The sequence below is a fragment of the Dromiciops gliroides genome, chromosome 5 (genome assembly GCF_019393635.1).
Source record: "Dromiciops gliroides isolate mDroGli1 chromosome 5, mDroGli1.pri, whole genome shotgun sequence".
Lineage (NCBI taxonomy): Eukaryota > Metazoa > Chordata > Mammalia > Microbiotheria > Microbiotheriidae > Dromiciops > Dromiciops gliroides.
The window spans coordinates 7,724,525-8,301,240 of NC_057865.1; the positions used below are offsets into that span (position 1 = coordinate 7,724,525).

The 576,716-nt window shown below is 38.7% G+C and overlaps 2 protein-coding genes and 1 non-coding gene across 3 annotated transcripts; 1 reads left to right on the forward strand and 2 right to left on the reverse strand.

Annotated features, from left to right (window-relative positions):
* Positions 1-20,221: 20,221 nt before the first annotated feature.
* AGMO (alkylglycerol monooxygenase) lies at positions 20,222-387,629 on the reverse strand. The gene is made up of 13 exons (XM_043969423.1): positions 387,225-387,629; positions 383,471-383,601; positions 365,654-365,805; positions 244,088-244,191; positions 232,423-232,518; positions 208,947-209,013; positions 201,478-201,543; positions 201,296-201,375; positions 194,379-194,513; positions 191,466-191,582; positions 169,363-169,445; positions 165,006-165,111; positions 20,222-21,010 (listed from the first exon to the last, which is right to left on the reverse strand). The coding sequence occupies exons 1-13, from the start codon at positions 387,348-387,350 to the stop codon at positions 20,930-20,932; spliced, it is 1,344 nt and encodes a 447-aa protein (XP_043825358.1). The 5' UTR covers positions 387,351-387,629; the 3' UTR covers positions 20,222-20,929.
* A 61,823-nt stretch (positions 387,630-449,452) lies between these two features.
* MEOX2 (mesenchyme homeobox 2) lies at positions 449,453-539,207 on the reverse strand. The gene is made up of 3 exons (XM_043965219.1): positions 538,058-539,207; positions 473,509-473,681; positions 449,453-450,722 (listed from the first exon to the last, which is right to left on the reverse strand). The coding sequence occupies exons 1-3, from the start codon at positions 538,599-538,601 to the stop codon at positions 450,498-450,500; spliced, it is 942 nt and encodes a 313-aa protein (XP_043821154.1). The 5' UTR covers positions 538,602-539,207; the 3' UTR covers positions 449,453-450,497.
* LOC122730201 lies at positions 496,648-496,751 on the forward strand. Its single transcript, XR_006353411.1, has one exon. It is a non-coding gene; the product is annotated as a U6 spliceosomal RNA (small nuclear RNA).
* Positions 539,208-576,716: the final 37,509 nt, after the last annotated feature.

Below are 576,716 nucleotides of genomic sequence, written 5' to 3' on the forward strand. Positions count from 1 at the left end.
CCCTCCCCTCCCTCCCCCCTCCCCTAGACAGCAGGTAATCTGATATAGGTTATATCTATATATCTCTATACATATACATATAGATATATATATACACATATATATACACATAATAACATTAATCCTATTTCTGCATTAATCCTGTTACAAGAGAAAGAATCAGAGCAGTGATGCAAAACCTCAAAATAGAAAAAAAAAACAACAGCACCCAAAACAAAGAAATAATATGGTTCAATCAGCATCTATACTCCACAGTTCTTTCTTTCTTTTTTTTTCTTGGATTTGGAGATCCTCTTCTATCATGAGTTCCCTGGAACTCTTCTGTACCTTTGCATTGGTGAGAAGAATGTAGTCCATCACAGTAGGTCAACACTCAATGTTGATGATACTGTGTACAATGTTCTTCTGGTTCTGCTCATCTCACTCATCATCAGCTCACGTAAGACCCTCCAGGTTTCTCTGAACTCTTCCTGCTCATCATTTCTTACAGCACAATAGTATTCATTGTATTCATATACCACAACTTGTCCAGCCATTCCCCAATTGATGGGCACCCCCTCAACTTCCAATTCCTTGCTACCACGTAAAGAGCAGCTATAAATATTTTTGTACATGTGGTTCGCTTTCCCCCTTCCATGATTTCTTTGGGCAAAAGACCTAAAAGTGGGATTGCTGGGTCAAAGAGTATGCACAGCTTTATCGCCTTTTGGGCATAATTCCAAATTGCTCTCCAGAATGGTTGGATCAGCTCACAGCTCCACCAACAATGCATTAGTGTTCCAATTTTCCCACAGCCTCTCCAACATTTATTATCTTCCTTTTTTGTCATTTTAGCCAATCTGATAGGTGTCAGGTGGTACCTCAGAGTTGTTTTAATTTGCATCTCTCTAATCATTAGAGATTTAGAGCATTTTTTCATATGGGAATAGATAGCTTTGGTTTCTTCATCAGAAAACTGCCTGTTCATATCCTTTGACCATTTCTCAATTGGGGAATGACTTGGATTCTTATAAATTTGATTTAATTCCCTATGTATTTTAGAGATGAGACCTTTATCAGAAGCATTGGCCTCAAAAATTGTTTCCCAGCTTTCTGCCTCCCTTCCAATTTTGGATGCATTGCTTCTGTTTGTACAAAAATTTTTTAATTTAATATAATCAAAATCATCCACTTTGCATTTTATAATATACTCTATCTCTTGTTTGGTCAAAAACTGTTTTCCTTTCCAAAGATCTGATAGGTACACTATTCCTTTCTCTCCTAATTTACCTATGGTATCACCTCTTATGTCTAAATCATGTATCCATTTTGACCTTATTTTAGTATAAGGTGTAAGATGTTGGTCTAAGCCTAATTTCTGCCATACTATCTTCCAGTTTTCCCGGCAGTTTTTGTCAAATACTGAGTTCCTATCCCAGAAACTGGAGTCTTTGGGTTTATCAAACACTACATTACTAGTGCCATTTACTACTGCATTTCCTGAGCCTAGCCTATTCCATTGATCTACCACTCTATTTTTTAGCCAGTACCAGATAGTTTTGATGACTGCCACTTTATAGTAAAGCTCCAGGTTTGGTACCGCTAACCCACCTTCCTGTGAATTTTTTTTCATTATTTCCCTGGATATTCTTGATTTTTTGTTTTTCCAGATGAATTTTGTTATTATTTTTTCTAGCTGTATAAAATAATTTTTAGGTAGCCTGATTGGTATGGCACTGAATAAGTAAATTAATTTAGGCAGTATTGTCATTTTTACTATATTAGCTCTGCCTGTCCATGAGCAATTGATATCTTTCCAATTATTTAGATCTGATTTGATTTGTGTGAAGAGTGTTTGGTAGTTGTGTTCATAGAGTTCCTGGGTTTGTCTTGGCAAGTAGACTCCCAAGTATTTTATATTATCTACGGTTACTTTAAATGGAATTTCTCTTTCTATCTCTTGCTGCTGGACTTTGTTGGTCATGTATAGAAATGCTGATGATTTATGTGGATTTATTTTATATCCTGCTACTTTGCTAAAGTTGTTAATTGTTTCAAGTAATTTTTGACTTGATTCTCGAGGATTCCTTAAGTATACCATCATATCATCTGCAAAGAGTGATAGTTTTGTTTCCTCCTTGCCTATTCTAATTCCTTTAATTCCTTTCTCTTCTCTGATTGCTAAAGCTAACATTTCTAGGACAATATTAAATAATAGGGGTGATAATGGACATCCCTGTTTCACCCCTGATCTTATTGGGAAGGCCTCTAATTTATCTCCATTGCATATAATACTTGCTGATGGCTTTAGGTAGATACTGTTTATTATTCTAAGGAAAGCTCCCCCCTATTCCTAAACTCTCTAGTGTTTTTATTAGGAATGGGTGCTGTACTTTGTCAAAAGCTTTCTCTGCATCTATTGAGATAATCATGTGATTTTGGTTGGTTTTCTTATTGATGTGGTTGATTATGTTAATAGTTTTCCTAATGTTGAACCAGCCCTGCATTCCTGGTATAAATCCCACCTGGTCATAGTGTATTATCCTGGTGATCACTTGCTGTAATCTCCTTGCTAATATCTTTTTAAGATTTTAGCATCAATATTCATTAGGGAAATTGGTCTATAATTTTCTTTCTCTATTTTTGCTTTGCTTGGTTTTGGTATCTCCACCATATTTGTGTCATAAAACGAATTTGGTAGAACTCCTTCTTCACCTATTTTTCCAAATAATTTGTATAATATTGGAATTAATTGTTCTTTAAATGTTTGGTAAAATTCACCCATAAACCCATCTGGCCCTGGGGATTTTTTCTTAGGGAGTTCATTAATAGCTTGTTCAATTTCTTTTTCTAATATGGGTTTATTTAAGGATTTTATTTCCTCTTCAGTTAACCTGGGCAGTTTGTATTTTTGTAAATATTCATCCATTTCATTTAGATTGTCAAATTTATTGGCATACAGTTAGGCAAAATATTTCCTAATTATTGCTTTAATTTCCACTTCATTGGTGGCAACATCACCCTTTTCATTTTTGATACTGGTAATTTGGTTTTCTTCTTTCTTTTTTTTAATCAAATTAACCAATATTTTATCTATTTTATTGGTTTTTTCATAAAACCAGCTCTTAGTTTTATTGATTAATTCTATAGTTTTTTTGCTTTCAATCTTATTAATTTCTCCTTTAATTTTCAGGATCTCTAATTTAGTGTCTAATTGGGGATTTCTAATTTATTCTTTTTCTAGCTTTTTAAGTTTCATGCCCAATTCATTAATCTCCTCTTTCTCTTTTTTATTCATGTAAGCATTTAGAGCTATAAATTTTCCCCTAAGCACTGCTTTGGCTGCATCCCATAGATTTTGGTATGTTGTCTCATTATTGTCATTCTCTTGGATAAAGTTATTGATTGTTTCTATGATTTCTTGTTTGGCCCATTCATTCTTTAGAATGAAATTATTTAGTTTCCAATTGATTTTCATTCTACTTTTCCCTGGCTCTTTCTTACATGTAATTTTTATTGCATCATTATCTGAGAAGGATGCATTTACTATTTCTGCCTTTCCACATTTGACTATGATGTTTTTGTGCCCTAATACATGGTCAATTTTTGAAAATTCGTGTAAGTATTCTTAAGGGGATGAATCAAATAAGGAAAAAATAGAGAAAAATGATCATTCTTTGTAGATGGGCTCCATTGCATTTCTTTTTTTTTTCATTGCATTTCTTTTAGTAACTTTCCACCCCTGTTTGTTATGCAGTCCAAAATGGATTAAGAAAGGAATCTAGAGAGGCTTATTCAAGTTGCTTTTGAAAAAAGAAACAATTTAAAATGAGATTCTGTTTACTTGTGGTGGATTTTTTTTTGGTATTTTTGTGGTTTTTGTCTCTCACCTCATATTGTAAAATTGTCAGCTTGGATTACAGGCTGCAGTACTTTTCCCTCTAAGATGCAGATGGCTTAGACAGGTTCTGTAGTTATGTTTTCAATAACAGTCACTAACTTGGCACATTTTTTAAAAAATCTAAAATGTCAGCATTGAAACCCAGAAGATGTGTTCTCTGAGAATCAGGAGGAGGCTGACCATGTGTGAGCTTTGATAAAGTCTACTTTTCTTAATGTCTAATGTTATAATGGATTTAGTTATTTCTTTTTCATTCATGTTAGATTTCTTCATTCAATGATTTTTTTCTCTTAATCTGAAAACAAATAAAAAAAAACCAAAATTCTTTGCCTAAAACCTTTTTTTCAGCTTCCAATAGATGGCAGCATCAATGTAGGAAAAAGAGCTGGTTGATTTTCCATTCCAACAGTTAGAAAGGCCAAGAAGAAAGGCTCTCTGTCCCCTGTTTGTCAGGCCCCCAATGGGCTAGACAAAGTCTAGCATCAAGATGGGAAATTTTCTCCAGAAACGGCCTTGTCCTGAATTGAAGAAATACTGATTTGGGGAATTCCAAGTGGAGGGTGATATGGTTAAGTTTGGGATAGAAGGAGAGTGGAGGGAAAGCACAAAGTTTTTTGTTTATGTTTTTGTTTTTTTCTGGATCAGCAAACACCTTTTTTCATTTTTAAAAACCTGACACTTTTGCTCTCTCTCTATCCTGGCCTACCCTCCCTTTGTCCTCTCCATACCCAGCCCAAATTCCTTCTAACTTTTTCTTTCAATTCCAACTCTAAAATCAATTTCAGCGTCAAAGAATGGGCTTTCTGAAGAACACACCTATGATATCTGCTCTTGTTCTTTATTTAAAAGAAATTGTACTAATCCTTCTGTAACTTTTATGTTGGGGGAGAGCTATAGAAAAAGGAAATACTTATGTAGCAAAGATTGGGAACTCAGCCATTTGGTAAACAAATGGGAAGACAAAACATGGTGGATTTGCCTTTTCTTGTTTATTTGTTTTGAATCACATCAATGAAGAACAAACATCATGTTTCCAAGAATAGGGAGGAGAGAAATTTAGCCTCTAAGGTGACTTTCTACTGGGGAAACTGGTCCTGGGCCTTAGTCTGAGTAGTTTAGTCTGAAGGAGTCTCCTCTGGTTGGCAGATCTTCTCACTTCTTTATATGCCCTAGTCTGATTGGCACTTTCAGCTTCTCCTCCCCATCACACTCCTCCTCAGCCTGCTTCTCCTCAGAAACAGGCCATTTTAGCAATTACAAAGTGGCAACAGGGCCCAACCCAGTCTATTCAGAAGCACTGCCTTTCCCTGTGAGCTTTCAAAACTACTCTATGTTCTTCTGAGTCCTTGAACGCTCTTTGGTGCCATGTAGATGCCATTGGGATCCAAAATTAGTCTACAATTATTTTGTCTCAGCTTCAAGAACATGGTCCCTCTTCAAAATCACCATTTGAAATAGAGGGACCCTTTGAGCTCATCAATTGGGGCATAAACATTTACTGTTAGTACAGTCACAAAACAGGCAGATGAGAGCAGAGGATTCTGAGATGCTTATCATTTAGCTTCCATTCCACCATTCTATCATGGTTAAAAAAACTATAGATAGATAAATGAATAGATGATATGTAGACAGACAGACAAATAGATGGATGATAGACAGATAGATGGTGATGATGATTGATAGATAGATAGATGACAGACAGATAGATGATGATGACAGATAGATAGATGATAAAGAAGATATGGATATGCATGCATGCACAAATATATATGTGTGTTTGTATATAGCCATATGTATACATATATCTATGTGCATACATATATGCAATTGATATACTATGAAAAAAAATAAGACAGTTGCTATCCTCAAGGGGCTTATAATTGGTGGGGCCATAAGGAGGCTTACAGTCCAGTCCAAAGGACTGCAGCCAGGTGGGCCATGTTGTGATGGCTGGCCTGGTTGCCTTCATTGAAGGGAGATTGTCAAGCTTCAGATAATCATAAGATGTTCTTTTTTTTAAAACCATAAATGGTGTTTATTATTTTTCCAGGTTATGTGTAAAGATAGTTTTCAACATTTGTTTACATAAGATTTTTAATTTCAAATATTTCTCCCTTCCTCCCTCCTCCCCAAGACAGAAAGCAATCTGATAGAGTTTACACATGCACAATCATATTAAACATATTTCTTCATTAGTCATGTTGTGAAAGAAGAACCAGAACACAAGGGAAAACCTTAAAAAAGAAAAAAAATAATGTAAAAGTAGAAACATTATGGTTCAATCTGCATTCATGATCCACACTTCTTATTCTGGATGTGGAAACCATTTTCCATCATGAGTTCTTTGAAATGTCGTGGATCATTGTACTTATGAGAAGAGCCAAATCTATCACAGTTTATTATCACATAATGTTACTGTTATGCTGTTACTGTGTACAATGTTCTCCTGGTTATGGTCACTTCACTCAGCATCAGTCCACTTAAGTCTTTCCATTTTGTTTTTGTTTTTGTTTTTGTTTTTTCTGAAATCTACCTGCTCATTATTTCTTATAGCATAATAGTACTCCATTACATTCGTATACCACAACTTGTTCAACCATTCCCAAATTGATGGGCATTCCCTCAATTTCCAATTCTTTCCCACTACAAAGAGAGCTGCTATAAATATTTTTCTACATGTGGGTCCTTTTCCTTTTTCTATGATTTCTTTGGGATACAGACCTAGTAGTGGTATTACTGGGTTAAAAGCTATGCACCGTCCCATAGATCTTTGGGCATAGTTCCAAATTGTTCTCCAGAATGATTGGATCGGTGTAAGATATTCTTAATATCTGCCACCCAGTCTGAGCTTTAGAGCAGGCATTCTTATACTTTTGTGTTTTGGAACCCTTGGGCATTTTGCAGAAGATTATGTATCCCGTTTCAAAAACAACAACAACAACAAAAAGGATAAAACACATTTGTAAATGCATAAAATGGGTGGGAGGGCAGAGCTAAGATACAGAGAAAAGGCAGGGACTCATCAGAGCTCTCACATATTTCTTTCCATATAACTTTAAATAATGCTTCAAAACAAATTCTGAAGTAATAGAGCTCACAAAAGGAAGGGGTAAAACATTTTTCAGCCTAAGTGTAGTTAAAAGGTTGCCTGGAAAAGTCTATTCACTATGTAAAAATGGAGCACAGTCTAGGAGAGGCTGTGCCAAAACAGGCCAGGTCTGAGAAAACCAAAAGCAGGCCATGGGAGCAACTGAATCAGCTGTATCAATGGCTTCTTGAAGAACTCTTAGTTCACAGACAGTAACAGGGTTAGAAAACTGGTCAAAAGGAGATTAAAGGGATCATTTTGTGTGCACTGAGGGCCAGACTCTGTTGTATTACCTGTACCTGAATCCAGGTGGCAGTGCTGGGTCACAGTCTAAGGGTAAGGAGGAGTATAAGTATGTCAGAGCTTGTGGCCACAGGGGATCAGGGCCCCTGTTCATACTTCCAGGGCAGAAAAGACTGCTTGTGGTCACTCATTGACCAGAACATAGGCCAAGACAGTAGCAAACAAGCCTTTCCTTAGATGATACCACTTGTGAAGAATTGAAAGCATACAGACAAACCCCCAGAACTAAATCTGAAAACACACAAAAAAACTTAAGTTTGGGACAGGACCCCTCTAATTTAGGAGCAGAACCCCACTTTAATGTAACCTTAAATTAAAAAAAAAATAGACAGGAGAAATGTGGAAATGACAAAAAACAAACAAACAAAAAACACATCCTGAGCACAAAAAGTCACTATGGTGGTAAAAGGGAAGATCAAAACATACTCAGAAGATGATAATAAAGTCAAAACTGCTACATCCAAAACCTCAAAGAAAAAAATGAATAGGTCTCAGATGCTAAAAGAATTTTTGGATGAGCTCAAAAAGAATTTTGAAATCAAGTAAGAGAGGTAGAGGAAAAACTGGGCAAAGAAATTATGGTGATAGAAGAAAATCACACACAAAAAAATGATTCAACAGCTTGTGAAAAGAGATACACAAATACTGAAGAAAATCACAATTTCAAAAACAGAGTTAGCCAAATGGAAAAAAAAGATGTAAAAAAATTTAATTAAGAAAAGAATTCCTTAAAATAGAATTGAATAAATTAATAAGGAGATAAAAAAGTTTGATGAAGAAAATGATTCTTGAAAAATTAGCATTTGGCATGCCAACCTAATGATATCATGAGACATCAAGAAACAATAAAATAAAAACAAAAGACTGAAAAATTAGTAGAAATATATAAATAAAATATAATATTGGATAAACAACTGACCTAAGAAAAATAGATAAAGGAGAGAAAATTTCAGAATTATTGGACTACCCAAAACCCATGATGCCCTAGGCATCATCTTTAAGGAATTTTCAAGGATTTACATAGTCATACATGTATAACCCATACCTGATTGCTTCCTGCCTCAGGGAGGGATTAGGGGAGGGAAGGAGGGATAAAAATTGGAATCTAAAACTATAAATAAAAATGTTTACTATGAAATCAAAAAGAAATTATCAAGGAAAACTGATTATATTCTAGAACCAGAAGGTAAAATAGAAATTGAAAGGATCGATCCAACAAGTTGTGAATGGATTCAACCATTCTAGAGAGCAGTTTATAACTATGACCAAAGGGCTATAAAATTATTCATGCCCTTTGACCCAGCAATACCACTGTTAGCTTAATATTCCAAAGACATTCCCAAAAAAGAGAAAATGACCTAGCTATACAAAAATATATATAGCAGCTCTTTTCATGGTGGCTACGAAATAAAAATCAAAGGAATGCCCATCAATTGGGAAATGGCTAAATAAACTGTGGTATATAATTGTGATGGCATATTATTGTGCTATAAGAAATGACAAACAGGATGATTTCAAAAAGTCCTGGAAGGAATTGTGAACTGATGTATAGTGAAATGAGCAGAACCAGGAGAACATTGTGCTCAGTGACACAGTATTGTCTGATGGAGAACTGTGAATGACTTAACTATTTTAGCAATTAAATGACCCAAGCCAATCCCAAAGGACTATTGATGAAACATACTCTCCACCTTGAAAGAAAGAACTGATATTGATTGAATTCATACCAAAGCATGCTGTTTTTCACTTACTTTCTTGTATTCTCTTTTATTCAAGTTACCTTATACAAAATGACTAATATGGTAATGTTTTATTTAATTGCACATATATAACCTATATGATTGTTTACTGTCTCAGGGAAGGGAGAGCGGGTGAGGAAAGAAGGCATAGAATTTGGAACTCAGAATTTTAAAGAAAAATGGTTATTATCATTAATAAGTTTCCAAATATTTATGTTGAATGTTAATCTGTATTAAAGTATCTCAACTTTAACATATGCCTATGATGAAAAATAAAAGAAATAAGTAAGCTATCCCTGCCACCCTAAAAATGTAATAGCAAGTTACACACAAAAGATTTGTAATTTCATGTACAATCAACTTTATATTCTACTATTTTATGGAAATGCTTGTTTTGTTTTTTAAGTTCAGAATGAAATAAATACAAATTTTAAAATGTCAGCACCATTGATTAATATAGATCCTTTTAATCATTTAAATAAAATATATAATTTTAGATTAAAAAGAAAAAGGATCCACCAATCACCTCCTGAAAGAAATCCCCAAATGATAACTCTTAGGAATAATATGACCAAATTCCAGAGCTCCCATGTCAACAAGAAAATATTGCAAGCAGCCAGAAAGAAACATTCAAATACCATGAAGTCACATCCAATATAATACAAGATATAGTAGCTTCTATGTTAATGAATCAAAGGATTTGAAATATGATATTTTAGAGGGCAAAGTAAGTAGAATTACAACAAAAAAACATTTACCCAGCAAAACTGATTATTCTCCTTCATGGGGAAAAATGGATATAAAGTGAAATAGAGGACTTTCAAGCACCCATGAAGAAAAGATAAGAGCTGAATAGAAAATTTGAATTGCAAATATAAGACTAAAGAGAAACAAATAAAGATAAATATGAAAAAGAAATCTTAATGGATGCAATAAGGTTAAACTGTTTATATTTCTACAAGGGAATATATTTATAACTCCTTAGATCATTACCATTATTAGGGCAGTTAGAAGAAATATACATAGAGTGCGCAGGCTTGACTTGATTATGATGAGATGATATCCAGAAAATAAAATTAAGGAGTCAGAAAGAGCTATGTACTGGAAGCAGGGAAAAGGGAAAGGTAGAATAGGGGAAATTATCTCACATAAAAAGAGACATGAAAGGAAGAGATTTTACAATGGAGGGGAATATGGGGACCAGTGGAGGGGAACTTCAACCTTACTTTCATCAGAATTGGCTCAAAGAGGAAAGAATATGAATACTAGGTTGGATATAGAAATATTTCTTATTTTACAGGAAAATAGAAGCAGAAACAGAGAATAGATGGGGTGGCTGAAAGAAGAGTAGACATTGAGGGAGGCAGTAGTCAGAATCAAAATATTTCTGAGGATGGACAGAGTGAAAAAGAGAGGGCAAGAATAGGATAAACATTGGGAACACAGAACAGAGGGAAATAACAGTTATCTTGTTTGTTGTGTGGTAGCAAAACAAATGAAACAAAACTGAAAGCTACAGTGGTGCATTGAAGAATAAGTTCTGGTGAATGAAAAAGATGGATACTATTTTACTGTAATAAATGAGAAAATTTAGAATTTCAAAGACGCTATATATATATACATACATATATAAATATACATATATACATACATATGTACACACATATATATCTATATCTTTATATCTATATCTATCTATATATGAATTGATACAGAGCGAAGTAAGCAGAACCAAGGAACAATTTCTATTATGTCAACACTGAAAAATTTTTTTGAAAAACTAAAGAACTCTGATCAACTTAATGATCAAGAAGAGTTTCAGAAGGTATTGAAAAAATGTTGCCCCTGACAGAGAGTAAATGGATTAATATAGACCATAAAAATCCACATTGTTGGATATGACCAATGTGGAAATTTGGAATTTGGTTTGCTATACTATGCTTATGAGCTACACAGATTCTCTCTAACTCTCATTCTTGTTCTCATTCTCTGCATCCCACCCTTCATCCTCTCATTCTGTCTTTGTTTCTCTTTTTCTTTCCCTCATCTCTTTTCTTTTTTTATTCCTTCCTTTCTATTTTACTCTTTTATTTTTTCTTTCTCTTTCTATTTATTCAGTTCCTTCATTTTTCTTCTTTCCTCCTTCTTTCCTTCTTCTTTCTTCCTCCCTCCCTTTTTATTTCTCTCATACTTTCTTTTCCTTTTTATTTCTTCCTTCTTCCTTCATTTCTATCTTCTTCCCTTCCCTTCTTGCTCCTTTTTTCTTTCATTCTTATCTCTGTTCCTTTATTCTATATTCCTTACTCTCTTTGTCTTTTCTCTCTCTCCCTTTAATTTTCTTTTGTCCTCTTTCTTTATTTCTTTTTCTCTTGGGGAAGGTGAGGTGAGAGGGTGAAAACAGACTCAATTTTTGAAAAAAATATTGTTAAAAATAAGACTGTAAGTATAGTGAGGTACGCAAGTTAGCCAGTATTTGTCCCATGGACTATCGTGAGTTGGAGCTTGCATGTAGGGTTTGGATTAGTGGACTGGAGGTAGGCCTGGCACCTAATCTGAGGAGGAAACACTATAAAAGTCAATTGCTGAATTTTTCTCATTCTAATATCTCTTCTGCCCATGTTACACTGGGTGAGTTTCAACCTCTTTGGGCCTTTGTTTTCTCCATCTTGAAATAAACTCTAGGTAGATGACATCTACAATCCCTTCTGGATCTAAAGTTTTGATGTTTATGGGATGTGGAAGAAACTTCTGACTATGGCTGGTTCTGTGGTCAGGCCAGGAGGCCAGGGATCACAGAGTTGAAGCCTATGGATCTCAGAATGGATGTTGGCTGATGCCAGGCACATTCTTGTCTCTACAAACATTTCAGAGACCCCAGCCCTTTTCTCTTTCCTTGTCATTAATAGTGATTTAGATGACATGGGAGTAGTTTTGTGTGTGTGTGTGATTTTTTTTTTTTTTGCGCAGGACAATGGGGTTAAGTGACTTGCCCAGGGTCACGCAGCTAGTAAGTGTTAAGTGTCTGAGGCTGGATTTGAACTCAGGTACTCCTGAATCCAGGGCCGGCGCTTTATCCACTGCACCACCTAGTCGCCCTGACAATTACTCTTTAAAGACTCCCCCTGGTTTCAAGGAGGCATCATAGAGGAGAGACAAGATCTCTGTCTCAAGCATCAGATGAAATGGGTTTGAATTCACCCCATTCCATGTATTTGCCTTGCAGCCTTGAGAAAATATTTTAATCTTGTTGGGTCCCAGGTCCAAATCCATGATTCACTGCTATTGTAATTCTGTTGATAGACCAGAGATATGGAATGCTAGAATGTGGGTCAGGAATCCTGAGGTTAGAGACTGGCTGTTTGCTGACTTGCCTTTTCTTTGTAATCCCAACAGTTAGCTCAGTGCCTTGTACATAGGAGATGTTTAAGAAAAGTTTGTTCCATTAGATTTTCTCAGAAAATCTTGGTAAGAAGTTGGTAAGAACTGAAACACTTGAGCATAGCTTTGAGGTCACCCTCAAGATGACTTTTTTATATGATATGCTATTGCTTTCAACACCCTTCATTTCAGTAGTGAAGACCAGAGCAAGGAAAGGCATGAAAAAATGGCCCTTCCATGGGGTGATGAGTCCTAACTTCCTTCCCCCTTTCTTGCTGCTGTCCACCTCCTCCACACTCCCCTGGCTTCTCCTTCCCTGCGCCTCTGGTGGTCTGCTGCACTCTGAGCAGATGTTTCTCCCACACAATGGAAACATTCCCTCAAGTCTCTGTGAACTTCCAGGCTTCCTTCATATGGGAAAAGAGAAAAAGAACAGAGATGGAAATTTCAAAACTTTCCTTTTGTCTTTTTCAAAAGCCTTAAATTTGGAGAAGCAAAATGCTTCAGTCCAGACCTCTCATCTTTCCCACGACACTGCCCATAAGAGATGTTCATCCAGGCCATTCCATATGAAATACAAAAAAACCAAAAAAGTCTCTGTTTTTCCATATCACCTCATATAAATCTGGGCTATATGCCTGAATCACAGAAAGTTAAAGGGCAAAGGGATGTCAGTAAGCATCTCATTATAATAGTCCCAACAAGGGGTCATCTGGCCTCTGATTGAAGACCTCCAAAGAGCGGTAACCTCACCAATGTCTGAGCAGCCTTGGCCACTTTGGGGCAGCTTTCTTTGTGGGCAACTTTATTTCTTCACATCGAGGCTCAAAGGGGCTCCTTGTATCTCCCGACATTGCTACTCTTTCTCTCCTATGGCACCAGATAGAGCAAATATCATTACTCAAACCCCAGTAGTATCAAAGGAACCTAGATTTAGAGCTGGACGGAACCTCAGAGATCATTGAGAATAAGCCCTTTGATGGGATGCTTTGGGGAAAAAGGTATTCAATGATTTGACCATGAATGTTTGAGGCAGGATTTAACCTCTGTGCTTCTCAAGTACACGTCTAGCACCTGATGCTATATTAGAATATACCCTCCTTTAGAGACAGTTGGCTTTTTGTTTTTATGTACCTTGTTCATTGAGTAGTGTCTAGCATAGAGCAAACTACATTATTTTCTCTGACTTTTTCTCCCTTTTCCCTGTAGCTGTTGTCTCTCCAGGACACAAGAATATAACATCCTTAGGGATTTGCTGATTTGGTGGAAAATGAAGAGGGAGATGACCTCCCACATAGAGAATATCGGGGCAGCACCTCATCCATATTTCAGATATTGTTCCAAGACTCCAAGAGTTTGGAAGCTTTTCTATTTCCAATGACATTTAGAAAATGGAGTTCACTTCTAGGACCTTCCAAGGAGAGGGGGAGTCTTAACTCACTGATTTTTGCCACAATTGGCTGAATTTGAAACACATAATTCTATGTTACTTCTCTACATTTTCTTTATCAGCCATAGTCAAAACATTCTCCTCCCACTCCACCCTCAAATGCCTGCCAGTCTCCAACCTGATACCCGATGGGGACCATGACATGAATAAATAGTGGTGCCCCAAGGATGCCAGTGATAGTTTATTAATTCTTATGGTTCCATGTGGAATGAAATAGAGAAAATAATAGGAAAAGTGAATTTTCTGTACCATTCGAGTTGGTGGAGCAATGTTTGTAAGGAAGGATCTTTGCCCAGCTCCCGGAAAAAAAGAAAAAAAGAAAAAAAAAAGTTGTTTACGATCTCAACCTGATGGTACAATTGGGAAAACTTGAAACTCTTCCTGAGCCTTATAGTAAAGCCATTTCCTCTTCCCAGCCCCCACCCCCACAGTGTTCTTCATGCCCACGGATGTAAAATGAGCTGAATTTCCTGTGACTTTAAAAGTCCACCTACTCATGCCTCTTGAGTGCTACATATTGGGGGTGGGGAGGAAAGGGAGAAGCTTTTAATGTTATAGCAAAATTTCACAAGGATACCCCTATATTCCCACTACCTTTCAGACAGTAAGAAACTAGGTAAACTAATGTGGCTTCAAAATAAAGACACAGAGATGAGTGCAACTTTGAAGACATTTTAAATTGAACAGATAAAAGGGGGGAATGGAGAACAGAGAAGGAAAAAAAAATGATTGTGGAGATGCCATAGATAAGTGTGACTGCAGATGAAAAATGACTACAACAATTCCTGAGATTCTTAGGTAGATAGAGAAAAACAAAACAAAACAAAAACCAAGCTTTTTGCCATGACTGTAAATTGAGCTCTCTTTGGATCTATGCTATCACTACAGAATTCGATTTTTTTAAAGTCAAATCCCATAATTCAATCTAATGCAGGAGAAGGATATTGTGAAATCATCCAGTCCAACCCTCTCATTTTAAAGATGGTGGCCTCTGTGTTAGAAATTAAGTTCTGAAAAGAGGAGGGTATTGTCTAGGCTCACATGAAGTGCTACTAGCAAAGTTGGGAGCAAAAGTCAAGTTTCCTGACTCCTGGCCCAATCTGTCTTTCCACTACATTACCTGAAGGTATATTACTTTTAAAACATATAACTTGAAATCATATTTCCCCCACAAACAGAGACCCTCTCAAGCCTAGTTTAATAAGTGCATGACTCATCTATATTTATTGGAACAATATAAGAGAAAGATGTAAAGCAGGGCTTAAATCTGACTTTTTCTTTTAAGTGGATTAACCATGTTTCCCGCTAGCTGTTTCATGCACTCAAATCATAAATTAGACTAACTTTCTTAAAGCCCCTTTCTCCATGCTTTGTACCCATACAAAGTTCTGCCTGACTCAGCACTAATTAAAGATATTCCAAAATGATGTGGTTTCATTATATAATATAAATATATATCACAGACAAAGAATGGAGTGATCACATATGATGAGCATGGAGGGTCTAAGTAATGGACAGTCTATAATTTCTACTGTTAACCATACTATGTGAAGAGAACTAGAGAAATCCTTCTTCCTCCCTACTCCCTCCCCATATTCCCCTTTTGGATTATGTATCAAATGACATGAACAAAAGTCAAACAGGATGGATTTGTCTGCATAGGCTGTGATCTGCATCCCTGAAAGAAGTACCCTCATTAGTGACATCCCATCTAAGTATATATGTAAAGGCTTGTATGTACCTGTGTAAATTTATATGCATATGTGAATACATATGTACATATATAAACATACACACATGCATGCATGCATGCATACATACAAACATCTTGGAAAAAAAAACTCTCATCAATAGTACACATCATTCAGTTCCTCTCCTTAGAGGCCACTTTAGTATTTTCTCATCAAACAAGATGTGAAGTCTGAAATATCTTCATCCTGACTGAACTAAAATTTCTCCTACAGGTTACAGATATTTTTACTCCCAAATCTTGCCATCTTTTGACTCAAGGATCAATAAATAAACAAGGGATAAGGATGGCTTCCTACATATGTCACTCTCAATGTGACCCCTTTTCTTATGTTTTCTGCACCCCATATTTTTTTCAATTTGTAAGCTGAAGAACAGCAGCTGATGAGTTTGAATTCATACAGAGGGATAGTTAAAAGCACATTTCCTAACTTATGTGGAGGCTGGAGGCAAAAATTGGTCCATATCTGGATAAAATATAGATTAGAAGCCTATCTTTAATTGCTGTGGTACAAAGCAATGACTTGCTAATGGCCATATCTTGGGCCATCATGTAATGTCAAAATTGCCTTTTTAAATGTCAAAATGGGTGAGTCAATAAGCAAATTTGGAGAATATCCTGGTGAATTGCATATACAAGGCAACCTCATTAACATATCACAAATGTCCATTTGACTAGATATGGACCAGTGCTTTCATTAGGCTATTCTTTCTATTTGTGACATTTAAATATGTTAATAATGGCTGGTGATTCTTTTGAAAAATGTTTTGAATAATCTCACAAATTAATATATTTTATATAAATTAGTCAAAACATTATGCCACAATGAGACCCTGATACATGTAGTAAATACTTAATAAATCTCTCTCCCTCCCCCTCTCCTCCCACCAACCCTTTCTCATTCCCTCTCTCCAAAGACCAAAGGAAAACAAGGCTAACCCTCCAGGAACTTATATTATATAAAGGGGGATTTATATTTTTATCTTTAGTTAATAGATGGAATATCAAAGAGCATGACTTGTTTGTGGTTGCAATATTATCATCATCAACAACAACATTATAATGATAACAGTCATAATAAAAAGTGTCTTCAGTAATTTCAGTTGTAGCCAAATCGTTGTGACCCCATTTGGGGTTTTCTTGGTAAAGGTACTGAAGTTTTACCATTTCCTTCTCCACTTCATTTTATAGATGGTGAAACTGAGGCTGACAGGGTTCAGGGAGTTGCCTAGGGTCAAACAAGGATTAAGTGTTTGAAGGTAAATTTGCACTTATAAAGAAGAATCTTCCTGACTCTGGGCTAGGTGCTCTATCCACTATACCACCTAGCTGCCCAATAACAAGAATTATATCTTCCATTTGAAAAGGATATTATATACACACACACATGAATGTGAATATGTATAGACATGTATATACACGTGCATACCTGGGTGTATGTGTGTATATACACACACATACACACATATAAATCGGTAGGTAGAAAGATACGTAGATAGATAAAATCTCAGGTGATCTTCAACAATAGCCCTATGACCCAGGCATTAGTATTAGCCCCTTTATAGATATGGAAAGTGTGGCTGAAGAGCTTAAGTGCCTCCCCAAGATTACAGAACTTCTACAAAGGTCTGAAGCAGGCTTTGAACTCATGTCTTCATGACTCCATATTTGTCCCTCTCTCTACTATACTTAGTACTGCTTGGCATACCATAAGCACTTAATAAATGCCCTATCCAGTTATACCACTTACACTTAGTTCTGGTGATCAAGATAGGAGTGGAATCCATTTCTCTTGATTCCTTTTCCAGTGTTCTTTCTACATACAGATGTCTATTTTCTTTTTAAATATTTTCCATTTCTAATTTGAAAGAATTAGAATGATATAAAGAATAAAAGACTCAAACAACAAATAGGGTGCATTAAGGAGAAAATTGAGAAAGATCACCATAGTATAAAAGTTTACTCCAGGGAAGAACTCACGAATAGATCTGGACCAAGTTTATGCCACTAACCAATGGAGAGAGCCTGGGAATCATTTCTCTTGGGCTCAAGGCAAAGATTTTTTCCCCACCTCCCACCCCCTGGCATGTTTCTTAAACTGAAAACTACTTCCACAGGATGCACCCCAATTGTCACCAGACCTTGGCCATCATCTGTCTGTCTCTGCAGTTTCCTTTCTTTTGTCTGTGCTTTGGTCCATATTACCTTGAAGATTTGGCCTACTTCTCTCTCCATTTTCCCTAGCTATAAATGAGCAAAACTATGATAGTTCTTAATTATTTGCAAAAATCTTTTGGCATCTCTCTCTTGAGCTGCTCTAGATAATTGTTCAGTCTTGTGATTAGCACTTGGCCCTTGGGGAGCCGGGGTCAAATTTCTTCCAGTCATGATTGAGCATAAATTACATGGCATCATTCAAGTTCAATTTCTGATGCAAAAAAGTTACATGATCTGTCACCCTGCATTAGTGTTTTCTAAAGAAAAGTTAAATTGGAAAATTAGCAGGTTGAAAGTACAGAGTCCTGTGCCCTGGCTCAGAGGCATAGGCTTTGGTAACATTACCTGTCTGGATTTCATCCCTCTTTCCTGCTTGAATATCTGGGAATTCATTGCCAGAAACTTAAATGTGCAGTTCCATATTTGCCTTAAGGAAAAAATTTTCCAGATCACATTTTCCCTGGAGAGGTGGGGAGGGGAGGATGAAGGCAGCATGGAGGGCATTTTATTGCTCCAAATACAGAGAGCACATTAGATAGGTAGGAATGAACTTGGTCAGCACAGAACTTCATCACAAGCCTTTTTCTTCTATATGATTATTTTTTATCCTGTGCTACACTCAAGGCCATAACTTGAAGTACTACTACTACACCATGGTATGAATGCATCTGTAGCACAATAATTCATATTTTAACCTTGGATTCATCTTAGAAGATAATGTGTCAAAAACAAAATAACACAAAACACACACAGAGATTCAGGGATCAGAAAACCTAGGTTCAAATCTTAATTGAGATGCTTATTAATTATGTGACCTTGGATAAACCATGACCTCCTTGGGTCTTAGAGCATCATCATCTATAGAATGAGACTTGTGGACTAGCCAGCCTCTGAGAACCCTTACAGTTTAAGAGATAGAAATGCAGCTGGCCAATTTGCCTAACTATTCAAATAGAAATTACCTTGGATGTAATAGTTATTGGAAGATTCAAACCAACCTCAATATTTGTAAAGAAGGTATTTTCCCTACCTGCCTTGAGTGTTGTAATTTATGAACATAAGCACTGGAGGATCAAGCCTGGGACTTTGGGGAAGTTTTGCACTGAAGGACATGAGTACTCTGGGAATTCTCCATGTTTTCAGATTCTGCTCATGGAAAGTTCAGAGGCTGTTTCTAATGGACAAAAGTAATATCCAATATTTGTTTATGTCTTGAAGTATTCTCTATAATCCTGTATTAAATTAAGAAATATGAAAAGACACGAGGAAAAACAAACAAACCCAATGATACACATTTCTAATGCTCAAGAGAGAGTTTGTTAATTTTTGCACAATTGAAAATTTCATTGGCCACTGCTGTTGCAATTTAAAAAATAAATGTTTTTCAGGCCCAGAGATTATGCTAGCTCTAAATAGACACCTGCAATTCTAGCTTTTTTTTTTCTGGCTGTACTTAGGGAAAGGGGCATGGGCCAAAAGCAGAGGCCGTGGGAGCAGAGGTTTGGTCTGTTTTTATCATGAAATGCTATGGAATATAGGCAAGGAAAACACACTTTCAGTGAAGGCACCACTTGGCTTGTATTTTTCAGTAAATGAAACAATACTCACTGCTTTCTAAAGAAACAAAGAAAAACAAAAACAAAAGAGGCAAAAAGGACAGCAGAAAAGAGACAAAGTCTGTGCTTCCATCCATCTTTCTCTGAACCCGACCCTTCTCTGTTCTTGTCCACTACTGAGATTGACACAAATACTTGGAACATGTCTACTGTGACATTTACCTTTATTTCCACTATTTATAACAACTTGAAGCTGCAAGGATACTCTTCAGTGGTGGAATCCAACATGCTGCTCATATTCTTTTGGGAAAATCACTAATATATCTGTTTCAATGTTAATTTTTATTTTGTTTGCTTATTTATTTGTCCATTCATTTAATTATATATTTATTCAATCATTTATGTAGTTATCAGTTTATTTATCTATTTATTCATTTGTTTAATTTTTGACTTACATATTTATTTGGCTCGTACCTGTAGTTTCATTGATAGAAAGAATTTTTTCCTGGAAAAATATCTTCCAGTAATGGACGCAGATTAGAATCTCATGTGTCACTTAAGTCTTAGTTGGATGCTGCCTAGAATAGTGAGGGGTTATGTGACTTTCCCAAGGTTACACAGTAAGTTTCTGGAATAGAACTTGAATCTCCACATTCTTATCAGAAGAGTATATAGACACATAAATAAATGCATATATCTACTTGCCAAGCTTAAAGCCCTGAGAAATGATGTTGCTGATTTTCATTATCATTATTGTTATTACCTTGTTGCCTTGAATATACCACATTGCCTCTCAGTGTTGACACTCATGCAGCTAGTTACAGAGGAAAGGGCAGTGGATTGAAAGTCAGAAGACCTGCTTTTAAATATGCCTCTTATTTATTATTTATGTGACCTTGGACAGATCATTTCATCTCTGGGTCTGCATTTCTCCAGCTTCAAAACCAAGCAAGCAAATAAGCAAGTATTGATTTAATGCCAGTTATACACCAAATATTAGAGCAGTAAATAAAAGGGTTAAACTAGAGGCCCTTTCAGTTTTCTTGTACCTTAAAACTAATAATGTTCTGATTTCCATGTCAAACATTGTTCTGCCCAAATGCCCCCTTATGTTCTTGTCAAAGTAAAATTTGCCTTATGAAACTTATGTAAACTATTGAGTTCCTGCTGCAATGACACATGCATGTGTTTTAATAATATTACAATAAACTCACATGAAAAAGCAGACTATATTATTGAACTGTCACAAATAAAATCTTCAATTTATACATAAGTAGTTATGCTCCCACCACTGGCCTAATTGAAAAGTGGAAATAGAAGCGACCATTAAAGGGGATGTTGACACATTATTGAACTAAAAATTATATCAAATTTTAATGATAACAGATAACAATTAATCAAAAAAAAATTTAAATCAAAGCCAATGACCACTGGAGTAAACCTTCATGTAAAGAGTCAAATGTTGAATTACTTCCTTTTCATTGAAACCTTAGCATCTTCTATTAGATTACAATAACCCCTTCATTGCCACCCTCCTGGTAGATACAGGAGGTCATGGACATCCCATCTCAGGGCTGCTTTGAGTGACCTAAGGCAAGTTGTCTCATGCTTCTTATTCCCCAGTAAATGGTGCAGAGAGAGAATAAAATCTGAAACAAAAACAAACAAAAACATATATAAAGTATGTGGAGAACAACAAAAAAGTATAAGTTTTGTGTCTCAAACAATATTTAATATTCACATTCAACAGGCAAAACGAAATTTCTCCCAAGGGACATGAGCCCAGGCACTGTAACTGGAGTCAAATTACTCAGATCAGATGTGGCAGCATGGACTTTGATATGACTTAACCAACCCAAGTTAAACATATCTTCAAGAGGCCTGAGTTGCAGGAGAGAAATCATTTTGTTCCTGTGACTTCCTTCAGCTCTGATACGCCCAGTTGCTGCCACAGATGGGCTTCTAAATGTTAGGTAGAGAACAGAAGGAGCTCTCTCCTGGCTTTCGGGCATACCGTGAGGTTTATGAACTGTAGTAAATGATCTCATTGTTTTTATAGACCAAGATGCCTTTAGAAAAGAAGTCAAAAATGATTTTTAAAAACTGCCCCTTCCCTCAAAGTCAGTGTGCTCTAGGAAACCAGGAACTCCACCAAATCCCAGATGACAAGGGCTGTGTTCCAAACTCATTATCCCTGCTTCTCTCAGTGACCCATGTCCTTCCTTCCTTCATTCATTCATTTGTTCATTCACCCAATAAGCTTTTGTTAAGCACCTCTAAAGTAGCATGTACAGTGCTAGATACTGTGTATACAATGACAACATCAAACTGTTTTCTGATCTCAATGATTAGAAATTTAGATTTGCATGGGAATGCAGAGGCCATCTCTTCCAAACTTCACATTTTACATGTAAGGCAACTAAGGAGACAGATAATAAGGGTTTAAGTCAGAATTTGAAACCCCAACTTCCCAACTCAAAGTCCAGTGTACAATTCATTCTTCCATTTTCAAGGAATTTATAATTAAGTGAGGGAATAGAAAGATAAAAAGCAGAATAAATTCAATATAGATAGATGATAGAAAACTAGATTGATAGATGATAGATAAATAGAAAATAGAGAGTATTTGGGTGGGTATGAGAACTCTTGTTTTATTGATATATGGAACCGAGGAAGTGTGTGTGTGTGTGTGTGTGTGTGTGTGTGTGTGCACGCATCTGTGTCTGTGTATGTCTTTGTGCTCACACACATGAGAGAGAGAGAGAAAGAGAGAGGGGGGGGGAGAAGGGGTAAGAGGGCAAGCTATATCTCTACAGATACAGATATGAAATTGATGTATTATTTCACTGCTATGGTTAATTTCCTGGAGAGGAAGACTTCTCTACTAATACAGGTTGGTATATTTCTATAACTAATAGTCTTAAAAAGTAGCCTACATCAATAGTGTAAAAGTCAAATAGAACTGTATCTATGGCTCCCTGGGAGGTGCATGATGAGGTTGTTTAAAAAATGTTACGTGGGGAAGCTAGGTGGCGCAGTGGATAGAGCACTGGCCCTGGAGTCAGGAGTACCTGAGTTCAAATCCGGCCTCAGACACTTAACACTTACTAGCTGTGTGACCCTGGGCAAGTCACTTAACCCCAATTGCCTCACCAAAAAAAAAAAAAAGTAAAAAAATGTAACGTGGGGGCAGCTAGGTTTGCAGTGGTTAGAGCACCGGCCCTGGAGTCAGGAATACCTGAGTTCAAATCCAGCCTCAGACACTTGACACTTACTATCTCTAGCTCTGTGACCCTGGGCAAATCACTTAACTCCAATTGCCTCACCAAAAAAAAAATGTAATGTTAAAGTGTTTACTATCTTAGGAAGAAGGGAGGGGAGGGAGGAGAAAATTTGGAACTCAAAATTTTATAAAAAATGAATGTCAACAATTGTCTTTATATGTAATTGGAAAAATAGAAATATAAAAAGAAAAAAATGTCATGTTACCAGTGTTTTATTAGAGTTTTATTTATTTGGTTAAATATTTCCCACTTACATTTAATCTGCACTGCACTGCCCTCAGGAAGTTTCCCAGCCCCATACTGGACACTCCTGGCCCTATTGTAATAAGACCTGTGATGTCTTGCCTGGAGTCACAGACCGTTAAGTGTCAGAGGCAGGATGTGAACCAAGGTCTTCCTGGCTTTGAGGCTGCTTTTTTAGAAAGTAGATTCAAAGCATTTTGCAGGAAGGAAGGCACTAGCCATTGATGGTCCAGAAGCCATCAAAGAAGGCTCCTTGGGGCAGGGGGTGGCATTTGAGGGGCACTGAGAGCCAGAGGCGATGGAGTATATTCCAGGTGCAGGGAGATGGGTATGACAGGATTCTGGGCATGAAATGTCATGTCAAGGGAAGAGGAAGCAGGACATTTTAGTTAGAGCTTGGAGTATATGGAGGTAGGTTGGAGTATAGGGGGGGAGGGTGCGTGCTAGAGAGGAATGTCACAAGAAATCAGCCTAGAAATGGAGGCTGATTTTGAAGGGTGTTTCAATATCATGTTTGCATGTTTTCCTCAAAATCATGAGGAACTAGAAGGGTTTTGGAGGCAGGTAGTTATAGCTGAGTCTAGCCTAGAGAGTCTGTAATTAGCTGGGCCAAAGAGAAATGGGGGAGGGGAGAGTCTGGAGGCAAGGAGACCAAATTAGCAAATTATTGTGATCAGCATAAGCCCAAGTGATGACTTCTTGGCTTCCTCAGGTGTAAAATGGCTTTTTTTGTTTGTTTGTTTGTTTGCTTTATTAGTGAGGCAATTGGGGTGAAGTGATTTGCCCAGGGTCACACAGCTAGTAAGTGTTAAGTGTCTGAATCCGGATTTGAACTCAGGTACTCCTGACTCCAAGGCTGGTGCTCTATCCACTGCGCCACCTAGCGGCCCCTAAAATGGCTTTTGCATCTGAAAATGTTATGTTCTTAAAGAAAAAGAGAAAGAACTCTAAGTTCATATACTGTCTTGGCTGTTGCATTTCTTCCTTAGTTTTACCTTCTAAGAGAGATATGTGAAACAGTATAAGAAAAAATGTATTTGAACCAATTACAGCCAGATGAGCAGCCCTATCTTCTCTTCCTCCTCTCTCCCCTTCCCCATTTAAATTCCAGCTTCTAGAAAGGAGGGGCTCATTGAGTTTCCTAAAATGATGAGAAATATGAGATTCTTTATGAATATTATGAACAATATGAGATTCTTTTGTTCTAGATCTCTAAGTTCCTCAAACCACTAATGGAGCCTCAGAGCAGGTACTTGGTATGCCTCACCCTGCCACCTTTTTGGTATGTTTTTGTTTTTGTTTTTGGCAGAGCAATGAAGGTTAAGTGACTTACCCAGGGTCACAAAGCTAATAAGTGTCAAGTGTCTGAGGTCAAATTTGAACTCATGTCCTCCTGAATCCAGGGCCAGTGCTTTATCCACTGTGCCACCTAGCTGCCCCTTTTTGATATGTTTTTAAATGAGTTTTGTTCTGACCTCCTCTTCCTTTGCCCTTTTTTCTCACCTGTCCACAAAAATGATAAAATATCATAGTTCTTTCTGAACTTATTGGTGCATCATGCAGGATATTGGGAGCTTGATGGGCAGTGATGTCAGTGGGGTCAGCAGCATCTCAAGAAAATAACTTATTTTCTTGTATTATTCCAACTTCCTTTCTCAGATACTAAACCACTCCCATCCCCCATCCCCAGGAAGAATGTCACTATTCCTGGAAGATCTATAAAAAACTATTTACAGAGGAAGCACATTTAAGCAATAAGGATGGATAGACAGAATCATTCTGGAGGAGATGCCGATGTCCTGAGGTAGCGCCAAGGGCCATTACCCAAGGCCAGTCATTAATCTACAGGAAAGGCCCTATACTGAAGGGCTTTTGGCTCTAATAGAAGGGAAAATGAGAGGGGGAAGGTAATAACTTCCAAACATCGCCATTTGGATTTTATGTGTGGGTGGTTTAGTTTCAAATGATCCTTCTGGGCCATTCTAGAGGACTAATATCCCAAACATTAACCCGTCTGATTGCTTCATTCAATTCCCGACATTCTTTCCAGTTTATAATACATACAATATGAAAAATTACTAGAAGGACTTCAGCAGTAATGTATCAGGAGACAAATAAGCATAACATAAAATGTCTCCAGTGGTACTCATGGAGGAAAAAGGAATAACAATGCTTCCCAAACTGGTTTTTATTTTCTTTTCTATGAATGTGATTCCCAAGTGATGGCGTAAAGCATTTTCTTTCTTGCAACGGTGGTAAAGAAAGTACTTACCAATCCGTTTCAAAATATATTATCCCAAAGGTGTAGGTAAGCTTTGGGAATGGAATGGCAAATGGTTACCCATTTGGTGGTTTGTTATGGTGGAAAGGAAGTGCATGCTTACTGGATGAGGGATGAAGTGAAAGGATTTGTAAAACAGGGGCTTAGTCTCATGGACTGTGCAGGTTGGTCACATCCTGGTCCAGTAGCTAATGGTTACTACAACTATGACAGTTCCCTTTTTGTGAATTAAAAAATAAAAAGTTCTGACTGTTAAATGTCAACGAATATAGACATTTCCATTGGGAAAGTGAAAGGGAAGCAAAGAGAAGAGAAGGAATCATATCATATCATTACCATAAGCTAGTCTTTGAAAGCATACATTGAAACCACAATGCTGTCTTTGCTTATTGGAATCTGCCTCTTACTCCTGATTTCTACTATGTATTTTCCTACAACACTGCTTTGATGCATTTTATTTTTTTAAAGCCCAGTTCTCCCCACCATTCAGCATCCACCTTTCCCCAATAAAATGGAGTTCTGCTTCATAAGAAATTAATATAGCCAAACATAATAAAAAAATGGTGCCTAAACCTCAAACATAATTTTTCTTCTGCTCTTCAAGTTCATCACCTCTCTGCCAAAAGATCAGAAGCATGCTTCATGACTATTTTTATAGAATTGTAACCTCATTTTTTAAGTCTTTAAGTTTTTTTTTACAATATTGTTATTATTGTATCATGTATTATTTTGGTTATGATCACTTTACTTGTACGTCATCAGTTTATATAACTCTTCTCAAGTTCCTCTGCAGCTTTTACATTATTCTTTTTTATGACATAATATTGTCCATATATCTTAATTTCTTTAGCTGTACCTCAATTGTTGGGCACCTATTTATTTTCAATCTTTTTATTATAATAAAGAAAGATTACTGTTATAATATTTTGTATATACAGATATTTTTCTTCTTTTATTTAATCTCTTTGGTTGCATAATCCTAAAAGGGGGATTGCTGTGTTAAAGAGATGGCACAATTTTGGACTTTTTGGGTACAGTTCTAAATTCCTTTCCAGAATGGAAAGTATTAATGCATGTCTTCCCACACTTTTAATAATTTTTATTTTCTTTTTTGTAACCATTGCTAATTTGATACATGGAAGCTCAGAGTGGTTTTAATTTCAATTATTAGAGATTTAAATTATTTGAATATTTTACAATAGTTACTAATAAATTGTTTTCTTCTTTTCAAAGTGAATATATAATTTCATCATTTATCTTTTGAGGAATGGCCCTTGATCTTTTATAATTGAATCACATACCTATGTATCCAAAATATCAGACTTTTCTGTAATAGAGAAACTTGCTGCAAAGTTTTTCCTTTTTTTTGCACATAATTTCAATTGTAATTTTAGTTTCAGTGAGGTAATTTATGAAAAAACTACAAACAAATTTCAGGGAATCAGCATTGTACAACTACTCTCTATCTCTTGTTCATACAAGGAATTTCTCTCTGTACATAATTATAAAAGTTGTTTCTTTCTTTTCTCCTTTAATTTGCTTATGATGTTAACTTTTATATGTAGACCATGTCTCTATTTGGAACTTTCCTGTAGTAAATGGCATGAAGTATTTTTCTAAACTCATTTTCTGCCAGACTTACTTCCACTTATCCCAGCAGTGTTTGTTGAACAGTGAGTTGTTACTGCACTAGGTTTTACTCATTCTCCTGCTCTTCTTAATGGAGATGGAGGAAGCTATACAACCATGTTGATGGAGTATATTATAAATTTATATTATTTAATTTCAACAGAGTCCTAACTCTATCATGATAATCTTCTTAAAAATTTAAATTTCCTTAACATCTTTTTTTTCTTTTTTTCATTCTCATGGGTCATTACTCTAGATTCAGGTAAATTTTAAATTATCTGAGATTGAAGTACTTCACATATAATATCCCATGCTTTTATATTGTTTGTCCCCCATCCCTTGAATGCCCTGTTTCCACATTTTCACCTCATAGAAACCCTCTCTTCTTTTAAAATTCAACTCAATCACTCCTTTCAATGTGAAGACTTTTCTGATCCCATCAACAATAAGGAAAGTTATCTCTCACAAACAACCCTGAATTTAACTACGTTGTGTATGTCTGTATTTAATCTCTCTCTATTATAAATAGATATATACACAATACATATACACACTATCTCTCTCTCTCTTTCTCTCTCTCTCTCTCTCTCTCTCGTGTGTGTGTGTGTGTGTGTGTGTGTGTGTGTGTGTGTGTGTGTTTATAATCTTATATATTTACTTGTTGTTCCCCTTGGTCAGGATGAAAGTACCTTAAAAGTAAGAATTCTTTCATTGTTTTTTCTTTTATTTTCAGTTCCATGATCAATAACCAGTATCCTTTGTATATTTTTTTCAGTCATGTCTGATTCCATATGACCCCATTTTGGGTTTTCTTGGCAAAGATACTGCAAGGGTTTGCCTTTCCTATTCTAGCATGTTTTACAGTTGAGGAAACTGAGGCAAACAGGGTTAAGTGACTTGTCCAAGGTCACACAGCTACTTAGTGGCTAAGGCCAGATTTGAACTCACAAAGATAGGTCTTACTGACTCCAGGCCCAGGCCCTCTATCTACAACACCACCTAGCTTCCCACTCAGTACTTAGTAGGTGCTTAATAAATGCTTGCTATTTCATTGTTACATTGTGGGAGTCTTGATTAGGAAGCTGGATGTTGTTAAACTAACCTGTTCCACTGATTAGTTTTTAAGTGTTTTTTTAACTAGGACTAAGTGATTCTGATTATTGTTCTTGTGTAGTAGAAATAATCCCCTTTGCCTACCAAGCCTTCTTTTTTTTCTTTTTCCAATATTCCCTTGAGGTTATTGATCTTTTGTTTCTTTAGGTGATTTTTTTTCCTACTTAGCTCTACAGGGTAACATTTAGTAGCTTGATTGGCATGCTAATGGAAAAACAAGTTAACAAATGGAATACTGCATTTAGTATTCATAGTAGCAAGTCTATTGGCATGGCCCATCTACACTGATGTCTCTAATGATATAGGCCTGTCTTTAAATCTGTAAATGGCATTTCATATTGTTTTCATAGAATTCCTGTGTGCATCTTGATAGGAATACTACCAAGTATTTCACACCTTCTATAATTATTTTGGATAGAATTTTTCTTTCTTTCTATTTTATGGGATATATACAGAAAAGATGAATACATCCTACTTTTTACCTAGATAATACCAATCCACCATTCCCAGCCTTAATCCTCCTTTTCTTAAGAATCTTACTCAAAATAAAGAGGCAGTGAAATCGTATAAAAAATATTAGATTGGGAGTCAGGACTAGCTTTAAGTTTTAGTATTATCACTTGCTGGGTGACCTTGGGAAAATTATTTAAAGTCTTTGGGCCTCAGTTTCTTCATCTATAAAATGAAGAGTTGGACTAGAAAAAATATATATTATGTTTTGTATCATTAAGTTCTTTGTTAGATTGGTGAAGTTTATGGACCCCTTCTTTGTCAATTCAGAAAGCATGTATTAAGCACCTATTATGTACTTGAAATCATTCTAAGTGCTGGGGAAACAAAAAAAGGTAAAGATAGTTCCTGATTTCAAGGAGTTCACAGCTGAGTGGAAGAATATGTTTAAGTATGCAAATTAAAGTTCATTAGATTTCAAGTGAACCTAATTATATTGAAATAATGAGATACATATGTATATGTATTGTGTAGTATTATATATATATATATATACATGCACACACATATGCACATATCCCAGGTTACAAACCTCTGTCACTAAATGACCTTTGGTATCCATTCTAACTTTCAATCTTAAAAGTTTCCACCTTTTCCCTGAAGTCTTTTCTCCCCTCCCTAGCTCACAGTATTTTCTTCTGTAAGTAGCTAAAGCTTTGCTAACATATTTTCTATGGAGCTGATTATTTGGCTGAGCCCTATTTCATATTTGCCTCCCAGTTTTTAAAATATGTATGATTTATCTCCTTAAAGAGATAGCAAGGCATGAGGGCAAAGGTAATTTCTTACTCTTCTTTGGAATCATAGAGTTTATATGTTAAAAGGGATTTTAGGGGCCACATAAGGTCCAATCTTTTTTGTAGCCTTAGACAAAGCTGAAAATGTCAAAATGAATCAATGCATCTATAGGGATCTGATTTAAAGATTCGCATTTTATTTTGGACCAAATTGTAGGGTCATTTCCCTCCTTGTAGTCATAGATTTTAAAGATGAAATGCATGCAGAAGATCATCTGGCCTGATACCTTCTTTTATGGATGATTAAACTGAGATGAAGAGAGCACAGGAGACCTGCATAAAGTCACAGAGGTAGTAAGTCACACAGCTGAGATTTGAACTGGAGTAGTAGGTGCACTGTCTTATGAGTAACCACTGATTGAAAAGATGAGAAAATTCCTAGCCAAATACAGATAGCTTGAAATATGATAAATTTGAAGGTTGTTATGGTCTAGCCACATTTTACAGTTTAGGAAACTGATTCTTATGGATGTTAAATGACATGTGAGAGTCAAATAGCATACCATGTATAGCATTTTGAAATGTGGCTGTATGGGAAGATTCTGGAGCCAGAGGACCCAGGTTCAAATCCTACTTCTTACAACATCTGTCTGACCTTGGGTGACTCTCTTCATCTATGTTGGAGTCTAATTATGCATCTGTGAAATAAGAGGGTCATTAAGGTCCCTCAACCTCTATGAGCCTGTGATTGTAAATGTGATAAATTTCCTTGGTTGTCATCATAGCTGCATTGCCACTACCCCTCCAGGTCACACACCTATTAAGTAGCAGGACTAAGACTTGAACCCAGGGTTTCTGACACTCTCCTTTGTGGTCTCCAATATGCCATGCTTCTTCCCTATACAGAGAAGTTCACAAATGAATACCTGATGCTTTTTTTTTAATTGAGGCAATTGGGGTTAAGTGACTTGCCCAGGGTCACACAGCTAGTAAGTGTTAAGTGTCTGAGGCCGGATTTGAACTCAGGTACTCCTGACTCCAGGGCCAGTGCTCTATGCACTGCGATGCCTAGCTGCCCCTACCTGATGCTTTTTATGAAAATGGAAAAAATGTTCAGGAAGAGGAGAGATGGGTTGGAGAAATCTAAGCAAAACAGGTACATAAGATCTGATCACAGAGCACATATTGGGGACAGTTTGGAAGCAGACTGAGGAGCCCTGAGCACCAGTTTGGAGTGAGAGCTGAGTTTGAACATTCCTCATCAAATTATGCAATTTCTATTTTTTTTGGGGGGTGAGGCAATAGGGGTTAAGTGACTTGCCCAGGGTCACACAGCTAGTAAGTGTCAAGTGTCTGAGGCTGGATTGGAACTCAGGTGCTCCTGAATCTAGGACTGATGCTCTATCCACTGTGCCACCTAGCTGCCTCAAAATTGTGCAGTTTGTGAGCATGTTACTCTTGTTGTAGAAGGCTGTGCATTAGGAAAAATAAATAATCTAAAAGTGTCTCAGGGATATCATAGCCCAGTGGATAGAGGGCTGACCTCAGGGCCAGGAAGACTTGAATTCAAGCTCTGTCTCTGAGCCAAACTGGGTTTGTGGCCTTTGGAAGTCTCTGACCCCCAGGCGACTATTTAAGGCTGGATGTTTTATCCAAATAGCTAGTTTTCTTTATGGGAATTCCAGATACTAACAACATCTCCACTCCAAAATAATAAGAGAAAAGAGCAACAAAAATCGCTATTTATATGGCACCTGAAAATTTGCAAAGCTCCATACATATATTATCTCATCAGATCATGATTACTCTGGCAGAAGAAAAGGGAGTAAGTCACCACCAGACCCAACTGATTTTAACTCCAGCCTGCTTGGAAAAAATGGAAATTTCCCTCCATTTAAATTCTCCTTTCTTATTCATTCTCACTCTGTCCAAGAATTGAAATCTACAGAAAGGTTGAATATATTGTGTCACATCCTGAGGCACTTTGGTGCTCCAAAGAAGAGAATTCGGTGATAGGTTTTCCTGGATCAAGTGTCTTCATGAAGACAACAATGGTATAATTTCGAGCTAGTGTCGTCGTTATTGTAAGAGTTTTATAAAGACAATCTGAGGTGAACAGGCAGATTGAGGTTTGAGCCAGCTCATTAGCTAGTCAAAACTATAGCAAATCCTTTAAAAGAGGCCTGTTTTGTTCTTACTTCCAAGGCTCTCATTTATTTTCTAAATATTTATGTGGGAAAATCCCTTCCTGAGTAACATCCTCTCATTGACTCTTATATTCATTGGCTGTGGTAACACAATTGTACACACATCCCTGCCTCACTTAGAATGTGTACCTGCATTAGAGGGTCAAGCAGGGAGGTGAACGATTTCATTAGCGATGCAGAAAGTGGCTTATTTTGCCTCTCAAAAAAAAAAAAAACCCTTTCACTGCGAAAAGCAGTTTAGGGCAGATCTGAGTACTAACCCTATTCAAAATAGCTGGGGAGTGGCCATCATCTCTCTTCCCCTATCACTGAATGATTGGCAGAATGACTTTACATTCTCCTTTTAAAACCATTCAACCAACAAACAAAGCTCACATCTTATGCCAATATCTGTGACATTGGCAATGTTAACAAAATGACAAAATTAGAGATGATTTCATCCAAAAATGCAATAACATCTTTTGGGGGTAAATTCTTTGAAGGGGTGGTGGATAGATGAAAAGTAAGTCCAACATATAACTTAGCCTTGTTACAGGCATCAAAATAATTGCTGTTTCAGTTAGATGTGTTTGGGATCAGACAATGTCAATGATTCTCTTTCTCTAGGGAGTGTTTTCAATCCACAGATATAATTATCTCCATGGGCACAGATTAAGTCTTATCAAAAGGCTATGTTTTAGCGTCTGCCTTTGATAAAAGTTAAAGTTTGACAAAGGAGGTCAGGAGAGGAGCCCAGAGGGCAAGGACCACAAAAGCTGGAATGCCAGAGTTGGCCATTGAGAGAAATAAGGAAAGAAAGATGGAGCTCTCAGTGCCAGAATGGTTTTCCTGTTCAAGATTGTAATTGAGATATTCCAATGGAGAAAGGAACTGCAATTGTGTAGCCATTAGGAAAACTAGAACCATTCAATGTCCATTCCCAGCATGAAGAATTTCCTTTCCTAGGAGACTCTGAAAGGCACATGGCCATGATGGGAATTTTCTAGGTATCCTGAAATTACAAAGACATATTTGAGATACTGCTGCAAAGTGAAAAACATTTCCAACAAATAAGTTATGGAGAGAAACTCATATGGAAAACTACATCTATATTTATGTGTCACGGATATAGCTCATATAGATGCTGTGTGTGTGTGTGTGTGTGTGTGTGTGTGTGTGTTTGTCTAGTATCCATCCCAGCTTAAAACTCCACTAAGAATTTTGGGAAAGTATATTTTCCATCTACTTATAATGTCTCAGTTTCTTCCTTCCTTCCTTCCTTCCTTCCTTCCTTCCTTCCTTCCTTCCTTCCTTCCTTCCTTCCTTCCTTCCTTCCTTCCTCCCTTTCTTTCTTTCTTTCTCTTTTATTTTTTTTTGGTGATGCAATTAGGGTCAAGTGACTTGCCTAGGGTCCCACAGCTAGTAACTGTTAAGTGTCTGAGGTTGGATTTGAATTCAGGTCCTCCTGACTCCAGGGCTGGTGCTCTATCCACTGATCCACCTAGCTGCCCCTCAGTGTCTTTATAATAGCATCTAAAGTGTGAATTTTTGTTATAATTGTCTACTTATTTCTATAATTTCATCTCTATTATTTCCTAGCAGTTTGTAAGGAGCTACAGGATGACAGGGGAAAAATCACACAGAAGTTAAAAGGAGAACACAGCCTATATCATCCAAGACCTACACCTTGCAGAAGAAACTGAGGCCCAGTGAAGTTAAATGGTTTGTCCAAGGTCACTAAGGCTATAGCAGGGGAAGAATTTACACCATGACACTTTGCCTCTAGAGACCATTCTCTATCTACTGTCCATGGTGCCCATGAAACTTCAGAGCATACCCAGCCCCAAGGGAAGAGAAACACTGGCCCTGTTACAAAATCTATTCACTTGGCTCATACGGAAAGGTATTCAAGAAGCCCCTCTCAGGAGGACACAAGTTACAGCTAAGCTGGATAAGACACTTTTTAAGCATTCATTCATTTTTGGAGCTGTCTTCCAAGAATTATGGCATTATAATAATAAAGATTAAAAATTCCATTTCCCAAAGAAAATCATATAATAAAACATGGTGTTTATGAAACACATTTGTATGTTCATTTACTAGTTAAGCTAGCCCTGTGTATTTTATATAAATGCGGATACTGAGGAAGATGATTAATATATAACTATATATGTATCAACATGTTTATATATATATGTGTGTGTACATATGTATGTAGGCTAATATATTCTATTAAGTGCATGATTGTATGTATATGTATGTAGGTATATATATATATGTATGTGTGTATGCATATATATCACATGCTGACATTCTATTAGATGTATGATTTCACAGGTGAGAATATCTATCCTCTGCAACAAAGTAGACTGGAGCCCACCAATATCTGCTTTTCCTGTGTGACTTTTGTCCATTTGCTGCCATAAATTTCATACCTGGATTGAATCCATATGCTGGGGATTTCCTCACTTCTTTTTGACATCATGGAGATGCCAGTATACAGGCTGGCCATCTGCAGTCCCTCAATCCTGCTACATAACCAGATGATTTTGATAGAATCACAGAATCAGAGAAGTGGAAGAGAAATCAGCAGCACTCCATTCCAACCCATACACCAAAGAAATCCTTAGTATAATATGCCTGACCAATAGTCAACTGAAAGACCTGAGGAGGGAAACTTCACCACCTCTTGAGACAACAGAATCAGCTACCACTGTTAGAGGGGTCTGGTTGTATCAAATGTAAATTTATTTCTTTGCATCTTTCACCTATTGGTCTTAGCTCTGTCCTCTGGGACCAAAAACCCTTGTTCCTGTCCCACCTGACAACGCTCCAAATACTTAATAAAAGCTAATAACAGCTAGCAGTTATTTACTGTTACCAGGCACTGTGGTAAGCTCTTGAGTATTATTGTCTCATTTGATTCAAATGAGGTAATAAACATGTATGTAGCTATCTTCCCCTCTACCCTCAGTCTTCTCTTCTTCAACACTAAACCTGATCATTTCCTTTAACCAGGCTTCATGTGATATGAACTCAAGGCTATGCACTATTCAGATTGCCCTCCTCTTGACACGTTCCAATGTACTTCTTAAACCCTGGCGCTCATGTAAGTACTGAAGATGAAGTCCGATGAGGGAAATGGACACCAAGACTCTCACTTATTATTTTTTAGCTCATCTATTTATATTGCAAAAGACTTCTGTATGCTTTATATTAGTAGCAGGGTGTTTTATGTATAGACGCATATATGTGTGCATGTTTGCGTGCTTTATAATGTATGTCTGTGTGTCATACTTTGTACACATATTCCTTCCAGTAAGTAGTATTAGAAAGTTAGAATTAGACAATAGAAAGTTGAATCCTTTAAGACCTTAAATGACTTTTCTATTCATACAATCATGATGTAGATGACATGAGACTTGAACCCAAGTTTTTATGGGAGACTATATATACAGGAATTCTATAACAAAAAAAGACCATAGTCCCAATAAGTCCAATGTGGATGTCCAATGCCCATAAAAACATGCCACCTACATATTAGAAGGGGACTTCTTAAAAAGCCTCATCAAGATGATGAAAATAGGAACAAGAGATAATGTTCTTAGCTTTTTTTCCTTTTGTACATCTGGGTGCCTTAAAGGACTTGAACAAATGAACAGCAGGAGATAGGAGCCCCATTCTTACACTGCAGACCTAGCCAGATCTTCCAGTAGCAGCCTTTTCTTCACTTCCCAGAGTTGAATGTATCTCTCACTGTCTGTAATGATTTATTAGTCATGAAAAAAATTTAACCACACAAGAAACTTTGGGCCATCCCAGAATGGCTTTCGGCAATACCACTGGAATGTGTCTTATGTTCATCGAGACCATGTTCAAGCTGTCACACTTGCTCACATTTGAAACTTATAAACAGAGGTAGGATGAGGAGGGTCTGCTCAAGACTCTCAGAACATATGTTGTATTAAATAGAAACCTACCTCTGGCTCAGAGAAAACGCATCAAGACAGTTGGCATGAGCCAGCTACTGTGCCGGCAAAGCCATCTGGTGGGAATTGTCGAAACCACAATTAACATACCATGAAAACAGCCGGTCCATTGCTAAGGGTTTTCTCCAGCTTTCCCATTCTTGAATCTGTAGCTACTGACAATGCTTGTGTAATTCTTCCAGTGTCAGTTTCAGTTGGCCTGTCCACCATGTCAGCTCAGACAAATGAATGAGAATAAGTTAACAAGGATGTTGAGATGGAGGCTAACTTGGAGAGAACTGAAGGTGGGGATAAAGTGAAACTTTCTATGTTGCACCAGGTTCCTCTCAAACTGTCTTCTTACTCTTGTCTCCTGCATAATGAGAAATCTTGAATTCAAAAACCTTTCCTGGAAATTTGCTGACTCCTGCAACAGATGCACAGCAAAGAACCAGGCTTTCTTTTGCCTCAACAGTTTCTTTTCCCTGGGTGTGGTAGTTTATACATGAAAATTATCAACAACATATAAGGAGAATGACCAGAGATCCCACAACATTCATAGTGGAAAACTGAAATAATTAAAAAAAAAGGTCTACATATGTGACTTCCATCAAGATATTAGTGGGAAGATACAACTTATAAAAATTATAGATGGATTTTATATTTTTCCATTTACCAAAATCCCTAGTTTTCTAAATTGCAGTCTTTTTGTTCCAGTAAAGAAGAATGTAAAAATAATACAAGACAAAACAATGTTTCTATGCAAAAGGAACATACATACTCAAAGAGTCCTGAGGAAAGTGTTATTAGACCACCCTGATAAATGACCTGCTAAATATTATATAAGATATACTGTCATAAAACTTAACCATCTAATTCATGTAGAGGCTCCCAAAATGAATCCCATTAAAGCTTTCTTTTTTTGTTTTTTTTTGTTTTTTTTGTTTTTCTTAGTGAGGCAATTGGGGTTAAGTGACTTACCCAGGGTCACACAGCTAGTGAGTGTTAAGTGTTTGAGGCCAGATTTGAACTCAGGTACTCCTGACTCCAGGGCCTGTGCTCTATCCACTGAGCCATCTAGCTGCCCCAAAGCTTTCTTAAAATGCTTTTATGTTTCCTCAAATGTGACATTTCTTCCTAAGTTCAAAAAGTAACAAAGTGTTACACAGGCGAAGATAGAGGATATACCGCTCCAAACCCTTGAATCACCCTAGTATGTAAAAGACACTCTTAGGGGTAGATGAAGCCTTTAGCTTCAATTGTCATGCAAGAGGCACAAATCCTAGATGCTTTGTATTTGAAAAGTGAGATGTCAGGAGGATATATCAAGTTTCGCCCATGCCTGGACAAAAGCTTCACTCACTTCAAGGTCTCCACCCTATCATTGCCTTTAAGGATGATAAACACGTCTCCTGAATTACAATCTGCCACACATAACTAGCCCATGCCCATCCTTTGCATTATCTACTTGTATATAAGTACATATTAAAACAACAACTAAGAAACAAGAATGCAGTGAAGACAAACATTATATACAATGGTCTATTTTAATTTTTATAAAATTGGAAGCAAAACCCCAAGTCACAAGTAATTATGATTTTGTACCATGGTATTTGCACTAACCACACACCCCAAATTTTATTAAAATTTGAGTTGGGCAAATCATGCCAGTTAAAAAAGCAAACAAAATTGATAATTATGCTGAACTCTGATCATTGAGCCCTCCACAAAAAACTCTTCCAGAAGGTGATGCTCAATTGATTTAAAAACAAAACAAAACAAAACACAGTATCTACTTCACATCCTGATACTTCTTTTTTCATTTATGTCCTGGTTGGGAGTCAAGGTTACCTTTCATGCACTTTTACTGAAAACTGCAACAGAGCTTGCCAGCACCAAACAGCTCAAGAGTTCTGCCCTTTCCCTTCTCCCCTCCCCCAAGCCTTGCAGCTGTGAGATCAAAGCATTTTGTACAAAGCACCAACCCACTAAATGGGGGCTGATTATGCTCACAGACTTCTTGACAATGGATTGGAAGGAAAGTTGGCATCTAGTTTAGCAGGTCACTAAGCCTGGTTGTGTCCTGCTTGGCTCCAGTGTAGAACTTAAAGATGAAAGGATTTGCCTTTTAGAATATAGGACTCATTGTTTTTAATGCACCAATTTGCTTGTTAAACAATCTTGTTTTGCTTTCTTATCAACAATTTTTCATGGAAAATGGATCACATTGAGGGAAGGAAGGAAGGAAGGAAGGAAGGAAGGAAGGAAGGAAGGAAGTGTTTAAAGAAAGAAAGAAGGAAATATACATACATATATATATATATATGCGCACATAATAAAACAAAACAAGATTAGAAATGGACACAATTAAACAGTGCATCTTACTACCTCATGAAATTTAATATATGCTTTAAAATTAAAAGTTTAAAACAAAAGTTCATGGTTTCATATTTCACATACAGTTACTCTAGTATGTTGCTATCATTGTGATTGTTAATTTGGTTGATTTTAAATAAGAAACATTTTTAAAAAAGAACAATCTGTCAGATAATCTGAGCCCAATAATACCCTGGTTTTCAATATTTCTCTAAACACCAAAAGCACATCACTAATGTCTCCCCTAAATCTTGGTCCTCATTTTTCCACATAAATATCAACATTTTACATTGAATGTTAAAAAATTTGGAAATGGGAATTCTGTGAACTAATAAGCAGCAGTACTGTTAGTCTAGGAATATCTACAAAGGAGGGAGATCCATTTTACTGTTTAGGAAACAACAGAAGACCACTTAATGATGCAGCATAGATTCCATTTTTGCCTCATATAAATGAGTCTATACATAGCCCTTGTGAATGATCTAGTGGATCCCCTATTTAAATAGGACGCTGAATTTTGTGTAGATTTAAGTCTTGGAAAGAATACTTTTGTTGTTGTTGTTTTCCATTATGTATCAAAGAGCTGCTTAGATTCTTCACAATGGTGGCCCTTTCCCATTGTGGACCATGGAAGGTCAACAGCCCACATGTGGTTCACAGCTTGGGGAAGTTTTCTCAATGTTCTGCCAGGGATGGGACTGCCTGAATGTGCTCTCTCATAAGTTCTAAGTCATAAACTGCATCCTTCTTGACCAGTCATGCCAGAAGTGGCCCCAAGGGGCCTCCAAGGCTTGGCTGATGGGATAATGTGAGGGCTTCCTGGGCTGCCACAGCTGTTTTCCTGAGGGAGGCCCAGATGCCTGGGTCTGTCCCGACTTTCCGTTTTTTGACTACCTGTTCTGGAAGCAGTTCCAACAAAGGGGGAGGAAAACAGCAGGCATCCAGCTGTTTTAAATAAGCCTTGGCAATACAGGTACTGATTACATAAACACTGAAAAAATTCAAAAAGCATTTTTTTCTCTTTCAGGCTATAAAAAAGGTGTGAGACTGTACCAACACTCCACATTGCCTCTTCTTGAGAAGAAATTTAATGATGAGGATATAGCCCTCAATTAGGAAAGCAGAGATGCTTCCAGAAAAAAAAAATGATACCACATCCAACTGGGAAAGATCACACATTATAAAGAGACTGTATTGGAAGGACCTGCATTCTCCACATGGCTGGGTGTAGCATATCATCCTTTATGGAAGTATCAAGGAAAAATGGGCACTGGAATCAAAGACAGTTGTTGTTTGAATCACAGTCTGGGCGGGAAGAGTGTGTATGTATGTGGGGAAGGAATCCAGTGTGACTTTATCTAATTGACGGTGGAGAATTTCTTTTTCTTTTTTTACTTTTTTTGTCTCCAAATAGACACCATGATGTTTTTTTCTACCTTTCATATTAATGAGCTCCTGAGTAAAGATCAATCATGATCTGACTTTTCTTATTTATATCTGGGCTGCCAATCACAGGGAGACAGCACTGTGGAAAAGATTAGAATCACAATATTACATCCACTTGTTAACTGGGATGAAGAAGGGAGAGAAGGCTATTGGAAATGGCATCTCTCATGTGGGCACATGTTTGAAAATGGCAGTTTTAATCTGGTCTAATTGCTCACAAGCAGACTTTGATTAGGAGCCCTGCTACTTCTTTTACAACACATTTGGTCAGAAGTTGAACTAACCATTAGAATATTGGTTTGACCTGAGCAGCTGTATGATGAGTCCTGCTCTGGTAACCCACTGTGCTGTATGGACCATAGCAACAGGAAGGAAACATTCAATGTTTACCACAAGCCTCCTCTTGTCTTTACTCTATGGAGCCCTAGACACTGCCTTGGGCCATGTTTCTTCTCTTTGAAATGCCTGTTTTCACTGACTAAAAGTTTTTCAAGAGAGGAGTGAGTACATTTGAGTAGGTTACTTCTATATTTTCTTCTGAGCTCTGCTCCACCACCATCTCTACTAGCAGTTCCATCCACCAAAGCACTCTTACAACCAATTAGATTTTAATTTATTTTTTGTGTATGCATTGAAAATAGCTATTTTCTAAATGCTTGTATGTATACATGTTGCTTCCCTCCCACATTACTTCTAGTTTAACCCTGAAAGCCGTATATATCACAAAAGATAAAGTTTATGCCTGAATATAATGCAAGTTCTATAAACACCCCCACTCACACACACAATTGCTTATCAAATGTAGGGGCTACCAATTCACAAGTAGGCAGGGAGAACTAATTTCATAGTGCCAAGAGACACATGTTTTGCATCATTAGGAATGGATACTCTCATTATCTAAAGAAATAAATTAATTTCATTAAAATTTACATCTATATAATGTGAACATATTTGCAGATCTAAGTATATATGGATATATAAAGGCACCACCAGTTAATGGAATGAGGATAGAACCGAACTGTGCTGAGCTAAGGCCTTCCTGCATTGGTCTCATGCTGATGAGCTAGTAGAAGCCAGATGAGTCCTAAAAGGAAAGGGCTGGAAGGAGGGGGAGGAGTATGGGGTCGGTAACGTGGAAAGATGTAGGTGGCTTTGAATGCAGCTGCCTAAGTCAGAATTGTGGCTTGCAGGGGCTGTTGAGCAGGTCTGGTCTCAGACCATTAGCCTGATGGCTTTCCAGGAGGAGTGGGGTATGATTATAATGTCTGAATAATGATTACAAAATTATGCAAAGAGCGATATTTCAGGGTGATGCTGGGTTAAAAACAAACACAAAACATCCCAGGTGCTTCTAGAAGTGCCCGAGTAGAATGGACTGGCCCCCTCCCCAAGCATTGTGGGCTGCCCCTCATGGAAAGGATGATTCAAGAAGAGACTATGTGGTGCTAAGTTGTAGAGGGGGTTCTTGCTTAGGATCAGCAGTCTCTGAGTAATGATGAAATTGAACATGTGAATGAGTCTCTCCCCAGGCATTGCCCATGTCACAAGCTTCTGAATTCCTTTATTAGATATGATCTCATGGAGTGTGAGTCCACTGGGCATTGTAAAAGGTCAGTGATGATGGAGGGAACTGGTCACTCTTCTAATGATGGCAGTTATGTAAGGACCTACCATTTATATATACTTTATGCCAATTGTGAATAAATTACAAATATAGTTTATAATATGTCAGGATCTATAGCTAAAAGCCAGAGACTTCTAAATAGATAAAATGCCTCAGCAGCAAGTTAATTATGTCAAAAAATAAAATCAACAAGCAGATATGAAGTAATTGCTATGTGCAAAGCACTCTGCTAAGTGCTAGGGGAAAAACAAAGGGAAAAGCAGTGTTCCTACATTGAAAGAGTTCACATTCTATTCGGGACAATAGCATGCAAGCCATCATGTGCAAACATTACATGTAAGGATCAATTGGAGGTCATCTCAGAGCAAAGTTATTAGCATTGAGATGGCCCAAGAGGCCTCTCTCTCAGAATATGGGGATTAAGTGGACACTTGAAGAAAGCATGCAATTAGATTACACTCAGTGTAAGAGTAAAAGTAAGACAAACAATGATTTATTCTTTCAATAAAAACTGATTGAGTGAGGGCAGCTAGGTGGCACAGTGGATAAAGCATTGCTCCTGGATTCAAGAGTATCTGGGTTCAAATCCAACCTGACACTTGACACTTACTAGCTGTGTGACCCTGGGCAAGTCACTTAACCCTCATTGCCCTGAAAAAAACAAACAAAAAACAAAACAAAAATAAAATAAAATAAAAAAAACAAAGCAAAACCAAACCAAACAAATCAAAATTGAAAAAAAAATACTGATTGAGCAACAGCTATGTGAAGGACTTCGTGACTGAAGCCATGAGAAATACTATGATGAATAAAATTAATACTCTTCTCCCAGGGAGCTTACAAATTCTTTCATTAATAAATAATGAATGAATAAAGCATTCATTAAGCACTTACTATGTTTCATTTTGTTGTTGTTTAGTCATTCATTCATGTCTGCCTTTTGTTGATCCCATGAACCATAGTATATCAGGCCCTCCTATCCTCTACTATCTCCTAAAGTTTGTCCAAGCCCATATTCATTGCTTCCATGACACTATCTATCCATCTCATCCTTTGTCATCACCATTTTCCTTTTGTCTTCATTTTTTCTCAATATCAGGTTCTTTTCCAAAGAGCCCAGTCTTCTCATTTTATGGCTAAATTATGCTTTAGTTTTTGGCCTTCTAGTGAATAGTCTGAATTAATTTCTTTAAGTATTATGGGCTTTAATCTCCTTGATGTCCAAGGGATTCTCAAAAGTCTTTTTCAGCACAACAATTTGAAAGCTTTCAGCTTTGCTTATAGTCCAGTTCTCACAGCCACACATTGCTCCTAGAAGAACCAAAGCTTTGAGTTTGTCAGCAAAGTGATGTCTCTGCTTTTTTTGTATTAAGGCTTGGTGTTGAAATGAAAAAGTAAAGTGCTCAGATTCTAATGGGGAAATAACAGAGTTAGGTTTTAGCTGTCAGATAGAAGGGTCCCATAGTCCTTAGGGTGGAAAACCAAAGTCAATGATCAAGCCTCTTCTGTAATGTCATTATCATTGATAATTTCCTATCAGCTTCTTCTGGTGAAGCATCTACCAGGTCCAAGGACTCTGAAGGCCAGAATTCCCTTTCCTGAATCTCCAGTAGCTGTGGTTTCAGCCCCTGCCAGTGCTGTAAGGCCCCCAACTGTGTCCCCAGAGCCAAGATGATGACTAAGACCTCTGGCCTAGAGGCCTGGCTATTCCCAAGGTTCTTGGATTTTGGACCCGGGCTGTCTTCATCATGACCTTAAGCAAACCACTGAACCTTGGTGAGGTCCAGTTTATCTGTGAAATAAGGAAATTTAAATAGACATGGGGTTCTTACCCTGGGGACTGTGAACTTGAAGTATACATACATGTAAACATAGTCACATATATGTATGTGTGGGTGTATACACACAGATACACTTGCAAAATTGGTTTCCTTTGTAATCCTATTTTAATCTATGCATTAAAAAAACATGATTCGGAGATAGAGTCCATAGGCTGGACCAGGTTCCCCCCAAAGAGGACCATAACACAAAAAATCCTTGGTTTCAATGTCTCTAAGTCCCTTTTGAGTCAGAGTTCTGGTTACTAAAAGTGAAGGAAAAAATCAATAAGCAGCATCCATTAGAAAATTGAGCTCTACATATTAAGTCCAACAAGTCATTTTGATAGAGAAATCAAATGATGATAATTGGAATATAATTGCAAGGTAATACATGGGAGGAGAATTAGGGCTTGTGCATTCTTGGCTTGTGTGGTTGAAACAACTTCTGAATAGATTCATGAATATCAATCATGATTTAAAGTGCCCTAATGCATATCATTGTCTGTGTGTTTTCCCCTATAAAGGCTGCAGGTGGAGCAGCTAAGTGGCACAGTGGATAGAGAAATGCACCAACAATCAGAAATACCCGAGTTAAAATCCAGCCTCAGACATACACTAGCTTTGTGACCCTGGGCAAGTCACTTAATCCAGAGCTAGAGAAGGAAGGGAGGGACAAACCATTCAAGTATCTTTGCCAAGAAAACCCTAAATGAGGTCACAAAGGATCAGACACAACAGCAAAGATTAATCAACAACAAGAGTTAAAGCACCTTTTATGGATTCCTAGGAACACATCCAAATGGTTCTTGCTTCTTGCTCCCTAACCTCTCTCATGTTGCTGAGCTCTTCACAATAGGCATAATAGCTGAGGTTTGAAGAACATTTGTTTTTAAAACATCAGCTCATTGAACACCAGTTAATTAATTAAAAAAAATATTAAACACACTTGCCAAGTACAGTGCTAGGCCCTTGGCATACAAATACAGGAGCAAAATAATCCCTGCCCTCAGGGAATTTACAATCTACAAAACACAAGGCCCTAGTAACCTTGCAGTGTAGGCAACATGTTACTATACCCATCTGACAAATCAAGAAAATCATGCTGATGGAGATCAAGTGGTTTGTCCATTGTCAGAAGAAGGCCATGTGGTCTAGTGTCTAGCACCATGGATTGGGGGGTGAAGAAGACTTGAGTTCAAGTGTTGCCTGAGACACACAACATGTGATCTTGAGTAAGCCACTGAACCTCTAAGAATACAAAAGTGACAAAGCAACAGAAGTTATTGATCCATGTTTCTAAAGGATGTGCCCTCATTGGTATTTCCTTATGCTGATGCAATCCAAAGTCCAGACCAAAAGAACAAAAAGTGGGATTCCAATGGGGTAAAGATGTGAAATCCTTGGCAAAAATGAAACCACATTAGAAATATCAGTTCTCATTAAGTGCCGGAGGCAAGATTTGAACCCAGGTCTCTCCAGACTCCAGACTCTATGGCCATACAACTTAACACTGACCATCTCAGGACCACTGCCAGAGGAGACACAGGGATGAGGAAGCAAGCCTTTCTCCTGTTGGTGTGGAGAAAACTGGCCTTTACTCACTTAGAAATGCACCCCCTTAGGCACAGAGATGAGCACTTGGGAGAATTAACATTTAAAGTACCCCCAAAACACCTGTGTTTTGTGGGTCCTGTGAATGAAGTTCAGGAGGAGTGAGGCCTGGGTAGTGTAGTGAGACAAAGGATCATGGGGCTAAGCTAATTCTTGCTCACAATCGTAATTTGTTTCCTTGAAAATGCATTTCTCATGTCTTTTTGTGGCCCTGGGGAAAGAATCAAAGCTACCCATTCTGGAAGCCCGACAGCAAGAGCCGACTCCAGTATGTAAATGAGTCTAGCAACATGAAACATATTAGCTTCAGGGTTTTAGGAATTTGGAACAAGGAATGCTGAGGATGTGGGCTTAATCGAAACACATGATGATGACTGTGGCTTTTCCTCTGGAGAATCTGGGGAAGGTGTATGCAAATACTGAATAGTCCTGCCATATTACATCATGAAGACGTATCTCAAAGGACCCTCATCTACTCCAGAAGGTGGAATTCACTAAATCTCCCCTCCCCCCCACCCTGCTTGCCCTTTCATCAGGATTCCTGCTTGGACTTGAGAGCCCATATCTGAATAAATGAGCACTGCAGAGTCCTTCAGTTCTCCAAGAAGCTCACATACCACATTTTCTGGAAAAAATTTCACCTTGGCTTTCAACATAAATCAGACTCAATAAATAAACCTCTCACACTTCAGTGCATCAGAGAGAGCTGGAAGGCAATCTGACTGAGAGAGGGAAGTGTCCGGAGAGCTCACCAGCCAAAAGCATCAGAAAGGGGATGTCATGACTTTGTGATTCATCTGTCCTTCTACTCAGGGTCATGGAAAGTTGGTTGCTCTCTCTGTTCCTGGGTAAAGTTTTCATGGGGCATCCTCTATGACATTTTCTCTGCTGGCGTAATTTACAGGTAGGCTTTGTAGAGTCAATACCAATGGGGAAAATTGGGTTATATTGGATTGCAGAGGACTAGTCCTTTATAGAGTTTAACTAGGAACTAATTTGGGCTCCACACTAGGGAGTGTCCCAAGTTCTCTAAGAAGAGTGCTTAATGCATAATCTATGGGAAATCCTGCAGTGATGAGGAAATGATAAGTGGGGGCAAGCTCGTTGTTTAACTCAAACAGTTCACTGGCAAGTCAAGTACAACATTCCCAGGAATGACCGTGTTAAATGATTCCCAATCTTCCTCCAGCTCTCCTCCCAACATATCAGGGAGCATGTTGATTTCTGTACTTTCTAGGCTCTTCCTAGCCATCCAGATTGATGCAGGTTTGCTTCTGTTGTCATGTATGTATGTATGTAGAGATAGACACATAGAACTATATGGATGGTTTTATAGGCTGTATACCTAGGGAAGACCTTTCATGGGGTCAAAATGGGCTTAGACTGGTCACAAGGAGAGTGGAATAGAATGCTGTATGGAAACTTACAAAACACTTCTCTTAGAAGCATAGGGTATGGGGGCAGCTAGATAGCACAGTGGATAAAGCACCGGCCCTGGATTCAGGAGTACCTGAGTTCAAATCCAGCCTCAGACACTTGACACTAACTAGCTGTGTGATCCTGGGCAAGTCACTTAACCCCCATTGCCCCGCAAAAAAAAAAAAAAAAAAAAAAGAAGCATAGGGTATTTTGTTAGTATTGGTATTCTATGGCTGTGAGTCATGGAACACTCACATGAACCTATCAGAAAAACAGAAATGTAAGTATCAAGTAGAGAGAATGGTGAGAAGCATGATGTGTGGCAGCAGGTTATAACACCTAAGCTGTGGGGCTCCATTAAAAGCAACTAACTTTGTTATACAATAATAATTCCTGAGGGAATCCAGCAATCAGAAGTGAATGTAAGCATGACTTGTATCCTGCTTGAATTAATTTTCAAAATTCCCAAGAGAATTTGACAATCATCTGAAAACAAAAAAGAAATTCTGAGGGACTCAAAGCATAGAGGAAAGAGTAGATTCATATCTAAGTCATAAAACCTAAAAGAAAACATGAGCTGCATGACAATCAGAGAAAGGAGGGGAGGAAAGAGGAGGAAGTAGGACAAAAATGTGGCCATTTAGAAGAGCCACTGCTCCCAGAGATATTTATGTCAAGGGGATGCCAGTGGTGTACTCATCTGCCTGAAAAATTATTGATTTCCCCAACTCCTTCTCCCTCTTAGTTGCTGTCAATCCAAAGATAGGGCATCTAGTTGATACAGTGGACAGACTGCCAGGCCTGGAGTTAGGTGGACTCATCTTCCTGAGTTTAAATCTGGCCTCAGGTACTTACTGGCTGTGTGACCCTAGGCAAGTCACTTAACCCTTTTTGTCTCAGTTTCCTCAACTGTAGAATAATCTGAAGGAAAAAAAAAAAAACGCTAAACACTCCAACATTTTTGCCAAAAAAACCCACAAACAAAAAAAACTGAAATGGGGTCACAAGGAGTTAGACACTTGAGAAACAGGTGCAGACCACCTTCTCAAAATGGTTTCTCACAGATGACTAAAATGATTAAAGAAAAACAAATCCAAATATACCATACTATAATTGCGCTTTTTGTTATAAAAACATTTACACTGACCTGATGTTTGTCTCAACTAAAAAGAGACTTAGAACTAACTAAAGATAAATATAAATGCAAACTAAGGAAGATATTCTAGGTCTATATAAATGTTAGAGATTTCCCTCCCCGGGGGCTTAGAGTGATTGTGAATGAATTCAAAATATCCCCTAATTCTTCTCATTATTTTTCTTCCATTTTGTGTGTCTTAGACTTTTTTTTTTTTTTGGCGGGGCAATGGGGGTTAAGTGACTTGCCTAGGGTCACACAGCTAGTAAGTGCCACGTGTCTGAGGCCAGATTTGAACTCAGGTCCTCCTGACTCCAGGGCCAGTGCTCTATCTACTGCGCCACATAGCTGCCCCCATGTCTTAGACTTTTAGCCTTTGATTCATAGCTCTTATAAATATTTAGTCTTCTTTTGTTGTCTTTATTCCTCACAGAATTAAAACTTCTAAGGTAATTTCTTTGGGTTCCCTTTTCTAAATTGTGTCTATGCCTTGTAAACTGTATTCCTGGCCTCTTGTTTCCAGTATGTTTGGTGGACATTTTCCAATGTCCCTCCACTGGTGATTTTGCCCATTAACCTCTGAAATAACTTCCCTGGTTTCATGTTATCCCACTCTTCTTGGTTTCAGTTGCCTTTAGAAACTGAGATTCACCCTCTGCTAAAATAGGAGAAATGGTCTATGTACCAAAGCCTTGCAGATTATACCCAGTGAAAGGTCAACATCTCCCTTGATTGAGTATCTCAATTCTCCAACAGGAGCATCCATTAGTAGTTCCACCTCCCACTACAAAGCATGATCCTCCCCTTTCTTTCACCTCTTTTTCAATCTCTTCCTATACCCCCTCACCTAATCTCCTAGTATAGTAGTTATTTTTTTATGCATTGTTAGCCATTGACTTAATTAGTGTCAAATGTGTCAAACTTAAACAGAAATGGATACAGGCCACATAATGATTTAGAAACCACATTTTAAAATTATCTAAGTTGTATTGTATTTTATCTAATTTTTTAAACTTTCCTAATGACATTTCAGTCTCATTTCTGCTACAGTCTGGCCAAAAGTTTGACAACTCTTCTGTATATCTAATATAATTATCTTTTTTCTTGTTTTTTTACTTGCCTTACTATTGTCTAACTTAGAGGCACAAAAAACACTGATTCACCTCTAAGTGGGGTGCTGTGAGAATTAGTCAAATATGTTAGTCCATAGACTGTTACCTCACCAGCTTTGTTGGTTGCCTAGACTTTGGAGAAAACTGAAATTACTTTATCACTTTCATCTATTTGCTATTTTAGAGAAATTTTAGAAGTTGTGAGAATCAAAGAAAATGTCCTATCTTCTATCATGCTTATCGTGTTCTGAAATAAAACACACACTCCAGTACCTTTGCCAAGAAGACACCAAAAGGGAATCATGGAGATTTGACATGACTGAAAAATAACTAAACAACAAATGCCACAGAGAAGGGATTTAAGTGGTCTTCAAGGATCACCACATTGGTTCAACACTTAAACTGAGTTACTTTGTGTTGTAAATGAAGGCTCTTTCAGAATCAATATTGACATTTAAACATTTCCAGTGAACAATTGCAAAGATTCCATATCTGAGACTTAATTTATTGGATAATCTTGACCCAGTAAAAGAAAATAAATTCTCAATCAAATCAAATTTTGAATTTGATAAAGTCTAAAAACATGTTATGTCTCATTCTTAATCCAGAGTCTATCACTTCCCTGTCAACAAGTAAATAGCATGCCTCATCACCTCTCTTCTGGATTCATGGTTACTTTTCATGTTAATCAGGGTTCTTTCAAAGGCATTTTTAATGTTTTTATTGTTTTAGATTCCTCCCTTGTCTTTACTCACTGTACTCTGCTTCAGCTTTTATAAATGTTCTAAAGTTTCTTTTGAAACCATCTTTCCTTATATCTCATACACAATAATATTCCATTGTATTCATTAATATAATCTTTTGAGCAATGCCCTGATTGATGAGTATCCACCCTTCAAAGACTTCACAGTCTAATAACACATAAAGAGTAGCTGATGAAGGGGTACCTAGTACAGGGGTACTATGACAGTCAGAAAACTGCTTAAATGATGGGAATAGTGAAATGGCTGCCTGGCTTCCTCCTTAAATGCACAACTAGAGAGGGGCTCTCCCCTGTGCATCCTCCACATTCTGCCATCAGAGAAAGGAAAGGGAACAGCCACAGGGCCAGGTGTGGAGAATGAAGAGGTTTGCATTTCAAGGTTAACACAATCTTACAGGATAATGAGATGCCAGTGGGCATTAAGTCCAGAGGTATGTGATGCAGGGGGTGTCATAAGTGATAAAATGGTCACCTCACATTTGCTTAGGAAACTCCAATGAAGGGGAACCTGCCATCTCCTGATGAAGTCTGTTCTTCTCTTATATAATTTAAGTTAGCTCCTTTTCCAAGCCCATATTTGAATTTTTCCATCTTTTCCCCACTGTCCCTATTTCTCTCCTCTGGAACAAAAAACAAACAAACAAAAAAACAAGCTTCATTCCTCTGCAGGTCAGGCCATTCCAAAGAGTAGTCAAGCCAAAGACCAGTCAGGCCAAAGAGTAGTCGTCTCACTCCAAAGTTCTCTAGTTTTCCTGTGACCAGGTTACTAGGTCTCCTTAGCTCCACCTTGGCATTGTTTTCCATTTAATCAGTTTAATTAGAGCTTGCTGCTTAGGAACCAAAAGAATGTCATGCAGAGACAGCAATATCGTTTGATGAAGAATTGTGAATGACAACTATTCTCAACAATATAATGACCCAAGACAATCCCAAAGGACTATTGATGAAACATACCATCCACCTCTAAAGAAAGAACTGATATTGATGGAACCCAGACTGAAGCAGGCGATTTTTCTTTTTTTTTTTCATTTTTTTTCTTTCATTCAAATTTTCTTGTACGAAATGACTAATATGCTAATGTTTTACATAGTCTTACATACATAACCCATATCTGATTGCTCACCACCTCAGGGAGAGGGGAGGGGAGGGAGGGAAGGAGGAATAAAAATTGGAAATCCAAACTATAAATACAAATGTTTATTACTTAAAAAATAAAATAAAATATATAAAAACGTTGCTATGTAGAACTAGCCACAATACAGGTATTCCTTCCATATAAGAGAAGCACAACATCTGCACAATCAGGAAAATCCATTTAAAATATTTTGGCCCTCCCTTCATCCCAGAGAAGTCCATTTCTTTCTTTTCTTTTTTTATGGGATGTTTACAGTACCTTATCATGAAATTTGGGTAAAGTATATGGTCATAGGCTATATGTAGGTCAACGTTAAGCAAAAATATTAAGCAAAGAATAATTTTTTTCCTGTGTCCCATGTTGGCCTTCACATGTCATCTGTGGCTTCTGTAACCTCCCCCCCAAAAAAATCCATTCCCACACTTTCTCATGCAAGCTTATCATATATTTAAACCCTAATGGAAAAGTCATGACATGGAAGGGATAACTGTACTACAGATATGTTCTCATTTGGGCAGAAGGGGGACCATCATCTTCCCCATTCTTAATATTATGCTTGCCAGCAAAAAAATAAAAGTAAAAAAAGAAAACCTCAAATTAACATTATCTATGTTGTATCATAATTATAGCAAAAAAAAATTTAAAAAAATTATGCTTCCCTTTATGTCAAGCCAACAAGAAATTGTTAAGCACCTACTGTTTGCCAGCCATTATACATAGTGACAGGGATATTAACAGAAGGCAGAAAGAGTCCCTTTACTCAGGGTTCCCACAGTCAAATCAGGAAGATGATCTGCAAACAACTATATAGAAATAAGCTGTAAATGATCTATTGATGACAAATAACAGAGAGAAGGCATCAGAATTAAGGAAAAGTCAGGAAAAGCTTCCTATGAATGATGAAATTTTAGCTGGGATTTGAAGAAAGCCAAGGAGGTAAGGAGCAGCTAGTTGCACCATAGTGCAAACGTCACTGGGTCTGACGTCAAGAAAACATGTTTGTAAGTTCAAATTTTGCCTCAGACACTTACTAGCTGCATAACACAAAACAAGTCACTGAACCCTGTTTGCCTCAGTTTCCTCATCTGTAAAATGAGCTGGAGAGGAAAATAGCAAACCACTGCAGTATCTTTGATGAGAAATCCCCAAATTGGGTCACAAAAAGTTTGACATGACTGAAAAAATGACTCAACAAGGAAGTCAGAAGACAGAGATGAGGAGGGAGTTTCACAAATGTGGTAAAGCTAGTGAAAAGACCCAGAATATAGAGATGACATGTCATATTTCAGCAATGGTAAGAAGACTGGGCATGAAGGAAGGGACTCTCTGGCTGTGAAGAGATTTAAAAGACAAACACTGGATTTTATATTTGATCCTGCAGGTGATAATGAGCCACTTGAGTTTATGAATTAGGACTGGAAGGATGATGGTACAACCTAAGAACACATTATTGTTGTTACTGCTACTATTGTTTTTATATGTTATCCTTTCCTATTGATCCTTTGTGAGCTTACATTCCGCCAAAAACTTCAGATCTTTTTCAGACACAAAACATAAATTTGAGCTAGACTTTTATAGACTTCAATTTTCATTATTTTGAAGAAATATTCAAATTCATAGGGTTACATATATACTAGAATACAGTTGAGAATGATAGTGTGTATAGTGCTTTAGACTGCTCTCTGATCTCATCCCTCCCCATCTCATATTTGTGAAGGTGATTTTTTTTGTCACAAAGTATGATACTTTATATTTGTCCCCATTAAAAGGTCTAGAAAATAAATGTCATCAGAATATAGAGAAGGGAGAAACCAGTGTGGGCTGTAATGTTTTGAGAAGGTTTTATAGTTAGCAATTAAGAAAGCAGACCTTGAATGACACTTTAGCTATGCTGTGAGAGAGGAGGAGGAAGAGTAGGAAACCCCCAGGGAACAACATAAGCAAAACCCTTGTGACAGGAATTACTATAGTACATGTGAGACAATGAAGATGTAATGACTGGAGGCATTGGTGGGAGTTGAGGAATAGCTGCATATAGACAGGTTGCTACAAGATTGTGAGCAGGTTTGAAAATCAGATAAAAGGATATGTGTGTGTGTGTGTGTGTGTGTGTATTATTTCCTTTTCTAAGGCAGATGGTAGATGGAAGGGACAGTTGTCAATATGGCACAAGAAAGTATAAAGGGGACAGCCTTGAATTTCCCAATGCAGGCATTCTCTATTGTTAGAGTCAGGTATTTTATTTATCTGTTTTGAAGAAATCTGAGGGGAAAAGACTTTTATAATTATTTAAAGAAAAGAAAAGTAAACAGTGCCCAAACTAAAACAAAACCTGCCTCTCTACTTTGGAGAAATTTTAGTTCATCAATAACTTTCTTTTTTTTTTAATCATGAAAGTATTTTATTATTATCCAGTTACATGTAAAGATAGGTCTCAACATTTGTTTTCATAAGATTTTTATTTCCAAATTTTTCTCCCTCCCTCCCTTCCTTTCCCCCTCCTCAATACAGAAAGTAATCCAATACAGGTTCTACATGTACAATCACATCAAATATATTTCTGCATTTGTCATGTTGTGAAAGAAGAATCAGAACAAAAGGGGAAAACCTCAAAAAACAAAAACAAAAACAACAAAAAAGTAAAAACAGTAGGGTTCAATCTGCATCCAGAATCCACAATTCTTTTTTTCTGGATGTGGAGAACATTTTCCATCATGAGTTTTTTGGAATTGTCTTGGATCCTTGCACTGCTGAGAAGAGCCAAGTCTATCACAGTTGATCATTATACAATGTTGCTGCTACTGTGGGCAATGTTCTCCTGGTTGTGCTGACTTCACTCAGCTTCAGACCCCTTAAGTCTTTCCAGTTTTTTTTTTTTTTTCTGAAATCTACGTGTTCATAATTTCTTACAGCACAATAGTATTCCATTACATTGGTATACCACAACTTGTTCTGCCATTCCCCAATTTACGGGCATTCCCTTGATTTACAATGGTTTGCCACCACAAAGAGAGCTGCTATAAATATTTTTGTACGTGTGGGGCCTTTGCCCTTTTCTATGATCTCTAGGAAACATACCTAGAAGTTGTAATACTTGGTCAAAGGGTATACACAGGCCCATAGTCCTTTGGGCATAGTTCCAAATTGCTTTCTAGAATGGTTGGATCAATTCACAACTCCACCAACAATGCATTAGTGTTCCAATTTTTCCACAGCTTCTCCAACATTTATTATTTTCATTTTTTTGTCATATTAGCCCATCTTATAGGTGTGAGATCATACTTCAGCATTGCTTTAATTTGAATTTCTCTAATCAATAGTGATTTAGAGCATTTTTTTTATATATGGTAATAGATAGTGTGAGGACCAAAATTTGATATACTGAGCATTATTTGGGTGACTCGCCTTAATATTGGTGTCCTGGAAATATGAGGGATCTTTAAGGTTTAACTCTCCCTTCTGAACAGCCTTTTTTAAAGATATTTCTCCCAGACCAATAAGAAAGGAGCCTCTAAAAGGATCAGATTTTATTGCTTGGGAATTAATTAAACAACAAAGGTGAAACTAATAAAAATCAAAGATAAGGAAATAGGAAAATAGAAATACAGATAGATATTCTTAACTCTAAGCTTAACCTATACAATCCCAGACTGTTCCCAATTAAACTAGTTCAAAGGAATCTAGGGTTTTCTGTAAGTAACTCACCCAACCTGAAAGTTTACACTTGCTGACCAGAGACAACAGTCGCCTGCGACAGAGCACCAACATGAGCTTTGCACCACCACCACCAGGACCCAAGCAGAAAGAACCAGAGGGAGCTTGCAGATCAGAAATAGCCCTCCTCCCTTCCGGGAGCATTCAATGTCGCCTCCCCGAAAAGGGGAGGTCTTTCAAAAAGCTGCCTTTGTAACCTCAGGGTGGGCCAGGTGTGGCCCCTCCCATATGAGTTAGCTAAAAATGAGAATATTAATCTTTACCACAAATAATTTTTTACCACAATAGCTTTGATTTCTTCATCTGAAAACTGCCTATTCATATCTTTTGACCATTTCTTAATTGGGTAATGGCTTGCATTCTTATAAATTTTATTTAGTTCCCTATATATTTTATTTTATTTATGGGGCATTGAGGGTTAAGTAACTTGCCCAGGGTCACAAAGCTAGTAATTGTCAATTGTCTGAGGCCAGATTTAAAGAGAAATTCTCTTTTTTATTTATTTATTTATTTTTTTAGCGAGGCAATTGGGGTTAAATCACTTGCCCAGGGTCACACAGCTAAGTAAGTGTTAAGTGTCTGAGGCCGGATTTGAACTCAGGTCCTCCTGAATCCAGAGCCGGTACTCTATCCACTGCACCACCTAGCTGCCCCGAGAAGTCCTCTTGAATCCAGGGCTGGTGTTTTATCCACTGCACTGTGGAAATATTTTTACTGACTAGCCTAATTTTGGGGCTAATCTGATTGGGGTACTTAATCTGGGACTTTTGACAATTTGGCTATCTGACTGCTATTAATTTAATGTGGGCCATTTATAAAGTTCTACCACACTGCTCCACTCGCAAATTGATAAGCAAAATATTAAGAAGGCTCTTAACTAAATAATCAAAGCAGAGTTTATTTATGAGATACTAATTAAAATTAAGAACACAGGGAAATAAAATGTACAACCTGGCTGCATTGTGGTGTGTCTCTTTCCACTGCATCTCTTTCCCATCTGCTGGCCTGGACCTTCTTGAATACAATAAGGGCCTTAGCCGCCTCCTGCCTCAGGGCACGTTACACTTTCCCTGCTCAGCTCCTTTCTTCTAACTCCTCTTAATCTTCACTTTCTCCACCCTGTACCCTGTGCTGACCGCTTCTGTGCTCTCCTTTGCCTCCTGGTCAGTCTGTCTGCTCCATCAGTCTGCCTTCTGCTGCCTTTGCCGCCCCTCTAATCTTGTCCGCCTCTCTTAATCTTGTCCACCGGCCTTTCCTCCTTGCTCCTAGTCCTATGTTACTGTTTGTCTCATCCCCCCTCTTAATCTAACTCCCCGGTCTATATAAACACTTTTTTTTTAATCTCCACTCAAATCTAGGGGCTTTTTGCACCCACACACAAAGCTAATCCGCCAGTCAGGGCTGCAGCTGGGGCTGGGGCGGGGTGGGAGGTGCGCTTGAGCCTCATGTCCCTCAGCCCAGGCTACGCCAGAGCCCGGCATCTCTAAGATACCTCCGCTCAGGGAGGCGGAGCTGGGGGCTTTTTCATCCCAGCTGCCTGACCTGGCGTCTTGTAGAGCCCAGGAGGCTTTTTGGCTCAGCTGGAGAAGAGGGGGAGGGGCACCAGCCCCTCCCACACAGAAGAGACCCTGAGGGCCTAAGGCTTTCTAATCTCAGCCCAAAGGTAGGGTCCCCAAATCAAAATAAATTTTCATAGCACCATCTAGATGCCCCTCTCTATATATTTCTGAAATGAGACCTTTCTCAGAAATACTGGCTGTAAAAGTTGTTTCTCAGATTTCTGCTTCCCTTCTAATTTTGGCTGCATTGCTTCTGTTTGTACAAAAACTTTTTTTTTTAATTTAACGTAATCAAAATTATCAATTTCTCATTTCATAATATTCTCTATTTCTTGATTGGTCATAAATTGTTCTCCTCTCCAAAGATCTTAGCGGTAAACTATTCCTTCCTCTCACAATTTACCTATGGTATCAACCTTTATGTCTAAATCATGTACCCATTTTGACCTTATTTTAGTATACTTTGTAAGATGTTGGTCTATGCCTAGTTTCTGCCATACTATCTTCCAGTTTTCCCAGCAGTTTTTTGTCAAACCCTGAGTTCCTATCCCAGCAACAATAGCTTTCTTAAATGTGTCATCCCAAAATACTCCAGCATGAGGACCCAGGGAAGAGTACAGAGGAATTATTACTTGTGAAAGCAAATTCTAATCCCAGTAGTTTGTTTTTTTCCCTTCCTTCCTTCCTTCCTTCCTTCCTTCCTTCCTTCCTTCCTTCCTTCCTTCCTTCCTTCCTTCCTTCCTTCCTTCCTTCCTTCCTTCCTTCCTTCCTTCCTTCCTTCCTTCCTTCCTTCCTTCCTTCCTTCCTTTTTTCTTTCCTTCCTTATCTTTTTTGCTAATGCGATATGTTTCTCATCCAGTCTGAAATGCCCTTTTCCATCAACAACTCTGTTCTTACCATGTCTCTTTGAGTTCATATTTATCCAACTGATTTTATTGACCCTAAGTTCTACTTATAAACTTTCATAATTAAGTGCCATCATTGCATGGTGCTTAAAGTCTGAAAAACACTTTATAAATGTTCTCTCATTTTATTATCAAAATGATGCTAGAAGTAGGTGCTACTTATCACCATTTTACAGATGTGGTAACTGAGACAGATAGAAGTTGTTACAGGTCAGGGACATACAGCCAGTAAGTGTCTAAGGTTTACTGCCTCCATGTGAATCACACCATTCACTGTGCCTCCTGGCTATCCTAAGTGTTCAAAGCTTTGGCCTCTCATTCCAGTTGGCTACCAGAGTTCAGAATTCCAGTCTTTTCAGCCAAAAAATTAGCTTCATCCCTTCTGGCTTTTTGTGACACACAAACATGATAGAGATTCCTTACACTTCCTTCATCCAAGTTCCAACAGTATGATGAATGGAACAGAAACTGAGGACTACACATTATCTACCTGGTCAGAATGTTGCCATTTATGGTGATATTAAATTTACTTTTTCAAAAGAATATTTTCACATGGAAAGTTTTCAACAGTTTTGAAATGGTTGCTTTTATTTTTTTTTCAGATTAAAATTAATTTAAATTTGGGAGGCCTCATTTCTAAAATATATTGGGAACTAAATTAAATTTATAAGAATCTAAGTCATTCCCCAATTGAGAAATGGTCAAAAGTTATGAACAGGCAGTTTTCAGATGAAGAAATCAAAACTATTGCCACTTGAAAAAAATGCTCTAAATTGCTCTTGGTTAGAGAAATGCAAATTAAAACAACTCTGAGGTACCACCTTGTACCTATCAGATTGGCTAATATGACAAAAAAGGAAAATAATAAATATTGGAGAAGCTGTGGAAAAATTGGAACACTAATGCATTGCTGGTGGAACTGTGAACTGATCCAATCATTCTGAAGAACAATTTGGAATTATGCCCAAAGGGTTATATAACCCTAACCCTAACCCTAACCCTAACCCTAACCCTAACCCTAACCCTAACCCTAATTAGGTGTTTTTTTTCCCAAAGGGATCATAAAAAAAGCAAAAGGACCCGCATCTACAAAACATATTTATAGCTCCTCTTTTAATGGTGGCAAGGAATTGGAAATTGAGGGGATGTGCATAAATTGGGAAATGACTGAACAAGTTTTGGTACATGAATGTAATGAAATACTATTGTGGTATAAGAAAAGATGAGCAGGAGCATTTCAGAGAAATCTGGAAGGACTTACATGAACTGATGTTGAGTGAGATGAGCAGAACCAGGAGAAAATTGTACACAGTATCAACAACATTGTGCATTGATCAACTCTGATAGACTTGACTCTTCTTAGCAATACAATGGTCCAAGATAGTTCCAAAGTACACATGATGGAAAATGCTCTCCAAATCCAGAAAAAAAAAAAAGAACTATGCAATGTTGATGCAGATTGAACCATACCATTTCTATTTTTTTTCTTCTTTGAGGTTTTTTTTTCTTTTTGCTCTGATTCTTCTTTCACAGCATGACTAATGCAAAAATATGTTTAGTGTGATTGTATATATATATATATATATATATATATATATATATATATATATATATATATATATATATAACCTATATCAGATTGCTTGCTGTCTTGGGGAAGGGCAAGGGAGGGGAGAGAGGGAGAAAAATTTGAAACTAGAAATCTTATAAGAACAAATATTGAGGGGCAGCTAGGTGGTACAGTGGATAAAGTACCGGCTCTGGATTCAGGAGGACCTGAGTTAAAATCCGGCCTCAGACACTTAACACTTACTAGCTGGGTGACCCTGGGCAAATCACTTAACCCTCATTGCCCTGCAAAAACAAACAAACAAACATAAAACAACAACTGGAATCAAAGTGATTGAAAATGTAGAAAGCTCCTTCTCCCAACCACCACTAAAATGGAGGTGAATAATTACTCTAAAAAGTGACTCAAAGGAAAACAAAACTTGGAATTTCCATAAAGTCAAAATGAATACCTAGGAGAAAAAAATTAAGGAAGAGATAACACAGTAATAAAAGCTCTGGAAAAGAATTAAGGGAAGAATACTTAACTTAGAAGAGGAAATGGTAAACTTTACCCCAAAATACACTCCCTAAAATGAATAAACAAAACAGAAAATAATGATTACAGGAAATAGAAATATATCTTAGATCAAAACTAAAGAATCTAAAAGGGAATAGAATGTCCAATATCTGATGGAAAAAAGGAAACTGGCCTGGAAAAAAAAGGCCAAGCATAGAGAATTAAAGAATTCTGAGAATACTTGAAAACTCTGGAAAAAATAATAAATTAAGCCTGAATGTTATATTTTAACAAATATCTATCAGAGGCAGAGGGTTAAGTAGAGATAAAAAAGAAATCAACCAACCAATCACTGTCTAAAAGGAATCCCTAAAGGAAGAGCCCAAGGAATGTTTTAGCCAAACTACAGAGCTTCCAAATGAAAGATAATATACTGCATGCCTCCAGAAAACAATAGTTCAAGTACCAAGACACATCAGTTAGGATCACACAAAACTCATCAACTTCTACTTAACACAAGAGAAGTTCTTGGACTACAATAAACAAAAGGCAGAAGAGGTAGAATTACAACCAAGATTAACTCATTTTACAAATCTAAGTATAATCTTGCAATCCTGCCAGGGCTAAATCAACCTTTTATGGAGTCAACTACATTCATACAAGACTGAAGCAAAGTTCATAGCTGACTAGGAACTGCTAAATACTAATAAGGATTCAGAAAAAACAGATGAAGGTAAATTTATTTGAGCAATTAGAGAATCCTTATGATTTTTCATCATTGGAGCATGAAACATACAGAAACATGGAGGAAAGGGTGACAAAGAGAGCATGAGAAGAGTTTCACTCATCTGAAAGAGAATACATGTACATTTGCTGTTTGTTATGGAAGGTTGTCCAATTTAACAGAAGAACAAATCAGGATGGGCTTTAAAAGGAGGATAATTTCAGGAATTCAATAGCTGCAAACAAAGCAAACTTCTTGATTCTAAATAGGGTTTAATAGGGGAAAAATTAAAGAAACAAAAACAAAAAAAGATGTAGAATTAGTGTGGTGCGGAGTTGCCCTCAACTGCAACTTAGATAAATATGTAAGATTTGATTACAATGGGATATTAGTAGGCTATGATAAATTATTTTGGGGGGGTGTGGGGCAATGAGGGTTAAATGACTTGCCCAAGGTCACACAGTTAGTGTCAAGTGTCTGAGGCTGGATTTGAACTCGGGTCCTCCTGAATCCAGGGCCAGTGCTTTATCCACTGTACCACCTAGATGCCCCTTATAATAAATTATTAGAGACAATTTCAAAGAATCCTGAATAGTATGAAATGATGTATCTTGATGTGAGCAAAACCAGGAGAACAATTTAAACTAGGATAACAATATTAAAAAGAAAAACAATTGTGAACGATTTCAGAATTCCAATCAATATAAAGGCCCACCATGCCTCCAGAGGTCCTATGTTAAAGCAGGTTACCAACCTCCTCACAGAGAGGGGCTAGACACAAAGTGCTGAGATAAGCGTTTCTAAATAATGCCACTGGACTCATTCATTTCTCTTGATTTTGCTTAATGGTTACAAGGTGATTTGGATTTCCTTTTTTTTTTTTTAAATGTATTTTTTTTTAACTGGATAGGTAGGGAATTAAAATAGTGATTGAAAAAAGGAGATCCAATCTAACATTTTTAAACATGGAAGAGAATAAAAAGTTCAAAGTAAAAAAATGGAAAAGCAGGATAATTTTGAAAGTAATATGTAAAATTTATTATCCATTTGAAAAAACAATTGTTTTAAAATGGATATTTATGGTTTCACAAAGAAATCTCTGTGTTCTGCCAGACATACATATATGCATACACACATATACATATTTGTGCATATATACACATACATTTAGGTGTATACCTATATGCATATGCACACATGCATACACATATACATATATATGTACACACACATATATACACACACGTGTATACATATGTGTGTGTGTATATATATATATATATATATATATATATATATATATATATATATATATATATATACACACACACACACATACCCATACACATGGACACAATCGATAGAATGCCATATGCCAGGTCTGGAATCAGAATGACTTGTGTTCAAATCCAGCCTCAGACATGTATAAGCTATATGACCTTCGGCTAGTCACTTAACTCTGTTTACCTCATTTTTCTCATCTATAAAATATGCTAGAAGGGGACATGGCAAAACCCTACAGTATCTTTACTAAGAAAATGCCAAATGGGGTCACAAAAAGTCAGACCTGACTAAAATAACTAAGCAACAGTAACTAATATGTAAGAACATAAACATAATTATATGTATTTATGTATACATATATGCATGCATATGTGTATGTGTATATGTATATAAATTTTTCACTGATTTTTTTTAATAAAAGAACTAGATTAAAATTACAGTGAGTGGTCCAAGCTCAATGTCTCTTTAGGGCTTTGCATCTCTGATCCTGGGATGCTATGTGTATCAGAAGAGATGACTCACAAAATAGTGACTCTTGCTTTATTTTAATGTGTCTGAAGAATCTCAGCTTCCAGATGGTTCCTTGCAATAACCATGCCACATGAGTGCAGGTTCTATCATACTCCAGTGGCACATTGGACAGAATCCTGTACTTGGAATCAGGAAGACCTGAATTCACATCCTACCTTAGGCCCACCCCACATAATATTTCAGCATTAGGTGGACCCTGGACCTAGAATAAAGTCCCATTTCAGAAGATTTCCTGGAAAGATGAGAAAATCAAAGAAAAACCCTACCAGAATCAGTCATCAGAAACTGCCCCACCCACCCAACAGGGGGTGAGTGACTCTATAATAGCTATAATCAATGAGTCGAAGAAAAAAAATTGAATTTCCATAAGTTCTACATGAATACCTAGGAGAAAAAAATTAAACCTAACCCTGCTAGCCATCTTGGCAAGTTATGAACTTCAGCAAGTCCCAATTTGCTCCTCTGTAAAATGAACAAATTGGACTTGATGCAGTCTAAGGTCTCTTCTAGATATAAATGTATGATCCTATGCTGAGTTGGAGGCTTAACTTCTCAGTGATAATCCATCATTAGGCTCATACCAAGACTAGTTCCATTGCTGAGGAAACACTTCCAAGGAGAGGCCTTTAAGGTAACAGTCAGGCAGTCACCCAGACCAAATACACTCAATCAAAATCTCCTTTATAATGGTGTCTTTCAACCAAAGAAAATTCCAAAGACAAGATGAAAATAATGACCTAACCTCATTCTCCAAGCAAATGCTCCACATCTTCCTTCAATTTGCTCCCCAGAGTTCTCTGCTTCTGATTCTGCCAAAACTTCCTTATATTGTTTTGGAAACAACTACACTTTCTTTTCATAGTTCTCCTCACAGGAAATTAAAGTCTCTACTTCCTTGACAGGCAAGAGTGCAAGTCCTTACTTTGGTGGGCAAGTGATAAAATATAACTTAAATTAACAGGTAGCTTGAAGGACATATGGTCAAAGTCTGATTGAAAGGTTCTCCAAATGTAGAGGGGAAAGATTCTTTATATAGGACATGAAATTCCCTGATAGCCTGATTGAATAAAAGCAAAGAGTAATTTTGAAAATATGTCACCATGCCATAAAACTGCAGAAAAGATAAATTTAAAGGGGAAGAGAGGCAAGGGTAAAGAAAAGAAAGATGTATAGGAAAAAAAAGTAGATCAAACAAAGGCTAAAGTAAGTGGAAGAGAGTAAGGAAAGGGTGACCATGAATAGCCAGGGGGTAGAATAAGGAAAAGAGAAAGAAGGAAGAAGTGATGGAAAGTTATCATTGGGGGATAGAGAGAATCTTTGCAGTGAGAGGCAAGGAAAAAACAGTCACACCATGAGGAGGAAGAGAAGTGAAAAAAAAAGGTTAGGGGAGAAAAAAGAGAGGGATATAAAGAGATAGGAAAGATAGAGGAAAATAGATAAAATGAGACCTATTTGAATTATTAGCTGGTTTGCCATTGCAATCATTTGGCCCAACTGAAATTGTAGCATTCCTCAGGGCATTGTCTTAATCGACTTAGCCAGGTGCATTATCTGGGAGGATTCCGATTTCGAAGAAGAGTTAGCCAATCATTGCTTTGGATGAGAATTTAAAGGCCAGAAAAGTAAGGGAGAGCTCTCCAAATGATATTTATGCTGTGATCCAATCAAAATTGCATAAATTACCTAACTCAATTGCCAGGGAAGGGGGTTAACTTTAATGCAGCTAGACAGCCGAGCAGCTGCTTTCATGATTTAAATAAAAACAAGCTGCACCCCCTTGCTGTCAGCCCAGTGATATATGACTTGTAATGGGATGTTTCCAACCTTTGCTTCCATATGGTTGTCTACATGTTAGGTCATGCGCACTGCCTACAGTGTGACCAACTTTCCAGAAAACATCTGGGTCTCATTCTAGCCCTATTAGCTACAATGTAGCCTCCCACAAACATCAATGATTCATTGGGCCACATCCCATCACTTTAGGATCAAATTAGAGAGTTTCATTGATAATTTTATCATGTGGAAAACCTGACATGATGCATGGGAAAATTACTTCCAATTGGTTTACTCTGGGGGTAGAGGGAAGGGAATTCCTACAAAAATGTAGTCCCTTACTTCCAGAGTTATAGGTGATAAATTTGTAATTTAAGATTCAATTCTAACAGTCTAGCTTTTTAAAAAAGGAAAAATAAAATGAACATATCTCTGCATCTCCAAAGACCAACCAAAGTATGACCTCTTACAGGAACTCTTTACTCTTCTTAGTTCTCTCTTCCTTTTGCCATTCTTTGTTTTTCTTTTTATTCAGTCATTTCAGTCCTGTCCAATGCTGTGCTTTTCTTTGCAAAGATATTGGAGTGGTTTGCCATTTCATTCTCCAGTGCATTTAGGCAGAGGTTAAGTGACTTTCCCAGGGTCACACAGCTAATAAGTATCTGAGGCCAGATTTGAACTCATGAAGATAGGTCTTTCTAATTCCAGGTCCAGTGCTCTAGACACTGAGCTACCTGCATGCCTTTTCAGTTTAGTAGCCACCAACAAAAGTAGTCAAACAAAGGTAGAGTGATAGGATTTGGCCCATGATTCATTGATAAAATGAACTCACAGATAAGAAACACCCCACTACCAATGCAAATTGGTACCTGAATTATGGTTAAGAAATTATAATGATAAATAATAATAACAATAAAATAATAGGTTAATATTTATATCATTTATGATTTATAAAGCAATTTATGCATATTATCTCATTTGATCCTTACAACAACCAGGTTATGGAGGCAATAGTATTATTCCCTTTTTCAAATAAAATGAGGAAACAGGTTTATAGTCTCGCTAGTTACCTACAGCACCAAAAAGTGAAGTTATTTGGCAGGATCATACAGCCACTATGTGGAGGGGGCAGGACCTTAAAAGCCTGATGTGAGAAATGTGAGCTATCATAGTTTGTGTATTGCTTTGGTTACTATACCACATTACTTTCTTATAGATAATCTATACCAAAAATCATGTGAAATATTCACTTCAAATAGTTTCCAATTCTTGTTTTCTTTTCATTGTAGGAAGCTCTGCAGCTCAGTGGATAGTGCACTGCTTTTAGAGTCAGAAAAACCTGAGTTCACATCCAATCTTAGACTCTAACTAGCTGTGTGACCTTGGACAAATCATTTAACCACTGTTTGCTTCCATTTCCTCATATGTAAAATAAAGATACTAACCCCACCTACCTTCTTGTGAGGATGAAGTGAAATAATACTTATAAAACAGTAAGCTCAGTGTATGGAACATCCTAGGACATGATAGGTGGATCAATAGCTAGCTAGCTAGCTAGCGAGATGATAGATACATATAGATACATTTAAACATTTATGTATGTATACATATGTATATGTGTATGCGTATATTGTATCCATATATGTATATATGTAAGATGTCATTGTGATTATTATGATTATGATCGTGATTGGTTATCCATTTCCCATCTTTGGCCCTACTTGGTTTGACTAAACTGCTGCCTTCCTCATAAGCAGATGACCTGGAATCTCATCACTATGAAAAATGGCAGATTTTGATACTCCAGTTTCTCAGCTCCTTCAGTTGCCTTTCCCCTCTGACTGGAGGGTTAAAGGGCAAAGCACTAAATTCCTCTCAAAGCCTTCCTTTATGGAGGTTCCAGAACTATCTAGATAATTCTCCATTTTGTATTTTCTGCTCTGCTTGATTTCAACTACATGAAGCCTCAGGCTCACCATCCAGCTCCCACAGTCACTCCTTCATTTTCAGTTTCCTTTTGTATATTGTTTTTCTCTATTAGACTGTAATCTCCTGAGGGCACAGACTTTCTTATTCTTATTTATTTCTCTGGTGCTTCACAGAGTGCCTTGTGCATTTTTAAGCACTTAACAAATCTATATTGAATTGAAATGTTATTGTAATTAATTTTGGAGATATTGTTTTCATTTCTGTTGTGCACAGCCTTTCAACTACTATATAATTAAACTAGTTTTATTTTATTTTTAATTTTTTGTCTTCCATGTTTTATTTTATTTGGATGATTGACTAAAGATAATCCCTCCTCTCCAAAGCTGAAGCAAGTGTATCATTTCTTTTATTTTTTTTGTCATTTTGTGATTAAAATTGTTTATCTTCGTTTTGTAGTTTGAAGTTACTGTTTTTCCTGATAAAATATCCAATTTTCCCTAAGTTGTCACTGATTTTTGTTTTGTTTTGTTTTTTTTTGGCCTGGAAAGAAGTGACCAAGTGGATGAAGAACTGGGCATGGCTCAGGAATACCTGAATTGGAAACTTGCCTCAGATGCCTCTCCCTGTGCTAACCGGGATTAATTACTTAATTTCTCTCACTCTCCCTCCATTTCTCTATCTGTATTATGAAGACTTTGGACCTGGTGGCCACTAAGGTCTCTTATGGCTTTAAATCTACGGTCTTATGAGAACTTTTTTTTTCCATTTTGTATTAAAAGAGCATAGATTTGGATTTAACTTTAGCCAACTCATAATAAACCATCTTATTGCTTTTGATATCTTCTTGTTTCACCACGTTGGGGGAAGCAGAAGGGTTAATGACATGGTGGTCACCAAGTACAATCTTGCTTTTCTTTATCTACATTCTTATTTATACCATGATTCAATACTTTATTCGATTCATCACATTTATCATTTCTCCTAGCAAGATAATATTTCATTATGCAACATTTTCTCCACATATGCTTCCTCAATCATCACACTCAGAGGTTGCTTCCAACATTTTGCTATTACAAATCTTTTATGAATATTATAGTACAGATAAATCCTCATCTAACACCTCTCACTACACTATGGTTTTAAGACAAAGATGACTGGGACAAAGGATATAAATGATTTTCACATTCTTATTGTATATGCATATATTATTCTCCGTCAAATTTCACTAAATTAATGTTTTCCCAAATCCATTATAATGGAAGGATGATTTTCCAGTGCCCTGACATTTAATTTCATACTCTTTAACTCTCTTTGTCACATAAAAAAGTAGAAGTCAGAATTGCACTCAGAGATCATCAATGACTTCATTGCTCAATTTCAATGGCCTTTTCTCAGCCAGCATTTTCTTGGACATTTGGGGACACAATATTATTGATCAGTAGTGTCCTTGGCATGCACAGAATGGCTTTTTGTGTTTGTTTTTCATCTATCTCTCTAGTCACCTCTTCTTTTCCCTTCTCATTCATTGCTAATTCAGCATCTTCCTTTCATCTCCTGAACAGAAGTGTGCCCTCAAGGCTCTGCACTTGACCCTCTGTCCTCCTCTCTGTAGAGTTTCTCTCTTGCTATCCTCATCTTTTAAGCATTTCAAGGATCATTTCTTATATTTGTTTATCCAGTTCTACCTGCTCTTGAGGAATCTTGTCTCACTTTTCCAACTTCCTGTTAGATCTGTATCTACATCTGGATAACCTCACTATCTATTTAAATTGATTATACTACAAACCAAATTCATTACTAATGCTCCCCCAACCTACATTGTTCATTGTAAGAGCCTCATAAGAACTCAATCCCAGGTAGGAACTTGAAGAGCTAAAAAAAAGGAGAGCAGTGGACAAATATCTCCTCAGTCCATATTACTTTGGAAGTACTGAAATATTGTAGGCTCCTTGACTAAGCCATAAAAATGGCAGATGCTAAGGCCAGACTCTTTCCTCCATTACTCAGAGCTGATCAGAATATAACACTAATAAAAAGTCCCAAATCAAGATATATATTGGAATAATGAGGAAAAAAATTTTTAAAGAACTACTAAAGTGACAGCAACATTCAAGATACAAATAGCAAAGAAAACAATTACTTGGAAATTTCTACAAGCAAAGTCTCAAAGAAAAATAAAGTTGGGACACATGCCCAACAAGAACTATTAGAAAAGTTAAAGACAGAGGTAAACAAAAATAAATAAATAAATCCAAATAAGTGCAAAAACAGGAAATGGGGAAAATGAATAAAAGAAATAAGAGCTATCCAAAAAAAGTTATAAAAATAATATAATTAATGGTTTGGTAAAATTGATACAAAATCTTATTGGACAAGTCCTTAAAAATTAGAATTGGCTAAATGGGTTCTAATGGCTCAGGGCTTCACTTAAAACCTAAGATAATATATGCAAGAAATGTTTCCTAATTGATTGACTCAATAAAACAAAGCCAAAAGACTTGGGAAAAAAGCAAAAATATAAAATATTTGCTAGGAAAAAAAATAACAGCACTGGAAAATAGATCAAGGGGATAAAATTTAAGAATCATTGATTTAGGGGCAGCTAGATGGCGCAGTGGATAAAGCAGCAGCCCTGGATTCAGGAGGACTTGAGTTCAAATCTGACCCCAGACACTTGACACTTACTAGCTGTGTGACCCTGGGCAAGTCACTTAACCCCCATGGCCCCACAAAAAAAAAAAGAGTCATTAATTTATCTAAAAGTTATAAACAAATATAATATTTCAATAAATTATAAAGGAAAATGCCCAGATGTCTTAGAAGCAGAAGGAAAATTAGAAATTGAAAGAATTCACTGTTCATTTCCTGAATAAATCAAAATAAATAAATCTAGGCAAAATTTTGAACTCTTAGGTCAAGAAAAATATTTGAAACAGCCAAAACAGAAAGAATTCTACTATTGTGGAACTACAGTCGGTATTACACAATATTCCATAGGTCTTGCTAACAAGCAAGAGAGGACTTAGAATATGATATTAAAATGAGGTGGAACCAAGCGACAGTGTAAAGAGAACACAACAGTCAAACTCACCCATCATACTCTTCTAAATATCATGCCAAATTGAATTTTTTAAAAAAAATATATAACCAGCAAAAGTTGGAGTGAACTTTTTTTTTCATTCTATAATAGCTTAAGAGGTCAGGAGGAGAGGTCTGTGGCACTGGAGTTGGAGCTGGCTAGAATACAATACAACAGCAAAACCAGCCCTGGATATTGGAGCATAGTGGCAGCAGTGGTGGCAGCGGAAGCAGTAGTGGGAGTTTTAGAACCAAGAGAGGATCGATAAAGAGACTGAACACCTACCCACAAGGAGAGTTCAGGAGATCTCTGTATGGGCACTGACTGCAATACTGGGCACCATTTGAAAATTCCATTGCCCATTACACAGTTGCCTTGAGAAAAGGATTTGTAGTTACAAGTAAACAAAGGCCATTCCAGAGCAAAGATCAGAGGATGGGCCAAGGCCACCCCAGAAGTTCTCTGGGGTAAATCAAAGAACCTTCTCCTTAAGAAACTAAACCAAAGGACAGACACACCTTAATAGATAAGTGGAACCAGATCTGGACTGAGCTAGCTCCTGGACCACCACCCTTCATTCCAGTCTCCGCCACCCCTGGTAAGATAAGATTAGGTGTGGCTGCTGCCTTTGTGGCCTGAGGAGCAGAGAAATGGCTTGAGAGATCCACAGCCACCCCTCACCCAATTCCCCCAGCCACCACCAGTGGAGGGATGGTCCTTCCTCAATAAGGGAACTTTCCGCAGTCAGATGATCACCCCCATCAGTCCTCCATAAAAGTATCTGCCTGTCTTCTGCTAGAGGAGATTGGTGTCTCAGAGCCAGGCTGTATGCCATGCCTTCTCCCCATGAGAAGTCCAAGGATTTCTCTCTTGGTCTCCCTTCCCCAGCCCCTAAATAAATTATTATCTTATTCTATTGGATTTGTGTAAAAGAGGGTGTAATTCTTTAAATAGGAATTCCTAAGTACCACAAACCCCCACCCCTACCCCAAACCCCCTAACCTATTTTCTCCATAATAAGGGAAGACATCTCTCCCCAAGATAATATCACTTTGGAAGCGCTGAAAACTTACAGGCCCACAGAACTAGCTGTAAAAACAAGAGGGCAAAAATGTCTGAAGTTTGGGACAGTAACCAACACACCCCATCCCTAGAGGTGAGCACTGCCTAACTCTAATGTAAAGTTCAAAATAAAAAAATTGTCTCTAAAAATTAGTAAACAACAACCACAAAAATGCTAGACCATAAACAACTACTATGTAGAAGTTTAAGACACAGACAAAACAATGATGTAAAAACAATACCAACCAAAATGTGAGAGAAAAAATGTAAATTCAATGGAAACCAAATAATAATTCTTGGAAAAGATAAATAGATTTGAAAAAGAGCAAAAATGGTTATAAAAATTAGAGTATCAGAGGAAAAAATAAGGAAATAAATTAGAGCAATGCAGGATAATTATGATGTGAATTAACAGCTTGGTATAATAGATACAGAAAAAATACTGAATAACTCCTTAAAAAAGCAAAATTGGCTAAAGGGAAAGGAAAAAAATAAAATACAAAATCACACTGAAGAAAACAATTCCTTGAAAATTAGAATTGGTCAAATGAGGGCTAATGACTCCTTGAGACATAAAGAAAACAAAAACAATAAAACAAAGTCAAAAGAATGGGGAAAAAAAGAGAAAATGTGAAATCCTTTATCAGAAAAACAACTCACCCAGAAAATAAATTGAAGATATATAATTTTTTTTTAAAAAAAAGAGCCCAAACATCATATTTCAAGCAGAAAGGGGAATGTAATAGGAACTAGAATCCACCATTTTTTAAAAATGTTTTACCTATAATACACTTGTAAGAGAAAGATGCACATGAAATTCAAATAAGTAGCTGGAGCAAAACCTATTATGCTTCAGCAAGTTTTTAAAGTCATTTTAATAATCATGATCTCAGACAAAGCAAGAGCAAAAAAATTTAAAAAAGCAGACCTAATTAAAAAAGATAAATAGGGAAATTGCATTTTACTGAAAGGTGCCATGGAGATAAATTAATATCAATTCTGAATATAATACAACAAATAGCATAGTATCTAAATATTTAGAAAAAAAGCTAAATGAGTTACAGGATGGGATTATGCATTATATCATGGCAATGAAATAATATACCGACATTTGTAACATACACCTAAAGCAGTACTTTCAGAAGAAGATTTCTATCTTTGACCACTTACATCAATTGATAGAGTTGGGAATTCAACAAAAAAAATTAGAAACCAACAAATTAAAAGCTGTTTTCATTGGCTTATTGTTAATAGGAAGCACACCAGTGGGGAGCCACTTCAATGTTAGAGGTAATCATTTCCTAATTTAGATATCTTGTAAATTATAATTTTATAGAACTTATATAAAGGTTGAAATATGAGTTACAAAAGCAATACACAAAAGCAATTTATTTTTATTTATTATATTAATTAGCATTAATAAAATGTTAATATAAAATATGAATGGTGGTACAAAACTATTTTATTTCAATTAAATAGCTTTAATTTTGCTCTTTATTTGTTATCTTTTTAGTGCAGGAAATACTATTTTTCTTCAAATATAATATTTTTGAAGCAAGTTAACTCATTTAAAGATGAAGCCAAATATGGTGAGGAGAACTTTGACCTTAAAACCAGGAGACCTGGGTTTGAATTCCAGTTCCCCTATGTAATAGTTGAATGTCCTTTGAAAATTCACATAACCTCTGTGAGACACTGTTTTCTCAACTGAGAAAGAAGAATAACAATAGTTTCAATACCTACCTCAAATGATTTTTGTGAAGAAAGGATTTAGTAAACATTTAAGCACTATGTAAATATGTGTACTACTACTACCATGCCTATGATGATGATGACCAATATGAGTAAAACCAAGCTATCACTGAACATGAAGAGAATTTGTACCTGGATCCTATTCTGTATATTGATACATGCATATATTTATATTTCCTATCCACGTAACTCTAACGTTGGTTCGGGGGGGGGGGCGGGGGAGAATCCTTCACAATCCTTCACAATCCTTATTACTCTAATTTTCTCCTCCAATGTAACACTATTATCTGATCCTGCCAGAAAAGAGTTCTTTAAAAGAAATGTTCTTTAACTTTACCTGAGCATATCCCAAATCTTCCATTCAATTTTTTTTTATATGTGAACAACAGAGGAGATATCTTATTGGCAATTCACTCATTATCCATCAATTGGTTACAAATTTCTTTATAATGTAAACTTTCCATATCTTTGTTCTTTCAGCAGTCTATAGAAATGATCTCTCTTAATCCTCTGTGCCTAGCATGGTCTCTTATACCCAGTATGTGCTTAATATATGTTTGTCTTTGAATAAGACTGTGAGGTACGTGATCTATGGCTGTCACTACTCAGTCTAGCAAATTCACAAACATTGTGACATACTATGGGCTTTTGCTCCAAAACAGTTGTTGCTCCATTGGACTAAAATAGAGAAAATTGCACAGTTAAGACCATTTTAACAGTATACTTACTCATTTGGCACCATTCATCCTATATACCCTAAAGAATTAAGATTTAGTTGGGAGAAAATTCTTTTATCTTCGCATGTAGATTTTGGAGAGAGCTCATGGGATTTGCTAAAAAATGCAGTACAAGTAGATCTAAGAATTTAGGGAAATGAACATCATCAAGTCTAATCCCGGAAGAGTCTTCTTTCAGAGTCTGGGGTAAACACTGATGGAGGATTCTTTTATTCTCCAAGAATCCTCAGAGTTATTATTCTCTAGACTATGAAGTTATTATGGTATCATCTGCAGGACCAGAAGTGCATCTGGTTAGAATTGATGGAACCAGGTTACACGCACAAAAAAAAGAACATGAGCTTGATATTTCCCTAGAATATAGAACTAAAAGTTAAATCAATCCAGACCCACCTATTTTATTTCTGATCAGGGAGTTGGAAGAATCTATGTTTTCCACTATTGGCCCAGGAGAGTATGCTATGGGTAATATAACTGTCATTGGGCTTTGTATTGAGATAACTTTTCAGAAATCATGGCTGGAGAGTTTCAAATAGAAAAACCACAGATAAGTAAAACATATTGAAAATTAAGTTTTAAAATGGAATTTAGGTAGTTAAAACTATAGAATTAATGGTATAAAGTTGATTGGTTAAATTCTAGGCAATAAGACTGAACTTCGAATCGAGGGAAATAAGATCCTGGAAACCACTGAAGGTCAGTTTATCAAGTTCTATAGTGGGCTTCCCACAACACAGGAGAAACTAAAGAAAATAAAGCATGCTCTCTCTCTCCTTCTCTCTCTCTCTCTCTCTCTCTCTCTCTCTCTCTCTCTCTCTCTCTCTCAATTTGGTATTAAGGGGGTGTGTGGGATGGGAGCAGGGGAAGAAAAGTATTTCTATATTTCAATCTGGAAGCAGAATGTTATAGTGGAAATATTGTTAGACCTGAAGGTAAGAGAACAATGGGCTTACATAGTGGCAACAACATTTTCTTTTTGGATGGTCCTTTATGGAGTAATTAGGTGGAAAAGTGAATAGAGTGTCAAACCTAGAGTCAGGAAGACATCTTCCTGAGTTCAAATCTGACCCCTGACACTTACTAACTATGTAACCCTAGGCAAGTCACTTAATAATGTTTGCCTCAGTTTTCTCATCTGTAAAAGGAGCTGGGGAAATGTTGTGGGAATGTAGAGGGACCCCAAGAAATGTAAAGATCCCAAACCTTCAAGAATTCCTTGAACTTTCCCAGGGGAGGAGCAATTCTATCTTCCACCTCAGGAATGGGTGTTGCCCAGAAGGACTCTGGCTCTCTGATAAGCAATATCATGGTCTGCAAGATGATATGCAGGACTTGGATTGATGCTGCATATTCTACTGATACCCCATTATTCACAGATCCCCTCCCAGTTATCTTGCCCTTCCTTCCCCTTTATCTTGTAAAGATATAAAAGACCAGGTATTCTCTTACTCCAAAGGGATAGCTTTCCAAAATGATCTGTTCCTCTACTATATATTCCTCTCTCCTTATAAACCTCTTTTTTATTTTACAAGATTCGTGGGGCAGCTAGGTGGCACAGTGGATAGAGCACCTGCCCTGGATTAAGGAGGACCTAAGTTTAAATCTGGCCTCAAACACTTGACACTTACTAGCTGTGTGACCCTAGGCAAGTCACTTAACTCCAATTGCCTCACCAAAAACTAAAACAAACAAACCCCCCCCCTCCAAGATTCATGATGAGCCTCCAATTCTTTGGGTGAGCTAACCCCCCCCCCCATCCAGGTTGCAAGTCTCCCCCAACAGAAAGAAATGGCAAATTACTCCAGGATCTTTGCCAAGAAAAGTCCAAATGGGATCATGAAGAATTGGACAAGATTAAAATGACTAAACAACAACATTCACAACAATGAAACCCTAGAAAAACCATGGTGGAGGTTTTTTGATCTTCATCAGTTATAAAATGGGGATTAGGGTAGGTTATGATAAGAGGAAGAGTGATATTGGTACGGAGCTGGCCTGGGTGTCAGGAAGACTGAGGCTCAAAAGAGAATGATGAAACATACTGGTATAAGAAGCTAGAAAAAAAATATATTTAAACCATTTGTGATTCAGGCAACTAAGACTCTTAGACATAGAATATTGGAAGAGGGAGTTCGCTTGCTAGGAGAGGAGGTTGATTTAAGTCATATGTCAAAAGTGTTTCAATGAAAGTACTTTGGGTTAGAAAATACTTGATCAAATGATATGAACAAGCAATTTTCAAAGAAAGAAGTTATTTACAATCATATGAAAAATATCCCAGACATCTAATAATCATAGAAATGAACATTAAAATAACTCTGATATTCTATCTCGCACACATCATACTGAGAAACATGATAAATACACAGACATACATCATTTGTTGGTAGAGTTATGGAGGGAAAAACTCATGAACATAATCTTCATGGAGATATGAAATATTACAATAATTCTTGAATTCAGTTTGAAACTACAAGAAGTTATTAGCCTGTTTGCCCCCTTTGATCCAAAGAAGGAGATGGGAAATGACAGAAGTTGTGGTATATGAAATGAGAGAATGTTAGTAGGTCATAACAATAAAGTGATGAGAAATCTGAGAAGACCTGATGATTTGTATTAACTGATGCAGAGTAAATTGAGCAGAACCTGAAAAAAAAACTCACAAAGACTACACAATACCATAAAAGAAAACAACTGTGCTGTAAAACTTTATAATTTTAATCAATGCAATGCCCAGTACTGACCCTAGAAGCCTGATGATGAATCTTACCTCCCCTGTCTCAACTATGACATTATGGAGTAGAGGTATGGAAGGAGAGATATTTTCAGAGAAGGCAGCATGTGGATTTCTAGAGCTTGATTACATTTATTTTCATAAGACAGAATTTGGGGGGGGGATGGGGAAGAAATAATACTGATTAAAAATATATAAAAAAGAGTAAGTCATCAAGGAAACATTAAGCATTTTTTTAAAAAAGTTATATAAAAGAAATTAAAAGGAATTTAAAATGAGGGCAGAGACAAATAGTGCAGGATCTTAAACATTGTTAATTTGTGTGTATGTGTATCTGTGTGTGTGTCAGAAGGGGGCAGAAAGGATGTCCTGGACTCTTCTGGGTCAAAGGTGACTATTACATGGTTCTGAATGGGGAAGCACTTGAAAAAAAAAATGCCTGAAAATCAAAAAGAGAGCGAAGAAATGGAAGACTGTGTTGACCACAGTCCCTTACCCTGTGGTCCAGGGGCCTACCGGAAAGGCACAGACAATCGCCAGTCTTACTGAGGACAGCAGTCTGAGCAGCAAGGTGAAATGGGAACTGGTATGGCAATTTGAGATTTTTTTTTCTTTTTAGACCATAAGGGGAAAAACAGTAAGCTGGGGGAGATGACCAAAGAGGTACCAACAGCTTTGATTGACATAACCAAACGCAAACTGGATTATTCTCACTCACCACCACTTTTGCTGGTGGCAAATAGCACCTCTTTCTAAATGTTCTCCATGATTCTGTTACAGACTGTGCTTTCCAGAACTTGTCTTCTCCTCATAAACTCCTGGGCTTGGCCCAGGAATGCACATTCCATTGGCTTGAGGTATGAGGGCACATGGACAGTTCAGCTGATAATTACCTTTCTAATACAGACCTGGCTCCTGACCCCAAGCCATGGTTAGAAAGTCCCTCCCTCTCTGGAACTAAGAGCCCAATCCTGAGAAATTCACATTTTATACCTACACCCAAACAGACAGAATAGCCTTTCATTCTACCCTCTCATAGTACCAGGGCCCTCAGATTTCATAGAAATAACTAATATTGCACATACTTAAAAAAAAAGTCAGGTGTAATATAAATTCCTGGTTTGATACAGAATCCTCTTTGCCAGTCTTTCTTTGTATTAAGGATATGATGATATCTGCAAATTTGACAGTAAAATAGAATTTAAAAAATAGAAATTGATTGCTTTTCCCTTTTCTTCCTATTATAACCCCCTCTCCTACTGGGGGTGGGGAGGAGGGTGAAGAAGAGCAGTTGAAAGATATGGTGTGAAGGCCAATTGGTTTGAAATTCAGTCCACAGGTTTTTAACCCTTCAATTGAATCCCCTACTATCTTGATTAGTTCACCAGAAAGTAAACTAGGTTACCAATAATAACAACAAGAATTATAGTAATAAATAACATTTATAAAGTGCTTGCTATGTGCCAGGCACAGTGCTAAGTGTTTTATAATTATCATTTCATTTGATCCTCACAACACCAATGAGAGATATTTGCTATTGTTATCTCCATTTTACAGTTGAAGAAACTGAGGCAAACAGGGGTTAAGTTACTTGTCTAAGATCACACAGGAAGTAACTGAGGATGGATTTGAACTCGGTCTACCTAACTACAGGCCTGACACTCTATCCATTGTACCATGTAGACTCCCTAGTGTAGCCCTACTACAAACCCCACTTCATCATGTAAGCATCTCAGTACCCCCCCTGAAAATGGGGAGAATGTCATCTTTTCCTATAACACTGTAGATCTGGATACCTAAAAAGAGCTCCCTTTAAGGCTTCAGTACTCAACTTAGAACCAAGGAGGTATGGCTCCCTCCCCCTGTTCACAATACATACAAGACACTTTGTAATTATTTGTATATATGTTGAGTACGCCTTGCATGTACGTTGTATATATGTGTGCCTGCTGTTTTACCCATAAGCCCCTTCAGTACCAGAACTACTGTTTGTGTATATGTGTGTGTACCTGATACCTAGCAGAGTGTTGATGTGGAGTAGGAAGCATTATAATTGGTTATTAATTGGTTGCTTGATTATATGACCTTGGACAAGTCCCTCAATCTCAAAGTACATCTGGCTACTTCATATGACTTATGGTAACTTTTCTAGGCCTCAATTTCTCCAGCCATAAAATTCAGGAGTAGGACTGGGGGTTCTTAATCTAGGGTCCTTGGACCCCCAAGACAGATATCAAGGGGTATGTGAACTGGGAATGGATATGTCTTTATTTTCACTACTCTCCCAAATGGGTCCATGATACATGGATGGAATGGTTCCTTTATTTCTTTTTAGCTTTAATTCATAGGCAGCCATTTTGGAAGGAGTTCTCACACCAGGAGCTCCCTACACCAATTTACTTCTTCCTGTGTTCAATTGTCTATTTTGAGTCTCCTAAGAATCCTGTTAAAGTAGGCTTAATAGAACCCCTTCATTCCACAAAGAGGCAGACACAGTTTGGATGTCCAGGGGATTAATAATGAATCCAGAGTGAAGGGGCATGATGGTGGAAGAGAAGAGAATTCACCAGAGGCTTAAACAAAAGTTCTGTATCTCATAACCAGACTATCAGCCAACACTTAAATGTTTCCATTGTTCATTTCCTTCTTTGTGGACATAGTGAGACTGTCCAGGGTGTTTTAGGGATGACTTCATAGGAATAAAAAAGGTGTTTTCCTAGAATATGCCATTAAAAGCAAAGGCTGATTAAATCTTTCATCTCCTTCTCCTTCCATCAGATAGACAGATCATACACTAACCTCAGAAACTTTTCCAGAGATTAGGGTTTTATTTTAAGCCAAATTGATTACACATTCTAGCAACTGCTCTCTAAGGATACTGGTTTTACAAAATAACTTCCAGCAGCTAAACCATTTGAACCTTTCATGCTGAATGGTAGCTTGGGTTACTCTAGAGAGAATCTCACAAAGGATGAGTAAATTTGCTTCTGCTGGTCATTACTGGCACTGACTCAGACTTCAGTCTATGAGCCTAGAAGACAGTGTTGGCATGTTGGGTTTAATTTCAAGGTTATTGTATTGAATGAGCAAATGTCAGTAAAAGAAGCATCTGCTTTGGGGCTAAGGTTTCCATTAGATACTAGAGAGTTCTTATAAGACAATTGATTTGGGGAACATACCATCTTGCTTGAAGGGATTGGGGGCCAGTGTTGTTTGTGGGTTTGGGATATTAATTAAAAAAATAAGGCTGACTTTTTGAATTATTGGAAATATAACGTATGCCCCTATCCATGGCTCTAATAATTAAGTGATGTTTGGATAACACAGGACTGTGCTTCCAAATATATGAAAATCTGGACTGAGAAATCACAACCTGCCAGGAGTGCTGCTGCCCAGCTGCTTGAGAGTGGGTCAGGAGCCACTACCACTTCACTAGTACCATAGTTTCACCAAACTCAAAAGCTACATTGCCCCCTCAGCCTTCTAAATAGATGCCTCAGATGATACATTAAACACTCTCTTCAGCACAATGGAAACTCCTTATATTTAAGTCATGAATTATTTTCTAAGTACTTATCAGGTGTTGGACACTGTGCTGGGCTCTTTCATAAAGCTGACATCTTACTTTGTAGATATGTCATGAGTGAAGATAAGCAAATGCAACTGAAGGGGCATCTTGAAGAGTAGACTAAGTAAGCCAGGTAATTGTCAACTTGTCAATCTGTCAACTTGTCAACCTGGAGAATTTAGCAAAAATGGAGGTGATTAGGTGACTTAACATGTAGTTCTAGGCACTGGGGGCAGTCAAAGTTTAGTAAGGAGTGCTTCCTGCTCTTGGGGAGATCACTGTAGGACTGGTAGAGAAGCCATCTGCCCCCCCTAAAATGGATTCTATAATTTTTCCATCAAATCCTTGGAGGTAGAGGAAATGTAACTCGTGAAAAGATTGTGGCCAACATTAGGATCTAGATGATGTGCACTTGAGTCCTAATTTAGGTACATAAAAGTCTGTCTGATTCTGGACAAGTCATTTAACTGCTCAGTGTCCAAGAAACTCTGTTCATCTCTCTCTCTGTGTCTCTGTCTCTCTCTAGCTCTGTTTCTTTGTCTCCGTCTCTCTTCTTATTTCTGTCTATATCTCCCTTTCCCTCTCCCTCTCTTCTTTTATTTTCCCCCCAGCAAGACATGGATATTTGCATAAGGAAGAATTTAATTTTTTTTTAGTGAGGCAATTGGGGTTACATGACTTGCCTAGGGTCACACAGCTAGTAAGTGTTAAGTGTCTGAGGCCAGATTTGATCTCAGGTCCTCCTGACTCCAGGGCTGGTGCTCTATCCACTGCACCACCTAGCTGCCCCAGGAAGAATTTAATTTAAGAGAAATTTAAAGTGGTATAGAACCAAACTATATCCACTTTAAATTTCTCTTAAATTAAATTCTTCCTGGGGCAGCTAGGTGGCACAGTGGATGAAGCAGTCACCTTGGATTCAGAAGGACCTGAGTTCAAATCCAGCCTCGACATTTGACACTTACCAGCTGTGTGACCTTGGGTAAGTCACTTAACCCTCATTGGCCTGCAAAAAAATTTTAAAAAATTAAAAATTAAACATTGTTAGGCAATGGTAATTAGAGTTTATTCAGGAGTACTGACCTTTTGGAAGGAAATAGTAACAGCAACAAATTTATACATAGGAGAGAAAATCCTGGCAGTGTTGGAAAGGATATATTGGAGAAAAAACTAAGTTAGGGGGAGGAGAGGACCTGCCAAGAGTCCACTGAAATAGTGTGGCCAATAGCCCTATGACCTCTATGATCAAATATACTTTTATTTTCCATATTTTGACGGTATTTGCCTAATGTGATTAGATTTAGATGTCATAGAAACGCTCCCTTTGGCTTCTTACCTAAAAAAGTCCAGTGCTTCTATTACTCAATAAACAAAGAGCTGTTTGATTGTGGAGGTTCAGGGGGTCCTGTTTGAAATTTTAGGTTTTGGTCTATAGGACAATCCATCAAATAAGTGTTTACACTGAATTTTTTGTTGACTTTTTAACTAATAATACTGAATAGGCATAGCTTGTATTATTTTTACTATTCTAATAGAGGCCAATGGCAAGGATACTGGGAGTATGAGGAAAATGTTGTAGAGGTAGCATTGAAGGGGTCTGGTAACTGTTAAGGTATGAGACATAAGGAAACTATGAGACAAGGAAGAATGACTGATAAAACCAAGGTTTTGAAAATAGGAGATCAGTGAATGCTGATGGTGTAGACAGAGTAAAGTCATAAAGAAGAGTGAGTTTGAGGTGTCAGGAGGGGAGAGAGAGAGAAAATTCAATGTTAGACAGTCCTGAAGTAGCAGCAAGTCTTGTCAATAGTCTTCCTGATATCCTGGATTCCACACTTATTTTCACTGCACATAGTTAATCTGTTTTCAAGTCTTGCTGCTTCAAGATTCACAACATTTCTTAAAACACCCTCCTTGTCTCCCTTGATGCTGCCTTCACACGGGTGCAGGCCCCCATCACCTCTCACCTGGATTATTGCAATAGCTGCTGGTGAATCTGTCTGCCTGAAGTCTTTCTCCACTTCACTCCATCCTCCATTAGTTACCAAAATGATTTTCCTAAAGTATAGGTCTCACGACTCTTCCCCTGAAACCCCACTCAGTAGAATTCATTGGCTCCCTATGGTCTCCATGATCAAATGTATTTTTCTATTCCATATTTTGATCTTATTTACCTAGTGTTTAAAATGTTAATGTCATAAAAAAGCAACCACTGACTTCTTAACTTAAAAATCAATGTTTCTTAACTTAAACTTAACTTAACTTCTTAAACTTAAACTTAACTTCTTAAACTTAAACTTAAACTTAACTTCTTAACTTAAAAATCAATGTTTCTATGAATAAATAAACACAAAAAGAGTTAAGAATGGGGAGATGTTGTTTGGAATCAGAAAAAGAAAAGGAACAATTTTAGGTTTTGGTCTACATCAAATATATTTTATTCTGAACTTTTTGTTAACTTTTTAGCTAATCATCCTGAATAGTCATAGCTTGAATTGTTTTACATATTTAGTTTCACAGTTTATATCTAGTTAAAATACAACTAGATCCTCATTAGTGCCAATACTCAATGCTTTGAAGTTGTTGCATTTATTCAAATTCATAATTATGTTAAATGTTATTAGTACCAGTTCATTGGAAATAAACTGTGCAAACACCACCACTGCTTTGGAGGATTCATTATTCAAGCTGATGTGGACTTTGTTCTAATCCAATGAGACAGAGAGAAGACTCTGTAAAACTTAAAGCCCCAGGAAAATGTCATTACTGCCTATTCAAAGCAGCAAATCTAGGAAGTGTCCCTCTCTGACTTGAGAGAAGTCCCTTACCTGTCTAAAACTTAGTTTCTTTCATTTTCAATTTTTTTCAAATACATATTTTTTTCACGTTTATTTGTTAAAATTTTTAGTTCTAAATTCTTTGCCTCCCTCTCTCCTTTCTACCTCATTTAGAAGGCAGTTTCGTATAGGTTTTATGTATTCAGTCATTCAAAATATATTTCCGTATTCTTCATGTTGTGAAAGAAAACAGAGAACAAAAAAAAAAAGGAAAAAGAAAGAAAGTTTTAAAAATTATGCTTCCATTTGCAAACTTCCATCACTTTTTTCTCTGGAGGCAGCATTTTTTTTATGTCCTGCCGAATTGCTTTGGATCATTGTATTGTTGAGAATAGTTGTCATTTACAGGTGATCATCACACAATGTTGCTGTTACTATGTACAATATTCTCTTGGTTCTGCTGAATTCACCTTGTATCAGTTCATATAAGTCTTCCCAGGTATTTATGCAACCATCCTACTCATCATTTCTTATAGCACAACAGTATCCAATCAAAATCATATACCACAACTTTTTTGACCTGTCTCCAACTAATGAACATCTCCTCAACTTCTAATTATTTGACATGCCAAAAGGAGGTGCTATATACATTTTTTGTACAAATAGGTCCTTTCCCCTTTTCCTTTTCAATCTTTTTGGGGTACTGATATAGTAGTGCTTTTGCTGGATCAAAGGGAGTACTCAGTTTTATAGCTCTTTGGGCATAGTTTCAAATTCTTCTATAGAGGGGTTGTATCAGTAAAACATAGATTCTTAATCTATGTGTGTTTGTATGTGCAAGAAACATGTGACTATTTGGAAGTGTGGTGAAAATAATATTTTTTTAAATTAAAAAAATTAGTGGATTGCAAAAGAGACCAATGTTATTGAAAAGCAAATTTTTATGTACAGGTATGATTATATATATTATAACAGTATATACACATGCATGTATATACATGCATCATATATCAATATATAAATATAAATAGTATATGTTTACATATGATATTTGTTATTATTCATTTGTGTCTGACTCTCCGTGACCCCATTTAGGGTTTTCTCAGCAAAGATATTACAAGGAAGAAAAGAAGAGAGGATAGTGATGAATTTGAGACAATTGACAGAGACAACTTGTAAAAGAAGCTTTATAAGAAATAGAAAAAGAATATGATATTAGCAGGATGGGACAGAAGGCTCAATAACTTTTCTTTTCTTTTTTATATGATGAGAGAGGCTATAGTATATTTGGTGGAAAATTGAATGAACCAACAATCCCAGAGAAGGAACAAGGGGATAAGTATGTGTTCAAAGTTACTCAGGTAGTGAGAAATATGTAATGAAGCTGTCTTAGAGAGAAGGAACAAGCCCCACATGTCAGAGATTGGAAGGAAAGGAGGTAGTTAATTTGTAGAAAAAAGAAGATGGAAGTGAATGAATGGTAGGGAAGAGAAATTGTGATGATGCTATTTATCTTTTATATGTGCCTTTATGTGGTGGCTAATTTTTTCTCCCTCCAAATCTGTTTGTCAATCATTTCTTGCTGAGGGGAAGAGGAGAAGGAGGGGGAAAAAGAGGAAAAGGAGGAGTTGAAGGAGTCAAAGAAGAAGAAGGAAGAGGAGGAGGAGGAAGAAAACACATTAAAGAAGAAATGATCAGCTCATTAATTATGATTCTATTATCTTTTATTTTCAACTTTAAATATGAGAGGGAATTGTCTATTGAAATACTGCTTTTCCTTGTATCCTGATAGGTTTCGTGTATTTTAGATACACACATATAGGCACACAAGGCTTGGAGCAAGGTAAAATTACTTAATTATATTTATTACTTAATAATTACTTTAAAATTAATAATTCATGACTTTAAATTTATTTCAATTATGTTTTTGGTCTCAGCAGTTTGAAAGTCACACATAACTTCCTTGAACATATTTCTTCCCTTAGATAAATGACTGTTTTTGATTTTGCTTGAACTTGTCCATATATGTGAGGGCTTTCATTTTCAATCTGAATTGAAAATGAATTAAATGAATTTTAAAGTTCTACTGATATCCAATGAATGTCATGGTTTAAGGAGGCTCAGTGCTCAGAAACACACCTGAGCAATTATATCTATTTCCCACCTAAGTCTATCAATTCCCACCTGAACAGCTATTTGGATGCATTAAATCTGGCCAACTCTCATTGTCAAAAAAGCACCAGAGAGATTGTTGTCTTAAATACTGAGGTCTTCAGACTGAGCTTTGACAACAGGAGGCTTGTTGGTCTCCTAATGACCTCCAGAAAGCCCACAATAGTTGCAACAATCCCATAGTTTACAAACATTTAAATTGTTGCACAAACCAGAAAGGAAGAGACATAGCTTACCTTTCTCTGTATGTATGTAATGTCCTGCAGGATGCTCACTTTGTTTGGTTTAATTAGCTTTGTTCAGTAGCCAAAGCATGTCTAGGAATCAACACAGTTAACAGAAACCATCCTTTTTGGATAGGAAATGTTGTTAGTTTTGCAGATTCTTTGGTGTGGGGTGGGGGAACTGTATCCCAGATGACAGACATGGCTTCTGTTTACTTTTTACCTTTATTTCAGGATCCAAGGATGTCTCAAGTTAAGATGATGTTTTATGTTCAACCAATGGGTTATAGAAGCAAAGTTTTAGACCTGGAAGGGATATCAGATCCTATCCAGTCCAGTGACTTTGTTTTACATTTGAGGAAACTGACTCAGAGAATTTACACAACCAGCCCATCTTGATAGGTTTTAATGAGCTATTTTTTCTTTGTTATTTTATTTTTTGTTACAAGGCAACATGACATAAGGAATAGGGATGCTTTCTCAATGACAGAAAGACGTCAGCTCAAGTTCTGCTTTCTCTGGGAAATTCACTTACACTCTGTGCTATAGGAAACATTAAAAGATGATAACTTGTAGAAAGATTCTGCCTTGTATAGACTGAATGAGTCCCCCCATTAAAAGAAATCGCATGTCCAATTCCTATAAGTCATGGCAAAAGAGAACCTGGAGGGTTGTATTCAGAAATGAGTATAATAGAGTTTCAGGGGTGGAGCCAAGATGGCAGAGAAAAGTCAGGAAGCTGCCTGAGCTTTTGTGTGTTTCCCTAAAAAACAACATTAAATCAAGCCTCTAAACAGAGTCTGGAACTACAGAAGCTACACAAAGACAGAGGAACACAATCCCCCTACTTGAGATAATTAAGAAGATGTCAGGAAAGTTCTGTCTCACCGGGGTGAAAGGGAAGGTTGGCTCAGCACTGCTCATCTCAGCTGGCAGCTCAGCTCACCACAGCTGGGTTCAGTAGCAGCTCGACACTGCTGCAACTCAAAATAGCTGAGAGTGGTGCAGCTGAGAGCAATAAGAAGCTTGCAACAGGGACCCCTGTGCCCCAAGAGCAGACTTCAAATTTATAAGTTTAAAAATAGGCTACAACATGAGCAAGAAACAAAAAAAGGACTCTTACCCTTGACAGCTTCTATGCTGAAAAGGAAGACCAAAACTCAAACTCAGATAACATTGTCAAAATGCCTAAAAATGAAGGAAGACTCAAGTGGGAAGATAATCTGGTCCCAAGACCAAAAAGCCTTCTTTGAAGAGCTCAAAACTGAATATTCTTTTTCAGGGGAAAAGATGGACATTCAATGAAATAGGAAACTTCCAAGGCTTCATGAGAAAAAGACCAGAACTGAACAGAAAATTTGATTATCCAAATAAAAGACTCAAAGAGAAATATAAAGAGGTAAACAAGGGTGGGGGGTAGGGTAGTTTAATGAGCTTAAACTGCTTACATTCCTATGAGGGAGGATAATACTTTTAACTCTTGGGATCTGTATCTCTATTAAGGTATTCTTATTAAATTGATTCTTATGTGATGATATAAAGAAACTTAAGGGGCAGAATAAAAGGAGCCTAGGGGGAGGAGATGAAGAAGGAGGTGGAATGGGGTTAATTACATCATATGAAGAGGCACAAAAAGAATACAATAGAGGGAAAGAAGGGAGGGTGAGCATTGTTTCAACCTTGCTCTCATCAGATTTGGTTCAGGAAGGGAATAAAATACACTCCCACTTGTATAAAGGATTTAGCGTACTATTTAAGGAAATAAAAGGTGAAGGGGGAAAAGGTGGTATTGATAGAAGGGAGGGCAGAAGTTGGGGGGGGGCAAGGGGAAAGAAAAGGAAGGGAAGTTGAAAAATGGGAGAGCAGATTGAGGGAAGCAGTGGTCAGAAGCAAAACACTGGTAAAGTGGAATAGGGTGAAAGAAGGGAAAAAAGAATACAAGCAAAGGGGAAAAGAGAATGGAGGGAAATAAACAGTTAATAATGTTGAATGTGAATGGGATGAACTCTCCCATAAAATGGAAGCAAATAGCAGAGTAGATTAAAAATCAAAATCCTACAATATGTTGTTTACAGGAAAGAAATTTGAAGCAAAGGGATACACACAAGGTAAAGGTAAAGGGTTGGAGCAGAATATATTATGCTTCAGCTGAAGTAAAAAAAAAAAGCAAGGGTAGCAATTCTTATCTGAGAAAAATCTAAGGCAAAAAGAGATCTAATTAAAAGAGATAGGGAAGGAAACTACATCTCGATAAAAGGTACTATAGGTAATGAAGTGATATCAATAATAAACATGTATGCACCAAGTGGTAAGGCATCCAAATTCATAGGGGAGAAGTTAAATGACTTACAAGAGGAAATAGACAGCAAAACTATACTAGTGGGGGATCTGAACCTTCCCCTTTCAGAATTAGATAAATCTAACCACAATGTAAATAAGAAAGCTGTTAAAGAAGTGAATAGCATGTTAGAAAAGTTAGATATGATAGTCATCAGTAGAAAACTGAATGGGGATAGAAAGGAATATAAGTTTTTCTCAGTGGTACATGGCAGATACTCAGAAATTGACCATGCATTATTAGGGCACAAAAACCTCATAGTAAATTGTAGAAAGGCAGAAATAGTAAATGTATCCTTCTCAGATCATGATGCAATAAAAATTACATGTAATAAAGAGTCATGGAAAGGTATACTGAAAATTAATTGGAAACTAAACAATCTCATCTTAAAGAATGAGTGGGTCAAAAAACAAATCATAGAAACAATCAATAACTTCATCCAAGAGAATAACAATAATGAGACAACAGACCAATACCTGTGGGATGCTGTCAAAGCAGTGCTTAGGAGAAATTTGATATCTCTAAATGTTTACATGAATAAAAAAAGAGAAAGACGAAATCAATTAATTTGGCATGCAACTAAAAAAGGTAGAAAAGGAACAAATTAAAAATCTCCAATTAGAAAATAAATTAGAAATCCTGAAAATTAAAGGAGAAAATAATAATTGAAAGGAAGAAATCTATAGAATTAATCAATAAAACTAAGAGCTGGTTTTATGAAAAAAAACCCAATAAAATAAATAAACCTTCAGTTCATTTGATTAAAAAAAAGAAGAAAACCAAATTAGCAGTATCAAAAATGAAAGGTGTGATTAAGTGGAAATTAAAACAATAATTAGGAGCTATTTTGCCAAACTCTATGCTAATAAATTTGACTAAATGAAATGGATGGATAGTTACAAAAATACAAATTGCCCAGGTTAAGTGAAGAGGAAATAAAATCCTTAAATGGGCCCATTTTAGAAAAAAAAAATTGAACAAGTCATCACTGAATTCCCTAAGAAAAAATCTCCAGGGCCAGATGGGTTTTTTTTTCTTTTTCTTTTTTTTTTTTTTGAGGCAATTGGGGTTAAGTGACTTGCCCAAGGTCACACAGCTAGTAAGTGTTAAGTGTCTGAGGCCGGATTTGAACCCAGGTACTCCTGAATCCAGGGCCGGTGCTCTATCCACTGCGCCATCTAGCTGCCCCCCCCCCAGATGGGTTTTTAAGTGAATTTTACCAAACATTTAAAGAATAATTAATTCTAATACTATATAAAAGATTTGGAAAAATAGGTAGAGGAGATCTATGAAACTCTTTTTCTGACACAAATATGGTGTTGATACCTAAACCAGGGAGAGTCAAAATAGAGGAAAAAAATTACAGAGCAATTTCCCTAATGAATCTTGATGCAAAAATCTTAAATAAGATATTAGCAAGGAGATTATAGAAATTGATCACCAGGATAAGACACTATGACTAGGTGGGATTTATACCATAAATGCAAGGCTGGTTTCAACATTAGAAAAACTATTAATATTATTAATGAAATAAGAAAACTAACCAAAATCATATGATTATCTCAATAGATGCAGAGAAAGCATTTGACAAAAGAAAACCCTCATTTCTATTAAAAACACTAGAGAGCATAGGAATAGGTGTAGCTTTCCTTAAAATAATAAGCAGTATCTACCTCAAACCATCAGCAAACATTGTATGTAACAGGGATAAGTTAGAGGCATTCCCAATAAGATCAGGGGTGAAACAGGGATGTCCATTATCTCCTTTACTATTTAATATTGTAGTAGAAATGTTAGCTTTAGCAGCAAGAGAAGAAAAAGGAATTAAAGGAATTAGAACAGGCAAGGAGGAAAGAAAACTGTCACTCTTTGCAGATGATATGACAGTATACTTAGAGAATCCAAAGAATCAGCTAAAAACCTATTTGAAACAATAAATAACTTTAGCAAAGTGGCAGGATATAAAATACGTCCACATAAATCATCAGCATTTCTATACATGAAGAAAAAACTTAGCAGCAAGTGATAGAAAGAGAAATTCCATTTAATTTAACAGTAGACAATATAAAATACTTGGGAGTCTACCTGCCAAGACAAACCCAGGAACTCTATGAACACCATTACAAAACACTTTTCACAAAATCAGATCTATGTAATTGGAAAAAATATCAATTGCTCATGGATAGGCTGAGCTAATATAATAAAATTGACAATTCTACCTAAATTAACTTACCTATTCAGTGCCATACCAATTAGACGACCTAAAAATTATTTTATAGAGTTAGAAAAAATAAAAACAAAATTCATCTGGGAAAACAAAGTCAAGAATACTAAGGGAACTAATAAAAAACATATGCACAGGAAGGTGGCCTAGCCATACCAAATTTGAAGCTATATTATAAAGTGGCAGTCATCAAAAATATCTGGTACTAGCTCAGAAATAGAGTGGTGGATCAATGGAACAGTTTAGGCACAGGAGACACAGTAGTAGATGACTATAGTAATACTGTTTAATAAACCTAGACTCCAGCTTCTGGGATAGGAACTCAGTATTTGACAAAAGCTGCTGGGAAAACTGCTAGATAATATGGCAGAAACTAGGCACAGACCAACATCTTACATCTTTTAATAAAATAAGATCAAACTGGGTTCATTATTTAGACATAAAGGATGATACCATAGATAAATTAGGAGAGGAAGGAATAGTTTACCTCTCAGATCTATGGAGATGAAAACAATTTATGTCCAAACAAGTGATAGAGAATATTATGAAATGCAACATGGAAGAATTTGATTACATTAAATTAAAAAAGTCTTTGTACAAACAGAAGCAATGCAGCTAAAATTAGGGGGGAGGCAAAAAACTGGGGAATAATTTTTACAGCCAGCATTTCCGACAAAGGCCTTATTTCTAAAACATACAGGGAACTAAGTCAAATTTATAAGAATATGTCATTCCCCCATTGAGAAATGGTCAAAGGATATGCACAGGCCATTTTCTGATTAAGTCAAAGCTATCTATTGCCATATGAAAAAATGCTCTAAATCACTATTTTATTCATTCATTCATCTATCTATCTATATATTGTAGGGCAATAAGGGTTAAGTGACTTGCCCAGAGTCACACACCTAGTAAGTGTCAAGTATCTGAGGCCAGATTTGAACTCAGGTCCTCCTGAATACAGGGCCAGTGCTTTATCACCGTGCCACCTAGCTGCTCCCTCTAAATCACTATGGATCAGAGAAATTCAAATTAAAACAACTCTATCAAACAACACCTATCTGATTGGCTAATATGACTAAAAAGGAAAATAATAAAAGTTGGAGAAGCTGTGGAAAAATTGGAACACTAATGCATTGTTGGGGGAGCTGTGAACCAACCATTCTGGAGAATAATTTGGAAATGTGCCCAAAGGGCAATGTGACTGTTCATACCCTTTGACCCAGTGGTTCAACTGCTAGGTCTGTATCCCAAAGAAGCCATAAACTCAACATCTAACTTATTTCTTAAATGGAAACGATAACACCAATAGTAATAACCATATGGGGCTATTGGAAGGCATTAGATGATATAAGATGTAAAGACTTGTAAGCAGTTGTGCTATTGTAACAATGTTGTTGTTTGTCCTTCATTTTGAGGAGGACCAATAATATCAGTTTGACTCAAACATGAATTAGACTTATGGGAGGCATAACAGAACACAGTTGTCTTTCTCACTCTCTCTTCCAGAGTCATCAAAGTCCAGGGGCAAGACAAAAGTCAAGATAACTGGTGATGGTCCTGGATGCATTGGATGACCTTGGTGTCTTGGATGTGTGGGCACTGAAATTAGCCTCAGGTTCCACAAGCGGAGCTTCCCTTCCCCCTCCGCTTCAGCTGCGGGGGAGAAAGGGGTGCTCAGAGCTGGGCTAAGCTGTGCAGATGAAAAACCCCAGGCCACGGCATAGCCATGCATACAGTGGGGGAGGCACAAGAAAACCCTCAGAAACTCTGGAGTTTCACCCAGCCTCCAGATCCACCCGGGGAGCATGGGCTCGGCCAGCCCTGGAGGCAGCTAGCCCCAAATTTCACCTGAGATCAGGGTGATAAAAGGGGGGCTGACAAGAAAAAAGTGGGGGACACGGTACAAAGAGGTTGGAGAAGATAGTAGGAGAGGAGACAGAGGAAGGAGCGGTATGGAGCAGGGGGCTATTCAGTGGGGCAGTCAGCACAGAGGAGTTGGAGAAAGAGCTTTTCAGTTAGAAGGTAGAGAGAAGAGGACAGACAGAAAAAAGATGGAGAAAAAGCTAAAAAAGAGAAAGCTAGAGTATACCCTAAAATCACGTTGTATAATTTGCATTTCTTAACACTTATCGTTTACATTGATTTTTATAAATAAATTCTGCTTTGATTATTTAATTAAGAGGCTTCTTAATCAATTGCTTATCAATTTGGGAACAGAGCAGTGAGGGAAATTTTATAAATGGCCCATAGGAAATTAATAGCAGTCAGATAGCCAGTGAGTCAAAAATCCCCAGATTAGGCCTGCAGTTAGATTAGCCCCAGCCCCCAGTTAAATTAGGTCCAGTAAGTCAGTAAAATATTTTTTCATCTGAATGGCAACCTTGGCAAGACTTGGGGCCCATTGATAATTTTTCTAAAGTTATAATTTTTCATATAATTATAATTTTTCAGACTAGATTATAGTTTATAAATATATATAAATATACATATATATACATATATATACATACATATATATACATACATATATACATACATATATATATATATACATACATATATATATATATATAAAATTTTTTTTAAACAGATGCCTGAACAAGCACTAAGTGTTCCACAGCCCCTGCCTTGGCTGTCTACATGGCCATTGGAACATACTCTTCTCATCTTCCCATTCCACCAGGCAATGTTTTCACATGCTTGGGGTAGACATTCCACTAATTTGCCAACAGATTTGAGGCCTGTAAGCTATCCTCAAAGTACTGTACAAAATATGATAAATTATCACATAATATAAAATGATACAAAATATTAATAAAGTATATTATATTATATCTGCCAGTCTATTATGTATCCAATTTTATAAGGTGCATGAATTATCTAAATAGGCCTCAGTTTCCTAAAATATAAAATGAAGGGATTGGACTACTTGATAGCTAACCTACCTTCAAGGTAGGTAAGTGACATAGTGGACAGAGTCAAGAGAACCCAAGTTCAAAATGGCCTCAGACACTTAAAGCTACTAGCTCTATGATCCTGGAAAAGATACTTAACTTCAATTGCCTTACATAAACTGGGCCATCTCCAGTCATCCTTATGGATATCTTACTACTGAACCCAGATGACTCTGGAGGAGAGTGAGGTTAGTGACTTTGCACAGCCCTCCCTAACTTCAGTGCAATTCACTGCAAGGAATGACATCATTTCCCAACATTCTGAGCCTCTTAGAGAACAATGGGCTAACAGAAATAACAAGGTACATTTCAACTCTAGGTCCAAGACCGTTTGACCCTTACAATGACCATGGAAAGTGGGTACTATTATTATCCCCATTTTTCAGCTGAGGTTACAGTCAAATAAGGGTTAAAGGACTTGCCCAAAGTCACAGAATTAGGCAAGGTCTGAGGCTGGATTTTAACTCGGGGCTTCTTAACTTCAGGCCTATGGCTCTATCCCGTGTGCCATGCAGCTATCTTGATGGCTCATTTATATCATTCCTATCAATTGATTTCAAAGGCAGTCAGTCAAGAGGCATTCATTATGTGATTATTTTGTACTAGGCAGTGTGCTAAACTCTGGGGAGATAGAGAAAGGAAACCCTGAATGGATTTGACTCTGTCTTGCTCTCAAATGTGACTGAACATGTAACCCATTCTCTTCCTGTGCCTCCAATACAACATGAACTAGAACAAGCCCCCAAGACTGAGAGCTGCCTTCCAACCCTTGTGTTATAGAGAGATTCCAACAGGCACAGAAGTAATTAGGCCAAGAATAGCTGCTGCAGACACCTTCAGATTCAACAAGCAGACACACAGACACACACACACACACACACAGACACACACACACACACACACACATATTCTTGGTTCCACCCTGCTTTGCTTGAATAACACATTCATCCCCTACTCCAATGTGGCTACGAAGGGACTATTACCTCATTGGATGCATGGGACTTGCTATTTTCTGTTCTGCTAACTGGCACCATTTAGAGAAAAAAATATTCCTGAAGGAAATTAGTCAATCTAGAAGGTGTGGATGACATTCTGTAATATTGCTTGTCTAAAACCTGGCACATATTATGTATGGCTGGGGACACCTTAGCCAAACAGCAGCCTATGCTCTTTCCATGGAAAGCAACCACTGTCTAGGGAGCAATGTCAGTATTTGAAGACAATGGGGTTCTACAGAACTAGTCTACTGAGGGCTTCATCTTTATTTTTATTTAATTACAAAAAAATAAAATAAAAACACACACCTCACATGAACTTCTAGATGATTCAGGGAAACCAAATTGGAACATTACAGAAAACAATGTCAAGAAAATAACTATTTAAATTATCAATGCTTTGAATAGGACAAATTTACTTTCTTTTGTCCTTTTTCACTATTAAACAATTTAGGGGAAATTTTTTCTGAATTTGCTCAAGGAATAGCATGATTTCCTTTTTAGTAAATATTTTCCTTACTAAAATAGAATCAACTTTCTTTGGAAAGGACATTTTTCCTCCAAGAGAAATGTGATTTTAATTTGGAAACTTGTTTTTAAAATGTTTTCTTTTCATTTTTCTTTTTGAAATTGGTTGTTATAGATTTTTTGGGCGTGTTTTCATCTAATAAATGTGTTGTTGTTATTTGTCCTTCATTCTTGAAGAGGACCATGACATTAAGGTGATGTCATGACTCTCTGTGAATTAGGTTTTTAAATGAGAGAGCACTGTGTGATTTCACCAACCTCACTCTCTCCTCCAGAGCCATCTGCTCCCAGTGGCAAGATATATATTCGAATAACTGGAGATGGCCTCAGATGTTGTTATGAAGGTAATAAATGTGAGTTCATTTTATCAGCAGAAACAAAAATCTTGTTATATTATTATTTTAACTACTACTACTACTTTGTCTAACCCCCACTTATCATGAGGAGAACTTAGTATATTCAATGAAAAAATAAAATATTTTTGTTCTGGATAATAAATAAGAAAAATTCAGAGTAATGATGATTATGATGATAATTTACATTTATACTGAAAATTGAGTTTTGCAAAGTACTTTACAAGTATCTCATTTTATCTGATTCGATCCTCACAACATTGTGAAGTAAATGCTATTGTCATTTTAGTAATGAGGAAACTAATATACAAAGTGATTAAGTGAGGCTAGATTTGAACTCTGGTCTTCCTGACCCCATCTTCACACAGTGCTCCATTGACTTCATTTAAATCTTTTGAGTGAGTAGTTGAGCAATTCATATCTTTAGAGAACCTGCTGACAACATTTGACTCAGTGCTCATGGGATAGATGTAAAACTATAGTATGTAAAACAAAGCTTATTTAGATAAGTAACTTTTAGAAAGGGCTACATACATAGCCAAGAAAACAAATGCAATCTTATGCTGGATTATGAGAAGTGACAAGAAATCAGCAGGTAGGAGGTTTGTTCTCTTACATTAGGGTGATGTCATGACGCAGTGATTTGGCTTTAAGTGAAGGAGAGCTGTGCAAAGTCACCAGGATCACTCTCCAGAGCCATCTGGGTCTAGTGGCAAGGTATATATCAGGATGACTAGAGATGGCCTGGGATATTTAATGCAATTTGGTTTAAGTGATTTACCCAGGGTCACACAGCTAGTGTTAGAGGTAAAATTTGAACTCTGGCCCTACCAACTTCAGGGCCATTGCTCTATCCACTGTGTCAGCTACTTTTCTTTAATTTAGAGAACATCACTGAGGACTGACATATTTTTTTTTCATAAAACTATTTTATGATTTTCCAGTTACATGTAGAGATAGTTTTCAACATTTCTTTTTATAAGATTTCTAGCTTCACATTTTTCTCCCTCCCTCACCTCCTTTGACCCTCACTAAGACAGCAAGCAATCTGATATAGGTTATATATGTACAATCACATTAAACAGATTTCTGCATTAGTCATACTATGAAAGAAGAATCAGAGCAAAAGGGAAAGACCTCAAAAAAGAAAAACAAAAAAAAATATAAATGATATGGTTCAATTTGCATCTAGATTCCATAGTTGCTTTTTTCTGGATTTGGAAAGCATTTTCCATCATGAGTTCTTTGGAACTATCTTGGACCATTGTATTGCTGAGAACAGTCAAGTCCATCACAGTTGATCAACACACAATCTTGTTGGTACTGTGTACAATGTTCTCCTCGTTTTGCTCATCTCAATCAGCAACAGTTGATGTGAGTGCTTCCAGGTTTCTCTGAAATCCACCTGCACATCATTTCTTACAGCACAATAGTATTCCATTATATTCATATACCACAACTTGTTTAGCTATTCCAGAATTGATGGGCAACCCCTCAATTCTTTGCTACCTCAAAAAGAGCAACTATAAACATTTTTGTACATGTGGATACTTTTCCCTTTTTAATGATATCTTTGGGAAAAAAGACCTAATAGTGGTGTTGCTGGCTCAAAGGATATGTGCAGCTTTATAGCCCTTTGGGCACAATTCCAAACTGCTCTCCACAATGGTTGGATCAGTTCACAGCTCCACCAACAATGCATTAGTGTTCTAATTTTTCCACAGCTTCTCCAGCATTTATTATTTTCCTTTTTTTGTCATATTAGCCAATCTGATAGGTATCAGGTGGTACCTCAGAGTTGTTTTAATTTGCATTTCTCTAATCAAGAGTGATTTAGAGCATTTTTTCATATGGCAATAGATAACTTTGATTTCTTCATCAGAAACCTGCCTATTCATATCCTTTGACCATTTCTCAATTGGAGAATGACTTGGATTCTTATAAATTTGATTTAGTACCCATTAGAAATGAGACCTTTATTAGAAATAGTGGCTATAAAAATTGTTTCCCAGTTTTCTGCATCCCTTCTAATTTTGGGTGGACTGCTTCTGTTTGTACAAAAACTTTTAATTTAATATAATCAAAATCATCCATTTTGCATTTCATAATATTCTCTATCTCTTGTTTGGTCATGAACTGTTCTCCTTTCCAAAGATCTGAGAGGTAAACTATTCCTTCCTCTCCTAATTTACCTTTGGTATCATCTTTTGTGTCTAAATCATGTACCCATTTTGACCTTATTTTTGTATAAGCTGTAAGATGTTACTCTATGCCTAATTTCTGCCACACTATCTTCTAGTTTTCCTAGTAGTTTTTGTCAAATGCTGAGTTCTTATCCCAGAAGCTGGAGTCTTTGGGTTTCTCAAATGGTACATTACTAAAGTCATTAACTACTGTGACATCATAGTTTAAGAAAGATACCAAAAAAGCTAAAGAAGATCCAGAATTCCTCAGGAAGGTTATTGAGAGGTGCCTTCATGGAACAGGAGGATATGCTAAATAAATTGGGAATATTATACCAGGAAAAGAGAAGATTTGCAGGGGAAAGCACTGGGAGATGGCTCTGAAAACTTAAAGGGCTGCCAGGTGGAAGACAGATGACGTTTTCTGCTTCTCTGTAAAGGGCAGAATAAGGAACAGTAGGTAGAAGACCCAAAGAGGCATATTCAGACTCAATGTATGGAGAAATCTTCCTACCAATTAGGGTTATATACAAATGCAATGCGGTCCCTCAGGGAGTAATGGGCTTCCCCTCACTCACACGAGCTGGAGACTGCTTGGTAAGGAAGTTAGAGAGGTTTCTGGTAAGGAATGGTTTGGACAATGTGGCCTGAGAGACCCCCTCCAACACTTTGTGACCCCAGGACATATTTGGGAAGTTTTAGGTAGCTCTAAGGAGCTTACCATCTAAGTGGGAAAAAGGTTCTACAAGAAGGTCTAATGTGGTGCTATGTATGTTACAGAGGATGATTGAGGTATGAGAACAGGAAAGGACAGGGTTGCTAATAGAGCCATACAGATTGAGAGGATCGACTCTGTTAATAATGGCATTATAATACGCTGCAAACAGCAGTGGATTTCCAGAATTGTGCTTGCAGATGAAAAATAGGCATCCATAACCTGTAATTTATCCCACATGTCAGTTGTTTTTATTTTGCAAGTGCATAGGTGGAAGTACAACCTAATCTTCTGTCAAAAGAAGAGAAGATAACTTGGAAGATGAATGATGGCCCAGTCTGAATGTAGACTTGGCAAGGAGTTAGGAAGAGACCCTGAGAGGAGCAGAGAGAGGTGGAGAACATCTGGGCTGGTTTCCTTTATCCATTCAGGGAAAAGGTTACATCCCACCCAGTGAGAAGTGACCCTCGAAAAAATGTAACTGATACAGCTTGGCCTATGATGTGAACACAATGGTGACCTCTGAGGCTTCCTCCCAGCGTGTTTCTGCTCAGTAAACGGGAGAAGGCTAGATGTGCCCTGCAAGAAAAGAATGTGAAGTATAGGAGAAATGCTGAAAAGTCAGGCAGTGATGGGAAACCTGGGAAAACCAATGTTGGCAGTGGAAGGGAGGGAAATTAGAGGTCTTGGCTGTTCTGGGAAGTTTGGGCAGAAGAGGGAGATAAGTGGCTTTCCTCAATGAATTTAAATTGAGGCCAGACCTACTTCTTGGTTATCTCTTCCAGTCGTATGATTCCTTCTATTAACATAAAGATGATATCACATGATAAATTCTAATGGAATTAAACTGTTGATAGCCAAGAGAACTTCCCTACAAGAAAGTGGCCTTATGCTGCCTCCATACCTCGAATTCTCTCCCTCTTTATAACTGCCCCACGGAAATGCTGAGCATCCTTCAATTCTTAGCTCAGTGCCACCTGGTCAGGGAAGACTTCTCTCACCTCCTCAACTGTAGGTTGTTTCTCCTATCTCAAATCATCACCTATGTGCTTAGGTTTGTTCTTAACCTCTTTGAACACAAAGACTATGACGAACACTGTCTTTGTCTCTAAAACCCTGGGTATGACCCACAAGTACTCTGCTTCTTTATTAAGAAACTTTGGATTTCCTCTATCTCATCAATACTTTCTCTCCCCACTTAAATCTCTTTATTCTCCTTGTGAAGACCCCAGTGGGCCTGCCACTCATTGACTGCTCAGGATACAGATGCTCTTCAGACTTTACTTTCCTGCTTTTGCACTCGCTACCCATTTCACCCTCCTCTATTCATATTTACTGTTCTCTGCTCTTACAACCCTTGTCCATATTTCCTGATGCTGCTCAACTATTGACAGTTCTTAGCCCTGGATTACTCTCATCATTGACCTCCCTCTCTCCTGCTCCCAGACTTCTAAAGGGAGCTGAGAGAAGTCACAAAACTGTGCTGATTGGGCATATAATAAATTCATATTATCTAACCTCAACAGATCCCTTCCTCCAAAACTTTTATTCCCCTTGAATTGATTTCTTATGTCCACCCACCTAGAAACTATGCCAAACTTTTACTCCCCCGCTTGAGCCTCCCATACCTCCTTCTGTCCCATCAGCCAAGGGCCCTGCATCTTACCTTACTAAAGAAAAAAGAAACCTTGCCATTCCACATTACCTAGTACTTCTTTTAGTCCTTTCATCCCCAAACCCCTCACTAGACAAGATACACTACTTTCTCATCTCTCCATCTCTGACAATGACAAAGTCTTTCTCCTTTCCAAGATATGTCTTGCTATATATGTATTTGATTCCATCCCAAATGGGCTCCTCCAGGAGATTTTCATGCTCAAGTATCCATTTCTCCTTTCTCTCTCTCTCTCTCTCTCTCTCTCTCTCTCTCTCTCTCTCTCTCTCTCTCTCTCTCTCTCTCTCGTTCTCTCTCTTTCTCTTATTTCCTTCATTCCAAAAACACATGTATCTCCCATTCTAAAATGAACAAAGAAGCAAAAACAAACAGACCCCCATTAGATCCTAGAATTTTTTAGATGGATGTCCTAAAGACATCTCAAATTCAAGGATAACACAGAATTATTCAGTTGTGTCCAACTCTTCATGACCCCATTTGGGATTTTCTTGGCAGAACTATTTGAGTGCTTTGCCTTTTCCTTCTTCAGCTCATTTAACAGATGAAGAAATTGAGGCAAACCAGATTAAATAACTAGGTCAAAGACACACAACTGGTAAATGGCTGAAACCATATTTGAACTGAGGAAGGTGAGGGTAAGTCTTCCTCACTCCAGGCCTGGCACTCTATCCACTATCTACCATCTAGTTGCCCATAACTCATTTTATTCCCTTCTCTATTGTCAATTTCCCCATTTCTGTTAAAGTTAGCACCATCCTTCCAGTCTCCTAGTTTTGTAACATTGGTGATCCCTTTGATTTCTCCGTTTGCTTCAACACACACCTCATCAACTGTTAATCATCCCACTTCAACTTCCCCAATATCTCCCTCATTTGACCCCTCAGCTCTCTAATGCAGCTACCATTTTAGTGAAGGCTCTCATCCATTCATGTCTGGACTATGGAAACAATTTTCTAATTGGTCTTCCTTCATCAAGTTTTTCTACTTTTTACTCCATCCTATACTTAATCAATAGAGTGATTTTTCTTGAACATAAATCTAACCATGGCTTCCCTACTCAGTCAAGTCCAGTGTTTCCCTATTCACTCTAGCATTAAAAGAAATTTCCTAAATTTAGCATTTTTGGCCCTTCACAATCTGGCCCACACCTATATTTTTGGTCTCCCTCAATGTTATTTTTTCCTGCACTCTGCAATGCAGTCAAGTGATCTTTCTATCTCTACCTCAAGCATGAAATAACAATTCCTATATCCATGCCTTTGCATTGTCAGACCTCATGTCTGGATTGCTCTCTCTCCTTATCTCTACCTTACAGAGTGCTTCTCTTATTTTAAGATATCACTCAGGTACCATCTTATGCATGAAACCTTTTTTGATCCCTCTTAGTATCTTCTCATACCAAATGCTTTGAATTTTTATCTTCATTCCCTTCTCAGCAATGCTTCTGACTTTTTGGACTTCTACAACATGTCTCAACTATAGTCACATCCTTGAAGTGCCATCAGGTGGCTAGGACCTCCTTTCCTTAGATAATCCAACATGGTAGGCTCTTTTTCCAACAGATGACTTATATTGGCATCTCCATTTTGAGGAGAGGACCCAGCAAACCAAGTTTCATTGCCCTTCTAGTTGTGCTTCTGACTTTCTAGATTTCAAAACCATTCCCTCATGCTGGTACCTTCAATTTGATCCTCTTGGTCACTTCTCTTTCCAGCTCCATTTTCAGGTCTCATTGTCTGCCATTAGATTGTAAGCTCGTTGAGGGCAGAAATTTTATTTCTTTTTGCTTATATTTGTTTTCTTAATAAATGTTTGTTGCCTTGCTACTTTAACTATTTTATTCCACTTAGATTTATATTCTATACATTTATATACATGCTTCTTGTTTGTAAGCTCATTATGAGCATGTAAGCTCATTATGAGTAGGGATTTTTCGGTTCTTGTATTTGTATCCCTAGATACAAAACCTAGTAAAGACATGGGCAACTGGTAGATATTTAATAAATGTTGGAGGAATTGTCTTAGATGATGCTTGAGTCTAACTAATGCATGTTATACAACAAAGTAAAATATAATAAGATATGATATATGATATAAAAAGCCTATGTCTACTATGTATCAGGTGCTATGCTAAATCTTTGGGATAAATAATGAGAAAAAGGAAAAACAATATTGACTCACTATTTGAAAGATATTTTTTTTAATGATAAGAGTGTTTGTCACAGGTCATTTTCTCCACCAAAAGTCTTATTTACGCAATTATTGGTGACAAACTGAGATTTTTGTTTGTCTATGAAACAGGGTTCCTGATTGGACTTTTACAGGGTCATGGTTTTCAATAGTTCATTGAAATGCAGACTTTCATTTTCCAAGATACTGCCTGCGGGAGCTCCAATGAAACAATTCATCAAGTTGTTTAAACAAACCTGGGAAACGATAAGTCTTCCCCACCCTCAACCCCCCAATATCCACCTGGAAATGGAAGTCCTGGTTTCCCTTGCAGTGAGTACAAAGGCCCAATGTTTCATTAGAAAGGCAGGTCTAGCCAAGGATGGAACTGAGCCCTGGAAAGCACACAGGAGAGACATTTCCTCCTCCCACAGGCCTCATGGAGGATAAAGTTCTGTTGGTCACTCATAGCATATAAGTAAGAAGTACTCTATTTGCTGACTTTTGCTAAATAAAATCATATTTAGAAGTTAATACTAACATATACCCATATATGGCTATGATCTGATTACTCAGAGGCTTATTATCTCCTTTGTGGATTTCCCATGAATCCTATCCTTGTTTTATTTTCTACTGTTTTTTTTTTTTTATGGCCATTTAGCTGTTCATGAGAAGTCCCACAAGGGGGCAGGCCTGGGCAAGAGAGAGTAAGGGAAATTTAAACTCCTTTTCAAAGAATCTGTTAAGAAAGGGTTGGGTGGGACAGGAAATGAAATCACAGTCTAAAATAAGATTTGGAGATTATCTATGACCTCTATAATCTTGGTCCTACTCCTATCTTCCATGTGGAAAAGAGGCACTGTTGTATAATGGGTAGAGTATGGAACTCATAATCTTGATGACCAAGGTTCACCTCCAACATATTACCAATGTGAACTGGGTGAGTGGCTCAAGGAACATGCTGAGACTGCTCTCTTATAGAATCTAAGAGATGGAAGGAATCTCAGTGACTATCTACTCTATCCATACACAAAAGTGTTCAAAAGAGTTGTCTATATGTCATATCTAGCAAGTGGCTATTAATGCTCCGCTTGAACACATCCCATGATAAGGAACTCACTACTTACCAATGTTGCCTATTGTAATTTTGACCATCTGTAATTGTTAGCTTTATTTTCTCCTGACATAAAGTGTTTTTGCAACTTGTACTTCTTCAACCTTGTGCTCTTTTCTAGAGCCCAAAAGAATTTTCAAATCTTGCTTTTTCATAACACTCATTAGTATATTTAAAGACAGATACCAAGCACCCCCCTCCGTTGCTACTCTTTCCTCTTCCAGGCTAAATGTGCCCAACTCTCAAAACAATCCTCAAAGAGAAGTCATAGAGGGCTTGCAGTCATGGCAGGAGTTTTTACACTTACATTTGACCAACTTGACAAAATTCATAGTTCCTTTCTTAATTAAGATTTATACATGAAGATCAGTTCTAATGTGTGATAACATGGGCCAAATATTCTTATAGTTAAGTGTTCTACACTGTGAGATCAGTAGCCTTGAACAGTAATTAACTGCATCCATCTCCATTCCTCAGCCAGAGAAAAAGCAATAATGATTCTCAGCCTGAAAAATTGTCCCTCCATTGTTACCATGAAGAAGTCAGATAAGAAGAATGAGGATCTTAAATAATAATAACAGTGATTATTTTTTTCAACTTGGCACTAGGTAAAATCATGGTTTTTCAAATGGGGTGGTACATTAAAAAAACAAGTAAGTAGCTTTATGATTTAAATATTAGCCATAGTGGATAGAGCACCACCCTGGAGTCAGGAGGACCTGAATTTAAATCCGACCTCAGACACTTGACATTTGCTATCAGTGTGACTCTGGGCAAATTACTTAACCCCAATTGCCTCACCAAAAATAAATGAACCAATAAATAAACAAACAAATAAATAAAAGAATGAATAAACAGATAAACAAATAAATGGATGAATAAACAAACAAATAAATCAATAAATAAATAGATAAGCAAATAAATAGATGGATAAATAAGTAAATGAATGAATGAATGAATAAATAAGTAAAGAAATGAATGAATGAATGTATAAATAAATAAATAAATAAATGATAGCTAAATAAATGAATGAACAAATATATATGTATGTATGTATTAACCAGGCATTGAGGAAGAAAAACCTGAATTCCAAAATTTGTAGTTAGACCTTCTAGTAACTTCCCCAAATCCAGAATTAGAATAGAAAAGGTCATCAAAGGGCACCAAGTTGAACCCACACTTGAAGTACACACTGAGCAAGTGATCAACTAATCTCATCTGGAAGAGCTCAAATGAGGGGTGAAATTGCCTCCATCCTGAAGACATATATGAACTGATGAAAAGCGAAATGAGCAGAAACAGGAGAACATTGTAGAGTAACAGCAATATTGTATGATTATCAGCTGTGAATGACTTAACTATTCTCAGAAATTTGATAATCCAAGACAATTCTGAAGCTTATGAAGAAAAATGCTATCTGCTTCCAGAGAAAGAACTGATAGAAACTGAATGCAGATTCAAACATATTTTTAGAAATTTTTTTTTCTTTTTTTCTGTCTGTGTTCTCTTTTGCAAGATGGCTAATATGGAAAGATGTTTTGCATGATTGCCTATGCATAATAAATATCAATGTTGCTTGACTTCTCAAGGAAGGGATGGGGAGGGAGAAAGGGAAGGAATTTGAAACTTGAAAGTCGTTTCAAATGAAGTTTAAAATTGTTTTTACATATAATTTAAAAACACACACACATTCTACCTTCCTTCTTCTTTCAGATTTAACTTCCTTGTCTCCCAAATAGTTTTTTTAACATCTTTACCATTAACATCTTTGATAGGAAATGAATTATTCCTCAAAGTGGGAACTGGGCAAAAGAAGTGAGAGATGAAGAAAAGCAAGGAGGAATAAAGAAAATAAACATTTATTAAAAGCCTATCATGTGCTAGGCATTATACAAAACATTTAAAAATATTTCATTTGATACTTGTGACAAATTTGTGAAGTAGATGCTATTATTCCCGTTTTACAGATGAGAAAACTGGGATGTGAAAATAACTTACCCAGGCTCACACAGCTAGTTAGCGTCTGAGGCTGAATTAAATTCAGGTCTTCTGAACTTCAGATGCAGTCCTCTATCCATTGTGCTATTTAGCTGCCTCTGAAGACAGAGCTTTGAGTAACCTATTTGGCAGCTAAGAATTCTGCCTGTGCTGTTTGATTGCATTTCATAGAGTCTTTCCTCTCTGCTCTTTGGCCTCCTACTATATTCACATTACTTTGACTTCCATCCAAATGCAATCAAAGGGCCTCAAATATCCCAATGAAGAGTTTATTAAGAGATTTTTTCCCCACTATTTCAGAGGGTCCTCTTTATGCCACGTTGACAAATAGATGTGTTTCCTGTTCTACCTTAGCAAAGCAAAAGACAAGTTTATTCATCTGACCCTGTACTTTCACCTAACAAAGGTCTAATGGAGATCTTTCCCAATCTGATTTTCTTTTAGAGCTACAAGGAAAAGCTTGATGGAGATTTGAGTAATGGGAAACATACTCTTCTGGGTCTGATCCACTTTGGGGAGCTTTCCAAATGGGAGACAGTCCCTTAAAAACAAAAACAAAAACAATAACAAAAACAAAAACAAACAAACAAACAAAAGAAACCTCTCCAAATCCCTACCTGGTTTAGGGCCCACATTTCCAAGCTGGACTTTTGAAATAATTATTACAAAAAGTATAGGAAATAACTCTGTCACAATGCTAAAAATATGGGATTTGTGGCAGCATAATGAGATGTTAATGTTTTCTGGAGATTAGCTTTTCAACTTTTACAATTAGAAAAATATAAAATTTTACCTCCCAGTAAAACCAATGCTAATTATTATGGGATGATGAGTATATTGTTTTTGTTTTATTTTTTGTTTTGTTTTGTTTTGTTTTGGTGAGGCAATCAGGGTTAAGTGACTTGCCTAGGGTCACACAGGTAGTGTTAAGTGTCTGAGGCCAGATTTGAACTCAGGTCCTCCTGAATCCAGGGCTGGTCATCTATACATTGTTCCACCTAGCTGCCCCAGATGAGTACCTCTAAACAAAGCTTGCAAGCATGTTATTCAAAGTCCAGGAGATGGGAGCATGTCCATGGAGTGGGCAAGGGAAGGGAATGGGTTGTTATAATCTGAAATATACATGATTGATGAATGTTCTTTGATTAAAATAAAAGATGATGGGATTATAGTTATTGAGCCAAAAGCAATCTAAGAAGCCACCCATTCCAAACACTTCATTTTCCTTTTCAATACAAAGACCTGAGAATTGAAGCACTATACTCAAGTAAATGGTAGTAAGTGCACTGAAACTGAAAACTTGAGTCCTGTGAGCAGGTTCATGCCTTCATAATGACCTCAAGAAAGGCTGTCAAATGTGGCCAGTCTGATTTAATGTGTAGCCTCTCTATAGGATATCCTGAGACTCAGTCTTGAAGTCAGGAAGATCTGGCCTGCAGTGTCTAACATGTGAATTTCTGTGTGACTCTGGGAAAGTCACTGTATCCCCCAGTGCTCTAAGAACTTTACCATGATAAAATGCACATGGAAGTGCCAACATGCATAGGTTGAGAAAACTTCCTTACCATCTCATAATCCCTTTTACCAGTAAGATCATTGGTCAGTTCCCTATCCCTGCATAGCAGATTTTTTTTAAGGTGGTCATATATACCTCACCTTCATTCTTATTTCTTTCATGGCAAGGAATGTAGTAAATTCTGCTATTTACTATGACAAGTGTGGCTCACCCATGCAATTCAACAACCATTAATTAAGCATCTACTGTGTAAAGGTGCTACATTAGTGATAGGGAATATAAAGACAAGAACAAAAGTCTCTCCTCCACTCTTGACACTTACTTTTACCTAAGGGGATACAAAAGGTACAAAAAGAAGTGTGGTTGTTGTTTGCCCTTAATTCTCGAAAAGGACCAATGACATCTGGAGGGTGATATCTTGACTTGCAAGTGAATTGCAGTTATGTAAGGCAGAACTGTCCAAAGTTACTCTGTCCTCCAGTGGCAAGATATAGATCAGGATGTCTGGAGATGGCCTATGTGCAGTGGGAGACTTTGGCCTTTTTAATTTAAGGTCTTTCTCAAGTTGCAGTTTTTCTGAGGCAACACCCATTCAGTGATTAAGGCTAGGTATGAAATGAAGCGAAGACTGGCCTCTTTTATCTAGTCAAAAAAAATTAATCAATCTGGGAGAGGAGGACCCTCAGGGTTTTTAGTCAAAACAGAAAAAATCCCTATTTCGATAAAAATCTGAGCTATCAGAACTCAATGATCAAGTGAGACATCAGCTGGGATCTATTGTTGGCTAATCAATGGCAGCCAGAGTGATTTGGGTTTAAGGCATTTTCCTTAAAAAAGAAATCTAGCATCAGCTAAGTTAAAGAGTGCTAAGCAAAAGATCAAGAAATCTTCAGAAGAGATGATCCCTGGTTAGATCCTTAAAGGATATAGTAAAAATTCTTAGTGGCTGAGGTGAGGAAGGAGTGCAGTACAAATGGAGAACACAGGGTATGTAAAAGCATAGACTTGGGAAGTGGCATGCTGATTCTGGTGGAATGAGAAAACTGAAGGTGATTATTAAGTGCTTGTTCCCTCCTTAAATGATCTGTTGTTCTCATTTCTCATTGTAGAGTGTATTCTTCAGCAGATAATTAGTTGTTCCAGTACAGGGACTATTTTTAATCTTTATCGTAATACTCCCAATCCCTAGCACAGTGCCATATGAAGCAAAACCAGGCATCCAAAGCCTGTTGTGACTTGCCATTCCTGGCTCAGTGTGTGAGATCCTGGACAAGGTAATCTCAGCAGGGTTGTGCTTTTGTGCACATCTGCACCGTGTGAGATGCAAAAAGCAGCTTGGACATCTTGGGAGATCCCATTGGCCCAAGGGGTTTGTTCTATGTGCCTCAGGACTGCAGATTTCCAAGAAATTTGTCAAATGGTCAGAAAAATCCCTTTCTTTGGATTTACATGAAATTTTTCATCTCTGTGACTGCTAAGTCAACCTCAAAATTTATTTTTAGTTTTATAGAAGTTAAAATGACATGATGAATAAGCTTCCCTCCAGAGATAACTCCTAAAATACATCACGGGGGTATTTGTCCCTTGGTTAATGTACATTAATTGACATTGCTCTGAGAAATCATCATTAAAATGCCATACAATATGCACATAGTTATTTCTCAATTATGCCTGCTAATGGAATGGATTGGAGCCACAAGGGATCCAAAAAGAATAAGCAATTACAAAAGCTTTTTATTTCCTTTTGGAATGTGGAGCAATTTACATAGAATAAGTGTTAAATCCAAGCTGTTTACACACACTCAGGCACAGGCATGAAGGAACAGGCATGCATGTGTACATACCCACACGCACACAGACTTTTATCTGATTATCCTCAGCATCCTTGAATCTCAGCCTGACAGTGAGGGGTCAGGGTCACTACATGGAGGTTACAAGAGTGGGTTGCAGATAATTTGGGGAGGCACCTAGGTGGCACAGTGGATAAAGCACTGGACCTGGAGTCAGACTCATCTTTGCAAATTCAATTCTGGCCAGAAATTGACTAGCTGTGTCACCCTAGGGAAGTCACTTAACTTTGCCTCAGTTTCTCTAAAATGAGCTGTTGAAAGAAATGGTAAACTGGTATCTTTACAAAGAAAACCACAGAGATAAACATGACTGAAATGACTGAACAACAACACAAATCATTTGTATACTTTTGTAGAGTGGAAAGAGCCCTGCACCTGGGTTCAGACCCTACATTAGATATTATCTAAGTGACTTTTGGCAAGTCAATTTAATTTCTTTGTCAAAGAGAATTTCACTTATAGAATGAATGTATGGGACCACAACACAGAATCAAGAAAAAGGAAGAACTGAAAGAGATATCAGCAGATATCTAGTCCAATGTACACATGAATGAACTGCCCCTCTTAACAGCCCAAGTCTGACTTGATCATCTCCAAGAATGGGGAGCTCCCTTCCTCTTTAGGAAACTCATTCCATTTTTGGACAGCTCTCATCATTAGGAAGTTTTACTTGATATCAAGTCAAAAATTGCCTTTTTTGCAAATTCTACCCTGTGTTCTTGTCTCATTCTTGTAAAACTAAGGAGAAATATGCTAATGCATCCTCCAGATGACAGATAACCTCTAAGGGTCCTTCACACTTGAAATCTATGAGCTTTCTTAGGAAAAAGAAAGCTATAATAAGAAATGGAGGTGTGGTAGAAATTATTGTAAAATCAGATTTGAGCATCCTCCAGACAATTCTGCTAACATGCCATTTATATATTCGCATTCAATCCATCAACATGTACTCATACCAGGAATCATGCTAAACACCAGGGTAATCATGGCCAAGTGTTCAGGGGCATTTATTAAGCACCTACTATGTTCCAGGCATGGTGCTAATCACTAGGTTATTACAGTGAAGAAATAGTAACAAACATAAGTCTTTTTTTTTTCCTATATAGCTGATTGCTTTGTTTTCAACAACTAAGAACCTTTACTTATGAGATTTCCAGATTCTTTCACATGAGACACACAACAAACAACTGCAAATCAGAAAATTAGGTGTCGCATTTCCACTTCTCCCACTTATAGAATATAGCCATAACCTGGGTTTTTACTTAGTCTCTTTATCTAAAAATAAATATAATAAAACGTTCCAGTATAGGTGTTAGTGACAAGTCTGACACCTATGCTGCCGAGAGAGGAATATGGCAGATATATTATTATGTGCCAGGAAATATATTTGGATTTGGTGTTCCCCGACTGCTGTGACTGTAGTCTAGCAACACCCATCTCTCTGCCCTTATTCCTGTTTTACACAGTTGCCAAAATGATCTTCCTAAAACACAGCCATGGCCATGCTTATACCACCCACTCAAAAATCTTCAATGGCTCACTACTATTGCTAGGAGAAAACATAACTTGTTCAACTTAACTTTCAAAGTTCTCTGTTCCGCAGAGCCAACATACCTTCCAAGCTTCACTTTTCTTTTCCACTCTTTTGGACATACATACTTCATCCCAGTTTAAATGGTCTCTGTTTCCTGTATATAACATTTGTCAATCCATCCCCCCACATCAGGTCTTTGCACACATAGGTTCCCATATCTGGAATGTACCACCTCCTGATGTGAACTTCATGGAATTTCTAGTTTTCTTCCAAGTAAAACTGAGTTATTGCCTCCAACAAAGTCCCCTTCTGATTCTAACATTTAACATAAATTACCTTTTGAACTACATTTTTTATTCCATTGACTATACTTAATACTTAAGTCATTCATGTACTTACTTAAAAACTTCCCCCAGCCCCAGAAAGCAAGCTTTTCAAGGGCAAGGAATGCTTATATTTTTGTGTATCCAGCACAATAATAGCCCTTAAGAAATGTGTGTGATTATTCACACACCAACCGAATTTTGTCTTGGGGCCAGTTTAATCCCTGCTTGTCAATAAGACAGCTGTAAAAATCATATTAACTCTTTCAGGTCCCTGGGACACTGTCTAGTCAGTTACTGATTGGAAAAATTAAATTCATCTTTCTCCTTTTCTACCACCTAGATCCCATAGAGCTCTGACTCACTAGTTGGCAATGTGACCTTGAACCTTCGGCCAGTTTTCTGCACTGAATTCTGACAGGAAACACAGATTTCCTGAATGCCTAACAAAGATACTATATCAGGAATGAATTCTCTCATGAAAAGGATTCTTCTCCATAATACCTAAGATACTGTATATGCTCCTCCAGTCAGTGTCAGCCCAGCCACTGACAGCTGTGTAGATGGGACCATGTGCTTGCATTTAGAGATGGGATATAAAAATCAAAGTAAATGAAAATAAATCACCCCAGCGTCATCTCACTTCATTCATTAAATGGAGAGTAGGACCACGTATCTGGTCAAAGGCCATTGAATCAATGGGATGCTATCTCATTTCCAATAGCCCTTTCCTGTCTTCTAGCTAGAGGCAACCTAATTACTGTAAACCAAGGGTGACACCTTCTCAGGCCTGATTGGAGAGAATATGATGTCACTAAGACTTTGTAATAATAAATTACCATTATACCCTAGTCTTTCAGGCATGAACTGTACCTCCCACATAGAACCCGGGAGTGCTTGGATCTGACAGACTATTAAAAAAAGGACTTGGCTTCTGGAGATCAAGAGAGTGTTCAGCCTGCCTCCTACACTCTGATATTTGATGCAAAACAGACATTAGCTTCTCCCTATCACTAAAAATAAGGAAACAATTTATTTAGCTGAACGCATTATATTCCCTTAATAGAATGCAAACCCCTTGAGGGTAAAGATGATTTTGCATTTGTCTTAGAATCTTCAGTGTCTGTCATAGTGAAAATATGATAAATGCTTCATGAGTACTTGGCGAATTGAGCCAAATAATCAGTTGTTTTGGTCCAGATGTTTTAAAATGAGAGGTTTATTTATGTTTAATTTGTATTAGGATTCATTCAGCTCTCTGCAAAGCCCAGGCAAAGTTCTATAGTTAAAATACATACACCCTATCTCTATACATCTTTAATGCCTGTCAGCTGACAGTGGTATGTTTGAGCATGGATCTGTGCAAACAGAAGGTAAAACTTGCTGCTGAGCCTCGTGGTTCTAGTTTATATCAATTATCATGAATTTATCATCCGCTCAGATTAATTTGCAAGCCAGTATGGCAGGATGTGACATATCCATTTTCCTCTACACTTTCTAATGACAGCTCCATGTAATATCCAGGATTCAACATAATCTAACCCTGCCCCTACAGGAAGTCACACCATGTCTTTGTTTCCTGACTAAATGAAGAGAAAGACAATTCTATTGGATCTAAGCACCGTATGCTGGCAAAGGTTTGGTTATCCTTCTCCAAAAACTTTTCAGATTGGGTGCTGCTAAGTGGCACAGTGGATAAAGCACTGGCCCTGGATTCAGGAGGACTTTAGTTCAAATCTAGCTTCAGACGCTTGACACTTACAAGATGTGTGACCCTGGGCAAATCACTTAGCCCTCATTGTCCTGCCCCCCACCCCAATTAATTAATTAATTAAAAACAACACCTTTTAGAATGATGGTCAGGGTTATCCCACTTGTACATTGACAGAGCCAAGGAAACAAGGTAAGGACATTTTGGGTTCTACTGAATACCTTACATGCCTTATGTGATCCATGAACATTTATTTATGTTTGGTTAAACATTCAGATTTGAAACTGATTCAAGGTTATCCTGTGAAGAAGAGTTATTGATGGATCCGGGTCAATTTATAGTGTTACCTCTGGAGGCCGGCTTGAGTAATCTACCCCTAGCCTTGTGCTAGTCATTGCTTTGATCTTGATTGGGATCAATCACTGAATTAGCAAGCAACAACTCCCATATCTACTATGTGGTAGGAAGGAACAAAAGGCATGCATACTTTTTCAATTTGTCTATGGCACAAAGTGGGAATGGAGAGTCACTCTGTTTGGTGACAGTGAAGATCCAGTGAAGTCTCTATAATCCCACCCTTTAGGGAGAGTGGTTGGGTGGATGAAAGTGGCATGGACTTGGAATGAGAAAACCAATTTTGGTTCCTGTCGTTATCAATATCCTCATCGGTAAGACTGGGTCCACTCCCTATGTCAAAGGATCATTTAAAAGAGAGTGTTTTGTAATTAGATCTGATATTTGTGAGCCAATCTACTGCATCTTCTATTAGATCCTATAGTCCTAAGAACACATTACAGGAGGCCAACATTGCTATCAGCATGATGTAGTGACTAGGGCACTAGCCTTGGAGTTAGGAAAACCTGGGTTCAAATCCTTTCTCTGAAATATAATATCTATATGACTTTGAGAAAAACATTTCTCTGAGACTTTCTTTCCACATCTGTAAAGAAGGGATAATGTTACATGTGGCAAGTATGCATGAGGACTCAAACAAAATCACATATCGAAAGTGCTTTTCAAACCTGAAAGTGCTGTATAAATGCCAACTTTTGCCTCCAGACATTGTCTGTTCAATTCACTCACTCTTTCCTGATAGCCATCAAGGGAACTCCTTAAATTATACTCCTAAACATAATGGGTTTACTATACATAAATGCATACGTGCTTTACATCTGAATGTCATTAATTCTGTGTTAAATATGTTTTTCAAAAACTCTCCAAAAAATCAAGAAGAGCTTGCAGACCCTGCAAACCAGAGTAGATATCCTTTTATATAAAAATTCAAAAGATGAGACAAATTCAGAATAAAGCTTTGGGTACAGTTCACCACTTTCTTTTGTCTCCCATGGATTTAAAAACATTCACACACACATACAAGCGCGCACACACACACACACACACACACACACACACACTCTCTCTCTACTTTTTAAAACTTTTCTGGAACTTCATAATAATTTTGTTTAGTCTCTTATGCCATGAAATTCGGCTTGTACTGATTCTCCAGTAGATTAGGAACTAAGATTTTACTTTCTCTATATATTCATGTATGTAAGAACATATGTATGTATACATACATGTAGGTGTATTTAAATAAACATGAATTTGCTTCATGGTCCTAGGCCATTTTCTTGATAGAACACATGCATTTTAGGTAAAAGTCTGATCTCCTAAGCAACTCAAGGCTAATCAGAGATCTGATATTCATGTAGGGAAGACATTTTTCATGAAGTGCCTGCTTCAAGGTTCTGGACCACAAGGTTTTCAAAGGGCAAAAGAGAATCAATAAACTTTGGGCACCAATATTCCAGAAAGCCCATGTGTGAACCTTTTGCCTCCTGCACAAATATAATTCCAAAAAGAACACTTCAAAAGTGATGATGGAAAGCCACTATATTAGTGTTAAAAAATCAACTTCATGCATCCAAGATGGAGCTGACAACAGCCCCTACACAAAACTTCTGGGGGTGGGTTGTGGGATTTTTAGGAAAACAAACATCTCAGTAAGAGTCAACAGTATGATATGGAAGCTGTAAAGTGTATTGTGAGCCTAGACCACAATTAGGGAGACACATTATCCCAATGAGGAAAGGGCCCAGCTAGTTGTATTCTACTCTGGTCAGACACCAGAGGAATTGCCTTGTGAGAAAACCTAAAATATGGGGGAGAAGAATGTTCAGCATGGTGAGAAGAGGATCATGATGTAAGAGGATCAGCTGAGGGAACCAGGGATGAGAGGTGTGTGAAGCGGAGGTGTGGGGTGCAGTCATGATGACCACTTTCAAGTGATCCCCAAAGCATAGTGAAATAGACCACTGTAAGCACTATGATTTCATCTGAATACCAGGAAACCAAAAGAACTACTTTTCCACCCAACACAAGCAGAGCTGCTGTTGATGGACACATTAGAATCAACAATGCTACTTTAAATCTGGCAAGTGGCAAATGTGCCCAGATCATTTAATTGATAAGCAAAAAAAGAAAAATTGTAAAGAAAGACCTTGATTTGTGGGCAGAGCCAAGATGTCAGAGAGAAGCCAGGAAGTTGCCTGAGCTCTCAGAAGGTTCCCTCAAAAACAACATTAAATCAAGCCTATAAATGGAATCTGAAACTACAAAATCTACAAAAAGACAGAGAGACACAATCTTCCAACTTGAGATAATTTAAAAGACTTCAGGAAAGGTCTGTCTCACTCAGGCAAATGGGGAGCACAACTCAGCTCACAGCACTGGTCAGCATGGAGGGGGTCTGGGCAACTCAGCAGGAAGCACTTGACCACAGCAGAGCAACTGGGGTCCCCTGATCCTGGATCAGCAAGCTGGTGGCACAGCAGGCACACCAGCACCATCATCGAGGGCAGGATGCCAGCTGGAAGGCCACCTACAGGAGAGGAATGACTAGGCCTGGCCATCCCAGCACCTAGAGCAAGCTCAGAGAGCAAGCCCATGGTAGTGACAAATTCACAAGCCATAGAGGCCTCAGAGTAGAAAGCCACTGACACAGCCTTTATCCCCTAGCACAAGAAGCTTGAAAGAGTGACACTTGTGACCCAAGAGCAGACCTTAACTTTAAAAAAAATAAGCTGCAATATCAGTAAACAACGAAGATGGCTCTTAACATTGAGAGTTTCTGGAAGAGCAAAACAGAAACTCAAATGAGGACAATAATCTTAAAACTCCTACATGTGAAGCCTCAAGAGGCCATTTTCTTGATAGAACACATGCGTTTTAGGTAAAAGTCTGATCTCCTAAGCAACTCAAGGCTAATCAGAGACCAAAAAGCCTTCTTGGGAGAGCTCAAAAAGTATTTTTAAAATCAACTGAGAGAGGTAGAAGAAAAAACAGGGAGAGGAATAAGAGCAACACAAGAAAATTATGAAAAAAGAATAAGTAGGGGGCAGCTAAGTGGTACAGTGGATAAAGCATCGGCCCTGGATTCAGGAGGACCTGAGTTCAAATCCAGCCTCAGACACTTGACACCAGCTGTGTGACCCTGGACAAGTCACTTAACCTTTATTGATCTGCAAAAAAAGAAAAGAAAAGAAAAAGAAAAGAAAAAGGAAAGAAAAGAAAAGAATCAGTAGCTTGGAAGAGGAAGCACGTTTTTTAAACAATTAAACAAAATGAAAACATTTCTATTTCCCTCATTGAGACAGATCATTTAACTTTTTAAAAATTTTTAATTTTAATTTTTTATTTTTTAAATGGAAGCACATTTCTTTAAAAAATATCATTGGGCTAAATGGAAAAGGAGGTACAAAAGATTACTGAAGAAAACAATGCCTTAAAAATTTGAATTGGACAGATGGAAGCTAATGACTCCATGAGACACCAAGAATCTGTCAAGCAGAATCAAAAGACTGAAAAAATAGAAGAATATGTAAAATACCTCATTGGAAATACAACTGACCTGTAAAATAGAAACAGGAGAGATAATCTGAGAATTATTGGACCACCTGAAAGCCATAATCAGAAAAAGAGTCTAGACACCATATTCCAGGAAATTATCAAGGAGAACTGCCCTGATAAAATAGAATAAGAGGATAAAATTGTCATTGGAAGAATCCACCGATCAACTCCTGGAAGTGAACCCAAAAGGAAAACTTGAAGGAATATTGTAGCCAAATTTCAGATTTAACAGATGAAGGAGGAAATACTCCAAGCAGCCAAAAAGAAGCAATTTGAGTATCATGGAGCCAGAGTCAGGATTGCACATGACCTGGCAGCTTCAACATTAAAGGATTGCAAGGCTTGGCATATGATATTCTGGAAGGCAAAAAAGCTTGGATTGCAACTGTGGTAAAAAATATGAAAAGTTTTTAACAGTCGGTTAGGATAACTGAAAGACTCCAGTTTTTGAAGGACCACCCTTTTGGGGAGGAGACCAACAGTCCACCTGCTGCGCACGCACGTCAGACTGCCTGATACGCACTCGACTTCCGGGGTGGAGAGAACGGAAGTGGGGCTTTTTCCTGCTCCGCGGGTCTCCTGGCTGTGCTGCACAGACAGATGCGGACTGGAATTTGACTCGGCCCGGCTCTCGGTTAATAGCACACGCTTGACTCGTTCTCTCTCCCCAAAAGTGGCCTTGGGTTTTGGTGAGTTTTATACAGAATATAGACTAAGCCTAGACTTAAGACGATTTGTATTGTATTTCTACTTTCCTGTCCTTCTAATCAACATCACCTTGTAACTACCATACAATAAAGGCTCTATCTAGAAAACCAGAAGCTTCTTCCATTTACTAGTCTGGGAGATAAATTAAGGGAAAGGTTAAGTAGGGGAGATTTATGACCTAATATCCAATTTTAATCTCACAGGGGTTAAAAAAGGAGTTTATGGGAAGAAGAGGAAAGGGGGGGGGGTGAATTACATCATATGAAGTGTTGCAAAACCTGTATTGTAGGAGGGAAAGAAGGGAGGGGTGAGCATTGTTTCATACGTACTTTCATCATACCTGGTTCAAAGAAGGAATAATATATATGTCCATTTGGATAAAGAAATTTAGCTTGTTCTTTAGGGAAGCAAAAGGATAAGGGAAATAGGAGGGTACTGATAGAAGAGAGGACAGAAGCAGGGGAGAAAAGGGTAAAGAAAAGGGAGGGGGCTGATAAAAGGGAGGGCAGATTGAGAGGCGCAGGGGTAAGAAGCAAAACGTTGGTGAGGAGGAATAGGGTGAAAGAAGGGGGGGATACAATGGGGGTAAACAGAATGGAGGAAAATAGACAGTAATAATAACTGTGAATGTGAATAGGATGAACTCTGCCATAAAACACAAGTTAATGGCAGAGTGGATTGAAAAACAGAACCCTATAATATGCTGTTTACAAGAAACACATTTTATACAGAGTAAAGGTAAATGGTTGGAGCAGAATATATTATGCTTCAGCTAAAGTAAAAATTTTTTTAAAAGCAGGGGTACCAATCCTTATCTTAGACAAAGCAAAGGCAAAAATAGATCCAATTAAAAGAGATAAGGAAGGAAACTACATCTTGCTAAAAGGTACTATAGATAATGAATTAATATCAATACTAAACATGTATGCACCAAGTGGTATAGCATCCAAATTCTTAGAGAAGTTAAATGAGTTAAAAGAGGAAATAGACAGCAAAACTATATTATTGGGGGATCTGAATCTTCCCCTCTCAGAATTAGATAAATCTAGCCACAAAATAAATAAGAAAAGTAAAAAGGTGATTAGGATATTAGAAAAGTTAGATATTATAGATGTCTGGAGAAAATTCAATGGGAATAGAAAGGAATATCCCTTTTTTCTCAGTGGTACATGGCACATATTCACAAATTGACCATGTATTAGGGCACAAAAAACTCATAGTCAAATATAGAAAGGCAGAAATAGTAAATTCATCCTTCTCAGATCATTATGCAAAAAAAAAATTACATGTAATAAAGAGCCATGGAAAGGTAGAATGAAAATTATTTGGAAACTAAACAATTTTATCCTAAAGAATGAGTGGTTCCAGTATCAACAACAATGCGTGTTGATCAACTGTGATAGCCTTCATTCTTCTCAGCAATACAATGGTCAAAGATAGTTCCAAAGGACTCATGATGGGAAATGGTCTCCAAATCCCGAAAAAAAACCAAAACTGTTGAATCTGGATGCAGATCTAACCATACTATTTCTATGTTTTTTGTTGTTGTTATTGTTTTTTTTTCTTTTTTTAGGTTGTTCCTTTTTGTTCTGATTCTTCTCTCAGTGCATGACTAATGCAGAAATATGTTTAATGTGGTTGTATATATATATATATATATATATATATATATATATATATATATATATATATATATATATATATATTAGATTACTTCCTGTCTTGGGGAGGGGGGAAGGAGTGGAGGGAGAAGAATTTGAAACAAGAAATCTTATGAAAACAAATGTTGAAAACTATCTCTACATGTAACTGGAAAATAATAAAACATTTAACTGGAAAAAATAATTTTAAATGACTGGGTCAAAAAAAATCATAGAAACAATCAATAACTTTATCCAAGAGAATGAAAATAATGACAAGATGTACCAAAACCTATGGGATGCAGCCAAATAAATGCTTAGGGGAAATTTTATGTCTCTAAAACTTATATCAATTAAAAAGAGAAAGAGGAGATCAATGAATTGGGCATGAACCTAAAAAAGTTAGAAAAAGAACAAATTTAAAATCCTCAATTAAATACTAAATTAGAAATCTTGAAAATTAAAGGAGAAAATTAATAAAATTGAAAGCAAGAATACTATAGAATTAATAAAGCTAAGAGCTGGTTTTATGAAAACACCAGAAAAATAGATGTCATTGGTTAATTTGATTTAAAAAAAGAAAGAAAAACATATTATTAGTATCAGAAATGAAAGGGGGATTTCACAACCAATGAAGTAGAAATTAAAGCAATAATTAGGAGCTATTTTGCCCAATTGTATGCCAATAAATTTGACAATCTAAATGAAATGGATTAATATTTACAAAAATAAAAATTGCCCAGGCTAACTGAAGAGGAAATAAAATCTTTAAATAAGCCCATATTAGAAAAAGAAATTGAACAAGCCATTAATGAACTCTCTAAGAAAAAAATCTCCAGTGCCAGATGGGTTTACAAATGAATTCTACCAAACATGTCAAGAATAAGTAATTCCAATATTATTTAAATTATTTGGAAAAATAGGTGAAGAAGGAGTTCTACTAAATTTCTTTTATGACACAAATATGGTGTTGATTCCAAAACCAGGCAAAGCAAAAATGGAGTAAGAAAATTACAGACCAATTTCCCTACTGAATAATGACACAAAGATCTTAAATAAGATATTATCAAGGAGATTACAGCAAGTGATCACCAGGATAATACAATATGACCAGGTGGAATTTATACCATGAATACAGGGCTGGTTCAACATTAGGAAAACTATCAACATCATCAACTACATCAATAAAAAACTAACCAAAATCATATGATTATCACAAGAGATGCAGAGAAAGTTTTTGATAAAATACAGCACTCATTCCTGATAGAAACACTAGAGAGCTTAGGAATAGGTGGAGTTTTCCTTAAAATAAATAAGCACTACCTACCTAAAACCATCAACAGACATTGTATGTAATGGCAACAAGTTAGAGGCTTTCCCAATAAGATCAGGGATGAAACAAGGATGTCAATTATTACCTCCATTATTTAATATTGTACTAGATATATTAACGTTAGCAGCAAGAGAAGAAAAAGCAATTAGAGGAATTAGAATAGGCAAGGAGGAAACAAAACTATTATGCTTTGAAAATAATGTGATGGTATACTTAAAGAATCCTAGAGAATCAACTAAAAAACTACTTGAAACCATTAACAACTTTAACAAAGTTGCAGGATATAAGATAAATCCACATAAATCATCAGCATTTCCATACATGACCAGCATAGTCCAGCAGCAAGAGATAGAAAGTGAAATTTCATTTAAAGTAATGGCAGACAATATAAAATACTTGGGGGTCCACTTGCCAAGATAAACCCAGAAACTCTATGAACACAATTACAAAACACTTTTCACACAAATCAACTCAGATCTAAATATTTTGGAAAATATCAATTGTTCATGCATAGGCCTAGCTAATATAATAAAAATTACAATTACACCTAAATTAATTTAATTATTCAGTGCCATACTAAACATACTACCTAATAATTATTTTATAGAGCTAGAAAAAAATAATGAAATTCACCTGGAAAAACAAGAGGTCAAGAATATCTAGGGAACTAATGAAAAAAAATGCACAGGAAAGTAGGCTAACTGTACCAAATCCAAAGATTTACTAGAAAGTGGCAGTCATCAAAATTATATGGTACAGGCTAAGAAATAGAGTGGAGGATTCATGGAACAGGTTAGGGACAGGAGACACAGTAAATGAATTTAGTAATGTACTGTTTGATAAACCCAAAGATACCAGCTTTTGTGATAGGAACTCAGTATTTGACAAAAACTGCTGGCAAAACTGGAAGATAGTATAGCAGAAACTAGGTATAGCCCCACATCTTACACAAAATGGGTACATGATTTCGACATAAAATGTGATATCATAGGTAAATCAGGAGAGGAAGGAAGAGTTTACCTCTCAGATTTTTGGAAAGGATAACAATTTATGACCAAACAAGCTATAAGGAATATTATGAAATGCAAAATGTATTATTTTGATTACATTAAATTAAAAAGTTTTTGTTCAAACAGAAGCAATGCATCCAAAATTAGAATGGAGGCAGAAAGCTAGGAAGCTATTTTTATAGCCAGTATTTCTAATAAAGGCCTCATTTCTAAATATATATCAGGAACTAAATGAAATTTATAAGAAACCAAGTCATTATCTAATTGAGAAATGGTCAAAGGACATGAACAGGCAGTTTTCTGATGAAGAAATCAAAGCTATCTATTGCCATATGAATCTATTGATTAGAGAAATGCAAATTAAAACAACTATGAGGTACCACCTGATACCTATAAGACTGGCCAATATCACAAAAAAGGAAAATAATAATTGTTGGAAAAGCTGTGGAAAAATTGGAACACTAATGCATTGTTGGTGGAGCTGTGAGCTGATCCAAGCATTCTGGAGAGCAATTTGGAATTATTCCCAAAGGGCTATAAAGCTGTACATACCCTTTGAGACAGCAACACCACTATTAGGTCTTTTTCCCAGGGAGATCATGGAAAAGGGAAAATTACCCACATGTACAAAAATATTTATAGCTGCTCTTTTTGTGGTGGCAAGGAATTGGAAATGGAGGGGATGCCCATCAACTGGGGAGTGGCTGAATAAGTTGTCGTATATGAATGTAATGGCATACTATTTTTCTATAAGAAATGATGTGCTGACGGATTTCAGAAAACTTGGAAGGACTTACATGAACTGATGCTGAGTGAGATGAGCAGATCCAGAAGAATATTGTACACGGTATCAACATTATTTATTGATCAATTGTGATAGACTTGATTCTTCTCAGCAATACAGTGGTCCAAGATAGTTCCAAAGGACTCATGAAGGAAAATGCTTTCCAAATGCAGAAAAAAAGAACTGTGGAATCTAGATGGAGATCGAACTATACTTTTTCTATTGTTTTTGTTGTTTTTCTTTTTTGAGGTTTCTCCTTTTTGCTCTGATTCTTCTTTCACAGCATGACTAATGCAGAGATCTGTTTAATGTGATTGTACATATATAACCTATATGAGATTGCTTGCTGTCTTGGGGAGGGGTGAGGGAGGGGAGGGAGGGAGAAAATTTTGAAACTAAAAATCTTATAAAAACCAATGTTGAAAACTCTACATGTAACTGGAAAATAATAAAATACATTTAGGGGAAAAAAAGACTTTTACTCATCTCCTTGGTTCCTTTGTCTCTCTTTAGAGACTTCCTAACTCCTACTTCTCCAATAAGTCTTAGAAAAGACTGAAATCCATTCAGATCAGTACGTATATTTCCAAAAGAATAAAGTCAAGCCAAGCTTGGCTCTTTTGTCCATCAAGGGGATGAATTACTCTGCAAATCACTTTAGGAACTCACTTGTCAGGAATCTAAACCCTTTAACTTTGTAATTTGGAGGCCAAGGTCAAAGGTCTAAATGGATCAACAAACTTTACATACAGCTATAGATATATGCCTATAATCAATTGGTCATCTCAAAACTATCCTAGCATTAAGAGCATGAGACCACTATTGGAAAAAATTTCATTGTCCATCTACAACGGACAATTTTTAGGCTCATTCTGATAGAATAATACAAAACTTTAAATTAGGATATTTGGTGTGCAGCATAGCTCAGATTTTTTGGTTCTATTTTTTGTGGGCTTATTTCCTTGAGTTAACACATAATGATGGCATGGCATAATGGAAAGAGGTTGAGACCTGGTATAAGAAGTCACAGTTTTAGCATGAAAAAGACAAAGTTTTAGTTTTAATATTATTTTAATCACTTGTGCATTTTGAAAAAGTTTTTTGTTTTGATTTTGTTTTGTGGGGCAATGGGGGCTAAGTGACTTGCCCAGGGTCACACAGCTAGTAATTGTCAAGTGTCTGAGGCTGGATTTGAACTCAGGTACTCCTGAATCCAGGGCCGGTGCTTTATCCACTGTGCCACCTAGCCGCCCCTTGAAAAAGTTAAGGAGTTATACAAATGTTAACTTTCATATACTGAGGTAGCAACTTAAAGAAGGAAAAGGTGAAGGAGGCAGAGGAATACATGAAAGGAAATGAGAAGGGGAAAAAAGAGGAGGAAAAAGAGAAAAAGGAGAAGAGGAAGAAGCAGAAGGAGGAAAAGAAAAGGAAAAGGAAGAGAAGATGAAATCCAAGAGTCATTATGAGTTATTATGAAGATTTATTATGAAAAGAAAATTATTTTAGATTATATGAAGAGCACTTGAAGGAGTGAAGTCCAGAAGGTGGAGTAGAAAAAGCACCCAACCAAGCATTCCCTACATTCCCCTCCAAATGATCTCACATTCGTCTCTAATCAAATTGATTTCCAAAAGTGGTAAAGTCAAACAAAGATCAGGGTGAAACATTCTTCCAAAGCAAGGCAACGTAGAACATCAGAAAGACAGATCTATGACATAGGAGTGGAGGCTGGCCTGGGGAACACATGGAAGAAATAGCAGTGGTGGTACCAGGTGGTGGTGACAAAAGCAGATTCATTTTTGGGAAAAAAAGTCAGAAATGGTAAGGGAACTAGTCAAAAAAAATATTACAAGAGACTCCTATATTAGGACTGGATATAGCATGTTCATTATTGGGCAAATCCATCACCTATAACCACTTATGGGTAACAGTTTAAGAAGATAGAGGAATATTTTTGTTCAAGAGGGAACAAGAGCTCTGAGGAATAGAATATGTTTCTTTTTTGTTTTTTGGTCATAAGGGATATGTCACTATGAAGAATAGTATCACTTCCAGACGTGGGGTAATAGGTATATTAAGAATTAGTAACACTTCTTGTTCCAAGGGAACACAGGACCTAAGGAACATCATTGCTTGCAATCCCAAAGGATAAGAGACCCTTCTTTGGTAAGGAACATTGTCCAGACCAGGAGATGAGGGGTAACACTTCTCCCAAGATCACACCACCTTGGAAGTACTAAGAACTTATAGGCCCCCAGAACAAGCTCTGAAAACAATAGTGCAAAAAAGCCTGAGGCTTGAAACAGTGCTTTTCTCCCTACTCAATCAACAGAACCAAACTTTAAAATAAAGTTGGAAATTAATAAATATTATGGTAAAATGAACAAACAACAAAAATAACTTGAAAAAATAATGGTACTAAAACTACAAGCAGAGAAATAAAGGAAACTGTGAAATGGACACAAGACTAAGAAGAATTCCTAGAAGGACCTTTTTTTTTTTCACAATAAATTAAGGGGGCGGCTAGGTGGCACAGTGGATAAAGCACTGGCCCTGGATTCAGGAGGACATGAGTTCAAATCCGGCCTCAGACACTTGACACTTACTAGCTGTGTGACCCTGGGCAAGTCACTTAACCCCCATTGCCTCACTAAAAAATTTAAAAAATTAATTAAAAATAAAAAAATAAATTAAGAATGTTCAAGAAAAATTAGGTTAGGGGCAGCTAGATGGTACAGTGGATAGAGCACCAGCCCTGGAATACCTCAGTTCAAATCTGGCCTCACACTTAACACTTACTAGCTGTGTGACCCTGGGCAAGTTACTTAACCCCAATTGCCTCACTAAAACCAAAACAAACCAAAACAACAACAACAAAAAGAAATAAGGTTAAACATGATAGCAAAAGAAGAAAATATATAAAATGATAAGTAACAGCTTGGTAAAAGAGGAACAAAAATATAAAAGAAAATAACACCTTCAAAACAAAAACAAAATTGGCCAAATGGAAAAAGAGGTACGAATGATAATTTAAGAAAATTGTAACTTAGCATTAGAATTGGGCAAGTGTAAGTTAATGATTTTATGAGACATTAAGCAACAATAAAACAAATTCAAAAGAAAAATAGAAGAAAAGGAGAAATACTTCATTGGAAAAACTATCAATATGGGAAATAGATCTAGGAAGGAGTTCATTGGATTACTTGTAATTGATGATCAAAAGAAAAGAATCTAGATATAATATTTTAAGAATTTATAAAGGAAAGATTCCCTTATATCCTAAAGTCAGAGGCTTAAAACAACTGAAAAAATGAATAGAAATTTGAAAATAGAATTGAAAGAATAAAAAATAATAGAAATTATGAAAATAGAATTGAAATAATGGATATTTTAAAAATCCACCAATCAGGACCTGATTGACATCCCACAAAGTAAACCTCCAGGAATATTATAGACAAATTCCAGAATTACCAAATCAAAAAGAAAATGCTTTAAGGAGTCATAAACTATTCAAATACATTGGAGTCACAGTCAGGATTACACAAGAATTATCAGCCATCATGTTAAAGAGTGAAGAATATGATATTCTGGAAGGCAAAAGAGCTGCCATTACAACCCAGGAGGAAAGGAAAAAAAAAACACAAAAAATACCTTACCTGAATTTAGTATAATTCTCTAAGGGAAAAATTTATACTTAATGAAATAGAGGACTGAAGAATTCCAGATGAAAAGACCAGAAATGTGATTTTCAAATGAAAAACACAAGAGAAGTATAAAAGGTAAATATGGAAGAGTAATCATAAGGGAATCAATAATGTTAAACTGTTCGTGTTTCTCTCCATCCATCCATGCATCTATCTATCTATCTATCTATCTATCTATCTATCTATCTATCTATCTATCTATCTATCTATCTATCCATCCATCCACCCATCTATCTATCTATCTCAGGACAACTGGAGCTGGTCCCAGATGTTTAGGGCAATTAGGGTTAAGTAACTTGCCCAGGGTCACATAGCTAGTAAGTGTCTAAGGTGAGATTTGAACTCGGATTCTCCCAACTTCAGGGCCAGTGCTCTATCCACTGTATCTCCTAGCTGCCTAGTTTAAAATCTAATCCAAAACAAAATAATCTAATCCTAAAGAATAAGTGGGTCATATAAATATAGAGAAATAATCAATAATTTCACTTGAAATGACAATGAGACAGCATTCCAAAACTTGTGGGATGTAACAAAAACAATAAGTTGGGGAAATTTTATATTCTTAAATCCATCAATAAAAGAGACTAGATATCTTGGGGGCTGGGAGTAATCATATTACTGGATCATGCCTGGTAATATAGAGTGAAAAATAGGATCAACAAAATGAGGAAAAAGATGGATTTTAGGTTAATATGCTATAACATAATATTATTTTTCCTCATTAGACAAAACTGAAGCCTTCCCAATAAGATCAGAGATGAAGCAAGGGTATCCATTGAAATCACTATTATTCAATACTATACTACCTATAGCAATATGACAAGAAAATGTGATTGAAGGAATAAAAATAGGCAATGAGGAAACAAAACTATCACTTTGCAGAAGATATGATGGCATACTTAGGGGATTCTACAGAATCACCTAAAAAACTAATTGAAACAATTAGCAATTTCAGCAAACTTGCAGGGTATAAGATAAACCCAAGTAAATAATTAACATTTCTGTATACTAACAATAAAACCTAGCAGGAAAAGATAGAAAAAGATAATTAATTTAAAATAACTGCAAGCAATAAAATACTTGAGAGTCCACATGGACTTTATGAACAAAATTATAAAATAATTTTCATGCAAATAAAAACATATCTAAACAATTGGATAAATATTAATTGCTTATGGGTAGACTAGGCTAATACAATAAAAATGGTCAAGCTACTTGTTAATTTACTTACCCAATATCCTATCAAGCAAATTACCAATTATTACTTTATAGAGGTATAAGAAATTCTTTTTTTTAATTAATAAAGTATTTAATTTTTTCCCATTAAATGTAAAGATAGTTCTCAACTTTTGTTTATGCAAGCTTTCCAATTTCAGATTTTCTCCCTCCCTCTCCTCCCTCCCTCCTCCCCTAGACAACAGGTAATCTGATATAGGTTTTACATATATATATATATGTATGTATATATGTATATATATGTATATATGTGTATAAATATGTATATATATATGTATGTATATATATACACACATAATAACATTAAACATATTTCTGCATTAGTCATGTTATGAGAAAAATCAGAGCAATGACGAAACACCTCAAAATAGAAAAACATCAGCACCAAAACCAAAAGAAATAGTATGGTTTATTCAGCATCTACTCCACAGTTCTTTTTTTTTTTTCCCTGGATTTGGAGATCCTCTTCTATCATGAGTTCCCTGGAACTCTTCTGTACCACTGTATTGGTGAGAAGAATATAATCCATCACAGTAGATCAATACTCAATGTTGACGATACTATGTACAATGTTCTTCTGGTTCTGCTCATCTCACTCATCATCAGCCCTCGCAAGACCCTCCAGGTTTCTCTGAACTCCTCCTGCTCATCATTTCTTACAGCACAATAATATTCCATTGTATTCATATACCACAACATGTCCAGCCATTCCCCAATTGATGGGCCACCACATAAAGAGCAGCTATAAATATTATTGTACACGTGGGTTCCTTTCCCCTTTCCATGATTTCTTTGGGAAAAAGACCCAAAAGTGGTATTGCTGGGTCAAAGGGTATGCACAGTTTTATTGCTCCTTGGGCATAATTCCAAATTGTTCTCCAGAATGGTTGGATCAGCTCACAGCTTCACCAACAATGCATTAGTGTTCCAATTTTTCCACAGCATCTCCAACATTTATTATTTTCCTTTTCTGTTATTTTAGCCAATCTGATAGGTGTCAGGTGGTACCTCAGAATGGTTTTAATTTGCATCTCTCTAATCATTGGAGATTTAGAGCATTTTTTTCATATGGCAATAGATAGCTTTGGTTTCTTCATCAGAAAACTGCCTGCTCATATCCTTTGACCATTTATCAATTGGGGAATGACTTGGATTCTTATAAATTTGATTTAGTTTCCTATATATTTTAGAACTGAGGCCTTTATCAGAAGTACTGACCATAAAAATTGTTTCCCAGTTTTCTGCCTCCCTTCTAATTTTGGATGCATTGTTTATGTTTGTACAAATTTTTTTTAATTTAATGTAATAAAAATTATCTATTTTGCATTTTATAGCATACTCTATCTCTTGATTGGTCATAAACTGTTTTCCTTTCCAAAGATCTGATAGGTACACTATTCCTTTCTCTCCTAATTTACCTAAGGTATCACCTCTTATGTCTAAATCATGTATCCATTTTGACCTTATTTTAGTATAAAGTATAAGATGTTGGTCTATGCTTAATTTCTGCCATTCTATTTTCCAGTTTTGCCAGCAGTTTTTGTCAAATACTGAGTTCCTATCCCAGAAGCTCGAGTCTTTGGGTTTATCAAACACTACATTATTAGTGTCATTTACTACTGTGTTTCCTGTGCCTACCCTATTCCATTGATACTCCACTCTATTTCTTAGCCAGTACCAGGTAGTTTTGATGACTGCTGCTTTATAGTAAAGCTCCAGGTTTGGTACCGCTAACCCACCTTCCTGTGAATTTTTTTTTCATTATTTCCCTGGATATTCTTGATTTTTTGTTTTTCCAGATGAATTTTGTTATTATTTTTTCTAGCTCTATAAAATATTTTTTAGGTAGTCTGATTGGTATGGCACTGAGTAAGCAAATTAATTTAGGTAGTATTGTCATTTTTACTATATTAGCTCTGCCTATCCATGAGCAATTGATATCTTTACAATTATTTAGATCTGATTTGATTTGTGTGAAGAGTGTTTGGTAGTTGTGTTCATAGAGTTCCTGGGTTTGTCTTGGCAAGTAGACTCCCAAGTATTTTATATTATCTACTGTTACTTTAAATGGAATTTCTCTTTCTATCTCTTGCTGCTGGACTTTGTTGGTTGTGTATAGAAATGCTGATGATTTATGTGGATTTATTTTATATCCTGTTACTTTGCTAAAGTTGTTAATTGTTTCAAGTAATTTTTGAGTTGATTCTCTAAGATTCTTTAAGTATAACGTCATATCATCTGCAAAGAGTGATAGTTTTGTTTCCTCCTTGCCTATTCTAATTCCTTTAATTCCTTTTTCTTCTTGGATTGCTAAAGCTAACATTTCTAGTACAATATTAAATAATAGGGGTGATAATGGACATCCCTGTTTCACCCCTGATTTTATTGGGAACACTTCTAATTTATCTCCGTTGCATATAATACTTGCTGATGGCTTTAGGTAGGAGGTACAAGAAATTCTAACAAAATTGATCTGGAGGAATAAAAGTCCATAAATATCAAGATATTAATGGGTAAATATGAAGGAAAGGTAGCCAACAGAATTAGACTTCAAAGTATATTGCAAAGCAGTATCAATCATAATAATCTGTAACTAGCTAAGAAATAGACTGGTGGAGCAGTGGAAGAGATAAGGTACATAATTGAGAAAAATAAGTGACTAGAATAATTTAGTTTTTTGATAAATCCAAAGATCCAAGCTTTTGGAGTAAGAATTCAACATCTGACAAAAAATTATGGGAAAGCTAAAAATCAGGTTGTCAGAAACTATGTTTAGACCAACGTCTTATAACATATTTCATGATAAGATCAAAGTGGATAAATGATTAAGACATAAAGGGTAATAGTATAAGTAAATTTCAGGAGCATTGGAAAATGTGCTGGTCAGATGTATAGATAATGGTAGAATTTATGACTAAACATGAGATATAGAGGATCACCAGAAATAAAATGGATATTTGTTTTTAGTTTTCAACATTTGTTTATATATATATATATATATATATATATATATATATATATATATATATATATATATATATATATATATATAACATTAAACATATTTCTGCATTAGTCATGTTATAAGAGAAGAAACAGAGCAAAAAGGAAAAACCTCAAAAAAGAAAAACAACACCAAAGACAAAAGAAATAGTATGGTCCAGTCAGCATCCATACTCCACATTTTCTTTTTTTTTTTTCTCTTCTACATTTAGAAAGCCTTTTCCATCATTCCTTTGAAACTTTCTTGTACCATTTGATAGGTGAGAAGAATCTAGTCTATCACAGTTGATCAAAACATAATGTTGATGATACTGTGCATAATGTTCTTCTGGTACTGCTCATCTCACTCATCATCAGTTCATGCAAGTCCTTCCAGGTTTCTCTGAAGTCCTCCTGCTCATTTTTTCTTACAGCACAATAGAATTCATTTACATTCATATACCACAACTTGTTCAGCCATTCCCCAATTGATGGGCATCCCCTCAATTTCCAATTTCTTGCCACCACAAAAAGAGCAGCTATAAACATTTTTGTACATGTGGGTCTTTTCCCTTTTTTATGATCTCTTTGGGAAAAAGACCCAAAAGTGATATTTCTGGGTCAAAGAGTATGCACAGCTTTATAGCCCTTTGGGCATAATTCCAAATTGTGTCAGGTGGTACCTCAGAGTTGTTTTAATTTGTATCTCTTTAATCAATAGTGATTCAGATCATTTTTTCATATGGCAATAGATAGCTTTGATTTCTTCATCAGAAAACTGCCTGTTCATAAAAATGGATAATTTTTATTAAATGAAGTTAAAAAGCTTTTGAACAAACAAAATTAATGCAACCCACTTTAAAAGGAAATTATGGGGAAATTGTAGAGAAAAAACAGCAAATTTCTCTAATAAATGTCAGGCTTCTCAAATATATAGGGAACTGAGCCAAATGTATTTTTAAAAAATAAACATTTTTATGTGAATTTTTGAGTTCGAATTCTGTCCCTCCTTCTATCCTTCCTGCCTCTAAGGGGTGGCAGGAAATCAGATATAGGTTATAAATGTGCAGTTATATAAAACATTATATTAGTCATTTTGTATAAGAAAACGTGAATGAAACAAAAAATGAAAAATAACATGCTAGTAAGTGGTAAATAAATATCCGTTCTTTCTTTGGATGTAGGTGGTATGCTCCATAATTAATCCTCTGGGATTATCTTGGATCATTGTACTGCTGAGAATAGTTAAATCATTCACAATTCTTCATCAAACAATATTTTTCTCACTGTGCATAATGTTCTCCTGCTTCTGCTCACCTCACTATACATCAAGAGTCAATAGCCAGTTGTCAAAGTAGATAAATAGGCAGTTTTCAGAAGAAATCAGATCAATAAATAGTTACATAGCTTCTACTCTATGCAAGTCATTGTGCTAGAAATGAGAATAGAAAGACAAAAATGATTTTTTTTCCTCAGTGAGCTGGCATTCAAATTAAAACAACAATAAATAATTAGGAAGAGAAATGAAACAATACAACAAATATAAGAACCTTGATGGTGAGAAGGAAAAGGGAAAGGAAGCAAAGAAAAGAGAAAAAAAATGAATTCCTGACAATTGAAAGATGAAATTTAATTTTAAAAAGAAAGCAACCATAGACACTAAGATTCTATCATAAGTTAAGTAGAGTAGCTTACTAGAAGGTCTGTTGTTATATGTGGGGAACTGATCTGATTGGAGGAAATCTCAACTTTCTGAAAAAACTATTTGAAAGAAATCCTCTTCTAGAAAGGAAAATTTGCCTGAAGAAGGCTGTCTTCTGTTCCAGCACCATATGTAACTGGACAAAAAAGAAACCCCCTCAAAGGCTTATCTATATCTCCCTTTTCTTTGTTCTATGGCTTACAGTGAAGGAAATATAAAGCAGTTACATTTCTATATAGAACAAAACCTGAGCAACATTGAAAATCCCACCATCAAAAGAAACTTTCCTGCAGTTAACTGAAAGAATGTAACTATCTCAGGGGCTGACCATTTGTGTAGATCTGGGGAATTCTGCATACTCCAGCTAAAATATCTAAATATTACTTCAGTAACTTGTTTCCATTTATTTTGAAATTTACGTGCTATTAAGTATCTACACTTTAGCACACATTGCACTAAATGCTGGGGATACAAGGAAAGGCAAAAGGGAAACACATGTCTTTCTCTCCAATCTCCTTATTGGTTTGGTCACAAATACCATATGAGATGCCAAAGGTGGTGAATATATAGACCTTATATGATGTATCATCCTCATTAGCCATCAGAAATAATTATGCTACTGAACTAGGAAGGGAGATGATCAGTCTGGGGTTTTATGAAGATTAGTCTGGCAGCAGTGTATAGGAAAGAATGAGGAGGCAAGAGACTAGAAATATAGAGGTCAATTAGGAGACTATGAAAATGATCTAGGTAAGTGTGAGTAAGGGTCTGAATTAGGTTGGTATCCTTGGAATGGAAAGATATAATAATTATGTAAAATAATAATGTTGTATTAACGAATAAGGAAATTCATTATTATATTTCATGGCAGAAAGAGAGAGAAGCATTGAGAATGACTCTAAGATGACTCTGTGGGACTTGAAGGAGGTTTTGTTTTCAAGCAAAACTGAGAAGTGAGAGAGCGTATGAAGGATGATGGATCATGAACTCTGTTTTATACATGTAATGTTTTACATAGCAATGATACATCCAGAAAGGAAAACAACTTCTCATTCTCTATTGCCTTAAAAAAGCTGATAGCACAGAGATTGTAGAGGTTGAGTATGGAAAATTTCTTTACATTCCTTTCATCAAGTCCAGGCTTCTAAAAAAATAATGAACTTACAGAATGTGGACTTCTGTGATTTTTGTTGTGACTAATAATAGAATTTCATTTTCCCTGAATGAGTTCACTGACAAAAGCCTAATGCTGAAAATATAAGACTCATGTTTTTTCCCCCAATGATTATTAATATTTCTTTCTTTAAAAGACAGAGAAATACTCAGGTAACATCTGCCCACAGATGTTAAAAAAAAGACTTTCAAGTTTGATATCAGAATGAGGAACAAAAGGTCTGTTAGGTGTTTTTTCTAACTTAGATTCAATGTGATTCTAAGAAATATGGACACATTTATTATTCCCCAGCAGCCAAACACATTGATTAATTTTTTTTCTTTTTCTTTTTCTCTTTAACCTCCATAACAGACACATGCTTTATAAATGAAAATACTCTTAAGAGCCGAATCAGCAGAATTTTCATGGTCAGTTTCAACAAAGATTTTTTTTTTCCCCTTGCCCTAGTTGCTTTCCCCACTGGGAGCACCTTAAAGGAGGAAACATATAAACAGAAGGGAAGAATTCTAAGTGTTTGATATATTTAGAATTCCAGTGACCAGAGAGATTTTAAAATGTATTATGGGTTTATGTCTACTTCTCTTAAAATAGCAACTCTATGAAGTAGGTTCAGAACTGAAAGTTTTTTAGTCTGTTTTCTCTGAGTTTTATTTAAAATGACAATTTACTTCCCTGCTGCCACAATTACAGAAGAGATTTATTTAGACACCTAATGAACCATAACTAGGAAATCGGCAGAAGGCTATATTACTTTCTCAAGTACTTGGAGTCAAGACCTTAATTTAAATTTTCCTCCAGCTGAAAACCCATTATTTCAATGCATTTATTTTGTCACCTCCTTTGTTATATGGAAATATTATACAAGAAAGATAAGTAAAATGAGACACCAAGATATATACTAGCAGTAAAGACCACTTCAAAATAAAATATTGATGGGAGAGAAATCGCTTCTACTGGGCTTCTTAAAGCATGGGCAACACTATTTGGAAAATTATGTACATGATGATAAGCCTGAGGAGTTCTTGGAGAGAAAAAAAAAATCTTCAATTCACAGTGGAAAAGGAAAGACTACGTATATTTCTCTGAAAGGTAGTGTGTTGTTTTCTTTTAATGATTCCTGCAATGATAAAATGTCCCAAGTATTTGAAGGATAATAGCTCTACTTAGAGATTTTCCTTCAAGGATGAGTTCATTACAAATAGAATTCTAATTCAGCCTACTAAAAGTTATTTTCAATTCAAGTAAAATAATGTCACCGTGAGAGAAATACGTCCACAGGGGGGAAAATCCATTTATACAGCCTAGGTTGAGAGAAAGGCAATTGTAAGAAAAAAGGTGTTTTTGGTTTTTTGGGGTTTTTTTGTTGTTTGTTTGTTTTGGTAAAAATGAATATGGGCAATTTAACCCAAGAAAACTTTGTAAAAGTGAAGAAGAAACTTGAAGGGGCTGGAATTTCCACTGTGGAATGATTTCTGACTGTCTAAAAGAGGGGAAAAATGTACTTATCGGGGAGTGAAGGAAAGCGTGTAATAAAAAGAGACAAACCAGGAGGGAAATTACAGAGAATTTCTCTTGAAAGAGAATAGGATGCTTTGTTGGTGAACACCATTCATACATGCCTTCTTTTTTGATATTCACTTTATTTTTAATTTATGGAATAAAATAAACATTTCCATAACAGCATAATTTAAAAAAAATGATTGCACATAAAAATACAAATCAATTATATACAACTTGCTATTCCTTGTAAATATGTGATAAAATTATCATATATATTTCTTCTTTTTACCCTCCCTACCCCTTTCCCCAGCTAGCCTAGAGATTGTTACATTAGATGGCTTCTTAACATGTGCTGTTCTCAGGCCATGTCCTGCCATGAATCTCAACAAGGGATTGCTTTAAATGACAGAGCACGGACATTAAAGGAAAATGTCCATGATCAATACTATAATAATTCCTCTCATGACAGGGGTAGCATCCAAATTTCTCATAATACATGCTTTTTCCCTATATTAAAAGAGTATTTTCTTTTCCTTCTATTCCTCTTATTTTTCCTCTTTCTTATTCTCTTCTTCTTGTCACATAGTAAAAAGTAAATTTAAAAAAAGATCATTGACTGACTCGCCATAATCTTTTGTAATTTACTCATGACCATTATCTGTTTCTCCATTTCCATTTTGGTGATCCTTAACTTTAACTCTTGGCAAAATGTGGTTCTCCATGGATCATAGCCACATCAAATCACTGAAATAATAGAGTTGATGTAAATGTTGGTCTTCATTTCAGTGAGAAGAATTGAAGTCATTAAATGCACTACACAATTTCCCTAAGTCAAGAGAAGTTATGTCTCTTCCATTCAGTTCTGGAATTTGCTTTTTGTCCATTTTCCCTCTGTGCTTAAGATTTGCTCTTGATAGATCTTTATCCTCATTAGATAGTGAATTCCTTGAAAGCAGAAACTTTTTTGGAGGGTTTTTTTTTTTGCATTTCCAATAATTAACACAATTTCTGATTTAATAAATGCTCATTGATTGACTAAACTGATTTTATTGTCTATCACATGGTAAAACAAAATCTAGACGATAGATATATTTCATCCACTTGGATATTCCTAGGTGGATGGTCAGACCAAACATTTTGAGTGACAATGATCTCATTTAGGAAGTTCTGCAATATTCCTTAGTTGGATTTAAACAATATAGTGTCAAACAAAAAAAGTCCTTGGGAATGTGAAGCAGGTAGCTTTCAATTATAGGCAATCCCTCTTCCCTTTGGGCTCCAAATATTTTTCTTGGCAATGGCAAATTTCTTTACTGAGCAAAATCATTTCATTAGATGCTCCACTTGATTAAATAATTTATATGCCCCTTTCTTCCTCCCTTTATACAAATATTACATAGTTTTCCCTTGCAACAGAGAGAGAAAGAAAAAGAGAAAGAGATTAAATGAAGCTATAGAAATATTTTCTCTGTATTTCCTTGTGTGTTTCCATATTACCAGATCAAGTTTAGTTAGTGAAATAAAGTAGTTCATGAAGTACAAGAAGGTGATAATCTTTTTGGATTCATCTTGGAGGCTGGACTCATCTTTTGAGATGATAGTTATCAAGCATTTAGCACCATGCCCATCACATAATTTGCACTTTATAGATACTTTTTCTCTTCCCCACCCACGCCATTTTTTGTTGTTGTTGTATTATTCAGTAGTGTCCCATTCTACATGATCCCATTCTGGGATTTCTTGGCAAAGATACTGGAGTGTTTTGCTTTTACTTCTCCAGATCTTTTTACAGAGGAGGAAACTGGGGTAAACTGCATTAAGTGACTCATCCAGGATTTCACAAGTATCTGAAGCCACATGTAAACTCAGGTTTTCCTGACTGAAGGTCTTGAGCTCTATGAACTGTACAACCAAATTGGCCTACCTTCTTAGAGCACACAATTATTTAGGGAAAAAGCATCTTTGTCCCCAAGATTTGCAAATTTCTTTTCAGAAGAAAGCTCTTGAAATCACCTCAAGGTACTGAACTGGACATTATAATGATGTTTATATCCTAGCTTAGGTATCAGAAGAAAATTGAAGCTGTGCCTGACACTTGGCATTGGTTCTCCTCTGTGGCTGATTTGGAGATCATCTTTCTTAGGTAGGTTGGCTTTCAGGAAATGGGCATAGAGTCTTTCATGGGCTTCCAATAGAAGCCTTTTCTACCACATCAGTACAGCCTGATAAAATAAGTTTGTGCTCTTCTCATAGAACCTTCAAGAAGACAGAGTCACCAGACCTTGGTGGTGATTGGTGTGGCATCAGTGGGGGAGCTTCTTATTCAAAAGAGCAGTAACAAGATAGATAGGAGGCACAAATGCACTACAAGTAAGAAATGATGGAGAGAAAGATCAAGGATGTCAGGGGAATGCATTGCCAGAATGAAAACGATAGGTCAATCACATAGCAAAAGGAAAGGATACATCATGGACAGCTCACAAACTCCACCAGCATCCTTGAAGTGTGTAAATTACTAGAAAAATATTGTCCTGTCTCCCAGCATGCTCAGCATAACTCCATGGGATAAAAAGGTAGGGATGGCGTGCTTATCATTTGCATCCTTTGAGGAGCCATCTGGTACAATCCTTTATTTTCCAGATACTGAAACTGGTGTCTAAGGTGGTTAAGTGACCCAAGATCACATAGATAATGTGAGAAAATTATTAAAAATAGGGTGTTTGGGGGGCTCAGAGACTCCCACATATACACATGGGAACTCTGGCTGGCTTTGCAGAGCCAGCCCAGAGTCAGGAAAATTTTGAAGGAAATGTAGATCGACCTTCCTAACTAACTAAAGGAAGTTAAATAACTTAAGACCACCTTCAAGTCATGTCAATAAATAGACTTAAATGTTACCAACCAATTAGGTTGGATCAAGGTAGTGTGACCCACCTCTACCTGAGATAGGTTAAAAAGCCCAGGAAAGAGGTCTCTCTCTCTTCTTGGCAGACTCTTTCCTCTCCCACGCTGCTCTCTGTTTCCCCTCTGTCCTAGGTATGTAGGGCTTCTTAACTTTCTGAGCCATGTGCTCTATTTCTTTAGTAATACTTAATATACTTTAATAAATGCTTAATGCCCCCAAAGTGAGGCAGTAGCCTCTAATTTCTAAGGAACAAATATATTACAAATCCCAGCTAAATTGCCTAATGCTTGTTTGTAGCGCGACCACATAAATTTTAATTCACCACAGTTATAAACATCAGAAGTGAGATTTCAGCCCACACCTCTAGATCCATGAGGACATGTACATATGTCCCCAACAACATAAACACATATGTGTGTATGTCTGTGTATATGCATGGATATATTTACATAAGCACATTCAACTCTGTCTTAATATAATTACATCACAGCATGAAATGATCCATAGACAATTTTTCCAATGACAACATTTTATCCATTCTTCCCAACAATGATTTACCTACACTTTGTGGAGGAAAGGCCTCTCTGCTACCATCAAGGGGCCCAGATACAAGAACCATGCAGCAGGAGAGCTTTCTATGGAAGGCCCAAAGGACCATGTCACCATCTAGACTTCCTCATTTCTGTTACTCTTGGCTGGGGCTGTATCAGAGCACCAAGATATGGAGAAGTCACAAGATAAAACAAGCATGTGACTTCCCTTCTTCTGCTTTATGAACGAAGTCATTTTACAATTTACAGAGAGCCCAGAGTGGGGGTGAGATGGCAAAGGAAAATCAGCTGCACAGGAAAATGACAGGCTGTTGGAAAAAAAGATTTGACCATAATAGTCTAGTGAAAAACATGTGAAAACTCTTTTGAACTGATGGTATGAAGCCAACAGAACCAGGCAAACAGTGTATGCCCGGAGGAAACTAACCCTTTTCCCAAGGAAGAACAACAGGCCCCAGGAAGAGTAGAACCTGGGACCCTTCCTTTCCTCTTTTAAAGGTGGAAAACTGTGAGTCTGGCATGGTGAATAATCATCAACCATGGCTGATGTGTTGGATGCTTCGGCTAAACTTTTTATTTTTATTTTCTCTCAATGCTTGTTATGAGAGATGACTCATCACGTGGAAATCAGGAAGGAAGTACATATTTAGAAATCAAGGTGATGTGAAAGCAAATGAAATTTAATAGTCACATTTTCAGTGTTTAAAAGAATGAGAAAGAATATAGAGGTAGGTCTATGAGAGAGCTAAATTTGAAACCAATGAATCTGGCTTCAAATCATGACCACCGGGGCAGCTAGGTGGCACAGTGGATAGAGCACCAGCCCTGGAGTCAGGAGGACCTGAGTTCAAATCTGGCCTCAGACACTTAACACTTACTAGCTGTGTGACCCTGGGTAAGTCACTTAATCCCAATTGCCTCACTAAAAAAAAAAAAAAAAATTAAAAATTAAAAAAAAATCATGACCACCACTTCCTGTCTATGTGACTGTGGTAATGCACTTAACATTCACCAGCCTCAGTTTACTCAACTATAAAATTAAGGGACTTAACCAGGGGATCATGAAGGTCTCTTTATTTATAAATTGATGTTTCCACATTGGAAATTGTGAGCTCCTTGAGAGACAGTCTTTTGTCTTTTATTGTCTCCCCTGTCCTTAGCACAGTGCATGACACACAGTAGGCACTCAATAAATGCTTGTTGCCCAACCTGGCTGCCAGCTCAACATCACTGACTTCTGTTTGAAAAAGGGTTAGGGAGAATGTCTGGGCTGCAATTTCACTGAAATAAGGCATTCCAGGATGAGGAAACTCTCTCTCCCAAGTAGGCTGCATCTCCTCTGCACTTACAGTCTTAGAGAATTATCCACAGCTTGAAGAGATGAATTGGCCTGAGTCAAGATAGAACTCATAGTTCTCTCTCTACCTTCGAGTCAGGCTCTCCATCCCCTAAATCAAATTGCTTTCTATGTTTAGGAAAATCGCATTTAATACACATTTCATTCATATCAAGACATAATAGAATGAATTTTAAGAACACCATATTCCACTTAGTAATGTTTGAATATGCAGATAAATTGAATTAGACTTTAAGTCATTCATTAAAAAAATATATATATATCCTAAGTTTTTTTGGCCCACTCTCATCTTTTGCTCAAACAATTCTGATTCTTTCTTTCTTTCTTAATAAAAAGCTGTGATATATTCCCTTTACATAGTTCTCTTATATCTCTAGTAGCATGATTATTTTTTTTTTATCATGTGCCGGTTTCTTTTCCCATTTCCCCATTTCTGGGGCAGCTTTTATTATCACCTCATTATTTCCATTCTCCCTCCATGATATCAAAGTGACTTAAGAACATGTGACTGAAAATCAGAGGCTTTCCATTCTTCAATCCCTGGGCCTCCCTGGGGCCTGCTGATTATTACTCAATCCTAATATCTGTTAGTTAATACCATGGGCTTTGCTCCACTTCAAAGCTGAGATATTAAAGGCTCGTTTTCCACTCTGAAGCAGGTGTATTTTTATTAGCTCTCCCTTTCCAAATTGCAATGACTTCACTTGCTGCTATCCCGCCAACAACCGTTATTGGGAGCCGGCCGTAACTACGAGGTCCCATGCAATGTCTGAAGTTGTAAAGCCGAGCGTCTCACCGCCCTCCAAATAGTCGGCTGGAACCAAGTGTTACATCATTAAAGCTGCCTTGCAACACACCCATGGCATGTTTTCCATGTGTGTTGGGCTCAACAATAGCCTAGCGAAACGTGGCCATAAATCCACAGACCCCCAATTTGTTCAGATCCATGAACAATGAGTACAAGCTGACAGGCACCACTGGCATTGTTTGAGTCAGAAATGTCATGCACTGAAATTGAATGTCTGTTTGGCCTTTATTGGAGATGGAAATGTTAGCTTTTTGTTGTAAATTTAAACAACCTGTCACAAGGGGAGACTCCACATTTGGGTAGCTTGGGAAAGCCTAGCCCTAAGTAATTGCTTAGAGAAACACAAATAAACACGTGGAAAGTCTTCCATGTCCTAATTGGTTTTGTATAGAAAAAGGGCGGCTGACGCGATGATAGTATGGCTTTTGTTTGGCTCAGACTGGTTTTCTTTTCTTTGGGAGGAGGAATGGATACACTAGGCCTGTCTTCAGCATGGAGTACTGAGGGATGTTTCTTGGCAGTTCACTCAAGGGGAAGGCATCACAATGAGACCACACCGTTTTCCCAGGTATCATTGCTTAGAAGAAAGAACACCAGCACACACAAGACCAGTCAAATGCATATATATGAACACTTACATGCACATGCAGGCACATGCACATACAAACACACACACACATGCTCACAAATACGGAGTATGGAACTGAATTCAATTTTTCACAGAGCTGCCATCCAAGTGGAAATATTTTCACTGTCACATTGGTATGTGAAGGTTATCCTAATTACTTTTAGAAAGTTCTGCAGGCTTTTTTCTTTCTTTTTTTAATTCAACTCCACTGATTTTATGGTGCCCAGATTCCACCGGAAAATATGTGGTCACTCGTTTGCTTGGATAGAAATCCATCACCTGGAATAGAGATCATGGTCGGTCGGGTAGCCAGCATCCTTGTGCAGACAGGCCTGCAAATATATACTAGGCCAGGCCCCTGCCAAATAATTTGTGTCTGGCCAGCAGGGCCTTTGAAACACTCTATGCGTACCAGTTACCAGTAAGATTAATTGCCACGCATGTAGACAAATATTATTTTAGTTCTCACACCCATGATTTGGGTTGTACAGTAGCAAGTTATAGACTGGCTGTCCACTACCTGTCTGCAGGTCTGGTAGCATCGGCCAATCACAATATTCCAACTTCTTGTAATTGAATAGCATTCTTCATCTGACTGAAAAGAGATCACTGCCCAAAGACAAAGTTTTCCAAAATACTTTCCTCAAATCCACAGAAAAAAAAAAGTCCCCTTCCATGTCTACAAGGCAGGAAAACACATACAATGAAATGTTGGTGTGACCTCAGGGTCCTGACTCTTTTGTGGGCACCACATCACTCTCACCCATCTACCCAATCAATGCTCTTCTGCCCCAGGCTGAATGTGCCAAGGAAAACCTATCTTTTTGGAAATGCTTAGGGTTCTGTGAAAAGTAACTTACACATCCCATGTTGGGACAACAGAAAAGGGTTACCACATCTTTCCAAAAAATAAAATAAAAATGTATATCCACCCAGTTATTTCCTTTACTTAAGGAAGCTCTTAGCCAAGTGAATCAAAGCAGAGATGTCATTTTAAGCTGTGTTTGTTTGCTTTCAATTTGGCCCTATCCACAATTTCACCCAAAATGACACCTTTCTTTCCTCCAAAATTGGTCCAGCCAATGGGGTAAAGAAAACCTCCTGGTATGAAGACTATGGCCATCCAGAACCTGCAGCGTTCCTGCAAGTTATTTTTTTCCGGTTTTCCTGGTCTGTGTCCAAGCACTGCCCATTGGACCACATTGTTATTCTTTGGGGAATGTTGGCACTATAGTCTCAGATAGGGTTTTGACGGTTATTTTTATTTGGCATAAAGCAGACTTGGAAAAATTAGTCATTGCTTTTATAACATTCTTTACGTTTTAAGAAATGGGTTATTTTATAAGTGAAAATGATGATACTCCAAAGTAGCTGTGATTCTGTCACTTTGCCCTATGAGTATGATCAGCCTCACCCAGAAACATCATTCTTTCCTTTTTACATGTTTTTGCTCCCATCACATCCAATCAAACTCCACCAAGTGTCTCCAATCGCCCAGGTGCTACACCAAGCACTGGGGATCACAGACAAAAATGAACCCAACCCTGCCCTTAGGAAGCATACATTCTACTGAAGAGATACAACAAACAAACAGAAACATATGGATGAAGGGAAATGTAGGCAGCAGACAGGATGAATTAGCAGGCCAGATCAGGGAAGTCTTCACAGGGCTGTTAACTCCTGAGCCAAGACTTACAGAAACCTAGGGATCCTGGAGCCAGGCTGAGGATGGAGGGCATTGTGGGAGGGGCAATCTGTTCAGTCATGGAGACGGGAGGTGGAATATTGATGTGCGCAAATAGCAAACAGCCTGTTTTTCTGAAACATTGAGTACAAGAAGGTAAATAATTCAAAATAAGCGAGAAAAGCCTTAATTAGAGGCAGACTGCAAAAGGTGTTTTTGTTTTTGTTGGGTTTTTTGTGCTTTTCTTTTTTTAATGTGAACGAGAGAAGGGTTTAGAATTGGGAAAGACCATTGAGGCCCTGGCGCTTAACCTTCTTTTACAAATGAGGAGACTAAAGCCATATATTCCTTGTCTAATATCATATAGAGAGTATCAGAGCACGGACTTGTACCCACGTGTTTAGTTTCCAAACCTTGCACTCTTTCCCTTGTACCAGGCTTCTCTCTTGTAGTTAATAGGAGACCAAGAATTCTGAATAGGGTAGTGATCTATGTTCTGTCAGTATGAATTTGTCATTTATATGAAGGTTCTGTTGAAGAGAGGAGAGAGACAGTAGGGATACTAATGAAGAAGCTATTGAAATAGTTCAGGTGACAAGGTGAGGGCCTGAAGTAAATAGAATGGGGATTATGAGTGAGTGCAGAGGAGCAGACAGGTCTGGCAAATGTTTGGGAAATACGATTAAGAATTGGCAGATTTGTATGTGGGGGTGAGAGGGAACATGGAGTTAAAGATGATTCAAAAGCTGTAACTCCTTACAGTGTCTTTTTTATACAACACAATTATGTGAATATTAACATGTGCTTTTTTGTTTGTTTATTTATTTCCTATTTTCCCCAATTATGTAATTGATGATTTGATCACTTTAGGGAATTCCAGATATGGGAACTTATTTTGATAATACAACCAATACAACAATAGAATACAACCAATCTGACACTCTCACTATTTTCTTGGGAATGAGCGGCCTAATATACTTACAGCTGAATTGTCCTGCATGATACATCTCAGAATTTGAATGCTGGTTTCCCTGACTACCAGCATTCCCCTCCCTATTTGCTTTACTAGACCATATGCTCATCTGCCATCTCCTCTGAATTAGTGTCTACTCAAGTTGTAGGCTACATCTCTCACCTTTTCCATGACCAATAAAATCTCTTTAAAACCTTTCTTCTTTTTTGTTAATTTTAAGGTTAATGGCACTTGGGTTTCCTTAGTGTGGGTTCTCCTGCCTCAACTTCATGGCCCATAATAGTTCAGGATTTGGTTTTTGTTTGTTTCTGACCTGTGATTTCATGGTAAGGGAAATTCCTTATCAATCCAAGGCTAGGTTTTATATACTATGGAACATTACTTAAAAAAAACAAAACATCAAAGTTCATATAAAGGAAATGGGGAGGGGCATCACTAACATCTGGAGGGATCAGGAAAGACCTCACATAGGGGTCTATACTTGGACTAAACTTTAATGGAAGTCAGTGATGTTCAGAATTGGAAGTAAAAAGGAGTATATTTCAAGTAAAGGTGCCAGCCAGCCTGTGCCAAGGCAAAGAAGCAGGAGAGTGTCCCATATGAGGAACAGTAAGGAAGCCAATTTGACTAGCTTGTAAAGTAAAAGTCCTGGAGACCTTTATGAGTAACTGGCTAACGTCATAGCTCTGCATTTGAGAGGTCAAGGTCTTTCATCTTATTAATTTTGCATGTTTTTATTCTGTATATATGTGGACAGGCTGGTAGCATGGGCACTATTCTGTGTAGGAAACAGACCAGATTAGGGCAACCTTCCTCAGCTTGGGCAATCAGCATGTGTTAGAGAGGAAAAGAAGGCCAGGAACTTGGGGTACATGGCAATTGGGAGGCCCTCTTCCCCAATTGCACCCTTCTCCTAGATCACAAAGTACATTCAACACCTATTATGGTCTAAAAGTTTCTGATGAAGGGAAACTTCTTCCTTAGTCATTTCACTGAAAAGAACATAGGATCCTATTTCTAGGTCTGGAAGGGTACAGAGAAGTCATCTGATCCAACTTCATAATTTTGCTGGTGGAAAAAAACAAAGCATAAAGAGATCAAATGTCTTGTATAAAATCACACAGGCCATACATAGGTAGCAGATCCAGGATTAGAACCCAGGTCTTCTGACTTCAAATCCAACATTGTTTTCTCTGATTTGTCCTTAGAGGATCATAGATAAAGATACAGAAAGAACCACAGAACTAAGAGGCTCATTTTTATAGATGAGAAAACTGAGGAATTTAAGTGACTTTCCTAGGGTTATACCAGGTTTGTTCTCATTCATTCATTCATATTCTCTCTCTCTCTCTCTCTCTCTCTCTCTCTCTCTCTCTCTCTCTCTCTCTCTCTCTCTCTCACTCACTCACTCACTCTCTCTCTCTCTCTCTCTCTCTCTCTCTCTCTCTCTCTCTTCCTGAATTCCAATGAACCAGAACTTTTATATCAATTAATTTGATTAAAGAAGATATATCCTTTTGTTTTGGTCATGGTTTTCAGGTAGTCCAATGATTTTCAAATTATCTCTCCTAGATTTATTTTCCAAGTCAGCTGTTTTTCCAAGGAGATATTTCACATTGCCCTCTATTTTTTCATTCAATTGGATTTGCTTTACTGTGTCTTGGTTTCTCATAAGGTCACTAGCTTCCATTTGTTCAATCCTAATTCTTAGGAAGTTATTTTCATCAGACAGTTTTTTAAGCTCCTTTTCCATTTGGCTGTTCAAACTGTTGACTTTTTTCTCATGACTCTCTTGCATTGCTCTCATTTCCCTTTCCATTCTTTCCTACTTTTCTCTACATCTTCTTCCTATTTCTCCTACTTTCTCCTCAAAGTCCCTTTTGAGAGCTTTCATGGCCTGAGGCAAGTTCATATTTTTCTTGGAAGCTTTGGATGTTGGAGCTTTGACCCTGTTATTATCTTCTTCTTCTGAGGTTGTATTGTGGTCTACCTTACCCCCAAAGAAATTTAAGCTTAGACACCATCCTCGAAGAGATTGTGGGGGAAAAATGCCCTGATATTCTAGAAGCAGAAGCTAAAATAGAAATTGAAAGAATCCACCAATCACCTCCTGAAAGAGATCCCAAAAGGAAAACCTCGAGGAATATTATAGCCATAATGGTAGCAGAATAGTGGGATTAATCAAAATACTATACAGTCTCTCAAAGGCATCCAGTCTACTGTGCTCTTCAACTTGTCACAGACTAAATCACTTTCCTCCAGCAGCCTGTCCAAAGTCTATATACTAAGGGATCAGCTGTAGGTGCTATCCCTCCAACTGCATATTGCAACATAGGAATTATAGATTCTCCATCCACAAATGCTTGAGGGAGGAAATCATTTTATGAATGCCCATTTTCAAAATTCAACACAAGTGTGATAATGAAGAATACTTTCTCTAGAGAAGACAATGGATCTGGAAAGCCATTTTAAACATACATATTCATGATGTCCAACACTTTGCACAGGGTCTGGCTCATAGCAGATACTTCATTAATATTTCTTAATCAATAGATTCTTATTACTTAGGAAATACTTTAAACATTCTTCATAAATATAACTCAAATGAAATAAAATATTCTCTATTCTGGGAAGAAAACATTCCCTACACTATAATCAGAAAATTCAAAACCTCCATTTAAGAAGGAAGCTAATCTCAGATAGTTTATTTCTCACCTTGTTTCATTGCTTTGGGATTTCTCTACCTTATACCTGTGTCAGATATCTTCCTTCCCCTATCCCTTCTCAGCTATCATTAATGTATTTTCTTCTCTCATTATGTTGTAAGCTCCTTGAGGGCAGGGGTTGTCTTTCTTTTTTCATATTTTTTTTTACCTTGGTATGCAGTACATAGTACATAGTAGGCACTTAATAAATGCTTGTTGACTGAAATTTGATATCTCCTGAGTTCTAATCCCATTGATTAATGGCTGACCCAATAACTATTTCCTTTTCTTAAGTTTCCTCACTTATAAGTGGAAAATAAGAATAATTTGCCTTCTTCAAGTATTAAATATAGGAGCCATGGGGACGGGGGTAGTAAGAGGGTATCATTGTTTTGTGATTCTTCTTCTCACAGGGGAATAAACAGAACCAAAGACTAAATTTAGAGCCTTGCCTATGTATGATAGGTTACCTGAAGAATAGCTTATTTCCGCACTGAGTGATGAATGCATCAATCCTCTCCCTTTCATGAGTCACTCTCACTTGGGAAGGTGATCCATTAAGACCAAATAACACTTTTGCAGAAATTTTGTGGTCAGGATTACAGCTGAGTGTAAGATGAAACCACCAAGCTCATGTCATCTCCAGTAAGATAGGGATCAAATTAAAACAAAAGTGAGGTGAGGAAAACCAGTTGATGAGAGGTGGGATGGGGAAGGAAGGGTTTGTTTTTGTTGTTATTTCTTTTCTCAAGGCTTTGAATTTAATGTTCTTACTTGATGCTAATGCATCCTGAAAGACAATGGTACCATGAAGGCCAAAAAGAAAACCTGGATTCACTAAAAAAAAATCCGTGGCTCTGTTCTCTGAGGCACCACCCCCTCCACCTCCCCCCCCCACACACACACACAGACACACAACCTAAAGCTGCTTATAGCCCAGAGGTGGAACCGCATTCCTAAAGTTTCACCTCCCTGGGAAGGGTGCTGTTATGAGGATTAATGGGAATGAGAAACCAGTTCCAAACTGTGAAATGATATGGCCAGTAATAGTTTCAGTGACATGGAAAACCCTCCCTAAGAATAAATATGATGGAGTGAAAAAGTCATCAAGGTACTAGCGACAGAAGGAATCTTTCTGTTTAAGGTATTAAGGGGGGGATGTTGGGGCTGCCTGGGGCTCTCAAAATCATAGAGGGAATTCCTAAGGAGTGATTATCTTCATAGACATTGAAGCTGTGAAATTAGAACTCTATGTAGTGCCATATATTTCATGACTGAAATTAGTATTATGAGAATATAATCTGTTACGGGGAAAAATGATACTCTGTACATTAAAAGGAGGGGGTACATTCAAAGTCTTTCTATCTGGAGAAGATCTATTAGAACTTGAGGTCAAGTATCACAGCCTGTTGATAACTTCTATGATATGCTGAATAAACAGAGTAGGACATTGGTAGGGGATTTGGGCTCATACATAACTGAAATTGTACTAGTCAATTACTCTATCAATAAGAATTTATTAAATATTTACCATGTGACAGGCCCTGGGCCAGATACTGGAGACGGAAAGACAAAAATGCCATAGGCCCTGTCCTGGGAATTCATAGTCTTCTAGAGGATAAAAATGCACAGAAATATTAACAAAACCGCATGATATCAATATACTGTGAAATAGGGAGGGGTAGGATGCTATAGGCTGGGGAGATCAGGAAAGGACAATTTTAAAGAAAAGAATGGATTCTCAATGCAGAAGTAAAGAGTGATCACCATCCCAGCATAGCAGGCAGCCTGTACAAAGGGTAAGGAAAAGCAAGAAAGCCAGTTTAGCTGGACCAGAGCGCCCATTAAGCACAGTGGTGATGCTCTGAATTCTGAGCCCTTTGAAGCTGAATACCAGACATCCCTGAGCTTGGAGACTCTTTGAATCCTGGGTGAACTGGAAGGGGCATAGTTGATTCTGATGACTTTCAAACTGTCTTAGGAGGAGGAAGCCCCGGATCTATGAAGGTGTGAAATCCCTGGGTCATCAATGTTTAGGTCATAAATGACTTCCAACACCATCTAGGACAGATGGGCAAAGCTCCCAGCCCCAATCCCAGACCAGATTACAGTGCAACTGGTAAATTTTCAAAACAAAATTCAACATAGATAATGTCAATTTTTGTCTTTCTAATCATGATGTGGCCTGCAGGAATCCTTTCTTTTTGAATCACTGTTCTTTGAATCAATTCCCCAAACTCAACTCAGAGTGCCTAAAGTCTTGGCAACTCAAAGCTTCTAAATGGCAATCAGGTAGAGACACAAAAGAGGGACTTCCTTCATTGGAAGCTTCCTACATCTTTAAAATCAATAGCTCATAGCCCCTTTCCTCTCCTACTCCCCAAGAAAGTGCAGGGCCCCGAGAAAGATACACACAAAATATTTCCGGCCCTCATTGACCTGGAAGGCAAATACCTATATAGAATAGTAAAGAGAGAAATAAAAAAAAAAAACTAACACCTGGGGGAGGAAATCAGGAAACACCTCATGTGGGAAGTGGTGCCTGAACTATGCTTTGAAGGGAACTAGGGAGATGAGGTGGCAATGCTGAGGGAATTCATTCCAGATACAGGGGAGGGCATGGGCTCTACAGAGTCAGAGAGGCAGGAAATGGTATGGTGCCCTGTATTCTACTGACCTCACTGTCTTTGAGGAGTCTCTCTACAATAAGTGTCCTTAACCTAGGGGCCATGCTGCTCCTCGTGAACAGATTTCAAGAGGTCTGTGAACTCAGATGAGTAAAAACACATATTCTTTTCAACTTAACTCCACTTCAAATTTACCCTTCCCCTCAATACATATTAAAATTTTAAAAATAAGAGATAAATTTTGAGGAACCTATAGGTTTCACCAGAGAGCCAAAAAGGTCCAAAAAAAGTTCAGCATCTGCTCTACAAATTTACCAGCTCCATAAGGGATAATCACCCACTGGGAAAGCATACCTAAGTATGATCCTCTCACCAACAGAGGGGAAAATACTGAATGCAAGAAGAAATTTCCAATCATGGCACAAACTCAGGTACCAGGCTAACCCACCCCCACCTCTCTCCCTTTACTCTCAAATTCTGTGCTCTTGAAACAAGAATCAGGCATCACAAAAGGCATGGCATATACTGTATATGAGCTTTCAATCAGCAAAGTAAACAGTGGGATATAGGCATTACATGGCCCTCCATTAAGATAAACCAAATTCCCTTTGTCCAGCCAGATGTAATCACTCAAATTCCATCAGCAAGGAGGTAACAGCATTATTTTGTCTAAGTCTCAAGTGCTGTATTTAGTAAATAACCAGGGTTTTTGTATATTCATCTCTTCATAACACCTATTTCCAACTCTAAACATGACAAAGTGGTTCAGTGTTCTGGGCTCAGAGCTCGGGGCTCCAACCAGGCATTTGGTAATCTTCCTTCATCAGGCCTTTTTTTTCCTTTTGGCAGTTGAAGGAAAATGTTACTTAAAAGACTTGCTTCTTGCATAACACCTAAATGATAAAGTAAATATAGCATTTCTTGCTAGCCACTTTCTTTTCAGAGACTTCAGGCTTGCTATCCAAAAGATCTATAACAAGGTGGTTTTTCTTCTTCATCATCATCATCGTCAATGAAATTACATGCAGTCTAACACTACTTGGGTCTGAGCATGGAAAATTACTCCTTGTTTTACCAAAAATTAAAATAAAAATTAAAAAGAGAAGAAGAATGAGTTAGAAATCAGTGGGAAAAATGCAACTAATGAGATGGAGCATGAAAGATATTCTTTTACCCCAGTTCTTTGTATAAACTCTACATCTACACAAGACATTTCATCTCCTGAATCCATGACTGTGCCTAGCCATTCTCAGTTCCTGCATGTCTTCCTCATACCTGCCTCTTGAAATCCTTCATTCCCTTCTAGACCCATTTCAAGCATCCTCTACTCCAAAATGTCTTTTCTAATTAGCTCAATCAATAGTGGATACCTCCTTCCCTTAAATGTAGACTGAGCTTGTCTCTAGATAGTTTTGATTTATTTCTCTGTGTATGGGCTATTACCTCCCCAAAAGAATGGAAGATCCTTATTTGTCCAAATATGCCTTTTGTTCATTTCGTTGGTTTGGTTTTCTCTCTATTTCCATCACCCAGCTTAGGATCCAGCAATAAGGAGGCAGTTAATGATACTTTGCTGAGATGAATAATGACCTTTTCAATGATGGTTGGTCCCTGTCCTTGAAACAGGCAGAATCTGAGATTCCATCCTCCTCATGGTATCTGAATTTTCCTTTTTTAGTTTATAAAGAATAGTCCTTTCAAATACATGTTCTCAATTCCAATGATTTCTATGCTGACATTTAAAGTCTGTTCATATTTTCCCATAATCCCATCTAAGTACAACTGCTAGCATGACCTGAAGGAATTCTCGGCAGTCTTCCCACCAGCTTGTATCCACACCATGGGGTGTCATGAAAAGAAGCTGGAGATCTGGGTCCCAGTTACATTCTGGAACAACTAGCTGTGTGATCTGGGGAAGTAAGGTCCTTTCTAAGAGCTTGGGAAACTTAGTGTTTGACTGGACCACACAATCCTCAAGGGAAGGGACTATTAATAATACCTGGGACATGTAAATCCTTAAAAAATAAAATCTTGATGACTGATTGAAAGATGAAGTCTCTGGCTCTTCCTAATTCTAACATTTGGAAGTTTTGTTTTTGGAATCCTCCTTTTCAGGAATTGTCAGGAGCAGAGAATTCACCCTCTATGTCACTCTGGCCTGACTGCCCAGGACATTCTTCTCAAACCTAAGTAGAACCCAACACATGTTATTTACTGTGGTCAGAAATAGGTCAAAACAAAATAGATACTGTTCTTACTACTCCTGTCTGCTGTACATTCACTTAGTCTTATATAAATGAGTAGCTGGCTTCATATTAGAATGCAAGGGGGGGAGAAGTGGAACTAAAGAGAAAGCTTCCCCATGGTCACAGTACCAATGTTCAAAATAAGACTGCCAACCTCTTGGAAGGATGAACTAGGGAGAAAATGTGCACTTCCCCAGGTTACCTGCTGACCACTGCAGCTAGGCTTCAGATTTTACACAGAGTTTGAAAGAACTCATCCTCAAGTCTCTTCCCTCTCCAATCCAACCTCCACCATCACTGCTAAAATATTTTGTTTTTCTAAAATGTCACCTCCCCCCAATAAAATCCAATGGCTCTGTACCACCTAGAGGGAAAAATGTAAATTTTATTTGCATTTCAAAGCTGTTCAGAACATAGTCCCCTTCTTACCTTTCCATTCTGTTTGTACACTGATTCTAACACATTCTATGGTGTAGCCATGCTGATGGACCTACTTGTTCTATACATAGGGTACTTTATCTCCCATCTCCATAATTTTGCACAGGAGATTCTCCACTTGGAAAGTGTACTACCTTCTCCTCCCCCTCCTTCCTCCTCCTTCCTCCTCCTTCCTCTTTCTTCCTCCTCCTTCCTCCTTCCTCCTCCTTCCTCCTTCCTCTCTCCTCCTTCTCTCCTCTCTCCTCTCTCCTCCCTCCCTCCCTCTCTGTCTCTCTCTGTCTCTCTCTCTGTCTCTCTCTCTCTCTCTCTCTCTCTCTGTCTGTCTCTCTCTCTCTCTCTCTCTCTCTCTCTCTCTCTCTCTCATGGATTTCATGTCACTCCATATGTGACACAGCTTTTGTCCAGTTCTATATTTCTCACATGACATGGTTTGCACTAGCTCTACTATTATTTCTCATTTGTAATGGCTCACAGTTCTCTATGCTTTCGACGTGCTTTCTCCATAGCCCTTTAGAAGATCCTTAACGTTAATCCTTAAGAAACTGGAGCATTCCATAACTTATATTCCCAGAAAACAATAAAACTTGATATTAAAAAGAAAAGCTTTTTTTCAGGGAGAAACTTGGAGTCATTAAAAGACCTGGACAATTTCTCCATAACAAGACGTCTCACTTCTCTCCCTATCCCATTGTAGACCCAGGTAATTGTACATTGTGATGTTTAAAATCTAAATTGAGGTTGCCTTAAATCAGAAGCTGCAGCTCCAGTCTAGCCTAGAGTTCCAGCCTGGTTGGGTTCTTCCTGAAGTCCTCATCCACGAGCCTGCTTTAATCAGGAACCCCCTTTGCAAGCTGTTTGTGGAAGCTTTTTTTATACACCTGGAACAGAGGCGGTCCTTACACACTGCTTCAAGGTGATTGGTTGGCATCATCCAAATCCATTGTTTTTGAAGGTGTTCTCAAGTTGAGTTCACAGTCTAGTTTCTGAGAACAATACCTTCTTAAGGGATAGCCAGGTGTGATTACAATACAATTAACTTGAAGTAGGCTTAATTAGCAGTCAATCACTCTCACTTGATTCAATCAGTATAGATTAATCTCCAACTGGGTCTTTGAGTATCTGCTAAATCCCATTATTTCATCACAACATATATTTGATTTTCTAACATATAAGTACAATGAATGAGATTCATGTATTCCAACTGTTTATTGTATTTTTAGAAAGTTGTCCAACAATCTAAAAAAGTTCACCTATTTATCTTGTCCTTATAGAGGGGTGACTTGCCTGGGGTATAGTACCATTAGATGGCAGACAGTAAAGTAATTGAATCCAGGTCTTTATGATTCTGAGGTTGGCTCTGTATCGACTACATGACACTGCCTCTCTATCTGCTTTTATTGGGGGGTGGGGGAGGTGTTTCCTCCCCACCATGATCGACTCTTTGAAATGACAATGAATCTCATTTAGAAGACTGTGCCATATTTTCAGGGCTTTTTTTTTTTTTTTTTTGTATTTGCCACATTGTCTTCTTTTAAAAGGAGCACAGAATTACCTCTCAGAGCTAGAGAATCACATCATATCATAATTCAAAGTGATCTCACTTGCTATGATCTAGTCCAATTCAGTGATTTGAAAACCTAAATTTTCTTTTTTGAAACTTTCAGTTGTTCCTTCTAGTTGTTTTGTCTGGGGCCAAACAGGAAAAAAAAATCTTAGTTGTGCTTCCAAGTAACTCCTTTAAATAACTGAGAATGCCTACCACACCCAAAGTCTTCTCTTCCCCAAACTTAAACATCTTCAATTCCTTTACCAAGCGTCACTTCAGGAGATGCCTCATATTATTGGATGATGTACTGTATATTCAAGATGGCATTCAACATATTTTTGGTAAGGATGCAACTCCTTGGTTGATCCCTGACTCACTATTATTTATCAGATGGATGAAAAAATAAAAACAAACAAGAAAAATAATTTTAAAATGTTAGCTATTGCTAGATCTTACAATTTCTTATAGAAATTTCCAGATCATGGGCTCTGATCTAGATATAATCTTTCCACAATACCCATTAAATTCACAAATAGGTATATTATCCTCTATATACTTTTATTTGTCAGTTCTTCCTTTTGTGCCTTAACAGTAGCCATCTCTAGGGTGGAGGGAGAGGGAAGAAAAAAAAATAAATTTGCATGATTTTTTTTTATATTTTAAAGGGATAGCAAGTCATGCATAGTAGATTTGCAATTTCATATGCACTCATCTTTTTTATTATTATACTGTTTTGGAAATGCTTGTTTTATTCCATAAATTAACAAAACAAAATTTAATAATGATTTTTTTTAAAATCACAAACTGAATTGTTAAGAAGTGTGATCAAATTGTGTGATTTATTCTTATTTTTCATTGCTGTTGAATGATCAAGTAGCAAAGGTTATCATTTCTACATTCCATTACAAGTCTTCTGCATGAATTTGCTGATGCTGGATAACACTGATCATGTGACTAAAGACTTTGCCATAGTCATTCTAGACTGCTTCCCTTTGGAATGAATTTTCTGCTTTTAGGATAAAACTGAATCTCTGAATGAAGGCTTTCCCATACTCTCTCCATTATGAAAAATCTATTGGAGAGAATAGAGCAACACAACCATTCACATCTCCTATTGTTCCAATGGGCTCAAATAGGTACAGGAAAAGCTGAAGGTAGGTGGTGTTTTAAGCTCTAAGTAAAGACGTAAGTTGCTTCATAAATCTGTGTGAAGAAGGTTCAGGGAAAGCCAGTCTACAATAAAAGGGAGAGTCATAGCCATAATCAGATAGAGGCATGCTCTTCAAGTGGGCCCACCCAACTCGCCTGAAAATGGGAGGATCACATCCTGAAGGCAACTCCAGTACCATGAATTCATCTCCTCAAAGATCACGAGTGGATGGTGAGCATATTTAAAGCCTTTATACTTGCTCTCACCAGATTTCACCTGTGGAAAGCTGTCGTCCTAAACAAGGCAGGAGAAGAGGCTGCACACATTGAGATAATCTCCATGACAACAACACATCCAGCTACAGAATCACGTGTACAACCTGACTCAGCCTCTAACCTCATTCATCACAAGGCTAGGGACAGACCTAGTCTTCCTCTGGTTCGACATCTTCACTGTCTACCACAGTGCCCAGGGGAATTTGACGTTTGAATAAGGAAGCAACAGAAATTATTCTACCCCAGGAACACTGGCAGCAAATGACCACTGAGTAATCTTCACATACTCCAATGACCCTATGATCTCCCTGATGTAAGTATTCTTCCAAAAATAAAGACCACAAACCATCTGTTCCAGCCTCTGTCCTTGCTCATCTCTCTTTCAAGTCAGTAGCCCAAGTTTTTCATATGCTTAGGCCCTTTCTTGAATTATTTGGATATAGGGAAGATCCCAGTGACGTTCATGGGGATGAACATCTATTGAAATGATCCCTCTCCTCCTTTTCCTACTCCACAACTCAGCCTCTAGGGACTTGCCTATAGGCTCTTGGGTGAATACATTCCTTAATGATGAATATTTCAAATATGTATTTCTAGATACATGTCACTTTACCAAGCATCCAATTACTCCCCTGGGCAATGCCCAGTAAGGGTCACAAAGTTAACTCATCTCAGATCATGGCAACTCAGTAATTGAATCCAAAAGGATCAGATTAAATCACCTCCTATATTTGAATTCAAGGGGAAATCAGAAGACCTGGGTAAGAAATGACAATTGTTCCAGAAATGAGCTTTGGTTAAACACAAGAAATTACAAGAATTTTTGCAAGACTGCAGTGTCAAAAAGAGAATGTTTTAGATATATTATAGGATATACTATTTGTTAAGTACTTAGCACTTGGAAAATGATAACTACTTAATAAATGCTTATTTCCATCCATCCATCCATCCTTCCTTCCTTCCTTCTGCTACAGCTTACAAATCACCCCATTTTTAAGAGCTGGGTGTTGCAGAGTTAAATTTGTTTCAACAATTACTCAGCACAACTCAAGGGCTGTCTCCACCACCCATATCTACTAGGTTATAAGTCTGTGAATTTCCTATGTATTTCTTTGTATGTACATTGTTTTTACTTAGTCAAGAATATGTTACCCCTCCTCCTCCAGCAGAATGTAAACTCCATGAAGGCAGATACGTGTGTGTGTGTGTGTGTGTGTGTGTATGTGTTTGAATGTATACCCAAAGCACCTAGCACTTAGTAGGTGGGGAGTGCTAGTAGAACTGAATTCATTTCAGTTTTGCATAACCAGAATGGAGCTATCAATTCTTGTTTAGAACAATTACATCTTTTCAGTTCACTGTACAATGTCAACTTTATTTCATTTGGACACTTTGAAACAAAGAATGTGTTGCCAGGTGTTGGCCCTCAGAATGAAACTGGATTGCAGGTCAAGTCATTATGTACTCCAGATGGTATTCAATGAAAATGACCCAAATTGACACCTTTGAAACAAGCAATACCAATTTCTGGTTTCTTTTGTTTTCAAATGTGAAACACACACACACACACACACACACACACACACACACCAGATGCTTGGAGTCTTTCCTAGAAATATACCATTTTAAATAATTGGCCAGAAAAGTCTTTGAATGCAAAGATGAGTGAAACCCCAATAATTTTGATCCCATTAAAAACCAAATAAGCCAACATTACATTGACTTATTTGCTCTTCACAGTAAGTACAGAGTCTTATATCTTTTTCTCTTCATGCCTTTGCCCAGACTGAACCCTTGGCTCCAAAGGTATTCCCTGCTTCCCTTGTCCACCTACAGTCCATCAGACTTTAAGGATAAATTCAAAAGCTGAAATTGTTAGATTCCTCTTATTGTTTCTAATGCCTTCCCATTGTTTTGTATTTAACTTGTAGTTCTTGGTATATATGCATCATTGTTGCAAATAGAATGAATTCTACACAGATATAGCCTTCTTTTCTTTCTTTTTTTTTGTCTTTATAGACTCAGTTTTTAATTCATTATTTGGCACCCAGTGAGTTCTTAATAAATATTTGTTACATGTTGAATTTGGGTGATGCTTGAAAACATTCACATAAGTCTCCATTGGAGAAGTGACAACAGAGAAAGCCATCTGTTATTCCTTGTATTTTCCCATCATGACTCTGGTGCCCTTTGATTCTGATGAATGCCAACTATCTCTCACTTGTCAGAGTATTAAAGTGACAAAAGGAATTACAGATGCTTGTCTTAAAGCAACTTAAAGCAGGGAGGTCTGGGTTTCCAGCTTATTACAGTCACTTGCCATAGTACAGCAAAGTAATTGAAAAGTTCCTGATAAAAAGGGACCGGTTTATTCATCTGGGAAAAAATAAATACATAATCCCCTTTAAGTTTTGTAGATGGCCTCCAACTTGTCCTGAGTAGGTTCATTTAAAAAAAAACTTTATGATTGTAAATAAACCCTGGAAAATTCTTTCTTGGATTTTACCACCTGAAAATGCAGCTGTTGGCTGACACTATCAAAGCCTCACAATTCCAAACTCACGTGCAGATCTCATCAAGGGCAGACATTTCTAATTGATTCCAGAAGTATTCCTTTTGCTAAGATCAGGGGGCAGAAGAAGAATAATGAGGAGCTTTTCAGAGGGAACATGAGGGGGAGGGGAGCTTTTCAAAGCTTTGACTTGGTTGCTTTGCCAGAAATATGTAGCAATTTTACGGTCAATTGGCTGGAGCATCTGGAACCAACCATACGTCTTTGCCTCATTGTTGATGGTTGTGAAACCAGCCCACTGGCCACAGCTAAGAAGAGATGGTTCCCTGGCCCATCTTGGGAGGAAGATGGGCAATATCTCTGTTTGCAGACATATACCACCGGACCTTTTGCTAGAGGAAATCTCCTTGGGGTTGGAGCCTTTGTTCACCCAGTGACCCCAACTAAAGCTCAAGGAGAAATTAGAGCTTTAATATCATTTGTTGAAGTCCATGTCTGCTGACAAGGCTTTCTATCATGAGACTGTGTTTGCTTTCATTTTTTGTGTGGAAGTTTCACATCCACCAGACTAACTTGTTAGTGCCCATAGAATGTTTAAATGCTAAGATCATAAATCATACCCCTGAGTGTGGCATACTCAGCCAGGAGGAAACGCAATCTGGGACACACGGCTATTTCAGATTGGGGAGGGGGAGTAACAACTGTAACGAGGGGAAGGCTGAAAGCTAGGCCCAGCAGAAAACAGAGGTTGATGTGGAAATAATTTCTTGTGGGCAAATGATGTTTACTTTAAACTAATGATCATAATTCACTACACTGACATTGGTGGATTATAGCAGCAAACACAACAGGTAACTCTGAGGCAATGAAAAATGGGAGGTGATAGAAGTCAGCAGGCTAGAGATGGCCTCAGCTATGACAAATGAACCCTGGGAGAGAGGGGTCTCCTAAACTTCTGTTTATCCAAACATTGTAATTAATTGAGATTTGCCTTCATTTCAGAACCCACTCAACATTCCTTGGTTGGCCATGTTAAGTTAATGCCACAAGTCTGCTGGCTCTTTGAGCTCATTCCCTGCCCCCCCCCACAAGCAGATACTTCCTGTTTTCCAGATTTGGGGGCAAAAGGAATACAAAACATCATCTAACTATTAAAAAGATTCAAATGTTTCTTGGACATAAAATTGTCCTTAAAATGTAACATTTTGATGACTTAAGTATAAATGAATTTCAAACACATAGATTACATGTTACTCAAAATCCACATAGTATAAAAATTCAGGGAAAAATTTTTGGCAACCCTTATCTCCTTCAACTGCTAATATATGCCAAAAAGTTGGAAGAGTCCAAGTGCATTTGACAGTCCCCAGCATGCATGCATATGTAACTGGGTCCTGCAAGAGAGCAAGCTCAGCATGTTCTGTTGGCAACTAGACATTCTATAACCGGTTTTGGTCTGCTAAACAAGTCAAGGGACCAGCTAGGTGCTACAGTAGATGGTGTCTGGAGGCCTGGAGTCAGGAAGACCTGAGTTCAAATCTGGCTTCATACACTTACTAGCTATGTGACTTTGTACATGTCACTTAACCTTGTTTGCCTCAGTTTCTTCATCCATAAAATGAGATGGAGAAAGAAATGGCAAACCACCCAGCATCTTTGCAAAAAAAAAGGGGTCATAAGGAGTCTGATATGCCTGAAATGCCTCAACAACAACAACAAAATTAAGCTGAGAAGAGACTTACTATTGATTGGCTAGTGAATCTGAATTAGAATTATTCAAAAGGCAATAAGCATCTGAATGAATGTCTATATCTTTCTCTTTCCTGCCTGATTACTGTTTGAATAAAAGATTTCCTATATCCTCTGGAAAGAGAGAGAGATTCCTCAGGCCCTCCTTCCTAGCCAACATGGGTGCCAAGAAGACTGATTTCTACACTTTTCCTATTTGGGGTTTTCTTCCTTTAAGACAGAATATTAGATATGGCTACAATCTTATGAGCTTGGGCAGATCAGAATAATGATCATCAAAGGAGATAATAATGAGGAGGAAGATGGTTGTTATAATACAATTTATACAAGATATTGCAAGAGTGTGATGATGGTGGTGGTGGTGTTGTTGCTGCTGCTGCTGTTCATGTTGAGTCATTTTTTGATTTGTCTTGACTTCCACTCTGGTGCTCTATCCACTGCACCTGGCTGCTCTGCAAAAGTGTCAGTTTAGCTTTAAGCCAATTAAGCTTGACATGGCACTAAGATTTTTGGGACATTCAGTATGTCACTTAAAAGTTTACAACACATTTTGGAAACATCATCTTGTTTTATCTTCACAACAACTTTGGGAGGTATATGCTATTTTTCCATTTAACCAATGAGAAAACTGAGGCAAAGAGAACCTAAATGACTTTTTCTGGGTCACAAAGGAGGCAACTGTCTGAGATCAAATTTGAACTCAGATCATTTTGACTCTGAGACTAGCACTCTATCATGCACATAGAAGTAGTCTATTCCAAATTTAGAGGTGAGGGAAGATGGTGAAGAATGAAGCCCCAAGTGGTCCAGAAGAGATCAAAGACAGATAAAAGAGAGCTGCAGAGATTCATCCATCAGCTATACTGGATTTGTGAGTTAACCAGGTGGGGCAAATGCTATGTAAAAACTGCTTGAGTTTCTCCTCAGGATCCAAGGTGGTAGAGGGAGAATGTGCCCCGACAGGGTGGGCATGGGGTGCTTTGTAATTTCTATTTGTATTGTACTTTTGATGTAAATATTTTGTAAAAGCTAACTGATGTTAGTTAATTGAAATCAAGGTGCTAATAACTGGCTATTAAAATTGGGGAGAACATATGAGAATGGGAGTTTAATACAACAGCATTAGAGGGATAACCAAGGGTTAACTGGAACCAGATCCAACAGGCTCAGGAGAATTCAATTGAATGGGATGAGAATTTCAGATTCTCAGACTATAACTATATTGGTGAGAGGGTAGCAAGGAAGGGGGGAAGGGAAGGGGAAGGAGAGGAAGTGGGGGAAAGGTTGTTAGAGCAGATGACAAGCCCAGGTACTTGTCTCAATGATATATAAAGCATATCATGGTCTGGGGCTGGCTAGATATAGTAAGCTGTGCACATGGGCATAAATTGGAGCATTAGCTGTTACATTCTCTTTAAAATAGCATTAATTAAAATATATTTCTATTTGGTGTGTGCCCAACAACATAGCAATACAAATAGTTTTCATATAGAAAATCCCAATCTGGGTGTCAAGTAATGACAAGAAATCTTTTTTGTTTTGTTTCGCTTTTTTTTTTGTTGTTGTTTTTTTTCTGGGGCAATGAGGGTTAAGTGACTTTCCCAAGGTCACACAGCTAGTAAGTGTCAAGTGTCTGAGGCCGGATTTGAACTCAGATCCTCCTAAATCCAGGGCTGGTGCTTTATCCACTGCACCACCTAGCTGCCCCTCAACAAGAAATCTTGCAAGACATTTCACAGATCTCCATGTTCAACTTGACCTAATATCTCTCCTATCCCCATGCCCTTTTCCTACTCATCTCCAATAGCAACACCCTGTTATAAATTTATGTGTTTAAACCACTCAACTTATAATCTACATAAATCACACTGTTATTTACATAAGAAACACATAAAGGGAACCGAATGAGAGAAGACTTGATTTCAAAGACTTGATTTTTCACTTATTATCCATTTCCTTCACCCAGGATCATGTAAATGAAATATTCTAGCCACTATTACTACATAAATCTGATATATAACTTATAACATCTTTGAAGTATATTTTCTTAAAAATTAACTTTTAGGGGCAGCTAGGTGGCGCAGTGAATAAAGCAGTGGCCCTGGATTCAGGAGGACCTGAGTTCAAATCCGACCTCAGACATTTGACACTTACTAGCTGTGTGACCTTGGGCAAGTCACTTAACCCCCATTGCCCTAAAAAAAAAAATTAACTTTTAGAGATGGAAACTGAGAGTGAAGCACGAGGATATTGTTGTAGGGGCATGGCAATAATACATGATGTGAAACTGGGAAGAAGGATCCAGGAGAGACAGAAGAAGGCCAGTGTTAAGAGCTTCAAAGAAATAAAAAGGGCCAACTGAGACTTGAGATAGTGTTTACTGAGGAAAGTAAATTTTATGGCCACCACTACGTGTGAAATATATCTAAAATCCAGGTATTTTGCCCACATCATCTTTACTAAGAGCATGTCTCTAATTGAAGTCAAGAAGCCAAACATTCATCAAGTGTTTACTGTGTCCCAGACACTTTGCTAAGTACTGGGAATATAGAGACAAAACTTGCTCTCAAGGAGCTTCCATTTGAATGCATGAAGACAACACATCAAAAGGAAATTAAAGGGCAAAGTAGAATAAGGTCACTCAAGTAGGGGAATGGGAGAGAAAGTCCTACAACTCAGAAGTGTGGCCTGGAGTGGTTTCAAATCATATCTGATCTGATTGTGCTGCATAAAATGATGTTTTAGAGGAACCCATCAATTAAAGGAAGAGGGTACAAAGAGTAGAAGGTAGGTACTTCCAGTGTGAGAAGTCCAGGGGTGGAGGAACTCCCAGGGTAAAGAGGCTCTGGTGGCATGCAGAGTAAAGAAAGTCTTTAGGGTCAGGAAGGAAACTTAGAGAACAAATGTGATATTCACTGGGCACATAGAGATAAAGCTAAAAATCCAATATGGCATGTGGGCAGCAGGAGGGGTTCAGTTTATGGGCAGCAAATGGATCATAAGTAGCATTAATCTGTTAGAAGCAGAGGAAGTGTGGCCCAGTGTCTAGAGAACTGCCCTTAGAACCAGGAACACTGGAATTCAAGGCCTGCTTCTCAAAGCATAAGTCACATAAACTCTGAGAGCCTTTGGAAAACTAAGAATATATTAAAAACAATTTGACAACTTTCATCGAAGATGAGAGCACCCACTCTGGGAGTTTTCTACACTGATTTTCATAAAGTTAGGACAAAAAAGGAGGAAAAACCTAGTGGGCTCACCTCTAACCTTGGACTGTCCACATTAGGCAAAAACAATGTTTGTAAAGTCCTACCAGATGAAAAAGGCTTTAAATGCAATGAGATTGTTTCCCAACAACCAGCTTAGCCCAAATCTGAGGGGCCTAGGACCTCCCCCTTCATGTAGTCTTAACTTGTAGATTTTCAGGTCAAATGTGGGGTAGTTGATCTAGATGCAATTTTCTTCATTATTGATGTCATCTGACAACATTGTTGAAAACATCATCAATTTAGATTAAAACTTGTTCTTGGGGGCAGCTAGGTGGCACGATGGATAAAACACCAGCCCTGGAATCAGGAGGACCTAAGTTCAAATCCGACCTCAGACACTTGACACTTACTAGCTGTGTGACCCTGGGCAAGTCACTTAACACTCATTGCTCCCACAAAAAAACAAAACAAAACAAAACAAAAATAAAACAAACAACAACAACAATAACCAAGAACAATGACTAAAACAACACATGCACAAAACAAAAACAGCAAAAAACAAACAAACAAACCAAAAAACTAGCTCTTAAAGGCATTAAGTGACCTGCCCTAAGGGAGAGAGCCTGGATGTTGCAGAGGTCAGTCTTTTTTTTTTTTTTTCAGGGCAATAAGAGTTAAGTGACTTGCACAGGGTCACACAGCTAGTAAGTGTCAAATGTTTGAGGCTAGATTTGAACTCAGGTCCACCTGAATCCAGGGCCAGTGCTTTATTCATTGTGCTACCTAGATACCCCCAGAGGTCAGTCGTGAACTCAGTGCAGGCAAGGTTCAAGGTCAGTGCTAGATCTACCCCATAATGGTGCAGCTCATGAACATTATCCAGTGATAAAACACAGAACAATTGGAATCTCTACCAGTGGAGAATAGACTCACCATGATGAAATAAAGAATCCTTGAAAGCATTCATGTTGTCCTTATTAATATGATATCAAGATAACACTACTAAGCATGTGGAGGACACATGCTTTTGAGTTCATGCCAGGAGTAGCCACACGCTTCATTCACTCATCCATATATTTGCCAAGTTCTTCATGATCAGTAACGTGCAGTTAGAAGGTGACCAGGGTTCATGTTAACTAAATAGGGGTTTTCTGCATATTTTGTATAAGGGTTTTTTTTTTAAAGATCCTCCAGGTTCGTTAAACCCTATACAGGGCCCCAATCTTTAAGGGCCAAATTTAATATGGGAAGAGTTAATTGGGAGGCTAGCTACAATATTCGGACTCAGAAAGCAAAGGGGGACCTCTAGGTCCCGAGCCTCCTCTCTGCCACACTGCCCTTTCCCCAACTGTTTCTCCTAAACTGATAAGAAACAAGATTAAAAAAAACCTCTTTTCAAAAAACAAACAAAAAATCAGGGTTTATTGATGAGAACAAATTTAGAAATAAGAACAAAGAAAAGCAGGAAATACGACCTGTAAACTCACCTACCGGACTCAGCTGCTTTGTGTTTAACTCTCTCTATCCCCCTGAGCATCTGCGTTTAACTCTCTCGCCTGCCTCTGTGAACTTTACTCTTCTCTCTGTCTCTCTGTCTCTCTGTCTCTCTGTCTCTCTCCCTCTCTCCCTCTCTCCCTCTCTCCCTCTCTCCCTCTCTCCCTCTCTCCCTCTCCCTCTCCTCTTCTTGTCTCCTCCTCCTCCCCTTTACTCTAACCCCCCCAGAATAAAAAACCCTTTTCTCACAGGAAACCCTGGCTGACCACCCACACACCCCAAGCTAATTTGTTGGCACCCCTAGGGGTAGCACCCAAGGCCGGCTGGGGCACGGGTTTCCTTGCATACCTCTGCTTGGCAGAGGGAGCTGGGGCATGCCTGGACCAGAGGGAGCCGTGCAGGGTACCCCCAAGGCTTTCTAATTTTATCCACAGGTGGGGTCACCAAATAGCAATCAATTCTTATATTTGGGAGATAATGAGGTAATGGCGTCATCCCCTCACCATGGACACCATTCATACTATGTGCACAGTAAGAGAGGGCATCTATCCCAGATCATAATAAATGAAGAAACAAAAACTGATACAAAGATATGATGAGGTAGCCTCAAAATCCTATAATGTTAAAGTTATAAGAGGATGTAGAGGTCATCTTATCCAATCAGTTCATTTCACAGATGAGAAAACCAAGACCCAGAGGGCCAATAACTTGCCTAAGGTTCCATAGCAAGTAAGTGGCAGTATCAGCATCAATACATGTTTAAAAGTAGCCATAGGTATGTGTCTTTACACATCAGGGAACCTGCAATAGCAAGAGAGACTTGGTCAAATAGTTCAGTATTAGCTCCAATAGTAAGGAGCCAATGAACTTGGAGTGAAAGTGACTAGTATGAGTTTTCTCACACCCTCTGCAATTTACATGAGTGACTGTGATTAGCATGGTTTCCCTAACAGAGCCATGAAAATGCTGGAACTTCTGCTCACAGCACTTACTACAGTGGAGAATTCTGAGACCACCTGGGGCTACAACTAGTATCAATGGCATTTAGGAATCCAGATTTAGAGTATCTTGGTTTATGACATAGGACTGACACTATTTTAAGTGTGGGGCCTGGGGCAAGTCTGGATTTTGCTAAACATCAGGTTATGTTTTTTTTTTTTCATTTTCAACTAAAACATGGGAAACTAATCTTCACAGTATAGAAGGGTTGTTTTGGTAGAAAAAAAGTTTTGAAAAAACATGACTTACAAATGTGAATTGTTTTTAGTATCAATAGTAGACATAAATTGAATTAACATTAATATATTATAAAATGCAAAGCAGTTTTTAATGAATTCTTAATACATTAAATGAATATATTTCGAAAAGTCAATATGACCATGAAACTTCATTGAAGACCATTAGAGTATCATGGCCTTCATTGATCTTTGCAATGTTTGTGACCTAATTTCCATCCCCATTCATTTTAATGACTAAGTATGTAAAACAAAACCCAAGTATTATCATAAAAATACAACCCTTGTGAATTTCTGTTGAACCCAGTTCCTATATCCTACTCTACCAAATAAATAGCTGGTCACCTTTGACCTTTCTTCCCTCTGTTTGATGCAAATGCTCACCAGGTTAAACATTTATAAAGTCACTACCTAAGAAAAGCTAAATGGCTAACAGATGCACAGGTATATTTCAGGAAAAAATATTATGTGTGAATGGGGAGAAGAGAGGAAAGGAGAGGAGAGGGGAGGGGAGAGGAGGGGAGTAGAGGATTGGGGAGAAAAGATAAAAAGGAATATTTTACTTTCCTGTCACATGTATTTTAATAACAATATCTAGGAGAGAAGCAATGGGAGAATATTTTATTTAATATTTAAGAAAATTAGAGGGACATACCTGATGGAGAAGGGGAAGAACCTGGCATATACACTCCCCATGCCTTGCTATGTAGTTGTGTATCTGTCCCACAGTAGATCTTAAGGCTTTGTAGAAGTAAGTGACTACAGTGGATAGAGCACTGACCCTGGAGTCAGGAGGACCTGAGTTCAAATCCAGCCTCAGACCCTTAACACTTACTGGCTGTGTGACCCTGGGCAAGTCACTTAACCCCAATTGCCCCACAAAAAATAAAAAAACAAAAAACAACAGCCGCCCCTCAAAAGAAGTAAGTGACTAGCCCTGATTAAAAACAACATCCAACCCTGACCCAATCAATATTCCTAGCAAGCTAAGGAAAGGTATCTAAAACTTTTTCATGAAATCAAATTCACCAACCTTGGCATTTCACCCCAAATTATAACCACCAGAGAACTGTTGCTTCCAAGGCAATATGAGTGTGGTCCTTTCTCCGTTTGGGGGGAGGGAGGCTACACAATTAACCAGCAGGGAGTGAGCTCACTAAATGGTTATGTACCAAGAGTGGAAGTACCTTTATGAATCAATGGAGGAGTTGGCATAAGGGAATGAAATGTTAATGGAAATTCTGAACCCTCTGGAACTCTGGAATACCTACCAAGTTCACCTCTCTTTAATGCACACCACTCTCCAGATACCATCAACTCTCCAATTGTTAGCCTTTTCCTTCTCTTCCACAGTACAACACATTTCTTTTGCATATATCTCAGTTTTTCTTATCTGTTTTTTTGCCAATTTCTCCCAGTGGAATGTAAGCTCCTTGGGGACAGAGATTTTTGTATTTGTCTTTATAACAACAGTACTTGTAGTAGGAGCTCCTAGCATTTATTTAGCATTTTAGCCTTTTCAAAATGATGTACAGATAGATCTCATTCATTTTCCCTCAACACTGTGGGGAATGCACTATTGCTATCACTATTTGTAATTAAGTGCAATGTGGCACAGAGGGTTAAGTGACAAACTTTAGGTCACACAGCGAGCATCTGTAGCAGGATTTAAATGTCTTCTTGGCTCCAGGATCATCACTCTATCCATCCATGGTACCCACAGGCACCTCTATCACTATGAAAAAGTTCCTACCTAATGCGAAGCCTGGCATATTAGAGATTTTTCATGCATATGGGTTAAAATGAACCTTTAATTAGACAGCTTTTAATACTGCTAAAAGCAGATTTTAGAGAAAATACTTCATTTATTTGGGGAAGAGCATTGACTACATGCAATCATTTTCTCTACAAATTGTTTAGAGAACTCAAATTTTCTTGTAATCTTTTTAAAGAAAAATGATGAGAACACAGTGTCCTGGCATTAGAAGGGTTTTCATCCAGCCGGCACTAATTAAGATTGAATGGGGCCCTTAAGCCTATTTATCATGGTTTTATTCACACACTAGCAAAGAAAAAGTAGAGAGAAGGATAAATACAGAAGACCTCATGCATCCAGGGTAGATAGAATGCTAAGAATGGACAAAAAATTGTGCATGTGTGTGTCTACATGTGTATGTATGTCTATTCGTGTGTATACATATATGTACATACACATGTACATAGATATGTATGTATGCATATGCATACATGGGTAAATACAGACATATAAATATATACACCTATACAAAATAGGTGTATATATACATAAACATATACAAAATATGTATTTATGCATATATAAAAATAGTTATAAATATACACAATATGTGTATATAGTTACATATATGTATGTGCATATATACATATATGTGTTTATTCCTGACCATAAATTTGAAAGTCACAAATATAGTCCTAATTATGGTTCTCTGTCTCAGTTTCTTGATCATTAAAATAAGAAAAATAACACCACTATCACAAACCTCACAGAGTTGTTGTTGGGTGGAGGGAGTAGGAAGGGGAAGAGACAAGGTAAGAAAGAAATGTGAGCAATTGCTTTGCAATTTCTTTTAACCTTAAAAGTTAAATTTATCCATTTCCAGAAACATACTGACCAAAGCTCCTTTGTATGCCTTATAATCCCTTATTAGAATGTGAACTCCTTAAGGGAAGATTTTTCTCACTTTTTGTTATCTTGCAAGCCTGGAAATTATAAATGTTTCTCGACTGATTGATAATTGATTGAATGATTGACTCATTGATGAAGTTGAACATAAGAGATCTATTATAAAGAATGTGACCCTCATCTCACATTTACTCATGAGTTTAATGGTTTAATTTCTATGAGCTTTAATATTCTCATTTTGTCCAGCAGAACAGAAAAAAATGATAAAGTTTTTTCTCCCTACAAAATCATCACTTTTTATAGGAAACTAAAGAATTTTCCAAAGCTCTTATGCCATTGAAGTTTTATTCATTAATTCATTTTCTTCCAACTTTTTTTTTACAGGGGGAACTTCCTTTGTCTTCTTTAGTTTGTCTTTTATTCTTGTATTTTGGAAGAGAAGTGAGAATAACTATCTGAAAAGATGATTAAGTGTCCATGTAAGGGTGTGGTAGGAGAAGGAGCACCCATAACCCATTAGATCAATGGGTGACCTGATCTCTTTTAGTCTAATCCATGAAACAGCTGATTCACATTTGGCAAAGAATGTGCCCAGGGAACAAGGGCATGTATTTCAATAATGGCACTCCACAATCCCTTAGAATTTTCCTTCACACTGTGGTTTTGTGAGTACAGGACACTCCTTAGTGTGGAAATCCCCTCCCTTGATGCAGAAAGCCAACTAGACTCTGAGTGACTGTAACTCTTACAAAATCAGAAATCCACTGTTTGTCAAGCAGGAATTTAACGTAATTTTGACCAATTCTAAGATTAGCCCTTCTATTCACAACACATAGCAACTCCTTATCATGGAACAAAGCCCCCTCCCCCTGTTCCTCATTTATATTTTCATAGGGCTTTCAGGTTTACATTTTATCTCATTTGTTCCTCACCCCAACCCTCTGAGGTAGGTTGTGGAAATATAATTTTCATTTCATTGAGTCAAGCTACAGCCCTAACAATGGTAGGGAGTGGTACCATGTATTAGTATTTTTATTCATTCAATTTATGCAATGAGAAATTCTTGATTATTTTAATGGTGCCAGGAATCATATGTTGTACTTTGTATTTACAGTGCCTAGCCCAGCACTGTACTTAGACTAGGTACTTTAAAAGGTTTGATAAATTGAAGTGTTTATAAAATGAGTACATCATTTCCCTTGTAATACATTGACTCTTTTCTGAACGTGCCACATCTCTCTAGCTCAGAAACCAAAATGACAAGAATCATTTCACCATCTCTGCAATATGGTCCTTGGCTGTTTGCCTGGTATTCAAGGAGCCCACCAGGGCAAAGGTGCTGAACAGCAGAGAAAAGCACCACATCCACAGGACCATTGCCAAATGTCTTACTTTAGGCAATTGGCTTGCCATGGACAAGGCTAGTGATTTTTCAGAGTAGTCTTAGGAGAGTCCTAGCAAAACTTGAAAGCCTTATAATTTTCCAAATAAAATTTTAAAAAATTGAATCTGAAAAAGTCTCCTGACTGATACAACTGGGAATAAAAAGAAAACCAGCAAAGTAAAGTCCATTGTTATTAACTTGCTAAAAGTCCAAATTAGAAAGGCCCTCAAGGACTCGTTAGTGCCACCCATGCCTGCAAAGAGTCTCTTGAACATTGTGCTTACCAATGACCTCCTGAACACAAGGCTCCACAATCCCACCAGACATACCTAAAGAGAGCACCATCAACTAAAGGGCGGTCATCATCTGCTGCTTGATAGGATTCAATTTACATAAGGAACTACTTGGAGACTTTGGAAGATTCATCTTTTTTTTTAAAGGAAAATCCTTTTTTTTTTCTTTTTTGTTACTTGACATCAAGAATGTGGCCAAGTTAAAAAAATATATACAAGATGACATGTCAATAAAATGTTCGCTCAATGCAACTGATCAATCCTTTGTTGAAAGAAGAGAATATTAGTGATATTTATGTGGATCCCGAATTAACCAAAGAATTCAGCAACTCAAATAGTTGGAAGTCATGTGCATTCCAAATCTTACCTCAAAAAGATATGTCATTGAAGGAATGAAAGGCTTCAAGTAATTCATCTGATACAGCATTAAAAACAATGAGCATCGGATGGTTTCCAAAATGGGTGCCCGAGGCCTGAAATGAAAAGTTAATTGGCATGCAGTTATCAAAGATTTCCAGAACTCAAGCTTAGAGGGGTCACCTAGTCCAACCTTCTCATTTTGCAAGTGAGGAAAATGAGGCCCAGAGTCAGGTCACATGAGTAGAAATTAGGAGAAACAAGATTTGAATTCAGATCATGTGATGTCACATCCAACAATCTTTGCTATGTCCTACCTCAAATGGAATTATTTCATGTTTTCATGTTGATTGTTATATTCACAAAATGTGCATGTATCAAAAAAACAGACAAATCTCCAAACCAGTGAATGTTTTTAAATACCTACTTTGTTCAAGGCAAAAGATGGTGTCACTTAGTGGATAATATCAGCCCTGGTCTCTGGAACGCTGGGATTCCAGCCTTGCCTCTTATGCACCATGGTTATGTGACTGCAGACAAATCCTGTAGAGAGTGCCCAGGCAACACTCCAAAGGATTTATGTTAGAGACTACTTGCTAATCTGCACTGGAAGAGAGAATGAACTCCCTAGAAGTTCCCCGTGATAAAATAACATATCAGAAGTCCCCTGAAACAAATAAATACAAAAGCATAAAGCTCTGAGTCCAGGGCTTTGGAGCATTTAAAGGTAACTCAACAACAATCCTTGGCCTCAAGCTGGGGAAGGCTTCATGGAGAAAGAAACATTGGAGCTGGGTTTTCTAGGTAAACTTCCCTGATGGAGATGAGGAGGGCATTGCTGACCCACTCGAAAGTCTGAGAAAGCTAGGCTGCCTGGCCAAGTTCCAAAATAAGCTTTGCCCAAACAATGGATCCAGACAATTCTGTAGAAAGTCTCAGACTGAGTGTGAGAGCAAAAGGAGACCAGGGTGCTGGTAAGATCACAGAGAAGAAGGGCACAGCACAGCAGGCAAAGTGGAGGGATGAGGTAGCAGGAGGCTCCAATGCAACAGCATGGCCAGACAATGCAGCAACATTGGGATCCAAAAAGCCAAACAAGAAAATATGGTTTGAGCTTAGGCAAGAGCTGAAAAATCCAGTGTCCAAATAGGCAACATAATACTGAACTAGACCTGGAGTCAGAAAGGCCGGAGTTCCAAGAGATTTTAATTGGATTGCTATGTGAACATGACCAAACCACTTCAATCATTTTATGCCTCAGTTTTCCTATCTCTAACTTGGGAATAGCATTTCCTGGATTTCTTATGATGAAAGTGCTTTGTAAACTGTAAAACCTGTGAGAAATATGTCACATTCTGGTGGCCTGGCTCAACCTGATAATAATGATAACATCTTTTTGAGAACTAACCTTGAGGTTCCTATGGCCCCTTGATTTTAAGCTTTTTCATCTGTGGCTAACTCTCCACAAATTTCTCAGAGGGAAAGAGTTGTTCAAGTAAAGGTGGAGAGGACTAGGGCAGAGAACAGCATGGGTCACCTAGAGATTGTGGAATTCTGAGCAAACAGAAAAGGCTGCTCTAGTCCCTAGTCACGGTTATACTGGGACTGAAGAGAACTCACAATTAGCTTAAAACTCCCTGGTTCTCCAGGGACCTAAAAAGGAAGGACAATGGCCTCTCTTTTCATTGGCCATTTAAATTGTCTTATGGTACTTTCTTTTGGTGCTTCAGGGCTTCCGGTGGGTGACAGCTAATGGGGTATCTAGTCTGTAGAGAATATAGAAGCCAAGGCAGAAGATGAGAGTGACAGAATTCAAAATGAAAACTTATTTAAATGCTCTCATGGCCAATTTCTTTAAGCATACCTTTTAAAAGAGACATTTATTGCTTGATATGCTGAATTGAAGAATTTATATTCTGAAATATTTAGAACATAAAACATGTGTGCTCTAAATTAAACAGGATACCTAATGGACATGTAGCCCTTTGTTAATTTATTTAATTTATGATTAATGTTTGCTGTCCACATTTTGTCTTCCACTGTAAACAGTCCGAAAAAGCAGGGACTGTGTCTGTTTAACTTGCTTTGAAGGAAACCTAATCTAGGACTACGTGCAGATTGGCCCTTAATTAATTGCTTCACAATGACAGTGATGAACAACTATTTAAGCTACAAAGATTAAGGTCTATTGGATTTTCATCATGTTTTTCCTTTCAATTATTAAATCACTTACAGAAGAGAGAAAAAGATATGGTGATCCCAGTAGACAGACAGCTCATTACTGTCTCTCATTCATTTGACTGTAAAAGGCAAGACTGTTTTGAAGCCAGTTTAAAATGCAGAGTTTCAGGAGAAAATGTTTTTGCTGGACTTCAAAGATTCCTTTTTTGGGGCAATTAATCACTTATATTTTTCATCAGGAGGACTAACACATTTTATAGGAAATAAAAGCAAGCACATTTCTCAAAAAGCTTAAATATAACAACTTAAAACTGGGCTTGGACAATCCATGCTTGTGTTTGCTTACAAATGAATTAATAAGACTTGTGTTCTGACAAAATGTTGCTTAATTAAGTTTTCAGGTAAAATGTTTTCAAATATCAGGAAACCAAAATAGCACCAAAAATAAATAAATATACATATAGAAAGGCTCTGAAATGTCACTGCTGGGGTATTTTTCAAAACTCCTACAAAGTAAATGTTGCTGGGTAGTCTCCACATTTCCATATGCCTCTTGTTTTATGAGCCACACTGGTAGGTTATACTTGTTAGTTCTATATTTCTTTGAGGGAGGAGGAAAACTGCCACTGATTACTTTTGGAAGTTTGGTTTTAAAACTTTGTAAATATTGGCAGCTTGATGTGTAAACACAGAAGAAAAACACAACCACCAAGGCAGGACACATACGGACACTTATGCATTCTCTTCAGTTGACAAATTCAGTCACTTGCAAAAAAAAATGCTTGGAACCCTGGCTTTGAGGAAATTCAGTGTTCTGCCCCTTTGCCACCCATTGATTGGCCTCTGAATGTAAAACTTATATATCCATCTGGAAGTTTGCACCTGGCCAGTACAAGACAAACTACAGGGAAATCCTTCTAACCTATAAGGCCCAAAGTTAAGATGTAAAACGATCCTTGGAGGCACCAGGTGATGTAGGCTGTTTGAACATTCATGATGTTTGGCTTCCTAACTGAAATAGACTGAGATTTGAATGTGACCGAGGTGATGCTATTCAAACACACCTTTAGGAAAGCTTTGTAGAATCTTTGAGGTAAAACCCTTTAAGATCCACTCAGATGCCATCTAGGCTGACTTACTGACTGGGGATGGAATATAAAGAGGAAACAGAAGCATGGAAAGACATGAAGAAAAGATTAGTAGTTGATTTTTTTAAGGTAATAGCAAAAAATAATCATAGTATCCAAAGAAGAAGAACATACGTGTGATTGTAATAATCTTGTATAGACAATGTGGAATAAGTGGAATTATTTAGTCCCTCTTCATATGCTTGACATCGAACATGTTGCTCTTCTGGCCACATTATATATTTGTGGGTACTCCTTGACAAACCAGAAATCCATTCAGGAATCCTTGGTACAAGGATGGCAATGGGATGGTATTTTGGGGCATCAGATTGAGTGTGATGCTAGCCATGGACCACCAAGAAAATAAGATTTATTGCTCATTCAGTAGAAAACAATTGAATAATTGAAGGCAATGATCAGTATTGAAATTAAAGGACAACTGATGAACATTCTTCCTGTTCTATAGAGAAACAGGGGATTATGCGAGTCAAGTGTAAAAAATTTTGCCAGAAGAAAGGAGCCTATGCGTTGTTTTGCCTCACTAATTTTCTTTATGACAACAAAGTTGGGTGGATGTGTTTGTTATCTCTGTGTGTCTCTACCCATCTCTTTCTCTCTATCTCTGTCTGTATCTCTATCTCTGTGTCTGTCTGTCTCTCTTTCTGTCTCTCTTTGTCCGAGTCTCTGTCTCTGTCTGTGTCTCTGTCTCTCTGTATCTCTCTGTATCTTTGTGTCTCTGTCTTGCTCTCACTCTCTCTTTCCCTCTCCCTCCTCTTCCACTCTCTCTCCTCTTCCTCCTCCTCTTCCTCCCTCCTTCTTTCCTTCACTTCCTCCTCCCTCCCTCCCTCTCTCCATAGGATCCATCTATCATCATAATCAATTCTGTTCCTGTGTGCTCTTAAACACAGCCAAGGTCTAAGTTCAGCATTTGTATCCAGTGTTTTGAAGGCCACAACACCTCCCATTGTGCAGTGAGTTGTTCATTAGGTCTCCAGGACATGGCCTGAGTCTGACCTTACAGACCCTTGACCACTCTCCAGGGAATATTTCCCACCCTACCTTTGCTCCATGAGGAATCCAATGGAGGTCAGTGTCAGGATGATGTAGCCTGATCTCAGGAGGAGGGTGGCCTGCGACAATGCCTGTTAAATCAACAAGCAGACAAATTGCTCATTTAAGGGAATCCTCTAAAGGACTATTGAACTACACAGAACTAGTCTGAAGCCTCCCTCTATATTTCCCCATTAGCCATAGCATGTTGTCAGAGTAGTCTTATACATTATTACATTTGGCTCATTTCAGCTGTTGAGTGTTTCCCCTAATACGATTGTTTCCTTGCTGGACACTTTTCTGAAATGATTTTTTTCTTCAAATTAAATAATCTGTCTAATGTTTCTTCTTCTCCCAACTCTCTACCCCCACCCCAGGCTTCTCATTCCACTGATCTTTGAACCATGTGTGTGCTTCTACCTAGGGGGAAATAGCTAACATTTCTATAAATAAATACCACATTCCAGCTCTCATTTTGAATATCACTACCTCTGTTGTCAACCCCAGGCCCCTTTAGTAATGACAATTTTAAGGACTTTGCAGAGAAGAATTAGACGGACAGAAATGTAACCGATGACCTCTGACATTACTAGAGTGTGGAGTGATGTTTTTTAAAAGCTACATATTGTAATCATTTTAATGAATATCAGAGGCTTCTAATTGGAAGAGATATCACACGATCAAAGTTCATTTCAGAATGAAGTATCCCCTTTATAAATTGATAAATCAGATTAATCAAAAAGTCTTAATTATCTCTATCCGACAGGACAAGTGACTGGTCAGCCTTTGCTGGAAAACTTGTCCAGGTAGCCCAGCCTACTTTCTAGCAGATTCAACTGTCAGCATTTTGTCCCTAAAGCCAAGCTTAAAGGTGCCTTTCCATTTCTCCTACACATTGTTCCTGATCCTGCCCCTGGGGCAACTAGAACATAGCCAATCTTTCCACTGGTATTAAATTACTATCATATTTAGCTAATTTACAGATATTAATATTTATCTTATATGTATGCTATAGATATTTATGTACTTGTTTCATTTATTCTAACTATATTCCCTTCAATGGGTACATTACCTGGTAAATGGTTTGATAAAGACTTACTGCTAGAGTCCACAGACCTACTCTACTAAATCTTTTTGTTCATGTTTTCATTTTCATTCATTCATTCAATCATTCATTCATTCATTCATGTATTTATCTTTCTTTATTTTGCAGGGCAATGAGGGTTAAATGACTTGCCCAGGGTCACATACCTAGTAAGTGTCAAGTGTCTGAGGCCAGATTTGAACTCAGGTCCTCCTCCTGAATCCAGGCCCTGTGTTTTATCCACTGCACCACCTAGTTGCCCCTACCCTTCTAAAACATCAAGAAAGTTATGTCTCTCCCTACCCCTCACCTCTTGAATCTTTTCTTCTCTACATTAACCATCCCCTGTTCCTTCAACTAATTCCTAGAAGATACTAACTCTGGGTCATTCACCATTTTTGTGACCCTTCTCTGCACCTTTGCAAGTGAACAGCATCATTCTAAATCTAGTGACCAGAATTGACCAGAATATGCTAGGCTTGGTTTTTACTGAGCAAAAGATAGTAGGATGATCACTCCCTGTGACTATATGGGCTTTTGTCAATTGAATCTGGGGTTGTATTTGCATTTGGGGGTGCTGTGTCATGTTATTGACCCTTTTGATCACTGGGGGTCCACTCCCATAGTCTTTCCAAGAGAAACCCACCTCCAGCCAGCCAGTCATCCCTCCTTTAGGGCATGCAAAATTGGAATTCGAAATCTAATTCGAAATCTTTCTGCATGGTCTTCTTGACTTGCATTTTATTTATTTAGATCTAATGTTCCAGCTCCTTCAAATTTCCTGGATAATTTTTTCTATAATCTCATGGGATATATTTCCCTTCTCATCTTGTATCGTCTACAAATTTTTATCCAATCATTGATCAAACCGTTAAACAACCCAGGTGCAAGTGCTTAATTTTGGGGATGCTCAGCTGGAAACCTCTTTCCAAATTTGCATGGAACTAATAATATCTACTTTTTAGCCCAGTTTTACACTCAATTCCTACACCACCACAACCCTTACAGTATTCTTCAGAATCCATCCCTCCATCGAGTGCTCAATATGAGAAGACTCATGGAAGTTTTAGTCAATTTTTTTCAAAGATATGCATAAAATATAAGTAGCTCTTTTGTTGTTTTTATTCAGTTATTTTTCAGTCGTGTCTGACTCTTTGTGACCCCATTTGTGGTTTTCTTGGCAAAGATATTGGAATGGTTTTCCATTTTCTTCAGTTCATTTTACAGAGGAGGAAAGTGAAGCAAATTGGTTTAGGTGACTTGCCCAGGGTCACAGAGCTAGTTAGTGTCTGAGTCCAGATTTGAACTCAGGAAGATGGGTCTTCCTGACTCCAGGCTCAGTGCTATCTCCACTATACCACTTAGCTACCCAAAGGTATCTGTGGCATCTCCCAATCTTTCAGTTTAATAACCCTACCAAAATCAGTATAAAAACTAGGACATTTGGAAGTGTCTTTGTCAAAATAAATCATTCTTAACATCATCTACATGCTAAATAGAAGTCACAAGATTCAATCCTACCAAATCAGTATTTATGAGATATCAAATATGTGGTCAGTCTCAGACAATAGAAAGAAAAAATGAAGCCATCCCTCCCCTTGTGGAGTTTTCAGTCACTATGGGACAAGCAAAATGCACAGACATATGAAAAATGTACAAACATTTATACATATGTCTTTATGTGTAGAACAATTTAGGGGGAGAGATCCAGGAAGGTCTCTTGAAATGGGTGGCCCTACATCTGAGCCTTGGACAGAGGGAGCAAGAAGTTTTAAAACAGAGAGCAGAAGGAAGGTGTTAAGGGCTAAAATTCTAGCTAGTCTGTCTAAAATATTTAATGAGTGGTCGCCAATAAATTATAAGCTTTAGCAAGAGTTAGACTTTTAAGCGTTTATTAAGGAGAATAAGAATTTGATAAAGAGAGAAGAAAAGGCCTAGATTCCTATCTATTAAAGGGAGAGCACATTTCTAGCTCCCTTCTCTGCCAGCGTCCTCAGGAAAGAAGCGTATATGTGTGTGTGTGTGTGTGTGTGTGTGTGTGTGTGTGTGTTTCCTGAGGAGTCTGAGAGAAATAATCTTGGAATGGGAGAGATATGAATTTGAATCTTGTCTCTTTTACTGTGTGACCATTAGTAAGATACTTACTCTCTTTCAACCTCTATTTTCTCAACTGTAAAATCATGACAACAGCTGACTCCTAGGTTTTTTTATGAGACTTAAATCATATGATAGGTGTTAAACACATTGCAGACATTTCAGTGCTGTAGAAATGGTTATTATTATTTTCTTCAGCACTGTTTCTCATATAAAAGCCTCTGCAGTGACATACCCCAGGTTCTCAGGGTAATAAATGCGCACAATCCATAAAGATCATTGCATTGCCACTCATTACCTTAGCCTGAAAGTTTTAAATGCTATCCATCCTTTGACAGAAGCCCAAACTTTTGCCATTGGCTTGGTTCTAGGGAAGAGGAGTTAGCTTCCTTTCTTCTAAGACCTGTATGAAAAAGCCTTCCCAATGCTTCCCAGCGTCCTTTGATAACAGGAAAGAAATTTTTGGTTTCATTAGCATTCCTCACATTTCATGGCAGTAGTTATTGGCATGGGTTTCACTGAAGGTGCCTTTGACCTAAAGGATTCAGCCAGTGGTGTGTTGGTAAATGGCTAATAATTGTCTTTTCAGTCAGAAAAAAAGAGTAAGGACATACTTTTAAGTTTAATTTTCACTAATAACCTTTTCTCCATTATTTTCTTCATTATAAAAAAAATCAACAAAGTTATACATTATGCTATGATTTTCAACATTTGCCAATTTCCAAGTTGTAAGAACTCACATAGTAGGTGCTTAATAAAACTTATGGGGAAGCTAGGTGGCACAGTGGATAGAACACTAGGCTTTGAATAATGAAGGCTCATCTTCATGAGTTCAAATCTGGCCTCAGAAACTTACTAGCAAGTCATTTAACTCTGCCTCTGTTTATCATCTATAAAATGAGCTAGAGAATGAAATGGCAAACCACTTCAGTCCCTATGCCAAGAAATTTCAAATGGGGTCACAAAGTGTCAGACACAAATGAAATTACTGAATAACAACAACAAACCTGAAAATGGAAATAGGAAACTGAAAATTTCAGTTGATTGTCAGGAGTCAATATTAACTGGACCCAACATACCCCTGGCTCCAGCTGAGCCCCTCCTTATTAGTCTTCAGACATAATGGACTCAGTCCTTGTCTCAGTTGGCAGATGGGTAATAGTATGCACCTAAGTAATTTCATTCAAGGCAGATCCATTTTTCCACCTTCCCAAAATACTCCTTCATATTCAAAGAGAATCAGTAGGTAGTCCCAATTTTTCCATTTCAGTGAACCATGTGGTTATTCTATGCCTGAGAGTAATATCTAAAATAAAGCCAGAGAAACTAAATTGCAAACCTTTCTTTAAATCACATAGTATCCTTTTTGCTATCTCTCCAAAGAAAATTAACTAAACCAGTGCATTTGAGTTTCAAAATCTTGACATCTTCATTCATGCAATAAATACTTGGTGAAACTTTTGGAAAATGGAGCATTTTGAGAAAGAATTCAAGGTTGATTCTTGATCTGTTTGAAAGCTGAGCTTGCCTGATCCTCAGGCACATGGAGGGTAAGGTTTCAGGATCTAAGGGGTGGGGCAGCAGTTCATCTAAACATTCTCCTGAAACTCTAGCCCCCAAAAAGGCCAGCTTTGCTAATTCACATTGATGACCTTCCTGTTGTCGCTCTGTAGATGAGCCCATTTTTGCTGCTCTATATTTTTCAGCCTATGTGACTCTATGGAGGTTCTGACTATTTCCCAGGGTCCTAATTATAAGGGTGTGGAACTAAAAATGTCCGGATTCTGTTACTTTCACAAAAAGGTACCTAATAAAAAACTCCACCAATGGTCCCCCAGGAGAGTCACAGCTTCACTTGCTTTTGGCTTGGCAAATAATCACTTCAGCAAACTCCAGGAAGACATGAAATCACTGAATTGTTTTTTACTCAATGACCTCATTTTGACCGTGAAGGCAACAAATTTAGGGGCTGTAGACTTCTCTGTGGACACAAATATCACCCCTGAGGCAGGCAGTTTCTATTCTCCCCATCTTGATTTTTCTTTTGGCACCCCATAATCATGAGAGAAGCTATGATTGTATGAGGAGCCTCATGTGGAGAAGGGGAAAGTGTCTCAGAGGGGAAAAAAGTAGTGGAATTAGAATGAGGAAGATGGGAGTTTGAATCATGTCTTCAATGTTTAATAGCAATGGAAAATGACTTCAACGGACTTAACTTCAGTGTCAGCATGTGTAAAATATAGATAATAATAGGATCAATCCCATGGGGGTAGCTATGCCCTTAGAGATGATTAAATCTCGCTAAGCTAATACAAATAAAGTTCTTTATAAACATTAATGTGACAAATTCTGGCAATGATGATGGTGATGACAATGACAACAATGATGATAAGGAAGAAGAAGAGCTAATTAATGTAGCATGGTATTAATTAATTAATAGGGAAACCCAGGCAAAGATAAGTTAAATGGTTTGCCCAGGCTCACACAGGTACTAAGTACCTGAACTGGACTTCAAACACAGATCATTAGATGAATAAAACTTTATGTCTGGAACAGAAAATCTAGGGTTAAGTCCCAGCTATGCCATCGACTGATCATGTGACCTTAGATCAGTCACATTCCTTCCCTAGTGTCATTTATAAAATGGGAATCCTCAGGGAGCTAAGATAATGTATGCTTAATGTTTCACTAAAGTAACCCATTGTTTTTATCTTCACTCTTTCAAAGATCTCTATTTCCATCCAGGGAACATTGCCCCTACCAATGGAGATCAGAGCCTCATCAGGCCTTAGCAGATGGTTAGTGAATTGGGTCACTTCCAAGGACCAGGTCCTTAGTGATGAATCTTAAAGTCTGTCCCTGGGTCTGGATGCAAAGCCTTGTGCAAGCTTGGGATGAGGTGGGACCAGAGCTCTGTTGGCCACCTCTAAGAATCTGGGATACACTTGCATCTGAGGACCAAGCTAATGTAGGCTGGAGAGTCTCACGAGCACTTTGGCCACAGGCTGATGCATTTTCCAGCTTTCCAATTTCCAATGTCCTCCTACATTCTACCTCAGAGGAGGAAGCAGTGCCCCCAGTACAATGATGCTTCCTGCAGTCTAGATACATGGAAACTAATGGCAACCAGGAGTGTCCATGACAAAGCAAATTACAAATTAAATAAAATAAACCTGTAAAAATGGAGACTAAGAGCTTAAAAGGCCTATTTAATGAGTGCAGGATTCTGATTCAGAAAGTCAATTTGGAAGAGATCTCCAAGACCATGGAGTCCAACTGACAAGAATCTCCTGACAACATAGCCAGCAGTTTTCTCTGAGAACCTCCTGAACTTAGTGGGGGTAGAGCAGGTACACCCTCCCCCTGTAGTACTTTCGCCTTTAGTGTAACTCAAATTGTCAGTGATTTTATCCTTCTCTCCACCCTGAATTTGCTTTCTTGAAGCCCCTAACCTGATTAAGCAGCTTAGGCCTGAAAAGAATGTGTTTCCTTTCTTCTACAAGATAGTCCCTCAAATATGTGGCCCTGCTCCATCTTCTTCTCAAGGGGAAATAACTAGCACCATTTAAAATGATATTTATATGGTATCATTGGGTTTACTTTCTTGCACACCCTTTTTTGGTGCAATGTCCTTCCTAAAACATGACAGGCAGAAATTAAGCCAATACTTCCGATTTAGTCTGATAAGGTCAAAGGACAGCAAGCCACTCATTACTCTCATCTCATGCTTCTCTTCATGTATTCTAAGAACTCTTTGGGTCTCTGGCCACTATATCAAAATAATTGTCCTTTTAGGCCAATAATGTCCCCAGTTCTTTTCCAGACAATCTAACTATATCTCTTGTATCCTGGAATTTACAACATTCATTTCTTGAACCCATGCACAACTTTATATTTATCCCCATTTTTCCCATCCAATGGCATCTTGCGATTTTTTTTTCATCCTGACACATCATTTACAGTGTTTACTGTCCTTACATGGTTTGTGCCAATTGAAAATTTGGTAATAATATATTAAGTGTATAGTTTGGAGGTGTTTTGAATTCACAACAGAAAAAAATATGAAAGAAAAATAAAATTTAATCGAAATAATGACAAAAAGGGAAACTGGGTGGTAAATGAGTAGAGTTTCAGATCTGGAGTCAAAAAAACCTGAGTTCAAATCTAGTCTCAGCACTTACTAGATGTCTGACCCTCAACGAGGCATTTATCCCTGTCTGCCTCAACTTCCCCATCTAAAAAAAAAGTTAGAGAAGGAAATCACAAAGCATTCTAATATCTTTGCCAAGAAAATCGCAAATGGGGGCACAAAGAATTAGACACAACTGTTAGAAAGAATTAGAAACAAATGAACAGCAACAAAAATGGCAGAGTGTCAGTACTGAAAAAAAATCAAAGAATTTCAAAGTACTAAGAGTTCCCAGATCTGCATTTTACACTAGGGGAATGCCCTGCCCCTCGCCCTGCCCAATATGAGCTCTCAGATGTTCAGTGTTTTGAGACTTTAAATGCCAGCTGTTAGGTACATGGCAGTGAGGAGGCCCTTTGTGTTTGAATTGGACTGAATGGCCACTGACATTCCATCTATGTCACCTGAGTTGTACCTTTAGTTTTGTTTTTACATGCACTATTTGGATACATTATGTTAAATGCAATAGAGAACTGGCCTTGGAATCATTCAGACATGGATTCAAGTCTCTGTCTGTGACACTTAGTGACTGTTTGAATTTGAACCCGTCATGTAACTACTTAGTGCCCTAGGCAACTATATATGATGATAAATTTCAAAGGAAATTCTGACATGAATTGGGAGGAGTTGCCTCATGTGGGAATTCCCCTTTCCAAAGAAATCATAGGACAAGCTTTAAAACAGTGTTCAGTCTAATAGAGGAATATCTCTGGTCCAACTTACCTACCAAACATTTTTGTTTCCACTTATTTAGTCCACAATAATTTCTTAGAGTTAATTGATTTTGATTAAACCCTGAAATGTTTTTAAAACACAAAGGAATAGCCAGGGCCAATTCCCTTCTTGTCATGGGAAAAATAATGATAAGATACATCTGATTCCATACTTGAAATAGTCAGTTTTTTAAATTAAAATTTTGCAAAGTGAATTATTTTTACTGTCAACCTGTAACATTTCCCAGTAGAGAATTAGCACCCACACTACACTATTCATATCAACTAACCAACCATCATTCTTCAAGGTTCCAAAATCGCTATGTATTAAATGGGGATTTAGAGATGACATCCGGCCTTTTCAGCGAATTTATTTTATTTGCTCACTACCCACAGGCAGGGTAGAAAGATGCTCATTCTGACTCAAATGTCTCTGAACATATTACCTTAATAATCACCTACAAAGTATAGGAAATTAATATGAAACCATTTCCAATGGCTCATACTTGCAGAAAAGTGAATATAGTGCAGATGGACTCTGGAGGTTATTTTAAGATCTGGGACTTTGACCCAGGTCATAGTCTCTGGTAGGAGTGTTGAGGAATACAGTATATTATTTTTTCTCTCAGTAAGAAAATTGTGAATACAGGCAATTTTAAAGTAAATGGTGAATAACTGTAACATTCAGGGGATTTGAAGACTACAAAAGTGTGTTTCCATGTTTATACTGGAGTGCCTTAATTTCCTCTTTAATGGGGAGGGAATAGCCTGAGTGATCTGTGTCACAGCCTATCTGCACTTGCTGGACTTCCCACACTAACAATCAGGGCCTTTTTCAGCCCAGAAGTTGAAATGTGTGCTTTCATATCATTTAAAAAGACAAATGTTCCCTTAGCTGTTTTAAGTTGGGGAGCATACGAGTGCCAAAGGTATTTTCATTTCCAGCACTGGCTCCCAGTATCACCCCATGAAATAGACCCTGGAAGCTAAGCAATGATTTCTCAAGCCTGGCTGTCCCAAGATCAACAAAAAGCCAGTGGGTTATATCACTAAGCTAAACACCATATATTTAAATATACATTCTGCAAGTGGCATCAAGGAAGGAATGTGCCTTTCACACCTTTGTGTGCCCTATAGCTTCCCTTTTCGTCCATCCAAAGAAATTCTACATATGCAATCTACAACCATATAAAATAAATGAGTATTTCTACACTGCGATCTATGTATAAACAGAGCACCCTGTGGAACCACAGCAGGACCCCCAGTGACAAGCCTGCCACAGCTTTTTCAATGTGGTTATTGGCTGCAATGAAACAGGAAAAAATATTGCTGTTGGATTTCCATGCCTTTGTAAGCTTTATCAGAGGCCCCAAGTCTAAGAAAGTACTATGGAATTCTACAAATAAGCAGTAATTCTTCATCAGCACACAGAATAATGAGAATGAGAAAAATAATGTGCAAAATCAGACTCAATCCAAGCCAACATTGCAGAATAAAAGAAGGAAATCACCTTAACTCCGCAAATTTCCATTCAAATAACTTTCAAATAATGTCTCAAATCAAAACACTGAGTAGCAGAACCAAAAAATGATCAAGGTCAAACAATATTGTAGCCCAAAGCAAATCAAGAGTTTACTAGAAAGGTCTATCTCACCAGCTGGAGTTTTGGCCTGGTGTAACATAAGCTCTTTTTCCCCTGACAATATTAGTAGCAGGTTTTGGATTTGGTTGCATTGGTGATGGTACTAGCAGCTTCTAAGCCCATAGATGGTAAAGGGATCAGAAAATATCACAGATGGAGAAAAGTTCTGGGATGGAGCTGAGTTCCAGGGCAGAGCCAAGATGGTGGAGGAAAGGCAGTAAGCTCTTGAACTCATGACATGATTGCTCAAAAGAACCTCCGAATGATGGCATAGGACAATTCCTGGAACAGCAAAACCCACAGAAGAACATGCTGAGAACATTTTCCAACCAAGGACATCTTAGAAGGTCAAAAGGAAGGGCTTGTTGTGCCAAGACAGGAGTGGAACTCAACTCCCAGTAACACTGACACAAATGAAGTCCCAGGGAGGCTGAGCTTCTGTGACTTTTAATATAAAGTCAGAGAGTTATAGGAAAAAATGGAAAGAGAAATGAGGGTGATGCAGGAAAGAAATGAGAAAAAAATCAACAGCTTGAAAAGCCAAAGGAAAAAGCTCTCTGATGAAAATAATCGCCTAAGAATTAGGATTGAACAAATGGAAACTAATGGCTTTATGAGATACCAAGAAACAATAAAGCAAATCCAAATGAATAAAAAAAAATAGAGGGCAATGTGGAATATCATCTTGGAAAAACTCCTGACCTGGAAAATAGATCCATTAGAGATAATTTGAAAATCACTGGACTACCTGAAAAACATGACCAAAAAAAGAGCTTAGACATCATCTTCCAAGAAATTTTCAGGGAAAATTGTCCTGATATTCTAGAAGAAGTAGGTAAAACATAAATTGAAAGAATCCATCAATCACCTCCTGAAAGAGATCTCAAAAGGAAAACTCCCAGGAATATTATAGCCAATTTCCAGAGCTCCCAGGTCAAGGAGAAAATATCGCAAGCTGCCAAAAAGAAAGAATTTAAGTACTGAGGAGCCCCAGTCAGGATATCACAAGATCTAGCAGCTTCTGCATTAAAATGGGACTACAAACAAAAATCACCAAGTCAGCAAAACTGATTATACTCATTCAGGGGAAAAATGGGTCTTCAATGAAAAAGAGGACTTTCAGGCATTCCTTATGAAAAGACCTGAACTGAATAGAATACTTGACTTTCAAATACAAGACCCTAGAGGAGCATAAAATGGTAAACAGGAAAAAGAAATCATGAGGGATATTAAAATGTTAAATTCTTTACATTCTTACATGGGAAGATAATACTTCTAACTCATAAGAACTCTCTCAGTATTAGGCCAACTGGAAAGAATATACATAGACAGAGAGCACAGGTGTGAATTGAATATGAAGGGATATCTGTAAAGCATTAATTTTTTGTTTATCTTTGTCTTTTGTGGGGCAGGCAGGGTGGGGTGGCTTATATCTATGGTCATATTTAGGCTCAGGGCCTTCTGGGTCCAGGGCTAGTGCTTTGTCCACTGTGTCACCAAGGTGACCCATGATGACATGCTTAAAATAAAGTTAGGGGGTAAAAGAAATGCACTGGAAGAAAGGAAAAGGGAGAGGTGGAAGGTGGTAAAGTAGCTTATGTAAATCAAAAAAGGAAAAGCTTATGGAGTGGAGGGGAAGATTGGGAAGGACCAGGGGAGTGAGCCTTACTCTTATCAGAACTGGCTCAGGGGGCAGCTAGGTGGCATGGTGGATAAAGCGCGGGCCCTGGATTCAGAAGTACCTGAGTTCAAATCCGGCCTCAGACACTTGACACTTACTAGCTATGTGACCCTGGGCAAGTCACTTAACCCCCATTGCCCTGCAGAAAAACAAACAAACAAACAAAAAAATAGTACTGGCTCAAAGAGGGAATAACATACACACTCAAGTAGGTATAGTCGTATATTTTTCTCTGAGGGAAAGTGGAAGGGGAAGTGAATAAGTGAGGAAGAGGTGAAGGAACAGAGTGCAGATTGGGGGAGGGAGCACTAAAAAGAAAAACATTTTTAAGGAGGGATAGGGTGAAGGAAGGCATAAAATAGAGTAAATATGAAGGGAAGGGAATAGGATGGTGTGTAATATAGTTAGCAATAGTAACTGTGAAATGATGCCATCAGAAAGATGTATGAAAAATGCAAACCATCAACAGAGAAAGAAGTGATGGTATCTGAATACATATTGGCGTATAATTTTACTTGTTCATTCCTCTTTCTGAACTTATTTTGTCTATTTTTTTTCACAACCTGAGTAGTGTGAAGATTTTTTGTACAACTGCACATGTATTACTTAGATTGAACTGCTTGATTTCTTAGGGAAGGTTGAGGAAGGATTGAAGAAGAAAATTTGAAATACAATTTTTTTTTAAAAAATCAATGTGAAAAAATTGTTTTGTTTTTATTGTACATGTAACGGGAAAAATTCTAAATAAAAAATAAACTAAAAAAAAGGAAAAAAGGATACATACATACATATACATATATAATAAATTGTTGTCAGAATCTCATTTTTTAGTAGCAAAGAACCGAAAATTGAAGGAATGCCCATTAACTGCAGAAGTGGTGAATAAGTTGTGTTACATGATTGTGTTGCAATATTACTGTGCTGTAAGAAATGATGAAGGGGGCAGCTAGGTAGCACAGTGGATAAAGCACTAGCCCTGGATTCAGGAACACCTGAGTTCCAATTTGGCCACTGACACTTGAAACTTTATAGCTGTCTGACCCGGGGCAAGTCACTTAACCCTCATTTCCCTGCAAAAAAAAATAAAAATAAAAAAAAAAAAGAAATGATGAGTAGAATGGTTTCAGAAAATCCCAGGAAGATATACAAATTGATGCAAAGTGAAGTGAGGAGAACCAGGACAACGTGGTACAAAAGACAAGCAATATTTTATGATTATCAAGTTTGAATGACTTACCTTTTCTCATAAATAAATGATCCAAAGAAAACACAAACAAAATAAAACAATAAAAAGTTACATGTGAAGTGATACAAAACATATTTCTGTATGAGTGAGCCCTGTTGAAAAAGAAAATGGAAACAAAATAAAACCATAGAAATACTTGATCTAAGACAATTCCAGAGGACTTATAATGGAAGATTCTATCCACTTCCAGAGAAAGAAGTGATTGAGTCTGAATGCAAATCAAAGCATACTTTTAAAAAATCTCTACTTTTATTGGGATTTTTGTCTGTTTTATTTTTCAGTGGGGCTAATATAGAAATATGTTTTGTATGACTGCTCATGTATGACCAGTATCAAATATAAACCCTTCTTGAGGAAGATGAAGGCAATGGATGGGGGAATAATATTTGAAATACAATTTTTAAGGGGGCAGCTAGATATTACAGTGGATAAAGCATTGACCCTGGATTCAGGAGGACTTGAGTTCAAATCCGGCCTCAGATACTTGACTTTACTTGCTGTGTGACACTGGGCAAGTCACTTAACCCCAATTGCCTCACCAAAAAAAAAAAAAAAAAGAAAGAAAAGAAAGAAAGAAATTCAATTTTTTAAATGTTGATATGTTTTTTTTCCAAGTAATTAAGGACATTTTTATTGAAATATATATACAAAAGTTCCTTTACTTACTTTATTTTTATATAAATATGGTCCTGCTACCTAAATCAAGTAAAAACAAGACAAAGAAAATATAATATAATTTCTTTTTTAAATTTCTAAAATGTATAAGTAGGAAATTGTTTTTCTTTTATATGATTATGTACATGTATCTAAAATCAGTATAATTACTTTCAATTGAGAAAGGAAAAAAATCTTCCTTATAATGAACATTGGTAAAGATACTTCAACATTATCAGATAAAACACTAGAAATGTTATTTCTAATAATAAGAAAAGAAAGTTAAATAAATACTAAATGGGAGACCAAATCACTCCTACTTTCAGATGAGATATAACTGTGATTTTAAAACTCTAGACAATTATTTTTGTTGGTCGTAGTGTTATTGATGCTGCTGCTGCTCAGATTCAGTAAAAGTATAGCTTACACAATAAACCCACAGAATAGCAAAATAAACCAACAGATTAAAGATTTTTATTGTGGAATGAATTTGTCAGGAATGAGAGGGTACCCCACTCAATTTTTATGTCCTCAAAGCACATCATCACTTAACACTTCCCTTGGTCAATCTATTCACTTGGCTTGATCATAGCATACTTTGTAGCAGTGTGAACCAGAGCTGGGGGGGGAGAGAGGGAGTCAGGGGATGATCTGGAGTTGTATGTATTTTGCATAAGTATAACATACATGTCATATTCATACCTTGAAAAGCAGCCATGGACCCTCAATTAAATTGATTCATATATTTAACTCCCTAGGCTTTTCTTTAAAGAAAGGATAAAAGTATTCTATGAAACCTAAGATGTAAATTTCCTTTCTGTGTGTGTGTGTGTGTGTGTGTGTGTGTGTGTGTGTGTCTTTGACTTAGGAACTTTTATTTAGAACATCTGGGACAACTTGTTACCACACTCATCTGCACACCATGCTGGGGTGTTTTCATGGCACAGAGGGATGGGTTCCTCAGTGTTTGGGAATCATTTGTCCCAGATCCTCTTTTAGCTCTAGCCAAATATCCCAATTGCTAATGCTTGGGCATTCTCATCTGCTGAGATTGTGAGAGAACTGATTAGTTTGAGGTTTTTAAAGCGAATGGTGATGGAGGTTGTGCTAATGATACCCCACTCAGAGCATTTGGTGTCAGGGCTCATTCAACAGCCAGGATGACTAAAGGGCTGGCCAGTATATGCTGTAACCATGGGATGAGAGACTGAGAGATTTATAGCTGTACAGCCCTTTATAGGCTATGTTGTTCAACACCCTCATTTTTGTAGATAGGGAAACTTATGGGCATAGGTGTGACATGCTTTTTCTAAAGTCACACAGTAACTGAATTGGGATTTTAACCCATTTCCGGAGACTCCAGAGCCAATACTTATCATGCTGGACTATGAAGGATCTTGTATCGTGCAGAGAGGTGTCATTATTGGGACAATACTGGCTCTGGTGAAAAGCCTTCTTAGATTCAAATTCCACCTGCCATGGAGTTAATGAAGGTTTCATATGTATAGGGCTATGCAATCTTGTTGAAATCCTGTGGAAACTTTTTTTGACCATCAGCTCAAGCATTTAAATATTATAAAAGAGCAGAGCCAAGATGGTGGAGGAAAGGCTGTTAATCCTCCAAGCTCTCAATAAACCCATCCACACACTCTAAAATAATGCCATAAGACAACCACATAAGAACAGAGTAAGACTGTTTTCCAGCAAAAGACAGCAACTGGGATCACCTGCTGTTTGGGCTGAGAGAGATGCTCAGCATTGGGTAGACCCAGCCAGAAATAGACCTCACCTCCAGGGCATCAGAGTCTTTGGCACCGATGGCTTCTTCTGAGGCTTGGCCCGTGATCTTGTGAAAGGGTTCAGAAGTTGGCCAGAGTGAAGGGGCTGCTATCTCTGCTGGAGTTGGGGCAAACTGCCCTGATTCTGAATCAGTGGACTGAATCAAATGGTAGGGGCCCAATGGGGGAATGTCATAAGCATGCCTAGCTTCCATCACAGAGAATCATATTTCAATCAGACATCTGCTTCCAGGTTGAGATGAGTAAGCAGAGAAAGCAGCAGACAAGAGATGGATTCTTTGGGGGAAAGACAGACCAGAATACACCCTTAGAACAATATAATAAGTCAAAGCTCCAACTTCCAAAGCTTCCAAGAAAAATATGAATTGGTCTCAGGCCATGGAAGAGCTCAAAAGGGACTTTGAAAAGAAAGTAGGAGAGATAGAAGGAAGATTTCGAGAGGTGGAGGAAAGAATGGAAAGAGAAATGAGAGCAATGCAGGATAATCATGAGAAAAAAGTCAACAGCTTGAAAAGCCAAAAGGAAAACAAGATACAAAAGGTCTCTGAAGAAAATAATTGCCTAAGAATTAGGACTGAACAAATGGAAGCTAGTGGCTTTATGAGAAAGCAAGACAGAGTAAAGCAAATCCAAATGACTAAAAAATAAAGGCCAATATAAAATATCTCCTTGGAAAAACAGTTGACCTGGAAAATAGATCCAGATGAGATAATTTGAAAATAATTGGACTACATGAAAACCATGATCAAAGTAAGAGTTTAGATATCATCTTTCAAGAAACTGTCGGGGAAAATTCTAGAAGCAGAAGGTAAAATAGAAATTGAAAGAATCCAACAATCACTTTCTGAAAGAGATCCCAAAGGGAAAACTTCCAGTAACATTATAGCCAAATTCCAGAGATCCCAGGTCAAGAAGAAAATATTGCAAGCAACTAGAAAATAAGAATTTAAATACTGTGGAGGTACACTCAGGATAACCCAAGGTCTAGCAGCATCTACATTAAAGGACCAGAGAGCATGGGATATGATATCCTGGAGGGCAAAGGAACTGGGACTACGGACAAAAATCACCTAGTCAGCAAAACTTATTATATTCTTTCAGGGGGGAAAAAATGAATGTTCAATGAAAAAGAAGACCTTCAGGCATTCCTTATGAAAAGACCTGAACTGAATAGAACACTTGACTTTTAAATACAAGAACCTAGAGAAGCATAAAATGGTAAACAGGAAAAAGAAATCATGAGGGATATTAAAAGTTTAAATTCTTTACATTCTTACATGGGAAGATAATACTTTTTTTTTTTTTTGGTGAGGCAATTGGGGTTAAGTGACTTGCCCAGGATCACACAACTAGTAATTGTTAAGTGTCCGAGGCTGGGTTTGAACTCAGCTCCTCCTGAATCCAGGGCCAGTTCTCAATAATACTTCTAACTCATAAGAAATTCCTCAGTATTAGGGCAGCTGGAAAGAATATATAGAGACAGAGTGCACAGGTGTGAATTGAATATGAAGCGATGATATCTGTAAAGCATTTATTTTTTGTTTATCCTTGTCTTTTGTGGGGCAGGAAGGGTGGGGTGGCTTATGTCTACAGTCATATTTGGGCTTCCTGGGTCCAGGGCCAGTGCTTTGTCCACTGTGTCACCTAGATGATCAATGATGAAATCTTTAAAATATAGTTAAGGGGTAATAGGAATGCACTGGAAGAAAGGAAAAGGGAGAGGTGGAAGGTGGTAAAGTAGCTTATGTAAATGAAACAAGACAAAGCTTATGGAGTGGAGGGGAAGATGGGGAAGGACCAGGGGAGGGAGTGAGCCTTACTCTCTTCAGGATTGTCTCATAGACGGAATAACACACACTCAAGTGGATATAGTAATATATTGTGGCACGGGGGGACATCTAGAACATGCAGTGGATAAAGCACCAGCCCTGGATTCAGGAGAACCTGAGTTCAAATCCAACCTTAGATACTTGCACTTACTAGCTGTGTGATCCTGGCAAGTCACTTAACCCCAATTGCCTCAACAACAATAACAACAACAACATAGATAGATAGATAGATAGATAGATAGATAGATAGATAGATAGATAGATAGATAGATAGATAGATAGAGATAGATAGAGATAGATAGATATAGATACAGATACACACACACACATATGGTATGAAAGAATGTTGGAGGGGAACAAGATAAGAGGGGAGGAGAGGTGAAGGACGGGAGGGAAGATTGGGGGAGGGTGCAATAAGAAGCCAAACACTTTTGAGGAGGGATAGGATGAAGGAAGATAAGAAATAGAGTAAATATCAAGGGCAAAGAATAAGATGGAGGGTAATACAGTTAGCCATAGTAACTGTGAAAGAAATATTGAGCAGGATGATATCAGAAGTATGTATAAAAAATACAGACCATCAACAGAGGAAGAACTTATGGTATCTGAATACAGATTGAAGTAAAATTGTATCTCTTAGCTCCTTTTTTCTAAAGTTATTTTGTCTATTTTCTTTTACATCCTAATGTGAAGATGTTTTACATAACTGCACATGTATGATTTATAGTGGATTGCTTGATTTCATATGGAGGGTCGAGGAGGCAGGGGGGAAGAAAATTGAGAACACAAAGTTTTGAAAAATCTATGTGAAAAGTAATGACTGGCAGGAGGAGTTCAGAGAAACCTGGAAAGACTTACATGAACGGATGTTCACTGACAGGAGCAGAACCAGGGGGACATTGTACATAGTAACAACAACATTGTGTGATGAACAATGGTGATAGACTTGGCTCTTTTTAGCAATACAAAGATCCAAAACAATTAAAAGAGCTTTATGATAGACAATGTTCTCAACATCCAGAAAAAAAGAAATGTGGATTATGAGTACCAATTGAAATATACTGTTTCTACTTTGGGGGTTTTTTCCCTTCTTTTTTGAGGTATTTCCCTTTTGCTCTGATTCTTCTTTCACAATATGATTAATGCAGAAATATGTTTGATGTGATTGCACATATATAACCTATATCAGATTGCTTTCTGTCTTTGGGAGGAGGGAAGGAAGGGAGGGTGGGAGAAAAATTTGGAACTAAAAATCCTATGAAAACAAATGGTGAAAGCTACCCTTATATGTAAATGGAAAATAACAAAACAATTTTATTAAAATGAAAAAATCATAACAATCATAAACTTAGGAGGACTTCCTATTTGTGATCCTTAATAACTTCAAGGAGTTCAGTTTATCAAAGCCACATAGGAAAAATCAAAACAAAACAAATCTAAAAACAAGTGGATGAAGAATGCCTATTATTTAAACCATGAAAGATACCCAATGGAGTTTATTTAAGGTTAAGTAGCATAGACAATCAAAATGGAAAAGGAGTTGGACCCTTCACCAAATAAAAGGAGAATAGGAAGGAAGTAACCTTTGGACAATTGCAATGTTCTATTAATAAATCCATCCTTTGCCTGAAAATAAAGGCTCTTCCCTTTAATACCAATATTCTTTCTTCCAGGGTCACTGCACAGATGTGTATTAAGGGATCACAGATCTGAGGCACAGAGGGAAGTTCTGAAGAACTGAATCAGGAGAAAACATAGAGGACAATGCATAGATGCATTGTGGGCAGGTGGCAATACTGCATAATTATACAAGATAATTGATATGAAGCATGTTATTATGCACATATATAATCAGGAGAAAAAACATATTGGTCAAATGAGAGCAAGAATTAGCCTGTCTGCTCCATTGGAATCCATACCAATTGGAAAATTAATCGATAATTAATTTATGAAATTAGTAAAGGAAAAAAGGCACACCCAATTCTTCTGGTATTTCCTAAGAAAGGCAATGATTGGCAGTGGGAAATTAGGCTGAACTCTTTGATCTTTTGGATGGTTTGTATAGGTTCCCCTTAGTAATCTTATTTCTTATTATTGTCCCTTCATTCTGGCTCCTCATGAAGTTACCATCATGACTAGAAGCTAGGGAGCTAGTTAGGGAGAAAAGAACAAGATGCAATTTTACCACAGAAAAGGATATTAGAATGACCTATAGAAATGTAGCTAGCACCCCTGCAGTAATTTTATATGAGGACATGTGTGAGACTCACATGGATTAGACAGTCACGAATGGGTCACAGTCTTCAGTGCTAAAAAGAATGGCCAAAGAGATGAGATTGTAGAACTATTGTGGTGTCAGAGTAAGAGGGAGAAAGAGTTGGCGGTGGAGTCACAAAGATCTGGATCCAAGTCCTACTGATGTGTTGCAGGGCAATTAATTCCCTTCATTTTCTATTGCTCCAGGCAGTTGACTAAAGCTCAACATTGTAGATGAACTCAGGACCTGTAGGTAGTACTTTATATTAATGCAATCTCTTAAAATATGAGATGACAGACAAAAAAGAGGTACACTGATGCCTAGGAAATATGAAAATTCTCAGAGAAAGACTTTGTGCAATAGGTGGGACGGACATGGATGAACATCACCCAGAGTGGGTTGGATGGGGGTTGCTTTGCACCATTTCAAGCGTAGCTACATTGATGAGATCATGAACCTATTAAAGTGCCATAGAGATGACTGAAACAAGAAGAAAATTAGTTTAATCATGGGAAGCTCCATATAAAAAATACATTTCCATTCAGTATAATCACTAGATCCTTTTCAATATGGAATAGAATAGCTAGGGCAATTTTTCCCTTCACTTAATGGGAGGTAGAGTGGCCATTTTCTCCTATGACTCAGCATTTCCTGAAATGTATCCCAAGTAGCCTTTCCAGCAGATGTGAACAGGGTGTGAACACAAGGGTTTTATTTAAGTTTGGGGCAAAAGTAAAACAAAACAGAAAGAAAAAGAATTGTTATTGTACCCACAGTCATCATTTTTTTTTAAGTTGACAACATGTAAATGTGCATATGTAGGTTTTGCCAATTAACCCTGAAGCAAAAATGTACCTCAACAACATTCTATCAACAAAAGACTCTAGGAAATCTTCCCATCATTTGGAATATATAGTCAGCCAGGTTTTCCTGTTTTCTGATCACAGCGTATAAGACTATTTACTATGTTTGGGTTAATATTTTATTCATAAAATTTTTCTCTATTCACTTATTTGTTTTAAGAACAAAATTAAAATACTCCTTATTTTGCATGTGAAAATTCTTTATGGCACCTCAGTTCCATAGCAGCTACAACCCTAGACTTAGAGTCAGGAAGACCATAGCTAAATAATTGTCCAAATCAGGGGGTCTTAACCTATCATCTATGAACTTGTGTTTTTCCCAATATTTTAATAACTGTAATCCAGTGTAATTGCTTTCCTCTGTACTTCTTTTTGTTTCCTAAGAAAAGGTCCATTGACTTTGCCAGACTGCCATCAAGAGGGTCTATGAGACCCAAGTTAAGAATCTTAGCTCTAAATGTTGAACTTGATCCAATAATACTTCTCTTATATTTCCTACTTCTTTCTTTTGTTATTTTATCAATATTCATAAATTCTAACACTTTAAATTACATATATCTATATTTATGTGCCAAACTATTTGCCTGAGACCCAGGATTTTGTTGATGTTTTTTTGTTTGTTTAAATTTTTAACTGTCTGTTGAACCTCTTGACTCAATGTTCTCTGACATATTACTCTCATCACTTCTCAAAGCAAATCCATCCTCTTCCTTTCTCTTTCATTGAATGGTGCTGCTAAATTCTCTGTCAATCAACAATGGATTCATTTTTGATTCATCCTTCTATCAACCCACTCCAGTTATGCCTTATGTTCCATGAATTCTCCTTCAGTATAATTCTCCCTCATGTCCTTCCACTTCAGGCTCACCATCTCTTGCCTGGATTGGTACAGTGGTGTCCTTGAATTTCATTTCATTGTCAGAGTTCTTTCTCCCTCTATTACATTTGATACCAAATCTTGCTGCCAGAGCACATTTTCAAAAGCACTCTTCTCTGATCCAAAAATGTCAAATTTGTCCATTTTCTAAAGAAGTCCAATCTACACTCTCTAGGGTTTAAGACTTCTGCCTTGAGTAAAATTTACTTTTCTATACCTATTGTTCCCATGAGCTCAAAATAGCTTACACTCTACCCAGGTGTTTTTTCTTACCTTATTCTTGTCCTAGGACAGAATTCCTTCCCAGATCGGCTCACCTAATGCTCCCTCCCCCCTTTTCATGGGACTTAAGAAACTACTTAGTCCAACTCCTTCATTTGGCAAGCAAATAAATTTGCACTCAAAGAAGTTAAGGCAAGTATCACACAGATAGTAATTGTAAGGAATCAGGATATGAACCAAAATCTTTCAGGTTCTATCTCCCACAGACTATGCACTGAGCAAAATGTCATCATCTCTGTAATACCTTCCTGATGACTCCTAGCCAGGAATAATTTCTGTCCTCTAACATGCTTGTGTTTCTTTTATTTTTATATGAATTTGATATTTTAATTGTCTGTAGCCATGTCTTTTATCCTGGATTAACTTGCAAGCTCCCCATGGGTTCTTTCCATAGTCTTCCTCATAGCTACCACAATATACAATGATCTAAAGGTGGGACAAAATGATAGTGGACCTTTCAGTAAATCTGTCTTGATGGGAATATATGACTCTATTCCTTTAAGGAAGGTACAAAGAATGAAAATTGAAATAAAATTACGCTTCTTCAAAAGTTTTATTTCCTAGTTTGAAACTTGGTTCTGCCCAATCCCAAAGGAATTTTCTAGTCAGCAGTTACGCCTAGGCTTACTAATTCATAAAAGTTCCTAAGATACCATTGGACATGGGCCCTTCCCAAAAACTACCCTTGATGACATATTCTAATCAGTGTTTTAGGGGTTCCATGTGAATTGAATTCAAATCCCTCGACATAATTTTTTTTCCCCAAGGTTGACCTAGACCCTTTTGGGGATGAATTAAATCACAGCAATAGACCTGATATAATGAGTGATCATGTCTGCTCTGGAAAACAAGGGACTAGATCATTCACCCCCTAGTTAGCTAAGCATCGGAGAATTACTTACGTCTTTGTCAGCAAATGTATCCTCATAAAACCCAAGCATCAGAGCAAACTGCATAAGGGCATACAACTGGAGTAAGCCAGACACATGGGTAGCATAAGGCACTTCTTTTCCTGTGACCTGTGACAAGAAGAGAAATGTCCTCCTGGTCAGTGAAACCCATCTTTGCTAATAGAACTATATGTTTGTACAGGCTCTCACCAAACAAGTCAGGGCCATGGATAATAGTGCTATGAGAATGGTCACTTTAAAAAAAAAGAAAAAGAAATTCCTAGTTAGAATGATCTTTTGGTGTTAGAAGTTCTAGTCCTAATTTGAACACAACCACAACAAATGTGGGGACAGTGGGTCTTCACTTCAGGCTACTGACCCATTATGTACACTTATTATGTAGACCTCTACCTGCTCCAGGGCTCTGTCTGCCATCTCCCTTCCCTACCTCCTCTCAAGCATAGGAGGTCAAAAGTTAGCAGAGCTATGAAGGCTAGCTTTGAACTCTTAGGAACAGTCCCACCATTCCCCTATTGTGACGACTCTTGATTAGGACAGGTTATCCTGTCCCTCTCCTCAAACTGAAGGGTCCAGGTCACAAGAATTTCTAGTTAAGAACAGCTTTCAAGTGCCTCATTCCCTATAGTTACAAAATGTATGGACTATACAGTCTTAACTGACATGGCCAATGATGTTCAGCTCTTCAAGGTCAGTCACTGATGGATTACATCTTAAAAACAATAAAAATCACCAAAGAACTGAGCAGAAGTTCATCCTGATCATGAAAATGAATGAGCAATGGATGGCTATGGCCAGTTATATTCTTTAACTACCTATCAATATCAACTCATTGTAAACTTTTAAATCAGACAAAGCAGAAGGTGGGATAACCAGCTACCATCAGAGAAGATAAATGGGGGCAGCAGAGGCAGGTTTTCTCCAGGAGCAGGAGGAATATGGCTACTAGCACAGCTGCATTTGAATAAGCATAAAATCTTTCAACCATGAACAGTCATATAAAATGGAATTTATGTCCAGATAAAAAGTGTTGCAATTTGAACAGGACACCAAATCTTACAGCCTAAATGTAAGCCTTGCTTTTTATTAGACACATCTTGGACTTTGCTGTGACTGATTCCTAGTCTTTACCTTTTGCCAATACTAACACATCCCCTTTCCTTCTCACTCTCACTTCTGTCTGCTCCAGCAGAGCATCTCACTGTTTCATGATTAAATATGGTTATTCCATGCCTCTCACCCACACCTAAGAAGAAACAACTCTGCCCTCTCTATTTAGGCCTGTCTCTCCTAATTGTGGAGCTAAGCAGGCCCACAGAGCTTACTCAGGTGTCATTCTACAATTCTTCTTACCCTACCAAAGTTTGAGAGGAAGAGAATCCCTAAACTTGACTATTGATTGGAATTGCATACTCGACTATTCTAGATGAACCAGTCCTTAGCGTGAATTAACTTGACCTGAATAACCTAAACAATTTCTCTACTACTAAGTAACAAGGCACTTACTAATCTTTTCTTTTCATGGTACAAGTGTTGAAATGTATACCTGACTTAGAGTGATTGTTTCTCTCCTACTCTTATTTTTTTTCCATGTCGATATTTGGAAATTTATTTTCCCAAATTACATGTAAAATAGAAATTTTGGCATCAAGTTTTTAAAACATTGTGTTCCAAATTGCCTTCTTCTCTCCCTCCTATCCCAAGAACTCAATTCAATATAAGGTATACATGAGCAGTCATGCAAAACATTTTTACATTAGCTAGGTTGTGAAAGAAAAGAGACAAAAACAAAACTTCAGATAAAGGAACTAACAAAAGTTGTGCTTCAATCTGTATTCAGATACCATCAGTTCTCTCTCTATAGATGGATTGCATTTTTCAAAAGACATTCAGAGTTGTCTTGAATCATTGCATTGCTGAAAATAACCAAGTCATTCGCAGCAGATCATCTTACAATATTACTCTATACAGCACATTTCATTTTTCATCAGCTCATGTAGGTCTTTCCAAGTTTTTTTGATAGCATCCTGCTCATCATTTTTTATAGTAAACTACATTTATATAGTACTTTAAAGAGATTTCCTTACAATAAACCCATAGGTTGATTATTGCAACAACAGTAATAGGTCACATTAATATAGTACCTTATACCTGACAAAGAATTTTCTTCACAATAGCCCAGCAAAGGGAGCAGCTAGGTGGTTCAGTGGATAAAGCACTGGCACTGGATTCAGGAAGACCTGAGTTTAAATTTGGCCTCAGAATCTTGACACTTACTAGCTGTGTGACCCTGGGCAAGTTACTTAACCCTCATTGCCCTGCCAAAAATAAACAAACAAAAAAACAAAAACATAAAACAATAGCCCAGAAAAGTATCATACATTTTGTCATCATCCTCAATCAATCAATCAATCAATCATCCTCATCATCCTCATCATACTATTCATCAATCTCATCATCCTCAATCATCCTATTTTTATTTTAAGAAAAGTCCATGTTACCTCCTTCAGGGCAAGGACTCATTTACTATCCTCTTCCTAATCCACAGTGTGAAGCATAACGACCGGATTATGAAACACTGGTTTATTACATGACACGAACATCTTAAACATTTCTCATTTCTTACACTCAGAACTAAACTGGAATTCCAAGAATCCATATCAGAATTTCTTTGTTTTATATTAACCTCACTTTGTATTCAAAAAACCAATCAAAACACTCAGAAAAAATGCTTTGAGATTTAGGAAAGACAGAGGGGAGGGGGAATAGAGATTCCAATCCAGCTCTTTCTCAGTTCCCTAATTATCCAAGTCTCCATCTTGCTCGTCTCTAATTTACAGTAAATGGCTCCTGTAGAGTTGAAAATTATTTTGCTAAAGTAAACCAGGATGTGAAAATACTCTTTACCTCAGGGATTTCCTCAAGAAGGCCAAGCCTAGGTTTGCCAGGACTCCATCCTGGTCCTTTGAATATGACAGACAACTTATTCCAGAACCCAGGTGTGATCCAAAATGTAGTCCAAATATTCTGCAAGTGATGAAGCTGTGGAGGAAGGGGAAGTATAACTTACTTTTTTCCTAGGTGAGGAAAAGTTTAAATAAATATGTAACCAAAGCATTATATTTCTTTTTACTATAACATGGAATTTGGGGTGAATGGTTCTTTCCCTTAAAGCCTTTTGACCACAACAATAAATTAAGCAGTTGAACATAAAGTGCTTTGAAGGGGAAACTTTTTGAATGAAACAATATGCATGTTAGGAAAAGGATTTTTAATGAATCCCAATTGTATTCTCTACAATGTTTTTCTAGCTCAAAAATATTTTCCTGATTATATTGAAGGGCAGAAAAAGTATTTAGGAAACCATTGTAGTGGAAAACCTTTTTGTTAAGAGATAAAACTTCCAGAAGTGTTGGCTAGCAACTTGCACTCTGGATTTCCATTACTAATGACAAAATAAATTTTCTGTTCTCTTATCCATGTGAACTTCAGAAACGAGTGACGCTGGTGGTAGTTATGGGGATAGATTCTTCAATTGGAAGTAATGTACCTATTTGGGCAGTTAGGTGGCAAAGTGCATAGAGTGCTGGGCTTGAAGTCAAGAAGATCCATCCACCTAAGTTCAAATCTGGCTTTGGACACTTACCACCAGTGTGACCCTTGCCAAGTCACTTAACCCTATTTGCTTCAGCTTTTTCATTTGTAAAATGAACTGGAGATGGAAAAGACAAGGTATTCAAATATTTATTTGGCAAGTAAACCCCAAATAGGGGTCACAAAGAGTTTTTCACACCTGAAATGACTGAACAATCAACAATATAATTCTTTAACAACTATTTACCAAAATTTATTGGGTTTTTTGTTTGGTTTGGGGTTTTTTTGCAGGGCAGTGAGGATTAAGTGATTTGCCCAGGGTCACACAGGTAGTACGTTTCAAGTGTCTGAGGACACATTTGAACTCCGATGCTCCTGAATCTAAGGCTGGTGCTTTATCCACTGTGCCACCTAGTTGCCCCTCTATTGTTGTTCTTTAAATGTTACTATATGTGGGCAACTCAATTTTGAAAATCCTGGTGAATGAAAAGTCAATCATAGAAAATCCCAATACCAGCTTAGTAGACATACTACTGGAATTCAGGAAACCCTTTACAGACATTCAGAAAATTATGGGATCCTGAAGCTGCTTCATTTCATGTTAGTTATCCTTGAAGCCATCACTAATTGATAAATTAAAACTGCTAGTCCTCAATGTTTGATTTACAGGACCATAGGGGAAGAAAAATCTAAAGAAGCTGGGAAAGTAGAACAAAGCCCCATGGATCAGGGGAAGAACCAGTGATTATAGATTTCCAGGGAAAGCTCCAGAATAGCATTCTGCCCAAAGCAAGAATGAAGAGAGGCATTAATGAAGAGAATCAATGTGTGTAGATGTGTGTGTGGTGTGTGAGAAAATAATGGGTTTGGGGACTCCCAAAGGCCCCCGCTCAAGGGCCTAAACCAGAGAGCCTTGCCTGACCTTTCTTAAGGCCAACCCAGAGTCAGGAGAATTTCAGAGGAAAGGTAGATTGACCTTGATGATTACCTACAGTAAGTTATCTCACTCAAAACCACAGCTACCTGAAAGCTTCCCCCCCCAGAGGTCCTGCCCTCTGTACTTTGACCTCAGCATGTACTGTGCCAGACCACCCTCAAGTCCATTGAACCAATGGATTAGTATGATGTTAGCCAATTAGCTTTGAGCAGTGTGGAAGGGCTGTCTCTCCTCCTGACTGCAAGTAACTTATGCTCAGAGTCTCTCTTGGCTGGGATGCTCAAGGAGGCAGGACATGGCTTACTCTCTCTTCTCTAAACTTCTAAACTTTTGGGGACATGTGCTCTATCTTTACCAATATTTAATATGCTTTAATAAATGCTTAATGTCCAAAACTGGTGCTATGGGCTCTAATTTCTAAGTAACAATATATTAGAAACCCCAGCTAAGTTCCCTAAAATGTGGGACATAGATAGGGAACCCATAAATGTTTAAATGCCACAGGTGAGGTTTCATTTAAAAGGATAAAAATATAACCTGGCTTCAGTTAAAGTGAATAAAACAGTGAGGAACGGAATTCAAATAAAACAGAGCACTATTTTTACAAAAAGAAAATAAAACTGACAGTAGCATATGCTACATGCTATAAAACTTGCTGTGAAACTCGGAAATAATGCTTTGTCCTTCTTTGGATACCTCCCAATGCCTATCTAGCATCATTCTGTTCATGTAGGAAATACTTGGTAAATAGGTGAGGAATGGAGAGAAGAAGAGATTGAGGGAAGAATGAAAGATTGGAGGGAAGGGAAGAAAGAAGGAGGAAGGAAAGGAGACAGAACAGGAAGAAAGGAGATGGAAAACACATCAGATAAGTATTGAAGGGAAGTAAGTAACAATCTAAGGTATATATTATAGTAGGCAGTTACTAAAATATTGAATATTTGAATATTCTATCAACATCTATCCCATCCTTTAGAGATCAACTGGAATCCTCTATCTTTTAACTGTCAGGACCAAATTTAATATGGGGATAGTTAATTTGGCAGCTTGCCATAATGTTGGGGTTCAGAAAATAATGAGAGACTCCTAGGTCCAAAGTTTCCTCCCTTCCAAACTTCCTTTTTTAGTTATTCCTACCAGCCTAATAAGAAAGTAAATTAACAGCCTCTTTTCCACAAACAAACCAGGTTTTATTAAAGGGAACAAAATTTACAACACAGGTGAAGTTAATAAAGCCAGGGACAACGAGAAGGGGAATAGGGGAAGAGAAAATGAATAAGTTCCCTGGCTCTAGCAAAGACTGACTCAAAACCCAAATTTGCTTCCAGCTCAGCTAGCTCAAAGAGCTCTCTCACTTACACAAACTTACCACCACCTGGGGTCTGTAGTTTCAATAAGAGTCAGCTGTGCAGTCTTTCCCAGGTTCCGGCTGAAGCTCCACACACAGCTTCTCTCTCTCCCCCCCCCTTTTTCCTCTCCCACAGGAAGGAGAGTTTCTTACCCCTGCTGAGTTTCCATTTAGTTTAACATACCCCCTGGGCTGTCCCCATTATAATTTGGCCAGGCCCATGTGGACCTAGGGGAACTACTAGAAGAGGCACAGATATTTAGTTGTTCTTTCCTATAATCTCTTCAAGTACACACCCATCTTCTCTTAGGCTTTTCAAGTTTACATCTTTTCAACCTGATCATAATGAAGCAAAGATATGGACATGGAAACCCTAAATCACAATTAATTCCTTATAAAACCTCAAATTATAATCTACATTATAGGAACAATATAAACAAAATTATTTTTTAAAACTTTTTATACAAATAAAATCAGATTTAAATACTGAGGAAATACTAATTATTCATGGGTAGACAGGGCTAAGATAATAAAAGTGACAATTTCACTCAAACTAATTTATATATTCAAAAGCATCCCAATTATGTTACCAAAAAATATTTTACTGAATTAGAGAAAATAACAACAAAATTCATTGGAATCATGTAAAGGAAGGAGGTTTAACAGTATTAGATATTAAACTATATTTTAAGGCAGTAATTATCAAATTTATCTCCTACTCACTAAGAAAAAGAAAGGCTGATCAACTGAATAAGGTAGACATACAATTTACTACAGCAAATAAACACAATAGCCTTATATTCTACAAGTATAAAGAATTAATATTTTGAAATAAGCGTTAATTATTTGACCAAAATTATTGGGAAAGCATTAGGGTAGAAAGTGGGCATAGACTAATATCTTACACCATTTACCAAGATAACATCAAATTGGATTCATGGCCTAGTTACATGCAGATATTTTGCACGAAAATTAGAAAAACATGGAACATACTACTTCTCAATATTATGGATAGGCAAATAATTTACGAATAAACAAGAGACTGAGAGCAAGGTTTGGTGTAAAATGGATAATTTCAATGACATTAAATTAAAGTGTTTTGTATAAATAAAACAAATGTATCTGTGATCTGAAGAAAAACAAAATTTGGGTGAAAATGTTATGAACAGTTTCTCAAATAAAGGTCTCATATCTATGTTTTTGTTTTTTTTTTTTTAAGTGAGGCAGTTGGGGTTAAGTGACTTGCCCAGGGTCACACAGCTAGTAAGTATTAAGTGTCTGAGGCCGGATTTGAACTCAGGTACTCCTGACTCCAGGGCCAGTGCTCTATCCACTGCGCCATCTAGCTGCCCCTCATATCTATTTTTTTTTTTTAAAAGAACTTTGTTAAGTCTCTAAGAACACAAGTTATTCCACACTTGTTATTTGGTCAAAGGATATGAACTGGCAGTTTCCCCATGAAGAAATCAAAACAATTTATACTTATATGCAAAATTCTCTAAATCACTATTGATTAGAGAAATGCAAGTCAAAACAACCTTGAGTTATTTTATACCTGAAAGATTGGTGAAAATGATAGAATGGTAAAGTGACAAATGTTGGAGAAGATGTGGAAAAAATAGGACACTAATTCATTTTTGGTGGGATTGTAAAGTGACCCAAAGATTATAGAGAGCAATCCAGATTTATACCCAAAGAGTTACTAAATTACCTATACCCTTTGACCCAGCAATACCAATACTTGGTCTATCTCCAAAGATGATTAAAGTAAAAGGCAAAGAGCCTGTATGTTCTAAAATGCTTATAGCAGATCTCTTTGTATTGGCAAAGAACCAGAAATTTCAGGGATGCCCATCAATTGGACAATGGCTAAACAAGTTGTGGTTTATTATTGTGATAGTATACTATTGTGTTAGAAGAAATGCTGAGCTCAGTAATTTTAGAAAAATATGGAAAAACTTACATGAAATATTGAAGAGTGAAGCGGCAGCAGAACCACTTTGAGCAAATATGTTATTTTATGTTTTATTATATTTTTTAGTGAGGCAATTGCGGTTAAGTGACTTGCCCAGGGTTACACAGCTAGTAAGTGTTTAGTGTCTGAGGCCAGATTTGAACTCAGGTACTCCTGACTCCAGGGCCAGTGCTTTATCCACTGCGACACCTAGCTGCCCCAAGAAAATATGTTATTTTGACTATCATAAATATTCAAATTAACTATAAAGGACATATAAGGATCCTATCTGCTTCAAGAGTAAGAAGTGATAAATGCAAGTATACATAGAATAAATTTACATGCTTGTGTGTACATAAACATATAAGACATACAAACAGAAATGTAAACATATATAATATAGAATATTTGTACATATATAAATAGAAGTGTGTATGGAATAATTATACATACATATGTAAAATTATTATATGTACTTATATACATATATTCATATTTACACACATATATTTCATACATGCACAAACACACCATTTGTGTCTAATGGTAGCCATCTCTAGAATGGGGGGAGGAAAGAAAAGAAATTGACATGATAATTTTATTGTATATTTGAAAGGAATAATAAATAATTAAATAAATAAATAATAACTATATAAATGTTAATAAATAAATAATAAATTCGCAGGTGCAGGTGCAATCATCATTTTTATTGTATTGCTATGGAATAGCTTATTTTATTCCATAAATTAAAAATAAAATAAACCCCATTCTCAAAAATTATTACTGCTCAACTACCCTGATTTCCCAATGTTTCCCTCCCTCTCTGTGAACTAAATAGTGCTTATAGGGTCCTTGAGCTGAACTTTAGGCCATCCTCATTTCTCATGTGACCACTGAGAATGTAAATGACACAATCAATCTCATCAATCTAATAGAGGGAGTTTCAGGTCAACCAAGTGTCCTTTTCTTATCCAAGTCCTCTTCCAGTTCCAATTGTTTCTGACTTTTCAACCGAAGTACATGTATTTACCGGCCCCACTCTCCTTCTTAAATTAAAATATAAGCTTATATCAATTAGGAACTGGATCATAAATTGTGTGCATGTTTTTGTTTGTTTGTTTGCTTATCTCCCAGCATCCAGAACAGGGCCTGACACATTGTTGTTCGGTTGATTTTTAGTCAGGTGTGATTCCTTTTGGGGTTTGCTTGGCAAAAATACAGGAGGATTTGCCATTTCCTTCTACAATTCATTTTCCGGATGAGGAAAATAAAAGAAGCAGGGTTAAGTGTCTTGCCCAGGGTCACACATTTAGTAAGTGTGTGAGGCCAGATTTGAATTCAAGAAGATGAGTCTTCCTGATTCCAGTTTTAGCACACTATCCACTTCACCACTTAGCTGACCCACCTGACATATAAAAGGGGCTTAACAAAAGATCGTTTATTAATTAAAATGATTCATTAGTTCAAGGCATACTGGGATGCAGGAAACCATCCAGGCCAGATTTATTTTTCAAAAATAGAGAGAATTACAGATGTTTTCAAATGAATGACAGTTATATCACCTGGTCAACTTCTTGGATATTTATATTTGAGGCAGCAATATAGAAAACAAAGAAAGTTATCCTGATAGTGCAGAAACACTGAATTCACACACTGTCTGTGATGCATACTGGTCCTCATGTTTGACTATAGGAAAACCATATGTCCCCCCTTCTCCTTCCTTCCCTCCCTCTTTTCATATCTTCCCTTCCCTTCTCCTCTCCTCTTTTCTCCTCTCTGTCTCTGTCTCTTTGTCTCTGTCTTTGTAGTCTCTGTGTGCCTGTGTATGCTGTCTGTGAATCTCTCCCTCTCCTTCTCCCTCCCTTCCTCCCCCTTCCTCCCTCCCTCTCTCCTCTCATCTCCTCTCCTCTCCCAGAAAAGAATTAATAAATGCTTGTTGATTTGACTTGGCTGTGTTCATGCCCCCAAAATGAAAAAAAAATTGAGCATACCTGTACTTGAAGTGGTTCAAAGGTGTTAATGGGGTGGGTGAGGCCATATGAAACCTTTTCATTTTCTGCTTCAAATGTTCCTGGAAGAGAGATTTAAAAAGTAAAACTTCAGAAACCATTCACTACATTTGTGCTAATTAGAACACTAATTTGCTTGCTTGATTTCCACTAATGTTACTTACCAAAAATTCTATCCCAAATAATAAGGGTGCCAGCAAAATTTTTGTCTATGCAATAACGGTTTCTTCCTAAGAGAAAAACAAAATAAAAACAAAACAAAACAAAAATATAACTCCTGAAGAACTGACAACAAAATTTAAATGAATCAACAGCTAACCTGCCCTAATACTGAGAAAGTTCTTTTAAATTAGAAGTATCATTTCCCCACGTAGGAATGTAAACACTTTAATCTGTTAACATCCCTCATGATTTATTTTTCCTGTTTACCTTTTTATACTTCTGTAAGTTTTGTATTTGACAGTCAAATTTTCTATTCAGTTCAGGTTTTTTCATCAAGAATAACTGAAAGTCCTGTCTTTCATTGAAGTCCCATTTTTCCCCTGAAAGATTACACTGATTTGCTGGGTAGGTGATTCTTGGTTTTAATCCCAGTTCCTTTGCCCTCCAGAATATCATATCATATATTCCATGATCTCTGGTCCTTTAATGTAGAAACTGCTAGATATTTGGTTATGCTGACTGTAGCTCCACAGTACTTGAATTACTTATTTATAGCTGCTTGCAATATTTTCTCCTTTACCTGGGATCTCTGGAATTTGGCTATGATATTCCTGGAAGTTTTCATTTTTGGATCTCTTTCAGGATGTGATAGATGGATTCTTTCCATTTCTATTTTACCTTCTTCTTCTAGAATATCAGGGCAATTTTCCCTCGCAATTTCTTGGAAGGTGATGTCTTAGCTCATTTTTTGATAATGGTTTTGAGGTAGTCCATTGATTTGCAAATTATCTCTCCTTCATCTATTTTCCAGGTCAGCCATTTTTCCAAGGAGATATTTCATACTGCCCTCTATTTTTTATTCATTTGGATTTGCTTTATTGAGTCTTGATTTATCATAATCATCAGCTTCTCTTTGTTTTATCCTAATTCTTAAGCAATGATTTTATTCAGAGAACTTTTGTATCTCCTCTTCCATTTGGCCAATTTGCCTTTCCAAGCTATTGACTTTTTTTTTTCATGATGCTCCTGCCTCACTCTCTTTTCTCTTTCCATTTTTCCTCTATCTCTCTTACTTCATCTTCAAAGTTCTTTTTGAGTGCTTCCATGGCATGAGACTAATTCCTATTTTTCTTGGAAACTTTGGAGGTAGGAGCTTTGACTTTGTTATCTTCTTTTGGGGGGTATATTTTGATCTACCTTGTTACCAAAGAAATTTTCCACTGTCTGCTGCCTTTTCTGCCTTCTCATCTTGCTGCCTATTTCTTGGCTTTTAATTCCTTTTTTTTAACGTGTAGTGCTGTTTCCAGGATGCACTGGCCCAAGTTTCAGGGGGTCCGAGGAGGTACAATTTAAAGAGAGGCTCATGCTCAGCCTACCTGGCCTGTCAGTAACCATGAGCCTGATTACTCTTTAACCTGGGAGCAGAACTCTAATTGAAATCTGATTGTATGTAGGCTTGTTGTGCCTGTGACCCTCTCTCACTGGGCCATATGCACTCGAGTCATGCTCTGCCTCTGCTCCAGCAGAAAGCCCTACTATTTACCCCAGGCCACCCTCTGGACCCCCTCACCAGTCTTTGGGCCAAGTTTCAGAAGTAGCCACTGATGCTGATGATTCCAAGGCTCCCTATTGTCCAGGTTTCACAGGCATGTAACATTGTGCTCAGCAAAACAGCTCTGTAGACCTTCTGTTTGCTGGTCAGTCTAATAACTCTTTTCTCATACGTTCCTTTGAAGCCTCCAAACACTGAGCTAGCTCTGGCATTGTGTGTATCAACCTCATCATCTATGCAGACATCCCTGGAAAATACACTGCCAAGGTAAGTGAACTTATCCGCAGTATTTACTACTTCTCCATTAGCTGTAACCAATGATTCCACGTATGGATAGAGCACTTCTGGCTGGTGGAGAACCTTGGCATTCTTTATCAGGCCAAAATTAGCAGCAGTGGTAGATAATTGATCCAAACTCTGTTGTATCTCAGCCGCAGAGGCTTCACCAAGTCCATAATCATTTGCAAATAGAAAGTTATGCATCAAACGTCTTTCCCATTTAGTCTTGGCTTGTGGTCTTTTTAAGTTAAATAATTTCAGTGGCTGACCTGATGTTTCCATCCTCATTGAAGGTGTCTGACAACATTATTGAAAACAACATGCTAAAATATATGGGAGCAAGGACACAGCCTTTTTTCACTCCTCTGGTGACTGGGAAAATGCAAAAGTGTCATCCATTATCCAGAACCCATACAAGCATGTCATCATGGAACTGGCATACTATTCTTTTTTTTTTTTTTAGTGAGGCAATTGGGGTTAAGCGACTTGCCCAGGGTCACACAGCTAGTAAGTGTTAAGTGTCTGAGGCCAGATTTGAACTCAGGTCCTCCTGAATCCAGGGCCGGTGCTCTATCCACTGCACTATCTAGCTGCCCCCTGGCATACTATTCTAATGAACTTTTCTGGGAAACCAAATTTTGCCATGATCTTCCAGAAGTGCCCATGACAGCATTAGAGGATCTGGTCAAACCAAGGCATGTCCTGGACAGACCTCTGTTCTGCTCCTGGCATTTCTCTTGGAATTATCAGGATAGCAGATACCATATTGACCATTCTTTGGACTTTTTTGAAGCCACAATGACTCTCAGAGGGTAGATGACAATTTTCTAAATGATGGATTAGTGTATTATAGTGTCCTCTAATAAGAATCTTACCTGAAATGACTAAGAGACAGAGACCCTCCCCCATGATTGTCACAGGACAGCACATTTCCCTTTCCTTGATAAAGATGGACAGTGGAAGCATCCTTGAACTTCTCAGGGATATCCTCCTCTTGCTATATAATAGGGAAGATTTTAGTCAGCTTCTATATGAGCAGTGGACCCCCTACCTTGTAAATTTCAGATGGAATAGATTGAGCACCAAATGCTTTGCCACACACGAGGAGCCAAATTCCATCCAAACCTCTTCTTCAGTGGGAAGTTCAATATATTAATTTTCTTCCTGTTGCTGCTTTATTGCTTGCCTGTTGCCAAAGGACTTTGAGGTAGGTAAAATGGTAAAATGGAATGGGTGGCTAATGCATTTTGAGCCATGCCTAAATTGTGGTTTTGTGAGGCAGAGTTGTGCAAAATTACTGGCTACACTGAGTCTTATAGAGTCACTGCATTCCAGCGGAAGACAAAACTCAAGATAACTGGTGATAGCTCAGGATGTAGTGGATGACCTTGGCATCTTAAACGTCTGACCAAGCTCTACCTGATTTACAGAGCCTTCCTTCACCATTTGGATAACTTGTTCATATCCACACATTCTGCTGGGGAAAGTCTTTATATATTTGGGATGGAAACATCCCTTTCCTCGGCTGTGGGCTTGAGGCCCATCAGTTAACATCAACCTGATTTAGCTCATTTGCCAAAATGATTTATTGGCATGTGGACACTAAGCATTCTACATTTTGTTGGAGCCACAGGTGAGAGTTGGGTAACAGGTGGACACCAAAGTTGGAAAGCAACAATGAAAAGGGCTCAGCAGGCATGATGCGAGAGGTACCAGTCTTCCCTGAACATCCATACCTTTGTACCCTATCAGAATAGCAATGAAGTCAAATAGAAAAGCAGACATCCAGATAGTTGAATGATTAAATGGTTAGATTAATAGATAAATTAGATTAGATAGATAGCTGAAAGACAAAATATGCAAACTGTGCAGCCATTAGATGTTTGCTATATGTCATATCTAACTCCTTATGACCACATTTGGGGTTTCTTGGCATTGATATTGAAATCATTTGTCATGTCCTTCCCCATCTTATTTTACAGATGAGGAAAATGAGGCAAATAGGGTTAAGTGATTTGCCCAGTGGCACACAGATAGTTAAGATCTGAGGCTAGATTTTAATTCAGGAAGATGTAGTTCTTACTTCAGGCCCAGTACTCTATTCACTGCACCACCTGGTTGCTCACTATATGTCAGACACTGTGACAAATGGTGGATTTACAAATAGAAGTAGGGAAGTGAAGAAATCTGGAGAATAAATGAAGATGGGAATGACAAGAACCTAATGGATACCTTGGACAGCTAATGATTGGGTTGATTCCCCATTTTATTCACTTTATGCCTGTCAGTTGGTGAGGTATAACTTACTTGATCTTTCAGAAACTTACCATCATCTGTGAAAGAGGATTTTTTTTCTTTTCTGCCCTTGCTTCCAAAACTTAATATTAAGTCATTGACTGGCCCAAGGCTTAGAGAGCTCATTAAGATATTGCCACCAGCTTGTCTTCTAACCCATCTGCTAAATGATGAGTTCTCATAAAACAATGAGTGATTTTCTTTTTTTTTTCATAGTGTGGTTATGTTAGGTGCTTAGTTATTAGCAACTGAATTGGTAGGACAGTAAAAGCACTGGGCATGAAGTGAGTAAGATACATCTTTATTTCCTTCCTGCCAGCTCTGCCATATTCCAGTGAGTTGTGCCAAAATGAGGAACACAAAAGGAAAAAGGAGAGGGACACGATATATGTTTTCTAGGCCCTTTAGAAAACAAGGTGTTATATATAACCTGATTACGAACTTGTGGAGGGGAGAGGAAAGGGAGGGAGGGAAGGAGAAAAATTTGGAACTCTAAATCTTGTGAAAATGAATGTAGAAAACTACCCTTACATGTAATGGGGAAAAAATAAAATAAATGTTGATTGCCAAGGAAGAAAGAAAGAAGGAAAGAAAGAAGGAAAGAAGGAAAGAAAGAAGGAAAGAAGGAAAGAAAGAAAGAAAGAAAGAAAGAAAGAAAGAAAGAAAGAAAGAAAGAAAGAAAGAAAGAAAGAAAGAAAGAAAGAAAGAAAGAAAGAAAGAAAGAAAACATGATGTCCCTTTGGCTACATATATGCGAATATACAAGAAAGTTGACATAGTAAATGTCAAGGGTATGGGCACAGTTCAGCAAGGAATGCTCCACAAATGTTACCATGGCAAGACTGGACGGGTCCATAATGTTATTCAACATGTGGTAGGCATTGTTGTAAACAAACATGTTAAGGGCAAGATTCTAGCCAAGAGAATTAATGTGCGTATTGAGCATATTAAGCATTCTAAGAGCAGAGATAGCTTCCTGAAGAGGGTAAAAGAAAATGACCAGAAAAAGGAGCAGGCCAAAGAAAAAGGCACCTGGGTTCAACTGAAACATCAGCGTGCTCCACCCAGAGAAGCACACTTTTTGAGGACCAATGGAAAGGAAACTGAGCTGTTGGAACAAATGTCCTATGAATTCATGGCATAAATGACTAAAAATCATAATAAAAAAAGATTCTTGGATTTAAAAAAAATGCATCTTCATGTGTTCAAGTCTGGCCTCAGAAACCTATTAGCTGTGTGACCCTAGGTAAGTCACTTAACCCTGTTTGCCTCAGTTTCCTCATCTGAAAAATGAGATGGAGAAGGAAATGTCAAACCACTCCAATATTTTTGCCAAGAAAATCACAGAGTCATAAATAACTGAAACAATTTAACAATTGAAAATTAGACATAAACTTACCTGAATCAAACTGTTTGTACTAATAGTAATAACAATAATCATAATGATGGCAAGTATTTACAGAAATTTAAGGCTTGTGAAGTGCTTTACAAATATTTCATTTGATCATCATAACAACTCTTAGAGATGATTGCCATTATTATTATAGTTTAATAGACAAGGAAGCTATTTAAAAATATAGTGTTTTATGTTACAAAAAGTGGTGTGGAAAAAAAACACATAGGATTTGGTATCAAAAGACTATTTGACTATGAAGTGGAGTGGAAGATGGGGGAGAAACAGGGGAGTGAAAGAGCCTTACTCTCATCAGAATTGGCTTAAAATGGGAATAACATACACACTCAAGTGGGTATTGTAATATATCTTGCACTGTAGGGAAGTGGAAGGGCAAGGGAATAAAGGGGGATGGGTGAAGGAAGAGAGGGCAAATTGGGGGAGGGGCAGTCAGAAGCAAAACACTTTTGAGGAGGCATCGTATAAAAGAAGATAGATAATAGAATAAAAATCATGGGGAACGAATAGGATGGAGGGAAACAGCAATTGTAACTGGGGAAAAACTTGAAGCAGAGGTAAGAGAAATGTAAGATGATGATGATGATCATCATATTTTGCTGGGCTACTGTGATGCAAATTCTTTGTCAGGTATAAGGTACTATATAGATGTTAGCTATTATTGTCGCAATAATCAACCTCATGGGTATTTTCTAAGGAAATCTCCCTTTAAAACAATATATATATATATATATATATTTATATATATATGTATGTATATATATATATATATATATATGTAGATTAGTATTTTTTTTAAATATGAGCAAGATGCTAAGAGAAAATCCTGGAAAGACTTACATGAGCTGATGCCAAGTGAAAAGTATTGTATACAAAATCACAGCATTATTGTAAGATGATCTGCTGCAAATGAGTGAGTTGTTTTCAACAGTGCAATGATCCAAGACAACTCTGAAGGACTTATTTAATGCAGTCCATCTACAGAGAAAGAACTGATGGTATTTGAATATAGATGGAAGCATATTTTGTTGTTGTTGTTAGTTCATTTTTCTAAATGTTTTTTTGTCTGCTATGTTTTGCATGACTGCATATGTATCATTTATATTGAATGGCTTGAGTTCTTAGGAGGATAGGGAGGAAGGAAGAGAATTCAGAACACAAAGTTTTAAAAATTGATGTTTTTACATGTCAAGTAGGGAAAATTCTAAATAAATAAATATTTTAAAAAGACTGATATTAGGTGACTTAAACTTTCTAAAGCTCAATTGCATGATCTATTAAATTAGGGGATGAGAAGCAGGTTAGGCTAAAGTCTCTTCCAGTTCTAAACCTATGATGCACTGAGATTTGAGCAGGTTAGCAGTCCTAAATGTTTTCCCCATTTTTTTCCTCAGGAAAAGAAAGCTCCTTTAATCATGAACTGACTAGATCACATTGGTTATAGAGGGAAAATCCAGGGAATCTATTCTCTGAAATTAATAAGTGAAACTAGTAGACCTGGGAGCCATGTCACATTTTCACACATGGCCCAAATGGAACTGCTGGGTGCAGAGACAAGGGCTGTAATGTGGCAGAGAGCATGCTGGAGCCAGATTGCCTAGGACATACTCTCATCCATGTATGAACAGAGCATCAAAAGTTTCTGTGCCAAAGGTTTGGGCCATTGCATGCCACTAGAAGAATCATTCCCAAGCCTACTTAATCCATTTTCCCCTTCGCTTAGGTTCGTGGGATGCCAAGGTGGAGAAGATAAGCAGATTCCCTCCTCACATGTCTAGGCCATAAGGTCAAGCCAAGAATACAAGTTAGACTGGGCTTCTTAACATACTGCTCAAATTAGAATAGGTGCATTCTAATATAATTACACCAAGAAGTAGCAATAAACATGTGTGTCCAAATTTAAATAACAACACATACTCTCCATACTCACTCACCATGATGAACCCGATGATGGCTTGGGGTGTTGAGAATAAGTTCCAAAGGTCCAAGGTTTTCAATGACCTGTTTGAAAGCAAAGTGTGATGACATAACAGAAAAGTTGGAAAGAAACTTTGAAAGTATAACTGAAAAGCTGGTGAAAATATTTACAGACAGTGTTTCTGATAAAGACATCATATCGAAAATATATAGAGAACTGAATCAAATATATAAGAATACAAGTCATTCCACAATGGAGAAATGGTCAAAGAATATGAATAAGTAATTTTCCAAAGACAAAATTAAAGCTATCTATAGCCACATGAAAATATGTTCTCAATCACTACTGATTAGAGAAATGTAAATTAAAACTTCTCTGATGTACCACCCCACACCTATGCAATTAGCTAATATGAAAACAAAAAGGAAAAAGATAATTGTTGGAGAAGAGGTGGGAAAATAGGAACAGTAATGCACTGTTAGTGGAGCTCTGGAGAGCAATTTGGAATTGTGCCCCAAAAGCTATAAAATTGTGCATACCCTTTGACTCAGCAATACTGCTACTAGGTCTATATCCCAAAAAGATCACAAAAAATATTTATAGCTGCTCTTTTTGTGGTAGCAAAGTTATGAGGGGATGCCCATCAATTGGGAAATGGCTAAACTAGTTGTGCTTTATGAATGCAATGGAACACTATTATGCTATAAGAAATGATAAGCAAATAAATTTCAGAAAAATCTAGAAAGACTGACATGAATTGATTCTGAGTGAAAAGAGTAAAACCAAGAGAACATTGTACAAAGTATAAATAACATTGTGTGATGATCAACTGTGACAGATTTAACTATTCTCAGCAATAATATGATCCAAGACAATGCCAAAAGACTTCTGCTGTAAAATGCTCTCCACATTCAGAAAAAAAGAACTATGAAGTTTGCATGCAGATTGAAGCATACTATTTTCATTTTTGTTGTTTTTTTTATTCTTGTTTTTGTTTATTTTTCTTGTATTTTCCCTTTTTTCTGATTCTACTCCTACAACATGACTAATCTGAAAATATGCTTAACATGATTGTAACATATAACCTCTATCAGATTGTTTGCTGCCTTCAGGAGGGGTGAGGGAAGGAAAGGTGAGAGAAAAAATAGAAACAAAAATAGCTTTACATTTAGTTAGAAAAAAATTAAAATAAAATATTTTTTAAAAATTAAAATTTAGAAAATAATGATAAAAAAAGAAAGTATAACAACACTTGGAAATAAGGATATCTTTTTAGAAAAATCCATTGCATTTATTGCAACTTCAACCCTGGCTACACAAGGAAGTTTAGAGGAAATAGTTATTTCTTTTCTAGAGCCATCACATGAAAGATGCATTAGATGTGTTCTGCTTAATCACAAGGGTAAGAAGAGAGCATTGGCTGACAGTTGGAAAAATGCAAACTGGAACTTTATGTGAAGAAAATCTTCCTCCATTTAGAATTATCCCAAAGTCAAGTGGACTGACTCTGAGGTGGGGGGAAATGGGGCTTCACTTTCTATTTCTTTTTTCCAAGGAAAAGCACATGATGATGTTGTAAAAACAATGACAATGATGTTGCTGAGCATTCATATGGCTATTTAAGTTTCATAAAACATTTTATGTAGATTAGCTCATTTTATCTTCACAACAAACTAATGACAAATTTACTATTATTCACTTTATTGTATAGATGAAGAAACTGAGCCTTTGAGGTTAGGTGACTGGTGTAATGATTGGAATGATGCCACCTGCTGGAGACTTACTGTAGCAAAGCTCTGCCATGAGGAGAAGGCCTCTGAGGGCAAGCCATGTGGTCAAGGTCCTTAGCATCAGGAAGTGACATTTGCCTGTGGGTACTATCTATCAAGGCTACCAGCCAATCAACTTGGGAAGCCTGCCATTTCTGGGAGAGGGACATGAAGTAGGAAGCGGATGCTGAGAAGGGGTTCTGGCTCTTTTGGTTACTGACCTTGCCATGGTGGGTCAGATGATAGGGTCTCTTAGAAATAGTTAGATTTTTACCTTTCTCTCTGATCCTAATGCTCTGTAATAAATACATAAACACTTAAATACTCTTGCTAAAGCTTATAATTTATTGGGAGCCACTCATTAGATTTTGGATAGTATAGCTCGAATTTTAGCCCCTTACAGTTTGGCTGACTGTGAAGAGGAAAGCTGAACCTCAGTCTGCTGATCTTCCAGTTGGGAAAGAAATTTCCCTTACCCTGTCCCTTTAAACTGCTAAGTACTGGCTGTTTTACCTTTTAATTTTCAAATGTTTTTTTTTCAAGTCCCTAAATACCCTATTTCTGATTTTACTCTGTTTAACCAGACAAATGGGGGATAAGATCATGTTAATGCATTGTTTTTGTGGATTTTCTCTTTTAATTTTTGTAAGAAGAGCCAGCAAGGTGCTCACACAAGGGAATATAAATATCCCCACCTCTCCCACCCATGGTTTTTCTTTCTTTTTTTTTTAAATTAATAAAGTATTTTATTTTTTTTCCATTACATGTAAAGATAGTTCTCAACCTTTGTTTATACAAGCTTTACAATTTCAGATTTTTCTCCCTCCCTCCCCTCCCTCCCCCCTCCCCTAGACAGCAGGTAATCTGATATAGGTTTTATATATATATATGTATATGTATATGTATATATACACACATAATAACATTAATCCTATTTCTGCATTAGTCATGTTATAAGAGAAAAAAAATCAGAGCAATGATGGAAAACCTCAAAATAGAAAAAAAACAACAGCATCAAAAACAAAAGAAATAGTATGGTTCAATCAACATCTATACTCCACAGTTCTTTTTTTTTTTTTCCTGGATTTGGAGATCCTCTTCCATCACAAGTTCCCTGGAACTCTTCTGTGCCATTGCATTGGTGAGAAGAATATAGTCCATCACAGTAGATCAACACTCAACGTTGATGTTACTGTGTACAATGTTCTTCTAGTTCTGCTCATCTCACTCATCCTCAGCCCATGCAAGACCCTCCAGGTTTCTCTGAACTCCTCCTGCTTATCGTTTCTTATAGCACAATAGTATTCCATTGTATTCATATACCACAACTTGTCCAGCCATTCCCCAATTGATGGGCACCCCCTCAACCTCCAATTCTTTGCCACCACGTAAAGAGCAGCTATAAATATTTTTGTACATGTGGGTCCCTTTCCCCCTTCCATGATCTCTTTGGGAAAAAGACCCAAAACTGGTATTGCTGGGTGAAAGGGTATGGGTAGCTTTATCGCCCTTTGGGCATAATTCCAAACTGCTCTCCAGAATGGTTGAATCAGTTCACAGCTTCACCAACAATGGATTAGTGTTCCAATTTTCCCACAACTTCTCCAACATTTATTTTTTCCTTTTTTGTCATTTTAGCCAATCTGATAGGTGTCAGGTGGTACCTCAGAGTTGTTTTAATTTGCATCTCTCTAATCATTAGAGATTTAGAGCATTTTTTCATATGCCACCCATGCTTTTTCAGAGAAACCTCTGATTCCTGTAGCTTTTCCAAGTTCTAACACTAATTGTTGCTCTAATTTTGCATGCCTGGAGTCTTCTCTAGAAGACTTTAATCCCCTAGAAGTGGGGGAAGGGGAACCCAGGCCTGAGTTCAAAATCAAGTCTGATTCAAATTGTCCTGGTCCCTCCCCTCCTCTCCAGACCCCACCACCTCCACCTCCCTTGGCCAAGCCCCTTGATCCTCCTGCCCAGGAGGTCAAGAGACCTAATCCACCTTCCTCAGATTCTGATCTTGTGCATGCACAGCTTTCTGTATCTATATTTGCAGCTTCTACTCAATTAGGCTCAGCCCTTCCCCAGCCTGGCTGTGATTCTAACTTAACCTGCTGTGGTTTTCCCAAGACAACCTTAGAAAACCCTTTAAATCACAGATATGCTCCTTTTGTCCATAATTTTGTTAATCTGCTTTTGTCTTAATTAGTAACCTTATTAAGCATTTGTATTATTAAAGGACCAACAGACTGTAAAAAATTAATTATTAATAACTAATCTAACCTGGAAAAATTATATAATTTGACTTATTAAAAATTATAGGTTTAGAAAAATTATAATTGGACCGTATGTCCTGACGCGGTCACCATTCAAATGTGGAATATTTTTGATGATTAGGCCTAATTTGGGGGGCTAAAGCCAACTGGAGGACTGATCTGGGACTTTTGACTGTCTATCTGACTGCTATTAATTTAATGTGGGCCATTTCTAAAGTTCCACCACACTGCTCCCAAACTGATAAGCAAAATATTAAGAAGGTTCTTATCTAAATAACCAAAGCAGAGTTTATTTATGAGATACTATTTAAAATGAAGAATACAGGGAAATAAAATGTACAACCTGACTGCGTTGCAACATGTCTCTTTCCACTGCATCTCTTTCCCACCTGCTGGTCCTGGACCTTCTTGAATACAATAAGGGCCTTAGGTCTCAGGGCACTTAGGTATTTTATTATAACTCCCCTTTCACTTTGTAAATCCCCCTGCTTCTAACTTTCCTCTCCTTACTGCTACCACTGAACCCCTGTGTTTCTCTCTCACTGACCTTCTGTCTGTCTGCTCTGTCAGTCTGCCCTTCGGCCTCTCTTTTCCCTGCTCCTAGTCCTTCTCGTCTTCTCCTGCGTCCTTGTAGCCCCGTCTCTAGTTCCATCCCCTGAGTCTAACTCCCAGGTAAATATATACCTTTTCTTCTCTCCACTTAAATCTCAAGGCTTCCTGCACCCCCATAGACCAAGCTAATCTGCCAGCCAGGGCTGCAGCTGTTTGGGGGAGGGGGGCTATGCTGGAGCCGCACAGGCCCCAGCATCTCTCAGCTCCACTCAGGGCAGAGGGAGGTGGGTGCTTCTTTCCCCCAGCTGTCTGACCCAGTGTCTTGCACAGCCCACGGGGCTTTCTGGCTCAGCTGAAGGGGGGGGGCACACAGATGAGACCCTGAGGGCCTAAGGCTTTCCAATCTCAGCCCAAAGGTAGGGTCCCCAAATCAAAATAAATTTCCACAAGACAATATAGAGGGGTTAAAGAAGACAAACTTAAGCTGAATAAAAGTGACAATCATCATCATAGTTCAAGACTCTGCTTCTTTTGCCATGGAAGGGTACATATTTTATAGAAATGTAGAAGTAAGCAGCAAGGTATTGATATGTGTATTGGGTATTTTAGATATCAGAATCAAAAGTGTTCTAAATTCACTCAGAGTGATAATGTTAGTTCAGAGGTTACATAGGATTTCTATGCTATTACATCTACATTTTGAAATTAATTGTATGAGTTTATTTTCATAGAGATTTTCATGCTTTTGAGATTGTGTTTTATACTTAGCTTTTTTACACTGGCCAGGGTCAAACAGCCACCATGTGACTTAAGGTGTATTTCCTTCTATCTCTGACTCCATTACTCTAGCCACTTAACCACCCTGCTGCCTACTTTCTGTGGTAGGACTTAGAGGAGATTCTTAGTCCAGGACAGACTGGGCTGAGTGGATGTTGAGGTCATTCCCATTCTAACATCTTCAGATTTGGCAGGTCAATATTGACATGTTGCATATAGGAACTGAATAGAGTTACCTTATGAAAATTGCTTTCTGTGTGAACCTCTCACTCTGCTCATACATCAGAATTTTTTCTTATATAAATTAATGATAAAATTTGCATTTTTACCCAGTATGTAGTGTAAGGGGCTAAAATTCTAGCTATACTATCTAAAATCTAATGAGTGGCCGCTAATAAATTATAAGCTTTAGCAAGAGTATTTAAGTGTTTAAGTATTTATTAAAGAGCATTAGAATCACAGAGAGAGGTAAAAATCTAACTAATTCTAAGAGACTCCATCATCTGACCCACCATGGCACAGTCAGGAACAAAAAGAGAGACGAACCCCTTCGCCAACATCTGCTTCCTATTTCATGTCCTCCTCCCAGAAATGGGAGGCTCCTCAACTTGATAGGCTGGTAGCTTTGATAGACAGTACCCATGAGCAAACATCACTTCCTGATGCCAAGGAACTGACCGCATGGCTTGCCCTCAGATGCCTTCTCCTCATGGTGGAGCTTTCCTACAGTAGCTCTCTAGCAGGTGGCATCATTCCAATCATTACAGTAGCATTTGATCCATAATGACTTGTCAGATTAAAAAGTCCCTCGTCTTCTCCTTCAGTAATTCTCCTGACTGATTTCCTTAAAGTTACCAGTACATTATAAGTTTTACATGCATTGAATCAAATCCCTAGTCACCCTGCTAGTCACCCTCTCTGATTCACTGGATAGAAAGTCAGTGATACATTGTGAAGAAGAAATGATTATTTCCATTGTGAGAATGTGTGATGAAGCAGTCTGGGAAATCAGGAAACCTTACTGCAAAGACTACAATATCATGATTTTCAGCAATGCTATCTTTGGAGAACAGAAGCTAATTTGTCCCAAGGTCAGTTTGTTTCTCCAGCCCTTAGCCCAAGTCTAGCATGCTGAATGTGTTCAATGCAAGCTTATTAATTGGTGCATCACCACCACTGACAACAAACACTCCTACTAACTCAATGCTGGACCCACATTTTCAAGTTGTAATCTCTCTTCATCCATTTGTAAAATGGAGACACAGAGAGAAGTTAAGATATTTTTCCTTGGAACCATGCATACTCTTTGACCTAGCAATACCAGTACTAGGTTGGTATCCTAAAAAAGATTTTTAAAAGTTGAATTCAAAATTGGGGTGATGCTCATCACTTGGGGAAAGGCTAAACAAATTATGTGATGAGAGGATAGAACACTATTGTTCTGTAAGAAATGATGCTATCAGGAGGACTTATGAAAAATGCAATCCATCTTCAGAGAAAGAAAAGATGGTAGCTGGACACAGACTTAAGAGTAAATTTTTATTAGTGCCTCTTTCTAAATTTTTTTGTGTTTTCTTTCACAACTTGACTAATGTGGAAATATTTTGCGTGACTGAACATGTATAAAATGTTGAATTGCTTGAGTTTTTAAGGGAGAGTAGGTAGGGAGGGAAGAAGAGAATTTTGAACACAAAGTTTTAAAAATTGATGTGAAAATTTCCTTATACATGTAACTTGAGAAAAATTTCCCCACTCTAGTACATAACTTCTTTACATCTTGTCATTCCTGTTTCAGGCATGGGTTAATGATATAGTTATTATCAGCAACTGAAAAGATGAATTCTCCTATGCCTAAAGGACCAGTGAATGTGTTGGTATATGCCATCCCTCCACTAATGGACAATCTCTTCCATCATGGAGCTTATTATGTTCATATAGGTAGGGACAAAGTTCTATGATTGAATAATGGCCAGGTAAGGGGATTTGGGTCTGGAAATCACAGCAACTATGTGTTTGACACATAAGACTGTCAACTTACGTATTCCTTCTAGAAATAAAGGTGGTATTTATTTTACTACCAGGCCCAAAGCAAGAAGTAGAAGATCAGATGCAAGGTTGATTAAGGTAACTGGGTGGGGTGGAGGGATGGCTAGCTGAGATGTAAAATACAGTCTGATATTGTCTAGGGCTTGCTAGATACAGTGGTTTAGACATCTTTGGTTCCTCTTCTATTTTCCATGCAGTTCCAAATATAATGGACAATGATTTAGCAATCACATCTGTCAGTAATTTGATGAGCTGTCTTCAAGAGTTGGTGTGGCCAAAAGATTTATTGTCTTGTGACTGATCCCCACTGCTGATGATCCTTTGATAAACATACTAGGCTGCTCCTTGGATGACAAGCACACAACCCATTCTCAGGCTCACACTTGAAGTCTTTACATATTGTTTGGCCCTTCCAATGCTTACCCCAGTGTTCAATAACACAAAATTACTTCTGCCCCCAAGAGTATATTCTTCCTGAATGTTGAGAGATCAAGTGAGAAAATCACCACAAAAGTGTTTTGACAACTATAAAACTCTATTCACTATATGTTAGTATCTGCCTCATTGAGCTAGACTGAATTTCATCCCATATTCTGAAATTACAAAAAGAACTCCTAACCAACAGAACATTAAGTGACTGGAAGAAGCCATTGGTGAGATATAGAGTGGATCCTGTTTTTTAACAATCAGTCAACAGATCATTAGTAAGCATGAACTATGTATGAATCACTATGATAGGTACTTCAAACAATGATGCAGATACAAACCCTTTTCTTATTGAGCTTCTATTGTAAAATGTAGATACAGAGAGAGGTTAAGATATGTTTCCTTGGAACCATGCATACACATAGCCTTTCAAATCATAGACAAATATTTGAGAAAGAGAAAGAGGACATGGATGGATGAATGGATGGATGGATGAAACAAAAATGGGCATCTTTTTGCCAAGCATTACATTGAAATACTAAATATGAATCTTTCCTGAACCAATGAATCTCTGGCAAAGGCTCAGATGGGCAAAAAAAAAAGATTTTATCCTTGTTTGCCCCTCCCCAGTCCAACATGTGTTCCAAAAACAAACAACAAAGGAGAAGGGGGTGGATGGAGGGAGGGCATAGCCAACAAGCTCTTTCCACCCAGATGTATTTCAGATGATGAGAAAGGGTGGGTGTGCTGCAGCCGCAATGAAAGCAGGATTGGAGGCAAGTACATTCAGATGCCTGCAGGCTGGGCTGTGTATTATTTTTTAAACATCTTAATCTTTCTTTACCCAAAGAAAATCTTTACATTCATGAAGGATTAAATATTGGTGATACCTGTCCTGGAGGCAGGGCTTATTCTTCCTGAGCCAAATAGAACATAGAACTCCACACTCTAATTTCTTGGCCAGTTCTCTCTGTACCTTCAAGTCTGAGAGACCCTCTAGGGGAGGAATGAGTCAGCATCTAAGTCCCTCACATTAAGTATCCCTCAGGCACAAAATCCATCTTCTTTAAAGGTGAGATATAGGTGCTAAATTAACACAATGGAATTTTAAAGAGGAAATGGAAAGGTGCTGGGGTAAATGTAGCAGTTTGGCTGTGGATAATCATGTGACAACTCCAAATGTGCCTGGAGTTTGGAAGAGTGTTAGAGAATGTCCAGTTGGAAAGATATCTTAGACATCCTGGAGTTCCATCTACTCATTTCAAAAATAAATTGATTATTGAAAATTGTTTTTACATGTAATAGAAAAAAATACTACTAAATAAAAGATTTTTTTAAATTAACTTTCAATGCAAATCCATTTAAGAAATGTACCTTATATGTGATTCATTAACATTAGAAACCATCTCTTTGATTTCTTTCCATTTTATAGATAGGGAAATTTAACCCAGAAAAGGTAGGTGATTTATCTATGGCCACATGGCCAATAAATGAATACACCTACAATTTATCCAGGGCTCTAAAGTTTTTAAGACATATGACATATACTATCTGATTTGAGTCTCAAAGAAACATTAGAAGTTAGTCACTATAGATATTACCATGGCCCTTTTACATATGAGCACACTGATCACCAGAGCAACTGTTACTTGCTGAGAATTACATAGCTCATAAAATAGTAGAAGTGTTATCTCTCTGCAGGTATTCCTTATACCCTGTTGAACAATGTGTCCTCTCTTGTGCTCCATCTCATTAAGTCAGTGACCCCCTGGTATTCATGCTCAAATGTAGACTTAGGTCAAGAATTTGTTCTCCTCTCATGTCACCTTGTTGAGAAATGGGAGCAGTGCTTAAAGGGGGATGCTTCCAAATATGTCCATCATTTCCAAAATGGTTTCTTGTGTTCTTTTGTATTCCAAACATAGGCACAGTCTGTGTGTCTACTGTTGGTCTTCCTATTTCATACACAGAGACATCCACCTGTTTTATTCTATCACCTAATATACCCTCTCATGTTCCACAGAGGAAGAAAAGGGTGATAGATAAACTGACCAGAAAAATAGCAACTCCCACAAGCTGGTGGTCCCAAAACCTTTCACAGCCTCATTTCTTTTCCCCTGAAGAAATCAGTTCCATCATTTCTAGGAAAGGAAGCCTAGAAAACAAAGCCAAAACTCCCTCCAAAGTCCTTCCCAAGCTTGCCTCAACCTACCTTTATCTCCTTTTGTTCCCTTTTACTTGCACTAGGCTAGAGCCCCAAAATAGAGCTGGTTTCTGAATATAAAAGAATTTGAAATATTGAACCACATATTGTCTGGGTTGTTTAATTTGTTCACTTATTTGCTTTTATCTAGAATGACCAAACTTCTCTTGGTCCATAGAAAAACACCCATCCTTTAGGGCCCAATTCTGATGCCATTTCTTTCATGCCTAGATCCACTTAACCAGGACCAAGATTCTTTGGAGTCCTTGATTCCAAACACTCCTTGGCTCTGGAACCTGTCCACAACCCCCTGAAAAATCCTCATGGCTTATGTTGACTAGAGGTCTAAAAAACTAACTGAATGCTTACAGTTATATCTATGAATTCTATTATTTAATGTTCAGTAATGCAGCACATAGCACAATGTCTGACACATAATAGATGCATATTATATATTGATAGAATTGAATTGAATCTTTTAATCAGAATTTATTAAGTGCCTATCATATGATAATCTCTGCTAATTGCTAGAGACACAAATCTAAGGAATGGATGAAACCCTACTTTCTGTATTGACTTTCTGTCAATATACATTTATTCACCAGTTACACTGTGCCAGATACAGCCATAGGGCTTGCAAGGGACTTCAATTTTAATATCAATTGTGTAATGTTCCCATGCTTGCTATAAAATACGTAAAACTCTACCTCCTTTTACCTAAAAGTTGACTTGATCCAGGTAAAAATAGAAAATATCTTTTCATGTCTGATTCCAAAGATATGACATGTATTAGCAAAGTATTAAAATAGAATATACTATTCCTTTCCTGGGACATGAGAAAAGCTACAAAGAGTTTGTTTTCTTCTCCTCTCCTCCTTTCTTTGGTAAAACCAAAGGAGGGGGGTGGCTAGGTGGTGCAGTAGATAAAGCACCGGCCCTGGATTCAGGAGTTCCTGAGTTCAAATCCGGCCTCAGACACTTAACACTTACTAGCTGTGTGACCCTGGGCAAGTCACTTAACCCCATTGCCCTGTAAAAAAATAAACAAACAAACAAAAAAAAACCAAAGGAGGGCTGTGGAAAGGTCCCAAAGTGGCCCATCATGTTGAGGAAGAATGAGGCAGAGAGCAGTAAATCAGAACCCTCATCTCCATATGTCTAAATCCTAGCTTCATCAAGATGTGATAGCTTACCACCTCAGGGAGGGAGAAGAGAAGGGATGAAATTTGGCAATCAAAACTATAAATAAAAAATGTTTATTATTTTTGAAAAAGATGTGATTTTTCTAGTTACAGTGATGCTTAAATCACTTGAGCAGCCAGTCACTATTCAAATACACCTGACTTGATACTTTTAAACTTGTCAATGGAATTCCTTATACATTTTTATTCCACTTTGAAAAATGCATGTTTGTGGTTGTCCTTGTTGCTGTTCTTTTTTTAGAATAGCTCAACAAATCACAGTATATGAATAAATGGATTATTAGTGTGAGGGTAAATCCATAGAGACAGTGTAAGACTTGCATGAACTGATATAAGCCAAAAATCAAACAAAAGACTCATATGCAGTGATCATAATAATATTTTTAAAATTAATTGAAGTGAAATCAATTTAATTTTAATTGAAACACTGAGATTTGGAGGATATATAATGAAATAAACTTTTCTATGAGGTTGGAGGAGCAGAGAAAAAGTCAGGCAAAGAAATGGTTGTTAATTACTTACCAGCACACCTTTGCATTATGAATTATTACAGAACACTGAGTCTTTGCATGTTATATAGAAAATTGTTAGAAGAATAGACCACCTTCCTAAAAGCTGCAATGCCAAATCTTGGTTCAAGAATGGCTTCAACCTCAGCTTTTTTATGGGCTTATGATCATAAGAACCCATGTTATAGTCTCTAATTCTGATACTTCTAGGAGAAAGTGTTATATACTTAAATCTGCATCAATCCAATATCCTTTTTCTTCAAATAATCAGAATAAATAGCATCATAAAGTCCAATTAAAAGGCTAAATATTGAGTAGCAACTTTTGTCATCACCAAAGAATGAACCCTTAGCTCAGAGAGGCCTTTACATGCTTTCTACAATAGAATAGAATGAAAACAGTCCAGATGGTAGCAAGATTGTTAGAGAATATATGTTTGCTCTTGTTTTAAATCTATAATTGTTCCTTATTTAATTGTGTGAAGATTGTGATGAAGTGCATGGTGACCATAAACAGAGAAAAGTAATTTGAGTTCATTTTCTGAATTGGTTGACCCTAAAACAACAAACAGTTTCCTTTCCCAAATCTTAATCAATGTGGACATTTGAGGATGAATTTATCTTTGGGACCATCTGGTAAGGAAATGTAAAAATAAAATCTTAATTACATTCCCCACTAGAGCTGCCGAGTTAATTCATGACAACATGTCCTGGTGTTTTTACAGATGGCTACTGCGGCCATATTGACCATCTGATTACTCTATGGGGCAACAGGGGAAAGCAGACCTCCTTGGATAGTCCCTCATCTATAGAGTTTCACACTTTGAAATCCTCCATCAAGGCTGATTTATTCACTGCCAAATGTTTTCTTATCTGATTAGGCAGTTTTCTACTTCAGTAGGCATGTAATGTGGAGGTAGCCAAATTTCCATGCTACAGAGTGAAAAAACAATATTTATAATTTGAAAATAAAACAATCTAGAGGGATAAGGCTGTTGGGATCATAAAGAGTGTCATAGGGAGTCTTGTTCTGATGAATCCCTACTAGAGAATTCCAGAGGGGAAGCCTAGCTTGGATGGAGAATGGGGCTAGGGAATGTTTATACATTAAACAAAGGAGGTGAGTAACTGTGTTAGTCATATATTATGTTGAAGGTCAGTCTTCATCATTTCTGGTTGCATTAGCCCTCAATGAGGGGATCAAGGGGGAGAACTAGTTGTCATTCCAAAGGAATATGCTTCAGTTTCTACTTCCAAAAACAGATGAGATTTGTCCTTAAGAAAAGAAATAAGTGCTTATGAAATCTGAGCTCTTGAGGAGGCAAGAAATCTATGTCATGTCTTTCTACATTTCTAATGAAATTCACTGTTTGGTCCTTTTGTGCAAACTCATGCTGTTATCATCATAAGAAGTCAAAGTAGGGAAAATCACTTTACTAATGAATATTGAGAACTCAAGAGTGGTATGTAATTATGGACACTTTCCTGGGGCACTGAGATGTTAAACAACTTAGTGTCATACATTCCTTATATGTCAAAAGGTATCATCCATCCATAAACTAGGTCACACTGTGCCTACTAAACCATTAGCAATGTCTTTCTGGAGATTGAGAAAAAAGTCAAGGTGAGAAATAGGGCCTTTTAAATGATTTGGCACAAAGGTGATACTGACAGCCCCTGGGTGAAATTAGATCAATGAGGGAGAAAAGATTGAGAGAGCTAAGAATAGGACTAAGGACAGAATTTTTCTGAATTTTACAATAGAGTACAAGAAGAAGATAAGGAATGAGGGAAGGAAGAGGAAAAGCAAAATAATCATAGTCACTTTAAATCTACCACATTTGTTTCATGGAATAAGAGTCAGTGCTTTAGAGTGAGACTATGGTCCCTTCTAGCAAGAGACACATGGGTTTGAATCATCCCTTTGAGACTTTTAGCACATTCAGTCAGCCATGATAGATATGAAGGTTCTCTGATTCTCAGTGCCTTGCAACCAACCCTTAACTGGTGATTAATAAATGGCTGTTAAATTTAATATATAAAAGTGGGGCTATCATGCCTATAGCAACCACTTCACAGGGACGTGAAGATTAAGTGTATTAATGTCCTTAAAGTGCTTTGTACCCTATTAAGAGGCATGTATATTAATAAAGGGAGTCTGCTGGAATTGCTTCAAGCTTAAACTGAAGGAAAATCTATGAAATTTAATACTGGTATGATTACATTAACAAATGATTCATTACACAAAATGATCTATTATGTATCACATAAACACCTCATTATAATAAACCCAAGGACTCCTTTGCAATGTTCTATGTGTAGAGTCAGAGGCAGAATTAGGGTTAGCACTGGAATGCTCTTCCTCTCAATGTCTCTCATTGTTACCTCAGTGAGAGTGAGGGAAAATAGCCCTAAGGAGCTAAAGGGATTCTTGTGATACCAAGGACACTTGAAGCAAGGACCTGAGTATCTCAAGTGTTTGATAAACTCAAAGATTCAAGCTTTGGGGGGCAAGGATTCCTTATTTGACAAAAATTTCTGGTAAAACTGGAAGGCAATTTGGCAGAAACTAGGTATAGACCAATATTACACAATGTATACCAAGAGAAGGTCAAAATGGGTACATGATTTAGATATAAATGGGGCTATCATATCCAAATTATGAAAAAATGGAAGATATTACCTGTAAAATCTAGGGATAAGGGAAGAATTTATGACCAAACTAAAGATAGAATATTTGAGGATATAAAATGAATAATTTTGTTTACATTAAATTTAAAATAGGATTCACACAAACAAAACCAATTCAGCCAAGATGAAAAGGAAAGCAGGAAACTAGAAGAAAAAAATGTAGTCAGTTTCTCTAATAATGGCCTCATTTCTGAAATATATAAAGAATCAAGTCAAATTTATGAAAATATTAATAATTCCCCAATTCTTGAATGTTTAAAATACATGAACAGGAAGTTTTCAGATTACAAAACTAAAGCTAACTATAGTCATATAAAAATGTTCTATTGATTAGAGAAATGAAAACTAAAAATCTGAAGAACAAACTTACACTTATCAGACTAATATGACAGAGAAGGAATGTGACAAATGTTGGAGGGGATGTGGAAAAATTGGGACACTAATATAGTGCTGGTGGAGTTGTGAATTGATCCAAACATTCTGGAGAACAATTTAGAACTGTACTATAAAACTTCATAGACCTTTTGACTCAACAATGCCACTACTAGGTCTGCATCCCAAAGACCTCATTAAAAAGGAAAATAACTTATATGTATAAATATATTTATAATGACTCATTTTGTGGTAACAAATAATTGGAAATTGAGGGGATGCCCATCAATTGGGAGAACATTGCACATTGTAAGAGTAAGATTGCATAATGATCAACTGTGAATGACTTAGCTATTCTGACCAATGCAATGATTCAAGGAAATTCTCAAGGACTTATGATGAAAAATGCTATCCCACCTCCAGAGAAAGAAATGATGGAGTCTAAAAGCAGATCAAGGCATACTTAAAAAACAAACAGACATGCTTTGCTATTCTCATTTGTTTGTTTTTTATTGGATGGTGTTTTCTTTTATATCATAGCTAATCTGAAACCATGTTTTGCATGAATTCACATGTATAATGTTCATCAAATTGTTTACATTCTCAAGGGCAGAAGAAGGTAGAGAGGGAAAGAATTTGAAATGCAATTTTATAAAAACAAATCTTGATTTTGTTACATAAAAATGAGAAATATCTAATGAAACAAATAAAAACATATCAGAGAGATATTTAAAAAGTGCCAATTATCTCTTCATTTACCACAAGTTGCTCTGTTTGGTTGCTGCTTCTTCATCCTCATCCTCATCACCCATCTACATGAGTAGCACGTGGCCTTTCCTTTTTTAGCTTCTTTTGGTGATTTTTTTCTTTCATTAGATTGCAAACTCCTTTAGGTCAGGGAGTGTATTTCTTTTGCTTACTTGTAGCTCCAGCACTTAGTACCCATAATAATTTCTTAAGCTACCCTAATGGTTATTCCTCGTAAAGTTTTTGTTTCTTTGTTTGTTTGTTTTGGTTTTCCCTTTAAAACAGCTCTCTAGGTAGAGAAGTTGTACAGTCTTGAGAGCAGTATATATGGAAGGAGAAGTCAGGAAGTAAAGCACTCAGAAAGATCTGACTTCAAATCCTGCCTCAGATATGTGCTAGTTGTGGAAGCTTGGGTTAGTCATGTAAAATCTCTCAGTTTCAGTTTTCTCACATGTAAAAAGGAAGGCAATAATAAGACCTAGCTTCCTGAGTTGTGAGGATGGAATGAAACATCTGCAATAAAGCTTGTGAATGAAACTTTAGGTGCTATATAAATAAGAGCTCTTTGTTTTTGTTCTCACTATACATTATTCCAGCTCTTGCCTCCAGGCTTCTACATAGGCTAAATTCCTAGCACATTCTCCCCTCATCTCCCTACCTTCATTCAGAATTCACCTTATGTATCCATAGTTATTTCCATTGTTTTATCATCCACTGGACCTAGAGCTCCTGTGAGGTCTCCCCCTTTTTTCCTTCCTTTGTATCCCTGGTGTTTAGCACACCACTTAGAACACACTCAGCACTGAATAAGTGCTTCCTGATTGCTCTGTGCTTACTTTGTCCTTACTTGGAATTTATTTTACATTTCCATATTTCTGTGCATTCCAAGATCCAATAGTGTAAGCTCATTGAGGCAGGGATGGTTTTATTTTGTTTTCCTTTTTCTCTTTATGACTCCATGACCCAAGCACAGTGTCTGCCACATAACAGGTGCTTACAAAATGTTTGTTAAAATAAATTGAGGGGCAGCTAGGTGGTGCAGTGGATAGAGCACCAGACCTGGAGTCAGGAGTACCTGAGTTCAAATCTGGCCTGAAATACTTGAGACTTACTAGCTGTGTGACCCTGGGCAAGTCACTTAACCCCAATTGCCTCAAAAAAAAGGAAAAATAAATAAATAAATTGAATTTAAAAGGAGCAAAGGAAGGCCCCATGTACACCAACTATCTTTCTGAGCCCCCTTTGAGGTAGAAAATAAATGGAAACAAAGAAAATAATTTCATAAAACCTTTCATCTGCTGCTATAAAGTGACTGTAAAGATTATGTTTTTGGGTGTATGTATCATGGTGCTTTAGAAATTATTATTTTGTTTTTGTTTTTGCGGGGCAAAATAACTTACCCCGGGTCACACAGCTAGTAAGTGTCAAGTGTCTGAGGTAGGATTTGAACTCAGGTCTTCCTGATTCCAGGGCCAGTGCTTTATTCACTGTACCACCTAGCTCCCCCCTTCTTTAGAAAATATTAAATCATAAAACATTAACTATTGGGGAATCCTATGTAAAGAACTATTTAAAAAATATAATGAGTATTATATCAATAGATTCTGAAGATATTTTTGTTAAAGCCTGACACACATTTCTATTGAAATTCTTGAAATCATAGGAATAAATTTATATTTCATCAATATACTAATATACTATATCAATATACTTTCCAAAAAGAATAGGGTTAAAGCAAGGATGTCCATTACCACTGCTACTATTTAATATAATGGTTAAAATGCTATATGTAGCAATAAGAAAAAATCATTTTAGGGAGAATGTTCACCAATGCACTGTTGGTGGAACTGTGTATCGTTCCAGTCACTATGGAAATCAATTTGATTAATTCTCTTAATGTTATCAATTTGTGTATTCTTCTGATCTAGTTCTACTACTAGTAGACCTATAACTCAAAAGAAATCAGAGAAAGATAAAAAAGGTGTAGCATATGTACAAAAAATATGTGTAGTAATTCTTTTCATGGCAGCCAAAAATTGGAAATTAAGGGAGTTTCCTCCTATTGGGGAATGACTAAACAAATTTTGTCATATAAATATAATAGAATAATTAACAAATATTAAAATGGACAATTTCAGAGGAAACTAGAAAGACACTCTAAGACAATTTAGAGTGAAATGAGAAAAAAGAACACCTATACAATAATAACATTACAGAGAAAAATGACTTTCACAGATCTTAGAACACTGATCAATCTAGTAAGTAGCCACAAATGCAAAAGAATAAAAATGGAGGGAACTGTAAACCCAACCTCAACCCCAAGCCCCCTATGAAGAGGTGATACATTTCAAATGCATAGGCAGGCATTTATGTACATGGGTTATATAGGAATTTGCTTTGCCAGGCTATGAAGCTATGCATAGAAAGGGTTTTGTTTGTTTCTTTGTGTAGGAGAGAGGGAGAAAATGTTGAATTTTTAATTCTTTGTTCAGTGAAATTATTTAAATTTGTATGGACTAACATGAGATCACATTTGATGATGGTCAGGGGGAGAGAAGAAAGGGAGTTGTATCTACAAATTATTTTGATATCAAATTATATCATTAAAATTTATTTTAAATGAAAAATAAAAAGAAATGGTTAAACACTTTGGCTTCATGAATATAATAAGGTAATAGGGGCTGTAATAATCAATGAATATGAAAAATAGAAAACTTCAGAGTAGCCTGGGAAGAGAAAAGTGAAGTAAGCAGACCGTGGAAAATAATATTTACATGTACCACCATGTAATTGAAAAGAACAATAACAAAACAATCAGAAGAGAAAACTAAAGAATAGGAAAAACTGAGCTTAGACTCAAAGAAAGGATATGAGGTAACCTCTCTCTGGGTGTTTTGCAGAATTGGGAGGAGGGGGTATTATTCTTCTTTTAAACCTATTTCCTACTTATTCCATTATTTTTCTTGGTAGTCTGTCTCCTTTTATTGCCTTTAAGAAAATTTTGTTATTAAGTAATGCAGTTGTAATTGAGGTAGTATTAAAGGAAAATTGTTAGACAGAATTATCATGTTTTTAAACTTCATGTTTCTTTTCTTTTTTTCTTTTTCTTTTCTTTTCTTTCTTTTTTTTTTTTTTTTGGTGAGGCAATTGGGGTTAAGTGACTTGCCTAGAGTCACACAGATAGTAAGTGTTAAGTGTCTGAGGCTGGATTTGAACTCAGGTCTTCCTGACTCCAGGGCCAGTGCTTTATCCACTGCACCACCTAGCTGCCCCTAAAGTTTATTTTCAACTAAACAGACATATGCACTTGTCAATATATTTATTTTTAATAATTTATGTCTGCTGGTACAACTTAGCCATGGATATTCAATACCCCTCCAATGCTATCTCCATTTATTTCTTTAGAATATTTTGTAATTGTGTGTGTTTACACACACAAATACATAGATACTATATATATAGAGAGAGAGAGAGTTAGAAAGAAAGAGAGATGGTTTCCCAGAACTTTTATATTTTTAGCATTTATTTTGAATGGAAATTCTCTTTCCAGAAATTCTTGGATTTTCAGTGATTAATTAGTTTATATCTTGCTACTCTACTAAGGAATTTATGAACTTCTGTGAAGAAAGGTGATCAGGACATTGAAAAAGTCATAGTGAATAAAGAAGTGAAATTTGAATCAGCAATATATGAGTTGGAATATCACCTCAGAACTTACTAGTTATATGAAACTGACCAATGCCTTTCACCATTCCAAAACCCAAATTGTCCCTCAGTAAAAGGGACCTAATAATAACTCATTCACAAGTCTGTTTTGAGGATCAAATGAAGTAATGTATTTAAAGGACTTTACAGAATTTAAATACTACCTTTATAACATATATACATGAATTATTACTATTATAATTAATACTAATACTATCTTGCATTATTTTTATTTAGATTTTCTATTTCTTAAGAAAGTCTCACATACATATCCAATGGAGAGGCACCATGTTACAGTATATATAAAGAGCTTGCCTTTAGTCAATAAACAATTAATAAGCACCTGCTATTTGCCAAGCACTTTGCATGAGCTTCATAGTAAGATGAACTGGATTCAGTCCTGCTTTTGACCCATAATGACAAAATTGGAAGGAAACTCTTAAGCTCTCAGTCCTCCAGTAACTCCCTAAGATTGTGTTACTTTGGAATTCTTGATCTATTATCCATTAAGGGACTTTCTACTTGGTTACTTTGCTTTATAAATGAACTCCTAGATTTGAAAATCTTTCTCCCCCCCAAAAAAAGAAATATGTACTCGTATATGTGATACATGTTAAATGACAATTGCCTTGTCATAATTACAGCTCAAATCCACTTACCAAGTAGACAGAATACCAGAAACTGAAACCACCTGGAACATGGCTGGGTGTCGAGAAATCAGTGAAAAAGATCTAGGAGCTGCCAAAGCTAAAGTCACCATCAAAAACCCCTGACATTCTACTCCATAGGAGACACAGAAACGCAATGCCTAGGTGTCTCTATGGGTCATTAAAATGTGGGAAGAGGATAATGGCCACATAAAAGTCATAGAAATCTTCACTGGACTTAGTGCTTTAGAAGCTTCTTTGGCCAGTAAGTACAAGTACTCATGGTCATCTGTTGATTGGATTTAATTGTTGTGAATATCTTGTGACTTTTAGGGTGTTTCCTTTCTTTTATTTTTTAATGGGTTTAGGACCCTCAGAAGGAAGAGCTGGTTACACGCATCCAAACCTCTCATGTCGGCTCCATTCTTATATACTTTGTCATTTCTCTGCCTTGTTTCCTTGCTATTAATTTTTGCCCATACGCTATCTGCTGCTGAGACAAGAAACCCTTAATCTTGGAGAAAAGGTGCCAAGAAGCATAGCCATGGACCAAACTACTTCTTTGCTAGTTTTCTGCAGCTCTTGGATTTCTCCTCCAGTGCACAGCCTATGGAACCTTGAGAAATTGTATTTTATATCCTGAAGCTGGAAACAGTGAAAGGAAAAATAAAAGGCAGGGAATACAGCCTTAGGGGAAAAAAAGGAGCTAGAAGGGAAATGGATGCTTTTAGCTATTCCAAATTCCATTACAACTCTCCCAGAATTAGGAGGAGATCCTTACATCCTCAAAAGTCTTGTTTGTTTGCTTTTATCTTTATGAACCTCAGTTACCTTACCTGAAAAATGAAGCAGTTGGATCTAATAAACCTTAAAGTCCCTTCCAACTCTTGTTCTCTGATTCTTGAATCAGAATCCAGTGAGTCTAAGAAAGAATCACAACCTTTTTATTTTCATTTGAGTGTAAGAAAAATGTTTCCAGCTAGTTTCCTGGGATCAGAGAAGCAGCACAGCCTGCCCCACTATGTCCCCTAAAACCCAGCTACATTGAACTGGTTAACATAGGGATAAAGAATTTATTGGAGGGGCAGCTAGGTGGTGCAGTGGATAAAGCACAAGCCCTGGATTCAGGAGGACCTGAGTTCAAATCTGGCCTCAGACACTTGACACTTAATAGCTGTGTGACCTTGGGCAAGTCACTTAACCCCTATTGCCCCCCCCAAAAAAAGAAGAACTTATTGGACAAGAAGTCACCAAGATGAAGTAAGACAGTTGCCTTCGATTCAATGTCACAATTAGAAAGGGATTGTTATCTACCACAGCCCCACTACCCTCTGTGCAGGGGAGTGTGGAGAGAAGGGATGTGCATATATCTTTGATGAGCTATAATTTCCTTAAAGTTTTCATTGACTATTTGCTTATCTTTAAATATCTCAGGCTGACTCATTTAGGGCTGTATCTTGACTCTAGCTATCTCTTCTGGTCATATTAGGGAGAAGTCTTTGTCACCTCCATCAGCAACTTCTCAATTCCAAAAGCCAGCCATATAAGGGACTATTCAGATGAATATTTGCACAACCTCTCCAATCAGCAAAATTATGTCAGATAAACTAGAAACAAACTCAATACCAATAATAAATGCCCAGCAACTACTGTCTGACTTGGAAGAATTAAAATGATAATTTTCAAGTTCCCTGTCAAGATCCAATCACAACCTCAACTACAGAATGAATTCCTCACAAAGCAGGTATCTGTTGGATTAGTTATAAGCAGTATTAACTTTTTTTTTCATCTAATGAATTAAGATTGTAAAGAGGATGTGATCCAAAAGCATTTGGAATTTGGGGAAGAAAATAAAACCAAATGCAGAACTTCTGTGCTAATTAATTAAAAATACCTAAACAAAGAACAGAGTCAAGCAAACTATTTTAGGGGCTTAAAGAATGGAGCAGATTATGAAAGAAAATACAGATCCCATTTATAGAAAACAGAATTCAGGATTGGGAGTCAAGAAGATGTGTTTAAATGATTCCTAGGTCACCTATCACCTGTGTGACTAAGAATAAGTCATTTTCCCTCCCTGATGCTCCATTTCCACATGTAGCTAATGGTGATTATAATAATCACAGGTCTGTTATGAGGATAAAATCAGATAAAAATCATATTATAAATGTTGTGTTTCATCAGTGTCACTCTCAATTATTATTCCCTCCTCAAGGTGATTTTATTGGAGTGTGATTTCTGGAAAAATAAAATAAATAACCACAAGAATCATGTGAAGAATATAAAGTCAACAGGCCATTCAAGACAAAATCTTAGCCATTTATATGCAGCACACTAGGTGGAACACTGGATAGAGCACTGGAATTGGAGTGAAGACCTGAGTTTAAATCTCAACCCCTTACTATCTATGTGACCCAGGGCAAGTCACTGCAACCTGTTTGCTTCAGTTTCCTCATTTGTGAAATGAGTTGGAGAAGGAACACTCCATTGTTTTTGCTTAGAAAACCCCAAATGCAATCATGAAGAGTCAGACACAACTGAAGTGACTAACCAACAAACAACAACAGTACTCTCTTATGTTTACCAAAATGTCATTTTTACATATGCTGCAGCTAAAAGTACTGACCCAGTAACTCAAGTTACAAGTAACTTGTAACTTGTAACTTGTAACAAGTAACAGTAACAAGCCCAGTAACTCAAGAATTTGAGAGCTGACAGACACTAGGAAGATTATCTTGTCTGAGCCTATGTTGTCAAATAAACTTTTTCTACCTGACAGAGAAATTCTCAACGAATTGCTAAATTGTTCTCTAATAAATAGCAAAAGTGTGGAGAAGCACCTATGTGTCCTTGTATTTGTAGATCTGTATTATGTATAAATTTTGCATCCTTTGTATTGTGGTTATCTTATTGGCCATTTTAATGGTGCTAATCCAGGGGATTTTGCTTATATATCTAGCATTGCTGACTCTATTGCCTCACCAATTCATCCCAAGATAAAGGTATAGGATTACATCAACAATATATATATATATATATATATATATATATATATATATATATAAACATATTAACCCAGAAGTCAGTCTTTTGATGCCCATCAATAAGTTAGAACCCAAATAGAAAAATCTAAAATCTTCATAATACCACAACTTAGATACCTCCAATTTTCAAATTCCAAATTTCTCCAATCATCAGACCTCACTGAAGGTTTCACTCTGCATAACAATATATTTCTGTTTGGAGTTCCTATCTCTAGGACCAAAGGAATTTCATCCTTCCTCTTACCATGCTTAATAAGCTACAGTACAACACACGCTCACATTAAAATCTGGTATTAAAATGTTTTGATACTTTATAGTTCAAAAATGGTTTTATTTAATTGGGACCAACTGGCCTCATTGCTTCTTATAAACTTAGCAATATATATTCTGCAAGAGAAATAAAAATGAACAGCTGTTTTTCCTTAAAGAAAGCAGACAAAGATTTTTCTTACACAATAAATCAGTTGCTAGCAGATTTCCAGGACATTGCCTCAGGCCAACTGTTTAGGTCCAGGATTTAAAACCGCATTTACCTCAGTGTGTATCCAAAACTGGTAGAGAAGATTGAACTGGAGATGGACAGCATACACCGGAGGAGGGATGATGAGTGCCATGGGACAGTAAAAGATCTGATGGAGAAAAAGCAAACAAGGACAGTTTTTAAAAAAATAAAAGAGAATGCTCTAGAGTGGAAATAAACATGAAGTAACATCAGTGACTCCACTTTCTGAATGTATGTTTCAGGCATGTATGGTTAAAAACGTCTTATACATTTCTTAGCCATTTGGACTTCGTGACATTTGTTTTCCATTGTGTAATGAGGTTAAAGCTATGCAGAAAACTCAGTCTGCTGACAGTCTTTTAAAGAATTGAATCCTGTGTGTTGACATAGCACACTCCCTGTGTTAGCCTGTTAACCTTGGGAAGTTGAGAACATGCTTCCTTTCCAAGGGAAATTTTCTCTAGATGCTCTTTTTTTTCTTCAAAGACAGGCCAATGGATAGATAATTAGCTAAGCTAGATAGACAAAAGGGATTTCATAGTAAACTGCTTAACAATGACTTGTTGACTGATTAATCTAGACCTGATTGAAAGCCAGGAAACCTTATCAATCTCTCATTTACAGATATGTGAACTGAAGATAACAAAGGCGAAAAGATGGGCTTAAGATGACACAGGTAGTGTGTGGTCAAGCTTGGATCTGAACCCAGCTCCTCTCACTCTCAAACCAGATACAGTTAAATAAAAGGTAAATTCCATTTATTCTACCTTATTCTATTTATTCATGTGAGCGCTCTCTCTCTCTCTCTCTCTCTCTCTCTCTCTCTCTCTCTCTCTCTGCATTTCTGTCTCTATCTCTGTCTCTATTTCTCTATTTTCTCTATTTCTCTCTCTCTGCCCCATCCTTCCCTCCCTCCTTCCACTCCTTGCTCCCTCTGTCCCTCCACATAGTATGTGGATGTTCACTATAAATGGGGGGGGGTGACCTGGACATACCCACACCTAAGGAAAGAAGGATAGGGGTAGAGTAATATGGTATTCAAAGGACAGGATTTGGATTCTAAAGACCTGAGTTCAAATCTTTGTACTACGAGTCATTTAAGTCAGTCCTCCTCCTAGGGTTCAGGTTTCTCATCCTTAAAATGGGGGAGTTGGATTAAGTGAGATCTAAGTTCCCTTCCAGCTCAAAATCCATGATATATGAATAGGGACTGCTGAATCAGAAAGGAAAAGGAACAGATGTTTCTATTTCAGATGACTCCTTGCAGAGCAAAACTAGTTATTGGTAACTATCATCCATAGATGTCATTGGCCCTCTTTCAAAACAAAGAACAAACAAGAATCGACACCCACAAAAACTACCTGAGGAAAAGCAAACAAAACAACTACAAAATATCAAAAGAGAGTGTCCAGAATCAGGATATGCTAATGGGAGCAAAATCTTCTTGGGCTGTATATTCTAACAGACGGAAACACTTCTGCCTTTAGGAAAACAACTTCTGCTCTGACCACAGGGCTGGTTTGCATCCACAAGTAAACAGAAGCTAATGTTTTCTTCTAATTACTTTGATCCTTCTAGAATTACTCTATGTTGGCAGGAAATATTTTATTAAATGAAAAACTCCATAGGAACAGGAGGGGAAGAAACAGCATGACTACCACTTTCCCCGTTTGAATGTAACTCAGTGCTCCTAATACAGAAAAGCCAGAAAGTCACAAAATTGATCTTTGAGGTTACTTCTGCCTGGGAGAAACAAATCGCTTTGTACTTGTTAAAGCTATTTGTCTACAATTAGGAAAAATGTCATTTCAAGGACGTCCTGTACTTCTCCATTCTTTTTGCAGAAGACTAGGCTGATTTATGCATGTCTTTTCTATTTCTATCTTCATTGATGACCTCAAGAATTCCATGAAGGCAAAGACCAATTCTTATATGAACTTTATATCTCCCTTGGCCCTGAGCAGAGGACACAGAACACAAGAGGCAAATTTTTTAAATGTTGTCAGCTCACTTTGTATTTATTGTATTCCTTAAATCATTTTATAAACAAAACAAAACAAACAAACAAACAAAAAAACTCAAGTCATTTATTTGGCTTGTGGCCAACTCAGAAGTCATTTGGCCCAATCATTTTATGTCACTTCCATTAGCATACAATAAATATGGGAAGTCCTTAGATGGGTTGATCCCTTCCTGAATATATTATAGAGTAGCAAATAGCATCTCCAGAGAAAATTGGGTTGGCTAATGTGGCTAAAGTCCGATGCCATCAGGAAAAAAACAAACGTGGAAAATGTCTCAAGTTTATATGACTGGTTTAGTTTCTTAGTCTGCAGCAGTGAAGTCATCCTTTAGGATTCCCTTTTGGGACATTTATAGTACATTTAATGTAGACTAAATTAATTACTTAACCTGGCTATCATGAGAGCAATGAAATCATTAATTTTCATGAAATCTTGTCAAACATAAGGTCTATATCCTTAATTTCACTCACAGTAAAGAGAACAAAGGCATGGTCAAGTGAATGAGCATGGCCTGAGTGTTTCAGAGTATAGATGCCAAACCAAGTGTGGAAGATATACAGATAGAGCACAATCCACTGTACTACCTTGTCATTAAACAAAGTATTTTCTCACTTGAATAATATTTGAAAATTCCTAACTGGTTTATACTTTAAAAAATATATTTTTATGTTGTCAAATATTAAATACAGCATAGTTGGGGAAATAATCATTAAGCTCAGGATTAGGAAAGGTTTTCTGATAAGATCCCATGCACATGTCTCATCATAGTGTAGAAGGTACCCTGACTCTGCTGGATTGGCACTGCTTTTGTCGAGTTCTCCACAGCAAGGAAGACCTGGAGTTCCTTTTGGAATTGTAGTGGGTATCCACCATTTTGAGGACCTGCATTCAAAAAATCTCATTACCAGAAGCTTGGATGCTAGGAGATGAATTTTTGGGGGGAGGCTAAAAAACTGGGTAACTCTGTCTATTAAAATATAAAGGTAGGTTAGCTATATGGTACAGTGGATAATCAGCCCTTGATTCAGGAGGACCCAAGTTCAAGTCCAGTCTCAGACACTTGACACTTAATAGCTGTGTGACCCTGGACACATCACTTAATCCTCATTGCCCTGCAAAAATTAAAAAATAAAGAAGAGAAAAAAGGACAAAAGAAGAAAAAATATTTACAGAGCAGAGAACAGGCCAGGTGAGTGGAGAACCTGTCTTTCCTCAAATAATACCACCTGGGACGCCCAGAAGCTTGGGACAGAGCATCCTGAAAGCAGTACTTCACTTTAAGGAGTTCAAAGTCAAGATATAGGCTAGCAATATGAGCAGACAAAAAAAAAGTTTCTTTGGTGAAAAGAAAGATCAAAATATACCCTCAGAAGAAGATAACAAAGTCAAAGTTCCTACATCCAAAGATATAAAGGCTCCATAATCTAGAGTGGTTGGTGGTGACTTCATAAGGATTCAATCAAAGATCTTTCATGTAACTGCAATAGAATAAGATTAATAGTAAGAAACTCATTGCATATTGCATAGTTTACTCAATGTGATTTCTTCTACATTTTGTGTACTAGAAATTGGCAAAGGGTTATTGATTTAGAGCTTTAAGTGGCCTCAGAGGTCATACTGTCCAACCCTCTTATTTCATAGATAAGGAAACAGAGACCCAAGTGGCAGAATCAAGATTTGAACTCAGGTCCTCTGATTCCAATATCCAGGCCCTTTCCTAGTGCCATATTGTCTCCTATTTTCATCTGATTATTATTGTTCATTCATTTAGTCATGTTTGACTCTATGTGATCCCATCAACAAAGCCCATGGGGTATTCTTAGAAAGTTACTGAATTGATTTGCCATTTCTTTCTCCAGTGTATCACCTTGCTGCCCATGCCCCAAAAAAAGTTGTTGTTCAGTCATGTCTAACTTTTCAAGACCCAGGATGCAATTTTCTGGGCAAAGATACTGGAGTGGTTTGCCATTTCCTTCTCCAATTCTTTTTAACAGATGAGGAAGTGCGACAAACAGGGTTAACTGCCTTACCAAGCATCACACAGCTAATAAGTGTCTGAGGCTAGATTTGAATTCATATCTTCCTGACTCCAGGCCCAGTACACTATGCATTGACTAACCTAATGACCTATTAGGAAATTTAAAATCAACTGCATTTTTTAGCAAAGTATCTAAAGGACACTCTAAAGTAGTCTGTTGGTGCCATGTTCACAGTCTATGGTAGAATCTAGCTCATTTAAAACTTTAATGGTGACTGAAGAAGGGAAGGGACTAATCATTTATATAGAATGTATTGTGTTCAGGCACTGTGCTGAGCATTTTATAAATATTATCTCATTGGATTCTCACAACCACCAGAGGTAGTTGCTATTATTACCTCCATTTTTCAGTGGAGGAGAGAAATACAAACAGAGGTTAAGGTATTTTCCCAGAACTCAGATCTACTACATATCTGAGGTTTGATTTCAACCAAGATCTTACTGACTCCAGGCCTAGCACTTTGCCTCTGCAGCTAGGAGGTAAGCATGGTGTGCAGTAGCAGTGGTTTGCTTAACTGCCAATCAATGGCTTGACTTTTTTTTTGCTTTGTTTTGTTTTTATTTGTCAAGATGGAGGGAAATTCCTTAAATACCCTCACCACAGTCCACAAAAATAATGTATCCCCTCTTTCCACTCTTCATTTAGTTATTTTTGGGTTTTGTTTGTCTTTTTAAAATATGACATCAGTGTGAGGATGGAATTGGCAGGAGATTTAAAGACATGATCATATCACTGGGGCCTACAAGTACTTCTTTTACCTAGATGTGTCTATGTGTTAAATACCATTAACATAAACCATGTGAATTTAGCTACAGGTTTAGTCACACGCCAGACTACAGGTCCTCTAACCCCCAAGCAACTGTGTTAACAAAGTTAGATTTGCTTTAATTTGGCCCTTGGACTTTTTGTCTGTGTTCTCTTGGAAAAATGACAGTGTTGTAGAGGGAGGTACATTAACTTGACTCCTATGCCTTCTCCAATATTTGTGGAAGGGAAAGAGGAAGGGGTGCACTAATACCAATGGTAGGAAAGCAATGGGTGGCAAAAGCAATACCTCTGGAAAACATTGCTCAAGAAGCATTTGTGGGGGAGGCCAACAAGCCATGTATCTCATTTTATACTTCTTAATCCATAGATGATATTTGGGGGGAGGGAAGAAGGTGTTGGGTAGAATTAACTTCACAACAATTCTCAAGATCATTTGGCAAGAAGACAAGATAAGAATGAGTACAGCCAGAGAGTAAGAAGATGGTATGAACCCAAATGTGCTGTGAAACCATAGATAGAAGATAGATAGATAGATAGATAGATAGATAGATAGATAGATAGATAGATAGATAGATAGATAGATAGATAGATATAGTTACCTACATATATAGCACACACGCAGGACTTTCTAAGGGATGGAGTGACACACAAATACATCAAAGGAGAAAGTAAGATGTAGTGCAGTTATACTGTAACTGATATGTCAATAAACAGGTTGTACGTGCTCAGAAAGCTAATTTAACATCATTATACTCGTTCAGAAAGTATATGGACAATTCCTGATATCGACACAGGGATGGATCTTAAACTCCAGTGCTTCTGATTGGGGGAAAGAAACTATTAACCATATAATTTAATTATTTTCTCATTTACTAAATAAATTATCAAGCCATCTGCAAATAGGACTAATGTTATCTCCATGTTCCCAGTGGTAATACATTAAAATGTATGTGTATTGGGGGCAGCTAGGTGGCACAGTGGATAGAGCACCGGCCCTGGAGTCAGGAGTACCTGAGTTCAAATCCAGCCTCAGACACTTAACACTTACTAGCTGTATTACCCTGGGCAAGTCACTTAACCCCAATTGCCTCACTAAAAAAAAAAAAGTATGTGTATTCTTGATATACTTAAAATTTTTAATAGTGAGGGAAATAATGGTGGGGGAGCGGGGCATTTTTGTGCTATATTGCTATGATTATTTGCTCGTGTTTTCATTAAGGATGTTATCCAATCTCAAAAAAGAGATGTCTATCCAACAAGCAAAATGAATTATCAAAAGGGAGAAATAAAATTTTGGCCCAGATGGATTCAGAAGTGAATTCAATCAAATGTTTTTTGTTTTGTTTTGTTTTTTAAACAGAGCAATGAGGGTTAAGTGACTTGCCCAAGGTCATACAGCTAGTAAGTATCAAGTGTCTGAGTCCAGATTTGAACTCAGGTCCTCCTGAATCCAGGGCCAGTGCTCTAACCACTGCACCACCTAGCTGCCCCCCATCAAATGTTTAAAGAACAATTAATATCTATTCTATACTGCTTTGCCCCTCAATAACAAACATATAATATTAACAGTAATTGAGAAAAAGATATTCTACCAAACTGCTTTTATGAGTCATAAATGGTACTGATAACCAAATCAAGAAGTGATAAAGCTGGCAAAGAAAATTAGTTGATTGATTTCACTAATATTAAAACAAATTTTATAATTTTAGCAAAGAAACTAAAAACATAAACACGTATATTTATGATTTGTATTAGCAAAGCTAAGATAATTCAATATAAGGAAGATAACATAAGTTATCCTATAATCTAGAAAACTAATATAATTCTATAAAAATAAAGTACTCAATTTAAAAAATCACACTGAAAAGTAGTGTCATGGAAACCCTTTAAAATAGCCTGTATGTATGTATGTATGTATGTATGTATGTATAATTAAAAAGAAATGTACATGCTTAACCATTTATTTTTTCTAAATCCTCATGTTGGCATATAAATTTAGATATTAGTATTGTCATTGTCTTTCACATAATAATTATTTCATTTTTATGTGCCTGACTTATTTGGGTTCTTTTTACTTACTTAGTCTCCACATATGTCTATATTTTTTGGTTATGTTTATGTTATAATATATCTGAGCCAAACATCCTCAGTGTCTGGAACAGATATCTCTTGCTTACCTTGGAACTGAATTTTTCACCTGGGACTCAAGGCTGTCAGGTCTACAAAGTGCAGCTGTTATCCTGTTTCCTTCCTTCAAATCCAGAGCCTGAAGATGTGCATTCTGGATTATAAAACCAACATCTTCTGTGAAAGAACATGCTCTTGGTCATCAGACATCCCTGGGTCAATCTTCTGTTCACCAGGGGTCATGCTTATTAACCCCCCAAGACTCTTTGTTCCATGCAACACCTCCTATGGCTGCTTACTCCAAATTGGCATCTGTTGTATTCATGTCCAAGCACAAGAGTAACAGCTTAGGCCCTTTAAGTTTTAAAAAGTGCTCTGCATATGTTAGCTCATTTATTCCTAATTACAGCCCTATGCAAAAAATGTTCTATTAGTGTCCTCATTTTATACACACTTGGATGCTGCCATGGCTCTGTATTTACTTTTCTTGGATCTATCCAATTACTCATTGTCTTTTTTGAAACAAGGAAAAGATATGGAACTCCTGGAGAGATCTGCTAATAATGAAATTTATGAATTAAGTATTATATACATAAAAGTATATGAAGCGGAAAGTATTATATCTATCCTAATAAGAAATCTGTTTTCTAATGAGGGACATGATAGATGTATGATAGCTAGTTAGCTAGATACATAGATGATAGGTAGGTAGGTAAGTAGGTGGATGGATGGATGGATAGATAGATAGATAGATAGATAGATAGATAGATAGATAGATAGATAGATAGATAGATAGATAGATAGATAGAGATAGAAAGATGATAGATAGAGAGATAGATGGATATGGTAACATATAGGTTTAGATGGAATAAATATAAGCATAATAAGTACAGGGTAAGCAGGGAAGAACTAGCATTTGGTGGGTATTTGAGAGTTGCATTCAGTGGGCAATCCTTACTGAATCCAGCTTGTGGAGCACTTACACTTTGGTTTAGAATCCAGTTAATATTGCATTTTTAACATTAACTATTATTATTTTAATATTAAATTAGCAATTTGAAGGGGCAGCTAGGTCGCTCAGTGGATAGAGCACCTGCCCTGGATTCAGGAGGACCTGAGTTCAAATCTGGCCTCAGACCTTTGACACTTACTAGCTGTGTGACCCTGGGAAAGTAACTTAACCCCAATTGCCTCACCAAGAAAAAAAAAAGAGCTGCTATAAATTAGCAACTTGATTCTTTAGTAATTTGTAATTTGAATAAAAGAAGGTCCCTTCTGGCATGCCAGCCATCATAGGAAAAAGAAAAGCTTTCTGAACATAAATTACCTTTTCCTTTAGTAGCTGCATTTTCACTTTGAAGATACAGCCAATTTATTACCTCTTCCAAGGTACATTGTTGTCCTTGCAACTACCAAGTTCCATGACTTGGTTATCATTACATGTAGAGAGATCTTGAAAAAACACAGAGTAGCAAAAAAAAAAAGAAAAAAGAAAAAAAAAGAACATATACAGCAGATAAGCAGGATGCAAGAGCCTATGAAATGTCACTCTGTTTTTTGGTGTCTAGGAAGATCCAGATCAAACCCACCATACAATATCAGAAGATAGACTTTATTCAATAAAATTGTAAATGGATTTGAGGACTCAGGACCCTTGCTGTCACTAAAAGGGAAAGGTGAATCATCCAGGCTCATCCACTCATTTACTAACTATCACAGGCTTTGACTCCTTTACCCTTGAATAGGGGAACGCATTGACTTTGAGTTATAAGAAACATGAAGGTCACTGAGTATAACCCCCAATATTTCACAGATGAGGAGACTATGGAGCTAGTGACTAGTTGAATGTCAGCACTCCCTCCGTGGGATTTCACTGCTGCTCTTTGTGTCCATTCCCCATGGGAAGCTAGGCTGGACCTTTCTTTAGCCAGCCCACTTAGCTCAGAGCTGGTGGACCACAAAGGGGATATGACCTGCTTAGTTCAAGGATGGAGTAGGGGAAAGCCACCTCCCAGGACTCAAGCAATCCCAAGGGAAGGTTTGCTCTTCCCTAACCATTAGACTGTGAGCTTCTCAAGGCAGGGATTTTCTTTTGCCTTTCTTTGTATCCTTGATGCTTGGCCTGGGCCTTGCACATCAAAGGCCCTTAATAAATATTATTGACTGACCAATCCGGACCCTCTGTCTCATCATCTAAATTCTAGGGACCTCAATATAAAATGGAATTTATCTTCTAGCATGTACTAGGTGGATGATTTTAGGGAAATCACTGAGTCTTCAGAGTCATCTTTCTCATTTGTAAAATAGGGAAAATAATAAATTTCTTCTTTACTTCAGATTTGTGGTAGTAAAGGATTATACAAACTTGATGGTGCTCTACCACTGTGACTGGCTTTTAATTTAATGAAATGTTGAGATATATATCCAGGTATTGATGTACACACAGAAATGTGAAATGTATAATATATATATATTGTGTGTGTGTGTGAGTGTGTGTGTGTGTGGATGTGTGTGCATTTAAATTGTTGGCCAGTCATTTTTAAATCTTCCCCAATGCTTCATGACTTCATTTAGGGTTCTCTTGGCAGTTATGCTGAAGTGATTTGTCATTTCTCTAGCTTATTTTACAGATGGGGAAAGTGAGAAAAACACAGGGTTAAGTGACTTGCCTAGGGTCACAGAGCTAGTAGATATCTGAGACCAGATTTGAACTCCGGACAAGAAGTCTTCTTGACCCTAGTACCAGTTTTATCCACTATACCACTTAGCTGTACATAAATTTATATGCATAAATGAATATGTATAAATATAAGTACTTATGTATACATATATAAAATTCAAAAGCAAAAAATATCTTTGAAAACATCAGTTCACCACCTTGGAAGTCGGGGGCTTAGGAGTGAAGCAGCTATATGGTACAGGGGTTAGAATGTTGGATCTAAGTAAGATCTGAGTTCAAATCCTAAAGCAAATACCTGTCCGCTGTATGATCCTGGGCAATTCATTAAATCTCTATGACTCAGTTTCTTCATTTGTAAAAGGAAGAGAATAAACCCCTATTTCTTAGTGCTTAGAAAGGATGAAAGGTAATACTCATAAAGTACTTGGCCAACCTTACAATGTTATATAAGTGCTAGTTATTATTGTTACTAGAATCGCTGTGACCAATGATGAATGCACCCCCATTCCCAGTCTTTGGGATGAGAAAAGCCAAGATGATCCGGGCCATTACGATACAGCGGGTTAATACAACAGGTCACACTTACCCCTGAGGCAGCAGTAGGGACCACAAGTCCCCAGATGCTGGTCTCCCTTCCAGTACCCTGGTCAGAATGAAGGTCCCTTATCGCTTATTCCCCTTGTCTCTTTGTGTGCTCAGCACCCGTCGGAGTGCCTGGCACATAACAAGCACTGAGTATATGTTGGCTGATTAACAGTGCCTCACTGAGTTCAATTTAGTTCAGTTGAAGAAAGTTTTTAACAACTCATGTTCAAGGCTCTGAAAATACAATAAGTGACTAAATGAATGAATGCTAAGCACTTATTAAGTATTCACTAGGCATTAAGAACTGGAAGTGCCAAAGCGACATCTTCACCTCAGAGGACTTACATTCGAATAGGGGCAGACAATTCTCAGGGGCAGTGGTGGCCAAGAGCAAATTGTTTGGGCTGGGCAGTCACAGAGAGAAGAGTCAGAGGAGAGCTGATGCCCAGGCCCTTTGCAGAAACAGCCATAGTTTTGTTTCATCCTGTTCCCAATATAAGATCTGTGCTTTGGGAATGGTATCCTGACCATTATCAATTAATTAACAATTATCAAGCATTTATAAAGTACATACTATGTGTATCAAACCTAGGGTGGGGCCTTAAATTGTTAGTGACTGAATGACTAAATCATCTTGCTAAATACTGGAAATCAAAGTATAAAGAATTTGAAATATCCTTCCTGAGCTATGTGCAAGATAGACTAGAGAAAGAAGACATTAGATGTCATGAATTCAATTAGGAGGCCGTTACTACAGTCCCAGGAGGAGCACTTGTCCTGGGGTAGTAGCAGCCTACATGATATGGGCAGAAGATTGGGACAGGGAATAGAAAAGGCCACCAGCGGGCAGCTAGGTGGCGCAGTGGATAAAGCACTGGCCCTGGATTCAGGAGTACCTGAGTTCAAATCTGGCCTCAGACATTTGACACATACTAGCTGTGTGACCCTGGGCAAGTCACTTAACCCCCATTGCCCCGCAAAAAAAAAAAAAAGCCACTAGTTTCAGATCTTGTTTTGTGACCATCTTGACATGACAATAACACAGTAGGATTGAAAGTTACTGAGTCAAAAAGAAAAAAGAAAGAAAGTTACTGAGTCATAAAGGGATAAGAATCAATCCCCAAATTATTTTCATGTGACCTTCATCTCTAAGGAATTACTGAGACAGAAACCCCATGGTGTGTGAACTGCAGGGAACGGGCTCTCCTCCCACTTCCCTGCTTTCTCTTCTTTGACACATGTGCTAGTTCTCCAAAGAAAAACACTCAGGTCACATTGGGGGACTGTGAGACACTCAATCAAGATTTAGTGAAAAGCTCATTCTTTAAGTGAACATGGTCACAGAAAAAGGAGGAAGCCCATATATGAGATGCTAGTCATCTGCTTATTAAGAAGGGGAAAGAGAATGACATGTGAGGGATTTTTAAAATGAGAGAACTGTATTATCTCTCTTCCTCATGCCATGTGACTTACCCATGAAGTATAGAGTTGAAAGACAGATTGTCTCAGGGCAGTGGATAAGTTGTAGTCCTCAGAGCTGTGATGTGTCTGGTGTGCTGCCCACATGATGTTGACCTCTGTGAGACACACAAAGTGGGAGAGGCATAAGTAGAACAAAGGGGAAGGAAAGAAGCCTCTTCCATTTCCCATTGGTAATGTCCATCACTCACTAGGAAGGGAGAAAAACCACAATTGTCTTTGCCAAACTAAGTCAGTGGAATGTTATTTATTCAAACAAATAAAGCATGCATGGGATGCAAAGAGGAAGAGGAAAAGAAGAAAAAAGTAAAGAGTTCATCTCAGGACCCTCAAGGGTTGCCCTGTGCCCTAGTTTTCATGACAATCCATACATGGTTATGAGACCCATTCAAAAGCAAGGACACTTTTCAGGTGATGGTTGTACAGTAATATTAGAAGAATCAATACTACTACTATTGCTGCTGCTGCTGCTGCTGCTGCTGCTACTGCTACTACTACTACTACTACTACCACCACCACCACCACCACCACCACCACCACCACCACCACCACTACTACAGCAGTAACAGCAAAAGTAGCAGTGATAGTACTATAAGTAGTAGGAATAGTACTACTACTTGTAACAGTGGTATTACTAGTAAAAATACTAAAACAATAATACTGGTAATTGTAATGGTAATATTAGTATTTGTAACTAATACTAGCACTAATCCTAGTTATAATACCACTAGTAATAGCAATGGCAATAGTATACTAGTAATAATGCAACCCTCTCCAGTCATAGCTAGGGTTTGAGTAAAACGGTTAGAGAAATTGTTCATGCATGTATAAGAGGCAACCTCAATGTCTCTGCACTGACATTAATCATTTCTGACCTGGTGTAGAAATGAAACTCTTAGAACAGTGGTCATTATCAGTAAAGAGAAAGAAATAGAAACTCCAGTGGAATGACTTGAAATATCATTCAGTGGGGGTAGGTAGGTGATGCTATAGTGCACAGAGTGCCAGGACTTAACTCAGGAAGACATCTTCCTGAATTCAAATCTGACTCCAAAAACTTCCTAGATGTGTGACCCTGGGCAAGTCACTTAACTCTGCCTCAATTCCTCATCTACAATGAACTGAAGAAGAAAATGGCAAACCACTCCAGTATCTTTGCAAAGAAAACCCCAGATGGGATCACAAAGAGTACAACATGACTGAAACCACTGAACAACACTGATGATGTCTTGATATAAGCTAAGGATTCTAAGAGGGATGGGTAAGGAGAAAAAAATGTCCACATATGGAGACCAACCAAGCAAAGGCATGGAGATTATATTAGATCAAAGAAAGCATGGATTGAATGCTTACTATATGCTGGACACTGCTGCACTAGAAACAGAAATATAAACCAAAGGACAGTATTTGACCTCAAGGAACTTACATTCTTTTTCTTTTTTGATCCTTTAATATAGCCTTTTTATTTTATTTTTTCACTTAATACTATTTTATTTTTCCCAATTACACGTAAAAATAGTTTTCAATGTTTATTTTTGTAAATGTTTAAGTTCTACATTTTTCTCCCCCCCTCCTTTTTCTTTCCCCTTCCAAAGAGAGCATTTAGGCTATACATGTACCATCATATTAAATATATATCCACATTAACCATGTGGTGAAAGAGGAATCAGAGCAAAAGGAAAAAACACAAGAAAGAAAAAAAACAAACAATAAAAAAGGTGAAAATAGCATGCCTTCAATATGCATTCAGACTCCATAGTTCTTTCTCAAGATATGGATAGTATTTTCCATCATGAGTCTTTTGGAATTGTCTTGAATCATTGTATTACTGAGGAGAACTAAGTATATCACAACTGATCATCACCCAATTTTTCTGTTACTGTGTACCATGTCCTCCTGATTCTGCTTCACTTTACTCAGCATCAGTTCATGTAAGTCTTTCCAGTTTTTTTTTTCTGAAATCCATCTACTCATCATTTCTTATGGCACAATAGTATTCCATTACATTCATGTAGCATAACTTGTTCAGCCATTCCCCAATTGATGGGCATCCCCTCAATTTCCAATTCTTTGCTAACACAAAAAGAGCTGCTATAAACATTTTTGTACATGTGAGTCCTTTCCCTTTCATTATGATCTCTTTGGGGTATAGACTTAGTAGAGATATAGCTGGGTCTACATAGAATATACACAGTGTATAAGGGTATACACAGTTTTATAACCCTTTAAGCAAATGGAATTTAAATTCTAATGGGAACAGATAAAACATTTAAAAATGACTTGAAAAGGGAGTCCAAAGAGTAAGGACCTGAGCCAGGTTAGAAGTGAGTATGGCTGGCAAGGAGACTTCCTCAAATTAAAGATCCAAAGAGGAAATTAAATAATAAGTCTGTGGGAGTGAAGGCAGCACCAGCATGAGGAGCCCATTGGAAGGAGATGGGGAAAAGATTTTATGGATATAAATGCCAAACAGAATCATTTATATCAGATCCTAGAGACACTAAGGAAGTATTGGAGTTTATTGACTAAGTGAGTGACATGGTCAGACTTGGCTTTGGTAAAGGGGAATATTGGTATCAATGTGGAAGATATATTGGAATGGGGAGGTATTTGAGGCCTATTGAAGTAATCTAGGCCAAAGATCATAAACATAGTGGCTAATGTGAATGGAGACAAAGAGATACATACAAGAGATGTTGGGAAGGTAAAAATGCTAAGATTTAGCAAACGATTTGCCACACGGAGTGAGTAAAATGAATTGAAGTTGACATAAAGCTTACAAAATTAGATTAGCAGAATGGTGGTTCTCTCCACAGTAATAACGAAGTTGGACAGGGATAAGTCTGGGGCTAGGTAGGTACCTGACAAATTCTGTTCAGAATGTGTAGAGTGTGAGATGCCTAAAGGCCATTGGTTTCAAGACATTAAGATTTTGAGAACTGCTGGTAGACAAGTCTGGATCATAGATTGTGGAAGAGAAATGATGTACAAACATTCTGGAAAGACTCAGATGCCTTATGATTTCATTGAAGGAAGGAAAAGATACTTGGGCAGTGAGGCATATGAGTCAAGAAAACCAAAACTGTATCAACAAAGCTGCAAAGAGAGAGTATCCAGCACCGAGATCTGGTGAAATCCTCTTTGAAGTACTATGTTCCATGCTGGGCATCTCTTTTATAAAGAATCTTGATAAACCAGAGAAAATCCAACAGAGAGAAACCAACGTGTGGAAGGGCCTTGTGTTCACAATAAAAGAGGATCAGTTAAAGTAACTGGGATTGTTTATCCTGGCAAAGAGAAGACTGCGGGAGGGGGGAGGGAGAGGGGGAGATGACAGCTGTCTTCATGAATTTGAATGGTTATTCCACAAAAGCAGCATTAGCCTCGTGCTGCTTGGCCCCAGAGGGCAGAAGTCTGAAGCTAGAAGCTGAAAGAGGCAAATATAGATTTTATATAAGTAAAAACTTCATTAATCGGTCAGTCATGTGGTAGAAGTCTTTAAGAACTGCTGGGTGAACACTTGTTGATCAAGATTTGAAGGGATCTGGGTTAAACTCAGTGACCTGTAAGGTCCCTTTAAAATGTGAGATTTTCTGCTAAAATTGAAATTCTCTGAAAATAACTATGGCTTGTCCTGGGGCTTTTTTTGGGTTTTCAAATTTCCTGTAGTGTTGGTCCTTAACCTCTTCCAATAAGTGCCCTTCCCTCCTCCTCCTCCTTGACTTTGAGACCCTTCATCATACTACCTCTTCTCCCTGACATTACAAATAGAAACCTTCAAAAAGTATGAAGCCCTTTGGGATGTATTTATTTGTTAATGCTATTTTAATGCATCCAAGCTAATGTGCTCACTAGGCTATGGGTCCTTCAGGTGAGTTTCAATCAAAGGCTAATAATGACCTATGGGTGCCCAACTTCCTCATGACCTCCACAGAAGCTCAGGGAGTGAACAAAGAATCTGAAGAGGTGGAGGTTCAAGACCTGTCTTTTTGGTTGTTTTAAAAGCATTTACTTCCGATCACAAACTGTGTGTAACACAAGCCCTCACCCAATGAAGCCCAGCTGTGCAAACATGGGACCGTAACTGGATCTAACTGCTTCACTTCAGTCATTTTTTTTTTCAGTATTGGGAAAGATTCAAGCAGGACCCTGTGATAATTTTTACAGTCTGTGTTCCTGTTGGGTAGGATCTGATGGTTTTCAGAGAGAATTTCCAAAGATATATATTTAATGGAGAATTACAGACTCCTAAGGATCCTTCATGAATACAATCAAGAGAAGCTGCTCCTAAGAATGTATCACACTTCTCCAAGGACTGCCCAACTTGGATTTTTGGAGCCAAAAGGGAAACAGGGAAGAGATGAAAGGACTATTACCACTCCAAGAAAGACAGAGTCTTCAATGGTGAATTAAAATTTACTTGGGTGGAGGCAGCTAGGGGGTGCAGTGGATAAAGCATCAGTCCTGGATTCAGGAGGACCTGAATTCAAATTCTAGCTCAGACACTTGACTCTTATTAGGTTTGTGACCCTGAGCAAGTCACTGAACCCTCATTGCCCTGCAAAAAAAAATTTACTTGGGTAACAAGTATATACCTAAGTGACCCCATTGTCTACAAATTATCACCATAATTGAACTATTTGGTGAGAGCAAGATTCATCAAGCATTCATTCCTCTATCCCCACTATATTAACTAACTTTCCACTACCCTCTGAACACCAAGGTCATTATGTGCAGGTGCTGCCTTGCTTCTATCTTGCTATGCTGAACACCTAACAGAGGGCTTGGTGTATACAGTAGGTGCCCAGCGAATACTTGTTGATTGATTGTTCCAAGTTGGTATTTAGTGGATTGTTGTTTTTATTTTGCTGCCTGATGGAAGATCTTATTGGTATGGGATAGGATGAGGTGAAATGGGATGGGAAATTGTTAGATTACTAGAGTCTCTGACATGCAGCATATCAGATGAAGTTAGGCTTAATATAAAGCCAGGTATCTTTTAAGCCTTTTAATATTTTCATTCAGGTAAATTAACACATATTCATTTAAACCTCAAATAAATATCATTTTGCTTTTCATTCAATCATCCTACAAATACTTATTATTTGCCTGACAAAAATTAAGAGCTGTCAAGTAGTCACCATGTGATTTTTGGGGAATCATTTTGCCAGGTTGATCAATGATTATAAAATAGCCTGTGAGAAGACAGATATAGAAAAACAGAGAGAAGGACCTAGAAAGAGATAGACAGAAGTGGTGAGACTCTCGATTTCTCTGAAAGTTCTAAAATGTTTGTCATAACTCTAGATAAAGAGAAGGTTATTTTTTTTATTCTGGTAACAATATATTGATTCTTTGATTATCAAAATTGATTTATTGATTTTGAAAAAAAATAATTTGATTTCTGAAATAAGCTAACATCCTTCTTCTAATATTAATTATCCAGGCTAACTATTTTATGAAGTCACCTTTCTTCACTTCCTTATAGCAAGAAATCCCTTTTTCTTCTCCATGAAATTCTCTATAAGAACAGGGGCCAAGTTATACCGTACACATGTTTGATGTATTGAATTGAATCTAGCTGTCAAAGGAATGGGGCTACGTGTTCCTCTTGTAATCATAGCCCCAAGATCTGTAAATCTACCTCATGGCTTAGAACCCCTCTGTGAATGGTAGGAGGGGACCTAGCTGAGGATGATCTGTCCATGATTCTTTTCTCATCCAGATCTTTCGGATGTTAATAGAATCACAATGTAGTAGCCAAATTTAAAAAGAGGAGTGTTAATTAGGCAGCTCACCTTAATATTGGGGTAAGGAAGGAGATTAACAGCCTTTTTCAATAAAAACAAAACAGGGTTTATTAACAAGAACAAATGTAAAACACAAATGAGATTAGTAGAACTAGGGACAAGGGGAAAAGGGAATAGGGGAAGGAAAATAATACCACCTGAAATCACACCAACTGGACTCAGCTGTTACTAAAGAACAAAATGGCTGCGTCCCATTTCTCTCCTTCTAACATGCCAGAATGGAGAAAAACTCCCCCCTTCTCCTTCCCAGAAAACCCCAGGCCATCTGCACATAGCCCTAAGCTAATTGGCTGGCATCCCTGATTGACAGTCACATGACTGCCCTCATTGGGCTTCTAGTTATTATAATTTGGCCAGGCCCATGTAGGCATCAGCAGATGGTGATGCCGTGAGGTGTTCCTTGATGAAACAATAAATAATAAATGATAAACAAAAAATAAAAATAACAGAATATCATAACCTATGCTAACAAACAATATACTAATAACAATATAGGAAAGGGAGAAAGATAAAAATTTTGTCCAGGGGGCAGTCCCTCATGGACTCATGCTTTGACAATGTCTACAGAGGGAAGAAAATACATGTTACAGATCATGTATATAGTAACAGAAAGAAAAAAAAAATGTTCATTTAAAGTCCTTGAAATCTTGTCTTCATTGAGTGTTAAGATGCCATAAAGGGTACTGGGTTCTGGTCTGGATTCTGGATTCTGGTTATCTCTGGATACTTTTACTTCTTTAGCCATTGAACTGCTGGATTTCCACAAATCTTTAGTATACCATTTTCAAGGATCAAATTAAACAGTGAGAGTTCTTCCAAATATAACTCATATAGAAACAATTTAAACTTGATACATGTAGCATATTACAACAAACTATAAGAGCTGGAAGGGACTTCAGAAAAGAACAGTCATTCCAAGCCCTATATCTAAGTGGAAAAATCAGTGAAACCCAAGGAAAGAAGAAGGTGTGAAGGAAACAAGCATTCCTCAAACATCTCCTCTGTATCTAGCACTGTGCTAAGTGCTTACAGATGTTAACCCATTTGATTCTCAAAACTGCCCCGGAAGCTGGAAGCTAATTGTAGCCCTCTTCTATAGCTGAGGAAACTGAGTCAGGGAACAGTCTAAGTGATTTGCCCAGGGTGCTCTAGATATTAAGTATGTGAGGCCAGATTTGACCCCAAGTCTTCCTAACTCCAGGGTCAGTGCTTTACCTGTTGTACTGCTTCCCTACCTCTGAAGAATACTGATGGGCTCTGCTAAAGCTATGGTGGATTATTCTCTTCCATCAATCAACCAGCATTTATTAAGTGTCTACTGTGTGCTAGGTACTGCAATAAGCACTGAGAGTACAAAACAAAAACAAACAAAAAAGAGTCCCTGCCCTCAAGGAGTTTACAATCTAGTGGAGGAGACAGCAGACAAAGAAATATACAAGAAGCAAGCAATATATAAGTTAAAAAAGAATTAATTAGCAGAAGGAAGTCATTGAATGGTGAGGAGATGAGGAAGGCTTCCTCTAGAAGGTGGGATCTGAGTTAGAACTTAAAGGAAGCCAGAAAAGATAGTAGTCAGATTGGAGGATGGAGAACCTTCCTGACATGGGAGATAGAAAACATGCACAGAGCTGAGAGATGGAGTGTTTAGTATGCAGGATCAGCAGAACACCAATCTCAGTCAATTGAAGACTACTTGCTGGAGATTAAGGTATAAGGAGACTGGGGAGGTAAGATGGGGCACGTTATGAAAAGCTTTGAATGCCAAAAAGAGCATTCTGCTCTTGGAAATAGTAGAGAGCAAATGGAGTTTATTGAATGGGGCGGGGTTATGTGATCAGAGGAGTATTTTAGGAAAATCACTTTAGTAGCTGAATAGGAGATGTATTGGAGTAGGGAGAGATTGTGGCAGGGAGACCCACCAGCAGCTAATGCAATAATCCAGGCATGAGAGTCTACAACAAGGTAGGGGCTATGTTAAAGGAGAGAAGGGGGCATATTTAGGAGATCTTGCAAAGGTGGCAATGACCAGGCTTTGACACCATCTTGGAACTGGAGTGGTGAGAGGTTCTGAGTCTAGGATGACTCCTAGGTTTTGAACCACGGGGATTAGAAGGATCTTGGTACCTTTGTCAATAATAAATGGAGGGTTTAGAGGAAAAGACAAGGAAGTCTGTTTTGGACATGCTGAGTTAAGCAGAGATCTCAGGGCAACTTTCTTGCTGGCATTATAGCTATGCCTCTTCTCTCTCTGATATCTGCCTGGGTTAATAGACACATTCAAAGACTTGGCCTTCAATAATAGATTCTTTTACCTGGTCACTGGGGACCTTGCCCTGCTGGCAGAAGGTTGTGCTGTGGAAGACTTCTATGCCATTCTATTTTAAAGATTGTTCCTCACCTGCTTCTCAAGGAAGAAGAGTACCCACAGTGGTGTTCTGAGGCCCTTTGTTGTCCTGGATTACAAGGTGTACCCTACTAAATCAGAATCACTCCAAAAGACTTTGGAACCTGCTAGTCATAGTGGAAAGACTGAGAGGTATCTTTATGAACAGCTTGGAAAGAAATTGGACCATCTGGAACATCAAAAACCCAGTCCAGCCCAGAGTGTGACTGGAGGGGGAGGGGTTGGCCATTCCTGGCATCCTGAAGGTTGAGCAATGGTGGAGCCAACCGCACCTGATGATGGCATGGGCTTCCCTATCTCAGAATTGCTACTCTTACTGAACATCACTATTCTGTCATGCAAGAGACAGAGCCCTGTGATGTCCTGGGCATGCATGCACAGAAAGATGGAAATACTTGGCACTTATTGAGGTCTGAGGTGCCAAATACATGAGAAACTCAAAAAGATCTGCCCCTCCCCTGCCCCAGCTTAGTCATGCATGACTAGCAAGTGAACCAGGGCAATTAATGGAGCTGAACTAAACAGACTAAGATTAGTAACAGACCCAAGCTATCACAAAGCTGCCTAATTGGACCATTCTGTGCTCTGTGGATGACAATAGATATGTCCTCATTCCTTTGACTGTTCTCTCCTCATTGAATGAGTTAGGCATGTCATCAATATTATCATCACCATGTAAGAAGCTTCCTGTGCTGGTTGTCCACGGCTGGCACCTACAGCTCTTTTCCTATTCTACCTGTCCACTCAGAAGCCCCAATCCCCATCCCTGAAAACCTCAGAATGATGCCAGTTTCTCCAGAAAAAAGTGCATACTTTGGCCAAGCCCAAAGATTTGTGTTTAACCCATTTCCCAATCATCCCCTGCAGCAGGCACTGGGGTGGGGGATCAATCATCTGAAGAGTTCAGCACATTTTCCTTTTTTCATTTCCTTGTTTGGTGACAAGAAAACACTAAATCAGCTCTCTAGAGGAACCCAACAAAAACATTTCTCCCTCCTCCTGGAACTTCCTCTACTCCTTAGCCATCTCTCCCCTGACGGTGAGCTCTGCTTCTGGAGCTGTAGACCCCAAATCACAAGCTCTCAACTTGGGCAGCAGCAGAGGCAGCTCTGGACATATCTTCCCTAACAATCAGGAGCCCATTTCTAAGAAGGGAGGCCAAGCATGGCCTGCCATATGAGAAATTCTGCCTAGTGGTCCACCATCCACATCCCAATCCCCATCATGATCCTCTGCAGCAGGAGCCACATTTGGTAGTATCCCTTTAGTACTTGCAAAGCTCTTGAAATTCATTATCTCACTTGATTATCACAATAACCCTGGCATGTGGGTGTTATTATTTATTATCTCCATTTTACAGATGAGGCAACTGAGGCAGAGGTTAAATGACTTAGCCAGAGTCATACAACTAATAAATGTCTGGATCCAAATCCAAATTCAGGTTTTCTTGACTACAAGTTTCAAGCTCTATCAACTGCACCACCGAGCTGCTTACAAACTTTTATTAGGCACCTACTATACATCAGGTACCCTGCTTGCTAGCAACGAAAAACAGGCTAAATAAATAAATACATTTGCATATACATGCATACATGTATAAATGTGTGTATACATATACATTTATATATTCATACATATATACATATAAATTTATATATTCATACACATATACACAGACACAAAGACATACATATCTCTCCCTACCTCTCTATCTATCTATCTGTATAGCCCAAGACATTCTTTGGGAATTTCCACTCATTGGGCATCATGGTGATGAGCCTGAGCAAAGGCATGGTGATCCCCTGAACTTAGTAATGTTAACACACCCACCCAGCCTCTGCCATGATGCCAATGCCTGCCCAGGACTGGTACCTTGCCATCTGCCTGAACTATCACACACACACACACACATGTATGCACACACACATGTATACACACACACACTCACCCCTTGATTTGCACTGATTGCTCTTGACCATGAAATCAACATTAACATTTCTACTGGAAAGAATGGGCCAATCTATTTGCCTCCTTTCACAACTCCCTTCTCTGGACACTATTTTCCTATATATTTGGATCTCCCTACTATATTAAAAACTCTTTGATGTGAAAGTCTAGCTCACTCTTTTCCTTGTATGTCCAGGGCCAAGCAAAATCCTTGCATACAATGGTTGCTTAATAAGTGTTGGTTGAATTAAATGACTACACTGGGAACTAGAATATAGAAGATTATGAATCCTTGTGTTGCCTTATGGGACACCCTTGGCAGAACTATTGATATTGGAGAATATTGGAGGATTAATAGATAAAAGGGACCCCAGAGTTCAGCTAATTCCTTCTCCTCATCTAACCAGAAAAAAAATAAGCATGTGGATATTAATTAGGTATTAAAGTGGCTGGAATCAATATCTTGGTACTGACACCATGGTGTCCATTTGTCAACAAGATCCATAAAATATTCCCTGTGTATCCAGCCAATGGATACAATGCTCAAATTTCGCAGGTTGCCTTGCTGCTGCACCATCCTTTATGTGTAACCTTCTTTAGTTATAGTGGGAGTGCCTTCAGTATAGCAATAGGCTTCTTTTCCACGCAGGGAGTGCCTCAGTGCACAGAGCACTGGAGCCGGGTGCAAGCAGATCTGAGTTCAAATTTGGACTCATATATTTGCTATTTGTTTGAACCTTGCCAAGGCTTAACCTTCCTCAATCTGATTTTCTTCATCTATAAAATGACAGTAACAGCAGCTCCTACTTCTCAGGATTATTGTGAGGCTCAATGAAATAATATTTGTAAAGTGCTTAGCACAGTGTCTGGCACATGGTCGGTACTTGTAAAATCACATTTCCTTCATCAGATATTTATTAGATCATTATTGTTTAAGATTAGCAGTTAGGTAGTTCACTGGATAAAGTTCTGGGCCTGGAGTCAGGAAGACCTGAGTTAAATCCACCACAGACATTTACTAGCTGTGTGATCCTGCACAAGTCACTTTACTTCAATTTGCCTCTGTTTCTTTGTCTCTAAATTGGGGATAATAATTGCACCTATTTCTCTAAATCTAACTGAAGTTCCTACTGGTTTTCTTGGCTGTACCTATTACCCTATTGACTTCCATTGAACTTGTAGTCCACTTAAAAAAAAATCTTTATTTTTCAAACAAAGGGCTGGCTAGCCTGCTCTGTTCTTAAACTTTTGAAAATATTTTTTTAAAACCCAAGGGGAGGACATTATGTTTATCCCTATAAAATTTCACTTTACCCAATTCAGGCCAAAATTGTGGCCTGGACAAATTTTTTTTGAATCCTGACTTTATCATTCAGAGGATTAGCTCACTCAACTCCTCAGTCCCTCCCCCCCACACACCCACAGTTTGGTTTCTCTGACACTTCCTGGACCAGGATTTTGGGCAAGAAATCTAATTTCTCTAGAGCTTAGTTTGTGCATCGGTAAAGCTGGGATACATGTAAGTACTTGAGGAATCCTTGGTGAGTGATTGTTGATTGAGCATCTCTCCATCCTCTAATGAAGATGGATTGACTGAATGGATCATGTTGCTTCAGGAACTGTCAGCTTTTATTAATTTAAAATAATGACAGTTTCAAGATTCTAAGGGATGCTCAAAGAAGAATAACAGCAGGAGTTTCAGTAACACAAGGAGGTTTCAAAGTGCCTTGTGTCTGTTTATTCAGTTCAAACCTGGCCACTGATACTGGAGATATTCAAGATAATTTTTAGGGGAGGAAAATGAGGCAGAGAAGGTCAGTGACTTGCACAAGTACACTGACCCTGGAAGTAGATTTTGAACCCAAATTTTCTGGACTCTAAGGTCAGCACTCAATCAATACATATGTATTAGGCTTGCGGCATTTTACAGGCAGTATAATAAGTGCTGAGGATGCAAAACTAGCAAAAGACAGCCCCTGCCCTCAAGGAACTTACCATCTGCAACAGTGTATCCACTGCACCATGTTCTTTCCTATCCCAAATACTGATGTCTAGAATGTTATAACTAGAAGGTAATGTAGGAATTATCTACGCAAGCTCTTCCCCCTACATATAAGGAAGATGAGGTTCCTAGCCTTTGTTTTTGCAACATTTCTCCTGACTCTAGCCATTGCAAGAGCCCAGACTAGAAACCAGGTATCCTGCCTCGTAGTTTGGTGTTCATTTCATTAGACTTTTGCGGTGGCAGATTAGAAAGCACCTAGACCCTGGGACCAGAGTCATGAGCCTAACAGTGATGCCTATCAGGTACCTATGTGGCCTTGGGCACTTGACTCAAAACACTGGGCCTCCATTTCCTCCAAGCTAGAAGGAGGGGGTGGATTTCTGGCCTTCTCAGGGTCTTTCTGCCCAAAGTCTATGATCCGTATTCCATTGACCCAGCAGCTTCTCCAAGGCACATAGATTAAAACAAGACAATTCTATTCTTTCTGTTTCCAAAATGGACATTACTGACAAGCATAGTGATCTGACTCTCACAAGAAGGAGGAAGTGCCTTGGGGACAAGAGTGGCCTCTATGCCAAGAGGACTTGCATTGATTGGCAGGCCCTCCTATAGAATCAATGAAGCAAGCTTGTGGGGAGACAGCAGGGACTTCTGCTGTGTTGTGTTTGGAACAAGGGTTCAGTTAATTTGCCTCCCTCACTTACAAAAGCCAAGAACAAGTAACCTCCTAAGGATGAGAAGAGATCCACAGAAGGAAATCCACAGGGAGGCAGAGCAAGGAGTAAATAATCAGAAGCAGGGGGGAAGGACAGAAACCCCCATGACAATGGCCATGGACAAGGCAGTGGCTGTCTGCCTGTCTGTAGTCTTCCCTTATGGAACCCAGTGGAGTGGAGTCCAATTATCCTGTAAATAAAAAGCAGAACTTCCTAGGCTGCAGCCTGGACTTCAACTCATTTATAGCTTCCTGAAAGACAATGATGGCTTAAGGATGGCCTTGCCACTTGACCCCACACTTAGCAAACAAGCTTTCTTGCTTCCTAACCAAGGACTCAGAGGCTTACTTCAAACATTTTCAGTCCCCAATGAATTTATCAACCACGAAATGAGAAGGAAAAAGAGGAGGTGGGCATGGAGAGGGTGTCCCCAAATGCCACTGTCTGCACATCATATATTTCCCACTGGAGTGAAGCCCTGAAGTCTCTACCCCCACTGTGGCTTTACTTATGATATTTCTGTTGGGTACTTTGAAGAACATGGGGTTATGATTCTCCTTATTCATTCCATGTTTGAAATTTCCAATTCAAATCTCCAGACCCCTTCTGCTGCCTTCCTATGTGCTGTTCCTAAAGAGAGACAAGATGTGTGTCCATTTGGCAGGTAGGGAGCCTGCAAGCATAATCCCAGAAAAAATGAAGAACCTGGGGCAGCTAGGTTTCACAGGGGATAAAGCACCGGCCCTGGATTCAAAAGGACCAGAGTTCAAATCCAGCCTCAGACACTTGACACTAGCTGTGTGATCCTGGGCAAGTCACTTAACTCTCATTGCTCTGCCAAAAAAACAAAAACAAAAACAAACAAATGAAGAACCTTCTCCCACCTCCTCAAGCCTTGGCACTTTGAGACCAAATCAGTGGGTGAATATCAGCCAGGCTAAACCCACAGGTCACCTTTTCTGAGCTCAAAGCCTGCCCCAGAGTGAGCTCTGCTTTAGACTTTGGGGCAATCTCAGGCCTAGCAGATAATTCCCATGACTTCTATGCCTTCATGCTAGTTACTCTCCTTCCTTAGTCTAAGGCTGAGAACGGTCATGGAATCCCTCCACCATTACCTGGTACGATGTGGCAGCTAATTAACCTGTGGCCCAATAGGCTTCGACTCTCCAATGGGCTTTGTTGACTTCCCTTCCTAAAATGGAATCTCCTTGAGGTCAAGGGCGAGGTGCTCAAGCCTACATCCTAGCACTTTGCATAGGGCCTGGTATATAATGAACTACCAAATGCTTTATATACATGTGCATGTACAGGTGTTTATGTCTGTATGTGTGTATATGTGTATATATGTATATATACAGACATATTCCCCACACATGTGTACATTACAATACATACATATAATATACACATATATACTTATATATATATGCATGTTTTAAATAGTTGGTTTTCAGTCATGTCCAACTTTTCATTACCCCATATGCAGTTTTCTTGGCAAAGAAACTTAAGTTGTTTGGCATTTCCTTTTCCAGCCCATTTTACAAAAGAGGAAACTGAGACAAACAGGATTAAGTTAACTTGCCTAGGGTCATGTAGATAGTAAATGCCTGAGACCATATTTTAACTCAGGTCTTCCTGACTCCAGGTATGGTACCACTGATAGACAGACAGACATAGATATATAGATATAGTTAGTTATTTTCATGCAACCATTTATTTATTTATCTATTTGTCATTTCGACATTCCTTTCAAATAGGGTAATGTGGTAATTTAATGCAATATGCATTAAACATATATACTAGTTAACTGTAATACTAAAATTAGAACCAATTAGTCCCTGACCTCACAGAATGTAGACTCTAATCCCATTAAGGTTTTTGTAGCTTTCAATTTTCCCTGAACATGTCATTGCTTGCTGGGTACCTTACTTCCACATTTCATCCTACAAACATGAAGATCTTCAAATGATATCATGTCTTATAAGTGATTCAAAGCCATATTCTCAAAAATCACTTCATTTCCTACAGAAATCAACACTAATTTAAGAAGTAGTCCCTCATACACATGATTCATTTCGCAAGGCAGATCTCCCATTAATGCATGTTGATAGGGTACCATCTCCCCTCTGAATCCCTACTTGCCTGCTGGAGGCAGACATCACTGAAGGCAGAAATCTCATTTGTGAACAAGTGAACACACGAAAATAATGCTTATGTTCTTCAACTGTAAAATGGGCATAAGATTCCTTTTTTTTTACTTCCTTAAAAGGGATACAAGAAGCAGGTATTGTGTCAATTAATGCAATATATATTTTTCAATAACATTTTATAATTTTACTACAATTAACCATGATATATCTTATCTGTACAAATGTACTTTCAATACAAATAATTATTAGAGAATATTTATGATTATAAGAAGATATATACTTGCAAAAATAATGAAGAGCAAAATGAGTAGAACCAAGAGAACATTGCAAACAGTAACAGCAATGTTGTTTTACAAACAACTTTGAGCAAATAAGTTATGTATTTTTTTCCATTAAAATATCCAGATAAAGGACTTATGAAAAAGTTACTATCTCTATCCAGAGAAAGAACTGATAAATAAAGGTATGTATAGAATAATTTTATATATATGTATGTATATATATGTATACACACATACATGTGAATATACACATCTGTTTATGTCTAATGGTAGACAATTCTAGGTCAGGGTGGGAAAAAGGAAAGAAAAAATGTACATAATAATTTTGTTGTCTATTTGAAAGAAATAGAAAGTCGTACATAATAGAGTTGCAGTTTCTTGTACAAGTTTCTTTTTTATTGTGCTATTCTATGGAAATGTTTGTTTTATGCCATAAATTAAAAATAAAGACAAAAAATCAAAAAGATATTTTACTTTAATTTTGAAAATAACACTTTTTCTCCTACTGTCTTAATGTGTACAAATGCACTGTATCAATTGACATGACTTTGTCCTTCAAGGCATTGGTAAATTCCTTTCCTTCTATTGTCACTCACGATGCAAGAACCTCAAAGCCTCATATAACAATGAGTGTCTGTTTATTGTACTTTGGTTTTGTTCTGGCAACCTTAACATAATAAGCCAACTTTTATGGTTGATTTCTAAGTAGCAATATGCAGAAAGAAACTTGAGAAGTACACCACATTCAAAGTCTCCAAAAATGAGTTGGGATCTTGGTGCTGGATATTTTCCCCAAATTCCCTGAAGTGCTTGTTACAAAAGTACATTAAATATTATCTTAGAGAGCAGTGTTATTGGTGTGGCTGATGGGTTAGTAAATCGCATGGGCAGCCAACCGCTGGAGTTCTGTTCCCAGGCTTCTCAGCGACTGGGATGCTGAACTACCACACAAATGATCCCATTTGTCTGGATGATGTTTGCCCAATATTACAAATAAAGGAAAGTCACATGAGCTAGGGCCAGGAGTTTTTAAACAAACACTAATAAGCCTTTGCTCTCCTAATAAAAGGATTTTATAAGGACTCATTGCAGTATGTATAACCTATATCAGATTGCTTACTGTCTCAGGGAGAAGAGAAGGGAAGGAGGAAGAGAGAGAATTTAGAATTCAAATATTTTTTAAAAGAATGTTAAAAATTATCCTCAAGTGTAATTTCAAAAAGATATTTAAAAAAAAGAAACTACAGAATAATGGATAGAGTGCTTGACTTGACTTGAAATTAGGAAGACTTTGTTTCTAAGACTGACTTGGATACTAGATATGAGACACTGGACAAGTCTTTTCCTCATCTTCATCCCTCAGTGTCCTCATCTGTAAATAGAGAGGTTTGACTTTATGACCCCTGAGGTTATTTCCAGGTCTAAACCAATGCTTTTATGATCCTAGAAAACCATCACTGGAAGGTGAACGTCTCACATGTGAATATGGTGAAGATTGTTTTCCTGTCACTAAAGAAAAAGTATGGACCTGGGCCTGCCATAAAATTCCCTCAGTTCCTTCTGTTTTCCAGTGAAGTCAATCGACTTGAGTATTGCTAAGGTCACTTTCTACTCAAACATGCAGTGAATATATGTAAGAGTCCACACTCAAATTCATGACTAGATAATTCCGTATGTTTACGTGGTCATGTAATGAGTGGAAAGAAAATAGAGGCAGCCAATACAGGTTCAAGCCTTATCTCTGCAACTTGATGTGTGCATCTTGAGAAAGTGCCTTAGAGTTAGGATCTGGGTCCTAGCTTCCTCCTCATCCATAAAATGTGGTGGGGGTGGGGGTGGGGTGATAACAGGATGGACTCTGAGGGTCCTCCAAGCCCAAATAGTCTACAAGACTTCCTAAGGCAGACACTCTTCGAGTCTACTAAACTTAAACAAGAATGGGCAACAATCAATGGATGCCTTATGTGTATGACTCACCACCAGCATCTGGACAGGGAGACAGCAGGGTACATCATCAATAGATGCAGAGACCTGTCATCAAGAAGTCCTGACATTGGTCTCTGTCTCTTACCTTCACTTGCTGTGTGATCCCATTAAGTCAATTAACTCCTCTTGGTAACTATTTTCTACTCTAGTTAATAATAGTCCATAATAATTACTATAGTAACCAACATTTATATAGTGCTTAATAGGGGCCAGGCACTGTGCTGAGCACTTTACAATTATTATCTCCTGTGGGGACCACTTTTTAATTGGGGAGTGTTAGCTAAGCGGCTTGCCGCAATATTGGGGCAAGGAAGGAGACTGGCAGCCTCCCTCAAAACAGAACAGGATTTATTTTAACAAGAACGAACTTAAAAAAACAACACAAACAGGATCAGTAGGATCAAGGGAAAGGAAATAAAATTGGGAAAGGGAAATTATACAACCTGAAAAATACCACCACCCAGGAATCAGCTGAGAATACACAGCAGAGCTCCTGTCACCTTCCAGCTTCCAGCTAGAATGCTGAATTCTCCCCATTCCCAGAAACCCCACACAGCCCCCAACCAATTGTCTGGCTGCTCTGTCAGTAACCTGACTGCCCTCACTAGGCTTCCAATCATTATAATTTTGCCAGGTCCATGTAGCCATCAGCGAGTGGTGATAGCATGAGGTGCCAGTGCCACGGCAACGCTTACAACCAGTGGGTGGAGCACCGTGTGGTTTGCGGAGCCCCAGGCCAGTTGGTGCAAAGGGATAAAAACCTCAAATAACAATTAATTCTTTACATTCCCAACAACCTTGGAAGGTCGTTGCTATCATTATCCACATTGTACTGAAAAGGAAACTGAGGCAGATTAAGGTTGTGACTTGTTTAGGGTCGCATAGCATATAAATATCTGAGGCCAGATGTTGACTTCAGCTTTTCCTGACATCAGGCATAGTCCAGTCCTCTGTCCACTGTATTATATGGCTGCCTCAGTATGTATTATATAAATGGGGACCTTGCACAAAAAGTTTTTAATAAATCCCTGGTTCTATAGAGACCCAGCCTAAAAGTGCTCCAGTCCCCCAAAAAATCTTAAACAGAAGGGTTTGAGGTAGTAATGAGACTACAAATCAAATACAAACCTTCTATCACTTGATGATGGTGATCTAACCCCACAGTCATCAACCCACCTCAGTATTGCCTTCTGGACCTGACCAAAGGTAGACACAGGGCTAGAACATCCTGAGCAATATCCCAGCTCTCTGTAGATCAATAACCCTGAAGCCGCTTACTCTAATGACCTTCCCTGCCCTGAGAATCAAGGATCTGCACTCTGTGCAGAGAGACCAAGGGATGAGCCCATTAGCATCATGCTGGGAGAGGCAGAGGGTGAGCTTGCATGTCGGTGGTTCCTCTGGTGATGTCATTTCTGATGCTGCAGCACATGTGAAACTGATTAGCTGTGAGCAAATTAGCATGTTTCTGGGCAGCCAGCTGATATGCAGATGTCTGACATGAAGCACACCAGACTCCAAGGCTCAATTAGATGGTTTTGAAAAGCCAAGCCCTGGATCATTCAAGCCTCGTAAATCTCCACCTCTTGGAGTTTTTTCTTGGGTTAAACTCTCTCATATAGCAGGTTTGAGCCATCTGAAAACACAGTCATCCTGGAGGAGGTGGGGACAAACTCTGTGTGTGTGTGTGTGTGTGTGTGTGTGTGTGTGTGTGTGTGTGTGTGTGTCTGAAAGAGAGAGAGAGAGAAGAAGGGAGAGGGAGAGAAGGAAAAGGAGAGGAGAGGGAGAGAAAGTGAAGGGGAGAGGAAGAAAAGAGAGAGGAGAGAAGGAAAGAGGGGAGAGAGAGAAGGAAAGAAAAAAGTGAAAGAGAGGGGCAGCTAGGTAGCACAATGGATAGAGCACTGGCCCTGGATTCAGGAGGACCCGAGTTCAAATCTGGACTCAGACACTTGCCAATGACTAGCTGTGTGACCCTGGGCAAGTTACTTAACCCCAATTACCTCATCAAAAAAAGTGAAAGAGAAGGGGGAAGTGAGAGAGAGGGGGGAAGGAGAAGGAGAGACACAGAATGATGGAGAGGATGGGAAGGAAAATGACAGGAGGAGATGGAGAAGGATGAAGAGAAGGAGAGGGATGAAAAGGAAAAGGGAGAGGAAAAAAGAGAAAAAGGGAGAAAGAGAAGGAAAGAAAAAGGGAGAGAGCCAAAGCGAAGAGAGAGAGAGAGAGAGAGAGAGAGAGAGAGAGAGAGAGAGAGAGAGAGAGAGCGGTAAGGAGGGAAGGGGAGAGGGGAGGGAGGGAGGAGGGAGAGCGAGGGAGAAAGTCTGTGGAAGTAGATGGATCTTAGAGAATTCTCCTTTTGTTCTTTATTTAAAGAGGCTCTCTTCCCCTCCATGCTAGGCTGTCTTGCAGAAAGATTGATGCTCAGGGTCCCTTCAAGGAAACACAAGGGGCCCAGCCTCCTTGCAGTCTGTGGCCTCCTCCCACTCTCTCGGCAGGACCCCACATATTTTGGCAGATGGTATTCAGACAGAAGGGAAGGGCTCTAATGGCAGGAGGAATGCCAGGGAAACCTTTTCCCTACAATGCTCAAAATGCAGAGCACTGCCACTATGATGCAGCAACATGGAGACCCTGGTCGGATGGGAAAGTGTTGACCTTTAGCCAAAAGGCACCAGCATTCATTTCCAAGCCAGGGTCACAGGGAAAGGGCCCAGCTTGTCCCCAGCTGCTTTCTACCTCTTGGATCAGGTTAAAATTCCAAATCCTCAGCTTCACAGTGAAGCTTCCCTTGCTAGCCTTATTTTATATGACACCCCTGAGTGCCAGAATCTGTTTTGTCAAACTGTCTCTCCCACATCTGTCTCCTCTACTTGACATCAGACCCCTCACCTCACTATACAAGTAGTCCCTCACATCTTCGATATACTTCTTTCTTGAGTCAGCCTAGCTCCATTCAATAGTCAGTTCAATCACCATCTCCTAAAAACAATTTTTCCCAATACCCCAAACAACTTGTTACTCTGCAAATACAATTGCCTTTTTTCATTTGTGTATATGATCTATCCACAGAAGGTCAGCTTTTTGAGGACAGAAAGTGTCTCACTTTTGCCTATTTCGCCAGTACCTATTTGAATATCAAATGTTGACAAAGGTCTGCCTAATAGACATGATTAGTGTTTAAAACCACATTTCACTTTTGAAAAATAGTTCCATTGGCTAAAGTGGGAGAGATGGAATTTATTGGACTGGGTAGGACTCTGTGAGGGGAAGGGATTTATCTACCTTCTTAACTCAGCCTTTCCACTGGACCCGATGCTATTTCCTCCTATATTTTTCCTTTTCCCTAAGTCAACTTTGAGCTGCATTTGGAGTCAGGAAGACCTGAATTTGAATGTTGCCTCTGTGACTTTTGGTGAGTCATCTGTGAATTGGGCATAATAACAACACCTGCATCCAAAGGGAGGTGTGAGGATCCCATATTAATATTGTATAGCATTTGAGACAAAAGCAAATTGCAAAACAAAGCATTCTACAAACACTTGCTATCGTTATTGCTATTATTTTTGTTGTTAATTATCATTAGGAGCAATATTGATCTGCTCTTTGTATCCTTAGCACTCAGCACAGTCCTTACAAAGTGCACGGTAAGCATTTAATAAGTGTTTACAAAGTGCATAGTTAGGATTTAATATGTGTTCTTTCTTTCATTCAAGAATTCCTTTCCTCAAATTTTAGGAAAAACTCATTTGAAGAAAGAGACATTTTCTGCCTGATTTGAGATTAATTATATTTTTAAATGTCTCAACTCCCTTCTCAGTTTTATCCCTTATGGCTGTCAGTCCCATCAGTGGAATGTCACAAATGGGACACTTTGGACTAGTCCTGGGTAAAACCACAGGAATTTAACCTTCTGAACCCCAGTGTCAAAGGGAGTCCTTTCACCAAATTTACTACAGGAATACCAAGTCACCCTCAAAAGAGTACTGCTAGCATCCTGCCAGTCTCTCAGAAAGCTTCTTTTTCATAAGTAAAAGGTGTGAAAGAAACTCTATATTATCCTCCCTTCTTCCCCTCCCTCTCCAAACAAAAACCACGTGTCTGTGTGTCTGAATAGTTAGCCAGTTCAAGAGTGTTGTTCATCTTGTGTCTAAGTGGAAGCCCCCCATGCTGAGGTGGGTTTTATCAGTCATGAACCGAGCCACCACCTTCTGCTTCTTTCCTGCCATAGAAAATGAGTTTCTGCCTGTCATCAGCAGCATACAAACTTCCTTTCAGCCTCACTGAAACCCCAAATCCCCTTGTCTAGCTTTACATCCCACTCATCATCGAATGGGCCCAAGGCCAAAGGCCAGACCTTCATTTATATTCTGAATTTGCAGGGATGTGTTGATATTTGGGGAATCATATGGTACAAGATGGCTGCTGAAAGATTGAAGAAAAGTGGAATTTGGAGAAAAAATTCTCCTTTTAAGCATGCTTGATCACTGTAGAGAGAGGGAAAATAAAAACATAATCCAAAGGCATACAAGAGAAGAAAGATCATGTCTTCTACAAAGATAGGAAATGCCTTTCATCTAAGCATCTCCAAAGGACTTTACAAGTCTGCAAGAAACAAGGCCAAAATATGGGAAATAACTTGTCTACTGTCACACAGTAAATCAACAGTTTAATGAAAGTGATTTCAAATCGGAGAGACAGCCTCAGAGAAGGAATATATAGACACCCTTGAAAGCAATAAGTTGCAGGTTGGAATTGCAGTACTGAGACTTTTTGGATGTAAGGCCCAGTATTGAGGAACTTTGCCTTGGTTTACTTATCTGGAAACCACTTGCTCTATATAGTTATTGGTAAGAAAACTGGACTATTTCAAAGGATCTGCAATCTAACTGTATGGATGTGTCCTCCAGGGACACATAGATAATAGCCCATTAATTCGTGTTCAAGTAAGTTTACTAAGGGGAGGTCAACTACACTGCCTCACTTCCTCAAAAACTAAGGCTACATACCAGAAAAGAACATGGGCATCGGCATGGTGAGTTATCCCCCTCTGAGACAATAACTGCCCATCTACCTTTTTGTTATCCATTGATGCCTCCATAAACTGGTTCTTCCATGTGGTTCCTTATTTTCATTATGTTACATTCACCCTGCCCTACTCTTTTTTCCTCCGAATGACATAGATTTTTAATTCTACAGATGACTAGTGGTAAAATATGGGTAGCAAAAAGGTGGGGCTTTGTTTGGAAAAAGCTGGAGATCATTAAAGGAATTGTACAATTTCCTTAAGGCCATCCCTACCCACTCTCTTCCAGCTAAATCTGAGGCGCATCTCATTTGCCATTTGCCCCATCTGTCTCCCTCTGTTAAAAAGAAAATGCTTTATACATAATCAAGTGATCTGTAAGTATGAGTTCTTTTTCCAACATGACTGAAAAATGAAGAACTCTGGGTAATTCATAGTCAAGGTTTTTTTACATGTAAAGCATGCTTACCAAGAATGGCAATAACTATAAAAAAGATCTTCAGAGCATAAAGAATCTGTGATTTTCTCAGCCTGGGTATACAGGCTTAATCTAGGACTTAATAGATATGGCTTTTTTTTTCAGGAGTTTCTACATCTCAATAACTCATCCCCTTGAGATTAAGTTAGTGGTGAGTGCCCTTACACATAAGTAGGCTCATCAGGAAGACTTAGAGTAAGAAACCACTGGATCAGGAAGGTATGAATTTCAATCTTGCCTCTAAAAATTACTTGATGAGTGTTTCTGAGTAGTTGGGTGACAGGTGAACACCAAAGGTGGATGAGCAGCATTGAAGAGGGATTGGCAATCCCTCATACCAGAGGTGCTAGACTTCCCTGAATGCACTGCACACAGTAATACTGGTACTGGTACTATCACTGATAGTAGTACTAGTAATAATAGTGGTAGTAATGGTGGTGGTGGTGGCCATAGCAATAGCAGTAGCAGTACAGGAAGCAGTAGTGGCAATAGTGGCAGTAGTGGTAGTAGTAGCAGTACTAGTGGCAGCAGCAGTAGCAGCAATAGTAGAATTGCCAGGAGCAGAAGAGAGGTCTGTATATAGTGTTCATCAATCTGATCAAAGCCTTTGATACTATCAGTTGTGTGGGCTTGTGGAAAATCATGGCAAAATTTGGTTATCCAAAGAAGTTCAACGGGATTATAAATCAGTTCTATGATGGCATTCTTGCACAGGCTCTGGATAATGGATCATGCTCTCATGCTTTCACAGTCATCAATGAAGTGAAGCAGGGTTATATGCCTGCTCCTATGCTTTTTAGTATGACTTTTTCAATTACGTTATTGTATGCCTTCAATAAGGATCAAAACAGCATCAAGGTCAGCTACTGTACTGAGAGTAAATTATTTAACTAGAAAAGGCTATAAGCCAAGCTTAAAGTGGAGAGAGAATTGGTGCAAGATTTTTTGTTCCTGGATGATTTTGCACTCAATGCAACCTATGAGGCTAAAATAACTTCTGCATATGGATCAGTTGTCTGCAACTTGTGCAAATTGTTGTATGCCTATGAACGCTGGACAATCTGCCCATGTCATGCCAAGAAACTGAATCACTTTGATATGAATTATCTTAGGAAGATTCTGAAGGCAAGATAAAGTAAGAAGCAGTGAAGTCCTTTCCTGAGCTGAACGGCCAAGCATTCAAACACTACTGCAGAGAGCACAACTCCTTTGGGTTGGCCACATGTCTTGAATGCCAAATGTTTGCCCACAAGATTATTTTACAAAGAACTCACAAGAATAAGTACTCACTTGAGATTCAGAAGAAGTGATATAACACTCTCAAGGTATCTCTGGAGAACTTTGGAATTAATGGTGAGACATGGGAGACACTGGCACAGGACTGCTCAAGCATGGCATGCCCAAACCAAATATGGTGCTGTGCTCTATGAGCAAAGCAGAATTGCAGAGGTTCAAAAGAAATACTAGATGTGAAAATTTAGAGACATCTCCACTCTAAATGTTCATATGGACTATTTATGCCCAACCTATGATAGAGCCTTTTGAGCTTGTATTGGTTTGATCGGTCATAACTGGGCACACTATACATTGCCACCCAACACCATTATGTCATTTTTGTTCTCTCTGAGCATGAAGGACAAACAATTAACCAGTAATAGTAATGGTGGTGATACTAGTGGTCGTGGTGGTAGTGCTAGCAGTAATAGAAGTAGTGGTGGTGGTGGTTGTACTAGTAGTAGTAGTAGTAGTAGTAGTAGTAGTAGTAGTAGTAGTAGTAGTAGTAGTAGTAGTAGTAAAAACTGTGAGATTAAAATTGGATATTAGATCATAAATCTCCCCTACTTAACTTTTCCCTTAATTTATCTCCCAGACTAGTAAATGGAAGAAGCTTCTGGTTTTCTAGATAGAGCCTTTATTGTATATAAGGTGTTGTTGATTAGAAGGATAGGAAAATAGAAATACAATACAAATTGTCTTAAATCTAGGCTTAGTCTATATTCCTTATAAAAACTCACCAAACTGAAAAGGCCAATATGTGAGAATTTCATTTTGAGGTCTCTCTCCATATGTGAGAATTTCATTTTGACGACTCTCTCCATATGTGAGAATTTCCCCCATAGTAGAATATTCGAGCATCTTGCCCTTAAAACTGGGCTGGCTTTTCCATTTAAAGCAAGACTTTTAGAGGCTTAAAGCAAGGGAGATTAGGCAAATGAGGCAAAGTCCGTGGGGGTGGGGGGGGAGGTATTTGGAAAATCCACCGAATTAGCTGGCTTATGGCCAAACTAGGGAGGGTGGGAGGGTCCTTAAGGTCCCTTCAGGGTCGCCAAACTGTGTCACTGATTTTCAATAAAGGCTGATTTAATTGATGAACCACAACATTCAGCTGATGCTGCTTAGCAAATGCTACAATTGTATCATTTCCTCCCCACTTTCCAAATTTCTTTAATTCATCAACATATTCTTCAAAAGGGGAGTCATTTACTCTAAAAGACTCAAACTCTTGTCTATGGTTAATAATATAAGAAGCAGCTTCTTGTCTGTGTCTGAGATGATTTCTACAGTGACCTTCTAGCTGGTCTGCTAAAGCCCTAAAAAGGCAAGTAACATCAGCCCAACTGGGTTGATATGCATTAAATATAGTCCTTAACTGTGAAATTACAGTGTTTGGATTTTTCTCAAAACTAGGGATGATTGATTTCCATGCGCTCAAGTCACTTGGTCTAAAGGGGCTATATTTTCTGACTTGAATTGGCACTCCCTTTTTACTATGTTCTATAGCTTCCTGCAGAGGGAGTAGTTTCTGCTGATCTGATTCTAAACTTGGATCATCTCTAGTAGAAACAGCCATTTTGAGGTCTCTCTCCCCTTTGGAGAGAGAGAGACCGTCCGTGCCGCGCCGATAAAAAGCAAAAGATTCGCTAAGCACCCTTTTGTGCTCTTAAAGAACTTAAAGGTGCGGTCAATTCCAGGTCTTTTCAGTGCCTTTCAAAAGTCAAAACAAAAACAAAAAAAACAAAAATTAATAAAAAAAATAGTTGAGGTGGGCCAGAAAACTAGGCCATGTGCTTCAGTGCTTTTGCCTGTAGAAGGAAATGCTAGTAAGAGAGCCTCCACTTCGTGAGGGCATTGCACAGTTAGAGGGTTACCTAGGACCAAATCAGAGGCTTTTTCTACCAAAAGCGCTGTGGCCGCCACTGCTCTAAGGCAAGGTGGCGCTCCAGCCGCTACAGGGTCCAGCTGAATTGAATAGTAGGCTATAGGACGTTGGTTAGGCCCCAGTGACTGAGTCAGGACTCCAGAAGCCACCCCCCTTTGTTCATGCACAAAGAGAGTGAAAGGCTTACTATAATCTGGTAGTCCTAGGGCAGGTGCTGATAACAAGGCCCGTTTTAATTCTTTTATGGCTGAGAGATGCTGGGGATCCAACTGTAAAATGTCTGGAACAGAACTTTTTGTAAGAGCTATGAGGGGTTTAGTAATTTCACCAAAAGAGGGTATCCACTGTCTACAGTACCCAGCTGCTCCCAGAATGGCTCTCAACTGCCTCTTAGTAGTGGGGGCAGAGAGTTGTTGAATGGCCTGGACTCGCTTAGAAGAGACAGAGTGAGTTCCAGCAGCCAAAATAAATCCTAAATATTCTACCTGGGGCAAACACCATTGTACCTTTGTCTTGGAAACCTTGTGTCCTCTCTTGTGCAGCTCCAGCAGTAAGTGACGGCTATCTTCCTGACAAATTTCAGCATTAGGAGAGGCCAAAAGTAAGTCATCAACATATTGTACTAGTGTGGAACCTTTAAAGGTAATAGAGGCCAGATCCTGCTGTAAAATTTGGGAAAATAATGTGGGACTGTCTACAAATCCCTGTGGGAGTCAAAGCAAAACCAAAAATAAAAACCTTAACTTTAAAGGTAACAGGCATGGCAGACTTAAGGAGCCCCACCTCATTGAATGGTAAGTTAGGGAGTAGTGTTGCTGGATTAAGAACTGTGCTTGTTAGGGGATGAGGCCCATAAAGACTCAGGAATGTCAGAGGGGATTTTGGATACCTCCCCTGCTGTTCCTTGAGTAGTAGTAGTAGTAGTAGTAGTAGTAGTAGTAGTAAGTAGTATTTATATAAAACCATGGTACCTAACAACCTCAGACATAAGATTCTGTGTGTCTACTATGTTACAATAGTAACTTGTAAAATTAGGGAATGAGTGTTGCATTTGGTGACTGCTTCTAACAACCCACTACCTCAGAAAACCCCACCCCCATCATGTTTCACTTTACTCCATACTTCATGGCCATCGTCTTGATAGAAAGCCTTTATAACAGCCTGACTCCCATCTAAAAACCTTTTTCCAACACTTGTCTCTACTGAAGTTCAATTATTATATCCAAATAAACTTTACCTAATTAAGGTTGTCAGTCTATTCCCCAACGACCTCATGTACACAAAAAGACCCATCACTCATCTATATCTGTATCTTTTCCCTATTAGAATGGAAACTTTTTGAATTTAGGGATTTCTATATAAATGTCCCTAGTATAGGAGTATATATATATATATATATATATATATATATATTCATTCATGGTGTCTAAAATTTCTCATTTTCTCTCCATAACATGCCCCATTCCTGATTATTCCACCAGAGGGCAGTACTACCATCTCTGATATTAGGAGCTCCAGGGTAAACCCTGGCTCATTCTCAAATATTATTCCACAGATGCACTGGTTACCAAATACTGCCACTGCTTTCTACACAATAACTACTAGCTCTGCTTGAATACAACTTCTGATATCAGTTATTCCTTCACTTGATCTGGAGTCACATAGACCTCTAAGGACTTACAATCAATCTCCTGTACCATCTCTCCCCAATCTATCTTATATCATCTTCATGATTTTAAGGAGATCTGATCTTTTTCATCCCTTAGTTTAGAACTATGTTATCTTGCCCAGTCTGGGTATAGAACTACCAAATTGGCCCTTTGATCCAAACATTTATCTTTCTCCCTCCCAACTGTAATTAAATGCTTACTTAATTTCAACCTCTATATAATCATCCTAGTATCTATTTATACATCAGCTGATTCATCTATTGCTCTCTAGTCTTCCCTGTTTCAATTGATGGTATCACCATCCTCCCAGTCACTTCAATTTGCAACCTCATGTTTATATATGCCTCATTCCTTTACCTCACACACAACAGTCAAACACTTGATAAGTTTTACAAATTTTCCTCCATATCTCTTGGATATATCTTCTTTTTCCCATTCAAAAAACTGCCACCCTAGATAAGATGTTCATCACATCTTGCTTAGACTACTATCTTAGACTGCCATTATATTTTATTCCATTACAAAACAACAAAAATGAGATTCTTATGTTCTGAGTCAGACCATGTCCCTCCCCTGCTTAGGGACCTGTAGTGGCTCCTTATTACCTTGAGGCTAAAATACAGGTCTTAGTACAGCTTTTAAGAATGCCTTTAGGGGCAGCTAGGTGGCGCAGTGGATAAAGCATTGGCCTTGGATTCAGGAGTACCTGAGTTCAAATCCAGCCTCAGACACTTGACACTTACTAGCTGTGTGACCCTGGGCAAGTCACTTAACCCCCATTGCCCCACAAAAAAAAAAAAAAAAAAAAAAAAAAAAAAAAAAGAATGCCTTTAAATTAATTTCATAATACTTCCTTTCAGGTATTCTGTGATCCAGCTACACTAGCCTGTGAGCAAAATGTACTCAACCTTCCATCTCCCATCTTGATGACTTTTCATAGGTCATTATTCTTTCATGGTATAGAATATATTCTTAATCTCTAAACAAAAAAAATCATCTTCCTTCAAGGCTGATCTCATGTGCCACACTCTTTGAAAATTTCCCATTTGTCCCTCAGGTGTTGGTGCTTTCTTCCCTCTTCACATTACCCTTTATTTACCTCTCTGTGAGCATGCCTTACCCCTTCAATAAGATTCTGTAGATGAAAGACTCCACACAGTGCTTTGGATGCACTGGAGACATTGCATTTGTTGAGTTGATTTGAAGGGAATGAAATCCCGTCCTGGAAGCCTGCCTCAGTGTGTAAATCTTGTACGTACAACTCCTCAAGTGTAGGTCTCATAAATAGGTCATTTCCATCACCAAATACAATGTTGTATGCAAATATCAAAGTAATAAGTTAATTTGGAGGAGAAACAACAAAGATGAGAGGAGTCAGTTATAAAGAGACCAAACCAACCACCAAGAAGGTAATTGGAGAATAATGGTGGAACAATTTTTAAAGCCATTTGAAATTCCCATTCTCAAGAACTGTATTTTCCTGAATAATCACATTTGGAGTAGCAAAGTGTCCCCTCAAATACTTGTTAAATCAATATCTAATAAAGTTACAAACAATATTCTGAGTTGCTAGAAGTAGAAATGCTAAGTGACTTTCCTTTATCTGCTAATATTATCCCTAAACTTGGGCTTTAGTTGGTGACAATTTGGAAAGGATAATTTTCTGTAAAAGTTCTAGAATTAAGCACTAAAATCTATTAGTGTCTTTAAGAAAGGAGGATTGGAGAGGTAGGGCCATTGAAATTGAAATCTTCATAAATGACAGCATTAATTTTTGCAGAAAACATAGAAAATTCAGTATGGAAGTAAAAACTCACACCATGCTCTGTTAGGCATTTCAACATATTCTCTTTGTAATAAAAATCTAACTCCCAACATATTAAAACCCAGTATACTATATAAGCAAGTTAAATAGGGCCAGCATAATGTTCAAAATCATTTATTCAGAAAGTGTGGAGACATGAAGGAACTCATTTAAATCTTCAGACTCTGTGGACGGATGGCCCATTTCCTAACAGAAGGCATCACTTCATTCAGAAAAGTAGTAAACGACAGCATTTAACTCCTAACCAAATAGATCTGCTTTTAAGAGCAGTGTCTCTCCTACAGTGGTTCATGCCAAATATAACTCTAGGCCCCAAAAGACATCCTGTACTGCCTTCCTCAGCCAACAACCTCCTCCCATAGTTCCAGAGGAAAAACTAGAACAAATATTTGCAAAGAATTTTGACTTATAGCAAAATCCAAGGCTGATAAAAACTTGGGTGTGAGTATCTGTCAGAGGCATCGAGACTTGGGACAAATGACACTGAAAATTTCAACAGGAGAGTTGAAATCCTTGAGGTGTGGGGATATTTTTGCCTGTGTTCCAGTAGCATGGGATTGGTCTGACTCAGTTGCTCTCACAGGAAAGGAATGGTCTACATTGGGAATTCTATTGGCAGGAAACTCAACTGCAAAATGCACACGGGATGTCTGGCTTAAAAACAAGCAGTTAAATGTTTCACATTTTTCATTTTATGATTAAATTGAATTTATGATAGTTATTCTCCAACAAAAAAGTTAACTTCCTTTTCTAATTTTACAAATTATTATTGCAAGAAAGTAGAATCACAGAATCACATGGTTTTTGAAGTTAGAAGGGACCTTAAAGGTCAACAAGTACAAAGCATACCTTATACAGAACCCTCTCCACTCTTCCCTCCCTACCCTACTCTCCCTACCACATTCCAAATCAACGGTCACCTAGCCTTCAGACATTGGTGATGGGGGATCCCATCAGTTAGAAAGGAATCACAATCCATTTTTGGATAATTCTAATTACTAGAAAGTTCATTCTAACAGAAAGCCTAATTGGCTTCTTTCCAAGTTCCATTCATTGTTACTTGCCCAGCCCTCTGTTATAGCCAAAAAGAAGTCTAATCACTTTTCCACTCAATAGCTCTTCAAATCCTTAAAAATAAGCACTATGACACAAATCACTTTTTGCCCCCCTACTTTCCAGGCCCTACATCATCCTAATTAACTACCCTTGGAAGCTCTGCAGTTTCTCAATATCCATCCTAAAATGTATTGCCCAGAAGTGAATGTAGTACTGCAAAGAGGAAGAGTAGTCCTATCACCTCCTCAGTCAAGACTAAGAATAAATCAAGGAAAGTCTCAATCAATAAATATACATTTATTAAGTGTCTACTATGAGACAGACATGTTATGTGCTAGAAATACAAAAAAGGCAAAAGATCCCTTCCTTCAAAGAGTTTATAATCTAATGGACTGACTACTGACTAAGGTCTTATTAGTTTTTGGAACCCATGTAGAGTTGTATCACGTTGTTGACTTTTTTTAAAAGTATTTTGGTATTTTCCAGTTACATATAAGGATAGTTTTCAACATTTGTTTTCACAGGATTTTTATTTCCAAATTTCTTTTCTCCCAAACTCCCTTCCCTTCCTCCTCCCCAAGATGGAAAGCAGTCTGATATAGGTTCTATATGTACAATCACATTAAACATAGTTCTATATTAGTCATCTTGTGAAAGAAGAATCAGAACAGAAGGGAAAAACCACATAAAATAAGGGAAAAAAAACAGTCCGAAGTTAGAAACAGTATGGTTCAATCTGTATTCATAATTCACAGTTCTTTTTTTCTGGATGTTAAGAACATTTTCTATCATGAGTTCTTTGAAACTGTTTTGGATCATTGCACTGCTGAGAAGAGCCAAGTCTATTCCCACTGTTCATCACATAATGTTGCTGTTACTGATTAAATTGTTCTCCTGGTTATTCTCCTCTCAGTCAGCATCAGTCCATATAAGTCCTTCCAGGTTTCTCTGAACTCCTGTTGCTCATTGTTTCTTAAAGCACAATAGTATTCCATTGCATTCATATACCACAACTTGTTTAGCCATTCCCCTATTGATGGGCATTCCCTCGATTTCCAATTCTTTGCCACCTCAAAGAGAACTGCTATAAATATTTTTGTACATGTTGGTCCTTTTCCCTTTTCAATGGTCTCTTAGGGAAACAGACCTATCAGTGGTCAAAGGGTATGAAGAATCCCATAGCCCTTTGGGCATAGTTCCAAATTGCTCTCCAAAACAGCTGGATCAGTTCACAGCTCCACCAACAATGCATTAGTGTTCCAGTTTTTCCACAGCTTCTCCAACATTTATTATTTTCCTTTTTTGTCATATTAACCAATCTGATAGGTGTGAGGTGGTAAACATTGTTGACTTTTACTGAGCTTACAATCAACCAAAACCCAGGGATCTTTTTTCAGATAAATCGCTATATAACTATTCCCATAGAATAATAGAAAAATATTCTACCTAAATACATTGAAAATAATGATTTAATCTAGAGTTAAAAATTCTTGGGTAAGCTAGGTGGCACAGTGGATAAAGCAGCCCTGGATTCAGGAGGACCTGACTTCAAATTCAACCTCAGACACTTGACATGTACTAGTTGTGTGACCTTGTATTCATCTTCCTGTGTTCAAATCTGTCCTCAGACACTTACTAGCTGTGTGACCCTGGGCAAGTCACTTCACCCTGTTTACCTCAGTTTCCTTACCCATCTGTAAAATGAGCTGGAGAAGGAAATGGAAAACTGCTTCAATGTCTCTGCCAAGAAAACCCCAATTTTGATCATGGAGAGTTATACACTACAGAATACAATTGGATAACACAGTAACATTAATAGTAATAATACTAATAATAGCATTTTAAGGATATTTTCAGTTTTGCAAAGTCCTTTTCCTAAGATATATCATTGTATCCTTTCAATGAACCTTTGAAGGAGGTGCTAATACTATACCCATTTTACAGATGAGGAAAGTGGGTATGAAAGGCTAAGAGAGTTGCCCAGGGTCATACCACTAGAAAGAGTCTCATGTGGGACTAAATTCAGGTCTACCTTACTTTAAGTCCAATACTCTATCAAGGAAAATAATCAAAACAAAACAAAACAAAGAGGAGTAAAAGTACAGTTAGACTTCTCCCCCTCAGATTATATAAGAAAGTGGTAATTAGCAAAGTTATTTGGTATTGTTTTAAAAAATAAAACTAGATTAGGGTAACAGACAAGACAAGAAATAATACAAAAGAAGTGAAGTCAATAAATGAGTACACAAAAAGCCCCAGAACATGAGTTAACTAGGAAATAGCTCCCTATTTCATTGCAATTGCTAGGAAAACTGGAGAGCTATCTGGTAGAAATAAGGTTTAGAGCAATATATTTTACCAAATACTGCACTAAATTCAAAATGGAGATATGATCTTAATCATCATATGAATTGGATTATTGAGAGAGAAAGGGACATAGGGGAGGAAAGAGAGAAGGAGGAAATGGAGACAAAGGAGGAAGTCTATGCTTAGAAATGAGAGATGAAGGGATGTATACACACATGTATTATTGAGGAGAGGGAAACTAGACTATGTTCTTTCTATAACTCTGGCTGGACATGCTGGAGGGGGGTAGCAAAGTCTTAACCAAACAAGGGATAGAGATGATGATAAAAGAGCTAAATGCAATTACATGAAAATAAAAAGCTTCTGCAGGAAAAAAACAAAGCTTCTAGGATAAAAGAAGGGACACAATTAACTGGAAAAATCTCTAGCAAGAAATGAACATCCAAGATATGCAGTCAACAACAACAACAAAAGAAATTTATGAAACCAAAAGCTATTCTCCATTAGACAACTTGTCAAAAGATATGAACAAATGGTTCTTAAATGAACCATACAAAATGTTCCCATAATTGATAAAACAAATAAAAATCAAATAAAGAACACAGAAAACATGGGAAGGCATGCATTTATATAAATGAAGAATATAACTAGGGAAATTGTTTACACGATCAAACAATCACAATGAAAAGAATAATAAGAAAAAAGTTATGATTGTAATATTCATCCCTGCTTTCAAAGATGACATATGAAAAGGTACCATACTCATTCTTTGGGGGAGTGGGGGAAGGGGCATGGAAATAGATCTCTGCATAAAATGATGTATTTTTAATGCTATAGGTTAATTTTTCTGACCTGCTTTTTATTTAATTATTATATCCATTATTATAAGGAATAGACCTCTTAAAGGGTATAGGAGAGGGATAAATTTGGAAATATAGGTAATATAAAATAAAAGAATCAATAAAAAAGGATTTTTCAAAACCCTTAAAGGAGCAATCCTTTTAAGATGGGACTACTTTCCTTGAGTCTTTCCCTGATGGCTTATTGTGACATGAAGTTGACCTTGGGCCACAGAATTCTTTTATCACAATGTAAGTTCTGTTGAGTCCTACTATCTGATAAAGGTTGAAATGAAGACCTTGTAGTTAGGTAATAGGGATTTTTTTAACTAGGGATCAACTGAGCAGCCCTGGCCTCCTTGGAGACATTTCAAATAGTTTTCTGCAGGATATCTTTTTTAGTTTTCTTTCTGATGGGACTTTCCTTCTGGGAATATGCTCAATTTATCCTGTATATATCTGGTATGTACATAGTTGCTTTTGTGTTGTCTCCCCCAGCAAATCAAAAGCTCTTCAAAAACATGAACTCTTCTTGCCTTTTTTTGTATGTCCAGTGTTTAGTGCAATGGCTGTTACATTGTAACAGATGTTTATTAACTGACTAAGTAACTAAATCAAAAGGTCCATGGTAGCTTGGCCAGAGGGGTGATAAATAATCCAGCTATGACAACTCTCAAACATATAATAAAGACTGAGTCAGGGAATTGTTAAGATTTACATTGATACATGCAAAATCCTTAATATCTTTAGGTTTGGCAAATTTCCCCAATGTTTTTTTTTTCCCCAAATGAGAAAATATTTGCATAGTCCTTGATAAACGCTTTTCCCCTTTCTCACTCTTGAAGCCTCAGTTTCTCCATTAGTAAAAAAGGTGATAATAATAACATTAGGACCTCTCTGGGGTTGTTGAATGGCTCCAATAAACCAATGAAATAGAAGTTATGTAATCTTTAAAGTTTTCTATATTGGGGGCAGCTAGGTGGTGTAGTAAGAGCACTGGCCCTGGAGTGAGGAGGACCTGAGTTCAAATCCAGCCTTAGACACTTGACACTTAGTAGCTGTGTGACCTTGGGCAAGTCACTTAACCTCAATTGACTCACAAAAAAATTAAAATTGAAAATATTTTTAAAATAAAAAAATAATAAAGTTTTATATACATGTCAGACATCATTATGTTTTTTGTGTGTGTTATTAGGGTTGGTTCCTCAATCTTCTTTACAAATAACAGTTATGATTGTGGTTGTGTTGCTGTTGTAATTATTATTTCCTCCTCATTCTTTACATCATGTTTGACAGAATTCAAGTGGATAAAGTTCTGTGACAAGTAGTTCTTCTGCTCTGATAATTTTATATTTAATGTTCTATTAACTCTTATCCAGGTAGAAAAAAAAAACAGCTATTTTTCATGGAGAAATTAAAGTAATAGAATGGGGGCTCTCTGAGATCATCTTTGGGGACAACACCAGGAGAAGGCAGGGTGACATGGATGAGCTGAGCTTCCCCTTACCACACTTTATCATCTCTTACATTGGATTAGTCAGATTGAAAGTTTTCCTTTAAATGAAGCTTGACTCTTATGTGAGTATTTGGTAGGGCCACATCTAGTAAACTATTATCTTTCATTCTCTATGGATCAATGCCATTCATAAAAATTATGGGAACAGTTTTGCCAGTGGTAATTCTCTGGTAAATTGTCAAGGATAGGGATTGGGATGGGATGGTGGGTGTAGAATAGAACATGGGAATTTTGTTCTTAGTCTACATGAGATCAAGTCCCATAGGGAGTTTCTGATGTATCATTCTGACCCCCTGATCATGGCAGGATGTTGAGTGATTCCAGGATACTTCAGGAGTCATCTTTTTGCATAGTCTGGAGGCTTCCTTCACTATTATTCTAGTGACTGTATCAATTTCTATAACAAGATCCACATGATTTGGCCTTTTGTAGGTGGTGTTGATAGTACTTTAAAAATCAAATAATGTAGTGTGCGGTTTCAGTGAGAACTAAGTAGGCCTCTCATCCAACTCATGCCCCATGAGAATGCCCACCATGTCATTTCAAACCAATAATCACCCAGCCTCTGCTTGAAGACCTCCAAGGAAAGAAAATCTGCTGCTTTCCAGGCAACCCCAACTATCTATTGTTTTTAACACTTCCAAGGGTTTTTGAAAACAAGTATAATGTGTCTTCTTTATAATTCTCCTCTATTCCCCCTTTTGTCCTGTTCAGCCCCCTATGATCAAGCAGAGCACATCTATACCTGCCTCCAAACAACAGCCACCAAATCTCAAAGACGGCTGTCATGTCGCATCTGAATCTTTTCTTGCCCGGGCTAAACATTCATATTTCCTTCAATGATTCCCCATGTGACATAGACTTAAGACCCTACTCTCTCCCAGATATGCTCATCTAGACACTTGAGTTGATCAATGTCCTTCTTCAACTGTGTGCCCAGAACTAAATATGACTCTAGTGGAAGTCTGACTAAAGCAGAGAACAATGGTGCTTTCACCACCTTATGCCTGGAACCCTTGTCTTATCAGTACAGTCTGAATTCCCAATTCATTTTCTTCAGTGCCTCAGCACACCTTTTACCTATATTAACCTTCTATATCATTAAAAATTCAAGATATTTTTCAGATACCAAGCCTCCAATGCAAGACTACATTTATTCTCTGGTGAATTGTCAAGGATGGCAATTGGGATGGGATTCCTCCTCATCTTCATCTGATTACAATTAGCCCACTGTTCTAGTTTGTTCTTCACATGAAGTCAAAGGAGCTACTTCATAAAGAGCACTAAAATCTAAGTAAATTGGGTCTAAGGCATTTCCTTCATCTACCAATTTCGGAATCTCATTAGAAAAGAAAATGAGGTTAGTCTGACATGATTAACTTGTTCTTGATAAAGTTATGCTATCCAAGGCCTCACTTTCAGCAAGGCATTCTTCCTAGTTCTAACCCTAACACCTAAGTGGCCAGTGGTCATCCTTAGTAGATTCTGGCACCACTAATTCAGAAAGTGTTCTTGAAAATCCAGCATAAGACAAGAGAGAAAACCTTTCCTTTGAACTTGCACCATTGAATCATCCCTCTGAGGCTGTTGTATCCACACATAGAAGTCAGTTTGTGTCCATTGGCTTACATGAGTCAAAAACAACCAGTTTGTTTGACCAAACCTCTTGTTTATCACTGAAATGTAGGGTCAAGTTCATCCCCAGCACTGGGGTCAGCACAGATCCCAGCTTCCCCCAAGAGACTTGGCAAACAAAAGGTGTTTGCAGGCTGAGCTGGGGAGTATTCTCAGCAAAGGAGAAGAGCAGCCATCCTCAGACCTCCCTCATTTCCTGCCCTTTCTCCAGGGAGTCATAGATAAAGGATCTTGGAATGAACTTTTTTTTGGTGGGAGGAAGATCTCAAAATAAGTCTTGCTCCACTTTGATGAAATGGTTTGAATTTTATTTTCAACACACTTGGTTTCCAAATCATTATTTTGTGATAATCACATTACCCCAGAGGTCAGTCTTGAGCTTTCTGGTCATAATATTTATCAAAGTTTTGGAAGAGGTTGTGGAAAACAAAAGCTGCACATTTGCATATGATCCTGAATTTAAATTGGAGAGAAAAATAAGGGTGTGGAGATCGATGTAATGAGATTCCCAAGAATGTGAGTTATTTCAGGGATTGGCCAGACAGATGATAAATGTTCCTCTGGTTAGAATGGGATTCACAGCTACCCAGGTTCAAGTTACAAGGATTCACGTATGTGTGCTTTATAAACTGTGACCCATGTTTCAACTCACTCTGCCGCCAGCATCCCCTTTGCCACGCCTGCCCTTCTCCCTTTTTTTATCCATCCTTTCTCTTTCCACACAACTGCTGACCAACCTCAAAAACAAAATTAGACAGCATTTGTGGCATCAATTAAGTGTTGATTTAGGAGGAAGCTAAAAGATCAAACATTTAGAATTAGAACAATTTACAAGGGGCAACTACTCCTACCTGTTTAATTTACAGATGGGAAAAATGAGGCCATAATGATGAAAGAATTTGCCCAAGACCACAAATATAGCAAGTAGCAGGAGAAGAATTTGAATCAAGGTCTTCCGTCTCTATAATCAACTCTGCATTGTGTTTCTTTCTCATGGTATCTTATGGAATCATAAAATAATAGAGTAGTGCCCCATCCATGAACCCCCATTGGTGTAGTCTTACTTTAAGTAAGTTTTTTAAACAACAGTGATGACAATGACAACGATGATGATGAAGATTGATGATGATAGCAACAATTTATATAGCAATTTGAGATTCACAGAACTCTCTCTATATATATCTTATTTCATTTGATCCTCATGCTGACACTGAGGTGTTATTATTGTCCTCATTTTACAGATGATGCAATTGAGTCTGAGAGAAACTATATGACTTGCTATGGGTCACAGCTCTCTAGTGCCTGAGCAAAGTTTTGAACTCAAGTCTTCCCGATTGGAAGAGTAGCACTCTAGCACTACCCCACCCAGCATAGCCACATAACTTAGAGTCATAACATTTGCTAAAATATCCTAATAAGAAGACTGGCATTTTCCTTATAAAGTTGGAGGAACTTCTAAAAATGCACACACTGTCTTTGGGAAGTATGAACACAAAAAAGCATAAAATGGTAGATGGACATCTATGTAGGGACAAAGTCACCATGGTAAATGATGTCTCTCGTACTTTGGGAGCATGACATCCCTTTTCTCCTCATGGAGCCATATCTGCAACTTAGCTCAAAATGTCTTGGATTCATCCTCTCTTTAATATTCATATTATACAAACAATAAGTGTCAGAAGCGGCATTTGATCAAGTCTTTTGACTCCAGAGTTAGTACTCTCTCCAGGGTACTTTGTTGCCTCAGTAATCTTTCTTAATAAAAATGAAAAAAGAGGCTCAAAAAGTCAAGTAAATTATACCCAGCTCCTACAGTACTAGAACTAGGTGCCCTGCCCAGGTCTCATGATACTTGAATCAGTGCTACCCCCACTCAACTAGATGATCCATCTCTCTGACAGTCTCAGGTTTTAGGTAAATTGATTAGCTGATTGAAGGACTTCTTAGTAGCAAATGAACAATACAGCCTGAGGAAATATTGAAATTTCAAAAGAAAATATTAGCACTAGTTAATTGCTGATTGATGGTATGTTGTAGGAAATTCTTTTTGAGAAATATTTGTCCAGAAAAGAGGTAGAGGTCCTCCTCATTCCTTTTTGACAACCCTATGCTCCCTCTGGCTAAGTTATTTCTCCTGTGTCTTCACGCAAGTGAATAGGGATAGAAATCATTATCAGGTAGATGGGCTGGTAAAAAGAGGGAAGTATAAAAGCTTAGCCACTGAATTTTCTACTAGTTTAGGACAATAATATTGGCAAGCATTTATGTAGCACTTGAAATTGTGCAAAACACTTTCCAAATACCATCCCATAACAACCCTGGGAACCCCATTTCACAGATGAGAAAACAGAGGCAGACAGAGAGTAAGTGATTTGCTCAATCACACAGCTAGGAAATATTTGAGGCTAGATTTGAACTTGGGTGTATTTTTCACTCTAGGGTCAGAGCTCTATTCACTGAGGTACCCCTCTAGCTGCCTTCTGAGAAAGTCAGGAAGGTTTCTAGCCAGGATCACCTGAGATGAACATGGAATGAAAAGGCCAAGCGTAGCACAGAACAGGCCACCACCTACTAGGGAATGTCCACTTCAAGAAGGTGATAAGTCTATGGCAATATGTTGTCTCCAAATTCCTATTTCCACTGCACCTTCTCTCATAGTATAGGACTTTACCTTATCTGCCTAAGAGCAATGACCTGGTTGACTTGCTTATATCCTTTCCCCAGAACTTTTACTCAGAAAATTTTGCAATTCATCACTTATTAAACTTCATTATCAGGTAATCTTCCTGCATATACATATCATCACTTTTTAAAGTACTTTACCTAAGTCCATTTCATTTTACCCATAGAATAACTTTATGATAAACTCTATTACTATCCCTACACAGATTTAGTCACACAACCTGTAAGTGACTGAGGTGATATTTATACTCAGGTTTTCTTCCCTCCTTTTTAGAACTCACACCAGTGACATCATATCATTTCTTTGTTCATAAACTTTTAGTGGTTCCCTATTATGTAAAAATAAAATATAAATGCCTGATCCTGACATTTAATGTTGTCCTCAATATGGCTCCAAAATAGTTATAATCCTTATCTCACAGTTTTTCCCTCAATTTGTTCTGCATTATGATCTGATTCATTTCCTCTCTATCTCTAATTTTCTTCCTGGTCATTCCCATCACAAGGAACTTTGGGTATGCTATCCCCCATACTTAGAATTGCTTCCTTCTCTCCACAATTAAAATTCCTTTTCTTCCTTCAAGGTTCAATGTCGATATTATCTTGATCTCCATGAGACTTTCCCCAGGTCTCTCCTAATCACTTTTCTCCCATTCACTTTATGAAGCTGAAAGCAATCTGTCTATCTTCAGATTTCTCCTAAGACTTTCTCTAGACTTTCCTATTGCACATATCCTTCTTTGTATCACAGGGACCCTAGGTCAATAGGACATTCCTGAAGGGTCACCTTCACTAAATTTCTTCCAGGTGCCTCAGCAGGACCCAGAATTCCCTGGATCTCTTAAAGACTCCTGCAGCAGAACACAAGCATTCACGGGTCTGTCCTAAGTAGACCAACTTTAATTGCAAGTACTTGTCCTTTGAGGACTATTGTAGCTAAATTCAAAGAGCTCAGGAGCACATTTTCCAAATGTTGATGTCTTTTTCATCCTGAGAAGTTTACAGAAAGCATCTCCTGTGATTTAGGGAATTTGCCATACAATAGAACAGGAAGCAATCATATCAAACCAGTTCATTTTACAGATGAGGACACTGATACTTAAAGCAGATACTGTCACACAGTTCTAAGGCAAGAGTCACACCCAGGTCCTCCTGAATCCAATATTTATAGAAAGAGAATCTCTATTGACTTCACCACCTGTGTTTGCAGTTGAAAAGTACAGCTTCCTCCAACCATTTGATTAAAAGTTCCTTGGGAGCAAATTTTGTATCACTTCTAACTCTGCATCCAAATAACCCAGTTCTTTAAGAGCTGATTATCCTGCCTAGCTGGGAGACAATAAATGTTTCTGAAATGGAATAATGATAATGGCGAAGACAATGATACTGATACTGATGAGCAAGATGAGAATGATGATGGTGAGAACAATAATAAAAAAGAGAAAACATGAGACTGGACTGAAAGCCAGTTTTTTACTAAAGAAAATAACAATCTAAATTCTGCCTCTGATATATAGGGGCTTTGTGACCCTGGCCATCTACTTATTTTGGAGAACAGTCACTAGGGTCACATTAAAGTCAGGCAAAAGCTTGTCAGTATCTGTGCTAGTCAAGGTTTCCACATATATCCATTAAGTCCTCTTGTGGAAAGAGAGAGATTGTTGAGCACCGCCCAGCTTCCCATTCAGAGCACGCCTTTTGGCACTTTGTTGATGGATCCTCCAGGGGATCCAAGGCAGACCCTTCTCAATAAATGATTCAGGACTTGAGAATTCATCTCTCTTGCCAATATAGGAAAACCAGAGCCCTTTTAACTTTTCCAGAATAAAGTGGCTGCCAAGCTCACAGAATGCCGCATATTTGTCTGCAGCAGTAGGGGGATATTCCCAAGACCCCTTAGATATAAGGACACTGTTCTGCAGTTGGCATTGGCAGCCATGCCAGAGATCAGGGAAATGATCAGCCGAGGCAGATGTGAATACTGAAATAAGTGAAATGTGACCCTTTCTTTTCTTCTGAGCTACAAGTGTTCAAACAGTTTTTAATCATCCTGAAAGTAACCACAGGTCTCCAGGCGAAGGCTTGAAAGACATTCCTGAGCTGAAGCACAATCACCCTTCAGAAAGGTGTGAGTTTCTCTCATGTTTTCATGATGTAAGTACTAGACTGGAGCAATGTGGGAGAGGTACTAGGCTCCCTTTTATAAGTGATACTGAAAATGTGAGCAGGCTAGACGTTCACCGAGATTAATATTCTTAAGACACAGGTGTGACCACAGGTTTCTGCTACACAAAAAGCTTTTTCACTTCATAATTGCTTCTGGGACAAAACAAAAATCTTTACCCTGACATTTAAGTCTCTCATTCATCTGGCTTCTGCTTATCTTTGGGGGCTTATTCCTTAATATTCCCATTCATTCCCACCATTATTCAGAATGAGCTTGCTACTTCCCAAGCTTGACTTCCTGCTTCCCATCTCTTGGCCAGAAGGGTCATCCTCTTTCTTCCTGGATAGCTCACACTCTTTACCTCCTAATTACAATATTTAGTGTCTTTTAAGTCTCAAATTCGGGGCCACCTTCCATGAGCAAAGTGTATCTAAATCACGTTAGTTCTTATTCTTTTCTTCCTCCTTAAACTACTTTCAGTTCAATTCTCTTCTTGGATAAGTTGGCCCTCCTCCATGACTTAGTTCAAGGGACACCTTTATAAGGTCTTCCCTGATCTACCACATCATTAGTAAAACTATCCTCCAAAAACTATATATTTGCTTAGTCTGTATTTCTATATATTTATCAATGTGCACATCATTTTCCCTTAGTAGGCATCTCCATGGTGTGGTAGATAGAGTGCTAGAGCTGAAGCCAGGAAGACATAACACTTATCAGCTGGGCATCCCTTGGTAAGTCTCTGGACATCTCAGTTTCCTTCTGTGTAAAATGAGAGTGATATGAGCACCTATCTCAAAGGATTGTTGTCAGAATAAATTATATGATATGTTTAAAGGGCTTTACAAATTTTTTCCTCCCTCCTTCTCCTAACCCCTCCCCAAAATGGCAATCAATTTGATATAGGTTATAACTGTACAATCGCATTATAAATATTCCCACATTAATCATATTGTAAAAGAAGAATCAGAAAAAAGGGGAAAACTTCAGGAAAGGAAAATCTGCATTCAGATTCCACGGTTCTTTGTCTGGATGTGGAGAGAATTTTCCATCATGAGTTCTTTGGAATTGTTTTAGATCATTGTATTGCTGAGAAGAGCTAGGTCTGTCACAGCTAATCATCATACAACATTATATATACACATACATACACGCACATATACATATATACATATATGTGTATATGTATATATGTATGTATTCTGAGCTGCATGTGGCACCTCTACAAAAATTATCATGTCTTCTGATTTTTTTTAATTATCACAAATGAAAATAAATTTTAAAAATCATATACAATGTCATGGAAGTTTTACCAAAAGGTCACTGAAAAAATATTAAAAACAACTTTATACTAAATAAAGATAAAGAATTATTAGGTCAAAGAAAAATCATAGGAACTATACATAATTGCATTAAAGATAATGGCAGAAATGAGACTTTTCTAATATTTGGGGAATGCAGCAAACTTAGTACTTAAGGGAAAAATTATATCCCTAAATATTTTTATTGATTAAAATATAAAGAATAGATTATGAATTGGGAATGCAAGTAAAATTATGGAAAAATTATTAACTTTTAAAAATCCAATTAGACAAAAACAATTCTTGAAAACTGAAGAAAAATTACTATTAGCAAAAATAAAACAAATTGATAAATAAAATTAGGAGAACTTAGGACAAATAAAACAATAGGATATATAATCCATTAACTCATTTGAACAAAATAGGAAGAGGATAAGCAAATTATCAGTATTAAAAATGGAAGATGAAAATACATAACAAATCAAAGAAGAATTATTAGGAGTAATTTTGCTCATATATTCCAATAAAGCTGAGAAATTAATTGAACAAATGTTTATTTAAAAAAATACAATTTCTAAATAAACAGATCAAGGATAAAGAATAAAAACTCAAATTTCAAGGAAGAAATTTAAGAATTAATAAACTTCCAAAGAATAAAAATCTCCAGGGTCTGATGAATGCACAAGTAAATTCTACCTCATTTTAGGAATAATTAATTCTAATATTGGATTAACTGCATGCAAAATCACACAAAATTATATGAATCAATATAATAATAAACGTTCTATATGAAGGGATAATAAGGTCAACAATCTCAGAGAAATAATGACAAGAAATGGGAATGAAAAGGTCTAACAGTAGCATATCTCAAATTGTATTTAAAAAAACTAATTAGCAAAGTAAGTTGTTATTGTTAAAAAACAGACTGAGTCATGGAATAGATCAGGTACATAGGAGCAAATATTAAACACTTTTAGCATAGTATTCAATAAGTAGAAACCACTCTTCTGTTCATCTAAAAACTCAGAATCTGATAAAAAATATTGCTTAGAAATACAAACATTATGGAAGAAGGTAGACTTAAACCAACATCTCAGGACTTAACCGGTATATGACATAGATATAAAATGTCCCATCATAAATAAATTAGAGAACCATAGGAAGAACAACAACTATAAGCTTTATGGATAAGAGAAAATTTTATATTTAAATGAGCAATAGAGAGGATCACAAAAATTATAATGGATAATTTTAAAATCATACTAGTTAAAACCCTTTTTATTTCCACAAACAAATCTAATATTACTGAGATTAAAAGGGAAATGACTATGAAAAATTTTTACTATCAGTTTCTCTGATAAAGGTATCATCATTTCCTAGATATATAAACTGATTAAATTATAAGAATTAGACATTCCCAAATGATAAATGGCCTAAGGATATGAACAGGCAGATCTTAGGGAAAGAACCCCAGGTTCTTTATAATCATATAAAAATGCCAATCACTACTTATTAGAGAATAGCAATTAAAGAAATTCTGAGATTTCACCTCACACTTATGAGATTGAAACAGATATCAAAAAAGGAAAAGTATGTATGTTGGAGAGGCTGTGGGAAAACAGGCCCATAAATTCATTAGTGGTAGACCTCTGGATCAGTACAACCATTCTGGAACACATTTTAGAATAATAAAGATCCTAACCAGTGCATGCCCTTTGACTCAGCTCTACTACTGCTAGAATTCTGACTAAAAGAGACAAAAAAGGAGGAAAAGGGCCTGTATGGACAAAAAATATTGATAGCAACTTTTTTGTGGTGGCAAAACACTGGAAACTACAAAGATGATGATCAACTGAAAAATGGCTAAATGAGTCATAGTATATGAATATTATGGAAATAGTTTAGAGTTGGAATGTAAGAAATGAGGAAATAGATGGTTACAGTGATCTGGAAAGACCTATATGAACTGATGCAAAATAAAATAAACAGAATTAAAGGGAAAATTTGTACTATAGCATTGACAATATGAAAATGAATAATTTTGAAGAGTTTTTCATTAACTGATGAATTAAATGAGCAAAACCAGGAGAATGATTTATAGTGGAAAAAACCCAATGTGGGGGCAAACAACTATGATAACCTTAAGATTAATGGTAAAAAGATGACTTTTGCTATCAGTGGAACAATCATGAAACATATCCATAAACCAAATTGGAAACAAAATTACTATCAATCACCTGTCATTGGGTCAGCCTCATGAGGTTCTGAGCTCATCTCCAGGCTGGCTTCAAAGCAATGATTTTTCAGCCCATGACCACCCTCCATGACACACTACTAACCTACAAACAATCTCTAATGCATATCAGTGGGCATATGGCTTACACAGATGAAATTCTAGAATCTAGAAGATGCAAAATATTATAAAGGTAATATAAGAAGGAAAAACACATTACACAGTGGACAATGACTGAAGTTGGAACCAGGAAGATGGGACATCAAATCTCATTTACCAGCTGTGTGTTCCTTGCCACAATATTTACCCTCTTTCAAAACTGGTTTTCTAATATATGATAATACATTATAATAATTGTACCTACTTGATAGCATTAGTGTAAGGGTGAAATGATGCAATATGTACACAATGCTTTTGAAACCTTAAATTATCATAAATATCAGTTATTATTATTTTATTTACACAATGTGTCTCTATCACTATATGAGGACTGAATTTGAGAAATTGTACTGCATTTTCCAAAACTACAAAGCCCCAACAATTACAAGATGCATCTTTAATAATAGTATCATAAAGGATATAGATTAATACAACATGGGATATCTCATCAGGAGAATAAAAATTTACAAGACACTAAATGACAATGGAAAGGCATGTGAGACTGAAGTATGTCACAAATAATGACCAGTGTGAAACGAGGATAAGCAAAGGACGTTATGGTCACATGACTGAAGCAGCATGGACTAGTCATACTGCAAAAATGAGATCAGCATTAATTCTTGAACTAACAAAAAAAAAAAAACCTATGCAATATGGACCAATGTGTTAGGTGGCTGATTTATGGGAAATTTATGGAGAGACTGGGATAAGAATCATACAGGAGAAACAAAGAATGATTGAGATTTGAAACATTTGAGGAACACTCATAGATGAAATCAAAGTTCTCTCAAGATATCCAAGTGGCACTAAGGGACCCTAAGATCTATAAGACTCAGACCAATAGTCATGCAAAGCTATGAACAGGGAAGAGTGACATGATAGTGTGGAAAAATGACCCAATCATCGACTTTCTGAGTTTAATGCCAGGAAGCAATTGCTAGTGAACAAATATTACCATATGTTGTCAATCTAATTAAGCTATTGTCTAAGGTATCAGAACTGGGACACAAGAATGAGGGAGAATCCTAACCAATTAAAATATATCTAGATATGGATATCTCTCTCTCTCTCTCTCTCTCTCTCTCTCTCTCTCTCTCTCTCTCTCTCTCTCTCTCTCTCTCCTATGTTTGTTTCAATTTCTTTAAAGGTCAAACAACAAACTGAATTGTATTTCCCAATCTATTTTGTCTCCATTTCCTCATTTTCATTTCATAAGGGAAGGTTTGTGGACTTCTTTTGTGCTGTCCACATCTGAATCTGAATGTACTTTCTAGACAGGCTGTGTCCTCTTTCCTGGAATACACTCCCTTCACACTTTTGAATCTGAGAATACATTGTTTTATTCAAAGTTCTATTTCCCAGAAATCTCTCCTGATCCTCCCAGTATCTAGTGGTCACCTCCCTTCCACCAACAAATTACACTATTTATTTACATATTTTGCATTTATTATCTCTTCACAGTACTTTTCCTTATTGGAATGGAAGATGCTTGAGGTCAATGGATCTTGTTGTTTTATATTTTTGTATTTGTATTCCTTGTGCTTCTAGATGCTCAGTATATCCTTGTGAAGTGAATGAATGCCTGAATCAAGGAATTGATTATAAAAAAATCTATTATTTCAGCCATTGGTGAAAAGCACCAAGAGATGAGAACAAGTATAAAGGAGATGCCTGTAATCATTACATGAGGCCACAGACTACATTTTTCTATCTAAAGTGCATTCTGATTTGTGAGGGTTATCCTCCATGGCTATGCTGGGAGGTGGAGCTTGAAGACATGTGGGGCTGCTCATTTTTTTTCCAAAAGAAAAAGAGGAGGTACCCCTTTCTCAGGATCAGATTCCCTGAGTCTTTTCCATGACAGCACAATCTGGAGGACAACAGAGGAGGCAGGTTCCTCAGACCAAGCATGTGCTGCAGAATTAACCCCCGTTACCACAGTTTCATGCCAACATGTGGAATATATTGAGCAACTAAAAGGTACATTGATGTAATGTGAAAGGTCTAAGGGCAAGGAAATTCAGTTGTGGGGATGGAAATATGGGCTGACATACCAGCTCTAATTCACATCAAATGAAGGCCAGAATGTCAGCTACAATTTTCATCCCCACAACGGAACACCATTATTTTCTGAACTTTTTGGAGCTTTCACACTGCTACATGAAGTCTGTTTTAAGCATGTGAATTACTTAGCTCGTCCTTCCCCCAAATCTACTTCAAGCCAACTCTAAATATGTATTATGTTAGGGGCATGTTTCATTGCAGTGTGTGAACATTTAATAATTGTCTGAATTCCTGAACATATTTACAGCTTCACCATGGCTTCAGTAATATCTCTTCCAGGCAACAAGAAACTGCTTAATTTTGATACAAGCTACGTGGAAAATATTAAGGCAAGAGTGCTTTTTTGTAATCATGTGGAAATCACTTTAAAGCAGTGTTTTAGGTCAATGACCTGAAAATTCTGAAGTCAGAATTATTAAATCTGGGCTGAATCTTAGCCTGTCCATATTTGAGATCAAGGAAACAGTAGACATAAATATTTATTTGCACTAAGTGCTCTTTCAGGTTGAGCCAGACAAACATACAGTGTGCATTGCTAGACAGGCTAGTACTTGTGCTTTGTGATATGCATGTATGTTCCTGCCTGGATTAGATTATGAGCTCCTTGAAGGTAGAGACTGCCTTTTGCCTCTTTTTGTATCCTCAGGCATTTTCCATAGTGCCCAGGATACAGTAGGTGCTAAATAAATGCTTATTGACTCAATGGGTGGTTTGTTCTATATCTGACCTCCATATCCCCACTAACCCCCCAGTGACTTCCTCACAATTCAGGTTCCCCTTTGACCTCAGCAGAAATGACCACCTATTGCTCAGCTTTCAGCCTTAACTTCATGGACTTTCCAAAAGGGCTATACAGAGGAAGCTTACCAGTGATCTCGCTTCTCCCTGACATGAATAATGAAGAGAGCAATGCCCACTCTGCATGTCATACACTTCTGGGGTGTTAGGCACCGTGCTAAGTGATCAGGATACTAAGGATGGCAAAAACATAACAGGCCCTGTTCTCAAGGAACTCACAATGGAATGGGGGAGACAATGGGCAAACAACTATGTGAAAACAAGGTGTATAAGGGATCAATTGGGGACAGTGTCAGAATGGAAGTCACTGAGGTTAAGGAAAATTGGGAAAGGTTTCTTGAAGAATATGCAATTTTAACTGAGACTTGAAAGAAGTCAAGAAAGCCAAAAGGTAGAGACAAGGAAAGAGAGCATTCCCACTACCTGGCCAGCCTGTGAAAATGCTTAGTGGTGAGATGGGATGTCATGCACAAAGAATAGACTCTTCCACAAGCTATACAGTGGATTAATACTGGCCAACTAAATCAGAGATTGGCATGAACTAAAGAAATGTCGCCTCCTCACTGAGAAGTCAAACTAATGATGAGCATTGTCAAGTGTGTCTCCTAACCACTGAACAAAGAAAGATGACTTTCCACATAGTGAAGGTGATTTCAAAAGGATGTGAAAATCATTGGTTTCCTAAAGTGGATTAGACAGAATCATTCCCTTAAGCATGCTGATTTTATTATTAATGGGTCTGATTTGAATGAAAGTCAAATTTTCTAATCAGTTCAGGTCTTTTCATAACAAATGCCTGAAAGTCTTCTTTCTCATTGAAATTCCATGTTTTCCTCTAAAGATGATTAGTTTTGCTGGGTACATGATTTTTGGCTGTAGTCCCAGTTCCTTTGCCCTCTGGAATATCATATTCCATGCCCTCCGGCCCTTTAATGTAGAAGCTGCTAGATTTTGCTTTATCCTTATTGGAGCTCCACAGTATATGAATTCCTTTTTTCTAGCTGCTTGCAATATTTTCTCCTTGACTTGGGAGTTCTGGACTTTGGCTATAATATTCCTGGAGGTTTTCCTTTTGGGATCTCTTTCAGGAGGTGATCGGTGGATTCTTTCAATTTCTATTTTAGCTTCTGCTTCTAGAATATCAGCGCAATTTTCCCTCACAATCTCTTGGAGGATGGTGTCTAAACTATGTTTTGATCATGGTTTTCAGGTAGTGCAATGATTTTCAAATTATCTCTCCTAGATTTATTTTCCAGGTCAGTTGTTTTTCCAAGGAGATATTTCACCTTGCCCTCTATTTTTTCATTCAGTTGGATTTGCTTTACTGTGTCTTGGTTTCTCATAAAGTCACTAGATTCCATTTGTTCATTCCTAATTCTTAGGCAATTATTTTCAGCAGACAGTTTTTTAATCTCATTTTCCATTTGGCTTTTCAAACTGTTGACTTTTTTCTCATGACTCTCCTGCATTGCTCTCATTTCTCTTTCCATTCCTTCCTCTCTTTCTCTACATCTTCATTATATCTCTCCAACTTTTTCTTCAAAGTCCCTTTTTAGAGCTTCCATGGCCTGAGACCAGTTCATATTTTTCTTGGAAGCTTTGGATGTTGGAGCTTTGGCCCTGTTATTATCTTCTTCTTCTGTGGATGTATTGTGGTCTACCTTTCCCCCAAAGAAGTTTTCGATGGTCTTCTGCTTTCTCTGCCTACTCATCCTGTCTTACTATTTCTTGGCTTTTTACTCTTTCTTAAAGTGTAGTGCTGCTTCCAGGACACACTGTTCATGCTACAGCATGGCTCCTTGATTTGAATGAACATGTGAATAATTGTGGAGTTCTGAATAAATGATATTTTAGCAAATAATCTTTCCCACTAAATTGTTTGTTATCTTTGTACTCTTTCTATACTCAAAATAGATATATTATTAGGGGCAGCTAGATGGCGCAGTGGTTAAAGCACCAGCCCTGGATTCAGGAGTACCTGAGTTCAAATCCGGCCTCAGACACTTGACACTTACTAGCTGTGTGACCCTGGGCAAGTCATTTAACCCCCATTGCCTTTAAAAAAAAAGATATATTATTGTACCAGGGTCCCAGTTTCAACCAAAAATAAACTAAATAATATAGCTAATGATGTCAATATTTTAAAGCTATAGATTTCTGTACTTGGAAATTTAATGGTCCAGGGTATTATTTTCACCAATAATAGCAGTGCTGTCAAGGTAGATGGTAGATGAGATAGATGAGAAAGATAGATAAGTAGATAGATAGATGATAGACAGACAAACAGAAGATAGATGTATATAGATGTATATGTATATATGTGTATATATATACTAATATACAAATAACCTCTCCTTTTCATGCTTAACTATGTATACATATACGCATGTGCATGCATTATGCATATGTGTATATATGTTTATGTATATTCAAGCATGACCAAAGGTGAGGTCATTACATATGTGTGTATGTATGTGTATATGTATACATACTCTATCCACTGTGGTGCCACCTAGCTGGCTGTAAGTCACACTCCATACTTTCACTCACCATATTTGCCCTGCTTTTCCCTTTAACGATCTGAGAGGTATCTTCTGTATGAACAGAGTCAGGAAGCATTGAAGCTGAATACCATACTTTTTGTATAATTCTCCCCCATTCCCTGCCTTAAGGTCACCTTGCCCTTCTAACTTCCCATGTCATCCAAGATGAACTATCCTTTGAAGACGACATATATTGTACTTGACAGAGGAAAACTTACAAATTAGGGGAAATTGTTACTCTTTCTTTAAAAGCAGATGAGACTAACATGAAGTGACTGGGACATGGGCCCAAGTGCTGACTTGGGGTGGGGCACACTGGCTCTGGGGGCTGGGGTGGGGCTGCATCTGCTCCCCCTAGAACCAGCTTTGGAGAATGGTTGGCCATGGATCCTTACCAGCCCTGGTAAGTGTTAGTAGCTATTACGATCCTCTCCTCTGGCCCAAGTCCCTAAGGGGGAAGGTGTCTGGTGACAGTAGAGCATCTTTAAATGTGGTATATAGAGGTAGCCCCCTGTCCATCCTGAACCCAATCATGATCCTTCTCTTCCTCTGCCTTCCCTTTCCATGCTCCCCTTTGAAATCAGTTTTCTCAGTCAACAGACTCTTTTCATCCAATGTTTCTTCCTTCACATTCCATCCACATTCCAATGCTCACCAAACACAAACACTCCCCTGTTTTCACCACCTCTCTTGCCCCCCTCTCCCAAGCCAGCTTTTACCAAAAGGAGTTGGCAGCACCTTGCCCCACTGTCCCCCTTTTATACCTTCTCAATGATACTGTTCTTCAACAGGCACTGATTCTTTATCAAATTCATGCCATCGTGTCCAGATGGATAATAGCCACATCATCGTTAGACCCTGTAGTCACTCTCTTATCAGCTCCAATTCAGTTTCTGGCTCAGAGTAGTCTTCTCTTCCTTACCTCCTGCTCTTTCTAACCCCCTGGTTTCCAATCGCTCTGCTTAAATGCCATTAACTCTGTTCCTAGTCTCCCTTAGCCACAAAAAGGAATGATCAAACCTTAGCCACCTCCTCCCTCTCAGAATAGATTTTAGCCCCAGATACTTGCATGCTTAGCTATTTATGTTTCTGCTCAAAAGGCATGAATATACTTATTGGTATAACTAGCAGCTCATCACTGGGGTGTGGCATACCCAAAGGGAATGTATGAAGGCCTCACAGCCCATGGAAGAAGACCAGAAAAACATTTTTCTGATAATTCAGATCAATTAAATAAAAACATGCTAGATACCTCATATATCCAAGGCATTCTACCAAGCACTTGGTGTTCAAAGGCAAAAACAAACAGCAGTACCCTCAAGTATCATGTATTTTCCTAACCAGAGGCCATAATATGAATACACAAATGCGTAATTATATAACTAGAGCTTTGAGTTTACATGGCCCCAGTTGGATCACAGGGTCGCAAATCTAGACTTTGGAAGGACCTTGAAAATTTTTAAGTTGAAGCCCTCATTTTATAGATAGGCTATTTAAGGATCACAACAGTGAAGAGACCTGCTCCAAGACCCTCAAGTAAAAATTTTCAAGAGGTTGTAAGAAGGGGAGGGGCAAAGAAATTATATCATTTGGCTTCTTTGATCCCCATGCACCTCGGGACATCATGTCATTTGCATTTAAGTTTCTACCTAGGTCTTGATAGTTTATACAATTATTTGCACTGATAATATGTTCAATTTAAGATAGCCTTATTTTTTCTTCCCCCACCCCAAGGCAGTACATGCCCCTTACAAAGGAATCTCCCAACCAAGTCCATAAACAGACATGATAACTGTCTTTCTCCAGGTACATAAGCAGTTCTGACTTACAGTACTACCCTGGGGTTGGCAACCAGCTTCAATAAGTGTGTTCCTTGAGAACTCCTCCCGGACTGGAATATACTAAAGAGAGCCCTTTGAGAGATAGCCCTCAGTCAAGAGCTTTCCCAAATACACTCCAACTACCTCTGGTGACAGTCTGAGCCCCTGCTTCTAGTCCTTACTAGAATCAGTTGATTGGAAGAGTCTGACTCCCAAATGATTGCTTGCAGAGAAGGAAGGACACCACCCAGTGGGCAACATGTACTGGCACTGTTTTCTTGACGTACCCTTCATTTTTGTCCTAATTGAATGTTTTCTTGGTTTAGTGCCATTTCTTCTTTGTTTGTGCTCTCAGGGAAATAGAATGAACCCCTTTGGCCTGAATTAACTTTAAATATTCCCCACTTTTCCCTCCCTTCCCCCTTAATAATGTGAAGCAAATGAGCCAAGGTAAGTAAATGGCCATCAAAAGATTCTGAAGAGCAGGGAATGCTGGGAAATACTTGACTATAGTATTTTATTTGCTCTTCATTTGATTCTCTCCATAACCAGGGGCCAAACATTCTTTTCTCCTCCACCTTAGCATGACTCCTATTCTTCCACCCTATCCTCCAGCCAATTTTGACAACTTTCTGCTTTCTCCACTCCCAGCTTAGCCTTCATTCTCACCCCTTCCTGCTCCCTGGAGCCTTCTCTGATGTCACTAGATGTAACACCTTTCACTTCACACTTTGCAAGCTAGTTCTGGGATGCCCAAGTGGAAAGTGTGTGTGGCAGCAGGGGCTAACATCCTTTCTAACTGTTAACATCAATGTTTCAATGATTCATCTTCCACATGCCCCCTACAGAGATTTTCCTAAAGCACAGGTCTAACCATATCAATTCAACTGCTCATAGAGTTCCAGTGGGTCTCTCTTTGTTAGTCTAACATCCGGTCGATAAGCATTTAATGTCTGTGTGCCAGAAACATTTTACTTGTACTGTGTCTAATAATAATAACAATAACATCAATGACAACCAGCATGTATATGGCACTTTAAGGTTGGCAAAGTGCCTTCCAAATATGATCTCATTTGATCCTCACAACTACCCTGGGAGTTAGATGCTATTATTATTCCAGTTTTACAGACTGGGAGGGAGGGAGGCAAATTAAGTAACTTCCCCAGAGCCACACAACTAGAGAGTGCACAAGGCCAGATTGGAACTCTATTTCTTCTCTTTCACTCATATGTGTATATGTGCATGTGTGCGTGCATGCATGGAAGTTGACACACTTATGTAGCTACTAAAAATTTTCATAGCTAGTACTTGTATAGCATCTAATATAGACCCTCTATCACACACATATATAGATATGCATATACTTACATGCATATGCAGCACATATATATAGTATATGCATGTACATCCATACATATGGGGTAGCTAAATGGCACAGTGGATAGAGCACTATGTTGTTTGCCTCGGTTCCTCATCTATGGACTGAGCTGGAGAAGGAAAAAGCAAACCAGTCCAGCATCTTTGCCCCAAAGAACCCTAATGGGGTCAGGAAGAGTCAAAAACGACTGAAATGACAACAACAAATTATTTTCCATACATGCATGTGTGTGTGCAAATATTCAATATGTGTGCCTAAGATTTGTTCAATTGTGTATGTGTATGCAGATGTTTTCCCTTGGGACTATGTAAGGTCTTTGAGGACAGGTTCTGTTTCACTTTTGTCTTTGTATTTCTAGTGTCTAACACTGAGCATGGTACTTACATGCTCATGAGGAACGCAAATTCCTCCTTCCATGACATAAATCTCTTCCTTGGACTGATCCCATGAGTCACTCCTATGGCCAGAAGTAGTTTTGGAGAATCCTGTAAGACAAGTACCCTCAGAGCTGTTCTCTTTATCTTTCTGCTTGCCTCTTTCCACATGATCATGTGCTGGATTCACCTCATGCACAGTCAATAGAAGGTATGTGGTTCTCCCTTAAACCTTCAAGCCAGATTAGTCCCTAATGACTCTCTCAGGATGAGATCACTCTATGAGCTCCTTCTTTCTACTTTAATTATCAATAAATACCATTATGATTGCAATTTTAAATGGCACTTGGCAATGTGCGAGTCGGGTGGAGATTGGGGCAGGCTCTGGGCCCCTAGAGATAGTTTAGTAGCTGCAACAGTAAATGGTGATTGCCACACAATAAAGCTTCATTGTTTGCTGAGACAATGCCCCTCTGTGATTAGTGAGGCAATGGATGAGGAACTTAGGACTGCTTACCAATCAATTCCAGAACTCTTGCTACATTCCAGTCCCAGCTCAAACTGTCAGGATTAATGACAAGATGACTAGATAGGGTTTCACCTGTAACAGTGCTGGAGCTTGACTGAGAATTCTTTCCATAGGAAATCCAGAAGTCAAAACTCTCACATGGAGTCAGGTTTTCTTTTGTGAGAGCTCAGAAAAGAATGAGGCAACATTTCCCTAAGGAGAAAAAGTAGGAATTCAGCTCTGGAGGCCTAAAAGTATAGGCTGATGGCTAGTTTTCATATCTTGCCAAGAAAGGAAAGAGCCTGGAGGCCCCATGTAGAGAATGAATTTTGAAGCTTCATTTCCAAATAGTAGGACTGATCAGAGAGAGAAAATTATACAGAATTAGAGGTCAGGGAGAAACATGTTGAATAATTTAGGAAAATATACTGGACTTTCACACATCCCAGAGCTTTTAAGGTCCTAAAGCTTGGGGACAGTGCCTAGCCAAACTTCTCCACTTCACCTCACCTCATAGAGTGCTCACAGGACAGATGAAATCTATTCAGGGGTTCACAGGCTAAAGTCTATAAACTTAAAAATATATTTTTATAACTGTATTACATTAGATTTGGTTTCTTTTGTAAGCCTATATATTTTATGTCATGCATATAAAAACATAATTCTGAGGTGGAACCCATAGTCTCAACAGGCTGTTGAAAGGGCCCATGACACAGAAAGAGTTAAAGAGCCTCTAGGTTAAAGAATGAACACAGCCAAAGAAAATCATTTTTTTTACCAGGTTAATAGAAAAAGACAATACAAGTCAGAGAGCTACAGTGGGAAAGCAAAAATGGGGATATTCCCTGAGAGTATGCTTCAAGACTCAAGGTTGAGACCAGGCCAGCATGTGGCCCAAGGCACCCTGGTTCTAGGCAAAATAAATGGAAAATCTTGAATATGAGCCTAGGTGGGAATATCAGAGGTGGGAGACCAAGCTCTAATGAAAGGAGAAGGAAGAGAATCAGAGGATAGATGTATCATGCTTTAGAAATGCTAGAGCTGGCAGTCAGACTATGCTAGTTTGCATCCCTACCTATGCTACAGGAAAATCTGAACCTCTCTAGGACTCTGTTTCCTCAAGTACAAAAGCAGATTGGATAAGATAAACTTTAAAGCCCATTTTGGCTCTAATTATATGATACTATGTATACACTAACCCATAAATTAACTGCTATAGCACTATGTTTATATGTGTATGTGCACACATATATTTAATCATATATGTATATTTTACTTGCCTACATATTGTATATACACCTACAAATACATGCATACATTCTTTTTTTTTTTTTTTGCAGGGCAATGGGGGTTAAGTGACTTGCCCAGGGTCACACAGCTAGTAAGTCTCAAGTGTCTGAGGCCGGATTTGAACTCAGGTACTCCTGAATCCAGGGCTGGTGCTTTATCCACTGTGCCACCTAGCTGCCCCCATACATTCTTTTAAGAAGTAATGACATTTGGGGGTTAGAAAGCAAGAGTTTAAAATAACAGAAAAGAAGGTTTATATCCCACAGTGATCAAGATAAAGAAAAAGGACACACACATATAGGACAATATGGGACACAAAAAGGACATATATGTGCGTATGTATATTTACACATATACATGTACAGTAATACAGAGTACACACACATACATTTATATATATACATATAGAGATATATCAAATATATTTATAGCAGCTCTTTCTGCGGTGGTAAAGAATTGGAAATTGAAGGGATGTCCATCAATTGGGGAATGGCTGAACAAATTGTAGTTTATGATTTTGATGGAATACTACTGTCTTGTAAGAAATGATGAACAAGTTGATTTTAGGAAAAAAGAAAAAAAACAGGGAAAGACTTATATGAACTGATGCAAAGTGAAAGGACCAGTACCAGGAGAACATTGTACACAGTAACAGCAATATTACACAATGATCAAATGTGAATGACATAGCTATTTTCAGCAATACACTGACCCAAGACCAATTTCAAAGGTCTTATGATGAAAAATGTTATCTGCCTTCAGAGAAAGAATTGATGGAATCTGAATACTGTTCAGATCAAAGCATACTGTTTTTAAGTTTACTTTTCTTATTTTGGGTCTGTTTTCTTTTTGGTTTGCTTTGGTTCGGTTAGCTTTATTTTTCAACATGGCTAATAAGAAAATGTTATTTGAAAATATATGCCTCATTACTGTAAATGTATAATCTATAAAAAAATTTCTTGCCTTCTTAACCCTGGAAAGAGGAAAGTAAGAATTTGGAACTCAATTTTAAAAAATACTAATTCCTTAAAAATAATTGAGAAATATTTAATGAAATTTATAAAAATATCAAAGAGAAAAGATTAATACAGAAGCATTTGAATGACTATCAAAACTTGTTTTAACAATATCCTGAAATTCAATTTGGAAAAGAATCTCTGAATAATGTCTACTGTAGAACAGAGATACCCAGGTCTTATTCATCATAAACAACACATTTATTCATAGATAATTATTTGTTAAGAAAGAAAATGTGCTGGTCCATTTAAAAATGTTCTGGGTTATATCTGTTCTTAATGCTTTGGATATATTAAGAATTCACTATAAGGTGACAATTCCCAAAATTAATTTATGATGTCTATAGATATAAATAGAAAATAAACTTTGTATTCATCAAACAATTAAAAAATAAAATAACAGAAAAGAAATAAAAAGAAAAAACAATCAAAATCTCTCTGATTTGAAAACTATTGATGACATTTCTTTTTTTTTCTTTTTTCTTTTTTTTTGGTGGGGCAATAAGGATTAAGTGACTTGCCAAATGTCACACAACTAGTAAGTGTCAAGTGTCTGAGGTCAAATTTGAACTCAGGTCTGGAATCCAGAGCCAGTGTTTTATCCACTATGCCACCTAGATGCCCCCTTATTGATGCATTTCAATTCTAAACAAATCATTTTCATTTAGTTGTTCATTAAATGAAGATTGTCTGGAAAAAAATACCCTTTCAAGCCAGCTTGTCTTAGCACTCTCAGTATCCATGTGTATGTGTGTGTGTTGGTGTGTATCAGAGTATGCTGACTGAGATTTTCCTAAAGTTGCAGAGGTATTATATATACACAAATATGATATATACAAATATATACACATGCACACACATACACATGCATGTATATGCACATATATGTATAGAACTGTATATATGCATTGTGTATATAAATGTAACATATTTATGCATATATGCATATGTGCATATGTTATGTTGTGTTCTGCTATGCTGTTATATTATATATTTGGTATATTATATTTTCTATGTTATGTTATGATGTTTCATACACACACATACATATATACATATACATATATATATACATATATATATATTACACAGTGCTTTTCTAGGATATTGAAAGTGTGTGTGCAAGCATACATACATGCAGATATATGTATATCCCTTTTCTTTTGTCTAGACTCTTGATTTTCTCAGTCCAGGGAAGGCCCATTAACAGGACTTCCTCTTTGCCAGTAAGAGTTACTTACTCCAAAGTTTATGGTCTTGTCTTAGAGCTTTTCCTGGGGCACTGAGCCATTAAATGATTTCACTACAGTCACTCTGCTCATATGTGTCAAAGGCAGGTCTTCACCCTGGGGCTTCGTGACTTTAAGACTGGTCTTAGATCCCTAATAACACACTGCCCCTATCACCATCATGAATGCCCATGTGGTTTTAAATTTGGAGGAGCCAAGGTTTATGGAAGGGTTTTTTAAAGCTGGCATAATTTAGCTTTCTATGTAAATGGAAGCTCCATGGAAATAAAAGCTTTACCATGGGAAGAAATGTAAATATGACAAGGTGAAATCCTTGGACTCTTGTTAGTGCTAAAGGAATTGAAAGGGGCCTATGAGTCACATTAAGCAGCTCATTAAGCCAGCACTGGAGGGTGATCAAGAAGGGAGGAAAGGGAAGGAGTTTCCCCCAAAGAATTCTGATTCTCTGCACTTTGTGTAGAGTCAGAGACACGCACACAGAATGCCTGATGGTGCTCTTGGCATGCTTCCTTACCCTAGGGAGCAACAAAATCCATGTACATGTCAGGACCAAAAAAAAAAATCTCATCACTTGGGGCTCCACTGCTTCTAGAAATCTTTCTCTGGAATGGGGGAGAAAGACATCCAAAAAGTGGGAAGGGATGTCTGGTTTTATCTTTGTTGGTTAGATGGTACTTTCTCTCTTGTGGCAGTAAAGATGGCATCCTTTATTTTTAATTCCCAAAGCTGGTCAGTTTCCTTTCTCTTATCTTGCCTGGCTTCAGCATCTCTCAAAAGCCAGGAAGGGTTGATATCTTACAAATTGATCCAACCTGTATGTCCAGTATGTAGCAGAAGTGTGCATGGATACTCTCAAAGGAACAAAGACTATGTCAGGACATAGGAAACATTAAGTGAAACATTCCAGTCATATAATGACTAACTCAGAGGTAGATCCCACTATGCCTAGAAAACCTCAAAGGAGCTCAGTCTTAGCTACTACAAGAAATATCCACAAAAATTTTTTCTTTCTTTCTTTCTTTCTTCAATAATCACATAAGAGATCAACATTTATAATAAATAATAATCACAATTTATATGGAAGTTTTCATTTTACAAAATCTTTTACAAATACCATCTCATTTGATCCTCAAAAGAAACCAGCAACTTTGAACATTTTGAGACTGATCCTTGAATGACTGATGAATACCTTCTCATAAGAACAATAACAACTAGAGACTAGAGAGGTTGGTTTATTCATTCCCATCACAGCTTGGCAGCTGTTGGCCTAGTGCTTCAAGAACCAAAGGTCCCTTCTACAGCCTGAAGATTACATTCCATGCTAAATATATAATTGATAAGCAGCTGCTCAGAATGGCTATGGGTCTTTAGGGTACCTGAGTTCACAAAACTCTTACCTACATCTCGTATCCACCCCCAGGAACTTTCTTTGTTGATAAATTCGCTGGAGCTGAGGAAATCTAGGGGAACAGCTTTCAGGGGTGGGGCTGTGGATTTGTCCGTGCCATCACTATTCAATTCACCTCAGACTCTATGGAGCTGGAATAATGCTTTATGAACCAAATAAGGCAGCCTGGGCTCTTTATAATTTGCTTGTAAATAACTGTAACTGGATACAGCTTGTAGGCTGACCTGATCCAGAATGCCTCAGAAGCATGATGAAAGGAAAAAAAGTGATGAAAAATGCCAAATATGAAAATTAACTATGGCATTTCCTTTTCTCACTCTCTGTTTCCCTGCATGAGGTTGAACTAATGTGAAATTACATTTAGAAAGGCAATTGTAGTTGAGAGTTTCATTCATTAGGTAATTTTAAAAGAGGCTGTTACATGTGAGTATGGGAAACATTCCTTACCAACCTGGACCCTGTTTAATTTCAGTGATCAATTTCCTTATGCCAGTGCCAGAATTTCAAGGTGATTGGTCATTTTAAAGAGCATTGTTCTTTGGAAGAAAAATGTCGAGCAACAACTGGGCTTCACAAATAGGCTTGGATCCATTCCTTACATACCAGCTCCCAGGAAATTGACATCTCACTGTCTTCTGGTGCTTCCCTATTACCTGGCTTCTGAAAGGATATACCAGGAGAACTATCAGTCAGTCAATGGTCAATCAACAAGCATTGATTAAGTCCTTCTAATATGTGGAACTCCTAGCCATTGACTAAAGGCTCAAATTGAGTACAGTTGAAAAATCTTTGATAAAGTTTGATATTTTGAATTAAATCAAAGCTATCTAGAAGAAAAAAAAGAAAAAGCTATGAACACAGACATGGTATAGGCTGTGTACTTAGCACCAACCTCAGAATATCTAAAAAGCCCAATCACTGGCCACATGGGGATGGATGGAGGGCGGGGGCACCGTGTTTCAGTTGGGTCCAACTCTTTGTGAATTTTTTTGAGGTTTCCTTGCAGAGATACTAGAGTTATTTGCCGTTTCCTTCTCATGATTATTTTATGGATGAAGAAACTGATGCAAACAGGGTTAAGTGAAGTTCTCTGAGTCACACAGCTATTCTGAGGAAAGATTTTAACTCAGGGAGTCTTCCTGATTCCAGGCCAGGGCTCTATGCACTATGGTGCCACATTACCACCAGGGAGCAGAAATTCTTAAGACAGTATATTAAGTTCTTAAGACTATTTCCTAAGTTTCAGGTGTCTGATATCTGAGTTACCAGGATGAATTCCCACACCAGGGAAATCATAGTTCCTACTGGTATTGACATATTATTGGAAAGGAAGTCATGGATGCCCTCCATGGGGATCCCCACAATTTCTAGCGAAGGAAAGGAGAGTGCCCAATGAGTCATGTGATTTCCTGTGGTGCTTTATGGGAGGGCATAGACCAGAGACCTACAGTGCCCTGCCCAACCCACCCCTGTATGCATGATATCCCATAGTCACCTGAGCACTGTAGTATTCAGGTTTCGATGAATGGTGGGAAGTTATTGTTTCTGTAGGGTTTACAGTGAATAAAAGAAAAATATATAAATCACAAAGGTAGAGAAGTTTAAACTCTGTGAAAGGTAGGTGTATCAGGGTTAGATATTTAGACCTGGGAGTGACCTCAGAGGTCATACAGTCCAATCATCATCCACGGAGACAAAGAAAGAAGGAAAAGAGACCTTTCTCCAAGTAATAATGAGGAAACCAGGCAGGCAAGGGTAAGGGATGCTGTTTTGAATAACTGCCTGCATGCATGAGGGTACACATCTTGATCCTTTCCAGAGAACACTCATGACATCCCCTCTCATTCTGCTGAGTCAAATATCCAAGCCCATTACACATTATGAGGCTTGACAAAGAGCAGTGTTTCAGACCATGATTAATGGAAAAGATAGAATCATTGGACCAAGGTGAAGGGGGGGGGGAGTCAACAGAAGAAGGGGAATGTGAATAAAGACTGGCCTCAATATTGATAATCTTTTCAGGGAAAAAAAAATTGGCCAGGCTTGAGCAACTCTGATAACTTGCTTGTAGGGTTCAGTTCCTAACTAAATGCAGAGAATCCCCCCAGGCCATTCAGGTGCTGAGACAGAAGTATTACAGGTGTCAAACATGGTACTTTTTTTTTTTTGCACAACTTCAAAAGCTTAAATTGGGCCCATGGGTACTATGGTTATTCACTTCACAGTGGAAGAAAATGCCTTTCCATGGGGCAGCCTCTCTCTCCATTTTCTAATAAATCTATTAAAATGGGATTTGATTTTGAGACCTGCTCCATGTTTCTCAAATTACATGATTTACCAGAAATAGAAATACAAACAACTATACTAGTTCAGCATTTATTTTCCTATAAAATGACTAATTTCCAGGCATCCAACATCAGACTTCCCATTCATTTCCTCATGTTATGGCAGGAGCCATCCAATTCTCCTTTTTTTTTTTTTTTTTTTTTTTGTTGTTGTTGCAATGGCTGTTATTCCGTCATTCTTTTGGTCGTGTCTGACTCTCTGTAACTGACATTTCAGCTTTTCTTGGCAAAAATCCTATAGTGATTTGGCATGTTTTTTTTTTCTCTAGTTCATTTTACAGAGGAGGAAATTGAAGCAAAAAGGGTGAAGTGAGTTACGCTGGGTGACGCAGCTAGTAAGTATCTAAGACTAGATTTGAATTCCCATCCTCCTGATTCCACTGTGTCAGCTAGCCACACTATTGTTGCTTTGGATTATTTCACAATGGACTTTCCAAACATATTTACCTCTCTGATAATTGTCTATCTTAATTGCTAAGTAAGGCAATAGGTAGTTTAGTGAATTCAATACTAGACTTTGAGTGAGGAAAACTTGAACTCTAATCCTGCTACAGACATTGTTAGCTGTGTGAGCAACCTGCTACACTTAATCTCTCTGTGCCTTAGTGTCCTCAGCTGTAAAGAAGAGATAAAGATACCTCAAGAGGTGGTCGTAAAATTAAATGATACCATAGAAGTAAAGTTCCGTATAAATGCTAGCTATTATTCTGTTCTAGATAATTCTAATGCATTAATGGAGCACAGTTCATTTAACCATTCACATAAGGACAACATTTAGATTATGTCCTTTTTTTGTAATTATATACACTGCTGGGACAGAGCCAAGATGGCAGAGGAAGGAAAGGCTGTCACCTCTCTGACCTCCCTACATGTTCAAGCCAAAAACCTCCAAATAATGCGATAGGACAATTCCTGGAGCAGTAGAACCCACAAAAGGATGGGTTGAGATTATTTTCCAGCCAAAGATTGCTTAGAAGTTCGGTAGGAGGGGGCTACCATGCTGGGTCAGGAGTGGAGCCCAACCCCATGGTCATGCTGACACAGATCCAGACCCAGACCATGCTGCACAAATTTAGCCCCAGGCTGTCACCCAGACCTAGGCTGTGCTGATACAGATCCAGGCCCAGGTAGGCCATGACAGAAAAAGATACCGCCAGAGCCTCTGAAGCAGTGTATTCTAGAACTAAGCTCACTGTCTGGTGAGAGGGCTGAGTGATTGGCCAGAGGAAGATTGCAGAGGACTCTGCTGGGTCTGACCCATGCAGGGAAAGAGGATGCAGTCTTGAATGGTGGTGGAGACCCAGGTGGGGGAGAGGCAAAGGCTCACCTGAGCTCTTTCAACCTTAGTGAAACCAAAGTTTGTTTCCTGGTTGAAGAACAAGTAGTCCTGGAGTTATTTACAGACCAGAGAACATGACAGGCAAGTGAAGAATCTCCCTCTCTACTTAAATCAATCCATCTGGGACCCTCTGAAGCTTAGGACAGTGCAGCATGGAAGCAGGGCCCCACTTTAAGAAGGAGGTAAAATTCAAGAAACAGGTTCACAAGATGAGCAGGCAGAAAAAGGTGCAGAACAAAGAAAGTTTCTTTGGTGAAAAGGAAAATTGAGTTACACCCTCAGAAAAGGATAGCAACATCAGGGCTCCTATATCCAAATCTTAAAAGAAAAATATTAATTGGTCTCAAGGACTTTGAAGATAAAGTAAGAGAGGTAGAGGAAAAAATGAAAAGGGAAATGAGAGTGATTCAGGAAATCCATGGAAAAAAAAGTCAGCAACATGAAAAGCCAAATGGAAAAACTCTCTGAAGCAAAAAACAAATGCCTAAGAATTAGGATTGAACAAATGAAAGCTAATGACTTTATGAGAAACCATGATACAATAAAGAAAATCCAAATGAATGAAAAAATAGAGGGCAATGTGAAATAACTTCTTGGAAAAACTGCTGACCTGGAAAATAGATCCAGGAGAGATAATTTGAAAATTATTGGACTACCTCAAAACCATGATCAAAATAAGAACTTAGACATCATTTTCCAGTAGATTGTCAGGGAAAATTGTCTTAATATTCTAGAAGCAGAAGGTAAAATAGAAATTGGAAGAATCCACCAATCACCTCCTAAAAGAGATCCCAAAATGAAAACTTCCAGGAATATTATATCCAAATCCAGAACTCCCAGGTCAAGAAGAAAATATTGCAAGCAGGGACAAAGAAAAAATTCAAGTATTGTGGTGCCACAGTCCGGATAGAAAAAGATCTTTCAGCTTTTAGATTTTAAAAATGGAGGGTAGGTCAGGTAGGTGGTGAAGTGGATAAAGCACCAGCCCTGAATTCAGGAGGACCTGAATTTGATCCAGTCTCAGACACTTGACACTTACTAGTATTGTAGCCCTGGGCAAGTCACTTAATCCTCATTGCCCTGCAAAAAAATTTTTTTTTAAAAGAATGGAGGGCATGGAATATGATATTGTGGAGGGCAAAGGAATTGGAATTACAACTAAGAATGACCTACTCAGGAAAAATGAGTATAATCTTTCAGAGGGAAAAAAAGATGGGATTTGAATGAAAAAGAGGACTTTCAGGCATTCATGATGAAAAGATCTGAACTGAATAGAAAAATTTACTTTCAAACACAAGACCCTAGAGAAGCATAAAATGGTAAACAGGAAAAAGAAATCATGAGATATGTTAAAATGTTAAACCTTAAAATGTTATATTTCTACATGGGAAGATAATAAGTCTAAAACATAAGTACTTTCTCAGTATTAGGGCAGATGATACGAATAAATATAGACAGAGGGTACAGGTGGGAATTTATTATGAAGGGATGATATCTGTAAAGCATTTATCTTTTGTTTGTGATTTTTCTTTTTGTGGAGCAGTCAGAGCTGGGTGGCATGCCCAGGGTCACACAACTGGTGAGTGTCTTGTGTCTGAGGCTGGATTTGGGTTCAGGTTCTCCTGGGTCCAGGGAGGATGCTTTTTCCACTGTGTCACCTACCTTCCCCATGATGACATCTTTAAAATAAAATTAAGGGGTGAGAGTAATGCACTGGGAAAAAGGGAAAGGGATAGGTGAAATGGGGCAAAATATCTCACATGAAAGAAATAAGAAAAAACTTATAGAGCAGAGAGAAATTTGGGGGAGGAGCAGGGGAGTGTATGAGCCTTACAGCCATCAGAATTGGCTCAAAGAGGGAATAACATACACACTAAAGTGGATATAGAAATGTATCTTGCCCTGCAGGAAAGTGGAAGGGGGAGGAAATGATGGGGGAGGGTTGAAGGAAGGGAGGGCATATTGGGAGAGGGGCAAAACACTTTTGAGAAGGGACAGGATAAAAGAAGGTAGAAATGGAATGAATATCATGGGGAGCAAATAGGATGGAGGGAAACACATTTAGCAATAATAACTGGAGAAAAAGTTCAAGCAGAAGCAAGGACAATGGAAGATGGAGATGAGGATGATGATGGTGGTGGTACTTTGCTGGGCTATTGTGAAGAAAATTCCTTTTCATGTGTAAGGTACTATATAGATGTTGGCTATAATTGTTATTTCCATAATCAACCTCAAGTGGGTTTTATAAGGAAATCTCCCTTTAAAGTGCTATATGAGAGGCATCTAGGTGGCATAGTGGATAACGCACTGGCCTTGGATTCAGGAGTACCTGAGTTCAAATTTGGCCTCAGACACTTGACACTTACTAGCTGCATGACCCTAGGCAAGTCACTTAAGCCCCATTGCCATAACCCCCCAAAAAATTGGTGTGTAAAGTAGTATATGAATGTATTCTACTATTTAAAAAATTAAGATGAGAAGGATGCTATCAACAAAAACCTAGAAAGACTTACATTAGCACTTTATACAAAATAACAGCAATATCATAGGATGATCTGCTGTGAATACCTTATTTATTCTCAGTGGTGCCATGATCCAAGACAACTTATGAAAAAAAAAATGTAATTCATCTACAGAGAAAGAACTGATGGCATCTGAATACAGATGGAAGTATAAAAAAAATTACATAAACTGCCATAATGCAAACCTTCCAACACTTTTTTTTATTATGATTCTATCCCACAGATGCCTTTAATAGGTCAGGAGGTATATTGTACTTATCTTTGTAATATTTGCTGCATGCTACCTATTGCTCACCCAAAACAATTTTACCAACAACGAATATACCAGATTCTATACTGGTACAAAGGTTGTTGGTGGTGGTGGTGATGGTGCAGTTGCTGTTATTTAATTTGTGAGTTTAATGGGCATGAAATAGTGTTTAAGTTGTTTAAATTCAAATATCTTTAATTATTATTTGAGTTTAGCATTTTTCAAATGACTATTAAAACATTTAATATGCAGTTTATTTATAAAATATATTTTTATTGTTAATATATTCTCAACTCTATAGTAATAATAATATAATTTTCAAAGTTCCAAGTTAAAATTGTTTTTCATTTATCAAAAGTATCCTTAGAATTAAGTGAAGATTGCTATATCTATCAAAAGTAAAATAAGTTTTTAAAAATAGACCTAAAGGCAACTCAGCAACAGATTCTCATATTTTTAACTTCAAAGTATTCCTGTCCCCATGGGGAAAACTTTCCAAATTCTATTATGCTTCCCCATCCTCTCCATCTCTTAGCTTCCTTCAATCTCAGCTAAAATTCTCCCTTCTGCAAGAAGTCGTTCCGTCTCCCTTCATGCTAATGCTTCCATTCTGATATTCCCTCCAAAACAGCCTATCTCATTTGTACCTTATTTGCATTTTGTCTTTCCCATTTAGATTGTGACTTACTAAAGAGTAGAGACCGTGTTAGCTTTTGTTGTTTCAGTGCTTCACACAGTACCTAGAACATTGTGAGTACTTAATAATTTATTTTTCACTTGTTGACTTGACTTTATGTGTTACCCAATGTTTTCATGCTCATCATTTTGTAAATTGCCTTTTAGATCAGATTGTAAGTTCAAAGAGGACAGCTTTTTGTCTTTGGCACCTAGCCTTACCCCTTGCCTAATAATTCAACCTATTTCAAGAACTCACAGCAAGCCTTCATGGAAACAGATAAAAGCCCTTCTAAGACTTAATAAATCATCTTGGAAATTAATGATAATAAAAGAAGAATGTTATCTTCTGCTCGAGCTGGTGATTGCTTGCTGCCTCGGGGGGGGGGGGAAGGGATGGAGGGAAGGATGGATAAAAATTGGAACCCAAAACTGTAAATAAAAATATTTATTACAAAAAAATTATCCAGATTAGTCCTCAGAAAGCAGATATATACAAATCTATATAACAATGAATCAATAAACATTTATTAGACACTTGCCATATGTTAGGCACTATACTAAGTGATAGGGATTTGAAAAATAGGTAAAATTCAGTGTCTGCCCTCAAGGATCTTACAATATAATGATTAATATATGTCTTTCTATGGTAACAGCAAATGCAATAGCATATGCCTGAGTCCTCCTAGTGCTTACTGAATTATTAGTCTATACAAAGCCAGAGAGACTGGTGCCACAGTCATTAGAATGACTCTGGGTCATCTGGAGTCCCCTTTTGAATATTCCTCCCAAATTTTTACTGCCAGCACTGTCTTCCCTTTTTATAACATCCTCTCTGCCATTTCAGAATTCAATACTGATGGATCTGGCAAGATAAGAAACCTTGGCTAAATTTTAATCAAAATGGTCCATTTTTCATCATAGATGGTGATAGAGGCCAAGCAGTCCTCAAAATGACAAAAAAATATGAACCTAAAATTCAGAGAAGCAATGGCTTTGTTGCTCTTCTTCATATATCTCACTCTATCTTCCATCAGCATGGCTTTGCACAGGCTATATACCTCATGCCTGGAATGAGCTACCTCTCTTTATTTGTCCCTTCTCATTCCTAGGACAGCTGGGTGGAGCCATACTGCATAGAGTGATGGACCTGGAATCAGTAAGACCTATCTTTGTGGGTTCAAATCTGGCCTTAGCCACTTAGTAGCTGTGTGACCATGAGTAAGTCACTTAACCCTGTTTTCTTCAGTTTCCTCATCTGTAAAATGAGGTCGAGAAAGAAATAACAAACCACTCCACTATCTTTGCCAAGAAAATCCAAAATGGGGTCATAAAGAATTGGGTAGGACTAAAATTGAATAAACAACAACAATAACAGACTCCCTACTTTCCTTTTCAACTCAGCTCAAACATAACCTTATACATGAAGCCCTTCCTGATCTACTCCCCCATGCCTGACACTGGTAGCACTAACCCCCCTAAAATTACCTCGTGTATAGTTTGTGTGTGAGTGTATGTGTATGTATGTGCACATGTTTTCTTTCCCAATACAATGTAAGCTCCATGAGAAGGGATTATTTCCATTTTTGTCTTTGAATCCCCAATATTGGGCATGTTTTGTGGTTCATTCATTCATTGACAGACAGGTTGATGGACACCCAGAGTCACAGAATAGCAAAGTCAGGACTTGAAAGCCAATTCCCCAATTACCCATCCAGCAAGGTTCTTTCCACTGAATAATTCTGCTTCTTTCAGTGACTCCTCTAAATAAAACTATTAAAAACATGCCCCAGTCTAAGAACCATGTTTCACTGTTGGTCTGTTCCTAGAATCCTTCAGATCAACTTATGAGGTGATTCCCCTCAATAAACAAAAGGTGGTAATAAACTTTACAAAACCAAGAGAGGCCAGTGGAAACAGGAAGCCTGTTGGAGAGTTGATGAGGTTCTGTGTTCTGGCTGACATCAGATGTTCTCACCAGCAAAAGCAATGGAGTGTCAAAACCTGGAGATTTTTTTTTGGGGGGGGGGGAAGAGCTGGACTATCCAAACATCCACCAGATCCTCAGACCTGGGAACATCTCTGGCTACCATCACCGCTTGTGGTCCTTCTCAGTCCCAGGATAGGTAAAAAGTGTGTATTTTGGGTTTATTTCTTTTCATTTCACTTTTGTTATCATTGTTAATAAATTAATAGAAAGTATATAAAGGCATTCCAGATTTTTTCAAATTCTAAGCCATTATTCTGAGTTATTCAGGTGACATTAATTTTTTTTTAAATTTCTTCTCCTTAAGCTAAAAAGGAATGATATTTAATATATGTATATACATATATACATATATGGCAACCTGTGATGTTTAAAATCTAAATGTGTGGTCACTTTAAATTAGAAGCTTTAGCACTGATCTTTGGGCACTAAGCATTTATTAAAGCACACCAGGTATTAGTAAAAAGGAAAACATGTGGACTTCAGAAAGGTAAGAAAAGAACTATCTACCCTAGAGTTTCAGCCTGGTCTGGTTCTTCCTCAAGTCCTCCGCCATGAGCCTGCTTCAACCAGGAAGTGCCTCAGTAAACTGAATGTGGAAGCTTTTTATAGGTTCAGAGCAGAGGCAGCCCTTACACACTGCTTCAAGGTGATTGGTTAGGGCATCCAAATCCATTGGTTCACTGGTCTTGAAGGTTGTCTCCTGTTGAGTTCAAAGTCCTTAACTTCTGAGAACAATACCCTCTTAAGGACTGGCCTGGTATGATTACAATCTAATTAACTTTAAGTAGGCTAATCAGCAAAGTCAATCACTCTCAATTCAATCAGTTTAGATTAATCTCCAGGTAGGGCCTTTGAGTATCTGCCAAATCCCATGATTTTCTCACAAACAAGGTAAATTAATTCTCTAGCACCTGCTATATGCAAATTAACTATACTGGTTGATGAGGTTACAAGCACTATCTTCTTCCAAGCTCCTCTATTGTAGTTCAGGGCATCACCATAATCCCAGTTAACTAGATTTGTATCCTTAGTATCATTCCTCACTCTTTACTGTCTATCAACACACATCCATTCTGTTACTAAAGTTCCTTGTTTCTACCTTAACAATGGACTATTGCAATCACCTCCTAAATGTTCTCTCTCCCTCCAGTCACATCACCGCTGTCATCCATATGCTCTACTCTGCTGCCCAATTGCTTATCCTAAAGTAGAGGTCTGACTACATCCCCATTCTATTTAGTAAACACCACTGGCCAAATAGCATCTCTAAGGTTAAATATAATTCCTCTATTTGTCATTTAAAAATCCTTACCCACTGGCCCCAACCTGCCTTCCCTGTCTTATTTCATTTGACTTTCCTGTCTAAACTCTGTGATCCATTCATACTGGCTAACTTGCCATTCCTTACTCAAAACACCCCATCTCCAACCTCCATGCATTTTCCTAAGGCAGGATGCTCTCCTGTCTCTGCTGTGCTTCTTGGGGTCCTCGGATTTCTTCAAGACCCTAGCTCTAACACTAGCTTCTTCATGAGACCATTCCTAATGTCCTAGAAAAAGCCTGACTCTAGAGTTCAAACCTGCCTCTGATATTTGCTACCTGTCTTATCCTGGGCACTTCACTCAACCTCTCTGAAACCTGGTTTCCTCCTGTGTCAAACAAGAATTGACCTCCATAGTGTGATGAAATAATGAGATTTAGCAGATACTCAAAGACCCACCTGGAGATTAATCTAGACTGATTGAATCAAGTGAGAGTGGTTGACTGCTGATTAGCCTACATCAATTTAACCGGATTGTAATCACACCTGGCTAGCCCTTAAGAAGGTATTGTTCTCAGAAGCTAGACTGTGAACTCAACTTGAGAACACCTTCAAAACCAATGGATTTGGATGATGCCAACCAGAGACTTGGATTATGGGAATTTACCATTTAAGACATTAATTGCCTTTACCCATGAGAGGAATACATACAAGAGCAGGCATTGAACTCTCACAGAAGGGGAGACACTTATGAAGTCCAGGTACTGCACAGATGGCTGGAAGTTTTAATCCCACCCATCTCATTCCACACCTGGCTTCTATTCCCTTTCCAATATGCTTGATGCCTTGGACGTTTCAATCCCATGCATCTGATTAGACCTGACTCAGTTTCCTCCAATATGTTTGGTGGCATGGATGTATATCCCATCCACCTATTTTAAGCCTGACATACTGCATGGTCTGTATATATTGCTCAAGTGTGGGAATGCTCATATGCCTTCATGGTTGCCAAACTGTGATGTTTAAAATCCAAATTGTGGTCGCCTTAAATCAGAAGCTTCAGCACCAGTCTTTGGGCATTAAACATTTATTAAAGCAGGCTCGTGGAGGAGGACTTCAGGAAGAATCCAACCAGGCTGGAACTCTAGGCTAGGTAGGACTCCTTTTTCTTAACTTTCTGAACTCCTTGTGAATACCTCTATGCTTTAATAAATGTTTAATGCCCAAAGACTGGTGCTGAAGCTTCTGATTTAAGGCGACCACAATTTAGATTTTAAACATCACAATAATATCCTATAGATTCCTCCAGCCCTAGACCTATCTGTGAGAGCCAAGAAAGAAACCCTCCCCACACACTACCTGGTGCTTATAGTTTACATACTTGTAAGGGTATGTATTAGTTCCCCTATTTAATAGTTGGCTTCTTGGAGAGAGAGTTTAATGTATATTTGTTTTATATTCCCAAAATGTAAGAGTGTCTTATACAGAATTATTCTTAATAAATTATTGATTGATACAAAGGCAAATCAACTTTATCTTAACTTTTCTCCAGAAGTCATTAAATTGTGGGTTTATAAAGCCCCTCAGAGGCCTTCAAGTACTCTCAGAACAGGGAATAAATAAATAGAGAGATAGATAGAAAGATAGATAAATTAATAAATAAATTAATGAGTTAATGAATGCATAAACAAACAAATAAATAAATGGATGAATAAATAAACAAATATATACACATGCATACATATACGCACATACAGATATATGTGTATGCATATGTATACATCTATATCTGATATATGTCTATATATATCATATATATGTATCTGATATATATACATATGATATATAGAGCAATAGAGAGATAGATATTTGATATAAGAGGCCCCAAGAAGATATCATCCATCATCCACTGGGAGACCACCAATGACCAAATGGCTAGGAACCCACCTCTTCTTATGCTACCTCATGATTCTTTGGTAGGAAACTGGTGGTTTGAGGTTTATTTTTATTTTAAAAATAAATCTCGAGCCTCAGCCTTCCTCTCTCCAGCTTTACCTCATTGCTCTTAATTATACCTCCTTGGGCCAAGAAGAACAAGTCTAACCTGTCTTTCACAAGAAAAGCCTTCTAAGGCTCTTATTCACCTCTTATGTTCTCCCTGAGCTAAACATTTCCAGTTTCTTTATTGTCCCTCCTAAGACACACATTCAGGACTTTCCAACATCCTGAGGGCCCTTCTCCAAAATCTCTCTAGCTCCCAATGTCCTTCCTAAATAGTGACATAAGCACTAAATACATGGTTCCATATAATGTCTGATAAAACAACAAATGAAGTTGAGACTTGGGCCAAGAAGAACAAGTCTAACCTGTCTTTCACAAGAAAAGCCTTCTAAGGCTCTTATTCACCTCTTATGTTCTCCCTGAGCTAAACATTTCCAGTTTCTTTATTGTCCCTCCTAAGACACACATTCAGGACTTTCCAACATCCTGAGGGCCCTTCTCCAAAATCTCTCTAGCTCCCAATGTCCTTCCTAAATAGTGACATAAGCACTAAATACATGGTTCCATATAATGTCTGATAAAACAACAAATGAAGTTGAGACTACTTTTAGAGATTTTCTGAGACTGAGACTGTCCCCTGCTTAGAGCCTCTGGGGCATGGTCAGGCAGCCTACACCTGATCAGTTATGGCATAAGCCACAAGGTCAGGTGTTGCCTTAACACTCTCTTATATGTTATCCCACCTCTTTTAAAAACTTCTCCTCATCATGAGGTAGGGAGGGGCCAGTCTAAAGAGGGTCTTGAGGATGGAGAGTCCAGGAGAGAGATGTATTTGATGAGGTGCAGGGTCTAGCATGTGACCATTTGACATATGACCTGGAGGGGGCAGACATTGGCCATGAGCCGCCGCCTTCTTTGCTATGGAACTTGTACAAACAGGAAGCAGGGATGAGCCTAGAGAGGAGGGGATGCATGAAAGAGAGACTGGGCATACAGCACCCAAATGATTTACAAATTGGTTAGATGTGAGGAAAGAGGTAAATAAAGGTAAAAAGATAAATAAATGAGATGAACAAAAGGTATTCAGAGCTGACCATTCTACAGTGTTTTGAAGGATATAAAGTTCTTTAAATAAGCACTTTGATGTGATCCTTCCATCAACCTTATAAGGTAAATATGACCCTATTTTGTAGAAGAGAGAACTAAAGATCAAAGTGGTTTGGTACTTCAATAGTTCCTTTTTTTCTAAAAAATGTTTTTAATTCATGGAATAAACCATGCATTTCCATAACATGCTATAAAAAAAGAAAAAAGATGATTACACATGAAACTATACAACTTGCTATTCCTTTTAAATATATAATTATCATGTAAATGTCTTTCTTTTTTTTCTTCCTTCCCTCCAGCTCTTAACATGCTGAAGGGGCATCTAAAGACAAGTGTCTGTTAGCTCCATGTTCCAACCTCTTTCCCTACATTAGATTTACTATTCTTATGACATGCCTTGGTTTCAAACACGGAAGACAAAAGGAATGATATTGACATAAAAAGAAATATGGAATTAGAGGAGGAGGAGGAAGACTCAGTTTGGGGCCAAGGCAAGCAGAGTTAAGGTATTATTGGAATAAAACAGTGCTTCTATAGTCAGCCAGTGATTTAGTATGGACACTTTGCTTAATTGCTTCTCTTTGTTACAAAGGAGGGCTCAAGAAATAGTAGACTGGAAAATTCCAGATATTCAGTCTGTTATCAAATCATTTCACAAGCTCTCTCATATTTCCCTTCTCCCGACTCACACAGGTACTACCTCAATGCAGGTATATCTAGTTGGAGATCTCCTACTGACAGAAAATAGGTCTGGAATTTAGGAGAAAGTCCAAGGAAAGACTGATCTTGCTTAGTGATACCAACAGCCAGGATGATGTAAAATGGTCATGCTCTGATGTGTGACATTAGAAAGTACACTAGCTACTAACATAAACTGACTTTGACACCCATGATTAATTAAGCTTTACTTTTCTGTTATACCTATTTTTTACTTACTGGTCTTCAAACAAAGAATAATATTTTCCCAAGGACTGATGAAAAAGGTTTTACAGGAATTGGGGGAAAAGCTCCGGGATATGAGGGAGCAGAACTTTCTGTGCTAAGTTCTACGGAGAAAAGGATTACAAGTAAATTGTGTCTGAGACCAGGGGCTCTCAGCTATTGTTTGTGCCTTGGTCCTGCTGAAACCTTTCAGCACCCTTTTAGAAGAATCATGTTAAATGCAAAGAACTAATTATACAGGATTATTTAAAAAAGATACCAATTATATTGTAATACTCATCAAAATATAATTTTAAGGTAAAAAATTCTATGCTAAAAACTTGTAATTTGTGAAAAGAACTCAGGCTTAGGATATGTTACTAAATATGTTTATTTTATTGGCTTTCCATTAAAGGCCTGGTCAGAGGCCTTCTCATTTTCTTGCCACTGAGTAAATATCATTGGATTCCAAAGACCAGCTGGTTGTCTTCCCTCAGCATCACAATATGACCAGCTCATTTTATGTTGCTGTTTTTGGTCCTAATTCTTATTTTCAATCTTTTTGGCGTTTTTTGTCAATCTTTGTGGCACTTCTCAAACAGATATTGATTTGTCAAGTCTAGTCAATTAGAATTTGTAATTTGCTTGATGTCTAACAAAATATCAGTAACTACTGATCCATAGACCTATTTTCTCTTCTCTGTAAAAACAAAAACCCTCTATGAAAGTCATCTTCAAATGCTTCTAAGGCCTCTTTTTGTAGGTGTGAAATGGTGAAAGGCAGGCTTTCATAAACAACAGATCACATCTTTGGAGTCACCCAGTTGCTTGGAATGTGTAGAAAACAGAAAATCTCTCTAAACTTAGTAACTGTTGACTCTTAACAAATTTAAGCAGTTGAGAAATGATAAAGAAAATCAGGTGCCTTTCAGAAACTGTGCAGTGCTCTTAAAAACTCCATACTTTTTCCTGAAGCAAAGGACAATAATATTCTTTCAGTCCTACTATATATCTTGCAAGGCCCAATCTTTGCAAAAAGTGAAGTTAAAGGATAACCCCAAAGGCAATGGAGGAGTACTTGGCAGAGGTGTGTTACCTGTAACATATATGGGGAAGGCCTGGGACATAAAATACCATGAAGCGACTATGTCCCCAGACGATTTCCCCTGAAAAGCAGGTGGACTGAACTGCCACCAAGAGGGAAGGAGAGCCAGAAGGCAGACAACAGTCCACCAGCAATGGCTCCTTGGCACCCATAAGATTTCAATACATACAGAAGAGGGCCCACAGATGGACATGTGTAGATAATTTACAGAAAGACATGAACAGGTTATGAGGCAATATAGTCACATAGATGATTTGGGAGCTGCAGCTTTGGGGAGCAAATCCACATGGAAAAGTTTGTCCATCCATAAAAATATAAATATAAGTGACCTGCATGTATGTGGGAAGAATATGTACTTTCAAAATTCTAGATCTCTAAAGTGGTGACTATTCAAAGGCAGTGAGTGCACCATGCTCAGAAGACCACTGAATTGGGAGTCAGAAAGCTGGGCTTGACCAAAGAGGACATCTGTGACCAGATGAATAGCTTCCTTCACTGAACCAAGGTCTTTTTCATCAGAAAAGTGGGAATATTAATTGTGGTATCTGCACCCACAAGTTATTGTGAACATCAAATGAGGTCAGCTCTTGTAACACTGAACAATGTCTTATATTTGGTGTTAGAGTCCTTTACCCCAGATCTGAGCAATTCTCTGTGTGTTTTAAAATAATGATGATGATGATTCATTTTAATCAACTCGTTTTGTATTTTATCATATGCATTTAAATATTATTTAATGGGGTCCATAGAATACCCGAGACTAATTGCCAGAGGAATCCCTGACACAAGCAAGTGGAGAACCCAGCCTATTACTTTATTATTAATTCTAATAATAGCTAGCATTTGGATAGCCCTTTTTATTATAATCAATGACAGTAGCAATAAGATAGTTGGAAGATGATTAAGCAGAAGTAAGAAGGGTGTGATGTTATAGCACACACAGTCATATGCATATACACACATTCACATCTACACATTATACACTATATGTGTATGTGCATAGAAATACATATACTCAATTATATATATATAATGTGTTATAATATATCATGAGAAATAATTATCAAAAAAATTATCTATTCTATATGATTTGCCTATGAACACACACACACATACACAGAACTTATACTAGTAAAGCAAATAGCACCACAGGACCTAATATTTAGCATAGATATAGATTTCTACTCGAGATTAGATACATAAAGAACTATGATATTGGAGAATTATATGTCTTAATTTACATTAACTATCACTTATATTGTTCATATGTTCCTCTTAATTTATAAATTATTGATGCACAATGAAGATTCTCAAAAAAGTTACTACAAAGTAGCTAAATTCTAGGTTTTATTATAGATAGAGAGATATATGTCTGGATTTGAAGTGCTCTGTACCTGCCTGCTATAAATTCGAGATGATCTGATTCTTGTATCCCATGACTCTGTGATGGGACATTTCTAAAAAAAAAAGCTTTATCATATTTTAAAAATCTCTTCATATTTCTAAAAAATAAAATTTTAAATTAAAATTAGATTTTGATATGTAGAACTATAAATCTATATCTACAATGCATGTACATGTGTATACATGGACCCACTCACGTGAGCATAGTTGTGTACAAATATGTATGACATGTAGGAATATATGTGCAAGATTTACATATATATGTGTATATGTATATGTGTGTTTATATATATATATATATATATACAGAGAAAGAGAGTTTTATTCCAGCTGCTTATCTCTATCCCATTTTTGCCCTCCACATCATTCTCACCCTCTGACCTTAAGTCTCACATCCTTCTTCAAAGTATTCTCTCCTATACTTAGTGATGAGGGGAGTGTGGTGGGAAGCATTCTCCAGAAACAGTTGTTGATTCCTAGTAAACACAAGTAACCAGGATCTAGTTTAATAGACTTAATTACCTCCTAACCACATTGGTTGGACCACACACCAAGTCACTCTTGGGAAGGAGGCTCCAAGGATTAATTTTTTATTTTCCATTCAAAGGGAATCATAGAAGAAATCCCTCTGAGCAGCCACAGAAGAAGGAGATAGTATGGGTCATTGGAGAGAGCCCTGGCATTAGAATCAGGGAGCCTGCTTTCAAATTTTAGCCATGTTGCTTCTTACTCATGTGACCTTGGGCTATTCACTTAACTGCTCTCAGCCTCAGTTTCACATCTGTAAAACGGGGATAATTGCAGTCCCTCCCTCCCAGAGCTGTTGGTAGGATCAGAGGAGATAAGATTTAGAAAGTGCTTTGCTCCCCTTGAAGTGCTCTGTACCTGCCTGCTATAAATTCGAGATGATCTGATTCTTGGATCCCATGACTCTGTGATGGGACATTTCTAAAAAAAAAGATTTATCATATTTTTTAAATCTCTTCCAATTTCTAAAAAATAAAATTTTAAATTAAAATTAGAAGTGTTAGTTTGCAAAATATGACTTAAATATGAACCACATACATTGTGAGGAACCTGCTAATATAAGGCCATACATCCATGAATCCTTAGACTTTTCTAATTATAAATCAGATTGTCATTCAAAGAAGAAGCATGAATTTGAAAACAACTTAAGTGAAAAAGACCAATGTTTAAATCCTGCTGAGTAGAATAGCAAGTGGTGTGACCAGGAACATGTTACTTAATCTCCCTGAGATTCAATTTCCTCATCTGTGAAGTAGAACTATTATTTCAGACTGTTACAGTGAGGCTTCAAGGAGATTATATTTGTAAGATACTTCCTAGACCTTGAAGTGGTATATAAATGATATCTTATCAATAATATTAACAAGATTATACACAAATGTGGCTTACATCCATGAGGTATCCTATAAGTGTTTGTTGAACTGAACAATATAGCATTTAGGTCTCAGCCTCTGCTCCAAATTGGATGCCTTCAGAAAGGGCAATATCATTGGAGTGTTGATCCCCTTAATTTTCATGAAATTCCTATTGTAGCATAGTAATTGTCACCAACTGTTTAACAAAAATTAGTTGTTCTGAATTTCCTATTAAGAACAATTAGACTTTATAAAAGTTTTTAAATTTAAATTTCTAATTTTTAAATTAAAATGTAAAGTTTTGCATATTAAAATATCACTTAACACATGAACTATATACATGGTGATAAAATATTTCAATTCTTTCAATTATTTTTAAAGTATGAGATTATTGAAAAGTTGGAAATTTCTTGACAAATTAGACAAAAGAAAATGGATCTAAAAAAAAAACAATCATGTAACTTTTAGAATATTTTCGAACACCAGGGAGAAGGAAGACTCCTCCAGAATTAAAATCGTTATTAGTAGCAGTTGAAAGCAGGCAGGGAAACGAGAGCTGGACCTGGCTGGCCTGGCCCAGGATGTATTTTTGCAGAGTCCCTAAGGCACTGCTCACATGTACAGTGCCGAGATTTCACATCCTGGCTCTTTGGATTCTTTTGTCCCCTCTCCAATCTACGGGGCCAGGATCCTTCAGTCAGGAAAGATTTATGAAGCCCCCACTAATGGGGTCAACCTTGTTTTTATCAACAGAAGACTTCATTAGAAAAATAATACCCTCCCCATTCCCTGCTCAGTTGGGTGGATCTCTTGGCACCAGGGCTTTTTGTTTACTTTAACAACCTATGTTCAAGACAAGCCCCCAGCTCTAGAGATGGGGTTCACTTATTATTCTGGGAACAGAAGTTAAAACTTCTGCTACTTGTCAATTCTGCATCATTGGAGCTAATGCCAGGGTCTAGCTATGTTTAGTGTCTCCAGAGACATCCACAAGGTGGACTGGCCCATATTGAGATGATGGGTGAAAACAAACTTTAAATGTAGTCAGGTTCAGAGGAGAATCATAGACAAATTTAAAGTTTCAAGAGGACTGGACTAACCTAAGTGAAAACCCAACAGTAAGTAGTGAAACACCATACCCAGTGGCACAGATGGTGTCCAGGAAGTCTTTTGTTACATGGCACCCTTGGCACTGAAAATATTTAAGTACTTTGGTTGGATAGTATGAGTAACTGTTTAATTAGCCAGATGGGGGACATAAAAAAGGCAAAACATTGGGCTAGATCCTGGGTATTCAGAGTCAAAAAATGAAATGGTCCCTATACACAAGGAGTTTATCCTCTACTGGGACATACAATTGTCACATATAGGAGCAAATACTAACTATGAATTCACAGAGAAGTAAAAACACATGCACATGTAATACAGGTGATACACATGGATATGTTATATGTGATATAATTATGTAATATGTTATACACATATATGTAAATTGTTTACGTATGTATGTGTATGTATTGTATGTGTGTGTTTGTATACACACACATATATATATATATTTTTTTTTACTATGGTAGTGTAGGGGCCAAATTCAATATGTGGAGAGTTAATTGGGTGGCTTGCCATAATATTGGGGTTCAGAAAATAATGAGGGACCTCTAGGTCCAAAATTTCCTCCCCTCCAAACTGCCTTTTAGTTATTTCTCATGGGCAAATAAGAAAGGAATTTAACAGTCTCTTTTCCACAAATGAATCAGGTTTTATTAGTGGGAATAAAATACACAGCAAAGGTGAAATTAATAAAGTCAAGAACAAGGGAATAGAGAAAGAGGAAAATGGATAATCTTCCTGACTCTAACAATAACCTATACGATACCCAATCTTGCTTCTAGCTCAGCTAATTCATGGGGCTGGACCCCTACCAGGGGTCTGTAGTTTCTATGGGAGTCAGCAGCCAGTCTCTGATCAGCTCTGAAGCCAGAGGGAAAGTGTGTGAGTGTGTGTTACTTTCTGTTGGGGTCCTCTTTTCTACCATTTTCTCCTCCCCCAAAGGGGAGGTCCTTCAAGTAGTGTAGCTGAGATTGGTTCCCTGTTGATGATGTAGTCCACAGCCTCTGAGGACATGCCTTCTCAGGGTTGGCTAAATTTAGACAAAGGTCTGACAGGGTGGGCCGCTGGGCCTCTGCCAAATTCCATTATTTTACCATAGTAGTGATGGCTGTTTAATCATTACGGTTGTGTCAAAGTCTTCATGACCCTATTTTGGGGTTTTCTTGGCAGAGATACTGAAGGAGGTGGCATTTCCTTCTCCATCTCATTTTACAGGTAATGAAATAAGGTTATACAAACATGGTTAAGTGACTTGCCTAGGGTCACACAACTAGTAAGAGTTTGGAGACAGATTTGAACTTAGGTCTTTCTGACCAGATCCAAAGTTCTATGAAATACAGCACCACCTAGATGCCCTATTTAATATGCATACATATATGTGTGTATAGGTATACATGTATATTATATGTATGTATTTGTGTGTACATACATCATAATAAACATGTATGAAACACTCATTATATATCAGACACTCTGCCAGAACTGGGGATACAAATATAAAGGGTGAAATAATCTCTACTCTATAAAATCTTAGATTTTATTGGAAGACACATGCATATAAAGAAGAAATATTAAAAGAATTAATAGAAGTAAACAGGGACAATGGGAAGCCAAACAATCCCAAAAGGTTTCACAGAGAAGATTGAACTTAAACTGAAAGGCAGGATTCAATGAAGTTAGAGTAAGGAAAGACTGACATCTAAGTGTGGGGAATGACCCAGGGCAAAGATGCAAAAATGGGAGATTGAGTTTTGGATGTGATTAACAGAGATAAGACCATTGAGTTTGATAATGTAGGAAAGGGAGCTATGTAGAATGGAGCTAGAAAGAAAGGTTGGGCAAAGTTGTGAAGGGAAAGAAAAGCTAAGCAGATGAGTCTCTTTTTTTTCCTTACAGGTAATACTAGGGAGTGCCTGGTTTTCACTGATTAGGGCAAGGGTGTAGTCAGATTTGGATTTAAGGAGAATTACTTTGGCAGCTGTGTGGAAGATGAACTGGAGTCCCAGATTCACCCGAAGGGGTGAGGGGATACTGTAATAATGGAGGTGAGAGTTGATGAGGGTCGGAGCTAAGGTGATGATCCTATAAGAAGAAAGAAGGGTTCTGATGTGAAAATGTGACCAAATTTGGCAAATAGTTGGCTCTATGGGGTGAGGGAAAGGAAGGAGCCAAGGATAGCGCTGAGGGACTCAGGAGATGGAAAATTGGAAAACTTTTAATATACCAAGTTAAAAAAGGTATTTCATGCAGGTTTTTCCATGCCTCCAATTCCCCTACTTGATTGAATATTTTGCTTGATTTTGATGCCTTGGGAGAAAAAAAACAAAGTTCCTCATAAAATATACTTTTAAAAATGGAGAACTCATTTTTTTTTTACTGAGTTCCTTTTTAAAGGTCCAGTCAATTATTTTTCCTATCACTTCTGCTAATTTAGTTAAAGTATTCATTCATCTTCCCAGCTGTTGTAAAGGCTCCCCTCATACAAATTGCTTTTCAATTTTGCATTGGCAAATAGCATGGATGAAACCCCAGAGAAATTTCCCGATACTTTATTGTAATTGCACAAAGTGGTCCGTTCACCGAGAGAGCAGCCACAGTCCCCGAAGCAGGGATGAGAGAAGCTTTTCATGGGATTTGGCCAGAGCTCTTTTAGAGTTAATACTCCCACTCTTCTTCCTTAAGTGTCTGGGGATTTTTCACATCCGCAACCCAGACGGGAACTTGGTTTTATGCCTCACAAAAAAGAATGGATCTTTTTTCATATAATGATCTGTAGTGCAATTACCAATAAAAAAGTAATATTCTGCCCTCCAAGCCGAGCAATCTGTAAGGAGTGTTCTAGTAATGGGTGCTTCCAAGAGCAACCAGCAGAAGGAATTTAAATCAAGTCAGGAGGGGACTCAATAAAAGAAAATATAAACAACACCAGTGCTTGATGCCAAAAGTTTTAAGAGAGAAAGGAATGAAGACCTGGAATTATCAGCCACTCTTCCTGACTGCATCAAGAAAATGTCATGTAATAAAGTAACCAAATGAATTAAAACACTGGATCATTGACCAAGAAATAGGAGGGACCTTTGAGATCAAGTCCAACTGTGTTTTCCAGATGGGAAAACTGAGGTATGGTAAATAGAAGTGGGTACCAAGTTAGGCAGCCAATTCTGTGTACTGGTTACCATACTGAACAGTTTGTTATTGATTCTGCTCTCGATGGGTGATTACTCTTTTGGTATGATTACTTCATGCCAGAGAGGTATAGAGGAAGGAGCACTGGATTTAGCATCAGGTGTCCTAGCTTTGCATCCTGATTCTGGTTCTGATTGTGTAGGTAGAACACATCATTTTTCTGAACCTTAGCATCCCTCTTAGAACCTCTTAGCATCCCTAACTTCATGCAAGTCTTTGCTCAATGACAGCTCTTGGGGATCCCTTCTCCTGATATCCCCGGTTGTCAGAACCTTCTCTTTTTCACTTTATTGTATCATCCTATCTGCACACATGTTCCTTTTCTTTAGACCCCAGAGCCAAGAGCAGTGCTTTGGGCATGGTTTGAAATTTGATAAAAACATAGTATACTGAGCTGAAACAGATATCCTGACCTCTAAAGTTATCCTATAGTCTATTATACATCATAGCAACAGATTTGGGGGTCATTGGATGGTCTTATGCCCTTGATTTGCCCTCTCTAACTGTGACCCATCCTACTAACTGAGAAAGCAGGGCCAGTGTCTTCTGGTTGTATTTCCCCGAGTGCATTGCAAATGTTGGACAAGTAATTCAATTCAATAAGCATTTATTTGGCACATACTGTGTGCCAGGCACTGTGTTAGGTACTAAGAACAAAAAGGCAAGGAATAAAATTTCCCCAGTTTTGAGTCTACCAGGGATAGGCTGGGAAAGGAAGAAGAGAAAAGGCAATGAAAAAGCATTTTGAGGAAGAAGATCAATGAATGAGGGGCTGGGGAGCTGAAGTCATTAGGAAGATAAAACTTCTGAGAGGCAGAGATGAGAAGGGGGTACTCTAGGCTGGAAGGGAAGTTGGCCAAAGACAGGAGATGGAATATTCAAGTAAGAGAATAATCAGGAGTTTAGTGTGGTTTTGGTTCTTTGCCCTTCCTTATCTTAGAGGTATTCATGTGCAGTGAAATGGACTGAAGTAAGGGAGGCCTGTGCAAGACTACCAATGTCACTCTCTCCTTCAGAGCCATCTGGGTCCAGTGGCAAGATATAGAGATAGAGATAGAGATAGAGATAGAGATAGAGATAGAGATAGAGATAGAGATAGAGATAGAGGTAGAGATAAATAGAGATAAAGATATATAGATATCAGGATGATATTGAGATATATAGATATAGATATATAGATATCAGGATGATATTGAGATATAGATATAGATAGATATATAGATAGATATAGATATATAGATATATAGATATATAGATATATAGATATCAGGATGACTGGAGATGGCCTGAGATGTTTTAAGGCAATTGGGGTTAAGTGACTTTCACAGGATCACACAGCTAGTGAAGTATCTGAGGTGAGATTTGAACTCAGGTTCCCATGACTTCAGGGCCAATGCTCTATCTACTGCACCACCTAGCTGACCTAATATATTGTGTGACAGAGAATGGATGAAGGAGAATGATATTGCATGGAGCTACATAGGTAGGTTGGAACTAGAGGGTGGAGAGGCGTGCATCAGAATGAGGGTTTAAATTTTATACTGAAATTAGTGAGGAGCTCCTGAAGATTGTTGAACAGGAGATCAATATAGGCAGGATATATTGGAAGCTGTGTGGAAGGTAGATTGAAGAATCTAGAGACTGAGGGAGGTAGAAGCAATTAGGTGGGTTTTTAATGGTTGTTCAGGTGAACAGTGTTAAGGGACTAGAATCCTTAATTATTAAATGAATATATGAATAACAAATAGTCATGGGAAAACTTCAACCAAGTCTGATGATGAGGTCATTTAAAAGCATACATTCACCATCATAAAGAGATGAAACACCTCATGCAAATTCATGTGAAACTGGTGGAGTTAACTTTTAAGATATCCATTAAGTAGCATGTGCAGTTTTAGGTGCCACATTTGAAAAAAAAAAAGATTTTGATGAGCTGGAAAGCATCCAGAGTAAGGTGACCAAGATGATAAAGGGACCTTGAGCTAGTCAGTCCAGGTGAAGATCTATTGGAGGAAGTAGAAATATTTCACTGGAAAAGAGACAGATACAAGTCACATATTAGGTGGTTCCAAGCATTTGTAGGCTTGACTCTTGGAAGAAAAATTAGACTTGGTCAGCTTGGCCCCAGAGGGCACAACTGTAGATTGGAAAGGCTAAAGACAAATTGAGGCTGGAGGTCAAGAAAAGCTTCCATACAATTAGACCCCCCCCCAAAAAAAAATGGTCTTCCTACTCTTGGAGAAGGGGAGAGTGGAATAAATCCAAGGGCACAATCCAAAGCACATTTTGAATTGACTGCACATGGAATCATTTTCTTTTCTGGGTAGACTAGATAGCTACTAACTTCTTTCAACTTTGCCATTCAAAAAAAAGTTTTTGTTTTTGATTTTGATTTTCCTTTTTGGTATTTATGGGATTCATCAATATATGAATATATGCTAATTCTACTCCAGCCTCCATGACCTCCCCTCCCCCCAAAAATGTGTTTTATGTCCAATTCCATCAGACAAACATTGGCAAAGAAGTAATAGTCAAATTCATCAATTTGGCAAAACTTTCATGTATAAGTAGAACTGGATGGTTACTGAGGCATATGATGCCCTGTCTTCTTATCCCTAACAAAGAATTAGGACACTAAGGACAATGATAACACTTTCTTGATTTCCTTATGGCAAAAAAAAAAGGTCTAGATGGCCCCCATTGTTTTGTAAAGGGGTTTTGACTTGGCTGTATCTCTAAGAAGGAGCAACTTCATCATGAACATTCATGGGCTGTGATATTTATCTAAAAGTCAGTTTCCTTCTGGACCTTGCGGACCCAGGGTAATTATGCCTATGTTATAATTATACTAATGACATCATTTTTAAAGTAGCATACTGTCATTGTGCCTAATGGCCAAAATTAGAATGGCAATCTTATTGTAAATATACCTTGGTGAATCCATAAGGAGCCCTCAAAAAAATTGGCTAGGACATAGATAATCTTCTGGGTGGTTATGAATAATGGACTTGAAGGAACAGATGTGCAGCCTCCTCATAAATTTGCCAGATTTGGTCTAAGACAGTCCACTTTATTTGACTTTAACTGTATAAGTTTTATGTTTTGCTTTGTTATATGTTATATACTTTGTTTACATTATGTGATTTACTTTGATTTTACATGATACAATTACATGGTGGCCAAGTTTAGCAATATACAGCAAAACTCTTTGCATGGGACATACCTTGAGTTAATGAGCTCAATGAACAATAGTTATAGGAAGCGTCCCAATTTCCTGTAATTCCATTTAATGAACATTAATTAAACACTATGTATGTTCAAAGATTTGTATTTAGTGCTGGGGGCATGAAGACAAAACATAAAACTGGTCCTTTCTTCCAATAACTTGTATTCTATTGACCTATACTTCACAGAGAGTGGTATCCTGAAAAATGGGCAACCATCTTAGCAAAGCTGTTCCCATTCTATCATGCTCCCAGGATCTGTGGCATCCCTTACTACAACGATCATTTATTCAAGAATCCAGCTCAATAAACATTAAGCACCTCCCATCACTGGCAATAAAAAAGAGAAATAAACTAGTTCTTGCTGTCAGAATTTATATTTTACTAGGGGAAGACACCTATACATATAAAAATAAATATAAAAATGCAAAATAATTTCAAAGATGGGGGAGTGTCAAGAGGGGCAGGAATACTAAAAAGAACAAAAAAATATTTTGAGTAGGTAGCCTTCAAGCTGAACCATAAAGGAAGCTGAAGATTTTAGGAGATGGAGGTGAGAAAAGAAGGCATTTTAGACATCCTGTGTTAGGTATGGAAGTGGGATATTGGGTCTCTTGTTTATAACAAAATAGTGTCTTCAATGCTACCTTCTTACTGTTGGCTTACTGGGAGGCAGGGCTTTCAGCCTGCAGTGGAGTCTGGGATTTCCTTAACCTGCTGTTATTTATTTTATATTGTTTGTGGGCTTCACTTTAAAAAATAGCAAAAAAAATTAAGAACCTTTCAAAGAACAGAACAATGAATCCTTCTAAAGGATTTTCTCCTACATCCTATCCTCTGCTAGGCTCTGAGGCCATGTCTAAAAGTCCAATTCCTTTAGTTCATATTCACAGATGGGTGCATCCTTTTGTTCCCCTTTTTAATTTTCTGTTTGGCAATGCCCAAAAGGATTTGACCATCTGCCAAACACTCACTGCCCCCCCCTTTTCATTTCTAAGCTCTTATGCATTTTGGAGGTAATTTAATCCATATGTTTCTGACTCATTTGCCCTGAAGTCATCAAAATATCATTTTCTTGGAATTACTGGATGGCCAAGAAATTGTACCAACCATGGCCCTTTCAAAATTCCACCATGAACTTTGCTAGCCTTACAAGATAACTCCTGAAGAATTGATTTTAACTTAAAATCCCTAATGTTCAAAGGTCTTAGAATCTATAGAAAAACCCACAGAACGCTGCAAAACATTTGGGAGCCTACTGTTGTCAGTATTCTGTGAGGTAAAGAGAATCATGCCCTTTTTGAAGGAGTAGATAGTGAAGAGAAAACGAGTGATGATAAATTATATGTAAACATGAAGAAATGTCATTGGTTCAGAACTTTACTCAAATTAAATCAATAAACACTTCTTATTAAGGGCTTACTCCATTCCAGCCATTCTCCAAAGCACTGAGGTTATAAATACAAGCAGAAATAGTCCCTGACCTAAAGGAGCTTGTATTCTAACGAAAGAAGATAATATCAAAAAGGAAAAACTGACAGGAATTAAGGGAAAACTTCTAAGGACAGAAGAAAGGAAATGAGGAAAGGTTTTGAATGGAAGGGAGATGTCATGGTGGGGCAGCCCAGAGCTTTAGAGATCATAAAGTATCCCAAGCAAATATTTCACTTTAGACCAACACTTACACCTCAGACCAAGATGAACTCTGAAGTGATAGATGACCCAGATATAAAAGGTCACATCATAAACACATTTTAGAAAATTCTAAATTGTCTAATGTCAGAGAAATAATGAAGAAACTGCCTGTCAGATCTATGGAGAGAGAAAGAGTTCATGGCTAATTAAGGAATAGAGACAATCACAGAAGGGAAAATGGCAAAAATCAGGAACTATGGGGAGGAGAATGCCCATCAATTGGGCAATGGCTGAACAAATTGTGGCACATAAATGTGAAGAAATAATATGATGATATAAGAAACAAGGAAAGAGATGATTTCTAAGACTTACTAAGACCTGTATGAACAGATGCAGAGTGAAATGAGTAGAAAAAAGAGAACAATATGTGCTTGAATCATTATAATAAAAATGTACAATTTTGAAAAAACTTAAGAACTCTCATCAAGTAAGATATCAACCGTGATTCCAAAGGACTGATGAAGAATGTTGCCTGCCTCATGACACACAGATGATGGTGAAAAACAGAGTAAGAGATGTATTTCTGAGCATTAGAAATGTAGGAATTTATGTTTGACTGTACTTCAGTGATAAAAAGGTAGACAGACAGACAGACAGACAGACAGACAGATAGATAGATAGATAGATAGATAGATAGATAGATAGATAGATAGATAGATAGATAGATAGACAGACAGATTTTATATATATGGGAAAGGAAGGGAAAGAATGCTTAATAATTCTTGATTAGTTTTATCTAAGTGCTTTTTCCTTCCTTTTTAAATATTATGACAGATGGCTTACTGGTTAATGTAATATATGTGCTATATATTATATATACATATATGAATATGAGTGTTATATATACATATGAATATGAGTAAAAAAACATGGCACTGAGCATTGATTTATATCTAACATACATGCCTGTGAGGTCACTGCAGGGGACTTTGCACACAGGGAAAGTAAGACTCACCCAAGTAAAGCAACTTACACATAATCCCCTAGTTCCCAAGTGTCAGAGGTGAGACTTGAATCCTGATCTTCCTGAATGCAAGTTTGTCAACATCTGAAAATGTCACACCCATATGCCTTCCTTCTCCTCTCTCGATACCTCCCAGCATTTCTGATTCTTGGCCCTAATACTGGCCAACTTCAGCCCCTATCACTTACCCGAGGAATCTGAAACCCAGTCCCTACACAGTGCTAAACAGATTGTGATCACTTTCCCTGCTCTTGAGGTCTGAAATTCCCTAATTAAAGAGTCATTTCTTCTACTTATATTCTCCTTCTCTACTAAAACGCTGCCAAAATTGACATATAAAAAGCTCTATTTGTCATACACACATGCGTGCACATGCACACACCAGCACACGCGCGCACACACACACACACACACACACACACACACACACACTTCAATTGATTTTGTTTTGTTTTTCCAGATCTTTCTCAGAGCAAACATTGGTGAAGGCCTAAGTATACCATGTGCCCATGGAACAGCAAAAGTGGGAAGAGAAAGAGAAAGGACATGAGCCAAGCAAACTGGTTTCACAACCTTGAGACCAAGTCAGTCTTTTACTATTTTTTGGAGCATTTGGATCGCAGTGGAGGAATCCACTGAGAAGGTCACACTGACAATTGCTGCATGTGACTGCTGAAGATCCCAGTGACTTCGCCCTACAGAAAACATCTTGAATTGGAGAGTCAATGGCACCAACCAAAGGTTTTATTTTTTTTTTGAGTGGGGGGACACCGTGACTCATTGCTCAAGGAAGTTTCTACATCTTTCATGATTGCAGTGAACTCATACATCGTATTAATTGGGGGTCAGGGTCCTGTGATTTCTCTGGTAGAGTAGAATGCAATGATTAAGACTCTTCCTCTACTAGCAAAAATGCTCATACCTCTGCATCTTAGAGTATCAGAAAGTCACTAAGCGATGAGTCACTTATCATGTATAAGTCCAAGGAAGAACCAGAACCCAGTTATTCTTCACTCTAAGGCCAGATCTCTAAGCACTACACCATTTGACTTCCACTGGAAAAACTGTAAGCTCCCTAGCTCAATTTTTAAGAAGATATTATTGGAAAAGGGGACCTTATCCTGTGTGGACAGCCTCTAGTCAACCTCTGTTTCTTGTAATCTTGGAAAATACTGGTTTCAAACATTTTCTTGAAATGATAAATGTTGGTAAAGTAGAAAATATAAACATGGGACTAAAAGAACACAAACAACAACAAATGCCTAGCAAAATGTCATGCCAGTTCTAGAAACAAAATAGATGTTAGTAACTTTTTATGCATGCATACAAGGGCACCTGTGCTTTCATGGAATTACCTGAATTCATGGGAAGTTCCAACCAGTCTGAGCCTCATTCTTCTGTCTAGTCTTCTTCAACCAACAGTGGTTCTTACATTGTTCTTCACTCATTTTTGGAGGTGTCACTCCAATACTACCAAATGTTTAGCAAATGAACTTATGCTCTAAACTGAGGTTGCCTTTGGCTGACTGCTCTCATTACTTGGTAAAGAGATTGAAATATGCATGTCTTGGATAGTTTCAGAGCATTTCTGGCCTCCTCCTTGTAACCACTGCTTTCTCTTGGCAAATACTCCTGAAATCTTTATTGCCAAAAGCAATGTGTTCTTCACTTTGATCTTGTATCTCCACTTTCCAGATTCAACATTATGTTTAAATATCCTGGATTGGAACTGTTGTAATTGTACATAGTTATGTCTTTTAAATGGGTAAAGCATCCTTGTGATTTCTTCTAATTTGGTATCTGTTCAACCTTTGCTCTAACCAGTAGTTGGTAGGACTTCATACCAACAACTGAGTTGGAGATGACACTTGCATCATTAGTCATTGTTTAACACATAATTTCATTTTTATGATTTTCTATCATTTCTCATGTATACCATTTTATGTATATCATGTATATCATATTATCTTCACAAAATTATTCATCGCATACAGAAACAAACAGCACTGACCATGAAGTGAATGATCTACAATCATATATTGATTCTGACAGGATATGTAAATACCAAACTCCCTGGGCCTCAGTTTCCTCACCTGTAAAATAAATTAGTTTGAACCAGACCAGAATTCTTTATCACGTGTGAGCATGATGGGTCTATTAGCAATTCAAAGGGTTCTAAAACCATGGACTGCTTTTCCAAAATCAGGATTTTTAAATGCATAAAATGGAACATGTAAGATTGTAATGGAAATCAATTTTAATGAAGTAGTCATCTAAATTAAAAAAAAAATTCACTAGCCTTAGCTTAAGAATCCCTGCAATAGATGACCTTGGCAGTCTCATCTATGACCTTTGAATGAGGACTCTTAGTAAATTAAGACCCTTGAACTCCACCTTTATAAATCCCAAATGATATTTTCCATGTTACTTTAATCCTCCTTCTCTGTGTCCAACTTCCTTTGGAATTTGACAATTACCAAGGTACTGTGGAAATTTATTTTGATTTGGGGACCCTACCTTTGGGCTGAGATTAGAAAGCCTTACGCCCTCAGGATCTCTTCTGTTTGGGAGGAACTGGTGCCCCTCCCCCTCAGCTTCAGCTGAGCCAAAACCCCGTGGACTGTACAAGACGCCAGGTCAGACAGCTGGGGGACAAAAAGCCCCCAGCTCCCTCCCACCTGAGCAGAGCTATCCAAAAGATCCTGGATAGCCTATGCTGAGGCACGGGATGCTCGAGCAGCCCCCCAGCCCCAGCCGCTGCCCTGGCTGGTGGATTAGCTTGGTGTGTGGGTGCAAGAAGCCCCGGGATTTGAGTGGAGAGAAGAAAAGGTATATATAGACCTGGGGGTTAGATTCGGGGGGTGGGGGGTGCAGCTGATGAGATGGGAAAGGTTGAAGAAGACAGATAGGGTGCTACAAGGACGCAGGAGAAGGCTTAAGGACTAGGAGCAGAGAAAAGAGAGGCCAAAAGACAAGACTGATGGAGCAGACAGACAGAAGGTCGGTGAGAGAGAAACACAGGGGTTCAGTGGAGGCAATAAGGAGAGGAAAGTTAGAAGCAGGGGTATTTAGTAAGTGAAAGGGGCTCAGAGTTAGAATAAAGGACCTGAGTGCCCTAAGGCAAGCAGTGGCTAAGGCCTTTATTGTATTAAACAAAAGGTTGAGAAGCAGTGGAAAGAGATGCACTGCAATGCAGTTCGGTTGTACTTTATTTCCCTGTTTTCTTAACTTTAAATAGTATCTCATAAATAAACTCTGCTTTGATTATTTAGTTAAGAGGCTTCTTAATATTTTGTTTATCAATTTGGGAGTGGAGCAGTGTGGTGGAACTTTAGAAATGGCCCGTGCCAAGTTAATAGCAGTCAGATAGCCAGTCAGTCAACAGTCCCCAGATTAGTCACCCCAGTCAGCTTTAGCCCCCCCAAATTAGTCCTAGTCATCAAAAATATTCTTTCATTTGAGTGGTGACCACGGAGGGACTTAAGGCCCAATTCTAATTTTCCTAAGCTTATCATTTTTCATATACTCATAATTTTTCATAAGTCCAATTATATATAATTTTTTTCAATTAGATTAGCTAGTGAATAATTTTTTTTTTACAATACCTGATGCTTTGCTTTGTACAACATTGGCAAGCTCATTCTAACATTTCTCCATGTCAGTATCTGGAGCTGATGCTGGTATATAACCTCCCATTATTTCCATGGTGATCTGTTTGCTTACACCCACCACACCCCCAGAAAGACGAGATGACCAAGAGTCCCAGGAAATAATCTATCCTGTTGTCTCTACATACACATAGAAACCAATGACACACATTCCTTTGTTCACCTCCTCAAGGAAAGTGCTTGAGTCTTCCATATAAACCCTCAGGCTAATGGACAAATATTTAGAGCTCCCACATTTAGATTTCTCATTTCCTGCTGAGGACAAACTGCTTTTCCCTACTCCCCCCTGGTTTCTAGGAGAGGGAGAGTCTTGCTCCTAGACGTACACACCTTGTCCCTGTCCCTCCATAGTCAATACCTTCATCTTGGAATTCTTGTCCTACTTTCGAAAAGCTTCCCTTCATTTGATTTCTACAGGCTGTATTGTTCCCATCTTTCTATCTTTTTCAGGCAATGGAAGCCTAGTTCTTTGGAAGATCCTGAGTGACAGGCCATAGTAACATCTCCAAAGGTGACTGTTATTCTTTTGTTTTGTTTTTGCGGGGCATTTGGGGTTAAGTGACTTGCCCAGGGTCACACAGCTAGTAAGTATTAAGTGTCTGAGGCCGGATCTGAACTCAGGTACTCCTGAATCCAGGGCCGGTGCTCTATCCACTGCACCACCTAGCTGCCCCGACTGTTATTCTTTTGTCCCTCTATATTCAGTGACACAGTGGGCCATGATGATTAGTAATCTATTCTTTGGTCCCCATCTTCACTTGCAGACCTCTATCTGATGCTGTCACATTGCTTTCAATTAGTCAAGTATGTATTATGTATCTACTGTATGCATGACAGTGGAAATACAAATGCAAAGAATGAGACAATCCCGCTCAGCAAGGAACAAATAACCCCATCTTCTTTGAGGTCCACTCCATCTATATGTGCACATATGTACAATATTTTCATCAGTATAATCTACTACCCCCAATATCAATTTCCCCTCTTTTCTAGGAGAGTTTAAAACCTGGTTCATAGTCTCTTTCTTGACCCTGACCTTTGTCTTCATATTGCATCCTTTAATATATAAGTTGAAGCTCCCTTGGGTTGTCAAGCTCAGAGTTCAACTACATGCTTGTCTAATCCCTCTCCCCTTTGATTTTCAGAAGTCAAATAGCGTCCATTCTACCTCCACAATTCTTTTCACATCCACTCCCTTTTCCCCTGTCACACAGCCTCTACTCTAGCATAGGTCCTCATAAGTTCCTTCTTGGGGTATTCTTAGATCCTCTTATTTGATCTCCTCCCCAATCCAACGCACCCATTTCAGAGCTGCTAAGATAACCTTTATAAGGCATAGACATTCCCATGTCATTTCCCTAATTAAACATATTATTCGAACATGTAAAATCCTTCCCAATCTGGCTCAAAAGCAACTTTCCAGACCAATTTCACATTTTTCTCCTTTGTGTATTTGATGTCTCCACTAAACTAAAACTGCCTGTTCCCCAAACTCTTGTATATTCCTGTTATCTCTCCCCCTTCCCTAGACAGTATACTTGCTTCATTTCTGCTCTCAGTTGCCTTATCTGTCTTTGAGACTCAGCCCTAATGGGGCCTTCTTTTTTTTTTCCCTATGTCCATCCCTATTTGTTGATGCCACCCTAAATAGATACATAGTATTTACTTATCAATCTTCATAGTGTATCCAACAAGAAGAGTGTAAGCTCTTAATGGCGGGAAAACTGAACATTTCTTCTATTTTTTTTTCTTTTTGGAATAGTATTTTCTTCTATTTTTTCCAATTATATGGAAAGATAGTTTTCAACATTCAATTCTGTAAGATTTTTAGTTCTAAATTTCCACCCCCCCCTTGCCCAAGACAGCAAGCAGACTGATATAGTTAATATAAATATATTTCCATACTAGTCATGTTATAAAAGAATCATAACAAAAAGGGAAATACAAAAAAAAAAGAAACAATCACAAAGCAAAAAGTGAAAATAGTATGTTTTGATCTGCATTCAGACTCCATAGTTTGTTTCTGGATTGGAGAACATTTTCCATCATGAATCTTTTAGAATTGTCTTGGATCATTATATTGCTGAGAAAAGCTAGGTCCATCATAGTTGATCATCACCAAATGTTGTTACTGCATACAGCATTCTCCTGGTTCTGTTCACTTCATTTAGCAAGCATCTGTTCATGTAAGTCTTTCCAGCATTTTCTAAAAACTGCCCAATCATCATTTTTTGGGGGGGTGTTGGGGGGGGGCAATGAGGGTTAAGTGACTTGCCCAAGGTCACACAGCTAGTGTCAAGTGTCTGAGGCCGAATTTGAACTCAGGTCTTCCTGAATCCAAGGCCGGTACTTTGTCCACTGTGCTATCTACTGCCCTGTATCACTTCTTACAGTACCATTGACTTTTTATTTTTTCTGTCTCTGTATCTCCAGTGCTTGAAAAAGTAGGTGCCTACTAAATGCTTATTGGATGGAAGGTACCAGTCCCCAAATGTGTCACTCTGAATTGCTTCTACCCCCATTTTTTTCATTGTTAGTACAGATACAATGGGGTTTCTACATCCAACTGAGTATTATTGTGTACTCCTATACAACTAGGTTATATCCAACATGTTTAATGCTATCTCTTTCATGGTCTTGATATACATCATACAAGAATCATGGATTAGAGTTCTAGAGACCTGAGAAATCATCTAGTCCAACTCCCCCCACCCACCCATTTTAAAGGTATAGGAATTGAGGCTAAGAGAGGTGTCATAACTTGTTTAAGGTTGTGCACATTCCTCTGACTTGAAATACAGCAATCTTTTCACTACTAGACCACACTACCTCCTAAGGATTTTTATGGAGGAAAAGATTTAGTAAATTGCCCCCTCAAAATAGCTAACAGGATTTTCACTGGTTTTAATTCTGATTTTTTTTTTGCCTCTGCAAACTGATGAGTGGTTTTTGAGATGATACTATCCTTATTTCTACTGCTTACAACCACTCTGTCTTTAGAATGAGCAAGGAAATCTTGGGTGTACATATGTTTCTGCAGTTTGTTAAAGATGAAAAATAGCTTCATTCTGTGCCTCAGAAGAGGGGAGGTTAGAAGGTTACAACTCATGTTTGTACAAGGTATTACAGCATCTCTCTAGTCAATTGGAAAATGGAACTTACCAATACTCTGAGTAAATCAAAACAATGTGCTTTTTTTCCCCTACAAAATCTCACTCCCAAACATCAATTTGGCTCCTTAGTCCCTCATTTAGAAAGTACATGTTGATTTACCACAAGTGTCCCATTTAATCAGAGGCATGAAAATGGAAAGGGAGTCTGGTTCTTGTTTCTTTGTATTTTCAGAATATAAATGAGGGGCAGTAAGAGCTGGCATTTCTAGAGACATAGATTGTATATTTGTATAGCAGTGTTTATGAATTTCAGACTGTTCTGTAGCAGGGTCTAAAATACAGGCAGGAATGTTATTTCCTAACTAAACAGATGGGGAAAAGTTAAGATCAAATTCCTCTTGTCCCCAAAAGATGAGACATTAGATGATACCAAATGTCTGAAAATGAAAGAGTAAGGGAACTATGAAATCCAAAGATTCTTTTCAATGGAAAAGTGTTTCCATTGGAGTTCAGTTCAACTCAATTCAAAAAATTGGGGGGGTATCTGCAGTGTTCTAGAGACTGTGTTTAACACTGGGGATACAATCCCTGCCCTCAAAAGGCTTCCATTTTAGCAGTGGAGAAAACATGTATACATATAATTTATCAATCATGTAGTCAAATCAACAGATATTAATAAACATGTCTATGGTGTGCCAAGCACTATACTAGGCTCTAAAGATACAAGTGAAGATAAATAAACCCTATTTGTAAGTAGCTAATATATTTCAATTAAATTTTATTTAATTTTCATTCTGCACTTAAACCTTGAAATGCTGAATATTTCCAGGTATATAGAATGCAAAGATTGTATATGAAAATACAAATCTATATTTCATATCACTCGCTTTTAAAAATAAAAATATGTAATAAATTATAAATGTTACTTTGAAAATTGGCCAGATTGCTAGGGTTTCTTTCTGAATTTCTTTCTATTTTCTTCTGTGCAATAAAAAAATGTTTCGGTAGCCTTCATTTTATTTTGATTCCACTATTGGTAATTCTTCTCCTCACATCTCCCTGGGACATCTAGTTTGAAATATGCAATGAGCAATGAGTATTGGGGAATGGAACTCTAAATATGTGGGAGGGGGGAGGAAACAGTGATTACACACAAAGACACATACACACACGTGCGTGCACCATGCAAATATGAATACATATTGGTCATCATCTCATCCTTTGGCCTCCTTTCACATGTGAGCAATCTGAGATCCAGAGAGATGAAGTCACTTTCCAAATTCACTGAGGCAGTATTTGGCAAAGGCAGAATTCAAACCCAATACCTTGACTCCAAAGCAGTGCTACAGTGCTTCCATCAAATCTTTCCAGGAGCAGGTGGAACATTCTAATTTCCCCAACTGGCTATAACAACAAGCAGTGTTGTTTGTCCTTCTTTCTCAAAAAGGACCATGACATCAGGAGTTGATGTCATGAGTTGCAGTGAATTGGATTTAAGTGACGGGGAGCTGTACAAGGTCACCAGCTCACTCTCTTCTCCAGAGCCATCTGAGTCCAGTAGCAAGACAGATATCAGGATGCCTGGAGATGGATCTGGGTGTTTATAAGTGACTTGCCCAGGGACACACAGCTAGTAAGTATCTGAGGTAATAATTGAACTAAGCTCCTTTGACCCCAGGGCCATTGGATAGATCCACTGTGCCACCTAGCTGTCCCACTTTAACATTTAAACAAAGCATGGCTGCTATAATAGTGACAATGACAAGGAAAGAATACAGTTGCCACCAGTCACCAAGGAAGAAAGTTCCATTTGTCACCCTGACAACTTAGAAGAGACTGATAGTGCTGTATGTTACAGAATAACACTTCTAAGTTGCAAAGCCAAGCTTTTGCTTCAGAATTCCCCCTGGTTTGGTAGCAGATCCCAAGCGACATGTCACAACACACTTGGCAAATGGAGCCTACAATTCCAGATTATTTTAGGCACTTTTCCTATGCACCATCAGGCAGAGAATTGCTGGCAATTTATTTGGCAGAAACATGTCTCTGACAGGCCCTTCCGGAGGAACAACTCCATAATTCACTCCACCTTAATGGAGCCTTAAACATTAAGTGTTTCCGTAAGCTCTAAATAGATAACAGCACTTTCTAACAACTACATTCTTAGTTCCAAGTTTATTACCCAGGCAGGAAAACTGCTTTCTGGCAAAAAAAAAAAAAAAGTTTTTCCTTTTCTAGATTTTTTCCCATTTTAATGAGGTTAAAAGAAAACATCCTCTCTGTCATTGGTCCCACAAGGATATTTCTGACTTGATAACAGGAGATGCAATAATTTTCTAATATATAAAAAAAATCAGCCTGTTATTTTGCTTATTAGATAAAGAGCTGGAATTTGCATCAGAGTGACCTGGATTCCAATCTTGTATTAACTTTTCTTATACCTTAAGACTTATCCAATAAGTTAGAGCAGGGATGTGTTCTGTCTTGGTGGAGATTTCCCCCTAGAATTCTATTCCCATTTTTTACAAAAGGAACATTTATAAACCACATTAAATTTAACAAAGTACTTGACATCCATGACTATAGGTGCTATACCCCCATTATACAGAAGAGGAAATGGATTTCAGAGAGGTCACCTGACTCCATCAAGATCGCAGAGCTAGTAAGTCCCCAAGGTGCAAATCCAAAGCCCCTACTGATTCCAGATCCCAGCAGTATCCCTACGACACCCTGCTTCCTTTCAATATGTAAGTGTCCATCTTAGAATATATGCATAGTGCAGTGGCCTCACTCCATCTGCCTTCTGCAAATACTTCTCCACAAAGCTAAATGACCTGATCTGTGTCTTGGCTTGCATGGTGTAGGAGGGACCTCTTCTCAGGGAGAAGAGGTCAGTGAGGAGCTTGGCGGGTGTTTGAATGAGTCCTTTGTGTTCTCTTCACTCTCCAAGGTCACCTCCACTTTTTGATGATCTTAAGGAATATTTTTCCTGGTAAAATTATTAATAGCCCCATGAGAGAGGAAGTCAGACACTCAAGTGCTGCATATTAAAACGATTGAAGAACAAAAGCCAAATCAGAGTCATTGGCGGCTCAGTGGCTAATGCCTTTTTTAAACAGTTTGATAGTTTCGATGTGCTCTCCACTTCCATATTTAAAAATCAAGGACCCGCCTACAAATGTGGCAAATCACCAAAAGTATGATTCCAACCCAGCCCAGTGCAGCCAAAACCTCCAGAGAAAGACTGGAGTTTGGATATTGTTCACTGCAATCCAGCTGGATCAGGCTTCACCAACACCTGAGATGGGCATGAATGGCACATACACACTCACAGGTACACACACATGCACGTGTATGCACGCATGCGCACACACACAGTCCAACGATGTTCCAAATATAGAGTGAATGTACACAGCTACAATTGAAATCCCTAAAACAATGGCATATAGCTTCCTGCCACTAATGTACTCTCCCCAACCCCAGGAGAGTCAATGAATAGCCCCATCTGTCAGAAAAGATAATGGACAGGACTTGGAGTCAGGAAGACCTAAGTTCAAATTCTGCCTCAAATACTTACTGCTTATATGACTTTTGACAAATCACTTAACTTAGGACTTCCTCAGTTTCCTCAACTGTTAAATGGGGATAATAATAGCACTTGCCTCACAGGTTGGTTGTTAATATCAAATGAAATATTTCTAAAGTATTCTGCAAACTTTAAATCCCTACATAAATGCTGCTACTTCAACCACTACTCGTATATTCTGTCTGAAGCTAAATTTTCTGTTTCTTCCAATATTATTGTTTATGGTACCAGAATGATGAAATCAAGTTTCCCACATCCTGTCTGACACACATGCAGCCCTTTGTCCTCAGTGATCTTCAAGGACTCCACGAACATTCTCTTTAATCTTCAGCAAAGCCCTCGCTGTCTGCTCGCGGTGTTGAAATTGTCAGTTATCACAAATCTGGTTTAAAATAACAAAACTGTGAGACAATGGCATGAACACAGTCACAAATGGAATGTTGGGCTCCTGGAGCAGCTAGCAGGCCAACCTTGCTTTAGAGTGCAAGATCAGTCACTTGTCATTAGATCAGAGTGCCAGGTCATGGTACACACGAAAAGCCAATATGAGGAGTTGTTACTTTTTGTTTCCCCTAAAGGTAATAGGTAGCATGATATCATAATGGATGCAGAAAGACAAATGCTGTAAGAAAGAGCACTCGTGGCCAATGGTTTATCAATGCTTGGCTGATAGACTTGTGTTCCTACATCTCATCACTCAACAAAGATCTTTCCAGCCTTTCTTCTTCCCTCCAAAAGAGTTCATTTATTTGTAATACTTTTTCTGTGAGTAATGTTGGGATTGGCTCTAGGGACGCTGGTGTCTTAAGAAAGACTTGTGACTCATCAGAATATGCTAGGAGTTGGCTGTTGTGGATAAAGAAGTGATTAGCAATGATTTTAGCCTTGGAAAAGAAAGACACTAATGATTTTTCTCAAAGGCATGCCAGAAAATTTCGGACAATTGTAGACAGGGAAGCCCTGCTCCAGGAATATTTGTCTTGCTACCATGAAACTAAAAGCCAGAAAATAAATCAGATGAAACATGTGGGCCACATCTTTGCGGTTGATGTCCTGAGTAAAGCCTTCTGTCTGCCTGTAGTTTGCAGAACAAGCTCACTTTCCTCTGCAATGAAACTTTGGAAGCAATGTGATTCTCAGAATCTGGAAGACCCTGCTATCTTGTGGGAAGGTGGGAATCACTTAAGGGGGAAGAAAAATGTAAGCCTTGTTTATGAATCCTGTGTATGTTTTTCTACATTTTCTGTGGGGCAGAATATCAACGGTCCTATACCCAACATATGTTTTATTACCTTGAGGGCTTATACAGGATCAGGATGCCCCTTTCATATACATCCATTCTCTCTATTTGTACTTATTCTGAGACTTCCTACTGGAACATCAGGCCAAGGCACAAGAATAGAGAATGATTTTAGAGGTAATAAGCAAACTTCATATGTATGAGCCCAGTGCCTGAGGATGCTATGTCATGGGTTTTATCAACAATAACAGTGATTCTATCAACAGTAACAGTGGTTCAGTCAAAGATGCTTTCCTACCATTTTCATTCATAACCAAAGTAACTTCCTTTCAGCTAAGGTCATTGTGATCCTTTATTTTTCCTTATGGTGTATATGGAAGGAACTTTTCATAAGAAAGGTGAACATCCTACACAAAATAACACAAAGACAACACACACATACACAAGTGCACAGCCTTATGAATGCACATGCCCACATGTGCACACATGAGCATGCACACACACACACACAGACACACACACACACAGACACACACACAGACACACACACACAGACACACACACACACAGACACACACAGACACACACACACACAGACACACACACACACACACACACACAGACACACACAGACACACACACACACAGACACACACACACACAGACACACACACACAGACACACACACACAGACACACACACACACACACACACAGACACACACACACACACAGACACACACACACACACACAGACACACACACACACACACACACACACACACACACACACACACACACACACACCACTAAGGAAGGGCAGGAAATCAGAGCTTGGCTTAATATTGTGGCTGCTTCTGTAGGAGGGGGAATGCCTGGCAATAGATTCTATAATTCCCACAACTGCTTTTCCAGAATTCTGTCTTCTTCCTGTGCTTCCTCCACCTACATCTTCCTCCCAGCACCTGCCCAGTATCCACAGGAGATCAGAACACAAGAAAAGTCCTTGCCCCACTGGATGCATTTCTGAAGGAGGAAGGGGAAATGATGTGATTTTTTTTTAAATTATCTTCTTAATGAAAACAATATTTTTCTAGACTTTTTTTAACTTATTAAGGGTCTGCTAAAAATGCTCTGGGTCTATCCCCATTGCAACATTTGCTGCTAAGAAAAGTTCTACAAGAAATATTAAAAAATGGTTTCCAATTATCATAATCAATTGGTCTACTCTCACTTTCTTTTTCTAGTCAACTCCATAGGGTTTGGGAAACACACAGCCCAAAGGGCATCTTCTCTCTGGTTCATCTAAATCATGGCACACAGCCAAGGATAGGTCAGCATCAAGATGCAGGGACCTTGGGGAATTCCCGGGCTTTGGAGAGCTTCAGTGTCATTCCCATGGATCTGCATTTTTGCTTTGTTGAAGTACACAAGGAATGATAGCACAGGAGGAGAAACAGGCTTAAAAAAGTAGCTAAAGAATTAGGAGGTTTCAAACAAGTTAATCACATTGGCACCTCAACCACAACCAGATTAATTGAAGGAGAATATAAAGGTTTTAAACACCTTCTATGTTACCTCATTCAATCCTTGCAACAACTCTATGAGGTAGGTTTTAACCCTGTTTTTCAGATGAATAAAGGAAAGCTCAAAGACCCATGATGATGATGCCCATAGTCACACACATAGTAATTATCAGAAAAAGGATTTGAACATAAGGTTTGCTAACTCTAAGTCATCTGCCCATTTCAAGATATTTTGTTCAAAATGAGGACAGCCCAATATTGTGCCATCATCTTCCTGCCCAAAAAAGACAAGATTAATTTTTATAAACTGATTCTACATCTGTAATGGGATAAAAAGTTCTGGGTAGGGAATGATGTTTGAGCCATGCTGTGGAGTAAGATACTCAAGGGAGACTTTTCATGGAAAGCAACTGATGAACTTGAAAGAGCTTCCTCAAAGGCAACAGATATTTTTGGCAGGTATAGGCAGTGAGCTCAGGTTTGGAATCAGTGAATCACATGTCTTTGTGCAATGGAGGAAGAGGCAGTTTCTCTTGGCCTCATCTGTGTTGTGGCCAAGCTCACCTCTAAATCTAGGGTCTGAAAACCAGGATCGTTTTTATTATCATTCAAATCAGCATCTTTCCTGGCTCAATACCCATGCCCTGCTCCCTAACTGGACAGATTACCCAAGGTTCTGCCCTGCCCATTCCTGCATCTCTCTCCTCTCCATATATGTTTTCTCTCTGTTTCTGTCTATTTCTCTGTGTCTATGTCTCTCTGTGTATGCCTCTCTTTGGCTCTGTCTCTGTCTCTGTTTCTATTTCTGTCTCTCTGTCTCTCTGTCTCTCTCTGTCTCTGTCTCTGTCTTTCTATCTCTCTGTCTCTCCCCCATCAGTTTAATTATCATCTTTACTCCAATTATTCAAAATATATTTACAACCACTCACACATCATCTATTGGATATTTGAAACCAAATGTCTCAGAGGAATCTCAAACTCAGTATGAGCAAAAATGAACTTTTCTACCAGCAAAATACCCTCACCTGCTTTATGAGCAGCCCTATTTCTGCCAAGGGCACAACCATCCTTTGAGATACCAGACTCACAACTGGGTTGTCCACCTCAGATGCTCCTTCTCCACTCTCATATTTGATATGTGGTCAAATCTGACCACTGGTAACAATATTTTATCACAAATAGCTCTTATTACTTGCATGATGGTTGTTCTTGCCCTTCTGGCTCATCTGGGCTACCACAAAAGGCTGCTTCCTAAGGGCTCTCTCTGCCTCAAGTCTTGCCCTATTTTAATCCATATTAAAAACTGTTGTCACCGTGATGGTCTTTAAGTAGGTGTCACTCCCTAAATTTAACAAATCGTCTTGCTTCTAGAATCAAATATAAACTCCTTTGTTTGGCTTTTACAAGCCAGAACATCATTGGCCAACCAACCCTTCTGGCCTCATTGTCCATCACTCCCTTTCCACACTCTATACTCTAAGCAAACTGGCCTTCTTGTTGCATTTCTCTGATCACACTGCATCTCCCATCTCCATGGCTTTGAACTGACCATGCCCAATGGCACTCATCTCCATCTCCTTATAGAGCCTCTTAAACTTTCTAAAAACTTTACTGATTCCCACCAACTATTTATATCTTTCCCTCTGTCAACTACTTCATCTTTACTTTTCTATTAAATCTCTGTGTACCAATTTAAGCCCACATTGTCCCCTCATATAGATCGTAAGCACTTTGAGGGCAAGAAATGTTTTATATTTTTATTGTATCCTTCGTAGGAACATAGAAACTCGCACATAGGAACTTAATAAATGCTTACTTGCTGAGTAATTGGCTCTGAGTGATAGAATTAGTCAATAAACATTTATTAAATGCCTATTCTGTTCTGACCACTGTGTTGAGTGGTAATTAAAGAAAAATTATTTTGAGTGATTTCCCTGACCGCAAATAAGCACTCATGGCATGTATTTGTAAAGTTGCAATGAGCACAAAATACACCAAGTAATGAAGCACAGTTAAGTAATGGAGGAGGAAAGTCTCTATTTATGTTTACACACACACACACACACCGAGTAGACCAAAATAGGGTGCTTATAGAAGAGTACAAGAAAAGACCTAGAAAGAAAGCCCAACTGCAATGTACTGTTTGTTAAATGCAAAGACTCCAGCTTCTGGGATAGGAACTCAGTATTTGACAAAAACTGCTGGGAAAACTGGAAGAGAGTGTGGCAGAAATTAGGCATAGACCAACATCTTACACCTTATACTAAAATAAGGTCAAAATGGGTACATGGTTTAGACTTACAAGGTGATACCATAGGTAAATTAGTAGAGGAAGGAATAGTTTGCCTCTCAGATCTTTGAAAAGGAAAACAGTTTATGACCAAACAAGAGATAGAGAATATTATGAAATGCAAAATGGATGATTTTGATTACATTAAATTAAAAGGGTTTTGTACAAACAGAAGCTACGGATCCAAAATTAGAAGGGAGACAGAAAACTGGGAAACAATTTTTATAGCCAATAATTCTGAAAAGGCCTCATTTCTAAAATATATCAGGAACTAAATAAAATTTATAAGAATCCAAGTCATTCCTCAATTAAGAAATGGTCAAAGGATATGAACAGGCAGTTTTCTTATCAAGAAATCAAAGCTATCTATTGCCAAATAAAAAATGCTCTAAATCACTATTGATTAGAGAGATGGAAATTAAAATAACTCTGAGGTACCATCTGACACCTATCAGATTGGCTAATATGACAAAAAAGGAAAATAATAAATGTTAGGGAAGCTCTGGAAAAATTGGATCTATAATGCATTGTTGGTGGAGCTGTGACCTGATCCAACCATTCTGGAAAGCAGTTTACAACTATTCCCAAAGGGCTATCAAGCTTTGCATATGCTTTGACCCAGAAATATCACTATTAGGTATTTTTCCCAAAGAGATAATAAAAATGGGAAAAGGCCCCACATATACAAAAAATATTTATAGCTGTTCTTTTTGTGGTGGCAAGGAATTGGAAAACATGAGGTTGCCCATCAATTGGGGAATGGCTGAACACATTGTGGTATATGAATGTAATGGAATACTATTGTGCTGTAAGAAATGATGAGCAGGAGGATTTCAGAGTAACCTGGAAGGACTTGCATGAACTGATGATGAGTGAAATGAGCAGAACCAGGAGAACATTGTACACAGTATCAACAACATTGTGTTTTGTTTGTTTGTTTGTTTGTTTGTTTAGTGAGGCAATTGGGGTTAAGTGACTTGCCCAGGGTCATACAGATAGTAAGTGTCAAGTGTCCCAGACCGGATTTGAACTCAGGTACTCCTGACTCCAGGTCCAGTGCTCTATCCACTGAGCCATCTAGCTGCCCCAACATTATGTGTTGATCAACTGTGAAAGACTTGATTCTTCTCAGAAATACAATGATCCAAGATAGTTCCAAAGGACTCATGATGGAAAATGTTCTCCAAATCAAGAAAAAAAGAACTGTTGAATTTGGATGCAGATCAAACCATACTATTTCTATTGTTTTTGTTGTTGTTGTTGTTGTTTTTCTTTTTTTAGGTTTTTCCTTTTTGTTCTGATTCTTCTCTCGTAACATGACTAATAAAAGGGAGCAGCTGGTTGGTGCAGTGGTAAAGCACCGGCCCTGGATTCAGGAGTTCCTGAGTTCAAATCTGACCTCAGACACTTGAAACGTACTAGCTGTGTGACCCTGGGAAAGTCACTTAACCCCCATTGCTCTGAAAAAAAAGTAAATAAATAAATAAATTTAAAAATTAAAAAAAAAACATGACTAATAAAGAAATATGTTAAATGTGATTGTACATATATAACCTATATCTGATTACTTGCTGTTTGGGGGAGGGGAAGGAAGGGAAGGGAGGGAGAAAAATTTGAAACTAAAATTCTTATAAAAACAAATGTTGAAAATGATCTCTAAATGTAACTGGAAAATAATAAAATATTCATATTTTTTAGAAAGAAAGCAAGCCCAATTGTGACTAATTGCAAGGCCCAGATGCTAAGGAAATAATGAAACATTACTTTTGCCTCAGAGGTGAGGAACTGCAGGTTTGAAACACTGCATACACTGGCAGAAATAGTCACTGTACCAGTTATTTCTGATTAAGTAGCTTTTCCTCCTTTGTTACAAGGGAAGATTCAGTGCCAACATAATGATATAAACACAATACAACTTACCTTAAAAGACAGCATTAAATTAAGGCAGGGGAAGGGATGGTGGAGGATCAAAACAAAAGAAAAACAAAAACCATTCTGCCAGGAGGCACCCATGCCTTAGTGGGAGAGAACCCCACATGCCTGCAGAGGTTGAACCCACCTCTCATGGTCTGTGCCCATGGGTGCCTGCTGCAGCACTCTGCTGTGGAAACATTGACCACTTGTATCAGTGTCTGCAGCATTCTACAGGTCCCTTCGGACCTCCAGGGAAGTGGAGGCAGGAACGAAAGGCCAGAATAAAACTCAGGGTTGCATCAAAGTCTTTCCCTTTTGGTGAAGGAAAAACAATTGACAAAGTTTGGGGTTTTCACTATGTCCAGGTTTTTTCTGGGCAGGCCCAGGTCTGGCTTCCTTTTCTCCCATAAAAGAGCCTCGGACAGTGGCCTTTTAGTCTCTTCATTTTTTTCTTCCCAGGCCAAAGTCCACTATCTCTTTCAACAAAGAGGAGGCCCAAGGGGCAGAAGCAACCACTACCTCTGTCTTGGGTCCAGCTTCAGAAGCTGCCCCTTACCTTTTTCCATATGACAGCAGGAAGTATGAAAATTAAAACAGTTAAACAAAACATTGAATTCCTTCAGTCTATGGGTTTCTAGTCTGGGAATATGTATTTCTATATGGACAGGGGCCAGCAAAGACCCCATTCGTGAATGTCTAGTGAAGAATCACAGAGGAGTGTCTCTTCTCTCCTGCTGCTCTGAGAGCACAATTCCAAATTCAAAAAGACTTGGAGACAAAGGAGAGGGGATCATGCTCCTTCTCACAGGCTCTGCACCACTCAGGTAGAGGTAAGGTGATTTCCTTGTCTTCTCATCCCCTGGAAACTGCTGCTGAAATGCTCATAAACTCTTCAGATATTAAAGTTTCTTTCCCAAAGTGCAGGTTGGAGAAGTAATCATTACAAACCTCAAGACAGATAGAGGTTTACAGAGGTGACAGATATGTCTGCCATTCTAAGAAGCACCCTTAATTCCTAGCATTTACTTCGCCATAATAAAACCCTCCACTTTCTCTCCTGCCCCATGAACAATTCATAAATCTCCCAATTTAATTGCTAAAATCTGATCTCTGGCCTCCCAGCCTCCAGCTTCTATATGCCTTTGGTTTCCAAAGGTTTTTGTTTGTTTTTTGGGTTTTTTTAAACTTTAAAGCACTAGGTACAGTGGCCAGAGCACTAGCCCTGGAGTGAGGAGGAGTTGAGTTCAAATCTGGCCTCAGACCCTTGACACTTGCTAGCTGTGTGACCCTGGGCAAATCACTTAACCTGGATTCCCTTGCAAAAAAAAAATAGTATTATGTAAATGTGAGTTTGTGTCATGAGAAACATCACTTTTTAACTAATGACAATGACAGTAAAAGCCAGAGCAAAGCTGATCATTTGTTTCTTTTTTTTTTGAATTTTTCCATGGCCAAGTCAACCTTTTTAGTGCTTTAGCCCACTCATATCTGTGTTACAAAACTGCCTTTTAAGCCCTTTGTGTAATTTGAAATATTTTCTCCTCCCAATACCTTTTCTTGTTGCCTACTCCCTACTTGTTCCTTGAGATATAATAATTAATAATAATAATAGGTGAGATATAGATCAGAGATTTATGTATAGCATTGCATTTGAACTTCAAAAGAACCCTATGAGATAGTTGTGTGATGATCTCCAATTTACATATGAGGAAACTGAGTCAGAGAGGTTAAGTGATTTAGTTGTGTATTCTCAACAAGGCTAGTAATTGCCAAATGTAGGATCCAAATCCAAGTGTTCCTGAGTTCAAGCTTAGCAGAAGAACTACTATTCTCCCCATCTCTCGATTCCATTTGAAGACAGCCTTCTCTTCCCACTCCCAAATGGGATTCATATTGTTCCTCCTGGCTATAGACTTCTTTCCATAATATTCATTAAAAACAAACTCTAGCCACCGCTGAAACCTGATCTCTATGAAGCTAGATTCCTCCTGGATATAACTACCACCTGCACATCTGCTGTACTTCAGGATCTCTTTCTCTATTGAATCAGACAATGAGCATTTTGGGTGGAGATGGTCTTCCCCAAGTTTTGATGGAGCTCCAAGGTCAAGGTTGCCATCGAACCAACAATAAATAATAATATAAGGTGAACCAGAATCAAAATAATATACAACTTATTACTACAGAGAATTGTGAGTTGACACAAGTAAACATATTGTCTTGACTTTGGACAAATGACTTTACCTCATTGGGCTTTCATTTCATCATCTATAAAATGAGAGGTTGGGTGGGTAGCTTCTAAGTCCTACCTAGTTCTACATCTATGATCCTAGGTCATTTCTACATCCTGGGCCTCAGGGTCCTTATTTTTAAAATGATGGCACTGAAGTGGGCATCTTCTGAGATCCGTTCCAGCTCTAGAGCTAAGATCACATGACTAAGCTATAGTGTTAGCTTGAGAGAAGGAGGGAGAGGGGGAGGGAGAGAAAGAGGGAGGGAGGGTGGGATGGTGGGAGAGCCAGAGACAGAAAAAGGGAGAGAGAGACAGAGAGACAGAGATAGCAGGAGGAAGAAACAGAGAAAGAGAGAAAGATTGAAAAATAAGAAAGAAAGAAACAGAGAAACAAAAGGAATGAGAGAAAAACTTCACATTGCAATGCAGTATTGTGAATCTTATCCCAACCTAGAAAAGAAAGTCAGGGGTGGGGTGGGGGGGGGTGGGGGGAGGTGAATCTGTTTCAGTAATTTTCCCTGTTCCATCTCCCAGCTTCTGGAGAAAAGATCACCATTTCTAGCATTTCCAGGCTAGAAAAGAATTTTTGGGAAGGTTAAACTATGTTTAATTAAGGTGAAGAGGCCACACCAGAAATAAGAGAAGGGATGCAAAAGAACTGCCAAAGATGAAAATATTGAGTTACAACCTTGAGTTCAAAACATCCCTGTAAATAATTTAACATTCAAAATGGGGAAGACAGAAGAGACATATGACAAGCAAGACTGACCCACTCACACACATTTCAGCTCTAGAAATGGAATATGGAGAATGGAATCCTTTCAAAAAGAAAGCAGAATATTCTGACACTAAGGGCTGGGGAAGATCATTACCTTTACATCTAAGTCAAAACTAAGACGTTTTGTTTTTATTGATTTGTTTGGGTTTTTTGTTTTGCTTTTGGTTTGTTCCTCCCTGCCTCCCTGCCTGCAGCCCTATGTGACTGGATTACAGAGAAACATCTTGCAATTCTCTCTGCATACTTATACATTAAAAAGATGGCCCTATTAACATTAGGTAAAATCCATTCCCTTCAATTTGGCAAACGTCTATTAGACATATATTATATACCAATTAATGTGCTAAACATTGTATATATAAAAATAAAATGAAAAGAGTCCCTTAACTCAGAGACACTAGTAAATTGATGAAATGTTCCTCTTCTTTATCTGCAAGAGCCCACAGGGACTTAGTATAGCATTCTTCGAGAGGCAGTGAGGCAAGGGGTAAAAGCATGTGGAATCACATCCCCTCCCTAGGACTTCCTTTTACCTGTCTGTCTTTAGTCCAGGCTCTTGACATCCGTGTGACTCAGTTTCCATGTTTTCCTTGGACTAGATGATCTCTGTGTTAGACTTTCCTGTAGTAAATCTATGATCCTCAGACACTGGCCATAGATAAAAGGGTTATGAGGTATTTCAACGTGTGCATATCCTCTTGTAAGAACCCACAGATACCTGGTGCTTCATATGTTGTCTGTCCTATTACAAAAGTCATCTTCTCAAGGGCAAGGAGAAATTTGCTTTTCTTTGTATCACTAGCCAGTAACATATTGTCTGGCACAAAATAAGGGCTTAATGCATGCTTGCTGACTCTGTATGTAGACTTTTGGAGAAAAGTATAAGCGAAAGGGGAATTGTGTAATCTGATGCTACAAGATCTTTACTCTTGCCTAGAGATGGCTGTCCATGGATATCTATCTACCCAAATAGGTCTCCACTATAATGAGACCTTGGGTCAGGGCTTAGGGGGAGCTGTTGAGCCATTTTGGCTAAATGGACTAGTCATGTGAGGGAATTCAGCTCTTCAACTGAGTTGCCTGGTAAGAAATTCCTCCTTACAACCACAATTTTCATATTAGTAGTGGAGGCTACACAAGAAAGCCCAGTAGGGAGGTCACTTAAGAAACTTGAGGAGTTTCACCCCATTGTGCTTACAGAAATAATTTGAGAAATAAGCAGGAGAACACTTGATCCATTAGAAGCCACCTTGGGGGGGGGGGCAGCTAGATGGCGAAGTGGTAAAGCACTGGCCCTGGATTCAGGAGTACCTGAGTTCAAATCTGACCTCAGACACTTGACACTCACTAGCTGTGTGACCCTGGGCAAGTCACTTAATCCTCATTGCCCTACAAAAAACAAACAAACAAACAAAAAAAAGAAGCCACCTTAGGACTTAGCAAGGCTGCAGGGCACTCAGTGTGGTGAAGGAGGCAGGGAGGAACCACTAATCCATATACAACTTTAGAATTCACTCTAAAAATGCACATTTTCCTAAGTGCTGAAAGCAAATTGTAGTCTCTGTTTTATGTTTCAATAAAATTATGTTTTCTCTCATAACCACTCCCAGGATTCATATAGTCTTATGTCCTCTTAGTAATCCAAGAAACCATCACAAAACATACTGAAATAAGTCTGCTTTCATCAAAGATAATCATTCCAGGGGCAGCTAGGTGGCGCAATGAATAGAGTACTGACCCTGGAGTCAGACACTTGACACTTCCTAGCTGTGTGACTCTGAGCAACTCACTTAACCCCAATTGCCTCACAAAAAAAAAAAAAAAAAAAAAAAAAAAAAAAAAAAAAAGATAATCATTCCATTAACCAGATTAGAATTAAGTGCCTGCCATAGGCAAAACCTGTTACTTTCAATTATTTTTACTCATTAGAATTTAAAGTTCATCAATTTAAGAGAAAAAGAATGACAGGTCCCTAGATTAAATACTTTCATGGCTTAATCATACACAAAACCATAAGTTATGCAGATAAAGGTTAACAACAAAGAAGTGTATCCAAATTGGTGAATGATATTAGAGAGAGAGACAGGAGGAGAGGAAAAAAGAGGTGGAGAGTCAGGACTTCCATTATCTCAGCTTCAGTTTCCCTATGTGTAGAATGGTGATCATAGTACCTACATTTTACATAGTTAATGCATAGATCAAGTGAACTTATTATACTTGCATACAAACAGATGCACTTGCATATATTTATTGTTCTGTCCAGCTCTTCATGACCCACCCCATTTGGGATTTTCTTGGCAAACATACTGCAGTGGTTTTCCATTTCCTTCTCCAGGTCATTTTACAGATGAGGAACTTAGTCAAGTAGGGTTAAATGACCAGTACAAGGTCACACAGCTAGAATTTGAAATCAGGTCTTGACTCCATGTGCAATGTTCTATCTACTGTGCCACCTAGGGGCTAATACCTATGTGTATACATGTGTGCAAAATCAGTCCATTTAATACAATATCTATGTCAATTATTGTATTGTTGTTATAACTGTACTATTATCACCACTATATAGATGAGAATAGATGATACAAGATAAGAGGATGCAATATAATATGAGAATATAATGGTGAAGAAACTACTATCAGAGCAAATTAGCATCTCCTCTGTATCTAACACTGTTAGAGAGGTTGTGGGTGACTTTTTTTTAGGTGGGGAGGAAATAAGCATTTATATAGCACCAATTATGTCCCAAGTATGATGCAAAGTGCTTTACAAGCATTATTTCATGCAATCTTAAAATAACCCTGAGAGATAGGGACTGTGCTTATCCCCATTTGACAGTTGAGAAAGCTTAGGCAGATAGAGGCTATTTGACTTGCCCAGAATCACATAGCTGTAAGTGTCTGAGGCTGCATTTGAACTCAGGTCTTCTTGACTCCAAGCACTGAAGAAGTTGTGTGTATCAAGGATAAGACTAAGATTCACACTCTTCCTGGATGAGGCCAGCTCTCTCTCTCCCCAGGATTTTGCTGCATTATGGAATAGCTCCGACTTATATAACACTAGGTTTTGTAAAAACACTCTACACTGAATATATTAAACCATCAAAATAACTGAAGATATGATTACTACCTGGTTGTGAGATCTTGTGCTAGACCCTTTTCCCTTCCAGGTTTCAGTGTCTTCATTTATAAAATAAGATTCCTAAATGAGCTCTAAGTTATCTTACAGCCCTTACCTCCTAAATTTAGCTAGTATCTTACATTATGAGAAAGCTTAGGAAAGCAGAGATTTAGAAGGAATCACAAATACATGATTGTTTTCTATGATGAAGGATGGTAGATCTGCATCATCGGAGAGAACATTTATTTCAGGGACATAATAGTACATTAAAGATTGGTACCCAGCAGTGCCATACCTTTAACCACCACCCCCTACCCCCGCAATACATATACATATAAAAAGTTACAGGACAGAATGATGGGAAGACCCATCTTGATTCTTTATCCATTGCTACCAGTGGACAAAGGAAAAGTATTGTTTTACCAGCAGGTTTCATTCATGTTTTGGTTTGTTTGTTTGTTACCAAGGATGGAACCATTCTAGTTGGGTCTTCTACCCTAAGACTGAGTTGGAAGTGACAACAACCTGTAACCCAAAATATGGTGACAATCTGAACTGCTTATGCAGCCAGAGGCTCACAAAATTGGAGAAACAGAAGATGAAACTTTTGACATCATCTTATCTGAGCTGTTCTCATTTTTTCAGATGAAGAAACTGAGGCATACAGGATTTAAGCGATTTGTTCAACTTTAGAAAAAAAAGAGGTCTAGCATCATGGTACACACTGGTAATCTCTTCTAGTAGGGGAGACAGGGGTTATGGATCAGTTAAGCTGCAGTTGGGCTGAAGCTGATCAAATATACTGGCTAAGTCCATCCCCAATGTGGTGAATCCAGAGTAGGGAGGTCATCAGGCTGCCCAAGTTAGGGTGAACCATTCCGGGTCAGAAATGAAAAACAGCGGAGTTTCGATGCTTAGGAGCAGTGGTTGGGCCTCTGAGCAGTCACTGTATTTTCAGAATAGGCAAGAACACGTGACTTATTTCTCATATACATATATATATATATAGATATATATACACACACATATTATATTTTATATATATACACACACATATTATATTTTATATATATACACACATACATACTAAAAGTGCACACTTACACACACATACCAGTAGTTAGAAGGGTCATATAGAAAGTAATAGCAATGTCTCCAGCCTCCTACAATTCAGTGATTTTTCTGGTCCAGAATTATCATGAATCAAAAAAAGAAAAAAAGAAAAGAAAAGCCACAAAAAATGAGGACTAATCTTCCTGCTCAGGGACTCACAGTATCTTTCAAAGGTGAATTTGCTAAATCCACATTTAAAAGAAAGATGCATAGAGCTCCATGAGATACCATCTAATGTACCCCAAGGCTGATATCCTTCTCACCCGATTAGAAGCTCAATCTCAAAGGCCTTTGGCCAATTTAGACCTTTGAACTTCTGTACTCAAGTAGATCCTACAGAGGTTTGCTGACTCTGTTCATTGGCAGAGTGAATACATTTACCCCAGAAGAGAACTCACAGAGAGCAAGGAGGAACTTGTTCAGCTATTGCTTTGCTTAATACTGTCCCAGGGAAATCACCCAAGTTACAAACTACAGAAATAAGAAATGGAATGATGAAGGAAAGCCCAGGCAACTGCATGCATCTGTCTTTTCTCTCAAGTCCCTGAGGAGGAAGAAGAAAAATAGACATGGGAAGCCAGGAAGTGGGCAGGAAGACTGAGAAAGAATGCTGTACAAAATGTAAAGATACAAGAGATTTAGGGCTGCTATCTTTCACTGGATGAGTGACTGGAAGAGACTCCTGTAATTTGCCTGTTTCCTCTTAATTTGAAAGAATATGGGGGTTGAGGCAAGATCTTTCAAGATGAATAATAGAGATTATCAAAAGTAAGGCTCCTGTAACATGCTTTATTTTAACAAGGGGGCATTTGGGAAAGGTCTGGCCCCAGAGGAGTGGGGGTGGGTAAACAGCATTACTAAATCCCTTCAAAGTAAAATTTGCCAATTGTCTGACTGGATTTGAACAAACCTACTTGATAAAAAAAGGGTATCTTTCATATAGGGAAAAAGTAAAATGATTTTCTGGTTTTATATTAATAAAAAAATTTATCTACTAATATATTTTGAACTATTCATGGAAATCTAAAATCTTGCTGAGAGTATGAAATTAGCTCTTCTCTGGTAGGGAACACTACATGTCACTGTAACCTTCAACTCTTGAAGAAAGAAGATTCTCCATGAAAAATCCCAATACAGGATTCTTAACATTTGTTAGTGACTTTGAAGGACTCTATATCCTTTGAGTCCTAGGGGACTCAAAGTCATAATGGTGTCATAATGGTGGACTACCCTGGCTTTGCCACTTTCTAGAGTTATAACACTGGACATGTTGCCCCCTCTCTGTGTCTCAATTTCCCAGAATCCCAAAGTAGGAATCCACTTTAACTGCCATCTAGTCCCACCCATACCTGGAAAATTATTGTCTCCACACATATTCAACACTGGTCCTCCAGACTTTGTCTGAAGACCTTCAAAGATACGAAAGCCACTCCTTCCTGAGACCACCTAGCCCTCTTATCTTGTTGAGTCATCTTCACCTGAAAAGGCCTTGTTGAAGCTCTGCAGCCTCCCCCCATGCTCCAATTCTGCTTTCTGTAACCCAACTGAAGCAGCCTAATCGCTCTTCCACAGGCCAGCCTGTCAAATACTTGAAAAGAGCTAGCCTCTCTCCCAAGTCTTTTCCTCTCCACTTTAAATATCCCTTAATTCTCACATAACATCAATTTGAGAAATGCTTATTGAACTGGATGAACATTAGACCATTCCCCCACTAGTGGACCTGTTCTGGATGAGCCCAGTTTATCAATGTTCACCTTTCACTCAGTCTGATCAAATATCATCTCTTTTGATTTGGCCCAAAATCTCTACAGATGGTTCTTTTTGAAATTTTGACTTTCCTTGAATAGCCAGTTCTTCCTTTAAGCCTTACATCACATGCATGCAAGTAAGGTAAGGATGTCTTTGTTCAAGCTAGTGATTACAATGTTAATGAGCTTAGGGAGAAAGAGAAATTCCTGTATCTCTCCGGTTTCCCCAGGTGAAAATGATTTAGTTGGCCTCTAGATCACCTGTCAGAGCCCTTCCACTCATTGCACCTGCAAAATGAATTGCAAAGTTATCTTTTGGTATTCCTTAAATAGTGAGCACACAGCTGCTTACCTTAGTGGGGCTGGGGCATACCACTCTTTGTTTTTGCATTTCCTGGGTGCCAAGCACTGGGTTTGATCCATGGCAAGCTACCACAAACTGTATATGAAGCCAGTGAGGTAAGAGAATGGGAATGAAACTGGAAGGTCAAATTCCTGCTGTGACACTTAGTATCTGCATGACCGAAGGCATGCCCCTTCAACCCTCTGAGACTCGGTTTCTTCCCATGTTAAAGAGGACACTTGCACTAACTACCTCATTAGGCAGATGTGCTGAAAGTACTTTATTTACAAGAAATCGTCTAAATGTCAAGTGTTATTAGGGAGAAGGAGTCAGACTGGATTTGTGATTTCACTGAATTAGGGAATTCCTAGATGTGGAAATTTCCTCTGCCAAAAGAGGTTGGCACCTTCTTTGTAATGTAGAGACTTGTCTAGAATACTAAAAAGTGAAGTGAGTTGCCCAAGGACACACAACCAGCACATGTCAGAGCTGGGACACTTTAGTCAGATTCTCCTGGCTCTGCCTTCATTTTCCACAAAGGAGATAAGAATGACTCACAGTTTTTTGGCACAAATCCCAAGTGCAAGAATCACTTATGATTATCACTCATATTTTACAAATAAAGAAACTGAGGCCATATCAGGAATGACCTGCTCTTATAAAGGGTTTGCTCAGCACTAACACCAATGAATACTCTTCCATCTTTTTTTTTAAGTCATGATATATGATTTAAATATATGATGCTGTTGTTTTTAAGTCATTTCAATCATGTCTGACTCTTCATGACCCTATTTGTTGTTTTTTGGCAAAGATACTGAAGTGGTTTGCCATTTTCTTCTCCAACTCATGTTACAGATGAGGAAACAGAGGGTGATAGGGTTAAGTGACTTGCCCAAGACCACAGATTTGAACTCAAGTCCTCCTGTTTCCAGGACTGACACTCTATCCATTACATCACCTAGCTGTCCATATTATAGATGGATAGATATAGAGAAGTATATGTGTGTGTGTGTGTGTGTGTGTGTATGTATGAAGAAGGGGAGAGTAAGGAAAGAGAGAGAGAAAGAGAGAGAGAGAGAGAGAGAGAGAGAGAGAGAGAGAGAATAACTATATCTGAAATTCTTCTAACTTTAAAATTTCAGAGAGCCTCAGTTGCTCAAAAAAACAGCTTTCTCTGAGATCCTGATCAGAGGACATCACAGAGTCAAGCATTAGGGCAGGCTCATTTTTCCTCCCTGCACATGAAACTCTGATCCCAGACCACGAAGACCCCAGAAATTGTCCCTCCTCCCACAAATGTACCAGGCAGCGAAGCACAGTCTTCTCTGGGCTTCTTAAAGAAAGCTAAAGGTTCTTGTCTGACCATACTCTCAGCCACACACCACTTTACCCTCTTTAATTTATGAATGAATGAAATCACCCATAAATCTCTCCCCAGCGTTTCTGTGGGAATAGCTTTCTCCAGCCCATCTAGCTTTCTGCTGTGGCCAGTTTCACAATCCCTTCTTAATATATTGGCTTTCAGGAAATTTTAAAAATAGTCTACTGAAGAAAGAGACTTTAGGACATAAAAGGGAAAAAGAAAAAAAATCCTGAGGTTAAAGGAGGATAAGGTATGAGTCTTCCTAAAAGCATAGAAAAAGTCACATTCGGTGAATCTGTGCCAGATTTCCTCCATCACACATCCTGTTATCATCCAGATGTGAAAGTGAGACCAAACACTCAGAGAGGAAGATTGTCTCTTAGCCAAATGGGCAGACCTGAAAGGCAATGCCCCCATCCATTCCTTTGCATACCCCCTTCTCCTAACTAATTGCCCCACAACATTTTCAGGTAAATATAAACCTGTGATCTGATTGGTGGAATGAATCCCCTGAATGGAAATTCCCTCCACCATTGCCTAGATCCAACTCAGTTGCAGTTTATTGCTTCAGAGAGCTACCTGAGGGCACAGAGGGACAAAGCACTGTTTTGATTTGGATTTCTCTTATTACTAGCAATTTTGACCAAGAGCATGCCCCAGGCATACAGTTTTAATGTGTTAGATCTGGGTTTTCTGGACTCTAAGACTTATCCTCTATCTACTTTATTCTTCTCCTCCAAATGAAACATTTCAATTTCTTTGAAGAAGTTGTACCTTCTTCTTCTAGAGGAAATTCCATTGGTATATGTCTTACACCATCTATACTAGCACCAATGGAACCATTTCTTCATGAATTGGTTTCATAGGCTGTGAAATTCTGGCAGGGGCCTTGGTCGAGGGCACTCCCCTCACATTACTGTCTCGTTAAAAGTCTTCACTTCCTTCTTGAAGAGTTAACCCAAAGAGCAGGCAAGAACCACAAAGAAAACGGATGTCCCCTTGCCTGACTGAGAATAACATCCCAATGAGCCAAAAGGGAAATGTTAATCTGAAAACCAATTTCACCTGACATCTGTGTGCCTTCCTCTCAATTATGAGACTTAGAAGATCTGGATCTCAACCTCAGATTGGTTACCAATAAACTACAAGGGGTTAGGGAATAGTAGATCAACCATCTAAGGATGTAAATAAACATTTCTCAAAAGAACTGTAAAGTATTCACAGCCACATGAAGGGATGTTCTGAATCATTAATAGAAAGAGAAATCTAAATCAAAACAACCCTTTAGTTTTGCCTTACACCCTGAAAATTGGCAAAGATAACAAAACTGGAAATAGTCAATGCTGGAAAGGATATGAAATTATAGAAACACTTCATTAATATATTGTTGGTAGATCTGTGAAGTGGTGAAACCAACGAATGATTTAAAAAAGAAAAGAAAGAAAGGAATTTGAAATTATGCAAATAAAGTGACTGAAATGTCCATACCTTTTGAAACAGAGGTTCTATTCCCAGGCTTATACCCCCAAAGACGCTATTGAAATGAAGACAGTCTCAATGTATACCAAAATGTTTGGTCCTCAAGGGTTACACTTTGCATATGGTGATTTTTTCACTCTATCAAACTGATGGACTGACTTCTTTTTCTCTTTATGAAATCACTATTTGTCATATGGGATGCTTCCCTGGAAGGGGGAGAAAGGAGGCCACTGGGAATCATGATGATGATATATGAAAAAGAGACATCAACAGAAACTTACTTTAAAAAAGATTTGGGAGAGTTCCTCATCTCAGTTTCCTCATCTGCCAAAATGAACAAGTGGCATTGACATCTTTTCTTTCTATCACTCTGTGTATCTATCAAAGCCACTTACTTGGTAGACTTCACTCAATGTTTCAAAAAGAAGTGTGGGGTTCATTGTCATAAAACCTGAGTGTGTGTCTTGGTTCTGCCAAAGAAGTATTACAAAAGTCCTGAAATGTCTCAATTGGAAGAAAGTTCAGAGATCACTGAACCCAAAGGAGGTCTGAAGCTTGGATGTCTCTATCACATTCCTGAATGGTGTCCCTACAGTCTGCATCAGAAGCCCTCTATCCCTGACCAACCAAGGCATCCCATTCTCTTTGGGATAGCAGAAATAGGCAGTGTCCAACCTTAATTACACAATAATTGGTTTCCCTCCTCCATAGCTTCCACACCCTGTGGTAGTTCTCGTCCTTTGCATTGGAGGATATGAGGAGAAATTGTTCTTTGGTGCCACAAGGCTTAAAATACTTTAGAGTGTGGATACTGTTCCCTCTTAGAACTTCCGTCCTTAAGGATAAAATTGCCTGGAGGCTTCAAGCAATTATTGGATGGCCTTGTTTGGGGTCTTTTACCTTCCTGGTTCCTCTCCTCTGGACACACTCCAGCTTAAATGTGGAGAGTTTCTAATGTTTCTCCTACAATTGATGATATTTGTGGCCTAACCAGACCAGAGCAGAGGATCGCAAAAATGTTACTGCCTAGTTCTAGATACTAGGGCTCTCATTCTGTGGCCTCAAATGCATCCACTTGCTGCTCAACACATCCCTCTATTATCTGACACAGAGCTGGCATGTCTCAGGGGTCTAGAGGGAGGCTTGGAAGCCCAAGAGTTCACCAGTACCAACAAGTCCAGAGAGGTAGGTAGACAAGAGTCATGAAACTGTTGTAGGAATAGCTTTCAAGGCCTCTGGGAAGGAGGTGGAAAGGTTGCAGCCACAAGTCAGTTAAGTGAGGCCTTTGGAGAAAATGCAACAAGGTATGGGCAAATACCTGGGTCTTGAAGGATTTTCCCCAGAAACAGGAATCAATGTTTCGTGCTAATGGCAGTGGCTGCAGCAGAAACAGCAGCATGCTGGGCAAGCCCTCTGACAAGCAATAGGGTGTGTTGAAAAGACCACTAGCATTGGATTCAGGAGGGTCTGGGTTCAGATCCTCTCTTCAACCTTTACTAAGCATGTGACCCTGGGCAAGAGGCTGGTCCCCTATGGGCTTCAGGCTCCTCATCTCAAAAGTAAGAGTGTTAGGCTCAAGGACCTCTAAGACCCATGCTTGCCAGCTATGATGCTCATAGTACAGCTGATGTGAACCTCCATAGCAGCTGACAAAACCCTCTGGACTCACCTGTGGTCCTAAGCTATGTTCTAGCCATATGTCCCCTTTCCCATACTGATCCAGTTAGACCATCCATTTATCCCTAGGACCTTCCTTGTCAACTCCAGACCTCTGCTGGTGTATCATCCTGGACTTGGGCTTCCCAAAGTCCTTTCAGGTTTGCTCCACACTCTTCCAGGTGTCACATTGGACTCTAAGCCTGGTAGCAGTCAGTATAACCATGGGAACCAGCTGAGCTGGGCTTAAAAAGCTTTCTGCCCATGACATGGAGCTACAAAGGAAGAGACTCAAGGAGACATGGTCCTAAGGCATATTGAGAAGAGTCACAGCAATGCCTGCACCAACATTAGGACTTCAAGGAGCTGATGCTCCTCTTCCCAGGTGCTAGGGAAAGGGTCCCCCTCAAATGAGTCATGCTGTGTTTATTCAGAAGGCGTACAGAAAGAAAGGATGATAACCCTTTCTCATTTATCTTTCTGCAGCAAAAAATAAAATCATTCAATGGATTTTGCCTTAAGAAAATAAGGGTCTTAGTCCTTATTTTTTCATATGTACATAAGTTACATACAACAGGTTACATACTTTTTATGAATAAATCCTCATTAAACAATATGCTTCTGCTCATTTTGGGAACTGCTCATGATCAATTCTATCTTTGGGATTTGGGACACACACTCACCAGTCAAATAGGATTTCTTTACCAGTTTCGAAGGCAATAGATCCTAGGATGGTAGATGATGAAGAGCCAGAAAGGACTCCAGAGATTAATTATCAATCCCTTCATTTTATAGATAAGGAAACTCATGCCCATAGAGACCAAGTGTCCTGGGCAAAGTCACAAGGGCCAGAGCAGAGATTTGAACTCAACTCTTTGACCTCCAAACCCAGCTCTCACCATTGCAAGTTCCACTTAGTCTAGCATAAGACAAACAAAATCTCTTCTCTAAACATTGATGCTTATTTTGTTATGACATGGGTTTCTTTCAAAATAAAAAGCCATTTGATTGAAAAGTTAAAAAAAAAAAAACCAATGTTTTCAATGCTTCCCCTCAGACTAAGAGATATTTCTTCTCCTGTTGCCCCCAGGGACATTCTGCTGTGTTCCCTCCCATCCTTCCCCCACCCTTACAGGCACTCATGCATACCTTCCTTAACTATCCTCCCCCAGATCTTTCTTCCCCCACCCAACCTCCCATCCTCCTCATTATTATTCCAGGTCTCCTCCTCTTCCTTCCAACCCCCACTCAGTTCAGTCACCCACCAAAATGCTAAGTTCCTTTCCATGGTATTGGGTCAAGGCTGAACACTTCCCTCTCATCTCCATTCTATTGCAGAATCTCTTCAGCACTCATCTCTGAGTGCTGAACATCATCCTCCCCTAGCTGTGACCTCCTTTTCCCAGCTCTGTAGTCCCTTCTGGACTCTGGCCAGTCCCTGTAGGGCTTCAGAAATAGTGCCCCTCCCTTCTCTACTTTGTCTTGGCCTCACAAAGCTGTCACTCTGAAGGAAGACCCCCTTGGTCCTTCTCCCTCTGAAGGGAACAATCTAGAATCCAACCTGGTAAGGGTTCTACAGAACTAGGTGAGGTGGGCCTTGGGTGAGTACCTTTTTCAAAGCCTGATAACCCTGGAATGGCCCACTCTCCTGAGTTCATAGCTGATTACATTTTCCCTGGGAATGTGAAAGGGATGCCCAGAAGTTGAATGAGGTTTACCTATTCCTGGCATTGCCCCATATTACCTGGGCACCGAGTTGTCCCAGCTCTCTTTAAAATCACGTTCAGTCAGGTTAATGGGGAAGGCTGCACTGTTTACAAGTGTCTTTCCATTTATCTAGGATGGCTTCAGCAGGAACAATGAAAAATGGGTGCAAGACAGTGGGCAGAAGACTCAGATGATATCCAGTATAATCCAGCCTTTGGTGGTAAATATGGGAAAGGGGGGAAAGCTTAAAAAGTATGTTCTGATCCCCTCTTTTATCTTCATCCTCCTCTTCACAAGGACAAGATTTTTTCCACTCAGATTTCAAAGGCATCTCTGTAATCAATCTCAATACACTTCACAACCATCACACACACAAATCATCAGCAAGATGTTTCCCTGTCACTTACCGTGGGCCATGCGGTGGAACCAATAGTAACCCAGGTCAACTCCCAAGAAGGTCAAATACCATGTCCATGGAGAATCCCAAGGCAGATTGAAGAGTCTATAATTCTCCCAGACATAAACATAAGTGGACAACTCAATACTCCTAAAAAAGAGTCTGAAAAGGAAACAAAGGCAGTCCTCAGGTTCATGTGCTAGAACCAAAATCATAGTTAGCAAATTCAATAAGCCTTTATCAAGCAATTACTTTGTATAAGACATTGTGCAAGGTTCTTAGGGATATCAGGGCAGAGAATAACCCACCTCTTGCCCTTACAGATCTTGTATTCATAAGATCATCACACCAAGGCTGAAAGGGAAAGAGAAGGCCTTTAAACCAAACCCTTTCACTCTATAGATGAGGAAACTGAAGACCAGGGAGATTCAGTTCAACTCAGTCCAATTAAAGAAAAAAAAATTAAGTGCCTACTATGTGTTAAGTGCTGAGGAAAAAAAAAAAGAATCAAAAGACAGTAGCTGCCTTAACAATCCAATGCCTTCTCCTAGGTGGCTTTCTAATGGAAGGTAGTTGAGGTCAGGGAAAACAAAGAATACAACACCCATGAAATCAGGTGACTATATAGAAGATAATCTGAAAAGGGAGAGAGGACATCAGGGCATTTTTTCACCAAAGTCATGAGCTTTGAAGGAAAATATAGATTCCATGTCAGACATTGTAGATAACCAAAGCCAAAAGGGAAATAGCCTATCCCACAAAGAGCTGCCATTCCCCTGGGGGCAGGGAGGGAGAAGGGCTAAGCATGTATACAAGCACATAGCTTGAATATAAAATCAAACAGTCCCCAAGGTACCAAGGGCATCAGTTTGCATGAGAGCCAGTAGGACCCCCAGGCTTCCATTTTCATTAAATGAAGGATGTGGCTCTTTCTATCATCTCCTATGCATCAGGTGAGATTTCACAAAAGTCCTGACACATTCCAAAGTGAAATTTTTCCCCAACCATATGCACCAACTGTGTGGTGGCTCAAGAACCCAATGGAAGCTTTCTGAAATGGAAAGTGATGTATCCATTGAGACTGAAGAGACATTGTCTTTGTCTCATGTTTCCAATGCATTGATTTCTTTCTTATAGCATTTATTTTAACTGAAGATAATCTCACCTCTCACTCACTCACACATGAACATACACAGTGAGGCAGAGCTGTTATTAGCATGTGTGTGCAAGCATGCTCCAGACAAGTGGTGCAAAATTCAATTAATTAATCAACAAGCATTTGTTAAGCTCTTGCTTGGTGATGGGCACTTTGGATACAAAGGAGGGGTCAAAATAATTCTTTTAAAAATCTCCTTCCCTCAAGGATATTGTCATTAAATACACACACAAAACAACTTTAAAGACAAATTCATTTAGGTATGTGGGCCCATGTTGCTCTGGGTGGAATCATCAAGCTGTTGCTAGGGAATTATAGCCTGTAGTGGGATTTGGTGATAGAGAAGGAGCAAGCACAATCCTCCTGACTGAGTAGGTTTTCTCTACTTTTAACAAAAGCTGTTAAGCTTGATTGTTTTTAAGGTACTAAACAAATGAAATATATAGAAATACCCTCTAAGTATTAGAATCTTGGAATAAAGCTCCACCCACCCTACCTTAATTTTGCCTCCATTTTTCACACTTTCCAGATAATGCACACACCGTATATTACAAGCTTCAATAATGTTCATAGAGACCCTGATGCATTATGGGCCCCTGCCCAGGCACAATGAGAACTCACTTCAATAAGTAAGGTTGTAGCTACTAATTTCTTCTACTAATATTTTGAAATTAGACCCTTTAAATATCCTCATTTATCTCTCACCAGAACTCTGCATGGTTAAACTTTTCCCCACTTTGAAAGACTTGTCTGCCTAAGGAACTGCCCAGGGCTCAGAGCTGATTTTGGCCTGGCTGGCAGACTATCTGCCAGACCTAGCATCTCTAGTACCCTCTGTGAGGGCACATTTCTTCCTTTTGAAAAATAATTATTTCCCAGCATTTTCTTTTGCATCAGTTCTGTTCATGATTACATATGAACAGAACTAGGGTCACATTCCAGATATATATATATATATATATATATATGTGTGTGTGTGTGTGTATATATATATATATATGTATATATATATATATATACACATACACACACACGCACATACACACACACACACACACATATATATATATATATATATTTCTTTGGAGCATTTCTCCCCTTGCAAGTCAGCCTATTTCTGTGTGCTTTCTTTGCTTGGAAGTCAATAGCAGAACAATCAACAAGTCATCAGCTGATTGCTGTGGCTCATCAAGAGTCATCCATCTCTCCATCATAAAAAAAGAAAGGCGTTGGCAGAAGTGATATGTGTAATGTGGCATAATGGATAAAGGGCCAGCCTTGGAGCCTGAAAGACCTGGATATTCCAGATGAGTCTGGGCCATATTAGTTGTATTTAAATCCATTAACCTCTCAGTTCTTCCAGCAATACTCTGTCATCATGACTGTCTTCTTCACTATCATCATCATCATGTGTTTTAAGGCTTACAAAGCACTTTATAAAGAATGTCTCATTGGATCCTCACAACAACAATGGGAGATAAATGCTATTATTATCCCCATTCTACAGATAAGGAAATTAAGTCTGGAAGGCCACTTGCCAAGGCTCACTCAGCCACTGAGATTAAGAGGCAGGCATGAAATTCAGGTGTTCTTCACTCTGAGGTTATCACTCTAACCATTAAACCATCTAACTACTGCTTTTGGCCCAATAATGACAAATAATTGACATTCATATAAGGACTTAAAGTTTTCTCCTGCAAAGCAACCTTGTTAGGTTCATGTTAGCTTCGTGGGCAGCTAGATGGCACAATAAATAGAGCACTGGGCCTGGAGGCAGGTAGACTCATCTTTATGAGATTGAATCCAGTCTCAGATACTTACTAGCTATGTGACCCTTGAGAAGTCACTTTACCCTGTTTGTCTCAGTTTCCTTATTTTCTTCATTTGTAAAATGATCTGGAGAAGAGAATGGAAAACCATGCCAGTGTCTTTGCCAAGAAAAACTCAAATGTGCCCACAAAGGGTCAAACATGACTGAAAAACAACTGAATAAGTGTTGCAATTTTGTGATCTCCATTCTACAAATGAGAAAACTGAAGCTTGGAAGTGTTAAGGGGTAAAATTCTAGCTAAACTGTCTAAAATATCTAATGAGTGGTCGCCAATAAATTATAAGCTTTAGCAAGAGTTAGACTTTTAAGCATTTATTAAGGAGAATAAGAATTTGGTAAAGAGAGAGAGAAAGGCCTCTTCCTTCCTCCTCCCACTAGTCCGCATCACTTCCTCCCAAAGAAAAGACTCCTGGTCTTGCCCTCAAAGACCTTCGCTTCATGGGCAGAACTCTTCTACAGTAAGTATCCAGCAGGTGCCGTCATTCCAATCGTTACAGAAGTTAGTGATTCGCTGATGGTTGCATCATTAGTAAGCATCAGAGCCAGAATGTTGGTAAATAAGTGCCTGGATCTTTAGGAGTATTAACTTTAACACTGCTCTTGATTTCCGGGTAGAAGCCCAGAAATAAGTAATTTATCCATTCTCTGCCTTGAGTTTTCTCATCTGTTAAATCCAATCCTAGCCCACCTCCCAGGGGCACTGTGATGAATAAGTCATAAAAAATGGGGACCGCTCCCAGGGCTGAGCCAGACTACACCTCACCACATCTTAAGACATGAGTTTAAATTAGAGATGATGTGCTGAGAAATGCTCTCAAATTCCTTCCACCCAGCAGCTTCCTTCTCAAAGTCCATTATTAGATTTACTAGGAGACCCACAAGTAAATGAGAAAACCCCTGCAGCATCATTGGGGCTGGGGCTCAGGAGAACTGTCCTCCCATGAAACTAACTAGGAGAAACTGTCATGGGCTATCTTTTAACAATGAGGTGCATTGTAGAGATATGGGTAGATGCATATGAATGGTGAATGTTTGCACTCTCAGATTTGCAAAGTGATTTAAACAAATTATCTCATGAACTTTCACTCATCAGTGCATTGTTTATGTGTAAAGTATTCCAGAAAATAGCCACAGCTTCAGCAGAGACATGTAAAATTGTTATTTTGTCTTTTAAAATTACACTCTCAAGAATTACCTTCATATTCCATTTAATCTCTCTCTCTCTCTCTCTCTCTCTCTCTCTCTCTCTCTCTCTCTCTCTCTCTCTCTCTCTCTCTCTCTCTCTCTCTCTCTCTTCCCCCACTAATGATGAGATTTTATGATGAGAAAAAAATTCTCGATTCGGACCCCATTTGTTAAGTGATATAAACCTTTATTCTCTTTAAAGCCCATTTTTTTTTGCCTTGTTGTAGATACGTCTGGATACCAGTTGATTCCAAGGTATTCATCTCATTCATCACTGGATCTCTACCAGGTGACAAATGCTTTTGTCAATAACACATTCTCCAACTTTCAAGTCTTCGGTCTCTTACCAACGACCACAGATGTGAAAAAAAAAATAAAGGGATAGGATATTCATTGGCCTTTTCCCCCCTGAAACCTGGCTTCATGCTCCCAAAGAAAAAAAAAAGTATATAGGGGAAAAATTGTTCCCCCTACAGAGATGCTGAGGGTGAGGTCATATACAGGGAATTTGTTTGAAGTGAGCCGCTGATACAGTTACGAGGTACATAAAATATAAATAACTAGGGCAGGGAAAGAGGGGATTCCTATCTGACCCAAATGGCTTGCAAAGTCCGCAGTTACCCTCATATGGTCACTGGCTCCTGAACAACCAAAGAGAGCAGAATTGGAAGCACGATAGGTCACTGTTTGGTTTTAGCTGAATTAATGCACCAAGAATGAGGCGAAGCCATTCAGCCACTTTGGGAACAGATGCTTCACTGCATTCTGAAGCACCCTGGGCCCCAGTAGTAATCAAGAGATCCTACCTCTCCTTCCTCTGACCCTCATGAAATCTGCTCTCCCCCAAATCTAGGTTGCATGGGAATGGACATCAGGCTTTTTATTTCTTCTCTAGTGCTCCTGCTGGCTCAGCCCCACTCCAGCAATACCTCCCAAAATAAAACTTCCCACACCTTGTTGCTTCTTCCATCTTTGGAAAGAAAGTGTTCTCGAGGGGGGGGGGAAGAGAGAGAGAGAGAGAGAGAGAGAGAGAGAGAGAGAGAGAGAGAGAGAGAGAGAGATGCAAACATTGGGGCACTGCACCGGGAACATTTCAGCATGTGCAAGGAAAACTGATGTTCCATATCAATCAAATCAGTGACCATTGGTTACACACCTTCTCTCTACCAGCCACTGGGCATTCAAAGAAAGAAAGCAGTCTACACTCACAATGTATTTACATTAATGCAAAGAGGCAACTTGTACATGCAATATAAGCAAATAACAAATAACACGTAGAAGAAATAAAAGGTTATGGGGGGCACATTAGTATATGGAGGGATATGAAATGAGAATTCTTGGGAAAGATGGGACTTACCAGAGTTTTGAAGGGAACATGATATTTGAAGAGACAGACATAAGGAAAGAGAGGTTTCGGGGTTTGGGAGATAGTAAAAAGGTATGGGAAAAGTATATCACAGATGAAGAAAGCAGTTTGTTTGGACCACAGGGTATATGAAGGGAAGCAAGGTACTTGGATGTGAATGAAGGTGTTTCAATGGCAAACCAATTAAGTTGCTATCTAGTGAGCTTACATAGTACTGATCTGTCAAGCCCAAGAGCAAAGTGTTCCAAATGACTCTCTTCTGGCAAGAGGATATTAACTTGTTTCTCTCACTAGGTGAGAAGGCTAGACACAGATAGACAGATAGATGGGCAATGGAGGGAAACAGATCAAGCTACAGAAAATATATGGCAAAGAAATATCATTTGGAAGATAGGGATGAGAGTGGAGAGATCTTGATCAAGACTTTCACATTTCAAAAGGTGCAGCATCCCCTGGTCTTTGTGGTCAGCCTCTCACATAGGATTACGACGAAATGTAAATTAACTGATAACAATGGACCCTAGTCCTGCCATTGAATTCAGCACCTCCACCAGGGTGGGTTCCTAGCCATAGAGATCTAAGAGTCAGGAAGATTAAAATTCCATCAAATTCCAGCCTGAATACTGTTCAGCAGTGTAACTTAACTGTGGGTAAGTCACTTAAACTATGTGAACCTCAGTTTCCTCATCTGTGAAATGGGGATTTCCATAATTATGGTACACTTCCTTCATATAAGGAGAATGCTATGCTAATCTCGAATAACTATGAAAAGTATGAATTATGGCTACTGTTATTTTCCCAAAATACTGATGCTTTTTCTTCCACATGAAAAAGGTTTTCTAGTGACAAGCAGAATGAATATTATCATATAATGCTTTAGTGACAGAGATAGAGACAAAGAGGATGGAAGAAAAAAACCGAGGGGGAGAAAAGGGAGATAGGGAGGAAAGAGAGAAGGGAAAGAAGACAGCATGAGAGGGAGAAAGAGAAGAGAGTGAGGGAAGGGGACAAGAGAGCAAAGGAGGAAAAGAAGACAGAAAAAGATGGGAAGAAAAGAAAGGATGAAGAAATGAAAAGAAACAGGAAATAAGAGAGAAAAAAGAGAAGAGGAGGAGAGAAGAAGGAAGAGAAAGAAAAGGAGAAAGGAAAGAGTAGGAGGATGAGATCAAGTGATACAAGAGATGGAGAGGGAAAGGGGAAAAAGGCTGAGAGAAAGGAGTGGGGAGTGAAAAGAGAGAAGACAAAGAAGAAAAGAGGAAGGGGATGATGAGAAGGAGGGAGAGAAGAAAGAGGGAGAGAGAAGGGAGAGGGGAAAGAAGAGATGAAGAGAAAAGAAAGGGGAAGAAATGAAAAGAAAGAGGGGAGAAGAGTGGGGGACAGGGAAAGAGGAGTGGAAGAGAGAGGGAAAAGGAAGTGAGAGGAAGAGAGAGGGGGATGAGAAGAAAACAAGGAAGAAGAGAGGGTGAGAGGGAGGAAAAGAGGTGGGCAGAAAAGAGGAGGAAGACAAAAAAGAAAGGAGATGAAAAGAGAGGGAGTTGAAGAAGAGCAAGAGAGAAGAGAGGAGAGGAAGGAAGGGAAGAAAGAAATGGGCAGAAGAAGAGGGAGAAGAAAATAAGGGAAGAATAGTAGAGAGATGGGAGAGAAGAGGTGAAGAGAAAAGAGAGAGGGAAGAAGAGAAAAGAGAAACAGGAAGAAAAGAGGAAAGAAGAGAGGGAGAAGAAAGGGGAGGAGAAAAAGGGGAAAGAAAGGGAGGGGAAAAGAGAGAGGGAAGGGAGGAGAAGGAAGGGAGGAGAGGGAAAAAGCATGGACAGCCTCCTGAGAAAGGTTCCTGTGCTAAAGAAAGTGAAGCTGCCTGGGATTGAAATCCCCCTAACTTTCCCGTAGAGGTGCCAGGCCTGGAGCAGACACCCAATTTATTACCCTGTCAACTGACTTATTAGGGTTGACACAAATCGAGCAGAAATATGCCTGACATACTCCAGTTCACACGTGTACACAAAGCCAAGCTTCCTTCAAGGTGGAGGCCAGGCAGGGAGGAGCTGGGGGACTTCTATTCCCTGCGTTCTATCAGCAAGATGGAGCTGGTCTCCTCCCATTTTTAACATGCAAACCCAGCCATGAATTCACCAGGACTAGAAACAATTCGCCAGAACGACACAGCTGGGAAATGATTATCAAGCTCTGGCAAGTCCTTGATTGCAGGAAATAGCACCTACATTTTCCAAAATGTTCCCACCAGAGCCTGAATCCTAAACCGGAGCTCCTTCCTCTCCCCTCCACACCTTCCCACCCCCATATGACTCTGCTTTCTGGAATTTCAGCTTCCAGCCTGAAAACCCATCCTGGGGGGAGGGAAGAGCTCCCAGAAACAATTGCTGAACTCGGCACATTGAGCCTAAATTCTCACGTGGAGATGTGGCCTACTGGTTAGCATAAGGGATTAGGGACCTAATTCCCAAATCCCAATCTCAGTTTAGTCATTAACTATGAATGGAGGACCTAGGGCTTGGGATCTTAGAGACACAGTATTGACAAATCAGTGATGGCAACACACAGAAGCCTTCCTTCTGCTCTTCCATTTGTTCCCAATTTAAATTAACAAACCCAGTCCTTAGGTAGTGCCTGCTGTGTGCCAAGCAATAAACTTGGCACTTCAGATACAAAGGTGAGATTAAAACAAATAAAAATCCATGCCTTCAAGAAGAGTCCAACTTGAACCCCAAATATGAGACAACCCAAGAGTCTGCTTTCTGGCTGAGGGGTGGAAGGCAAAAGCTTATCTCTTTCTTTAAGTGAGAGAGTGTTTTTGAAAGGATCTTCCTATAAATCTAAATTTATGGTTCTTTACACCAGGAGGAAGACCTGTCAACAAATCCTCAATTACTGGGCAGAATTGGCCAGGCATTAGGGGCAGCTTTCAAAACACATTATCTGTCTTCCAGTTTCTAAGACAAGGAAGACACAGTCTTATGATAAATTGCTATTAAAGTACAATTTTGACATTGCAAATTTCACAGCCAATTTGGGTTCAATATCCTTGTTATCTAAGTAAAAGCAGCTAAATAGCCCAGTGGATCGAGCACTAGACCTGGAGTTCAAATTCAATCTGACATTTACTAGCTGTATCACCCTGGGAAAGTCACTTTATTATTTGACTCCGTTTCTTCATCTGTAAAGTGGGGAAAACAACAGCACATATTTCCCAGGGTGGTTGTGAGAATCAAATTAAATATTTGAAAAGTGCTTTAGAAACCTTAAAGTAAAATGTAAATATGATTGTTGTGTTGTTGCTTTATCATTGTCTTTTCATCTGTGAAAGTGAACTCAGAGCCAGGCCTCTTTGCTCCTGGGGCAATGGGCCAGAAGTCATGTCCTTGTTAATGGAAACAAGCATTCTCTCATTTTCATGTGGAGGTAGGTGGGGTAAAAAGGAGAAGCCAGGCTGGAGGAAGGAGATCAGTCTGGTAATTTGCTATTTTAAGGAATTATTCTTGCTAACTAGTAGCTCAACTCTGTTGTTTCTGTCTGTTTCAAGAGTGATAAAGGATTGTAGGTTCTGTTAAGCACCCTCTCATATATCTCCTGCATAGCCTTGCTCTGTCAGCCCTGTTTAAATCTCTGGTTGAACTACAGTAATTCAAAGCCAGTTCCAGTATTTAAATACTTCTAAATCTTCTCCCAGTAAACTTCATTAAAAGCCAGTGAGTCAAAGTCACTTGGGCTCCGGATGAGATTACTATAGAAATCCACTTAAGTATAGACCTAGAAGTATTTTTGTTTGCCTTGAGTTTATTTTGTTGTTGTTGTTATTTTGGTTGTTTTTGGTTGTTTGGTTGGTTGTTGGTGGGGTGTTTTTGGGGGGAGGGGTAGTTTGGAGGAGAAGAGGAGGCTGGGGTGAGGAGAAGTACAAGTCAAGGAAGCCACACCTCGAAACGAAATAAATTATCTTTCAATTAATGTCGGTTATCTAAGCACTAATTAGGACTGACCTTTTAAAAGAAGAGAGGGGGAAACAAAGTTAGACTCATTTTCATTTGTAAGGATCTGTGTCAGAAACTGGAAAATAAAAACCAACCAACCGTATCTCCCCAGAAAACGTTTCATGCTATAATGGCTGAGGCTTTGCATGATCCTGTCTTTTTCTCCAAGAAGAAATATTTTCCCCCAAACTTCTTGATGCTGACCCTGAAAGCAGTTATGCCCATCTGCAAAAACTCCTGCTGCTTTGCTCCATCTAGTGGAATATGGATTTTTACTTAAAATGAACCCACTGATGCCGAGCCTTCCGGAGGCTGTGCGGCTCACCCTGAGACACTGCAGAGCAGAATTATACAGTTATCACATTTAGGAACAGTCCACCACTCAGTCTGATTTCCCCAAATTATGAAAGAATAGATTTTTTTTCTTTTTGAATAGATAATATTATAGGTACATGAAGAAAATAAATTCTGCAACTTTTGAATTTGGAAAATTGTTATAAAAACAGAATATACAGACATTTTGAGCCCAACATACACACCTACCATGTTTGCCAATTTTGTCTATAATCTATCTGCAAAGTCAAGGATCATAGTATTTTCCTGACTGATTAGTTATCACTATGAAAAATATTATTTGTAAAATACCAAAAGTAAGGGTAGAACAAAGGAGACTGAGATTTTCTCTCAAATGCAGTGACCAAAAACACTGATTTTTTTTTTCTTTGCTGTTTTCTCTTACCAGTGAGTTGATTGTAATCTCCTGGTTACTGGAAGAAACAATGGGTCTTGTATTGGATGAAACATTCACTGCTTCTTGTTAAATTAACGTGCACTTATTAAATTAGTCCAAGTGATGAGTATTGGAGCACTAGAGAATCATGCATGCCAGCCTTCCTTATTCTTCCTCTGCTAAATACAGAATATTAAAACTCCAGTTCTCATTTTTTCCCTTTTTTTGTTTTTGTTTGGTTTTTGGTTTTTTGTTTTTGTTTTTGTTTGGTTTTTTTGGTCTGGGTGAAAAATATTTCCAAGGAGTGTAATTTCTTCATCTTATCCTCTATCCTCTCACCTTGAAAATAAACAAATAAAAATTTCATTCAAGGGAATTCTCTTATTAAGAAAAGGAAAAGCCTGTCACCGACATGGCCCGAGGAGGCAGAGCGTACCTACGGATGGACGAATGGACAGTAGGCTGTGGGCCTTCACAGGCAACTTCAGCCACCACCCATTCACAGAAGAGGATTGCATTCCAGCCCCTTTGAAAATGTTCCACGTCAGACCATACCTGAACTACATTCTGGTTTGATTTATAAGCTGTTATTTCAAAAGAATAATGAATGCCTAAGAAATGGTGAACCAACTGCAGATATTTATATCTGGAATAAAACTTCTCTAGGGAGAAGGAAGTTTACAAAAACAGAAACATTTCAAGGAAGTCACAACAGAGGGGCCCAGGCGTCTAAAAGAGGCTCTTCCAAAGATGTGCTTTTAATACAAATCGCAGGAAAAATGGCACGATTTTCCCTTGGTTCATTCTGCAATTGGTAGCCTGATTTCACCAACTGTATTAAGGTTTTATTAGTCATCACTATAGTTTGATTCTAAAACAGAACCACCTAGCTTCTTTTTTATCCTATCCCTGTAACTTTTTATTGAACTCCAGTGTTCGGTGAGCATGTGTGCGCAGGAAACGATTGATTGCAAAAATACCTGCCTATAATGTGCTGTGCTTAACGCCAGCGAACAGAAATTTCCGCACAGACAGAGAGGGGAAAACAGCGGGACAATCCCCCAGCTGTCTCCCTGCCGGAGTGCCCCAGGAACCTGGCCGATATGCAGCTACACCCCCCACCCCACCCGCCTGCACCCTGACAAATCGCTGTCACGGAGACAGACTAGCAAACCAGACAGAGCCTTGCCCAGATTTGAATGTCCTCTCCCATCCTAAGGGCTGCTGACCTCCAGTTGGGAACCTATGACCTTGACCTCACATTGAAACTGATTTCTCAAGTGCAGCAGGCATTTGCTGCGGTCCGCTCGCAGTTTTCCCATCCCAGAGATTGTCCGCTAGCAGACGGCTGCCCACAGCCTCGGCTGTAAGGGCACCGCGGCTTTCCCCTCAGCTCCAGCATCAGGTCCTCTTTTCATCCCAGCTGCACGCAGGGATGGATGGAAGGAAGGGCTTTCCCCAAACGGAAGGATCTGCTGACCCTCCAGCCGCATTTTCTGTACAGGAACTGGAGGCCTTAAGGGCCTGGCCAGCCTCAGTGGCCATGAAAATGAAAATGAAAACGAGTCCCTGGGAGAGGATCGGCTCCCTAGTGTGCTCATCTAACTCGCAGCTGCTAATGATTCGCACTCCCATTTCCCCCAATGCTGCGGCTTCGGCTGCAATAGGGTTTTAACGGTTTTTGTCGAGTTTCCCGGATCTTTTTTTGTCAAAAGGAAACCGAGGGGAAAGAAAACCTAAGCGCAGCAGCAGCAGCAGCAGCCGGGGAGCGGGCCAGGACACCTTTGTTTGTTGTTTGTTTGTTTGTTCCGGAGTTTAGGAATTCAAGACTCTGCTTCCCACCTCAGAGGGCCTCGGGAATAGGGCAGGCTCTGCCCCTGCCTTTACTCTTTGACATCCCCTGTGCAAGCCAACTAGAGAGGAGGACAGGCATGGGTAAGGTTGGCTCCAAAGCCTGTTCTGGAAATCAGTCCTTTATATTCAAATAAACACACGGGATTGTTGGGGAGAGCTTAAAGTGAACTCTGTGAAAGTTATGATGTCCCTATAAGCACTGGTCTGAGCAAGGAATCCTCAGTGTCTCCCTATTGCCATTACATAAAATGAGATAATATGCACAATGCCTCACCTATTATTTTATTGAGTTATTATTATTGTGTGTGTGTTTATTAAAACCAATCTCCCTGCCCCTTGGACGTTTGGCTTCATAAGCTGGCTCCCAATTATCTTTCCAGAATGATTTTATACACAAACACACAAAGAGAGATGTGTATGTATATGGACTTTATAGACCCATGTATAGTCTATATGTCAAGTAGATATCTATATACAGACACTTTCATTTTTGTGTCCTTAGAAGAAGGAGTACAAGGCCTGGCACTTAGAGAATGTTTCATTAATGTTTCATTAATGTTTGTTTATTGAGTGTGGGTGGGGCAGGGCAGGCACCATTGCCTCCAGTTCCCTAAGATCCTGGGGTTACTTTTTTCCTTTTGTAGAAAGGCATGTTCGGTCTTGTAAAATTTCAGAGATGTCATGGCAGCTTCATTCTGAACATCTTGGTTTAAGCCCACCTTTGGCTCTGTAGCAACCCAATCAGCTATGTACTCCTTTATTCATTCATCATTTATTAAGCATCTACCACAAACAAGCCTGGCTCTATGCTAAGGACATAAAGAAAATAAAAAATGTTCCCTGACCTCAAATAGCTTGCATTTTCCTGAAGGCAACATAACTTGTTACAGAAGAATTAACATAAAGTATAGACAAAATTGCCCTCAATAAGCATTTCTTAAACATTCACTTATTATTGAAAATTATGAGGAGCTCAATGGAATGTTCCAAGTTTAAGGCAGATACCAGGCTCCTCCTGTGCTGTCCTTGACCCAAAGACAGACAACGAATGGGGTCCTGTGCTCCATTCTGGGGGCCACACTTCAGGTGGAAAACTGATAAATTATCCTTTGTCTGAGAATGGGGGAGAGAGAGGAAGAAATGTCCAGGAAAGGGCTAGTAACATGGTAAAACTTCCCTATTCCAAGCACTTTGTATACTGAGATAAAATGAAAAGTGATTTCTCTAAAACCTCCTTCACAATAAGCATCAATACAGATAAAGAGACAGCTAGCTATGCGGTACAGTGGATAGATTTAGGGACTTGGAATCAAGAAATATCGAGTTCAAATCCTGCCTCAAACATTTACTAGCTGTATGGGTAATTCACTCAATTTCTCTCAGACTCAGTTTCCTCATAAGTAAGATGGAGATAACCTCACTTCTCAGGATTGTTGTGAAAAACAAATGAGGTAAAATACATGTACAACGCTTTGGAAAACTTAAAGTGCTATAGAAATGCTAGACATTGCAGTTACTACAAACTTTTTTTTCTTGTTTTAGATCTTTAATTTTATCTACAACTCCTACAACTTATAATACTAGGGGTCATTGAAAAGCCATGGGCATTGTCTGTGGTCATGCCACTAGTATTTGTCAGAGGCAAAACAAACTTGGGTCTTTTTGGTTTGGGAATCAGACCTTTATCTGTCATGACCCGCTCCTTCTCCACAGATAATTAAATATAGCCTTATTGTAGAGAGAGAGGGTGTTAACAGGAAAGATTTCTGGGAGTAAGCTCTTGAGGCAACTGGGTGGTTCAGTAGGTATTGTTCGGGACTTGGAGTTAGGAAGACCTTCATTCAAATCCTGTCTTATGTACTAGTTGTGCAGTCCTGTGCAAATCAGTCATACTTTCAGCCTTAATTTCTTCATGTTTAAAATAGGGATCATAATTGAACTTAACTTACAGGCTTCTTGTGAGAAACAAGTAGGATTATATTTGGAAAGTGACTTACAAAACTTTAATTGGTCTATAAATCCTACTGATAGAAGCTGAGGCTTCTTAGAAATTGAGATGAGGAGGAAGTCATAGGAGAGAGGTTCTATAAAAATATCGAAGGAAATGTGTAGGAAAAAAAATAAGTAAACCAGTTTGGCTGGAAGGCAGAGTCCATGAAGTGTTACATGAAATAGAGGTTTAAATCATGAAAGGCTTTAAATATCCTTCAAAAGAAAGAAATGCCAGAATAGAATCCCTTCCTATGAAAGAACAAGAGACAACCTTGGTGACCTATGATTAGAGAATGGGTGAAAAAAGTTGTGGCATGACAATGAAATTGGATATTATTGTTTAGTAAGAAATATAGGCATGAAGAATTCTGAGAAATGTGAGACTATTACAAATGGATGCTGATTGAAACAAGCAGGACCCAAAGAATGATTTATAGAATGGTTATAACAATGTAAAAGCAATGATCACATGAGGCAGACCTTTAAGTGAATAACCAGTAAAACTTCTGGAAAGCAAGTAATGAAACTAAACTACTCTAGATCGAAAGGAAGGGGACCCCTGGGGCAGAATAGTGCATATGTTATGATATTTGATCAGTTTATCCACTGTTTTAGATTTATTATTTCTCTTTTACACAAGGGAGGGTTCAGATCAAAGTTGGGGATGGGAAGTGTTTTCTGGAATTAATGTTATATATTTTTTAAAAAATTATCAGCATAATATATTTTGGTTTTTGTTGGGGTTTTTTGTGAGTTTTGTTTTTTTTAAAGAATCAATTAGTAGTAACTTTGGCTTTTGAACTTCATTCAAAAAGAGCAGAGAATGATCTACAACTATAATTCTAGAATCTCTCTCCACTGGAAAATTATCTTCATTATCCACTCAGTGCCCAATTGTGATAAAAATAAATGCATTGAGTCAAGTGAATATACTTAACTTCCTTAGAAATAATGAAGTGTAACTGGCCACCAAGTAATTTTTAATAACTCAGTTGATATCCCCCTTGAGGATTTCTAAGGTATTTGGTATATGCTTCTGTTTGGGAAAGATATGAGGGAGAAGAGAAGCTGTAGTGTGATAGTTAGATTATGAGCCCACTTTTAGCAAAAGTGCCAACCATTGAGGTCCTGAAAGGCTTGGCTTCTGAATGCCATGGGCAAGAATTTGGGCACACTTTAGAGATGAAAAAGATTTTTTTTAATTTTATTTTCTCTTAGAATAATTTCTTTTCTTAGCAACACTTACTAATTGCTGACATTTATAGACTTGGTATTTTCTGGCTTGCAAAAGGCTTTATAGATGTTATCTCACCTGTTCCTCATAATGACTCAGGACGTTGGTAGCAAAAGGATTGGTTTCTGCATTTAACGGATGAGGAAACTGAGGCTCAGGGAGTTTCAACTACTCAAACAAAGTCACAGCACAGTACGTGGCAGATAAATTCAAGCCTCCCGAGTCCAAATCCAAAACTTTGGCCAATTGTATCCTTTTTGATTTAAATTCGTTTGAGATTGTACTTTTTTCTACCAACCTCAAATTTCTATTTCAGAAAAGGAAAAAAAAAAAAGGAATCCATCCTCCTTTTGTGGGTGGATCACAAAAACATTCCAAAGTTGTGAGAAATGCAAAAAGGCAAGCTCTGAGAGCACAGTGAGAAATACTGGGTGGGAAGCCTAAGACACAAACCAATGGCCCCTCAGGAGCTCCTCCTCACCCATGTTCTCTGCTGTGTGGACTCAGATACCCAAGGGATCCCTCTCCTTCTGCACATCCTCCTTGTAGCCCCCCCCACACACACACACACAGCCCCAGGGCTGTAACCAGGGTGTGGCTGTGGTGCTCTGTCTGTCCCAAGAGACACTGACATCACCTGCAGTCTTTAAGTAGGAAGGAAACACAGCTTAACACTTAGTGAGAATAATTAGTTAAATTAGAAAGCTACTGGAAGGCCAGTGAACTCCATGCTTTACAATGGACAAAAATCTGTTTTTATTTATAGTGACATTGGAAAGAAGCATGCAAACTGAAACAAATTTCCTTCATTGACGTACAACAGACTGACCTGACTAGCACCCACTTGTGACCTGCTTCCTAGAGTCACTGGTGAAGTTTCAATGCCTATCACCTCTAGGAGAAAATACTGTTTGACTCTGAGAATCTTCAATATCCTTTCTAACCTTTCTTTCCATTCTGATTTCATACTACCTCTGCTAATACTTCTGACCTCAGAAACTTACTAGCTATGTGACCCTGGGCAAGTTACTTAACTCTGCCTCAGTTTCCTAATCTGTAAAAAGTGAGCTAGCGAAGGAAATGCCAAACCACTCCAGAATCTTTACCAAGAAAATCCAAAATGGGGTCATCAAGAGTTGTGAACAATAAAAATAGACCTGATATTCCACCCCAACCAGTCTATTTGTGGTTCCCCATATGTGGTTTTTCACTTCCTACCTTTGTACAAATTGCCACCCAAGCCTAGAATAACCCCTCCTCACCTCCAATGTGTGAAGGTCAAGACTACCCTTTCAGGGTTCAACTCAGACACAGCTTTCTCTACAAGCCTCTTTATTATCACCCAATCATTCACACACTCCCAAATTGTCCCTTCGTATTTGCAGCATAGATTTTTGTAATTATTTTTTTTAAACACGTTGTCTCCTCCAACAGATGGAAGTTCTTTGAAGTCAGGGAGTTTTTGTTGTGGTTGGTGTGTGTGTGTGTGTGTGTGTGTGTGTGTGTGTGTGTGTGTGTTTCCTTTAGTACTACCCTCCCTCCACCATGCCTAGCATAAGACCTGCCATATGATAAATGTTTAATAAATTATTGTAATTGAGCAGAATTTTCCAAATGCAAGAATATCTAGCTATACTAGTGATCTCACTCCTGGGCAAATATCCCAAAGAGGACACACACAGGTTCCATATAAATCAGAATATTCATGGAAGTCTTTTTTAGGGTATGGGAAAAGTAAGACAAATAGCATGAATCTTGGTCCTACTGATTGGGGAGATAGTTAAACCAACCATAGTATATGAATATGCTATGATATAGCATAATATAATATAACAATATTATATGACATCTATGACATGACATAACATAATTCACAGTAAGAAACAATAAAAAGGAAGAGTTCAGATAACCCTGGTGAGCATTGTATGAATGGACAGGTTTCGACTGGATGACTTCTGAGCTTTATTTCAAGCTTCGATCTAAGAACCCATTGTACTGATCCAAGACAAAGTAAAAAGAGCCAGAAATACAAAATAGAAATAAAAATGCCACTGAAATGAAGCCAATATGATTAATTTTACTTCCCTGTCTTGACCCTAGAAAACAGATAACAAGAAAGGTAAACAAATACTTCACTCCCTTCAGGTTTCAGGTGGGGGACTATGGATGCAGAACATTGCATGTTCTGTCAGATGCAGTCACTGCTTGATTAGCTTTACCTTTTTTTATGCCTGTATTAAGATGGAAGATTTAAAGTGTGGGGGCAGTGGTTATAGGGAAGGAAAGGAAAGTATAACCAGATGAGTATCTGAATACCCCAGATGAATTGTCTATCTGAATTCACCCAAGACTAATGCATTTTCTAGATTATTAGGACAAAGCAGACCTCCCAATGACAGCTATAACACAGACATTGTCTGCATACACTAAAACACTTTCCTCTTCTCTGTTGGGAGTAGTCAGGTACATTCTTCTCTCTAACTAAAGGGTCTCACTCACCTTGGAAGCCGGGACAGGACACCTGCGGAGATGGAGGTTAAAGCATCGTCCACTCTTCCTGCTGGCTTCCCTTTGAGGATCCAGCTGAGGACCAACTCGAGTAGCATCAAGGAAATGAAAAATGGCGTTGCCTGCAAAGGAAATTTCCAGAAACAGACATTTATATTCAGCAAACAACACCTATGGAATTGTTAAGACTTCCTGATTATCCATCTCATCCAGGCGACCTCTTTCTGCTCATTGAGGAAAAGCAGCCCATGGGATATGGGGCAGGAGCCTGTCCTTGCTGAAGTTGGAAGAGAAATAGAGCAACATTGGGGGGAAAGATCCCATGGCCTCAGTGAGAGACCATTGTTATGATTCCTCAGGTGAAGGACATCTCCTTTGCCAGTGCAGAACAATATTTGTTCTGCAACTTCTAGACTTGGTGGATTTCCTGGGCTACTTAGGGACTAAGAGACTTGCCCAGGGTCACTCATCCAGAATGTCAGAGGTGAGATTTGAACTCAGGTCTTCCAGGCTCCAAGGCAGGCTCCATTATATCCTGCTGCCAGGCAAAGTTTCATTGAACTTATAAAGCAGAAGATTCCAGGTGGGACTTAAAAAGACAAGAGAACTGGGGCAGCTAGGCAGCACAGTGGATAGAGCACTGGCTCTAGGATTCAGGAGGACCTGAGTTCAAATGTGACCTCAGACACTAAACACTTACTAGCTGTATGACCCTGGGCAAGTCACTTAACCCCAATTGCCTCACCAAAAAAAAAAAAAAAAAAAGACAAGAGAACTGAGGCAATGTAGAACATGTTCTTTAGATATTGTGGGGCACTGGTGGGTTGGAGAGAGCATAATGTCCTCACCGAGTTAAAATTGAGTCAGCATGGCGCGGGACATCCCAATTCTGAGACATTGTGACCTAAATGAAACCAACAGAGCTCACAGAAGGAAGCTCTGCACAGGGTTTGTGACTCTGGGCAAGTCCTATGATTGCTGCATAGAGTCGCTTCAATAATTAACTTTGAAAATTAAGGGAAAACATTTTCAGCAGGTTTCCCAGCAGGTCATTTTTAAGGAAATATCTTTATTTCAATAACCTTATCTTGGTTGAGTTCATTCCATCAAGTATCATCTGAGGGATGGTTAGTCAAGGGAAAGCAGCCTGGCACCTGAGTGAGGATGTGTGATGTGACGTCTTCCACTGGCATTTCTTACCCAAGTGGGTCACTACACCTCTCTGTTTCCCCATTTGTACAAAGGCAGGAGAAAGAAGGGATAGAATTCAGACTCCCTACCTTGCAGGGAAGTTGTGAGGGAAGCAATTTCCAGGCAAAGTAGTGTGTGAATGTTATTTTCTCCTAACTAAGAGAAAGTTTCTGGAGAAAAATTGTAAATAGATCTAGGCCATTTTTAAATGAAAAAAAAAAAAACACTTTTCACTATTTCACATAGAAAGAAGCTGTGTAGCTCACAATCCAGAAAGGGGTTTTTAATATGGGTTCCATTTTCCAAAGTATCCGAACACTTGGAAGCCCGTCAGTTATTCTGAACTTTTCCAAACCTGGCTCTGAAGAACATTCCCTCTCCTGTCCTTTTGTGTCTATTTCTGGCCTGAGCTAGTAAATGCTGCAAGAACAGCTCAGTGAGGGTGTGGGTCTTTGATGCGTTGGGTTCTAATTCTGCTTGTTTCCACTTCTGTTCTTTGCCAGAGCCTGGGATTAAAAAGTGGTTCTGAACAGCACGAAATTTCAGAGAAAACTTGGTCTGAGGTCCACCTGGGAGAAAACGATGATGAACACTGAACCAGTCGACATATTCATGGAACAGGAAGTCAGCTTTCACAAGAGGAGAGGCCAGATCATCTCGCGAGAGGCAGATGGCACCTTCACCATTCAGTATCCATCAGGCCATCCCATGGACTGAAGGCAAGTACACTTGATGGGGGTCCTTTTTCACAGACTTCCCAGTGGCAAAGCATGAAAGCCGGCAGGGCTTGGATTAGTTCTTAAAACTCATCATATGGGGGAGCAACAATGAAAAGAACAAAAACTGAAGAAGAGAGGAAATTGCATTATTCGTCCTGCCCGTTACTTCTTAGAGTGCTGAGATAATAAGGATCTGGGAGGGGGACCGGCTAGGTGGCACAGTGGATAAAGCACTGGCCCTGGATTCAGGAGTTCCTGAGTTCAAATCCAGCCCCAGATACTTGACACTTACTAGCTGTGTGACCTTGGGCAAGTCACTTAACCCCCACTGCCCCACAAAAAAAAACCCAAAAAAAATAAGGATGTGGGAGGGCAGTGAAAGAGCCTTTAAAGATTTCTTATGCAGACATTAGATTATCACGTTTGAGCCTTCTGTCAAGTAGTGTGGGCATTATCAACCCACGCACCCTCTTTTATAGATGAAGATTCTGAAGGTCATGCTTGCCCATGATCATATGGCCTTACCTTGGGTTTCTCATCTGCAAAATTGGGAAACAAAAATCACCAACCTCCCAGGTTTGTTGTAAGGACCAAATGAGACAATATGTGTCAAGTGCTTTGCAAACCTTAAAGTGACATATAACTTAATTGTGGTGGTTACTGCTCTGGGACATCCCATTTTCCATCCCTGTGGCCTGACCCTGTGGCTAGAATATCATCCCTTAGAATGAATCTCTTCCTTGAAGCCTACCTTGAGCTGCTGCACCACCAACTAGCACCTTCCTTTAAAATCACCTCCTACCCATTCAAGATCCATCTGGAGAGGACTTTTCTGTGCCCCTGATAGAATAGAAGCTCTCAAAGGGTAGGCCTTGTTTGACTGCCAGCTTTAGGGCCTAGAGAAGTGCCTGGTATGGAGAGGACTCTTAATAAAGTTGTGTTCTTTGGTTAGAAGGTAATGATTATAAAAGCCAATATTCACAGAATATTTTAAAGTTGCCTTTTCAGACTTTATATTTTCTCTTTTGATCTCACAGCAAAACTAAAGTGGGCTCAAGTATTCCTATGGTCATTTTAAAAAGGGAGAGACTGAGGCAGAGACAAAGGGACTTGCCCATGAATACATTGCAGATCAACGCTGGGGAAAAGAGTCAATACTGGTATTCTCCTTCCTCTTCATTGAACCCTTTCCAAAGTACCTGGGTTCAAGTGCTCTGTGGAACAAATTCTCAGGGCACTAGACAACTCTAGTTATAGAGGAAGGGACGACTTGCCTTGGGAGAAGGGACTTCCTCAGCCAGGAGTCTCCAATGCAAATGAAATCCCAGATCTGGTACCTATCCCTGCAGTAACTCTATGATAATTTTCCTGTTGTTTAACAATAAAAGTATCTCATTAGTGATGGCAAAAGTGGATTGTCATCTCCTCTCCCTCTCCCTCTCCTCTGGGTATCTCTACATCTATTTTCTCTCTCTCTCTCTCTCTCTCTCTCTCTCTCTCTCTCTCTCTCTCTCTCTCTCTCTCTCTCTCTCTCTCTCTCTCCCCCTCTCTCCCCCTCTCTCCCCCTCTCTCCCCCTCTCTCCCCCTCTCTCCCTCCCTCCCTCCCTCCCTTCCTCCCTCCCTCTTTCTCTCCTTCTCTCCCTCTCCCCACTCTATGTATCTTTCCATCTAGTTCTCTATCCCCTCTGGGTGTCCATTTTTATATCTCCATGTCTCTGTCTGTTTGTCTCTGTTTCTCCCCCTCCTTCCCTCCCTCCCTTTGTCTCTGTAACTCTGTGCCTCTCTGTGTCTCTCTGTACCAGGGGGAAGGCCTGCCCTGTGTTCCCAGAACTTACCTGTTTCACGTAATCAGGTACCTCTTCCAGGCTGGGGAAGGAGGTCTCATTGGGCTTCATGACATAGAACATCATGCGGATGCCCTGGGAGAGAGAAACATCCTTGGAGGCTTCTGGGGTCGCCATCTGGGCCCTGTCCAGATCAGGAGTTAGAGAGATAGAGAGGACAATGGCCAATGACCCAGAGACTACTGTTGGCAGGTGAGCCCAGACTGGGCCCCACAAGGGAGGCCGGGGAAGGTGACGAGGCAAAGCAGGTCCCACTGGTGACAAATGAAATCAAATGCTGAGATGGGTCTTTCTACAGAAGACCAAGGAAGCTCCTCTGGAGCTGAAACTGCTGATGTCTGCAAAGAGAAGCAGAAATTCTATAGTCCCCTGGAGAAGCAGGACAGGGGGTGGAGAAAAGATAACACAGGTGAAAGTTCACTGGGAAAATGTGGGTGGAAGCAAATGTGTCTGATCCTGTGAGGATTGGTTGTCTCCTCCTGCCAATCACCAGTGGCACTCAGGCCTTTGTCCTCCATCCTCCGCCCAAGGACACACATACTGAAGGGACAGAGCAGCCGTTGTGTGGTGGGGTCGTGTCTTTTCCCTCTCACTGATTCATTCCTTTTTCCATTAAAAGGCCAGTATTTGTTAAGCTGAGAGCACAGGACTGCCAGTATATTACTGGCCCCAAAGCCAGGGATTTCTGGATTTCATCAAAGCCATTTGGGTGACTGGCTGCTGCTGCCCACAGGAGTCCCGGCTCTCTGGAATCTTGGCCACGCACACTGTCTCGGTTCCTCCTGGCCCAGGGCCTGGAGCTCCTTGGTTACTGAGGCTGCCAAGACTTTGCTCAGAGCCATGTGGCTGCTTTCCTTCTCCAAGAGGCCCAGGCTGAGCTTCTGAGGTGGTCTATGGGCCACCTTGCATGGCCCCAACTCTGCCCCATGAGAGAATAAGGAGCAAACTGGCCCAAGGAGGCAAGTCTCGGTGCTTCTCACCTGATCCAGATGCTGGAGATTCTCAAAAGTCCAATTTTGGTGGCAAAAAGAACCTGTAAAATGTCAACAGTGACTCCCAGCATCCTTTTTAGAACTTGTCATGGCATCTAATACTGTAAAAAGAGGCCACACGTGCTTAGAATGTTGCAGCTTTCAGCTCATCCATGAATATTGTCAGGTGCTGCTGATCAGATTCGGAGCTCCTTCTTGAAGACATACTGAGGGGAGGTCTTGCAGGTCACAGTATCTGACCTACAATGTCATGGGCATTCTCACTTGTAGGAAGTCAGAAAACAGAATGAGAAAGCAGCTGAGTAGAAGGATGGTTCTCAAATTCTCCTTGGTGGGGCCAAGAACGGAGTAGACTTGACATCATGGTATATGTGGCCGCCTCACATCACAGTACCTTAAAAAAAAGGATTCCTTGATATGGAAAATTATTGTAAGAAACAATGGACATAATGGATACCAAGAAGCATGAAAACCAGTGAATTGTATGGTATGTGTAAGTGGACTTAAAAACAGAAAACCTAAACTAATAAGCCAAACATTTTCTAGAGATTTTTTTGCTCATTTATTTTTATTCAAAATCAATATATTAGCTGTCTATTATTAGACGATGCCAGAGGAGAGGACCCTAGAGGCCACTAGATCCCATTGATTTAAGGCTTGTTAGTTACTTTTAAACGTATTTTATTCAGCAAGAAAAAAACAAACAAAACATCTGCCTTAAAAACTCTCCTTCAAAAAAGTGTCTTCTGAGCCTATGTCATAATTATACAAGATTTCCTGAAAAATTGGACAGAGATGACTTTTTCTGATAATCTAATTATAAAGATATAGGCAAGGCCTAAAACCATAAGACTCACCGAAGATTGAGTTTAATGCTGTCATGGCTCAGAGGCCAGCTTGAAGAGGAATTTCCCAACAACGCTGAGCTCTTCAGGTGGTGATGGGCTGCTCACATTAAACCCAAGTTCATTGCAGAGCCTCCAAAATAAGATTCATGATCAACTCTGGAGAGTTCAGCCTAATTATACATATGGTTAAAAAGGGGTGTATGTGAAAATGCTTATTGAATAACTGAAATTGGACTTATCTGTCAGTTTATCTTGGATAGTCTGTGATTGAAAGTGATTTGGGCCCAGAATTGTAGAAAAAGAAGAGTATAGATTATAATGTTTTTCTTCACTTTGAAAAATCAGAACTTTTAGTGACACAAGTCTCTCAAATCCAAAACAAATATCCCATCTTTTTAATACCAAAATTCTTCTGACAATAACAGGTGACACTCATGGAATACTACAATCCCAGAAGAATTAGAAGTAAGAGTCATCGAAAAGGCAATGGAGATACTTGGGGCCTGTATGCACAGTCATAAAATGTTGCCATTTCTTTGTAGACTCTCAGGGGTAAAGATCATCAAAGAAACCCAGAAGGGAAGAAAAGACTGAATCTATAGCTGGAGAGAGAGAAAACCAATGGGTTGCTCTATAGCTGTCCTCATTATGTCAAGAAAAATTGAGTAAGGCACTAAACACACTGTGGGTCGTCAAGGTGACCTACTTAGGGGAGAACACACCAAAGTTCAATGGGATGGGCAGCCATGGAAGAATTGTGACCTCTTGCACTGGAGAGAAGACACATATGGATGAGATTATGGAAGCACATGCCTGAATATCATTGGGTAAGCAACAAAGATTTTTTGAGTATGTAAACTGTGCTAATGCACTAGGAATATGAAGAAAGGCAAATACCTGTTCCTTGCCAGATGACAGAAAGACAACTTGCAAATAGCTACATACTTACAGGACACATAGAGTACACTGAAGGCCATTCTAAAGGAAAAGTCCTGGAAGTGAAGGAGACCTCGAATGGCTTCCTACAGAAGGTGTGATATAGGCTGAGACTTGAATGAAGACAGAAGGCGGAGGTGAGGATTGAGAACATTCCAGGAATGGACGACTGCTAGAGGAAGGTACCACTGGGAAATGGAGCATCATGTGAAAGGAGCAGCAAGAACGCCGCCATAGGTAGATTGTAGACATTGGGGAGCAGAATAAAGGGGAAGATGATTAGGGAGGAGCCAAGTATGAAGGACTTTGAAGACCCAAGAGAAGATTTGATATTTGACCCAAGGTGATCAATGGTCTCTTGGTTGCCAAATCTATTGGCCTTTTCTCAGTCTTCATTCAACTTGACCTCTCTGCAACTTTTGACAGTATTGGTCATTCTCTCCTCATTGATGCTCTTTACTTTCTAGATTTTAAGAACACCCCTTTCTCCCAGTTATCCTCCTACCTCTCTGACCACTCCTCTGTCCCCTTTGCTGGATCCTCTTCCTGACCATGCCCTCTAACCACAGGTGTCCCTCATGGTTTTGTCCTGGGACTCTTCTCTTCTCCCTCTATATCACTTCATTCAGTGATCTCATTGTCTCTCATGGATTTAATTACCTTCCCCTTGCTGATGATGATTCTCAAATCTACCTGTCCTATCCCAGCCTCTCTGTCCATCCCAATTCTTGCATTTCCAACTGCCTTTTAGATACTTTGAACTGGATGTTCAGGAGACATCCTAAACTCAATATGTCCAAAACTGAACTCATTATCTTTTCCCCTAAATCCTCCCCAACTCCTACCTTCCCTTACTATAATGGGTACCACCAGGCTCGCCAGCTCACAACCTAGGAGTCATCCTAGATGCTTCACTAACTCTCAACACCCCCCATAGTCAAGCTGTTCCCAAAGCCTGTCAATTTCACATTTGTAGTATGTCTCAAATGTTCCCCCTTCTCAACTCTGACACTGCCCCAACTCTGGTTCAGGCCTTCATCACGTCACACCTGGACTATTACAATAGCTGCTGTGGGTGGGGGGTATGATGGGGTGCCTCAAATCTCATCCTCCTCCATTCGGCCACTAAAGTTATTTCCCCAAATTTCAGGGCCAATAATGACCCTTCTCCCCAGTAACCTCCAATTGCTCCCTATTGCCTCTAGGATCAAATGCAAAATTATGTTTGGCATTATCCAAATCCCTTTATAAGCTGACCCTTCCCAACCTTTCTAGTCTGACACTTTACTCCTGGACATGTAATCTCCTGTCCAGGGACAATGGCCCCCTGGCTCTTCCATCAACAAGACACTGCACCTCTCTGGGCTTATTCTCTGTCTCCCATGACTAGAGTGTTTTCCTCTTCTGATCTAACTACAGACTCCCTGGCTTCCTTTAAATCCTAACTAAAATCTCACCTTCTATAGGAAACCTTGCCCAATCCCTCTTAATTATAATGCCTTCCCTCCAATAATTACATCCTATACATCCTGTATATATCTTGTTTTGAATATTTTTTCTGCATGTCTCATGTATTAAATTTTAAGCTCCTTGAGGTCAGGGACTGTCTTTTGGCTCTTTTTGTATCCCAGGCACTTAGAATAGTGCCTGGAACACAGTAAGTCCTTAATAAATATTTATAGATTGATTCTGGAGATAGTAGAAAGCCACTAGGGTTTTTTTGAATATGAGTGTCATGATAAGATCTATGTGTTTTGAAACTGATTTGGCATCTGAGTGAATAATAGATTATAATAGGAATACACTTAAGGGAGAAAGTTCCACTAGCAAACTCTCACAAAGGTCTAGGCATGATGTGATGATGGTCAGCCCCAGGGTTGTGGCATCTGAGTGGAGAGAAGAGGACTTATGTAGGTAGAAATGACAAGATTGGGTGACAGATATCTGGAGTGAGTGTGAGAGACTGTTACAATAATATCAGGGTTCTATTTGGGACCTTCAATAGTAACAGGCAAGTTTTTAAGAGTGAAAGTTTTGAGGGGAAAAATAATGAATTCTGCTTTGGATGTGTCAAGTTTACCATTTAGCTTTTAAACCTTTTTGGCTTTAGTCCCACCAGGTGTATATATTTTTTTAGCTTGTCCATATATGGGAGAGTCCTAGACTTCTTTATCTCCCACAGCTCCCTGCTTCAATACACTTAGATTTATTACTATTATGTTAAGAACACAATAATGGGATTACCAACTTGAGTCCCCCACCACAATCTGCCTGCTTCTTTGACTGTAAAATATCTCATCTAGAAGACATATAGTTTAATGAGTCAGTGGTTCTGTACATACTTCATCTCTACCAATGCTGAGCAAAACTTCTCAATATCTGAAGATCCTTTCCAATTGTTATCCAATTCTCTCCATAAATCCTTCATAAAAAGATCTACCCAATGCATTGAAGCATTTGTTCTAGGTCGTCTTATATGCCAGGCAACACTTGAATTGCCCCTGTGCTATGTCCTCACTCCCACTCCATGACTTGCCCATCTCCTTTTGGGGTTATATTTGTTACTGAATCCCATATTTTCTTAACATATAACTGTAAAGCAAATTACAATTAGGCTAAGAGCACCTAAAAACCCAACTTCAAATGAGTTGGTGGGATAGTGATGGAAAGCTTCACATTATGAGAAACCACATACCCTGAGCAGAACAAGCAATTGAGAAGCAAAGCTTTCAGGTAAATCTTTAGGGGGGAGTTCTCCTAAAGCCACAATGATAGCTTTTACCGAGATATTCTCAAATCCCATGCACATTATCAGAAATATTATCTCCCAATATGAAAGTGATGAATTAAGAAGGCTGATTTTATTTATTTTTTTTTACTATTCCAGACTCATAATATTACCTCATTGTTTTGAGTCAATACAGTCATCCTATAGAAGCAATTGGGAAGAAATTTCCCCTTTACATTGATTTTTAATTCAAGTAATTTTGTTTAAAAGCCTCCTTCCTTCTTTTCCGGCTTATTACTGGCACATGTGCACCTGTGGAAGATTATGCAACAAAATATTTGGCATAAGAGTCCACAATGTTGAAATATATAGTGAACAAGCTCAGTTCTGCATGACTGACTTGGTTATTTCCAATATCACTGTGATATTAAAAAAGTAATTACTATTTGCTTTCTTGTATCAAACCATGTAAGAAGAAAAATGGAGTTTAACCTCAATACACTCCAGACAGGTTTTTAATATAGTCCCTGGGAGTCTCCATCTTTGAATTTTCTATTAGTTCTCATTATTAGGAAATAGAAGCAAAAATATTAAATAAATCTCTTCATTTTCTTTGATCAGATTATATTGCTTTTGGCCAAAAACCATTAAAATATTGATGAAACAACTGCATTTCAGTATAAGCTTCGGATTGACTTAAGGAACTAGGCTGAATTCTTGAATGTGAAAACAAAGACGATCACACATCTGCTATGCAAAGAATCAGACAATCCCTTTATAGGATGATTTAATGTAAGTATTAAAAATCATTGGTATTTTGTTAGGGCAAGGCAGTGGCATTGGATTTGGAAGTTTGTGCTAGCACATGAATTCTCTGGCTGGTGTTGTTAGCTGAAAAGGCTTTGCATGCTGTCTCAGAAATGGATGCTAATTTCTTAAGGTCAGAGTTAGAAGAGAGGCTTGTCCAATAGACCTCCAATTCATGTTGGAAACATCAGTGGCCAGGTGATGAAGTCTGCTGTGGTAATAACTGTGCAGTGGTAGAAATGGTCAGAGTGCTGAGATTAACACCATTTTTGACCACCTATAAATATTAACTTAATTATTGAACTTTCTCTATTGGAAGTTCCTTATTCAACAGTTTAAAAACTACTGATCTTATTAAATGTTCTGACTACAAATGAAAGTTGCACAGGCATGATCAAGATAGAGAAATAAGTACATTTCCCAAGATGACAAATGTTCATTAGGAGAATGAATTCCCCAATCCCCATAAGGTTATGTGTTTTACAGTACAGACTGATTACATCATAGAAGCTAACCATGAGATGAAGTAATTATGGACTTTGTTATGGTTTATGGTCAGGATGAAGGGAAAATTATCCAGGGTACTTTGAGACTACTGTGAATGATGATTATTGGTTAAGGCAAGCCAAGCTGGCAACTACAAAGAAACAAAGATTGGACAGGTGAGTAGCAAGTACTGGACAGCATATTCTAACAGGAACATACTTCAAACAAGAAGGCCAAGACTTCCTCTAATAAAGGCTTAAAATGTTACCATTCTCTCTGAGGAGAGAATCTGTGGCTGCATATATAGATCTGGAAATCAGCTATAATTTAACTAATAGAATTTACCACAGTCAATGAGATCAAAAGTAAAAGAGCATAAAACACAAAAAGTAGAGATTCTAGAACACAGCCTGATCACAACGTCTACAGTTAATGAATTTGCCTTAGAAGAAAAACCAGCAAAGAAAATTGAGAAGAAGTGGGCAGACAGGTAGGAGAACAAGGAAAGATAAAGTATCAGGAGGTGAAATGGTTAACAACAGTGATGAGTACTTCAGAGAGGTCAAGGAGGATCAGTAGTGGGAGATTTGGTAAATAAATGATCATTGGTAACTGTGGAGAAGACAATTTCAATTGACCAATGAGTCAAAAAGCCAGATTTCAGATAGTTTAGAAGAGAGAGAGAGGGAGCAGACAGGAGGGAGACAAAGGAAGAAAGGGAGAAGGAAGAAAGGAGAAAATAAAAGGTATCCATTGCAGATGGCTTATTCTTTTTCTTTTTTTAATCATAAAAGTATTTTATTATTTTCCAGTTACATGCAAAAATAGTTTTCAACATTGGTTTTCATAAGATTTTTAGTTCCAAATGTTTCTCCCTTTCTCCTTTCCTTTCCCCCTCCACAAGACAGAAAGCAATCTGATATAGGTTGTATGTGTGCAATAACATTAAACATATTTCTGCATTAGTCATATTGTGAAAGAAGAATAAGAACAAAAGAGAAAAACCTCAAAAAAATAGAAACAGTATAGTTCAGTCTGCAATCAAAATCCACAGTTCTGGGGCAGCTAGGTGGTGCAGTGGATAAAGCACTGTCCCAGGATTCAGGAGTACCTGAGTTCAAATCTGACCTCAGAAACATGATACTTACTAGCTGTGTGACCCTGGGCAAGTCACTTAACCCCCATTGCCCTGCAAAAAAAAAAATCCACAGTTCTTTTTGACTAGATATGGAGAACATTGTCCATCATGAGTCCTTTGGAATTGTCTTGGATCATTGTATTCCTGAGAAGAGCTAAGTCTATCACAGTTGATCATTATACAATGTTGCTGTTACCATGTACAATGTTCTCCTGGTTCTGCTCACTTCACTCAGCACTCACTTAAGTGTTTCCAGGTTTTTCTGAAATCTTCCTGATAATCATTTCTTATAGCACAATAATATTCCATTACATTCATATACCACAACTTGTTCAGCCATTCCCCAATTGATGGCCATTCCCTCGATTTCTAATGCTTTGCCACAGCAAAGAGAGCTGCTATAAATATTTTTTGTACATGTGGGTCCTTTTGCTTTTTTATGATCTCTTTGTGATACAAATCTAGTAGTAGTATTACTGGGTCAAAGAGTATTCACAGTCCCACAGCCCTTTGGGCATAGTTTCAAATTGCTCTTCAGGATGTTTGGATCAGTTCACAACTCCGCCAACATTGCATTAGTATTCCATTTTTTCCACAGATTCTCCAACATTTATTTTTTTCCTTTTTGTCACATTAGCCAATCTCGTAGGTGTGGGAGATGTTTTTTTCAAGGAGTTTGGAGATAGTTACATAGAACTATAGCTCATTGAGTGGTAAGATCACGTCGTGGACTTGGACTTGTTTTTAAGGATGGTGGGGGAGACATGGGTTTGTTTACAATCAGGAGGGAAGGAATCAATAGATATATGGAGAGTAAGGATATGAGAGTGAGGATGAAAGTGGGGTCAATTTGATGGAAAGGTCAGGAGGGAACCCCATTATTAATATCTGTAGAGTGGTTTTCCTAGGCAAAGAGAAAGATCACTTCTCTTCACCCGATTTGGGTATGATAGGGAAGACTACAGAGGAAGATTTTTCTAAATGATGTGAAAAGACTAGAAGAGGGTCCAACTCTTTGTGACTAGATCTTAGGAACTAAGGAAGTTGTGGTACTGGGACACTATAATATTTAAGGGAGCATCAATATATGTTTGTTGAAATGTCCTGTTATGAGAATGGAGGGAAATTGGGGAGGAGAGAAAGACTATGATGTAGGTGTTAAACTCTTTGAGTAAGGAAGGAGAACAATCTGGGTATTGAGGGGTGGGGGATAGTTAGATATTAGCTACCAGAATCTGTAGTGGTTCATACATTTGGATTGGAGAAACCCTAAAGAAGAGTGTGTGAGTGAAGATGGTAGGAGTAATTCTAGAAGAGACAGGCAGTGACAGTGGGGATCAAAGGGGCATTCTGACTCTCCCACCATGACTGGTACTTCCTGGGAGGGAATAGTCACTATTCTTGGGAAGAGGTATAGACAGTACTAGAAAGCTTGGTGAAGAAAGTGGTGTACTCTGGAGGAAGACAAGTCTAGTTGAGTGCAGAAGATGGAAGGAATAATAAAGGATTCTAAGATGAAAGGAAGTGTGTTAATTATGGAGCAGGTAATACCAGAGGGGACAATGGAAGGGAACAGGTAGGTGGATTGGAGTGGGACAACGATGGGTCAGAGATGAGGTGCATGTGAATAAGTGAACAGGAAACTTGGAATGAGAGAAGAGGGAGTGAGTGCAAAACAAGTGGACATCATAGAGGAAGTCACTTTGCATGCCAAGGCCTTAGTTTCTTTATCTGTAAAATAAGGGGATTTAATTTAGTAATTTCAAAAAAATAAAAACCTTCAAACTCAAAAGTTCAATGAAGTTAAATTCCTAGGAAGAAATGCCCACATCTTGACTTAAAAAGCTTGTAAGAGTATAAATGGCTGATATGTGGGCAGCAACAACAGTTACAATGACAAAAGCTTCTCATTGGTCTGGATCCCAGGGCACAGCTATTCTGGCCTTTATCTGAATGAGAAACTACTCAACCATAGCCCAAAGAAATGATCAGCTGGGCACTGTGTGGAAACCTCCAAGGAGGTCCATCCATTTGTGGGCAACTAACTATTAGGAAGGTTTTCTAGATGTTCAACCCAAATTTTCCTGTTATGGAGGAGGGAGGGAGGGAGCATGGCTGTCTCATCACCCCACAATGAAACAACCTTTTCGCTCATGGAGAAGTGGTGAGATGAGACAGCATCCTGGCTGGGTCTGCTCTTCCCCTTAATAGTGCTTTTTTCTTTACTTTGTACTGCCTTCTCTAGCCTTGAACCTGTACTCTCCAGTGTCTTTTCTGCCTTCTGTCTCCCCAGGGATTTATTGAGTCCCCTCAAACCCAGCACAGCATGATATTGCCATGATATGCCCTTTCCCAAGGTGGGTACCATGAATTTCCACCCCCACCAAAGCTATAGATTCTATACACCCACAGAATCTTAAAATTTATTTTTTAATGTCAGGGGCATAAGGGGAATTGAGAACTGTAAGCAGCATCCCCCTTATGACAAAGCACAAGAGCAGCCCACGGCACCCAAGCTGTACCATGCTACATCATGGAGACATGGGAGTGGAATGTAGTGGGCATTTTCTGGAGGAGAACGACCATTACCAGTACTGAGATGTTTGATGAGAGCAACCCATCTTTGTGCCTTTAGGACATCTCCATTGTAGATTCAATGGATTTAGGTGAAGGAAGGGTTTCTGGATTTAATTTGATTTCATCCCACAATGTCCCATGTGGCAGCCACTGTATTAGCTGATATGGGTTCAAAGACAAAAATGGCAAAATACCTACCACTCAAGAGCTTACACGGAAAGATGCATATTATATAGAAGGAACGTGGACTCTGGAAGCAAAGATCCTAGGTTCATTTCTTGCCATTAATGCTTATTATCTGTGTGACTTTGGTCATGTTACAAACTCTTGGGGGCCAAGTTTTACTCATCCATAAGTCACTAGGATGAGATACACTGAGGCTCTTTCCACCCCTAAATCAATATTTTTGTACCCCAGTCAGTAAATACAAATATAGACAAAATAAATACAAAGCAAAGGGAACACTTACAACTGGGGATGAGAATCAAGCAAGGCCCAAATTTCCTAAGAAGGAATTTTCTTGACGTGGATGATTTTCCATTCCTTTACCCAGTGTGTTCCTAAGTGTCCCTTTCCCAAGGATGTGGTGTAACATGGAACTGCTCTGCATCATTCTCACATGGCAAGGAGTCAGTGTATTCTGGTAAGGGGCGAGTCTGTGATGAGCGAGCTTTTCAGGGACAGTTTTCATTACATTTCTGATATGACCCATGTCCTCATTATCTGGCCCATCAGTGTAAGGGCGTGCTCTCAGGGGCCAGCCATAGAAGATTGTTGTAATAACCAGAGCCACAGGTGAACCCAATCCATTGGGATGGACTCCTGGCTCCAGCCTACCCTTCCTATGGAGTGACTACATCCCTGTTCTTGGAATGGTTGCTGTCACACCCATGCTGCAGAGAGAGAAGACCCAGACGCTTCCTGTTTGGGTCTCTAAGGGCTGGTCCTAAATGAAGCACAACTCATAAAGCTTGAGAGGAAGGTTAGCAAAGGGCTGGCCAGCAGAATGTGGACAAGAAAACACTTATTGAATAAGAAATCCTCTCCCAGTCTGGGCTGGAACTAATTCATTTCCATTAAATAATGTTATCCTAGAATACTAAAATAAGCTTGTGTAGGAGAGCCCAACAAAGGAGGGGCAGGGGAGGAAAAGGGCTTTTTTTCTAAACAGCCCTCTTAACCTTAAGCCTGCAGACAGTCTCAGAGCTGGCACTATCTCTATTAACCAGGGTGTTACATGACATTTTTTATAGACTGCCTACTCCAACTGGCTCAGACAATCAGCTCTTACCAAATACAGAGCTCTGTTTTGGGAAGCCTCCGTGGATTCAGGGGTGTTACCTCTTTTGTTAGCCAAAAACAAAACAAACAAACAAAAATAAAGTGATGACTTCACTAGGACCATAAAGCCTATTCTTGAGATTCAACTGCAGCACCTGAGCCAAGGTCCTTTGTAAAGCTTCAAAGCGAATGTCAAGGCTTCATTTTATCTTGGTCCTCAGCCTGCTACTTTAAAAAAAAAATCTAGATAGGGTATCTTTAGCAGGACCTTCCCACCACCATCAGCCTAGCATAAACTTTCATTAGCTCTACTTGTCAAAACCTGCATTTGCTGATTGCACCTTTTCTGCCTACAATTCTTATATCCACCACTGTCAGAATCACCCAACCAATATTCAGAGTTGATTCTGTCATTCTGCCTCTCAAAACTCTTAGATGGTTCCCCTTTAGCTATGGAGTGAAACTCAAATTCCCCTCTTCCCCCACATAAGCATCAATCAATATGCATTTTTCAAGGAACTGCTTTGTGCAGATAACCTCTGCCTTCAAGGGACTTACATTCTATATCCACAGCAATATGATGAAATACCTCTAATAGAGTGACCCATAGGAGCTACTCATTCTTCTGTATTCTCATTTTTATCATTGACATACATTATTATATAGATGGCAGGTTCAAACATGGAGATGAAAGATTGAGAGGGATAATGAAGAAGCTGGATGATGGGAAGGAGCCAACAATTTTGACTGGCTAGAACACTGGACAAATATGAGATATAATGTAGCAAAGGATGGATGTAAAACAGTTATCCTTATAAAATAATTGCCCAGATATAGGATTAGAAGTATACAGCTAGGCAATGAATTTTGGAGGGGACAGGGTGGAATTACTAGGATTTTTGGGTTCAGTATCAGTCAATAACGCCATGCAGAAAAAAAAGGAAACTAATTTGATTCTAGGGTACAACAAGAAAGGCATGATGTCCAAGAGCAATGTTAGTTCCATCCCAATCTGACCCCATGAAAGGACAACTGCAGTATGTATTCTGTTCATTTTGGGGCACCCTATTTTAGGAAGAACACTGAAAAGTCAGCTCATGCCAATAAGTATCCAGAGGAGGGCGGGAAGGGAGGAGAAAGGATTTGAGAGCAGACAATGATTCCTATTTGGTTTTGTCTTCATGTCCCCCATGCTTGTGGTGAAATCAAGTATCTGATACTCAGTAGTCACTCAATAATGCTCAAATTGTACTGGGGAAATGTAGCCTGAGGAAAAGAGGTGGCGGGGGGGGGGGGGAAGGCTGGGGTATAGGAGTGGGGAGAGGCAAAGGCAGGAGAGCTTTCTTCAAATGGGGAAATGGCTACAAGATGGAGAAATTATTAGCCCAGTTTGCCTCAGCTCCAGAGGATAAAAGCAAATGATCCTTCAAAAGTAAAGCTATGCAAAAGTGTTAGGGGATATTTCAAGAGGACAATAATAACTAAAAATTATCCATCACTTGAATGAAAAAATTGAATATCTCAATAAAAAAACCCAATTCACCTGGAAAACAAATTGTGGAGAGATAATTTAAGAATTATTGGATAACCTGAAAACCTTGCTGGAAAAAAATAACCTCAACATAATTTACAAAAAATTATCAAAATCTGCCTTGATATCTTACAATCTGAGGGTAAGATATAAGTTAAGAGAATCTACCAATCATCTCTTGAAAGATATCCCAAAATTAAAACTCCCAAGAATGTTATAAGCAAATTCCATAACTTCCAAGTCAAGGAGAAAATATTGCAAGTAGACAGAACAATTCAAATATTATGTAGCCACAATCAGGATCACACAAGACTTAGCACCTTCCATATTAAAGGAGTAGATGACTTGGAATATGATATTCTGGAAGACAAAGGACCTAGGGTTACAACCAAGAATAATCTATCCAGCAAAACTGAGTATATTCCTTCAAAAGGAAAAAGGGCATTTAATGAAATAGATGACTTTCAAACTTCCCCAATTAAAAGACCAAAGCTGAGTAGAGAATTCGACTTTCAAATACAACACTCAAGAGAAACATAAAAATGTAAACAGGAAAGAGAAATTATAAGGGAATCAATAAGGCTAAAAATCTTAAAATTTCTAGATGGGAACATGATAATTGTACCTTCTAAGATTTTTACCATCATTAGGGCAGTTAGAAGGGATATTCATAGAAAGAAGTCAAGGGTGTAAGATTACCACAATGGGATGATCAAAAAAATAAGGATTGGGAAAGAGAGATGCACTGGGAAAATGGGAAAGGGAGAGGAAAATAAGGAAAATTAACTTACCTAAAAGAGATGTGAAAGGGAGGGCTGTTACAATGGAGGGGAAGATGGGTAGGACTAGTGGACAAAGCTTGAATATTATTCTCATTGAAATTGGTTCAAAGAGGGAATAACATACATACTCAATTGGGCATAGAAATCTATCTTACCTGACAGGTAAATGTGAGAGAAAGAGAATAGAAAAAGGCTAATAGGAGAGAGGGCAGAATAATGGAGGTAGTGGTAAGAAGCAAAGCAGACTTTTGAGGAGGCACAAGATGAATTGAGACAGAGAAGGATAAACTGGGGGAAAGTAGAATGGAGGGAAATACATAGGTAATAATCATAACTATGAATGTGAATGGGACAAACTGACCCATAAAATGAAAACAATGAATTTTAAAACAGAATACAACAATGCACTGATTATAAGGAACAAATTTTAAACAGAGAAATACTCACAAAGTAAAAATAAGGGGATGGAGCAGAATTATGCTTTAACTGAGATTACAAACAAAAAGCAGGGGTAGAAATCATGATATCAGACAAAGCAAAAATAGACCTCATTAAAGGAGATAAGCAGTGAAACTACATTTTGCTAAAAAGGCACTATGTTCTATAAAGTAATATCAATATTAAACATATATAGACTAAATGGCATAGTGTCCAAACTCTTAAAGGAAAATTTAAATGAAATAAAGGAGAAAATAGAGAATAAAACTCTGCTAGTGAGAGACCTCAACTTTCCCCTCTCAGAACTAGATAAATCTAATAATGAAATAAACAGGAAAAAATTAAAGAGATAAATAGAAGCTTAGAAAAGTTAGATATAATCCTCTGCATAAAACTGAATGGCAATAGAAAGGAGTATACCATTTTCTCAGCTGTAAAGGCACCGTCAAACACACACACACACATGCACAAATTGATCATGTATTAAAGAATAAAAACCTCCCAGGCAAATTCAGAAAAGAAGAAAGATTAAGTTCCTTTACAGACTGTAACATAATCAAAATATGTTTGATAAAGGCTTTGAAAATACTGAATAAAATTAATTGAAGCTAGATAATCTAATCCTACAAAATGAGTGGACCAAAGAAAAAATCATAGAAAAAAATCAATAATTTTAATTGAAGTAAATGACGACAATGAGAATATATAACAAAGTTTGTGGGATGCAGCCAAAGCAGTACTTAGGGAAAAATTTATATGTCTAAATGCTTATATCAGTAAAATACATAATGTGCCTATGAATGAATTGGGAATGCAACTAAAAAAAATCCTACAAAAATATAAAAAGAACAAATTAAAAATCCCCAGCTAAACACAAAATTGGAAGGTGTGGTTATTAAAATTGAGAGCAAGAAAACCATCGAACTAATAAAACGAAAAGCTGGTTTTATGAAAAAGTAGATAAACCATCAGTTAACTTGATTTTAAAAAGAAAGAAGAAAACCAAATTATTAGAATCAAAAATGAAAAAGGTGAATTTACCACCAATGAAAACAAAATTAAAGCAATTATTAGGAGTTATTTTGCCTGATTGCATGCCAGAAAACTGACAAAGTGAAATGTATAAATATTTAGAAAAATATAAACTTACCAGTTTAACAGAAAAGCTGATAGAATACTTGAATAACCCTATCTTAGAAAAACAAATTGAACAAGCCATCAATGAGCTGCCTAAGAAAAAATCCCCAGGACCAAATGGATTTACAAGTGAATTCTACCAAACATTTAAGTAACAATAAAGCCCAATACTATATAAACTATTTGAAAAAAATGTGAAGAGTCCTACCAAATTCCTTTTGCCACAAATGTTATCAGACTTTAAGGTACACACACACACACATACACACACATGCATGCTCTCATACATACACACAGAGTTGGGTATATAAATCCATCCCAATATGGAAACAGGAGGAGGATAGGAAAAGGGAAAGGGAATGATAAAATGTAGGGAAGATTAAGAGAGGCAGTGGTTAAAAGGAAAATATACTTTTTTCAGAGGAACATGGTAAAAAAAAAAAAGAAAGAAAAATAAACAGAAGAAAATGGGATAGAGAAAAATACACAATTACCAATTATAACTATGAAATAGGAATGAGATTAGGTCACCCATAAAACAGAGGAGATAGCTGAATGGATTGGAAACCAGAATCCAACCATAAGTTGTTTACCATAGACACACTTTAAACAGAAAGGCAAGTACAGAGTTAAAATAGAGGTCTGGAATAAAATCTAATATGTTCAGCTGAAGCATAAAGGGCAGAGGGAGCAATTGTGATTTCAGACATAACATAGGAAAAAATAGACCTAATTAAAAGAGAAAATCAGGGAAACCACATCTTACTAAAAGATAACATAGACAATGAAATTATAAAAAAAATATAGCAAAAGTCTCTGATAAAGGTCTCATTTCTCAACTATATAAAGAATTTAGTCAAATTTTTTTTAATAAAAGCCATTCCTCAATTGATAATTGGTCAAACAATATGAACACAGTTTTCAGGAAAAGAAAGCAAAACTATCTCTATGAAAAAAGTTATATGAAAGAAAGATTTAAATCACTATTGATTTGAAAAATGCAAATTAAAACAACTCTGAGGAAATAGATCGAACCTATCAGAAATGACAAATGGATGACAGAGAGATCGAGGGAAAAAAGGTACACTAATGAATAATTGGTGAAGTGGTGAACTGGTTTAACCATTCTGGAGAAAAAATTGAAACTATGGCCAAAGGGCTAAAAAATTGTGCATACCATTTGACGTAGCAATACTACTATTAGGACTGTATCCCAAAAGATTAAAGGAAAATGACCTATTTATACAAAAATATTTATGTCAGCTCTTTGTCTGGTGGCAAACAATTGGAAATTGAGGACATGATCATCAAATGGAGAAAGGCTGAACAAGTTGTAGCATGTGATGTTGATGGAAATCTATTGTGCTATAAGAAAAATGAGGGGCATGATTTCAGAAAATCATGGGAATACTTATGTAAACTGATGCAAGGAGAAGTGATAAGAACTGTAAGAACACTGCACAGTAACTGCAATGTTGCAATGATGCTCAACTGTGAAAGAACTTATCTATTCTGATTGATACTATGATCCAAGAAAATCCCAAAGGACTCATGATGAAAAATTAATACTCACTACCCATTACTACCTCCAGAAAGAGAAGCGATGAACTTAGTGCAAATTGAAGTATTATTTTCTCACTATTTAATTTTTTTGCAATATGGTTAATATGGAAATATGTTTTACAGATTCCACATGTATTTGTTAATGTTCAGTTATTTTAGTTGTGTCCAATTATTTATGACCCAACAGGGTTATCTTGGCAAAGATATTGGAGGGATTTGACATTCCTCCTCTAACTCATGATACAGATGAAGAAACTGAGGCAAACAGGGTTAAGTGACTTGCCCAGGGTCACATAGCTAATAACAGTCTGAGGACAGGTTTTAACTCAGGAAGATGACTTCAGCCTTGACACTCTGTCCACTATGCCATCTAGTAGTCAAACATCGTTACCTGACCAGAGGGAGAAAAAGAAAAAAAACAAGCTGCAAAGGTGAGATCATAACCACTAGACTACCACCGAACAATAAACTTGATATCATATTGCTTGCCTTCTCCATGGGTGTGGGAGGGTTTGGAGGGAGGGAGAGGACACAGAAGTCAATTTTAAAGAGAATAATATCAAAAATAAATAAATAATAATTTAAAAGGCTTTAGGGGAAAGGAAGAGATTTGAACATAATGGGAAATATATCTTTCCCTACAAAAATAAAGATGTGGGGGCAGCTAGGTAGCGCAGTGGATAAAGCACCGGCCCTGGATTCAGGAGGACCTGAGTTCAAATCTGGCCTCAGACACTTGACACTTACTAGCTGTGTGACCCTGGGCAAGTCACTTAACCCCCATTGCCCTGAAAAACAATAAAAAAATAAAGATGTTGAGAAAACGTAAGACTTGCAGTAATAGAAACATAGGTGAGCAAGATAAAGCTACTAGGTCACTGGCCAGAGGACTTAGGACTTTTATCAAGTCAAGACCACTGTAAACTAGGTTTTAAAATATATTACATTTGTGCTTTAAAAATTAGAAAGGAAAAGTAGACCTGATTTCACAGAAATGAGGGAGTCACTTCCTAGGGGAATAGAAAATAGGTTAAGAAGCAGTACAAACAATGACCAGATAATCTGCAAGACCCTAGGCCAAGAAGCCTTCAGATATAGGACAGTAAAAACAATAAATAAAACAGGTTTTGTCCTGAGAACTTAGGAAAATATTAATAAGGATAAAGCAATGGGGGGGCAGCTAAGTGGCACAGTGTATAAAGCACTGGCCCTGGAGCCAGAAGGACCTGAGTTCAAATCCGGCCTCAAACACTTGAAACTTACTAGCTGTGTGACCCTGGGCAGGTCAATTAACCCTCATTGCCCTACAGGAAAAAAAAGAGAGAAGGATAAAGCAATAATTTTTCTGACTGAAAAAAAAAACAACAAACAGGACTAGATGGCATGCTTCAACATGAAGATGACAAGCTGAGAGGCATTGGTAATACTCTGGCTGAGGGGCAGGAGCCAATAAGACGAACCCGCTACAAAGAGACTAACACTATGAGGTCCCTTCCAAATCTGAGTTTCTACAATAATTTGAGGCAAACCTTCAAAATTCTGGAAATATAGATAATAAATATTAGAGATATTTACATATGCAGGCATATATATCTATGTACCCACATTCAGACACATTCTTTTTTTTTTTTTTTGCAGGGCAATGGAGGTTAAGTGACTTGCCCAGGGTCACACAGCCAGTAAGTGTCAAGTGTCTGAGGTCAGATTTGAACTCAGGAACTCCTGAATCCAGGGCTGGTGCTTTATCCACTGTGCCACCTAGCCGCCCCCTTCAGACACATTCTAATGAAGGAGACTACATATATTCTCACTCTATATAGTATGCATATGTATATATACATGTATGTATGTATTATAGCTGAAAGGGTTTTCTTGCTTCCTCTCTGTATAATTCTAATTCTACAATTCTATATAATTCTAAATATAATTATACACATTTTACTGTCTCTCCCTTTAGAATGTGAGATCCTTGAGAGCAATAACTATTTCTAGGTGTTTCAGTGGCTAGGGTGCTGGGACTACAGTTAAAAACAATTGAGTCCAAATGCAGTTTTAAATATTGACCAGTTGTGTAACCTTGGGCAAATCCTTTAACCTCAGTCTTCTTCATTTTCCTCATTTATAGCATGGGGACACTATTGTTCTGAGGATAGAATGAGATATTATCTGAAAAGGATTTAGGAAACTTTGAAGGGCTCTATAAACCATTTTCCTTCTCCTCCACAGTGGAGAGCAGGGCTTTGCCCATGGTAGGTGCTTCCTAAAGGCTTTTGCTTAATTTCCTTCATTACACAATCTACTTCCAAACCCCTTTTGCAGTTTGATCTCCCCCCACAACTGTTCTTGCACTGTATCCCTCAAACAAAATGACCTTTCCTCCATTTTCTGGACACATCCCTTTCTTGTCCATCTCTTCTTTTTGGGGGCAATCTGGCTCCTTCTTAATGTCCCTTTATTAATCTTTACCTGTTAAAAGCTTGCCAGCTGCCTGAAGATCTCATTGATCTCTCCCTGTTACATTTTGGATAAGATATAACCTCTCTAGGCTGGCCTTCCACAGGCTGGGTTCTACCTTTTCAGACTACCTTTCTCTCCACTTCAAGGATTCCATGTTCCAGCCAAAGTGGACTGCCATCTGCCCATTGACATTCTTGGCATGCCACCACTTAGCTGGGAGCATTCATGCAGGCCACCCCTCATGCCTGAGATACACACCTCCCTCTTTTCCTCCCTTCTGGAGTCTCTCTCTCTTCAAGGCTCAGTTCAAACACCACCTCCTCCATGAAGCCCACTCTCATCTTTAAGACCCCAGCTGAAAGTGCTTTCTTCCCCTCATAAGTATCCTAGATCCTTTGCCTGTATTCCCTTTTTGTGCCACCCATCCCTCTTTTCTACTAATATAGAACTGTGGGTGTGCCCTATCTCCCCTGCCCTCCACTACCAGGGGATGGAGGCACAGTCCTTAGCGATAAGGACCGTGTTATTTCAGTGAAAATTACAATCTGTGTGGCTGGCCCAGTACTTAGTGGTTTGTTAATTAATGAATTTGAACCCAAATCCCAGTCCCCACATGAAGTTTCAGGAGTCCCCAGCAAGCCATTATTCTGAGTAACAGGCCAGGGAAGGGCATAGTCAGACCCTCAGCCCACAGGGGAGCCTGGACTGAAGGCATCAGCACTTGGAAGAAAGGACAAGATACCAGAACAGTTACATGACACTGAGACAAGGCCATATCTACTTACCAGGCTTTATCATCTATCTGTAGAGATGGCTCAAGTGACAGAGGCATTTCTCATTCTCCTGACTCTGGAAATCAGCTAATTCTGTATAGGGAACACTGCAGTGGGGAAGCCTTTGCCCCATGGTGAGCCCCAGGTCACCAAAATTGCCTTGAACACATTTCCAACTGCTACCTGACTCTTCTCAAACTCTCTGCTGTAGCCTCTGTCATGGGATCAGCCGGAGTTCTCAAGGAGCAAAGCCCAGCTTCTTCCAGATCCCATGTGCTGGCAGCAGGCAGGCTCAGGGTAGGCATGAGGGGCCTCTGGCCTTCCAGCCTCCTCCCTGCAGCTGCTCCTTCTCCACCCCCACAGACCAGCTGCACAGCCTTCCCTAGTTGGCTTTGCCTAATACCACCTGTTGAAAGCCATTTCTCCCCTCTAGACTCTCAGAGCACCTTAGAACCTCCACGAAGCAGGTACATTCTCCCCTCTAAAGTACTCGTTTATAGGGGTAGCATCTTGTCCCAAACATGATGCTTTTACTCAGTCAATAGGTGTGAGAGATGATTTGTTGTTTTAACTGAATTACTGTTTTATTCTATTGGCTGTTATTCAGTTTGCTAAACTTAGCAGATCATTTGGCCAGTACCCACATATTCCTGAATGTTCCCAAAATATACAGCATGGCCTCCTTAAAGGTGTTCTCAGGCACCTTCTTCTTCCCAAAGTTATCTGAGCCTACTCTTGAAGAAGCTGCCTAATGCGTAGAACACACTCCTTCCTCATCTCTGCACTGAGGTGGCACAATTGGTGAGCATTAGGCCTGGAATCAGGAAAACCTGGATTCAAATCCAGCCTCAGACACTTACTAGCTGTGTGACCTTGGGCAAACCACTGAACCTCTGCTTGCCTCAGTTTCCTCAACTTTAAAGTTGGAATAATAATAGTACCTACCTCTCTGGGAGGTTGTGAGGATCAAATGAGGCAATATTTGTAGAGAGCATAGAGCAGTGTCTGGCACAGAGTAGTACTTAATAAGTACTTGTTTCCTTTGTTCCTCTGTCTCTGAGAATAATCTTTCTTCCTCAAGATCCAGTTAAACTCTTACATCCTCCATGTTGCTTTCATACACTCTACCATGGCCTCCACACATGATGTTTTTTCTTTCTCAAATTCCATTATTTCTACTTATCTGTGTGAAGATAGTATCCTTCACCATTCTCTCCACCCACCCCCCCAAAAAAAAACCCCTCCAGAGGTCCTTCCTGATGTGCAGAACATGTTTTTCCTTCCTTCCTTCCTTCCTTCCTTCCTTCCTTCCTGCCGTCCGTCCTTCCTTGCGTCCTTCCTTCCTTCCTTGCTTCCTCCCTCCCTCCCTTTCTTTCTTTTTCTTTTCCTTTCCTTTCCTTTCCTTTCCTTTCCTTTCCTTTCCTTTCCTTTCCTTTCCTTTCCTTTCCTTTCCTTTCCTTTCCTTTCCTTTCCTTTCCTTTCCTTTCCTTTCCTTTTCCTTTCCTTTCCTTTCCTTTCCTTTCCTTTCCTTTCCTTTCCTTCTTTCTTTCTTTCTTTCTGTGGGGAGACACAGAACAAGTCTGGACTTGTAATTTCAACTCTGTGGGATCTTCCCCATAGGAGAAGTCTCTCTTTAGATTTGTGTTGGGTTGTTGTTCAGTTGTTTTTCAGTTGAGTCTGACTCTTTGTGACCCCATTTGAGTTTTTCTTGCCAAAGATACTGAAGTGGTTTAGCATTTCCTTCTCCAGCTCATTTTACACATGAAAAAAACTGAGGCAAAGATTAGTAACTTCTCTTTAACTTAGAGGCTTAAACAATTGCTTAGAATTTGAATCTAGGTCTTCCTGGCTTTATTGCCCACCTTACTCTCTCTCACACTTACATTATGCCATTAATTTAGGTCACTTAATGAAGGCTGTTGAATTAGATTTATTGAAACCTGCTTTACTCTCATCATTGGCCCACTTCATACACCTATAGCTGAGCCACTTTGACTTCTTGTTCCTCCTCACAAGTGGCATGTCATCTTCCATGTGTAACGACTGGAGTGATGCCAAGGAAAACCACAAGGCTTGCCCTCAGACGCCTTCTCCTCACGGCGGAGCTTTCCTACCATAACTGTCCAGCAGGTGGCATCACTCCAATCATTACAGTTCCCAGGCCTTTACAGAGACCTTCCCCTGTGACTTCAGGGCTCGCCCTCCCTCCCTCACAGGGCTTTCAGAAGCCAAGTACCTGAGGATCTCAGCTCATGGCCAACTTTCTACATGGCACCTTTCTCATGGCCCAGTTACTAGAGTCTCCCTACAAAGAGAGACTTCCTATTTGTTGTTTCTTGGTTGTATGTACATTGTCATTTTCTGCTGACAAGAAAGGCCTCTATTTTGTCTTTTCTGTCCTGAGTGCCCTAGCACAGTGGCTCATGAATAGATTGTGCTTCATGAATGTTTGTGGCTCAGATTGATTGATGGATTTACCTATTGGTAGAGGAAGTCTGTCTTAAGGGCCTGGATGAGAATCCTTTCCAAAACAGGCCAAGGAGGTGGGGATGAGGAGAGAGACAGTACAGTGAAGTGGATAGGGCTCTGAGCCTGCAGTCAAAGAGACCCGAGGTCAATATTCAACCTATGACAGTCACTACCTAAGTGACCTTGGGCAGGTCATTTCACCCCTCCCCTCCTCTGTGCTTTAGTATCTTCAGCTTGAACATGAAAGAGTTGGATTTGATGTCCTTCAGGGTCCTTTTGAATTCTAACTCTATGATATTTAGATTTGATAAGGATGAGTAGATCAGAATTCAATACCATGTTGAATTTTAGGGCATGGGGAAAAATAGAGCTTTGCAAAAGGAGACACCATGCCTCTGAATAACTGAAAAGCCAATATCAGTCCTGGAGATAAAATAGCAACAGCTCCCTTCCTCCCTCCCTCATCGAAGGAGGAGCCACTGCCTACAGACTTCATTTCTATCATTTTATCCATCACTAAGACATCCTGAGAAAAAAGAGACAGAGCATGAGAACCTTCATGAAGGCATGCCCATCTCCCCAGGAACTTGGCCAGGGTCTCTTTTTCTATTCATTAACAACAACAACAACAACTCATATTTCTATAATGCTTTAAGATTTCTGAAGCATTTTTTAAAATAATAACCTTCAGTCATCACAACAGCCATGTGAGTTAGGCACTATTATCATGCCAAAATTACCAATGGCAACACTGAGGGGGAGGGAGGTTAGGGAAAGTTCCTGGCAGTGAACAGCTGGTAAGTTTCTTCCTGATTGGAGGACCAGTGCCCCATGCACTCCAGGACAATGCCTCCAAATTAGAGTTCATCTGCTCCAACACCCTCATTTTAAAATTGGAAAAACAGAAGTGCTCCCATACCAAGGTACATAAATACCCAGATTTTTATAAAGAATAAGTGGCAGAATTGTGATTGGCACCTAGTAGGTCTTCAGATTTTCTCTCCGGCAATTTTTTTGTGATAAAAATCTATGTCTCCCCCTCAACTCCCCTCCACCCCCCACCAAATTAACTGCTCATAGAATTGCATAGGATCAAACTGAAATGGAAACTGTCCCAGGCATGGAAATTATGCTGATTTGAAGAAAGAAAAACTATTGGAAATACTGTTCCACAAACCATAGTAGGAATGTCTAGATATACAACAGGGTCAAAGTCGAAGGGAAGATAGCAGAAGAAGCTGTTGTAATAAGTAGATGTTATCTACTAAGGCGAGCTTTATGGAACTGTGGAGAGAGCATCCAGAGACCAAAACAGACATTCTGGTCTCATGGAAAGAGAACCAGACTTTAAGACTAGAGCCCTAATTCTAGTTAAAAGTCTGATTCTAGGAACTGTGTACTTCCTTTATCTATAAAAATTATTACAATGGAATAAGATCCCATGGTTCTTAAACAGGGGTCCCTAGGTGGGGGATAGATACCCATGTACATACACAAAAATACAAAAAAACACATATACATACATACCCATACAGATATACAGGCATACACATATACATTTAAACATACATACAATACACATATTCATACTCACACATGCACATATACATGTAAACATACACATAAGCATGCATACACATACACACACACATATATATATATATATATATACACATACACACACAGAGATAAACTGTACTTCAATATAAGTGCTTTCCTTTGTAATCTTCTGAATTTTAATTTATGTATTTAAAACAAGCAGAGATCCAGAGGCTTCAGCAGACTCCTACAGGGGTCCATGATACACAAAATAATTAAGAACCTTTGGACTAGCTGAAACCCAAAGTTCCTTTTAGCTCTGATATTCTATTTAAAAAGTCCTATGTATTTGTGACAGGAAAGGATCAGATTCATTCTGTGAACTGGAGAAGATGAGTTGTAATGCAGGCCTTCAAAACTGAATCTCATTATCCCACAGGATGGACACTGACACTTCTTGATGGCAAGGACTGTTTTATTTTTGTCTTTATATAGCTAGCTAGTAGCCAGTAGAGTGACAGCCCACATCGGGAAATAGGATACTGAATTCTGCCCTGCTCCCCACAATCATTTCAGTGAAAAAAACTTAGAAGTTAAAAACTTGAATTCAGGAATTTAGTAAGTCATAAATATATACTGTGAATTTTAGATCAACTTTTCTGAGATGGAAGGTGTTAATTGCATTTAAATATCCAGTAAAGATTACTGATTGAAGTGTTATTGGCTATTCAGGTATGAACATCATGCAAGCTATTGGACATTTAAAACTAATGCTCATAAGAGAAGTCAGAACTGGAGCTATAAATTTGGATTTATCTGCTAAGCTGTTGCCACAGGAGTAAGTGTGATTGTTGAGGGAGAGAGGAGAGAGGAGTTGAGAGTAGGAGAGGGTAAAGTCATAACCCTCAGGAATATATACTATACTAGAAAGACTGTGTGCATCATTTGCCGCCAACATTTTCATTCAACTATTTTTTTCATCTCAAGTATTTTTAAAAATGCATTTGACCCAGTAATAGCACTACTAGGCCTGTATCTCAAAAAAGATCAAAGAAAATGGGAAAGGACCTATCTGTACAAAAATATTGATAGCAGCTCTTTTTGAGGAGGACAAAAAGTAGAAATTGAGGAGATATTCATCAATTGGAGTATAACTAAACAAGTTGTGGTGTATGATTGTTATGGAATACTATTGTGCTATAAGAAATGACAAGCAGTATGATTTCAGAAAAACTAAGGAAGACTTATACGAACGGATACAGAGTGAAATACAGAAAAGAAATTCTCTTCACAGAATCCAGAGAACATTGTACACAATAGCAGCAACATTATATGACAATCAACTGTGAAAGACACAGTTACTTTGATCAGTACAATGATCCAAGGCCATTCCAAAGGACTCATGATGAAAAATCCTATCCACCTCCAGAGAGGGAGAACTGATGAAATCTCAATGCAGCTTGTAAACATTTTTTTTGCTTTATTTATTTTTGTTGTATTTTGGTTTTGTGTTTTCTTTTTCAACATAGTTAATATGGAGACATGTTTTGCATAACTTTACACATATAGTCAATTTCAAATTGTTTGCTTTCTCAAAGACAAGGTGGGGTAGAAGGGAGAGATAATTTTATTTTTATTAATTTTTCCCTTTTTTGCAGGGAGATGAGGGTTAAGTGACTTGCCCAGGGTCACACAGCTAGTAAATATCAAGTGTTTGAGACCAGATTTGAACTCAGGTCCGGGCCAGTACTTTATCCACTGTGCCGCCTAGCTGCCCCCATATTTTCATTTTTAAAAACTTAATTTTCCATGCAATTAGGAAATATTTAATGAAACAAAATAAAATACATTTAAAAATAAATTTTCTTGGGATAGCAATACAGAGGATGAAGGCAAACTAGCCTAGCTGCTAGTGATATAGTTTAGCTAGCTGTTTTAGGCAATGCTCTGCCCAACACACCTTTTCCACACTCTTCTCCCAACCCTGTCAATGTCAAAAAAAATTCTCTGTTCCACATGGCTAAGACAATTTCATTAATAAAAGGGACACCACCCATATTCTCTACCACTTTTTTAAGAACTAAAACCCAAAACCCCTTGTGAGAGCAGGATTTTGGGGTTAGTTCTGAAGGCCAATAAGCACTCTTTCTAAAGGCACCAGGTCTTGAAACACATTGATCTTTATAGATTTAATTTTGCCCTTGGAGCTCTAGTCAGAAGGGAATGGTCATTCTGTCCAGACTGGCCAAGCCAATCATGACAGACAAATCTCTCTGTCTACCATTCTCACTTCTCACGGAGAAGACCCCAGTTTCAAGCCCTTCTCTTACATGAGCAGGGACACCAGCCAAAAGGAGAAGGAGATCGTTTTAAACAAGCATGACTGTGATTTGTGGTCCTCTCTTTGGAAACAACTTTCTGATGGGTGTTTATTTGAAGAGTACTCCCACAGCACTAGAGGTAAAATATACCACGGGGGCCCAAACTCACACTTTCCTCTGGGTTCATGTCCCAAGGCTTTCTTGGATGGATGGTTGCCTTACACTGAGGTATTTCCATAATGCCTCCCTGTTGGGTGGGCTCCAAGATTGGTGAACTAACACCAGATCCTACTCCAAAGGGATTGGGGGAATGGTAAGTTTCCCCATATCTCTCTTGATCTCTTCACATAAACATAATTACTATTGGGGATATACACTCCTAGAATCACATTTCTCCCATTGAGCCCAATTTGGAGGAATATAATCACACCCATACGTCATTTACTGCCAGATACAGCTAGTCATGGACAGAGAATCACAGGGATTTCAAACCCTCTGACACTGGTCTTTGTTGAGAGATAGACATTGCATCTGTGGGAATATAACTCAGAAGATTAATCATACCAAGCAATGAGTCCATGTGCCAATTAATTCCAGCACCACTTTTGACGAGCCTTATTCAATTACCGGCATGCGTGCTGGGCTCTGAAGGAATTTGGAGTAAACTTAGCCTGCACTCCAAACCCCAATATGACAATGTCCTGTTTTCTTAAATTCCTGCTGCAAACAAAGATTTCACAAGAGGCTCCTCATAGATCCAAACCTGGAGGGCCCAAGAACCTCTGGATGACCCGCCACCCCCCAGACATCAGAAAAGGGCATTTTCCGGTCTGGTAGTAAGGTCTGCTGTTGATAAGCTGATTTCTGTACAAATTCGAGAGAGAGATACTAGAAGGGTTTCAACAGTGCCTACGTGGTTGTTTGGCAAGCTGAGGTCCTACTCATTCATAGCAGTTCATATGATCACAGCCTGAGAGGCTGAGAGGCCTTAAGTCTTATTCAGTCCTCTCATTTCACAAATAAAGAAACCAACATGCAAGAAAATTGACTTGCCCAAGGTCATCCTGGTGGAAGCAATCAAAGGCAAGATTTGAACTTTGGTCCTTAGATCCAGGAGCCAGCGCTCTTGCCTCTGACCCTTGCAAATTTAGCGGACTCTAACCAGAAAAATGAGCAGCTAGGTGGCGCCATAGGGCACAGAGCACTGGGCTTGGAATCAGGAAGACTCATCATTTTGAGTTCAAATCTAACCTGAGACACTTACTAGCTGTGTGACCCTGGGCACTGTGTGATCCTAGCCCTGTTTGCCTCAGTTTCCTCATCTGTAAAATGAGCCAGGGAATGAAATGTCAAACCACTCCAGTGTCTTTTGCAAGGAAACCCCAAATGGGGTCAGGAAGAGTTGTTCCTTCTGAACAACAAAAAGAATGAACCAGAAAAGTCAGTTCCTTTGTTTGGAATGAAACAAACCAAGTAAACCAAGGTATTAAACCTTGGCCTTGATAACTGGTAGTATGTTGAGGATTGCTATTTTTCAGTCTTCCCCACTGTCCAGTAAGCAAGTTGTTTTTCCCACAATCAAAATGGTCAATCATGCCTCCAGAGGACCAATGATGAAGTACTCCTCTCTTCCTAACAGAGAGGTCATGGACACAGGCTACAGAATGAAAGGCATGATGTTTGGACATGGTTAGTGGAAAAATGTGTTTTCTTTGACTATGTGTATTTGTCCCATGGATTTTATATTTTCTTTTTTTCCCCTCTTTTCAATGGCAAAAGGAGATGGAAGAGAGAGACAAAAGAAATTGTGGTTAATTAAATTATTTTAAAGAAATAAATCAGCTATAGATTTTGAAAAAATAGTGCCCAAATTCAGGTCTTCCATGGCACTACCTCAAGCACTCAACTGATATCAGCATCTGATAAGACAGTAACTGCAGTCTTTGTTTCTAGAATGATTTATGGATAAAAAGCACTTTTGGGACAATAATAAGTTCCATTGATAAAGTTTACAAATTGATTTCCTCATAATAAACCTTGTTATTCTGAGTCCAAGCTCCACATTCTTTCTGCCATGTCATGTTGCCTGTTAATAACTCATTTAGCCCTCATGACAACCCTCCAAGACATCAGTGAGCATTATTGCCTCTATTTCACAATGGAGAAACCTGAGACTCAGAAGGCCAAGTGCCCCATGTTTGTTTCACACATGTAGCTAGGACTTATCAGAGCAGGCCCCTGGATCCTCTGACCTCAATTCTATCGCTTGAGTAACTCATGTGTCAGAGTATCTTATACATCCTGAAGGATCAGGGTACATTTTAAGCATGTCATTTCTCTGGCCTCCTTCTGCTCCTTCCCAGTCAATCAATCAATCAATCAATGAACATTTATTAAGTGCCTACAATGGTTCTAGACATTGGTGAGACAAACTCAAAAAAACTTAAACCAGCCCTTATGCCTATCAGAGAAAACATCATAGATATGGATTATTAATTGCCAATTCTGTGCAAGACAAATTCAGCATGATTTGAGGTTGGTGCTAGCAGCTGTATGGAACAAAAAAGAGGGTTAGGGATTAGAAAGTAACTGAAGATTCAGAGAGATGAAGGGAAGATGGAAATTCATTCCAGGAAGAATCTCTTCTGCAAAAACATGGCAACAGGGCAAGTGTGGGAATGTGCTGCTTGTGTATATATACTCCGAATAGTACCACCAAATCCTCAGGCATATGTGGTGGGGGCAGCTAGGTGGTACAGTGGATTAAGCATTGGCCCTGGATTCAGGGGGACCTGAGTTCAAATCTGACCTCGGACACTTGACACTTACTAGCTGTGTGACCCTGGGAAAGTCACTTAACCCTCATTGCCCTGGGGTGGAAAAAACACATGTGCCTCAACAAAGGAATTTATTTTATAAGTCAAAGGAAAAAAAAGTAGAATTCATATAAAAACAACCAAATCTACCTATGACTAACTCTTCCCGAAAGTCTTTGTATGTTTAACCTCTTAGTAGTCATGAACAGAGGGACACTGAGCTGTGAATTAGTCCGACTAGTTTTGGAAAACAGTTTGGAACTATGCCCTCCATGTCACCAGATTGTGTACACCCTTTGACCCAGCTCTTCCATTTCCAGGACTACATCCCAAAAAGATCCAAGAAATAAAAATAGGTCTGATACATGCAAAAGTATTTATAGCAGCACTTTTTGTTATAGCAAAGTACTGCAAATAAAGAGAGTGCCTACCAATTCTGGAATGGCTAAATACATTTTGGCATAGGGATGTCATGGAATATAATCATGGTCTAAGAAATAACTAAAAAAGTAGTTTAAGAGCAGGCTAGGAAGAATTGTATGAATGGATACAGAGAGAACAGAATCATACTAATTTCTATAATAACTAAAACAATGGAAACAAAAATAACTTGGGAAAACTTCTGAGCTCTCATCAGTGCACCTGGGCATGAGGCACACTACCCAGTTCCTTCGTGGAGGTTGTGGAATTCCGCTGGAGAATCAAACATAAGTTTGGATATGTAGAGTGTGAAAGTTTATTGAGTTTGATAATACACCTTTATTACAAGGGTTGCATTGGGTTGTTTTTGTTTTTGTTTTTAATGTTGAGGAAAGAGAACTAGTGACAGAATTGTCAGAAAAGGAAGGAAAGAAAAGAATGATACATTTTTAATTAAGAATATAGATAGAAAGTTCAGATGGAAACAAACATGAAATACTTTTGAAAGCAATATATATATAATGTAGTATATGCTTTTTAAAAATCAAGATGTACAAAATAGAGATTCACATTTTTAACAAATAATCCTTTTTCTGTTTTATGTTAGATAAGTAAATGTTTTGTTAATGTGGTGTTCAGTACATCTAGAGTAAAGAAAAAAAAAGCCATACACTAAGTAGACTCCCTATCCATGTTGCCTGTTATTGGACCCTTAAGGAATCCCTTACTACCAAGAGGACTTCTTGGTCACTTTCCATCATTCTCCTTTACCTTTCTACCTGGAAGCATTCACTGATCAGTCTTACTGTTTGTTCTACCTTGGGTTTTTCTTCTAGCCCCTGATAAAAGGCAGGAGTCCATAAGAAATCCACTATCCTCTACTATGCCTCTCTTTGGGTACCTCTCCAGGAGATGTGATCGGTCTTCTTGTACAGCTCTCCATCAATGGTCAGGCCAAAGGATAAGCCTGTTTTACAGAGAGTGAATTCCAGAGCTCTCTTCTTTCAGCCAGGAGCACAGAGATTTTCCAGTTTAGCTGTAAACGAGTAACCATTCAAGGATCTCAGCACTAGATGTCTACTTTGCATGACAGTTCTGCCTCCTTCTGTCTTCAAAAAAACTTTCCCACTAGTCAAGAAAATTCATCCCCCAGGTTCCAAGCCATTCTCCATGCCTGACTCCAGGGCAGTGTGACTTCATAGTCTCAAATGCTTCATGCTCCGTAGTCTCAGTAGTACTACCATTCTTACTTCCACCTTAATTGTACTGTCAGGATGCTTGAGTTCTTCATGGGTCTGCTGAATAGAATTCTTCTAATTACCTAGTGTTTACAAAAAAGATGAGAAAACACTCTTCCTTCTTTGAGAGGTAGGGGACTATAGATATGGAATATTGAAAACATTCAGACCTGGTTGACATACTCATTAATTTGGATTAATGTCTTTGTTTCTCTTTAAAAAAAAAATTCTTTCTACAAGGGATGGCTCACTGCATTGAGGAACATGGTAAATAAAAATTTAAAAATAGCTTGCATTTACAAAGCTTTTTTTAAAATCTGAAAACTCCTTACATGTATCATTTCATTTGATCCTCTCAACAACCCCATGAGGTAGGGGCTATGATTATCTCCACTTTTCATATGAGGAAATTATAGCATAAAGGGATTAAGTGACTTTTGAAAGGTTACATGGGTAGGGAGTATCTGAGGCAGGATTTGAACATATGTCTTCCTGATTCCAGCCTTGTATCCCCTAAATAACCTCACTGCCTACATATTATATAATGAAGAGGATGATGGAACAAAGAATGTCAGTTTTAAGGATTGATTTCAAAGGATTTTTTAACTATCCCAAGCTATTTCCCCAAATATTGAGGTGAAGAGGATGGGCCACAGGCAGCAAAGAACTCATTTGACATTGTCAAATAGAGAAAGGATAATAAAATTTTACTGTGCCTGCCAAGATGTGAATTAAACTTTCTGACCACTACTGAGTTCTGCTGATTCATACGGGAATGAATGATATTGTCATAAGAGGGCTGGAATAAATTGTTAGTAATTGAGAAATCTTCTGTAAGAAACTTAAGGATTTGTAGACACAAGTACTATTTTCAACTCTATTTCCAGATGAAGTTCCAAATGGGGATTAAAAAATAAAAACAGATTATGAAAAGTAAACACCTAGATACATAGGAGAAAAAAGATTTTTTAAAATATGCCCAATGGTTCAAAACACATAGCTATGAGCTCTGGAAAAGAGACCAAAAGAATTTCAAAAATACTTGGAAGAATGCATTGGCAGATCAGCTAATTTGACCAAGGGGGCTTTCAACAGACATTGGCGGGAACAGAAAAACAAAAGTGGGTGTCCTTTCATCAACCACAGAAGATCTCTCAGGGTTTTAAGAGACTTCCAAGCACATGAAGCCCAACACATACTGAGACCAGAGTGAGCTTCACAATATCACAACAATTAGTCCCCCAACCTTTGCTCGATAACCTCAAGTGAGGACACCTTGACCCCGTCCTCTGGCAGCTCTTTCTACTTCAGCAGGACTCTAGTCGTTAGGAGGGTTTTCTTAGAACAAGTCTAAATTGACTTCTTTATAACATCTGTCCATGTCCTGCCCCCCATTATGGCCTCTGGGGCCAGGCAGAAAAAATGTCTATCCCATCTAATGCGGAACAATCCTTAAAATACTTAAAGAGAATGGTCTTTCTCACTGCAAATATTCTCTTTTCCAGACTAAGCACCCCCGGTTCCTTCAACTGATCCCCCATGACATGAACTCAAGGTCATTTTCTACTCTAATTATTCCCTGTCAGTTATAGAGCAAAAGGAACCTTGGGAAACATGACACAAGTCAGAGGCCAAGGCAAGGCTTCATCACTTCACCCTGGGGTAACATAGAAGATGATTCACTCTCAGTGCCAATGGGCACCTAGACTTTCTTGTAGTCATTACAGCATAAGGCTGTTTGGACCAATGAACAAGCTCCAAACTCTGGTTCAGTCACATAATATTCAGACTCAGAAGGGAGATAGGGTAGCATTTAATATCAATAAATGTGGTGAATGAGACTAGGGGTGAGAAATATAGATGCTAGCTCATTTTCACATTAGTCGCACTGCTAATAAATGGTAAAGTTGAGATAAGAACCCTGGACCTCCAACATAAAAATTCATCTTCCTTTTATCATATTCTCCTTTCTTGTGTTTACTCCTGCTTTTTCTAGAGGGTGGACACTGGTACATTTGAAGAATAAAGACAGCAACCATCACAAGACTTCAATATTGCAAGACCGGTGTTAAAGGATGGTCTGAATGTTCTAGCTGTGTTAGAATAAATGTTTTGAGCATAGTGACTTTCATGCTGAGTTTACCAACCAGACATGGATCTCTGGGGGCAGGAACAGGTCCTATGATGGCTCATGCCAAGTGCCTCATATAGCAGGACTATCCATTTTGGGGGGGGGGAGATTTAAAAGGGGAAATGATGCAATGTAGTCTCTTGCCTTCTTCTGTCATTATCATTGGTATCCTCCTCCTAAAGTGAACTCTCTTCTGGCTCTTTAGTTGTCTCATCCTGCCAGCATAAGAGGAACACAATCTAGGAAAGCAGGGATCTTGATAAGCCCAGCACTGAGACATGGCATTTCCCATCTGGGCTTGCAGATACTGGGCAGGCTGGAGCTGACCAGTATAAATTCTTGGCCACCTATCCCCAGCCTGAGAATAACTGCCTGCTGCAAAGCTCAGGGCAGATGACACTGTTCTTAGGGCTGAACAGCTGCCCCCTGGGCTCAATGGAAAGCCAAGGACAGCAGGAGTTGCAGAAGCTGCTCCCTGTTAGGAAGGACACATGGGAGACCCCTCAGGCCATGTTGACTTTTTCAAAGTCTAGTTTGTAGAATCTTAAGCTTACTGAGAGGGCCTGGATTCCTGAATCGATAGGCCTCCCTTTTTTTGTTTTGTTTTTGTTTTTGTTTTTTCGTGAGGCAATTGGGGTTAAATGACTTGCCCAGGGTCACACAGCTAATAAGTGTTAAGTATCTGAGATTAGATTTGAACTCGGGTCCTCCTGAATCCAGGGCCAGTGCTTTATCCACTGCACCACCTAGCTGCCCCCTAAGATAAATTATTAGAGACAATTTCAAACAATCCTGAGTAGTATGAAAGAATTTATAAAAACCTTTCATAAATATTTCCAGTAATCAATCCCCACCCCAACACCCACATACTGCCTTTACACAGCACCTGTTCTTATTCTCTTCAAATAGATTTATTCTATAATACTGAGATTTGTGGGTATCTGCCTTCCTCTCTTACTGCACTACTACACCAGGTGTGCCAAACTTTTGCCCCAGCCTTTAGCAACAATACTCTGTACACAGAAAAAGCTTAATATATATCTGCTGACTGAACTTAATGTAAATGTAAAGTTATATAACTTTTAAAAAACAAAGATTTATCCTTTGAAATAAAAAATACTCATTTCATTTTAATATAGGAAGGAAATACCAGAGAACTGAAATCTACTTAATGAGAGCAAACATGCACTGAGTGCTTTAATCAATCAAGCATTTATTAAGTGACTACTATTTATGTATGAGGCACTATGCTAGGCTCTTAGGATATAAAAAAAATAGTGCCTATATTATATAAGTAAGGGAAATATGCATTTATATTAATGTATGAGATGATGACGCCTTGTATTTTTATAGCTCTTTAAGGTTTGCAAAGTGCATTACAAATAGTATCTTATTTTGTTCTTAAAACAAACCATGGAGGGGGGCAGCTAGGTTGCACAGTGGATAGAGCACCAGCCCTGGATTCAGACTCAAGTCTGACCTCAGACCCTTGACACTTACTAGCTGTGTGACCCTGGGCAAGTCACTAACCCCAATTGCCTCACGAAAAAAAAAAAAAAACATGGTTAGTGTGCTGCTTTACCCACCATTTTATAGATGAGGAAACAGAGACTGAAGGAGGTCAAGTGACTTGCCCAGGGTAACAGAGGTAGAAGAGTATATGAAGCTGAATTTGAACCCAGGTCTTTCCTGATTCTGAACCCACATCTATCCACTTTACCACATGCATTGTGAACATCAACTGAAGATTTGTTCCTTTGTATTGGGTGTGGAGAGGGGGGAGGGGAGGGGATGGCATCCCAGTTGTGGACTATTGGGCTATCTTGAAAACAGCAAGAAAAATTAATAATGTAATGTCCTCAGGGTGCTTGACCCTGTTTCTCAACAGCTAACTTTTCATATAAAATTATTCATCAAGAATCATATCTCTCATCAACTAAAAAACTACTTGAAATTATTAACAACTTCGGCAAAGTTATAAAATAAACACACAGAAACAACAGCATTTCTATATATTACCAACAAGGTCCAGCAGCATATAGAGAAATTTCTTTTAAAATAACTGTAGAAAATATAAGATATTTGGGAGTTCACCTGCCAAAACAAACACAAGACCTATCTGAACAGAACTATAAAACATTTCTCACACAAATAAAGTCAGATCTAAACAAGTGAGAAAATATTAATTGGTCATGGGTAGTGTAGCATGTATAACTACTTGTGGTCACCTTATTTCTGTCCCTAGTTTGGGGAAAATTAGCTGGGGTTCCTAATATAGTTGTTACTTATAAATTGGAAGTTTTAGCACCAGTTTTGCAGCAATAAGCATTTATTAAAGTATATTAAATATTAGTAAAGAGAGCAAACATGTCTCTGAAAGTAAAGAAAAAGGCCTATCTAGCCTAGAGGAGAGAATAGAGCTCAGCCTGGCCTCCTTCTTCCTCCAAGCCCTCTGCCACCAAGAGAGCCTAACTGAGAATAACTGCGTGTGGAAGCTATCTCTGAGGGGAGGAAGCAGTCCTCACACACTGCTTCAAGCTAATTGATTAACACCAACCAAATCCATTGGTTCACTGGACTTGAGGGTGGTCCTGTGTTGAGGTCAGAGTTCACACCCTCTGAGAACACGCATAACATATTAGCCGTTTGCATTATGTCATTCATAATCATAATTACTTACAATCCTTATAAAAAGGGAATTATTCTCTTGATTTTCAGTGAAGGAAAACCAAGTCATAAAATAAATTATTATTATTTTTATATTTAAGACCATAAATAAATCAGCAACAGAAACAAAGCTAATGTCACTGCATCCTAATTTCCCCCTTTTTTTTTCTTTTAGTAGGGGGAAGCAGGTCTCAATCCATGACTTCTCCCAGGTGGAGAATTTGTAGCCTAGAAATTCCCTCCCCCAATGAGAACCAGCAGTTTCCCAGGAATTCACAGTCTGAGAGTTCCCTAGGAGAACCTTAAGAGAGGGGTAGCAATTAGTCCAGGGTCACACAGCCAGGATGTGTCTGGGTCAGAAAGTGAACCCACGTCTTCCTCCTTCTAAGGCATATTTGCTGAACACTCTCATGTAGCCTGTCTTCTGCCTAATTAGTTTATCTTAAAGCATTTTTCTGATCCACAAATTTCCTGGAATCACAATATCCTGGCCAACTCTTTGTTAGGCCTGGCACAAAGGAATTAGCATTTAATTGTCCACAGCTGTTCCTCAACTCTCTTCAGTCCAGAATGATCTCTGCCTCGTTGATGTTGCTTCCATTCAGATTATTTTCAGGTCCATCTTGGGCATTTAGAGTTAGATTTGGCTCTAGGAAGGATTTCTTCCCAAAAAGGACAGCTGGTAAAAGTTGAAATGTGGGGGCAGCTAGGTGGCACAGTGGATAAAGCACTGGCCCTGGATTCAGGAGGACCTGTGTTCAAATCCAGCCTCAAACCCTTGACACATACTACCTGTGTGACCCTGAGCAAGTCACTTAACCCTCATTGCCCAGCAAAAAAAAAAAAGAAAAAAGTTTAAATGTAAATAAGGAACATTGTTGAGAAAGCAAAGGGTAGTATGTCCCTGTCACCGTCTGCTCATGACCGGCCAGCTATGGAGAGGCTTGGGAACACCTGCTGGCCATCAGATTTGCCTCCCACCCCGCTCTGTCACCATGCTATACCAACTGAAGCCTGTCAGTGAAAGCAACTTAGTGAGGAAGATGCAACTGCGTAGTGAGGAGAGTCACATCAAGCCCCTCAGGCCGCCTTAACCCTACAGCTCAGAGGAGAGTGGAGACATTTGTCAAGTCTTGCATGTTTATTTTGGGATGCCCGAAATCACTGGGGGAAAGGCCCTGCTCAAGCATTGGCTATGAGGTTGCCCAACTCCTTAAGAGAGCAGAGCCTTCCGCACTTTCTATGTGACAGTAACAAATCTCCAGAAACTGGTGTTTGGGAGACTTCAGGAATGATACCCATGCAAAAAAGTAGCTAAGACCTCAAACAAGAAGGTGTAAGAAATATCCAAGCAGAGATGTCTAGGGATAATGTCTCTGCAAGCCAGCAACAGACATTGGATTTGGGGTGGATCTCTTAATCAGTCTCATTTTTCCACTCCCAGAACCATATAGCTAATTCTGGTCTCATCATCTGTGATATAATTGCCTCCTCATTTGTCTCCCTAAATTGAATTTCCCTCATTTATGACCCATCATCCACACAGCCACCAAAATAATGGTCCTGAGGTGCACATCTGACTATGTCACTCCCCTACTCCTGCACCCCCTTATTGCCTCTATGAAAAAATACACACTTGTCTATTTTCCATGTATGGCCCCAGAATCTCCAGCTCCAGTCTGTTTTTCTGGCTTGGTTACACCTTTTTCCTGCTCATTACTCAACACAGCTTGACTATGCAAGGATGTACTGGTACCGGGAATGCTCTTCCTCGTTGTCTCTGCTTCTTGGAATCCCTACATGTAGCCCAAGGGCCACCTCTTACAAGAGGCCTTCACTGATGCCTCTAGAATGAATAGAAGTGCTGGGGAAACAGGAGCTGCCCCTGCAGCTGCCCCTTGATTGCCTCCAGTATCTGGGTGCTCTCACCTCCTTAAAGTCCCAGTGCCAACACCTCTATCAAGGTCTTGCTGCCTTTTTTGTTAATGGTTTACACACAATCTTTTCCATTTTTTCAACACTTTGATTTATTTTTTATTTATTTTCAATATTCTGTCCTTTTTACATTTTCAGTTCCAAGTTCTCTCCCTTCTTGCCTCCCTTTATCCTATACACTGAGAAGGCAAACAATATGATATCAGCTATGCATATAAAACCATGCAGAACTCTACCTTTTAAAGGGAATTCCCAAATATGTTTATCACCAAATTCTGAACAACTCTCCAAGGCTTCATAACCAGAGGACTAATGCACATTATCAGATGAAATCTATCAACAATACTACTGTATGCCAGTTGCCAGGCTAAGCTCCAGAGATACAAGGAAAGGTAAAAGACAATGTTGGCTCTCAGAGGTCTCACAGCCTAATGTGGGAGACAATATATGGCAACTATGGACAAATGAGACAGACATAGAATGAACTGAAAATAATAATAGGAAGTCACTAGCATTAAAAGAGAATAGGAAAGGCTCCTTATAGTAATGGGATTTTTGTTGGGATGAATTAGAAGCTAGGAAAAAAAAGAAGCTAGGAAAAAAAAAGAAGCTAGGGAACCCAGGGAGGTGGTTTGGAGAAGGGAGAATATTCCAGGCATGGGGGACAGCCAATGAAAATTCATGAGAGTTTGCAGGTGGAGGGTGTTATTCAAAGAATAGTGGGGAGGCCACTGTCACTGGACCCCATAGTATGTGGGGGGTTGGGGTGTAAGGTATGAGAATGCTGACAAGAGGAAGACAGGTTCTGAAAAGCATTAAAGGTCAAACAGAGAACTTTGTAATTGATCCTGCAGGTGACAGGGAACTATTGGAGTTTATTGACTGTGCTTCAGAAAGATCCCATTAAGTTGGCAACTGAGTCAAGGGTAGACTGGGAAGGGGGAGAGACTTTAGAACTGGGGGATATTATTGTGATCTTGGTTTAAGGTGATAAGCACCTGCCTGCCTTGGGGTGGGGAGAGGGTGTGGGGGTTAAGTTGGAGGAAAGCAGAGTGGAGTATACAAAGATATTGCAAGTGAAAAGTCAACAGGACTTGGCTACAGACTAAATATGAGTGTAAGAGGGAGTAAGAAGTCCACAATGACTCCTAGCATGCAGGCCTGGGTGCCTAATGTCAGTGGTACCTTCAAATTAATAGGGAAGTTAAGGAGATGGGACGATTGGGTGGGGTGGGGGATAGTGAGTTCAGTTTTAGATATGTTGAGTTTATGATGTCTGTGGTATATCCAGTTTGAGACATCTAATAAGTATTTGGGGATGAAAATCTGAAGAGAGCAGAGAGGTAAAGGGCTAGATAAGTATATATGAAAATCATCAGCATTGCCATGATAATTGAACCCATGAGAGCTGACAAAATCCCCAAGTATAGAAGAAGAAGGAAAGAGGACCCAGGGCAGAGCCTTTTGGGATACTCACCATTAATGAGCATGACCTAGATGAAGATCCAGCAAATGAGACTGTGAAGGAGGGGTCAGATAGGTAGGTGGAGAAGCAGGAGAGAGTTGCATTAGAAACCTAGACAGAGGAAGATATCAAAGTTAACAGAATGATCAACAAGGACAAAAGCTACAGAGAGATCAAGAAAGAAGAGGACTGAAAAGATCTCATTAAACTCAATAATGAAGAGATTACTGGTAACTTTGAAGAAGTCAGTTTCTGTAGAATTATAAGGTAGGAAGCCAGACTTTAGAAAGTCAAAAAGAAGAAAAGAAATGGAGGCTTCAATTATAGATTACCTTCTCAAGGAGTTTAGCTACAAAAGGACAAAGAGATGTGAGACAATATATGGTGGGCTTGGAAGAAAGAAGTGACAGGTTTTTTGGTTTTGGGTTTTTTTTTTAATGGAATAGATATGGAGTTGTTTGTAGTCAGTAGGGAAGCAGCCAAGAGAGAGAGGGAGAGAAACAGAGACAGACAGACAGACAGACACACACACACACACACACACACACACATACACACTTGGAGAGACAGAGACAGAGCCAGAGAGACTGAAGATTACTGAGGGTGGAGATGAAGAAAGGTGCAGTCTTCTGGGGAAGATGGAATGGCATAGGACTACTTGTGGAATAAAGTGGTTTGCTTTGATAAGGAGAAAAACCACCTCTTCATGTGCATGTGACAGAGGTGAAAGAGGAGAGAGTTGCAGAAGGCATTTCGGAGATGGGAAATGAGGAGGGGTGAAAGCGCTTTTGGTGACTTCAGGTTTTTTTAGTCAAATATGAAGCAAGGTTCTCAGTCATAAGGCTGGGGAATAGACTATGATTCTGGAAAGGAAAGATGGGGGTGGGGGCTACTGAGAAGGGAGCAGCAGCCAGGAGACAAATAGGTGTTAACCAACTGGAATCTTGGCAAGAAAAGCTGACTGCTGGCAGAAACAGAATGAAAGATCAATGGAATTTCCAATCAAAGAGGGGAAAGTCAAAGCACTGAGCTGCAAGGGAAAATTGAAATGTAGCCCAAACTCAAGAAAAGAAACTTAGTCTAAGATGAGGCAGGAATGGCCAAAAGAGAACTTTGGGTTGGGTTGTTCCGCCCAAGAGGATGACTCCCAAGATTCTACTAGGGGACACTGGGCTTCCTGAGTGTAGTTGGGCACGTATTGCCTGGGGAGGGGAGACGGAGGGTTAGGAGTGAGATGGGGAGAGGAGAGCAGATGAGATTTCTCTTGTTGGCAAAGTTTATGTGGATCTATTCCACTGTCTAGCTGTGAGCTCACTTCTGTGACTCAGAGACCCTTGATGTCAAGGACATCCCTATGAGACCTTGCCTGACCCCTGGTTGTTAGCCTGTCTTTCCTGTCAACATTGTTTTCTTAAACTTGATATTTAGTAAAGAGAAATCTCCTAGAGGGCAGAACTAGTTCAACTGAATTATAGCTTAAGCATCTGACACAGTGCTTGCATTCAGCAGTCACTCATTGTTAACACCCATTTTTATGGCAGGTAGTATTTTATATGAAAACAGAGTCCCTATCCTCAGGAAGCATACATTCTAATCAGGGAGGCAGCATATAAATACATAAGAACACACAAGATACATACAGAGTAGATGGAAAGTAATCTCAGAGAAGGCACTGGGTGGAAAGATTTTCTATATTAGGTGAGCTTTAAACCTAAGTCTTGAATCAGACCAAGGAAACTACTATGCAGGGATGAGGGGGCAGAGCATTCTAGGGATTCAGGAAAGCCAGTGTAAGTGTATGAAGGTAGGAAATGGAGTGTTGGATTTGAGGAACTATGCTAGTGTAGGCTCATCACAGAGTGTGAAGTGGGGAGTAAGGTATAAGAGAGCTGGGAAAAAATAGAATGGGGCAAGGTTATGATGAACTTTAAAGGCCAAACAGAGGATTCTGCATTTGATCCTGCTCATAATAGGGAGCCAGTGGAGATCGCAAAACTGGAGAGCAGCATGGGCAGACCTGCACTTGAGAAAACAACAGCAGTATTTTGACTTCTGACTTGGGGATGGATTGCATATGGAGCAGAGAGACCAACTAGAATGCTCCTGCAATAATCCAGGTATAAAGTGATGAGAGCTTGAACTGCTATGTAAGTGGAGAGAAAGGCACTCATGGAAGGGATGTTGTAATAGTAGAAACACCAAGATGTGGCAACAGACTGGGTATGTAGATGAATTCAGAGAGGAGGGGAGGACTACATGAAAATTGTGGGGCTGGGTGACTGGGAACACCATGGTCCCCTTCAAAATATGAGGGAAGTTGACTAGGTGGAAGAGTTTAGGAGAAAGATGCGCATGCTGAGATTGAGATGCCTTCAGGACATCTAGTTTAACAAATCCAAAGACAGTTGATGGGGGATTATAGTTCAGGAAAGAAACTAAGGATGGATTTAGAGATGTTTGCATCATTAGCATAGAGATGATCAGAAACCCATGGGAGCTGATGAGGCTACTAGAAAGACAAGTGTGGAGTAAAAAAAGGGGGGGGCATGGAGAGGGCTCAGAAGACTCCCTGGGACACGCATGGTTAGTGGCCATGTAGTGAGTGAAGACCCAACAGAGGTGACTGAGAAGGGGCAGTCAGAGGAGTCGGAGGGGAACAAAAAAAACAAAAACAAAAGAACATGTAATGGAAACCTGGAGAGAAGTAGAGATCTAGAGGTTGATCCACAGTATGAAAGGCTACAGAGAGAGCAAGAAGGATGAGGGCTGAGAAAAAGCTATTAGATTTGCCAAGTAAGAGATCATTAATATTTTTGGAGAGAGTAGCATCAGTTGGATGGTAAGGTCAGAAGAGAGATTGTAGAGAACTTAGAAAAAAAGGGAAAAAGAAAAAAAATGGAAGTGGGGGCATGTACTGGCAATAGCTTTCTCAAATAATTCAACCACAAAAAGAAGAAGAGATATGGGACTATAGTTAGTTTGGATGGACCAGTCAAGAGAGGCTTGTCAAGAATAAAGGAGATATGAGGAAAGAGAAGGGAGCCACCTAGTGTAGGTGCCTTTCTCAAGAATTTTACCCACAATGGGGAGGTCAGTCATTCAATATATATTTATTAAGCACCTACTATGTGTAGCAATGTGTTAAATGCTGGGGATGGACCAAAAAGGCAAAAAAATATATTCCTGCCTTCCAGAAGTTTATATTGAATGACAGGTAGCAGAGAATGAAATCAAGAGATAATAGCCTTTTTTCCTACAGGACGGGAAGACATAGGAATGTTTATGGGCAGCAGGGAAGGAGCTTAAGAAATATTTGTTGTATTGTAAAATTTGATCATTTTGAATCTGTGTTGACATGGTACCTTTAACCCCTGTTTAAATTCAAGTTGTCATCTATAATCCTCCACATGATGTCATAGCCTATGATTTATAACAGTTAAGGTTCACAGATTCCAAGATCTAGAGCTGAAAGAGACCCTCATACACATTTGGTTCAACCCACTCATTTTACAGGTGAGGAAACACAGCCTAGAGAGGAAGTGACTCAGCCACAATCACACAAGTAATAAATACCAGAGGCAGAATTTGAAACCATATCCTCTGACTCCTGAGCCACTATTTTTTTTCAGTGAACTAACCTAGCCAATCCCCTAATTTTTAAGAATCAAAAAATAGACCCAAGCTTGTTAATTGACTTGCATATGTATAGCAAGTAACAAAGATTCATGTTGTTCATTTGTTTCAGTCATGTCAGACCCTTCGTGACCCCATTTGAAGTTTTCTCGGCAGAGATACCAGAGCAATTTACCATTTCCTTCTCCAGCTCATTTTACAAATGAGGAAAAGGAGCCAAATGGATTAAGTGACTTGCCCAGGGTTGTAAGCTAGCTAACATGAATTTAGCAACCTGAGTCTTTCTTATTCCAGGACCGATGCTCTATCCACTGTGCCACTGAGCTTTGACTCCAAATCCTGGACTCTCCAGGGGACTATCTTGTGCTTTCATTAAGGCATGAGACCTTAGGTCTGTTCAACCTTGGCACCATTCTTAGATAACTGGAAGAGAATCTGAAAGTCATTGTAAGTGTGAAAGAAATAGTGCCATACAATAAAATACCATGAAGCTCCTCTACTGCCAATCCTTTTCCCTTTGTGGCAGAAAGAGAAGGTTGAGTCCAAGATACTTGTCTTCTACACAATTGGGTGTTCTCCTTAGGTCATTACCAGGGCTCAGAAGCCCAAAGTCACCAGGCCTTGGCATATTAAACACCATCCAATTTCATGTTCATTTAATTGATCAGGGTTGGCTGAGAGCTGAATGGAGATAGAGCCAGCCTTGAACTAAGAAATATGGTCTCTTACACATAATGACTGTATGCTGGCCTTGTGACCTGCATAATCAGGGCAACAGACTAAATGACCTCTAAGTCCCTCCCAGCTCTGAATTCAGGCTCCCCCTATATCATGTCACTCTTTTCCCTCCTCCAGAGCCAACATTGCTCCAGCTGCCCCTGTTTATAATGTCTACATTATCTACCACCATTGGCTTGAGCCCCCACCAGATACACGCCCACCATTTTAAGAGGCCAGTGACCAATGCCCCATTCCATTTAACCACTTAACATTGACTAGCTTTTACATTGAAAATGTTCAATTAAAAGATATAGCAAGGACAATTGTATCAACATTTTCTCGTCCAACACTTTGGTGGGGCATACCCTATCCAATACCACCTTCATCTCTAGGAGAGAAGGTTCAAAAATTAGTTCAGAGTATCAACAACATTGTGTGTTGAGCAACTGTGATAGACTTGATTCTTCTCAGCAATACAATGGGTACAAGATAGTTCCAAAGGACCTCATGATGGAAAATTACTCTCCAAATCCAGAAAAAAAAAAGAACTGTGGAATATGGATGCAGATTGAACCATATTATTTCTTTAGTTTTTGGTGCTATTGTTTTTCTTTTTTGAGGTTTTTCCTTTTTTGCTCTGATTCTTCTCTTATAATATGACTAATCCAGAAATATGTTTAATGTTATCGTACATCTATAGCCTATATCAGATTACTTTCTGTTTTGGGGAAGGGGGAAGGGAGGGGATGGAGGGAGAAAAATTTGAAACTAGAAATCTTATAAAAAATGTTGAAAACTATCTCTACATGTAACTGGAAAATAATAAAAGACTTTTATAATTTAAAAAATAGTTCAATTCTTATATAGTACTAGTTCTACTGATTTCATATCCAAAAATACCATCACTCTGTCTCAGCCACAGCTGGTTTGAAGTTTTGAGGGTTACTCTTAAATATTGCTCTTTGCTCCTTAGGGCATCCATGCGATGCTAGCTTGGATTCTGACTCTAGGATTTATCTGCCTCCCTCTCCCAAACTTTTGAAGCCCCCAAGTTTGGAGACTCAACAGTTGTCCCAAGTGAATAAGGACTTAGCTACCCCAAGGGCAACTAAGGCAAAAGAAGCAATGATGGATTTCCCTGAAAGCCAACCCCAAGGTTTTCCCTTTCCAACACTTTTAGCCAAATGGAGTCACTTCTGAAATGTTTACACATGCTCCAATTTCCCCAAGACAGTTTGCTTAGACTTCATAATTCAGGAACCAAATCCCTATCCTCTCAACATGAAGAGATGATATTCCAGGCCCATGAGCCTGACCCCCATTGCACTATGATGATGCCATAGTACTATCAACATGGACAAGTCTAATCATCTCTCATGTGTTCAGGGGACTAGGGAGAGTTGCTGAAAAGCTGCTAAATTGAGCCCATGGAGGGAGTTTTCAGACCAGAGAATTCCCCAACCAGACCAAATCACCAACCCAATGAATAAATGAATTAGTGAATGAATGAAAACTAGCCTAAGGAGCAGCAGACTCCAACATTCACAAACAGCGTATCGTTTAAAGTAAGACGATTTGAAATCACTTTAAAAAAAAACTGGCTAAGAGCAGAATGTTAATTAGCCTGCTCTAGTGTTAGGAGAATTCAAGGAGTCCAAGGCTGAGCGGAATGTGCTGAGAGCACGTTAGGCATCTGGCATCTTGGAGAAAATGCCAAACTGAGACATTAAAAAGTCTTGCTGCCCACTGGATGACTTTTTCCAAGTTGAGCCCCCCAGCCTTCTCTTCACCAGGACATCCCAGCTATTCTGCTCCTGGCCCTTGCTATTTTTGTCATTTGGTTCTTCCTGCCAAGATTCCAATTGATTAACACATCCATTCACTGGTAGGTCAGATTGCATACCATGTCTTAATTTAATTTCCAAAAAATGCACTTAAACCTGAGTCTGAAACAGCCTCATCAAAGTGCATCTGTGTATATAAGCCCAATGGGGTGATTTTGAGGATTACTCAACACCATTAACAATTACCATGTGGGGCCACCATCATCTCCCACTCCTCCAATGGCCTTGAGCAGAAATAAGGATTTTCCAAACACTGGAAAAAATTCTCATTCATCATTGATAATCAAGTTATTCTCCACTTGGGGTAGTGTCTTTATATGGTTGTTTTCATGTGGTATTCTCTTCCCCAAATGTTCAGATGGTGACAGAGAGATCAGGAGGAGTTTGGGCCTTTGGGCAAAATGGCACAAAACATGCTCTCACTTGGGGTGGGGGTGAGCAATATTTTGCAGAAAAGATCACACCCCAGCTCTTCTGGTGATGGACTCAACAGAAATTTAAAATGGCTCACCATCTGACATATTGCTGTAGGTTGTCCTACAACACAGCTTCCAACAAAATTCGGCTGTCTTGAACCCCAGGTAACAGAATTGTTTACGTTTATACTAAGAAAGTTGGAAAAGCACCAAAATCAGCCTGTGGTGAGACTATCAAAGACCAAAAAGCATGTCAGCAGGGCTTATGGTGGCTCCATGTGTGCTAAATGTGTCCCTGACAGGATCAAGCATGCTTTCCTGATTGAGGAGCAGAAAATTGTTGTGAAGGTGTTGAAGGCACAGGCACAGAGTCAAAACAAAGGAATGTTTTTTTAAATAATAAAGAAAATTAAAATGTGAAAAAAAAGATCACAACCCAAGATGTTGGCTGGCCAGTTTCTACTTTAACCAGTCATCATTGATTACTAGGTTCTGTGGTAAAATAATGGAATTTGGCAGACGTCTAGGGGTCCCACCTGAATGAATCTAGTAGTGTTTGGAAAACTGGCTAGGGATGATTGGAGATGAAGGACCTCCCTTTTAGGGGAGCAAGACTAAATGCTTGCTGAGGGGAGCTCTGTCTTTTCTGGTTAGGGAGCTTCCAGGAGTGGACGAGAGAGAGGTTTTTCCTGGCGGTTTTGTCCTGTGGGCCTTGACTGCACAGGTGTATCTCACTGAAACTACGGACCCCAAGTGGTAAGTTAATAAAACGAGCCCAGCTCTTTGGATAAGCTGATCTGGAAGCGAGATTGAGGATCGTATGGGTTTTTGTTAGAGTTAGGGGGATTATCCATTTTTCTGTTTCCCTATTCCCTTGTCCTTGATTTTATTAATTTCACTTTTGCTCTGTATTTTATTCCCATTAATAAAACCTGATTCGTTTGTAGAAAAGAGACTGTTAAGCTCCTTTCTTATTGGTCTGGGAGAAATAACTAAAAAGGCAGTTTGGAGGGGAGGAAGTTTTGGACCTAGAGGTCCCTCATTATTTTCTGAATCCCAATATTACAGTGAGCCACCCAATTAACACTCCACATCTTAAATTTGGCCCCTACAGTTCTAATCACTGTAATAAACTTCCACATTGCACAAGCATTACAGGTTCTGTTAGCACCCTCAAAATTTGGGACCTCAGCAAAGTTGACCTTGTTAGGCCTCTGATAGCTGAGAGCTCAGAAAGGAAGCCCTTTGATTGTGATTTGTTTCTTCATTGATGCATTGACATATTCATCAAAACTTTCTGATTTCTCTGCCCCACCCCCCATCCCTGTGCTTCATTTAGCCAACTTCACTGTTTCCACATGAATGAATTTCTCTTTTAAGCAAGAAAATATGTGTGTGTATGTACATGTATATATGTGTGTGAACACATATATACACATACTTATATACATATAAATATTTAGTATGTTTATATGACACAATATTCATTATACATATATGCATAAACATTAAAGAGAGATTCAGGTATATATGCATGCATATATGTGTATGATACAATATACATATATGTGTATCCATGTGTGTGTGCATATGTACATACATGTGTGCATGTGTGTATATACACACATATATAACGTTTTAAGTAAGATATTGTTTACACATAAATATGAATGTTTGATTCTTCAGAGAACAAAGTGCATGTTCCTTTCTTTGGGGTTTGGAAAAAAAAGGATTTCCCCTTTCCGAAGGGAGGCCAATTTTTCTCTTCTGTAAAAGAGGGGATGAACAGTAGGATTATAAAGTTCTCTTCCATTTCTGGTGCTCCATTCAGTCTCATGGAGCTGGCTGGTTGAGATGGGTCAGAGTGTATATATAAACGGGTTCATGATTTAAGAGTGACATCCTCCTGGAGCACCTACCTGAACTGAGCCTGTGATCAGTGGTTCTATTACATGCAAGGTCACCACAAGGCTACTCTTCAGATGCATGAATACATAATTCCATTCATTCATCCAATAAGAACGTAATGAGATGCTTCTATGGAAATGGCCCTGTGCTAGATAGAGTGGAGGGAGCTGAGTTATAGGTTAAGAACACAGCCCATGCCTTCCAGGGACCACTAGGATAACAGGGAAGACACACAGAGAAATGAATATACCATGACATAGAACATGGTATGTGTACAAAGACAGACCAAAATCACCAGTGCCCTAAGATACAAAGGCCTTAGAGTTATTGTGTTACATTCAGAGCTTTTTAACCTTATTGTTTTATGGGTTCCTTTGGTAATCTGTGAACCTTATGGACCATTTCTCAGAAAAAATGTTTTTAATGCATAAAATAAAATACATAAAATTACAAAGGAAACAAAATTATATTGAAATACAATTTTATATGTGTATATCCATGTGCTTATGTACACATACACATATGTACATGTGTAAATGCATGTGCTTACATGTATATACAAATGCACATGCATGTATGTATGTGGGTATATGCTTACGTTTATATGTGAATGCACATGTGTGTATATATACACATGCATGGGCACACGTGTGTATTGTATGCCTATGTTTGTATAAATGTTATTTGTATGTTTACATGTACACTCATCTGCACATGTGCATATGCATACACATACATATACATACACATCTACATCTATATCTATACCTACATATGTATACACATACATACATATATACATTCTATCTTTCTATCTATCTATGAGAGAAAAGTTCACAGATTCTGCTAAGTTAAAATTTTGCTTCAGAGGTTAAATTGCCAGGGACTTATTTCAACCAAAGTTCTAAAATGGTGGTGTGTATGCAGGTCATTTCTAGCATCTACAGTTAGATGAGACCCAATTGTCCACCTAGTCTAAGACATCGCTAATCAAGAATTCTTCTTACAACATGCATGACATGACAAATAGTCACATAGCATTTGTCAGAGCTATTTAGGTAGTACACAGGGATAGAACATTGGATGTGGAATAAGGAAGATCGGAGTTCAAATCCAGTTTCAGACAATTACAAGCTGTGTGATCCTATATAAGATACAATCTCTGTCTACTTAAGATTCTCAATTTAAAATGGGGATAATAATGGCACTGCCTCCTAAGGTGCTTGGCACATGCTCTGTAGAATATATGCTTATTCCTTTCCTTCCTCTCCCTCTCCCCTTGAAGGTTCCTATTAATGGCCACCAGTGTCCACACATTGTTGGAGAAGTAAGACCCAGTTTTGCCTTCTGGGCCCAAAGGGAACAAAGCCCTTCTCCCATATGGGAGCCCTTCAAATTCTTGAAGCTATATCTCTTGTACCTCTGAGTCTAGACCAAATATGGCCATCCTTGAATCCATTCTTGGATAGATTCAAGGCCCTGAGTCCTCATGACTCCCACAGTCTGGACACTCACCAGGTTAATACTGTATTTCCTAAACTGTGATACCTGTGAGACCCAAACACACTGGACCAGATGGGTGACCAACTCCTAGTCTAATAATCCCTCATCCACACACCTCTTGACATAGTCACTCATTAAGTAAAGACTGTAAATCATGTCTATATAATAAGTGACAGAGTGGGACCTAAATCTAAGGCTTCTGACTGACAGCCATGTCTTATCTATCCCTGGGCTTCAAAGGTAGGTCTCTAGTCCCTTAGACAATGTAAGCTGGGCCTCTTTCTGGTTCACAAATGCTCTTCCAACAGAAGTTCATCTCTTCTCTCATCTTTCCTGCAGGGTGGGAACTAGCCCTTCTGCTGCTCTTTGTTCAGGTTCTGAAATTACTTGCCCTGAATGATTATGGAAGGCAAATCCGGTTTTCCTGCTGCCCAGAGAGTCTTGTTATTAACGTGTTATTAAGCAGCTTTCTCCTTTAGCCTTTAATGACAGGAGCAGAAAGCTAAGACATCAGGAGGGAATTCATTTCAGGAACCCTACATATGAGCTCAGTCCTACATCCACTATAAAAAGTTAAGCCCTTTATTGTGGGTGGTCACTGTGGTTTCAGCTTCCTAAGAACCCTGTCCATGGAGACAACTAGAAAATATCATCCTGGCCACTCTTCTCCACCAACTGTCCTTCTTCCCCATCAAGATCAGCTTATATTCAGCCAACTGGGCCTCACACCTGACTTCACTTCAGCAGCACCTGCCCAATGCATAATTAGTGGCCACTTCTAAAGAAAGAACTCACATCCGCCCCAGATGGCATTTTTTCATACCAGACAGGCAGCAATGGATATTGGAAACCAGCCAAACTGTCTGCAAGAGCTGTGAGAAATTCAAGACAGACATCTTGGAAAGCAACTTTTCCTTGCCCCACCCCCAAATATGTACATGAACATCTGTTAAAATCAGGCCTTATTGCCTTTGTTTTCTAGGGCCATCTCCTCATTGGATGAGGGACTAGTGTGGCAGAGGTTGTCAGCCATTCCCACTGCCCACACTGAGCACCTGCTCTAGATCCTGGAGCCAAAAGCTCTTTCCAAGTAAAGACATTTCAGATGCGAGAAAAATCCCCTTACTCTCGACCTTTAGGGTTTCCAAGTGTTTTCCTCAAAACAAGCCTGGAAAGTGATACTAATCATTAGCAGTTTTTTTTATAAAGAACTTTATACAGATTACTTCATTTCACCCCTCAGAGAAGAGCTTGTATAGCCTAGGGGATAGAGACTTGGCCATAAAAGTGAGAAGATATGAGCTCAAGTCCTACCTAGAATACAGCCTGGACAGTGACCCTGGGGAAGTCACTTAGGATTTCACTATTCTAGGCAAGGCAATGCTCTGAGATAATAAATTGCTGACAAGGTGTTCACCTGCATTGATAGAAGGACTTAATTTCCCAGTACTTCACTATGCTAATTAAATCACAAGGCTAGTCCCTGTCTTGTATCCACAACCATGGGAAGTATGTTCAGCCTCAGGGAAACAGGTCTTAATATGAGAAGGAGGAGGAGGAAGAGGAGAAGGAGGAGGAGAAGGAGGAGGAAGAGGAGGAGAGAATGTCTATTAACTAGCCCATAATTAAATCAAAGAGACTGATCATTCTGTAAAGTAAATCTTATGTTGATAGATAGCCAATAAATTTCTTGATTTTTAATAGTAAACTATGATTGAGCATTTCCACATCATTAAATATGTTGGTAATGTGCTTTATGCTATAATTTTCTATTTGCACTGGTTCTAAGTTTCCTAGTATTGCTAGGGTTTCCAGAGGGCTGAGTGATCATTTCCTTTGTATGTTATCATTGGGTACCTTGGTAGAGTGACTAGACTGCTGCTGCTGGAATCATAACAACCCCGTTTCAGGTCTTGCCTCTGACCCTTCATGCCTGAGTGATTGTGGACAAGTTCAACCATTCCTGTTGCCCCACAAGCATCTGAGGCCCTAAGTTGAAGAGCAGATGCTGATTTGCTGAGGAGTCTCCTCAGAAGTGCCAAACTTCTCCCTCTTCTCCCCTCTCCAATGTACCTGTATCTCAGGGTTATTGTAAGGATGAGATACTGTGAGTAAAGTATTTGGGTTGGGGGAAGCTAGGTGGTGCAGTAGATAAAGCACTGGCCCTGGATTCAGGAGGACCTGAGTTCAAATGCGGCCTCAGACACTTGACAATTACTAGCTGTGTGACCCTGGGCAAGTCACTTAACCCTCAATACCCTGCAAAAAAACCCAACCAACCAAGCAAAATGCTTCAATAGAGTGCTTTGGAAATTGAACAAGCTCAGCCCCTTGTTCAGTAATTTGTAAATAAGTGCTATTGACTGATTCATATGTTTATGTGCACCCAAGTAGGAATTCAAGGCTCTTTTCAAAATGCTATCAATTTTTTGAGTTGTCATTTTCAGTACAAAATTACCCACTTACTTTCTGAATAGATTGGGTTCTATATATGATGTCTATTAAGACATGATGCTTAAGCTAAAAAAAGTATCATTTTCTCCCTCACCCTACCCCCTCTCTACCTCCAGAATGGTGACTGATGCAGTGAATGATAATTTTCTGCAAGGGTACTTTTTTCAAGGTACACTTTCTTCACAGCAAGCTCCCCTTTCCCTGTTTTCTCAGCTGCACATACATCTTCTTAGAAGAGGAGGCATGCCCTAAACTGCTCATAATTTAGTGAGGAATGAAAGCAGTCAGAGAAAGAACCTGTTGTTGGAGGTGGATTTGGTTATCCATGGTGGTTACTGCCATACTGTTGTCTACTCCACCCCCACCAGAAAGGAAAGGTCTATGGAAAACGAAAATAGAGTTATCATCCTCATTGCCCCATAGCAATAAATGGTGCCATTTCTGCATATGTGTCCATGGGCTGAGACTGGTTGCAGCAAGTAGTCCCATGGATCCTGTGCATGGTGCCCATTTATAGCATATATCCAGATTGGGTCCAGATGCCAAGTTCTGAGGGAATAAGGCAGAGAGAAAATCCCTGGGCATTCCATAGGATTTGCACTTTGACACTCCTCTCCCCTCTCCCTCCTCCTGGGCCCTGCAGCAAAAGATTTGGCTCAAGAACAAAGCAATATCTGAGTTGCCAGGGTTCTCCTTCATAAGATGAGCAGCAGAACAAGTATTTGCAGGTCCCTGTGACCAAAGTCCATTAAACTAGATATCTGGGGAGAATGGAATGGAAAGCCATGTTTGGTTTAGTAGAAGCAGGAGTTTCCCCCATTGGAAGCCCACTTTAGTGGCATGTTTTAGATAAAATGATCCAATGAATGGATGGCTTTTGGAATACTTCAAAATGCTATAGAAAGTTCAGTTATTTATCATTATCATTATTGTTTGTTGTTTGTTTTTTTTTTGTTACTGTTGTCATTTTTGTTGTTGTCAGCATCAGCACCATTAGGAATTTTTGTGCAGGTGCAAGTTGGACTAGATGGCCACATGGTCATTCCCACTATATGATTATATGAAAATCCTAATAATTGGGAGAGAGAGAGGGAGGGAGACAGAGCCAGAGAGACAGAGACAGAGACAGAAGCAGAGAGATCCATGACAATCCTACTGCTTCCCAATTCTGGCACTAAACACACTCTGTGATTCCACTGTTATTCCCATCCATCTGGATGAAAACACGAAGTTTGATCATAACTTAGGTTTAATGCCAATGTCTCCTCCACTATGGCTAAAAAATCGTGCCATCAACATACCTACAAACTTCAATGTTTGTGAAATTTCTTAATCCTGCAACAGACCTTAAATAAGTTCTCCATTTACAAAAATTAAATGCTCATTTACTGAAAAACATCAACTGAACAGAAAAAAAAGACTGGAAAGCTATGATCGAGGCTTAGACAAATATCTCTTTTTGACTCAGGCATCCAACCCTTGTTTCTCCACATGGTATTAGAGAAAATAGATGTGGAGATATTTTGTAGTTGCAAATTCTTCAGTATTTTAATATTTTACAATATGATGCATTTTTCAAACTCCTTCCTTGATCGTGGCTGTGTGTTGTCTTTTATTCTGAGAATTTCACTTGGCCAGGATAAATACAGAAGAAAATCTGGACCAAAGTAGATCCAACCATTAAGGAGAAAAAAAGAAGGAATGCAGAATTAAAGGGATTTGTTTTTCCATGTCTCATATTCATTATCGGATCCATCTGTACATTTCAATGGTGTCAATGCCACGATGCCTTTAATAGAATGTTATAAAAATGTATAGGAGGAAACAGTCTTGGATAAAGTGAAAATTATGCAAAAATTTCAAGTCTCATTTTTGGTGGGATCTAAGAAGTTGGATGAAGAACCCATTTTCCATGAACTTTTTGTTTGTTTTAGACCTACCATTGTTTTCCTGCCAGAACTGAAAGTAGAAATGTTGAAATATTGAAATATTGGAAGGGAGAGAGAAAGAGGGAGGGAGGGAGGGAAAAAAAGAAGGGAGAGAGAGAGAGAGAGAGAGAGAGAGAGAGAGAGAGAGAGAGAGAGAGAGAGAGAGAGAGAGGTTGTTCTTAGATATTTCTGGCAAGGTAGAAGCTGGAAATGTGAAAATCAGACAAAAGGATGTTTTCTTACACGTTTTGCAGACCAATCCTACAAATTCCAAATGAAAAAATGTGGGTATGCATACCAACTTTTAAGGAGCCAAAGGAAACCTGCAATGTTTGAGTCCCTTGTCTAGTAGGTCTCAATTTTTCCCTATTTCCTGATTGCTTTTCATGTAAATAAACCAAAATGAGGGAATCTTATAAGAAATTACACATTCCTTTTTAGAGAAACAAAGAAAATGCTTTTTTTATCAGAACCAGAGGAGAGGAGACTTCAGAAACAATAAAGACACATGGAAAGGACCTTCAGGAACAACATGAACATGATAATTTCTAGTTTCAAGTTAATTTCTTTTGTCCATTTTCAATAAAACCTTTACTGTGAACATGAAGTCAGTGTTCTAGAATGTTAGCTCTGGGTCGGGGGGGGGGGATGGTGCATGGAGTGGATCTATGCTTGGCAAACAGTTCAAGCTCAGGAAATATCAGATTGCTCAAATGACATATTCAGCTCAAATATTCCAATGGTCCTGTTAGCTCATTGATGTGAATGTTCCCTGTAACAACACAGATCTTAGCAAATCAATTCCCACCTATTCTTATAGTATTTGAATGCTTTTTAAACCAGCACAAAGGTTACCTGAGTATTACCTTTAAATGGCCATCATTGCCAAGAAGTGAGAAAGCACGGCAATTGCCCAATAACTTATGCCCAGTCACTATCTTAAGGGATTTAGATATTACGGGTAGTTTAAATGGAATTTTTCCAGGTAATAATACTAATAATAGGTGACATTTTTAAAGTCCTCTTCAGATATTATCTCATTTGGTCCTCATCAACACCCTAAGAGGTAGTTACTATAATTAAGATTATGCCCATTTTACAGATGATGTCAAGAAGACATGAAATCAAATCCAGCCTCAGACATGTAATTCTGTGAACCAAGGTAAGCCACTTAATCTTAGTTTGTTTTCTCAAATGGAAAAGAAAATAATAACAACACCTACCTTACAGAACTTACCTGGTTGTTAAGATCAAATGAGGTGTTTGTAAAATGCTTTGCACAATGCTTGACCCATAATAGGAAGTTTATAAATGCCTATTTCCTCCCTCAATCTTTTTCCACTCTGCTAGAGGCTTTCACCAAATAAAGCTTAAAGAAAGCTTTATTGACTGACTGGCTCAGGCTCTAACCAAGAATCCAGGACTAAAAATTTTTCATATATATATATATATACACACACATATATATATACACATATGCATATATGTATGGATATGTGGATATGGATATATAAATATTATATATTAAATATGTGTATGCATGTGTATATATTTCATATATATTTATTTTTATGTATTTTATATATTTTTATGTTTACTTATTTCATATATTTTAAATATATCTTATGTATTTATTTATTTACTATATATTTCCTATATGTATATATCATGTATATTTATTTCATATATACACATGTGTGTGTATGGGTTTACAGTTTACAAAGTGATAATTATCTATCTACATTTGTATTTATATACATAAACATCAGTATGCATCTATATGTGTGTGATTTCATTTAAACCCATTGATTCTCAGAGAGTTTGAGTGAATTGTCCATAATTACAAGGCTACTGTTACAAGGCTAAGAGTGTCCAACCTGGGTCATACCAATTTTAAAATCAAGACATTCTCCAAACCAACATTATCTAGAAAAATTGCAGTTTCTTTGTGCTTAGTTTTTTCTTGCCTTCTCTACCTGTCTTAAATGACATTCTTTAGAAACCCTTATAGGGATTTTTAAAATCATCCACTAATTTATCTTTTCAAATTCTTGTCTTCAGAAAGTTTGGCTCCATGAAGAAAACTCAATCCCAACCTCATTCCCACTACATGATCCCTAGAGAAGAAAAGTAATCAATGCAGTGTAGTTCAGGCCAATGAGAGGTCAGAGTTCTCTGGGGCCATGTTGGAAAAGAGCTGGAAATGTGTGGGATCATTGTAAAAGCCATGTGGCAGGGTTCCTATTTCCAAACCCAGCTGGGAAAATCTCCCTAACCAAACACCCAGCCTACTTACAGAGCAAGAGCCATCCATGTTCAGTCAGGAGTCAGGACCAGAGCCAATTTCTTATCCTGTGAATTTCCACAGAATGACAGAGCATGGGTTAGAATTACATGATGACATGAAATGAAAATTACACAGTAAGAAACCAGGCTCATCAGAGTCCCAGCTCAAAGGAAAGGGTTCTAGCTTATTCTTAGGAGTGGTCTTCGAGCTCATTTGTAAAGTCCATTAAACACACAGAAACATACTTGAATCCTGGCTTCCATCAAAGACAGTATCTCTTCTCCAAGGACCTGGAGATGCTATCATACCAACTCTCCGAATTCTGGGTAGTTTGGGGCTTACGCACTCCAGCAAAGTAGAAAAATATTTTATTCAATTCCTAAAGAATCACTGTGATCTGTTACTATCCTTGTGTCTCAGCAAGGTACAATCCTTCTACTTAGGGAATTCTTTTAAAACCTTTTGTGTAGTAGAGAGGCAGCATGGTGCAATGGATAGAAAATGAATCATGGTCAAGTAGAGCTGATCCCACATCTTGCTTTAGATATTTATTAGCTCTTTGACCTAGGACAAGTCAATTAACCTCTCTGGGCCCCTATTTCCTTATCAGTAAAATAAGGATAATAAGAAAACCTTCTCAACAGAGATCTTGTGGGGAATAAATGATAAAATAATGGTGAAGAGCTCTGAAAATTAGCAAGAGCATAGAGGAATGAACTCCATCATCACTGTAGTAGTTTAGGCCTACAGCCTCCTTTTCTTTCTAAAAAGGAGGGTCTCCTTGTCCTGCATACAATTATTTCTTCCAGCATTTAAAAATGGGTACAACTATGATCCTTCCTCTGACTCCACATTCTGAAGTCAAACCATCCTTGTGGCTCTCAGCTTGCAGCTATTCAGTCATTTTTATGAGTCTCCTCTGCATCCTGTCCAGTTTCACTCTATCCTGCTCCATCTGTGGCCCCCAAGGAGGGCACAAGCCTTGGATTGATTGGCTGACCCTCCCTACACAACACATCTGGGTCCTTCATGCTATGCTTAGTTCCAAGTATTCTGATTCATTCCTACTATTTCAATGACTGGACTACATTTCTGATTCCTATTTAAATTATGATGGACTACAACACTTGGAATGTTTCTTCCACCTTCATTCAAAGACATTCCTCCCTTGTCTTGGTTTTCTGGAAATTATTTTCCTGCCCAATTGAATTACCCTTCACTTGCCCCTATTATACTCAAGCCTATTTACATCCTACCACTTCCCTGACTTGTCAAGAATACTTTGGATCTTTATCCTTCTCCACCCACCCATGGAGGTGTCATCAGCACCAGTGGATGTTCCAGTCCATCATTTCAGTCATGAATGACAATGTTCTAATATGATGTGTGGTTCTGAAGAACTTAATTAGATATTCATCCCAAAGTTGACACAGAACTAGATGAAAAAGAAAGCCAGATAAAGGCTGACATAAGTCCTAGAATTTAGGTGAGCAAAATCTAAAGAATTTGGAGTAGGAATAGGAAAGAGATTATGGCCAAAACCTCTACCAAGACAGTCAGACCAAAAGGGAAGGTGTGTTTTTAAGGGAAAAAATGTTGATGACAAGTATAGCAGATTGCAATGAAAAATAAAAGCTAGAGTTGTCTAAATCATCATAGAATAACTCCAATGTTTAAAATATGTATATATAAGAAATTGAAGATGGATGCCAGGACAGGTAATGTAGAATGAAAAGGATGTGCAGCATGATTGAGTTCCCAAAAGGAACTGCTGGATTTAATACTATAAAATGAATTAGATTTACAAGGAGTTGAAAGCCAAGGTGAGCAATGGTAACAATGTGTCTTATATCATCAATAATTCAAGACACCAGGCTTGGATGGACTACATTGTGGTATAATTATTCAAAGGGCTGATTAGTTTGAGAAACCCAAAGATTCCAGCTTCTGGGATAGGAACTCAGTATTTGACAGAAACTGGTGGGAAAACTGGAAGATAGTATGGCAGAAATTAGGGATAGACCAACATCCTACACCTTATACTAAAATAAGGTCAAAATGGGTACATGATTTAGATATACAGTGTGATACCATAGGTAAATTAGGAGAGGAAGGAATAGTCTACCTTTCAGATCTTTGGAAAGGAGAACAGTTTATGACCAAACAGGAAATAGAGAATATTATGAAATGCAAAATGGATGATTTTAATTACATTAAATTAAAAAGGTTTTGTACAAACAGAAGCAATGCATCCAAAATTAGAAGGGAGACAGAAACCTGGGAAATAATTTTTATGGTCAGTACTTCTGATAAAGGCATCATTTCTAAAATGTATCAGGAATTAAATCAAATTTAAAAGAATCCAAGTCATTCCCCAATTGAGAAATGGCTGAAGGATATGAAAAGGCAGTTTTCTTATGAAGAAATCAAAGATATCTACTGTCAGATGAAAAAATGCTATCAATCACTATTGATTAGAGGAATACAAATTATAATAATTCTGAGGTACCACCTCACACCTATCAGATTGCCTAATATGACAAAAAATGAAAATAATAAATGTTGGAGAAGCTGTGGAAAAATTGGAACACTAATGCATTGTTGGTGGAGCTGTGAACTGATCCAGCCATTCTGGAGGGCAATTTGGAATTATGCCCAAAGGGCTATAAAGCTGTGCATACCCTTTGACCCATCAATACTGCTTTTGAGTCTTTTTTTCCAAAGAGATCATAAAAAAGGATTAAGGACCCACGTGTACAAAAATATTTATAGCTGTTCTTTTTGTGGTGGCAAGGAATTGGAAATTGAGGGGCTGCTCATCAATTGGAGAATGGCTGAACAAGTTGTGGTGTATGAATGTAATGGAATTCTATTGTGCTATAAGAAACAATGAGCAAGAGGAGTTCAGAGAAACCTGGAAGGACTTGCTTGGACTTATGATGAGTGAGATGAGCAGAACTAGAAGAACATTGTACACAGTATCATCAACATTATGTGTTGATCAACTCAGATAGACTGGATTCTTCTCACCAATACAATGGTACAAGAAAGTTCCAAAGGACATATGAGGGAAAAGGCTCTCCAAATCCAGAAAAAAAAAAAAAGAACTGTGGAATATGGATGCGGGTTGAACCATACTTTTTCTGCTTTTGTTTTTGGTACTTTTGCTCTGATTCTTCTTTTATAACATGAATAATGCAGAAATATGTTTAATGCTATTGTACATATATAACCTATATCAGATTACCTGATGTCTTGGGGAGAGGGGTAGGGAGGGGAGGGAGGGAGGGAGAAAAATTTGAAATTAGAAATCTTAGGAAAACAAATGTTCAAAACTATCTCTACATGAGAGATGGCTTGAGAGATCCGTAGCCACCCCTCACCCAATTCCTCTAGCCACCACCAGTGGAGGATGGTCCTCACTTACTAAAGGAACTTTCCACAGGCAGATGGTCACTCCCATCACTCCCCTATAAAAGCACCTACCAGTCTCCTGCTCTAGGAGATTTGTACCTCAGAGCCACGTGCTTTGTGCCTATCTCCCCATGACAAGTCCAAGGATTTCTTTCATGGTTTCCCTTCCCCCACCTGCCCTTCCCTTGCCCCTAAATAAACTACCATCTTATTCTTAAAAAAAACCACCATCTTTACATGTAACTGGAAAATAATAAAATACTTTTATAATAAAAAGTAAAAAAAAAGAAGAGCTGATGTGTGTGATTGCTGAGCTGCAGTTGGTAATCTTGGAAAAATGATGGAGAAAGGAGACATGTTGCAGAATTAGAGAAAAATGAATTGTCCTCACTGAGTGGAAAAAGGTAAAAAGGGTGGATTCTTCAATGTGTAGATTACATAGCTTTCTTTAACTGCTGGCAATATTAAAGAACATATTATTAAAGTGATGATGTACCGACATTTATAAAGGAAAGTTGTGGTCAATAATAGCTCTCAAAGGCTTATTACAAATAATCATTTCAGATTTGTTTAATTACCTTTTTAAGTAGGGTAACTTGATAAGAAAAAAAAAGTATAGCTGGAATTCAGCAAGTCATGACAATATTTCTCATAACATCTTTGTGAACTAGATTGGGAGATTTAGGCATGATGGCAATATAGGTGAAATGACTGGACTTATATAATATCACTGGATCAATGTCAACCTGAGATAAAATTCTTAGTAGGGAGCATCATGACTGTCTTTTCCCCTGTGTTGTTAAATATATTTATCAGTGATCAGATGAAGTCATTTACAACATGATTACAAAATTTTCAGGTGACATAAAGTTGGAAGGGCAAGTCAGGCTCAAAACAATTCTCAACAAAATTAGAATTATGAAATAAGTGGAAAGAGAGGAAAGTTACCATAAATGTGAAGTTTTATATGCACAAATACATGGGAGGTGTCTAGAATGCAACTAATGTTAAAAACAAATCTCAAAATAATTCAGAATTATATCATAGCAGGCAAAAAATGATCTTGGATTTTATTAATGATGTTATAGTGTTTAGATGAAGGGAGATAATATTTCCTCTGTATTCCAGCCAGAAAACATCTACAGTTTTGTGTTCAGTTCTGGGTAGTGCCACATCTCATGAAGAACACTGGAAAAAACTAGCATATGTTCAGATAAAAACAACAAGGATGATAAAAGCATGGAAAACCATTCCAGAAAAGCAGCTGTTATAGCAACTGAAAATGGTTTACCTGGAAAAGAGACAACTTAGAAGAGGCAAGATGATTTTTTTCAAGTATTAGAAGGGTTGTCAATTTCAAGAAGAATTAGAAGTATTCTGCTTGACCATGGCCTTAGGGTTGGGCGGAGAACTAGGATCAAATGAATGGTAATTGTAACCAGGAAGCTTGTTGCTCAACAGAAAAGAAAAAGGACTGCCTCAGGAGTTAGAGGTACCTTGGTGGCTTTCAAATGAGAGATGAGTGACCACTTGTTGGATACTTTAGCAGGAATTCTGCTTAGTTCCTTGATGGGCTCAAAGGATTTTGAGGGTTGTTTTTTTTTTTTTTTACCCCAACTCAGAAGTTCTGTGGTTCTCCTAGTAATCACATATCTCTATTGACAGATAGACTGAGGGGAGAAAATCCTATTTCTGGAGCTTCCTAGGAATATCTGAAGATCTGCATTTAATGATCATCCTTTCTCCTCCATATTCAATCGTATTTTGTTGTACTGTATTATTGTATTATATTGTATTTTCCATGGACCTTTGATTTTTTCAGCAGCGAGAACTCATGGTAAGGAACTACCTCTATTAATACAGATAGATACCTGTAACTGTTCTATACTTCAGGCCTTTAGAAATTTGGGTCTTTCATTGCATTTCTAGGATTTCCCATTCTTTTTGCCCTAACTAAACTTTTGCACAGGGAAAAACAAACAGATTAAAAAGTGATGATGAAAAGTAAAATACTCATTAAGCAGTCATAAGCAACTAGGAAGGGCATGACATGGACTCAAGGAACTCTTTGCTTTCTCTGATATCTATGTTCTAATTCCCTAACTAGAAGTTCAGCACTAGTGATGATGCCAGTGAGATGATAGAGTTTATTTTTTTCACATAGAATTGTCTCCTGATATCTACTCCATTGAAGGCAGGCAAATAATTTTGTCTTCCATTGATTTAAAAAGAGAGAGAGAGAAATGAAGTCATGTTCTTTTTCACACTATGACCAAAAAATCCAATGGCATATTTTCCCATGCACTTTAAAAAAAAGTTCCATGAAGCAAAACCAACTTAAACCTATAGAATCCATAGGACCATAGAGAATATTGAAATGTGCCTTCATTGTTTTAAACTATCTTCATTTACTTGATGCATATTTTTTTTCTCCTATGAGATGTGAATTTCTGGAGTGAATGAAGGCAAAATGAAACAGTTTCATCCCAGAAGAAAAATTTAGTTTGACAGAAACTGGTTTATTTTACTTCAAATTCGAAGAGTAGGATTTTTTCTAACTGCTCAACAGTTGACATGAGGTTTTTACATATTCTTAAGAAATCACAGAAATGCCATTGTTTTAAAAAGGATCATTTATTAAACTTTTCTTGCTAATTACAATCATGTTTTCTGTTAAGGCTTTGGTGTTTTATATGTACATACATATGAAACATTATGTAGGTTTATTAACATGAACTTAAGCTAGAGACCATTTCTGAACTACCAACTACCAACTTTGATTTACAATTTATTTATTGCCATTCAATGCCATATTGAAAAACAACATAAAAACAACCTTTTCTGGTGAATTGGCATATTGCCCATTGTGGAAGCAATACCTAATATTTTATAGAGATGACGCTGGACAATAGTTGGCATACAAACTCTTCTTAAAGATGATTGACTTTTATGATCCTTAAAAATTATTTTTTCAAGCTATAAGATAGAAAAATTGAGGAGCTAGGTAAGGTTTATAATACCCTATTAGCAGCAGTTGATAGTAAATGCAACAGAAGATTTGTTTTGTCTGTGGTACAAAGAAGTGTGTGTTCCATCCATCTCTTCTACTCCATCTTCTTCTACTGGAAAGAACACATGTTAGCATGTACACTGTCTTTGGAACAAGAAAACAGACAGGGAGACAAAATGAAGATTGGCATTAGGAGTGTCTATTGCCATCAGCTAATATGAATGCTTTGCAAAAGTTAGTGAAGACAGGAAAATGCCTTAAGGTAAATATATACAAAGTTATACATTTCTTATCCACTAAACAGTGAGTCGGGGCCCTGGGACTGTTCAGGATAAAATGTCTCCTATGTTGCTCTCAATAGCAATTTATTTTTCAGTGCAAGCTAAGCAAACAAAGGCCTGCCCATTGTCCAAGGCATGGCCTACGAGTGCGGAATGTTCCAAGCAAGTCCATCTTCAGCATCATCACTGTGGGGACCCCTTGGAGAGAAGTGGCACTTGTCAGTCCTCTATAGCTCAAGAGGTGCAAGTGAAAGAAGGCTGACTCTCAGAAAGCCAATGCTCATTGCCATTGTCTTCTCCCTCTGTAAACCATGTCTGGGTAAGTAAGGCTCGCCATGCTAGCATTTCTTTCCTGAGAACGGCGCTCGCTCAGTGCATCCCGCGCTTGGTATCATAAGTGAGCATGCTCAGAGCTGTGGTCGCTATCATGGCTGTCATCATTGGCTAATGAGTCCCCTGTGTGCTGCAGGCCAGTGGCCCCAATGCCGGAGAGCTCTGAAGGCAGCAGGGTCCCCTTTTTCACATTCACCAGTTCCTTTTCCCGGGCAGCTGCCCCTTGCTGGCCTCCTTTTACTCGCTTCCATTTCATCCTCCTGTTTTGGAACCAGACTTTCACCTTGAAAAACAAACAGAAGAAAAAGAGAGTGGAGGAGAAAGTAAAAAAGGTTAAGCCCTGAGTTAACATTCTTCTGTCAATAAATGGAAAGGAAATTATGTTGTATATACCACTATAAATTTTAAATGAATATTTAAGATATTTTCATTAAACATACACAGAACCACACTTATTAGCTATGTCTTCAGGTAAAAGAGAGGTGAATTCACACCTAAACTACTTGCATTGAATGTGAATTCATTCCTGTAACAGGAGCTCATGAATTTTGTAAGCCAAAGATAAAATAAATCATCTCAATTACATCAAATCAAAAAGGTTTTGCATAAACAAAAGTAATTACACTAGAATAAGAAAGGAAGTGATTGACTGGGACTGAACCCTCTGTGTCAAATATCTCTGGAAAAATGTTTAAGATGTTTAAGATATTTAAGATATAGAGACAACATAAAGAAAACTAAGCAAAATATACAGGGCCAAAGGTTGTTCTCTAATAGACAAGTGTTCAAAGTATATTAACAATTAACAGCCAAATGAAAAGAAAAGTTCTACGTTCCTAATAATGAAAGAAATACAGATAGAAACCACCCTGAGATTTGACCTTACATCCTACAAATTGGCAAACATGCTAAAAGATATGAATAGTCAATGCTGGGGACATGCTGGGGAAAAACAGGAACACTAAGGTACTGCAGATGCAGCTTTGAAATCATACAATTTTGGGAATCAATTTTTGATGTGAAGAAAATTACCCAAAGGATCATCTGCTCTGACACAGAGATCCCAATGCTTGGTATATACCCCTAGAGGTCAAAGTCCCATATGCACCAGATAAATAATATTTTTAGCGGCAAAGAACAGAAAGCAAAGTCAATGTCCATTTAGCCAGAAATGGCTAAACAAGTTGTGGCACATTAATTCATTGGAATGTGACCTTCTTGCCAAAGGATGAATATGTGCAATGCAGAGATAAATGAGAAGATGTCTATAAAATATTGAAAAGTGACAGAAGCAGAATGAGAAAAAGAATTTCGGTGATGACTACTGCAAGAGAAATAGAAAAAAAAAAACTAAAACTCAATAATGAAAAAAAAAAGTATAATGACTTGGTTTAGCACCAAAGAAGAGGCTTGAGAAAGTACTTCCTCCTATTTGTTTTTTTTTTTCTTTTTGGGGATGGGCGTATGGGTATGTACCTACAACACAGCATATAATGGGAGACTACCTTGTTCTAATTTTTCAGAAGTGCAGGAATTCCCCTCCCCCCTTTTTAGTATTTGCCATTAGTGATGGATATCTGGGAGGGGAAGGGAGAAGATCTAAAATGGAAAATGAAAGTGATATAAAAATATAACAAATTGTTTATGTAAAAAGAGAAATGAAAATTATGTCTTGCTACAATTATTTAGACCAGTACTTTGGGGTTCAAGAGGGGATGCCTTGTGAGGCAAAATTCAGTATGTGAAAGGCAGACAGCTATGCTGTCAGATTTAGTATGGGGTCCAGATTGTCACTTTCGACCCTGTCCCAATTGTTGTAAACTTTGTGTTCTATGAATTCTTCAAATATTTTCTTATCAAATGGGGTACAGTGATACAATTAGTGAGTGGTCACAAGGCCCACACAACTTCTGCTAAAACCTCTTCTGAAGCAGCTAGTGTATACCAGGCACTGTCAGGTATTAGAAACAAACCCAACTCCTTCTTTAAACCACACAGAAAGGGGAAAAGAGACTATTGATACTCCATAGAACTGCCTATCCAAATCTTACTGATCCTCCATAACCAGCACATGTCCTACAGCCTTCACTCCAGGGCTATAGCTAGCAATGTTGGTGTCCAGGGAAATCAGTAAAAGCAACCCTGAATTCTGCTTTCTAATTAATAATCTGAAAATGATATGTTATTAAGACATATTCCTCTAAGTCAGAGGGAGACAATAGAATAATGTCCAGTACTTATTCAGTGTTTTAAAGTTTGCAAAGCACTTTACAAATATTATCGCATTTTCTTCTCCCAACAACCCTCACTTGGTGCAATTATTATCACCATTATACAGGTTAAGTGACTTTCCAGGGTTAAGCATCTCAAGTAGGATTTGAATGTGGTTCTTCCTTTCCAGCTCCAACAATCTATCCACTGAGCCCTACCTTCCTATTTTATCTCATTATTCTTGCTAATTGAATGCTAAGTTTCTAATTAATAACTAGTTGTGTCTATACTACTAATAGACTGCTTCTTAAAATTTCACAATGTATTTATTATCTTTGTGGTCTTGGGGTAAAGCCCCTAGTGCCTCTCCTAGTTACAGCTTTCTCTACTCACCTTCACTGGCCACTGGTCCTGTGATCTGCTCCAGAGCCCATTCATTGCCTGGATCATGCATGAGGAGCAGACCTTGTGTGGTCTGTGGCATTAGCTACTTCTCCACGTGCCTGCCTCCTCACTGCCCAGGGGCAGGCAGGAATTATTTCTGATAATGCTCTGTCTTCTCTACTGGGCTTATAACAAAGTTATGATTAACAAGGTTGGGATACAAAGAAAGGCAAAACCCAGTCTCTGCCCTCAAAGAGCTTGCAATCTAATTGAGGAGACAACCTGCAAACTACACACCCTGCAAATCAGGGAATCAGCCCAGGAAAGGTACCAAGAGGAAGGGGACCCAGAAAAAATTCTCAGAGTAGGTGATGCTTTAGCTGAGGCTGAAAGGTAGCCCAGGAAGCCGGGAGAGGGAGATGAGAAGGTAGAGAATGTCAAGCATGGGAGACATCCTGAGAAAACGCAACATGTCTGTAGAGCCAGAGGGTTTTGTGTGAGGAACAGTCAGTAAGTAGGCCAGTGTCACTGTACCCCAGAAAACATGGAGAAGACTAAAGCATGATTACCGCCAAGGTAAGCTTGATAATCCTGTGCAGAAGTCATGGGGGAGGCAGGACCCTGCAAGAGAAAGCACAGACAGAAGGCTTGGGTCCTCCCTCACCCGGCTGCTATTACCTCCTGCTATGCCGCTGCCAATCTCTAGGAAAACTACATCTTGGTCAAGAGAATGATGGAAAATCGAGTTTGGTTCACATTTTGTAACTGGGGAGCCAGTAGAATCATCTGGGCCCATGGGATTTCAGGATCATATATTTAGATCTGGGGTCATCTAATCCAACCCCCTGGCTTTATAGATGAGGAAATGAAGACCTGGACAGATTAAACCTCTTTCCTGCAGCTACAAAGTACCAAAGTGGGGAACGAAAATTCACAAATTCAATCCAATTTCCTCTTTGCAGTCAAGTCTATAGAATTAAACAAGGGCAAGCCTTGAATAGAGTTCTTCCTCCTAATTCCATGTTGTCCTTATTAGACACCGTGCCATAGTTCCTCCCTGGGTGCTCACCTACATCAGAGAAGAGGGTTCATACCAGGACTTCCCAACCTCAGTACATTTAAGGCCCCAAAACAAACAAAGCCAAATGAAACTGCATTTTACCTTCTATTTGGTTCAGCCATCCCTGGGTTGTGAGCATGAACATTTCTCTAACATACCAGACTTGTGCATGTGCACTTGGGTCATGCCAGTTGGGAATTCCATGAACCAGATGAGGATAAGCAGTATTTTAAGCCTCCCTTCAGTAAACACTAAACAGGCCCAATGTTGAGCAGTCTCAACTGTCACATGTGGTTTCAAGCCAGAAAAGTCTCCCCAGCCCTGCCTGGCCTCACGTACCACTGCCCCTTCCTGAGCTTTCCTTTTGTTGCCCTGGGTCTTCAGGTGACAACACTAAACAATACCCAACCATGCCCAGATATTAGCCACTCTTCTAGTAACTCCATCACAACTAAACAATGCTTTTGACTTTCCCCAAAATTATGCAGCAAAAACCCATGGAAGGAAGCATTGAGCCTGGGTTTGTATCATGCACTGGGGGTTAATAATAAAATCAGGATGTGTGTGTGTGTGTGTGTGTGTGTGTGTGTGTGAGAGAGAGAGAGAGAGAGAGAGAGAGAGAGAGAGGGAGGGAGAAAGAGGAGAGGGAGAGAGGAGGGAGGGAGAGAAGAAGAGGGGGAGAGAGGAGAAAAGGACAACAAAGAGGGAGAGAGAAAGAAATAAGGAGGGAGGGAGAGAGAGAAGAAGGGAGGGAGAGAGAAAAGAGGGAGGGAAAAAAGGATATGAGTTTCCTGCTTCTTTACAGATAATGGAAAAGCTAGATCCAATATAATTATGTTCTTCCAATGGCATTTAACATTGTCTTGGATTTTTTATTTTTTATTTTTTGCTGGAAAAGGGTTTCACTCTTGGCTCTACTTCAGTCTTTCCATGGAAACTTAAGCAAATGTTCCTATTTCTCAGTGTCCATTTCCACATTTGTAAGAGGGAGACATCTGGATTTCCCAGAATCCTCGAGGGGGCATTTTCTACACGGAAACCCCAGAGGGGATGAACACACAAAACACCATCCTCACCAACACTCAGGTCTAAAAGAAAGTCCTTTCAATTAAATCAGTGGGATCTTGGCAGGAATATGTGAAGAACTGACCAGCCAAGCCACAATTTATATTTTTCATTTTTAAAATCTACACTCATTTCCTTTTTTTCCCCTATGTGGATTATATCCGTCTGCAAAATGGCCCATCCCATGTTAAAGAAGTAGCTGAGTATAGTGGTGATTTCACACACACACACACACACACACAAACTATCCCTTCCTATCTCATTGCACTTACTATAAAATGGTTTGTCCATTTTCATTACTGGCTTAAGAAACTTAAGAAAAAAACCTCTCTCTCTGCCCACAGCTGGTATCCAAAAATATGAGCCTGAAACCTGCTGGATGTTTATCTAGTGACTCTAACATGAGAAAGACCTTTCGAGCAGGATTTCCTCTAGGGATCAGATACAAATATCTGAAAAATGAACTTGCCTTGGAATTTGTAAAGAATGAATAATAGGGAAGGAAAAAGGAGGTGTAGAAACTTGAGCCTGGCATGTGGGAGAAACAGGGAAGAAAGGGGAAGACTTGTGAATTCCAACATCATCTCAATTAATGACTTGTATTGTCCTTTCTGAGGTGGATTCTGAATGCACAGAATGGAAAGTCTTTATTAAAACAGGGCAGTAAATGGGACGATGGAAGGGGGAAGGAGAGAGAACCAAGGAATGGGAACCCAGGGAGTTTTCTCTAGCCACCCCAAAAGTCTGTACAAAGAGCTATCCACAACAAATGATGGTGATGTCACTTCTTGTGTCAGTATCAGATAACACCACCACACAATTTTCAGCAAAGAAGACTTGCTGTGTTTATCCAGGATCCTCATGGAATGGAAGGCATTAGACAAAACAGATTTTAACTTTTCAGGGAATGGCAGAATTTTGGTTTGAAACGCTCTATGAGAAAGATGCTTCCACTGTCTTAAGGAGTGAGCAAAACTCCTAAATATTGTTGGGGAAAGAGCACTAAATTTGAAATGAAGCAGGTGTGGCTTTACTTCCTTAATCCTTTGCAGGGTCTCAGTTTTCTTCCCATCAAATAGCAGTTTTCGATTATCCACCAAGCAGAGTGCTCTCAAGCACTCTTCAGTGATTAATACTCCCTCTTGCTTGACATTACTTTGAAGCTTTTTTCAGTACTTGTGTGTTGTCACTTCCTGCCTACTCCTACCCCCTATTTCCTAGTGTGGTTCCCTTTAAAGGAAAGAGAAGGGAGAATAGGCATTTATTAAATGCCTACTACATGCCAGACACTGTGCTTTTAAACACTTTATAAATATCATCTCATGAAGGAGCTATTTCATTATTATTTTTTCAATCCCAAATTCCAAATATTAGACAATGACTTCCTTTCATTATTTTTCATTAATTTTAAGCCCAAGTTCCTAGTACTAGATAATTAACGTATGTTGCTGTATCAGTTTCAACAGGGCCAGATCGCTTCTGTGGTGCCTGTCTAGGGACCATACCTGGGACCGCATGGGATCTGAAGTAGAACAGACCCTCTGCCAAATTGGCAGATCTCCATTAGGGAAGCCTTCAAGCAAAGGCAGAATGATTGCCTGGGCTGCAGCCAGGCAGGGGTGGAATGGGTTTGTCACTTAGATCCCTTCTTCTTGGAGCCTGAACTCTGTGAGGCTGTTTCGAGATGAGTCCTAAAGTCCCTTCTGGCTCTCTTCTAGGAACCTGGGACATATTTAATCAATGATTTAGGGTTGCTACTTCTGCCCACCCCCATCTGGATCTGCTATCTCACAACTTCTACTAGTGGTCCTGTAGCTTGGTGAAACAGAGGGAAGAACTCATGGCCCTACAGGGTGAGCCAGATAACCCAGCATCAAACATAGTCTTTTTTTGTTTGGTTTGGTTTTGTTGGATTTTTTTGTTTTTGTTTTTGTTTTTTTGCAGGGCAATGGGGGTTAAGTGACTTGCCCAGGGTCACACAGCTAGTAAGTGTCAAGTGTCTGAGGCCGGATTTGAACTCAGGTATTCCTGACTCCAGGGCCAGTGTTCTATCTACTGTACCACCTAGCCACCCCATGAAACATAGTCTTGACCAATAGAAGCCCTCCGAAGGATGTTTGATTTTGTGTCTGTAGCCATGGATTCTAGCACAGTGGCTGACACACAGTAGGAATTCAGGTAATGTTTGTTGACTGATTGTATAAATTTCAAAGCTGCAAGCTTAGGGCCTCAGCTTCCTGCTAGCCAATTCCATTCCTGTCCGAGAATGTTTCTAAAGGCACAACTATTCTCAAAGCTGGAGAGGATGATAAATCTCTACCTGGGGAAACTGGAGTATTTTCCTTTCTCAAGCTCTGCTGTGGGACAACAGTGAAGGGATGATTTTGAAATTTTATTGTCTTTTCAAAGTATATAGACAGCATATGTGGCCAATTCACAAGTCAAAAGAAAAGACTTTCTTTTTGATCTGTTAGTGATCAAAATAAAAGCAAAACTTAATTATATTGTTGCTTATGCTGCAGTATCCCTATTTTTTGAAAAATGATTCCCTCTTCATAGTGGACAATGACAGAGTGTCTGTAACACAATGTAGTCCCAGGTACAATGACATCTCTTTGGTGTTCTCTTCTCTCCAAGTTTCTGTGACATCATGCTCTTCTGGCTTTGCTCCTCCCATATGACCAGCCTTCAGCTTCCTCTTCTGGGTCTTCATCTCGGTCCTGCCTGATTACTCTTCCTTTTGCCCTCTATATGACTTCACCTACTAATCTTACCAGTTATTTCAGTTATTTCCATTATGCAAATACATCCCAGATCAATCTATTCAACTCTAGCCTCTTTCCTGACCTCGCATCCTGCATCTCCATCTACCCAGTAGACATCTCACACTGGATGTTCCATAGACATCTTAAAGCTCATCACAATGGAAACTGGACTCATTAGCTCTCCTCTAAATCACCCCTCTCTTTCTACGTTCCCTTCCTCTGTTGAAGGCTCTGCAATTCTCTGAGTCATTGAAGCTCTAAACCTCATCATCATACCCAACATCAAAATCTTTCATCCCCATATGTCCAATCTGGTGCTAAGTTTCATCAATGCTGTTTGCAGCATCTCCCATGTACATCTTCTCTCCTCTGACACTTCCACTATCTTGGAACAGGTCTTCATCCCCTAATACCTTGACTGTTGCAATAGCCACTGAATGGGTCTACCTGCCTCAAGTCAGTGTCAAGTGATTGTCAAGTCAAGTCAGTAGTTGGCCTAAAGCAAATGTTTGACCTTGTTACTCCCCTATTCAATAGACTCCAGTGGCTCCCTATTACCTCCAGGATCAAATGTGAAATCCTTTGTTTGACCTTCAAAGGCCTTTACAACCTGACCCCTTTCTATCTTCCCAGCCTTTTTATAATTTATACTCCTCCATGGTCTCCAGGATCCAATGCCCCCCTTACTGTTCTTGAACAAGACAGTCCATATCCTGACTGTTACCATTGTTTCTCCCCATGCCTGGAATTCTCTCCTTCCTCATCCCCACATCCTGCCACCCTGGCTTCCTTCGGGTCTCAGCAAAAATCTTACCTTTAACAAAAGGCCTCTCCTAGACCCCTATAATGCTCGGACCTTCCTTCTGAGATTACCTCCCATTGACCCTGTGCACATATGTCTTATAATCACATAGTTGTTCACATGTCATCTCCCCCATGAGAACAGGAGCTTCTTGAGGGCAGGCATTGTTCTTGACTTTCTTTGTATCCTTACTTCATAGCACAGTACCAGGCACACAATAAGCACTTCATAAATGGGGTTTGACTTGAATTAACATGGAAAACAGGGACTAGAATCAGAAAACAGAAATGAGCTCTGACAGGGCCCTCAAAGACCTTCTGGGCTCCAATTTACAGATGGTAAACTGGGCCCAGAGAGGAAAAGGGACTTTCCTTGAAGTTCAAAATTCAGCCAATAGCAGAAACCTCCTGACGTGAGACCACTCTGCAAGCCTGCTTTCCCATATCAGACTGGGATTCCCAAGGATGGATAGCACTATTTAGAACATCTGCTCATTGGCACAAATACCCTACTTCCGTTTCCTTTTTTAATGACTTGTTTTGCATTCATATCCCTCAAGCTGATGACTAGACTGTTATTTAAATTAGTTAAGGGATATATGACCCTGTATTGAACATCTCCTTGGGAACTGTGCTGCTGAGAGAAGCTCTCTGTGGATGATTTCTTTACATGATTTATATTGGAAGCAGAAATGACATCACCCCCTTCATAGAAATATTAAAGGAGAGGAAAATGTGAGATAGTAAATAATCTCTGTATCTTTAAAATTCACTGTGTCATACATATTAAGTCATTTAAAATACGATGCCTGAATAGAATCTCAGTAGTGCTATATATGGTTCAAAATCTCTCCCTGCCTTTTCATTAGTCATCCCCCCACCATCTGCAATGCCCTCTTTCTCTTCCTTCAAGACACAGCATAAATACCATCACCTCCTCCCCCCGCTGTTTCTCCCTGGCTCCTTCCCCTCCTCCTTTCCCCCTTCTCCCCTCCTCCTCCTCCTCCTCCTCCTTTTCTTCCTCCCCTACCTCCTAATGATGATGATGATGACAATAATAAAAATAGCTACCATCTATATGTTGCCTACTATGTGCCAGTCCCAGTACTTGCTGGGTTCCGGCTACTCCTGGAGGGTAGGTTTTGTCTTTTGACATTTTATGTATCCCCAGCACTGAGCACAGTGCTTGGCACATGATAGGTGCTTCACAAGTGTTTAATGGCTGATTGAAAGATAAAACAAAGCATGGAGAAGTTTCCATTCCAATGGGACAGAAGAACACAATGTGCACATGTGTCTACATATTGATACACACATGAACTGTCAGAGGGAATGAGGATTGTTTCTGTACAGTCAATGTTTTAGACGTGGAGCAATCAATAAAATAGAGGACAGGCATTCTGGGCTCAAGACCCTCCTCTGGCTCCTACCATCCCTGTGACCTGGCAAGCCTCTCTGAGCCACCTGTGTGGGGTGGGGAGCAGTGGGGTAGAGAGGTTTCCATGTGGGTGGCTCCCAACACTGAGGAACCGCAGGCCAAGATCACAAAAAATGAAACTTTTAGCATTTGGGCCTAAGGAGTGTCTGCTGAACTAAACCGAGTTGGATGTCTGAATTCAGCCAAAGCCAACATCGACAGCTTCGGTTTCCCTTTCTTGTCTTAGAGTCACTGCCCCCTTCTGGGAGGACCAGGATGAGGAGTTCTCACCCTGATTATATCATCAATCAAAGTGTCCAAGGACAGCAACAGTGAGAAGCCTACAGCTGAGGCATCAAACAGCCAAGTAGTCAACAAGCATTTATTAGGCACCAACTAAGTGCATGGAACTGGGTATTGGGGACACGACTGATGGATAGCTTGGTGAGGAAATATTTAGATAGATCTGACCACTGTGTTGATTGACCATCACTCTCTGATGAAGCCCATCTGAAGCCCACGGCCCAGCTCAGGCTCTAGATACAAAAACAGGGCAAATAGAATGCTCTTGCCCTTGAATTTCTCCAAGGGATTGACAATGATCAAGTACATGCCAAGGGTCATCTGGCTAGAGCCTCACAGTAGTCTGTTACATTGAGACTTTAGAGATTTATTTCCTGAGGATAAAATTGAGGAAACTGAGGCTTCTAAGGGTGCGGCCACACAACCAGTAAGTATCTGAGGTGGGATTCAAACCTCAGCCCCGTCCCATGCCCAGGTCCTGGGCTCTTCTCCCCTTTGATATTCTCCAGTAAGGAGTGGAAGCTGCTTGGTGATGCCTAACTCAGTAGTGAGAGCACAAGGGTCTGAAATCAAGAAAACCTGAGTGAATAGCCAGGCTCAGACACTTACATGCCTTGTGACCCTGGGCAACTCAATACATCTCTGTCTGCCTCAGTTTTCTCATCTGTAAAATGTAGATTCTAACAGTACCTATTTCCTATGGTGGTTGTGAAGATCAAATTAAATGGTATCATATTTATAAAGTGCTTAATATAGTGCCAGGCCCACACTGAGTGCTATTTAAAAGTTGTTATTATTAATCATTGCACTGGCATAGGGAAGTGGAGGGGAGTGTCAGGTATAAGAAGGCTGGCAAAGTATGTGATGGGGAATGGGCTATAAAGGCCTTTGAATGATAGTTTTTTTTCTATTTGATCGTGGAGATGATATGGAGACACTGGAGTTTATTAAATGTGGGGAGGGGGGATATGATCAGACCTGGGATTTAGGAAAATCACACTGTCACCTGAGTAGAGGTGACTGACCCAGAGTCAAAGATTCAAGAGGAATCACTGTCAAGACTTGAACTCGGGTCTTCTTGGCTATGGGGCTGGTCATCTATCAACTATAACAAAGATATGTAAACATGAGACCATTTGAGTAGGGAGAGAAGATTAGTGACTGGGGGGAGCCCAAGAAGCTTCCTGGAGGCCAGGGCACCAGAGCTGTAAAGGAAACTCAGAGGCCAACCAGCCCAACCCTGAGTAGAAAACCTGTCTATAACAGTGCCTGTTCAAAGCTCCCTAGAGTTAGAATAGCAATTGATGCAATTCTTGTCTGCAAAGAAACCAAAGGCTCCCCCAGCCCTTCTGCTCCTGCCACTTTGGGTATAAGCAACCCATAGAAAGGACAACTCAGTGCTCCAAAGGACATTCTGATGGACTAGCTGTGTGACCCTGGGCAAGTCACTTAACCTCAATTGTCTCACCAAAAAGGAAAAAGAAAAAAGAGAAGCTATTTTATTCTGCTCTCCAGAGATATAGACTGGGCAAGCATTCACTTATAGGAAGTGGGCAACACTGGGGCAGCAGAGGGGATGCCAAATGGAGGAAGTCAATTAGATTTCATGTTCACTTGGAGTCCTTTAATAATACAATGATTCCCATCAGCAAGATTGTTCCTCATCATTCCTTTATTTCTACCACATAGGCTATAATTGCTATCATATTGTAAATTCTTTGCTTTCTCTATCTAGAATTTGCTATCTTTTTTTTCAATATAGGGAGGAGAAAAAAGGGAAAAAGAAAACACTGAAATTACTGCTCACTTTTAACTAAAGGAAATTTCACCTACGTATCCCAGGAAGGAATTCATCACTTTCCGTGAATTCCAGAATGAGTCTTGAAGTTAAATTTGCCATTATTCTACGTAAAATTCTTTATTAAAAAAAGTCAAATCATTAGTCCAAGAGTTACTTCTTCATTTTAAAAGCTGGATGACTTTGACAGGAAACACATTCAAACTTGAATAAGGTCAGTCCATCCTTTCTCACTTGATCTTTCATCTGACCTACTGCTCCCTGAAATGCCAAGCTTGCCTCTCTCTCTGGTGCCTCTGGTATCCCTGACCTCTGGCAAATGGCCCTTTGAGGTGCTAACGGTCCCTAAAGAGGATAATGGCCAAAAGTTAAATGAAAAGTAAGTGACAGTAAGTAATTCTAGTTTTTGGCTACTGTTGCTCAATTTGTTGATTGTCGATGGCTGTGAGTCTTCTTAGCTAGGTGGGAATGGAACATTTTAGACTATCTTCTCCTGCCTTCAGTTATTAAGATAAGTTAACATTAGTGTCTGAAAGAGGCTGGAAAAGTGAGATAACAACAATGACTGGCATCGTCCTTATCCTAATCATTTGGACTTTTTTAGTTCACAAAGTACTTTCCTCACTTGCTGTAACCTGTGACTCAGGTAACGAGCCCAATTGATGGAGAAAAGGAAAACTCCACAAGAATTGCCTGATGTGTAAAGTATGAAGTGTGAACATGCCTTAAGGCTGTGCAAATACTGAGTTATATTCAGCCTCCTGCAGTATTTTCTAGTTCCTATTTTTGGGAGCAATATATAAAGGCAGAGTATGTGGACCTGGCTCATTGCTATCCCTTTTAGTATTTTGTGGGTGCTATTAAGAGGTAGTTTTAAAAACAAAGCTAATGTTTCCCTTGAATTGTGCATAAAAAGGTTTATAGTTCCATAAACATATTTTACTACATCCAGAGTTGAAGATATTTCCTAAGTAGAAAACAGCTCTGATTTTATAATTGAAGTTATGGGTAATATACAATCCATACAGTATAAATAGGCTTCATTGCTCATTATGCTGTATGGAACACATTGGGTCCCTGAATGATTACCCATGTGTCACTATGGTTATGGAATGTGCATGTATGCATTAGACCTATACACATGTGTTTATGAGCAGACAGATATGTGTGACTGCACATGCATGTATACTCATGAAATAATGTATATAGACAAGTTTAGAAAATAGAAATGATTTGATATATGTAATAAGTAGTGTGATATGTTTGCATGCCTCTATATATTCTTAGTTCTATCTATGTCTACATGTGTATGGGTAGATGGAAAGGTAGAATGATAAAAAGATGAGAGAGACAAATACGTGAATAGATAAATAGAAAGAGAAGGAATGATACAGATACAGATTATAAAAAGTGTCAGTAGAGACAGATAAAGATTAATGGATAGCCAGATGACTAAATAGGGAGCTAGGGAATGGAACTACAATTTCAATGGTACAGAGAAGTCCCCAGTGAGGAATTCCCTCTACCAATGTAGGTCAGCGATTTCTCTGAAATTCATTAAGAGTTGGCTACAGCAATGTTGGAAATGGGGGTCACAAAACTGTACCCCGTGGTCACACATTGGCTTAGAAAACCAGAAATTAGGGTTATTTATGTTCTATTGCTTTTTAAATTTTTTGTAAAATATTTCCCAATTACATTTTAATCTGGTTCAGATACACCAGGAAGTGTTTTGAGTATGTTTGACAGCTCTGGACTAGGGTACTCAGAGGTTATATGATTAGGCCAAAGTCACATACATACAGACACAGTGTATATATTTATGCATGTCTATATATATGTTCACATATGCATACATCCATTATGTGTACACATGGATATAGACATTATTTACACATACATGTGTGCATACTGCCTGTATACACATGCACATTATATTTGTGTATATGCAGACTATATCTACATCAACCTATATTTACATACACACATATGCTCCAAAATAGTCTCTGTTGCTATTTAGAAACCTTTTCTAGAGCCCCTTGTGAATGACAGGAAAGTATCATGCGACTGGAGACTAATGCAAAAAGGAAAACGTGGAGTTAGCTTTCAGGGCAGATAAGTCTTTGCTTGCAAAGATCCTCTCAGTGATTTGCTGATATTGCCCTCTGTGTGTGGCAGAGGGTGGGGTGGGGTTCATAGTATTATTGAAAGTCACTATGTGTAATGCATGTACAACACTGGACTTGAGGCCTGAAGCCATGGGTTTAAATCCTACCTCTCATACCTACTTCCCAGGTAACCCTGGGAGTGACCCTTATCCTCCCTATACCTTACTTTCCTCGTCTGTAACAACAGAGCAGGACAAGATGCCTGATAAGGTTCATTTCGGTCCTAGGTAAGTTTCACTATATCTCCCTTCCAACTCTATCTCCATGATCCTATTCTCAGTCTGACTAGGCTATAAACTCCATTCCATTTCACAAGCTTTTACCAAGCATCTAATGCTGGATGCACATGTCAATCATTAACCAGATCTGACCAAGGAAACCAAGCCGCCCTGATAAAGATCTCAGAGCAAATGATCATGTGACTTGATAGATAGAACCCTGCAAAACTATTGGTTATTTGGGACCAAAAAAAAAAAAAAGGCAAGAAGAAGGAATCATCCTGTGTTTGCCATCCAAAAATGGATGGCTATTCTGCAAACAGTTGGCTCAGGGCCACACAATGATTTATGAGGAAACAATACAATCTAAGCCCTCTCATTTCCATTAATGGAATATGATCTGACTAGGTGATATTTTTCCAGTTTTGTTGGCAGAGGCTACGTGACATGGCTCTGTTTATTCCAGTAACCAGAGCTGTTTTACGAGGCTGCCACATTGCTTCTTTGATTAGCTTGGTGAGAAAGGGGGAAAAAGAAGATCTTGTGAGGTGGAAAGACTTTTCATCCTTTCTATATTGGGCATCTCCATCCTATAAAACTGGCCCTTCGCCACCTCTTCTACCATGAAGCAGCTGCTTCCTCTCTTTATCCCACAGCAGATGGGATGGTTTGATGAGCATGTTTTGTTATTATCTGGATAGCGTCTAAACCAAGGGTGAGTTTGTGAGGCTTGCACATAGCAAAGAACCAATGAGCCCAGAGACCAGCTCTTCAAAGTGCTCTAAAGTCAGCTGCCAGTGACAATAAGGAGCTGTGCCTGAAAGGGGAAGCTAGGAATGGGTCATGTGGGACAGGAACCTGGAATGGCAGGAGTCCACACTACCAGCCCTCTTCTGCCTAAAACATCAGGGTGAGGTCAAACATCTTCAAGATCCTCCATTTGATGCTGAAACCTCTTTCTTTACCACACAAAAAGCATTTCTCTAAAGCCTAGGACTCTAAAGTCTGAGGGATTTGTCCAGTTGGTGTTCAAGGGGCTCTTCTTTTCTTCCTTTTTTAGTGACCAGTGCTAGACACTGACCTACTGTGTTCCAGGCACATAGTAGGTTCTTATGAATGCTTGCTGATTTATAATCATTGAGGAAACAAGAAAGGGGGAGGAAGAAGGAAGCAAGGAAGGAAGGAAGGAAGGAAGGAAGGAAGGAAGGAAGGAAGGAAGGAAGGGAGGGAGGGAGGGAGGGAGGGAGGAAGGAAAGAAGGAAGGAAGGAAGTGTAATGGAATTTATTAATTTGATCATCGACAATGCTATGCTAAGGTTTAGTAAAAAATACAGCAATTCAAACAGTTAAAGAAGATAATCCAGCTTTCCAGACCAGAGTCCAGAATCCAGTTTTCCAGACCAGAATCCAGTTTCCTCCTGATGACATCTTACCACTTCAAGAAGACAAGAGAACTCAGAGACTTTATATGTTTTGCTAGTTTTTTACTATCTCCTTTCTGTTATAATATACACTATCTGTAACATGTACTCTCTGCAGAGGTTCTCCCTTTGCAAGACTAATGTCAAAGCGTCAGTTCATGAGGACAAAAAAAAAATCGCCCCTCTGGACAAAACTTTCCTCTCTTCCTTTTCTACATTGTTGTTCACATATTATTAGTTAGCAATAGTTATTATATTCTTTTTACTGTTCCATCAAGGAAATATTTTGTTTCTTGAGGAACAAAAGGGGGGAATGTGGTAAAAAGTTTTAACAGTCGGTTAGATAATGGAGAGACGCCAGTTTTGGGGATTTTTTAGGACCACCCTTTTGGGGAGGAGACCAACAGCATTGCCTGCTGAGCACTTGACTTCTGACTTCCGGGGTGCGAGCTTAAAAGGCAAGGAGAGAATGGAAGTGGGAGCTTTTTCCTGCTCCGCTGGTCTCCTGGCTGCGCTGCACAGACAGACGCGGACTGGAGTTTGACTCGGCCCGGCTCTCGGTTAACAGCACGCGCTTGACTCGGTCTCTCTCCCCAAAAGTGGCCTTGGGTTTTGGTGAGTTTTATACAGAATATAGACTAAGCCTAGACTTAAGACGATTTGTATTGTATTTCTACTTTCTTATCCTTCTAATCAACATCATCTCAGACACAGACAAGAAGCTGCTTCTTATGATTAACCATAGACAAGAGTTTGAGTCTTTTAGGGTAAATGACTCCCCTTTTGAAGAATATGTTGATGAATTAAAGAAATTTGGAAAGTGGGGAGGAAATGATACAATTGTAGCATTTGCTAAGCAGCATCAGGTGGTTCATCAATTAAATCAGCCTTTATTGAAAATCAGTGGCACAGACAAAACTGATGCTAGAGAACTCCATATTTTCTACCATAAAGAACATTATGACAGCATTAGAAAGATCAATGACAATTCAGAAACCCTTGCCACTTTGGCATGCAGAGAATTGGGGAACCACTTAAAACAATGTGGCATACCCCAAACTCTAGCAGCTTAAATACCTTAAAATTTAACAAGCATTTCCTTCTACAGGTAAAGCACTGAAGCACATGGCCTAGTTTTCTGGCCCACCTCAATTTCCCCCACCCTTTACCTACCCTATACCTATTTTTTTTAATCCTTTTTGTTTTTGTTTTGTTTTGACTTTTGAAAGGCACTGAAAAGACCTGGAATTCACCAATCACCTTGTGGCTACCATACAATAAAGGTTCTATCTAGAAAACCAGAAGGTTCTTCCATTTACTAGTCTGGGAGATAAATTAAGGGAAAGGTTAAGTAGGGGAGATTTATGATCTAATATCCAATTTTAATCTCACAGAAGAAAGGAAGGATGGAAGGAAGGAAGGAAGGAAGGAAGGAAGGAAGGAAGGAAGGAAGGAAGGAAGGAAGGAAGGAAGGAAGGAAGGAAGGAAGGAAGGAAGAGAGGAGTGTAGATGATAGATTGATAGATTGATGGTAGAAGAATAGATGATTGAATGAACATGTATTCCAGATACTTTGCTAAGTGCTGAAGATACAAATACAAGCAAACAAGATAATCGCTGCTCTCAAAGTGCTAAAATTCTAATGGGGAAAGAAAAGATATAAAGCTGAGCTGGAAAGGGAATTAACAAGGGACACATATATGTCAGCATGCTGTGGAGATAGCCAGGACATAGCATGGAGTCATGAATACAGGCAAGATAAGGCAAAGATTAACTGTTAAGATCCTGGCACACTAGGGTCTTAGTTGAAGAAGACTATGGGGACACTGGTTAGAGTACAGGAGACATGGCATCTACCATTTGAATTGTGTAATTGGCATCTTGATGACTTCAATACAATTAAAATGCCTACTTTGTGCTAAGTATTCCGCTAGGTGCATGTGAAGTCATTTGACTTACATGCCCACTGTGACCTGCAGGGAACAGGGCAAAAGTTTAGCTGTAGCTGAGAATCTAAATCTTAAGGATTTCTCCTTACACCAAACTGAATCATGGATTTAAAGAATAAAGGGATTTTAGAGGTCAAAGAGTTGATTCCCCTCATTTTAAAAATGAGGAAACCAAGACATGGAATTCAAGTGACTTGCCCAAGACTGTACAGGTAGTAGGTAGCAGAGCAGAGATTTTCAGTTGTCTATCCATTACATCATGCCCTCAGAGCTTCCATTTTCTCTTTATGTGAAATTATATTGGAGGATGAAAGAAAAGAATAATGATATTTAGGAGTGGAAGGAAGAAGAGGAGAATTTGGGGAAGAAAAGGTCTACCCCTTTCTTCTTAGTTCCCCAATTGTCCCTCTTCCTCATAGAGCCCTTTCTTAATGGATAATAATACAGCCTAACAAGAGATGAAGTTTACCCGATAATCAGACCATTTCTTAAGAAGGCAAGCAGTAAGGAAGACAGACAAATCCAAACTGGCTTCAGAGACTTCACACAAGCATTTCCAGGGCTGTTTCGAAGGAGCAAAGTTGCACCTTTGCCAAGAAGTGGGAAAGGCCTTAATCGCTACAGATAACAGCAGTCTTTCCCTGGGCAAGCAAGCTCAGGACTCTGACTTTATTCCTGGCAAATGGCCCAGGGGATGGTATCCCATCCTCCTTACAACTGGATAGAGGCACAGTCCAAATTTGTTATTTCCCCCAATTGTGACATAAAACATGGTCACACTTCCTGTGGAAATCAGTATCTTCATACCAGGCCATTGATGTGCATTTCCCTTTTTTCCCCTCTCACTTAAAAATAAAAATAAACCAGATGCATGCTGATGCCCACTGTAGAACAGAATGTATTCAGCTCTGCTGGGCACTAAATGCCCATGTGGATTGTTGTCTAATATAGTAAGAGAAGATGAATTTACAAAAAATGGAAGGAAAAAAGCCCTCCATATCTTCTTTCTTTCAATACATCTGGGGCATGAGAGTGTAAAATGTCAAAAACTTATTGTCTTAGAGAAGAGAAATCCAGTGACTTGTCCAAGGTGCAGCTGGTGTCAAAGATGGCTAAGAACCAAATCCAACATTCTATCCACCACTGCACGCTGACTCGTATATCTTAGGTGCTATTGATAATCAATGAGATAATATATGCCACATGGACCTTGAAAACCTTAAAACAAGTGTTGATGAAGCACTTAATTTGTACTGGACACTCTACTGAGTGCTGGAGATAGAAGTTAAAAAGAATGAAAAGCATCCTTACTCACAAAGAGCTTATACAAGAATGGAGAAGACAAATTTCTCTTCCCCCCACCTTGCTCCTTCTCCTCCTCTCCTCCTTCTCTCCTTTCCTGTCTGTCTCTGTCTCTGTGTCAGTCTCTCTCTCTGTCTTGGTCTCTGTCTCTCTCTCTCTGTCTCTCTGTCTCTGTCTCTGCCCCCTTCTCTGTCTCTGTCTCTCTGTCTCTCTCTTTGTCTCTGTCTATGTCTCTCTGTCTATGTCTCTCTGTCTCTGTCTCTCTCTCTGTGTCTCTCTGTTTCTCTCTCTCCAAAGACATACACATTTATATACACATATATAGTATGTGTGTATATGTATACATACACAATCCAATATATGTCTATATGTCTGTGGGTATAATCAGTCATTAAACATTTATTGTGTCTACTATGTTCCAGGCCATGTGAATAAACACAAATAGTTAAATACAAGGTGGTTGGGAAAGGAAGGTACAGTCACTTAGAGAGAACAGGGAAGGCTTCCTGCAGAAAATGTTTGAGATTCCTCTTACAGGAACATACATAACCTTTTATTGTTTGCAATCCCCACATTCAGTTACGCCACTCCATATGGGATTGCGACCCACAGTAAGAAGATTTTTCCTAGGATAGATGTGTGTGGCCACACCCTGTGTATATACCTTCCGGTGTATGGGAAGCCCTCCACAAAGAAAGTGCATGTGGACAAAGACAAGATGAGAGTTCAGCCTCACAGGAGGAGGCAAAGGAAAGATCAAATATAGCATAGAAACACTATTGAGAGTGAGTAAAATGGCAAAAACAGATGGCAGGGAGAAAACAGAGGTGTCTAACTCTTATTCTGCATCTGTTTTCTCTTTCAAGGTAAATGATCATAGACCTGGAAAGGTCAAGACACAAAATGGAAAATTGGAAGATGACACCCAAGCTGAGTAAGGAAATAAAAAAAAGAACATCTCTATTCTTTAGAACTTTAAGTCACCTGGAACGAATGGGCTACATCTTCCTGCTTTAAGAATGGAACACTTAACCCCAATTTTCTCACACACACACACACAAAAAACAACAAACAAAAACAAAAAGAATGGAACAGAGGTCAGAGCAAGAGAGATAACAAGGGGAGTGAAGGTCCCATTGTCCTCTTCTTTCGTCAGACCTCATGTGGTATAATGTGCTTAATTCTAGAAGCCTTTTTTAATAATAATATATATAAATTTAAGAATCCCCAAATGGTAACAGGCAACTAAGATGATGAAGGAGCTTGAGATCATGCCCTGTGAAGGACAGCTGAAGAAACTAGGGGTGGTCACCCTGGATATGCTTCATAATGTGTTTGTTCTCAGGCATAGGATGGATTCAATGTCTCTGTAATCCTTACCCAGTCCTGAGATTGGGGTTCTGAGAATACAAGATTTTAGGAGTGGGTAAGATATAGTTGTCTATAAGTACTCCAATGAAGTTAAATATACATATATACATATACACACATATCCACACATTGGCCTTATAGACCTTATAACATAAAAGTTGATGTTCATAAAAGGATCTGAAAATTATTAGAAATAGAAAAGGCACATTTACTGTCTATTCTGCCTGGTAAGAACAAAGGCTCATTATAGTTATCTTCTGATTAGTCATAATACTACAACAGAGCAAGATAATTTAAATAAATTAAATAATTTAAAGATTCAATAAGTATCAATGAGTTTATACTTTTATCTGAAATTTATTTTTAATTGCATATGAACTCATTGCTGGATGACATCCTCAGAAGTATGGGTCTCTCTAATACTTCCCATACATTATCTGGTCTACTTCCCACATTATTCCTTGAGGCATGGAAGTCATTATGACTCCCATTTTACAAAGGAAGACACTGAGGTTCAAATGGATGATTTCTCTTTGGCAAGCCAGCTGTATGGGCTTATTCTAGTTCACTATGTGTCTCTTTATTCAATCAGGCTATTTCTAAGTCCAACCAAGTCCTTACTTTGGAAAGGAGACCTGGGAAATTCTTCCATTTCCCCATTCTGCTTCCCAGTCCAACTCCCCACCACAATGCACTTCATGCTGAGAACACACTGTTCTCTTAGAATTTGCCAAATGTTTCCTGGAGCAACGGATGTCATTAAGTGTTTGGGCTAAAACAGAGGTTCTGAATTCACAGTGAAAAGAGAAAATCGGGATGTCCAAAGTACAGTAGGTTGCTCAAGCCAAATTCAAAAACAAGGCTGGCAAGATAAACAGAAGTATGAATGACCTCTCACTGACTTCTCATCATGCTCTCCACAATGCCTGGTCCTCTCTCCTCATAGACCCAACAGCACCCTACTATCTCCACTCTTCCAATGACTTCACTTCCCATCACCATGATAAGACCAAAGCCTTGGGTCAAAAGTGTCTTTGTTTCCCTTATTTGAAATTTCAAAATCTCTCTAGGTTTCCACACATCACCTAATTACAAGGAGTTCTTAAACTTTTTTCCTGTCTCATGTACTTCTTTGACAATTTAGCAAAACCAGTCGAACCCATCGCAAATTTTAAATGCTGAAAATAGAATACATAAGTGTTTCTCTCTATATTTGATCTTCCCATGCACCCTACACATGCATGTGCTTATGGCTTCTATATAATAAAAAGGGAAATAAAATTAAAATTAAATTAAATATAAGAAAACTTAGCTTGACCATGCCATCCTCGAAGCTTTTCTTCAATATTTCTCCTACCCTTCTCTCTTACAAATCTAGAGAGTGAAATAATGGTATTTACTTACTCATCACCTGCTCACTCTTCATAGCTGATGATTCTAGTACTACCCACTTGCTGCTTTCATATATTTGAAAGTAGGTATCTGTCCCAGTGTACATCCATAAATACCTTCACTCTCAAAATGGTGCAAAGTGATAAGAAATTATGCATCTGAATAATTCAGAGATCCCTCACAAAGACTTCAATAAACTGATGCAGATGGGGAGAGCAGAAGAAACACCATATGGAGGAAGTAGAGGAAACAATATATAGAATGCCTATAGCAATCTAAGTGAAAAGTCCAGCCCCTCTAAAAAAGAAAATAAAGACACTGTATATTGTACAATGCTAAAAACAACAACAACAACAAGCCTGACCCTGAAATAAAACAAAAAATAAGAAAATCCCCACCACCCTTTCTTGTAGAGGGGGGAACTAACCATATGGGACACTACATATACTCTCAGACATTGGTGATAAATTGGCTAGTTTTACTAAGTTGCTTTTCTCTCTCTCTCTCTCTCTCTCTCTCTCTCTCTCTCTCTCTCTCTTTCTCTCTCTCTCTCTCTCTCTCTCTCCTTCCCTTTTTCCCTTACTCTCTCTCCCCACCTCTGCCATTCTTTGTTACATGGGATGACTCCCTAGGGAAAAGAGAAAAGAAGGATATTTTCTGGAAGGAAGATAGGAAAGAAACAATAAAAATAATTTGAGTGATATAAAATATTACTTTGTATCAGTCTTATGCTCTATGATGTTGGATTTTCCAGTCCTCAAGATTAAAAACAATTTGAAAGTCATTGTACTTGCAGGGAAAACACACTTCTTTGATTCATTCACTGGTTAGCCAAGAGTAGTCTGGATTTTTTTTTTACTTTGTCCATGCTAGTTAAAACTTTGAATTCACTTTCTAGAGGTGAATTTCTGTTGATGATCCCATATCTCATTTTACCCAAAAATGCCCCATGGATAGCACACAAAGACTTCCAGTTGGATAGCTCACTGAGAATGAGGGACATATGAAATTTCCAAAATGGTCATAGCTCACATTCCTATATTGCCTTTGAATTTCAAGTTTGCCAATGTGTTCTATGTACATGATAAAATTAGAGGTTCCTAACAAGCCTGGGAAAAGAGAATACCTACCACTTCCATTTTTGCAGATGAGGTGAAAAAGCACTTGATTAAGTGCTGACTATGTATCAAAGAACATGCTAAGAACTGGGGATAAAATTACAAGCAAAAAAGGCATTGAAGTGACTTCTCCATGGTTATTCAAATGACAAATATCAAAGGTGGAATTTGAACTTGTTTTCCTGTTTGTGCCAAGCACTCCATCTTCTATTTCAAGTTACTTTTTGATATAAACTGTAATGGGGAAAATCTTTATTGGGAAAGCCAGAACAGCTTTAAAGGCAAATTGATTTTAAAAGAAAAATGAATTCTAGCATCATCCTCACCTGCCTTTCCGTGAGATCCAAGTTCACTGCAATCTCATATCTCCTCAGTCTGGTTAGGTAGTTATGATGAGCAAATTCTGCCTCAAGCTCCCGGATCTGCTCCTTGGTGAAGGCTGTCCTCTCCTTCCTGGGCTTACTATTTACTTCTGACTTGTAATTTCCTTCCTGGGAATCTGAAAGTCAGAGCAGATTACATGCAATGTCATTAAATTACTAGATTAATGAAAGCATCTCCTCACTCACCCTCCTTTGCTACTGGGGGGGGAGGGGGAGATTAGTTGCAAGGTCAATGATTGTCTATTCCAGACTATCAATGACCTCTTCACTAACCAAGGCCAACATACTTTACATGGAGAGAGAAAGAGAGACACACAGAGACACACAGAGACAGAGAAACAGAAACAGAGACAGAGAGAATGAGAATGAATAAAAACTGCTGGCAAAACTCACAGAGTTTTCATATTTGCGACATCCCCAAACATGGGTGGGCAGGACTGACCTAGATCCTTGTGTCAATTCCAAATAACCTCTCTCACCAGCCAAACAGCCTAGCTATAAAGGTCAAGCATTACCAACAAAAAAATCCCAATTTAGAACCACAAATGTAAAAAAACAAATGAAAGATATTAAATGTGAACATCATTGTAGCTTTTCCATCCATTTAGAAGTAAAATTATTTGGGAAGGAAGGTAAAAGGGCACAGAAAGATGTCTTTTCTATGTGGCAGACTCCTGTGGAATAAAGAATATAATCTCTAAAACATCCAGAACAATGACTCTTAAATAACAACAACAACAATTGATAGGGCTTTTTTCCTCATAAAGAATAAAGAAGTTACTTTCTGAACATAATTACAAAGATATGAAGGGAGAGAACCCTTTTTAAAGGTCCTTTAAACCAAGGCTTAGGGAAGCTGGGTCACACAAGGGATAAATCTTTGGCTTAGGAATCAGGAAGACTCATCTTCATGAGTTCAAATTGATCCTCAAAACTTACTAGCTCTGTGATGCTCAGAATTTATAGTCTTGGGCTCAAAGATCATTGTAGATGGTGACTATTTTAATGAAATTAAAAGACACTTGCTTTCTGAAAGGAAAGCTATGACAAATCTAGACTGCATACTAAAAAGCAGAGACAGCACCTCGCCAACAAAGGTCCGTATAGTCAATGCTATGGTTTTTCTAGTAGCAATGTATGTGTGAGTGTTGGACTATAAGGAAAGCTGAGTGATGCAGAATCAGTGCTTTCAAATTGTGGTGAAGGAAAAGAATTTTGAAAGTCCTTCTCACAGCAGCAGATCAAATCAGCAAATACTTAAAGAAATTAATTCAAGCTATTTATAAGAACATCAAATACTGAATCTGTAGCTCAAATATTCATTGGAAAGAAGTGATTTGGAAAAAGATTGAAGGCAAAAGGAAAGGGTGACAGGAGAGAATGAGATGGATTGATGGTATCATGAAAACAACAAACGATCTTGGACACACTTTTAGAGATAGTGGAGGATAGAAGGGCTTGGCACACTATGGTCCTCTGAGTCATGAAGAGTTGAACATGACTGAATTATAGAAGGATAACAATGAACCAGGGCTTGAAGGTCAGTTCTGCTGAGCAGAGGAGAACCTTTCTTTCCAAAAGTTCCAATAATAATTTCCTTGTTTTATTTTGTTTTCTTTTGTTTGGGTTGTTGTTGGTGGTAGTGGTGATGGTGGTAATGTTGGTAGTTGTGGTAGTGGTGGTTTGTGTTTGTCATTTCACTGTGCAGGAAATTCCTAGTGAGAAAACTCTCTTCAACCATGTATATATATATTTGAGAGTTATCTAGGGGCATTGAGTAGTTAAGCAATTTGCCTAGAGTTAAACAGATAGTATGCATCAGAAACAAGATAAGAACCTAAGCCTTCTTCCTGACTCTGTAAGCAGCTCAGAGAGGTAATGTTTTATCTTGGATAAACCATAGGATTTGGAGTCTGGATAGCATACATTTGTATATCATTTCCTATATTGGCGGTGTGATACTTCTCCTTTTCTAGGGTGCAATTTCCTCATCTGTGAAATAAAGGGATAAGAAGCAATAACCTCTAAGGTCTCTTGCAACACCAAATCTACAATCCCATGATCTCTATTCACCATGCCAGACTTAGAGTATTTTTTTCTTCCTTCTGACATCCCTGGAGGCAGAATAGTGCATGATAGGGTCAGGATCGTGTCCAGAGGACAACTTGTCAAAGTTCACAAAGGCCATTATTCAAATAGATTATAATTCATGTCAGAATATGTTCCTCCAAAACACCCATATAAGAAATTATCTATATAGTTGCCTCATTTTCCCACCCCATGTATTCACTTGCACTCAGGGCCAGGATTTAAGAATGAGATAAAATATTACTTTCCTCTGACCACATCTGATTTCATTTGACAGAAGAATTATCATGTTTTCTTATAGGGCACAAAGCTAAGGGCTATTTATAAACATTAATTTCCTCTTTGCCATGACCAAAGAATTCATTGAATAGTAGCCAACCTATTATTTATGAGCCTTTCCACAGTTAGGTTTTCCTTTGGACAATAGAGCCAGTCTATTAATGGAACTATACTTGATGGAGATGTGTGGTGGGTAGGAATAAACTCGAGAATGTTTCCCGTGATGACCTATGTTCAAGAAACTGTGTGAGAGGTATCACAGAGACAGTGTACAAATGCAAACATGGAACTGGCCATGGGGACACCAGATGGAGAGCCCAAGACTTCCACAGATATTCACAAAGTATAAAGGGGTCTCTGTGGGTAGAAAGTTCCTCAGCATCTTGCAGGGAATTCTTTCTGAAGGACCCAGGGAAGAACATGGACAAGCATCAGGAAGAAAAGGCATTAATAGAATGTGATCTGCAGCCATGGAGGGATGAAGCTTACTCATAAGATTGGCTCACCTAGGTGGTACAATGAATAGAGCACAGACTCTGGACTAAGGAAGCCCTGCACTCAAATCTTGCCTTAGATGCTTACCAGTTATGTGACCTTGGGCAAGTCTCTTAACCACTGTCTGACTGAGTTTCTTCAACAATAAAATTGAGATAATTAATAACCCCAAGGGTTATGTTCTGACATAATGTAAAATACTTTACACAGTTCCTGCAACATTGTAGGTGCTATTATGGTTGTTGTTGTTGTTATCTTTAAAGCACTGAAGCACAGGACACATGGAGAAATCCCAATTCAAATCCATTGTTAGTAAACTTGGTCTTTCTTCATTCCTCCCCTATCAGCTACTAGTGCCCTCTTTCCCCAAACTTCATGCTATTCATTTTGTCTACATTATTTATATACTTATTTAGATATGCCCATGTTGTTTATGCATTAGAGTGGAAGTTCTTTGATGGGAGAAATTGTTTCCTTTTTTTCTCCCTGGGGCCTAGTGCAAAGCCTGGTACAGAGTAGGCATTTAAATGTTTATTCATTTATTGATTTTTCATTGTATCCACAGTGGCAAGAAAATTGTCTGGTAGGTTGTAAGCATTTAATAAATGCTTGCAGATTGAATGATTGATAAATATTTTTTCTTCCAAATGACTTATTTCAAGTCCAAAGATGCTGTAATACTTGGAATACATGTATAAGAAATCCCAAATATTTTGGATATGCTCTCCTCCCCTCTGCCAATGTACAGCCTGATAGGAACTATCTAAAAGTGAATCTCCTGAACCAGGTCCTGATTATGCCAATAACTCTGACTCATGATTAAAAGTATATGAAGCTGACCCACTGTGATGCTTTTTGTAGCCCACAAGAATGGCAATTGGTTTTCATTAATAGCCTGGCCCATCAGTTACTTTAACAGATTACAAGATATGTTTTCCTGATGAGTATGCAGGCTATATCCAGAATTCTTTAAAAATCACAAACCACAGTTCTAGGATCATCAATCACACCTCTACTGATGAGCTCTGTGCCTTGGCAGAATCCAGACAGCTGAAATGGTCTAGAGAATGAGTGGCCCTCTGTCATGGGATTATTGATTGGCCTCTTCCTCCCCATGTATGAGACTCATGCCCATTATGTAAAAGCTGGGATTGGAAGGAGAGAGTGAGGGTAGATCCAGACAATATCAAGACATCTGGCATCATCCAGATGTTTTATCTATGTTATTATTAGATGATGATCAACATTCAGGTATCTCAGAACATCCAGATGTTCTGACATAATGTAGGCAAAACTCCCTGATGAGTGGCTGCATTGTTCACTTTTCAGCTGGAAGCTCAGGATCTTGTAGAAGCTATCACAGCCCACATTCATGCTCAAAAAATGGACTTCTCACACCAGGCTCCCAGCATGTACACTCTGATGCCAAACTGGAAGAGAGCCCTGTCCCCAGGCTGTGGGTCACTTTTCTTTGATGGGGCAAAACCCTTCTCCTTGCGTGTAAAACAAATGTGGACTCAAGTCACAGAGCCAGGCTATTTTTTTTTCATAAGCAATCTGATGCGAATGATTCATAGTTTGCCTATTTCCTTATGTAAGCATGAATGAATGAATTCACATTAGGGGAAGCGTGTTAACTTATGTTTATTTTCATTTCTTTGAAATTTACATCCTTTAACTCTTTGTGATATTCACAACTTCGAGAAAAGTGAATAAGTAGCTATCTGTGTGTGTGTGTGTGTGTGTGTGTGTGTTTGTTTGTTTGTAAATATTGAAAGGCAGAATACCATCCATACTGATGGCAAGTAGATTTGTGTTCGGATCTGATTCAACATCCAATGTTGGGCTTTCTCAAATCCCTGACCATCACGACAAGCTTAAATCCCATATCCACTTACTGAATTTCCTTTCTAAATATAAGTTGTCCAAAAACTACTGACCACAACATAGTCATTTCCATGGTGCTCATTCAAGTTTCAGGAAATTACTTATGGGACAATTAAATTGTAAATAATGTAACAAGGACTGAATCTGCCCCTCCCCCTTCAGCTGTATTAGAAAAGAACAAGATCCTGGAAAAAATAGTAGATATCCCAGATGTGTCAATTACTAACCCCTAAGAATATTTCTTTTAAAAAATATTTTAAAAATATTTTTTAAAAAAATCTTGCTCTCTAGGCTTTCTATCATATATTTTTTTAAGTTCCCCTTTTTTTCTTTCCCATTAAACACAAGCTCCCTGGAATAGTGTTTTTTGGACTTGTAACCTCCATAAACTTGGGTTGTTTTAATTTCCAAAGCCATAAATCTTTTTTCTTTCTTTCTTTTTCTTTTTGGAATGTTTCTTTTTAACAGTCTCTAAAGGATAAAGACTGGGAGATCCCATCTCTTTCTGACCTTAAGGTCTTTGTTCATATCACCTGACTAGCTTTTCTTTGGTGGAAAATGGGTGGGAGACTTGGAAGAGGCTTTTGGCAGATTTCAAATCAGAGTCCATCTGTTTCCCAGCTGTTTCAACTGAGGCAAAAATCTCTCAGTTTTCTTCCACTGCCCATATCCTATGCCAAATGGTAGGTGTTGAGGGGGGAACTTAGAAATTGCATCCCTTCTTTCTGCCTCTCAGCCTCAAACAAAATATCACCATCTGGCACATTGCATTACAATGTAAAAGGTCACAATTTGAGTATTCTCACTTGTAGACCTGCATGTGCACATTTAAGAAAGAGCATGTGAACACAAGTGTTCCTCCACACATACAGAAATACTCTTTCTTTCTCTCTCAAACACACACACACACACACACACACACACACACACATCTGAATCCCTCACACTTTTTTAAAGAAATGTTGACTTATGGTTCAGGTACTGGTTGGCTGTCCTTGTTCCATAACCTTTGGCTTGCTGGGACTATGCTAATGGAAGAAGTCTGTGATACTTCCGTCAAGGATACAAATTGCTCTCCGAGGATCAGTTCTGTCTAGCTTTTAGAACTTCTCCACATGTGACTTTTTATTTCACCCAGGGCAAGGCAGCGCCAAAAGATAATAATGTTTTATTAGAGGCCAATGAGACAAGGGCTCTCTGTTCATGAGCGACATGGTCTGTTTTTAAGCCAAAGAGTATCATTAAAGCCTGACTGACAAGAGATAGCGTAACACAAAACTAAATCTCTTAACTTGCTTCACTGAAAAGTTAGTATAGTGGTATGTGCACACTAACAGTATAATGAACCATCACCACAGGTAAATATGACCAAAATAATCTAAGTTTTAGATTATGAAGAACAGATGGACACAAAGGTCAACAATATTGTTCCCTTATGAGATTACTTGTGTCTACTTTAAATTGGCTATTGAAAAGACAGATTTAGCACCATTTTATGTACAGCATTGCTGAGTTGGTTCAGTAAAAAGTATCCAGGGGGTGAAGCAAAAGTCTTCATGTGGTGAATGGGGAGATACACTGAACAGAATTAGAGCTTAGGGTTCTTTCCCAATATTGGGAGATCACAGAATACCCTCTAGTGCATCTCATGAAGGTACTTTTGGAGATTTATGGAGAGAAGTGGATAGAGGACACTAGCAGAATGAGAGGTTGAGAAGAAGTCACATGGAGGTAGCAAACTGCAGCAGTGACCCACCTCCATCAAAATATTGAAGACCTTGGTTATAATAAGATGCTTTACATTTAAAAGGGAGACTGGAAGAATTGCTTATTAGTTTAATGCTTAAATCTCTCTATTTTGTAGCTCACTGAGATATGGTGGCAGCCATTGGAGCTTGAGGACTATGAAAAAGGAAGTTTCAAAGAGTCCCATCCTAGTTTAAAGGGCATCCAGTAGAGAGGCCTAGGGAGGGGCACTGGATTTTCCTTGAAGTGAACTACCTGGCTAAGTTTAGAGAGGCTCAACCCCAAATCAGGTGAAGAGGAGGAATGGGGGATGGGTATGCAGAACAGTTCACAATGATGAGTGGCAAGGGTGAAATGATCTGTTTCTGTGAAACACAGGGTCATACCAACCAAAGCCCAGATCCTTGAGAACCAAGGTATGGCCTTAAATGAGCAAAGTATCTCTTTAAAAAAAACTGTCCCAAAATGCTTTCCAGAATAAGGAACTCATGCTATCTCAACATAATCTTTTTGAAAGTAATGGTTGACTATCCTGGAACATGGATGTAATATAATCTCAACTGAAGCCCTTAGTAGCAGATTTTCAATTTTTCATACATTTCTGATTAAAAGCTATCTGCAAGCCATTTAGCTCTTGTGCCAAATTGGGCTAACTCAAAATCTTGTTAGGTTCCCTATCCTTACATAGTAAATTATGAAAATTCCCAGACATTTACCAGGGTTTTACAAAATTAAAAATAAATCCTATGAATGGTTACTAATTCTATATTAGTACAATCCACATTAGTGAGGTACTCATTGGTGGACTTGAACACAGAATTTTAGAGTTAGAAGGAAACAGTCACCTTTCATGGAACACATTGGGATCTTCATGGTTTGAAAGCTAAAACTGGGGCTTCTTAACCTCTTTTTTGGCATGAGACCCTTTTGGGGCATGAGACCCTTTTGGAAATCTAGGGAGGCCTATGGACCCCTTCTCAGATAAATGTTTTTAACTATAGGAAATAAAGCACATAGGATTACAAATGCAATCAAGGGCTAGTGAAATTTCATATGGAATTGCTTTGCATTCCTAGTTCATGGACTCCCTATAATCTGTCCTTGGTCACCTTGGGAGTTCACATACTCCAGGTTAAAGTCCTTTCATCTGAAGTATAAAGATGATTTCCTGATATGCTAAGGCAAAGCCAGGGACGAAAGCATCAGCTCTAAGGAGCTAGCAGAATTGGATAAAGGGATTTCATTTCTTCATGGATTGAAATTCCTCTCTGTTTAGCTCATTCCTGATGTGACATGAGTACAGTATTTAATGAGCATGGTGTCAGAGTCCTTATGGGTGCACTGAGACCAATTTCTTACTTTTCCCAGGAAATAAACTATTCAAAGAAATGATACAAAGATGAGAGGAGGTGAAGGAAGAAAAAAGTTATTTGGTAAAAACAAAAACAACAGTTTTGATGGGGAAGAAGCATTCTTGAGGATGAAAGACAGAAATATGGAAACTGCTGCTTTCTATACATTCATGAAAATAAAGAAATAAAATAGACATGTTTAGGGAAAGGTGGCCAAGAAGGTTAGACTATGAATGTGAACACAAAACAGGGCTACCACTCAAGCACTGCAAAAAGTCCAAGCTTGTGCACTTCAGTTGAAGCCCTTTGCCGAGATGAAAATCATGTGAGCAATCTGGAAATGTGTTCAGCAGAAGTGGACACTGGGATTAAGAGAGGCTCCAAAATTAGATAGGTTTTGCCCTTTGGATTCAAGAGTACATGCCTCTTCAGTGATGGGATTGCTGTGATTCATTGTGCTCCATCAGAACTTGGGAAATACTTTTTAACAACTCATCCTTAACAACTCTAGCAAAGGCTGGATCCAGTGAAGGGTCTGAGGGGATCCCAGAAGCCTCTAGGACTGGGCTGAGAATCCCTGGCCTATTCCCCCCTCCCCAACAAGATACCCAACAAATAGCTTTTCAGCCTTTCTTTAACGACTCATACTGAAGGGAAACCTACTGACTTACTTACTCCATGCTGCCTGGAATGCTCTGCTGGCTCAGACCTGACTCCGATTCCCTGGCTTCCTTCAAGATTCAGCTCAAATCCCACCTCTCATAAGAGTTCCTTCCTAGTCCCTATCTTCACTCATCTCCAACTAGCACTTTCTTATTCTGAAGACCTCCCATCTATTCATCTCTCTCTGTGTATGTACATGTACATGTACATATATGTATATATAGAGATATATATATTATGTATACATATATAAAAATCTTGTATGTACATAATTATTTACAGATTGTCTCCCTGATTATCATGTTAGCTTCTTGAGGCAGGAGGTTTTTACCTTTCTGTGCATCTCCATCACTCAGCAGTGTCTGGCCCATAGTATGCATTTAATAGCTTCACATTGACACACCCAGCTGAAAGCCACTTCACTTTTTCATAGAGATGACTGTTAAGACATTTTGCTTTACATCAAACCAACATTAGGTCCTCTGCAGCTTTTATCAATGTCCCATAAGTCTTTACTTGGAGTTGATCAACTAATTAAGAAATCAATCACCATTTATTAATTACCTGCTATATGCCCCACACTGTCCTAAGCAGAACAAATCTAATCCCTTCTCCACATAATTTTGCTGCAAGTCAATGTATATAATTGTCACACCCAACTATTTATTCCCTCTCTCTCTCTCTGTAAGAATTTTCCCCAGGTCCTTCAATTAAACCTAATGATCTAAAGTTCCTTCATGATCCTACCTGCCCCTTTCTTGATACAATCCTGCTGGTCAATGTCCTTACCAAAGAACACATTCTTCTCAAAGTAGTCGGATCAAGATATAATATGGCAGTACTAGTCCAGGATTGACTGAGCTTTATGGGTAAGCTAAGTCTATTTCTTTTTCCATTTGAGCTGGTGCCTAGATATGACTACACCATACAGACACGGGAAATTTATCATTTGGCTTCAAATCTAGCAATTTACACTCATTTTTTATCCAACTTTGCATATTCGAGTTAATTCCATGTTGTATTCTGTTGAAGTGTTTTTGAATGCCGACTCTATCTCTCAGTATCTTAACTCTCTTTCTCTCTCAGATGTGTGTCAGGCGCAGGATTGATAAATGTCTTCTATGCCTTTATCCAAGTCACTGACTGACAATAAGAGGAAATGAAAAGTGAAAGTGAAAAAGACAGGGAGCGGGAGGGGGAGAGGAAGAGGGAGAGGAAGAGGAAAGGAAGCATCAAGCATATATCCCTAAGATCATTTCACCCAAGACCTCCCTCAAAGATGACAACAAACACTTAATGATTACTCTTTTGGACTGACCTTTCAACCAGGTCCAAATTCCCCTAATTTTACCTTCACTTAGCCCACATTTCTCCTTCTTTTGTGTGTGTGTGTGTGTGTGTGTGTGTGTGTGTGTGTGTGTGTGAGAGAGAGAGAGAGAGAGAGAGAGAGAGAGAGAGAGAGAGAGAGAGAGAGAGAGAGAGAGAGAGAGAGAGAGAGAACGATCTTTATTCCCACTTTGCTACAATCTGGAAAAACTACCTTCAGTACCCGCCCGCCCCCCACCCCCATTCTAGGAAATCAGTAATCCTATCCATAAAGTAAATGTCTACCATGACTGGTTCCTGCTGAAGCCTGTCACTTAGCTCAGTTTTAACCTCAAAGTCCCCTTTCCCATCTTGGATTATTCTCTTTACAAGATTATTCTTATCCAAGACTTCTAAATCCATTTGAATTAAGGGTATTTGCCCTCTTGTGTCCTCACTCTAATTCTGAACAAATGTGATTCCTAAACCCTTCCCTATGGAGGCAGATGAATTGGTCCTGGATATTTCAGATCAAGACTTATAAGCAAAATGCCAATGTGGTTATCTTCTACTATATCATAATTGCATAGCCCATGTGAAAAAACTGTTTAGGGGCAGGTGGCTAGGAACTAATTTACCGAAACTACCAAATACATAATTAGGCAGGATTGTATTGTTGCTGTCCCAACATACTACATAAATTTTCCCTACAAAGACAGACTATTTGGGGTCCAGTTCTGCTATGTAACTGTCATTTCCCTAAATCATAGTTTTGGTTGTTTTTGCAGATGGCGTTCTCCACTGACATCCTTTAAAGCATCCTTACAGTAGACAGGTAACCAATGGCTTGCAAAGACCATGCCAGTGCAAAACAAGCCATAAATGATGCAAAAGTTTACAGCCCAGAGACAGTGAAGAGCTGCGTCTTTGTCATTTGAAGGCCATCGTAACTAAGGCCAGTGAATAAAGCTGGCCACCAGGGGATAAATGTATGTGTGTGTTTCTTTTTTCTTCACTTTCAGGGACTTTTGAAAACCAGCCATTAAGGCATAGAGGGATTGCAGTCTGTACCAGTGGAGGGAATGAACAATCTGTCAAAATTACTAATTCCTAATAACTGAACTAACTTTGGGGAAATCAAACTTCATCTATGAGAGCTGGTACCAAAAAAAAATCTAACAATTGAATTTTAATGTTTATTTGACATTATTCACACAATTGTGGTATGTTAAACATGGTAGGAGATCTGCTCTAATATTCTCATCTTAAAGATGATCACAATGAGGTCAACAGGGTGGATAACTTTCTCAGACAGCTAGAAACTTACCTTGCCTCTCAGGTATGTGTCATTCCAGAAGATTAACATTTCTAAAATTAATAGTCTTTTTCTTGTGATGTATTAATTGATCAATTAATCAATCAACAAATATTAAGTTCTTATTATGTGATGGGCACTGTGCTTAGTGTTAAGGAAACAGAAAGGCAAAAAACACACAAAAAAATGAACTTGTGTCGGCAGTTACGTGGCTCAGTGGATAGAATCCAGGCTCTGGAGTCAGGAGGAACTGAGTTCAAATCCAGATTCAGACACTTAACACTTACTTGCTGTGTGACCCTGGGTAAGTCACTTAACACTCATTGCCTCACCAAAAAAATGAACTTGCTCAAAATTTCAAATTTTAGTAGGAAAGACTTCTTCACATTAAAATTTCATTAAAAAACCAATGAGTAAAGCAATATTGTTATAGTTTTCTCACCTAATTAGAAGTCTAAACAAGCTAGGGACTATAAAACAATAGTTTCCATTCACTAAACATTGAAAAAAATCAAACCAAACCAAACCCTAAACTAACGGGAAGCTAGTAGCTGATATAATATAAGCCTCTTTTCTTAGAACTAGCCCAATTGGTGAAATTAAGAGAGAAATGTTAGAAATGTATGAGAACTGGACACTGAAGTACAGAATGCCATATAATGTGTCGTCAGTGCAGAGTTTAAAAACTAACTAGAAAAAGTTTATTATGAAAATTGATGATTCCCCCCAATGAATTTACATGTTGATTCTGGCATATCAAAGGCCGAAGTTGACAATTTAATTTTGATTTTTCCAGTGAAACTGTTGAAGTAACATTTTACAAGGCTCAATGGAAGCCATGGTTGATTTTGGTTTCCTTTGAAAGTTTTACTGGGAAATTTGACAAAATTTACCCAAACCTGGCAAACTCCAAAAACTGGCTGGACTCAGAGAGTTTTTCAACTGAGTATTGGCAGCCTGTGATGGAGATTTAGGTAAACATGAGTCATATACTGGCAAAAAGGAAGACCATCAGAACAGCTAGTCCATCCCATCAAAGGGGGGAAATCAAGTCAACAGCTTCCTATGAAGCCACTTGTCCTCTGCCAATAACCCCTCATGGCATGGAGGTGACCCTGACTACTGAAAGACCACCCTAAGGAAATTCTATCTTAGTAGAGCCTACCAAGCTGGAATAACTTTGGGTATGGGCCTGGTGATACTCTTCCACTGAGGAATTCCTGCTCAGAGATAGAGGCTCATCTCCACAAGGCTGGTCCTAGGGAACATTAAGTTTATACCTTCATAGTACATCATACACAATAGAAAATCACAAATGGATATGAGACCTAAATATAAAAAATACCATTTTTAATGGAAAACCAAATAAAGTACCTTTAACAACAATGAAAAAGGGAATTCTTCATCAAAAAGGATAAAATAGATCATTTTAATTTGTAACATTAGTAAAGATTTTACATGATCAAAATCAGTCCCATTAGAATCTGACCAGAAACTATAAAGTGAGAGAAAAACCTTCATAGTAAGTACCTCTAATAAAACCTTAATATAACTCACTTTTATAGAGTGTGCTAAGGTTTCAGAAGCATTTTACATATATTATGTCATTTGATTCTCACAAAAACTCTGGGGTATAAGAGACAGACACTAGGCTGTTTGCATAGACTCACTAATAAATGTCTACAATGGAGCTGGAACATCCAACTCTGACACTATCTACTGTGCAACCTAGCTGCTTAATAGCTGAGAGAGACAGAGAGAATACCCCAAAAGTCTTAGCACCATTTTAAGCTTTAATAACTAAAAATTTTAATACTTTTAAAAATTTTAAGTTAATAGCTTAAAATGAATTAAGAATTTTGGGACCATCAATATATGAAATTTACACAAATGTCTAGGAATTAGATAGCAGTTTTAAATTAGAATTAGAAAGGAATTAGAAAGCAGTTTCAAAAGAAGAAATGCAACACTGTGTGGTGATCAAGTATGAATGACTTAGCTATTCTCAGCCATACAATGATCCAAGACAATTCCAAAGGATTTATGATGGAAAATGCTTTCCACCTCCAGAAAAAGAACTGATGGAGTCTGGATGCAGATCAATATATATTGTTTTTTACTTTTTTCATTTTTTTCTTTTAGTCTGGGTCTTCTTTCACAACATGACTAATATGGGAATATATTTTACATGATTACACATATGTAACCTATATCAAATTACTTATTGACTTAGAAAGGGAAAGGGAAAAAATTGGGAACTCAAAATTTTAAAAACAATGTTAGATTTAGTATTTTCTTTTAATTGGAAAAAATACTATTAAAAAGATGAAGAAATGCAGATCATCAGCATATATATGAAAAATATCCCAAATCACCAATAATAAATATCTGAGGCTTGACTTCATCCCTATCAATAGTCAGAAATTGAAATGACTCAACGAGTATTGGCAAGCCTGATACACTGATGGTAGTCATAAAATTGATCCAAAGATTCTGTAAACAGTTGGGGAATTATGTGAGAAAAGTCATTGAACTATTCATACCCTTTGAACTATTACTCCCACTATTGATCATAAAACCAAAGGAAATAAACAACAGAAAATAATGTCCTACATGTAACACGATAGCCCCAGCTGCATTCTTTGTTGTAGTTAAAAGGAAAAAAACAGGAAACCAATTGTGGTATATTAATGTAATGAAATATTTTTGTTTCATAAGAAAAAAAAGCAAATTTGGGGAATTTGGGAAGACTTACGGAGCAATAATACAAAGCTGACAAAGGCAGAAGGAGAACAGTGAGCTCAATGAGATAACTGATAAACAATAGTTTAAAAGCCATCAAAATTTGATGAATTGCAATGAATAATTTGGAGAATTGATAGGAAAATATCCTTTTTTTCCTTCTCAGAAGAGAGGCAGGGAAAAGGACTGTGGAATGTGACCTAGGGTGTCACAAAGATCTGCTGTGACAGCTGGCTTTACGTGGTTTTTGTTTGTTTTCAGTATGTTACAAGGGTTGAATGGAGGTGGGGGTGGGGAGCTCAAGGGCAAATGATGGCGATACCAAAGCAAAAGGAAAAGTTTTGTTATTGTTGTTTATTCTTTTCTTTTTAAGGTGCTGGATTGGGAGGCAAAAGAGTTTGCTTCAAACTGTTGTTCTGCTTCAAGCGTCAGCTGTCATTTGCTACCTGTGTCACATTGAGCAAGCCCTTTCTTTTCTCAGGGCCTCAGTTTCCTACTCTGTAAAATAAGGGGATTGGGCAATCTGGCCTCTGAGGCTCTCCCCACGCCCAGCTCTAAGTGGATGGTTCTCTGCTCCAGTGTGGACACAGCATCTCTGTTGCCAACTCGGTCTGCTGGATATCTAACTTCAGAAATGTTGTGAACTTTGCCATCACTGGACTTTGTTTAGATCCTCATGTGTGACAAAGGCCAGCAAACATTCTTGTTGTGCTTGACACGTTTGGAGCTCTAGAATAAGTGACCTTCATGGACAATAGGATCAATGCAATTTTCACACAAAACTTTCTCCAATGAGCTATCTAATAAACCCGAAAGAATTGTTTTCTTCAAGCTGCAAAGTGGTCTGCTCTGCAAAGTAAAACCCTGCCATTCCATGAAACAAAGCCTAAGCTACAGCTCCATGTAAAATCAGAGATTGGAGAGGGGCAGAGCCTTGGAGGTCACTCCCTTAGCCTCATGGATGGGGATGCTAAAGCAAACAGCTTAGGTGCCATAATCTAAGTCACACCATGAGGATAGAAGCCAACATTTGCATATAGCCCTCCAAATGTTAATCATAAGCACCTATAGGCTAGCATGTAAGGAGAATGCATTAACTATTCACTCACAGTGTGTGTGTGTGTGTGTGTGTGTGTGTGTGTGTGTGTGCATCCACCCATATTTTGGGTCGGGGACATGGATTTGGCCAGGCTCAGTTCTCTTGTTTCTCTCTGTGCAAATCACTTTTGTTGAAATTCAGTTGCACTGATCACATTGATTCAACTTCTACTAACTCACTTGACACTGATGCCCCTCAGACTGAACCCTGGGCTACATCAGGAAGCAAGCAGATGATTCTTGTGCTTCCTTGCTGCTACTGCCACCAGGATTTTTCAAGTGCATGAAGAAAAATTGTGCTGCACTCATATATTCCCCTTGGTCCATTCTCAAGCATTATCTCTGTTTCAGAAATGGATGGGTTCTCTAAGCCTACATGCAATAGTTTCATTCCCAGTTGGGCTCTAGAGCAATGTTGCTAAAGACTACTCATAAATAAGGGTGTAAAGTGTTTTCCCACATGTCATTAAATGGAATGACCTGCTTTCAGAGTCCATCAAAATAGAAAAAAAAAGTGTCAACAGTTTAAAAGTGAAAAATACCAGTTGCTATTTATACCATACACTGGCCTGTTTCCTCCCAGGAAAGATCAGAAGGAAAAGAATAGATATTTAGATGGTGAGAGAGGGACAGAAAGTGGCAAGAAAGATGAGAGAAAAAAGACAGAGAATCATAAAGAAATGAGGGAGAGGGGGGAGGAGAAGAGAGGATAAAGGGGAGGGGAAAGAAAGGGTGGAAAAAGAGGAGAGGTGAGGAGAAGGGGGAGGAAAGGAGGGAAGAGGATGGGAGAAGAGAGGGGAGGGAAAACCAGGGAGAGGTGGGCAAAGGAGGGGAGGAGGTAATGAGAGGTAGAATAATCAATGGAGGACCAAGTTTGAACTCAAGCCCTGCCTCTGACCATATGTGACCATGGGAAAGTCATTTTTCCTTTCAAGGCTCCAGAGACCTTTCTAAAACTCTGGGTTACAGGTGAGATGCTCACTGACATCCCTAGAGGGACAGACACAGAGGAGATCACAGGTCTGGGGGGCTTTTGAATGCACGAGTTCTTTCTCCCCAATAGAATGTAAGCTCCTTGAGGCAGGGAATGTTTCATTTTTGTCCTTGTGCCCAAAGTTTCTAGCTTTTGGCAGGTGCTTAATGTGGATTGGAGTCCCCCATACTGAAGAAAGCACTGACAGAGAACAAGAAGAAAATGATGATGAAGGTAAAAATGGATAAGGAAGGACAACAGAGACCTTCTACCCCAATCCCTTCCTCTCCACGTGAGGAAACTGATCACTTCATGTATGGAGACATATTATAATACACACATGTTTGAAGCACTTTGTTTCTCCTCTGGACTGTAACTGATAGTTTTTCAAAACCAGCCCTGGATTTAACAACAGATGATGCTACATTGTTTTTTGTCAGATAACTAACAGCAAGGTTGAGCCTTCCTATGCATTAGGCCAAAAGCCAAAGATATCACAATGTATTTTAATTTCACTTAATGAAAAATATATAATCATATCCACATCCAGAGGATGTGCCTGGCTAATTCGGCTTTAAACAGATGGATCAATTCATCATGAGGACACATTCAATGAAAGAAAATTTTTCCATGTTCTCCTAAAGTTCCACCATAAAATGCCATGCCTAAAAACCTCAAGTGGTTCTGGGGCCTTCGTTTGGCCTCATCTCCAAACCAGCCCCCAGCTGTTGAGCAAGGCAGCAGAACCTATATGATCTGGGGGCATCACTCCATGGCAAAGGTGTGGGAGGGGGATTTGAAAGCTCACAGAAAAGTCAGGGAGTCATTTGTATGTGAATTCCCCTCCAAGGTCTCACCTTAACCAAGCTTTCTTTCATCAGTGTCAAATACTCTAGATGGCAGCTAATAGGAGAGTTTGGCTACACCACAGGGGTTGGAGCCACCAGTCCCACCAGCCCTGCCCCTCAGCCAGAATGCTGTAGATCTGAGAGAGGGATATTGCAGACTAGAGATGAAAGAAAAATGGAAGCACTATCAGGATCACCTGTCAATATCCACTATCAATCAATCAAGAGGCATTTACTAAAAGAGCCTACTGTGTACGGGGCACAGTGTCCCAGGGATACAGAAAACTGAAAATAGCCTCCGATTTGAGGCGACATACATTCTGATGGGGAGATAACATATACACAAATCTGTATACACAAGACAAGAAGGCAGGGAAGTTTAGAGGGGAAGGCATTAACAGCTGAGGAGATTAGGAAAGCCTTCCTGAGAAAGTGGAACTGGAATTCAGTCCAAAAGGAAGATAAGGATTCTCAAAGGTTGGGTTAATGGAACAGCACTGCAGCGCTCCTGGGCAAAGGCACAGAGATTGGAAACAGGGTAATATATGTGAAGAACATAAAGTAAGGCATTTGAGTTGAACTGGTGAGTGCATGGAGGAAGTTAAAGGGTTAAAGGGCAAGAAAGAGACAGGTTGGGAAGAGCTCTGGCTGCCAACAGAAGAGGCTGGAGAACAGATTGCAAGTGCCTCATCCTCTGCTTCCCATCCTCACTCTAATACTGCTTTCCTTTAAGACAATGACCCAGAATGCTTTGTTTTCTCCACTTGGCTGCAGTACAGTGCAGGCCTCCATCAGTTGCGGATGACCAGGGATCAGCACCTTGAAGAGCCACAGGCCACAGTGTGGCTGTGCAGTCCGAAATAAGAGCCACAGCTCCTGAGTGACTTATAACCGGTAACTGCCACATCCCGTGTTGTATCTACCCCATGAGGAGGAGCTGGAGTGTCCACTCCCGAGCACTGGCCTGGGTGGATCAATTGGAAAACAAGCTGTTGCCCATGCAGCAGATTTTCCCTCTCCCCAACATTGGTGGATCCAAAGGAGAGGCAGAGACAATACAGGTTGCCAGAGGGATGTGATATCCAACATCCAACTGCCTAAGGGACTCTGACTCCTGATTTTTCCTCGGGGTTAACTCCCGAAGCCTTTCCCATATATGGGTATAGCCGCAAGGCAGCGGAGGTTTCAAATCAGGGTTTCCTTCCCCTGGGCGGGTTGCCTGCCAAGGCTAAGGAGCCCCACCTGCACGTGAAAATGCCTTGAGACACTTTACAATTTCTACTAACAGAAATAGGCAACAGGAAACAAAGCAAATGAATGAGAATAGCCGCTCTTTAAGGAGGACAGGTGACGTGGACAGATGCCTAGAGGTCATTCCAGCAGGTGACCAGAGGCCTTTTGAAGCATCCATTTGCACACAGGTAATTCTGGAGCAGGGGATCTCCCCAAAGGCTGCAGAGAGATGCAAACCACGGGACATGAAATGGAAACCCAGGAAGAGCAGAATGGGGCTTCCTCCTCCACACTGGGCTCCCATGTGTAACTGTGGGGAAGGGCATGCAGGTACAGAACCTCTTTCTTCTGATCCAGGCTGCCTTTCTACTTCAAATCATTGATAAGTCGTTGAAAATTAAAAGGGAACACAGCCCATGTGGCCACATCAGAATAAAGGGACCTGGGACATTTAGAAGACTGCTTTGATGTCAGAGGCTCATACTCAGTGGTCCTCCAAATGTTCTGGTCGACCCATATGGAAGCCAAGAGGGTTTTAAACTGTGCTCTGTTTCTGAGGGCTTTGAAAGCCGCTTTCTCCTCAGCCTTCTAACTAACTGGATGACCTGTGTCAAATACCACTGTGTCCTCAGACTTCTGGCCTTTCTCACCCACATGAATACACATAAAGGCCAGTACTGCTTCGAGGCTGCAGTTGAAACATCAACAGCTTAGCTTTGGGCTCTGATGTTGGGAGCAGTTTAAAAGCAAGCAAAGTCAGTGAAAACTCCAGGTCAGAAGGGGTTGAATTCCAGTTCATCTTTCCTAGGGACATCTTGAATTCTTGGCACTTTATCTGTGTAGGGAATCCTTCCCTCCACTAACAAAGCAGATCACAACCTACCTAGGGATGGGGAGATGAGGCCTAGAGAGGGGCTTGAAGTTTAGGGCCATCAATTGTTGAGGTTGTTGCTGCTGTTAGTCCTTCAGTCTCAAAGAAGAACAACAACTTTTCATGAATTGAAGTTGTGAGGCAGAGCTACAGAAAGGCATCCACCTTACTCTCTCCTCCAGATTCATGGAAGTCCAGAAGAAAAGGCAAGATGACGGTGATGGCCCCAGAGTCAACAGTGAGTCATTAGCAGAGGCTGGATTTGAACGTATCTCAGACTCCCTAGCCCTGCTGTGTGGGAACAAGAGCTCCCCATTCCAGTGACATTGTCATTCCTGAATTCAAAGCCTGACCATAACTGCACAGGCCTTGGAACCCTGGGCATGTCTCTAAATCCCTTAATGGCCTCATAGAAAATACCCTTTAGCACTACTATAAGGAGCAGCTTCCAACCTGCCCTGGGAAAGGATGGGCCTTTCCAGGAGTTCCCTGTACAATCTACTGGTACAACTGCCCCTCCCCCCCCCAAAAAAACAAAAAGCATACACACACACACACAAACACACGCACACATATACATACACATGCACACATATACACACAAACACATACACACACACAAATACCTAACAGAGTGACTAGAGGCAAACCACAATTTCTCGGAATCTGTAAATTGAGGGAACTATAGCTGGAGTAGATACCACCCAGAAGCTTTATGAAGCTTAAGTGAGTTAGTGTATATAAAACTATTTGTAAGCTGAAAGAGCTCAGTGATTAACAGCTATGATTATCATTATTACTGACACCTACTGACTCTGTGACTTTGGGCAAGTCATTTAATGTCTGTCTCAGCTTCTTCATCTGTATAATGGAGATAAGACCAGTACCTAATTCCCAGGGTTATTATGAGGACAAAATGAGAAAATGTTTATAAAGTGCTTTGTAAACCTTAAAGTGCTATAAAAAATGATAGTTATAATTATTGTGATTATTTTTGCTTTTATTGTTGTTATTAAAGGCAGAATTTGGACTGATGTCCATAAACTGAGAACAATGGTAGATAGTGTTTCATTCTTGTTTCACTCTGAAAGATAACATTAATCAAAGTCCTTTATTGTCCACGAAACGGACTCCCTATTAAAAAATAATTGACTAACCAGGGGCCTCTCCTATAAAATGTGACAACCTTCTATTCACAGGCCTGTAAATTTCAACATCTGTATCTACTGCAAACTCACCCCAAACCAAGTTGGATCATCAACACCTCTAACTTCTCTATCACCTCAGTCCTTCTTGGAAGCTTTGGAGGGGAGGGGGAGAGGAATGTGCTAGTATGAAGAGCATTCTTATTTGGAGAACAGCTTTGCCTCAGGAAGCCAGAGGACCTCTGACTCTCCCCCATTTGCTGAGGAGCTGCTATAAATCCATGGATTTCAGCAATATTGATACAGACCCAAACCCCAAAGCAAAGACTTGTTGTGAGCTCTCGTTGCTCCCACCTCCTTTGAAGGTCACATTTCTTGGTCTTCTCATCTTTCCCTACAATTTCCTCCCTTAGGGCTTCGCGAATTAAGAAATGATTTCCCAAGGCTCCTGGTCCAGACACAACACTATATAGAAGAGGAAACTGGATTGCAAGGGGCATGAAAATGAAGTTGCTTGTAAAGCTCCACCTAGATCATTAGCAATATCGTCCAACTAGCAGAGATTTGGCAGAACACATTTTATACCATCGAACAACAAAAACAATTAGGGTTCGTGAGGTGATATGCGTGGGTTTTTTTAGAAATTAATAAAACACAAAAAATCATCTTCATAAGGAAAATGAGACAAAGTCAAGGGAAGCTCCTCAACTTTTTCCAATGGTCTTATTATAAGCAATAGCTAGACATCCTGGCAAAAATAGTTATGGAGACAGTGGCTACAATAATGATGTTGATTATGCATTACTTCCAATTTTCTCTTCTTTAAAAGCTGTGACATTTATGTCTCACTCTCAGAGGCCTCGACCTGAGAAAACTCACTAGTGAAAAATCACAGAAATTTCCTGTGAACTTGGTGGCTTTCCTTGTATCTACTTTGGTAACCAGGTCTGCAAATCGCACTCCTTCACAACCTGGAATATCATCCTGGGGCCCCTTTCCCAGCTCCAGGCATCTGGATGGAATTTGAAAGAAGTTTGCCACATTTCTGCTTTATTGGGGAATAACACTAAATGTTTAAATGTTAGCCTAGAAATAAATGAGGGGTGAAGTTATCCTGCACCTCCCCACCACCTTTCCAAAAGCAGGAGACTATGAGTGCATAGGTCAAACAAAGGAATGGTCCATAATCCATACATTGATGGAATATCTCTGCATTCTTGTTACAGAATTGCATTCACTGTTGCTGACATTTTTTATTATTTTTTATTAGTAGTATTTAAACAAGAGATCATTCACTAGATAAGAGAAGAGAAATATTACAAAAGGTGATAGAAAAAGAAAAATTTCAACACAAGTTACATTTTAAAGGGTTTTTTCCTCCTTAAAATATGTAAGATTTGCTTTTTCTCAAATGTGTCATTGTCACCCTTTAATCAAAGCTCTGAAATTATAAAATGGAATAACGGATTTTGAGAGATTTAAAATTTTTCCTAAGAGAAAAGTAAGACAACAGAAAAACAAAACCTGCACTGGGAAACTTCACCAATGATGTTTTAATTGAATAATTCTAATGATTCCATGAATTATATGGATAGAGATAGAGATATAGACCCATCATTGTAGGAAATACCATCATTTCATAGAGGCTTTTTTCTTCAAATAAATAAATGTGTGTATGGGTAAATACACATGTCTGCATGCATATAATAACTGTATATTCTGTAATATGCATATCTGCATAGACAGGTGTATACATATGTAAATGCATATCCCCACTGAAAAAGGTGACTGTCCTTGGGCAGTGACCATGCAGTGAGTGGCAGATTGCAAGGCCTGGGAGGATACCACCAGCTCAGCTGACTAGGGAGAAGGGTCTGGGACCTTCATCGTAGCCATTTGCATCCCACATAAAACTGTCTCCATCTTCCATAAAAATGCCAGGGGCCTTGAGGAAGAACACAGGCCTGAACCAACAGTGTATTTTGGCTGAAGTTTCAGTGCTCAAGAGTTAGAGCCAGAAATAGGAACTTGCTCCATGAGAAAAAAGTACTTGCGTGTCACTGTTGTCCATCTGTCTTCCCTTGTCTCCATCCAAGTCCCTCAATGTGACATGAGGAACAGGAAAGAAACAGACATAGATGGAAACTGTAGAAACAAACTCTAACCCCAGATGAGGCTAAGTCCTCTGCAATGCCCCCCCACTCCCCCAAGGGCCCCTACCTCTATAAAATAGGAATGATGATACTTGTCACTTGTCCTTTTTCCGTGGAGTGATTGATAAGGTAAGACCTGCTGAGCACCTTGAGAGTCAAAAGGCCTCTTGGCCAAGAGTCAGAAGGCTTGGATTTTAGCCCTGTCTCTGTCCCTAGCTCATGCCCTCTCCAGAGCTCTAGGGTTTCATCTGCGAAAAGGGTATTGGGATTCCACCTATTCCACAGGAGAGTTGTGAGGACGGAGGGAGAAACACGAGGTGGGCCTTTCATTAAGGAGAAGTGGAGAGAACATAGGGTTTGAAATCAGAGGGCCTGGGTCCTCATACAAATCCATAAATCCTTCTGTGTTTCCAGAAAAAAAAAAGTAGGGCTAGACACTTGCTGGCCTCTAAGGCCCCAAACCTAGGATCTTATGATAATATCCCCAATCTGATTTGGAAATCACTTTCCTCGGTGGGCTTCTCATGCTGGTTCTTTTTTGTGAGGGGTAGAGAGTAGGGAGGAAGCCAGCAGAGCAGGGTGATGATGTCAGCCCTGCAAGAGACTCTGTATGGCCATTGGGACAAGAGATTCCAATCAGACCAATCGGCTGGGGTGATGTCTTTGTTTCTCTGTCTTTTGTTCTTGTTTCTGTTTCCCCCACTTGGTTCCCCCTTCCCATCTGGTCTTCTCCAGCATTCCTGGACATTTTGTTCTAGCCCACATGGCATCCTACCCTCTTCACTCGGGCCATTATCGTCTGGATCTCAACAAGATGCCCTTCACTTTTCTAAGTCTTTCTCCAAGACCCAGATGAACCACCCTGCCTTCCATAAAACCTTCTAAGATCGTGCTTGCTTTAGCAGCACATACACTTATATTGGAATGATACAGAGATCAGCATGGCCCTTGCACAAGGATGCCACACAAATTCGTGAAGCATTCATATTATTTTGGCAAGTCCTTAATCTGAAGTTTTGTTTTTATCTGTTTTCTCTCACAACCTAGCTAATATGGAGATGTTTTCCATGACTACTCATGTATAACCTATATTGAATTGATTGAGTTCTTGGGGTGGGGGGTGGGAAGAGGGGGAGGAAGAGAAGTTGGAACACAAAGTTTAAAAAAATTGATGTTAACATGTGTTTTTATAGGTAATTTGGAAAATAAAATTCTAAACATAAAAAAGTATAAAGGGATGAGCACAGAGACCAAAAATTGATAGCTACTGGAATGAATAAGGTATTCTCTGATCCAAGGTTGAAATGAGAAATAATAATAGCTTTCCTTTATATAGTGCTTCAATATTTAAAAGGGATCGCTTATGTTAAGTCAACTGTGCAGGGGTTCATTCCACTGATAAAGATGCAACTTGTGACTATAGTAGATTTTCTTTTGACAAAATGAAAAAAAAAAAGATCATTTTTGCTAACCTGATTTCTTGTGATACATCTCTATAGACTTAGGATGTCCTTGAATGAATCTCTGATTGGGAAGATGTGTGAGGTCTGGCACAGTATTCAGTGACATAAACATGGAGAATTGGCACCTTTGTAACACAAGAAATCTATCCAAATGATTCTAGTGAATTAGAATTTAAATGGACATATAAAATATGACTATAAGGAAGGAGGAAAGAACATCTAAAAATACAATATTCTTGTAATACTCAATTTAATGTCTAGTTTCTAATTAGGAAGTATAAGAGTAGAAAGGAGAAATAACAGAAAATGGAAATAATTGTAAAAGAATGCTGGCCATTTCCAAAGCACAGAATAAATACCAATAATCTGTCTCTTCTCCTAAATTCCACCCAAATAAAAGCATCATTAGCATGGCTCATGGAGTTCACTGTTTCTGGGATGCCCTTTTGTTGAAGGAAAAATATTAATGTAGATATTATATTATGTGTTTAGCCACTAATTTGCCATAAATATTATTTAATTTATCATTATGCTATATCTAAGTCATTTCTAGCTTAGAAAGATATCCAAATTACCATGGTCTCCTTTTCCCTTTGATATGACTCTCTCTCTTACATTGATTTGGAATAAAATATACATTTCAAAAACCTTCTAGGATCTCTCTAACAGTATCCTCTGATTCCTCAGATTGTCAGACTCCTTTAAATAGACTGCTTCCTGGCCTGCCCCACTACCTCATGCTTATTTGTAGACATGACCTATTCCCCCCATCAGATTATAAATTCCTTGAGGACCCAAACTGCATTGCCTTTGGATTGGAGGGCCCTGTTCAACAACTATTCCTTTGACCTTCTCCTTCCTCCTAATCATGGGTTCTCCCTCAGGATCTGTGGCCCCTTGGCTTCCTCTCTCCTCTCTCTATAACCTCTCTAGTGGTAATTTTATTAACAGCCAAGGGTTCAATTCTTCTTTCTAGGCAAATGAATCAGAAATGTGCATACCCACCCCCACTATTAGCCCTGAACTCTAATACTACCTTATGATCAACCAGCTGGTTGTCCCATCAAAAACTAAACATGCAAAAAAAACGAACAAAAAAGAACGACTAAACATGCTCCCAAGTAGAACCCATTATCTGATGCGACAAAGTCAATAACACTATCAAAACTTTCCCCTTCCTCTAAATGTCCTTTATTTTCTTCTGAGGAAGTAATAATAACTAGGATTTCTATGTGGTTTTAAGGTTTGCAAAGCAAATTAAAAATATCATCTCCTTTAATGATTACGACAATCCTGGGATGTAGGTACTATCATTCTGTACATTTTACAGATGAGGAAACTGAGGCTGAGAGAGGTTAAGTGATTTGCATAGGGTTCCATGTGTGTATATATATATATATATATATATATATACATATATATATACACACATATATACACATATATACACACATATATATACATATATATACATATATATATACACATATACACATATATACATATATATATATTATTTAAGAAAAGTCTATGATTTTATTGGCATGGAAATTCCTGGTTAAGTAATTCTATCTTGCACTGAAAATTAACAATGCCTTTCAAAGCTATAGTCTTACAAAATGGACCAAAGAATGGAGAAAAAAGTATTTGGCCAAGGTTACACAGAGGTGGGACTTAGGTCTTCCTGAAATAATAAGAACTAATTATAATAATAATAGCATGTTGCTAGAGCTTGAAGGTATGCAAATATCACATTTTATCCTGACAACAATCCTGGGAAGTAGGTGTTATTATTATCTTGATTTGACAGATGAGGAAACTGGGGACAGGCAAAGGTTAATTGACTTTCCCACAGTGACACATATTATAAGTATCAAAGTCAAAATTTGAATTCAGGTCTTCTTGACTCCAGGTCCACCTTTCTATCTAGAAGCATAGAAGTGGGGCAGTGGATAGAGTGCTGGACCTTGGAAAAGGAAGATCTGAGTTCAAACCCAGATTCAGACACTTACTAGCCATGTGACCCTGGGCAAGTCACTTAGATTTTTCATGCCTCAGGGTCCTTATTTGTAAAATGGAGATAATAATAGCACCTCCCTCCCAGTGATGTTCTGAGGATCAAATGAGATAATAATCGTAAAGGGCTTCTAAAAGTGTTTGGTTTTATTATTGTGCTATAGAAATGTTAGGCATTGTTATTGGTTATTGTTATTATTAAAATGGGAATAATAATAGCACTTCCCAGGGTTGTTGTGAGGATTAAATGAGATAATAATTGTAAAGCACTGTGTAAACCTTTAAATACTTTATAAATGATAACTTTCTTCATCAAACTATATCAACTGCTTTTCTTTCTCCTCGTTGTTTTGTCTGTGCTCCAAAGGTGACCTTCTCAATCCAATAAATGTTTCTTAAGCACTTCCTCCATTCAGGACATTTAGCTGTTTGAGGAATAACAAAAAGACAGAGAGATTTGGTCTGGATATGTGATTCTATTGAGTAGGTGTTAAAAAAAAAAATCTCACAAGGAAAAAATCTCAACATAAACTCCTCAAGGACTAGCACCACTTTTTCTTTTGTCTGTATAGTGCTGACAAGTAATACGGTGCCTTGCCATATCCGGTAGTTAATAAAGTTTGCTGAAAAAAGGAAAGAAGGAATATCCTATTCATCCACAATCAATTTGGAAATTGAAATAGTTTTGTATTTTTTAAATAAAAGTATATACCTACATATCATAGATATACATCAAACTATATCCTTTTTTCAGCAAACTTTATTAACTACTGGATATAGCTAGGCATATATGTATGTATATGTGTGCTTGTATACACAAATACATACATGTATGCATATACATATACACATACACATATATGTGTGCATATGTGTATATCTATATATTTTTCTTTATACAATTTATATATTATTTATTTTTTCTAAGTGGAGAATCTTAAGAGTTTTTCTAATATCCTATTTTCCCCAAAACTAGCAGGGCGGGAGGGGGAAGAGACTAAAAAAAAAACAAAACAAGCAGAAATGGAATTTCCCCCACAATGACCCTCATTAACAAGCAAATAAACTTTGCTTGGTTAGCAATCTTGGTTAGCTCAACACAAAACAGGATAGCTCAGTTTTAAGAGCATGGAGCAAGATTGGTCTAAAAGCAGAACAGTCCTGAGCTGCACAGGATTCTCAGGGGAATGGAGTGTAGAGGTGGGGAAGCAACTTTTCCAACAACATCAGATTTGAAATAAAGGAGGAAAGACAGAAAGTATGAGAAAATGAGGAGAGGAAACTTTACAATTTCCAGGCAGTTCGTTGTTTCAGTGGTGAGTAATGTTTGAATCCCTATAGGAATCTAGCCGACTTGGACTTTCCACAGCCTCCTAAGCCAGGTCTCAGAGATCTTGGCTCCAGACAATGGAGTGAGCCCCCACTCTCTCCAAAGTTTCCATGTCCTTTTTAATACCCAAAAAGTACACAAGCTCTTTTTCCTTTCTTTCTTTAAAAAAATCATTTATTTGTATTCATTTGTTTTGGAGATTTTAGAAAAATGAAATAATTTTTCAAGGCCTCTCAATGACTATTTCCTCTTTGAAAATTCCAAAAGTAGGAGTTACATGAAATCTACCAAGTTTTCCCACAAATGAGAAAACAGTCAACTTGGAATCAAGATGATTTATCTATATTCTCAAATCCCATGTAGAGGTATGAGCCCTGGAAAGGGAAACAAAACCTAGAAGCCTCTATATTTAATTTATTTTTGTTCCAAATTTAGGATTTCATTACTGTGGAGAATTCCAAGTATGGAAGTTCCCTTCACCATTGTAAATTAGCAATACTAAAGTAGTATGATTTCAGAGATTGATAGCTAGCAAGGATTTAGCGGTCATCTGTTCCTATTTCCTAGTTTTAGAGCTAAGGAAACTAACACTGGGAAAGGAAACAGTGATCAGTCCAAGACCATCAAGATAACTAGAAGAGCTAGAATTTAAACCCAGATATTCTCATTTCAAATATGGTGCTCTTATCTAATTAAGTCTTAGTGACTTCCTTGGGCCACTGGAAGGGGGAAGGGAACAAGCATTTATTAAGTTCTTATTATGTTCCAAGAGGGGCAGGCAGTGAGTGCTCTGGAGTCAGAAAGACATGAGTTTAAATCCAACCTCAGATATTTACTAGCTGTGTGACCCTGGGTAAGTCACATCTCATTTGTTTGTCTTAATATACTGGAAAAGGAAATTGTAAACCACTCAAGAATCTTTGCCAAGAAAACCCCATGGACAACATTTATGTGCTGTGGTCCATGGGGTCATGAAGAATTGGACATGAATGAACAACTGAACAATAAATGTTTCAAGAATTTTGCAAAGTGCATTACAAATATTATCTCACTTGAGAAGTTGACTCACACAGGGTCACTCAGACAGAAATAGACTTAAACTCCATTCTTCTTGACTCCGAATCTGTCTTCCTTCACCACTATAACACACTGCCTCATAAAAGAATATGACATACCATGAACCTACAAATGAGTATGCTTTCATTACATGAGTAAAATAAAGATATAAGAATACTTGAATTTAAATACATAGCCCCACTAATAATCCCCAAAATAAAACTTACAGACTTTAAAAGTGGGTCCAGTACAATTTGGCTATGATTAATTCCTTTGGATTTGACTTCTTACAGAAACTAGAAATAAAGAGATAGGCCCAGGGACTGAGGTCAGGAGGTCTTTGTGTCACCAGACCAGATGCATAGCATACAGCACTAATGTTCTTTGCAAGCTACAGATCATCATTCAGCTTAAGACCATAGAACCTTTTCAAAATGGGAGTGATCTTTCTTTTGCAAGGAAAAAAAAAAGGATATAAAGTATCAAAGTCAAACATGAAATACAAATTCTGTCTTAATGTAGCTGGATTTGTCTACTGAAAGGGCATTTTTTGTTTTATTTTGCCTTTTTGATTTTTTTTTTTTTTGGTAGACACATGCCACACCCATACTGTCATGGGTAACAGCATAATGGAAGGAGAAAGGGACTTTAAGCAATCTACTAGTCCAACCCTCTCATCTTAGGCATGAAGGTGGTTGGTCCAAGAGGGCTCAGGGAAAATAAGTCATCTCAATAGGATCACTATCTAGAGGTCAAAGGTCACACAAGTAGTAAGAGTCTAAGAGGATTTGAACTCAGATCTCACCTAGAAGTCCAGTGCTCATAGTGCTAGACAACTGCCTGGAGGAAGCTGTTTCTTAGTTTCCATTTCCAATGAACACTACTGATGAAAACTCAGACTAAGATTCTTCAAAGGAAACAAGGAAACTGGATATTTGACAGTCACTGGAAAATCATGAATGGACCTTGCATACCAAAAGCTGGAGCTGATGGAATTTACTGCCTGTTGTTAGAAGTTCAACAGCAATTCACTTGAAAATCAAATCAGAGAAATGTTTAGAAAGGAAAACAGCCCCTGGTCTGGTCCAGCCAGTGCCATGGACCCATGGCAGATGGGCTTCCTGCTTTCTTTCCCTTTCCCCATTTCCAGCATTTTGAGGAGCCAGGCTTGCTGTAAATAGTTTCCAAAGCTTCACCATTCACTTCTTGGCTAGGCATCCTCTCTTCACCCGGCATACAGCGATTTGAGGTTTGTTTGAATTCCTGCTGGGTGGAAGTATATGGTACTTTGGAGCAGGTGTGACAAGGCCGAGGCCCCTTCAGTTTCAGCTCCTTTCCATTCACTAACCACTTTATCTCAATGGATGAAGCAAAAGGGACTTTTGTGTTTCCTGGCAGTCCGTGGCTTCAAAGAATTTCATCGTGATTTGTTTATTTCAGAGGAAATGGAGACCAGTCAGTGATGACAGATTTATTGGTTAAGTGGACAACACACAAGAATGTTCTTGCAATATAGACCGTGCTTGAACTGCAATCGAAGGGCTCTGGGCAAGAGGCAGAGTGTTTTGACAATTCCAGCTCATCTGATCCAATACCATCTAATATGTATATTCCTGTGGTGTCCACACCGCGAGATTCCACAATCCCCTAAAATAAGCAATGAAATAGAAAGCTACTGGAAATTGGGCCTAAAAGGAACAGTCCTTATAGACTTAAAATCCTACGATGTGGACCATTGAATATCTGCTGGAAAAGAACTTTGAGGGGTCACTGAAAGAAAACAAAACGTGTCACATCCCTTGTGTTTCATTCCAAGGATTCAAGGATGGTTTGGGTGTTTGGAAAGGGGCCTAACAATGTGGGATATACATCATTGGTTTCCACAGCCATGAACCAGAGAATTTTCCATAAGAGCAATGAAATGAGAACCATCCCTTTATCTCCCCAAATATAACATGACTTATTCTGGGAACCACAGTACTGTGGGTGACAGGACTGATCAAATAGTCTGGGGGAATAACAAATGAGAATTTGAAATACTGGAAATGAGTGTGTTTATATGGATAATGACTACGAAAAGAAAGTATTATAACTGAAGACAAAAATAAAAATCTAAACCCTAGGTCAGAAAGTAATTTAAAATACAAATATTACTATAAATTTTGCCATAATATAATTCCTAGGAGAAAGATTGATCTTGTATATTAGACATAAAAGAATGGAGAGCCAAGTCAAGGATAAGTTGGATTTTTTTCTGCAGGAAATAAGCAATTCTGTACACAAAGAAAAAAAAAGAATCATGTGAGGAAAAAATAAAAAACTAAAAACATTATTCCAAGGCATGTAATTCTGAAATGCAAGATGAATTGAGAGGAATAGATTCAGGTTAGCCTTTTAAAAATGTTTAAAAACACACATAATTTGTTTATTTGTGTACAGATCTTTTTAAAGGTACAAGGTTTTAAATTCTTTGAAGGTAAAGATCAAGACATAGCCCAAGATCACACACCTAGTGAATTTCAGAAGTAGAATCAAGGTACAGCACAATGATATGTTTCTTTCATGCATAAATGAATGAATTTCATTGAATGAATGAAAGATTCTCAAAAACTAAATACTGACAAAACTATTAAATTATACCAAAGAGGAAGAGGAAAACATCTAAAGATAATTCGTTTTTGGTTTTGTGGGGCAATGAGGGTTAAGTGACTTGCCCAAGGTCACACAGCTAGTAAGTGTCAAGTATCTGAGGCCAGATTTGAACTTGGCTCGTCCTGAATCCCCAGGGCCGGTGCTTTATCAACTGCACTATCTAACTACCCCCAGAAAACATCTAAAGATACCAAGGGAACTCTCTAAAAAATTTTTGTCTAAAAAGGCCATGCACTTGGGGCAGCTAGGTGGTGCAGTGGATAGAACACCAGCCCTGGATTTAAGAGGACTTGGGTTCAAATCCAGCCTTAGATACTTGACACTTACTAGCTGTGTGACCCTGGGCAAGTCATTTAACCCCATTTGCCCAGCAAAAAAAAAAAAAATCAAAAAGGCCATGCACACAAGAGAGTAGAATGTAGGCTGTATTTTATTCTTATCTCCATATGCTGAATACCTGGTATCTTGAACTTAATAAATGCTTATCATTTGAAAAGCAGGAGAAACATTATTAAAATTAACAAGCTCAGGAGCTATCCTCTCAAGCTTCACTCACATTGAAAGCCCAGAGACAACTCCTCAGTCTCTCCTCATAGTCGAGAGGTATCCCTGGGGGGTTGAGTGATGTTTTTCTAATGCTGTAGATCATGAGCCCCCACTGGAACATTTCCCTCATTATTTCCAGTAAATATCAATTAGTCAGCAAGGCAATTAACTTTTAGAAAGCAAAGTGCCACAAATCTGGTCATACACGTCTGTGACCCATTCAGTCACCAGCACTTACAGAACCTGGGGAAAGTGAACTCAAACGTAAAGAGTATATATATCTAGAAGATTGCTAGAAGACATTTTGTACCCTTTGAGGGCATGCACTCTTGAAGCTCCCCTTAGGCATGATATAGGTTTCCTGCTGGCATCCTTATAGAGCCCTGAAGCTTCCTTTCCATCATGTATCTATTATTGCCTCATCTCCTGATGCAGATATTACTGCTGCTATTCAAGAGCTGGGTTGCTGATGAGAAGTTCACAGAGTACTCCTCCAGCCAAAAGGAAGCAAGGGGAAACCAAGATGATGGCTGGAGGTGGGATTCTTCTCCTAACCCCCCACTCAAGCAATGTCTTCTTTCCTTTCTCTCTTAGACACTCTGGACCCTGCCCTTCAAATCACTGGGTTACAAGCATATCTGTACTAATACACATGATGAACAGGATTTGATCAAGCTTTCTCCACAAATCCAAAAACACTTCCAGGGCAACATCATTTCATTAAATCCAAAATGATTTAAGGCTATCTCTATGTATTAATGATTTTTCCAACCACATATTAATTATTTCATGTGTGGGTTGATTCAATGGAGGTGTTGAAGCTTTATTCACACCCATATCATACCTGATTAATTGAATCAATCAAGGAGGTTGAGAGATCTAGCTTACTAATGTAGGGGAATGGGACAAACCTTTTACACAAAGTTCAATATATAGGATGAGCAAAGCCCTATTAGATTAGTGTCAGGAGAACTGAAGCTTAGAATGAGCTTGAAGAGGGAAAAATGATGATTCCAGTCTGAAAAGTAGGAAAAGGAAGGAGCCTTCATTATGCAGGGAGTTAAGAGAGGCATACTGTCCAGGATAAGGGAGGTCACAGTCCTCCCACATGTTGGCTTAGTCATGCCACATCTTGAATATTATGGTCAATTCTTTCTTTTAATTTATTATTTTTATTTACATGTAAACAAATAATTTTAACATTTTTTTTAATTTTGAGTTCTGAATTCTCTTCCTCCCTCTGTTATTTTCTCCCTTCTTGAGGAGGCAAGCAATTTGATATAGATTATACATGGGGTAGCTAAGTGGTGCATTGGATAGGAAGAATAGGAACCAGGAAGATTCCTCTTCCTGAGTTCAAATCCAGCCTCAGATACCTACTAGCTGTGTTGCCCTGGGCAAGTCCCTTAATTTTGCTTCCCTTCACTCCTTATCTTTAAAATGAGCTGGAGAAGGAAACGGCCAACTATTTTAGCATTTTTTGCCAACAAAACTCCAAATGGGGTCATAGGGAGTTGGACATGACTGAAATGACTGCACAATAACATACATGTGCAGTCATGCAAAACATTTCCATATTTAAAATGTTGCAAAAGAAAGCACAGACCCAACAAACAAAGACAACAAAAGGAATAATAAAGATTAAAAAGTATGCTTCAACCACCATCAGGCTCCATCCATTCTTCCTCTGGAGGTCAATAGCATTTTTTATCATAAGTTCTTTGGAATTGTCTTGGATCATTGTATTACTGATAATAGTCAAATCATTCACAGCCAGTCATCACATAATATTGCTGTTACTGTGTAAAATATTCTCCTGGTCCAGCTCACTTCACTTTGTATCAGTTCACAGGTATTTTTCTGAAAGCATCCTCCTCCTCCTGCTCATCATTTATTGTAGCAAAATGACATCCCATCACAAGCTCTTCAGCTATTCCCCAATTGATGAGCATAACCTCAACTTACAATTATTTTGCCAAAAAAAGAGCTGCTATAAATATTTTGTAGATATGGATCCCTTTGTTGTTTTTTTCTTTGATCTCTTTGGGGTATAGATCTAGTAATGGTATTGATGGGTCAATTGGTATGCAGTATTTTATAGCCTTTGGGCCATAACTCCAATTTGCTTTCCAGAATGGTTGAATATTACAGTTATCCATGACTAGGAATGTTATCCATGACTTCAAGACTCTCCAGAAGGCAGCTAAGATACAGAAGGGATTTGAGTTCATGAGATAAGAACAGCTGAAAGAGTAGGAGGTCGTTAACCTGGAGAAGAGAAGACTAAGAATGAGACGACAGCTGTCTTCACAAATTTGAAAAAGGAAGAATTTGTTGTGAGGTTCCTCCCCTCTTCCCTATTTGAACGTAAAGTGAAGGGAAAAGGAGCAATGGATGGAAGTTTCAAAAGAAAGATATTTAGGTTTTATGTTGCAGGAGGGGGGTTCTAACAATCAAAATTATCAAGTTTTCTTGGACAAAATGACAAATACGGTAATACTTTACAAAACCATGCATATATAACCCATATCTGATTGCTTATGGCCTATGGGAGGGGGGAGGAAAGGAGGGATAAAAACCCAAAACTATAAATAAAAATGTTTATTACATTAAAATAAAATTTTTTAAAAACTATCCTAAAGTGATGTGAGTGGGTGGGTTTCCAAAGAGTAAATTCCTCCTTATGGGCTATATTCAAGCCAAATCTAGATAACAACTTATCTAACAGACTGTAGAATGGGCCCTTCTTCAGTGTGGCAAAGATTATTGCCCTCTGAAGTCACTTTCAACTTTGAAATTCTACAGATCTGTTATTTAAAAAGAACCTTATCTTAAACATTGGCTCAGAAACTTATTTTGTGACCATGGGTAAGTCAAGTAACTTCTATGATTCTCACTTTATTTGCCTGTAGAAACAGAAGCAATCAGTATCTTAGTACCTACATCATACCAGTGTTGTAAAGATCAAGTGAGATAAGATACAGGAAACACTTGTAACATTTTAGTGTCCGTGATCATCACTTAGGATTAAAGGTGTGGGGAACAGGCATACTCTAAATGATTTTCGTTTAAAGGTGAAACAGAACGTCTTAGTAGTTAATTTGCTTTCATGTTTGTTTTGTAATTACATGAGGGTGATCATCCAAATGGGGAAAAAAAAAAATGACAGAAGTGAAACTTAAAGAAAGGATGGAGCTGTTGTAAACATTGCAACTAACTATCCAGGATCAGCTAGATTCCTGGAGCCCTGAAATAAGTGACAAATGAAGCTGTCAGAAAACTGCAGGGAAATGTTCACTGATCATTAAGAAAAGGAGTGTCTTGTCCAAGGTCCATGAGAATAAACTAGGTATAATCTAGGTGTTTGTTTGTTTGTTTGTTTATGACGAACATGAATGGGCTAGTTGAAAAGCCTGTGAATGCCCTTAGGTCATTTCAGGGAAAGGTGTGAGAAGTTTTAAGGGCAAATCCAGAAACATCCAAAATAGACATTGAAGTAAGCATCCAAAAAGAATCATCTCATAGCCAGAGAGGGCAGCCAAAGCTGACTAAGTAGGACTATGATTGGATGTTTGAACCTCAATCCCTCTGCCCACACGTCCCAGCCACATTTTATTCCTGATCACCCACTCAAATGAAATGAATGGCAGGAACTTCAGTGTAAGTAAGGTGACTGGTGGAGTACATGGAGAAGCTGAAGAAGGCGGAGGATAGGCAAGTGTCCTGACTGATGAAAAGAGAAATATGTTTTCCCAGAACCTAAACTTTGTAGTATCTCGTTTGATCCTGACCTTAGTCCTCAATAAAATTCTGGAAGACATTATTCAGTGGATAATTTGTTGATGATTAGACAAGCAAATAGTGATACCTAAGAGTCAGTATAAGTTCATTAAGAAGTCATACAGGGGGGCAGCTAGATGGCGCAGTGGTTGAAGTGCTGGCCCTTGATTCAGGAGGACCTGAGTTCACATCTGGCCTCAGACACTTGACACTTACTAGCTGTGTGACCCTGGGCAAGTCACTTAACCCCAATTGCCTCACTAAAAAAAATTTAAAAAGTCATACAGGGGGCAGCAAGGTGGCTCAGTGGATAAAGCACTGGTGCTGGATTCAGGAGGACCTGAGTTTAAATCCATCCTCAGACACTTGACATGTAGCAGCTGTGTGACCTTGGGCAAGTCACTTAACCCTCATTGCCCCACAAAAATAAAAAAAAAAATGCAGATACGAATAAAAGTCTCATTTAAATAAATAAATATATATTTTAAAAGTCATACAATTAGAACCTTATTTTTTTATAAAAGATATCTAAACTGATAAATGAAGAAAAATTTGGTGTAGATTACAGAATTTTTTTCAAAAAGGTAAATATTGGACAGAAAATAATGCAGTGAAATCCAATTATCAACTACCAAAAAAATTATGTAAAATAAAAATAACAACAATAATAACTGGGTGACCATAGCCCTGAAGGATATCTCAAAGAATATGTTACAGGATTCAGTTCTCAGATCCATCTTCTTTTTTAAAATCAATAAATGACTTAACATAATTAATAAATCACTTGGAAGAAAAGGAATATGAAATTAGGAAGAATATTCTCACATCTATTAGATGGTGATAACAATACCTATATGCACTTATTTCTTATGCCACTATGATCCCTAAATGAAATAATTGTAGTCTTTAAAACATTATGTAAATTTCAACTATTATAAAAATATTAATGGACCAACTCTTTCCATATAACCTAATACAATCTTCTTTGTTGGTCAGTAGCTATGGTATTAAAAAGGAATCTCAGACATTCAATGTTTGAATAAACAAGGAGAATGAAAAGACAAAAATGCATCAACAGAGATCAAAAAAAGCTGAATGCTTTCAGTGACAGTTTTCCTGTACCAAATAACCAAGAAGCTGCTTTTCTGCTTTTATTCTAATTGCACATAATTATAATTTGTTGCCACTATTTTTTTTAATTGGGCCACATTTACATGCACATTACTTCAAGTGAAAAAATATTACATGAAAAGAAAAAGTGTGTCAAAAACTGTAAATCAATTCTTCATAAAAGTCAAATGGTAGCATTATCTCTGGAGTCTTAAAGCCTAGAAAATATGATTCTTCATTGCCAAAATAGACAAATAGTAAAGAAGGATCCCATCATTCATCTAAAAGCCTCCAGAGATATTAATCACAAAAGGAGGAAGTGAGGAGGGAAAAGTAATTTGAGAGTTTGGTGTCTTTTCACCAATTTTACCAGAACTTTTCTGTGCCTTCCCATGAAATCCCCAGAGAAATGTGTAGACCTCAAGGTGAAAACGTTTGGGGATGTATTTCATTGATTGGTGTGAGTAAACGAGATTCCCAACTTGAAGCGTGAGGTGGAATTTCCTTCTTTGAAGGTTTCAGACTATACCAAATGTATAATGCTCTACATTAATACAGAATCCTGGCAGAATTGTGTGTGATTGAATGGCTTGTTGAGTCCTGACCTAGGATTTGATCACTGTAGAAAATGCCTTCTCCCAATGCAGTTCAACAATTATTCTGCAACTTACAGTTGAGACACAGCTAGTGTGTATCAGAGGACAGGATTCAAACCTAGATCAACTCCAGTCTGAGTTTCTAGCCATTACACCCTGCCACCTTTCATGCTTTAAAATGATCAGATTACTATTTATTACATGTTTAAAGAACAATTGGGAGAAGCCTGAAGCTTTATTCTATCCAGACTGTGAATACGAAGGAGATGGGGTTTAAAGGCTAGGTACTCTGACTTTGGGAGGTAGGTATCATAGTGGATAGATTGGATAGAGTACCAGACTTGCAGTCAGGAAGATTCATCTTCCTGAGTTCAAATCTGACCTCCAAAACTTACTAGCTTCGTAACCCTGGGCAAATCACTTAACCCTGTTTTCCTCAGTTCCTTGTATGTAAAATGAGCTAGAAAAGCAAACCTCTCTACTATTTTTTTTGCCAAAGAAACCCTAAACGGGGTCACAAAGATTCTGGCATGACTGAAATGACTGAACTACAATAAAAGCTTTGTAAGTTTAAGGACTTTTTCTCATCAGAGGTCCTACCCATTTCTGAGTTGTATGTTTAGGTTGCACCTAAGGAGTGTTACTGAAATGTAATGAAATGGATTCCCCAAGGCACAGACAAAAAATCTGTCTCCTCACTTTAAAGCCACACCTCTCTGTGCATGGTGGATGTGGAGGGGCATGGTGGGACATTCCCAGGAATGTCCACAAACAGAACATGGGCATCTTTTCCCCTACACTGATCTTACAGGGTCCTGGGATCCAATGATGCTTCTCAGTTCCATCACTGGGTAGAGCCTTATTATAAACACTGAAACACACTTTGAAAGGATCATATCAGCACATCCTGAAACCCAAGATTTGTATTACCTAGATTCTCTTCTCAACTCTCTTTAACAAAATGTAAAACTTTTAAAACTTGAAATGCTAGAACATTTCCACAGTAGAAAAACATGTGAAACAAACTACATGTCCATTAATAGAAGAATGGTTAAACAAACTGTAGGAGGAAAAGAAGGAAAAGCAGTGGTATTATTGTGCTGCCACTAATGATGAATACAATAGATACAGAGAATCATGGAGAGATGAATTCAAACTGATACAAAGTTTAGTAGGCATAAGGAAAGAAACACATACCCAATGACTGTAACAAATGTCAATGAAAAGAACAATAATCACAAAATTATCAAAACTCAATGTTGTAAAATGTAAAGGACAAGGTAGGCCTCCAGAAGAGATAGCAGAAGAGATAGTCCTTTGCAGAACTGAGGGTCCATTAATGTGGAACATTTCATATAATATCATTGGTTTTGCTTATTGCTTTCTTTTTCTCCTACTTGTAAAATCTTTGTTATAAAGAATGGCTCTCTGGGAAAGAGAGAACGAGGGATTCAGAGGATAATCTATGCAATGGGAAAAAATAAATAAGTTAATTAATTAATTAATTAATTAATTGTAGTACAAACACATGTACGTCATTGCTAGATAAACAAAAACACTGAAAATCCAAACAGAAAATTGGAGAAATTCCAATAATTAATGATAAATATATTTCTTTTCATCTCTATTTAACTGTCATCACTTTAGTCTTTGTTGTGTTGCTGCATTCCACTTACATGGCCCCTTTCTCAGAATACCAAGTAATCTGAAGAATTATTGGGGGGGGGGGCAGTTCTCTTCCCATTGCTTTCATAGTTACTTCTTTCAAATGGAGAAAAGTCAACACATAGAGTCACACAGTTCCAGTCCTGACTGACACCTGGGAATCATTTACATGGTATGATTTGATGACATCACAGGAGTTCTATGGAACAGGGATGTCACCTGTGACTTAGTGGCCAGGACCAACCAAAGATGTCAAGTCCACATCAGATAAGCATCCAGATGGAAGACATTTCTTTAAGTCTTTAGGAATTGAAATACCTTTATAATTAACATTCAAACCTCCCCTGAGCCTTACTGAATTAAGAGCTTACTTAATGGCTCCCCTCAGCATAGTCACTTTGGAGGAGTAGGAAGTACAGGAGATTCAGATTTAGAGGAGAGGGGGCTGAATTCCAGATATGTAACTTATGTTCATATCAATCTGGATAAACTAGTTCCCTTTTGTGGCATTCAATTTCTTTATTTGTAAGATGAAAGGTTTGGAATAAATTATCTATAAAACGCCTTCCGTGATCCAAATTCCATGAGGCTGGAATCAATTATTATTGTTGTTGACATTGTTATTATCATCAATTCCCCTTTCTAACTATGTGCTTCATGTCTCACACAAGAACCCTGTGAAGAACATAGCAAAATTCTTATTATATCCATTTTGCAAATGAAGGCGCAGGCTTGGAGTGGGTAATGGCTTACCATGGTAACACAGCCAGAATATGTCCAATTTTGAAAATGAATGTGTGTTCAGGTTTTTTTCCAGCATCCCACACTACCTCTACTATATTCTACCTACTCCTTCTCTGGTTTAGTAGCAGCGCAAGGGAAAAGTGATTTCACAGGACGCATGCACCAAACCTAGGCCACATTTGGGGAAGACTTGCACTCTAACCCACAGTGAATACAAAGGAGAATGAGAACCAGCCTCTACCCTTGTGCAGCTTCTCCTCTTGGTGCTGAGGGAAAGCACATACACACAAAGCCACCATGCATGCTATAAAAGGAAAATTGAACCAATGAGGTACCGAATTACTGTGATAGGTTGGATAAGGGAAAGATTGGTCTTCTGGCCAGTAGGAAGAATGGGCAGTCTTCATGGAGATGTTGGCATTTGATCTAGTCTTGGAAGGATGAGTAGGGGGTGGATAGATGGATGGATGGATGAAACCAGGGAAGGTGGAAGATGGTGAGCCAAAGAATAGAGGGCTAAAGAATGTGGGTTTGAATCCCAGTTCTGCTACTTGCAACTTGTGTGACCTTAAACTTCATCACTCTATGGCTCAGTTTCCTGGTCTGTGGAATATGAGGGTAGAACTAGATGATCCATAAGGTTACTCCATGCTCTAAATCTAGAATCTCCCTCATTCAATGTAGAAAATAACTGGCAACAATTTGTTAAAAATTTCTAGTTGCTCTGCATGGCTTCCAAAACAGAAATGAGAGACCATTCCATTTGGAAATGAAACTGTTTCTCCATCCAGTAATAGACTCTGACTATGGATTCTTCATAAGTTGTTCAAAAAACACACAGTCTTTCTATTGCTCCCATAGCCTATACTTCAAGGATACATGATTTAATCAGTTTGGGTAACAACCTTCCCTGATATAATAAATGACCTCTGGGTGATTCTCTAGTCAACAAAAGCCATTGCTTGTTACCAAAAAGGGATACGTGAGCCTCAGTCTTGGGTACTGGAAGAACCAGGGAGATGTGATGGTTGACCCATTACTAGGGATCTTTGGAAGATAATGGAAAAAATGAGGAAGTGAACAAAGGAAGACAAGCCAATATCTATAAAAGGGGAAGAGAATATAATATGAAAACCACAGACCAATGAGTTTCTCTTTATCTCTTGGAAAAGTTCACAAAATCATGGAGTCTGAAAATCCCTCAGCAGTCTCTAGTTCAAGCCATGTCTAACAAAGATTCCCAACACTAATATTGCCAGCAGCTCCTTTAATCTACCCAATGGACATGCCAAACTGCTAACAGAATAATGAGGGAAGGGAAGGCTAGGATTACAAAGAGCCAGCATGGCTTTGTTCAGAATAGGTCATGTTTTTAGATGTGGCCAAGATAGGGATTTGTCTAACTTGATGATGTATATCTGTTTATAAAAATTTGGATTTTTTTCAGTTGTTTTTTTTTTCCATTGAGGAGGAAGGGAAAATAGGAGAAAAAAATAAATAAATGTGTGATAATGTGAAAAATAATTTTTAAAAAGAGACCATTTCAGAACAAACTCCTTTCTTTTTCTTTTTTAAAATAGGTTTCCCAACCTGGCAGAGAAGAGAAACAATGTAAATATACTTTATCTGGACTTTAACAAAGCTTTTGCTTTGTTGCACATCCTATTTTTATGGCAATGATGGAGACACAATTATAATGATGACCTATTGTTGATGGGGTTGAATGAGGCCCCAGGGCCGTGGATCAGATGCTGACCTAAGTCTAAGAAAATTCAGGGTCTATCTTATTCAGTCGAGTTTTAGGGAATAATACAGTAGCCTTCTGTTTTTAGATTTCTCTGTCCATAAGAACCAAATTGAGTGAAAATTGTGTTTGGTACAAATAGGCGATCAAACCAAACAACCAACAGGTTCACATAGCCCTCAACCTTGCCCTAAACAGCAAGTTAACCTTTTTCCCCATCTTAAGGCATGAGGTTTACCCGTTAGTCAACATCTTCCCTGTCCTAAACTTGATTGCCAGAGTCTGGTCTCCTATCTTCCAGGAGCAGTCAGCAATGAATCAGGGTGAAACTAGAAAGCTCCCCAAAATGGCAACTCACTTTAACACTTTTGAAAAGTAGCAGCCTCCCTGCTACTGGAACCTACTTGCTAGTGAACTGACAATGAAAGGTCATATCCCTGTCCAAATGAGTTTGCTAATGCAAAAAATGTTCCCTTTAATAAAATCATCATCATTATGATTATGATAGCATATACATATATATATATATATATAACTTACTATATACCACACACTGTGCTAAGTGATTAATAATATCTCAACTGAGATAACAACAACCCTGGGAGTAAAAGAGGTGTTGTTATTATCCATATTTTACAGATAAGGAAACTGAGGCAAACGGAAGTTAAGTTACTTGTGTAGGGCCACAGATTTGGTAAGTATCTGAGATTGGATTTGCACTCAGGTCTTCCTGATGCCAGACCTAGTACTTTGTCCACCTCACTTCACCTGGATGAAAAGAACTTAAAAGACATCTCTCATTAAAAGGTAATGGTAGGGGCAGCTAGGTGGTGCATGGATAAAGCACCAGCCCTGGATTCAGGAGGACCTGAATTCAAATCCGGCCTCAGAAAGTTGACACTTACTAGCTGTGTGATGCTGGGCCCTTAACTCTCATTGCCCTGCAAAAAAAAAAAAAAAGAATTAAAAAAAATTAAAATTACAATTAAAATTAAAGGTAATGACATCCAAGTCCCTTAGGTGTTAGTGCCTCTCTCATGAGTCTTTCCACTGTGGCACTGGCTCATGGCCAACACATTCAGTTTTTGCATCAGCATTATTTTTGGATTTAGGGCAATCTAAGAGTTATAATTTATAAATGTATGAATCGTTGTGTGCTTTTTTCCTAAGACACTCAATACAATCCTAAGATCATGGAATCATAGATTCACATCCAAACTGCTATCCAATGGCATGATCTTACAGATCATGAAACTAAGGACCATGGTCAGGTAAGCAGTAAGTATATGAGGCAGGGTTTGCACTCAGGTCCCATGAATGTAAGCCTAGCTCCCCGCTCTTTAGCCCTTCTGAGCACTGCCCATCTTAATTTGTCACAGGAAAAGAGAGCTATTTGACTTTGCTCACCATGGCAGTACTTTGCCCAAAGGGGAAAAAAAAAATCTGTGATGACATCATAGAGAATTCCCAGTATGGGAACTTCCCCAGTGTAGGTCTTATCTCATCAATGACTTAGTAAATAAGTACCAGGAAGATGAGTTTTGAAACACTTGACTATGCAATTGTCCAAGATCGAGTCTGAACCAGACAAATGTAATTAATTACAATAAAATTGTTAGGTATTTAACAAAATTAAAAATACAATTGAACATGGATAATGCTCCCTGAAAGAATCATAATGCATGGATCAGTGCTCCCCTCCTCACTCCATGTAGTCTAAAGGAGCTGAAACACAGTCTAATTCCCCAAGTTGAAAAAGCAAGAACGTATGAGCAACAATGTCAGAACCTGGCTATCCCTGACTCCGTCAGTCCTCCCTCCACTATGTCTCACAGACTCTGGTGTATCCTGAATCAGGAATTCTGAAACCCTGCCATATTCTACCATAAAGAGATCCAGCAATATCTAAGCCTCATCAACAAGATTGGCAATAATCTCTCAGTTCAAACTTTAATTCGCGCTTCAATTGTCATCAAAACTGTACTGAGTCAAGTTGTTGACCAGTGGCTCTCCTGCAGTCTCGGGCTTCATTATGTAGTCTCAGTCACTAGTAGGCATTTGATCATTGCAAATGCACCATCCAGCCCAGATGTTCTTTCATACAGAGGGCAGGTCTCCCTACACTTTCCTCTGCCCTGTATTTTTTTCCTTCTTCCTGCCAAGATGAATAAGTGCCACTCATTTCTTTCTTTCTTTCTTTTTTTTCTTTCATTGAAATGGGCTCCAATGGACTCTCCAGTTTGGTCCGTTACCTGTTTTGCATTTCTGGAATACGGGTCATAGACTCTGAAAAACAGAAGCTATTTCAAAGACTGAAAATTTAACTATTCTGTGTCTCTAATTACCACTGTCTGATTCTATTAAGTTTTCATATTTTTTCCCCTGGAAAAACTAGCCTTGTTCCTGGCATATTCCCCACCCTTTCCCAGAAAAATGTTCTCCTCCCTATTCCTCAAGAGGCCTGGAAGAATCTCCCTAGTTGACCTTACATTCTTGAATAGGCTTTTATTGTTTGTCCTCATGTCTTCCGAAATCCATTTTTCCTCAATTCGTCCGGCCTTTATCATTCATTTGACTTTATTTTAGGTTGGCAGCTCCATTTTTAGGATTTATTCATCCAACCATTTTTCCATTAATTTTTACGACTCCATGAAGTGTCCTGTTTCCCTACTGTAGGTCGGTTGTTGTTGTTCTTGTGGTTGTTTCTTTAATGTTCTACCTTGTGGGGTCTTGAATTTTCACTCTGAGCTTGGTGGGGTTTTTTTGTTTGCCTCCCCCCCCCAAAATTCTCATTGAGCATCCACCTACAACCTCAGTTTTTCCCATTAGCTTTGAATGCACAAGGGCCTTTGTCATGTTTATTGACAATATCCATCATTTTCAGAACTCTATAAAATTGATGATTATAAACCTCATTCCGGGATCTGGTTTTCAGAATGCTTTATCTTGGCAATATGAAGTCATTTGGGAAGGGAAAGAAAGGGTTCCTAAACTCTAGCCCTCCCCCCTCTTCATTTTTCCCCTTCTCTCCTTTTCTTTTTCAATATATGAGACAAAGGTGGCAGCTGTCCTGTTCTTCCTATTGTCCACAACAGTAGTAGTCATCATCTTCCCCTTTTCCTCACTTACCTGTTTCTGTTAAAGGCACTATTGTTCTTCCAGTCAAGCAGGTTTCTAACTTCCATCATCCACTTCTCTGCCCTCCCCCTCCCCACCCTGTCAAGTAAGCTGTCAAATATTTTGGGCTCCATAGACACATCTTTCAAATCCATCTCTATATTCACTCTTTTTTTTTTTGCAGGGCAATGGGAGTTAAGTGACTTGCCCAGGGTCACACAGTTAGTAAGTATCAAGTGTCTTGAAGCTGGATTTGAACTCAGGTACTTCTGAATCCAGAGCCATTGCTTTATCCACTGAGCCACCTAGCTGCCCTAAATTCACACTCTTTACTGCATTGTTTCAATGACCTCCTCATTTGTCTGCTGCTCTCTTATCCCTTTCAAAACCATTGTCACACAACTATCAACATAATCTTGCTAAGGAACAGGTTGGACCAAATCCTTGCTTGATGTACCACCCTACCCAACCCCCAGTGGCTTCTAGGATGATATACAAAAATGTGGATTTACAGTTTGGCTCCAATCTGCCTTGCTCAGCCTTCTGCACATGTAGAATCAGCGCTTTGTACTGTCTTATTATGTTGTGCTTCTAGAGGACTCAGCATGACTGCAAAAGCCTATGGGTAGTTTGAACTTTGCCACCCTAAAGGATGATGGGATGGTGCTTTCCCAGGGTAACTGCTGCCTTGAAACAAAACCATGGATGTGCTTGTGTAAGTTGTAATCAATTTTCTGTTAATATTTAATCTCTTTCTCAGAATATGAAACATGTAAACATACAACTGCTGAGTTTGACTGATTCTCCTGGCCGTGTATACCCTTGTCTACTACTCAACTTTGTGACTCCATCTTCCAGCTAACTCTCCTCCACCATCATGTGATGTTTCAGCATTCTCCAAGGATTATGAATTGGTCAGCTGGACTCAGCGTGAAGAGTTCAACTACAATATCTCTCGGCGTGTCTATAGTCTGTCTTTCCACTTGCAGCTCTAAATGATAATGAATAATTTTCGGTAAAGCAAGAAAATTCAGAATATCACTTCAATTCTTCTAGATGTTTTACTCTCCTTCATATATGCTTCCTCCCAGCTAAACTGTCCTTACTGTTCCTTAATCGCAACACTATACCTCCCATCATCATGAGTTTGCACAGGCTGTGCCTGATGCCAGGAATGCCCTCCCTTCTCACTTTCACATATTAGAATCCCTAACTTTGTTCAAAGCTTAGCTCAATTGCTGCCTCCTACAGGAAGGCAGTATATCCTCCTGTTCCCCATAATCACCAGGCTATTCTACCCAGAAATTTCTTCACAGAGAGTTTGTATTTAATTTTCTGTCTCCATATTGTTTTCTTCTAACAGAATATTAATGCCTTGGGGTTAGTAACTGTTTTTCCATTGTAATTTTATCTCCATCATGTAGTACATGATCCAGTATATGGTAGGTGCTTAATAAATGTTTGTTGTAAAAATGATGTGAATTGATTGATTTTAAAATATTGTCAAGGCAAGTTTATTTATCTTTTAAAAGACATTCAGCATCATAAACAGTGCCCCTAACCCTCCTTTCTTCTCGCACTCATCTTTCTCTCAGCAAGCTTATTCATGAGGACCTAAGTTAAAACCTAAGCTTTGACTTTTATGACCTTTGTGACATTAGGTAAGTCACACGACTTCCCGTTCATCAGTTTCCTCATCTGCAAAAAGGAGAGTTGTGCTAAATGCCCTTTAACATGCCCTTCAGCCCCAGATGTGTGATTCTGGGATTTATCAGCACTTTATTAATGTTGCTGGGAGCGCTAGAGTCAAGCAGATCTGGCTTTGAATCTTTCCTCAGACACTTAGGTGCTGTGTGACCCTGGGCAAATCATTCATCTCTAAAACTCAGTTGTTGTTGTTGTTGTTGTTGTTGTTGTTGTTGTTGTTTTTCCTCTATGAAGTGGGGGTTATAATATCAATTGCCAGAAAATCAATCGTGTTGCAAATAAAATCATCAGATGAGTATCTTTTAATAATAACAATATTAACATCTATGCCTGTAGCCTGGCATGCTGGACCAAGCTTCAAATCCACATCCCAGTGTCTCAGCAGGATATCTGTAGCCAGTGTCCCAGGCCATTCCAGCTCTAGCATGTCCAAAATCACATTATTTTTTATCCACCCCCTCCCCCAGATCTGCTTCTCTTTCTAATGCCCCTTGTCCTAGTCTAGCCCACTCACCCATATCCTCTGGCCATAGCTCTGAGGCATCTCTTAGAACTGACCACACTATCTCCTTCCCATCACCCCCCTCTCTGGTCAAAGCCTGTGGGCAGGCAGCTATAGCAGCTTTACTCAACTTCCCTTTTCAACTCTCTCCTCCCTCCAAAACATTCCTCATGCCGCACTTTTCTGCTCCATTTACAATATGAAAACATCAGGTCTCTACTCAAAATCCTTCAATGGCTCGTTACTGACCTCACAGTAAAGTTCAATCAAATTATATGGACTACTTTTGCCCAACTTTCTGAACTCATATTGATCTTATCAGCCACAGTTGGCCACGTTGTACTTGACTCCAACATAGTGATATCATTTTGGGGTTCTTCCAGAACACAGACAACAACTAACTGCCCACCAAACCAAGTCCACACTGCTTTGCCTGGCCCTCCACAATCTTGTGCCCTCCTACTCCTCCCGGCTTATTTCATGCCTTCATGTATTGTATATTCCAGACAAACTGGATTGGTCGCCACCCCAATTCACCAAACATGCTTCACAGTGCTCTATCACTTTCCTCCTTTTGTCAACACTCACTCCACTTCCATCTATGGTCTCCCTACCTATACTTTAAGCCCAATTCAAAGGCTTCCTCTTCCTGGAAGTCTTTCCTGATTCCCACAACAGGTTCTTACCCAGATCCATGGACCACTTTGTACACACTGGCTGAAAGCACTCATATCATAACTTATTTTGGACTGTTTATAAGTAGCATGTGGCATATACCCCTACAAGACTGTGTGGATGCCTTGTCTTCTCCCTTTGCTCTAGCTGTCTCAGGGCTCTGGATACAGTATCTGATGAATCCAGATGGCTGCTGACTTGTTGGTTTAGAGGACTAAGCTCTTTGTTAGTTAGTATCCCAAAGACAGGGCAATAGAAACCCCAAACAATTGCTAATGTGTATCTGAAAGAAATCATTCTCACTTACCTTTAGGGTCCACTTAGAAACATACACTGAAATCAATTTTCACATGTTCCCTCATTACCCTGCCACAGCTGCCCCTGGTGCTGACCTAATTATCAGTGAACCCTTTTATCAGTCAATGGAGGGGAATCTCTGGCAGCTGGGATGTGGAGGGGAGGAGGCTGCTGATAATCCTTCAGAGATACAATTCCGTCCCAGTGAATGGAAAATCTTTGTAGAACAAGAAGCATTAAAGGCCACTAAGGAGACACTACAAGCCAAGAAACAGATGATGGCAGACCACACCCACCATCCAGGAGATGGAAACTGCACAAATGAGGACAAAAGTCACTAAGCAATTCTCATAAGAGTTCAGAGTAGAGTGAGAGGGACTCGTTCAATTCCTACCCCTGCTGGTCACTACCTCTATGCAAATGGGTGGTTCATAGGCTAGAGAGCTGAACCTGGAGTCAGGATGACCTGAGTTCAAATGCAGCCTCTGACACTTAGTAGCTGTGTGACTCTGAGCAAGACATTTCACCTCTCTCAGGTTCAATTTTCTCATTTGTAAAATGGAGATATGATAGCATCTGCCTCCCACAGTTTTTATGAGGAGAAAATGAGATAATATTTGTAAAGCACTTTGCAAACTACAAGGTGCTACATAAATGACAATTAATGTTACTAGTATTTAAATGAAAACATTTCTTGCCCTCTGGAGCTCACATTCCAAGGCCAAGTCTTGAAGACAGCAATTGAAATGGAGGTATTCCAAGGAGAAAGACCTGATAGAACCAACATGTGAATGATCAAGACTTAGGAAGGAGAGATGGATAAAGGTGTCAACTTCCAAAGTGGGTAAAGGCTTGGGGGTGTGGGGAAAGCTTGGATTCATTTACTACATACTCCTGCTTCTACTCAAAGGAATTTGCAATTGTTAGTAGAAACATTCAGGAATGATTAATGATTCTTACTTAGATGAAATGTGGGAAATGATGGGAAATACCTAGGTAGACGAATATTCACCTCTGCTCCCCAGAAACTGGGGGTTCTTCCAAACAGGGCTGGCCAGAGAGGACCAAAGGAATACCCAGAAATGGTTCCCTACTTTACCAGAATCAATACACCGCAATGGGAAGAACTCCATCCTCTAAAGTGTAATCAGAATTCACATTCATCCTTGTAAATAAATAGCTGTGCATATTTTGCAAAGCCCTTTCTCAACAGGCACCTAGTCAGTAACCACTATTGTCCAGGCTGCGTTAGGGGTTGGGGATCGAAATGCAAAAGTGAAACTTTCCAGTGATTTCATAATACGGGCAGGAGAGACAATGGGTGAAAATGCAGGTCTATACAGAAGCTTTATGAGATAATTTGGGGGAGTCACTAGCAGCTGGGGTGGGGGAGGAGTCAGGAAAAGCCTGGGGTAGGAGACAGCCTTTCCATGTTTTTAAAGAAAGTGGGGATGCTAAAAGGCAATGGTGAGGAGGAAGGGATATTCCAGACACAAGAGGCATCTTGGTCAAAGACTTGATACATGATCTCATTGACACTGATGAAAATAACAGATACTGGTTAAGTACATCAATGAGCTGGTTGATAATGGGTACCTTGGAAGCAGGGACAGAAAGGAGGGGCTGGATCTGGGAGCCTTTGGTATAAGAGAGAGCTGAGCTTCATGAGAGGTGGATGATGCCCAGCCAATGAAGAGTGAAAAGACAACTCTAAAGTCAAGGATCTCAGTGATGATGGCAAGTTAAATTGAGGCCTTTCCTAGCTATGGTGGCTTTTATGTTCAAGCATGCTCCATATGGTAAGGGACAAAAGTTGGAGGCAAAATGGGAAGTGAGTTGGAGCTGCAAAGGAATGCAAGGTACAAAAATAACTAAAGATGGAGGACTCCAGCTCCCTTGTGCTCCATGTTGCCTCTCCCCCTCCCTGGCCTTCTCTCTTCCTTTCTCTCTTCTCCAACCTTTCCTTTCATCTCCTTTCCTTCTCCCCTCCTTCCCTTTTTTTCTGCCTCATCTCCCCTTCTCATCTCCTGCTATTCCTCTCTCCCCCTCTTCTCTTTCCTTTCCCCTCTATCTTCTGCCTCCCCCTCCTTCCCTGTCTTCTCTCTTCCTCCTTCTCTTCCCTCTCTCTTTCCCTCAATCTTTCCTTTACACCAACCACCCTCTCCCATCTCTCCCTCCCTTTTCCCCTCTCCTTTCTCCCTCCTTCCCTCTTCTCTCTCTTCCTTTCCACTCTATTTCAGTCTCCTCACTTCTCTCTCTTTCCCTCTCTCTCTTTCTCTCACTCTCACTTTCTCTCCCTTCAACCATTTTCCCCTTCACCCTCTCTTTCACACCTTACGAGGCTTGTTCCATAATAGATAGAGAAAGAAGGATTCCAAATAAGAAGACCCTGAATTTAAATCCTTTCTCATTTACTAGCCCTTTGCTCCCTCTATGCATATGTGTATGCATACAAATAATGAATGTGTGCCTATGTATATGCATATCCATCTAGATGCATATATATATACATATGTGTGTATGTGTGTGTGTGTGTGTGTGTGTGTGTGTGTGCGCGCGCGTGTACACTGAGCACAGGCAAAAGCCAGCATTGCATCAGCCCAATGGATGATTCTTCTTGACGTGCTTATGGTTGTTTGTCATTGAAGCAAATACACCTCTGTGATACACTACTTGAAGAAAAGTTTATGAAGAATAAAACCAAATCAACATAAGGAAGTTTCTTAGCTTTGTCACAAAGGGCTTCTCCTGGATGGGATTTCAATTCTAAAAAGGCCCTTACCAGAGTCCTCAGTGCCATCCAGCAACACTCGCCTGGACCCTGATGCCAAGGAAGCTGGATATATCTTCTTCAAAGTAGATTTTGCAAATATCCCCTTATATTTGCAGAGTACAAGGCTCTGCAATCAGGGAAGAAAATGGTGTTAAATATGCAATAGGCCCTGTTCTCACAGTTAAGTAGGTCTCTATAAAGACACAGAGAATACAGAGACAGATTAAAAACCAACAACCTAATAACCTGTGAGCATAAAAAAGACGTGTGAATACACAACTCTGGGGAGGGAGATCAAAGAAGGCTTTGTCAAGAAAAGGGAGAAAGCAAATGTCAAAAAGCGAATGTCAGATAGTTCAGGCCTGGGTTTGTGTGGCAGCAAAGGTTTAGAGGTGGGGTAGTACAGGGCCCATTTAGGGGCTGTTCAGTTGATTTGTGGTCACACTGCATCACTAGGTGACTAGCAAGGTTACAAGATGATCATTAAGTTAATCAAAAATGAATAGCCTATAATCATTATAAGAATTGTGTAGCATTTATAAGAATATGTCATTCCTCAGTTAATAAATGGTCAAAGGATATGAACAGGCAGTTTACAGATGAAGAAATCAAAGGTATAAACATTCATATGAAAAAGGTTCTAAATCACTATTGATTAGAGAAATGCAAATTAAAACTCTGAATTACCTTCTCAAACACCCATCAAGGGGCAGCTAGGTGGCACAGTGGATAAAGTACTGGCCCTGGATTCAGGAGGACCTGAGTTCAATCCAGCCTCAGACACTCGACACTTACTAGCTGACCCTGGGCAAGTCACTTAACCCTCACTGCCCTGCCAAAAAACAAAACAAAATAAAACAAAAAACCACACCCATCAGATTAATTAATATGACAGAAAAGGGAAATGATAAATATTGCAAGGGATGTGAGAAAAATGGGAAACATGCATTCTTGGGGGAGTTGTGAGCTGATCCAACAATTCTGGAGAGGGATTTTGAACTATGTCTAATGGGCTATAAAGCTGTGCATACCCCTAGACCCAGCACTACCATTTCTAGGCCTGTATCCCATAATATAAAAGTGGAGACCTATTTGTACAAAGATATTTATAACAATTCTTTTTCTATGGTGGCAAAGAATTGGAAAACTGAGGGAATGTCCATCAATTGGGGAATGGCTGAACAAGTTGGGGTACATGAATATAATGGAATACTATCGTGCTATCAGAAATGATGGATGGACAGACAGATTTCAGAAAAACCTGGAAACACTTACATGAACTGAAGCAAAGTGAAGTGAACAGGATAAGGAGAACATTTTACAAAGTAACAGCAATACAATACAATGATCAACTGTAAATGACTTGGCTATTCTCATCAATAGAATGATCTGTGACAATTCCAAAGGACTCATGATGAAAAATCCTATCCACCTCCAGAAAAAAAAAAAACAAACAACTGATGGAATCTGAATGCAGATTGAAGCATACTACCTTTTTTTTCTTTTTCTCTAGATTTTCTTTCACGACATGACTGACACAGAACTACATTTTGCAAGATGGCATATGTATAACCTATATCAAATTCCTTACCATCTCTGGGAGGGGCAAGGGGAGGAGAGAATTTTGAACTTAAATTTTTTCATTAATATTTGTTTTACTTGCATTTGAGAGGAATAAAATATTATTTAAAATGTTTTAAAAAGAGAGAAAGAGAATTGTGTAGTTTCCTAAATGTAAAGGAATTGGTTTTCATCCACTATGTGATTATAAGATCACCTTGGCAGCAGTGGAAAGGGCTGGCCTTGGAGTCAGGAAGAGAAGGGAGGCCAAATCCTGCCCCATACAAGATGAGCTGGAAACATCATGTCAAGTCACATAACTACTGTGAGCCTCAGTTTCCCCATTTGTAAAATAGGGATGAAGACTGCCTTTCTCTCACAGGGTTGTTCTGAGGAACAGGTGAGCTAATGTATATAAGGTCCTAGTGGAGAGTAACTCCAGGGGGATATCTTAAGTCAAAGCCACAGAAAACTTGGCCAAGGAAAGGGCATCACCTCCATTAGGGGAGGCTTGAAGAAAGGGGACCATAAGTCTCATATACATTCATCGGCTTCATCATGCTTCTGTCCTGGGAAGGCAACTGTCACATAGAACTTAAGAGTCAGGAAGCCCTGGGTTCAAATCCTTCTGCCATTTTCCAGCTATGCATGCAACCATTGGCAAGGAATTTACCACCTCTCAGCCTCATTTTCTACATGTGTATAAAGGGGGATAATAGACCCTATCATAATCAATCCATAAGAGTGTATTGGGTCTATGTGCCATGCCCTGGAAACCCAAAGACAAAAAGGAAACCACTTCTACTCTCAAGGAAGGAGCTTATCTTCTCAGCTACGTCTTGTCACTTTTGAGTGTGAGCTTAGTAATCAGCAAACAGTATGAAGCCTGGCTTGACTTACTCCTCTGTGGGTTGTGTAGACTTTAGAAAGTGTTAGAGAAAACTTTAATGATGAAGATCAAATTCAAGTGTATGCTATATATACATGTATGTGCATGTGTGTAAGTATACACATATAGGGATAAATGGCAATGTATGCATGTGTTTGTACATATGTGTGTATGCTGGTTGTTAAATAGAAGCACATTGATGTCTAGAGGGATATACAAGATAAATACAAATTGAGCACAAGGCAATTGTTACACTGAAATCATGTTGCATTAAATACTGCCCCTGAGGTATCTGGGGACTTGGAGAGATTGAGTCGGTGCAATGTTCTTTCAAAGACTGGACTTCTTTACCTTTCCTGGGGCATGTACCCCCTTGGCAGCCTTGCAAAGCTGATGGACCCTTTCTCAAAGTATTGTTTTTAAATGCAAAAAAAAATCAATGCATATCACCACAAAAGAAACATATCATAGTGTGATATTATTATGTCTCTATATTGATATTCTTATATTAATACAGCTACAATAATAAAATGGGCCCCCTGGGCCACAAATTAAGAGCTTCTGGTCTAAGAGCACCAATCCCAGAGTCAAGAGAACTATGTTCTTGTCCAAGCATTGGTCTGACCCAGACAGGAGTCTTTATCACTTAAACTCCATTTTATCAGCTGCTGGATGGCAAGAATTTAACCTTCAGAGCTCAGTTCCTTTGATTGGAAATACCCAACACTTAGCCCAGTGCTTGGCACAAGGTGCTCTAAGTTCCTTAGTAATTGGTTAAAGCTTTGGATCCCTGTCAAAAACAAACAAACAAAAATACCACTTGGAGGAATCAGATTTAGAATTGAAAGGAAGGTGGGGAAAATGCTCCATTTGGAACCAAAGAACCAGTATTCAGATCTGTATGGGACCATAGGAAAGATGGTGAGCTTCTCTGGACCTCAGATTCCTTAACTATAGAATGAGGGATGGTACTAGATGGTCCCTGACATCTGTTTGAGCTCCAAAGCTGAAATCCCAGTCTGAGTCCCACAATTTCCAGGTGAGAAAACAGGCCAAGAGAATGAAGTGATTGGCCTAAGGCCACATAGTAAGTGACAGAGGCAGGGCTCAAGTCCCATCTCTGGCTTTGACTCCACCAGCTTTCTAAGAACACACTGGGCACCATCTCATTCTACTTTAGAAAAGACAACTGGCTTCAGAATAGACTTTCACAGAAAAGTGAGAACATCGAGAGGTAATGGGGTATCTGACAGAAGGCAGAGTCTGATAAGTGAGAAGGGAGCAGAGACAGAGAGAGGGAACAAGGAGCTGATACCTGCAAGTCAAACTTTGCTGGCTTCCTAAGTTGGAGGAGAGGTCTGGTCCTATATTCCAAGCCAAGGTCATGTGTCTATCGGTCTCTACCTATTTGTCCCTCTTTCTCTCACTCTTTCTATAAATATAAATGTGTGCATGTGTACACACATGTATGAATATGTCTAGAAGCACATGGATGTATACGTACAACTAACAGGCACAGGGAAGGGGAATTGGTTGCTCACTTTTAAATAAAGCTTCTCTAATAGAAAGGAAGAAGGTAGGAGATAACATCCCTAGAGAGCTAGTGGTTGCTTCTGGATGGGGCATGGCTACAATCCACTTGGATTTGTCTTCAAATATCTCAGCATGAATAAGAATCTCTTGGGGTCTGGTGACTAATTGTAAAACATGCAAGGCAAACAACAAGCTTGCCACCTTTGCTCCAGATCTCCCTGTAGTAGAGACATGCTGGAGCCCCTGGTCTATGGGTACGGCCACCACTCCCTGAGAGCCCAAGCATGAGCAGGAGGAATAAGAGCACAATTTAGGAAAGAGGGAAGATCATTATCTCAAGAGGCTCTCCACCTTTGGGGCCTATGTCAGTGTCCGTCTGCAGGTGATGACTGAAGAAAGGCAATGGAGCAGTGGCAGGCCTGGGCATCTGGAGGCCTGGGCTAATGCTTTTTGTCACTGGCGTCAATCTCTCCTTCGGGTTGTTTGTCTCCAGATGTTGTCCTGCTAAAAACATCCAGATGCTCTGATTCAGGCAAAAGCGCCATATGTAAATGAAGTCTCCATTTGGCTAGAATTGAATTGGTAAAAAGAGGACAAAAAGCAAGGGAACCCATTGTGCTCAATGAGGAAGCTTGCCCTTATCTCCTATGGTTGTCCAAAAAAAATTATAAATTAAGGGATGTCAACCCTAGGAGCTATAATGAAGGTGCGTTTAATGATCTAGCCAATTACACAACTCTAAGATTTACTAATAGAAACTTTAAAAACATACCACACGGGGCAGCTAGATGGCGAAGTGGATAGAGCACTGGCCTTGGAGTCAGGAGTACCTGAGTTCAAATCCGGCCTCAGACACTTAACACTTACTTAGCTGTGTGACCCTGGGCAAGTCACTTAACCCCCATTGCCTCACTAAAAAAACAAACAAACAAACAAACAAACAAAACATACCACACTTTTTTTTCAAGAATCATTTAGAGCTGGGCAGCTAGGTGGCGCAGTGGATAAAGCACCAGCCCTAGATTCAGGAGTACCTGAGTTCAGGTCGGAACTCAGACACTTGACACTTACTAGCTTTGCGATCTTGGGCAAATCACTTAACCCTCATTGTACTTCCCCCAAAAAAATCATTTAGAGTTTGCCAGTGGTATCAAAAGGAAAATCCTGCTGGCTTCTCCTTAAAATTCAAGCTAATAAGAGGTTTTGGGGGACAATGGTCTGAACTTCAGCAGTAGCTACTAACTGCTGTGACACCATTGTTTTTAGCAAAATGCTTCTGATTATTGGTATAAAATCAGATGCCTAAGAAAGAAATCACTGAGCCTTTGGAGGGAGTCTCGTCCTTCCCTGTTTTATGAACCCGAGCACATATAACTATTGCTTGTCTGCTTTTTCAGGTGTCGTTATTTTACAAAATGAATGCCTCTGAGTTATTCCTTTAGGGGACTCTGCATGAGGCTAAAGTTTTTTCCAAGTTATTCCTGTCCAACATATTCCAAGTCACTGCTACACACCTTTTCCTTTTGAAATTGTCATCCATCTCAAAACAAAAGAAGTGTTCCTTTGGGCATCACTTCTGAAAAAGTGTTCTGTTCTTTCTACTCTCATTTGGGGGTGGCCCTCACCTTTTCCTTTTCTGGTGTTATTTCTGACCTCAAGCCTATAAGAAGAGTGACAAAATTTGATTCTATAATAATAGAATTATGACAAAATATGTAGGAAATATTTATGTATGCAAATAAATAAAAAGAAAGGGAAAATAAATATATAATTATGTTTGTGGTAATAATAATAATAATAATGGTTACGATAGCCCGGGATTGTGCTTGAAGGGAGGGAGATTATGGTTACCCTTTTCTGAACATAAATCCAGCCAAAATATGCAATGGCTACCAGTTTTCCAGGATCATCCACCACAATTCCATGTTTAACTTTTTTATTCATTTTTATATTAAAGTTTTATATTTTGTTTATGACGTTGGAGGTCCTACAAAAAGATTTTAATATATCAGCAGGACTTGAGTTAAATGCTGGCTTTCCTATTTCCTCCTTGTGTGACCATGCACAAGTAACTTAACTTCTCTGGATCTCAGGTACTTTACCTATAAAACAAAAGATCTGGAATAGATGAGCCCAAAACTCCCCTCACTAAATCTCATCTTTACAGTGGATGACCTTCAAATGCCAGAATTTCTACAAGAATATCTGCCTCTTCATTCTGCTCTCATCCCTTTTGTGCATCTAAGCATACCCCGAGATTTCATGGAATTATGGTTCATTTTTTTTCAGTTTTTATTTTGGAAGTTCACGTCTCATAGAGCACCCCCCCCCTCCAAGATCACCACCCCCTCCCAATGCCTTCCCTGGTGGATTAAGTGAGTTCTCTGTTTTGTTTTGTTGTTTCCTTCTTCATCTGATTATCTGGCTAATCCCAAACCAAGCAAGAGTTCTCAAATAGAGTCTCTAAAAATAACATCATATAAATGTCTCTCCTTCAGATCCCCCAAATCTTCTGGATTTTCCTATAGGCAAAAACTCAAATACTCCTGCCATCTTTTAGACAGGAAAAGGAATGCTTACTAAAACAAATAATGAGCCCAACTTAAGATGGAAAGCATGAATTCAGGTTGTTATAACAGTCATTTCACATGCTCTCCTTTGGAAATAGAGAAGTTAATACAGTTCTGAGAAACAGTGGAGAACAAAAAGTCCAACAAGATGGCAATTTAAGATTCTCCCAATGAAAGTCTTATGGGTATTGCTGTTATGGTCTGGTAATGAATACTGTGCTACTAAAGTATTTGAAAGTTTCATTTTGTTTTTGTTTAATCAGTGGATATTTAAATTCGCCAGTGAATGTTAAAAGTAGTCTGTGGACATGATTAATTTAGGATGATGCCTTGTTAATGATGTTTGTTTGTTTGTCATTAATTCCTCACTTATAGCCATTGAAAACATATTATATTAAAATTAGAATTTTTTTTTAAATATGAAGTAAAAAAAAAAATCCAGCATGACTGCCGCATTAGTTGGGAAAGCCAGGAAGAAGTCTTCATGGCTCAAAGTTGTCTCTTCTATGAACCAATGCCACGTACTGTATCCCTACTCTTCTGGCAATAGCGCTCTGCAGATTAATATGAATCTTATACAAGAATGCCCATTGACATGTGCAATACATCACAGAGACCTACTATAGGGGCACTCTCCCTCCCCCCACATATCTGAATGTGAAACTTTATATGAAAATAAAGAGTGCCCATACTTCTCAACCAAATCAATTGTGAACTCTCTTGAATATTGGAAAATTAGAGAACTCCCTAGCAATAAATATGTGCAATTACGAGGTTATATATTCCTTCAGATACATTCTGATTTTTTTTCATAATTGACATGCCTAATAACATGTGCAATAATGTACTCTACCCAAATAACCTCCTGTATATGTGTGTAACATTCTTGGGTACTACAATAGATTTGTGTTCTCAAGTAACCCATTATTATATTGGCCAATAAATAAAAATATGTATTCTGTTTCAATCATGAAAAAGAAAAATAATTCTCTCAAAAAATCATGCAATTTACAATGTATTTGATACAAACTAAAAAACCAGCAAATATTACTTTAAAACATATATACGTATAGATATATATTTTTTCCTGGGGGGGGGAGAGAGAGAGAGAGAGAGAGAGAGAGAGAGAGAGAGAGAGAGAGATCTACAGAAATTTTATAGGGGGGGAAAGAAAGAAAACTTGAGAGAACGAAAATACCATATTTTAGCAAATTGACTGTTTGGGGATTTCTGACTTATTAAGTGACTGAATGTTATCTGTGAAACAACTGACTTGCCACAATTTAGATTGGGTAACAGAAGACCAAAAAAAAATGTTTCTTCAAGCTTTCTTCCAGCAGCGTTTTATAACTCGATGACTATTACGATTCAAGAATCTCAGCGGCAGATATATTTTGAGCTTCCTTCTAGTGGCTCCATGCTCTGTATTTGTAGACAACTTTCCTTCCAGGAGAGCCCAGAAGGATTCATAGCCCAAAGTAGCTTTCCACTTTGTAGAGAGCTCAGTTTTGGGGAGTTAATCTAATAGATAAATAAATGGTAAAAATATTCACGATTCCCTCACCTCCCTCTACACACACACACACACACACACACACACACACACACACACACACACACACACACAGAGCCACTAGAACCACTCTCCTTATGAGTTAACTGACTTTGTCTATGCCAACACTCCCGGGCTTATTTGGGGGTCTGGGGCTTACTTCCTGAGCACGTCCTCTTTTGGAGTGAGCCCTACCTCCCCCAAGGCAGGGGGGGAGAACCCTAAACTAGATGGAAACTGACTAATCCTTGCTATTAAACGTGGAATCCCAAGAACCAGGCAGATGCTCGGGCTGATTGAGGCCTCAATACAGGCCTGATTTGAAACTGATTAAAGACCCCGTAAAGACTGGGAAACTGATGAAGGCCGAAAAGGATTTTAGAACGGATTGCATCCTGTGAGCCCTGCCCTGGAGGACGCTGTTATAGGGGCCGATTCATTAGGAATGAACGTGAGAGCTTAGAGCCTCTCTGTCCCCTCTGGGTATGTGCCTTTTCATATCTGGGCTGTTGTCATTTAACTAAGCCCAGAATGATTCTGAAGTGAAAACAGAAACAGCCCAAGATGTACCAAGGTTTGCAGCCAGATTTGAGGGGAGCCCTGGGGAAAGCAGCTAGTGGAATCGCATGCCTATAGGCTATTTAGTATTTCTTGAAAGGGGTGAAGGAAGGAGCAGTAAGGAAAAGTACAGCACTATTCCTACCCTAGCACTCCCCTTCTTTCTCCTGGCTAAAAGGTCTGTTCACCATTCACGATTTTGCTGCCCTGCAGCTCCAAAAAATAAAAGTGTGTGTGTGTGTATATGTGTGTGAGTGTGTGTGTGTGTGTGTGTGTGTGTGTGTGTGTGTGTGTGTGTGTGTGTGTGTTGAAGACAGGGGTGCTGCTCCATCTATAAAGCTTGAGAATGGGGTGGGAGTTACTGAAGATCTCAATTACTCAAATAACTTGGAAAATCTTGTGCCTGATTGGTTTCATAAGCAGATACAAAAGTTCCTTCTCTAACACACAAGCCTCTCTGCACTTTGGGTTCCGGCCCAGAAGTTGCTCTAGAATGCTTGCTGCTTCTTCCACAATGTGAAGGAAAGTCCAAAGGTACTTTGGTGTCTTGCTTTAAATGAAGAGTTGTCAACCTTTTAATGTCCTGTGTCTCTTTGTCTGTCTAGTGAAACCCATCAATAGGCTCCTTCTCAGAATCATATTTTTCACTGAATATAATAAAATACAAAGGATTGCAAAGGACACAATTTCCAAAGAAAGACAGTTATCAAAATATTTTTTAAAAAAGTTCCCAGAAAGCAGGTTAAGAATCCCTGAATTAGATATTTGATCTTTTTTTTTTTCAAGCAAGTTGTCATTTCAAAACCTAATGTGACAGAAATTTGAAAGTATATGTTGGAGTTTCTGGATTCACCCGATCAACTATCTTTCACCAAGGAACACCCTGAAACAAACATGAAGCTTGTCTGTTTGTCTGTCTGTCCTCAGCAACACATTCTCTGAAACTTGACCATTATCTATAGGCCCTATAACAATCAAACGATGTCCTATTTTTTTTTCATGCAGAGTACCTGCAAAGTTAGAATTTTTCACATCCATCCCCCAGTAACTGTTCATATAAGCAAAAGTCACAATCAAGTAAATTATAGGAATTCCTTCCCACTGCCCCCAGTTCATAAGAAGATGTTCTAATTGGGAAAAGTGAATGGTCTCTCATCCAAACTTTTTTCCACATGCAATAAGATATTTTTCTTGATTCTCATAACCAAACTTGTAGAACATGAGAGTGATACTTCACATCCAGGAACAGAGACATGAATAAATTGGGCTTCTGTACACTTTGAAGATTACAGCTAGTCAAAGAGGATCCTGTGAAAAACTGCACAAATGAGCTGGGAGTGAGGCACAGACCATTCAGTAACTGCTGTCCATAGCCTTCTCAGTTCTCAAGGTCTGACCCACAAAGGGCCTTGCCCAGGTCCATACTGAGCTCTACAGTGAGGGATTCCCAGTGCACCAACAGAAAGGAAATAATGCTACTTTGGAGCTATAAAAATTGAAAGAAAACCCACATCCCAAACTCTATTTCTTCCAGTATCTTTTCAAGTATAATTTTGGGCTAGCAGGTTTCTTTATCAGACTTTTGGTCAATCTAGTATTAATATTTCCACATTTCAGTAATAAGCAATTAATTGATATATTCTTTCTTGATAATGTGTTTTTTAATGAAAACTGTACAAATTGGTTCTTTCTGGAAAAATCAAAACCTTCTTGGGTTACAGTAGTTCTCATTTCTCTGCAGTCTAATTCCTGGGCAAAAACTGGAGTCAGATTGGGGAATCAATCCTCTTTGCTTCTCTCTGAAACTGCAGCTTATTCCTATTACCGCAGAGTTTGGAGGGCACTCAAAAGTAATTGAAGCCAAGTAATTCACACTATTTATAGACTCTTTTTTTTTTTCAGAATCACCTGCTTTGTACTGATTATTTTAAGTACAGTTGTAAAGTTTGGATTTTTTAAGAGGCCCTTTGAAGAAAGAGCAGATGTTGGTGTTACTAATGATGCTGGAAGCAAAGTGGGTTCAAGGCTGCAAAACTGTTTAATACACATCGAGTGACTGTGTGTTTTTCTATTAAACTTGGTTATTGTCAATTACTAATAAAAATACTTATGGAAGCCCATAGGCCATAAAAGTTCACTTCTAGACTCAACTAAAACCAACCAAGCAACTGAAATCTAAAGCTATCTTTATATTACAGCAAGGCATTTATTGAGATTTAAAGCCATTTTTCTATTATGAAAATGGCAACATGTTCAAATCTTATTGTTTGTAAACCAACTTGTCTATATTCTATCTATCTGTCTGTCTGTCTTTCTGTGCATCTGTCTGTCCATGTCTATCTATGGATAGACACTATATAGATATGGTACATATACACCTGCATAAGTGTATTGTGTATATTATATATGCACATTATTTTTAGCATGTAATACCTTTCCTTTATATGGCATGTTAAGGTCTGTGAAGCTGCAAACATACATTGCCTCATTTGATCCTCAGAATAACCCTGGGAGAAAGGGTCTATCTTGCATGTGTACCCCTATATGTGTATATATGTGTGTATGTATACATATACATGTATTGCACATGCATTTTTTGCATACACCATCTATATAGATTAATATAGGTAGAAACATAAAGATTACATACAAATACATAGATTATATATAGATTACAGATGTACATGGTTGTATATGTGTTGTAACTAGATGTCAGTGAGTACAATGTGAGTTTTCCTCAGGGAGGATTTTGTTTGTTTTATTTTAACTAAAAATCTTTATACTTTATAAATACAAATACAACATGAATCAATGCCAAGTACATAGATTCAAGTAACTGAGGACTGGTTTTACTATGACGTTTTCATCATTAAACTTTGCAAAGTAGTATTAAGTGATCTAAATTTCTTATTTTTTTTTTAGAAATTCAGAGAATGTGTGAGGAAAACTGAGAAAAGAATAAGATTTACCAGTTACAACAATTCTATATATTTGTCCTTTATATTATGTTCTGCTAGATCGAGGAAGTCTTATGTGATCATGAAGTGAATGAGTTTTCAAGGTAACTCAAAAAAGGGGGAAGGGAAGGGAGTAAGAATTAATGTTAGAACTTGAACTCAATAAATTTCAAGATGAAAGAAAGGAAAGGAGGGGAAGGAAGGAAGGAAGGAAGGAAGGAAGGAAGGAAGGAAGGAAGGAAGGAAGGAAGGAAGGAAGGAAGGAAGGAAGGAAGGAAGGAAGGAAGGAAGGAAGGAAGGAAGGAAGGAAGGAAGGAAGGGGAAGGGAAGAGAAATGAAAAGAAGCGAGGGTTAACAACAGTAAATTGTGATGGTTCCAGTTTGCATAGCATTTTTCATGAGAACTTCACTGCTTTTGCTGCTAAAAAAAAATTGGGATGCTGTTTCCATTCACTTAGCTGAAGATCCTTCAGGGCTATTCCATCCCAGTAAATGATCACTAGAATTCCCAAGTGGGTCTATCCTGGGTGATGACTAATTGGCATTTCCCACTCAAACTCTAACTCACTAACCGTATGGGCAGCAGCCTACACAAACTGTCTCTATTTTGGTTGTACTCCTGTCATGAGCTTTAGTGGGCAAGAAAACATATTTGCAAGATTCTATTTTGCTATGTTGTTAGCCTGGGCCAAAGACAGATATATACAATCCTGCTAAAACGGCAGTGGGGGGGGGGTAGTTTTCTCTGTAAACAGAGAGAAGTTAAAGGAAATTATCCATTCTCTCCCTCATTCCTATGTGTGTGTAAGAAAGAGAAAAAAAAATAGCCTATTGGTTTAGGTCAGTAAATAAAAAGAACAATTCATACAATAGACTACTCATTTTCAGAGCTTCTGGTACCTAAAGATGTGACCTAAAATGAATTTCACTTCCGAAGATTCTAGTGATATAAAATATTATGTTCATAAGAGACTTTTCCAAAACCATTCTATAAAGTCCGTACTTTGGATGTGGCTTCCTTCCAACCTACCCCCAAGAAAACATACATAATAGTAAGTTTATTGATATTATTTGTCACTGTTTTAAGAACATTACACTGTACCTCGTTTGTTCATTCCACCAATGATGTATGAGAAAATTGTTGTTGTTGGGTTTTTTTCCCCCTTTTTCTTTGGATAAAGAAGCCCTGATTTGGGAAGGCTGTGATCACCGCTAACACTGAAAAGAGGGGGCTCGATATTGAAGCTGGGGCAGGATGATTTATATCCACTTTATAGGCTACTTGAAAAAGGCTCCTGACTGGGACATGAATGCCTAGTACTAAAGGATATTTGCATCCCGCATAAAACATTCTAAGCCAAGATCGCGAATCCTTCGGAATTTATTGTGGTTTAGGTAAAGTTTTTGAAAGCTGGTAACTACCGGTAACAAGAGGTGGGGTGGGGATAAATTGTCAAACAATTGGTCAAAACCAAGCAAACCAAATCATGACAGTGCTTAGTTAGATCCAAGAAGAAAACCAAGCTCCTAGTCTTGCTATTCAAAATCCTCCAAGAATTCCTCGCCCAAGCACGGCTTGCTATTTTCCCCCCGCTGGCTGGCTCCGGGAGCCTTTCCAAAGACTTCCGACATGCTTTGTCTCGGCCTTGCTTACCTGGTGGCCCAGGTCACCCTTCTCTCCCCTGCAGCTTCCCCATCAGAGGGACCCTGTGTGCCTCGGGCCGGTATTTCCGAGGCCTGGGTAACTAGGCCAGTGGCGGCACCGGCAGCCTTTAGACAAGCCTCCCTCTGCTTGTTCTTTGGGTTTTCGCAGCACTTGGGAAGCAACTTTCCCTGTTGTGGATGGGGGACTTGTGTGCTCCCCAAAGCACTTCCTTAAAAGGGACCAACATCAAGAAACAGTTTTTCCCCACACGCAAGGTTAGTTAGGTGTGCCTACTACGCTTTGAAAATCCACAAAGGATACCGTTTAGATAGAGTCAAGTGAAAATTTCAGACTTCGGAAATTGCCCTTTACTCCCTAATTGTCAGGGATCCCCGCTTATTTTTTTTTTCACATTTGGGATCCTAGGTTATTTAAAGTACTCTTTCATCAGAATCGAGATGTTTGTTTTCTCGTGAAATTTGCCAAGTTCTACTGCGAGGGTTCCAAAGATTGCACAACAATTTGGAAATCCAGCTAACTATAAGGAAAAAGGGAGGAAGGGTTGGCTGGTAGCCTCCCAGTAAGTCCGAGGCAGCCCCACCAAGGACCCAGCGCGAGAGGGAACCGGCTCAACAAATCCTCCTCCTTAGCCTGGAGAAAATGCAAACTTCACAACTGAGAGTAGGCGCTGTCACGTGTTCTGGAGCTGCCCCTACCTCCCCTCCCCCCTCTCAGGACCCAGATGCCAGCAGAGTCCCTGCGGGTGAATAGGTAGCTAAAGATACTTCAGGGAGCTTCTCCAGGCAATCCTTAGCGGCAAAGGCTAAAGGGATTCTGACCATCCCCTTGGAGGCCTGCGAACCCAATGCGCTTTCAACACTCGACGCATCACATGTGTGTGTTTACATGTGACTGTCCGTCTATGTATCCGTGACTGTGTGGCTGTGTGCCCTTCTTAGTGGTCGGAGAGCTTGTAGGTCCGTGCCCGGACACCTGCGCGTGTATCGAGCTGCACATAGGTTTCTATCGCACTGTATCCATCTGGCTGTGGTTCCCTGTGTGTGAGTCTGTGCGTGTGTGTGCCTGCGTGTGTGTGTGCCTCTGTGTGTGTGTGTGTGTGTGTGTGTGTGTGTGTGCCCGTGCTGAGCCTCTCTCGTCGGTCACACCGGACATGCCCATCCACTAAGGCAGCGGGCCTCGTCTCCTCCCCGCGAGGGTGGCCTTCCCCCTGTCTTTCCCTCAACCTCCCGACCGCTCCTTACCTGAACTGTCGCTCTTTCTCTTGCCGGCCCTTTTCTCAGCGTCCCCAGGGGACAGCGCCTGGCGCCCGTAGTCCCCTGGTGCGCAAGCCGCCCCCGTGGGCGTGCTGGCCCCCAGGCTGCCCGACGAGGCGCACAGACCCTGGCCACTGCTGCCCAGCTCCGGGCCGCCGCCGGCGTCGGGTTGCAGGCACAGGCTGTGGCGGGCGGCGGCGGGCGGCGAAGCCAGGGGCGGGAGGTGCCAGCTACCCTGCAGCGCCTGATGCTGAGGCGGGGGTGGCGGAGGTGGCGGCGGCGGGGGTGCCTGCGGGTGGTGGTGGTGATGATGATGGTGATGGTGGTGGCCGCGCGGGTGGTGCTGGCTGGCGAACATGCCCTCCTCGTTGGCGTAACCAGCGATTATACACGACGAGGCCGAGGGCGAGAGCTCGGGGTAGGACATGTGATCCGAACGGCCGTGAAGGGCCAGCGAGGACTGCGAGAAGGGGTGCAGGCCCTGCGCAGTGCCGTGCGGGCTGCGCAGGCAGCCGAACAGCGGGTGCTCCATAGCATGCGAGGCGCGGCTGCTGCCCGGCGGCGGGAGCTTGCGGACAGATGCCTCCACCTCAGCCGTCCTGGCTCAGCCAGCGGTGTACTCAGAGCCCCCGCCCCCTACTCGGCCCCGGGCTGCCCCGCTTGACCCCGGGCTACTCCGCTCGGCTCCGGCCTGCCCTGCCCTGCCCGGCTGCGTCGGCCCAAGAGAAGCCTAGAGGGCTGGGTCCGGCTGTGCGTCCGTCGGTCCCGCTGGCCGCCGGCTGTGCCAATCCCGGGAAGAAGCAAGAGGAAGAGAGGGAAGGAAGGAGGAATAGTCCGGCCGCGCTGCTGCTTTCAGACGCTCCGATGTCAAGGGGAGGAGGAGGAGGAGGAAGAGGAGGACGAGGAGGAGGACGAGGAGGAGGAAGAGGGCGAGAAGGAGGAAGAGGACGAGGAGGAGGAGGAGGAGGAAGAGGAGGAGAGAGGTAGAAGCCAAGAGAAGGTGGTCCCAGAGAATGCTGCCTGCCTGCCTGCTAGGGGGAAACGGCTTCGGGAGGTTATAAATAGAGTGTAATGTGAGCTGGGGGCTGGCTTAGGAACCCCGCGCTGACCACATGCGGACTCCCTCCCAAACGGGCCGCTCCGCTCCCAGCCCGCTCCGCTGCCGCCACCGCCCAGCCCCGGCTCCTCGGGGCTCCTCTGCTCACCTCCCCCAGCCCCGGACAGCTCCTGTGGCTCACCTAGTTGGGCCCCGCGGGAAAGGGGAGCTATCAGATTGCTAGACAGCCCCAAGAGAGCGCCCCTATACACATACACACACTCATACAGACACTCTTACATATACGCACTCACACACGGGCGCACACTCACTCTCACGCCCACCCGCCCACGGAGCCTGAAGGGCCGAACCCCACGAAAAATTAGCCCAAAGTTCAACGTTCTTCTTTCTGGGAAAACTTTTGTTACTTTGTTTGGAAACACTGTTGCCATTCATACACATCTGCAAGTAGGTGCAGCTGGGAGAAGCTGTGCAGAGGGGCTAGGGCAGGGGCTGAGAACCGGGCAGTGCCCTTATTCCGCAGGCGGAGTCAGAAGCCGGGGTTGAGGCTCTCCTCTAGCAGGGGCCACGGAAACAGTGCTGTCTGCTCCTCTCTCTGGGGCCCAAGGGGTGTGCAGTTGATGGTGAACAGGGTAGGCGCCCCGTCTGTAGATGCGGGGTTGGCTAGACTTCTACTGGCGGAAATAGGCTCCTATCTCATGGGGTGGGAGTGGGGGGAAGGAGCCGTAGGCGGAGCCAGCCAGCCTCTCATCCCAAAGTAACCAGCAGCCTCACCTGCAGTCCCAGGTGGCTACTCCCACACCAGGCCCTGACAAACATCCCTTTGTCCGACTGCCTTTCTGGATCCGTTTGTCTGGACCAGGGTATAGTTTGCCATCCTCGACAAGAATCGGAAGCCAGCCCGTCGTCACTGCAGGCGATGCTTGTAGCATCCCCAGATTCAGCTCAATGCCTCCGGAGTGAAGGCATCTTTCACTCCTTATTCCACTCTACCTGGGCCTCGGGTTTGGTGTATAGAGAACCCCCAGGCTCCACTCCCTCCGCTCCCCAAGTGCCTTCATCTTTGGGCAAAGGCGCCCCTTCTCCGTGGCTGCGGATGCGGAGGTTTTCTATCTCACTGAATTTAGTTCATTTTCCTATTTGCACAGAAACCTGAGGCCATTCGGCCCAACCAGCCTTGGAAAACTTATCCTTGCGGGGAGTTGGATGGGATTCTTTTCCCATGCTCTGTGTGTGTGTAAGTGTGTGTGTGTGTGTGTGTGTGTGTGTGTGTGTGTGTGTGTGTGTGTGTGTGTGTGTGTGTGTAGGTGGGGAGAGGAGGGACTGCCCCATTCACAGACCCCAGACCCATTCTGGCCTGCCACCACCACCACGGAATGCTAACTTCCCCTTTAAGGGCGAGGAAGGAGCAATGGGCTCATAAAGGTCACAGACTAGGTGGGAAGGGTCTGCAGAAGACAGTCAAGCCCGAGTCTGAGCTGTAAAGACCCATCCCGAATTGGGCGTCTTCCCATGTTCTGAGGATAATAGCAGCCTCAGTAAACAACGTGAGGCCCTCAGTATTTTCGTTGTCTCAAGTGTCCCTCCCGAATAATAATGAATCTTTAAAGAAGCAAGGGGGGACAGCAAAATATGGCGGGAATGTGGCTTTTGTTAGGGATCCCGTTGACCATCTACTCAAGGGGTTCCCCAAACTTCACTGAAACCCGATTCATCTCGTCCCTGTACTCCCTCACTCCTGCTTACACCCTTTTTGCCTTTTAAGCCCTGGGACAATCTGTAGGTTGTGGATGGCCACACACCCTCGGAGTCATGTGAAAGATAAAATTGTTATCCTTGGCTGGGGGGGGGGGGGGACCAGGAATTCTGCGATTTGTGAAAGCTGTTTTCTTAAACGGAAATTGAGCCCTATTCTGAGGGAAATTAGTTTTGCAGACTTTGGTTAAAAAAAAAAAAAAGAAGAAGAAGAAGAAGGAAAGAAAACTTTTGTCCACCAGCTGCCTGCCTGCCGGCACTGCTCTTTGGGGCAGTGTTGGTGAGAACAGGGAGCCGTAGCTGGCCAGGAACTGATGGTAAGACACACGGGCCCTGACGCGGATCTGAGGGAGTCCCTTCCTCCTGTTGGGGCCCTCCATTCTCCCAACAGCCTGGCAAGGGTACATGGGTGGCTGCCCCTCCTTTCTGAAGGGACTGGGGTCCGTGGGTTGGGCCCAGGGTACAGGGGAAAAGGAGGGGGGCATTTCGGTTACCGTCGGGGTGGCATATTTGTCTGATTTCTCCTTGTGTTTATGGTTTCAATATGGGCTCAGATATTAAACTTTAAAGTACAAAGGAAAGCGAGCTCACCAGGATTCTGGGCTTGGTTAGCCCCTAGCTCGACTCTGGGCAGAGGCGGGGGTATGGAGAGAAATTGAAAGGATGATCAAGAGAAAACGGGGCATCCCCCACCCCCTGCAGGACACCAAGAAAACTGGGCAATCGAGACCTGCCCCTTGGGACTCTTACATAACAGGGACACTGAGTTCGATCCGCAGCCATTGAGAGTTGAGTTGAGCTTTGGGCGCGCTGAATAGAAAGAAACCGGCTTGTGCGCTACAAGGCTAAAACTAACGAGTTAGGGCGCTGGAAAGTGATAGATCAGCCTGGAACAATTGGCTTTCAGGTAAACCTAGGTACCTAGAGATGCGGGTTCTCCGAATGTCTCTTCTCTTCTGCCCTAGGACTGAGCTGGCTTCTCTCCTGTCGGGCCCCTAGGTCAGATGTTAATGACTGACTTAGGATAGGGTCCTGAAATTTCCAACCAACCTGCCTCTGTCAATCAGTCGTTAGAAACGGCTGGCAAGGAAAATTAAAAAAAAGACAGCATGGAAGTAAAGGATCTAGACTCTCCGCCAGCCCGAAGTTTAAAGGGGAGATGGAGGGGGGCGAAGGGATACTCGGGTCCCCCAGCTTCGGGTGATTTAGCCTTCTTACGAAAGCGAGGGGGTCTTTCACAAGAGAAATGCACAGGGCTCTTTTTCCACACGTTACAGGAAACTGAACTTGAAATGAATTTCATTGTTGCCTAGAGAAAATAATAAGTCTAAATAAATATAGATGTACATATGCATGCTTATAGACACGTAAATAGGAGTATGGTTTAAAAAACATTTTTAATGTCACTTTTTAAAAGCGATCATAAGACAAACATTTTGATTTTTGGTTATTTCGTAATTTCCCCATTCGGAGATATAGCGCCATAAAACTTGTGGATATTTTCTTACACAATCGAGAGTAGGGAAGAGACAGGAGATACATCACCCTACTTTTTTATTGTTTCCTTCTATATTAGTTACAGAAGGTAAAACAGAAAAAAAAAATAACGTCCCACTCTTGTGGCCAACACTACTTTCAGTGACTGAAAGCTGTGTTGAGTTCTTGATTAGTTCTGTTGATTGTAAAATGATAGAATACTGCATTTTTTGTCCCATCTCCTGCGAGTATTCCCTCAAATTCACGCTAAGAAGACTGATATGAAAATGGGCAGGGGAACTATAAGTTAATTAGAAATATTAACTGAAGAGAAAGAAAGAAAGAAAAGAAGGAAAGAACTCTGAGCCTCAGTTTCCTCATTTGTAGGACAGCGGTAATTCTGCCATTTCCTCATTTCCTGCCGGAAAGGAAAGTGACTGTAAGCTTGGGGAAAGAGGGCTGTGGCAAGGGGAGCTGCAACAATTGAAGCTTTTCAGTATATTCAATTCCGCTTGTGTCTGCACTTCCTTGACAAAATCATAAAAGGAGATCGCACGCCAACAACTTAAAAAAAAAAAAGATCCAAGAGCATCACCTGGCACATAATGCGATGCTTTGTTTATATGACTATTTCAAACCTCTGATTTTGATAGAAAATAAATCCCAGCGATCTTGAACATGGGAGAGAGTGCTCTCTAAAACAGCGAAGTTTCAGTCTCACACCCTACGTATGCAGCACCATCACAACCCACCAGATTGAAGCTCTAAGCCGAGAGAGAGAGAGAGAGAGAGAGAGAGAGAGAGAGAGAATTTCCTACTATATTTAAAATTTGGAGAGCATTAGAGAGAATTTATCCTCTCCTTGAAAAACCTAAAAAAAAATCCTTAAAAGTATTATTTGCACTTTTACTCGTTCATTTTAAATGTCAGCCTTCTATAATGCCAAAATTCAAAGACAATATAAACCTTTAAATTTAATGAGTTGATATAATTAAGTCAATTTTATAAAAGGCACGGAGACAATTATAATACAATTTAACTAATAGATTAATTTCCCTTGGAAACATATGTATATGTATATATGTACACATACACAATATATCCTAATTCTCTCTCTCTCTCTCTCTCTCTCTCTCTCTCTCTCTCTCTCTCTCTCTATATATATATATATATATATATATATATATATATATATATATATCACATGCATGCATTTGTATGCTGACAATCTTCCTCCACAAATGTGTGGTCGTGTTTGTATATGTGTGTATATATAGCATGTGCATGATTTTAAGAAAAAATCAGCATCTATGAGGCAAAATAACTTTTGAGAGGACCAATGTAGGAATAAATTTTAAGTAGATTTCTAGATTATTCAAGAAAAGAAATTAACTTAGTTCCACTTAAATCATGTTCTCTTTGTTTTAAAATATAGGGAGAAACACCTTCCTCCATATATATATATATAAAACCTATGTATATATACAATTGTGTGTATATGTATCTTACATAACTAAATCACAGTCCAAGTGTTTCAGGAAGGAGAGACAATCTGTTTTCCTCTAGAACTCAACAAGGAATTGCATTTCTTTCTTTGTCTCTGTTTTACTGAACAGAAGAATTGTAAAGAATCAAAAGCAGCCAGCATCCCAATAGTAAAAATGATTTATAGGAAAATGTATTTCTCACACCTTAAAAAACAGTCACTCAGTCATAGCAATGAACACAGCATTCACAGAAGATGTGATATTTTGCCATTGTTTTTCACCAAGTTTCATTGCCCCTGCCCCTTTTCAGTTTCTATGCTCCCACAGGGTTAGTATTTAATCAGGACTCATTCACAAGAAAGAAAGAAAGAAAGAAAGAAAGAAAGAAAGAAAGAAAGAAAGAAAGAAAGAAAGAAAGAAAGAAAGAAAGAAAGAAAGAAAGAAAGAAAGAAAGAAGAAAGAAAGAAAGAAAGAAGAAAGAAAGAAAGAAAGAAAGAAAGAAAGAAAGAAAGAAAGAAAGAAAGAAAGAAAGAAAGAAAGGAAGAAAGGAAGAAAGGAAGGAAGAAAGGAAGGAAGGAAGGAAGGAAGGAAGGAAGGAAGGAAGGAAGGAAGGAAGGAAGGAAGGAAGGAAGGAAGGAAGGAAGGAAGGAAGGAAGGAAGGAAGGAAGGAAGGAAGGAAGGAAGGAAACATCAACAAATGACCCATATTTGAATGAAATATGAATGTACACATCCAGGCATTACTTCTGGGGGAAAAATACAAGATCTTTAAACACTTCCCCCTTCTTAACTCTCAGAGCTAGTCATGATACAGTTAGATTTACAATTTCTGAAAGAAATTGGGATGGAATTTTAATGGATTCACTCAATGTTTCTTGAATTTCTTCAGTAAAAGACATTCACTGTTTGGGGCATGAAATGCATGTCATTTGCTCCTCAAATCAAATTACAAAATAAAATGCATCAAAATACAAATACTTCAAAGGTAAATTGATTTAAAAAATAAAACGAAATGAAACAGAACCTCATAATAGAGATGGTAGACCAGGTGAGACTTGGGTCTGCGTAAAAATAATCTTCTAGGAATACTGTTTCATGATTCCAGCTACCACAATCACACCAGACTTACTCTTTTGGGGGGGCACTTTGCTTCTGCTCGTGTCTGCCACCCCCTCTGAATGATTAAAGCCTCCAAGTTATTTTGCTCTTTCGGATCACCTGCTTTCAAGTATGAGTCCCAGTGACCCTCATACATCATGGGATATTTCAACTTAGAGAGACCTTACAAGTCCTCTCTCCAACCCTTTGGGCTGTCTAACCCAGGACACAATTTATGAAGCCTCCTTTCACAGTCATTTGAATTTACTCCACATGCCATTGTTACAGGGAATGGCTTCATTGAAAATATTGGAAGCCTTTCGGTTTTTACAGTTTTCATCAGGCTTTTCCATCAACAGGTATTTATATATTTATTCCGTGTTTTGGGGAGTCACTCTGGACCCCTCTGGCAGAGTAATTCTCTTAGATGTTTCCAGCCTGAAAATATTCAGTTACATATTAGACAACATCACATATACATTCTGTCTGCTCTGGAGAAAAGTGGAAAATTCTTTTTTTTTTCCTGTTACTTAAAACTGCCCCATACTTTTTTTTAAATGGTCATGAAATCTGCACAAATTCATAAATCTCCCACAAAACTTGGACTGGGATGAAACCAGACCTTGGCACTCTAGGTAAGGCAGTCACAGCTTTCTAGTTTCCCAAGACAGAAGTCCCTGAAAAGGACTCAGGCAGATGATATTGGCAATAGGCGGGTTATTCTTTTACACTTTTACACTTCATCGATTTGATGCTAGGATTTTTTTTTTCTTGAAAGTGCCTATTATGTTCAGTTTGCCTGTTAGACTGAATTCAATGAAAAGCCTTTGGTGGTTTCAGAACCTCCCCTAGTCCCTCCAATATATAGTTGGTTACATGTTGTAATTTATATAATTCCAAGAGAGGGAAGAAAAACCAGGCGCTTTTGATGTCAAATACTTTGGTTTACAGCTAGAACAAAATGCTATATGGTGGTATATTAAACATAATTGGAAGTTAAGGCCAAATCCCTCACTTATTACAATAAAGTCATTTTTAGAGATTTTTATAAAGCATTTGTGGTTGACTTAGCTTGATTGTTCCAAGGGCTGTGGATCGGCCCCCTCGCCTATTCCTACCTCTCAAAGGAGACAGTACGTGCAAAGCGCTTTGAAATCTTTAAGGCACATATAAATGTCAGCTATTATTAGCAACGAATAAACAGCCTGCCTGCTCCTCCCTAAAATAAGGTCATAGATTTAGAGCTAGAAGGGATCTTAGGGGCTTCATTTTACACATGAAGAAATTGAGGACTGTTGAGGTCAAGTGACTCCCCCAAGGTCACATGGGTAGGCAGAAACAGAGCTGTACTCAAACTCAGGTCCTGTGACTACAAAGCCTGGTCCTTTCCTACACTATTACACTGTCTTGGGAAATCCTTTAAAAGACAGAAGATAAAATGGAATAGAAGGGGAAGGGGCCAGATCAGAAAACAGACTAGGTCAAATGTAGCATGGTAGAAATATATGAAGCCAAAAGAAATAGAGAAGCATCTCTATTTCTGACAGAAAATGATTACATTCTAAGCCATAGACATGGTAGCAGGGTCAAGAAGACCCCAGGCACATGTTTTACTTCAAATAGAATTTCTTTTAAAGCAGGCAGGGATCAAAATTGTCATTTAAACCTAAGCATGGAATTTTTTAACTGCAGAAGTAATACTGACCCTTTTCATACAAGGCACCAAAGGAAAGCCCTCTCCATTTCAGAAAGAGCTGAATAAACAAATGGCTTGAAGGTGTAGTGGAAGAGAGAGGGGCTGATATCTGGGGCCAGAAGATGTGGCTTGGATCCCTGCTCTGCTATTTCCTAGTGGTGTCAGTGAGCAAGTCAAGAAGCCTCTAAAGGTCTCAGATTCTTTCTTCTATAACTGTAGGGGTCAAACTGCATGATCTCTAAAGCTTCTTCTGCTCTTAATCTATGATCCTATGAAGGCACTGTCCTAGGCACAAGGGACACGACAACGTAAGAAAAAAGGAGCCTGTTCTCAGAGAGACTTAAATACCCTAGAGAATGTGTTCACAGTTAAGGGGAAACAAGGTCGTTTGAGGAAGCAGAAAATAGACAGGACTTCTGAAGCTTTTAAGGAGAGCCCTTTTGGGGAAGTCATCAGGAGACAAGAGCAGCCATTAAATGGAATGAGAAATGGATGACAATCTGTACTAGACGAAGGGTTGCTTATACTGAGCCATTGAATTGATCCCAGACTCAACATTTTAACTATGATTTGAACTCAAAGTCAGTCATATATAGTGCAATCTGAGGAAAGTGAATATTCACCACCACCCCCTCTCCACTCCCCACATTTCTGTTGCTCACTGGCCTATCACAGTGCCTGAAATTCTCACCAATCAAAGATGTGACCTGAATCTAATTGCAGTAATTATGATTTTTAAAGTAATTCTAGTGAATCACTGAAACTGTAGTGCCCCGACCCCACCCCACTCCACCCCTGCCCTTGGCCCTGCTTCTAGCCTATCCCCCTCCCCCTTCCCATCAACCCCGGAAGAAATCCTAGTAAAGAGGCAAGTTGGCAACTGCCTGGGGGATGAGGAATGTAGAGGGAAGTGTTGCACCCTCCACCTCCTCCATACCTAGAGCTTTTGAACAGAACCATGGTAAGAGAAATTCCTCACCCCCAAAGTCCTTGGCCCTAGGCAATGGTTAAGCATTAGAAATAGATAGTTTTATCAATGAAAGTGACACTAAAGATGTATTTTCACCTGCTTTGCCTCTGGATCCTCCCTCCCTCCTTTCCTTCCTTCCTTCTTTTTTTCCTTCCTTCCTTCCTTCCTTCCTTCCTTCCTTCCTTCCTTCCTTCCTTCCTTCCTTCCTTCCTTCCTTCCTGCCTGCCTGCCTGCCTGCCTTCCTTTCTCCCTCCCTCCCTCCCTTCCTTCCTCCCTCCCTCCCTCCCTTCCTTCTCCCTTTCTTCCTTGCAGTCCTGGCTTGAGTCTATTGTAACAAAATTATCAGGTCATGGGCATTCATTCTAGAATCAGGACTCCTTAGGACTTCTGCTTTTCATATAGTTTGGCACTGAAATGACAAAAATGCCAGCATTTATTAGCCATTTACTCTGTGCCAAACACTATGCTAACTGCCAGTGATTTATAAATATAAGCAAAAAGATATTACCATCTACTGGGGGAGATAATATCGGAGAAGGAAGCTAAAATTGCCCAGGAGTGAGAAATCTATGGTGAACGAAAGGAAACAAGATGCTCCTCATGCAGAAGCCAGCACAGCCTCTACCCCGCCCCTCACATAGCAGAGCCTTATACTCAAGACCAAATCATCATGTAACAATCTACCCAATCCCTGGGCCTCAGTTTCCTCAATTTATCACATGATATCTAATGCAGACAACTTGCATACACCTTCTCTGTGACAGGTTTGCTCCTGGGCCCTATCATACAAAGCCAAGGAACAACAGTTGCCTCATGGGATTTACATTCTCCTGAAAATTCTCCAGCTCCAAGCGGATGATTCTGTGAGCTGTCATTTTCCACTGATCAGAGCTGACTGCAGTGTCCACAGGAAAGACACCCTATCGATTCACGAGGGGAAAGTTTCATGGGAAAATAGTCACTGAAAATATAAATAAGTGTGGCTTATGATCACTAATGATGATGACTTGGATTACGGCTTCTGTCTGAGACCCCATCTATACAACAGAAACATCCATCAGGAAACAAGGGGCCTTCAATTGGGGTCAATCCAACAGGCAGGCTATGTTGGTAGCAATGGGATGGAATGGGGGCTATGCCCTCTAGCTCAGGCTGTGGTAATGTGTTGAGACCCCAGGACTGCCTAGAATCAATTCCAAAGGCAAAGGACCCAATTATGTTCCTGTTGAGTCAGGTAAACCATATGGAGCCCATTACCCTTCTGCTTGACTCTCGAGTTTATACTGGCTCCTCAGTTGTGTCACTGGAGAATCCAAGGTGTTGGTGGGTTGAATGAAGCCATTAATGGACTGGGTCATGCTAAATTAGAATTGGATTGTCCACCTAAGCATAAGAGGAGACATCAGTTAAGAAGTATCTCTCAGCAGTGGCAACATTCAGTCTTTGTAATGGGGTGGGGCAGCAGTCCAAAGAAAAGGGGCCTTGGTATAAGATTTAACAGGTAAAGCCTCAGGGCCTATCTGGATGTTTTTAACTCCTGGGGGCACCAGTGAGCTTCTGATCTCATGGAACTTCAGTGCTTTAGTTATTTCTGTAGAGAAGATACTGAAAAGGCACAAGTGGGGATAACATTCATTCACATGATTCATCCATCAAATGTTTTTTAAATGTTGGAAAAGGCATTACTGTGCCCCTGCTTTGTGATCTTGTAATCACAGACATTTCATGCATAAAGAGCTTTCAGGTTGACAGCAGAAAGTGAGCCCCTCAAAGGTAGGGGATTACCCCCATCCTTATCTGTAGGTCCTTGATCAGCATCTGCTGAATCAACTTCACATACACTATCTGATTTGATCCTCACAATTCTGTGAGTTAGGGAGTTCAAGTAGAAGGTGGTCCAAATCTGCCTAGTAGATAGCCCACTGGGCCTGAACACACCTAGATCTGAGTACAAATCCAGCCTTGAGCATTTACCAAATATGTGTCCCTGGACAAGTCACTAAGCTCCTGGCTGCCTTCATGGTCTTTTTTTAAAAACTGGGATAATAGCCCTTATACTCCATAATTTCCATGGAGATAACATGACGTAATATTTGTAAACTGTTTTGAAAACCTTAAAATCCATATCAGAGCTAAAGAGTATTAGTATCATTCCTATTTTATAGATGAACAAGCAGAGAAGACTAAAATAAATGTAGCTACTGAGAGGTTAAGTACAGCTCAAAGCCAGGTTTCCTGACTCCTACCCTTGGCCTCTTCCATTAAACAGAAATATTAGAACATATTTGAGTTAACAACAACGACAAATTCCAAAGCTTATTGTTGCTGTCCTTTTTAATTGAAGAGGACAAAAATGAAATTGCTATGTTTGGGTCATTGTGATGCATCCAATGTGGCTGATCAGACCAATACAAGCTCTAAAGCCCTTCCCTCAGGGCGGGCAAAAATAGTCCACAGGAACATCTGGAATGGAAATGTCTCTAAACTTGTATACCTCACGTTTCTTTTGAGCTACTGCAACTCTGCTTTGCTCATACTGCATTGCACACTCTTTGATCTACCCACCTGTGCAAGAGTCTCTCATGTTTCTCAATTGATTCCAAAGTTCTTTGGAGAGACCTCAAGAGTGTCAGTGGTATGGGAGATGTCTTTTGACTCACACATAAATTGGATTTAAGTGAGTCAGCCTTGCTCGAAGTTGTCAGCCTCACTCTCTTCCAGATGGTAATTCAGTAGCAAGACAAGTCAAGACAACTGAGGTTGGTTCTGGATGCAGTGGATAACCTTGGTGTATAATTAATACAAAGTTTTCTTCTTCTCCTGTTCTTGGTGAAGTAGTTGTCTCCTCAATGAAAGACATCTTGACAGGATGTGGATTGGCTTGTAGGAGCTTCTTTTTATTCTACTAATTTCCAAATGTTCTTTTACTAATTATGAACCTTTCTAGATATGATTTCATTTATCTTTTACTAAATGCAAGTGGTAAGGCAAGCTGAGACCACGTAGAGATGGAAAGGTCATCTAGGCAAAGCATCTAATTTTAGATTTGAGGACAATGAAGTCCAGGGTGGTCAAGTGACCTGTCCAAGGTCACTAGGTTAAAATAATCAGAGGCAGGATTTGAACCAAGTTCTCTGGCTCCGGAACCAACACGATTTCTACTAAACCACACTGAAGCCTTTACTGCCTCCTGGGGGGTGGGTTCTTGGCCAACATGATGAAAGAATCTTTAAGCTTAAGCATTGGGAATGATCTTGGAAATCATCTGGAGCAGATCATGCCGGAAGCCTGAACCTCCTCCACAAAATCACTAGTATTTAAATGTCCAGTTTCTGCTTAAATGCAACCAGAGATAGAGAACTCACTAATACTCAAGGTGGCCAAATCTGGTTGTGACAGCTCCAATTTGTACAGTTTCTTATATTCAGCCAGAATGAATGAATAAATGAATAAGCAAGTAAGTAAATGAACAAATAGATTAATAATCTAGGACAAATAAATAGATAAATATAGAAGTAAACAAACAAATGTATGGGTGAATGAATGAACAAATAAATCAGTAAATATCCACATACATGCACATCTACACACATGTACATATGGGTGGATATGTGGACCCAAAACTATATTTCAGTATAATCTGTTTCTTTCACTATCCTATGTATTTTATTTAACACATACATTTTATTGTTTTTTACATACATGTGCATTTAAAAATCATTATCCTAAAAAAGGAGCCCATGGAATTCACTCCATTGTAGTCAAAGGAGTCCAAGAAACATGCAAAAACATTTGAAAGTCCTGCTCTAGAGCCTGACAATAAATTTCCCACTGGTATGTGGGAAGTCTTTAATTGTAGGATGTTCATATGCTCCCCAAGTCTTCACTTCCACAGGCTAAATGTTCTGAGGTCCATTGACTAGTCTTCTGTCTTTGGCTCCCAAGATAGGTACCAGGCAGAGCACATAAAGAGCCAAAACAAAGTCAGGGCCAGCAGAGATCCAATCCCAGGTTCTGGAATTTAGAGGGAGCTGAGAGCACTTGAGCTACTTCAGCAGCATATAAGCAACAGTGAATCGCTTAGCAAGAAGAAATTAGCTGAAATCTGAAGCTATCAGATGACAGTCTTCCTCCTCATTGCCATCCCACCCTGGAGATGCCACTGAAGAGGAGCTGCCCCCCCCCATGCCCTTGGAGGTCTGCCTAACAGCAGCCTCAAGCTCTCCTGGGCCCTCTCCTCTCCTAGAGCCTTATGTTCCAGCATCCCTCTCCTCTACCACTCAATGGACTTTGACATAGAGAATTTGAGGACATATTTCCTGCTAAATGCCCCCAAGGACAGAAATACTTAGTTATAGCTCTTAAACTTCTGAACGAAGAGGATAATTCCTGTCTGCATATTAATAAATAGGGTAAAGAGCAAGGAGGAATATTGTTTGGGAAAAAAGCACAACAGAACCAAGGAAGGTAGCGAATCCCTATTTCAGAATGCGCCGACCACATGGGCAGCGTTCAGTCCGATGAAGTACCTAGGGATGGGTGGAAGGTCTGGCAACATTTTGAGGGAAAGTGTTTTCTTTGGATAAATTGTAAGGAGACAGCATAGAAAATCACTGTCTAATGTAACTGTTAGCATTCATCTCCCCATTTATTGAAATCTTGCTAAGGTACAAAATTAGGGCAGTCTTTTTTGTTTTTACCAGCAATTACTTTGAATAGTTTGGTGCCCATTGAGCAATCTTGATAAGAAGTCAGTCACCAAGCATCCATTCATTCAGTACTCTTGGTTTCATCAAAGTCTCCGAGATACAAAGAAAGGCAAAATCAAGGCCCCTGCCCAGAAAAGATGGCAAGTAACCTCAGGAGGGGTGGCATCAATTAACATGCTTTCTACTTAGGACTGCGGAAAAAAATAAACTTGCATTCACTCTATCATATACTTAGCTTTACTTTGAAGACATTCACAGGCACCTTATGGGAATTGAAATTCTAATCATGTATCTCCTACTGGTCCCACATCTCATCCATGGGCACCCCCAGAGAGCTGTTCCAAGCAGGGAGAACCCTGGGATAGCCTCATGGAAGTCACTAAGAAGGGTATGCCAAGAACAACATGAAATCAAAATAAATATGTAAGCCCCTTTCCCAAACTCAAGATACTGTTGTTTTCTCTACATAGGATCAAATGCTAGAGTCCCTGATGCAAACTCCATTTGCATCTTGAAAAAAATCTATGAACACGTGCATTGTGATGAACTTGGCAGGGGTTCTTTCTGTGAATGATGGCTTTTAAGGGGTAAGGTTTGGATAGGAGGTGAAAAGTCCATATATTTTAACAACATATTTTGATAACTTTACTGCATTTGGTTTCTTTTATAATCTTATGCAGCTCATTTATACAATTAAAAACATTTATTCTGAGAAGGGATACATAGGCTTCACAGAAGTCCATCACACACACACACACACACACACACACATACACAACCTTTACTCTAAGTACTCACAAAATTGATGCTAAAGAAAAAAAAGGATTGTTTTACAAAGGCCATAGAGTGTCATACTATTCTCCTCAATTCCCATTATGTTCCTTCAATATATTGGATCTATCTATGGTTCCATCCATGTGGGCAGTATTTTTGGTGCCTAGGCCATTATCAATGGTGAGGAAGCCTGCCCCATTACCCTCTGAAGTTCTTATTATCTATGCCACTGAAAGACTGACTATACCAGGGAGCAGAGACAGTGTTGAGCCTGGACAGAAATATGTATTGGTATTTTTTTTTGCCATGTCTTAGGACCAACACTCATTGACCCCATTCTACTTATATCTCTGACTCTTTCCACTACCAACACTTCTCACTCTGTGATTCTTGACTATGTCCTCCCAAAAAATAGCCAAAGAGGAAATACTCACTCTTCTGAAGGGTCCTCCTATGGGTTATCTGTTCTTTGGTTGGTAGCAGAATGGACCTTCCCAGTCTATCTGCTATCCTTTCCCTCCTGCCTGATTCCACTTCCTCTTTCTCCTCCCATAAGTCCATGGAATGACTTGCCCAACAAAGAGCATTCCAAGATACACAGCCAAGATCTTAGATCAGTGGTGATCAAACTTTTTTGTTTCCTTTTCCTGTTGTTTTGTGTGGGTTTTTTTCCTTCACTTAATGCAATACTCTTCTTTGCCATAGGAATTATGGAGTAGTATAGGACAATTGAGTGACTCAGAATTACCATTGTTAAGTTCCATAAGATTCTTAGAAAACAGAGAAATTAATGGCACAGCTTGTGGTTCTCCCTTTGCAAATCATGTTTTGAGCTTTCTCTTTCCTGTTTGTCTCCTCTTCAAAGTATTGAGCAGTTATGGGTAGCATGATGAACATGGAACCAGGAATAGCAGCTTCAAGTCCTGCCTCTGATACTTTCTCAGCTATGTGTAAGTCACTTAGTCACTCGATGGCTCAGTTTGCCCACTTGGGAAATGGGAACAACAACAACCATAATCACAAGTACAAAAATCCTCATAATATTTTCCATACTGGGTTGTTATGAGGCTCGAATGAGTTAATGTAAAAAACCTACTCTGCAAACCTCAAATGGAGGCTATTCTTCTCCCTTCATGTACTTTACACAGGGTAACATCTCTAATTCTTTGTGAGGGGAGGGAACAAAAATTTATTATCAAGCTACATAAATGCCTATGTTCTTCTCTTCCTTCTGCTTATTAAATTCCAGCACTGTGCTAAGCATTTTACAAATATTATCTTATTTGATTTGCAAAACAATCCTTTTTGTAGTTGAAGAGACAGAGGCAGAGGTTGAGTGACTTGCCCAAGGTCACAGAACTAGTGTTTCTGAGGTCCAATTTGAGCTCAGATCTTCCTAACCCCAGCACTCTATCACTGTGCTGTCAGGGGAAGTGTTTTCTTCTCCCAAGCCTATTGAACAGCAGCCTTATTCCTGCACTTTCTGGGGCTAAAGACCCCTAGAAAAATTTGGATTCATGTAAAAACAACTTCACTTCAAAGAATATTATCTCATAAGTGAAGTAATCCTATTAACTCATGTAGAATTTTATTGCTTGATGTAATTGAAAACATCCTTTAGGAAGCAAAGCAGCCATATTTTAATGGGAAGATTCAATGACTGTGAGTAGATGGGGCAGGAGGAGAAGCCCCAAATCCCAAACTATGCAAGTTCTTGACAGGTGGGATCCAACTTAATTTGACATTTTTATCTGTGCTAAGGTGCTGGTTTCCCTTCCCCTGGGGGTGTTTGTTTTATATCTTGTCCTCCTCTTTTATTCACACACACACAGAGCATTCTCATATTGGATACATCTCAGATGCACAAACAGGAGTTCTTTAAAAACCTGCCTTGACTCATTGATGAAAGTATTTGGCTGCAAAGAAGGTAATTTATCTCCCCTTGAATATGTTAGGCATGGCTAAGGTCCAGAGGTGAACACAATAAATTTACACTCGACAATTTGCCATCTGCCAAAGTTTTCAAAAGTCTTGATTAAGAATATGAAAAGATGTTAACTCCTGATTTCTCACTCACTTTCCCCTCATTGACCCTACTATGTGCTGCTGCAAACATATTTGGAAACAACCTTTCCCTGGAAACTTCAGGGATTGTCATATTCAAATCCACAATGATTTTAAACCCTACCCCCACCCTGCAAAAATTTGATATTTCCCTATGAAGCTAAGTACTGTCCAGTGGAAAGAACACTGGTACCAGTCAGGGGATTGGATTCAAATTCCACCTTGCCACTTGTGTGACCTTTGTCAAGTCCCTTAATTTCCCTGGGTCTTTATGCCTTATCCAAAAATCCAGACAGACTTTGAAGACCTTTCCAGGAATAGTTCTATGAGCCTATGAACTGAGCACTACTGCAAACAGTTGTATTTGCTTTCTGTATGCATTGGAATTGGGAACTCAAGCTTTGCTTCTGGTTTTGTGTGCCTAACAGGAAAACCTCACTATGTGACCTTGCCTAGTATACTGCAGAGAGGTGGTCTTTAAGTTAGAAAGCCTGGCTTTGAACCCTGGCTTTGCCACATACTGTCTATGAGCACTGGGAACATCATTTCTGCCATGGAATCTCAGTTTCTTCATCTGCACAATGAGGTGACTGTATGAGATGACCTATAAAGCCCTTATCCATTCTAAATCTATGATGTCATCAAGAGGATTTACTCAAGATGTTTATGTCAGTGAATCAGTCAGTCAGTCAGTCAGTCAGTCAGTCAACAAGCATTTATTAAGGGTTTTCTATGTGCTAGGTATTCTACCATGTGCTAGGGGTTCCATGTACAATTCCATTCAGTTCAGCCATTTTTCAGTCATTCACTATTTGTGACCTCATTTGGGATTTTATCTGTTATTTATTTCCTCCAGCTCATTTTACAGATGAGAAAACTGAGACAAACATGGTTAAATGACTTATAAGAGTCACACAGCTTTTAAGTGTCTGAGGCTGGAGAATATGAGTCTTACTAGTTCCAAGGCCAGTGCTCTCTCCACTGCACCACCTAGTTGCCCTATGGTGGAGCTACTAAGAAAGAAAAAAAAGTTCATGGCCACAAGAAAGTCACTTTGTAATGAAGAAGAGAGGACAGAGGGAGACAGAGAGGGAGAAAGGGGGAGAGGGAGGGAGGGAGGGAGGGAGAAAGAGAGAGAGAGAGAGAAGGAGATGGATGCAGAGATAGAGACAGAGTCAAAGAGGGACAGTAACAGAAAGACAGAGGCAGAGACAAAGGTAGAGATTGACAGACACAGAGAAAGAGAAACACAACGTTAGAGAAAGAGGCACAGAATGAGACAAAAACTTAGAGGAAGACAGAAACAGAGACAGAGAGACAGATATGGAAAAATAGAGACAGAGACAAAGATAGAGACATAGTTATGCCTCCTTCTCACAGAAAATGCCCTCAAGGAATCTGAAAAATAGAACTGCCAGTGGCTGCTCTACCATCCAAGAAAGAAATATCTAAAGTTTTCAATTCCAAATTCTATCCCTCTTTCATTCCCTCCCTCTCTCCCCTCCCCCCTCCCCAAGGTTCCAAGCAATCACTATAGGTTAAACATGTACAATTAGGTAAAACATTACCATATAAGTCATTTTACATAAAAAGGCTCAAGTGAAAAAAAAAAGTGAAAGTGCAAAATATCCTGCTTCAGTTCATGATCAATCAGTTCTTTCTCTGGAGGTGGATGGTCAGCTTCATCATTAGTCATTTGGGATCATCCTGGATCATTGCATTGCTGAGAGTAGTTAAGTCATTCACAATTGCTCATAGAACAATACTGCTGTCACTGTGCATAATGTTCTCCTGGTTCTGCTTACTTTACCCTATTCCTCCTCAAAAGTGTTTTGCTTTTAACTGCTCTCTTCCCCCCTTCTGCTCTCCCTTCTTTCACCCCTCCCTCCTTATCCCCTGGACCCAGGAGAACCAATTCCAGCCTCAGACACAAGACATGTAGCCACTGCACAAGCCCAGGCATGTCATCCAACTCCAACCACCATACCAAAAAAAGATGAACAAAAAATAAATACTTTACAGATATCATCCCATCATAATCAATTCCCACCTGTGCCCTCAGTCTAAATTTATTGCTGTTATCTGCCCTAAAATGGAGAAAGTTCTTATGAGTTAGATATATCATCTTCCAATGTAGGAATATAAGTATTTAACTTTTTAACATCCTTCTTAATTTCTTTGTCCTGTTCACCTTTTAATGGTTCTTGAGGGTCTTATATTTGGAAATCAAATTTTCTATTCAATTCAGGTCTTTTCATCACAAATACTTGAAAGTCTTCTTTTTCATTTAAGTCCCATTTTCCCCCCGAAAGATTATAGTCAGTTTTGCTGGATAGGTGATTTTTGGTTGTAATCCCAATGCCTTTGCCCTCTGGAATATTATATTCCATCCCCTCCTATCCTTTAATGTAGAAGCTGCTAGATCTTATACTATCCTGAGTGTAGCTCCACAGTATTTGAATTGTTTCTTTTTGGCAGCTTGCAGTATTTTCTTCTTGACCTGGGAGCTCTGGAATTTGGCTACAATATCCCTAGGAGTTTTCCTTTTGGGATCTCTTTCAGGAGGTGATAGGTAGATTCTTTCAATTTCTATTTTACCTTCTGCTTCTAGAATGTCAGGGCAATTTTCCCTGACAATTTCCTAGAAGATGATGTCTAAGCTCTTCCCTTGTTCATGGTTTTCAGGTAGTCCAATAATTTTCAAATTATGTCTCTTGGATCTATTTTCCAGGTCACCTATTTTTCCAAGGAGATATTTCACATTGTCCTCTGTATTTTTTTTTAATTAATTTGGATTTGTTTCATTGTGTCTTGATTTCTCAAAAAGTCATTAGCTTCTATTTGATCAATCTTAATTTTTAAGCAATTATTTTCTTCAGAAAGCTTTTGTACCTCCTTTTCCATTTGGTCAATTTAGCTTTTCAAGCTATTGCCTTTTTTTTCATGACCCTCCTGCATCACTCTCATTTCTCTGTCCATTTTTTTCTCTACCTCTCTTACTTTATCCTCAAAGTCCTTTTTGAGACCACTATGGCCTGAGACCAAACCATATTTTTCTTGGAAGCTTTGGATGTAGGATCCCTGACATACCTATCCTCTTCTGGGGATGCACCTCAGTCTTCCTTGTCACTAAAGAAACTTTCTTTGGTCCTCCTTTCTCCCTGTCTGCTCATCTTGCCTGTATTTTACTTGACTTTTAACTCCTTAAAGTAGGGCACTGTTTCCAAGCTGCACTGTCCCAAGCTTCAGGGGGTCCCAGGTAGTATGATTTAAAGAGGAACAGATTCTTCACTCACCTGGCCTGTTCCCTGGTTCAAAGATAACCCCAGACCAACTTGCTAATCAACCAGAAAGAAAAACTTTGTGTGTTGTGGTTGTTAGCTCTGATGAGCCTGCACGCCTCCCAATGTGGGGCACTGCCACTCAAGCCTACTTCCTGGTTCCATGCAGGGGTGAAAAACCCAAGTTCTGCATCAGCACCAGCAGAGACCCCTGTAATCTTCCCCCTGCCAAGGGTTCAGCCCTCTCATGAGAATGTGAGCTTAGTTGCAGATGACAATGGTACCGCAACTGATTCAGATGCTCCAGGGGTCTCTTTCCCTGGCTTGTCCTGCCTGGGGCAGGGTCTTTGTCAGCATGACTGTGGGGTTGGGCTACACTCCTGCTCTGGCACAGTAGCCCCTTCCTGTTTATGTTTTAAGACATCTTTGACTGGAAAATGATCTCAGGAAGTTCTTTTGTGGGTTTTGCTGCTCCAGGAATTGTCCAATGGCATTATTTGGAGGTTTCTTGAAGCGATCATATTTTGAGTTCTGAGTGCTTACTCCCAGGAAGAAATAAAAAGAAGAAGAATTAAGAGAGACATCTCTGAAGACCTTGGCCTCTTTATCCCCAGGTCCCCTGCCTACAAGTACCATTTTGCTCAACTATTTCTGCATTCTTAAACATCAATAAGATGCCATATTCTTATCTTCATTAACAATAACATTACACAGTGCCAAGAACCTTCCATTTGTAGTAGGAAGACTCAGATTCAAACCTTGCCCTTGAATCTCACTGACTGACCTTGGGCAAGGCAATTAGACTTTAAGATTAAAAAGTCATCAATTGGGAGCCTCTTGGAGGTTAGAGTTTATCCAGTCCATTTCCCTCATTTCATAACTGAGGAAAGGTATGTCACAAAAGATTGGCTTTTGCCCAAGGTTGCACAGCTAGTTACCTTTGTGCCTCAATTTCGTAATGTGAGAAATGAAGGGATTGGACAAGATGATACATAAAGTTCCTTCTCAATTAACATGTATGATCCTATTTCCTGAAGCATTAGAAGCATTATATCTGTCATTTCCTGTATGGCAAGAGTTCTTAACCTAGGGTATATGAACTTTTTTCTTTTAAATTATTTTGATATCTGTATTTCGATAGAACTTATTTCCTTTATAATTCTATGTATTTTAAACATTAAAAATGTGACTCTGGAAAGGGTTTATAGGCTTCAGCAGACCGCCAGCAGGATCCATATCACACATACACACACACACACACACATGCATATACACACATAATCATACACATGTTAAAAAAAAAACTACCTTGTATAGTAAATATCTGGAAGGCAAAGGCCATGTCTTCTTCTCCTTGGCATCTCTTGTGCCTAGGATGTTGCTTAGAACATATTGGGCCCTAAGTGAACATTAATCATTGGATTTCTTCCTTCAACAAACATCTGTTGTGAATCAATTGTTTGCCTGTGGCTGGACCAGTCACTCTTCCCACACTTTCCAGTTCACCTGTTATTTTATGCCACCACATTAATTTCCAAGGGCTGGTCTTATTATCTTTGTATATTTCACACCTCTAATTTTACTTTCATTTAGATATTGCATTATCTTTCATAGTGTATAAATTATTTGAGTGAGCATTGTTCACCTCCAGAAAGGTAGGATTCAATCCTATAGAACCCAAATATCATACCTGGCACATAGTTGATACTGAAAAAAAAATGTTTATTGGGCTGAATTGAATGAAAAAGAAAAAAACAATAATTTGTGACTTTTCCCTGTTTGTTTTAGTTTGGGTTTTTTGCTCTGCCTATAATGTCATTATTTCTGGGGTGGAAAATCTCTCATTTGTAATTTATTGTCTTAGGGAATTATCCAGGGACAGTGTCAGTATTTGCCAAAAGCAAGACCTGAACCAAGCAAGGTCTGTATCACTCTAAGTCCAAAATAATGTTTATTGCATGATTTTTCATCATATTCATATTCATATTCATTTTGGTCATAGAATACAATTTTGGGGAATGTATTCAAAACACAGTCTATAAGACCAGGACATATCCCTAGTGCATCAACACTGCAAGGAGGCTTAGAGGTAATCTAATTTAACTTTGCCATGAATCTTTTCTCTAGATTTCCTGACAGTGGGTCAATCACACCGCTGGTTGGATAAGCCAGTGTCAAAGGTGCCCATTTAATTTTTGGACAGCTTGTCAGGAAGTTCCGTACACAACTCCATACACTGTCTCCCAACTAATCAACTTTTCCAGTGGAAAATACATTTGTATATAATGGAAGGTCCTGTTAAGCTAGGTCCTAGAATTAGATCTAAGATGCCATATTTTTCCAGAAGACAATGCTGTAAATTATGATTTATGTTATTTATATTTCAAAATTTCCCCTTAACACAGCATTGAAATCTTTGCAAAAGATTAAAAGATGTCTTTAGGTATGCACATTGCAGTTTCAATTAGAAAGCTGATTTGAAATTCAGATGTATACCTCGTATGTTTCCAAAGCACATAAGGTAGTCATTTGGAGTTGGTTTTTGGACTCACAGATAAATGGCATTCATAGAGCTGAAAATACAGATTTTGAAAAATGCTCACCTTGACATTTATAAAAATTCTTTCAGGTGCCCCAGCTTTGACTCTGCTACTCTGGGTATACAAACTTCACAATTGATGTAATGTGATATTTATAAGACACTGGCTTTTGAATTAAAGAAATGTCTTTAGAGCTATAGATTCCCTTTGTAGGAAATTAAAAGCAACAGGGGATTTAATTGTACTTAAGGAAATTAGTGATGAATCATCAAAAAAAAAACACCAAGGACATGACAAAAAAAAATATATAGTATCAAGTTCTAAAAGTTGGCTGTGCACACATGACTATCATAAAAATAGAAGAAAAAAAAAAACCTTTACAATGCCTTCACTGAAACCTTAAAATAATTTATTAAGACAAAGAACTGATGCTTACCTAGTATGAGCTTAGGGCAAAATTAATATCAAGTAATTGATGGTTTGGAATTATGGTAGAAACCTGTGGCACAAAGATATCTAAGTAATCCTACCACAAAAACAATGTATTGAGGATATAGGCTATGAAGATTAAGTACCTTAACAACAACAACAATAAAAAAGTGTAAAAATGAGTTGCTTTTTAACATGTCTATAATTTTAATAAATGCATCATTAGTCCTATATGCCTATCCAATGGCAGGACCAAGTTACAAATTATTAATAAAGATAATTTCATTTTAAAATAGCACTTTTTTGAGAGATAATTTGCAATCTCATTAATGTGGCATTCCATTATCTTAAAAATTCCTCTGCGTAAAATTAGTGCTACTTTACTCATATACATGTATATGTATGTATGTATGTATTTGTATGTATAAATTTACATATATCTCTGTAAAAATGTTTATTATGAATAAAATCCATATATAAATCATAGCATTGGCTAAGATGATTTCCAAACTTATGATTTTTTGTGAGAGATTTATTAGTAAAATCAATTGCCAGAATCGAAATATTCAAAAGAAAATCCAACACCCCTAACTCTGTTCCACTATCCCAAGGGAAGCAGGTGCTCATTAAAAGGAAGAGAAAATTGAAAGCAGCCTAACTCTGATTGCTTGGAAAGTCCCCGCTAGCCAGAACTTTTTTTTTTTTTCCTAATAGTTTTACAGTCCTCTCAAGCTGTCAATGGGAAAAAAATAGCCCACCATTCCACACAGTCCAAGTTAGTAGCATAACAGGTTTACCATTGCTGATCATGATTTTAACAAAAATAATTTGAAGTCAATCTAAGGGAAAGAAATAAAGGCAGTCTGCAAGTTCATCATCCTATTCCCAGGTCACAGAGGCAAGCTGCAATTATGACGGTTCCAATCTTATGCAGTAGCAACATATTTTTTAAGTCCATCAACTCAATTTTATTCTAAAAAATTACATTTCAAAATTTGTTGAATGATGATAAATTTTACCTTTCTTAAATCTTTAATGGTTGCAAAGAATTGTGAGGGTTTGAAAGCCTCATAATTGTAATTGAGCAGTGAGGCTGCCCTCTCCAGTGTCCCTCACATCTAGTGCTTTCCAAATTATAAAGTCATTTGTTTATGGAGATCATGCAAGAGTGCCCAAAGGATGCTGGCCTCAAGGAACACTCAGGTTAGGAAGCTCTGTGGAGTCAGGGTCTGTTCTAATTCAACTTAAAAGTCTTTCCAACCAGATATCACTTTGGGAGATCACAGACTTTTCATAATGTGATTTCGTACCTTGTTAATTCCACATGCTGAATAAAAACCATACTTTCATTGGACCCACTAAAATTAATCCGGGGAAATGAACAACAAATACTAACCATTTTTTTCCAACTGAGGACACTGATGCTTTTCTAGTTCATGGATCTCTCTGGGGACAATGAAGAAAGCCTCACGATGTCCACGATGTGGAAAGTCTCAGTTGGCTAAGACTATACCTCAGAGCTGTGAGTTTGAAGTTAATGCTTTCTACTAGTTACAGCTTACTCATGATCATCTAAGAAATGGTGGCCTAATGTATAGATTTTCCACTAATAATATTTGATGCATAGAACCCTTTAAAGTTTAGAAGCACTTTGCAAAAATGTATCATCTCATTTGGACCTCAAGGCAGCCTCACAAGGTACAGCTGACAACCCCTTTTTTACAACTGAGGAAACTGAAGCCTAAAGAGGCTGAACCATTTACCCAGGGTCACACAGCTGGTAAGTGGCAGAGTCAGGATTTGAATCCTGGCTTTCCAAACTCCAGTACCAGCAACGTGCATTTAACTCCCTGCTACCCAAAGGACCTCTCTTCCCTTATAATTCCCTTGGGCTTCATTCCCTACTCCCTACCCACTCCCATCCCTCATTCATTTCTGGTTAACACTCCTGTGGGTGGAGGCAAGGAAAGGTTTTGATTCAGAAATCAACTAAGCTTTCTTTCTCACTGTGAGATGGGTGGTTTTGTTTGTTTGTTTATTTGTTGGGAGGGGGTTGATTCAGAAGAATGCTAGACTGGTAAAATGAAAGCTGGTAGTTATTGGTGGATTTCCATTGTTTCTGTTAACCTGGCTTCCCATGTTATGGACCCCACCCATTTGACTAAAATCTATTTATACTCTCTACTACCGGGCTCCAAATGTCACTCCTCTCTAATCCATAAAACTGAGCTAAGCATAATAATTTCCCTCACCAATTGTTATAATGAATGACTAATGAAAATTATCCTGAAGCATTTTACAAGTCTATGAGTGAGTAATAATAATAAAGTGATGTCTGTAAAGGGCTTTGAGACTCCAGAAATGGTTTTGGTTTTGCAGCCATTCCTGTTGTTATTGTTGTATATAACCTTATGGAAAGGGCCATGCTAATTTGTATACATTCTTCCTTTAAAATGAGACCTGGAGGGCAGCTAGGTGGCACAGTGGATAAAGCACTGGCCCTGGAATCAGAAGTACCTGTGCCCAAATCCAGGCTGACACTTGATGCTAGCTATGTGACTCTGGGCAAGTCACTTGAGCCCCATTGCCTCTCAAAAAAAGAAAAAAAGAAACCTAGAGTGGTAGTGCGCCTGAAAAGTCTCCCTATTGTATAGGAAATAAAGAATACTGTTATCGTTTTTATGGCTTTAAATATTCTTTTCCCCAGAGGTTTTTAAACTTAACTTTATGTCATAGACTCCTTTGGCAGTCTGGTGAATCTTCCCTCATCCTCACCCCACAGAAACACATTTTTAAAATTAACACTAGAAAATAGGATGATGATCAAGGAAAACAATAATGATGGAATATAGTTATCAAAATATTTAAAAAGAAAGTTCATGGAAGTCAGACTAAGAACCCCTGCTCCACATATGCCAGAAGAGAAAATTCTATCATGACACATGGCCACAGATGAGAAATAAAGAAAATGTTCATTAAAGTATTAACTTTTATATATTTTAAATATTGTGTTAAATTTTTAAGATTTTCAAAATTTTTTAAAAATTAAAATTCATAGTGAACTTAACAAAAACAAAATAGAACTTAGATTTCTGTGTAGAAAAGGAGGAAAGGATAGTATATGAAACTGTTCATTTCCATCGTTAAAATCATTACAAAAAAGCCTAAATATTAAGGGAAATATGGAAATCGATAAAAGGGGGAAAACCAGCAGCAAAGCCGATTCAAAGAATCCCTCTTCCATCGAATGCCAAACCTAGCTGTTCATTCTTGTAAATAATTTTTTTCAGACACACAATTGTTTCAATTTAACTTAGTAGCATTAACTAAATTTCCAACTAATTTGAAACCAAAGTTATTGATGCAAAAGTTCACGTCTGTTTGCGATTTTCTGAGACATTCGAGCCGCCACCTTCACCTCTATTTTTTTCCTCATTCTGTCGATTGTGGAGAGTGAGCAGGGAATAAATCCGTCCCACATTCTAGTCCCGATTCTAACAACTTGTATATCAGTCGTTGCATGGACTCTAGTTGCTTCTGTTAAAAAGATTGCGGCTCTGGGGACTCACTGCACGAGGCATTCAGGCACCATTTAAATGGGGAAAATGCCGGTGGTGCTGCCTAGAGAAAGATGTGGGGCAGGAGGTGTTTTCAAGAATAATCGTTTGATTTTGTGCTCCATGAAATGGCTTTTCCTCCACAAACAAGTAATGCCTTTTCCATAGTGTTTGCAGCGGGTGAGGAGTACCAGCGGCTTGGGTGAGATAATGTCTGTGTATTTGCATACATATATGTATATGAACATGCATATATATGTATCTGAGTGTGTATATTTATATATGCGTGTATGCATATATATACACACATATATTACGTGTATAACAACTCAGATATCTATATAGGCAAAGGTGGAAAGTTAAGAAAGGATGTATGAAATTTCTCAGTGAATGCTTCCATAGCAAAGTATTGCCTTTTCTCTGCCTGAAGCATGACAGGACATTGCACCAATAGCCCACTACAGCTTTTAGAAACCAGGGAGAGAGAGGTAAGACTGTGGAACTACTGACTGCTGAATCACAAAGAAAACTGTCATAAACGAAAGGATAATTGAGTGTGTCTTCAAATATGGGTCTCACTGAGATCAATCTTTTAATGATAATGAATGATTTTATTGGTAGGTCTTTAAGAGTGACATGAGATTTTATTTTCTCCCCTTTTACTCCTATCTCTGCCCCTCTGCTAATCTACTTCCAGTTCTCTAGTCAGGTCCCATGCCCAGAATTCTTTATTTTTAACTAGACAGATGAAATGCACCTTCATAGATTAAATGGAGAAAACATGTCTGGTGAAAGTGTTGTGGTGCTACTTAAATCATACCAAGCAGGTTGCCGCATGCATGCTACCTCCTAGTCAAGGAAACAAAAATAATGGAATAAGTTGAAACTGAGACCACGGATGTTGAAACACTCAGGGGAGCTCTTGCACCAGGAGAGGAGATGGAAAGTGGACTTATGTCTTAGCAAGAGCCTGGGGCTTGTAGAGTAGAACCATATCTAAGCAGGATACATTTATATCTGTTTCAAACTCATCTATAGGTGAACAAGAGTTTTCTATCCTCTCGAGGCAGTATAGTCACTTTATTTCTGTTGATCACAGCAATAATTTCGGGAAGGATATAGCCTTATTACCTTGGTAACTATAATAGCAACCAGTATAGGAATAATTCTAAGGAGGAGGATGCCAGATGTTCCTAATTTGATATTAAACAACATAGTCTGGAAAATTATAGGTGCAAAAACCTTACCCCATAGACCGAGTTCCAGAGCCAAGGTGAGGGAGCTCACTTTGGGCATATGTGAGTAGGCATGTGTCCGCACACATGTGCATGTGTTCACACACATGTGCATGTGTGTGCATGTGTGTGATTGCTCACATGCGAGGCCATGTGATGGTATGTGTTCCTGGTTTTTAATAGCTATTTTGTTGGAATTGGAGGAGCCCAAGGTGGAGCAAAGAGGCAAGAAGGGAGAAGAGCAAAACAGTATGAGCTTGAGTATTGTGATATCACATACGTGACTGAGATTTGTGTCAGGCTTATGACTTAGCTAGCTTTGCTCCATCATGCTGGGCCAGTGTCCAGTGTTTCTGGCAAGAGGTAGCATGCTATTTTTCACTTTCTTTCATTTTTTCCCTTTTATTCACATTTTCTTGTACAAAATGACTAACTTGGTAATGTTTTGCATAATTGCACATGTATAACCCACATCTAATTGCTTACTGCCTCAGGGAGGGGGGAAGGGAGAGACAACAGGGGGAACAAAATTTGAAAGTCAAAACTATGAATAAAAATGTTTATTATTTAAAAAAACAAAGGCAAAGAGTTAACTATATTAACCTTTGCCTGTCCCCCTGAAGTGAATGTGTCCTCCTTCCCAAATGCCTACTTTGTGTATGTCTGTCTGTATTCACTCCATATATATATATATATATATAGAGAGAGAGAGAGAGAGAGAGAGAGAGAGAGAGAGAAAGAGAGAGAGAGAGAGGTATATACATATATAGGTATATACATACATATACCTATATATGTATACTGTATATATTGATATATATGCCCTTGTCTTCTCCATTAGTATGTTAACTCCCTGTAAATTGAGATTGCTTCATTCTTTGTCCTGGCATCCTCAGAGCATAGCCTAATGTCTAATGTTTAATATATAATTTATTGATTGACCAATTGAGGACCAAAATTAATTTATGTCAAAGCTAGTCTAAATTTTAAAAATTCCCAGGTTGATCCCAGTGGAGGGATTACCATCCCCTTTCTTCTTGGACATACTCCAATGAATCTGGGATCTCAATGATTTCGATTTTCAACCATCCCAACCACAGCCTACCCATCCTGTGGAACACTTATCTGTACCTTTCTTTAAGTTCATCCCATAAGGGCATCCACCACTAACCCTAAAGACTTTTCTCATTTTCTCCTAAATTTGGTGGGCCACCAATGGAACCTAACACGTGTAACGATTGGAATGACGCCACCTGCTGGAGACTTACTGTAGAAGAGTTCCGCCCATGATACGAAGGTCTTTGAGGGCAAGACCAGGAGTCTTTTCTTTGGCATCAGGAAGTGACATTGGGTAGTGGGAGGAAGAAGGAAGAGACTAGCGCTCTGTCTGGCTCTTTCCTTGGGACTCTGGTGGAGAGCGGAGCTAGAAATGTGCTCTCCCTTTAATAGATAGGAATCTAGGCCTTTCTCTTTACCAAATTCTTATTCTCCTTAATAAATGCTTAAAAGTCTAACTCTTGCTAAAGCTTATAATTTATTGGTGACCACTCATTAGATATTTTAGACAGACTAGCTAGAATTTTAGCCCTTAACACACGTTATCCATGTTTTAAATTTACCACAGCAACAGGAAGGGGTATGATCAAGTCAACTCTAATTAGATCGCAAAATTCTTAATGTGAGCATTTATATCTGTAAAATCAACGATTCTTATAAATCAGGGCTTGGTTTGTTTTACTTCTGGTCTAGATTTAAGAAAGTGTTAATAATACAGATGGAATTTGAAAATGAAAGTGTGTTCTTATTTTTTTTCCTGGAGAGATGATTGTTAAATATCCACCAGGATACTGCTTCCAGTAGCCCATCTTTTTTGATTGCCTGTTTTTTTTTAATTAAGTTCTTTTGTATGTTCCTTTTCTAAAATCTCCTGTTTTTTTCACATTGCATTGCTCAGAGTCAGCAGTGGAATTTAGTGACTGTCAATCACCAGAAACCATTATGGATCAGTTAGGGCAAGTGGTATCCCCTATTTCAAAGGAAAAAGGATGAGCAAATACATGTCTTTCATCTACAAAGAAAGCAAATAACCTGAATGAGAACAAAGAGAGGTATTTCATCCAGCAATATAAGAGGGTTTGGGAATATCCTATAAAGCTGTAGTCTCAGTATCAAAATGTTGGGGCAGCAGCATGTCTCAGGGCTTAGGAAGCATTTGTACAGAATTAAGGAGGCCATGGGGAGACCTGGAAAACTGTAACCCCACTCAAATGTGACTTTAATTCCCTGAATGTTCTTATTGAGGTGACACCATTCAGATCAGGAGATAACAGAAGTGACTCCACCAGAAAATTCAGGTCTGAAATCCAGCATGTAACCCCAATAACCTGAGAGCTTGGAGGAAGAATTCTTGCCTGCATTAATCACCACAAAGTTTTCTTCCTTTTCCTTAATGACCACCAGGCTGGATGATTTTGAGACTTCAGGGCCACATCAAAATAGAACACTTGTGTAATATGCTAATTTATTTATTCTTTTCCTTAAAAAACAGAGAAAAGCTCTATTTTCCCTATTTGTTATTCCAGCTTTCAGATGAAAACTTATAGATTTATGAACTGTGCAGAAAATGCACTTAATTGAATGTCTCATTTAAAACAATATGAAGCATCAATACAAATCAAATTGTTTCATGACTCTTTCCATTACAATGAGTGAGTTTCAGTGTTTAAAGTGTCATTAAGCACTTTTCATTCACTCCTTCTGAGTCACCATTTTGGTCCATTGATTTTCATTGACTTCCTCTCATGTGGTCAGAGTTGGAGTGGGCTTGGTCTGTCTCCTTTAGATTGTTTCACTTTGCAGAATTCCATAAAAGTTCTTCCAGATTTCTTTTTATCCTTCATGTTGGTATTAATTTAATTTTAGTTTTTGATTACATAAATGTCCCACCGTTTATTTTCCTATCTCACTATTGTTAGATACTGAATTTATTTCATGTTGCTTTTTTTTTTAATCACAGATAATGCTGCTATGAAAGTTCTTGGACATATAATTCTGTTTCATTGTTATTGTTGCTGCTGCTGCTGTTTCATTCTTTCTTTTTGACAAGCCTTTCAGGGTATGATCCCAACAATGAAATTGCTGAATCAGATGGTAGGATTATTTTTTTCTAGCTTTTGCTACATCTCCAAAAATATTCTAAACATGTATAATGTTAATAGGAGTGAATTAATATTCCAGTTTTTTCACTAACCCCTGGCTTGTAACTCATTACATTTTTAATTTAATTTTATTATTTATTTATTTTTCTTTTGACATGGTAGTGAGTGTTAAGTGACTTGCCCAGGGTCACACAGCTAGTAAGGGTCAAGTGTCTGAGGCTGAGTTTGAATTCAGGTCCTCCTGAATCCAGGGCCAGTCCTTTTTCCACTACGTCATCTAGCTGCCCTGTCTCATTACATTTTAATCCATTAATTCATTTTTTTTAATTTGTAAGAACAATTGAGAATAATTCTTATGATACCACAAAATAAGCTCGTGGAACAAGAGATTGTTTCATTCGGACGGTATATGTATCTCCCGTGCCATGCATGTAGCAAGTGCTTAATAAATGCTTATTGATCAATTCATTAAACAAATATATTCACGTGTGATAGTTTTTTATATGACAGGTCAAGAAATTATTTCCTGTCTAGTATTACATAAAATAGGAAGGGGTGTGGTAGCTCTCACTCTACTAACATTCACTATTACAAACCAGTTTTTAAAGTAATTGTTATTTACGTGACTGTCCAATTGGAAACTTAAAACCAGCACACAAGCATCTCAAAGTAATAATTGGGACAAAAGCCAATTTTAATGGGAGTTGTAAAGTACATACCATAAAACACCTTGGCTCATTGTTCTTTGAAATGCAAGGACCGAGTCACTACTGTATGTCTGTGGGTTAAGCTTTTCCAGGGAATTTCCGTTATCTGATACTGTTTCTCCACTTTAGTTACTCTGTCTGATACACCTTCTGTCCTAAACAAGAAATCTACTGTTTGGGAGGAGCGTTGATGGAGATGGGATTTCACTCATGTGACTAGAACCTCCATTGAGGCCCATGGCAGTCCCACCATGCCTTTCCACCCTTCTGTTCTCCCAAGAGGATTCACTGGACCCACTGCTGTGGAGTGGTTGTTGTTGTCTTTAAATCAAGGGTATTTATGTAGCCCAGAGCTGTCCAATTTGGTGCCTCATTCTAGCCACAGAGCAGGCCAACCCTCCATTCCAGGAATGCATGCCCTCGAGGCAGGGGTGTGCTGGTAAATGTTTAACAATCAGGCAGGGGGTGGGGGTGGGAGAGATATACCCTGAGGAACTTTTAAATTTCATTTTCTCCAACACTTTCTTATGTCTAGACTAGCAACAAAACAATGTCAAAGGCAGATTTATAACTTTTGTTGATTTCTGAGGTGTAAATGTTCACACTGAACATTTAAGAATCAGGCAAGACTTAGGCTGGCTCCAGCACAACCCTGATACCAGTTCCCCAAGAGCAAGTCGTCTTGGTAATAAACTACAGCCTATTGCACTGTGTATATAGACACTCTGTATCTTTCCATTGTCCTTTCATTCGGCTGCAGTTTATATTCTCTAGTAATTTAGATTCTCCTGAAATCACTGTCATCTATGATTTAATTCAATTCAGTAAGAATTTACTAACTTCCTGCTATGTGCCATATACTAGGCTATGAAATGGGAATGCAAAGAAATGAAATTAAAACAATCCCTGCTCTCAATTTCAGAACCTTATATTCTCCTGGGAGGATGCAACTTAAACACAGATAAATAAATACAAAATGTATGATGCACATCAGTATAAAGTGATTTGAGTCAGAGAAGGCTGCTCACAGTGGACATTTTTAGGAAAAATAGAAGCCGTTCTGAAGCTTCTCTATTGAGAGACACAGAGACAGAGACAGAGACACAGAGAGACAAATACAGAAAGAGAGAAAAAGGGAGACAGAGACAAATACAGAGGCAGAGAGATAAAGAAACACAGAGACAGAGGGAGGCAGAGAGGCAGACAGAGAGAGCGAGCCAGAGACAGACAGAGAGACCTTCCTGGCTCACAACACATGACTTTTATTTTATTTTATTTTATTTATCCATCCATCTATCCATTCATTTATTTGTTTGCTTGTTTGTTTGGTGGGGCAATGAGGGTTAAGTGACTTGCCCAAGGTCACACAGCTAGTGTCAAGTGTCAAAGGCTGGATTTGAACTCCGGTCTTCCTAATTCCTGGGCTAGTTAGCCTTATCCACAGTGACAACTACCTACCCCAACACATGACTTTTAAACAGTATCTGCCCAACCAGAGCTTGCAATGTGATTAAAGTAACAGGTAAATTCAGCAACCAGAAAAAAAAAACACCTATCATGTGTCAGGTACCGAGATACATGTACAAAAAATGAAACAATCCCATCTCCCATCAATTCAAAGTGTCCTATTCCAAGTACAAGGCTTCTTTATCTGCTCCCCAGCCAATATCTAGTGGAATAACGAAGCTGAAGAATGGACCAGGATTTAAAACCAAGTTGGAAAGAACACCCACCTCCCAGTCTCTACAAAGAGAAAGGCTCTATAATATGGGTGCTGATTTTTCCCTTATACTTTGCCACTGACATTGTAACTTAATTTTAAGGTACATCTTTGATTTCTCCATGCTTCACCTTCAAAGGAAATGTTAGTACTTGTCTCCTTGTGTGATCAGAGCCACTCTTTTAACAGAATGAGAACTGTCACTGTTGTCAGCAGGCAGTGGAGTGCATTGAGAAGGGAGAAGGGTGTGGTAGTATAAGAGCCTCTGCTTAAATCAGAACAGGTAGTGACTTTTGGAGTCACTAATGAGTCATTTCAGCATTCTGTGCTCCTTTCTTCCATAAAAATGAGGGATTTGCACTAGATATTCTTGAAGACAACTTCTGGTTCTCTATCCCATGCTTTGGGGAGCCACATCTCAATAATGACGTAGTACACTTTACATTTTATCCTTTGGTGGAAGTTGGAGGAAAGAATGATCCATGTTTAAATGTTGTCCCCTTACCCATCCAACCAGAATATTAGCTTTTTTTTTAGTTCAGGGACAGTTTTTTCCCCTTTTGTTTATAGTTTTCCAATGCAATCAATTAACTAATACTTATTAAGTGCCTACTATGTGCTAGGCATAAATTTTACTTGAATTGGATCACATCCATGCCTACAGCAGAATGATTCACAATGGTACCTTTTTTTTTTCTTTTTTTTTTTTTTTGCGGGGCAATGGGGGTTAAGTAACTTGCCCAGGGTCACACAGCTAGTAAGTGTTAAGTGTTTGAGGCTGGATTTGAACTCAGGTACTCCTGAATCCAGGGTCAGCGCTTTAACCACTGCGCCATCTAGCTGCCCCCAATGGTACCTTTTTTTTTTAAGAAAAGAAGACTCCACTGCATTTTCTTACTGAAAGGTAGAGTCGCCTAGTGCATAGTCACAGCCTCAAAGCCAAGAAGTCCTGGGTTCCTTGGTTGTTTGATCCTGGGTAAGTTGCTTAGCTGCTCAGTGATCTAGGTTCCTCTCTGTCTATATGTTGCATAAAGGTGCCAACCTTTGATGGTAGAAGTATTCTCACAGGAGTTACTAAAACCAATGAAAAACAAACAAAAAGGTCCAGTACCTATCATCTAGACTTTTGTTTTTTATATTGCTTTCCTTTTTGGAAATGTCCATATTCATTCTTCCTTTCTTCAAAGCCCTCAAAATGAAGTCTCCCCTAGCAGTAAAGGAAATCAGTTAAGGAAAGCAAGCCAGTTCAGGGACTATATATGATGATATGTATACTACAGTGCTCTACTAGCCCTCTGCTCACAAAGGAGGAAGATTTATCTAGCTTTCCTCCACAATTACTAGGGGTTTTTCATTTTCTCAGAATTTGTTTTTATTTGTTTGGTTTTTTTGGCTCCCTTTTGGTAATATTTTTACATTATCTTATTGTCAGCATTGTTGGTTGGAGCTGGTAGGTGGCAAATTGGATAAAGTACCAGGTCTGGGGTCAAGAAGACTCCTCTTCCTGAGTTAAAAACCACCTCAGACACTTGCTAGCATTGTGATCCTGGCTAAGTCACTTAACCTTGTTTTCCTCAGTTTCTCATCTGTAAAATGAGCTGGGGAAGGAAATGGTAAACCACTCTCAAATGAGGTCAAAAAGAGTAAAACATGACTGAAAAAATCACTCAACAGCAAAATTGTTGGATTCTGCTTGTTTCATTCAGCTTCAGTTCATACAAATCTTCCCAGTTTCTCTGAATTCTTCATGTAATCCAAAGCTCAAAGTCCATTTCTGTAAGTCTTTCCTCATTGGTGGAAATGTGATTACCCAAAGCCTGCATGAAAGGTAGACTTGAGAGCTTGAGAGAAGAAAGATTTCAGCCTTCTGGCCTCCAGCATCCAGGAAAGATAGGATGTTTCAAACTCTTCAAAGAGGGAGGGCCCTGAAAGGAGGGGAAAGTCTCTGAGAACCCATCATTTACAGGAGCTGCCATAATGCTACACATTTGTCTTTTTTGCTCTGAAATACTATTCCATTGCAATTTGTTCAGCTATTCCCTAAGTGATGTGCAGACTACTCTGTGCCACTAGAACAAAGAATTCCTATTTGTTTCTGCCTCTGACCTTGTGGTCCCAGAAGGGAGTTCACTGAGTCAGTGGGTGAAGGTTTGAAAGGCAGAAGTTCCATCTTGGAGATGCCAAACTTCTTCAAAATGGATTTAGTAACCCATGATAAACTTCTAAGAAGTCTCTAGCTGTCTATTAAGAAGTAAATTCATATGGACACATGGAAAATCCCTATTTTTCCAATGGTCAAAAATTTTGACCTAGCATTGACTGAGCCACCAAGACGGTTGGCCTGAACTCTGAAAGGAAATGAGCTTGAAAGATATATTTACTTGTTTTGTCCCTATCCTTTCTCTGGTTTGCTCACTCCTCCACGACCTTCAGTCTCCTTTTCCTTCTCTCGGAATTTTTTTTTTAAACAATAGACATGAACACCCAAGACAAATGAACCATGATGTCTTCAGCTTATAGAAGGTAAGGTGATTTCTTTTAAAGAAAGACTCTATTTTCCCTTCTCTACACTGCCCTCACGCACCCCATGATTTTCAAGGTTCTAGTCTCCAGAGTGGAAGTGTTTCACAGTCAAAGAAAACAGTTTGAATGAAAGACAAGAAGGGCATTGTTTCTTGGTAGGACTTGAATCTCCAGACATGCAATATCCATCCCCAGTGTCCGGGGAGGGGGAGGGTTAGGGTTAGGGAATATCTTTCAAACAAACAAGAGAGACCAGGGGAAAACAGAAACTTGGCTAAGTGCTGGGAAGCAGCAGACTCTCAGCAATGTGCCACTAAGATGCTCTAAGCAGCTGGGGAGGGGAACTACTTATGCAAAGCCCTTCTTCCCCCTTGGGATGTCACCTTAGGAGCATTCCCAAAAGTTACCTGGAGGATTTTGCTGGTAAAATTTTTAGGCATTCAGCACATTCCGTGACAAGCATTTAGACGCCAGAGCTGACTGGTGTGAGGCTGAAACGTTGTTGACATTTCAGGCAGGATCAGGGATGTTTTCTTTTACAACAAGGCCATGTTACCTGACAGCACCATCTACCAGCCACAGGCCAGACTGCAGGGTGAGGCTGAGGACTCTCAAAGGCCTCCTGGGAGCTTCATAATCAGTGCCGTGTCACACACTTCTGAGGGGTCTTTGCAGAACAAGGACGCCACTTAGGACCCAGAACACTCCCTGTCATAAAATGCAGTAGAGGCCTTGGAGGCCAAAGGGCTCTGAGTCTGGTGTCAGAATTTGAAAACCAGGCATGACCTCAGAGGCCGAGTCTAACTCATACACACCAAAAGGCTCCCCCTAACACATTCCTGCCAGGGTTTGGATTCCCATGATCCCAAGGCCTTGGAACTGATCAACGAATCCAGCCCTCCCATTTAACAACTGGGAAAACTGAGATCCAGAAAGGTTAAGGGATTTGCCTGAAGTCATGATGGTGGCAGGAAGCAGCATGGAGTAGTGGAAGGAACACAGGAGTGGGGGCGGGGGGTGAAGGTCTTTGATTATCCCAGCTCTGACATTTGCTTTCTCTGTAACCTTGGGGAAAAATAATTCTCTGGGCCTCAATATACCAATCTGTGTAAAGAGGAAATGAGGCTGCAAGACTTCCAAGGTCTCTTCCAGCTTTTAAATCTGTGATTGAGTTCAGGACTCCCTCCCCCTTTACAGGTCAGAGAACTGTGGGCCCTTGCCAGAGGTCAGATAGTGAGTCAACAGTGCAGTGGGAAGAGGCAAGGGGTTAGGCTGGCCACCCTATGACAACCAATTGCCCTCAGTTTCCTCAACTGTAAAGTGAAGGGATTGGGTTTGCTGGCCTCTGAGGCCTCTCCTGCTCCATGTCTATACCATTTAACTCCTAGGAGACTGCTACTCTTTTCCCCCAAGGCTCTTGAAGGTGTCACTCACTATCTGGGGTGCAATATGTTTACTTCTTTCTCTCCTGAAGTTATCCCACACAATGAGAGCATTAATTTCCACTTTCACCCCTGGTCTTCCCTCTGCTGGAATTCATTGAGCCAAACCCAAGGCTGTTTTCTCCCTTCTGGCAACAGATCCAGGTTCCCACAATGAACAGGATGCCCTATTGGCTTATGCCTGCAACCCTGGGCAATTCCATCAAGAGGTGTGACCTTCCTACCTCTGCTCTCCAAAGAGATGAAGCCTGGCCCTTGTTGCCAAGAATATTAACCATTATTTTTTTTCCCCAAGTATTTAGAAAACAGAGTGATAACCTAGATCTGTTCACCTGGGGCAAAAAGAGCCAAATAGGAGCATGGATCTTCTCGGGTGTAGGTATTCTGGAAGAAGGTGGCTCATTCTTAAGAGAGTCTGATTGGGGAAAAGTGGGAAGATGGAGCTGGGAAAGGGGCATCATGGTGATGGGACCTAGGGGATGGTTGAAGCCTATGTCTGTGTGGGTCATCAGAGCACTGAGGAGTCAGACACAGAGATGGGGGTGACGGTGGAGAGGAAGTATGTGCCATTCACGATGGTACTTGCCTGTCTGCTGAAAACAGCTTAACACTGAATTTGGAAGAGAAAAACCAGACTGCTCACAGGGAGGGCAGAGGGAGAGGCAGATATATGCACTGGGGAGGTAACATTCAAGCAAAGGTGGGGAGGCGGGCTGCCTGGCTTTCAGGTGGGCATCCAAGTGCCCCAAATATGAGAATGTCCCCCATCCTTAAAGCTGCTCCTTCTTGGTTTGGATCTTCAAACTAACCCTTTTTGTTTGTGTCTTCAGAGGATGCTCTATGCTTCACGCTAAGACTCTGATTTAGCTAAAAGATGAAAAAAAAAGCCTCAAAGGCATGTGGTTTTACATCTGAGGGGGCCCAGAGCTGAACTCAATCTTTCCAAAATCAACAGTCAGTTGGCTCCAA

Coding starts and splice junctions, on each gene's coding strand:
- MEOX2 (XM_043965219.1), bottom strand. CDS start 538,601: ATGGAGCACCCGCTGTTCGGCTGCCTGCGCAGCCCGCACGGCACTGCG. Junction 473,682..538,057: donor GAGAAAGAGCGACAGTTCAG/GTAAGGAGCGGT, acceptor TCTGACTTTCAG/ATTCCCAGGAAGGAAATTAC. Junction 450,723..473,508: donor TGGATCTCACGGAAAGGCAG/GTGAGGATGATG, acceptor TTGTTTTTCAAG/GTGAAAGTCTGGTTCCAAAA.
- AGMO (XM_043969423.1), bottom strand. CDS start 387,350: ATGGCGACCCCAGAAGCCTCCAAGGATGTTTCTCTCTCCCAGGGCATC. Junction 232,519..244,087: donor TTCAACTCTATACTTCATGG/GTAAGTCACATG, acceptor TTTCTCCATCAG/ATCTTTTACTGTCCCATGGC. Junction 165,112..169,362: donor GGATTCCTCATGGAGCAAAG/GTAGGGTGGGAA, acceptor TTTTCATTTCAG/GCCTCGGGCACCCATTTTGG.